The sequence below is a fragment of the Sinohyriopsis cumingii genome, chromosome 12, assembly GCF_028554795.1.
Source record: "Sinohyriopsis cumingii isolate HCF-2022 chromosome 12, ASM2855479v2, whole genome shotgun sequence".
Taxonomy (NCBI): domain Eukaryota; kingdom Metazoa; phylum Mollusca; class Bivalvia; order Unionida; family Unionidae; genus Sinohyriopsis; species Sinohyriopsis cumingii.
The window spans coordinates 11,822,972-12,399,687 of record NC_142972.1 but is presented as its reverse complement, the minus strand read 5'-3'; the positions used below and the strand labels follow the sequence as shown (position 1 = coordinate 12,399,687).

General features: G+C 36.3%; 7 protein-coding genes across 16 annotated transcripts in view; 3 read left to right on the top strand and 4 right to left on the bottom strand.

The window, feature by feature from the left end:
• LOC149786015 (E3 ubiquitin-protein ligase rnf213-alpha-like) overlaps positions 1-7,761 on the bottom strand; it is a 431,187-nt gene extending 423,426 nt beyond the window's left edge. Inside the window, exons 1-2 of the mRNA XM_089978093.1 lie at positions 7,698-7,761; positions 7,260-7,368 (exon numbers count right to left, since the gene is read on the bottom strand). The gene's annotated coding sequence lies outside the window, so the exon portion shown is untranslated. The remainder of the gene's footprint in view (positions 1-7,259; positions 7,369-7,697) is intronic.
• Positions 7,762-110,523: 102,762 nt separating this feature from the next.
• LOC149786011 (E3 ubiquitin-protein ligase rnf213-alpha-like) lies at positions 110,524-463,983 on the bottom strand. 4 transcript variants are annotated; one of them, XM_089976308.1, is made up of 92 exons: positions 463,915-463,983; positions 458,538-458,969; positions 456,705-458,035; positions 448,330-448,388; positions 444,923-445,069; positions 442,527-442,720; positions 437,877-438,154; positions 435,913-436,175; positions 431,584-431,814; positions 419,174-419,393; positions 412,881-412,945; positions 411,707-412,004; positions 407,436-407,540; positions 398,279-398,386; positions 386,622-386,817; positions 372,534-372,848; positions 367,877-368,448; positions 365,261-365,414; positions 362,722-362,942; positions 359,116-359,271; positions 353,326-353,475; positions 346,662-347,304; positions 342,557-342,749; positions 341,132-341,268; positions 333,471-333,545; positions 332,757-332,863; positions 331,340-331,481; positions 330,058-330,253; positions 308,686-308,923; positions 301,965-302,111; positions 300,492-300,600; positions 297,159-297,324; positions 292,489-292,657; positions 291,490-291,629; positions 289,763-289,960; positions 287,032-287,154; positions 286,161-286,281; positions 285,053-285,294; positions 284,384-284,466; positions 275,690-275,823; positions 275,374-275,466; positions 270,508-270,708; positions 268,261-268,427; positions 264,907-265,129; positions 263,156-263,389; positions 261,262-261,371; positions 257,951-258,088; positions 255,650-255,812; positions 254,363-254,439; positions 253,925-254,057; positions 248,624-248,731; positions 245,175-245,260; positions 243,488-243,676; positions 238,686-238,818; positions 235,924-236,127; positions 233,900-234,036; positions 232,135-232,342; positions 226,969-227,153; positions 220,900-221,231; positions 215,855-215,999; positions 212,602-212,945; positions 211,865-212,028; positions 208,799-209,011; positions 202,391-202,584; positions 199,301-199,409; positions 195,875-195,978; positions 193,608-193,787; positions 189,842-190,108; positions 188,962-189,088; positions 183,658-183,917; positions 180,637-180,757; positions 178,195-178,311; positions 176,259-176,369; positions 174,762-174,815; positions 172,224-172,421; positions 169,219-169,324; positions 165,864-165,898; positions 159,569-159,666; positions 157,275-157,428; positions 154,443-154,617; positions 150,761-150,861; positions 146,832-146,889; positions 142,881-143,086; positions 137,947-138,088; positions 131,570-131,641; positions 129,732-129,900; positions 126,788-127,001; positions 120,309-120,383; positions 118,674-118,865; positions 116,343-116,432; positions 115,586-115,785; positions 110,524-115,280 (listed from the first exon to the last, which is right to left on the bottom strand). In XM_089976308.1, the coding sequence occupies exons 2-92, from the start codon at positions 458,860-458,862 to the stop codon at positions 115,118-115,120; spliced, it is 16,830 nt and encodes a 5,609-aa protein (XP_089832434.1). In that variant the 5' UTR covers positions 458,863-458,969; positions 463,915-463,983; the 3' UTR covers positions 110,524-115,117. The 4 variants fall into 4 exon arrangements, with proteins under 4 accessions (XP_089832434.1, XP_089832436.1, XP_089832435.1 ...); XM_089976310.1 differs by having other exon boundaries at positions 463,725-463,963; XM_089976309.1 differs by having other exon boundaries at positions 463,796-463,963.
• On the top strand, positions 399,818-405,019 carry LOC149786013 (uncharacterized). The gene is made up of 3 exons (XM_089978070.1): positions 399,818-399,949; positions 401,060-401,462; positions 404,997-405,019. The coding sequence occupies exons 1-3, from the start codon at positions 399,818-399,820 to the stop codon at positions 405,017-405,019; spliced, it is 558 nt and encodes a 185-aa protein (XP_089834196.1).
• LOC149786014 (uncharacterized) lies at positions 403,773-404,990 on the top strand (the record flags this gene model as incomplete). Its single annotated transcript, XM_089978071.1, has 2 exons — positions 403,773-404,429; positions 404,470-404,990. Coding segments are annotated over 2 exons (966 nt in total), but the record flags the coding sequence as incomplete, so codon positions are not given.
• LOC149786012 (uncharacterized) lies at positions 459,945-460,391 on the bottom strand. The gene has a single exon (XM_089978092.1). It carries the CDS (start codon positions 460,389-460,391, stop codon positions 459,945-459,947), a length of 447 nt encoding a protein of 148 aa, XP_089834218.1.
• Positions 463,984-482,791: 18,808 nt separating the features above from the next.
• LOC149786010 (E3 ubiquitin-protein ligase rnf213-alpha-like) lies at positions 482,792-500,146 on the bottom strand. The gene is made up of 3 exons (XM_089976307.1): positions 500,044-500,146; positions 497,484-497,697; positions 482,792-484,469 (listed from the first exon to the last, which is right to left on the bottom strand). The coding sequence occupies exons 1-3, from the start codon at positions 500,046-500,048 to the stop codon at positions 484,461-484,463; spliced, it is 228 nt and encodes a 75-aa protein (XP_089832433.1). The 5' UTR covers positions 500,049-500,146; the 3' UTR covers positions 482,792-484,460.
• Positions 499,407-523,296, top strand: LOC149786009 (uncharacterized). 7 transcript variants are annotated; one of them, XM_089976302.1, is made up of 3 exons: positions 499,412-499,733; positions 519,782-520,239; positions 521,275-523,296. In XM_089976302.1, the coding sequence occupies exon 3, from the start codon at positions 521,281-521,283 to the stop codon at positions 522,310-522,312; it is 1,032 nt and encodes a 343-aa protein (XP_089832428.1). In that variant the 5' UTR covers positions 499,412-499,733; positions 519,782-520,239; positions 521,275-521,280; the 3' UTR covers positions 522,313-523,296. The 7 variants fall into 7 exon arrangements, with proteins under 7 accessions (XP_089832426.1, XP_089832428.1, XP_089832432.1 ...); XM_089976303.1 differs by lacking the exon at positions 499,412-499,733 and adding an exon at positions 502,959-503,107; XM_089976304.1 differs by lacking the exon at positions 499,412-499,733 and adding an exon at positions 503,117-503,138.
• The last annotated feature ends 53,420 nt before the right edge of the window (positions 523,297-576,716 follow it).

The following is a 576,716-nucleotide window of genomic DNA, read 5'->3' as shown; positions in this document are numbered from 1 at the left end:
CACAAAAGTGCAGATATCAAAGTAGTCAGATTTGTACCATTATCATTCAAAACCATTTAATATTGCATTAAGCGTTATTGTCAATGCCATCATTCATGCAAGAGGAGAAAAGAAAACATGCGTGAAGTGCAGAGATTCATTACCCAAATTGTTGCCTGGGATAGGTACGTATAAGTTTGTATGCAATAAACCACACAATGATCCTTTCCCTGATGCAATCTACACCCAAATGATTAGGCAATAATTGCAACAAATATATTGATATAAAACTAAATATATAAAATGCTAAAACTGCCAAGAAAATACCATGCTCTGGGAAGCAGGTGTATCAGAGGAATCAATGCACAAGACTATAACGCATGACCAACATTTGACACCACATCACTAGCATCAATTTCATATCATAAACTGCTCTCTATGAATAAGTACTAAACTAGTAGCAAGCCTTATTTAGATCACAAGTAGTTCCAGTTCCACATGGATTTTCACTCTGCTGCTGATGACAAAAGAATGTCCTAAAGTACAGTACAACTCCGGGGGCTTACAAAAGCAAGAACCACACAACTCCTGCAAGTGCAAAAGCCACATCAGGTTCTGCACCATATACTGGATAAAGTGAAAAGTTACCTATCTCTCACATCTAGAAAACATCACAAAAATTATCAAAATAGCTGCACTTGGGTACATATACTATGCTAGAAGTCAAATGAATTCCATTTTCATTCAAAACCAGCTACAAATCGCTAAATGTAAAGCATTTTAGTGCAAAACTCATGTTATTAAGAGCATCAGTTAAACTGGCATCATTTTCTTTCAAACAAGTAGTGACAAATTATTTAGTGAAAACCCCATGTTGATATGATCATCTCTTCAAGAGAAGTTGTGATAACAAGATTTAAAGATGGCCACTACCAATCATTGTCATTGCTATTTAAAACCAACTATATATCATAAGATGTCTTTTAGTGAAAACCCCATGTCTATATGACTATCCAGTTCTGAGAAGTTGTGAAAAAAAACATTTTCAAGCTGGTAACAATAGTGTAAAGCAGAGATAACAAGTTCAAAATGGACACCATGGTGGCCATATTGGATGTTATATTAGCATCATTTTCATTTAGGAGCAACTAGACATTACAAAAAATTCTTCTGTTATAAATTCCATGTTGATATGTCCACTCAGAACAAATAGCAATAACACATGTTTCAAGATGTCCACCACTGCAGCCACAATGGATGATAGACCTGTACCATTTTCAGTGAGGACCAACTAAAAAGCATGAAGTTTTTTTAGTGAAAACCACACATTGATATGACCATCTATTCAATTACAATAACAAGATTTTCAAGAGGATCAAAATGTCAGCCATGCTGGATATCAAACTGGCTTCCCTTACAGGTAGCACCAATTAGACATAAGAAGTCTTTCAGTGATACCATAAATCATTTTGACTTTCCATTTCATCAGGAGTAGCAACAAGATTTTCAAGATGGCTGCCATGGTGGCCATACTGGCATCATTTTCATTTAGGATCAACTTGACCAAACATCATAAGTTCCAATGTTTTTCAGAACCAATCGATTCCATTTAGCCATTTTGGGATTGCAGACTACATGCTATATTTACCGACCTCTCAAACTGAAAGGCTTTACAATGAGCAAAACCTAGGCACTCTGAAACTGAAGATTTGACAATGGATGTGCTACAATGAGCATCAGCAATTTCACATTTTGCAAAAGCACATGTTCAGACATTTTTACGATGAAGTTTACTTAGTTCAAATCATAATCAAGACAAAATTATTAGGCTGACTTTAGGAAGTCATCACAACAAAATATGTAGAGGGGCCAAGTCTTTGGAACCATTTTGTTAGACTCTTAACATACATACATATTGAGCTGGTCAGTGTATGGATAATCCAAAAGCAAATAGTAAATTGCCAGATGGCAGAAGTGCTACTTAGTGGTGATGGTGATAAAATGTTTCGTTTAAAAAAATCCTCATGCTGAGGAGTATTAATAACAAGATTTTCAAGATAGCACCAGTGCACAAGGTCAGAAGATCAGCATCATTTTCATTTGGGACCAACTGAACAAGTTAAGAATACTTTTAGTGAAATCCCTTGTTCAATCGACTGTTCAAAAAAGAAGTAATGGCAACAAGATTCTGTAGGTGCCCGCTGCACTGGCCATACTAATGTCCAAGCAATACTAATTTCATCTAAGATTAATGTGACCTTAGGATCAATGTATGTGTAAAGTTTCATGGCAGGTAATATACAGAAATACACAGCTATATTTAATCCCATCCATTTCATTATTAGAAAACTCTTCACACCAAAGTTTGGTCAGACTGATATCTTGTATCTGGCAACATAACATTATGATAATCTTACATTTATTTTTCAATATATCAACAAGTGCTCCTTTCTAATGTCAATATATTTCTCAAGTTGAAAACATACATTCAGTTTCATATTTCACCTGTTTAAAACACCAATATTCTTTGTGTTTTACTAAATTTCATGAATAAAAATGTCCATATGATTCATTATTTAAGAACACTATTCCAACAAATGTTACATGTGAATTAACAAATCAAATAAACACATTTTTATGTAAAGAATTACAACAATGCAGTGATTTTTAATCAAGAAGATGGTAGCACTGAATAAGGTCAGTAGCCTATGGCTGCATGTGTTCTGCCCCAAATCTTGTCACCTGGGTGACATTTATATTCCAAACCACAATAAGTGGAATCATATATATTGTGCTATCCTTCATCTGTCCATAACCATGTCTCCTAAAAAGCTTGGTGGAAATTCGTCAAACTACCCATGTATTAACCATTTGCAAGTATGAAATGATTTTGGGGCCCTACTCTGCAAAGGGATGGAGGCGTTGAAAAAATATACAAAAATTACAATGTCAGGACTGCTTTTCTAGGGTACTCTGTGCCCTACCTGGGGATTGCCTTTTCATAAACTTCTGAAAGTTACAAAATGGCATATGGTAACATTCACAGGGATCTTCTTTGGCCTCTTTGGGGGCCCTTAGATGAGAAAAGATGTTTGTGATTCATACAAGCAAAATAACAAAATCTTTCTTCAATTCTTGCTTTTGAGCAAAAAATTTATAATAATGTTTATAATAATATACAAACAATCTTTTAAAATTACAAATCTGTATTCCTAGTGGTTAATTTATGGGAAAGAATAAACATTTCGATGCATCGGACTGTATGACATTGCTCAGCAGTGTTACACACTGTCCAAGCTTGGGGCGGGGGGGGTGGCATTTTCCCACCCAAATTGCAGTACCTCAGTAGTTTCCATCAGTAAAGAATTTATTGAAATTCCCAAATGATCTTATTATGAATTTATTGATATCAGTAGTTTGTTTTAAACTTTCATGACAAAATAAGTCAAAAAAATATTACTGCTTTTTATCAAACAGCTGCATCTGTCACTAACTAACTTCTACTGTTACAAATTGAATTGTATCAATGATCCTTTAGTCATGTTTGACGCGTGATAATGGTGTGACCAAGTGGGATGTTGTGAACAGTATTCAGGACAAATGTACAATTTTGAAAATAAATTGCATTAAAAGAATTTAATCTTTTAGTTGTTTACTACTGTAAGTTAATGTGTTATGGATATTTATTCCTTTGTAAGTCTCTGAATCATCCTAACATTTTCAGGATAGCAGTTGTTTTCTGTTTGAAATCTGCATCATGCTGAAGTCCACCAAATATTTTCTCATTTGTTGTGTGTGTTTTGTTTACTGGCCCTCTCTGATAAATATCTTGCCCAGTTGCTGTCATCCTTCAAAGTTTCCCTGCCAATTATATCGTGAGCTAGTAAAATTACTGGCTTCTGCATCAACACTTCCTATTTGAATCAGCAAGTTTTTGAATGTCATTGCAATATTTTTCACTGGGTATCACCTGTATTGTAATCTTAATTATCTCACTTTAGTTACAGTTTTTAGATCACAACTTAATTTATATACACATAGCAAATTCATCTTCTGAGTCAAGATATTTGATTTTCTTTTATCTCAAGATCATTAATTTGTTTCTTTCAAATAATATAATGGTTATAATGTCTGTCATTTTTCTATAAATCAAAGCAAGATGTTTTTTCCAGCTATTCACAGAAATTTTTAAAAAAATGAAAGGCCCCTGTCCCAGAGCAACAACTTGTTGGTCCTTAATGTAACTGCAGTATACCATGGTACATATTTCAGTATGTTCTAAAATGCAACAGTATACCACAATACAAAATGTTTTGTGGTATCCAGCTTTTCTTAGCTGGATGAAAGTAGTAAGGATGATACCTTGTCTAGTCCTATGAACACTGCTGTTGGATTATGCTAATTTGCATAGGTCAAGTATTCTAAGTGGAACAACCTAACTAATTTGAGTTTGATACAATCATAGATATATGTGTTGACCAACAAAAGTTACTATATCTCACTGCCTTGAATGATAATGTTTAAGAGGTGACTAGCAGCAGTGTTTCTTTGAAGTCAGAATTTACTCCATAGAACCAAAACATGATTATTTCAGTAGTTGGAATAGCGTACAAGTTGGTTTCAATGTTAAAATGCTGATGCAATTTACAATAAGACAGCTGCAAAACAAGCAAAGCCCAGTAAAGTCTCCTAACTCATGGCAGGAATCTGATTTTGTTATGTGCAGCAGCAAGGGGAGCAATTAATTTTTTGCAGAAACCACACATATTTAAGTCATTCTGGAGTGTACAAATTTTGAAAAGATAGCAACACCATCAAGGATATTTTAAACTCACTTACAGCATTGCTGATGCAAAAAGATCATTTTCTATGCTGAATAAAATCAACAAGATCATAAATGAAGTTTAAACAATCAATCCCAAATAAGTGCCAAGATAAACACAAATGATATTTATATTACCATCAAGCCAATTACTGAAAGCAAAAAAGACTGCATATAATTAAGAAAATATTCCACTATCTAATGGTTTTTAAAGACAAACACTTGGTATATACAGGGGTCATTCTACCAGGCAAAGTGGGTGACTGAGTCACCTAACAAATGTAAACTTCGCCTTCTTCTGTTAGGAAAGCAAAAGTGACTTCATCCTGTACATTTTTTAAACATAAAATGACAGTAGTTTATTACTTTTGAGATGCTCCCTCACTGTAGGCAGGAAGTTCTGACAGTATTGTGTTGTAGCCCAAGAAAAAAATGTATTTATGCACTGTTGATACCAATTACGCCAATAAACAAACTCTTGTATATTCACAGGCATGTGTGTGTGTGGGTGTGTGTGTGTGTTTGTGTGTGTGTGTGTGTGTGTGTGTGTGTGTGTGTGTGTGTGTGTGTGTGTGTGTGATTTGGATTTTTAATGTATCTTTAACAATATTTCAGTCATATCACTACAATGTCTACAGTGTGGCAGTTGATACTGATGTCTAGCACTGGGGAATAATGCTATATACATGTAGAATGATGTCCCACCCAGTCACATTATTCTGACACCAGGTTGGCCAGTCCTAACACTAACCTTTTAATGCTGATCGCCTAGCGAGGCAGCTGTTAGTACTAGTTTTATAACTGGCTGGGATTCTAACCTGTGACCTCCTGCATCCCAGGCAGACACTCTAACCACCAGGCAACTATATGGTTACAGACATGTGTTAACCCTTTCCAAAGCAAGATATCACAGCTTGAGTTCATGAAGTTATGCCTACTGTACTATTTGATGAAAAATATACCAACTTGTTTCTAAATTTAAACATCAATATGAAAATAATAAGTTGTTTTTTAAAAATATAATCTATGAAGAGCACTAATTTAATTTCTTTTTAAAAAATGAAGATTTTTAACTCTAGTGTTTGACTGCTATTTTCTTTACAAGAACAGTTGGAAACCTTAAGTGAACCTATTGGTGGACATTGCTGTGTTTATGAAATACCAAGACTGTCTGTTTTCATAAAAAATTGGCAAAAAGATAAAGGAAAATATATAATTCAATGAAAACAAAATCTAAATATTAAGTGATAGAAGATTTAGCCAAATTAATTAACCATGTAGGTCAGAAACATATGGGGCAATGCTTAGAATGTTGTGGAATTTGAAAAAATGCTGTAACATCAAAGCTGTTCTTTTAACATCATTCATTTTTGGGAAAATACAAACAAGATAGTGAAGCAAATACTGTTTAACCAATGTCAATGTCATTACAACCAGTATGTAGACAAATAATAAAACAATCAACTTTCAGTCCAATCAATGGATTGCTGTAACAAAGCTAGAAATTGAGTGGTCATATTAGAAAAATCGCTCTTTCTAAACATAGATGCACTCACATGGCACAATACATATTCTAGGTTGTGTCGATTCAGTGGAAAGAAGGGTCTAGTTCAGTCATACATTAACTTTAATATTTCAGAATAGTTAAAGTAATGGTTAAATCTGCAACAATGAAATTATGACGAACAGTATGATACGATGTCACATGTGCATTTGCTCCTACATACATATTACAGGGACTGTTTCAAAGTAGTTTAGAAATATTTTTTACTTTAATTTTATACAAAACTTTCAGAAAATAAAATTTAAAAAAAATTAAGTGGTAGTTTATTAAACATTTTACTAACTTGCAATTACATGACTCTAGTCTCAATACTCCTATCAGTTAAATTTAATTACAATGTATAGTTTCTGCTGTGGTCTTTTAAAGTCATATGCCCAAATTACACTGCATGTATCTCAATCCTAACATACACATATGAATACAAGTATGAATACAGTGGGTATGAATATAATCCGTGTGTGTGTGTGTGTGTGTAAATAATTTTAAACACACACCAAATGTGTTCATAATAAACATATAACACATTTTTAACTTGAAAATAAAATATTGCTAAAACCTGATATTAAATGCATACTGAGAAACAGAAGATATAATAATAAAAGGAGAAGTCACTTCTCCCTAAAATTCAAGTCTAGCTTGACCCACAGTCGATATAATTTCTGTGTAGTCGTGTTTATTTAAATAATTCTACCAACTAATTTTGGTTTGCAAGTATAGTAAATACTTCAAAGAAAACAGATATTATTTTCTTTAACTCGTTAAGAAAAGAAAATAGTATCTGTTTTTGAATTTCCAATAATTTTATGTAGCGTTAATTAAAATAATAATTATTCCCAATTGACCGTCACGTTTTAGGTCACGCGCAATTAACCCCTCATGGGACCACAAGCTCACTTTTTATGTCCACAAAATCCCGTAACACTGGGAATATGGCAGGTATGAAGTCCGTGGAATTTCCATTGGGTCGACTATAACAATGTCATTGCCAGACTATGGGTGCGATCTGACGAAGAGAAAAACATCGTGAAAAAGCACTTAATGAAAGATAATGACAGCTTTCATAATGTAGTCATTTCAATATTGACATGCGATTATATACAAGTAATTTATCAGACATGATACGACCAAAATTAATACAAACAACAATCGCAATCGACCTGTCGACCCGTCGCCATAAATATAAATGCTTCAAACTTTCCATTCAGATAATTTATGGTCATTTAAGGTCATCCTAGTAAATGTGGTGTCCATTTATACATGGCTAAAATTTCACAACAGTAAAACGATATAGATGAAGCAATAATGCATGACTGTCTACATAATTTCACTTACTATGCCTGTTGTTCAAAATCAACTTCTGAACGGATTCCTTGAAGTCGAAAGTGAAACCACTGATTTCAAGGGAGGTAAGTTCCACACACTACACTGGTCAACAGTGAAATCATTACTGACTTGAAAAGGCCCTAATCTGTAGTATTTTGGTGTGCCGAACACGAATATAACCGTGAAAAATTTGTATTGGCTCTCGTTTTGAAGATATTCATATACCTCATTTTCTATGTTTCACTGTGTAAATTTCTCCAGTAGGACTGCAGCAACATCCGGAATAATGATGTAACATTGCATAATACCATCATGCTCACATCATCCACAGTTGATTGCATCATTTTCTGATGCAGTGCAATACTAATGCCATGCGGCTGCTGAAGTAAGTTGACGTCAGCAGTGTACTATACATGTGTAGGCCTATTATACTAATGCCAGGCGGCTGCTGAAGCTGACGTAAGCAGTGTACTATATAAAGCCCAATCAGATGGGTTCAGCATTTAAAATATTTTAGACGTTGTGCGAGACAGTTCAAGCTACTGTTACATAAAACTTATTATTTTATCCATTTACGTACAATAAAGAACAGTAATGCCTCGAAAGTGTGTTAATACCGCGGACAATTTTTGCTATATTTGTGGGGAAGTGACATTTGCCAACCAGAAGAAAAGTATCAATTCTCAAGTGAAGAAGGCATATCATCTTTACTTCGGATGCAAGGTTGGTGACCAAGACAAGCCTTGGGCTCCGCATATATGCTGTGCTACATGTACAACACAGCTTTCACAGTGGTTGAATTGCAAAAGGTCATCAATGCCGTTTGCAGTCCCAATGGTGTGGAGAGAGCCAAGCAACCACCTAAATGACTGTTACTTCTGCTTGGTTCCTCCTCTTTCCGGCGGAATAACGAAGCGAAAGAAGTCGAGAATAGTCTACCCAAACATTCCGTCTGCATTGAGACCAGTTCCACATGGTGAGGGACTTCCTATTCCAAAACCTCCAGCAGAATATTCTCTTGATTCATCTGACGAAGACAAAGGTGAGTCGACCTGTTTTTCTCCTGGTCCATCAGCATGCAGTGATCCAGATTTTCACTGTGGTGCATCATCAACCCCACACAGAATAACACAGGAAGAACTAAATGACCTGATTCGTGATTTGGACTTATCAAAGAACAAGGCAGAATTGCTAGGATCAAGACTCCAACAATGGAATCTTCTAGAAGAAGATGTCACAATTACTGCATATCGAAAGCGCCACCAGCAATTGGAGCCTTTCTTCAGAAAGGAAACTAATCTGATATTCTGTTCCGATATTGAGGGCCTCATGAATGCTTTAAAAATCACTCATGACCCACAAGAGTAGTTAAGGGGGGCACTTTACGGACAATGGGAATTAGCATTACAGACCCCCCTGGGTTAGATTACGGACAATGGAAATTTAACATGGCGAAAAATCGTGGGTCAGATTACGGACAAGGGGAATTAACATGGCGATAAATCGTGGGTCACTCTACGGACAAGGGGAATTTAACATGGCGATAAATCGTGGGTCACTCTACGGACAAGGGGAATTTAACATGGCGATAAATCGTGGGTCACTCTACGGACAAGGGGAATTTAACATGGGGAATAGTTTGGGCTACTTTAGGGACAAGGGGAATGGAACATGGGATTTTTTTTAAAAAAAATTTTTTAAAAAAGGGGTAGGCAATTCAAAGACTATCTCTTTTCGAGAAATATGGCTGGCCCTGAAAAGGGCCTTTGGTTTATGTTAATATGCCCTTAACATAAAGGGCATTTGCGACATCTTCTTGTCCTCAAACTTCGTCTTACAGCAGGGCCGTACATCAGAGTCCTCTTGAGGCAACCTTGTCTCTCTATATAGACTCTTCTTATCCACAGGCTGCTGCTGGTCCTGTGGACAACGGTCCACTTGGATCGGACATACATGAGCATGTCCGTCCTGAACATCATTGTTGACACAAGGGTTGAAGATTCAACGTCGGTCCACATGTTGAGGCTCCTACAATAGGTGAATCAATGCAGTGAACTGCGCTTATTTATAGGGACAGAAAGGATTGAAACGGATTGAGTTCATTCACCAATCCGAACACGCGTTACAGAATTCAGTCAGCCCGCATCCAATCCGAAGAGAGCAGTCTGTGACGTCACGTAGTCTATATAGATTCGCTAGCGCTTGTGTGCAGTCAATCTATGCGACAGTGATTCAACATGACGGAAACTCAGAAAACGATCCAATGGGGTGCACCAGCAGGGGAGACCGCCCAAGGGAACCCGGACTTACTTTCAGAAGAGGTGAATTGGGATTTTGTCGATTTTCTCTCCTCGCAAGAATTTGTTCCGGAACCTTCGTTACCTTCTTCATTACCGCAAGTGGAGAATTTTAGACAGAGACAGAAAGAAGAATTGGAGAAATTTATACAACGACAAAAGGAAGCGGAACAGGCTTTTCTCTTACAGCAACAGCAACAAGAAGAAGAGGTAAGAAAAAAACAACAGCAAGAAGAAGTAGCAGCAAAGAAACAAGAGGGTGAAAATCAAACGGTCACGGTACTGTTGGACATTTTAGCGGAGTTAAGAAGTCTGAAACAAATGTATCAGACTTCTTTATCACGACCGAAGAGAATACGACCTTCCCGAGCTAAACACGTCAACCCTGTGACTAAGCCTACCGTACCACCCTTAGTGATTTCAACCCAATCATTATCATCATTACGCAGTCCAGAAGTAGGCCTTGGCCGTGGCAAAGGCTTAAGGCAGTTAAAATTGATTGCTTAAACTCACCCCTGCACCATAAAGAAAAAAGGCCCTTTTCAGGGCCACCCACATTTCTCGAAAAGAAATACAATTTCAATTTGCCAATAACTCACAAATAAACCCCACCCATTTTACCCTTATAGTACGTGTCTGTGTATGAGTGCGTGAGTGTAGCTTTTTATTTTAAAATCAAAACTCAAAGACTCTTACCTTATATCATTCATTTATTCTTTTCTCCATTTTTTACAATCCAATTCACAATTCACAACTCAACACTTTAATAAAAAGTACATTGATTTCTTCTTTTCTCCTTGTTTAGTCTCTCTGTTTTTTGAATTTCTTCACCGTCACACTCTTTTCCTCTTCTTCCTCCTCGCTTTCTTCCCTTCTTCTTTTTTTCTCCTGTTTCTTTTTCTTCACCTGTCTTCTTTCTTCCTCAGAAGAATCCCTCTCTTCCTCTGAAGAATTCCTCTCTTCTTCTGAAGAATCCTTCTTTTCTTCTGACTCCTCTTGTTTCTTTTTTGGGCAATCTGGAGACCAATGTCCTTTTTCTTTACAATAATAACAGGTATCTTGACTTTTGTCTTTTTTAGTCCCTGTTTTTGTTCTTTTTTTCACGGTCTGGACACTCTGAAGACCAATGCCCTTTCTTCTGACAGATATAGCAAGTATCTTGACTTTTATCTCTAAAGGAAGGAGAGTAGTCCGTAGGCTGGTCTGAAGAGAATTTTCTAATGACCCCTCGCAAAGCTCTGACGAAACGTTCCATCTGGTTAGTCTCTTCCATCGTTGTGCTCGGCTTGAGAGTGAAATGAATAGTGAAAGGACAGGACACACACCCTTTTATATACGCTGGTCTGCTATGACTATAAAGTAGCTTATGGTGTTTGAACTTGAGTCATTTGACTTTTTGCTTTCAAGATGAAACGATCCCATTCATTCGAGAAGAAAGAAGAAGAAAGAAGTAAGAGGCAGAAACGTGATCTATTGCCTCGTACCAGGGCTGAAATCTTGGCACAAATTCATGCCAGTGATTTTGAAGAGGACATGAGTGAACCAGAATTTGAAACCTCTAAACCAAGTTTACCACCCTTAGTCAACCCTGAAAAATACTATTCCATTCGAGAGACGGAAAAGCGCTCCTCTAGAAAATTTAGAACCACGGCTTACAAATACACGGTGAAGTTTAAAGATTTCAAGTCCGAAGTGCCGTTAGAGAAAGCAGAAGGGTTCATCACCGGAGTGTGGGATTCTCTGCTCACTGCACTTAAGCGACAATGTCAACCCAAAGAAGACGATCGCTTGAGACTTTCCATACAAAACGACGGTTTGAAATCCCCTGTTTGGATCGAGTTTAGCACCCCTGCAGAATTGACTGCTTCCAAAGTCATGGACAAGATTCAACACGTACAACAATCTAATGATCAGTTTGACATCACCGATGGTAAAGCCACACTGGACATGACCCACGTCTCTCCTCCTCAAGGGACAGGACGCAAAAAGATGTTATTGGTGGACGACCTTCGCAACACCAAAAAGAGTCTCGTCCGAATTGACAACCCTCATGACCAGATGTGCTTAGCCCGTGCCATCGTGGTGGGACGAACCTATGCCAACAAGAACGACACGGTAGAATGGAAAAGAACCTGGGACACTATTCAACGTTCCGACCGAGCCAAACAACGAAATGAAGCAGAACTCCTGTTACAACAAGCCGGACTGCCCAAAGACACACCCTGCGGCATTCCTGAGATGCAAAAATTGCAAGATGTCCTAGCTCCACGATACACCTTGAAAGTGCACCCTCAAGAAGTGCGCGGACCTCTATTGTTTCGAGGGCAAGACTTTAAGGACGGAAAATACATTCATGTCTATTATCACGATGACCATTTCGATACGATTACCACTATCACTGGATTCCTGGGATACAGTTATTACTGTGAGAAATGTGACCATGGTTATAACAATCGAGAGCAACACAAGCATTGCGGATCGAAATGCACAGGATGTTTGACCTCTTCACCCTGTCTGAGCGAAGAACCAGTGCCTTGTTCAATTTGTCTGCGCACGTTTGTCAGCCCTACCTGTTACCAACAACATTTGAAGACGCAAGGTTCACAGAAGAAATGCGCTTGTCAACTGCTGAGATTGTGCTCTACGTGTGAACAAGTCATACGTACCAATAATACCAAGGCACACGTATGTTCAGGAAAGAAAAAATGTCACATTTGTCACCACATCGTGGACTTGGAACACCAATGTTACGTGCAAAAATACCAACCCCCACCAGAGAAAGAGGACGGTCACAAGAAGAAAGGCAATTTCATCTTTTTCGATTTCGAATGCATGCAAGAGACCGGCATTCACATTCCTAATTTCTGCGTGGCTCATCGAGCGTGCGAGAAGTGCATTCAAGAACCTATCTTCAGTCATTGCCCTCACTGCAGCAAGATTCCAGGAGGACGTGAAAAAATCTTTCGGGGACCGAACACGTTAGCCGATTTTGCCCGATGGGTCTTAGACCCCATCGACAAGACGTGGAGCCAAGAGGACATCGAACGTTACGGAGATTGTCATCGTCATGCCACGGTGATGGCTCACAATTTCTCCGGATACGATGGACAGTTTCTTTTGAGGTACTATACGGAACATGGCACCGAACGTCCTAAAGTGATTTTGAACGGAGCCAAAATCATTTTCATGCAAGTGGGACAAGTACAGTTTAAAGATTCGATGAGTTACTTGGCCATGCCTTTGAGTCGAATGCCTAAAACGTTTGGAATGCCAGAAATGGCTAAAGGGTACTTTCCACACTTTTTCAATACGGAAGCTAATCAACATGCCGTTCTACCCCATTTGCCTGAGGCTCACTATTACGATCCCGACAACATGCGTACCGAACAACGAGAAGCTTTCTACGCTTGGTACCAGGCTCATGCCTCTGACCCCTTCGACTTTCAGGAAGAAATGTTAAAGTATTGTCGTTCCGACGTGGACATTTTACGGCGTTGCTGTGGAAAATTTCGAGAACTGTTCATGGAACACGGAGGGGTCGATCCTTTGAAAGAAGCTTGCACCATTGCCAAAGCGTGTTCCTTAGTGTACCGCCAACGATTCATGCCTGAAAACACCGTGGCTGTCATCAGTCCTCAAACGACCCACTATGTCAAGCGTCAATATTCGGTCAAAGCCCTACGTTGGTTACATTACTTGTGCGACAAGGAAGACAAATGGATTCAGCATGCCCGCAACGGAGGAGGCGAAAAAGCCATTGGAACGTATTCGGTCGATGGCTGGGACTTAGAAAACCCCAAGATCGTGTACGAGTTTAACGGTTGCTTATTTCACGGATGTCCCGTCTGCTACCCTGACCGTGACACTAAAAATCAGTTTTTGCAACGAACCATGGAAGACTTGTACCAGGACACTTGTCAGCGACGCCTAAAGTTAGAACAGCAAGGATACCAAGTGGTGGAAATGTGGGAACACGAATACGATCACCGCTTGAAAACCGATCCCGAGTTTAAACGCCTCGTGGAAAGTTACCAGTTCATGGACCCGCTGAACCCGAGGGATAGTTTGTACGGAGGAAGGACCAATGCCACCTGTTTGCTGTACCAAGCCGACGAAGAGAAAGGAGAAGAAATCAAATACTTGGACGTGTGTTCGCTGTATCCCTACGTGTGCAAATATTGTCGCTTTCCTGTAGGGCACCCGCAATTGTTGACGGAACACATCGACCTGAAAAACATTCGACAATACGAAGGCTTGATCAAGTGTAAAGTTTTGCCTCCCACGAACCTATACCATCCCGTCTTACCTCACCATTGTCAAGGCAAACTGATGTTTCCCTTGTGCCGTACTTGTGCCGAAACGTGCAACCAGGACCAACCTTGCCATCACAGCCAGGAAGAACGTGCCTTGACGGGAACCTGGGTCAGCGTGGAATTGTTCAAAGCTCTGGACATGGGATACCAACTGTTAGAAGTGTACGAAATTTGCCACTTTCCCAAGACACAACAGTACCACAAGGGTGACCCTACTCAGAAAGGCATTTTCGCCGACTACGTGGATGCCTATTTGAAACTGAAACAAGAAGCCAGCGGCTATCCTTCCTGGTGTCACACTCCCGAAGACCAAATACAATTCAAAGAGAAATACTACGCACAAGAAGGCATCTCTTTAGACCACATCGAAAAAAACGAAGGCAGGCGATCGTTTGCCAAAGTGATGTTAAATTGCTTGTGGGGTAAAATGGCACAACGACCGTGCTTACCCAAGACGGAATATTTGACAGAACCTTCCCGCTACTTTCAGATGATTCACGACAAAACCAAATACATGAAACACGTGGACGTCGTTCGAGAGGATTTGATCTTGGTCAATTACGAAGAAGATCTGGACTTTGTACAAGACGACCCTTTTGGAAATGTGATCATTGCGGCTTACGTGACAGCTCATGCTCGCTTAAAATTGTACCAAGCTTTAGAACTGTTAGAAGAACGCGTCCTGTACTTTGACACGGACAGCTGCATTTACATCCATCACCCGATTCAACAGCACCCTGACATCGAAGGAGACCGTTTAGGAGCCTGGACAGACGAGCATCCCGACGACAAGATTCTAAGTTTCGTCAGTGGTGGTCCCAAAAATTACGGCTACGAATACCGGGACAAACAAGGAGAAGTGCACACGACGTGCAAAGTGAAAGGACTGACTCTGAATCATCGTACCAGTCGAGTGGTCAACTTTGGGGTATTGAAAGAAGCCTTGCAATCGGGAGAGGATGGAAACTTTAAAGTGACCACCTATCAACCGAACAAGATTGTACGTTTACCCACTCACCACATCGTCAGTCGACCCTTGGAAAAAGTCTATCAAATTGTATACCAGAAGCGAGTGCGACTTCCCAATCACTTCACCTTACCGTACGGTCACGTCGGTATTGGTCTGTATATAAAAAGGAACCCTAGGCAAGATCGATAGTTCATTGTTCATTGAAGTAACTTACCATGTCGTTGACGAAGAAGAAACCAGATTGGTTAGGAGTCAAATGTTGGACATCACCGAGACCAGGGTTTTGAGGCTTGGACACAAGAGGTGGCCCAGTATGCACGAGAGTTATTCAAGGACAAAAGTTACTTTTCAACCTGTGTTAGTGACGGTGCCAGAAGAACCCGTCACCCAGGACAGGACTGTCGTGGACAGGCCTGAAAGACCCTTTCGGGAGGACACTTGTGTGACCTTACCCCTACTATAGAACTGGTTAGAACTTTACCCAAAACATGTTGTACAGACACTTGTGTTTATTCCACGTTCATGGTTATCATGTGCCTTTTATTCTTGTACTTAAGCCTTTGGCTTTTATGCATTTTTGTCTTTCGTATTCATGTTTGAAACATTCAATAAACGTGTTCTGAAAAAGTATATAAACTCTTGTCTTGTTTGTTTTTCGTGTCACAAGTGACATTTCTCACACCATCGCTACCTCTGCTGTCTCTGCTCCCTCTTCCTCTACTGTCAAAGTCATCGACGAACACTTAGATCGTGCCAGTTGGGAGGCTTTGTATCTTCGCCATCCCTTTAACATGCTCGTTGCTGGACCTAGCGGTTCTGGCAAAACCGAATTCGTCAAACGTTTGTTCGAACATAAACATCATTTGATCGATCGACCCCCTCAACGAATCGTGTGGTGTTACAAAGAGTGGCAATCGGCGTACAGCCTCTTGCGAGAAAGTCAAGGCGATTCCATTGTGTTTGTGGAAGGCATTCCTAAAGAAGACGACGGCATCGTCTCTGACTCCCGTCTAACCCATTTGGTCATTTTCGACGACATGTTAGGAGAAGACGAAGAAGAAATTAAACTGTGGTTCACGCGCAAAGGGCATCACCGTAATGCCAGTATCGTTTACATTACCCAAAATTTGTTTCAACAAAGTAAAGCCCATCGCACCATCAGTCTCAATGCGCATTACGTGGTCTTGTTTTAAAGCCCTCGAGATAAATCGCAAGTGCAAGTCTTAGCCAAACAGTTAGGAACGCCTTGGCTGACTCAGGCGTACGACGATGCCACTCAAACTCCACACGCCTATTTACTCGTCGATTTGAAACCTACGACTCCCGAGGATTTGCGATTTCGTACCCACTTGTTTCACCACTGGTGCCAAGACGGAGGGCCTGTCCTGTACACGTCTCCGTCCTCGACTTCATTTCACTCCCCATAAAAAAATCTATAAAAACCTCAGACCCTTTTTCGTCTGTCTCACACAGTGTGAACATGACGTCCCTTCAGTCGCATCTTCCCGTCAAATTGATTCTTGCCTTGTATGGCATCAGTCGAGAAAAAGATCCACAAACACGAGCTCGTGTCTTAGAAGCTAGTCTCAAAGAAGTCTTACGATGGTTCACGGTGACAGCACGTCAATTACTCCAAGGAATCATTCAGATTCCTCATCAAACCAAACGCTTTTTCGATCGAAACAAAGTCGCTTTGGTCCAACTGGCCGATCCCCGCATCGACACTCAAACCAAAAAACAAATCATTTTGAAACCTGGAGGGAGCGGTACTCTAGGAGGGGTCATCATTCGCTCACTCTTAAGCTGGGATCCTAATACCCCCAAAGTTATCCCCAAGACAAAAGTCCAACGAAGCCAAAAAAAGAAAAAGAAAAAGACCAGGTCCCCAAGAAGAATAACTTCTCCAGTGGCAGGACCCTCCTCTGACCAGACACCACCACCACCCCGGAAAAAGAAAAGAAGCCCCCAGAAAAAGAAAAGTCCACAGAAAACTAGTCGCAAGAGAGGCACTTCGGGAAGGACGCAACCTTACACTCGCAAACCACGACCTGCCACGGCGGTGACTGCGTCTCCGGCAGCTTCACGTTTGTCCACTTCTCCGTTAATGACACCCAGAACTGAAGAGTACTTGGAGACGTTGATCACACCAAGAACTTCTCCGTTGATGACCCCCAAAAGAACTTCCCCAGTGGCAGGACCTTCCAATTTAGTGGCAGTGGCTGCTGCTCACAAAGTACCTTCTCCCAAAATCAAAGTTCAAGAAAGATCGGGCATGTTACAAAGTTTACTGGATTTGTCCAAGCAAGAACTGGCTCGATTTAGTCCGTTACGTACCCCTGCACGACGTGTCATGCCTGTCCTCAAACTAATACGACGTCAAGACAATCAGTGGCGACGCGTTCCAGTATAAAAATGGCCTGTGACCAAGTCGGGTATCAGTGTTTTTTGGTGCTCCTGAAGACTCAAAGATGTCACCCTCCAGAAAACCCCAAGGAAAGAAAAGGAAAGGACTGCCACCACGTTTAGCCAAACATGGGGACATGTTATCTGTCCTGTCCAAAGCTTCTCCACCCCTACGAAAAAAACTCATTCAAACAGCCTCCAAAGAGGTCATCGATACCGTGTGCGAATGTTGTTTGAACGTTTTGAAAGGCACGATCCCTTTGTCCAAACACCAGAAACAATGCTTAGGCAAACATCGTCACGTTCTTCGCCAAATGGTTCAAAAGAAAATTCCCATTCGTCAAAAAAAGAAGATGTTAGTGCAACGTGGAGGTATTTTACCTCTCTTGTTAGGCCCCATACTGAAAGGAGTCTTGGGAACCATGTTGGGAGGACTGGTGGGAGCAAGATAAAAAGGCCCTCGGAAGTCCCAAGATCTCAGAATCGACCCCTGACAACCCCATGGAAGGACGAAAACTAGCTTTAGTGCCTTACAAACGATGGATGCAATACCATCGGTGGCAAGAACAACACACCCCGCATTTACTTCCCAATCCCCATTTGAGCGAGATGTCCCAGATACAACACGAATTGCAGTCCTTGATGGATCGCCAAGATTTGTCCGAAACAGAAAAATCGCGAAAGTAGGGTCAACTCTTGCAACGACTGCAACTCTTTCACCAGAAAGCTTTAGACGAAACAGCTCTACCCACTCTGAAAGATTTTAAGACCTTGATGAAAAGTCCAGCACCAGTACCAGTACCAGTACCACCAGTACCAGTGACCAAGACAGAAAAAGGAGAAGAAGAAGATGAAGGGTTTCAAACTCCACCAGAAAAAGTACGCAAGTTAACAACACCACCTACCTCCAGAATTGGATGGATTAAAAAGATGATGGCCACCCCTTCTTCCTCACAAGAGAAAAAGAAAGTGAAGACAGAAGTGAAGACAGAAGTGAAACAAGAACCGATATCCCCCGCTCAGACATCCTTCTCCTCTTCGACACCTATTGCTGGCCGCACACGCAAAGCATTGCAATCCAAGAAAGTACCCCAAGAGAAAAAGAGTAGCATCCTCCAAGAGTGGGTGTCTTATTAACACACCAACCAACACAAAAAATGGAAAAAGTCTTAGCCAGCATTTACTACGATCCCTCCCATCCTGCAGGTTACGCAGGAGTTCAAAAATTGTATCGTGCTGCGAAAACGCGACTGAAAAGTCTCCGTTTACCTCAAGTGCAACGATGGTTACAAGAACAAGCTACCTACACTTTACACAAACCCATTCGACGCAAGTTTGCCAGAAGTCGCACCCGAGTGGAAGGCATCGATCATCAATGGCAAGCCGATTTAGCCGATGTCTCTCATTTGGCCAGCTACAATCGTGGCTACAAATATTTGTTTTGTGTCATCGACGTCTTTTCCAAATTTGCCTGGGTCGTGCCCTTGACTTCCAAATCGAGCAGCGAGTTAGTGCGAGCCCTGCAACGGGTGTTGAAACAAAGCGGTCGTCACCCTCTTCGATGGCAAACGGACAAAGGCACCGAATTTCTGAACCAAGCTTTCCAAAAAGAATTAAAGAAACGTGACATTCATTTTTTTACCACCGAGAATCCCGAAACCAAAGCCAGCATCGTGGAACGTTTTCAACGCACTTTGAAAGAACGCATGTGGAAATATTTTACGCATCACCACACTCTGAAGTACATCGACATCTTACCGCACCTGGTGCAAGCGTACAACCAATCTTACCATCGAAGCATCGGACGTGCCCCGCAAGAAGTGACTCCCGAGAACGAAGTGTTGGTGTTTGAGCGCCTGTTTGGTACGTCCCCGACGAGGGCTGTCCCCGAGAAAAGTGGAATGTTGGCCGTAGGAGATTGGGTGCGCATTGGCAAAACCAAACACACTTTCGACAAAGGTTACTAACTGGACGGCCGAATTGTTTCGCGTCACTGGACGAGTGCATGGCCGTCATCCTGCCGTCTATAAATTGGAAGACATGAACGGAGAAGTGCTCAAAGGAACGTTTTATTTGCCCGAGTTACAACGTGTCACAAAAAAAGAAGACGACGTGTACGACATCGAAAGCATTCTCGAACGCAGAACCCGTAAAGTGGGCAAACGACGTGTCAAAGAAGTCAAAGTACGTTGGAAAGGATATCCACCCAGTTTTGATTCTTGGATCGACGCTTCGCAAGTCATCGACTATAAAAAGAAGTGACCATCATGCCCTTTCACACAGCAGACGCAGCTACGTCGACCACTCCTCCGTCACCTAGTTCTTCTGTGCAAGATTTACAAAAACAACCCTTGTGGGTGTGGTGTGGAGAACGTGTGCCTAAAACGCAAATCGTCTTTTTCTGCCAAATCTTCGTGGTGTATTGTGTCATCGGGGCAGCCATCGCCAATTTGAGTTTGCAACAAGGAGACAAACAATTGTGGACCATTTTATTGAGCAGTTGCATCGGTTACCTGCTTCCCAATCCCTCCCTGAAATTCACCTCGAACGGGAACCACGGGAACCTTGTGTCCAGTGCCAGTGCCAGTCACCACTTCAATCACAACCAGAACCCCATTTTAGACGGAGACACGCCTCTGACGTCCAGTAACCCCTCGGACAGCCACAGAACTCTGGAATTATGAGTCACCAAAACCAATTTTACTTAACTTTACCCAGTGACAGTTCCATGGAGGTGTTTCCCAAGAACACGTTGTGCTGTTACACGGCCAAATTACCTCAGGCCATCCAGTTAGATCACGAAGCCCATTGGGAAGTGGCTTTAGTAGAAATGATTCACCCGACCCAAGTCCTCAATGTCCTTCCCAATCAAAATTTTTTTGATGTGGAAGTTCATGACGAGCAAATGCAACAGTGGATGGATAGCAATGTCAAATATGACAAGAAAACCCGTACACAAAAGTACACCACCTATCACTTGTTCATTCCCCCATGCTATTATTTTAGTGGTCAACATTTGGTCAGCACCATAACCTCCAGGTTTAATGTCGTGTTTCTGAAAGCTTTGGAGCATGTGAACAAAAATGTCACCATGGAGTACCACAAAGCAGCTCGTCGCTTCTTGATGAAATTTGAACGGAGTAAAATCCTGTCCATTTTATTTTGTCCTGAATTGTTTGACATGTTGGGCGGAGACATGGACATGAGAAAGACCATGATCAAGAAAAACGAATTACCCATCGTTTACGACAACGAGTCTTTTAGCAAGTTATTTCGTGCCCCGGTAGAACTGAACCAAGGACTGAATTTGATGTTTGTGTATTCCGATGTGGTGGAGTACAACGTGGTGGGACACACCTCCGTACCGTTACTGCGTGTCATTCCTTTCAAAGTAGATTCTGCCACGAACGCTGACGAGGAAGGTGGAAACACTTACCACGTCCACCGCGAATTTGTCCATCCTCACTATTTGCCTGTCAGCAAGTCGTATTTGGACACGGTCAACATTGCTATAAAAGGAGATTTGGGACAAAATATTCCATTCACCAAAGGAAAAGTCACGGTGAAACTCCATTTTCGAAAACGGTTCTCTCACGACTCTTAAGTCATGTATCCAGTGTACCGAGGGGTTGCTCGACAGCGAGGACACGGCTTAGGAGATATGTTAAAATCGGCCTTTCGTTCGGTGGCCCCGGTGTTGAAACCGATGGTGACACGCGGATTGCACGCCTTGAAAGATGCGGCACTGACGCAAGGCAAAGAATTTCTCCAAAATGTCATCATCGACAAACAAAACCCTAAAGAAGCCTTCATGAGGGCAGGCAAAAATGTCTTGCTGCAAACGGGCAAAGACATTTTAGGCCAACGAGAAACACCTATAAATGCCCTGCACGCTACCGAGTCAGGCATTCAGCAAGGACAAGGCAGAAAGAGACGACGAAGAAAACACCCTTTCACCAGACTTCAAGCGAGAAAGGCCAAGAAAAGAAGAACCGTTCGAGACTTAGACGTTTTCGATTATTGAGAAAAGAGACAAAAAAATGATGCACCGAGAATCTTGCGCTTGTTCCAAGACGGAACTAGACCTGTTTGCCATGCCCCCCACGATGATGACGATGCAAGAATCCCAGTGGGTGGAATTTCACCCCGTCTCCTCACTGACCGATTCCGCTCCCATCGAGTTTGAAATCAAAGGACAGCCCGAAGATTACATCGATCTGAATAGCAGTTACTTGTACCTGAAAGTCAAAATTCTAGATAAGACTGGAGGTGCTATAGACGATGAAGCAGTAGCTCCCGTCAACAATTTCATGCATTCCTTGTTCAGTGGAGTGGACTTGTACTTGAATAAAAAAACTGGTCAGTAGCAGCATGGATACTTACCCTTATCGTGCCTACCTGGAAAATCTCTTGACGTACGGAATAGATGCCAAGAACACTCATCTCAATGCCTGTGTGGTATGGGAAGCTGACGAACCTACCAAGTTTGAAATATTGGAAACTGATGAAAAGAAAGACAACAATGATGGATTTGTAGAACGAAGAAAGAGAATCACGGGAGCCGACACAAGTTTAGAACTGATGGATCGTTTGCATTTGGACATGTGGTTGCAAGAAAAGTATTTGCTGAACGGGGTGGATGTCCGCCTGAGACTGAATCGTAGCAGTGCCGCTTTCCATTTGATGGCTGATAGTGACGGTTACAAAACCAAAATCCTAGAAGCCAGACTCTACGTACGCCGTGTGGAAGTGTTACCTAAAGTGGGAAACGACATCAGTCAGACGTTGAGCAGAACGACTGCCAAGTATCCCATACGACGCGTGGAAGTGAAAACCTTCACCATTCCCAAGGGACAGCGATCCATGATCGAAGATCATCTGTTCCAAGGACAGTTACCCAAACGTTTGATCGTTGGTATCGTCGAGAATACAGCCTTCAACGGAGCTGCCGAAAAAAATCCTTTCTACTTTCAACACTTTGATGTGTCCAAAATCGAAGTCAGTCGCGATGGCAAGACCTTGTGTACCCGACCTTTCGAACCTGACTTTACCAAGAAGAATTACTTGAGATCGTACTTGTCCCTGTACGAAGCCACCGGACAGTTAGGAACCAATACCAGTCACGGTATTACGTACGAGGATTATGCAGGAGGCTACGCTTTGTGGGCTTTCGATTTCACTCCAGACCAAGGCAGCGACGAGGGACATTTCCACCCTATAAAATCCAGCCAGATTCGTGTGGAAATTCAGTTTAAAGACCGAGACCCTGATGAAACGGTGAACGTCATCCTGTATGCAGAATTCGATAATACCATAGAAATCAACAGTTTGAGAGAAGTCATCCTAGATTACTAGAAACCATGGAAGACTGTTATCCCTCTTTACCTAGTGGAGAAACTTTTAGTGTTGAATTATTGTTAAAAAATGTTAGAGTTGTTGTTGTTTAGTGTTAAGTGATTTTTGAATAAAAAATGTTGTGTTTTGAAAAAATTGTTTGATGTTATATTGTTGGATTATTGTTAAAAATGTTAGAGTTGTTGTTTAGTGTTAAGTGATTTTTGAATAAAAAATGTTGTGTTTTGAAAAAAAATGCCTTTGTCTTTTGTTTAGCTATAAGAATGTTGGATTGATGCTCTTTCATTTCTTACTATCCCTCTCATGACACTCACTAAACGTTGCGACTCAAAAACCGTGTGGGGGATGTTTTCCTTCACGTCCGCGCTTTGACTTTAAGAACCGGGGTTGTTTCCAGTCTAACCATCCATTATCGACTCATCCTCCTACGAAGATGTGCTCCAAACTAGCTAAGCTCAACGAAGCCTACGTGAATTTGCATAGGGTCAGACACAGTCTGATACTGAAGCCAGAAGAAATAGAGAATGTGAGAATGTTAAAAATCACTGAAGACCTGATAGAAGAGCTCTTCAGAGAAGAAATGAACAGGGAAAAAGAAGAATGGACAGAGAAGTACAGACTTCAGAGACAGCAGCAACAGCAGCAACAACAACAACAGCAGCAGCAACCTGAAGCTGACAGAGGCTTTGTCGATTGTCGTATCGACACCAAAGAGTTCTTCTTCTCTTTTCGAAGAAGCAGACCTATCGCCAGAAAGTCTATCCTCAGAGGACATCGCATTCTTAGAAACTAAAAAAGAATGCCATAGCAAACAAAAAAAAAAACAGCCCTTTTCAGGGCTACCCAATACTCTAGAAAAGAAATAACAATCCATTTGCCAATGTGTGTAGGTCGAGTAGTGTGAAAATAAACACTAACTCTTTTTTAAAAAAATGTGAGGATATGTGTTTGTGTGTTTGTGTTTGTAAGTGGTTAAGTAAGTTGGTATGGATAGTAGATTAAAATGATGTCTTTTTTGGTGTTTGAGGTGTAAATTTGGGGTTAGATTGGATTGCTTTGCGTATGTGGATAGTCTATTGAAGTGATTTATAAAAAATTTTAAAATAGTGATGGGTAGCATAAAAAGTGAGTGAGTGTTTCTTTTAGGTCCGCGCGTTGTTGTTTTTTGGTCATGATGTAGGTAAGATCAATTTTATGTTTTTAGGGGGATGTTTTCCTTCACGTCCGCGCTTTCACTATAAATTGAAACTCGTTCGGCAGTCCAACTACCTTTGTTGATTGATCAACACCAAAAATGAACACGAGACTGGGGAAACTGTTGGAACTTCATGTGCATCTGGAATATGCCAGGCGCATATTAAATGAACTGGCCGCGGAAGCCATTGTGGAGGAGGGAAGGATAAGAGAGGAGGAGGAAAGAAGAAACAAAGAAGAGGAGGAGAGAAGATATAAAGAAGAGGATGAGGAGGAGGAGGAAAAGGAGAGAAGAAGAAGAAATTTCAGAATCCCAGAAACCGAAAATTGGGATTCTGAAGCCACATATCCTGCCTCTGCTCTCTCCCCCCAAAAGGTAAAAAGTAACTGGGGGATAAGATGTGTATGCGGCGCCAGGCCTGGAAGGTGCCACCATTAACCAGGTGTCCATGAAGTTCCAAACAAAAAAACAGCCCTTTTCAGGGCTACCCAATACTCTAGAAAAGAAATAACCATCAATTTGCCAATGTGTAGGTAGAGTAGTGTGAAAATAAACACTAACTCTTTTTTAAGATAGTGTGAGGGTATGTGTTTGTGTGTTTGTGCTTGTAAGAGCTAAGGTATGTTTGTGTGAATAGTAGATTATGGGTTACTTTATTGTTTCTTAGCGTAGGTGAAGAGTATAGTTAGGGTTCTGTAAGCGCTCACGTACGATTGTGTGGATAGTAGATTATGGATTTTGTTAATTGTTTCTTAGCGTATGTGGAGAGTATAGTTTGGGTTTTATTATATGAAATGAAAAAGTAGGGGATGTTTTCCTTCACGTCCGCGCTTTTCCTATAAGAACCCACAGTATTCGTCGTTCCAACCATTCTACAAAGAATAATCTAGACAAGATGACGCAAGTGACTGATTTATTTAATCAATTGAGGCATATCTATTTCTGGATAATAGATGCAGAATATGCTATAGAAAGGATACAAAAGGAATGGGAGTATGAAGATAAAGAACACTTGGTAACCAGTCAAGTCGAACGTATAAAGGCCGCCAGACATATAATAGAAGGAATGATAGAAGATGAAGTCAACAAATCAAGAGGATTTATTGACCCACCTTATGTAAGAGTGGGGAGTTTGAAGGAAGCACTGGATTATGTCATCCAAGTCCGGTGCTTCCTAGAACATATAGTGTATTGGACGGAGTTGTCATATATGAAGAGGGGACTGAACAGGTTGAAAAAAGGAGAAGAAATAATGAAACAAGTGATGACCCAAGAAGTAGAAAACATAAAGGAAAGGTGGACTAAAGAAAGAAAGGAAGAACAGAATAAGAAGAAGAAATTAGAATTCGACCAACTGAATAACAACTGGATGAAAATACAGGCCAAGTTCCGAGCCATGGGTCACCCGGACTGGATACCAGAAACAGAAAAGAAAAAGAAGAAAGGAATGATGGACAAAATAAGAGGATGGTGGAAAAAGTTAAGAAGTTAAAAGAAGAAGAAGAAGAAGAAAAAACCCAAAGGCCCTTTTCAGGGCCAGCCATATTTCTCGAAAAGAGATAGCCTTTCCATTGCCTACCCCTTTTTTAAATTTAAATTTAAATTTAAATTTAAAAAAAAAAAATCCCAAAAACCCAAACTCTATTCCCCATGTTAATTTCCCCTTGTCGCTAGACAGACCCATACTATAGTTCCATGTTAAATTCCCCTTGTCGCTAGAGTGACCCACGATTTATTCCCATGTTAATTTCCCTTGTCGCTAATCTGACCCACGATTTTTCGCCATGTTAAATTTCCATTGTCGCTAATCTGACCCAGGGGTCTCTGTAATGCTAATTCCCATTGTCGCTAATCTCACCCCATTTACTACTGAGGTAAGTTCCACACACTATCGCAATGACAACTATGCATAACACTTTGGTTCTAAATCGCATGACTTTATAATTACCCCAAAACACGCGTAAACATCTAAAACCACGAGGTATACGGTGTTCGCATCAAATCGAGTACACTGTATAATAAACATGACACAAAGTAACACGAAATAGAGAAAGCGACGGAGCTCAGTGAGTACACAGTATTCGCACACCATCCAGTTTGTTTGTATACTCTCCCATGACTCTAAAAACGAAAACCACCAAGAAGATATATATATATATATATATATATATATATATATATATATATATATATATATATATATATATATATATATATATATATATATATATATATATATATATATATATATATATATATAAATGCATATATACACATATATAAAGAAGCTATAATATTAAAATTAAAACAAGAGAACACAGAAATATATATATATATATATATATATATATATATATATATATATATATATATATATATATATATATATATATATATATATATATATATATATATAATGCTCAAAGCTTAGTCATTTAATTCATCAGTTTATACTTTCCAATCTGATTGTCACCAAGGTGATTTCAAATCATCATCAGTAACTTATTTAACACATCATGTTGTCCTTTCATTTATTAAACGTAAAATAGTAATTTAACTACAATTTTAAATAGCAACGAACGACTTGTGGAAAGCGCAACCTAAATGCAGTAAAGATCGATCGGAAAATATGTTGGACATTTCTATAATTAGCTATATTGGCCTCGAGTGTGCCCAACCCCCTAAAATCAGCCTTGAATTGTTTTTGACTGCATAGTGAGTTCTAACACTTGCCAGCATGTTTTCTTTGGAAATAGGAAGAGTTTCAAGTTTTGTATTTTTTATCATTAATAAACTGAATGACAGTCTGAACAAAACATTACTGTTAATTACAAGTAATTAAATGCAAGGTATATAATCTTAATGTTTCATCACATCGTCTCTCATTTTGAAACAAAGCTCAAATAATGCACATTTCTTGTTTTCTTTATTTTGCATTGGTGAATCATGGCTAATGTCAGTAAAAAACGCGGAGCCTGGTTTCTATGTGGTGGATGCAAATCAAACTGTTCCAATGACTATGTTAAATGTTCGTTGTGTAAGAAATGGTATCAAAACAAATGTTAAGAAATCTCGGACGATGAAAATGTGGGGAAATATTGATCTGGAATATGTGTGCGTTTCGTGTCGTACATTGCATGTTAAAGAGTTTGACTACCCAATGGCCATGCATCGTCTGTAGAATGTAAGTATCGGCATTTACTTTAAAATTTGTAAATAATTAAATTATTTCGGTTAGTACACGCAAAGACTATTTTCTTTTCTCAAAGCATTTTTGTTATAGACCCATAATTATATGTGTTATCACCATGTAGTATCATGGATTTTCAACCGATTCAATGACCATTTTAACAAAGAAAAAATGTAGCCTATGCACGAATTGAAATCATTTATTTGTCATATCGCTACGATGTCTGCAGTGCAGTATATATATATATATATATATATATATATATATATATATATATATATATATATATATATATATTACTTTTCGGTATTTTATACAAAAAAGTGTTGCTTTATGCTTTGTATTTTAATTCCTTATATCTTTTGACATTTACACATAGAAATAAAATGAAAAAAGATAAATAGGTAATAAGATATAATAGATTTAGTTTAATTTTCTTTTCTTTGCATATAAATACTATAAATATACAATTTATATACAAATCAGTCCACAAATTTGCGCTGCTCCGTCCCAAGAGTTTTAGAGTTAACATCGTAGCTTTTCAGTGAGTATATTGGTTAGGCTTTCTCGCAAAGACGATTTTGCCAACCAAACAGCATGGGACAACCTAAATGTTACATATTTGTTGCTGAAAATCATTTACGTGTCTTTGTAGCGCCGCAATGCTGAGGTAGTGCATTTGTACTCGGCTACTTGTGATTGTAACACGCGATAACACTTGTCAATCTGATTACAATAGCACTTCACTACCCTATACCTTAAATGTTGTATCAACAGTACACATTTTTTATTTATGTAGATTCGATATCTTTCCGTGTCATATTCATTCTTTCAACATTTAATTAGATATGTTTAGAATGTTACACGAGGACATTTCATGGTCAATACGTAAAAAAGGAGAACACGGACAGACAAAACACAAACACAGGGAAACATATATTAGGAACCTAATACCTTTCTATATTTTCTCTATAAACTATACAGCTCCCTTACTGTATAGTTTCTTCCTTTTATTTTTCCTTTTCCAGTTAATTTTTTTTTCTCCAAACCGTTTTGGAAATTTCTTTAGTTAATAGTTAAATAATAAAGAGGAGGCCAAACTCGAGTCGGGAGAAATACAATTAAATAAAGGAAGTGTGGACCCTCACTCGAGTACAGCCTGCATCAATTTAGAAATTATTTAATGCGAGGAACGACACATATAGCCACGCATATAAAACAAGAAGTTTATTTTTATAACTCACCAGTAGTACACCGTTCACTCGTCAAAATTAAAAATTATATAATTAAATTAAAAATCTAAATCATAGCAAGATCATCAAATGGACTTGTGACGTCCGTAGAGATGTATATACTAAGACAACTGGGATATTTGACAAAGTCTTGCTGTCCCTCCATAAAAACTATATAGCATACACACAATAATAGCATATATACACATAGCAAACACGGGACTTACGAGACCTCTAGCAAAGGTCACACAAAATGAAGGGAAGGGATTTCGAGTAAGGTGAAAGAAACCTGGCTCGGATGAAAAACCCTATAGACAACACTAGGGAGAATTAAATACCCCATCAAAAAATTAAATTAATTTTTTTTATTTAAAATTCTTTTATAAAAGAAAACAAACAACACACATTCGGGGGAACACTTACACATAAAACACTTTTTTCGACAAGTGTGTATGTGTGTGTGTGTGTGGGGGGGGGCATCTGTCTGGTGCCCAAAAAATAAAAATGAAAACAAGGAGAGAAAAGTAATTTCGCCATTTGAAAATATTTAAATAAGTAAAGAAAAGAACTACAACGATCAACATATAGACACACCAAACATTTCTAAGTCTTAACTTTGTATTAACTGTTAATATTTTCCAGTATTTTAAGTATATAACGTCTCTGCGCCGCCTTTGCACATTGAGTTTTTTTTTTTTTACTTACCCTATTTACATATAAAATATATGCTCACAAGGAACTTTCTGCAGATGTTTTATATGATATAAAAAAAAAACTTTACAAATAATGATGAAATTCCATTGTTTTGACAAATTGCTATACTGAATATTTAACATAATTCATTACAAAATTTGGGTGCAAATAGGTATTTTAAGAAAATAACCAATACATTATTGTCAGTTTAAATTGTCTCTGCAGGCTTTACCTGTTTTCGCGCGTTATTCATGACCCAATTTGCATGTAAACAATGCCTCAATATACTCAAAATCTGCATTAATTCCAGTATTTATCGACTATTTTAATGCGGTTTTCTTTTCTCTCTAGGCGACTGCATCAAACAACATAAAGAAACAAAAGGAGGCTGCTCACCGAGAGCAAATGTTCAAAGTGAAATTACAAATTCCAGAAGAGCCAACGTCTTATTTGCCAGACGTTGATCCAGTCGCTGCTGAGATGATAGACAATTACGTCGACAACATAACTGGAAACCCCCTGACTACAAGCGGTGATGAAGACTGCCTCTTCCATGCCATCTCTATCATGCTTTGTGGTAATGAAACCATGTCAGTGAAACTAAGGTACCACAAGTGTATGAAACTTGTTACCAACTAGGAACAATACATGCTGCATCCACAAAAATACAATTGCTTTCTATCCGTTACGCGCAGTCTTGTCTGAATTCTGCCGTCATCGCAAAATTCTCCAATGCGTGGACAATTATAACTTTGGCAGATGCGGTTAACATGAAAATAAGAGTGATATACCCATACGTAAAAGGGAAAAACGATATCGCCTACAAAACTTTGAACACCGAATTGCAACCATCCGGAGATTTTGAGAACAGACGGCAGCTAGCAATCCTTTGGTAAAAGAGTGGAGACGTGTCAACACCAGGACCGGGAAAGTGGTACGCGGTCAACCACTTCTCAGCCGTTATTCATGTGGTTCATGTGTTAACCTCCATTAACGGATGACAATACTGTTGAATATGGTGTTAGCCACAAAAGCAGACTTTCATCTTCCACTTCAGGGGCATCTACAGGGAGTTTACCCCCCCCCCTTCCCAAGGTGTTAGTAGTTAATGGGGATACTTTAGCGACAATGGGACTTTAATGTTAAAATAGGGGGGTTGTACCCTGGCGACAATGGAAAATTTAACATTAGAGAAAAAAGTTTGTACCCTGGCGACAAGGGGAATTTAACATGGGGAATAAATCGTGGGACTGTTGAGCGCCAAGGGGAATTGAACATGGGGAATAGAGTTTGGGACTGTTGAGTGACAAGGGAAAATGGAACAGGGTCGGGACCCTATTTTAAAAAAATAAAAAAAATAAAAAAAGGGGTAGGCAATTGAAAGTCTATCTCTTTTCGAGAGATTGGAGTGGCCCCGAAAAGGGCCTTCGGGGTTTATGTTAATGTATCCATTAACATAAGGGGCACCGCATTGGTCTTCTTCTTGTCCTTAGGCTGCGTCTCACTGTAGGACCGTAAATCAGGACTCTTTTGAGGCATCCTTGTCTTTCTACGTAGATCCTACGTATCCACAGACTGGTATCTGTCCTATGGACAACTGTCCAGTTGGATCGGACATACATAGGTATGTCCGTCCGGAACATCATCGTTGACACAAGGGTGGAAGAGTGTACGTCGGTCCACCTGTTGAGGCGCCGAGAACAGGTGAATCAATGCAGTGAACTGCGATTATTTATAGGTAGAGGTAGGATTGAAACGGATTGAGTTTGTTGACCAATCCAAACACGCGTTACAAAATTCAGTCAGCCCGCATCCAATCCGAAGAGAGCAGTCTGTGACGTCACGTGGTCTATATAGATTCGCTAGCGCCTGTGTGCAGTCAATCTATGCGACAGTTATTCAACATGACGGAAACTCAGAAAACGATCAATTGGGGTGCACCAGCAGTGGAGACCACCCAAGGGAACCCGGACTTACTTTCAGAAGAGGTGAATTGGGATTTTGTGGATTTTCTTACCTCGCAAGATTTGTTCCGGAACCTTCGTCTCCTTCTTCATTACCGCACGTGGAGAATTTTAGACAGAGACAGAAAGAAGAATTGGAGAAATTTATGCAACAGCAAAAGGAAGCGGAACAAGCTTTTCTCCTACAGCAACAACAGCAAGAAGAAGAGGTAAGAAAAAAACAACAACAAGAAGAAGTAACAAAGAAACAAGGGTGTGAAAATCAAACGGTCACGGTATTGTAAGATATTTTAGCGGAGTTAAGAAGTCTGAAACAAATGTATCAGACTTCTTTATTACGACCGAACAGAATACGACCTTCCCGAGCTAAACACGCCAACCCTGTGACTAAGCCTACCGTGCCACCCTTAGTGATTTCAACCAAATCATCATCATCATCATCAACAGTACGCAGTCCAGAAGTAGGCCTTGGTCGTGGCAAAGGCTTAAGGCAGTTAAAGTTGATTGCTTAAACTCACCCCTACACCAAACAAAGGCCCTTTTCAGGGCCACCCACATTTCTCGAAAAGAGATAGACTTTCAATTGCCAATAACTCAAAAAAAAAACCATTTTACCCCGATAGTACGTGTCTGTGTATGAGTGCGTGAGTGTACGTTCTTATTTTAAAATCAAAACCCAAAGACACTTATCTTTTATACCTAATTTATTCTTTTATAAATATTTACAATCCAATTCACAATTCACAACAGAGCACTTTAAAAAGTTCATACACTTCTTCTGTCTCATTGTTTAGTCTCTCTGTTTTTTAAATTTCTTCACCGTCAAATTCTTTTCCTCCTCTTCCTCCTAACTTTCTTACCTTCTTTTCTTCTCCTGTTTCTTTTTCTTTACCTGGCTGCTTTCTTCTTCTGAAGAATCCCTCTCTTCTTCTGAAGAATCCCTCTTTTCTTCTGACTCCTCTTGTTTCTTTTTTGGGCAATCTGGAGACCAATGTCCTTTTTCTTGACAATAATAACAGGTATCTTGACTTTTGTCTTTTCTAGCCCCTTTTCTTCTTTTCTGACGGTCTGGACACTCTGAAGACCAATGCCCTTTCTTCTGACAGATATAGCAAGTATCTTGACTTTTATCTCGCAAGGAAGGAGAGTAGTCCGTCGGCTGGTCTGAAGAGAATTTTCTAATGACCCCTCGCAAAGCTCTGATGAAATGTTCGATTTGTGTAGTCTCTTCCATCGTTGTGCTCAGTTTGAGAGTGAAATGAATAGTGAAAGGACAAGACACACACCCTTTTATATACGTTGGTCTGCCATGACTATAAATTAGTCTATGGTGTTTAAACTTTAGTCATTTGACGTTTTGCACTTAAGATGAAACGATCCAATTCATTTGAGAAGAAAGAAGAAGAAAGTAAGAGGCAGATCGCCTCGTACCAGGGCTGAAGTCTTGGCACAAATTCATGCCAGTGATTTTGAAGAGGACATGAGTCAACCAGAATCCAAACCCTCTAAACAAAGTTCACCACCCTTAGTCAACCCTGAAAAGTACTATTCCATTCGAGAGACGGAAAAGCGCTCCTCTAGAAAATTTAGAACCACGGCTTACAAATACATGGTGAAGTTTAAAGATTTCAAGGCTGAAGTACCGTTAGAGAAAGCAGAAGGGTTCATCACCGGGGTGTGGGATTCTTTGCTCACCACACTCAAGCGACAAATCAACCCAAAGAAGACGATCGCTTGAGACTTTCCATACAACACGACGGTTTGAAATCCCCTGTTTGGATCGAGTTTAGCAGCCCCGCAGAATTGACTGCTTCCAAAGTCATGGACAAGATTCAACACGCACAACAATCCAATGACCAGTTTGACATCACCGATGGAAAAGCCACACTGGACATGACCCACGTCTCTCCTCCTCAAGGGACTGGCCGCAAAAAAGTCTTATTGGTGAGCGACCTTCGCAGCACCAAAAAGAGTCTCGTCCGAATTCACAACCCTCAAGACCAGATGTGTTTAGCCCGTGCCATCGTGGTGGGACGAACCTATGCCAACAAGAACGACACGGTAGAATGGAAAAGAACCTGGAAAACTATTCAACGATCCGACCGAGCCAAACAACGAAGTGAAGCAGAACTCCTGTTGCAACAAGCCGGCCTGTCCACAGACACACCCTGTGGCATTCCTGAGATGCAAATATTGCAAGATATTTTAGCTCCACGCTACACCTTGAAAGTGCACCCTCAACAAATGCGTGGGCCTCTGTTGTTTCGAGGGAAAGACTTTAAGGACGGAAAATACATTCTTGTCTATCATCACGATGACCATTTCGATACCATTACCAGTATCACCGGATTCCTTGGATACGGTTATTACTGTGAGAAATGTGACTATGGCTATAACAATCGAGAGCAACACAAGCATTGTGGCTCGAAATGCTCAAGATGTTTGGCCTCTCCACCCTGTCTGAGCGAAGGGCAAGAACCAGTGCATTGTTCAACTTGTCAGCGCACGTTTGTCAGCCCTGCCTGTTACCAACAACATTTGAAGGCGCAAGGTTCACAGAAGAAATGCGCTTGTCAACTGCTGAGATTGTGCCCCGCGTGTGGACAAGGCATACATGCCAATAGTGCCAAGGCACACGTATGTTCAGGAAAGAAAAAAATTCACATTTGTCACCACATCGTGGACTTGGAACATCAATGCTACGTGCAAAAATACCAACCCCAACCAGAGAAAGAGGATGGACACAAGAAGAAAGACAATTTCATCTTTTTCGATTTCGAATGCATGCAAGAGACCGGCATTCACATTCCTAATTTCTGCGTGGCTCATCGAGCGTGCGAAAAGTGCATTCAAGAACCTATCGTGAGTCATTGACCTTACTGCAGCAAGATTCCTGGAGGGCGTGAAAAAATCTTTCGGGGACCGAACACGCTAGCCGATTTCGCCCGATGGGTCTTAGACCCCATCGACAAGACGTGGAGCCAAGAGGACATCGAACGTTACGGAGATTGTCATCGTCATGCCACGGTGATGGCTCACAATTTCTCCGGATACGATGGACAGTTTCTTTTGAGATATTATACGGAACATGGCACCGAATGTCCTAAAGTCACTTTGAACGGAGCCAAAATCATTTTCATGCAAGTGGGACAAGTACAATTTAAAGATTCGATGAGTTACTTGGCCATGCCTTTGAGTCGAATGCCTAAAACGTTTGGAATGACAGAAATGGCTAAAGGGTACTTTCCACACTTTTTCAATACGGAAGCCAGTCAACACGCCGTTCTACCCCATTTGCCTGAGGCTCACTATTACGATCCCGACAACATGCGTACCGAACAACGAGACGCTTTCTACGCTTGGTACCAGACCCATGCCTCGAACCCTTTTGACTTTCAGGAAGAAATGCTAAAGTATTGTCGTTCCGACGTGGACATTTTACGGCGTTGCTGTGGAAAATTTCGAGAACTGTTCATGGAAGAAGCTTGCACCATTGCCAAACCGTGTTCCTTAGTGTATCGACAACGATTCATGCCTGAAAACACCGTGGCTGTCATCAGTCCTCAAACGACCAACTATGTCAAACGTCAATACTCGGTCAAAGCCCTACGCTGGTTACATTACTTGTGTGAAAAGGAAGACAAATGGATTCAGCATGCCCGCAACGGAGGGGGCGAAAAGACCATTGGAACGCATTCGGTCGATGGCTGGGACTTAGAAAACCCCAAGATCGTGTACGAGTTTAACGGTTGCTTATTTCACGGATGTCCCGTCTGTTACCCTGACCTTGGCACTAAAAATCAGTTTTTACAACGAACCATGGAAGACTTGTACCAGGCCACTTGTCAGCGACGCCTAAAGTTAGAACAGGAAGGATACCAAGTGGTGGAAATGTGGGAACACGAATACGATCACCGTTTGAAAACTGATCCCGAATTTAAACGCCTCGTGGAAAGTTACCAGTTCATGGACCCCCTGAACCCAAGGGATAGTTTGTACGGAGGAAGGACCAATGCCACCTGTTTGCTATACCAAGTCGACGAAGAGAAAGGAGAAGAAATCAAATACTTGGACGTGTGTTCGCTGTATCCCTACGTGTGCAAATATTGTCGCTTTCCTGTAGGACACCCACAATTGTTGACGGAACACATCGACCTGAAAAACATTCGACAATACGAAGGCTTGATCAAGTGCAGAGTTTTGCCTCAAAAGGACTTGTACCATCCCGTCTCACCTCACCATTGCCAAGGCAAACTGATGTTTCCTTTGTGCCGTACTTGTGCCAAAACGTGCAACCAAGATCAGCCTTGTCAGCACACCCAGGAAGAACGGACTTTGACGGGAACCTGGGTCAGCGTAGAATTGTTCAAAGCTCTGGACATGGGATATCAACTGTTAGAAGTGTACGAAATTTATCACTTTCCCAAGACACAACAATACCACAAGGGTGACCGCACGCAGAAAGGCATTTTCGCCGACTACGTGGATGCCTTTTTGAAACTGAAACAAGAAGACAGTGGCTATCCTTCCTGGTGTCACACTCCCGAAGACCAAAAGACATTCAAAGAGAAATACTGGGCACAAGAAGGCATTACTTTAGATCACATCGAGAAAAACGAAGGCAGGCGATCGTTTGCCAAAGTGATGTTAAATTGCTTGTGGGGTAAAATGGCACAACGTCCGTGTTTACCCAAGACGGAGTATTTGACAGAACCTTCCCGCTACTTTCAGATGATTCACGACAAAACCAAATTCATGAAACACGTGGACGTCGTTCGCGAGGATTTGATCTTGGTCAATTACGAAGAAGATCTGGACTTTGTACAAGACGACCCTTTTGGAAATGTCATCATTGCGGCTTACGTGACAGCTCATGCTCGCTTAAAATTGTACCAAGCTTTAGAACTGTTAGGGGAACGCGTCCTATACTTTGACAAGGACAGTTGCATTTACATCCATCATCCGAGTCAACAGCACCCTGACATCGAAGGAGACCGTTTAGAAGCCTGGACAGACGAGCATCCCGACGACAAGATTCTAAGTTTCGTCAGTGGCGGTCCAAAAAATTACGGCTACGAATACCGGGACCCACAAGGAGAAGTGCACACGAAGTGTAAAGTGAAAGGATTGACTCTGGATTATCGTACCAGTCGTGTGGTCAACTTTGGGGTATTTGAATAATCCTTGCAATCTGGAGAGGATGAACACTTTAAAGTGACCACCTATCAACCCAACAAGATTGTACGTTTACCCACTCACCACATCGTCAGTCGACCCTTGGAAAAAGTCTATCAAATCGTGCACCAGAAGCGAGTGCGACTTCCCAAGCATTTCACCTTACCGTATGGACACGTCGGCTTTGGTCTGTATATAAAAAGGAACCCTAGGCAAGATCGATAGTTCATTGTGACTACCAAGACCAAGCGAACAAGATGAATACTTTCAGAGAAACACAAAACAAGTTTAGAAAGGCACAATTCAAGTGTGGGGCTTCTGAAGTGGAATGCGATTGTGAGCCTTGCGATGGGAACGATGCTGTACGCTGTGACCTTAGCGATGCCGTATAGCATCATGGGAACTTTGTTCTCACTACCCCTATCATGGAAAGTGATGCTGTGCGTGTCAAACATTAGGGATGCGAAAGCGATGCCGTTCGTCCTCTTGGACACTTTACTGGGTTTTGTTTGAAAGGTGGATGTTCACTTTCACGTCTACCCCCTTACGGATGTCATCCAGCCCTGAGCAAACTAATGTCCATGTCACCCAACCCTCATCGAAACGAACCTGTGAAAGACGAATATTCGTTTCCTGTGCGTTTGTCGGAATACTGCGACTTTGAAAATCGTCTTCAATCGTTCAAAGGAAAATGGCCTAAGTATCTGGGAGGACCGACCCCCGAAGAATTAGCCAGAGCCGGATTTTTCTACTTGGGCGAAGGAGATAAAGTCAAGTGCTTCAGTTGCGGTGTGTCACTTCACCACTGGGAACCGCAAGATTCGGCCTACCTAGAACATGCTCGTTGGTCACCGAATTGTCATTACTTACCCTTAGTGGGACCGAGACATTGAAGTAACTTACCATGTCGTTGATGAAGAAGAAACCAGATTGGCTAGGAATCAAATGTTGGACATCACCGAGAACGGTATTTAAACTTCATTTCAAAAACGATATTGAATCATTACCTAAAGAACTGCAAGAGAAGATTTGCAAGGAAGTTTGGCTGGGGTTTGCCAGAGTGAAATCTCAATGGGTGACTGTAGAACTTTTGTGCCGAGAAATTCACAAGAGGAAAGTGAAAAAAGTCAACTAGTGTGTTAGATTTCTTTGGGTCAAGTGTGCATTCGTCCTATTGTATTACTCTAGACCGTTTACATCAAAAGAGTTCAGTGACATTCTTGGACGTTACCCTGAATGGGAGTGGTCAGAAATTGCTCACTATGTGGATTACTTTTGCTCTAGGAGAAGATTGTGAATTGTACGGACTGACCTATTCATGGATACTTTACAAGAGAACATTCGTGTTTGACTGTGGAGTAGAGAGAACACATTTACCGAGAGCTGGTCAAAATACAAGTGAAACGTAAAGAACAGTTGCATCCGTTACGTCACCAGATCTTTAACCACTGGTACCTGAATGGTTTAAGAGGACTGATTCGTTAGAAATTGTTTCAGTGGTCAGACCTTGCTGAACACTTTCAGTTAGTGAATGAACTAAACGTTCGTAATTTTTATTACTTCGAGATTCACCTAGTGCAACATATTGAGGAAGACGAATTAAAGGATTACCAACATATTTTACATGGAATCTGCTTAGCAGAAGACGAAACATCTAGACAAACTCTGACGTTTCGGTTACAGTATGCAAGATTTAGATTCCCCACTGGAGAACGAAGATGTCTAGTTAGAAAGTACCTTTATTGCTTCCGAAACAAAGAGGCTATAAAAGCAGGGATCCATGCCACGGCTTATGTCACATGTAATTGAACGGATTCCGTGGAAGGAACTCAATGACCATATTCAAACCGTGGACCATTACCATCGATTATTACAAGAACTGTATCCATTCAATTTGGGTCGACAAGTGGTGTGTGTCTAAGTGACTTGTTTTCTGGGATTTCGTTTACCAGCCGATTCCTTGTGGACTCTTTACGAACAGTACTTACCACTCCAATGGCCTTAAATGGTCACGAAAGACTCCTTTTGCTCAAAGCCTTGCGTTTTCATCTGGATACTTCTCGAACTCAACAGGAAAAAAAGATTCGTCAACTTTTAGCTACCGAAGACGTGTATGACGATGTGTGTATAGCTTGTGACTTACACCCCCATTGGACAGATGTCCGTGACTGGAAAAAAGTGGGTTTTGAGGCTTGGACCGAAGAAGTGGCCCAGTATGCACGAGAGTTGTTCAAGGAAAAAAGTTACTTTTCAACCTGTGTTAGTGACAGTGCCAGAAGAACCCGTCACCCAGGACAGGACTGTCGTGGACATGCCTGAAAGACCCTTTTGGGAGGACACTTGTGTGACCTTACCCCCTATAGAACTGGTCAGAATATTACCCAAAACATGTTGTACAGACACTTGTGTTTATTCCACGTTGATGGTTATCATGTGCCTTTTATCGTTGTACTTAAGCCTTTGGCTTTTAAGTATTTTTGTCTTTCGTGTTCATGTTTAAAACATTCAATAAACGTGTACTGAAAAAAGTATATAAACTCTTGTCTTGTCTGTTTTCGTGTCACAAGTGACATTCCTAACACTATGGCTACCTCTGCTGTCTCTGCTCCCTCTTCCTCTACTATCAAAGTCATCGACGAACACTTAGATCGTGCCAGTTGGGAGGCTTTGTATCTTCGCCATCCCTTTAACATGCTCATTGCTGGACCTAGCGGTTCAGGCAAAACCGAATTCGTCAAACGCTTGATCGAACATAAACATCATTTGATCGATCGACCACCTCAGCGCATCGTGTGGTGTTACAAAGAGTGGCAATCGGCGTACAGCCTCTTGCGAGAAAGTCAAGGCGATTCCATCGTGTTTGTGGAAGGCATTCCTAAAGAAGACGACGGCATCGTCTCTGACTCCCGTCAAACCCATTTGGTCATTTTCGACGACATGTTAGGAGAAGACGAAGAAGAAATTAAACTGTGGATCAAGCGCAAAGGGTATCATCGTAATGCCAGTGTCGTTTACATCACTCAAAATTTGTTTCAACAAAGTAAAGCCCATCGCACCATCAGTCTCAATGTGCATTACGTGGTCTTGTTTAAAAGCCCTCGAGATAAATCGCAAGTGCAAGTCTTAGCCAAACAGTTAGGAACGCCTTTGCTGACTCAGGTGTACGGCGATGCCACTCAAACTCCACACGCCTATTTACTCGTCGATTTGAAACCTACGACCCCCGATGATTTGCGATTTCGTACCCACTTGTTTCACCACTGGTGCCAAGACGGAGGGCCTGTCCTGTACACGTCTCCGTCCTCGACTTAACTTCATTCCACAAAAAAATCTATAAAAGCCTCTGTCACTTTTCGTCTGTCTCACACAACGTCAACATGACGTCTCTTCAGTCGCATCTTCCCGTCAAATTGATTCGTGCCTTGTATGGCATCAGTCGAGGAAAAAATCCACAAACACGAGCTCGTGTCTTAGAAGCTAGTCTCAAAGAAGTCTTACGATGGTTCACGGTGACAGCACGTCAATTACTACAAGGGATCATTCAGATTCCTCATCAAACCAAACGCTTTTTTGATCGAACCAAAGTCGCTTTGACCCAACTGGCCGATCCCCGCATCGACACTCAAACCAAAAAACAAATCATTTTGAAACCTGGAGGGAGCGGTGCTCTAGGAGGGGTCATCATTCGCTCTCTCTTAAGATGGGATCCTAATGTCCTCAAAGTTCTCCCCGAGAAAAAAGTCAAACGAAGCTCCAAGAAGAAAAAAAAGACCAGGTCCCAAAGGAGAACTTCTCTAGTGGCGGGACCCTCCTCTTACCAGACACCACCCCGTAAAAGAAAAGAAGCCCCCAGAAAAAGAAACAGAGAAAAAGTCCCCAGAAAAAGAAAAGTCCACAGAAGAAAACTAGTCGCAAGAGAGTCACTTCGGGAAGGACGCAACCTTACACTCGCAAACCACGACCTGCCTCGGCGGTGACTGCGTCTCCGGCAGCCTCAAGTTCATCCACTTCTCCGTTGATGACACCAAGAACTGAAGAATACTTGGAGACGTTGATCACACCAAGAACGTCTTCGTTGATGACCCCAAGAACTTCCCCAGTGGCAGGACCCTCCAATTTAGTGGCAGTGGCTGCTGCTCACAAAGTACCTTCTCCCAAAATCAAAGTCCAAGAATGATCGGGCATGTTACAAAGTTTACTGGATTTATCCAAGCAAGAACTGGCTCGATTTAGTCCGTTACGTACCCCTGCACGACGTGTCATGCCTGTCCTCAAACTAATACGACGTCAAGACAATCAGTGGCGACGCGTTCCAGTATAAAAGAGGTGTGTGACCAAGTAGGGTATCAGTGTTTTGGTGCTCCTGAAGATGTCACCCTCCAGAAAACATCCCTCTTCTAAACAACCCCAAGGAAAGAAAAGGAAAGGACTGCCACCACGTTTAGTCAAACTTGGGGACATGTTATCTGTCCTGTCCAAAGCTTCTCCACCCCTACGAAAAAAACTCATTCAATTAGCTTCCAAAGAGGTCATCGATACCGTGTGCGAATGTTGTTTGAACGTCTTGAAAGGTACGATCCCTTTGTACAAACACCAGAAACAATGCTTAGGCAAACATCGTCACGTTTTTCGCCAAATAGTTCAAAAGAAAATCCCCCTTCGCCAAAAGAAGAAGTTGTTGGTCCAACGTGGAGGCATTTTACCCCTCTTGTTAGGCCCATTGCTGAAAGGAGTCTTGGGAACCATGTTGGGAGGACTGATGGGAGCAAGATGAAAAGGCCCTCTGAAGTCCCAAGATCTCAGAATCGACCCTTGACAACCCATGGAAGGACGAAAACTAGCTTTAGTGCCTTACAAACGATGTATGGAATACCATCGTTGGCAAGAACAACGCACCCCGCATTTACCTCCTAATCCCCATTTGAGCGAAATGTCCCAGTTACAACACGAATTGCAGTCCTTGATGGATCGCCAAGATTTGTCCGAAACAGAAAAATCGCAGAAGTACGGTCAACTCTTGCAACGACTACAACTCTTTCACCAGAAAGCTTTAGACGAAACAGCTCTACCCACTCTGAAAGATTTTAAGACCTTGATGAAAAGTCCATCACCATCACCAGTACCACTAAAACCACTACCAGTGACCAAGACAGAAAAAGAAGAAGGAGAAGAAGGGTTTCAAACTCCACCACAAAAAGTACGCAAGTTAACAACACCACCTACCTCCAGAATTTAATGGATTAAAAAGATGATGACCTCCCCTTCTTCATCACAAGAGAAAAAGAAAGTGAAGACAGAAGTGAAGACAGAAGTGAAACAAGAATCGATATCCCCTGTTCCGACATCCTCCTCTGCGACACCAATTGCTGGTCGCACACGCAAAGCATTGCAATCCAAGAAAGTACCCCAAGAGAAAAAGAGTAGCATCTTCCAAGAGTGGGTGCCTTATTAACACACAAACACAAAATGGAAAATGTGTTAGCCAGCATTTACTACGATCCCTCCCATCCTGCAGGTTACGCACGAGTTCAAAAATTGTATCGTGCTGCCAAAATGCGACTGAAAAGTCTCCGTTTACCTCAAGTTCAACGATGGTTACAAGAACAAGCTACCTACACTTTACACAAACCCATTCGACGCAAGTTTTCCAGAAGTCGCACCCAAGTGGAAGACATCGATCATCAATGGCAAGCCGATTTAGCCGATGTTTCTCATTTGGCCAGCTACAATCGTGGCTACAAATATTTGTTTTGTGTCATCGACGTCTTTTCCAAATTTGCCTGGGTCGTGCCCTTGACTTCCAAATCGAGCAGCGAGTTAGTGCGAGCCCTGCAACGAGTGTTGAAACAAAGCGGTCGTCACCCTCTTCGATGGCAAACGGACAAAGGCACCGAATTTCTGAACCAAGCTTTCCAAAAAGAATTAAAGAAACGTGACATTCATTTTTTTACCACCGAGAATCCCGAAACCAAAGTAAGCATCGTGGAACGTTTTCAACGCATTTTGAAAGAACGCATGTGGAAATATTTTACGCATCACCACACTCTGAACTACATCGACATCTTACCACACCTGGTGCAAGCGTACAACCAATCTTACCATCGAAGCATTGGACGTGCTCCGCAAGAAGTGACTCCCGAGAACGAAGTGCTGGTGTTTGAGCGCCTGTTTGGTACGTCCCCGACGAGGGCTGTCCCCAAGAAAAGTGGAGTGTTGACCGTAGGAGATTGGGTACGCATTGGCAAAACCAAACGCTCTTTCGACAAAGGTTACTTACCTAACTGGACGACCGAATTGTTTCGTGTCACTGGACGAGTGCATGGCCGTCATCCTGCCGTCTATAAATTGGAAGACATGAACGGAGTAGTGCTAAAAGGAACGTTTTACTTACCCGAGTTACAACGTGTCACCAAAAAAGAAGACGACGTGTACGACATCGAAAGCATTCTCGAACGCAGAACCCGTAAAGTGGGCAAACGACGTGTCAAAGAAGTCAAAGTACGTTGGAAAGGATATCCACCCAGTTTTGATTCTTGGATCGACGCTTCGCAAGTCATCGACTATAAAAAGAAGTGACCATCATGCCCTTTCACACAGACGCAGCTACGTCGACCATTCCTTCACCCAGTTCTTCTCTGCAAGATTTACAGAAACAACCCTTGTGGGTGTGGTGTGGAGAACGTGTGCCTAAAACGCAAATCGTCTTTTTCTGCCAAATCTTCGTGGTGTATTGTGTCATCGGGGCAGCCATTGCCAATTTGAGTTTGCAACAAGGAGACAAACAATTGTGGACCATTTTATTGAACAGTTGCATCGGTTACCTACTTCCTAATCCCTCCTTGAAATTCACCTCGAACGGGAACAACGGGAACCTTGTGTCCAGTGCCAGTGTCAGTCACCACTCCAACAACAATAACAACCCCATTTTGGGCGGAGACACTCCTCTGACGTCCAGTAACCCCTCGGACAGCCACAGAACTCTGGAATTTTGAACAATAACAACCAGTTTTACTTAACCTTACCCAGTGACAGTTCGATAGAGGTGTTTCCCAACAACACGTTGTGCTGTTACACGGCCAAATTACCTCAGGCCATCCCATTAGATCACGAAGCCCATTGGGAAGTGGCTTTAGTAGAAATCATTCATCCGACCTCAGTGTCCTTCCCAATCAAAATTTTTTTGATGTGGAAGTTCATGACGAACAATTGCAACAGTACTTGGATACCTATGGCAAATATGACAAGAAAACCCCTGGCACAAAAAATCAAAAGTACACCACCTATCACTTGTTCGTTTCCCCAGGCTATTATTTTAGTGGTCAACATTTGGTGAGCACCATAGCCTACAGGTTTAATGTCGTGTTTATGAAAGCTTTGGAAAGTGTCAAAAAAAGTGTCACCATGGAATACCACAAAGCAGCTCGTCGCTTCTTGATGAAATTTGACGGGAGTGAAATCGTGTCCATTTTCTTTTGTCCTGAATTGTTTGACATGTTGGGCGGAGACATGGACATGAGAATGGCCATGATCAAGAAAAAGGAATTACCAATCATTTACGACAACGAGTCTTTTACCAAGTTATTTCGTGCCCCGGTAGAACTGAACCAAGGACTGAATTTGATGTTTGTGTACTCCGATGTGGTGGAGTATAACGTGGTGGGACACACCTCTGTGCCGTTACTGCGTGTCATTCCTTTCAAAGTGGATTCTGCCACGAACGCTGACGAGGAAGGTGGAAACACTTACCACGTTCACCGCAAATTTGTACATCCTCACTATTTACCTGTCAGTAAGTCGTATTTGGACACGGTCAACATTGCTATAAAAGGAGATCTGTGACAAAATATTCCATTCACCAAAGGAAAAGTCACGGTGAAACTCCATTTTCGAAAACGGTTCTCTCACGACTCGTAAGTCATATATCCAGTGTACCGAGGGGTTGCTCGACAGCGAGGACACGGTTTAGGCGATATGCTAAAATCGGCCTTCGTTCGGTGGCCCCAGTCTTGAAACCGATGGTGACACGCGGATTGCACGCCATGAAAGATGCGGCACTGACACAAGGCAAGGAATTTCTCCAAAATGTCATCATCGACAAACAAAACCCTAAAGAAGCCATCATGAGGGCAGGCAAAAATGTCTTGTGCAAACGGGTAAAGACCTTTTGGGCCGACGAGAAACACCTATAAATGCCCTGCACGCTACCGAGTCAAGGATTCAGCAAGGACAAGGCAGAAGGAGACGACGAAGAAAACACCCTTTCACCAGACGTCACACTTCTAAAGCTAGAAAGGCAAAGAAAAGAAGAACCGTCCGAGACTTAGACGTTTTCGATTATTGAGACACAGAGAAAAATGATGCACCGAGAGTCTTGCGCTTGTTCCAAGTCGGAACTGGATATGTTTGCCATGCCCCCCACCATGATGACGATGCAAAAATCCCAGTGGGTGGAATTTCATCCTCCTCTTTGAGGGATTCCGCTCCCATCGAGTTTGAAATCAAAGGACAGCCCGAAGATTACATCGATCTGAATAGCAGTTACCTGTACTTGAAAGTGAAAGTGATCAAAACGGACAACACCAATCCAGGAGGTGATTCTAGAGTAGCTCCTGTCAACAATTTCATGCATTCCTTGTTCAGCGAAGTGGACTTGTACTTGAATAACAAACTGGGCAGCAGCACCATGGATACTTACCAATATCGTGCCTACCTGGAAAATCTCTTGACGTACGGAAAAGAAGCCAAGAATACTCATCTGAATGCTTGCGTGGTATGGAAACCTGACACGGCAGGTGTAGTCACGTTTAGCGACACAGTCCTGACAGAAGATGACAATCCTCACAATGTGGGATTTAACGACCGTCGTAAGAAAATTCTGCAAGGGCGAAGTTTAGAACTGATGCATCGTTTGCATTTGGACATGTGGTTACAAGAAAAATATTTGCTCAACGGGGTAGATATCCATCTGAGACTGAATCGTAGCAGTGCCGCTTTCCATTTGATGGCCCATGCCAATGAATACAAAACTATCATTCAAGAAGCCCGACTTTACGTGCGTCGTGTGGAAGTGTTACCTAAAGTGGGAAACGACGTCAGTCACACGTTGAGCAGAACGACCGCCAAGTATCCGATACGACGCGTAGAAGTGAAAACGTTCACCATTCCCGCTGGACAGCCATCTATGATCGAAGATCATCTGTTCCAAGGACAGTTACCCAAGCGTTTGATTGTTGGTATCGTCAGGAATTCAGCCTTCAACGGAACCCACGATCAAAATCCCTTTGAGTTTCAACATTACAATGTGTCCAAGATCGAAGTCAGTCGCGACGGCAAGACCTTGTGTACCCGACCCTTAGACCCTAACTTTGGTGTCGTGAAGAATTATTTGAGATCGTACTTGTCCCTGTACGAAGCCACGGGACAGTTAGGAACCAACACCAGTCACGGTATTTCGTACGACGATTATGCAGGAGGCTATGCTTTGTGGGGTTTTGATTTCACTCCAGACCAAGGCAGCGACGAGGGACATTTCCACCCTATAAAATCGGGTCAGATTCGTGTGGAACTTCAGTTTGCAAATCCACCTCCAGATCACACAGTGAACGTCCTCCTGTATGCAGAATTTGACAATACCATAGAAATCAACAGTTTGAGAGAAGTCATTCTAGATTATTAGAAGCCATGGAAGACTGTTATCCCTCTTTACCTAGTGGAGAAACTTTGAAGATGGAATGTGAGAAGACCATGGAAGAAGAAGAAGAAGAAGAATCCCAAGACGAAGAAGTTATCATGATGAAGTCAAGATGGCCAGAACAAGAAGCCCATTTAGTCTCCTGTTTTGCTACGGTCCTGGCAGATATAATGAAAGAATTAATCAAGGAAGAGTGCTATGGATGTCACAACGATCATCCCAGTCAAATTCAACACGACAAATGTCTGATGTTAAGTCAAGAAGAAAAATTGGACGAATATCTGGACAAAGCTTGGGATCACATCGAGATAGAATTCGTGTTGAACGAGTGGTATAAAGGCTTGGATAAACATTCTTCTCCTCCATTAACGTCTCTGGAGTGCCGTCGCATCGAATCTCTCTTGGACCAGAGTAAGAAGTCGGATCTAAAAGCCTTTTACTTGTCAGACATTTTCAAGAAAAAAGTCAGGATCGAATTGATCACTTATCATTACCTGTGAAGAAGAAAACCACACAAATCAATGGATACATGGGAACTTTATTACCTTTTGAACCACAGCTCGTACACGGCTTCTTGGAATCCTGTCGTCTGTGCTAAAGATGAACTCCCTCATCGTAAACCTCAAGACCATCTAGCTTATGTGATCAACACGGACGACAGTCATCTCCCAGGAACCCACTGTGTAGCCGTCTACTTTCCTCAAGAAGGATGTGTGGAATATTTCGATTCCTATCGATTGCCTCCTTTGGAAGACGATATCATTGACTTTATGAGAAGAAATGCTCAGACCACCCGATTCAATAATGTGAAATTACAAGGCACAGATTCCTTGGTGTGTGGACAATATTGTGTATTTTCTGCATCATCGCAGCCTGGGCTATTCTTTAGAACATTTAGTGACTCATTTTGATCCTCGTTCTTCTTCTAGAAACGATGTGAAAGTAGATCAATGGTTTTGTGACCATTATGCTTATCTTTTGTCTCAAGCTAGGAAACGTAGTGTTCATCAATGGCCTAATGACTTCAACAGTGGAAATCACAATTTCATTCACAACGTTGTCAGCCCTGTCCAAAATAATGTGTTAGTTGGAAAAAAAAGTTTGTGATTTGAAAAAAATGTTTGATGTTATATTGTTAAAAATGTTATAGTTATTTGTTAGTGTTAAGTGATTTTGAATAAAAAATGTTGTGTTTTGAAGAAAAAATGCCTTTGTGGTTTGTTTGACTATAGAAATCTTGATTCATGCTCTTTGACTTCTTACTATCCCTCTCATGACACTCATTGAACGTTCCGGCTCGAAAACCGTGAAGGGATGTTTTCCTTCACGTCCGCGCTATGACTTTAAAACCCGGGGCAGTTTCCAGTCTAACCATCCATTGCCGACTCATCCTCCTACGAAGATGTGCTCAAAACTAGCTAAGCTAAACAAAGCCTACGTGAATTTGCCTAGGGTCAGACACAGTCTGATATCGAAGCCTGAAGAGACAGAGAATGTGAGAATGTTAAAAGTCACTGAAGACCTGATAGAAGAGCTCTTCAGAGAAGAAGTGAACAGGGAGCAAGAAGAATGGACAGAGAAGTACAGACTTCAGAAACAACAGAGAGAGCAGCAACAGCAGCAACAACAGCAGCAACAGAAACCTGAACGTGACAGAGGCTTTGTCGACCGTCGTATCGACACCAAAGATTTCTTCTTCTCTTGCCGAAGAAGCAGACCTATCGTCAGAAAGTCTATCGTCAGAGGATGTCGCATTCTTAGAAACTAAAAGATTGCCATAGCAAACAAAAAAAGCAGCCCTTTTCAGGGCTACCCAATACTCTAGAAAAGAAATAGTAATCCATTTGCCAATGTGTGTATGTAGAGTAGTGTGAATATAAACACTGACTCTTTTTTATAGTGTGAGTGTATGTGTTTGTGTATATGATTGTGTGCTTGTAAGTGCTCACGTACGTTTGTGTGGATAGTAGACTAAGATGATGTTTTTTTTGCTGTTTGACGTGTGGGGAGAGTAGATTTGGGGTTTGATTTGATTGCTTTGCGTATGTGGATAGTATATCATTGGTTTAATACATTTTTTAGAATAGTAATGGGTAGTATAAAAAAGTGAGTGAGTGTTTCTTTAAGGTCCGCGCGTTGTTTGGTCATGATCTAGGTAAGATCAATTTTGTTTTAGGGGGATGTTTTCCATCATGTCCGCGCTTTTAGTATAAATTGAAACTCGCTTGGCAGTCTACCTACCATGTTCATTCGTTAACAAGAAAATGAATACCAAAATAAGCAAACTTCTTGAACTCCAGATACATCTGGAATATGTCAGGCGCCTGTTAAATGAACTGGCAGCGGAGGCCATAGTAGAAGAGGGAAGAATAAAGAAGGAGGAGGAGGAGGAGGAGAGAAGACAGAGGGAAGAGGAGAAAAAGAAAATAGGAGAGAGGATGGCTTACAAGATACCAGAGACAGAGGATTGGGGTGCTGAAGCCAATCATCCTCCCTCTGCGCTCTCAAGAAAAAAAGTAAAAGGAGACTGGGGAAGAAGATGTGTGTGTGTTGCCAGGCCTGGAAGGTGCCATCATTAACCAGGTGTCACTGGAATTCAAAAACAAACAGCCCTTTTCAGGGCTACCCCAATCTCTAGAAAAGAGACAGTAATCCATTTGCCAATGTGTGTATGTAGAGTAGTGTGAATATAAACACTGACTCTTATGTTGTGTGAGTGTATGTGTTTGTAAGAGCTGACGTACGTTTGTGTGGATAGTAGATTATTGGGCTTTGTAAGTGATCACGTATGTTTGTGTGGATAGTAAATCTGGGGTTTGATTTTAATGCTTTGCATGTGTGGATAGTAGATTTTGGGTTTGTTTATTGTTGCTTCAGGTATGTGGATAGTAGATCATATGAAATGAGAAAAGTAGGGGATGTTTTCCTTCACGTCCGCACGTTTTAAGTGATGATCTAGGTAATATAACTTTTGGGCTTTAGGGGGATGTTTTCCATCACGTCCGCGCTTTTCGTATAAGAACCCACAGTATTCGTCGTTCAAACCATTCTACAGAGAATAAAAAAGAAGATGTCTTCAAACCAACTTGATAAAATGAAAACATTGCAAGACGTCCTGGATAATTTGGGTATGATGGAACAAATGTTAGTTAGGCTAAACGAGGATCACTATTCTTATAGTCCCCATCGAGTGAATATGGAGATCAACAATTTAAGAAAAGTAAAGGACAAGATCAGTGCTCTGATGAAAGGAGGAGGAGGAGGATGAAGAGGAAAGGATAAGGATGAGAGAATGGAACGAAAAAATTGAAAAAGAAGAAGAGAATGAGAAGAGGAAGAAAGAAGAGGAGGAGAAGCAGAAAGAAGAGAAAAAGAAGAAAAAGGAGGAAGAAAAGAAAGAAAAGAAGAGAAAAAGTGTAGGACAGAAAATAAGAAGCTGGTGGAGAAATAGAAGAAATTAGAAGAAGAAGAAGAAGAAGGAAACCAAAGGCCCTTTTCAGGGCCACTCCAATCTCTCGAAAAGAGATAGACTTTCAATTGCCTAACCCTTGTTTTATTTTTTATTTTTTTTAAAATAGGGTCCCGACCCTGTTCCATTTTCCCTTGTCACTCAACAGTCCCAAACTCTATTCCCCATGTTCAATTCCCCTTGGCGCTCAACAGTCCCACGATTTATTCCCCATGTTAAATTCCCGTTGTCGCCAGGGTACAAACTTTTTTCTCTAATGTTAAATTTTCCATTGTCGCCAGGGTACAACCCCCCTATTTCAACATTAAAGTCCAATTGTCGCTAAAGTATCCCCATTAACTACTGGTGTTGCTCTAATGTATGATTAATATCACTGGAAAGTGGATTGTCGTCATCGAACAACTTCGATAATCTTCAAAATTTAGCTGATGCGGACAGTGATAATGGAGCAGATATCTCTTTTACCAAAGAAAAACACTAGTCCCTTGCCATTGTACCCCTGAGTATCGAGCGCCAACAAGTTAAGGAACATCCAGGAAACAGGTTCATGGATAATGACGAACTATTTAAAACGCTTTTAAGTGGAGATGCGACAGCAGAAAGAGTGCATATGGGACACAGAAGCAATGTTCACATTGTAGTGAGGCATCAACAGAGTGAAGGGGAAAAACGCAACGACTTCCTCGACGACTGTGAGCCATGGGACTCAAACTCAGGCACCACTGTAAACCAGGTATTCGTCGTATCTAAGGACAACAAGTTAAAAATCATTTTCAACAGAAAAGGTCACTTTTGCCTGAAAAAAATCGTGGCAAAATTGTAAAATATGTTTCAATTGATCCTCAACCCAGATATATTAACTCTTCATCGCTACTACACTAAGCTGAAAGTCGACGAGAGTTACGGGAAGAAACTTACTACTGTAACTGAAGCACCTGAATGGTTAATAAGCATTTTCTAACATTTACATGTACCTAATTAATTAATGCATTGTGAAATAAATAATATAAGGGTGTAACTGCTTTTATTGCTAGTTGTATGACATATACATTTGTATTTGGGAAAAAATTGCTATTTTAACGTATTTCGCTCCTTTAATAAAAGACAAAACATAAGCTTTTTTTGATTCTAATTTGACTTTACATTTGAACCTGTATATGAATGTAAGCACCTTTACAGCGTCAAAAGTTACCAAAAAAGTCGCGGTATTGTGCCTTTAATAATACAGTTGCTTTTCCGTGACGACAGAGAACTAGAAAAAACCAAGGATGATGTCATTAACTCATCCCATGACTGTCAGTTATCAGATAATGACTTCACATGACGATTTGAAATACAGAAAGATTTGATAATTGCACCCTCTATCAGTCAAGTTAACTAGTTTATTTTAGGTATTAGATGGCCAACATTAACATTTAACACGCAATAATTAGGACGAATTAAAGTAATTTAAATTGTCAAAGATTGCATAAAATGGAACAAAACGTACTGCCGAACAGACTCAGTAGCGGAAAATACAACTTGAATTGACGGAAATAAATAATTATCAGGCGTATGAAAATAAAGACTGAAGATGTCTGATATAATTGAAACATCTGAGTATATTTGGGTATATTTATATATATTTAGTGTATTTGGATAGTATCTGCGTGTTTTAGTAGCATTTAAATATACTTTGGGAGGTCTTCGAAAGTATTTAGGTATATTTTGGCAGTATCCCTATTTTACACATGATATACGTCTGTGAGTGCGTGAGTGTAGGTCCTTATTATTATAAAAATAAAAACCAAGAGACACTTACATTTTTGTTTCTGGTCTATTCTCTGTTAGAAATTACAACCAAATTTCACAACATATCACTTAAAAAAGTTCATCGACTTCTTCTTTTCTTTTCAGTCTCTCCTTTTGAATTTCTTCACTTTCACTGTCACAGGATTTTCCTCCTTTTCTGCCTCACTTTCTTCAATTATGTATATTTTATTTAATTTATGTTTGATTTAATATAATTGTTTGTAAGTTTTAGAATCTTTTTTTTTAATTGCATGTCAAAGTGATGTAATTCTGTTTACTAGGAATTTGATATTTTCCAGAAATTAGTTTGACCTGACTGTTAAGTTGTAAACACCTAAAGCTGACCTAGTTACCGACCTTGATTCATAAATTAGTGAGTCAAATAAACAACTTTCTATTTTTATCTTATTCTTAGAGCAAAATTATTGGTTTTTGTCAAGGTCATACTGAAACTACGTGCTTTTAGACGTAAATACTTCTACACTGTTCTCCAAATTCTGGAGAGTTGACCCTCAACCAGGAATCTGTTTTGCATCTCAAGTTACTGTATAACCTTTGTCTATAGATACATTACTCAGTTGGGCTCTTACTTTACACTGGAAAGTGTCTGTTGTGACAGTTTGGAGTTATATTTTGATTTTTATTAAAATTATTTGGATTCTAAAAGATTAATTCTTTTTCCTGGAAATATTTGAGTGCTCATACAGAATTCTTGGACAAAGACATTTATTTAAATTTTATTCGGAAATTCAAACAGTAGACGCTACAGCACCATAAAGGCTACATTATACGTCATCGGCTTCCATTTCTCGAACTCTAAATTTAATTCGTGGATTATTCTTGGATTATATTTGGATTTGATTCTTAACACCGTACGTTCTTTTTTTTTTTTTGCTTCATTTTTACAGTGTTTTTCAAGGGAAATAAATTATTTGTTAAATTTGTCAAAGCTTGTTGTTTTCACTCTTTCTTTTGGTACTGTTCATTAGAGCCTAAACTAGTAACATAAGACTTCTCGTCTTCTTTTCTTCTCTTTCTTGACCGGTATGGTTTCTTCCTTTTCGGAGGGGACGTCTTCTTCCTGTTCTGAACTCCCCTCCTTCTACTCCTCATGTTTCTTAGATCGGTTCTCTTTTTCCTTAAGACAGCCAGTAGACCAATCGTCTCTCTCGACACCTGTCTTACTTTGACGTTGTGGACCCTCTGTGGTCCAATATCCTTTCTTCTGACAGATATAGCTAGTGTCTTGACTTTCATCTCGAAAGGAGGGGGAGTAGTCCGTCGGGTTCTCTGAAGAAAACCTTCGTATGACGCCTCGCAAAGCTTTGATCAGAAGTTCGATCTGTGTTGGCTCTTCCATCTTTCTTGAAGGACTGAGAATGAAACGAATACTTTGAGGGAAGACAATGACTATTTATGTAAAGGAGACACTCGCATTGCATTTATATATAGGTGATCATGACATTTAAAAGTTAGTCACTTGACATTTTGCAATCAAGATGGAACAATCGCACCATTTCGTGGAAAAAGAAGAAGAAAGTAAGAGGCAGAAACGTGACCTATCGCCTCGCACAGTAGCTGAAATCTTGGCTCAGATCCATGCCAGCGATTTTGAAGATGACATAAGCGAACCAGAATCCACACCTGTCACGTCTGCACCCAGACCTAGAGTGTCTACGCTAAACCAAAGTCCACCAGTAACACCGGAAAAGTATTACCACATTCGAGAGACGGAAAAGCGATCAACTAGAAAATTTAGACCTACGGCCTACACGTACAGGATGAAGCTTAAAGATTTAAAATCCGACGTACCGCTGGAGAAAACAGAAAGGTTCATCACCAGTTTGTGGGATTCTTTGTTAACCACACTAAAAAGACAATGTCACGCCAAAGAAGACGATGTCTTGAGACTTTCCATTTAATACGACAGTCTGAAGTCCCCTGTTTGGATCGAGTTTAGTAGCCCGGCAGAATTAACACCTTCCAAAGTCATCGACAAGATTCAACACGTGCAGCAATCCCACGACCAGTTTCACATCACCGATGGAAAAGCGACACTGTACATGACTCACGTTTCTCTTCCGAAAGGGACCGGACAACGCAGAAAAGTGTTATTGCTGAACGACCTTCGCAGCATCAAAAAGAGCCTCGTTAAAATTGACAACACTCAAGACAAGAAGTGTTTAGCTTGCACCATCGTGGTGGGTCAAACTTATGCTGACAATAATGACACGGTAGAATTGAAGGGAACCTAGGGCAACATTTGAAAACCGAACCGAACAAAACAACAAAGAGAAGCAGAACTCCTATTACAACGAGGTAGTCTATCCAAAGACACACCCTGTGGCATTCCTGAAATGCAAAAATTGCAGGACGTCTTGGCTCTTTTCTACATATTGAAACTTCACCCTCAAGTAGTCCTTGGAAAACTATTGTTTTGAGGCAAAGATTTCAAAGATGGAAAATACATTCACGTCTATCATCACGATGAACATTACGATACCATCACCAGTATCACCGCATTCCTGGGATACAGTTATTATTGTGAGAAATGTGACAATGGTTATAGCAATCGAGAGCAACATAAGCATTTCGTATCGAAATGTCCAGGATTTGTGGCCTATAAATACTGTCTTGACGAAGGACAAAAACGAGTGCATTTCTCAGCTTGTCAGCGCACTTTTGTCAGTCCAACCTGTTACCAACAACATCTGAAGATGCAAGGTTCAAAGCGGAAAAGTACTTGCCAATTTCTGAAATGGTGTTCTACTGGTGGACAAGTCATACGTACCAATAGTGTCAAGGCGCACGTTTGTTCAGGACAGAAACGATATCCCATTTGTCGCCTAATCGTGGACATGAAACACGAATGCTCAATTCATAGTTACCAACCCAAAAAGGAGGAGAAGGATGAAGATGACTACAAGAAGAAAGGCAATTTCATCTTTTTTTATTTCGAATGCATGCAAGAGACTGGCATTCACATTCCTATTTCTGCGTGGCTCATCGAGCGTATGAAAAGTGCATCCAAGAACCTATATTTTGTCATTGCCGTCTCTGTAGCAAGATTCCTGGAGGACGTGATAAAATCTTTCGAGGACAGAACACGCTGGACGATTTCGCCCGACGGATCTCAAATCCTATCGACGAGATGTGGAGCCAAGAGGACATCGAACGTTACTGAGATTGTCATCGCAACGCCACCGTGATGGCTTGCAATTTCTCGGGATACAATGGACAGTTTCTTTTAAAATACTATACGGAACAAGGCACCAAACGTCCTAAAGTCTCCTTGAACGGAGTCAAACTCATCTACATGCAAGTTGGACACGTCGAAAACGTTTGGAATGACAGAAATAGCCAAAGGCTATTTACCGCAATTTTTCAATACCGAAACCAATCAACACGCCGTTCTACCACATTAACCTGATGTTCACTACTACGACCCCGACAACATGCGCACCGAACAACGAGAAGCTTTCTATGCTTGGTACCACTTTCATCCCTCGGACCCTTCGACTTTCAGGAAGAAATATTAAAGTATTGTCGATCCGACGTGGACATTTTAAGGTGTTGATGTGGAAAATTTCTAGAATTATTGATGCAGTACGGAGGGATCTATCCTTTGAATAATGCCTGCACCATTGCCAAAGCGTGTTCCTTATTGTACCGCGAACGATTCATGCCGGAGAAGACCATGGCTGTCATTCGCCCTCAAACGACCAATTTTGTCAAAAGCTAATACCCGGTCAAAGCTCTGCGCTGTCTTCATTACTTGTGAAACAAGGAATACAAATGGATCCAACATGCCTGAAATGGAGACGGCGAAAAAAGCATTGGAAATTATTCAGTGGATGGTTGGGACTTAGAAAACCATAAGATCGCGTACGAGTTTAACGGTTGCTTATATCACGGATGTCCGATCTGCTACTCTCAACGTGGCACCAAAAATGAGTTTATACAACGTGCCATGGAAGACTTCTACGAGACCACTGGTCAACGCTGCATGAAGTTAGAACATAAAGGATACGAAGTCGTGGAAATGTTGGAACACGAGTACGATCACCGTTTGAAAATCGATCACGAGTTTAAACGAATCGTGGAAAATTACAAGCTGAAGCACCCTCTGAACCCGGGTGATAGTTTGTATGGAATACGGAAGAATGCCACCTGTTTGCTGTACCACGCCCACGAGAAGAAAGGAGAAAAAAAATCAAATACCTGGACGTGTGTTCGCTATATCCTTTGGTGTGCAAATGTTGTCACTTTCACGCAGGTCACCCACAATTGTTGACGGAACACATCGACGTGGACAACATTCGACAATATGAAGGATTGATTAAATGTAAAGTCTTGCCTCTCACGGACTTGTTCCACCCCGTTTTACCATTCGCAAGGAAAACTGATGTTCTCTCTTGTGCCTTACCTGTGCCGAAACATGCAACCATGAACAACCTTGTCATCACACTCAGGAAGAACGCGCAACGACGGGAACGTGGGTCAGCGTAGAATTGTTTAAAGCTCTGGACCTAGGATGCCAACTGTTAGAAGTGTACGAAGTTTACCACTTTCCCAAGACAGAACAGTACCACAGGACGACGAGACTCAGAAAGGCATTTTCGCAGACTACGTGGATGTCTTTTTGAAACTGAAGCAAGAGGCCAGCGGTTATTCTTCCTAGTGTCGAACTCCCGAAGACTAAAAGAAATTCAAAGAAAAATATTTTGATCAGGAAGGCATCACTTTAGACCACGTGGAGAAAAACGAAGGAAGGCGTTCGTTTGAAAAAGTAATGTTGAATTGTTTGTGGGGAAAAATGGCAAAATGGCCTTGTTTACCCAAGACAGAGTATTTGACAGATCTTTCACGCTACTTCCTGATGATTCAAGACAAAACCAAATACATGAAACACGTGGACGTCGTTCGTGAAGACTTGATGTTAGTCAATTACGAAGAGAAAAGGAATTTGTACAGGCTGACGAATTTCGAAATGTCATCATTGCGGCCTAAGTGACAGCCCATGCTCGTTTAAAACTGTACAAAGTCTTCCACCAATTAGGAGATCGTGTCCTGTATTTTGATACATATAATTACATCTACATCGATCGCCTGGGTCACCGTCACCTTGAAATCGAAGGAGATCATTTAGGAGCCTGGACGGATGAGCACCCCGACGACAAGATTCTACGTTTTGCATGCTAAATATTACGGTTACGAATACCGGGACCAACGAAGTGAAATGCACACCGAATGTAAAATGAAAGGATTGATTCTAAATCATCGCAACAGACAAGTGGTGAACTTTGTTGAAGGAAACCTTGCAAGCTGGAGAGGATCAGCATTTTAAAGTGACCACCTACGAACCTCACAAGACTGTACTTTTACCCACACACCAAATCGTCAGTCGACCTTTGGAAAAAGTGTATCAAATTGTATACCAGAAGCGAATGAGGTTTCCAAATCAGTTCACTTTACCGTACGGACACGCCGATATTGGTCAGCGTATAAGAAGGGAAAACGTACAAGACGGATAGTTCATCGTGATTTCAAACGCCAAGCGAGAAAGATGAATTCTTTTAGACAGGCACAAATCAAATTCAGACAGGCACAATTCAAGATCGGTGATTCTCTAGTCGAGTGCGATGCTGTGATCTCAGCGATTCAATACAACATCATGGTAACTTCGCTATGACTACTACTACCCCTACCATGGAAAGTGATGTTGTGCGTCTCAAACTTGACGGATGCGAAAGTAATGCCACTCGTTATCGTTGACTCTTTACTGGTTTTCATCCTCAACGTCATGATACCGTGCAGCCTCCACCCTACGGATATCATCCATACTTGAGCAAACTACTTCAAGTATCACCACTGCCTCATCAAAATGTGTCAGCAAAAGAAGAATATTCGTTGCCTGTGCGCTTGTCTGTATACTGTGACTTTGAAAGTCAATTCCAAACGTTCAAAGGGAAGTGACCTACATATCTGGAAGGACCTACCCCAGAAGAATTAGCCAGAGCCGGATTTATCTACTTTAGCGAAGGTGATAAGTCAAGTGCTTCAGTTGCGGTGTGTTACTTCACGAGTGGGAGCAGAAAGACTCAACTTACATGGAGCATGGTCGATGGTCTCTGCACTGTCACTACCTATCTTTAGTGGGACCCCAGTAATCTCTTCATGGATACTTTACAAGAGAACATTCGTGGCTTGCCTCTGGAGTTGCGAGAAAGAATTTACCAAGAGTACGTCAAAATACAAGTGAAACGCAAGAACAATTGCTTCCTTTATTTCACCAATAAAACATTGTTAAAACAACCACTGGTACCGTAATGCCATAAGAGGACTGCTTCATTTGAAAGCGTTCCAATGGTCAGACATTGATAAACTACCCGAGGACCAAAAGGATTTGGTTGATACTCATCCTACTTACAAGGTGTCCATATTTCAACGAATTCCAGAGGAAGACTTAGAGGATTACAAAAATCTTTTACACGAACGAATATTGTATGTAGAGGAAAATTCTGCACGGTGTGTGGTGTGTCATCTAGTGAACAAACTTTTTGGATTCGCCACTGGAGTACGATCAGCTCTGTGCAAAAAGTACATCTATTACCTCTGACAAGAGGGTACAAAAACTTGCTACCATGCCACGACTTTTATCAGTAGTGATACAATATATTCCATGGAAAGAAGCCAATGACACTATTCAGACTGTGGAGGATTACCACACTTTTTACAAGAACTGTGTCAATTGAATTGGGGACATCCTGTGGTTTACGTCTTAGTGACTTCCTTTTCTGGGATTTCGTTTACCAGCAAATTCCTTGTGGACTATTTACGAACAGTACCTACCACAAAAAACATAAGGGTGGTTCTTCTAAATGTACACGAGAGACTCAATCTGTTAAAAGCGTTGTGCTTTCATCTCGATACTTCTATACCTCTACGGGGAAAAAAGATTTATCAACTTTTAGCCATAGAGGATGCTTACGAAGATGTGTGTATAGCTTGTGACTTACTCTCTCACTGGCAAGATGTAAGTGACTGGAAAAGTCTTGGTTTCGATGGTTGGAGGAAAGAAGTGGCTCAATATGCCAAAGATTTGTGTTAATGAATTCAAGCGTCCAGTGCCACGGGTAGCCTTAAACCCGTGTTAGCCACAGAAAAAAGTAGCCTTGACGCAATTGGCAGATCCCCGAATCGACACTCAAACCAAAAAGTAAATCATTTTGAAACCTAGAGGTAACGGTTCTCTAGAAGGTGTCATCATTCGCTCACTCTTAAAATGGGATCCTAATGCCGAAACAGTGACATCCAAGAAAAAACCCTTTCCCAAACCAAAACGTTCCAAGAAGAAAAAGAGCAGTGGTGTCCAGACCAGGTCACATCCCCAGAAAAAGAAAAGTCCCAAGAAGAGACCCAAGAAAACAACCTCATCCCGCAAGAGAGGCACTGCGACCTGGACTCAACCTTACATTCCCAAGCAACGACCTGCAGCGACGGTGACGGCGTCTCCAGTAGTCTCAGTTTCTTCCAATTCACCGTTGCTAGTCATGCCAGCGAAACTACATTTGACAACCGTTCTTTCCCATTTGATGAAAAAAATGGAAACTCGTGTGTCCAGGAACTTCTCCTCCTGCGGTGACAACCATCTCCTCTTTAGCATCAGCGGTAGCTGCTAAAAAAGTACCCTCTCCTTAAATCAAAGTCCAAGAGAGATCGAGCATTTTACAGACTTTACTGGATTTATCCAAGCAAGAACTGTCACGATTTAGTTCGTGCGAAGCCCCTCACCGTCGAGTGTTGCCTGACATAAAGTTGATATGACGTGCCAACAATCAGTGACGACGCATTCCACTATAAAAAAAGACCCTCGGAAGACGATGGGTATCAGTATTTTTGTGCTCCTGAACGGAAAAAAGATGTCACCCGCCAGAAGTGCACACCACCACCACCATCGTCGTTCTCCTGTCCAAGAATCAAAAAGTAAAGGACAGTTATCGACGTGTACACAAGGAAAGACCCAATCGTCCAAAGAAAAAGAGGTTACTGCAGAGGCGTCAATTGTTTGGCGATGCGATAGTAAAAGGGTTCGCCAAAAAGACTGATTTAAAGCCCTTCGATCTACTCCAAAAATAGACACCCCAACAATAAGATAAAAGTACGTGTGCCAAGTCATCGACGTCAGTGTATTGTGTGTGTGCTCCGGAACGAACAAAGATGTCACGCGCAAGAAGAGACCCCTCTTCACCTCAGAAAGGAAAGAAAGGGAAAGGACTGCCTCCTCGTTTAGTCATGTCCAAATCAAATCCACCCGAGGAAAAGCAACTCATTCAAACAGCCTCGAAAGACATCGTCGATACCGTGTGAGAATGTTGCGTGAATGTCTTGAAAGGAACAATACCTTTGTCTCAACACCAGAAAGAATGCTTAGCCAAGTATCAACACGTTTTCCGCCAAATTGTTAGGACCCATGGTGAAAGAAATATTGGGAACAATGATTTCAGGACTCATAGGAGCTCATGCTTCATCCAGTGGTCCAAGATAAAAAGACCAAGAAGATAAAAGTGACCTCAATGGTGAAAAGATCTCATACGCGTACTTTGGATTCTGATTGAAGGACGCAAACTGACTTTAGTCCCTCACAAACGATGGAAGGAACTCTATCGTTTGCAAGAACAACGCAACCCAAAGTTACGCCCCAATCCTCATGTGGCCGAGATGTCCCAGTTACAACACGAATTACAATCGGTGATGGATCACATGGATTTGTCAGAAACGGAAAAATCTCAACGGGACGGCCAAGTGTTACAACGTCTTCAACTCTTTCACCAGAAAGTTTTAGACAAAACAGCTCAATCGACTCTAAAAGATTTCATGACAATGATGAAAAGTCCATCGCTACCACCCCCAGTAACCGAGATAGACGCAGCCCCACGGATGCCAGAGGAAGAAGAGGCACAAGAAGTCTTTCAAACACCGTCAGCGCCTCCCATCCCTTGTAAGATTTCAGCGTCTTTGTTGACCCTTCTCCCACACCCCAAAGAGAAAAACTCAAAGCTTGGGTTAAAAAGATGATGTCCACTCCTCCTTCGATAGAAGTGAAAAAGAAAGTAGGGAAAACAAAGGTGAAAAATGAAAGCAATACAAAAGCCATCCCATTGCCACCGCCAATACCCTCAACTTCTACTCCTATGGCACGTCGAACACGTAAAGCCTTTTCCAAACCACCTTCTCACCCAAACCAGAGTAGCATCAGTGAACAGTGGGTGAATTATTGAAGAGAGAGAGTCCTGATCGAGAATTTGTTAGTAAGCATTTACTACGATCCAGCTCATCCTGCGGGCTAAGGAGGAGTTCAGAAATTGTATCGTGTTGCCAAAACACGACTCAAAAGTGTCCGTTTACCTCATGTGCAACGGTGGTTACAAGAGCAAGCCACGTACACCTTACACAAACACATTCGACGAAAATTTTCCAGAAATCGCACCCGAGTGGAGGGTATCGATCATCAATGGCAAGCCGATTTAGCCGATGTCTCTCATTTGGGCATCTACAATCATGGCTACAAATATGTGTTTTGTGTCATCTACATCTTTTCCAAATTTGCATGTGTCGTGACTTTGACTTCGAAATCGAATTTGTGCGAGCCTTAAAACTGGTGTTGAAACAAACTGACAAAGGCACCAAATTTCTGAACCAAGCTTTCCAAAAAGAATTGTGGAAACGAGAAATTCATTTTTTCACCACCGAGAATCCTGAAACCAAAGCCTGCAGCGTGGAACGTTTTCAACGTACCTTGAAAGAACGCATGTGGAAATATTGTATGCATCAACACACTCTCAAGTACATCGGCGTATTACCGCTCCTGGTCAAAGTGTACAACCAATCTTAGCATCGGAGCATCGGATACGCCCCCAAAGAAGTGATTCCCGACAACGAAGTGATCGTCTTCGAGCGCTTGTTTGGTACGTCACCAACTACTGATGTCCCCAAGAAAGGTGGAGTGTTGACGACGGGAAATTGGGTGCGCACTGGCAAAACCAAACGCATTTTGACAAAGGTTACATACCCAACTGGACCACCGAATTGTTTCGTGTCACTGGACGAGTGCATGGCCGTCATCCTACCGTCTATAAATTGGAAGACATGAACGGAGAAGTGCTCAAAGGAACGTTTTATTTGCCCGAGTTACAACGTGTCACCAAAAAAGAAGACGACGTGTACGACATCAAAAGCATTCTCGAACGCAGAACCCGTAAAGTAGGCAAACGACGTGTCAAAGAAGTCAAAGTACGTTGGCCGACATCCAGCTCTCTATAAATTGGAAGACATGAACGAGGAAGTGTTAAAAGGAACATTCTACTTGCCCGAGTTACAACGAGTGACCAAAAAAGAAGACGAAGTGTACGACATCGAGAACATTCTCGATCAAAGAACCCGTAAGGTGGGAAAACGTCGTGTCAAAGAAGTCAAATTACGTTGGAGAGGATATACCCCCAGTTTTGATTCTTTGATCGACGCTTCGCATGGCATCGGCTATAAAAAGAAGTGACCATCATGCCCTTCAACACAGCCTCAACAACAACAGTGACCACTCCTTCACCGAGTTCTTCTCTGAAAGATCCATAAAAGCAACCCTTTTGGGTGTGGTGTGGAGAACGTGTGTCTAAAACGCAAATAGTCTTTTTCTGCCAAATCTTTATGGTGTATTGTGTCATCAGTTCTGCCATTGCCAATTTGTGTTTGCAACAAGGAGACAAACAATTGTGGACCATTTTACTGAGCAGTTGCATATGTTACCTTCTAACAACCCTTCCCTGAAGTACTCGAACGGTAACAATGGGAGCTTGGCGACAAACACCAGTCACCCTCAGAACAGTCACCACAACAACAAAAACCCTCTTTTGGACACTCCTCTGACCTCAAGTGACCTCTCTGAAAGCAGAACTCTGGAATTATGAATAACCGATTTTACTTAATTTTACCCAGTGACGGTTCCATGGATTTGTTTCTCCACAATGCCTTATGCTGTTTCATGGCCAAATTACCTCAGACCATTCAACTGGATCACGAAGCCCATTGGGAAGTGGCTTTGGTCAAAATCATTCATCCCACACAAATAAAAAACATCACTGAAAATCGAAACAATTTCGACGTCGAAATCCTGAACGAACAAATACAACAATTTTTGAATGAAATCGGGTTTCCAGGTATAAAAATCCATCAAGCATTCCATTATTCACCATTTAAACTGTGAAAATTGCGGCATACTATTATTTTAACGGTCAACATTTGGTGGACATGATTGCTTCCGGGTTCGAGGAACCATTTGGCAAAGCCCTAAACAAAGCCAGAAGAAGTGTTACCATCGAGTACCATAAAGTGGCTCATCGCCTGCAGATGAACTTTAAGGATATCCATACGTTGTCCATCAGTTTTAATCATAGCTTGTTTGAATTTTGGGTGGAGACCAAAACATGATTTTGAATTTAAGCCCGACGATCAACAGCAATATGGAAACTTACAAGTCTTTTCGTTTCCCTGTAGAGCTGAACGAAGGACTGAATTTAATCTTTGTGTACTCCGGTATGGTGGAGTACAATGTGGTGGGACACACAGCAGCACCGTTACTGAAAGTCATTGCTTTGAAAGTGGATTCTGCCACAAAGAATGACGAAGAAGGTGGAAACACGTATCACGTTCACCGCGAATTTATACATCCTCTTTGTGTGTGTGTGTGTGTGTGTGTGTGTGTGTTAACACTGGCGACTGTAGGTGATAGTTTGAGTGTGTCTTTTGAAGAAAAGCTTTCCTTCTCCACTATGTGTTGGTAGAAAGTTAAAAGTCATTTGTTGGTAATAGTGTGTTGGTTTGTAAAAAGTATGTTAAACAGTTTCTTTTAGGTAAGCACTATTATCTCTATGGGCTGTTTGGTATGTGATTACAAAAATACGTTTTCAGTTAAATCTTTGTTGATATCAAAATAATGGCACCTAGTAAAGAGTCTCATACGGCCAGACTGGCTCGTGAGCGATTAGAAGCAATCCAAAAATATCTCCCTGTTCGTGATTCTGTCAGACAAAAACTTCAGGAACGTCAGGATGCACAAGTTGAATTTGCAGAAGGAGCAGAACAATTATTTAAACCTGTTACAAAAGTTACTGAAAGAGTTGCAACAGCTACTGAAGGTTTTCGTCCAACGTTAGAACAAACTGCTACGGATCCTAGAAAAATAGCGAGAAGAACTAAACAAACGAAAAAGATTTTAAGAGATCTTCCAGTTGAAATAGCTGCTGCTCAACCTCCTCCTATAGGTGAAGAAATACTTGAGGGTATTGGTGAAATAAAAAATGTTCTTGTACCTAAATCTGAGGATAAAAGAGAAACAGATCCGGAAGAACAACAAATTGAAATGCTTGAAAAGTTTACTGATGCGGCTATTAATACGATAGAAAAACAAACAGAATTAGATAAATTAGCTGCATTTGCGGCTTCAATTTTTGGTTATAGAGATATATATTGAAAACCTGAGCACAATAAACCTGTAAGTAAAGATACCTGGGATAAATGGATATATCGAGTAAAATTAAAAAAAAATCGAATTTCAAATAATGATTTAATATATCTGTCGTATTTGGATGAAATAGATAAAAATCATTTGGGTGCTCAGTTTTCTCTACAACACATTTCCCATCCCCGACCTAAACCACAACCTGTTCAGTTAATTTTGCTGCAAATGAATATGATTCCGAAGGAAAATATTTAAAACCTGAATATGTTGAAAAAATACCGCCTGACAATTGGATTTCTAAAGTATATTTTGCTGCTAAAGATTCGGATATTAAAACGAATGATCCAACATTCATCAAATTTAGGCGTAACGAAGAAGAATTAAAACGAAAACAAACTACTGCAAGTGGTTTTTCTACCTTGACTGTGTCACGAGCAAGTGGTCTTATTGCTTGCCCTAACAACATTGTTTCTGACGTAGATAAATTAGAAATTCTGATTGGAGGAAAACGCGCCGGAAATAATTCTCCAGAAATAATCAATGAAATTTCTGATATTTGTCAAAGATTATACACCGGCGGTATTATGGATATTGATGTTAATCGTTCTCTCATTGATGAAATAGCTGATGATTATTATAGCGATTAGATAAATGATAAAATAAATAAAAATGATCGTATATAATACTCAACGTGGACCAACCAAAGTCAGAGTAGTAAATTCATGATTACCAGTTTACAAAGCAACTTACGGAGATGGTATTGGTGATACTGTTCAAGGTTTATTTGGAAGAATAGCTCGAAAAGCAATACCAATTGCAAAACAATTAGGAACGAAAGCTATTGATTTTGTTGCCGATAAAGCTCCTAGCGCAATTAGTAATCTTGCCGGTAAAGCATTTTCGGTGATCAAGGATAGGTTAGCAAGGTTAGTTAAACGAAAAAAACAACCACCAGTAACATTACCAAGCACTGAGGTTATGACCGCGAATGTCAGAAAAGTAATAAATCAAGCCGCAAATCAAAAACTTACACAGCTGATTAATGAAGCAGAAAAGGAAAAACTAGCGGAATTGACCGGTGAAGCAGAAAGAAAAAAAAACATAGCGGCAAGTTTAATAGCAGGAAGTGGTCTTCGTGTTTCCCGCAGGTCAAGGCGATCATGATTTAGATCATGGTAATTATAATAAAATGTTTAAATATATATCTGATCCAGCGTTTGACATAGACGCACCAATCTTTAAGGACGAATCTGTACGTGATTATAAGTTTTATTCTTACGATGCACCAGATCAAAATCAGCGTGGAAGAATCGAATTGCAAGTTTAAGATACAAGTAGATATTTCCTGCCCGCCGAAGCATTTTTTGAAGTAGCAGGCGAGATTTTGAAAGTAGATCATACCGAATATGAGGTCGCTGACAGAGTACGTTTTGTTAACAACGGTATCATGGCGTTGTTTGACAATGCTACATATATGATTGATGGAAGAAATATTGACAATATTCATAAAGATGTTGATGTTGCTACAACAATAATTGGTTCAGCGAGATACTCTGATGATTACCCAAGATCAGCAGGTCCGTCAATGACGTTTGCTATAGACACTTCTGACTTTCCAGAATATGCAAACTTGAATAAAGGTAATGTCAGAAACGCAGCAGGAACTGCAGAAACACCTGCATTAATATCACAGAATGCAAATTATAATTTAGGATTTGCAACACGTCGATCAATGTTGAAAATTCCTCGCAGAAGATTTTCATATTCGATTCCATTATCCCATATTTTTGGATTTTGCAGAAATGTTAGGAAAGTAATTTTTGGAGCTAAACATACAGTTATACTCGTCAGAAAAGCTAATGATAATGATGCTATTTGGCGTCATGGTGCTCTTGATGCTAGTAAAGTAACGTTGACAAAATTTTCCTTATGGATGCCAGTAATGACTCCAACAATTGCTAAGGAACAAAAATTACTTTCTTTCATGGATCAAGGTGGTAAATCATTACTGCCATGGTTGACGGTAACTACAGATAGTGTTAAAAGTAATGTTAATGGTTTATTTACATGGCAAATAGCATCATAGCAAGGTGTTTCTCCACCGCGACATATATTTGTTGCGTTACAAAATGTTGGACGACTAAATGCGGAAGAAGAAAGTCCTATGATATTTGATAAACTTGGGGTTAGTGAAGTTTCGTTGAGGATAAATGGACATCAAAAACCTTCTGAAGACATTGCTAAATTTTGAATTAAATCATGTAGCACGTGGATATCATCGATTAATCACATTTATAGGACGTAATCAGAACTTAGATACTGGTTTACAAATATCACAATTAGATTTCACAACTTTGTATCCGATTTATTATTTTTCGTTGGAACATCTGGATTTGTTCAGGCAATCTGTCGTTGATATTTATTTTCGAGCTCGTGTAAATAGAAACGATGGAGCTGTTCCTAATTATAGAGCAGTTGCTGTTATACTTAGCGATAAATCAATGTTACTTGAGGGTGTTGGTGGTGGAATGAGAGTTATTGATGCAACAGTAGAAAATATGTAATTTAATTAAATCGCTCATGATATTATAATGTCGTATAGTCACGTTAATGTTGCTCTGACTCCCGATCAGGTGAAAAAATTACAATAAAAACTTGAAAAACAAATGCGGAACAAAAATAACGTTGAAGAAAGATTAAATCTCTAATGGTGGTCCAAACAGGTTATCATTGATAAGGATTCAACTTAAACATTTTAATAAAGCCTTGTAATCAAAAACTGGAATTAAACTTCATCTTTCTCCGAGTGCCATCAAAGATATGATTAAAACAGGTGGTATATTTCCACTTCTTTCAGCTAAACCAGCGTTGATAGCCTCTGCCGCTCCAGCCGTGGCAAAAGCAGCTGCACTTGGTGCTGTTGGATTTGCTGGTAGTAAGTTGACGGAAAAAGTAGTAGGAAAAGGATACTAAAAAAAGGAAAAGGTCTGAGACTTCCAGGAACACCACCCTCATGGTACGGGAAAGGTGTGAGGCTTGCAGGAACGCCGCCCTCGTGGTACGGAAAAAGCCTGTAACTTTGGGACCAACAGTCTTACCAATGTCAAATTTTGATTTACTTAACGCTGTTAAAAAATTAAACATAGAATATTTTAGGTTTTTTTTTCAATGCGTGATCATTTACCAAAATAACCAAACAATGATGAAACCGGAATTATTAACCTTGATAACAGTTCTGGTCCGGGAACTCACTGGGTTGCATATGCAATCGATCCACGCTGAATTGTTTATTTTGATCCGTATGGGTTAGCTCCCCCAAATCGAATTTTTAAAATATATAAACGCAATAAAAAAAATTCACGGGGTAAGGGTGTGGTATTCAACATTACCAACGCAGACAATGACATATTCACGCCAATATGTGGTCGTGAATCAATTGCCGTACTTGATGCTATAACAAGATCAGCTAAACCACCTCATAAAGTTGTGCATGAATTCACAAGTAATCGCTATCGATCGTTTTAAATAGATCTTTATGGTATAATGGTAGATATTTACGGAAGATCTTTAGAAGCTAAGAAAAAGAAAAAAACGATGATATTGATTTATCAAAATACGCAACTAAAAATGAGCTTGCTGATATCGTGAATCTTCCTTGAGTTGATCAAGATGAAGTCGTTATTTTTCAGGATAAATACGGTGTCTTAAAAGCAACATTAAGTGGGGTGATAAAGTTCGACGAGTACTCGGTGCGGTCACGGATAACATTCCAGTATTCACTATTGACGGTAAAATTAGCGACTGAAGTATATCATTTGCAACTATTAGAAATAATATTGCAAAAAGTCTTGTTAATAGTTTGCGGAATACCAGTGACATAATGATAGGCGAACTCAGCATGAACAGAAATAAAATAGTTGTTTTAAGAGATCCAACATCTGATGAAGATGCCGGAAGGAAAAAATATGTAGACCATAGCTACAATACCATAGATAGTAAATTATCCACGTTGCGGGCAGAGTATGACGTTCATGTGAATATGTTCATAAATACCCGCAGAACTTTTCAAAAACTCAATAAAATTGCAGATGATTTCTTTGGTTCTCCGTTGACCGCCGACATGAAACTCTCAGATATCAAGGCGAACATTGATACAATCAGAAAAACCCAGGAAGATGTAAGTGGAATTCCTGAGCTCGTTAACAAAATTAATCTGATTAAAATTCCCCACAAACAAATCATCAATAACGTAGATACAATATCATCAGGATCATCAACATGGACACCACATAATAACACTATAAGACACACAGCAGAAGTTAGTGGTTATTATAGGTTGTCCATATTTAGCGGTGCAAAATTCGAGATATTTACAACATATCTATGGCGTCATTCAACTGACAAATTTTCTGGAGTTGTATCTATCATATTAAATAAAGGAAAGGAGGAGATATTTATTCCAGAAGCAGATGATACAAATTTAACCACAGCGCCTTATAGGTGGTGTTTGGAACTTGTTGCTGAAAAACCTCAATTGGTTATTGCATAAAAAATATAATGAACACTTCAATCGACGTTCAAAAATTTAGGTATAATCAAGCACGTGAATGGCAAACAAAATTAAGAGACATCGTTGAACAATATACTTTGAAAATAAAAAAATATCGCAGACGTGTGGTTATTGTTGATATAATTGTTTATTTAGTATCTGCTGCTGTCGCGTCCACAGGTTTGTTGTTATCAACATTAACAATGATGGCTCCGGTAACCGTGACAATTTGCATTTCAGCTTCAGCAACAATTGCCGGCGTTTTCAATATCATTGCAAAAACATATATGTGCTTGCACAAACAAAAAAGTACATGATTATATGACAAAAATAAATACAGCGACGGTAGCATATTCCAAGTTATCCTTGTTATTGTCAACGAGCCTTAGTGATGGAAAAATATCAGATTTTGAATTTACAGAGATGATTAAAGTCTAGAATTAAGCAATGACATTAATTGATTTAGAAAATCAGGATCTAAATAACAATGACATCGCAAGAGCTACTTCAACAAATTCTAACAAACACAACTCTGTTGGAAACTACAATAATATCAGTAAGGTCGACTAAACCTGAATTTAATATCAACTTTTCAACTGCGATTCCAGTAAAAGAAATATGTGATTATCATTGACTCTATAATCTTTGCAAAATATCGTGCTTACCCACCCCATAAACAAGTATTTCTTGATCATTACAAAATAACCAAAGAACAATTACTAACGTTTATAATACCAGGATTTTCCACCGACGAACTAAAAAAAATCACTCAACGATCCAATCAACGAAAACTTTCCTAAAATATTTGAAGCATGGAAAAAAAAACATCACCGCCAAACATGATAATGATCCAAACGGTGGCGGCCTTCATATTTTGCCGGAAATAGTTAATATAACTTCAGTGGTCGCAGTCAGTCTTGTTTGTGACGTGATCGATAACAGCTTTCAAATAGATCTTGAAAAATCAAATCAAGCTCAGCAAGGATATATTTTATATATATTTACTCCGCAGGTACCTCCTGGATTTTTGATTGTACAAGAACCCATTAATCCTGTTTATCTGCGTTGTCATAATCCATTATGATCGAGAATAAATTTCAAACTTACTGACCAGAATGGAAATCTTCTCGATTTATGAAATGAAATTTTGTCAATAAATCTCTACGTGAAATCTTGATAATCGCGGCGAATTGTCAATCTGGGGTTATATTGTTGTTTGTGAAAAAGTCATAAATTACAATGTTATATATGAAATGAGGCTTTTTCACAACAAAGATCCATAAACATTTTTACTCATGTTACTTTGTCACGATAAAATCTCAAAACACATCTGTTATTTTGTTAATCTGAGGTTATATTGTTGTTTGTGAAAAAAGTTACAAATTACAATATTATATAAGAAATGGGACTTTTTCACAGACAGAAATAAAATTGTCACAAAAATTCATGGAAAAATATTTTTTTTTTATTTTTATTTTTTGATGAATTTTGTCAGATCTTCTCATTTTCTCGTGAATTTTGATCAAATTTTATTGTTTTTACGTCCCTTTATAGTCATTTTTGTCAAGAAAATTTGTCAAATTTTGTAATTCTTGAGGGCGAAAACCCCAGCGCTTTTCTAATTGATTTATCGATAAATTGATAAATTTTCACAAAGCGTGATACCTAAGAAGATATTTTTTATTTATTTTTGTCATTTTTTTTTGTAATTATTTTCGGGTAAAAAAAATTGGTTAAAATTTATCAATTTATCGATAAATCAATTAGAGAAGTACTGGGGGTTTCACCCTCAAGAATTATGAAATTTAACAGATTTTCTTAACAAAATGACCTAAATAGGTGAGAGAAAAAAACTTAATTTTAATCAAATTTCACGAAAAAAGGAAAAAATTCACACAAGAAAACAAAAATCAAGATAACAAAAGATTTTTCCATTCATTTTTTTCTAAAAAAAAAAACAAGAAAAATAACCATGGAAAAATAATCATGAAAAAAGTAATCATGGAAAAATAATTATAGATTACAGATACAACGATGTAAATACGTTTTCTTACCTTGTATCTACATTCCATGATTATTTTTCCATGATTATTTTTACGTTATTTTTTTTAGACATATATAATGCCTAGAGTTCCGACATATTTATCTAGCAACGATGAGGAAAATATAATAAGCTTACGTGGTCAACCCCCTCGAGAAATTGCTGAACGTTATAACATTGGTCTAACTCGATTATATAAAATTTGGGCAATTGCAAGTGAACAAAATAGATTTCCTCCCGGTCTTGCTAGAACAGTCAAAGGTAAAAATCTCGCTGAGAAAATAAATCAAATTAATGAAGAACTCAGCGCTGTGCAGAAAACGAAAAGAGAAACAAAGAAAAAATATTATAAAAGAAAACATGAAAATGAAAAAGTTGAAACAGATTTACAGGATAAAATATTGGAAAATGACAAACTGAAGAAAAAAATACGAAACTGAAGAAGCGGATGTTAAAAATTTAAAACTATTGTGAATGAGTGCGAAAGATCTAAAGCAGATCTTGACAACAAAATTAAGGAACTTAAAATCCGTGAAGAAGATTACGAAAGATCTAAAACAGATCTTGAAAACAAAATTAACGAACTTAAAACTCGTGAAGAGGATTACCTAAAAAAATGCCAGAATGATAGAAAGAAAAAAGAAGTTATATACAAAATTTGAAATGAACCTTGAAAAACTTGAAACAGAAATTAAAAATCGTGAAGATAAAATTAAAAATATGGATAAGACAATAATTGAGAAGGAAAAATTACATGGTGAAGACGAATTTCAGAGTAGTTTAAAAATGATACTTGGAAAAAATGACGAAAAAAAAGACTGAGAATACTATACAAGCTACATCGTGTTCTAGGATGATCTATTGACTTAAATCTATAAGCTGTTTTGATATATTTTCAAAGTTTTTTTCGTCATTATCGCTAGTTTCATTTTTGATCAATTCATTAAGTCTATTTGCACGATCATTAATTACTTTTTTACGTTCAAATTCATCACTCAATTTTTTCGTGATCACTTTTATGATTTTAGCAAGAGGAGCGAATTTATAAACTCGACTATCTTCTATGAAACCCAATGAAAGATGCATTCCTTTTTCAATCGATACAATAATACGCCATTCATTTGATAGTGTACGTTTGTTGTATAATGTTGACCTTTCTACTGATCCAAAATCAGCGTTTATACTATCAGGTGTAAATATTTTACTTCCATCCCGTAGTAACTTTTCAGATCTCAATTTTTTTATTTCATCAATCATGATATCTATATCGATGCTTTGCATTTGGCTTTTGTATAATATATTCATTTGTTTAAATTATAATAAAAGGATAACCATTGATCGTATTTTCCCGAAAACGTTGATTTTGCAATACCATCAGCAACGAACTTTACTGATTGCGGATGGATATTAAAATATTTATCAGCTGCGCACATTGATTGAAATTTCATTTCATCGCGGTCGATAACAGCAACGACAGGTTTAGCAATTTTTTTATATTTACCGGTTTTACCATATTTACAATTTTGACTCTGCGTAACTTATCTCAAATTTGTTATTCTATTATCGGTTTTGATTCCGTTGATATGATCAATAACAAAACCGTCCTTGATCGGTCCATGAAAACATTAAAAAATAAATCGATGTGAATGAATTTTTTTTATTTAAAAACACCAAATTGAAAATAACCTCCATCTGTAACATGACCAACTAGTTTTTTAGCTGCAGTGTCCAATAACAACATCGCAAGACGCCTTGTAATTTTTCATGATAGGATGCTTTACAAATTCGTTTTGCTCCATATATAACAAGCATTATTTGTCTAAATAATATATCTGCTGAAATCTAGCTAAATAATCCCTTACGGATTTTATTGTCTTGTCACTGTCATCTTTTTTCTTGTCATAATGTCGTTTTAATTCCCTATATCTTTTACCACCACAATTTGCGCATAATTATGTTTTTCTCATGACCCCAATACCACATCGCAAACATGGTTGGTGTCCCAAACGTCCCATACGCACACATTGCAAATATTGTCCACAAAATTCGTTCACGCATGATTGATTACATGTATCTGTGAGACCTATAAGTATCCACTTGCATTTATTTTTTGCCTGAAGCATACATCATACTGTCATGCAAATAACTGAAGTCACATTTGCCTTAATTATAACATGAATGAATTTAAGAGATTATCGATAACTGAGCCTACCAAAGGAAATATATTTAATCTTGACAAGATATTTCTCAAATCACCGGTAAAAAAACTAGTTTCTCGGAAGAATAAAACATTAATCAATGAAATTCGTGATGCTAAGAAAGAATTTAAAGAGGATGGTACAGCTTATGTATCGTCAACATTCATAATAATACATAGCTCTGATGATAATACTGATGTAACGATGAAAAATTGGCGAGCAGAAAAGATTATTGATTATATTGACGATCAAACATACATTCTCAAATTAAAATATATTTTAAAACCAGATACCGAGCAGGATGATATTTGGATCATTAGTGAGAATCGTGATCCCATTCTTTCTGATGGAAAAATTGTTGTGTTGAGTAAAATTTCTTAACCAGGTAAGTTAACTGGAATTGACAAACTACACTATGAACAAGCATATCCTGTGACGGTAGTTGTTTACGGAATTTATCCAATGAACGATAAACCTGATGTTAAAAAATTAAAACCAATGAAAATATCAGTATTAAATTGTGTAGCTGAATGAGTAATTGAACATTTTGAAAAAGCTACACGTGGAGATAAATTAACAAACTTGCGACGTGAAAAAATAAACAGATGGGCCGAATTAGTTAAGGATACCGGAGCTACAATCGATGATGTCGCTAAGTTAGAGAAAATATTAAAATTTCCAATAACTATAAAAACAATAACAGGAGAAATTTTGTATGATGCAAAATATAAATCGAGAGGAGCTCCCATAAATATAGTTGATCATAAGGCACATGCATGGACCAATGCAGTAACTATTTTTCCACGAAATCGAAGTGTTAAATTTTACAGCAATGATATGTTAGCAGCAGGGAGGGTGTACAGACCCCCTGGCTCAGATAAATTTAAGCCTCCCACCAAACATTTCTCCGTAGAAGCCTCAGATTGCAAAAATAAACCCTCCTGCGCAAATTAATCCGCAAAATTTCAACCCAAAGTGCATTTTCAGGCATAAAAAAAAACAGCATTTTTTGGGGGGGGGGGGTGTTGTAAAATTTGTTTGTGCCATAATGAATTATGGTGGGTTGCAATTTTATGAGTAAATTTGATCAAGACCAACTCGATACCTACTACGCGGATCATGAAGATTAATCGTAACAAAACCGTGTGGTGTTGCCTGAGCGTGACTGAAGAAATTTTTAAACTTATTTATATCCATGTCGCCGTTGCACCAAGTTTGATGGATATTCCTCAGCGTGTGAGTATCAACGCCATTGAAAACTGATAAAATATTACAATTATCTCTAATTACCTTCGGAATTTGCGTATATCGCTGTGTCACGTAAATCACATCGGTGTTCTTATGTCGGCCACGCGAGAATATCCTAGCTGGGTTAGTTTGCTTATCCAGCATCACATCATCGAAAACAACAAGATTATTAGTATCACCGTCTAAATTTTCCACTGATGGAGTTTCATTGATATCCGTTATAAATTCTATCGTGCCATCCTCAGTTTTATCGCTAAATTCCTTTAGTACTTTATAACATCGTTGATCGTCAACGGACGGCGCAACCAAATACAATTTGTCCCATTTTAACCATCTCATTATCAAATTTAGCAACAATTGCGTTTTTCCAGAACCAGATGGTCCAATAATTATCATTCTTATCGAATTTGGTAATGCCTCGGTGTGCTTTACTTGCTCGCGTTTCTTTGTGGCTGAAAAATCAATTACATTCATGTTATTAGAATATTATGGATTCATATTGTGTTAAGTGTCGCACTCGAACTGCTACGATAAATCCAATCGAAGTCGTTACACGCAACAACAGAAATGCAATCAAGGGAGAATGTGAAGTTTGCAAGACAATTAAGTTTAGATTTGTAAAAAAAAAAGTAGAACCGGAGGAGACATCGCAACCTCCTTAACAAATCTGCCTGGAACTCCCTGGGCGAAATATCCCGGAGAGAAACATTTACCAGGATATAATTACTGCGGACCTGGTACAAGGCTAGATATAAGACTTAACGATAATAATCAACCAAATCCTGGCGAGGATCCAGTAAACGCCATCGATAACGCATGCTACTATCACGATCTTGCATATCGCAGCGGAGATTTACAACAAAGACATCTCGCTGATATTAAATTAATTCACGCAATAGATGCTATTCCTGATAAAAATTTCAAAGAGAAATTGGCAACTTGGTTGATAAAAGGAGCAATGAAAGGTAAATTAGTACTAGGTGCTGGTAATTTATAATGGAGCAAATATATTATTCTCCGCGAGGATTTTGGCGAGGAAAATCAGCAATAGCCAAACTTGCTAAGGCAGCAAAAGTAAAGCAATCTGTCGCTGAATCGTGGCTATCGAGGCAAGCAGTCTGGCAAATTTATCTTCCTCCGCCTAAGAAAATATCATATGCGAGTTTCTCTGTCAGCGTACCTAATGAAGTCCATCAGGCTGATCTTATGTTTCTTCCTTACGATACCGTTGACGGAGTTACATATAAATACGTGTTGACGGTTGTTGATATTGCTAGCAGATACAAGGAAGCGGAACCGTTATCGAATAAAACAGCAACAGATATTGCTAAGGCGTTTAGCGAAATTTATTCACGATCTCCATTAACATGGCCGAAGCTTCTCCAGGTTGATCCAGGTCGAGAATTTCTTGGCGCGGTTACTTCACTGATGAAAAAGAATAATGTTAAAATCCGTCGCGGTATTGTAGGTGTTCATCACAATCAAGCTATCGTTGAGAGATTCAATAAAACTCTTGCAGAACGATTATTCGGATATCAGTACGCGAGAGAATTTATCCAAGATAAACGATCTCACGATTGGGTAACAAGATTACCTCACGTGATTAACGCACTAAATAACGAAGTAACACGAACAATATCAATGAAACCCGCAATTGCAATTACAAAGACAAAAATACCACTAAAGCGAGATTCTACTATTCCACCTGTGTTAGGTAGCGTCACGGTCAGATATTTATATAAGGAGGGAGAAGCCGAGGGTGGCAGAAAAAGAGCAACTGATCCAAACTGGAGTGTTACGACACATAAAATATCAGCTGTAACAAGATCATCAGGAAGGCCAGCGATTTATTTTCTAGATTCACTAGCACCACAACGCGGATTTACCAAAGAAGAATTACAAATAATACCAAAGGATACTCAATTACCACCATCGTCGTTAATGTGAAATTTAATTCTACCTAACTGAGATAATTTTCTTACTCGAGACACGGCCAGATAAACTAAATTTGACCAGGAAATTCTATCATCGACGATCCAGACCTGGCCATCTACTGTTAATCCCTGTGATGAATGTATCGTTGCTGCGTATCCGAGTTTCCATGGCGATCTTTCTGCGTTTATTGCATCATTGACAAGATTAATATCAACGAAAATAATATCATTCAAAACTAATATTTTTTCTTCTCCACATGGCAAAATAACATTGATATTTTGTTTCCTAGTATCAGTTGGCCTATAACACAACGGCACCTGCAACGTTGGAAATTTCTCACAGTGAAGCTTAAATAGTATTTCCTGAATAGCATCGCGAATAATTTTTCTGCTAGCAACGATCAAATGATCAGGACGCCACAAATTTAGAAAATTATCCATCGAAGTTTCGTCAATTATTTTTCTCATCACATCACATTGAAATTTATTAGGTTGCAATCGAATCATTTTTTTAAACTCGGTCAGTAAATTATCATTAGATCTATAATCAGCGTCAATTTCTTCATAATAATCTACAAAATTTCTAAGCCACCTGTGAGGAGATTCACCATCAATAGGATCAGGTTGGCCGTGATCTCCGCACATTATTACAGCGGTATTTTTTTCTTCTAGCCAACCCAGGAATAATTTTAACACAACTAAATTTACCGTGCAAATTTCATCAAATATTATAATCTTGTTGATATATTTATTTCCCATTCGAGCTGAATCCCACAATCCACCGCTGTACTTGAAATAACTATGATACGTACAAGAATTAACGCCACGTTGTTTTATTTCTCGCGCTAGTCTGTGAGTTGGAGTCAACACGATCATATCAGAGTTTGAAAATAAGTTTATTGCTCGTGTTGTTTTACCACTACCACCAGGACCATTTAGGTAAACGAATTTGTTTCGTGAAATTGGATCAAACACTGATACTGCTGTTGATACTTCATCGCATTTATCTTTATGAAATTTATCGCAATCTTCTACATCCGCGTCCTCACAATAATCTAGAATATCCTCGTTTTTTATTCTCCAAGTTCCCCAAGAACCATCGGTAATTAAATTCTCCAACCTACACTGATATTTCTTATCAATATAAAATGAATCCGTTGCAACCCTTACCGCGATATCAGAAAATTTATTTATCATTGACAGCAAATTAATACTCACATAAGCGAGCATTGATGATCTTAAATGAGTATACTGTGCTGATTCTCCATCAAGATAAGTGATCACTGTACCCAATTTTTCTCCATCAATAATAATATTTTCTCTGTTGCAAAATATTCCACGAGACACTGTATCAGCAATAATAAAATCCATCTCCGCATCATTGATAAATAACCTAGCGTGGCGATGTTTATGATCAACTGATCCTCCTTGAGTAAATTTACCAATTATTTTTCTTCCAATATCTTTCGCGTTCTCACAATCCGTGGGTAACCACACCTCGGTCTGCTTTCTATACGATATAATTGCTTCACTTACCGTCAATGATATCAACATCGATGAATCCAACATATATCTCAACAATACCGTAGGGACCCATCTGCGTTGAGATAAATGCCGACCAAACCAAATATAACAAATTTTATGCAAATTTTCAGCAAGTTCGAATGAAGTAACATGAGCGAATCCTGTCATTACAAAATCGGGTAACGGTCCGTTAATTGCAACTCTCGTCATCTCGTTGGTGGGATGACCGAATTTAGCAAAGTAATCTGCACAATCGCCATACCCAAGAAAACTTCCAGGATAGCATGCGCTCATATCAACGGAAATCATATCTTCGAAATAGTATTTGGTATTCCATAATCCTCCATGGCCGTATTCGATACAGCTAAGTTGAATATCATTAAGAAACTCATTTCTTGTAGGTTTCCACGAATTTCTTTCTCTAGCAGCATGAGCGGCAACAGACGGAACAGTAAAGCAATTTGTCAGTAATCGATCTGGATTTGATGAATACTTCACCGCGATATTTTTCATCGCTTCATGTAATATTTCATCTCGGTAAATATCTCCGCGTGGTAAGATAAATTGATCGTATCTTTCTTCGCTAGAAAATAACCAAATCGATATTGGATCGGACTTGGCTAATAGTTTGATAAACCTAAACATTGCATCGGAACTATCTTTGGATTCCACGGGATAAAACTTAACAACACGATCTCGCGGAAATATCATTACCGACTGACTCCACGCATGTGAATTATGATCAACAATTTCGATTGGTGTTCCTCGAGAATTATACGGCGATGAATATAATATTTCACCCGATAGCGTTTTAACCGTAATAGGAAATTTAAGTTTCTTACTTAACGCAGCAACATCATCGATTGATGCGCCATCAGCAACTGTCTTTGCCCATGAATTAATTTTATCCAATCTCAATTGAGTCAGACCAGATCCGCGACGGGCATTCCTCATATGTTCGATAACTCGCTCAGCTACGCAGTTTATCATCGGCGATTCCCTCATCGTAGGTAGGTTTTTCACATCAGGATTATTATTCAGCCGATAAATTCCATAGACAACAGCACTAGAAGGATACGCCCTAGCATAATAAGGACCATCAATCCCCAGCAGCAATCCTGGTTTCGAATTTTTATCAAGAACAACATTTTTCTTACCGCCACGTACTGGATCTCGTTTATCACGAATAATCCAAATGTCATCGGGCATTTGTGCAATAAATTTTATTCCGAAAATAAATCTCTCTTCTTTGTGTGAGTTTTTTATATGTTCGATTATCTTCTTCGCTCGCTCCAGATTCATCGTAGCATCAACGAAATTAGTTTTCCATGTCGACCAAACATGAATCGCTCCATCATCAAAAAATTCCTTCTTCGCACTATCAACTTCAGGAATGATATATTCTGCCTCATCAAGATCAAATAAATCCATTATTATATTTTAGACAAATATCTAAATATAATGAAGCAATGCGCGTGGATAACAGTTGGATCAACAAAATCATGTAACAAATCCTGCAGAGGTGAATATTGCGGTGCTCATATATATGAAGTTCGACGAGGCAACAAAGGACCACAACGATGTTTAGTTTGTCAAGTTGGCATTCGAGGAAAGACAAGATTATGTTTCTCCTGTGGAGGGAAAAAATATCGTGAGTTACGGAGATATTATGAAAAAAGATCCTCCTCGGTAATAAAATGCGAAGAAGATTATATTAATCGCTTCAAAGCAAATTTCGATTTAAACAAAGAGAATATCATATATGGAAATGAAATCAGCGATTCCCATGAGTGAATATAAATCGCATCCCATCATCGAAGGTTACGAAGCATCTGAGGATGGTAACGTTAGAAACATCAAAACAAAGAAACGTGTTGGTAGTATTTGTAATTCGGGATATCTCAAATTTACAGTCCATAAAAGAAATGAAAGAACAGAATGTTATTCGAATCATAGATTTATATTCGAATGCTACAAAGGACCAATAGAGAGAGGACTTGTTATCGACCACATTGACGGTAATAAACTTAACAATAAACTTTCCAATCTGCGCGCGGTAACCCAGAGTGAAAATTCAAGATTTGGTAATAACCGTGGATTTCCTAATTATTCGAGGACTGTTAAATCAGTGAATCAAGCAACAGGTGAGGAAATCGCGTTTACATCGATGTCTGCAGCAGCAAAATATTTCGTTATTGACTCGCATTCAGTAAAACGAGTGGCAGAAGGAAAATACAACGCAACATTTTCTTATGATGCTGATTCGTGGATCAAATTCTCCTATGTACCAATAATATTTGATTCGGAGAGTGACGAAGAATAATTGAATATCTCCGCAAAACAAAAAAAAAGATTAATTTTGAAAATTTCCCTGGATTTTATTTATTTTTTTCGCCCATTTTTCCCCCAGAAATATTTCTGGGATACAGATTTGGAAAATCTCACTTGCGATTTAAAAATCAGGAATCAGAGATTCTCACGATTTCACCAAAAGATTGATACTTACAGTTTCTCCTCGTATATCAAGTAAATTTCCTTTCTGATCCGTTAGTTTGAAATTTATTCTTGACAAAAATCGATTATGACATCGCAGGTAAAACGGATTCATTGGTTCCTTGATTATCAAATAACCGGGAGATGCGCTAGGTGAAAATGAATACAATACAAATCCCTGATTCGCTTGATTCGACACTGACGAATCAACATTATAGCTACCCTCGACAACATCCGCGTGAAGATAAATCGCGATAACATCCGTTATATTAACGATACCCGGCGAGATATGTCGTCCGAGTTTGGAAGGATCGTTATTGTGTTTAAGAATCAATTCTGAATATATTTTTTTGGTCCATGCGGCATATAATTTCGGAAATAAATCATCAATGGTATCAGTGACGGATTTTCTCATCGCATCAAAATCAGAATTGGGAAATTTGAAATTTGGCAGTGTTTCCTCGGTTAATTCAAATACTCTCATGAATTTTTGTTTCTCACCCGAGTTCTTGATCAACTCGAATTTGCTAATAGGAAGAACATAGTCGGCAATTGATATATCGTCGACTATCGCCCGAATAAACATATCATGATAATATTCAATATCATTCGCAAGTTGATTTAAAATTTTCACGTGCTTTATAATTTCGCTACATGAACTAGATTTATTTAGGATGCATTCATGAAATGATCCTCGCAATAAATTTAATTGTGATTCGTGCTCCAGAATAAACTCGTCTAGAGTTCTTCTTACCAAGATACCGTCTATGGGGGCTATTATCCTGTTAATGTGGGTAGCGTCGAAGATTTTCACATCTGGGGGGATTTTAGGAAGAGGCAACCATGAGAGAATTCTTTCGTTAATAAAAGTGAAAGCGAACATTACCAGGTTAAATTTGTGGTTATTCATGAGATTGATGGCGCTGTGGATCAGAGGTTTGTGTTTGATATCTCCATACCATCCTTCGTCGGTTGTAAAATCTTCCTTTTTTGGTTCCGGTATTTCTGGAATTGCCTCCTCATACCAACCTGGAATAATAACATCCGATTTCTTTGGTTCTGCTAGAGGTGCAACCTCGGGCCAACCTAATACGGTTCTAATCGACGATTGGTAAATATCAACAATATACGGCGACGCTATTTCGATGATTGATGATAATGTTGGTTCGTGCGCAGATATCTTTATTCCCGGATTAGCATCGCCGGTTATATTTGATATTCTAGTGGTAAACTCATTATTCAGCTGATCAATTTCATAACTGCCCGTTGGTATACCAACAACGATCCAATCCGGCGTTCCATCGGGTTTATTCTTATTTGCAAAAACTAGTGAATTATTTGACATCAAATTACCGAATGATTTTGATCTAACATTTGGCCAGCTGTTGTAGACACGCAACTGTGTTAATGCAATTTCGCTAACGTTAATTGGTGTTGAGAAATTAATACTAAATTCGGGTTTCGTTGAACTTAACGATATTAACGTTGTTGTCGGTGGTGTCGTGTTTGTCACGATCTGGGCTAACTCGGACATTATTAATATTCATTTGTTCAATCTCCGAGTAAATACTAATCATTGTAGAAAATTCTAGATCGGATATAATACCGTCGTTGAGACTTTCAGAAAGTAACAATGATAACTTCGAGTACGCGTCACTAACTTTAGTTAGTTTACTTTTGTACGAAGATAACTTTTCACTTGTGCACGATGATATTTTTTTCGCGATGATATTAAGAACACCGGCAATTGCTGTTGTTGACGAGATTATTATTGTTGCAACGATTGGCGCTATCATTGTTACCGCGGATAGAATTATTCCTGCACCAGCGACCACAGCAGATACCGCGTACACTGCAACATCAATGATAACTAATTTGCGCTGGTATTTATTTATTTTTATCTGATAATCGTCAAGTTGTTTTCGCAACGAATCCTGCCATGATCTCGCCTGATTGTAACGGTAATCAGATGCGGTCATTATTAGTTATTTATTTGATTAATTCCTGGTAATTTCCTACTTTGATAGTTACCGTCTCATCAATTTCATCTGGAACACCAACTGTTTCCAATTCCGACAAAAATTCGAAAACTATACTATAACCAAACGGTCCCATATTGGTTCTATCTGGTGGTTCTAACACAAATATATTATCATAACCTGTGTACATAATATAATTAAAATTTTCACCAAAAATTTTACCACCTGCGGCTTTTACTTTAAAACCTATCGGAGATTGAATAAATATTCGATAATATCCACTAATTGGCGGTTTAAATTTAAATGTGTTATTCACGGGTGTCCACCATGCCTCTTTTCGTACCTCTACCACAAGTGGCACACTGCAGGTAAGATTTTTTGTTTCTACTTCCTCTGGTATCGAAATTCGCGATAATCTTCCAAGGTTCATTGACGATATTTTTGTGTTGATATTGTTAATTTTTGTGGTTATTTCGATAATTTCCTTACCTAATTGCTTTACGTCAGTGGCGTGACCAGTTTTATCGGCGGATTGGTCAATCTTTGCTGTTGCAGCAAGAAGTTTCGTGTTTAAATCTTGAATTTTTTCGTCGTACGTTGATGTATCGATTTTTTGACGCGCTAATTCACGTACCACGTTAATTTCATCGTTGATGGATTTTATTTGTCCTTGCATCACGTTAATCCCCCTGGTAAATTCAGGAACAACAACATTGCCGAGTTTAATAATTTCCTCGTTGATTTTTTTGTTGAGATCGTCGATCGATGGTTTCTGACCCATCGAGATATTTACTTCGTTAATTTCGGCAAGAATATTAGTAATTTCCTCGTTGATTTTTTTTATTTTTTTGTTGAGATCGTCGATTGATGTTTTATCGATTTTCTGACTCATCGAGATATTTACTTCGTTAATTTCGGCAAGAATATTAGTAATTTCCTCGTTGATTTTTTTTATTTTCTCGCTAAGATCGTCATGTGATGCTTGATCGGTTTTCTTATTTGATGCGGAGGAAGTATCACTGGATGTTTTTATATTCTCGTCAAATTTTTTGCTAAATTTATCTAAAGCATCGTCAAGTTTTTTAAGGTCGTTATTTAGCCTATTAAGTCTTTTTGTCATTCTATCCTGAAGATCGTCGTGTAATGCTTTATCGGCCTTCAGGGGTAACTTCGCTATAATATCGGCGATATCAGCAATAGATTTTAATACCATCTCCGATTGGCGAGTAAACTGACTAATGTGATCGCGGTATTCGTCTCGCTTGATTATATCAGTTATTTTGACGTTGCTAGTTTGTAATCGCCCTTCTGTATTTTGAAATACAGCAACTTCACCAGGATCAACTTCTGACAGCGATAAAAGATTGTTAATATCGCTCTTGGTTGCAAACTTTGATGTATCGATGTCGACTACGTCTTTTTTTTCTTTCCTAAAGAGAGATCTACCGTAAATGTCAACCATGATATTTATCTACGGTATATTCAAATAAAATTTTGCGAAAAGGACGAGATGATTTTGAAATTGCATCAAGGACGTTAATTGACTCCGGGCCGCATATTGGTGGATCTGCTAATGTTTGTGTTGGAAGCGTTGAATACCAAACCGGAAGTTTTAGTTTTGACACATATTTGATAAATTCATTTGGCGGTGCTAATCCGTATGAGTCGAAGTAAATAACTTCGCGAGGATTAATCGCGTACGCAACCCAGTGAGTGCCAGGACCGGAATTTTTATCAAGATTTATTATTCCTGTCTCGGTGAGATTTGGTTTATCTGGTAGTTGATCTCGCATAAATACGCCTCTGAAAAATTTTATTTTCTTTTTTTTTGCTTCACTTATTAAATCTAAATTTGAGGCTGGTAGGCTCGACTTAGACCGGATCCGTACGGGGGTCGTCTTAGGTAAAGGCCGGATCCTTGTTGCGTCTGCAATAATTTTGTGATAAGGGGGAGAAGAGGGAATATCCCTCCCTTTTTTTTGCGATATCTTCCTCCGACGATCTTTTTTCCTAATGCGGTACTTATCCCACCGAGTGCACCTAATCCTATTGTTTTTGCAATCATGGGGGCCGCTGCAGCTATTAATCCTGGAATAGCGGCGAATAAAGGAAAAATACCACCTACTTTGATCATATCTCTGATTGCTCCTATTGAGAGATTCAAGCGAATACCAGTATTTGCTGATCTGGCTCTGGTGAAATGTCCGTGTTGATTTTTAGTTAACGATAGTTTGTTAGGTCCACCGTGAAGTTGATTACTTTTTAAGGTTAAACTTAAACCTCGTCGCGCTGTTGTTGCTGCATGAAGTTTTTTCACCTGACCGGGGGTCAGAGTTACGCTGACGTGATCGTATGGCATATTAATAATCACTTAATCTAAATTTAGAATTTATCACATGTTCTCTACGGGTGCGTCGATGACTCTCATTCTTCCACTGATGCCTTCCAGGATCATCGTTCTATCACTAAGAATAACTGCAATTGCTCTTGCGTTTCCTCCTGTGTTAATTCTGGCTTTGAAATGAATATCGACAACCGACTGCTTTACCAAATCAAGATGTTCCAGGGAAAAGTAATAGATGGGATAGAAAGTATTAAAATCTAGTTGTGATATTTGCAATCCGGTATCAATATTTTGATCGCGGCCCATGAAACTTAACAATCGATGATACGCGCGCGCCGTGGAATAATTTTCAAAATTGATAGCTATTTCTTCGGATGGCTCCTGTTGGCCATTTATTCTTAATGATACGTTTGTTGCCTCGAATTGATCAAATATCATGTGACTATGTAATTGATCGTATTTATTCATGTTTTGGAGAGCAACAAAGATATGTCTTGGCGCGGAGGATCCCTGCTGTGAAGCAATTCGCCAGGTAAATATTCCGTTAATATTAACATCGCAGGAGTCGGTCATAGTTGTCAGCCAAGACATAATGGATTTTCCACCTTGATTCATAAATGACAATAATTTTTCTTCTATGATCATCGATGGAACTATCGCTGGCATCCATAAGGTAATTCTTTCAAGGACAACTTTGCCGATATCAAGGGGATCTGCACTTGCATCTCGCCAGATGGCTCTATCATCATTGGAATCTCGAACAAAAACTATCGTATGCTTCGCTCCGTAAATAACTTTTCTGAAATGTCTGCAAAATCCAAAAATATGAGATAACGGAATTGCACAGGAAAATCTTCGTTCGGCGTCTTTTAACATTTTATTTCGTGTGGCAAATCCAAGGTTGTAATTGGGATCAAGGTCAATTATCATATCTTCAACATCAGCATTGGGAACAGCGGGATTAGCGCGATTAGTTGGTTGTCTCTTGATAAATTGTTTATTACCAGGATGATCATAGTTATCCTTCGCAAACATCATGCTAGGACCGGCCGATCTGGTAAAATCATCAGAGTATCTTGCTAATCCTATAATCGTCGTTGCTATATCAACGTTATTTGTGATTGATTCGATCTCCTTTCCGTCGATCATGTAAGTGAAGCTCTTGAATAGTGCCATAATTCCATTATTAACAAACCCAACTTCAAAATCTGCTCCAAAATTGGTATCGTTTGTCCTAACAAGCCTTCCAACAAATTCGATATACGCCTCAGATGGAAGAAAATATCTTGTTGTATCGTGGACTTGTATTTCCTTTCGATTTCTTGAATCTGGCTCAACTGCATCGTACGAGAAATACTGGAAATCTCGCACTGATGTATCCCTACCTACTGGTTCATCCATGTCAAATACTTCATTTGACACTTGTGCGAACATTTATTATTAATAATATCGTCTAAAACGAAGACCATCACCTGAAGCAAAACTTGTATTTGCTAGATTTGTCCTAGCAACATTCTGTGCTAGATTTGTATTAGCAACTTCCTGCGCTAGATTTGTTATAGCAGCTTCCTGTGCTAGATCATTTATTTTTTTATTTGCCGCATCATTTATGGCCTTACTGACTTCAGGTGGCATTTCGCTGGTAATGGGTAATTTGACGGGTTGCTTTTTACGTATTAAATTTAATATTTTATCTTTGACAGCGTTGAATCCTTTACTAGCTAAATTACCGATACCAGAAACAGCAGTCTCACCTATCTTTCCTATTGCTTTTAATCCTAGTTGTTTTACCATTGGTCCAATTTTAGGTATTACTCGCGTGACAAGACTTCCAATGATATCGCCGAATCCATTACCGTGAATATATTTGTATACTGGCAATCTAGAGTTTACTATGCGGACCTGATTAGGTCTGCGCTGATGTTTATGAATAATCATATTATTTCAATTGTATTGATTTAATCAATGAGTTCATCGACAAACTCTTTATAAATGTGAGAATCGATGATACCACCACGGAATAATCGCTGACAAATATCTGATGCTTCGTTGACTATCTCACGGGAGTTATTTCCGGCTCGCTTTCCTCCGATTAATACTTCAAGGCGAGATACATCGTTGACAACACTATCGGGACAAACTGAATATCCGCTTCCTGTTTTTTTTGTTTCTGGAGATTCCAATGGCGTTACGTAAAATAAATCGTCTGACGGCGTTGAAGATAACCCTGACAACGATGAAGATAACCCTGACGACGATGAAGATAACCCTGATGACGATGACTTCGGTGGCAAATCCCCTATAGGACTATCTTGTTTAGGATATTTATCCTTTATAGTAAGATATGAGCTCATAACAGCCTTTTCAGGAGTACCACTCATCTCAGGTGGCGAATATGGTTCTTGTGGACGAAGTGATGGAAATGGTGTTGGTCTGCCTGAATGCAACGTTGAATAATATTCAGATATACCTCTCGAAATTTCCGGATCAAGTAAATGGCTTACCCTCTCTCTCTTAGGTGGCGAAATTGTCTTTCTCGCACTCGCAGCTCTATATTTAATAACATCTGATGAAAATTTTCTAAAATTTTCATCATCATATTTTACTGGTTTTTCTATACTACCAAAATACATCATTGCTAGCCAATCAATTTCCTCAATTTTATCAGCATCAATATCTTTTCGCAAAAGTAATCTTTTATTTTCCGAAGAATTATCCGCAGCCATTTGAACTGTTGAATCATAGTTGCGAGTTAAATGCAACATGTTTTCATCCAAATAATTTTCAGCAGATATTCTAGGACTAAGAACAAACGAACTAATAGCCGGTGATGATTTATATTCGGGTACAATTATTGGTTTATCACTCTGATCTTTTTTCTTTCTTGATTTTCTTTCTTTTTTCTGTGGTGGAATATCTTCCTTTGGTCTAGCTCCTAATTCCTCTGGTTGAAATATTGGCTCCTGTGGTTGAATATCTTCCTGTGGTATTACTTTTCTTCCTCGTGTTTTAGTTTTTTCTTTTCTTTCTTGTTGTTTTCTTTCTTTCTCTAGATTTTTTTCTTCCTTCTCCTGTTGTTTTCTTTCTTCCGCCACTTGCTTATTAAATCTTTGTGTATCTCTTGCCGCTTCTAAAAATCTTCTGTAACGTGGATCCGTTACTACACTCACATGTGTTTTTCCCGTATAAACTTTATATACCATGCTGTACCAATTATCACGAGTCCCATATCTTTTTTTTCCTATTGGAGTCAAATATTCATTTCGATCGCTAAAATAATTTTCCGCAAAATCACCAATTTGTTCTATAGTATACAATGCCGAGAGAGGTCGCGATATCATATCCCATCCCTCCTCGGTAAAATTTTCTCTTAAATTCTCAATATTAAACTTTCCTTTTATCATTAAAGGTTTTCCTCCAGGTTTTTTTCCTCCAGGTTGTCCTCCATCATCAATTGCAAGTTGTTGCGCCGCTGCTGCTATTGCTAATCGCTCGGGTAATGTTCGTGATTGATCCTCAATACCTTTCAACATAGGAAAGATTCCACGTTTTTTGGCATCTGGATCTTTTTCGTCGCCATATACAACCTGTTCAATTGTTCCGGTCACTGGCTTCAACCATTTTGCCGAAGTTTCTGAAATTCCATGTTGCATATCTTCGTAACCACGAACATTTCTCTTAAATAATCGTTTTGTCGGAATAAACTTCTTTAATGCCCCTAATTGATCTCGCGCTAATCTAGCAGATTGAGGTTCTCCAACTGTGCTAACTTTTCGACTCATCTTATTTTCAACGATATTGTTTTAATGTGAAATAAAATTAGTATCCGCAGCCCACCATAATTCATTATGGCACAAACAAATTTTACAACACCCCCCCCAAAAAATGCTGTTTTTTTTTATGCCTGAAAATGCACTTTGGGTTGAAATTTTGCGGATTAATTTGCGCAGGAGGGTTTATTTTTGCAATCTGAGGCTTCTACGGAGAAATGTTTGGTGGGAGGCTTAAATTTATCTGAGCCAGGGGGTCTGTACACCCTCCCTGCTGCTTATGTTTGATTTTATTAACGAAATAAGCAAAAATGATCCAGTATCCGTATGGTTATTTCGAAGTTCAGATGATGAGAATTACGATCAGTTTGTACAGCCTAATGGAGTTATTTAAATACAGAATCTCCTCAGGAGAAAATGAAAACTTTCCCACTAAAATATACTAATGACGTTGAGACGCTGCTTTGTAATTGTTTCACAATTCCGTCAATTGCGGCTCACTTTGCAAAAGATAAAAATTCGTGGAAACCAACACGATTTGATTTTCTTGATGACATAATATTGAGTTGTATCGAATATTGACACGGTGGATTGTGGAACACAAAATACGATCACAGGGATGTTATTTCAGTTGACATGACTGCATGTTATCCTGGAAGTTTTCTCGGGATGGGAGAATGTTCTAAATACTTAGAGCGATTTGGTCATCCAACACATTTATGTGACGCAGAGATACACACAAATTCAAAAAGTGATCAGAGACAACTGTAAGATTTTAGCTCTATTTAACGGAGTTGATACACATACATTGCGAAACATTCATCAAACTTGGTGTAGTGGAGACATGGATATAATTAAGTTCAAAAACTTTTTCTCAAAAGCGCAAGCTACCCCACATGGATTTATAACAATACATCTGCATGATCCTAGAACAAGATATCGTGTGGGTCTTGATAAAATATTTGTATAAAATCATGGCAGCGGAGGGGGCCACGACCTCGACATACGTGACAAAAAAACAATGACTCGTAAACATTTTGAAAAAAATAAACGATTTCCACGAATTAAAACGTATTTTTTTAACTCTCAGATTGACAAACGGACACTTCTACAAAGTAGTATGTTGGCCCCCTCTGCTGCTTGGTATAATGGGAAGTTTTCCTTCACGTACGTGTTTGAAATATATAAAGCGTAGCGTTCGTCAATCGTGCCTAGCATTCCTATTCATCCATTCCAGATTCACACAGTCGGCTCCGAGCAGAGCAGATATACACTGGGTACGTCACTCGTAAGGTTTCACTGGATAGTTTCGTATTTTGACACCTCCCTAACTTTTATGGTAGAAGGCACGAACCTAATTATCGTAAGCCTAGCGTTTATAAATTCATACAGAAGCTTAATGTGTAATGTGGTTTGGATTTACTTTGAGTTAGGCTTGAAAATAAGTTGGCTTATTTGGTGACTGCCTGTCAGAGTTAGACTAGCACTGGAGATCAAATGCGTAACTTGGACTGCAAATGAACAGCCGACTTGGCTTACGTATTTACGTATGTCTGATACAGTGGTAAATATCTAAAAATCGAGATGGTTGATGGGTGATGAAAAGTATGCTAATTTATTATAGTACTAGTGAAATTTATTCATGCATAAGGCACATACTGGTTCTTTTAGCTGCCTTGTCACAGGAAAATATTCAAAATATCTCTTTGCTGTCACAAATGAATGTAAAAAAGAGGGGTTGGTGGCAGTGTTGGTTCAGTATAAAAGCCAACAGTTGTATAAGGAATTAACCTGATACCGCAGTCAAAATCTCACATGCATGCTTTCAACAAAACTCATTAGTTTGTTTTTATTTGTATCTTCAGTGTAAACATTGTTCCCATTTTTCATCAATAAGTTATTGTCGGATGCAAATTCATTAGATAAACTGTCCAGTGAGACCTAAGAAGTGTACGAACCCACAAAGTAAAATGTTGCAGCAGGAGCGTTTGGACATATCAACATAAAGGACATCTTAACCATTGAATCATACCATCAGAAATCAGAAATTGCAGCCCGCCCAGCAGACGAGGACCAGCAGCCCGCCATGCAGTACCGACTAGCGCAGAGGTCTAGCAGCCCGCTTACCAGCCCGCCCAGTAGTCAGTCCATACAACTACCAGCCCGCCCAGTAGTCAGTCCATACAACTACCAGCCCGCCCAGTAGTCAGTCCATACAACTACTCCACCTAAATTTGGAACTTTTCGGCAAGGGAGGGGGGGGGGAAATTTTGCAAGGTAGGGGAGAAAATTGATTTATTAAACTTTCGGGTATTGTGTTCCGTGCGGTTGATAATTCCACTCTATTATATTTCTTTCTATTTCTTCACTATTACCACCTAACTTTAACAACTAAATTATACAGTAAATTTTATTTATATTTCCCAGTATCTATCTGTTAATTACCTTAGTCAAACAAGGTGTTAAGAAATCAGTTAGTAAATATTTGACAATATTAGTCGAACCCCAAACAAATCATTAAGCAAGGTAAATAGTGTACATGGTGAACTAGAACTCACAACAGGTGTCAGGAAACATAGTGGCCCATACCTGGGCGGAATCCTTGCAAGTTAGCAAGACCTTGCAAACCAGTGCGAGATTTTCTGCCAGTGATTATAGCTCACCATTTTAAATTAGTTATCATTATCATTATTTCATTGACCAACTGATTGCTATATTACTATTACTAAACACTAGGCTAAATTTTAGTTAGAAATAAGTGTTCATCATTCAATTGCAGTGACATCTGAAGTAGTTTATTAAATATAAATCCTGACCTTATCTGAAATTCAAATCAATTTTTGCGCCTTATTACAAAATCTCATAACAGACCAGAAACAAAGTCCCCGTGAAATCAATTAGGTATTCTGTTAGGAAAGCAAACACAACGAAGAATATGGCAGGTAAATGCATCAATTCGCCAACAATTTTACGAAGAAAATACCCCTTCTCCTCTTTCCCAAGTAACTTTCGTACTTGTTTTGGACTGTTTGAATCAAGCCCAACTGCTCGTGTAATTGTACATCGACCACTCGAAGTCATTTCCATATTGCCCTCCCCATCGGATCACTCTTACTTATCTTTTCCGGGACTTACCAAATGCCATGAACCACAAGATCTCAATGACACAGTCGCTATGTCTCCTTCGCTTTTGCACACTTTAGCAATTGCAAATAATAGAGATACCCTACAAAAGGTCTCTGACAATGGCCAGTTAGAGCACAAGTGTAAAAACAATTGATACTATTTCAACTCTATCAAACACACCTGGCAAACAACCCCCAATAAAGATCTTCGATCAAGCTAACAAGATCAACAACATGGACCTCGAATTCAAAGAACCTCGTGTTCACGATTACAAAACTTCCATTCCAATACCAATATCCATCCACACGGATACCCAGAATCCCATTCTAGTCACCCAAACATATGCTGATATAGTGAAGCTAGATAATAACCAAACCACACAGGAAAGTGAGATTAAAAAACAAAACTGTTTAATATCCCCTCCAGCAGCACGTCCCTCTACCAATGTTAAGATTACTACCTCACCAAAAATCTTTTCAGCAATAACACCCTCAGAGATAAATAATCTTAGCAGCAAGAGCATTGCAACAGCCCTATCCAGTGCACACGGAGGCGAATTTCAAATAATTAGAACCAAAACTCATTACATCATAGTGAGATGCAACACCATTTAACAAATCGCTAAGTACATGGAGCTAGATTGTATTGGTCCCATCAAAGTAGCTGTGTCGAGACACAGACATCTCAATACCAATTCTGGAAATACAGGCTGCAAAAATATTAGTAGGAACAAATGGAACATCAAAACAGAAAAGAAGCAGACAAAAGACAATATTATATCCAAAAGATATCCCATATGCAAAAAGGACTTCAAACTGCACAGAAGACACAATCGAAAAGAAAACACAGAAATAACGGAAGAACTGTTTAAAAAGGAAACCGATATCAACAGAGCTTATGGACTATCTAACAGATACGGATATACAGCAACAATAGTTATAGTGGAATTCCCGTCAACCCCAACTCTACCAGTCAGATTTGGTGATAAAGACCACTTCCACCAAAAAGAAAACTGTATTAAGAAACCAATATTCTGCAGCAATTGCAAATCATGGGGACAAGACATTACACAATGAAATGCATGTACAAACTTTGATGCGACACCTGTAGTGGTCAACATACCCATAGATGCACATTCCTGGGACATATGTGTGCCAACTGTCCGGAATCACATCATCCCAAATCAATCAATTGTACATATACCAAGAGAGAAGAAGAAATAGCCCACATAATGGAGAAAAATCACCTACCATACCATAGGGCCAAAGCAGTCGTCAAACATCATCATCAAGGAAAAAGAAGGATCACGGAAAAACCTAATGAATCACAGCAGGTTAACTATCAAACTGTAGTATCACCCTCTTCTTCTCTTTCTATACCACCTTCCGTGAAATTAAACATCACATCCCGGAGAACCGGAACAATCCCCAACAAATAGAAACAATCTATCGTAATTCGAATTCCTAAAAAGGGCAAAGACCCAACGGAAATAACATCATACAAGGCCAATATTCCTCACAGACAACATGTACAAAGTGATGTAAACGATGATCAATAACAAGCTCAAACATCATCTTGAGAGCAATAACCTTATTTCCAAAACTCAAAGCGGCTTTTGCAATAAAAAGATCCACCCTAGATCAATTACTTAGACTAGAATCATGTATATTAGCATTTAACGCTAAGAGAAAATGCGATCGCAACCTCATAGAGATTTTTCTTGACCTGGAAAAAGCCTTTGATCTAGTGTGGACCAATTGCCTAATTTCGAAATTGAACCATTACGGTATCAGTGGCCGCATGCATCGGTGGATATACAATTTCCTAAATGGTTGCCAAATCAGGACAAGAATAGGGGACTAATACTCAGACACCCATGTACAAGAGAACGGCACCATGTAGAAAAGTGTCTTAAGTCCCACCCTATTCAATATAATGGGCAATGATCTAGAGCGCTCTGTTGACTTAACCAAACTAGATATATCCTAGTTTGCAGATGAGAGCGGCACCTGGAATTCTGGAAACCCATCCAGTATCCAAATTATCACGGAATTTCAAAAGAGCCTAAACCAAATCGGCCGCAGGGCCGTCAAATGGTGATTCAAAATCTCCAAAGGAAAAACAGATGGAGTAATGTTTTCCCCCAAATATTACTAAAGATTACCTGGCTCTTTATATCCAAGGCAAACAAATAAAATTGAAAAGATACGTGGAACTACCACATCTCGGAACTTGTCCGAGCATGCAATCAAGATTTAAACCTTGTCCTAAATAGTATAGGATTTAACTGGTAAGCCGACCAAAATGCGCTCTTGACACTATACAGATCACTAATTAGGTCGAAATTAGATTATGGGTGACAAGTCTATGCGTCAGCCAAGCCTAATCTACTAAACAAATTGGATACTCTCCAATCCAAGGCATTACGCATATGTACAGGAATGCACAAAAATACCCCTAAAGAAGAACTTCAGATACTCGCAGGATAACCACCACTCACACTAAGGAGAGTAGAGCTAAGACTTAGATACGCGGCAAGAATCTCAAAACATGACGATTCACACCCCACCAAATCAATTATCAGAAGATACAACACTGCACTCAGCCGCAGATTAGTACCAAATCCACCAGGAGGAAAGAATATCCACGAAGTAAGTAAGGCTCTAGACTTACAAAGCCAATAACCGGATCGCATTAAATTTCCTGATCCAACACCATGGACATGTAAAACACCCAAAATCAACTTACAAGCGATAAGATTCGGATCCAAACACTACCATCCGCTAGAAATAAGATCAAGAATGCTAACAGATATTGATGTGTCATACAATGACCACATCAAAACCTACACTGACGGGTCTAAAACCAATAATCCCGAAATAATAGCAACCGCTGTAGTTATACCAGAAAAGAACACAGAACTGGGAGACAGATCCCAGACAACTGCTTCATATACATAGCCGAATTCTGGGCCATAATGTAGGTACTCAAATGGGTTCAATGAAGCAATATCCGCAAATCAATAATTATTAGTGATTCACTTAGAGTTTTAAGGTCACTAGAAACTGGACACTGACAGCCGAGACAATTTCATGAAAGAGACAATCTCTTCTTAAAGAACATGGAACGTAACAACCAAATTAGAGAATTTAGGTGGGTACCTTCTCACATCGACATCCCTGGAAATGAAAAAGCGGATCCAGCAGCAACACTCAAACTCAAAGAAACTGAATATAATAAGCTGAACTATAGCACCAAGGAAATATATAGCTTCATTGGCAGAAAAATCATAGAAAAATGGCAACACGAATGGGACAACAGCCCCAAAGGACGTACATTGTACTCTATCCAAAAATCAGTGTGCAGTAACGCTCAAACGCCCCAACTGGATAATAAACACCATCTACAATCCATTAATAAAATTAGAACTGGAAGAACGCTATTAGCCAGCAGTTTTGGAAAGTCTACCGACCAACATGGGTTGGGGCCCCAATTGCCCTCATTGCCCAACCCTTGAGAATTTACAGCTCATCTTTAATGTGTGCCATAAATACCAGACACATAAGGAAATATTTTTCACCCTACAAAAATCCATAGGCTCTCCATCGATAAACCCGTATTTTTTGGAACACACTAACCCCACCCTTAACATGACATACAACAACATATTGTATTTCCTCAAGGCCATAGGTAAACAGGGAAAATTTTAATTGTAGCCTTTTCGTTCTCTATTTACAACAACTTTCCTTGTTGTCAGAAGACCACATTAACCCTATCAATACCCTTTACAACTCCATAACAAACAAGCAATGCAAATAGTAACAAATTCCATGCAATGCAATTAATATTAAGAACGAACTGTTATGATGAACAGGCCTTGCGAAAACACAGATGGAACAGTCCTACTTGTGAAGGGCGCGAGAAATTCAGGTCGCATAGGGCCTGGTAATGCTGATACGCATACTCAGACCCAACACTAGCTGGATTAGTTCCTCCTGTCTTTATATGTCTGACCCATGACCCCATTGGAAACCTGAAACATATAGAATCCTAGATCAATAAATAAGGCAATGCAATCAAAACCGCCTCAATCGTATGCAATCAATTCCGAGCCACTATTCTAGAAAAATAGCAATCACAATGGAGACAGATCACCCCAAATATAGAATAATACTTAGAAAAGTACTAACAACTTCACAAATATTTCTACTATCCTCTACTCTACCACTAAGATGAAGTGGGGAAAAAACTATAAATTTAATATAACTCCTCAAACTGTCCATCAAATGTATGATATATAAGGTGGCTTAAAACCTCAGCCATCAGACCTAGCCGCAACGATTGACAAAATACTAAATTAGCTAATTACTAAGGGCCACAGTTATAACTATATGGTGGTCAATAACCAAAGACCATCAGGACCCGCTGCACAATAGAGTACACTAACTAGATATAGGTCTTAAGGCCACAACTAGATCTATAAGGTGACTAGAGACCCAAGTCATCAGGACCACCGCACAATGCGCAACCTTTTTAATCGTAATTTAATTGAAACCCAAACATAAATAATCTCTACAATCAGATAAGCTATCCCACTTCATCCAAACTCATATTCAAACTCAACAGCACAGGGTAAAATTACTCAAAATTGCGACAAGACGACATCTTTAATTTTCGGAAAAATGGGAATCAAAAACGAACCACGATGTTAACAAGCGGCTCCCTTGCTGTCAGCATCCCTTCTGCCTTTCCTTGTCCGGACATTCGAATCTATCAGTCTGCCATGCACACTATAAAGCGTTGAGGGGGGAGGCACCATACCGCTGCCCCCTCTCCAATAATTAATTAAACCTCGTATGAGGGTATTAAATGGTCGCGCATGCCGTCAGTCAATCGTGCCATAGTTGCGTGGAATCTAAGCTAGTATGCAGCTCTCAATGGAGGAGAACTCAAGCAGGGGCGGGGCACGTGTACTGCCAGCCAGTGCAATTATACCAACTCCGGCACTACGGGCCATTAAGGCCCTGGTTAAGGCACAAGCAAACAGTTGGAGCCCGAGAGCCGGAAACAAACGAACAACCGTATTACTAGTCTGGGACGAGATTGAGGCGTCAAACCAGGACATTGATCCACAGGAATATGATGAAAGCAGAAGGAGCAGAAACAAAAAACGCAAAGAGAGGAGGAAAGCAGCCCTAGTACGGGATACTAACCACTCAACTGCGGTGACGGGACCTCTGACAGAAAAACCAAGATCCTTGGAAGAATGCATGGCTCGTCAGTTACCACCTCCACTGCAACTCAGACATTAAAAATTCAACAGCAGGAAAACTTCAGAAACGTCGAAACCCAAACAGATATCTCCCTCCTTGATATCACTAAGGCAAGAGAGCGTGCCAAAGCTGAAGCGGAAGCCTCTGAAAAAGCTGAAGCTGAGGCACAAACACTTGTACAAGAATCTGAAATTGAAGATGAAAGTGAGAATGGAGAAGACAGTGGTTCTGACCGTGAAGTCACAGAAGAGGATACTGACCCTGATAAACAATGACTGGTGGATCTCGGACTTGAATATGCACTAACTGATACTACAGTGAAACAGATTGCCTGGAGACAGCTAAACACCAGGAAGCCGAGACACCAGCAGTGGCAGTTCGGGGTACGTATCCTCACCCAATTCTACAATGATGTATACCAATACAAGTACATAACCACCCTAATAGAGGCAGCCGAACAACTGACTGAACTTCACGGAACTGAGGCATTCCCTGAGCAGCGTTACGGCGAACTATTTAGTGCGGCGGAAATTGAGGAAGACAAAGACCGCCGACACACATTTGGACTGCCGTCCTAAAGCACCTTTTTAGGGATAAAAATTATCTCTTTACTAAGGGATTTCATTTTGGCTTGAAATCCAAATTCGATAACACTTCAAAACCAAATATGAGCTTTTTATCCACAGCTCTAAATTCACAAACAGCTATCCTAACATGGTAGTAAAAATACAATTGGTCTCTTATACCTATGTTTACAATTCTAAATTAAATAATTATATGTACACTCTGTACTTTTGGATTAAAACCTAAATTCGAATAATAGGAAAATTAACAAATAATTTGCGTGACTCTAATTACAATTGTGGCTTACACATGATTGGTAATAGGGAATCGCACCAATTACTTAACTGGGAAAAATTTGATATATAGTAGGTTCAGGATTTTCAGGTACGTTCCGGTCGACGTTTTGCGTGTCCCTCCGAGCCCCTTTCTTCCTTAACACCTCGGATATCCACAAAAACGAGTGTGTGGGTGGATTACCACTCGTCTACAAACCAGGTACCCCGATGAGCTTGTACGCACGGAACCGGGGTGACGTCATCATAGCTGTGTCCACTCACGCTCGACGTCTCATTCTGCTGTGGTAGACACCTAAAACTAAGCATGAGTGTGTGTTGGGTCCATTCCCACTCATGACAGGCTTACATACAGGTCGTTTGGGATTTTATTGTCCCACGACTTGTCGGCTGAATTAAATAACACTCTTTGAGTGCATAAATGCGCTGGGGGATGAGGCACTTATTCCTTCCCCCGCGATTAATTAATTAGCCCACTATGTGGGCATTAACCCTTCGCGCATGCCCGAAGGGCGACTGCGACATTAATACAAGATCAGTCAGTCAGTCGTGCCATTCATCATTGAATAGTCAACGATGGTGAGTAACCAAATTGTCGAAATGCAGAAGTTGCAAAGGGTGGTAGATAATTTAGGTATGGTGGAAGAGATGTTAGTAACGGTGGAGACCGGCATTTACAGTACCAGGAGAGAGAAGATGGAAATCAATAATTTAAGAAAATGTAAAGAAATCTTAAGAGAACTGATAAAAAAGGAAAAAGAGGAAAAGGAAGACAAGGAAGAAAAGGAGCAGAGAAAAGCCTATACCGAACAGTTAATAAAAGAAGAAGAGAATAAGAAGAAGAAAAAGAAGAGGAGGAGGAGAAGAAGGAGACTTGGAGAAAGAAGAGGAAAAATGTTATGGAGAAGATGAAGTGCTGGTGGAGAAGAAGGAATGAAAGAAATAGTAGAAAGCCCAATGTCCCTTTTCAGGGCCACTCATATGTCTAGAAAAGATGCATATTCTGTATTGCCATACTGATGTAATTGTTTGTTTGTTATATGTATATGTATATGTGTATGTCTATGTTGTGTTTGTCCCTACCTTGAGTAGCGCGTATTCAGGTCAGCCACTTGCAACATTTTTACTAACTACTTCGCTCGATTGAGGTCTGCCACTTGCAACATTGTTGCCATTGTTTTTCAAGTGTCCACTACCGTTACGTCACCCCTATCCAATTCCCTTTGTCCATAGACAGGCCAATCCATGTTCAATTCCTGTATAGTGTCCCCAAGTGCCCCACAATGTGAAATTCCCATATACTGAATTAGGGTACAACCCCCTGTTTTTCATTATATGCCATCATTTGCCCTACGGTGCCCCCATTACTGCTAATATCAACTTACCTTTTCCAACATTTATTGATACATTTTATAAATTTGATATGGAATACTTCGATTTCATATAATAAATTCGATCTGCATAATTATATGTGCAAAGTTTTATATAGATCAAGATCCTATATTTAATAAGTTAGTTCTAGATTTCCTCTTTGCATTCTCACAGTTATTTTGATGGCATTTATTAATTACTATAACACAGTTGATTCGACTCTTTGGTCCTAAACTATGTAACCGAAAGGAAGTAAAACCAACAATTTGAGCAAAATTAACAAACAATTTATTTCTATAAGTTACAAAGTCAAACTTTAAGAGCAAAGTACAGTATAACGAATTAAATCCACACTAATCTGAAATGTCATATCCCAAGCCAAACGTACAGAATGTTCTGAATGAATTCCAATAGTCTTGAATGTCATTACGTATCACGGTGATATAATCAAAAATGTCTTTGAATGAGTCCTCAGTACTCCCAAAGTAGTCGTTTAGTCCAAAAAGTGAATGGGCACGTTGTAATTCTAATGAATAATTTGAATAAATAATTCCTCATAAATTATATCTGAACAGAACTATAAGCCATTCTTCAAACTGATCATAAAACAGGAATGAGTAAGTGTTTACCTAGTTTCCTTTTGTATACATTCATCTGATGTATGACGCAAAAGAATGTTTTGAAAAAGTAATGATTTCTAATGGAAAATATCATCAAATTGTAAACATGTTTATGATTTCGACTTAAATATCAAAAACCATTTTTTTTTACAAACTATGATTATGACAGAAGTCAGGTAGACAGACATGACAAAACTCAAGTACACAATATAAATTAAATATGGATGACACCTACCCTCGTAAAGAAAAAGAAAGATTTACACAATAAAGCCATCTATTACATATTAGTCAAATATACATATAATACTATAATGATTACAATTCCAAAGGAAGATGTCTTATTAATGACATTAAACTTAGCTTAATTACAGACAATATACATAAAATAGAAAAATGTAGTTCTTCTGTACGCAAAAGAGTTCATCTGCAATCACATTATCCTTTCCTCTGATGTGTTTAAGGTCAGTATTATATTTATACAGCATCAAATTCCATCTCAACAATCTCTGATCCTTGTTTTTTCAGTTTGTTAATGAAAGTAAGAGGTTTGTGATCACTGAATACAGTAATCAGAGGAGCTGAACTAATATGCATTTCAAACCGTTGCAAAGCTAAACATTCCTTCTTTATTGTAGAATAATTTCTCAGGTGCTTGTTTAGTTTTCTTAGAAAATACTAACCAGGATGATCCATACCATTTTATGGTCTTGATTTAATATCCACCAACCCTGCATCACTTGATTCAGCAGGCATATTAAATAATTTCCTGAAATTTGGAGCGGAAAGAACTGGTGCACCTTTAAATATGGACTTTAATGTCTCAAAAGATTCATGACATTTGTCAGAGTAATACACTTTTGACTTCTTACTCAGCAAACTTGTCCGAGGCTCGTCATTTACATGGAAATTTGAAAAAGCTTCCGATAATATCCAGCTTTAACCAAAAATCGTATCAATTGCTTTTTACTAACAGGCATTGGAAATTCAGAGATGACCCTGACCTTAACTTCTTCAGGTTTAACTTGACCTTGTCCCACAGTATGCCCTAAAAAAGTAACACAAACAAGGGGAAATCATTTTTACTTAAATGTCAGATTTGCATTACTGAGTCGATCAAAGACTTTCCGAATAGTTTCCAAGTGATCTTTCAAGGCATCATTGAAGATGATAACGACATTGATGTATGCTTCATGTTTATCTAGATCAGATGTTATCAGGTTCATTAAACCTGGAATATCGACGGAAAATATGTCATACCTAACGGCATCACTTTGTATTGATAAAGTCCATCTGGAGTCACGAATGCCACGAATGAGGAGAGCGTAAGTTTCTAGATGGAGTGTACACGTCGGGGAGGTCAGATAGCTATATTGTACATGAGCCAGTCAGTGAAATGTAGCATAGTGAAGATATTTTGTGTTTGATTCTGGATCGAGCCAGTGGAGGTTACAGAGCAGAGAAGAACTGAGCGTTCTTCGTTTTCTAAGGATAATCCGAGCATCTTTTGAAAATAACTTTTTAAAGTTTCTATAGTAGATATGGAGACAAACCAGATAGAAGTGAATTACAAAAGTCCTATCTTGAAAGTTCTAAGGAACACGCAAGTGTTCCTGAGGCATCAACCGAAATAAAATTGCCAATGGAACTGATGTATCTCAGTTCCAGATATGCATCCTTGTATATGTTCCTGACATGTTGGTGTAATGAGAGAGTACTGTAGAGAGTGACACCTTAGTTTTGTACTGACTGTTTGAATTTAATGTTGGTATTGCTGATACTTATTGTTTGAGGTGAAGGATGCGAATGAGAAAGTGTTTGCGTGGTGACCAGGATGGCTTCAGTTTTATCATCATTCATCTTCAGGTAGTACATGTCATCCATGACTTCACATCGGAAGTGTCGTGTGCATTTTTTTTCCTCATATATTTATAGGAGGCTTATTGTTCTATGCGATACAGTGATCGTCTGGATCTTGTCAAGGAGTGTCAACACTCTTACTTCGAATTCGAACTACAGCCATAGGGGTAAGTGTTACATTTTATACAAATCCAGTTTGTAAACGTATTTTGATAGTCTAAATGCCTTTCTTCAATTTACTGTCTTTATTTGTCATTATGCGGGTTTAATACACTAGAAAAACAGTCGGTATGTTACAATTATCGCTAAGGGCTTTAGTTGACATAAAACAATTTAGTAACATATATTTATGGATTTCTCTTCTGTATTTTGTTTATTCCTTGTTATGACCAGTTTGATTTATTGATAGCTGGATCGATGTCTGTCTGTATGTATGGCTGGCTGGATAGATGGATAGATCGGCTAGAAGAACCAGGATGGTGAGGCTATTATCCGTAGTGTGGCACTGAAGTTATTTCAACCGACAGTGTATCTGTTTCATGGTGGGAATTGTTGAATATGGACGCATAATTCTGGAGAAGGACGATGAATTATGACGTGAATTCTCAACTCCTGGATTAGGACCATTACGTTGTGTAATGTGTACAAGGACACGTGGTTGTGAACCATACTAAATTTGCTTTGTAACACGTGGTTATTTGAACCATATTTAATTTATTTTGTGGCATATGATTGTGTGAACCATACATACTTTCATTGTTATCATATGGTTGTGTGAAGCACTTATTTTTCATTCGTATTATATGGATGTGTTAACCATACTTATTTTATTTTGCATCATACAATTCTGTGAATCGTACTCGTGTCTGTTCATTTGTCTCGTATGATTCCGTAAATCATATTATTTTCACTGTACACATTGTGACTGTGAGAACCATGCTCATATTCTTGTTACACATATGTGTAACTGTAACATGTTCAGTATAGAAGTAGAGTATTATATGTAGTGGGTGGGCGTGCGAGTCAATTTGCATACGTGTTGTAGTGAACATTTATTTATTCATCTTTTATTTGTTTCATAAACTTTCATACCCTCACATCTGTGTTGCATTACCATTCAATCCAAGCATCCATTCAATCCTATTACACATGTATACCTTCAAATAAAATATGAAATACCAGAAAATAAATAGTTTTGTCAAAACAATGTTCATATATTGTATTACATCACTCACATTCAAGGTTTTGGCTTATTTTTATATATATGTATGTTAAGTTATGGAATAAATAATTCTCTTTACTTTAAACTTATATACAGACCATCACCTGACTTATGACACAACAAAATTCCCTGAACCTAGATTATTCACAATGAAATCTTCCATCAAATTGTAAACAAATTTTTGGTGTGTGTGTTTTGTAGGCTTCATAGCAAATAGTATGGTATTGTTTATCTAAGTCAATTTCATCCAACAATTTCTTTAATATAACATGAAATATGAAAATCATTAATAGCTATTCATAATGCAAATTGTCATCTGGCAATTTGTGATATGCTGCAAAATTGCACTGAATTTACAAAATTAAATTTTATTTGATTTCAAAAGCAACTAAGTGTAAAACTTAGCTTAAACTGGAAATGATTGTTCAATCACACTTGTTTTGTAATTTGCTGCACTGATGACGTTCTATTGAAGTTGACTGAGTTTTTACATACTATATATATTTTCTATTTAGTCAGATTTCATATGATAACTGAGTGTACCAGGCCAACATTGGTCTAATGTTGAATAGAACATGAGCAAGAGACTGTAAAACTTATATTTCCTGTTTTCTTCCATTTGAATATGTAGGAAAGGAACTGAGGTTAGGGAATAAAACAATATCTTTGTATAATTAGGTATATACCTGTTGTAACTCATATAACATGAAAAACAGGATTTTACCACCACCCCCAGTCTTGTTTTGAAAATCGTGACTCTGTCATCTTCAGCCCCCCCCCCCCCGATTTTTCTAGACCTCACAATATAATTGCCTTAATCTGTAGAAACAGTAAAATCATGCTAAATGCTCAGGGAAAACTGACTTCAGGGCATGTTTATACAGTTAATTGTCAGACGTTATTAAAATGCAAGTTGGATATAAACAACCAACCTTGCACATATTGCTTAAGTGACTGAAAATAGTTATGGTGGTGTGTTATGATTCTTTTGTAGGAGAAACCATTAGGATAAGCGAAGTGTGTATAAGTAAACTACATGATTTGGAACAACCCAGTTTGTTTGATATTAAGAAAGAGATGAATTTTGAAGAACAAAAGTTATTACTCTTTGTTGCCTTGAATGATAAAATTACTATTATTAAAAATTACTGGGTAGTTCATGGTTAGTGACAACAGCTCTTTAAAGTCAGATTTTACAGTAGTATGATCAGTGTGAAAGTGTCATTCATCTTTTTTAGGCAACATGTCAAAACAATCATTCATTGTAGGATGAGCCATCATTAGAGTGTACAAGGCTCAGCAAAACTACCTTTGATTTTATGAGGTACATCAACATTTTATTCTTTGTACTTCTTTCAAGCACCATATTAGGATTATTCATTTTGGATTGTATGACATTTATTGCATCACCACCTAGCACTGGCACAATGTACAAATGCAGAAATCAGTCCCAAAATGTAACCAACATGTTTAAACATTCATATTAGCGTTGCCATGGTAAGTCTCACAGCTAAACTGCTGCAAAAAAAAAAAATCCTTGTCTATGCAGACAAAATTTAAGATCTTTGTTAAAATCTGAACAGTATTTTCCAGCCTTTGGTTAGTGCAAAGTTGATCTCCAATAACACTGCATCGCCCATTACCAAGAGCAGCAAACACCGTATTTACCGTATATGTTGGGACACCATAAATTAATTTTAAAAGTAATTTTTTGTGCTCTGTATTTTCTGGGACACATGTTTTTTTTTTTCGAGTCATAAGTTGTGGGACACCTTTTAAATCATTCGAAAATTGCATGTCGGAAATGCACTCCAACTGAAATTTTATTTAAAAAAATATAAGACTATGTACAGCATCTCATCGACACAACCCTTCTCCTGCACACGTACGATCAATTCTTTTGGTACATGAATAGTTTTTTTTTAGCTTTCTCATACCGTGAAAAATTGTTAGAGGCAACACATCACCTGAAGCGGAAACCGCAAAGACAAACGTCAGATTTTTGTTCAAATCTGCACTAGTCTTGCTAATTCTCACACTTTTGACCCCCATCTTATCGTCAGTCCATCCAGGAATGTGATCAAAGTACACTAAAGTTTTATCCATGTTAATAACCATATTGTCTGCGAAATGTTCTGTTTCTCTTCTGGCCTTCACGAATTCATCACGTGATTTTATTTTCTCCAAATCTTCTGGGTGATGCTGGGTCATCGATGTTCGCGCACGAAGCACTCTATTGTGTCCGTTTAAAAACCGTTCCATTGTTTCACTTTATTTTTCAAAATTTTCATGAATACCGGTGAAAAGAACCAAAGTTAGCTTCCATATCTCGTCCGTCTTTGTATATTCAAAACTAAAAAATCAAAACTCGGCACACTTAAAAGAATCCAGAGTTGGCTTCCGAGGTCGTCTTGCTTTGTAATAAAAATAACCTTTGTCTTTGATGTTCTGTCGGTAAGTTCAAAGAAGAAGTTTACTGCTGGCTGCCAGTTATGTTTATTTACCACCAGGGCTTCTATATGCTTGGCATCTGTAGTAATAATTAATACAAAGGTGCAGTGATGTCTGCGGTTAAATAATGATACTTTTGTAACCCGCGCTGGCGAAAAGATTGTCACTTGCACTCAAGTGAATGTGTTTTCAAATGTTGTTGTTGTAAGGTTTAACGCCATTTTTCAGCACACGATAGGCTATACATGGCGGCCAGTATTAATGGTGGAGGGTGTTTTCAAATAATGCTTTTTATTTGCGAGATACTGTCATACAGTAGACCTGGATATAATTCAATCTTGGCTATTTTGCACCTAACACTGTGCCATGCGTGAATGGCATTTGTCGTCAATATATCGGTTGATTATTTACCTCTCGTTTGCGAAATCGTTTGCTTCTCTTCTGGCCTTTACGAATTCATCACATGATTTTATTTTCTCCGAATATACTGGGTGACGCTGGGTCATCGACATCTGTGCACAAAGCACTATATTGTGTCACTTGAAAATTTGTTCCATTGTTTCTATTTATTTTCATAATTCCCGTGAATACAAGTGAAAAGGAACCCAAGTTTGCTTTCATATCTCGGCCGTCTTTGTATATTCAATTTTTTTTATAGAAAATCGGCTCACTTCACAGAATCCATTGTCAGCTTCCGATGTCGGCTTGCTTTGCAATAAAATAACATTTGTATTGATATCCTTTACAAAAAAAAGTAACCAAACTCTGCTTCTGAGATCGGCTTGCTTTGTAATAAAAATAATCTTTTGTCTTTGATGTCCTGTCAGTAAGTTCAAAGAAGGAGTTAACTGCTGGCTAGCAGTCGTGTTTATTCACCACCAGGGCTTCTATGTGCTTGGCATCTATGTTTACAATTAATACAAAGGAGCATTGATATCTGCGGGTAAATATTAAGGATACCTTTGTAACCCGAGCTGGTGAAAAGATTGTGTGAAGTGTCGAATTTTGAAGTACAGAAAATTTAAAGTTGAATGCATTTAGCAATTAAAGTTATCGCAGTTAAGCAAGGAAAGTCTTTGTGAAGGGCCACTCTGAACTTTCGTCGTTCATCTCCCCCATATAAGTGTAAACTTCAAAGGAACAATATTTCCGACTCAGTGAAATTGACCGGGGTTTCTTAAAACGGTCTTTAGAAGTAAACATTTGAGCTACCAACCCTAACCGCTTGGTAGGAACCACCACTTATCATATTTTCAAAGCGAAAATCGTCACGCTATGTCGTACACAGATTCTGATCTGTCTAAATCTGATGAAAGATATTATTTCTTTGGGAAAGATTAGGGATCCTTGCCTACGATTGGGTAGAATAAATTAGGCGTACACTTTAGAGCTATCTGACTTTAAAGTGACGACCCTAGTGTAAATCCTTTAGTCAGGAAAATTCCTAGAAGAGGAAACTTTGTCTCGCCTCCGTGGAAGCCTAAAGATTAGTGCTTTCCTCGTGAAACAAGAAAAGGGACCGGTTGGTCGTCGTGTAAAAGAAAGGTATGTTTAGTGCTAGGACTCCTGAATCCTGAAGGAAAAACAGCGACGAGGTAGGCAATTGTAGTTTCACGTAATATTCTATTATTTGATTACTTGTTTTATGCAAATGTGTTTGCTATGACTAGGTTTCTATATTATGTGTCGTTTATTCAATTCATGGAAATGTGTTGATGATAGAGTTGTTATGCAACCTGCATTATTCAATTTAATGGAGAGTGTTGATGCTAGAGTTATTATCCAATTTATTTTATTCAATTGCATTGAAAGTGTTGATGATAGAATTGTTATGCAATTTATCTTTTAATTTTACAGTTATTAGTTCATTGGTAGAATTGATTGCATGCGATTCAAATGTTCATATGTGTAGGATCTCATATGGTTATATGAAATAACTTTTTTAGTTGTTAGGATGATACAGATCATCGTTAGTTAACGATAATTACCTAATTGTATCTGATTTTGTAATGCTTGGATAATCTTGTAAAGGAATGCCATGGGTTACATTCCTTTTAAATTTCATGCAATAGTAGTCGAACATATAGTAGCATATGCAAATTAATACGGTAATACTTAGTTGTCACATGGTAATTTAAGCTTGCCATTGGAAACGAGGTCAATGTCCTACCATACTAAGTCAGAATTTACTCGGTGTGTGGATAGCCACAGGTTCTGAATAACGATTCAGTGAATTGTAGTGTGTCTCTGAACATAAAGTATAAAGTCTTATGTGGTAAATTTAAGGAACAGCTTTCGGAGAGAAGGACGAGACAGTCCGAAGACAGGAGTACTGGAAAAAGATAGAAAGAAGGACGGGGTCAGAATAAAGGGACCAGGAAGTTCATGAAGGGGCAGAACCTAGAGTTTCGAAGGATGAACTAGGAGACGTTGATATACGGTCAAAGTGAATGAAGGTAATGCAGTCAATCGTGGATATTGCACTCTTTCACCTCTCGTTATGATGATGTAATAAATCCAAATTGGACACACCTGTTACATTCTACTTATATAATATAATTTGAATTTGAATTACCATTTTAATTTGTTCTAATTAAATTTGTTATTTCCTTGTCAAAAGGGGGCTCGTATTGTTTATTTCTTCTCTGTATTCTAGCTCAGTTCTCTGTTGAAATTCCATTCTTCTTTCACTCCCGCTAGGCTATAATATCGAGGGAGGTCATCCTCTGGATAACGCAGCCAAACCCAATTAACCACCCCTCTTAGTAAGAGGGCGACGTTACAGATTGTCACTTCACTCAAGTGAATGTTTTTTCAAAAGATGATGTTTATTTGTGAGATACTGTCATACAGTAGACCTGGATATAATTCAATCTTGATTATTTTGCACCCAACACCGTGTCATGCGCGAATGGCGTCTTTCCCTCTTGTTTGCGAATTTGTTGGCTCCAGTTTTCAGTCGGATAACATGTTCAGACCTTTGAGCACAACCACACACATTTGTTTCTCAATGTTCATGTCAATGAACAACGTGCTGTCTGGTATCAAACATAATTGATACATGCTACAGTATGGAAGCCTATGCTCCTTATACGGATTTCGTGGATATATTTTATTCTTTAATGCTCATGTTGTAAAAAGGAATAAATGATGGCAACACAAGGTTAGTTTCTTTCTTTTTATTATCAATTAAGCGTTTTATTTATATATTTTATTGCAACGTGCTATGGGGTGTGTGTGCAAGCACAAATGTAATACAAATTTGTTTCGTTTCTTAAGTCTTGGGACATAGACCAAAGTGAAAAAAAGTTTCACCATAAGTTCTGGGACAGGAAAAAATAATTATTTTATCGTGTCCCAACATATACGGTAAATACGGTATACTGTATCTATTTAAGATGGGAGTCCACTGTGCTGTGGATTTTAAATAAGAAACTTTGTTTTAAAATTTATTGAATGTCTGTTGTGAGTGTGTACACGTCTTTGCAGTGTTGATAATAGCTAACAATGCTAAGTGACAATTTGATATTTAGTGGTGATGGGCTGTTTTTTTTAAAGAGAAAGTCTAGACTGCAAATAACTGAACAAAATTAATCTTGCTCTGATTTGTAAGAAAATAAAACTAATTAAATTCATTAAATTAGATTAAAAAATAAAAGTTCTTTAGGTATAAGAAAAATTACCATTGTTTGAAAAAATTCCATTGAAATGGTCAGTCCCTAATTGTATCAACTCTTTTCAGTTTGAAAGTGTATTAAACATTTCAAAGTGAACATGTTTATTTTCTTTGATTCAAATTTTGAATTTCCTGTCATTTTCTATAAGCTTATATGTGTAAACTCGTTCCCACCTGTAAAACATCACTTTTTGGGTTACATACACTGAACCCACCACTCACCCATGCCCACACCTCAAAGCTCTTTTTCAGTCTGAAAAATATCTGCCACACTAACTGTGAGATTTGCAATTATCTTGGTTAGATTTTAACATGATTCTGGGATCACAGTAGAAATAAACATTTTCAAGACATTTTGATCCCATGGCTATTATGCTGAAATTCCAAGGACAATACTGTAGTGCACATTTATGCTGCAACTGAACAGCAAAACCCTAAATATGACACTGAAATATTGTCCGTCTGACTGACCAGCTCATATCATTAAAGTAGGTGAATGGCCTCATTAGAATTCAGAGGTAAATATAGTATTTGTTTTATGTTGGGAGTAGTCTTTAAAGTGGATTAAACTTTAAAAGCTCTATTACTGGGTATTTATAGAACTTAAATTCTAAACATTGAAAAACATGAAAATTCAGTTGGACTAATACACAAAAATCAAGCATCTAAACTTTGGACTTGTGACTAAGTTTCATGGTCTCCAGTACTATCTTCAAAAATCAAGTGTCTAAAATTTGGACTTAAGACTATAAGTTTCCAGTCCTATCTTCAAAACTAAAGCACATAAATATTGTCTCTATTATTGTATCAGTACAGTCAAAAGAACATACGACTATGTCACAATTCCAAGGTCACCAGAAGATGAACTTTTATGGGTGTCTGTCGTATCTATATGTATGAGTGTGTAGGTCTGATTTTAATCAGATTGGTGCACATATTTATGCTGCAGTTCCAATGATGATACTAAGGTCAACAAATTATGCCACAGTTCCAAGGATGGTACTGTGGTCCATATTTATGCTGCAACCAACAGAAAAACCATACAAATGGCACTGAAATCTAATGTGTGACTGACCAATGAAAACTAATGTTTCACTGACCAACTCTTATCATTACAGCAACTGAATTGCATCATTAGAACTCGGAGGTAATTATTAGTTTTTCTGTTTTATACAGCTCTGAGAGCTTACCTAAAAAATACTGTGTAAAGCTTGGAGTAGTCTTTGCAGTGGATTAAACTTTACAAAGCCTATCATTGGGTATTTACAGAACTTGTATCCAAGATTTTGGACTTCAGACTAAGTTTCATGATATCAAGTCCTATCTTCAAAACTCAAGTGTCTATTATTTGGACTTGAGACTGCAAGTTACCAGTCCTATCTTCAAAACTCAAATTTGGACTTGAGACTGTAAGTCACCAGTCCTATCTTCAAAAATCAAGTGTCTAAACTTTGGACCTGAGATTGTAAGTTACCAGTCCCATCTTCAAAACTCAAGTGTCTAAACTTTGGACATGAGAACATAAGTCACTAGTCCTATCTTCAAAACTCAAGTGTCTAAAATTTGGTCTTGAGACTGTAAGTCACCAGTCCTATCTTCAAAAATCAAGTATCTAAAATTTGGACTTAAGACTGTAAGTTACCAGTCCTATCTTCAAACTCAAGTGTCTAAAATTTGGATTCAAGACTGTTACTGTCCTATGTTCAAAATTCAAGTGTCTTAACTTTGGAACTGAGACTGTAAGTCACCAGTCTTATCTTAAAAAATCAAGTGTCTAAACTTTGGACTTGAGACTGTAAGTTACCAGTCCTATCTTCAAAACTCAAGTGTCTAATCTTTGGACTTGAGACTGTAAGTTACCAGTCCTGTCTTCAACACTCAAGTGTCTAAACTTTGAACTTGAGACTGTAAGTCACCAGTCCTATCTTCAGAACTCAAGTTTCTAAAATTTGGACTTGAGACTGTAAGTTACCAGTCCTATCTTCAAAACTCAAGCACATAAATATTGTCTTTAAATTGCTTTATCAGTATTATCAAAAGAACACATGACTGCAAAAATTAAGCTTTATTCAGTGATATACTATTGATTACACAAAAAAATTAGAAATTATCTGTTTCAACAACAAATACAGCACAATTGAAAGAAGCCTAATCAAAGCCTGTAGTGAATACAGTTAATTAACAGTTTGAAAATACAAGTTTACAAGTAATGTATCTTATTAACTCTGGATTAAGATTAATTGTTTGGTGGCAATCATTGTGATTCTGAATTGTCAATCTAACAAGGATGCAAAAAAAAAAACATAAAAGAGAAAAAAAACCCAAAAAACAATAGCAATTCTGTATAATATAATTACACAGTGTACATTTATAGAAGTATCTATACTTATGCTAACCAAAAAAAATGAGTTGGTGTTGACATGTAAAGGAGATGCCTTTTTAAATCTAGGTTTAAGCTAACTGTTTAGTTGTTGAATTCCTGTTGGGGCACAAATGGCATATCTCTTATTACACTAATTGTCTCAGGGAATTCACATTTACCTTTTGCAATAAAAGAGAAAGCACAGCCAAAGATAATAGCTACCATAGCTGTATCAGAGTGAGGTCAAGATTCTCTAGCTGTCGCTATTGCAGGAATGGGTTATACTTGGTGAATACCTTTCTCTTTCAGCTAGATTTACCTCCCCTGGAAAAATGTCCGCAATCTTTTGTTCCACCCATCCTTTTGACAGGAACAGCTATTTTTCCTTAGCAAAATTATAGGTCTTTGATTACATGATAACTATCTGTCAATTATACCATTTCTTTGAAGGCATATCACCTTTAGGAAAAAAATAAATTATGATAAGAAATCAATTCCTGTTGCAGAGTTCTCACTGAAGTATGATCCTAACAGACTAGTAATACAAAAGGAAATTATTGTGAAATCTTAACAAGACAAAACAGGCAAATTACTGTGCAAAACTTAAAAACTAAGATCAAGAAAACATAAAAATTGAAATGTGATAAAACTAGCATGAAGATATGTGCAGCATAAAACCAGAAGCAGATAAATAGATTTATTTGATACTCATTATTTTTCTCCATTTATCTAACATTCTCAGAATTGTGCAGTGTTTTTCCTTACTGCACTGCTTCATGCTGAATGACACATATGCCTACAAATAATTACTGTTTGTAAAATGTTGCAATTTTCAATAATTCCAGATCACATTAGCGATGATGTTTGATTGTTATGTCTTAAAGTGCATTACCATCGAAAAGAGGCATCTGTTGTAAAAAGATAATTATCACTTTTTCTTCATGCAATGTATAGGGAGATGAATGGGTTAATTTTAGAATGACTCCTAAATTTTGAAAAAAATATGTACATAATAAATAAGTTATATCTGGATGGGAGATTATGGACTAGTGTTATCTGAACAATACTCTTAATGTTGTTCAGTGCCACTCACAGATTAACTTGTTCATATTTTCCCCATACAAATGCAGTAACAAATACATGTGCAGCAATCACTATACAGTATTTATAATAGTACATTCTCAGCATGTTACATTCCAGTCACTGTCTTGTAGAATAAAAACAAAATTTTTAAAGACATTTAAAAACAAATTTAAAAAGATCACAAGTTGTAACAATTTCTGCGATATCTGCTGATTTATTGATAAACTAAAACAATTTGGCATCATTTCTACAAATGAAGTAACAAGAAAAGAAAAAGAAGAAAAATATGTGCAAACACTTGAGAACTTATTTTGTATATTAAAAAGTGACACCTGGGCAGGTACTAAGGTAATGGAAATCAGATATTAAGATTTGGTTTTATATTTGCCACCAAATGTTTGCATCATAAGATGATATCACAAATGGTAAAAACTGAACAACCCTCCAAACAGCAAAAAAAGTTAAATGAAATACTTGCTGAAAACATTCAACAAAATAAATCAAACAAATAACACAACAGTACAAAATACTGAAGCAAAAGGCCAACTAATTAAGATGACATCTACATGGTAAGATGGTATACAAGTTTTCATCAAGAAACTCCCAATTTATGAAGCTATAACATTGTAAATTATGTTGTAACTAATCTGGAAAAAAGGTCAATATAAATTTAATCAGTTTCGTGCAATATTAATGAAAAATCTTTCAAACACTTGTATCATGTAACAATTTTCAAATTAGATGCAAACTAGGGTGATACAGGCATACAGATTAACACATTTTATAATACAGACCTTAAGTTACAGAATTTAAAATAGAAGTTGTATTCACTTTTTGTGATGGGTTGGAGTGTGGGAGTCTAAGACTAATTCGCCAATAATTGGACTCGAAGATACTAGACTCCATACCAAACTAATATTTTGTACATTTATGATTGAGAATGAGGAAACATTTGGTATAGGCACAGTATTTAAAAGGATTTTATTTAATTTAAAAATAAGCAAATTTAGTATCTCAAAATTAACATGAATTTATAAATAGGAGTTTAATATGAAAAATTGGTAAAGTGACTTCTTGCATTTGGACTTTTTTCAACAGAAAAAAAATCAAGAGAAGTTACTTGTGATATACAATACTTATTAACAAGAATGAAAATAATATAGTGCAATATTTTGTACACAATGTCATAATTATGACACAAAAAATTTCTGTTTAAATGTAAGTGCAAACAAGTATTACTCAGATGCAATACAATAAAATGTCCATTTTGTCCCCTAATGCATATTATTTTTTGTACATACAATTACCAGTGATATTGAAAACCAATTATCCAGAAGAAAAAAATTCATGTCTCCCAACAGATCCAAGCAATCAACATCTTGTGGTAACACTTATTGCTGGGAATTATCAGCTATTGATTCTTTTCTTAAATATTGTTAAAATCTCTTTTTTTTAAATCAAAAACTAGAAATGTGTCCATATCATATTGATGCCACCAGGATGAAATTAAATAATTAATTGTTAAACAAAACAGGGGAAATAACTCTGTGTAATTGTAGATAAATGGTCAAATAAAACTTTACTAACAGTAGGTTTTCTTGATGTAAAACCTTTTAACTTATGAAGTTCTTTAAAAGTTATTAAATGGATATGAAATTTGTTACAAGCATAAAGTGACAAGACAGATGGACGTCAATGGCAAAGGCCTAAAAATATATACCTGTAATAGCTATAAAGGTTGTTTTAGTCCAAGCAATTATTAAAAATCCAAGGTAAATGTACATATTAGTACATTCAGTGGAAATTTGAAGTAAATGACAAGATATTTTTCCTACATCACATTTCAACAAAACCATTGAAAAAAATTCAAATTTTCATGAGCAGGAATGATCTGGCATTATTCACAAGAGCCTGGGAAATTTATTATATTCAAAAAGTTATGTGAAATGTTTTTTCATCCTACATCAAGAAAATTTATAATTTGGGGGAACAAAAGACAACAAAGAGGAAATTTTAATTTACATTAAATCTAAATTTTTACAATAAACAAACAACAAATCAGAAGTTAAGCTAAATACTGATTCATAAAATTGTGTTATCATTTAAGTCAATAATTCTGGCAAATTTAATAAATTAACATATCAGTTTTTCCTAATTTACGTACAAACAACAAGGCACATTTTGGCACAACATATTATATCACAGGTACATAATTCAACTTGCAAACGTTAATGATAATTTCCTGAACTTAATTATATGCATTATATAGTTTAATATTGATTATTATGTATAAAGAAATGTTCATTATAAACATTTGCATTGATCATTCAATATAATTTTGTTAATCTGTCATTTTTTAAATTAGTTATGGACAAAAATATCAAAAAGAATTTAGACAAGATTATTTTTTCCTTCCTAATTAGGCAAATTAATAAACATAATCCAATTTTACATACATGAATACATGAACTGATTCTTGGAAAGCCACATCAATGACATGTCAGAATGAGATGTCAGTTGCTTGAAACTCCATTTTATAAAAGGCAAAATCCCATATTCACAATTTTATTAAGAGAAGGTGAGAAACAAAGGACAGAAGATCCCTTCCTAAATGGGTAACCTAGGTGTTGATACTTTGAACAAAAACGCTATTTTCTTTTTTTATGAAATGCAAATTGATATCTTAAAACTGACACATACAATACAAAATGGAAATAAACATACTTTTACCTTCGTTATTTTGACCATTACTCATAATTATTGTATCACTGCATGTACATTACAGTAAAATCTTCTGATGTTTGTATCTGAGAGCAAATTCTGTAAAAAGTTTTGGAATTATGGCGGCAGTTTTCTACATGTGTTTTGAAGACTGTCACTTAAGTTGTCATTCATCCATAGAGTCTGTATAAAAACATCTCTAATTTCCCTAACAGTCCGACTTTCACAGAGTTCATTTTAGCATCCAGATCTACATTTATGTTGTTGACTCAGCAGTTTTTATTCCATAGTTAAACATTGTTTCATTTAATATTATTGGAGTCTGACAGACTTAAATTCAGTCCCAATATTTACAATGTTTGCATCCAGTTCCTTGACTGATAGCATAGCCCATGTTTTTCATTACACATTTTTTTACTTCTAGATCTTGTTTATGTATTTTACAGCTATATAATGTTGTTCTCATATTCAAACACTATCAATTTCTGTATCCAGATCTTTCTTTGTCCTGCAAAATCCTGTAGGACAGCTCCCAAGTTGACACACAGTACTTGGACAAGACTTCCTGAGGAAAGTTTTCTAACTGAAGGGGAATGTCCATCTCTTTGTCATAAAGAAGAACTTGCAGGTAATCTCCAAATCTAAAAGTAACAAGAAAAATATTAAAAGATAAGTTCAAAAGCCTTGGTTCTGAGTTACTTTAAGAATTTTTTTGTGTTTTACAGCACAGCAACACAAGTAGGTTATTTGGTGCAAAGGTAATTTGAGTCAGTTTTATTTGCAAGTCTGTAATGCTGACCTTCTACAACTACTGTTTCTTGTGAATGTGTACCTAATCAACATTTAGTAAATCTTGATATTATGACTATTAATATAGAGTACTTATTAGGGGTGGTGCACCCTTAGGGTCAATTAATTTAACAAGAGAGAAAGGGAAATATTTTACTTCTTCTCTTTAGAATCCACATAATCCTCATCATCTGGATTCTGAGGGACAGAGATGACCAGGACAATACACTCAAACATCAATTCCAAGAGAGGGTTGAGACATTTAAGAGGCAGATGTTGGAGGTACTGTTTGAGAGCCTTCCAGAGTTCTGGTGTCAGGGGTTGGTGGAAATCCTCAGGAATCCCATCAAATATCATCTGCAACAGTTAATAATGAACAGATCTAAAATAGGGCACAACAAGAAGTACAAATATATTTGTATTATGACCACAATTATATTTGTACTTTAAGTATATATATTACATTTCCTAAACAATTAACTGATCCTCTTTCTAACAAATACAATTATTGTCATCACCATTATTATCTTAATCATTATCACAGTCATCAAATCTCTTAAGAGAAATTTATGACCTAAAAAACTGCTGAAGGGTTGACTAGTTTATTATAATTTCTAAAAACAATATCTGATCATGTATACAGAAACAAAGCTTGGCAATTTTATCTGTAGCTTTATATATTTTTCAACAACTGTATGTATGAATGTATGCATACATCCTTCCATTGATTCATATTTCTCTGTATTTAATCATTGTTGATATCCATCAAGAAAAATGTTTAGACCTAAATGGGTATCTTATATAGGCCCAAGACTGCTATCTTATATAGGAATAAAGACTATCTCATATGGGCCTAAAGACTCTCATATGGATCTAAAGGGGTATCTCATGTCTTAATTTTCTTCCAGTGTTACCTCTTTGTGTTTAGCAAGAATCTTTGTCTTCTCCAGGGAAAGTAGTAACCACAATGACTTGACATGTCTATACTGACAGTATAGTTTGGCCTGAAATAAGAAGCAGATGGTAATGTATGTAAATAATCAACACATTACACATTTGTTGTAACCCAACATACACTTGTTTATCCATCAGATATTCTTACTTACCGATCATATATACTTTCTTACTCAACATATAATTGTTTACCCATCATCAACTTGTTTACCTATCATATATACTCATTTAACCATCATACACTTGTTTACCTATCATAATTCATATACATTTGTTTTTCCATCATATATACTTGTTTACCCAACATATGCTCATTTACCCATCATACATTTGTTCATCCATCATATATACTTAATTATCCAAATTACACTTGTTTACCTGTCATACACTTGTTTACCCATCATATATTTGTTTACCCAACATACAACTGTTTACATATGATACATTTGTTTTCTCATCATAAACTTTCTTATCCATCATATATACTTGTTTACCCATCATGCACTTGTTTTACCATGTCATACTCGTGTTTGCCCAAGATATATTTGTTCACCCATCATACAATTCTTTAGCCATCATATATCTGTTTATGCACTGTACACCTGTTTACTCAACATACACTTGTTTACCCATCATATATACTTATTTACCCATCATATACTTTTAGCCATCACACAGCTGTTTACCCATCATATATACTTATTTACATTTAACACTTGTTTACCCAAAACACACTTGTTCAACCATCATAAGTGCCCTCAACATGATTCAACAACAGAGACAGGATGGCAGTATAAAAATAGTTGTTGTTGTTGTTGTAGGGTTTAACGCCATTTTTCAGCACACAATAGGCTATACATGGCGGACAGTATTAATGGTGGAGGAAGAACCCAGGAAAACCCCAGGAAAGAACCACCGACCCACGAGAAGCTACTGGCAAGCTTTCTCACATTATACAAATAGTAGAGATATTATTAAAATGTCTACATCAACCTTTCAAAATAAAAATTCACAAGTGTGATCCATAATAATATGAATTTATAATCTTTCATGTGTCCAAGACATTACTTTCAAGTTTATGGGAAAATTTAATTTAGTGTTAAAGACAAATAATGATCTGTAAATATGACATCTAGTACCCTGTAAAACCAACTTTGTCAACTGTTTTCTTTTTTCTTAATGGGTTGGTAGCCTACAATACCCCAAACAACACATTCTCTGAGGTGACATTAGAGTTACAACCATTAGCATCAAGTCAAAGGTTGCCATAAAAATAATACATTAATCATTTAAATGCAACTGAAAAATCTGAAATTAACTTTGACAAAACATACATCAAAATTCTGCTTATTTTAGTTTGCATTCTTTGAAATTGCTTCTAAACATAGATTGTTTTCTTCAATGGTGATCTCTGACCTACTGAGAAGGGAAAATAACTCTTTAAGTTTCCTTAGGGAATGTGTAATTGGTCACTATCAAATAAACTTAATTTTCAGATCATTACTAAATTTGAAATGAAAGATAATGTGTTAATCTTCTTTTGCTTTTTTCTGTTTATACTGATAGACTTAAAATCTTGTAATAATAAACACAGGTGATTGTTTACCTGGAGTACAATTCATCAAGGATTTAATTTTCTTTGGACCTACAGGTGATGCTAGATTTATGCCATGGATGTGTCCCTGAATTTATGGCATAAATGGAAATTGGCATGAAATGAAAATCTTGTAAATGCATGTAAGTGAGCTGTGTGTGAGTCACAGCACATGGTGCAAGCTATGGCATAATAATGAGCACAGTGGCACAAATGTAATTCTATCTCTTCATTATAAATGACATTAAAATGAAAGCAATTAAAACAACATTTACCATCACCTGTATTTGTTGGAATCACTATATTTGAACTGTAGTCAAGCTAATATATCAAATGTCTTTCTATAACACAGAATGTTTTTATGATGGTCCAGGAAAAATCCTAACTAGTCTCCTAGGCTACCATAGCAATACCTTTTATTTAACTACATGCCTTTTAATATTGCTTCATCTAAAATTAAGGTCACAAGCACCAGAACCTAACCCAGTCTTTGAGCCCAATCAATTTATGTAAATATCAAATTTGTTCTGGTTTGGCTTAAAAAGTTTTGCTAAAAAGAAAGTGGGACAGATGGATGAACAGCTGATGTCTAATTGGACAGACATGTGGACATCAGAAAACCAATGTCTAAAACACTTGGACAGACTTGGGGCAGAGAGTAGAGATATAAATACTGGTATGTATAGTGGTAAATTACTGAAGCATTGTGCAGTGATTGCTCCATCTTCAATGTCTCCACCATGAACTTGTCAAGGTCACTTTCAGGATTACCACCAATGGATTTCAGGAAGCTGATAGCAATGTCAAGGTTATCCAGAGCCTGACAGAGGTCAGGCAAGCTGTGGAACTCCTCACTTATTTTATGTTTGGCTCCACTACTTAAATATACCTGTGACAATGGGAAAATAATATAATTATTTTTCATTTGACACTTGGTTTCTGTGATTTATCTGATTACTGCATTTTTCCTATGCACATGATGATCTAAGTAAGAACAAGAATATTATTAAAATGTTAAATTATGTACATTATCATATCTTTCCATACCAGAGTAAAAAAATTAAAAGTGGACCTGCTATTGCTCACCTGACTTACATAAAAGTTTACTATTTCACTAAGCAGGCTTATATTGCAAGAACACATCCCAGAGTAGCTGTCACACAAAACTTTATATTATGCCAGTTTTAGGTATTTTCCTGATAAAAAATAAATTCAAATAATAAAGGCATACTTGACAAGTTCATCCAGTTAGATGCAATATCACCTCATTAGCTGCATGGATCTTGCTCATTACTGAACTCATCTGAGATCTCCAGAGTGGTAAGAAGTTTAGTCCATTATCACCTTATTATCATGCACAGCTCTTGCTCATTCAATGTAATCATTTAAAATCTTGATGAAATAAGCTGACATTCCAAGTTCGATAAAAATGAGATCAGAAACATGGCATTCAGAATGATAACAATAAATTCGTGTTGGATGCACTACCAATGCAGGTCTATACCTTAATATCACTTAGTCTATGGCCAGGTGTCAACTAAAAACCACACGAAAAAGTCATTCAAAATTCTTCTTTTTAGTGAAACGGTATCTTAAAAATAAAAACATTTATGAAAAGTTTGATCTTGAGAAAAGAAATAAAGTATGTTCCAGTCCAATTTACTTTATTCAAATTAAGGTTGTGATAAGAAAACATTTAAAATATTATAAGTTTTTACTCTTGTTCTATTCATATATCTAGAAAATATTTTTTTTTATTAATGTGCAAAATGATTTTGTTTAAAATTTATTTGTTACCATAATTACCATGGTTTATTTTTGGTGATACCATAAATTACAATTTGCATGCCAGAGTCATGTTGTATGAGCTGTAAATTGAGCAATAAAATATCTGAGATAGGTCTACCATGAATTTTCATTTCAATAATATACTTCAGGGTCAATGTGAGGATCAGATGAAATAGCCATTTTACTTCAATATGCCAGGAAAGATAAGCTGACTTAAATTTCCCTGCTTTACACCGCCCCCACCCCCACCTTTTCCCAACCAAAGAGAGAACTGCTCCAATAACCTTAAATGAAAGAACTGAACACAATAAAAGATTATTATGATGTATATATATATACGCTTTGTAGTCGACTTTGTTGCTGATTAAATTGCCATTATATATATGTCTGCAATTATAAAACAATGTTCAAGATTTTTCAAATAATTTACACAATGACTACTATGAACTGAAAGATATATTCTAGGATGTGAACCAGGGCTGGACAATAAAATAACTCTCAGCCAAAGTGGTCAACATCTTTGTTGCATCAAGTCAAAACTAACCTGAGGTATTTTCTCATCCAACTTTCTAAATGTGGCAGCATTTGTATAATCAGCTCTGTAAACCATTTCCTCAATCTGAAAAGAAGCATTTTTTTAAAGTTATTGACATTTTCCTTATGAAAATTAAGTTGCTGATCATTTCCTGTTAGAATGGAACTCAATAGTAATACTTAATCACTGGCATTCAAGTGATATTTTTCACGCACTAGTCTGTAATGTCTGTCAAGATATTTTGCAAGATTAGAAGTATTTTGTCTTTAATTTTTGTTAGAATTCTTCCATGTGCACTCATCGACAATGCAAGAAAACTGTTATTTTGGATTCATTTTTAAGGCAAATGCTGTTAATGGGTCTGGGTATTTTTCATATTGCCATACATAAAATTTACTTCCAAATCCAGTGATCTAAATCATGCATGTCATACTTATCCTGGAGAGAGGATACATATGCATGTATCAGTATCCTCCCACCCCTGCTGTCAGTGTTTAAACACTTCCATTCAATCTAGGGGAATGGTGAGCAATTTGCCTAGGTAAATAAACCCCACAATCCTCCTGCATCCCATCCCTATGGATATGAATCTATAATAAAACAAGCTCATAACGCTAGTGAAAACAGAATGAGTACAATGATTTGTCAACATGTACATATTTTAATGATGGCCTCAATATGTGGCTAGGTTAACAACAATCAACTAAAAACTGCAACAGTAGCTGCACTGACATAATTCTGTCAAAATTCCATCAGAGATTGCATCCAGCTGTATGCCAAAAAGGGCAGCAACTCTTTCAAGCATAAGATTTATCAAAATGTGCATTCTTAGATGATAACCCTAATATGTACCAAGTTTCATAGGGATCCATTAAAAAATGCAAAACTAATTGTTTGACTAGTTGTGCATCCTGCATTCAACTACATTTAACAAAAAGGGGCATTAAGTTTGAAGAAATTGTGGGAGCACAGTGATTTATTTTTATATGCATACTTATAGGTCATGGCCGTGCTATTTACCAATTTTTATGCCAATCCATACACAACATTAAGCTACAAAACAAAGTGGGCAATAACTCCAACAATAAAATGTGAGGAGCAAAATGATTTGTCAAGATGCTTCTCTTCAGATGATGACCATAATATTTGTCAGGTTTCTTATAACAAGCTATCAAAAACTGTGCGACTTTGTTTTGTAAAGAGATGAGATGCTAAATAAAACTGTATATGGTACGATTACTACTACCACTGTTCTTTGTCACATCTATGAATTTTTATTTAGGTAGTTTTATGTGTTTTTGTTCAAAAACTAAACTTGCTCCTTGAACTCTTCAACATCTTCACTTTACATTTTCTGATTATCATTAGTCATGAATTTTGTTTTGTGAGGATAACAAATTTGCAAAAACTTCCAACCCCAAAAATGGGAATTGGAAGGGGTAACCGAACAACAGTTAGCCATTAAAGGAAAAATGTGATGCCTTTTTTATTGACTTACCCTGTCAATACCAGAGTGGAAGAAGTGCTAGTGAAACTATGTTTCTTACTGTTAGAGGCCAGATATAGTAAAACTTACTATGGTCTCAAATTATGTGGTTACTAGATACCTATGCATATTTAAATTGGCTTAGCAAAACATTTTCTGGACCTAAAAGGTTTTGTAAATCTCTTCATCTTACTGTCTTGGTTTTCACTTATATGTTAAGGGAAATTTATCATCTTTTTGGAAATTACACTCACAGAGTATTGTTACAAGACTGTCAAATACACGGTGAAATTAATTCATTAGGCTGATAAACAAAAATCTAACATGAATCTGCATAAAATTTTACTGTAGAGACATCCAACCCAAGAGGTTATAATTCATGAAGTCTCAGAAATTAAAGAATTCATCAAACAAGTAAAAATATGGAATAAAAGTCTACTCAGGTCATCTACATGCAGGTGCATGAAATTTATGTATGACAATTCATTTATATGTCAAGCATGCAATCTTGCTAACAATGTCTGTATTAAATCAAAGTATTGAGAATACACATGGCTAACAATGTCTGTATTAAATCAAAGGATTGAGAACACATATGGCTAACAATGTCTGTATTAAATCAAAGGATTGAGAACACATATGGCCTGTCAAGCTTGCAATCTTGCTAACAATGTCTGTATTAAATCAAAGGATTGAAAACACATATTGCTTGGAAGGTTGAAGTGATCCCAATTCATATAGGATCAGATGGAACACAAAACTCCTGAGATAATACTTTTTTTAGGTCCTTTTTACTATCATAAACATACTGTTCTCAATAATCTCAATATTCTGCAAAATTTTCTTTTCTATTTAATGCCACTAGAACATTTATATTAACATTTAAATTATCATTTGAGAAATTGTAGCAATTTCCTTTCAAAAGCAATTTGTATTGTTTCATGTATTAGCAACAGTGTAACAATATCCAAGGAAGACAAGTACTCTCACATCTGATTATTTACATAACTGTTAGTTGACTCTATTCACATACAAAACTGACCTGAAAATCCAGCAGATCTATACTTTCAATATTCATTCCACAAATGGGGAAACATAAGGCTCAATAGCTTCTACCAAGTGAAGAAGAGGTATGTTTATAAAATTTAAATAAGGGTTGGAAATATCCTTACCTATTTCTTGTTTAATCTGGATATTCCAACATACATTATTATCACAGGCATTCTCATCTTGAATTTAATAATTTCTATAATAATCACTTTTCCAACATTTTATGCTTTGAACAAATCACTGTACAGTCATATTATATGCTTTGAACAAATCACTGTACAGTCATATATTATGTGCTTTGAACAAATCACTGTACAGTCAGACTATAGCACAGTCTTCTACAGTTTCCTTGTCCGCTAAAATAACAATGTCTCCTTTTCAGAAAAGGGTTATTTTCATGGACATGGTGAATATTTAACAGAAAATAATAAATCCATGACCCAAATGCATGTGATTATCATCAGTCTCCCCTTTTGTTAACCTTCCATAATGGGATTTAAATTACTCATGCTCCAGTAACCATACCCTCTAGAATTTATTTTGGACATTGGAGTCTATATTTTTTATTCCTATATGATATTTGGAAACCAATGCAATGCAGTGCTTCTACTGAAGATTTAACCATGTGCTCTCAACTAGTACTTAAGCTAATCAAAGTAAATAAGACTCTTATGTTAGCTAAAAGAACTGATTGTCTTATCCTTCATTGAGTGCATTCTATTCAGTAGGTTTGGGTAGGATGGCCTCAATTTAGTCTAAATTTAACTGTAATGATCCTTGATAATATTTGTCTTGATTTTGTTAATGTGCCCTATGAGCACCATAGAGGAAATTTTATTGCATAAAATATTGAAAAATAAGGGTCATTAGTGCAAGGGCATAGCTTAAACTGAATCCTCTATTTTGTTGCTAATTTAAGTTTAACCCTAAAGTTAATTACTATTATTAGTAATAAAAACTTCACTTGCTAAGAGACTGGACATTATGCCATAACCTAGGACTGACTAAAACCCTTTCAAGCCAAAAAGTCTATGTCCTTATTTTCTGAAGTTCAACATGAGTACTATGAACAGCACATTATATGCCTGCCATGTTTCATAGTCCTTCATGGAAGCAAGATATGGTCAGCTCTGCCAATTACTGACCAATGGGTCTCAATGACCTTGACCTTTTTGTCAAATTATGTGGTTTTGAACAAAATTTACAGTGCAAAAACCATCATGTTCTTATCAGACTCACCATGTCATTGTTCTTTGGTCTTTAAACCTAAAAACCTATGTGTCATTATCATCCTAACAGTAGGTCATCCACAAATTTTTTTTGTCATAGGAAGTTACTTTAGAGCAAATACTATTGTGCAAAACCCACTTTTTAAAGTAACAATGACCTTGCTCTTTAAGTCATACCTGCCAACTCCAAGAGAGATATAAGGTAAACAAAAAAAAGTGTAATCTGAGCATAAAAAGTATAATCCATGTATTGCATACCATAACTGCATAAATTCAGTTTTGCTACTAAACTGGATCTACGGCTGGTTCACAACCTTGTCACAAATGGGCAAAATGCAGACAGAAACAAAACATACTAACAAATTTTATATATATATATAAAAATATATATATATACACACACACACACACACACACACACACACACACAACAATCACTTTGACTAGTTGATATTTAGAACTTTTGCCGAGTGATGATAAAGTCAACTCCACAAATACAGCAAATAGCAATATTATGTGCTCAACATGAATACTGTATTACATAATGAATCTCAACATGAATACTGTATTACATAATGAATCTCAACATGAATACTGTATTACATAATGAATCTGTCAGATAAGGTCAACTGAAAAAATCTATCTGTTTTCTCGGAAATGTGTCTTAATACAGATGCTATAAACAGAAAATAGGGAAAGCACATATGTATCTACAATGGACAAACATACACTTTTCTTATGCGACAGCATTCTTTTCTATAGAATAGTCCTAAATTTAAGTGATGTGTGGGATTAAAGAGATGATAATAAAACAACAAACACAACTTTTTATTTTTTGATTTTTATTTCCCTTTTAATTTACAAAAAAGCATAATCCATAAAAAGGCAAAACACAAGAGATAATTAGGTCAAAAAAGCAGACTGATTAATGTGTACTGGTTGGCAGGTATGTTAAGTGCAAGCCCTCTAAAAACTTTGGTCAAGGTACATTGTCTAGAAATAAAGTTATGAGGCAGAAAATGATTTTATTTTTTCAGTCACAGTGACCTTTACCTTTCAGTCCCAAAATCAACACCCTTTGTTCTTGCCAAAGGTGTAAATCATCCACAAACATTGGTGAGGGTACACTGTCATTTAACTGAATACATGCCAGAATATGTCAAGTGAAGAACCTCATGTTTCAGACATCTGATTATTAGTTATTTCATAATCAGAGCAATGTTTCTTTAAAGGAAGATTTCACTCCAGATATAAAATGCAGGTCATAATTATTTTGGTAGTCTGCATAGTGGGGAAATGTGAAACATTTTTTAAGGCAAATGTAATTGTAATTCAAAGAAGTATGAGCAAAGTCAAGCAAAACTAACTTAAGAACTCCTGCTGGACAGAGTAAAACTCTGTGAAGCTCAAACACCATATTGACATGAGCAATGTCGGTTGCATTCTGGAAAATAATGATTGGACATTTTAACTTGTATGGTATGGCCATCGATTGTCTGAGACTGCCTCATAGCAATGCAGAAGAAGAAACATTTTAAATGATGACAAAAATTCAACACAATCTTTGAAGAACTTTTAACAACAGTATCCTCCAGTCTCTAATGAATGCAAAGGTGAACACTAATGACACTTGCATCACCTTCAAACCTACCACTGAACTACTGAGAGCAGCAAAGATTGCATTTCTTCGTATCAATGGATTTTAAGACAGAAACTTATGTATTTTTTTATTTAATGTCTGTGTAATTGTGATTATGTGCATGTTTGCATATATGTGTCATGATGATATATGGCAATGATGAGTCTACCATATATGTTTTGTTTGATAATGTATTAAATGCTTCAGGAAACATTAGTTTTGTTTTCTTTTTTCCTTTCACATTTGACATTGTAGTTATTTTTTAAAGGCTTATATGACTACTTTTAATTGTATACTGTCAATTTCGTCTGTCAGGCACACTGACCCCTTATGGGACTACAAAACACTTTTAAGTCTCAAAAATACCCCCCAACATTATCTTGAAGGTTGTCAGGTCTAAAATTGAATGCTTTGTGCACACACCATTTTTCATTTTTCAGCCACAGTGAGCCTGACCCTTGATCAAATAGTTAATACATTTCAACCTTACCCCAAGTGCAAGCCATCCACAATGTTTAGTTCAGGTTGTTGTGCAGAAACAAAAAGACAACAGACAGATAGATAGATGGACAGTATCATAACAAGATACGCTCTGCCTGACGGTGGTGAAGGTGGGTGTGCAATTTTTTCTAAAACTGACAAATTATTTCAGTAGAATGATAATCCTGTCAGGACATGTACATGTACATACAAAATGAAATTTGTCCATTTCAAGTAATTATTGAACAATCATGTTAACAAGTTTCTTGGAATGGACTTGTGGACAGACAGATGGATGGAAGAAAATCAAATGCCCTCCAACAAGCAGTGGGGACACATCAACTTCTTAAAAGAGGTCACAAAACTAAGTTTCCCAACATCATCATGAATAGAATGACTACCATGTTCAAGATATCACGAAATTTCTAAAACTGACCAACTTTAATTGTCAAAAATACTGACCAAAATAAAAGTGCAGGATTTAAATAGCCAGACTGAGCTTCAATTGGAATTCCTAACGAAAAGAGTTTCCTCCACTGCCTGCAATGGATCTGAACAAAAGAACTTCAATGTAGATACTGAATTAAAAAAACGAAACTCTTACCTCAATGTCTATCAAAGACTTTCCAAAGAGAAACCTGTCCATAATTTGTCTCTCCAGGTTGGAAAAGTTGTACTCTATAGTGGTTCCCTTTCCCACCTCAAAGGAATAGTTACAATTGGCCAGAACTAGCGGCAGAATATCCTGTTCTGGGTGGTAGCTGATCAGGTGAGCTAGAGTTAAGTCCCTTACTTTTACTTTTGGCAGGTTTTCAGTGCTGCATATTATAAAAATGTAACTAAAACTATTATTTTGCAAGAAATAAAAACCAAAATAATGAAATGATTATCTTCTAGTAATGAAACTGTATGAAATAAATGTAATGGTCCTAATAATGGAACAGTTCTATTATATGTTTTCTTATAGAGGAATCCGATATAACATGACTGGCATGGCTGATGAAATTTTAAGATAGTTTTACAAATTTCTTGAATTATTACAAAGTTTTAATGCCAAAGTAAACAAGAGTATAATATAATAATTTGGCAAGATCTGTTGTATTCTTGAAGATTTTTTTTAATATCATTGTTTCTTTCTTTATATGTATAAAGATGTTAAATGTTGATTTTTATGAATTATTTGTTTCATTTGTGTCAATGGTCAGTCATTGTCTTTGTTATTAGTTTATTTTCCCTTTCTGGAAATCAATTACCTCATTACCGATGCTGTAGTTATCGAAACAAGTACATGTCAAAGCATTAACTAGTGTATGAAAAGGATAAAGAGACATGGAAACCTAAGTTTTACTGTTGAAAAGAAGCTTCAAGTCCTTGGGAGAAGTAAGTCTTGTGTTAAAAAAATGCATCTGCTTGAGATTCAGGCCAAATAATCTATTATTGTTGCAATTATTAATTTTCTGCTAGAAAAATAAAATTTTCTTGCTTGTTATACAAGTGCTAATTAGGAGTTTCCTCTACCTTTGAGACAATTCATCACTGTACATTTATTTACTGTACATCAATTAAAGTAACTTATTCTACCTTGATTATTTCATCTAAATTATTGCATTTAAATTTTAAAATACTGATTTAATAGTCATTGAAAGCAACATTATTTTACTTGAAATCATTAACTACTGATAAAGATTATATTTAGATATTATTTATATTGCAGAGAATTTTATAATAGTGAAAATATTTACATAAACTCAATAAAAATACAGTGTAATAAAAGCAGATAGGAAAATGTTTTTTGTTTCGTACATTTAGATGTTCATGTGTCTACCATCCAAGGAGATAAGAGTAAAGAAGCCAAGCAAAGAGAGATGGTAATGGAGATACATGAAAATGAGGGACTGAAGAGAAATAAAACCAGACTGGTCTGAGACATTTAACTTGATGCAGCGCTGTATAGATAATCTGTTCAAACTAGGACTGGAGAAGTGCCTGCATTATCAGGACTGTGTCAATAAAGATTCATGATGATTCTTTAAGTAATTTAGGAGGAGTAATGATAATAAACTTGTATTGGTGGACAGATAATGATGGACAACAGACCATCCCATAAACTCTTCTGGTCTATGACCAGCAGAGTTACAAATTATTTAATAGTACCGGTATGTGGAATTAGAACAGAATTTCTCAAGGTGTAACTTAATCTATTTTAGGCATGTAGTCAACTTTAAAAAAAACAGAATAGGTCAATCAAAATGATCTTGCCAAGGTTGCATGCAAATCTAACTACTAATCCATATATATATATATATATATATATATATATATATATATATATATATATATATATTGTGAAAAGCTTGAACACCACTGATAAAACAATCTTTGTAATGGGGTGCCATGGAAAATATACTGTCAATGTGTGTGTGTGTGTGTGTGTGATTTCAATTTTTAACGTAGCTTTAGTAATTGTTCAGTCATATCGCTATAATGTCTGCAGTGTGGCAGTTTATAGAGATGTCTAGCATTGGGGCATCATGTTGCAGACATGTAGCATGATGTCCCACCCAGTCACATTATCCTGACACGAGGCCGACCAGTCCTAACACTAACCTCATAATGCTGAGCGCCAAGTGAGGAAGCTGTTAGTACCATTTTTGTAAGTTTTTGTTATGACTCGGCTGGGGATCAAACCCACGACCTCCCGCATCCGAGTCGGACACTCTAACCACTAGGCCACCGGAGCAGTCGATAAGTATTTTGTATATCTGGGTTTGCAGAGACTGATGGTGTGTTTGCAGCTGCAAATATCCATTTAAATAGTTCAAATTCAGTTACCATGGTGAGACAACATAAATCCTCAAATACAACACAGTCCAGTTTGTTTCTTTCTTTAGTCTGAGCTCTTTTACTTGCATACTTCCATCATTACATTTCTTAAGCTTTTCTTCTGTTCCAAAAGAAAAACAAAGATGGAAAAGCATTACACAGAATGTCATGTCTCACATGCACTGATAAACAGAATGGTTCCTAACCCTAATTCTTAGCTGAAAAGTAGGTCACTGTGTCTATAACTTTTGCTAGCAGTGAGCAGTACCACTTAACAAAAATAAACTCATATTTTTTAACTGTAGATGCAAACATTTCAAACAAAAGGAGCTAAATATAAAATAAAAGGTTTGGTTTGGTATTTTATTGCAGGTACACAAGAAGTTATTTTGTACTAAGGTGACTGGAGTAATGTACCTTGCCCAAGGACACACCATAGTAACTGACCTGGGCTGGTCTGATTGATGGTTAATAAGGATTTAAACTGCCACCATTTGATCACAAACCCAGCATGCTAACCATAATAGTATGACCCCACCCTCCTCTAGTCACTGCTTATGACATATTGGATAGTACATTGGGCCTACTAAACATCTAAGAATCCACAAGTGGGATGGGGGAAAGAAACACTAAAGTCTATACCAACAAAAACAACAACAATGCTGCCAAACATATAGATCACTGTGACTCACCCATGCAATATAGGCAAGAAATTTTCTACTGACCTGTTCTTCTGCACTCTACAGTACTCCTCTAGGAAGTCATTTTGTTTCTTGAGCAGGAACCTCATCAGTGACCATGTGCACAGTCCAGCACCACTTGATGTTGGCAGCAGTTGTGATATGGGTGTGGTTCTATCAATACCTTTTCTACAGTAGTCCTGCAGAACTTGCACTGTAATATGCAATACAGGTCTATTAAACAGAAACACAGCACATACACTTATGGATATGAAACTATGATTACTTTTTGTCTCTAAATATTCATATTTACATCCTTCTTCTCTGTGGCTTGAAGCACAGAAGTAAATTAGTGAATGAACAATAAATAATTTAAATTTTGAGGCATACATATGCAGCTGTACATTTTTGTTTTCTTTTTTACAAACTTGCACTTCAAAATCATTTTGGTAATGTAACATTAAGTATTTAATTGATATTGCAAGGTGAAACATTTTTGCTGCTCACTTATTTGTAAATAAAATACAGAGGTACTAAATTGTTTGCATATCTTAAAACAGGACAAATGAACATAAAAAATATAGCAAACAAACCCAACAAAATATATGAGTTTATTCCCCATAACGTCATAAAGAACCTACTGCTTTGGGTCTGTAACTCCAACATCAAACTCATAATTCCTAAGAACAGATCTTGCAGATGCCCGTCATTTCCAGATGGTAAATTACATTCTACTAACGTGATTTCTATACATCAAGATCTAGACTGCTGTCCTTGTCCTTTCTTTCCAAACAAGATGGCTGCATAGCTTTACCAATAATCACGTCTACTACAGATGTTCCTACATACTAGATAACAATTAAATTCTTGGGAAATTTTAGGCCAGGACACACCGTAAATTGGATAAAGACTGACCTTGGAGTACTGTTGTAACTGTGTCTGTACATGTCTTTTCATGTGTACTGATGTATAGAGCAAAAAATATAAAGTCACAAAAGGAACCTCATGCTGGCAAGTTATCATGAGTCATTTGTGGTACTCTTGTTTACATTATTACACAAACAATATATATTTTTGCACATCAACCAAAAGAAGATTTCATATTTAACTCAGTTAGACATTTTTGCAGACAAGTCCTCAAGTTTTTATATCATTCTGTATTAATTATAAACATACATACTAGTGATGCTTAGATTATTGGGGACAAGTTCCCAAGACTTTATATAATCCTGTATTAAGGCAATCATTAATAGAAACTAGTCATGCTTAGACTGTTGGAGACAAGATCCCAAGACTTTGTATAATCCTATTTTTACAGGCAATCATTGATAAATACCAGTCAAGCTTAGATTGTTGGAGATAAGATCTCAAGCATCTGTATAATGCTACTTTTACAGGCAATCATTAATAGATACCAGTCATGCTTAGATTGTTGGAGACAAGATCCCAAGACTTTGTATAATCCTATTTTTATGGGCAATCAATAATAGAAACCAGTCATGCTTAGATTGTTGGGGACAAGTTCCATAGCCTTTGTATAATCCTATTTTTACAGGCAATCATTAATAGATAAGTCATGCTTAGATTCTTGGAGACAAGATCCCAAGACTTTGTATAATCCTATTTTTACAGGCAATCATTGATAGATACCAGTCAAGCTTAGATTGTTGGAGATAAGATCTCAAGCATCTGTATAATGCTACTTTTACAGGCAATCATTAATAGATACCAGTCATGCTTAGACTGTTGGAGACAAGATCCCTAGCCTTTGTATAATCCTATTTTTTACGGGCAATCATTAATAGATACCAGTCATGCTTAGATTATTGGGTACAAGTTCCCAAGACTTTGTATAAGCCTGTATTAAAAAGCAAAATACATACTAGTCATGCTTAGGCTGTTGCGGACAAGTTCCCAAGCATTTGCATAATCCTGTATTAGGGCTTCCAACTCGTCTGAAAGAAAACAAGCAAAAATTCTTTAAAGTAATAAATAGATAAAACTGGTGACAAACACTCATAAAAGTTTGAAATTCTCAACATTTAAACAGTCATATTAAATTTTATCCTGGATAAACCATGTAAGTTGCACACCTATATGGTAAATAAATGAACGGTTACCACATAACCTATGGAATATTCACCTGATATCAATCCTTTGTACTTGAACTTTTTATCTATTATAAAGCTGTGCACAAAAATAATGCATTTTGTGAGCGAGAAAGACACTCTATCCCATGTGTATGTTGCCAGCCTCAATCATGACACAAATCTTATAACCACAGTTAAACACAATGAACAAAAGCTTCATAGCTAAAATTACACTTGTGTATCCAGTGGAGCCAAACCAATGAAGATGTATCAATTTAATGCCCAATGATAGCAATTTCAAAAGGACACCAAACAATTCTTCATTAATAACACATGTATTGAGTGTATCATTTTTACTAATAAAAACCCACAACAATTGCACAATTCAGGAACATTACATTTGCAACAAAAAAAAAGATCCAAAAAAATAAACCAAAAACGAATGAGAACGAAAAAATTTGTTGGCATTTATTTTAGTTGGAATCTGCTAGTTATTTTCAAATATAATATCAATGCAAAATTTGAAGAACAATTCACAGATTAGCCAAAAGCAAATACTTCAGAGTTGTCTGTGGTGTTTGGTTTTGACAAGAAATTAGGCTGACCCTGTACATGGATGTTACCGTGATGTCTACACCTTTTACATAAAGTTATTGGCTAAGACAATTAATGTCTTAATTAGGTTGTGTGATGGATCCATTAAGACCCCAACAACTTTCTTAATTAATGCAGCTTAGCCACTTAATTAAATTTCACAGAAATGCTTACTGGAGTTGTTGCAAGAGTAAACTGACTTTTCACATTTTAATAGAAGAGGAAGTATCACATCTACACTGATTACATCAAAACCAAATTAAAAAATAAAATTAAAACACAAATTTCACTTGAAAAGACCTCTTTAAGTGGGATCTATTTCTTACTGTGTTGCCACCAGTAGGCATTGACCAACATTTTCATCTGATTGATATTTCATCAGATATTGTTATTTATTAAGAAAATAATTTTGTTAACGAAAATATTACAAAATGTATGCTATCTTAAAATTTATGAATTTTCATTGACAAAATATCTCAAGTTTTCATTAACCACCTCTGATCATGATTTATGACTTTTGATTCAGAAAAAAATGGGATCTATCAGTTTCCACGATATAATGGAGTTGCAAGTTATCAACCTATTCTGAGGGAGTGAAGTACATTAGCTTGTAAGAAGTTAGCACTTCGCTGTATTTTAAAGAAATCACAATAGTAAAATAAATACACTAAATATTTATCTTGTTTCATCAAAATTAAAGACAATAAACTGCAGTTCTTTGAAAAGGTACCATCACACCAACCATGCCACTCTTATCTCCCAACATAACTTCTTGCCATGTTTCACTTGATATTTGCAGCAGTTATTTCTCCTTTATTAGATAAATGTCAATACAAAGAAATATTCTAAAATTAAATTTATGTACTCAATGAAAAGGGACGACTGGTTTTGTTTCTATACATCTTCTCTCTCTCTCTCTCATCCTCCCACAATGATTACTAAAATTTTGTTTATAAATTCTTTTCTAATGCTTATAAGGATTTGTGATAACTTTTTTGCTTGTTATGTGCTTGGAAATTTAGTACAATGAAAAGTACTTACATAGCTCTTTGTGATACTTTCCAGTTGGACGCATTAGGTCCAAAGATCTTTATTTTCTATGTTTTCTTCCTTACAAATTAGAAAAGAAATCAATTGCCCCTTTTGTTTTGATGCAAAAACCCCAATATTTTTATCTGAAAGAATACCTCAATTAATAGACCTTCAAAGTAATGGATAGTTGCCTCATTCTGGAATGACGTAACACATAACAAACTACTCTTGATCATGGTGGGTAATGCAGTTGGTACTTTTCGGACAACCTAATAGTTCCCAAATGACACCATCAGCAGCCATATTTGTGACATGCTGACAGATTTACTACTCATTTTATATGGGGTTTGGAAGCTGAAATAAATTCATTGAATCTAAAGAAACTGTTATAAAACATAACAACTAAAAAGAATGTGGAGACATGTAAGAGAAACTGCCAGGCTGCTTATCTTCAAGGTAAAATGGTCTGAAGATTATCTGCGCGTGACCTTATCAGAAAACATCTATTCTTCATTAACTTTTATTGAGTAAATTTTGGGAATTCGGTGTGAGTAAATTTTATCAGAAGAGTGGATACTTAATTTACACATATTGTGCTACAGAAAGCATGAAAATTTACTTTTTGAACATTTTCTCCATATCAGAACTTTCAAGAATTTAAAATAATACTGTTTTAAGAATGAATACAAAAAAACTGAATGTGGACCAGAATAATTTGTGTTGTGCACCTTTACTATTATTATTTATTATTACATACTTTAAAAAATAATACAAATAACACAACAAGATTATGATAAGACTTGTTCATTGTTACCCGATTTTATTTTATTTTGGTGTGTGTGTGAGGTTTCACAACTTTAAGCACTGAATGCTCATGGATACTTTTAATGCTCAGTGGTCACATTACTCACAAGTGTTTTAAAATCATTTCTTAACCCTGGTAGTGCTGTGTTGTTTGCTTGACCTTGAAACCAGTGCTAATTTGTTTCTAACTGCCCTGCCTGTGCATGCTGAATTGTTTCAAAACAATAGACTTTTTGCGCCAAATCCATGTAACAGTTTCAGAACTATTATTTATAAACATATTGTAGTGAAATTGTACAAAGTGATGAATATATACATGCAGATTGCTAGCACTAAAAATGTTGGTGAAAATGATGTACTGATGGTTCCCATAGCAACCAAATAGAGGTAAAGGGCAGAAAAAGTAATTTTTGACAAAAAATCGAATATAGTGTATACTTTTCCATCAAATATAGTTATTGAGAATGTGCACATACAATAAATTTTCTCCTACATATTACATATCCTCAGTTCATTACTTTTAGGACTATGCTAGAGAATTCAAACTTTACTTTCAAACATGTTTCTACATTTCATTATGTTACAATATTTAGATCTTAGTCACGATTTTCCTCCATATAAAATATAATTCTATTCACTTATAATTCATTGATAAGGAACCAATATTACTCATACTGAAAGTCATCATTACCAAAATCTTTTGTACGTGTTATAGATTTAATTTGGTTGCCATAGCGACCAATGGGTAATGTTAGTGTTTGAAAGGTTTGAAAGTCTTTAAAATAGTATTGTGGGCAGAATCTTTTATCCACCAAAATTGAGCATTCATTTTTCAAAGAACTCCATGTTAACAAGCTGTTTTAAATATGAAGGTAAAATACTAATTATCATAAAGCAGAACAATTATATTGGTCTTATTTTTGGTGACAAGAACAACTTATAGGGCTATTTTTAGACACATACTACATAAACTGTTATTTTTGCCAGTTTCATTTTTGCCAGTTTCATTACTAAATCTTTTGTACGTATTAACATTCCTTTACTATCTATTAACATGCAAACTGAATACATATTAATAGTTAGGGATACATTATGTCTTTGATTTCTTTAATATCTTTTATAATGAATGCATTCTTTAATACATGACAGCACATATAGTTTTAAAATAACTCTCTTTACAACTCAAATTGTTTTAAAGTCTTATTTTTAATACATCTTCTAGTGTTCAGCTAGTTTGACCATAACTGTCAATGGCCTACCAAATTCTGTAACATTCTGGTGTCTACAGCTGAATGATTCTAATGTCAAACCAGAGAGAGCAATATTGTCACAGCCATTACTTTGGATCATCTCTCAACACAACAGAATAGTGTACTATTTTTCAGTTACATATGGTAATGAAACATCAGCTGAAAAAAGCCAATGTGTTACCAAGCCAAGTGAGCTCTTTGATATTTACCACCAAGTGAAGCAGAAATAAACAACAGTACGAACACTGAGATGGTAGTTTGCAGCAATGAATCAGAAGCTCATCTGTCCAGTACATATGTATGATAGTGACATTGGTTGTTAGTTTTCTTGTGAGTGGAGCTTTACATTTGAGAGGCCTGAAAGTCATTATTACCTAAAATTAACATAATTATTTCTCATTGATTATAAATTATACAGCAATAGTTGTGAGGTTTTCATTGATAATTATTAATTGCAACCTGCCAAAAATATCTGAAATAAAACACATTTCTCAGCAACAGTCTTAACATATTATAACTTCTACATTGTCAAATGTTTGCGGAAAATAAATAAAAAAACAAAAAAACAAGCTTTATATATTCATTGGCCTACCTCTGAAACTAGCTCTGTTAAAACAAAACAAAATGAACTAACAAGAAAAAAAGAAAAGAAAAGATTTCCAACAGATCGAAAGCTCAGATATTGAATGAAGTTCTTGATTATTTGCTTGCGAAGTCACATACATTACACACTGCTGTCATAAGAGTGGGTTACTTAAGAAGTGGATCTCTTTCGCTTGTCCATTTCATTTTCAAGATGATGACCGAGAGAGAGAGAAAGAAAGAGAGAGAGAGAGAAGCAGAGCAAAATGAACTTTATAATATGATAGAAGTATTGTGCTTTTTATTTTTTGTTAAAAATGATAGGCAAGGAAGGAATACCTCAGAGTCGACACATGGCACCCCCTAAAATGAATGGTTTGTCCTTTTCAAGCTAGTACAGTTCTTGCTCTTGGTGATACAATGTATCCCCCAATGTAAGAGAGGTTCTGCACATGACAGACTCATTGATAAACTTAGCTACTACAGTTTAAGCTCGATTTAGTGGAGCTTTAAGTTGTTACTGAATGGGATGGCCATGTCATAGCACTTGTATATCAACACACGATAGTGTCATAGCACTTGTATATCAACACACGATAGTGTCATAGCACTTGTATATCAACACACGAGTGTCATAGCACTTGTATATCAACACACGATAGTGTTATAGCACTTGTATATCAACACACAATAGTGTCATAGCACTTGTATATCAACACACAATAGTGTCATAGCACTTGTATATCAACACACAATAGTGTCATAGCACTTGTATATCAACACACGATAGTGTCATAGCACTTGTATATCAACACATGATAGTGTCATAGCACTTGTATATCAACATGTGATAGAATCAGTCTGAGATGGCCATCTCACAGCACTTGTATATCAACATGTCATAGAATCAGTCTGAGAGTACATGGATATCAACACGTGGTATATTCCTGCAGAAAATTAATTCTCAAATTTTGAAAACTGTGTATGGCTATTTATACCTCTACACTTCCACACAAAGCCCTAACAAACTTTATTCTAATTGGTCTATCCCATACATACAACTACTTAATAGCCACCATACTGTTTACAATAATGTCCACTGTTGACAATAGACTTTCCTGGGCAAATAAGTCTGTTTTAATATACATTTCATTGATGTTCTGTTACAAAGTCGTGATCTGCTTGGACTATTAATGTGCTATCTCCCTGTTATTATTAGCATACAATTATTGATTGGCCAGGATTGGACATCCGTAGAAATCACTGTCCTGTGCCATACAAATATGGTATCCACACACAGATCTAGGTAATGTTCGACCATAAATATATGGTTCCTGCGTATATAACCAGGTGATGTTATCAATAAATACATGAACTAGCCATTTTCAACCGAACAAGAAAATACTGTGTACCAAAATGTTTTCAGGGTACTGATTATATCCCCAACATAAATGATATCATGCTAGGCATGAGCAACCATTAGCATGGAAAGTAGCTTAAGCTAATAATATACACTTTCCCACCATCCAACTTTGTCAGGACCAGCATGTCATATGTGCAGCATTGTCACACACACTTGCAAATGAGATTAACATCAAGATATCTGACATAACACTGATCTGATGAGTACCAACAGAAGTTCACATATTGGTGATCTTTGAAATTCCTTGTCAACCTGTTTTTAGAAGCCTATCAAGCATTGCCTTTCATGTTTGGGAGAGTTAACTTTAGGGATAATATGTTCCTAAGGACATTTTACATTTAAACTTTCATAAGTATGAAAGATGTAATTTGGTTGGTTAACCAGATCTCATATCAATACCCACAAGATCAACTTATAAGTAGTTTTTGATTTTCATCAGACACACACACACACACACACACTTTGGTCCTAGATCTTTTACTCACTTCCCCTATCCTCCCTGATGACAGAATCCACTGTAATGGATGAAGCTTCTGCACGACCCAGTCTCCGCTGAAATTTTTGGAACAGGATTCTGTGTAGCTTTAGGATGCTGGGAATAAAGCGAAGGGCCCGCAAGTGGTGTTCCTGGATGGAAAAATAACATTCTTGAGACGATTTTAGTTCAAACAGAACAACTTAAATTTTATAAGTGAAAATTTCAAAACTGTGGATCCTTTTGATCCAGAAACATGAGGATTGAGACCTGTACAGGAATGAAAATGTCCCAAACTATTCCTGACATGTAAAAATATTGACAAATTTTTCAAAGGTTTGAAATAGTTACAACCTTGAACCCATTTGTCAGAGTAAAACTGTTTGTTGATAATACTTACCAGTTCACATGTTAGGAGAAGATCCACTACCTTGCATACCTAGTCCTTGCCAACTAAAAACCGTATGTCTTATTTTATTACCAAAAGTACTTAAAGGGTTGGATAGAGGGGTTAGCACAAACTCCCATTAATCATCAGTTACTACTCAAGTGGATGTGCATTCTCTTCCATAGATGCAACTGTAGTGAGAGCTTGTGATGGTATGCCCATATTGTAATTGGGCAAAGTATTATAAAAAAGAACAGATTTTAGTCCACAAATTTATTTCTTTTTAAATTTATTATTTGATGATAATACATTAGGAGAATAGGTTAAAGGAAACCACCTGCTGCTGTGCTGGCCCTGTCTCCAATCTCCAAATGTTCCTTACATATGTGCAGTAGCTTAGAGTCTGATGTGAGATGCAAACCAGTACGTGGCATATACATGGTTGTAGCTAGGAGTCTGATGCGCAATACAAGCAAGTGGTTAGCACATAGCATATGTTTGGTTGAAGCTTATTGAAAAAATCAAACAAAGCAGGGTAACCCATGTCACTGCAGACTGATCTGTAAAGCTAGCATTTTGTGCCTGAAGGCTATGCTAGTGGTGATGGTCCTAATATTGCAACTTAATGCAATGCATAAGAAATTCATTTATTATTGTTGAGTGGACAAACCATTGAATCAAGGATGACAACCTGAGAGGAAGTATCATCTCTTCTTTCTTTAAGTGGTAAAGTGAGTTTTACCTCATCTGACCAGCACTGTCCACATCAATGCCCTAACTGCATTTAGTAGATGATCCTAACTCAACTGACCAGCATTGTCCATCTCAATGCCCTAACAGTGTTCAGTAGATGCTCCTAGCTCAACTGACCAGCATGGTCCACCTCAATGCCCTAACAGCATCTAGTAGATGCTCCTAGCTCAACTGACCAGCATTGTCCACCTCAAAGCCCAAACAGTGTCCAGTAGATGCTTCTAACTCAACTGACCAGCATTGTCCACCTCAATGCCCTAACAGAGTACAGTAGATGCTCCTAACTCAACTGACCAGCATAGTCCACCTCAACGACCAAACAGTGTCCAGTAGAAGCTCCTAACTCAACTGACCAGCATAGCTCCTCCTCAATGCCCTAACACTGTGCTGAGTAGATGCTCCTTGGAGAAAGGATCAACATAATAAAACAGTTGTTAGATAAAAGACTGATTTCGGATGAGCAAGAGCCTATTCCTTTCTATGAAATATGTATGACATATATGGATTAATCGTACATCAGGACAACCTTGGCACAGGAGTTTAGAGTAAGTTTAGGTATCCCAAAAAAAACATCCAAATCAAAGTTAAAGGCAAATAAGAGTACAATTCTTCAAAATGCAAAGTCACATTAAACAAAAATAAACTGCACTCTTTTAAAAAATAAAAGACCTCAGCTGTAACATCATCATAGGATACATGTCAGGGCAAAATATTTGGCCTATTCTACATTCCCAAGCCTGAAAGGGAAGAGAGTTTTAGTAATGAAGTGAAGGCCATCATGAAAAGAAACTGAACCATCAAGGTAGAACTGCAGATAGTTCAGATCAACTGATAAGGTGTGGATTACATTGATTCTGTCTGCTGTAGATAGTGTGACTAAGAAGCGGGATTTGTATGAAAGGTGAGTCAGTGATGACCTAGAAATTGTTTTGACGGGTGCCTTGTTCAACCATATCAGAACCCATGGTAAATTCCATTTTGGACAGAAACTCAAATTCTTTTCTTGAGACAAGTCAACATATGTAAAAGGCTGGAAAGTTTTTCTTTCCAAACTATATTTTCACTTCCATGATGGCAAAAGTGTGCCTGAAATCATAGCCCTTGATAATGATGGGATCAAACTCCTTTATTTTGAAGAGTGAACCAAAAAAGTTTGTTACCCATGGTACGGAGGCTTTGAGTGCAGAGACCGCATGACTGGGAAAAATTCTCCATTTTTCCCATCAAATTTTTTCAAAATTGTGGGCTTTCTTGTATGTGCATGTCTGTCTATCACTTGTTTGGAGTCAGAGCTGTTTCTTATTGAAGGCTTGTTGGATATGAGCCATGTGTGTAGGTTCAACATTTGTGGGTTCAGAAGAAGAAAAAACTGAATATAGTTGCTTCAGGCAGGGCTGTCCCAGTAATCTCTAGTACTAGGAGGATGTTGATTCATGATTCTTACCATCTGATTAATCAACACTCTGCTTGCTTTCTGTAAGACTTTTTAAAGCAGATGGGAAAGGAGAAAAGGTACATCCATCAAGGCTATTCTTGCTGAGTGACAGAATGTGTTATTGCAAGTGATGGATGGGCTGTTGAGGAACCCGAGGTTCTTTTTGACGAGTAGGTCATTTTTCTGCATTCTAGTGATTCCATCAAAAAATTGGAAACTGAGATGGAGTTGGTGGCAATGCTGATGGTGTGCACATCAAATTATGTACATTTCTAGGCTGTCTCATTTGGTCAGGTTATTTTCTTGGCCATGACAGTTGACCATCTTTCCATGTACCAGTGACTGCAAAATCTGCATGTATGTATTCAGACTGTGAACATTCTTTAAGCTTGTTATGGCAGGATTAGTGAAGCAGTTGATGTTCTCTTTATGACTGAATAACATATCTGAAGAAACAATGTGTCCATATAACAAGGGTGCTAATATGACCTAAGTGAAGGGCAAAGTTCTAAGTCAAACAGGGACCATATAACTTTGTCAACTTTAACCAGAAAAAAAAATCAAACTTGATTTATATCTTTCTATTGTAAAGCATCACATTAAATTTGGTTAATGTTATTGAAATGCTGAATGGAAATTAAAAGAGCAATATTTTTAAGTGAAACAGGGGCAATAACTCCAAAACATTAAGCCTGAAAACCATGAAAATCTAACCTGCCTTAGGTCTTCTTAATTTAAAAGACTACTACAAACTTTGGGATCAATCCATGAAGAAAGTAAAGATGCAAAGTTTGCAAGTCAAAAAGGGGCTTTGACCAAATTCTGATGGAAAAAACATGAAAGCTGAACCTGACCAGGGTATTCTTATTTAAAATCTTTAGACAAAATTTGGTCAGAGTCATTGAGATCCTTTGTAAATCATTGAATATAAAAAACAATTTGGTCTAATTCTGCCTGGCAATGTGGATGTAGAAGTTTCTAATGTCCCTACCCTATCTGTGGAGGGGGGCATATAATGTTATGCATGTCTAGTTATGTGACATCCATCATAAATTTTGTTTATACTTTATAATTTATTAAGGACATCATATATTTAGACAACACACAATACAGAGGTTCAATAGAAATTTTACTGTACATATAAAATAATCTTTGGCATAATGGAGGCAAATTCCATCACAGCACATTGCACCAGCTGAGTTCTGAATTTTTTCTACAGGAACAGCTCTGGAAGAGAGACTTAGGGGAGTTTGTAGGGTTGTGAAGAGTGTCCAATACCTGTATGTGGAGCCAGAAGGGGCTGATACAAGGTATAAAGGGGCACTGAATACTGAAACGTGATAAATCTGATCCTGAGGTTTGCTATGATAACAAACATCAGCCAATACTCCATATATGCATCGTAGGAAGTGGGTATGAAGTATATATGGGCATAATAGCTGTATACATTTAAGTACAGACACAAATTGTGGGGTTCAAAAGCAAAGTTGTGAATGCATGAAACTTGACAATGGTCTCCGGAAGAGAGACTTGGGGAGTTTGTAGGGTTGCGAAGAGTGTGCGAAACCTGCATGTGGAGCTGCAAGGGGCTGATACGAGGTATGTAGGGATGATGATTAATGAAAGTCGATACAAGTTTGATCAGAGATTGCCATGATAACACACATCAGCCAATACTGCTATTTACCCCAGAACAGTTGGAATGGTATACCATGCAAGAAATTACCCAAATAAATGACATGGTGGAAGGAGGGGAGGCAGATGGTTCTTTCTGCAAATAATGTTAAGTTAAATGCAGCATCTGTACTGAAAAGAACACATCTCTACAAGTGTCCCAGTTGGTGTATTCATGCCCCAACTCAGTCATCTAATTGGTTCAACATGACAACATATATAAATTTAGTAACTAGCTTATTAACATATATACCGGATGCAATGACATCATGTCTAGGCAGAGAAACCATAGCAGACAAAGAGGGACCTATCAAGGGGCCAGACAAGGAAGCATTGTGTGTTACTTAAACTAAATTTAATCAATTAAATTATAATATAAACAAAATTTGTGATCGATGTCACATGACTAGACATGCATAACATTATATGACACTTCAACAGATAGGGCAGAAGAATTAGAAACTTCTATATTAAATATGCTAGGCAGAAGTTCATCTTTTCTGCTTTCCATTATATACACAAAAGTGCATCAAGATGTGAAACCATGTTATAATTATCACACATCAAAAACAAAAATCAAGTTAAATATCGGATTTATGACCTTGTACTAAAAGTAAGACTACGTCATCCTAATGTAAAAATAATTTCATTTTCTTGACAAAAATAGATTTTCAGGAAAGAAACAAATTTATACCTCTCTAAGAAAGAGATGAAGGACTTTGTATTGATTCTGGTTCTTTTTGACAGCACTCATCTGGACATCAAACTCATGGCGAAGATGGTCGATGGTGATCCGTGTGCGGTAGCTCCACATGGACGGGTCTTCTTGAAGCATTCTTAGTGAGACAGTCTCTTGAGGTGTGTTTATTTCAAACACAAGACCTAGTATTGGATCTGATCCTAGGAAAAGAAAGGAAATTGTTAAGAAAACTTCATACCATATGGTCTTGATGGCATCACAAACTAAAAAATGTGACACCAGAAGGGTGCTTAAATGACAAACCTACTGATTGTACCAATGTTAATTCTTCTAGTGCAATATTCAGGATTCACACATGACAGGCTTGTTTCAAATAGTTTAATGCATGCTACTTTGTGACATGAACTATACTCCAAATTTAACTTGTCCCAAATTTTAAGTTAATTTGAGCAACATAACTATTTCTCAAGGCTGAGTGCACATGGCACTGTGGAATGAACTGACTGTTATTCTGTGAACCATATGGTGTGCATAACATCCATTTTATACTCCGACTGACACTACAGTTAGGAGTTTACAATTAAACACATCATTATGTCATGTGACTTTATGATGTCAAGCAAATACATCTAGGTTGTTATTTCCAAAGGGCAGAGCACTTTTAAAACAAAATGTCCCAAAATTAACAATGCATGAAATCAATCATAATACCTAAACAATTTCTGATGTATTTGTGAACATGACTGAGTTTCATGAGCAATTCAAGTTTCTCACATAGACCATAAATGTGAAACATCATAATGAATTTCAATATAAAAATTTAAATAATATAAACTTTCTTTTAATAGTATTATTTGGTTTATTTAACTACACAGTTATTGTAAAAACTGAAATAAATAAATTACATCCATGAAAAATAAGAAGAAAACCAGTCTTCTGTGCTGATAAACTGAAATTGTGTTCAGAAACCATTTTTATTCCTTACAGTGACAGTGACCTTGACCTTTTAAATTCTGACCCCAAAATCAACTAGCTTCTTCCTTACCACAAGAGCAAGCAATCCACAAAGTTTGGTACAAGTTAGTGGTGTAGGACTTGTGTCTTTATGTAGAAAACAGCTGTACTGTTTCAAAACAATAATGACCTTTGCCTTTTTTAATTAAAAATCTTGATAGTGTTCTTCCTTAGTCAGTATGGTTCTTCTTTAAACAAGTCTTTGGTGAACTTGAGTTATTGTGTAGAAATTATTTTTCTACTTTCAGTCACAATGACCTAGACATTTGCTCTTTTTTCACCCTGAAATCATCAGGGTTCTACCTTATCCCAAATCCAAGCAATCTACAACATTCAATAACTGTATATTGGGGACAAGCTGAGTAATTGTGCAGAAACAAAATTGGTGACAGATGAAACAATGTATAGATGGATATTCAACTTAATAACCTAAGACACTCCATCTTAAGGCAGACATATAATAAAACAATTTCTTTACAGAGAAGGATATAATAATAATATCAATAATAATAATAATAATAATAATAATATTACTTTTATTATTATTGACATTCTGCAGCTTTTTCATCTGCATTTTATTATTATTGTTATAGCTATTGTCAAGAAATCTTTACTAACCTCATGTCTGTGAATATTATTAATTTGTTCTAAATATCAAGAGTAAAGGTGATAAATTCCTGGCTGCTAAAGACAGAAGAAAAGTCTAAGGTGAAATGGAAACTTCAGTATACAGTTAATGGTAAACCATGTCATGAAGTATTTTTGGTCAATATCAGATCATGTGTGTTTCTTTAATCCAACGCATCAGTTTTACATGGGAGATTATTGAAATTAATATATATATATAATATATATATATATATATATATATATATACACACACACACACAGAGTTTTATACAAGAGAAAAAGGTAAGGTTCTGGTAAATGGTTTTCAAAATGTCTGACATGGAATCTGGTTATTTGTAATAATTTTACGAAAGATGTGGTAAATCAGCTGATGTTTGTGAGACTGGGAGGACTTTAATGGATAAAAATAAAATAAAATAAACTGATCTACAAGCCCTAAAAGAGAATATTTCTGCTAGAAATGCCATAACAAAGATGCTCCAAAAACAATACAAGAAACAACATGTAACATTTGAAAGCATTAGAGATTGGTGAAACTAAGGACTGAATAATAATAATAATAATAATAATGTGGACTTTGTATAGCGCCTAATCTTTAGAAGATCTAAGTGCTTTACAACATTAGACAACACCTATAAGATAAAAAACATATTTAATAATATGATTACAAAAAAATCACCGTGAAATTAGAAAACATAAAAAACATGCTGAGAATATTTAAGGTAGGAAACATTATTAGGTCTATAAGTTTGTTCTTGCAGTTGAAATAAGTGAGTTTTGAGAGAAATCTTGAATGGGATCACTGGGTCTTTGTGTCTAAATTCAGTGGGCAATTCATTCCACGTTGCTGGGCCCTGGTATGCAAAAGAAAGCTGTCCATATGACTTTGTTTTCATAGTGGGAATAATGAGTAAACGATTGTCAGAAGAAGAGCGTAAGGATCTTGCTGGTGTGTACACATGGGTGAGGTTAGATAAGTATGTTGGACTGGAGTCCGCCAGTGAAATGTAGCACAGAGAACAAATTTTGTGTTTGATTCTGGATCGAATGGATAGCCAGTGTAGGGTACAGAGCAGCAAGGAGGTGTGCTCTGATCGTGGAACACTAAATATGATCCGAGCAGCTCTGTTTTGAACTTTTGAAGTTTCTGGAGTAGATATTGAGATGAACCAGACAGAAATGAGTTACAATAGTCCAGTCTTGAAAGTACTAATGAACACACAAGTGTTTTAGTGGCATCAACTGAAAGATATTTGTGAATGGAGCTGATGCGTCTCAGCTCAAGATACGCAGCCTTGCATATGTTCATGACATGTTGGTACAATGTGAGAGTACTGTCCAGAGTAACACCTAGGTTTCATACTGATTGTGTAAATTTAATGTTGGTGTTGCTGATATTTATTGTTTGAGGTAAAGGGTGTGAATGAGAAAGTCTTTCTGTTGTGATCAGAATGGCCTAAATTTTATCATCATTCATCTGCAGCTTGTCACATGTCATCCATGATTTCACATCAGAAATGCACCTCTCTACACCTTGGATGGTAGCATCAACTTCGGTTGGGTGGCTAGATTTGTATATTTTTGAATTCAAAGATTAAGAACACAAGTACCCAAAGCAAGTCAACTTAGAAACAAAATTTAAATATAAGTAATGAGTCAGCTAAAATAAAAAAGAAATCACCAACAAAGGAACAAACAATATTACTTGGATTAAGTTTCTACTTATGAAACATACAGACATTTTTTGCCTTTGAGACCACTGTTGAATGTTCAGTTCATGTATACAATGACACCATGAATCATTCAGACTCAAGTCTAATTAAAGGATAAGGGTGTGGGATTGAATGAAGTCATGACAACATGATGACATCAAAGCAATGTTTGGTAACAATTCAAAAATAAACATTCATGACAGATTAAGTAAGAAATGTATCATACATAACAAAGTGTATTTTTTTAATTTAAAAAATGTCTCCTATGGCTACTACTCCTATGGCTACGACTCCTAAGGCCAAAAGATTGAAGTGGAGCTTTTAAGTATAGTTTAAAGCTTGAACAAAGATCTCCATGACAACCAGATTGTATCCCAAAACGCAATGACATTTTCTATTTGGTACTTGAATACTGAGTTCAGATACAAGTAAATGCTGTAAAATAAATCATATTTTCAAGTTAGCTGTTCATATTTTTTTGAAGTCTATGGCAGCAAAGTTAAGTATTTTGTGTCCAAAGAAAATATGGTATGTGAAATGTATTTTAATTTAATATAACAAGATACAATAATGTGTCATCATAACATACCTAGTCTTTTATCTCTGGCTAGATTCTGGTTCACCTCTTGCAGGATTTCATCTAGGTTCTGTAAATATGTTTTAGAAAATGATCGAGATATTTCCATTGTTAATACTGATGATGACCAGAAAAGACACTGCATCCATTTTGAAATAATTATTACATGCCTTATTACATAAAAATTTTCCAACTTTCCATTCTATGTCTTTTTTTTATAGTGAGTTAATTGTTCCATTTTCCATTCTATGATTTTTTTTTATAGCTAGTGAGTTATATTTTTTCATAAAATAACACTGTAGCATTATTGGTGTAAAATAATTCTCTTTACAAATATTTCTTCATGGAAAGTAGTCACAATGAATATATCTATACTTGTTTCAAAGTCTGCTTGAACAACAAGCACAAAATTGATAAAAGATGCATAAAACTTAGTTCATTTATTGAATTATAATTTCAAACATGATTACGGCCAGAGGGTGGGGCCCTAACACCATTATTGTCTGTGCGTTTCATTCCAAATGGCAGTTTTCAGTGTAAAAGACTAACCTGCCAGCCAGTCATTTCAGTTCCTGGTCAAGTCTATTTCCAACAAAGGCCGTTTGCATGACTATGCATGTACATACATATAAGCAAATACTACAGTCTTCTTCTGAAATTTACAATGTCGAATCAAGCAAAGGAAAAGAATGACAACAAATTTACCTCTCACTTGGACTTAACAAGTGGTGTAATTTATAACTCTAAACTCTGAAAATTATGGTAATTTATGGAATCATTCAGAACTTACCGAATAGGATGAACTATGTCACTATGTTGTCTGAGGAAAATAAGCTAGCAAATAATGTACATCATATGGTGCTGTGTTAGTATGGAAAGCCTGTTAAGCATGAAAAGGCACAAAGGATGCCTGTATTAGGGTCACTCTGATCATAGTCAGGTTAGAGATTATAAATCAGTGAATGAACTGACTAAGATCACAATAAAAGTATTCATTATTGAAATCGGTAGGAGGGGTACAAACAGGAAGACTATAGCAGGATTCTGTTGATGGTCTTGAACTAAACTTAATGTGTAAAATACATTATTTTCTTAACTGGCTTACTATAACCATCACCTCCAACCTTTAGATGCAAGAATCTATAGACTTCTTATTACCATATGTCCAAGCCATCTAACATTGCTCAAGGAACTTGATCTAGAACAAAGGCTATTCTGCAAAACTATTTTTCTTTGAGTCATAATGACCTTGACCTCTGCTCTTTTGACTACAAAATCAATAGGCCTCATCCATACCTTAAGTGCAAGACATCCACAAACTTTGGACAAGGTACACTGCCTTGGACTAAAGTCATTAGGTTAAAATTATTTTCCTTCTTTCAGTCACACAGATCCGAAATCAATGGAATTCTTATTATGTCAACACAAAAGTCATCCACAAACACAGTGAAACTTACAGTCAAAAACTTGAATTTGTGTGCAGACACCAATAAGCTTCTTTCTTACTTAAAACACATGTCATCCACAAGTCTGATCCAGTTATCTATGCAGAATTAATGTTATTGTGTAGAGACCATATCTTTGTTTTTTCATTGTGATCTTGACCTTTAACCCTTAAATTGTTAGGGGTCTTAGTCATGCACATAGTCTGAAAAATGTAAATGGTGGAGAACTTGAGTTATTGTGTGGAAACCAATTTTCTTCTTTTTTCTTTCACTAATAGTGACTTCGACCTTTTAACACAAGGTTTGGTTAATGGATGGTGGACAATCTGACTTGTTATATGGAAAGGTTTGGTTACTGGATGGTGGACAACCTGACTTGTTATATGGAAAGGTTTGGTTACTGGATAGTAGACAACTTTACTTGTTATATGGAAAGCATTTTGCTTCTTTCAGTCACAGTGACTTTGACCTTTTAACAGAAGATTTGGTTACTGGATGGTGGACACCTTGACTTGTTATATGGAAAGGTTTGGTTACTGGATGGTGGACAACTTGATTTGTTATATGGAAGGATTCATTTACTGGATGTGGACAACTTGATTTGTTATATAGAAAGGTTTGGTTACTGGATGGTGGACAACTTGACTTGTTATATGGAAAGCATTTTGCCTTTCTCAGTCATGGTGACTTTGACCTTTAAACATAAGGTTTGGTTACTGGATGGTGGACAATTTGAATTGTTATATGGAAAGGTTTGGTTACTGGATGTGGACAACTTGACTTGTTATATGGAAAGGTTTGGTTACTGGATGTGGACAACTTGTTATATGTAAAGATTTGGTTACTTGATGGTGGACAACCTGACTTGTTATAAAGAAAGGATTGGTTACTGGATGGTGGACAACCTGACTTGTTATATGGAAAGGTTTGGTTACTGGTTGGTGGACAACTTGACTTGTTATATGGAACGGTTTGGTCACTGGATGGTGGACAACTTGACTTGTTAAATGGAAAGGTTTGATGACTGGATGGTGGACAACTTGACTTGTTACATGGAAAGGTTTGGTTACTGGATGGTGGACAACTTGACTTGTTTTATGGAAAGCATTTTGCTTCTTTCTGTCAGTGACTTTGACCTTTTAACCTAAGGTTTGATTACTGGATGGTGAACAACTTGACTTTTTATATGGAAAGGTTTGGTTACTGAATGGTGGACAACTTGACTTGTTATATGGAAAGGTTTGGTTACTGGATGTGGACAACTTGACTTGTTATATGGAAAGGTTTGGTTACTAGATGGTGGACAACTCGACTTGTTATATGGAAAGAATTTTGCTTCTTTTAGTCACAGTGACTGTGACCTGTTGGCTTCAAAATCAATAGGATTCTTTTTTAACCCAGGTGCAAGTCATACACAAAGTCTGGTAACTGTGTATGGTGAGGAAAGTTGTAGAGAAAATGTAAAACAATGAGCCAAGACCTGATCTTGAAGATAATCCTAAATTCTGATAATTACACACCTTTAATAATAATATGTAACTATATCAAATTTCACCCCATAGTACTAAATGGTTTTAAATTTAAAGAGTGGAAACAAACGATTAATGGACAGATTGACAAAAAGATGAAAAATGTAAATATTCAACTGTGACCTTGATTATGAAGCTGGCACCTTAAGTGATATGTAACACATCTTCTAATGATAATGTATGCATGTATATAAAGTTTCATCCCTAAACCTCAAATGTCCTTAAAGTTATACCAAGGGAACAAAAGTGCTTAAGACAGATGGAAGGAAATGTGAATATCAGGTTCTCAACCTTTTTAAAAAGGTGGGGGACGACAAATGTATAGATATACACTAAGTACAGTATGTGGGGGATGACAAATGTATAGATATATACTAAGTACGGTATGTGGGGGATGACAAATGTATAGATATACACTAAGTACAGTATGTGGGGGATGACAAATGTATAGATATACACTAAGTACAGTATGTGGGCAATGACAAATGTATAGATATACACTAAGTACAGTATGTGGGGGATGACAAATGTATAGATATACACTAAGTACAGTATGTGGGGGATGACAAATGTATAGATATACACTAAGTACAGTATGTGGGCAATGACAAATGTATATATATACACTAAGTACAGTATGTGGGCGATGACAAATGTATAGATATATACTAAGTACAGTATCTAATTTTAGCTCAAGTTTTGTGCTCATATGTTTTTACTATAAGGCTAAATTTACAAAATCCTTAGTACACAGTGAATTGCAGGAATAAATTAACATCAAATTCTTTATGAATTAAGATTTCTAATTTTCAGACAAAATGTTCCTGCTGATTTAAGAACAGTTTAATGTAAGTTTGGTACAGCTGAAATAAAGGCTTTAAGTTACAAAATGTAAAATGTGTTATAAGCAGACACCAAACAACACTAATATAACTTTACAGAATAATGGTTATATATTTTTTCTTGCCTGTAATACTGGGGCTAGAAATCTTCCTGAAAACATCCTCTCCCAATCCAGTCGAGCATTCTTTGTTCTCAGGCCACATATTTCCTCTCCAAGTTTTTCATCTGAAATTCATACCATAACATTTTATGAAATATGAAATTGTAATAAAGCACATTTGTTAGACATAGTGAAGCTTCTCAAGACCATTGATCATTAAACCAAAATCCCACGAAAATGAAATAATTTTCTGTTCCCATAGTTCCCTAATTTAATATAATAAATTCAATAAACCAAAACTCCACAAAACCTAATTTCATTTTCTTCCCAATGACTGTTCTCTTGAAAAGTTTCACTGTGGAATTTTGAATGCTGAACCTCACTTACCAATAGAACTCAAAAACTTTTCTGAACTTCTGCCAAACATTTTATTGCCTCCTCCTGATTTCAGCCCCTTTAATCTTAGAACATTTCCTTAAATAATGAATTTTTATACACAAAGTTAAAATGACCCATTAAGGTTTTGTTCAACAACACAACTATCTGAAAGTCAAAAGATTTTCTTCACTGGAAGAACTTCAAGCAAGTTAATATTATTAGCAAACTGTCAGGTACAAAAAGGAAATTGCATACACAGAAACTACTATTTATAGGATGTTGTAACAAGTCCACTTGAGCAGTGTGATCACATGACTCTCAAGTTCTTTGAACAGGTAGGCCCAGTTGGCGAATAATACCGAACAGGTGTATTGTCTGTATAATTGAATAATTACCAAATCCTCGACAGTGCAAGATGATACATTATATACCTCTTTAAAGCCAGGGGTGGGGATACTTGCTGAATATAATCAACAGCTGGCTGATACTGTTAAGAACTTGATAATGTAAAACAAAAATGATAATTAGAGGTATGCTTGGTATTTTTTCTGACATGCCAGATTTGTCTTCATTTAAAATGTAAACCTACTGAAATTGCTTGCAATTTTGATTGATTTCGGCATAAATATTCATTTAACAGTATTAAACTATCAGCATTAGAACAAGTAATTCAATGAAAAACAGGAATGACGTAGGTAAATAGGTAGCTAACTAAGGTAAATTTATAAAAGGCCTGGGATTGCTCAGCTAACTGACATCTGCCTAGTAATGAACAAATGCAAGAGAAGCTGATACAAAAATCTGAGTCAACAGGATGTGATCTATACAGAATTCTTCCAATGCCATTGATTGTATACGGTATGAAATCAAATGTTTCAAGTTTTTACTATTTTTGGTGTCTTTGTCCATATTTGATGGAACATCAGCATCATTTGCCCAATACAGAAAGGCCTCAGTTCCAGGATTCTTTCATAGTTGGTCAATTTCTCTAAAGCATTTTTTTTTTCAGATTAAGTTGTTTATGATTTTCCACTTATAACAATGGAGGGCATATTTAATGGTGAACCAACATTATTTATATAAATTGGAACAGTCTTCAAGCCAGGATACTCTCAGTACACTTTATGGTCGAATTTACTACAGAAGTTTTTAAGAAGATTTGAAAGTTTTTTTTCTCTTTTTAGCAACAGCAGCTATATTTGTAAGTAACTCAACATCTTGTACAAAAAATTGAAAGCCCTTCATATCAGGATGCTTTCTGTCAAATTTGGTCACATTCTGCTGAGTTGGTTTCTGAGAAGGAAGTGTGTATTGAAATGAATATCAGTACAATAATGGCAATATCATGCCAGTAAAATTCTAAAAATGGATAAAGAATTGCAAAAAACCCAACCCTATAGGAAGATAAAGCATTCCAAACAGACATAAACATTAAGTACTAAATGATAAAAGAATTAAACGATTCTGTAAAAGTATATAAAATAAAACATTATGGCAGGTAAAATGAAAAAATTATTAAAACAACTGGTAATATTTTTTTTGTTGTAAACCACATTCCCTCAAAAAGTGAAACATTTCATCTGGTGGTACATCATCATAGCTTCCTCATGGAGTTCATAAAAAAAGTTCTGTCTCACAGGGTCAAGGTAAACACTTAACCTGAATGTGCTCATATAAAAAGTACTGTCTCACAGGGTCAAACTAAACACTCAGCCTGAATGTGCTCATATAAAAAGTACTGTCTCACAGGGTCAAACTAAACACTCAACCTAAAAGTGTTCATATAAAAAGTTCTGTCTCACAGGTCAAGGTAAACACTCAACCTGAATGTGTTCATATAAAAAGCTGTCTCATAGGGTCAAGGTAAATGCTCAAACTGAATGTGTTCATAAAAAAGTTCTGTCTCACAGAGACAAAGTAAACACTCAACCTGAATGTGTTCATATAAAAAGTTGTCTCACTGGGTGAAACTAAACACTCAAACTGAATGTGTTCATATAAAAAGTTCTGTCAAACAGGATCAAAGTAAACATTGCAACTGAATGTGTTCTACTGTCAGTGGACATTGGCAAGATATGTACTCTGGTAGAGGTTCACTCATCTGGGGATAACTTAGATATTGTAACCAAAATGCAACTTGCACAATACCACCTTATTCTGTACAATTAGTTCTAGGAAAGGGATTGCACATTCTAATGATGGGTCTGATATTCCAAAGCTTGTCTGTGGAGTTTTCATTCCATATACTTAACAAGGAATGAAAACCCTGATGATACCTATAATATCTGAAGTTAGAATATGGAATCTTCTTTTTCAAAATGGGTGATTGCAGGGCAGCTATGTTGTTTAGTCTGACCTTTAATTACCACTGATAGCAATGTAACACACCAACCAACAGTACAGAATACTTTTTCTGGATTGGATGAGCAAATCCTGTTCTGTAAGATATGAGATATTAATGGATTGTCAAAATCAAGGTTTTGCAAGCATTTTAGTGTGGAAAGGGAATCTAAAAAAATGACTTTCGAAGTATATATGTTGTTTTAAGATCTGAGTATGTCTGTAATTTCAGCTGTAAAAATGGAGGCTTGATCCTGTAACCAGCTTGAGTTGTTGCCATTAATGTTTCAATGACAACTCCAATCCTGTCTCCATCTTTCAGACCGATAGAAACTGACTTATTTGTTATTTTGAGTAGTGATGGCCTTGTTGGAGGTCAAATAAGCTACATTTGTAAAAATCTGTAAGATCTTCATACCAGATACAGTTTCTGTCATATTTGGCCATATTCTGCTTAGTGGTTTCTATCAAGAAGTGATTGGTTTCTGAGATGGAGTTGTTGAAAACTTTTTCTAATTTTAATAATGATAGCCATATTTGATGCTGGATTTTCATCATTTGTACAAACCTAACTGAAAGGCTTTCATTTCAGAGTGCTGTCAAGTCTGACTGAAATATGTTCAGTATTTGAGAATAAGTTGAAAATAACAGTTGTTGATGGCTGTATGACAGATTTAGAGCAATACAGTTAGGTGAGCAAACACATGGCCTTATGGCCAGAGGAGCAAACAACCACCTGCTGTTTATAACCAGATTCTTAATGAACATATACATTTTCTTATGTGATTACTTTTGTGGAAAGACCACCTGTCTTGAGAGACAATTTTTGTTTGGCAAATGGGGTGGTCATCTAAGGTAGGCTCAACTTCATTATATATTCAAACAATTCAACTAGGGTAAGATTACATAATACACAGAAGGAAACTTAAGGAATATTTAGAGTATGGAAAGCTAAAATACACAACTTGAAATTATATGACACTCTTACTTTCACTGCATGTCTGCATGATCTGATTAAGAATGCAATGCAACATGATGAGAACATCATCAACACTTCTCCCCAGTGCTCGATGAAGGTCATTCAGGTCACGCTGAGTATGTTCCATTAGAAACTGGGTCACCATGTTTTCCTCAATCTTTGGCTTGATAAGTTGACAAATGGTCTAAAATGATGAACAGAAGCATACTGTGACATGAAATTCAGAAACAAACTGACAATAAAAGTAACCTGAAAAGGAAGCTAAATTCTAAAAAATACAAGCTCTTATCAATGCAATTCTGTGATGGTGAATTGAATGTACTAGTAACCAATGACACTGAAAAGGTTGAACAACAAATATCGACACTAGTCATTCATCTATGGTAAGAATAATAAAAAGTTATCAATTCCATATGCAGCAGAAATATTTATTCAACATAATCCAGTTTTTGATAAATCATTCATTGCACATGAAAACCATGAAGACTCAAGAATGATGGAAAAACAAAATGGCTGCATCAAAAACTAGCAGGCTGACAAGGTTTACCATCATATGCAAGTTTATTTACTAAGCTTTAAGTATGCTGATTGTGTTACACAATTTCTGTCATCATGACAATCTCAATCCAAGTGTATATTCTTTACAGAGTTTGATAAAAATAAAACACATATTATATCAAGAAAATTACATTATACAATTCATTAATCATTTTAGGCACATTCAAACTTCATATTTTTCTTCTAAGGAGGAATTCTATTGTACCATGTAAATACGAAAGAAGATATTTGGGGCTTTTTCTTACTAACTTTTGGCTTGGATAAATATCCTTGGATTATATGAATGTTTTATGAATTTATGTCTTAGTTTAACTCCCTCACCCCTATTTTCATGGTTTAGGTGAATTTGGAAATCTAATCAAGAAACTTCACACTTTTCATCCTAGTGTTTTATATAAGGTCATTACTCATCTTTCAAAATAAGTGATGCTTTCTGTCTGTTAATATTGACTGACTGATTAGTATTTAATGACTGAATGACTGATTGGTGTTTAATAACCAACTGACTGATTGGCATTTAATTATTTATTGGTGTTTAATGAATGACTGACTGATTGGTGTTTAATGACTGAATGACTGATTGGTGTTTAATGACTGACTGACTGATTGGTGTTTAATGACTGACTGATTTGCATTTAATGACTGAATGACTGATTGGTGTTTAATGACGTATCAACACATGATTGGTAACATCAGGCCAAGACAATGCGAGTCGAGTGTATTGTCATGTATTTGATGAATTCTGCCTGATCTGGGCAGGATTCAAACATGTACAATGCTGGCTGCCTGTCCAGTGTGGTAACTATTGATCCAATATGGCTCCCTTTTTTTGTGTCAAATAACCTTGGACTAACAAGTAAATAGCACATTTTTTGGTTTTTTTAATATTAAGTAATATTTCAGTACATGTGTTTTATAAATTCATACTCCATTTTAGGGATTTTCTAAGTAATAGAATCCAGAGTGGCTCTACATCTACTTTCAAAGTTTTAAAGTGTTGTACTGGGATGGACTATCTCAAAACAAATGTTACATTCTATGTTTTGGTGTAGAAAAGACTTTCAAATTGGGATGTTTTCTGACTGCAAGTTTTGTGATGAAGGTAAGACACATAAAAAATGGGTCTGGAAACAAACATCAAGTGACTTTAAGGAAAGCAAAGTGTATCATATGTTGCAGCGACCAAGATAATTTGTTTCAAGATGCAGTCATACCAAATATACACCTGACACAAACCTTATTCTGTTTTAGAATTCTATGACTCTATGGCCTTAAACTATATAACAGAAAGATGCGAAACAAAACAAATTTAGTAAAATCAACAACTTATTTCTCTACGTTACAAAGTAAAAATTTAAAAGACAGTATTCTGAATTAAAACCCAAATAATCCTAAATATCCTATCTAAAGTCCAAATATACACAATGTTCCAAATAAATTGAAAGTCTTGAATATCCTGATGAACCAATGTTTGAAATGTCCTGATATACTGATAGTGCAATCCATAATGAATTCACAAAAACCCTCAAATAATGTGTTCATCTAGTCAATAAACACTTAGTAATTTAAATGAATGATTTAAGAATTAATTTGTCTAGAATTATATCTGAACACAACTATAAATTCTGATGACAAATGGATTCTATAGACTGAGCCTAGGATAGGAATGAAAATTTGTTTAGCAAGTCCCCCTATACAAACTAAGACACAACAGAATGTTCTGGAATTTGAATGGAAAATTCCACTAACTTGTAAACAAAGTTAGACCTCGAACTCAAATTTGAGTAAACATCTTGTTTACTACTACAATCATGGCAAAAGTCAAGTAGGCCAAAACTCGATCCACAACCCCCAATCATGGGCAAAAATTAAGCACACAAATACAAACATGCATATTAACAAGAAAACAGTGTCAAAAGTTATAGCATGGAAACATTCTGACGTGTAGGCACATAGGAACATTGATATGTAATGGGGGCAAACTGAGTTCTGGATACTAATGGTTTAATGTGTTAAGACTGAAAATTAAAACTGCTCATACTTCTCATACTTACGATGAAGGAAAACTATGGTTGCATAGTATTCAGTCAAAGTCATTCAACTGCCATGATGTAATTGCTCATTCATATGCTTGCATAGTATTCAGTCAAAGTCATTCAACTGCCATGATGTAATTGCTCATTCATATGCTTGCATAGTATTCAGTCAAAGTCGTTCAACTGCCATGATGCAATTGCTCATTCATATGCTTACATGAAGTCAGAGGATAAATAAAAACCTTACCTCCAGGTTGTGATTAGCTCCCAGCATCATGGAGAGGTGAAGCATCAGCCTGACCACAGCACAGTAGGCAGGAGACATTTCTCTCTCTGGTACGGCACCCAGAGCTCTCCGGCTAGCAGCACCCAGAATGTGGCCTGTCTCTGTCATGTCTTGTCTGGAAAATCAGGATATTTACTGTTACAGTTGTTCCTCATTAAAACATACATTTGCCCTTGTTTTACAAGGTACACAGACTACACTACTGTCACACAGCAAAGCAAGGTTAATGAATTCCATTCAAATGCATAAATTGAAAGGGTGCAAGGTAGGTGTTCATCACTAGTTTGCCTTAAATTTTTAGTGGGGTTCTTTGTAGCATGTGGAGACAGAAGTGAGTAGAATGAGCTAAATACCATATGTACCAACTTAAAAGAAATCTCAAGTGTCAGCTATTTCTGTAATGTAACAGTTGCACACTTTTGGGTTATTCTATGAAGGTACATCTTTAAGTTTGAAAATTTTTGTGTCATATAGACAGCTTTAATTCCATGGGACCCTGTGTGATTTATCATCAAGTGTCATTATACAAACATCACAGTAATAAAAAAGTACTGGCATCCTGAAAGCAATCTTGAAAGAAAAACCACAGCAGATAGGTAAGCTCAAAAATATCTCAAAAAGTGTGTGTCTCAGACAGACTAATGCAAACAAGTTTTCCACTGACATAAAAAACAGACAAGCAACTATCATCAGTGCCTATGCACCCACCAAGTCAAACCCAGATGAGATCAAGGACAAATGTTATGAAGACCTTATTGCAGAGAAACCAAAGGCAGACAAGCTCATCATCCATGCTGACTTCAATGCTGGCACATATCAACAGGCATGGCCAGTTTGTTATTGGCAAATGCAAAAACAGGCTCCTCCTACTCAGCAAATCAGCAAATACACGCAGCATGACCATCATCACCAACAGTCTATGTCTGCCAAACCACACCAAGCTGTCTTGGATGCACCCATGTGCCAAACATTGTCACTGTCAGAAAAAGAGACAGAATATCAGAGTGATGAAGACCACGCTGGACAATCACAGGCTCATATTCTCCAAGCTCAATATCCAGATTGAGATTCGCAGACAACCGCAAAGCAAAAGAGAAGTGCCCCAAAAACTTAATGTCTCCAAAAAGAAACAGGAACTGCAGCCAACTAGATCCAATCGATGACCGCAGACATGTTGCTTGCAGCTTGTCAACTCCAGGAAAAATGTAAGGAACAGAAAGGCAGTGCAGAACAGCAAGGAGCATAAATCTCATAACTACAGCACTTCCTCTAATGATCAAGCAAACCCAAGCAACCTATCCTGTCAAGTGTGCCACAGATAGTTCAGAGCATAAGCTGGTCTGATCAAGCCACTCGCATATTCACAGGAAACAAACCAGTTAGTGATGTCATGGAAACCTTGAACATGAATGACAAACGATAATAATAAGTATTTATTTCTTAAAGTGCTGCCAACTATAGGCTTTACTGACATTTTCATGGATTGAAAGAACATCAAATATTGTTATTTACATTGTGCTGAGAATTTGATTGCCAAAAAATTATAACAAATTATACAACTTCTCACTAAAAGATGCTAATTTCATGCAACTGAATCCAATTTCCAGGCACAGCTGCCATTATAAACAATAAAACAAGCAAAATATAAAAGTTTTATGTACAAGATTTGATCAAGATTTTTATCATGCTCAAGTAAAAAAGTAAAAATATCTTAAGAAATAATCGTGCAAATACATATACTGTCTGTATGTGCAATATAATTATTATACAAAGTCAAGCATACCAACAAAAAATTAAAGAACTGAAGAATCTGTCATGTTTTTTTACACTTTCTATAAATTATTTCTTTGTTAATAATTGTCGGTTAAAATATTAATCATTCTTTAATCAGAACATAAAATCTGCACTCTTTCGATTAAAACAAATTCATTTAAACAAAACATAAAAATAATTTTTAGGAGTAATGGTATAGAAAAAAGGGCATATGGATAATTTAATGACATCATGATACTCACTTTCAATCACAAGTATTCCTGTCTATTGGGAGTATTTACTGGGAACAGAACCAACTTTTAATGACAAAGTACTCACTGATTATCAGGAGGTATTTCCTGGAAGTAGTATATTTTTAATGACAGTACTCATTGATTATCAGGAGTATTTCCTGGAAGTAGTATATATTTAATGACAAAGTACTCTCTGATTATCAGGAATATTTTCTGGAAGTAGTATATATTTAATGACACAGTACTCACTGATTATCAGGAGTATTTCCTGGAAGTAGTGCATGATTCAGGCCTCCAATCTGAGCACCACACTCCTTACATGTTGCTGCTTGGGCTGGACGACCACACTGCACCAAAATAAACATATTTCTCATGTAATAATTAACTGTCATACTGTTGATGAATAAAAATACTAATTTATAATAAAACACATTAGACTAGCAACTTGACACAAAAAGAGCAAAAACACAGGTAACACAAATTTGTGCAAATTTGTGATAATATGAATCTAAAAAATGTGATTATCAAACATATAAAAATCATATATCAATCAAAGTTGTAAAGCACCCCAACCCCACTTTCACCCAAGTGTTAAGTTTTTTAGCCTCCCTTTCTATCTTGTGCTGTTTTTAGGCTGCAGTTGCTGTTGATAGACCCTGTCACTTACAAGCTATTAACGGAGATGTGTAACTGTTTTTTAATTCTAGGAAATAGATTTTAGGATACTAAGACAAACAGCTGAAAATAAAAGTCATTCAAGCATGTAAATTAGATCACAGTGACCTAGTTTGATATGGCTTAATTACTCTTACTGAAATGCATCCACATACCAATTTTCATAAGTGTAGGTAAAGTCAAGTTGGTGATACTGATGGGTTATTAAAATATTAGAACAAAAGAACAAAGAAACACATGAACAAAAGACTGTTTCACCTCCCAATTTCACTAGCAAAGAGAATATTTATAAAATTTATTGTACAACATTTATGTTCTTGTTGTTGTAGGGCTTAACTCCATTTTTCAGCACAATATAGGCTATACATGGCGGCCAGTATAAATGGTGGAGGAAGAATCCTTGAAAACCCTGGAAAGAACCACTGACCCAAAGAAGTTACTGGCAAGCTTAAAATCTCACATTATCCCACATAACATTTATGAATTAAGATTAAATTTTGTGTACCATGTACAACTAGTTTTATATCTCACTTGTGTCAGCATGTAAAGACACAGTATATATTTTCTGGCAGCAACATTATCATAAACATCAACAATATTCAAAGTTGTGTTCATTAAATTTTGTGTTCAACTTTCTGAGATTCAGATTCAGGGGAGATAATCAACGCATGGATACAGGCGAAACACCAAGTTCCACAAACCATTTATTTGTTACACAGGTTCTGCAGCCACACCCAAACAAATGATTCTGCATCTCACATCTCATACACTGATCCTGACTGAAACTATGAATTGTTTTAGATTCTTATCAGAAGTAAGCTCCATTCTCAAAATGTAAAGAAAAAAGGTTTATTGCCTCACCTAGGAAACTGAAATTCCTCGTAAAATATTTTTCTGTTGCTTAATGTAATAGCATTAATGAGAGTCTATACCAGACAAAGTATAACTATCCATGTAATAAGGAATACAAATAATTTCAGGATTATTAATGCATGCTATCACCAAAAGAGGCACATGACCCTAAAATTAAATATCTGCTTTCTTTTCAAAATAAATATGAATCACTAAAAAAATCTGCAAATGTATCATCTTGACATTGCAGTCATGATAACACATGACTAAACAACCCATGTGACAATGATCTCTGATCATTTAACTACAGATGTCAAAATTTTCTAAAATTTATACCTGGTACCCGTCAATCCTAACAACTGCTTTCTTTTCAAAATAAATATGAATCACTAAAAAAATCTGCAAATGTATCATCTTGACATTGCAGTCATGATAACACATGACTAAACAACCCATGTGACAATGACCTCTGATCATTTAACTACAGATGTCAAAATTTTCTAAAATTTATACCTGGTACCCGTCAATCCTAACAACTGCTTACCCAGGTATCCGATCCAAGGGAAACTGTATTAAATGTGAACCTGAACCGCTTTGCTGTAGATTCACACATGCCAACCCCCAAGAGAGGTATATGCATAATTTATCACTAATGTAAGTAGCATAAGCGGTCTATATATTACATGCCATAATTACAGAAAACTGTATGAAAAACATACATATTCATTTTATTTAACGTACATTTATTTCTGCTCCTTACCTGTATCTGCAGTTACAATTTTTGCCACAAATCAGCTAAATCCATGTGGATTAGTGGTTAATACAAGAGTATAGACACAAAAGAAATGGATAAATTATTTATGCATAACACTCACTTTAACCAGTCTAAATGTCTACAGTAACTTTTACGAATAGTCATAAAGTTCGTAAAGGATGACTTATAGTATCCTTGACTTGCCATGGTTCGTTCCTTAATGAAGGTCCAGTGCAACATGTTTTTAAGTTTAACAAAATCCCTCTCCGCTAACATTTTTCGGTAATATAACATCCAAAAGTCACTTCGATACAGTCCATTTTTGTAAAATATCTGGCACCATTTATTTTCAATTTAAACTGGTCCACTATGTAGTATCAAAATAGAATGAATCTATGACAAGTGGTTTCACATTCAAGAATCCTGTCTGTTTTCTTGGAACTGTTTCAAGTAAAATTAATGCAAAAATTACCACATTTACACACACGGCCAAATTTTATTCACTTTTTTATTTTAAAAGTTTTAGTAAATAACAAAGATTTCTCTTATATTTAAATATTTAAGCGACAAATTTCGTTCATTTTGTTTCTTAACATGGAATAAGAAGTGCATGCTACAATAACCAAGGTTTTGTGTTGCCTTTGCTGTTAAAAAAATATCTGTCTTGGGTTTCCCACTAATAAAAGAGTCCAGTACCCAAATATGTGAACAGCGGACCTGACTTGAACAGCTAATTCTCATTCGAGGGCCAAAAACTTGAGGCAAAAATGGCATTAGTTAAACCAGACATTTACATTGTGCTTTCTTTTACTTGAATTGCAGTATGAATTTAAATTTTATTTCGTCAAATATTTCTTAATCAGTACTTACTGTTGCTGTTGACGAAAGGCATTGACCTATTTAATGTTATCAAGATCTCAAAACAAGTTCATTTAAGTCCCGAGAGAAATGGTATATGAACCATGGACAGGCACGAAGTTAGGACATTCTAGCTTTAAATATCAGTGTTGATTCTTAAATAGGTCACATGAGATGTAAATATTAGCATTGATTCTTAAATAGGTCACATGAGAAAAGAGAGGTGTCCTACCTTGCATTATTATATAGTACATGTATGACAAGTAAATTGTAAGCAGCCATACGAGCCCCTGTGATGATGAATAAATGCACACACAACATGAACCTTGAACTGTAACTGTTATTCAATATCTCTATCTGAACTTGGAATACTTTTTTTTAATGGGTACCTGGTTGTTCATTTTATTACCCGGGTTATTATTAATGGGTGGGTACCCATATACCCATTGGCATCTTTACATTTAACCACTCCATTCCTCTGTTAATATGGAAACAAATGATATAGTCCATTCATACAACTGTTAATAATATAACCCTCAAAAGGAAACAATTCACCATGTGACTATGACCCCTGACACTAGCATTTATCATTCCCAAGGATATATGATACAGATGAGTCATATTAGATGTCTCATTCATAAACACGCAATGCACGACTTTTCTGTAAAGATCTAGAAAAACCTGACCAATGTAGATCTGACCTGTGTCATTTTGACCTCACCACTTGTAATGGTATTTTATATTCCATGATAAAAAAATATTTATTTTGATTTAAATAAGAGACATGGCAGCCAGATCCAAACTCTAACCCTATACCACACACCTAAAACGTAAACAATGACTCCCTGTGACTTCGAATTGTGAGTTCCAGGGCCTGTCATTCTAAATAGATACTCCTTCTCCCCTTGTGGGCAAACTGAGTCTGATTATGATCCATTCATAACACTATAGACATTACAATTTCAAAAACACTGCAATCATATGGATAGCTGGACATTCCATCCACTGTGTCTCATCATCATTGTCAGAGGCAAGACGAAATTAAGAATACTGGTTTCATTTGGCAAATATAACTATATTTATGCATATATATTATTTAAGAATGTATTATGGAACATAAATGAACAGTAAATGCACTTATACATCTGAGTCTACAGATTTCATGTGCTGGTGTTTCTTATTTTTAATAATTAAGAATTTACCAGTATATGCCGTCATTTGAACAGGTACATAACTCCCAAAAATATATATTTGATTTATTCTCTGTAAAACTTATTTTTGGTTCTCCAGGCAAATGTACATTTGATTGCATTTATAATCCATTCAAATGTGTATTTTATGCAATTGTACAAAAATGATAAAATATGAAGATACTGCATTCTGAGTTCATCAACAAAGATATATTACTGTAAAAGTACTTTCCACACATGAAGATACTTTAATGTATACAGTCTAAAACAATATTTGAAGTAACGTTTGCAATCAAAAAAACTTTTAAGATTATGAAAGCAAAAAACAAATGCAGCTAAAATAAATAAATTCCTCTGTATGAGGGCCTCAGGGTAGATTAGTTCATAGCTAATTGTGTTACCCTCTTTAAATAAAGTCATTATAAAGCCTAATAACTGCTAACAAGTTAGTCTTAAAAACTTCATTATTGCTAGTAATTTAGTCTTATGAACCTAATAATTGATATTAAACACATTAGTCTTAAAATCTTAATTATTGTTAACAAGTTGTCTTAAGCATATTTTAATATTCTATGCTTTCAATTTGCCAAAATTTAACATCTGCACAATGTGTTATACACCTCTCGCTTGATAACTCGCGCACATCAGGGTCCACAAACATAGACCTCACTATAAGCGAGGGCACGAGTTATGGAGGGACCTCCAAAAATTGAAAAAAATCAGCTTATACATCGAGACAACCATGGGGGGGTAAGGAACTGGGCCGTTTAATGACTGAATCCTCCTTTTTCAATCACGTTGATAATAATTGTTAATGACGCGCTTTTTCTAATGAGTTTGTTCGTTATTCTGTATAAATAATATTTATTTTCAAAATGTCCAACATGTGACAGCTTGTTCCAAGTAGTTTTAACAACCATCACATGTATGCAAAAACATGTGTATTACATCACTGCTTTTTGTCTTGTTGCTTAGTCTGGTTCCCGGAGTATATTAGCAAATCAGGAGTCAAAGTAGCCTGAATCTAGACTATCTGTTGATATGCCACCAAACAAGTTTCCTTTTTTTTCTCTCAAAAACTAGCGACATTTATTTCGCCTACACTGAAATTCAATTTTGTATTGTTCATTTAGTACAACACTGATGTCGGGATTTCACTGAAAGTGAAAGTGAAACTTCTTATCATCCTTGAGGTTATCTCTATGTGCAAGTTCAGAAATTCTCTGAAAATCGCTTGCACACAAGGGTTTGTATCTGTGAAACCAAGCTCTTTATTTTGCGAAGTATTCGTTTTGCCTGGTTGCCTTGCTATCATTGATTAGTTATGAAAGAGTTTGTCAATTTAAGTTAGTTTATGTTACATACACAATAAAATTTATAACAGTGATCGACTGATCTACTGAAGTGAGTTCACCGAACATAAAACCGGGGCTGCTAGATTTTAAGCATGTAGGATTTGCGTGCCTTTTAACCTTTTTTTTATATTCCAAATCCTTTACTTGATTCAAAAGACATAATTAATGTGATAATACATAGGAGGCCAGCTTTTAATTTAGTGCAACAATACAACAATTACTTCCGCAAGTCAGTTATCAAAACACAGTCAGCGCTTAATTAGGTTCACAGATAAACGCTTGCGGGCATAGCTGTTATGGTAGATTGACACATTTTATGTTTAAATACACATTGCATTTATGATGATTATGCTTAAGTGGAACTAAATTACAGAATGAAAACACAAATTTCACTTAATAAAAATTATTTAATTGGCATGTACTGCCTATACTAGATGTAAGTGACATTTTCATTGATCAAAATTTCCTTGAATATCTTTAATTGCAGTGTACTAAAAATTTCGTTTGGGAAAGAAAACGTAACCAATTATATTAATTCTTAATAAAAGTTGATAATTTCAAAATGTTAATTACATTTTCCAGGTCATATCTACCATTTTCGACCATAAAACGAGAGACATATCAACGTTTCAGTTACCAATTTTGATCGCAATGGGATACATTTTGTTGGGTATTTCCTAATTTTAAAAAAATGGGATCCATGCCAGACCCTGCATTATAAGCGGGTTTGTGAGTTATAAGTACACGAGTTGAAGGGGTGGTGTATTTTCTGATAGAAAAGAGGAAAATGTGTTAACAGATGACAATAACAAACATATGTTGTTAACTGTTATAGATCCATTACAAACATTTTAACTTACATTTCCAATCATGTAGGGATGACCATTTGGACAACCTGCAATGAGGAGTGATACAAATAACAATAATGAAAAAAATAATTAGAAATTCCAGATATTAAATCCAATTAGCCAATTACAAATCTATATATCCATATATAGTGCTCAAATGATTGAGAGCAGGATGGACCTTAATGCTCTGACTGATCGGGGTCTATGCTGTTCCTGTAAACTCCATATAGCCTGATAGGCTGGTATTTAATGTTACACATCTAGGTGTACATTATGTACTGGTAATTACTGTATTACTTTCCAAAATCAGCTGGAGCAAACATCATTTATAGATAACAAGAATGCCGCCAATGGTGGCTCACCTCTCAAGACCTTTAGCATACTAAATGATCTTGATGTTTCAGCTAAACATTTAACTCCTTGGGAAAAGTTTCATCAGAATATATTTATAGGTTAAATAGCAACACACACTGAGGTAATGAAACAGGTACTTCCCTTGTTTGACCTTGACCTTGTTTGTAGCAGGCATGAATGTAAATATGTGTGATACAGTAAAGCTAAGACACATAAATGTCTAAATCATCACTGCAATGTATCTTCACAGTTTCAAAAGTTTAGAAACTTTTTTTTTACAGAGAGAGATTACTGATGTATAGTTTTCCTTGCTGTGACCCTGACATTGAGGTAGAATGCATAGCCATGGTATGTGACAAATCATTGAGTCATGGTATATAATTGGTAAAGGTTTCATTCAAATATCTTCAGTTGTTCACAAGTTATATTCTGGACACGAACACATGTCAGAGAATTACATTTTTTCTTGCTATGACCTTGACTTAGAGAAAAAAGATATGGCTATAGCATGCAATGAACTGTCTATACATGACATAACTAGTTCAAGTTTTATGAAAGATATGGCTATAGCATGCAATGCACTGTCTATACATGATATGTAACTCATTCAAGATTTATGAAATACCTTTAGTTATTCAAACATTAAACTTCATACAACATTATATTCTCTGTTACTATGATGTTAACCCTGAGGCAGGGGACCTAGCTATGGTACAAAACACTCACATCATTATGCACTGGCAAGTCTTTCCAACTGTTCCAAATATGATAGACCAGACAAGCAAACGTTAACTGATGGACAATGCCACAACATATTATGCCTGATTTAAGATGGGTGTATGCTTGATATGTCTTTCTATATGAAATTAAAGATAAACAACAAGTGGAATATAAAGAAAAATACACTTTATCTCCACAAAGTCATTAATATTGCCAAGGCCAACTGAAAAACATTTTAATTAAAGGATGGCATGTAACAAACTTCCTTAAGCAGCAGAATATGGGATGAATTATTCTATCCTATGGTGTTATAGAAAAACAAAAATATTTATCTTTCACTGTGGCTAAATGTGCTGATGAAGACATGACATCAACAGCATCAAAATTTTGTTTGGTATAACAGTATCATTGTAAAAGGGATACATATTTCAATAAATTAAATAAGAGGTATTGAAGTTGCTAGCCTGGCCTACATCTGCATAGCATAATAACCAAATGCAAAAGTAGTTGGCCGAGAAATCGGTGTGTGAATAATGCTTTCTGAAGAAATTTCTTCCAATGCTGCTGAGGGCTGTTCCATTAAAACATAAATGGGAATCAGGGAAAGCACTTTTAAAGTAGGGTACTCACTCATAGATACAATTAGAAATGTCTTATCATTTTAATATGAACTCTGTGAAATCAAAGTACCTTGGCATACATTTTTTTAAAAACTGCTTTCCCTGGGTACCAATTATGTTTAAATGGAACAGCACTGATCACATGTGTTTCTAGATTTCTCTACTTTTGTATCTACATCCCTATCTAATGTCCAATCATGAAAGTCCTTTGTGCCAGGATGTTTTCTGTTATTTGGTCAATTTCTATTTAGCAGCCTTATAAGATCCATTTTTTCTAACAGTTGTTCTATTTTAGGAATGGTGGCCATATTTAATGTTTGATCTTTCCATTCTTGCACAAATTGTGTTTGTCCTTTATGCCAGAATGCTTTCTTTCAATTTTAGTCATTTGTGGTTTGTTTCAAGATTTGTCTGTTTTTAGTTACAGCAACCATATCAGATGGTCAGTCAACATCATTTGTACCAACCTCAAATCTGTTCAAACCGCTCCGGTGGCCTAGTGGTTAGAGCGTCTGCCTCAGATGCGGGAGGTTGTGGGTTCGATCCCCAGCCAAGCCATCCCAAAGACTAACAAAAATGGTACTAACAGTTGCCTCGCTTGGTACTCAGCATTAAGGGGTTAGTGTTAGGACTGATCGGTGTGGTGTCAGGATAATGTGACTGGGTGGGACATCGTGCTACATGTCTGCAGCATGACGCCCCAGTGCTAGACATCACTATAAACTGCTACGCTGCAGACATTGTAGTGATATGACTGAAAAGTTGTTAAAGCTATGTTAAAAATCCAAATCACACACACACACACGCACACTCAAATCTGTTCATATGCTCTTTAGTCAAATTTGGCCAATTCTGTTCAAGAGGTTTTGAAAACTAGCTTAAAGTGTGTATATTGTTAGTAATGTTGGCCATATTTGTTGGCAGATTAATACTTTTTGTGAAAATATGAAGACCACATACTATGAAGCCTTTTATCAAGTTATTTTAAGTAGCTTTGAGACGAAGTTGCTTATACTGTCTTTAACAATGGCCATATTTCAAGAAAGAGTTGACATCAACTGTAAAGCAATAAAAGTCCTTCACTCCAGTTTGCTTTCTATCAAATCTGACTTAATTCTGTCAAGCATTGTTTAGAAGTAATTGATTTTTTTCTTCTAATTTTAGCAATAGTTTATACAACTGATAGTGGATCGGTATTATTCTTACAACATTAAAAGGCCTTCATTCTTGGTTGATTTCCATACAATTTTATAAAATTCTGTTGAGCTGTTTTTGAGAAATTGTGCAGATATTTCTATTTTGATAACTGGCCAATAGCCATCAACTGAACAAATTTGAAATACTTTAATGCCAGAGTGTACCTTGTAAAATCAAATGCAAAGTGGTCAAGTAGCTTTCAAGAAGTTGTAAAAACACAATTATGAATGGACGGTGAGTGATGCTCTGTTGATGAAGGACGACGTAACTCGCACACTTGGCCTTAAGAACAGGTAAATTAAAAACATATGCTTACTCATTAGTTGAACAATCACAAAATAATTATCTTTGTATTCAACACTATGATTCCATATTTTTCTGCCCATCAGTTTTTATGCACCTGTGTGCACATTCATATAACCACGTGATGCAATAATTGACTGGTCCTATACCAATATCAAAGTAACATGTCTTACGATAGATTGCAGGGTTGTCATCCATGTTAGGTCTTCCTCGGGCTGCAAGTAAGGCTGCTCTGATATCTGCAACATCTTCTTGAGGCATTGTGGGCAAAAAGGGATTCTAAAATAAAAACAAGTAACCAAAAAATTATGCGAGCTCCGGTATATGAAATCAAATTCATCCAAAGAACCACATACCTTGCAACTTTGGCAGCTGAATGTTAGAAGATAGAGGAATATGAGCCACAACAAGATTTTTAAGCATGAGAAATAAAATCCTGAAATCTATAACACTTCAACCTAAATCTGAATGCATCATATTCTTTGATCTCTGGGGGTTTATTAAGTGTTAACTCCAAGACATAGACAACAGTTAGTATTAAGAACACAATCATCATTTTTCTACTTCAATCACTGACTTCATATCAAATCTTACCAATGACTTGTAAAGCAACCGTTTCACTGTAACAACTGTTCACTTTTCACCAATGTCCCCAAATGTTATTCACTTAACGCATTTACTCGCAAGTAAACTGCAACAGAATGTAGATATAAATGGACATTATGAAATGATTATTTTGGGGTGATGTCTGGATGAGAAATGTAACCAAGTTATTTGATGAATATCAAACATAAAATACAAACTGACTCTTCTTTTACAACTAACCTTCTTATAAATAAGAGACTAAACTGAGTCTGATGTCACTTACATGGAATGTATTACCACCTTTTAACTTTCAGTGCTAATACAGAATTGACCACCATCTGCTTAAGAAACAGCTTTATTCCTTGTCTCACCTGCCATAAATAAGACCCTAGTACCCTCTCGTGTACATACTTTTACTAAAAGAATGCTACAGTTTATTGCTCTCTATTTGTGAACTACTTATGATAGTACTCAATGGTACTGAACTCTCAATGTATGTACTACTTATAATGATACTCTATGGTACTGAACTCTCAATGTATATACTATTTATGATAGTACTCTATGGTACTAACTCTCAATGTATGGATAAATGATAGTACTCAATATACTGAACTCAATGTATGTGCTACTTATGATATTACTATATGGTACTGAACTTTCAGTGTATGTACTACTTATAATGATACTCTATGGCACTAAACCCTCAATGTATGTACTTACAATAAATGTGGAGATTGAGTGACCAGTCAGATGTAGTATGAAGGGGAGGGGGGGCATGTGGCTTGTACAGTAATGATACAGGTGTTGCATCCAGGGGGATATTTATGTACAATAATGATACAGGTTTTGCATCCAGTGGGATATGTACAATTATGATACAGGTGTTGTATCCAGTGGGATATGTATGTACAATAATGATGCAGGTGTTGCATCCAGTGGGATATTTATGTACAATAATGATACAGATGTTGCATCCAGTGGGATATTTATGTACAATAATGATGCAGGTGTTGCATCCAGTGGGATATTTATGTACATTAATGATACAGGTGTTGCATCCAGTGGGATATTTATGTACAATAATGATACAGGTGTTGCATTCAGTGGGATATGTAAGTATAAACAGGATTTAATGACATATCAGCACAATCATGGCAGGTGGGGGGAACAATGATTTTATGAGACTGGGATAATTTATTCATTTATTTCCTTTTATTTTAATTTAAAGAAAGAATTCCTTTGTTATCTTTTTACTTATTGTGAAACCTCTAACTTGACATGACAGAGGATGCATCAGGCATATTATACATTTCCAAGCCTACATGATAGGAACAGTGATTTTCAAAGACTGGGATAATTGATATGTCAGTGATTGTAATTTGTAGAAAGAATTATTTTTGCACACTTTCACTGATTCATTTTATTGTCTATTTTATGTGTTTTACATCACGATACTTCACTCGTGACAATAACTACATCATCACAGTCCATACTAATACTACTTGATGCCATTATTGACTTGTGATAGCTTTAATGAATAGTCTGTTGACAATGCACTGCAATGCAGTTATTGTGAAGCATCTCGTCAGCAGTAGGAATAAACTATTTTTCATCTGGTTGTCTTAAACCTTGCTAAAATAGACTTCTTGTCCACAACCAATGGACATCTTATACTGTTTGTCCGGAAATAATCTGGCATTACTTGTACTAAACTCACTGGGTGATACATACTGCAATATGTATTGTATCAAGTCCTTGATATTGTTATTTGTATTGTATCAGTACACTCTAGCTCTCCCACAGCAGTGCTCAAAAGGACTTGACATGGCATTTCTAACTCTCCCACAGCAGTGCTCAAAAGGACTTGACATGGCATTTCTAGCTTTCCCACAGCAGTGCTCAAAAGGACTTGACATGGCATTTCTAGCTCTCCCACAGCAGTGCTCAAAAGGACTTCGCATGGCATCATCCTAGCTATTCTCATCCAATTAATTAATATGGGAAATGGTGATTGTTTATCTCCGACCACTGTGCCTTATAACAGACTCTGTAATAATCTGCCTTTAGCATAGCTTTTCCATGTCTCTAAGCAGGACTGTTAACCATTCATACAGACAAAATTGCTCCAGACATGTAAAAGGTGGTGGTCAAAAATTCCGGGGAGGGGCTAGGATTATTGAAAATTATGTTTTTTGATTCACATATTGAATTATAGGAGGTACGTATATAAAAGGACAGTGCTTTCAAATTCTTTTGTCCAAGTATAATAGCCTTCTCACACCATATTTGGGACCCATGACCACACATAAAAACTTAAGCCAAAGCTTAACTATGATGTTTAAATGACCTTAGCAATACTTGCAGGTTATAAGGAGAGTAGCAATGCATGGGTATGACTGGGAACCTTTTACTAACTTTACAGTCCAAGTCGGAAAGCAATCTTTCATTGGGTTGGGACTGATGATCACACACTAAAATGCTAACCATGCCCTTAATCACTGTTAATGATGATGACACCAATGCAGATGGCAGAATGAGTAATGCCTATGTCATACCAATGCTATGAATGGCATGCATTCTTTAACTTTACCGTAAGTGTCTCAGGCTGTGTTGCCAATCTAACCAATGGCTGCATCAGAGTTCTGTCTCCATGTAGATTTCTAAGAACTAGGTCACAATGCACCAGCAAACACAACACTCCCTGCTGTTGAAGGTCTAGGCCAGGTGTCACTGTCAGGAAAGCAACTTGTTTCCCATATGAATTTTGAATCAAGGCTTGTATTATTTCCTGAAATACAATGTTTTTAAAGCAATCTGAATTACATTTTCTGCTATACAGAGCTGAATGAAGTTTGTTTGAAACAAAATGTAAAGAAATCAAAGCTCACAGCCCAATATGAATGACAACAATGATAGTGAGTGATACTACCCAAATACAGTGAAGGTGAGTGATACTACCCAAATACAATGATGGTGAGTGACACTACCCAAATACAATGATGGTGAGTGATACTACCCAAATACCCCAATATGAATGACAACAATGATGGTGAGTGATACTACCCAAATACAATGATGGTGAGTGATACTACCCAAATACCCCAATATGAATGACAACAATGATGGTGATACTACCCAAATACCCCAATATGAATGACAACAATGATGGTGAGTGATACTACCCAAATACCCCAATATGAATGACAACAATGATGGTGAGTGATACTACCCAAATACCCCAATATGAATGACAACAATGATGGCAAGTGATACTACCCAAATACCCCAATATGAATGACAACAATGATGGCATGTGATACTACCCAAATACCCCAATATGAATGACAACAATGATGGCGAGTAATACTACCCAAATACACCAATATGAATGACAACAATGATGGCGAGTGATACTACCCAAATACCCCAATATGAATGACAACAATGATAGTGAGTGATACTACCCAAATACCCCAGTATGAATGACAACAACGATGGTGAGTGATACTACCCAAATACAGAGATGGTGAGTGATACTACCCAAAGACTTATTCCAGATACAAGCAATTTTTATGTTTTCCCTTGGGCAAGCCACATGGCATGTTTCAAACAAAGGCTTTGACATCATATTTTAACTGTACCATATACAACCTAATACTCACATTTATAAATCTGAATTTACCATCTCATGGAGAAATGTATTGGTTCAGAATCACAGGCTATCTTGAGAGTTTAAGTGCTTTAACATGCTGCATTTTTACAAAATACAATTAACTGCCTTTAACTGAGGATAATACTCCAACTGAATTCAAATTTGGTGCAAAAAGCTTAAATGAAAAACAAGCTGAAATGTTTAATGCGAAATTTCAAATACATGACGGAATCAAGTCTTTACTCATCTGAGTTCATACAAGTATTGATCTTTTTCATGCCTTCCCTTATTTTAAATTTAAAATGTGACACTTCTAGAAACATCTTGGGCTGAAAGATTATTTCAAGATCAAGGGATGAAGAATGTGTCAAAACTGAGAAGCAAAAGTAAGCAAAACTCTGGACTTTTCATCTAAGCTAAGCTCAACTGATCAAGCAGTCTGCTAATCAATCAAAAAAATTAATAAGATAATTTTATATGAAATTATGTAATGATTCTCCTTGAAGTGAGAAAAATGATGATATCCTACTTATCAAGGTCAAAATAATGGATGAAATGGTCATTATCAAGGTTATAATAGTTTTATGACTGAATATGATAAAATGTACTTATCAAGGTCATAATAAGCTTATGATTGAATATACTAATATTTATCAAGGGGCCCCAAGTGGCCGAGTGGTCCAACGTGCTTTCCGTTACGGATCACTGTTATCTCACCTCTGTCTGCGTAGGTTCGAGTCTCAGATTCGGCCAATGTGGGTATGTGAGAAAGCTTGCCAGTAGCTTCTCGAGAGTCGGTGGTTCTTTCTGGGGATTTCCCTGGTTCTTCCTCCACCATTAATACTGGCCGCCATGTATAGCCTATCTTGTGCTGAAAAATGGCGTTAAACATTACAACAACAACAACTATTTATCAAGGTCCAAATAGTTTTGTCTGTTTGCAAACACAGATCATACAAACTCACTCACTTATAGACAATGATCTGCTGTTGTATAGTGTGCTGGCACATCAGGGTCTATATTATATGCTCAAATGAGCACTTAACAGAAGCCAAAAGATCTTGTTTTTTCATTGAGGCAAACAATTCAATGAAATGTACAGCAGCTGTATAAGTATTCAAACAAATATAATATAGTCACTTGAAAAAGAGAAGTACGTAACTGTGACTTACTTTAAAGGCAAGTGAAACTATTTAAATAAGCATACCTTATTTCACAAACTGATATTCAACAATGTCAAAAATATGAAACTATAGTTATGACCTACATTTTCTACCAGTGATTTGTTCTCCTCAGGACTAATTTATCTAATAATTATTGCAAGCAATATCAGAGAAACACAACTAATGCAAAAACAAATGCAGTAAAAACAATACTGTTCTAAAACTAATACCTAATCTAGCCTGTTTTACAGATAAGATGTAAAAAGTTAATGTTACTACAATATATTAAATTAAGAAGTTTAAAAGCTCTTACCTTGTTCTTTAGGTGCTCTGCATTTGTACAGTAGTTTTGTAGTGACTCGATAGCCTGGAAGTTAAATATCTATCATAATTTATATGAAATTTTGTCCAGATATCAGAAAATATATCCACTGCCCTAAAAGGGAAACACTTTAAAGACAAGAAGAACCCATTTGTAGATTTAGTCTGTCTTTAATTAGCTAGAAAGCATACAACTTTAACATGGTGCTTACTAACACATTTAACACTGACCTTAACCTTTACTTCATGTAAGCGTCTTTGGACACCATTACTCCATTCTCATGGAAGTGCCTTTCGACACCTCTATCTGATTTGCATAGAAGCGCATTTTGACATCTCTACACTATTCTCATGAAATTGCAATTTTTAGCTGATTTTTGAGGTGCCAGCTTCGAAGAAAATCCCCTATTAGATACTACATTCATTGATGTGAATGACCATTACATCAGATCATGTGGTTGCTATTTAAGCTCTAGTTGTAATCTGCTATTTAAAGTAACTGGGTTGTATTCTCCACTCTCCATAATGGAGGCAGCGGATTTCATTCAGTACTTTCTTGAGTTTCATGATTAGACTGACTACTATGAAAGCTTCAATAACTTAAGTAAAGGCTCAGATATCGATGTAGGCAACATTAGTTTTTATAAATTATCACATTCAGATGATTTAGTGATGTAAGCATAGACAAATAACTTTTAAATTTCGTGCATGAGAAATAGCAGCTATGGTTGGTCACATGGCTTCACTGGCTTGACAGGGAACAAGCTCTCTCAAGATTTTAAAGCACATAAAAAAATTCTTCCCTTTTCAAATGTGTGAGTTTAAACTAACTGGCACATTTTCTAGCATATCACTGCTTTCTGAGTGCGCAAGCTCATACCAATTTTCCAGGATTCATGGTCTCATGTGCTCTGGCTGCATCTCTGTTGCATATTATTGTATTTGTTGTTTTAAGTGCAGTCTCTACTCTTGAGGATATTACTATAGGTTGATAATGATATTATGGCCCATGTTCACAAATCTCCATTATATGCACAACTAAAATTTTAAGGTACATGTACAACACCCCCCTACAAGTGGTAGCCGATGACTAAGCCTTATAATTTGACATTACATCAGCTTACCACACCACCAATTCCTCCCTTAATGGTCATTATCAAAACCCATTGCAAAACTGGCAGTATGTACCTAAAATACATCAACAGCTAATATTTAATAAATTATAATAGGCATTTAACTGAATTACCTAACTGTAATGACAGGTCATTGGAAGGTGAGTGGTCAAATATTAACCATCAATCAAAAATTAGTGAGACTACTAGTAATAGTGCAATTGTGTACCAGACAACTGGGTGGATGGATGGACAATAGGGTTGATGGATGGACTGACATGAGGATTCCTATAGTAAGCTAAAAGTCTCTAGCTGATGAACTTTTATCTGTAACCATTCATGTGATTCAATGCATTAATACACAGACCAGAATATACCTTTGGTGAAAATTTCTTTCCAGCATGATCATGTAGAGAAGCTAGAGTTATCTCCCTATGAAGAGCTAGGCACACAAGAAGTTCAGTCCCTTTGTCAAAGACAGTCGATTCCTGAAAAAAGTTTTTCTCAATTTAAAGAAGATATAGTTCTTTTCCACAGCCATCCACAGCACTTCACCTTTTTATATGCCATAGGAATATACTATAGAAATGTAAAACTTGCGATGTGCTTAACGTAAACTAATATACCAACCATTGTATATGACCTTGTTATATGCAATGTTTGATAGACAACGAATGATGCATGATGGATGCAGGTCCATGCTATTAACTTACTTGGCCTTTCGGACTGGAACAGATTACAAATTCATAAATATCTGCAACAAATTTATTTTAGCATCTTTTGTTTTCCATGTTCAATTTCAGAACTTTTTGTCAAACTTAATTAACATGAAAAATGAAAAAAAGTCTGATTTTCAAAGATAGGTGCACAGAATATCATAAACATTCATTAAATTCAAACTGGCTAAAATCAAATGCATAGAAGGTGATACGTATACACTGCTTTCAATGTAAATTAAAACTGAATCATGAACTTGCTATTACCAACAAACAATTACCTACATCCAAAATTTTTGAAGAGTGAAAATACACAATAACTAGCTAGATTCCTTTATAGTGAAATGGAATTTGTGCAAATATAGCGAATGATTACGGATTCCTTTAAAGTCAAATAAAACTTGTGAAAACATGCTATGACTGTTACAGATTCCTTTAAAGTCAAACAGAATTTTCTAAAAAATACAGCGATTAATTGCAGATTCATATACAGTCCAATCAAATTTGCCAAATGTAGTGACTGGTTCAAGTATATTTTATAGTCAGATTCATTAATAGTTTCTGCTCTACAGTTTCATATTTTGCATGGGGTTTTGTTCTAAATGAAAAAGTATTACCCAGATTTGTTTCATTGGTTATTCTGGTTATTTAAGAAGGATTTTGTATATCTTAGGTATTGTTAAAATAACTTTTAATTCCCTTTATTTTGGTGTATGATTGATGGGTGTAATATGGGTTATAAAGTATACAGCTTGGCATTACTTCAGATGTGCACCCTTCTAGCTTGTCTTTGTCAAATACATCTTATTATTGTATGATTTATTTTTGGTTATAATGCAGAAACATTGAAGTTGCAAGCAACTAAACATTCCTTCTTAATAATTATTAGGAATTCCTCCACAGAATAGTATTCACAGCAGCAAAGTCCCACACAAGCCCAGCCTCCTCTCCCTAACATGATGAAAATGTGAGCTGTTTAAAACAATGCACATTGCATTTTCTCAACATAACCAATGTTATGCTAAAAGACATAAACATGAGTCAGAACAGAAATGGAACAGATTAGGTTCTCAACGGTCAAAGAGGAAACGTTTTCTAATTCTTGTAACACTTTAGCTTAAATCTTTATTTTAATGTATGATTGATGGTGTAATTCGGGTTATGGAGCATACATCTTGGCCATACTTCAGATGTGTACATTTCAAAAGACTGCAAACTCAGGTCATTTTCAATTCCTAGATTTCATAGCTAAATTGGCTAAAAATGAGCTGATAATTATTTTATGTTTTACATATTTTATAATGCATTCACTGCACTTTTAGAAGTCAGTATTGTTCGATCAGGCAAAATTAATTTTCCCTCTTTTAATAACAACTTAAGTCAGTGTAATCTGAATCAGTTCTGGCTCATCTTTCAGATGTTAACTTCATAAAGTGCACTGTTTCCAACTTTACCTTATACTGGTCTCTCCCTCAAAAGTATATAACAACTGTAGATTGGAACCATAGTCAAATCAAAATTGTGAAAATACACAGAGACTGGTTAGATTCCCTTATACTCAAATGTAATTTGTTCATGTTATTACCACTTTTATTACCTTAACTGCCTCATCCAGCTTTTCAATGTTCTCTCCATGTGCCACTTTAGTCACAGCATCTCGGATTCTTGTGTAGTCAGGTCCACACACTATGTAACGGTCTGATACTTCATTTACCTGTTGAAGAACCATAGATGTGCTTAACAATGTACATGTCAACCCCAGGAATTTTTATCTAATTAAAGTATTCCTTTTTTCTGATTCATTCTAAGTGGCATAATTATTACTGTTAGGCATAAATTTGTAATTTTGCCCCATTCCAAATTCTACTGTCAGTACTGTTGAAAAACACTCAACATTTTCCATATGAATAGCTATTGTTGCATCAATTTTAAACCAAGAATAGTACTTAAGGAATGATCAGGCTTTACAGCTTCTGCAAGTTAAAGAACATTTTTAAACCTTTGGGTTGCAAACTCAAGTTACGCTTTGCTTCCAACAAATCTACACACATTCTATTGAACATGTATGCATCTGTAGGCAAATCTTTTTTGGTTCTGTGTGGTTTTACACCATGTCAGCACATGACAGGCTACATATGGTAGCCAGAATGTCTGGTGCAGTAAGAATCTGGAAAGAACCCCAACCCATGGGAAGCTATGGACATGCTTTCTCACATACACACATTAGTTCAGCCAAGACTAGGAACTCATGCATACAGAGGTAAAATGTGTGAGTAAATCTGTAAAAGACAACACCTTAGACCACTCAACCACCAAAAACCCCTGTAGGCAAATGCTGGGCTTAAATTTCTGACTAATTAAATCTGATGGGAAGATTAAGTGCAAATCTTCTCCTATTTCTGTTAAGTAATAAATATAGCATGAATTAATCCTGACTTCAACAATAAGTCACCTCTGGTTTTAAGCTATCCTCCATACACAGTCCTCTCAAAAAGCTGACCTCGCTTTTCTGGCAAATTGCTTGGTAGCTGTCAATTCCATAATTATTAACACTTTATTTTTGCAATCACACACAAACACACAAAGCCAAACTGGTTAATAGTTTTATTAATACATGGTGATATTCTATACACACACACACACACACACACACAGTGGTTAAAAGGTTATACTAATTTATTCAAAATATGGTGATATCCTGATATCCCCTATCTGTTCACACATACACAGACACAATCACAAGCTAAATTAGGAGGTTATGCAAATTTATTCATATATAGTGATATTCTGATATCCACACACACACACACACTGAAATATACTAGATAATAAACTGTTGAGTATTATGATGCAGTTACTTATTTGTGCCAGTTGTTCTGAAGAAAATAGGGAGATCATGATTCTGGCCCTAAAATGCACACATACATTTGTGCATATATAATCTGATTAAACCCTCCCACTACATTTAAGCTGGTAATTGCCCATACCATTCCAAGCTGGGAACTGACCACTTCATTCAAGATGGGGATTGCCAATACCATACCATTCCAAGCGGCTTGCCCACATCAATCAAGTTGGGGATTGCCCACTTCATTCCAAGCTGGGAATTGCCCACATCATTCAAAGCTGGGAATTGCCCACATCATTCAAAGCTGGGAATCACCCACATCATTAACAGTTGGGGGTTGCCCACATTATTCAAAGCTGGGGATTACCCACATCAATCAAGCTGGGGATTGGCCACATCATTCAAAGCTGGGAATTGCCCACATCATTCAAAGCTGGGAATTGCCAACATCATTAACAGTTGGGGGTTGCCCACATTATTCAAAGCTGGGGTATTGCTCAGTTTATTCAAGCTGGGGATTGCCCACATAATTCAAAACTGAGGACTGCCCATATCAGTCAAAGATGGAGACTGCCCACATCATTCAAAACTGGGGACTGCCTACATCATTCAAGCTGGGGACTGACATTACACCTTATATGGATGGGCTCTACATTTTGAGCCAACTTACTAAAGGCTGTTGTGGGTTGGGTATGGGATAATAATTCAATTAGAATTAGTGCTGGAACATTCTATTTTGATGCAGGCATTTAGTTGCTATGTTACACTTTGCTTCCAACAAATCTACACCCATCCTATTGAACATGTATGCATCTGCAGGCAAATTGTTTTGGCTTTGTGTGGTTTAACACCATGTCAGCACATGACAGGCTACATGTGGCAGCCAGAATATCTGGTGCGGTAAGAACCTGGAAAGAACACCAACCCACGGGAAGCTACGGACATGCTTTCTCACTTACATACATTAGTTCAGCCAAGACTCTATCTCATGCATACAGAGGTCAAATGTGTGAGTAATCTGTAAAGGACAACACCTTAGACCACTCATCCACCAAGAACCCCTGTAGGCAAATGTTGGCAGTAATTTCTGACTAATTAAATCTAATGGAAAGATTAAGTGCAAATATTCTCCTATTTCTGTTAAGTAATAAATATAGCATGAATTAATCCTGACTTCAAACAATAAGTCACCTCTGGTTTTGAGCTGTCCTCCATACACAGTCCTCTCAAGAAGCTGACCTCTCTTTTCTGGCACATTGCTTGGTAGCTGTCAATTCCATAACTGCGGCAGAGATGCTTTATGAAAAATTTCCTAGAAAGAAGCAGAAAACAACACCACTGTGAATTAACTATTCTTGATGAGGTACAAAGTTTGATGGATTTCTAGGTTTAATACACAATATAAATTAAAAAAACCCAGTGAACAATGATCTTTCCTGGACCCCTCCCCAAGTCAGATTTTAGTACCAATGAAAAATCTCATTTTTGTAAAATGACTAAAATTCATATGAATGAACATAAATGCGTTTATAGTATGAATGTATTTACAGTTACTGTAGTAAATGTATAATAAATGTATTTTCAGTGTGACTTCATTTGACATTCAGAAAGTGCAGCTCAACCAGTTTATACTCCATTGAACACAAATATCCAATATTTTTAGCATAACATCATTATCGTAAATGACATGGCATTACCTTAAGATGAATCTTGAGAAGGAAATTTGATACTTCATGTTATGTTTTCTTATTTTTAATGTAGTTTTACCAAATTTAGTCATATCGCTATGATGTCTGCAGTGTGGCAGTTTACAGTGATATCTAGCACTGGGGCATCATGCTTCATAAATAAAGCGTCATGTCCCACCTAGTCACATTATCCTGACAACTGGCTGACTAGTCCTGACACTATCCTCTTAATGCTGAGTGCCAGGTGAGGCAGCTATTAGTACCATTTTCTAAGTCTATGGTATAAATTGCTGTGCTGTTCAAACCTTGCAAATGCCGCATATGAAGTGGTCACTCTTACCAACTGGGATACTGGAGCGGTCAAATTTGACAGTAACTGCTTCATATCATAGGACATTATAAATAAGCTTTTGCAAAAAAAGATAAATGTGCATTCCTGATGATAGGTCTATTACATAGAACAGTAAAGAAAATTTTCATGAGATGACAAGAAGACCATGACCTGTCAAGCCTATGATTGCTCTTACATGTGTGACCTTGACCTCAAGGTCGAAAGTTTGAGTGAGCATGTTGCATCATTAAATGTCATAGCTTCATAAAGATACATCCAAAGTATGAAGAAAAACTATCATGAGGCTAGTAAGCAAACTGAATAAGAATACCATGACTGGTACATTATATGCATTCCCCATGCTTAATAACCCCCTGTGTAAACACCAGTCAGATATGGTTGACACTGGAAATTATTCACCAACAGGTTCCAGTGACCTCAACCTTTTGTCTTGAACTAAATTTAATATACAGGAACAATTACTTGCTTTTTCAGATTTACTGTAATGTGACCTCTGACCTTTAAACATCAGTATCTACAGGTTATTTTATTACCTATCCACAAAGTTTGGTCAAGGAACTTACCCTAGAACAAAAGTTATCTAGCAAAAAGCCATTTTTATATGAGCCACAATAACACTAACCTTTGATCTACAGATCCTAAAATCAATATAATAGGCCAATTTCAAACATTAAATGCAGCCATCCACAATCACTTCATATGGCCTTTGAACATCTGACTGAAATTAATAGGTTTCTTCCTCATCCCAAATGCATCCACAAAGTTTTTTAAGTGTAGATGCGAAGAATAGGAGTTGCTGTACAAAACAAATGACCTTTTTCAGTCACAATGACCTTGTCTATGGATTTCAAAATTTCAGGGTTCTTCCTTAACCTAAATGTTGGCTATCTACTGAGTATGGTATGACATATGGTGGACAACTAGGTTACTGTACAGGAACAAATTTTCTTCCTTCTTTGACCTTATGCAGAAACAAAATGTGACAATAGGCAGATGAATGGATGGACAACATCACAATCTGCCTGATACAAACTTTGACCGAAAACATGAACACAAACTTTTTTATGACTGAGACCTTTACCCCAAGGTTAACAGGGGAAATGAGCATGTTTCTAAATGAATTGTCCTTGCTATATAATAATTCATCCTATGTATACTGAGACTCACTCAGGAATATGGAAAATATTGGCATCACTCAGGAATATAGAAAATATTGGCATCACTCAGGAGTATAGAAAATATTGGCATCACTCAGGAATATAGAAAATATTGGCATCACTCAGGAGTATAGAAAATATTGGCATCACTCAGGAGTATAACAAATATTGGCATCACTCAGGAGTTTAGAAAATATTGGCATCACTTAGGTAGGAATATAGAAAATATTGTCATCACTCAGGAGTGTAGAAAATATTGGCATCACTCAGGAGTATAGAAAATATTGGCATCACTCAGGAGTTTAGAAAATATTGGCATCACTCAGGAGTATAGAAAATATTGGCATTATTAAGGAGTATGGAAAATATTGGCAAATTAAGAACATATTCAAAACCTCAAGACTGCACTGCTCCAAGTAGTGGGAGCAAAATATATATTTAGCTGGGGGAAATTCGCTGTTATGACACTTTTATTTTGGGATTAAAATATATATCTAGCTGGGGAAAATTTGCTGTTATGACACTTTTATTTTGGGATTAAAATATATCTAGCTAGGGGAAATTTGCTGTTATGACACTTTTATTTTGGGATTAAAATATCTATCTAGCTGGGGGAAATTTGCTGTTATGACACTTTTATTTTGGGATTAAAATATCTATCTAGCTGGGGGAAATTTGCTGTTTGACACTTTTACTTTGAGATTAAAATATATATCTAGCTGGGGAAATTTGCAGCTATGACACTTTTATTTTAGCATTAAAATATATATCTAGCTGGGGAAAATCTGCTGTTATGACACTTTCATTTTGGCATTAAAATATATACAAACATATATGGTCTTTGTCGAACTGTTCTAAAGTAATTAATGATCTCCAGTATCTTCCAAATAATTGATTATTTTAATGGAACTAGTTTCTTTGACATCTATGGTATTTTGTGTACAAGAATTTCATTTTCATTTATATAATAACTAGAAATATGCTATCAATTTTATACTCATCAATCATTACTTACTTGGGCCATGGACATGGCTCCTGACAGATAGCCACAGCTGAATCACAAAGAGTCCGGATGCTTGATGTCAGTCTGGTTGACTTAGAAACCACAGCCAGGTGGACATATTTGGCTGCAACTGAGAGACCAAACCTCGTCATTGCAATTCCAAAGAGCTTCATGTTTAATTGATCCTGCTGAATTAGTCGTCTAGCTTCTTTTAGTTGATGTCTGGCAAATTCTACTTCATCTGTACTGGTGGCTTCTCTGTGAAACTGGTCCTATGCATTAAAAAAAAACTTTTAAAATAATTGTTTATTATTTGACTTTTAATTGTCCTCAAATCTCATATGCCTAAGAAGCATCTAATTCACTGCATTTGGTAATAAATTACAAAACTGTAAATAAATGAAAAATGATGGATTTATAAATGCATGCTTGTTGTTGATGTTGTGGGGTTTAACGCCATTTTGCAGCACATGATAGGCTATACATGGCGGCCAGTATTAATGGTGGAGGAAGAACCAGAGAAAACCCCGGAAAGAACCACCGACCCACGAGAAGCTACTGGCAAGCTTTCTCACATACCCACATTGGCTGAATCTTAGACTCGAACCGCCGCAGACAGAGGTGAGATGGCAGTGATCCGTAACGAAGAGCGCTTTAGACCACTCGGCCACTCGGGGCCCCATAAATGCATGCAATACTTCAGAATGAATTTGTGAGCTTCATAGTATTTCTAAGTGATATTTTAGTAAGACTAAGGAAGAATTTTAATGAAAATATACTTTTATCTAGATATGCAAAATCATCCTCTTAAGATGGGTTTAATGTCTATGTACTAGAAAGAGACCCCAAATTCATATTAGGGATTAATAACTGACCTAAATGATGTCACAGTACTACCATGGCTGATGGTAAAAGACGTGGGAATTATGAAGGGTAGTGATGAATGAAGCTCAGTAATTCAAATACTGTGCAAATTGATGCATATTTTAATGATATTGTTAAATAATATTTTAGCATTATTTCAATCCATCATATCTGATGATGATCAGCATTGTTTTTATGAATCTGAATTCCACCTGAATGCTACCTGTCAAACTTGGTCATATCTTTAAAACAGTTTTTCAGAAGTTGATTCTTAATGATGGTGTTGTATCTAATGGCAGATCAGCATCATTTGTCCAAATTTCATCAATTGCTAAAATTCAAAAACGTTTTATGCCAGAATTCAATGTGTTAAATTTGCTGAAATTAATTCCATTGAACATTTTATGAAAAGTCAATTAGAGATTTTCCTATTTTCAGTAACATAAATATTGGATGGTAGAACAGTTTGAACAAAATGAAAGCACTTCATACAAGGATGCCTTCTGTCAAATTCTGTTCTGTTGAGAATTTTTTTAAAAAAGTTGTTCAAAGGTTTTGCAACTTTAATATTGGTGATAATATTGTTGGCAGATTGGTATAATTTGCCAAAAATTGAAAATCATCATGCCAAGATGTTTTCTATCAAATTTGGTCAAGCTGCATGGGATTTGTAACAAAGTTATTCAAATTTTCTATCTTTTGCTTTTGATGGTAGATCATTGTTATGTATAGTGTATCAGCATCATATGTTGAAATTTGTATAAGCTTTGATGCCATAATGTTCCTCTAAAATTTGATAAAATTCTCTTGAGCATTGTTTGAGAAGAAGCTATGTTAAAGTTCCTGTATTGTAAGTAATAACTGCCATAATTGATTGTGGCTACAATTATTTGTAAAGACATTAAAGCCTGTTATACATGGATGCTTTTTTATATCAAATTCATGGTAAAATTCTCTTAAAGCAGTTACTGACAAGGATTCGTTTTTAAGGTTTTTAAATATTTAGTAACACCAGCCACATTTGATGCTAGATGGATTGACATAAAGATTCCAAAACATTCCAGTTTCAACCGGGACAGGGGTATAACAATGGATGGAGAAAAGGATTCCTATATATTCCAGCAATACTATGGTCAGGGACATAACCCTGGATGGACACAAGGATGTCGATACACTCCAACCTCTATAGGTTCAGGGACATAACCCTAGAAGGACACAAGGATATCAATAAACTCCAACCTCTATATGGTCAGGGACATAACCCTGGATAGACACAAGGATATCGATACACTCCAACCTCTATAGGTTCAGGGACATAACCCTAGAAGGACACAAAGATATCAATAAACTCCAACCTCTATATGGTCAGGGACATAACCCTAGAAGGACACAAGGATATCAATAAACTCCAACCTTTATAGGGTCAGGGACATAATCCTGGATAGACACAATGATATCAATAAACTCCAACCTTTATAGGGTCAGGGACATAATCCTGGATGGACATAAGGATATCAATAAACTCCAACCTCTATATGGTCAGGGACATAACCCTGGATAGACACAAGGATATCAATACACTCCAACCTCTATAGGGTCAATACATTCACAATGGACGTAAGGACACATACACTCCAACCTCTATAGGGTCAGGGACATAACCCTGGATAGACACAAGGATATCAATACACTCCAACCTCTATATGGTCAGGGACATAACCCTGGCTGAACACAAGGATATCAATAAACTCCAACCTGAGACTATAGGGTCAGGGACATAACCCTGGCTGAACACAAGGATATCAATAAACTCCAACCTCTATAGGGTCAGGGACATAACCCTGGATAGACACAAGGATATCAATAAACTCCAACCTCTATAGGGTCAGGGACATAACCCTGGCTGAACACAAGGATATCAATAAACTTCAACCTCTATATGGTCAGGGACATAACCCTGGATAGACACAAGGATATCAATACACTCCAACCTCTATAGGTTCAGGGTATATCAATACATTCACAATGGACATAAGGACACATACAATCCAACCTCTATAGGGTCAGGGACATAACCCTGGCTGGACACAAGGATATCAATACACTCCAACCTCTATAGGGTCAGGGACATATCCCTGGATGGACATAAGGATATTGATACACTCCAACCTCTATAGGATCAAAGGTATAGCAATACATTCACAATGGACATAAGGACACATACACTCCAACCTCTATATGGTGAAGAGGTACAGCAATTACAGTCAAACCCACTTATCTCAACCTCGGTTATCTCAAGAACCTGGGTATGTTAAGCGTTTTGGTCCAGTCCCGAAAAAAACCTTTGTTATGCTAATTCTTCCCTGCTTATCTTGATCCCTGTTAAGTCAAAAACCCTGTTATGTTGGGCATAAATTTCATGCAAAGTAACATGTGGACCCGCTTAATTCGATGAAATGCAACTTATAATGTCCATCTCCGAGAAATGTTACATGATTCAGCGGTTCCACTACTACTGGACCTTGTACCAGTAAGGATGGAAAAAGTCAGTAGAAGACCAAATTTTACCGGTACAAATGCTTATCAATGAATCTCATCAATGCATTGTTTATCACATGCATAGAGTGTAGAAAATTATGTTGCAAACAATACTTTAGAGTAATGAAACTGAATGAATGCATTTCAGACCTTTACAGGAGCTGTATTCATAATGGACATGGTCACATGTCAACACCAGGACAATATAGTTCATTCCACAGCATCGTGAATTTTATCTTATCTGTAACTCAGTCAATTATCAGGTTAACATCACTGAATGTTGCTATAAATATCTAATTCATTTAACACTATATATTTAAAATGAATTAGGTACTTTTAGCTACATTTAAAGATGCTAGCCTGAACATTGACAGAGTTACAGCTAGGATAAAATTCAGAATGCTTTGTGGAACAAACTCTAGTGTAATCCCATTCCAATATCGTCACGGTCAGTCAAGAACTGAATCCATACACAAGTAACAAGTTTGGTTCAGAGTTCACTTACAAAGTAAAAAGTTAATGTGTTTCCATGCCTTCAGCATGGCCAGATCACGTGACTTACAATCATCTATAAATAGAAACCGTGAAAATTCCATACCAAGCTGGTAAATGCACATCCCCTCCCCCCAACAAACACCTGGTTTTTAATTTGTTCTGAACAAGAGTATATAAAATCACAAATGGTATTTTCTTTTTTTTAAAATCCATAATGCCCAATATTTTTTTGGTTTAAATGAAGTTGTCTATTGCTATGCCATGATAACAGATTCTTCAAGCAAAACAGAATGAATCAAAGTGACTGATAGGAGTAATATCAATGAAACCAGAAGAGTGCTTTCATTTGTATTGTTTTATTTTGAAGTTTAATTTAGTATCGAAGCCTTGCAATCCATCAAAGTGATACGCCGACTCTCCTTCTGGTGCTGTGTTGTTGCTGATGTTCACTGATCAAAGTCAGGAGAGATATGGGAGTCAACTGTATGAATAGAATAAGTTGGCTTCTTACAAAATTTGATGCTGAGACAGTTAACTTTCAAGACTTTAAACACATTTACAGTTTGTTGGTACATGAATACCAACAAATTCATTTCTTTTCTGGTACAGAGGCAAATTTTATTAGTAAAACCTGGCATAGTAGTGTAATGGAACCTCTGATGATCAAGAAAAGTGATTGATTTTTCACTTATTTTGGTCATTACATTTTGCTACAAGTTAAAGTCAACACTAACAAAAGAAAATAATTTTTAAAAAAGTATGGTCCAACATGTATTTAAATTGGCCTAGATTTTGGTCAGCATGAGAAAACGAATCCCTTGCTTAGGCTGGCAAAGGGGTGAGGCTATTCACAGGGAGATATTTAATAAAAAAAACTTTAAACCGCTGACGATGTTACAGTAACATAGCTGTTGTAAAATTATGCAACGTGTTACTTAATCTCATTTAAAAGACGTCCAATATTTCTTCTGCAACCTGGCATGACTGAATAATTATTTTTTTAAAGCCTTAGAAATGCCATTTGGTTTTAGAAACAAAACTCCTCATTTTTGGTACTTCAGATGCACAATCATTGTTCTGCAGTAGATTTGTAAACTAAACCCTGATATCTCCGGACCCAGTTATGTCGACAATATCTGGACACCCCCAACATAATTGAGATAACTGGGTTTGACTGTATTCAATTTTTTCATATTGTATCAATTTCTTTCTTAAAATTTATCACATTTGGCAAGTTTTGGGAATGTAACACATTGTTATTTTATTAAAATGGTTGGGCAGAAAGTGTTACAATAGTAATTTATTGGACTGACAAAGTCAAAGTCCAACTTAGTTGTAATATTAGTGAGCACTATGATACATTATCATAATATGTATCAAATTTCAATGTCCACAGCAATACACAAAATTAATATTTACCTCCAGACACTGGACTACCAGATGACAAAGCTGGTTAAAGTACTCATTCTGCTGTCCTCCTCTGGATTCCATTACCCCCTGAGCCTGATTTAGATATTTCTCTAGATTGCTGTATACCCTCTCCTTGCTAGAGTTCAGAAAAACAAAGACTGAGGCAATTTCTTATATATTTTCCTTTGCCATAATGGTATGGATAGGATCATTTTAACTCTATCGATTTAAATCATTCACAGCTAAACAGCAAGGGTAAAATAGCAAAGCAAAATGTTTATGTTTCAAATATGTGATGTCAACATGGAAGCCTTTTCACTGGAAATCTTATCTTCACTGTTTCAGATGTACTATAAACACATGGATCTCTTTGTTTGACAGTTCACTGAAGCATGATATGCAATATCACTTTATGATTCCCAAACTTTTGTTCAACAATTTAGAAGTGACTTGGTCAGAAAAGGAGCTATTATTTTAGGTAAACAGTAAATTTGTTCTAAAAATTTGTTTCCTGTTAAGGAATCTGATGCTTCTTGTTTCTCTGGGTATTTATATGTATACTGTCATTTTACAATATATGAACTTCTATTCAAGCCTTCAAATTTCAAGTTTCTATTTTAGTAATTGTGTCTATATTTTAATCCTAAATGGCATTATTTGTACAAATCTGAAAGACCTTCATGCAAGAATGTTTTTAGTCAGGTGGTTTTTGAGAACAATTACTGACTGATGCAGAAAGGACACAGGTGCAAAGAACAAGATCACATGACTTACAGCCAGGACAGCTAATAATACAAGTCATATTTTAAAGCTTAATGACAAAAACCAGTGATGGCTTAACATAGAATGTCATTTTGATGGCATATTTTTAAAATTAAAATTTTTTTACCTTGTTTTGAGAAGCAGCTGAAGAAGAAATGATCTGAACACTGGATTTGGGTCCACGCATTCATTAAATATAGTCAGTTCTTTGGTCAGCTGCATGGTGACTGCTCTTTTCTTCCCAGGTTTTGTTGTCATGGTGATATATCCTAACAACATATCAACTACCTCATCTGTAGGTGCCATGTTGTCAGCAAAACACAGTTGTGACACAACATTCATGAAAAAACTGTTACAACTGGTCTGATAATCTTTGAACTTTTTGGCTTCTTGACTGAAAACATAAAAGGAGTTATAAACTATTATACTCCATGAAAATAAGCATTTTATGTTAGAATATCAATAAAGAAAGATTTTTTATGATAGAACTTCAGTACTGAATGGAGGAAATGCATAGTTCAAACCTTCTATCTTTCTAGGATGCTCAAGGCAAAGGAATACAATCATGAACTAAATCAGATTGAGTGGTAATTTTATATACGATGACAACAAAATTATGATACAAATTCCTCAATTCTTTGTTCAAGTAAAGTGAAAACATTACCTGATGTGTCAACCCATGAGAACACTTATAAAAAATACTAGCCATGAATTTTCAGGATCTAAGTAGCCAGTCAGAATTTGATAACAAACTTTATACAGTCATGCTGCATCTTCCTTTAAGTCTATACATACCTGTACACAATCACTATCAATTAAGGTCAAATGAAACTAAATGGTGTATCCATTACTCCAGTTACAGAATCTCAAGAAAAAACATTGACCCATGGGAAGATGCTGGCAATCTTTCTTACATCTTTTGGGGTTTCTTTCGGTGAAAACCCTATTTAACTACAGTAGTCCCCCTCTTATATGGCCACCCCTCATGCACCCCAAAAGTGGCTGTATAACACGGGTGGCCTTTCCAGAGGGGGTTTACATTTGTGACAAGTATGTGTATGTAAAAAGAAAGCTACAAATAACTTCAAAGCATTTAATGTCTTCATTTAAAAGTAGCACTAATTATTAAAAGGTTCTTCCTGTCTTAAGAACAGACTTATTTCAAGTTAACATTAATAGCTCTTATTGTTAAGCATGAAATTCCAGTAGGATATTGTTGATGTGCACATGGCAAAACCATTCCAAAATGTCATTTAAATCTTGGTACATACATTGCTTGGCATTTCAAATCTCTTTCCATTTGCTCCATACTCTCTTTATCTGTTACGATGCTGTATATTTTTGTCTTCCCAGCATACAATTTTTCAGCAAGAACTCTTGAACTTTCCCCATTGTCATCAAGTCAAATAATTTTTACTTTTTGCTCTAAAGAATTAATTCTCCATTTATGTGATGACATATTAAAGTTTTCTAATGATTTATTCCCATGCTGCTAATTGTTCAGTACTGCAACTTAATTATGCAGACAAAACGTTTGTAGAGTCGACAAAATGCCTAGTTTATAAAGGAAGTGATATTTGTACCGTAACGTGAATTTTGGTCTTTGTCTGGTACCTAGTTTTGTTCTATGCTGACTTCTCTGTTAGTCCACAAAATCTATATTTAGCATATGCTGACCATGTTATGATCTTGACAATTATGTCCAGTCATAATCATCAAAGAAGAAAAATACTGCTGTGTGAAGCCCAAAACTCTATCACAACATTGTTGACCCCATTTCCTGTAAACGTCAGCATTAATGATACGATATTAAACACAGTGGTACATGTACTTCAGCCAACACTTTTTTCAGTAATGAAAACCTGACATCGGGAAACAGACACTGGTAAAGATATCTGAATTCCTTACCATACCATATGAATTAAATACTGGTTATGGACACAAAATAAAATGAGGCTGCTTGTGAGGGGTAAATTCTACATTTTTCCACTAATATGCTGGCTGCTAGTTGCATTAGAGGGGTTGCCTCTCTCGGTACTTTTGAACACAAACTTGTCGGTGCCAACGCATTCTGGCCATAAAAAGTGGGTGGCTGATGGTTGGGGGGGTGGGCCGTTCATGAGGAGGGACACTGTATTGCCATCCATTTAGGAGATGCATGGATAAGAAGATCTGGCAGCCACACTAAAATCAGATCAACACCATTTTTGATTAGTACCAAAACACATCACAAGTCTTTTGGTAAAATTTACATGTAGATATGACAATCCATTCAGGAGGATAATAAGAGTTTACAGAGGGCCATCATGATGGACATAACTGGCTGCATACGGGATAACACTCATTTATGATCAAACAGATATAATAAGAAGTCTTATAGTGAAATAGTGAAAACCCATTTGCCATCATAGCCATCCATTCAGAATGAGGAGTGATATCAATGCCCTCAAGATGACCAATGTGATGGTCATATTGGAAAATAGCACCATTTTCATCCTGGACCAAACAATCAGAAGTCTTTTAATGAAAACACCATCTCAAAATTACCACTGTTCTGGATGAGTACCAATAATAAGATTCTTAAGTTAGTTGACTTTGGTAGAAATGGTGGATGTCACATCAATAAAAACTTAGGACCAGCTAGACTTCAAATCAGGTCTTTTAATGAGAATCCCATGTTTTTATGATTATCAATTCTGGATGAGTAGTGATAACAAGATTGTCAAGAAAACAGCCATATTGGATATCCAAGGGTTACCATTTTCATTTAAACCCCAAAAGACCTTAGGATGAGTAATTGGTAAAGGTTTGTGGTAATCTCCTCAGTAGCTTAGGAGAAGTAGCAATGATAAACTTGTTGCAACAGATGCCACATGGATGTCGGGCAATGGATGCCAGACAAAATGCCATTGCATAAACTCTTCTGGTCTATAGCCAGTAAACACAGAAGTTATGCACCAACAAAATATCTTATATTAAACAGTTGCTGTATTCATGGTCCAGGATTTATTCTTTGTTTAAAAAAAGTACTCTAACAATTGTCTCTTAGCATTTATGACTCAAATATTTTGGATATTTAACAAATATCCAGTATGCACATTGTGACTATCTTTTCATTTTTCCTGAACCAAGATGTATTTTGCACATATAGATTTGTGCCGAATTTTCAATATTATTATAATGCTTAAGCTCTTTTAGATTTTTTTTTAATTACAATAAATACTATCCACATGTCCAACTGGAATTGAGCTGTGTATGAAAGCTGAATTTAAATTTTTGCATTATAAACAATATGTTGGAAGAGCTTACCATAATCTTTAGCATCCAAATTATTATTATGCAGTAAAATCTAACAGAAATTATTGAAAGCTAAAATCTGATCAACTTAATCCAGACTAAATTTTATTTCTCTATAAATCTTTCTGATGAATACAATGAGTACAGGTTTCATTGCAAAGTGCATCTCCCCTCCCCAAAAAGGGAACAGCGAGAAAATGATTTACCTTCAATATAAACACCAGCAATGAATTATTAAGCAACATTGTGGTTGTATTCAAATTCTTAATTAAAGCAATGGAGAAACAGGTCAATGAACATTTGAACTGTTTACAGTGAAAAAAAAGCAAGATGAGGCATGTTTACCTACTGACAGTACATCTACATTATTTGAGATACTCAAGTGACCACTCGAAGCAGTAAGATACCATTGTTTGATTAGAAACACCTAATGGTTGCTTTGGAAAGTACTGGACCATTTCATACATGACATTTAAAGAGGTAATTTCACAGAGAAAAAAGTGAATAGCGACTGAGAACAAAAATTAAATGGAAGACATATTTCATTTCTTTTTAAAGAGCATTATTTGGTGACTAGCAAAATATTTCTTTATCACCTTTTTTCTGCTGTTTTATCTGGGATAAAATCTGCTGGAATATTTTTTTGACATTTGGGACACTGGTGGATCTCCAGGGCCTTGTTGTCATGGAAACATTGATTACAGATGACATCTCTGCATGGTAGTGTGACAGGTGATCCCTCTATTAGAACTTCACAGACCGGACATTTGGGTTGCCTAATATTAAAAATCTTAAAAACATTACCTCCACAAAGATGATGCATAAATATTTATATAATTTTTGAAGATCAAAAATAATAATTTTGAACCAACTGAATAATGAAATATGAATAATCAGTTTCAACACTACTTTCACATGGAAATAAAACTTTAAAAAATAAATCATCAGTTAATTTTATGAATGCACTTTAGTATGTGCAGTTCTGTACCACATTTCATAGTTTACGTTTCTTGTCTGGATATGGACATCATCATACTCCTTATTTGAGGCTGGATCATTGGGAAATCCTTCAAAAGATGAGTAACGGATACAATTTGGAAATAGTTCAAATGCATTTCTTTTATGAACATAATTATATAAGTTAATATGCTTGAATACAAACACAACACAGCATATTTGGCAATGCAAAACTTAATGTCTATACTCCATCCATAGGAGGGCATGAAGACCACAACATGCTAATGGTAAAAAAAATCATGTTAACTTTCTCATGAACCACTTATCAAAGATGTAAAATGTGCCCAATTTTAATTTCTTTCCATGAAAAGTATTAATCCTGTTAATTTCTTTATGTTGCTGTGTTCCATGGATCAATCATTCCCTGCATATAAGCTAAATATCAGTCAAACATGCAAAGAACTAAATAGATGGGTGATGTGGTATGTATCTTTCATGAGTACTTCACTGCAAAGTTAACACTATTTCAGCCACTGGTATAAGTAGAATTCTGGCAATATCGTTTTTAAATTATGAATTCTTCTTAAAGAGAATTAAAACTTTAGCCTCCCGATTCCTTTGTAAATTTTTAAAGGATATTATGATTTCAGATTTAAAAGATTTTTCTTATACAAGATGCATTTTATATAAATTAATAGTTACTTGGTAACTCATACATTGCATAACCCTAGCAAATATGCAATTGTTGTTGGGCTCCCTCTTACTTGTGTGTGTGTGTGTGTGTGTGTGCATATATCATTGCATGTATATATGCATTAGCGTCTAAGTCACATCAGAACAATAATAAATCTATGGCATCAATTAAAGGTTTTAAAAAATGTACATGTAAAAAAATGCACAGAAATCTTTGGAAAGGTAAACCATTCCAAATAAATGTAGATATGAAACACTACAAGATGAAAGATTAAAGATGCAAATATAAAGAATTGCAAACAATTTTAGGAAATTAAACCCATCAAATAGACTTAAAGTACAAGCAGGTAACAGACAAAAATTTAAATGCAGTAAAATATATAAAAATCAAAGATAAAGGTACAAAAATGTAAATAAATCTGTAAAACTAGAGGGCCAAAATGTGTAATATAAACTGAATCCCTCAAAATGTCCATGATTTTCTCATCGTAAAGTTTCTTAATTTAGTTCACATAAAATCTAATTATCTGAGTGCATAATACAGTAAGATACATTTATCACAAACCTCATTCAACCATACAAATTCAGTTCATTCTCTCTATTATATGTTATAATTATATTTATACTAGACCATGCAATGTCCATTGGGATCCACTTCACATGTAATGGTACATAAAACTAATCAAGTTTATAATTAATTAATCAATTAACAAGTTATAATTTTAACTCCATACGACGTTTAACTTAATGATTCAATTATGTTACAATTATGTTATACATTTTGTGTATGCCTTCAGACCATGATAGTTAACAAGAGACTACTCTCACCTTCATATGACCTTTGCTTCACAGTTATGTAATTCAGGTAATTGTATATTAGAAAGTAGATAACATACACTTCATTGCATACAAGAATTTTTTGTGTATCAATTATAAAATTCTTGTATGCATTTACATGTACAACACGTTTTTCTGTAATTGGTTGTAAAAATACAGCTATGGAGGGCAACAGTATTAGAACAAACAAAACAAATATATAAATGCAGATAAATTGTTGCATTATGCAATAATCAATTTGCAGCAAAATATATCAGTGAAAAGTTAAAAAATAAACAATACTCTTTAGATATGTTCACATTGTAAATGGATGCTACCTCATAGTCAAATTATTGTCAAAAATGAAACTATATAAAATTATGCTAAAATATCATACTCTTTGTAAAATGCTGTTATGGCTGCTTTGTTACATATCTTCAAAAATTTCTCCACTTCCTCAAATGATCCAACTAGCTTAAGATCTACAACTCTCTCTGACATCTGAAATAAAAAAATTAATTTTTTTTTCAAATTGATTTATTTCAAGAAAGAAAATGTAAGCACTTACACTCTTTCTGTCTCATTCTCTGACTGATTAATGTATGCTATGTGCAATACACTGTATTTTGCACATGCACACACACACACACACACACACACACACACAAATTACTGAGTCAAGCAAACCAATTCACTCAATACCATAAAACCTATGCACTCAGACCAATGATATTTACAAATCCCTTAATGATTTATCTAACTCAGAGATTTTCTAATTACAGAATTAGAAAGACAAGCTTAAAAGTTTAAGAAACAAGGAATACATAAAACTTACTTCACTTTTTAACTAACAAAGTATGAAATCTATGTTACTAAATTTCCCTAAATAATAAATTCTGCATATCACTACTTTTCTAGATGCAAATATCTATTTCTTTCTCATTCGCCTACATATTGAAAATAAAAATACAAAAAAATCTGATTATTGCATGCTTGTAATGAAAAAGACAATTAATCCGACTGAATAATGCAACTATTAATCTGGTCATATACTTCATGTATGGGGGTGGGGTGGGGCAGGATTAAATGGTTTAAAGAGCCAAAGAATTCTGTGTGTTCACTGATATTTCAAGTTCCCATCAAGATGGTATGCATGGAACTGGTCACCTAGCAAATTTGCAGAGAATGAGAAAAAACACCGGTTTCCAATAAGCAAAAACTAGGAATGTATTTATTTAATAAAACACCAATGAAACATTACTGTCATTGAGGTGGTACAAGAATAAAAACTGTTTACTGTAATCCATATAACATCGTAGGCTCTAATTTTGTGCATCCAGCCAATTCATAAACAGTTGATTCATAAGAGTCCTAATTTGTGGCGGGAGGGGGTGCTAAAATTGGTCATACACTTAAGTGTATTTAATAACTGAACATTTTTAACTTTTCGAAAAAATGAAGTCTAAAATTTAAAGATCAGTGTGTTTGAGAATTTAAGAATAAAAACAACATATTGTACAAAAAATTGGCAGAAATAAAGCAATTCTTTACTGAAAATCTGTTGTATACATCACATATTCATGACATTTTTATGTATATTAATTTTAAGATTTTCCCTCCAATACCAGTGTAAAGTGTTCTTACTATTTTCAATAGCATTATACACCAAGTTGACAATACTTTTGGCCTTCTGTACATCAAAATCACAAGCTATATTTATTTCCAATCATATTAAATAGTACATATCAGTGGTTTTCACAGGGACTATGTGTTGAGCAATACAGTTTTTCCTGTCTTGCAAATCATTTTATAAATAATAATGAAAGAGTCTCCCATTTATTACAAGCTAGTAAGTGCCTTGTTACACAATGATATGATGATTCTGTACATGAGTTTTACTGTTATAGAAATCAAAGCCCAATGTAGTTTAAGACAGTGCGAGAAACAATCACGATCAAATGAACAATCTTGTATGTTATGTTTGAGTGGTGAATTTTGAGTATATCTTTATACCAACTGTATTACGGATATTTGTAACATCTGTTATCACCTATTTAATTTATAATATGGTTTTATTTAAGTCAATCGGGTTTATGATATTTATATTTTAAATTCTTTAATTCAGTGGTTGTAAAGTACATGTACACTACCTAGGAGGAATCTCATTCGTAAGCCTAGGCCGATTGCCAAGGTCAGACCATCAACTATGTTAATCAAGTATGCCACCACTTGCCCTGTTAGAGCTATCATGCACACCCTGGTTGTTGATTGGTTTAAAAGTTTGAGAAGGTCATAAAATGACTATTTATTTTGAAATGATACAGCTTAATTGTTCCAGATTCTTTTTTTGAACCATATTCTGTTGATCTGATGCATATTTAGGAACTATATACTGAGAAATACATGCACCACATATTTTCAAACTTTGTTTTATTTCATGAAGCTTATCAATGACAATGCATACATTGTAATGCCAGGTGTTACTCAAGTAAGTTTCCTAACCAGTGACACCTCTTTACTTCCTGACAGAAATATAAAATCTTTAAATTCAAAGTAACAACTAGCATGAGCAAAGATGAGACAAAATGCTGCATAACAACAGGAAGTGTACATGCACTTACTCATAAGGGTAATCTACTTTGGTGGTATAGACATTTCATTTGCTGAGAAAACAACACAGCATGCTAAATGATTATCATTTTGATCTATACTAAATCAAGTATGTTACATATACAAATACTATGAATATCTAAATATAAATGATTTATCTTTTAAAATGAAGGTGTATGATATGTATTTCTTCTAATTTCCATTTGCTATTTTATTACCATTTTATTGTTAAAAAAGGGAACATTTAAAGTAGGGTACCCTAAGCCAAATAACATGAAAAAAGATGAAATCTCTCTGTATCCCATATCGGGGTACATTTCGCTTGAATCACATGGTGCAAGAATAAATAAGTAATGATGGGATACCCCTGTCTGTGCTAGCGTTGACCATTTTATAACTTATATAAGCCAATTCAAACAACAAGTACTAGTGTAGAAACTGTAGAGCAATTAAGTCTGATGCATGTAAATTGAATACTGATGAGCATGCAGACATTTTTCTGCCCTCAATTTCATGTCCTTTATTTTTTCACATATGATTTCTTTTTTCAAATGATAATTTACTTTTGTATACATTTACATTTTAATCTTTCATAAAAAAAATCATGAAATACTGCAGTCAGCAATTGGTACAGATATTTACGATTCTATTTTAATGCAGAAAGAACATAAGAACAAAATAAAGTGTTTAGGTGCCCTACTATTTAATTTGATGTCAAAGGGACAATGTTCCATAACTTTGCAGAACTCTAAAATCAAGTGAATTCTGTCTCATGCACATGCTCACTTATACCATGCAGAGCCATTCAGCCTGTCTTCTTTGATTTGTTGTTAAGCTTGATAATGTTGTAATGCAATACTATTCTTTTATAACCATGCTTGTAGGCCCCATCTGGCATTACACTGGTGATGAAGTAAGAGGAGATCCCTGACTCACCCAACTACTACTGTGGGGAAAGATCACAAACAGGACGATTATCCCATTTTCAATCTTTAAACAAAATCAAATACTTACAGTCATTTAAAGAATTTCAGTTTTGAACAAAAACAAAGTGTGATAATGAAATTTCCTTGAATGCTTTTACTATCAGGACATTTCATTCCATTCTAAAGTTGTCCAAGACTAAAATGGGAGGGAGGATGAAAGCATCATAATAGCTATTAATGATATCTGCAGTCACAATATTAAAGCTCTTTATTCCTGTATGTTTTACCTGCCACAACAGCATGCAGTTTTTGACTGAGAAGTGATCCTCTCCTCTATCCATGGTGCCAACATGTTCAATGAACAGCTTCATCACCATTATTCTGGTCCAAATTTGCCTGTGGTGAAAATAACGTATTTTTATTCAGCTAGACAAAAGGCTATTCACTAAATTCAACTTTATACACCTGGGACTCATATTATTGCTCTTTAAAATGACCTGGCTGGAGACAAGAAAAACTGATATGCAAGTTATCCTAGACCTTGAAACCATTTTTTTCAGCAAATAAATAATTCAATATTGCTGAGTTGTTGTCTTTTCTCCACTCCACCCAACCCCTTTACCAGATACCACCATAAATGACCCATAAATATACCACAGAAAATGGTAATAAGTTAAATTTATACTGACAGATATGGCAGACAAAAAGCGAAAAACAAAACTAGTATATAATAAAAACATTCCACTATCATTTTGGAGGGGTAAATGCACAAATCCACCACCATGTAAAAGGTACTGCTTCTGTATATATTGTAAAAGTTATTCCATTTTTCCACCAATATGTTTGCTGGGCAAGGTAATTAAAAGCACTGAATTCATATACATAAGTTTATAACTGAGAATAGCACAAATATGTACTTTAAACTGATTATGGGGTCCTGGGTGGCTGAGTGGTCTAAAGAGCTAGACTTTACTGATCACTGCCTTCTCACCTCTGTCTGGTTGGGTTCAAGTCTCAAGCTTGGCCAATGTGGATATGTGAGATAGCTTGCTAAGTAGCTTCCTGTAGGTCAGTGTTTCTTATTGGGATTTTCCTGGGTTCTACTTCCACCAGTTATTCTACAATAACAAACTGATTCCAGGGTGAATTATTGTCTCCTCATAGCTTTCATCATGTGGCTATACCTTAGTAAAACTCTGTCAATCATCCAAGGAAGTTATCAATAATTACTGTTTGTAATTGTTGCATTTGAACATGTCACATGACCAAATTTATGGACACTGAAAGGTCTGAACAGCTGTTTATATATCAAGGGCACTAGTTCACAGATAAGGAAATGTCTTTTTGTCAGATGGGAAACAAACAAGAAAGATACCACTTACCTTAAATAATAATTCCATTTAAGAACTATTTCTCTTCTGAAATAACTTAAGAAATATTGAGCAGCCATTTATATACAACAGCATCTTACTGCTTTTCAGAAAACCACTGAAGAGAGAGTCCCAAGATTTTTATTCTAAATTTTCTACATATGTACTGATTTAGAATTGAATGGTAACTGCCCACAAACTTATTTCACTTTCTTATTCTTAGAAATACCTAAAATGGCATACAGACTATGTTACTGCTTTGTAAAAAATGAAACAACGGGATTCATGCATCTGTAGTAAATAGGTTCATGGATTATCACTACGTGGATTAAAAAGGGAGTGGTATAAATTGTAGTATATTTTAATTGTGTGCTTTTTACATTATCATATTTTTTCTATCTTCCATTACTGTTTAAGGATGACAAGTTTTCTTGGGCCAAACTTTTTATTCCTATGTTTCTGGTCAATGAATGTAATAGATGGAGATGTTTTTGGAATGAGAACAAAAGTGATCATTTTCTGGCTATCTGAAAAACATGAATATGTCTTGAAAAAGTCCAATCATCTTGAACATCCTATATTTGCATATTGCAAATGTTAAAATGTCCAATTATCATTTCAAATTTAATGGAAAATATAAGAGAAATATATGAATATATCTGTACATAAACATTTTACCTGGAAAAAGATAGTAAGTTGAATTTAGAATTACTATCTTCTGTAATTAACCAGGGCAAATATATTTACAGGTTCAGTTATGATTTATAAGTGCAATTCTAACTATAAAGCTAAGTTTGTCTGCTTACAATGTATACAGTGTCACATGCTCTGATCTTGAAAAGGAGGCAACTCTATTTTTATAGGTGTACGAATTTGTGAGTACCACATGTCAACTTTATTTGGCATGTTAAAAATAGGTCATCAATTTATTGACTTCTATTGACTTAAGATCTAGTTCTAATATGCATTAACATAAAAAACCATTAAACAATTATTTGTGTTGGACAATGGAGACTAGGTTTAGAGGATTCATGAAAGTTGATAGAAAAACAGATTTAACCAGAGTGCATATGCCCTCGCAATATACAATGCAAGCAAGCGCCAACTGCTATAATGTGAGACAGAAGTTTTTAATGTGAAATTAAAATGCAGTTTATATTAAGAATTTAACACTCTATTTTAAGGATGTTACATTTCTTACCACTATCTTTCATTTTATATACATGTTACCAATATTTTACCATCGTTACCTTTCAATACTTAGCTTGAAGGAGTACACGGATATCTTGATTTGGAAGGGTTTATCTTCCCCCAGTTTTTAGCATTTTTCTTTTTTTTATAACTGTTAATCAGCACTATGTAACAACAGTTGTACTTAAGTGCAATTAAACCCTAGGCATATATGCCTGTTCATTAATTTGTTCTTCATTCCATTTTCATTTGACTAGTAAAATTATTGGTTTCAGAGTGTGCCTCCACATGTATTTAAGTTGCAAAAAATAACACTGAACTTTAAATTCAAATCTTGATGTTGCTGTTGGTGGCAGAAAATTGACACCTGTCACAATATGCTGCAGTCTCACTGAACGAGACACCCTGTGTGGCTCTGCAAGATCTCTGACTAACAAGGCCACATACAAACTTAGTTTCCCTTCTTTGCCAGAATGTGGCTTTCCCAAATTTTGGTAATCTAAAATTGATTGGGTGATGAAGTGAAATGACATAAAATATCATTGCATTTATCAAGTGACATATTCCTCGTCTGATGGAGAAATACCTGTCATCTTGAATGATTGTAGAAGAAAGATCTAGATAAATCTGAAATAACAAATATCTTTAAGGGTTATTTTCACAAACTTTATGATAAAATTGTATGGGTTGGCAGATTTGAGAATCAGATAGAGTGCGGCCACATCAGAAGTCTGGATGAATGAGATGAAAAATGTTGTTGCAGGTAAAACATTTACTTTGAAATTCTTTTAAATTATATCTTGCATTTGGTATTACCTTATTCTCATAACATCACGACTAAAAATCAGCTCTGGGTTACTGCTGTAAAAGGTCAGGCACTGTTCCACCACAGGGCGATAGCAGAGAACTTTCTTCATCCAGTTGGTTTGACCCTCAGTTTTGCTGAAAGACTTGGCATCTTGACTGTTAAGCTGGTCCAAAAGAAGGGACAGTCCTTGTACATCTAATTCCTAAAATTTACATTGTAGGCTATAAATATTACACATTATCAATCACAATAAAATAGAGTAGAGAAATACAATACTTTAATCTAACAATCTACAGTAATTGATATTCATAAACTTTGGCAACTATAGCTTCTGACACACAACATAGGATGGCATGTAAAATTCCCACAATGCTACTGTTACACCAGAAATAGTGTGAATGACCTCGCTCTAATTTTATGCAAGTTTGACTGGCACCCCATTTTTTCGAGATACACAAATTGTATTGACAGCAATAACTAGGTCATGAACACTTCTCCTTCACTAATCTGCCCAGAACACTTAACAAACCTACTTATAATGCAGTAAATCTATTTGTTTTCTTAGAAACAAAATAAAGGAATAGACGATTACTAAATTAGATTCCAGGTTTTAATAGTCAAATCATAGTGAATATCTAATATTCTCACATTTAAAATTTTAAACTGTTCAATTACCTTTTTATGCTAAAGAGAAATAAATGAAAATATTGGCATATAATGGCACCAGACTGCGAAAAGATGAAAAGAGTCATTATGGTTCTGCTCTACAATTTCAATTTTTTTTGTAGAGTCTGATTTTTTCAAATAAAAATAATTTCCCAGGTTTTCTCACTGTTTATCCTGGTTATTTAAAAATACTTATATGTCTTAGGTATTCTTAAAATAACTTTCATTTCCATTTCTTTGGGTACATGATTCATGGGTGTAATTTGAATTATAGAGTATACAGTGTCTTACTTCAGATGTGTACTTCTAAAAAACTGCGAGCTCCACTTGGTTATTTTCACTTCTTAGACTTCTTAAATATTTACTCTTTCATTTATTGCACTTTTTTAAGCTGGTAATGTGACCCTGCCATAATATGGTGGCTGGGGTATAAAGTATAAATCACATATTATACAATTCAGGTATCAGTCACCTCCCATTAGAGAAAACAAATAACACATATAGGTAACAGTCACCTAATTCCATTAGAGAAAACAAATAACACACATATAAAAAAAAGTTAGTCCTTTTATCTATATCCAATTGACACAAAACAATTCACAATGATACTGTCGCCAGTAGCATGTGGCTTCAGATGTTTACATGCTACATGTAGATATACTTAAATTGGCCCAGATTTGGGTCAGCTGGAGAAAACATCATTTTGCCGAGGCTACCCAGGTGATGAGACTATTCACAGAGAAATAAAAACATGTTAACAAATCAAAAAGTTTAACAAACATCTTTGCAAAATATCCCCATCTTCAATTAACTTGAGGAAAAGATATCTATGGTTTCAAAAGATTGGAAATTTAATCTGCATTTTATGTCACGATTGGTAGTGACTGTAAGCATAAAGATTTTTCTGCAAAAAGGAAACTTTCATGACACAATAAATGTGTTCCAGTCACGTTTTGAAAATGCAACAATCCATCAGATTCCATTGCTTTTGTTTAAGTTTGGTGCTGATTTTCTTTGATGAAAGGTACTTTGTCTTTATTGATGATTGTAGTCAGCTTGCTTTGATGAAGTGTGCATGTTTGATTGAAGTAACCACTAAAGGAAAGCTTTGGAGGACTAAAGAAATGCCCATTTTCTGATTGTAGTGGGAACATCAAAATAATTGTACAACATTGATCGAGACTGAATTTTTTATTCATTTGCTTAGTATTTATACAGAATGATTGGTGCTCCAAAGGTAACCAGTTTTCTTTGAAGTTTCAGTCAAACTATTTTTTTCTGGATACATTTAAAAGAAAGAAAAAAACATTATTTGGTTGATTGTAGCAGTTCCAGTTCCTGCCTTCAAACTGTAGCTAGTCCAGTAGCATGAGTATTTGAGTACATCACAGCATACAGGTACTCAGGCCAGATGTCAGCATAAGTGGATTATGATATAACAATGCAATGTTAAGATGGTTTATCAATATGAACAAAGAATTTGTTTATGTAACAATAGATAAATTCCAGTGCATTTTACATCACGTCTGCGGCTTCCTTTCATGGTGCCTCTGAATTTCTCCACACCAAACCCAAGACTGTATATACAAGTTTAACAGCCAAAAGCATCACAAAAAAATCACCAGATAGTATATTTTTCACCAATATGATAAACAGTTTGCAAAATATGCGACATCGGTGAAGCCCAGCATAATCCCTGAATTAAACATTTTACACATTTATTTTCACTTTTAAGGAGAAAACATATTTTTATTGTAGAAGAAAAATAAATGTATATGAAATTTCAGGAGCCATGCTGCAATTATGTTAGAATTCATATCTGATATCATAACCAAAACAATAATAAACTTTTTACATATTATTTTTTGTACTTTTTAGAAAGAATTTTTTTATACTCATAATATAAATTTACATACCACTGTATAAAAAAGACTAAACTGAAAAAAAATTAAGAAAAAAAAAATCCAGATGTGTCTGGTTGGTGCCTTAAGATCTACTTTAAATTTAATCCAATTATGGAAGTTATATTAAATGCCATCAATGCCAAGCATGCCCAGTGTGAGTGATTCTGCACGGAAAACTGCTCCAGCAGGTCTGATGGTACAATTCACCAGAAGGATGAGTTGGGTATGGTTGTGATAGTTACTACTGATGATTATCCTTAGCACAGTTCCCAAAGCCAAACAGCAAATAATAAACAAAGATTTATTTTTGTCAACTCTGTACATCAAAAGGGCAATATGTAAGTTAAGCTTTTTTCATTTTTCTCTTAAACTTACTACAATGACACATCAAAAACATACTGGTTTTCAAAAACATCTGCATAAGAAACATACCGATATGTAGTGGATTACAGGGTAACCAATCAACTTGACAAATCTGATTGCTTGAGTGCTTAGATTGACTCTACAGATATGGATTGGGCAAGCACCCAAGAGATACCTACTGCAAGTTTACCTCCACTGACTGAAGAGTTCCACAGACTACATCACCCGTACAGAAATTTCTTATGGATTCCGTACGGAATACTTATGGAATCCGTATGGAATAGATATGGACTGAAAAACTTATGGAATCAGACAATTTATTCCATATCAATTCCATAAGTACTTCACAGCAAGTGAAAATTCCGTATGGAATAAAGTTGTAACTTTAATCCATAAGCACTTTTTTCCATATGGAAATCAGGCTCGTGTGTTATAGCATCATGGAAAATACTCTCTGAAGACTTAATAACTAAACTATCTGATTAAAATAGAAATGTTGGTGGGAGTTTGTGTACCTGTATATGTCAGTGTAGCTGATGTGGAAGGATGAATATATACTCATAAATTTTAAGAAACACATGTATGTCAGTTTTCTTTAATTTATTTCCACAGATGTTTAAAAACAAAGACATGACCAAAAATGTAGGGAAAATGTAAACATGATCAGAAATTTAATATTAAAATACAAGCATAGATGAATCTTTGGTGCAAGGTGGATTTTGGGTTTGATCTAATGTTTATTCTGAAAAGTAATTTTTTTGGCTTCCTATTAAAATATGCTCCACAAAAATCATGCCCTAGTGAAAATGTGACTTAAATTTCAGCAAAATCAATGAACATTTCTTGACATTCACTCAAATGTCCATTTTCACTAAAATCATGGTATTTTAGGAGATTTTACCAAAATTTAAGAAAATATCAGTGAAATTTTGTGATTGAAATTTCACTGATTCTGCCAACATTTCTGAAAATATTAGTAGGAATTTTTTGTTGAAATTTCACTGAGAGTTTGTCAAAAATTCTAAAAATATAGTGATATTTTGTGACTGCAAAATCACTGAAATTTTAGTTTAAAAAAATATAAATAAGATATAATAAAATTTATTTTTGTTTCTTGTACAATTTGATTGATTTTCAGCAGCATTTATATTCCCTGTTTCTGATAGCTGTAATTGTATTGTTTATTTTGGGAACAATAACTTCTTTCCACAACTTCCTGTATTATATTTCTTTATCAAATTTTGTTATTGTTGTTGTTGTACTTTTTTAAACTTAAACTGGATTTAACTGACCTCAAACAAGTTTTCTTGTTTTCTGTTTTGAATCAGAATTTCGCTTTTCTCCTGACCTGAATCTGATTTTCCTCGATATGGACCCTTTTTTTAATATCGTCTCCGAAACTTTTTTTAATAATGCTCTATCCGGTCCCATTCCACAACAGGCTTTATAATAAGAATTTGTTCCGTTTATTATTTAAAGGATGATCAATGTAAAGAGCTTTCTGATTGGTCAAAATTTTGTACTTGTCCAATGAGTCGTTGCGTAACGGAAACTGACGGGAATGCTAAACATGGCGATTCGACCGGATACGAGTTTGAATAACCATTTGAAAAATGTGCGGCAAAGAGAATAGCTTGAATCAAAGTCGATGGGAGCGTAATTGGTCAGTGTGTATGAAAACTGAATGCCAGGATTAGCATTTCGCTTTCTGTGCCATAACAGCTCTACAGTAGCGGCTAACGTGCTAAATAGGACAAGGAATTGAACCAGGATGATTTCGAAGTGATATAACTCAAAACTGATTAACTTCCAGGATGAATTTAAGGAGGACAAAGTATAGATCACTGGTGGAATTCTTGCGAAATACCCATGTCTATCAAAGATGGTCCCACGTAGAATCATCGTTCAATATCGTGAGGGATTATTGTGTATATTATCTAAATATTCTAGGTGTGTTGGAATTCAGTGTAAAATAAGAGTACTTCTATCATGATAAACGTTTGTCACACTGCTTATTGAACAAGGACTAATTCAAGAGACCACAACAGCATCATAGTTTGTACATTAATCAAAAATCAAGTTGCAGTACAAGTGACATAGCAGGCTTTTAGCATTTCTTTTCATGTCTCAAATGGATGCTTTTCTGTAATTTTGCATTATTTTCACAGTTGAATTTTTCAATGCAGATTAATATTTTATATATGTTTATGTGTTCACAGTTGCCTGTGCATATATTCTAGGCTTGATACTTTGATTTTTAAAATCACTTAATTATTTAGTGTCAAGCCAGATTCTTCACATCATGTTGTATATACTATAAATATTGTACATAACAGATAGGCCTCAAGGTAGATTAGTTCTGCAATTAAGTTACCTTCTCTAAATAAAGTCATTATTATTATTAATTTTATTATTCTTATTAACTCCCATATCTCTTGCCTTGGATGTCATATAATTACAACATCTGTAAAAAAAATCATGCAAACTTAATATCACCTTGGTTAATAAAGTCCTGTTTAAGTCATATTCATTATTAATCTGAAACCTTCTGAAATGTATGAAAAACTTCTGAAACTTCAGTAAAATACTATACAATGATCAAAATTGTAGTGAAATCTCACAAACATTTTAGTTAAATATTTGTGAAATCTCACCAGACTTTTCAGTGAAATGAAAAAGACTTTAGTGATGCCATCATGGATTAGGCTTTGTATGCAAGAAAGAAAATGAGGACAAGGAAAACCTAAATCTTATTTGATAATGTCTGTCAAAATAAAATTTATATCCATTTTAAAAATTATGGTGAAATATTCATCATTGATTCCCAATAATGTCTAAGAATCATTAGGCAGTTTAATAGAAATTTGAAGCAGATTTTTTATGGTTTAGACAGAAAGTACTTAAAAAAACCCATCTGAAATCCGCCTTAAGTATGCCTGGAAATTTTTGTACAGGATGAACTATTACCAAATTCCATATGAACTATTTACAAATTCCATATGGAACATTTACAAATTCCATATGGAGTATTGCCAAATTCCATATGGACTATTCACAAATTCCATGTGGATTATTGCCAAATTCCATATGGAATTTTAATTTTATTCCATATGGACAACCTACAGATCTCATGGACTAATTAGCATATTCCATAAGATTTTCCATACGGAGTCCATAACATTTCCATATGGATACACTGAAATCCATAAGAGTGCTTTAACTATAGAATAGAAATGTCCATATGGATATTTCTGTAAAAGTACGTATGGATTCCATATCCATTCCATGTGGAAAATTTCGTACGGGCACTCATCAATTAAATAGGCATAACATAACAGTACAATGCTGTACTGTCTAAAACAGGAGAGCTCACAAGCTGATTGGTAATATATGGATTTGTCAGAATTTGATACTTGTCACATTTACATGAAGTTTGTCCCCAACACTATTTTGCACAGGAAATGGAAGCCATTGAATACTAACCTCATTGAAGAGTTGGTGATGTGGATTCTCTTCCTGGAACTTCTTAAGAGTCTCACTGCATCCTGGCCACACTTGATTAATGCTCTGGAAGTAAGCCAGATGCTGGGCAATGTGTTGATAGACGTCATGGATACTGACAAGACCAGTCAATACACATGTCGGATTTTGAGCAAAGGCAGGTTTGGCTGATTCTAAGATGACTCTATGGACAATCTGCAATCATAAATTAGGAAATATGTAAAACTATTTCAAAATGTTAATTTAAAAAAAAGAAATTCTTCCTTTATTGTATAAACAGAAACTTATAACAGTCATTTTACAGCTGAAATTTCATCCTAAAATTAAAATAAAAACGTAAAATCAATAATCATCAAAATTCTATAAATTTAGCATATAAATGCCATGTGCATTTACTTGATGAGTTAAAAACAATAGCATGGCTACAACTGGATTTCAGGATCCAAACCATAAAAGTAATAACATGGCTACAACTGGATTTCAGGATCCAAACCATAGAAGTAATAACTTAGCTACAACTAGATTTCAGGATCCAAACCATAAAAACAATAACATGGCTACAACTGGATTTCAGGATCCAAACCATAAAAATGATAACAAGGCTACCATTGGATTTCAGGATCCAAACCATAAAAACAATAGCATGGCTACAGCTGTATTTCAGGATCCAAACCATAAAAACAATAACATGGCTACAACTGGATTTCAGGATCCAAACCATAAAAACAATAACAAGGCTACCATTGGATTTCAGGATCCAAACCATGAAAACAATAACATGGTTACAGCCGGATTTCAGGATCCAAACCATAAAAACAATAACATGGCTACAACTGGATTTCAGGATCCAACCATAAAAACAATAACATGGCTACAACTGGATTTCAGGATCCAAACCAATTTCTTACAACTGCTGATAAAAACAAATTCTTCACATTTTATTTAACAAAAATAGGAATTTATGATGTACATGATGTATGGACAGAGGAAACACAATTTGACATCTCCACAATATATGGGAAGGGTATAAAAACATTTAGAGGGGAGATGAGGATCAATCAATCAACCCATACTCTGTTTTTGTCATGTAACAGATCATTTTCTGTAACTGACGAAAATTTTGCCAACTGAAAGCAAATGAACTACCAGTACAAACTGAACCCTGAATCAGTGTCTCATGGTGAGTTACTATAACAATTTTGAAAGACACACACAAAAAATGAAACCCTAAGGATTTGAAAATATTTTGCACATATTAAAATAGAAAACAGCTCATTTTTTAGTTTTATAGAACTACAGTAACCATGGAAAACAATAGCCTGAATATTACTGGCAGGAGTATCTTTGGACTATGTGAATATAGTTTTTCTTTCTTTTAATAAATTTCATGTCAATACAAACAATTTTATGAAGGTTACCAGAGGGATATATCATCAAAAACGAAGTTTTTAACACCATAAATAGACTGCAAAAACTTAATAACATCACAAAAGAAAGAAAAAAAAACATGGTATTGTACAGTATTGTAGAGGAACCATTTTTGCACTCTAAAGAAAGAAGTAAATAAGACAGAGACCCAATATTTCAAACCCATTATTTTTTCCAAAAATTTTATTGAGATATACAAACCAACTTTCATCCTTTCATGATCTTATTAATACTTGCCTAATTATTCAAATTCTTAATAACCTAAACCTCCAACAAATTTAATCCTTTAGCTACGACTGCAGCATCTAAGCATTACCTGTAAATAGTTCCTGAACCCCACTGATGCATATATGCAGTGTTGATAAGCCTCATTTACTAACCCAGTGTTGCTTATGTGCATATAGTTCAGCAGTACTCGAAACCCCAGTGTCGCATCTATGCAGGCATGACCATTATGTTAACTAAATGTTGATTGGTTGAAAGCACAGAAGTTTACATATATTTTATTATCATAACCAATGAGAGGACTGTTTACTCAACATCCTGATAAAAGTTTAAAAGCTGAGAGGCTAAATTTAAACTCACTGGAAGGGCTTTCCTGCAATTTATGAAACACGTGCAGTTGAGAAAAACAAAGATGGATTCCGATTAAAGATATGAGCAACTTTGAAGGGTTCAGTGCAAGCAATATCGAAGAGTTTAATGGATCATTGTTAGAAAATGGATCAGATATTGATGTTAGTCTCCTTTCAACACCAGATGCAAGTGATTTTTAATCTGTTGACGAGGCAGACATAGTCCTACTTGCACAATGGAGTGATGACCTCTCCATGTTCAAGATCAATGATTTTGATTCATGTTGGTTCAACAATCAGCTTGGACCACTAAGCAGTGAGAAAGATGTGTTTCTCAGGTGAAAGAAACAAACGATTATGCTAAGAAAATAGGAGACCAAAAGCAAAAATTGAAATGGTATGAAACCAGCATCACGGATATGTGAGCATGTCTTGGAATATACATCATTATTTATGTGTGGATAATGACTGTTTTGAGAGGTACCAATCTCAACTTTGTAATAGAATGTGGATTTCATTCAAGTTTTCACATGTCCATATGTAATATTGGATTTATTTTGTGGGATTCAAATCAGTTTACATGACAGGGATTTCTTGTATGATGGAATGTAGGAGTATATAAAGTGGAAATATATGAATAACAGACACTATACAAGACACTATACAAGGTAAACTGTTTTTTGTTTCACTGAAATCCAGCAAAAACTAATGAAATAATGAATATAAATGTAACCATGTTTTTATTGTCAGTTTCTGTAGTCAGCCATGATGATGCTCTATTATTCAGCCTAGTAACCAGCCTCAGTAACTGATATGATAGCATTCAGCGGTAGTGAAACTGCACAACAGCTGTAGTAGCTAAGGGGTTAAAAATCAAGGGATGCCCTGTATGTATTCTTTTGATGGTTTTAGAATGTACCCAACTCATTTCCTTTTTCAAGTCAAAGTCAATATTATTAAGAGACCAATGACTAACACCAGTTCTACTTTATCAGGAGAGCATTATACAAATGACCACATGCCTTCCTTAAAATCAACATCATACCTCTCTTTCAGCATCAGTGTGCACTCTAATTCTCATGTTGATAAAGTCCTTTGTATAAAGCTCAACTATGCTGCTTACAGGTCTTTGAAACTCATTCAGAAGTCTACCCAAAGGCGTCTCTTTGAAAATCTTGACAATTCTTTCTAGATTGAAGGTATTTTGATCTGAAAAGAAAAACCCAACGTGTTGGACTATTAATTTTTTCCATTAAGACAGTAGTGGTAAAAATGTATCATTATTTATATTAAGTTTGATAAAATTCATATCTCATGTAAAAAGAAGTTTATGATTAATCAACTAATCATGAATAAAACAAAATGCCTATTTTTTTTCTTTCAAGATATTAATCAATTGATTTCAAACAAAATTTGCTGAAAAATACTCTAAAACTAGACTGTCAAATGCATTGCAACTCCACTTGTATTTTTATTTATTGTAAATTCAATGTTTTTTTTTTTGGTATTGGCTATTTTATTAAAACACACAGTTAACAAGATAAGACACATACGCAATAGCAGTTGCCCTTTAAAATGGAAAGTATAATTTTGGTCTTTTCATTTCCATTTTGTTCCAAATTTGATAAAATAAAAGGATATAATGAAACAAAAGCATTCAAGTTAAATTATATGAAACAAAAAAAAATAAAAAAATACTGATACCTACATTACTTGTTTATTGCAAATTTAAGAAGTGAAAAATACATTTTAAACAAGGAGTAAGCAACTGAGTACTGATACCTTCTTGTATTATGTTTTCATGAGCAGTTCTACAGATGGCATCTATTTGTTCAAAGATCAGCCAGGAAAATGGCAGTTCAGCTTGGAATGTATGACCTTCACATCCTGTTGTCTTGACAATGACCTCATTCAGCTCCTGTTGCATAGCAGGAGACTGGAAGTCAGAGTACTTTAGTTGAATGGCAGCAGGGGTTTTGAAAATGTGCAGCCAGAGCTGAGCAACCCAATCTCCTTGAGAAATATGTCCGGAGAGGATGTCTAGGTTTTGATTGGTGTCGATGTGGGCTATAATTCCAGCAAGTATTGGGGAGATCCTCGACTCCAGATAGTGGATGCATGCACGTCTGGATAAAGTAAATGAAACATTATTTAACTTTCTAGGTACTGTTCAGCTTAATAAGGACATTCATTTTAATGCAAGTCAAATAAAACAGAAGTAAGTCTGAATTCAAATATCAAGACTTTTCAATTGTCTGAACTCAAACTATGTATCTACTACAAACATACAAATTGTTCTTACCTCTTTATCCCCTATTTGGATTACCAAGAAAAATCTAAACCAATATAAATCCATGTGATTAATGTTATTCTAAAACTTATATTATTATATGCTCATTTTTTCTCCGTTAACTTTAAAGTGTCAGAATCTTTCAGTATTATATGATATTGCACATATTCATATTGCATTTACATGCATAAAGGAAATAATTTCTATTGTTAGCAAACAATGGATGCGGACATAAGCACGTTTGATTTGTAAACAAACAATGGACACTTATGTAGTAGACGCTTTACATTGTGGTTGTTTAAATTTGTTTCTGAATGAAGTAAAGCAGATGTTTCATGGACTGCCACATACCATCTGCTTTGGCACATTCCATGTTAACTTTTTTGATACAATGTTTTGGATTTAGGCTAGCTATACAATAGATGCAACAAAGGGCCCTTACAAATAACATACAAGTGACAAGGCATATACTGTCTTCTTTAGCTGGTGATAAGAATGGAAAAAAATATACTTACAGTTTTACATCCTGAATTTTCTCAAAATGTACTTTCTTAGTTCTGCAAATCTGAATTACATGGGCCATATCAAAGCTTCTCAATCTTGATTACACATTTCAAAATTGTACTGTAATTTTAAACATGAGTACAATTACATCCTCCTTACTGGACTCAAAATGAAATAAGCATTAAATTCCACTCTTTTTGATAATTGCAATTAAAAGACTTCATATTTTTCCCATATTATAATTTCAAACATTCAATGACAATGTATTTCGTGTGGAATTGTCACATATAAATCCAGTCCATAATCACAAAATTTTGTAGAATAAAAAAAAATTACCAAAATCTATTCATTCCAGATCAAATGAAAAAATTGTTGCAATGCACATTCATTCACAATATGACTCCAAATTTCAATTTCAATTTTAACTAGACACACCATTTTCTTTCGAAAGTTATGTTAAGCATGCAACTAAGTTCAAATTTATCTGGGCAGAGTTATGTGTGCAGTAACAATGTTATTGTTGTGTAATGATGAATCTGCACTTGTGTATTTATTCTGGAATATGGCATACCTTCAGTTACTTTGTTTCCTGTAGTGTATTTTGTTAATGTTAGGTAGAATAAAAAAATGAGCATATAATAAAAAGTTACGGCATTTGTATGGGAAAATATGAACTCGTTTTGTCAGATAGATATACTGCACTCCCAAGGTCGTGCAGTATTTACATCTGAAAAACTCGTTCATATTTTCCCATACAAATGCAGTAACCTATAATTACTGAAGGTAATTTTATCCTATAAAACATTTTCAATATCACATATTTATCATAAAACAGGGTACATATTTAATCACTCTGTAAATGGGGACAAATACTTCAGACAAAATTTAAAGAACTGAATAAAATGTCCATTTTTATTTTTTAACTGCTGAGTGTTTCAAGCATTTCTGATATTTCTCAGCAATACTAAGATTTTCAATATGGCCATATTGATGGTTTGATCAGTACCATTTGTATTTGGAACCAACTAGGCATCATATGAAATGTTCCAGTGAAAACAACCATATCAATAACACTGTCTGCTCAGGAACAGTAAAGATAAGATTCTTAGGATGGCTGCTATAGTAGCCATGTTGGATTTTGGCCATACTGGATGTCAAATTGGCATCATTTTTATTTAGGACCAACTACACATTATAAGAGGTCTTTTATTGAAAACCTCATTTTGATATAGGATTTGTGGATCAGAAAGAACAGTGATAATATATTTTCAAAATGGCAGCAGTATTGGACATCAGATTGGTATAATTCTCTTTCAGGTCCAACAAGACATCATAAGAAGTCTTTTAGTGAAAACCCCATGCTAATATGGCTATCCATCAGGAAGACAGGCAATTACAAGATTTGCAAGATGGTCACTGTGATGGCCATACTGGATGCCATGTGGCCCATTTTCACTAGACACCATAAGAAGTCTTTTGGTGAAAATTCCATCTTGATATGACCATCTGTTCAGGAGAAGAAGCAATAACAACATTTTCAAGCTGGCTACCCTGGATTTCATTTGGAACCTAGGATGACAGCATGTTCTTGCTAATCCTCCATGAAGTTTGGGCAGATTAGTGACCACAAGTCTGTGCTAACAGATAGATGGATGACTGACCATCCCAAAAGCTATTCTGGTCTATAATTAGTACAGCTAAAAATGGCACTATAATGCACCAAAATAGTAAATTCATAAATAAAGTGATCCAATTCCCTAAATAATAAGAAAATCAGTATTATGCCATATATCCCCAGGATTTATTGGAATTTCTTTCATTTTCAACCTAACTCCTGCTCTTCTGCAAGGGATATATAATCTCCTGCATTTCAAACAGGAGTCTTGAGTGTCTGCTGCCAAGAATGTCATGTACTAGCAACTGATATGTTTTTGTTAACTTCTGAAGAAAAAAAGATTCACAAGTAGACTTTAGTTCTGATTTGCATTCACAGCAAAACTCAGTTTATGAATCTTTAGGTGAAGAGAACAAACTTACTAGAACAAGAAAGCCATTAAGCACTTTCTCAAGTTTGTGATTTATGATATACTAGTATTAAATTAGACCATTTTGAGTCAAATTTAAAATATGGGAATATTTCAGTGTAATTGTGCAATCTCCAGCATCTTCATCATCTTGCTATAAAACTTATTATAGGTATGAACTGAATATTTCATAAAAAATTAAATTATCAGATTTTACCTGAAAGTTCCTGCTTTGGTGATATTTTCGGGTTTAGCTGCTTCATTTGGAAGCCAGTTAGATGGATTGTGACCACTTCTATCCTCCTTTTCTTTCAACAAAGTGACCAAGTGACTACTGACGCCTTTGAAAAAGCTGGGTACCACTGCAAATGACACATATTTGTTTAAACAAGAAATTTAAATGAATTATATGTCTTGTCTGCTTTACTGCTTTTGACCCAGATCTGTTTTCATGTTCAAAAGACCATGACCATGCATGTGAGTCACAGGGAGGTTACTAGTGCCCAAGTTTGAAAGAACAATGCTAACTAATTGTATGGTCCTAGTATGATTTTTGAACCTATGACCATACGTATTCAACCAAATACATTCAAATGATCTTGATTTTGCAAGAAGGTCAGAAGATGGGTTACATATATGAATATGAACAGACAGAGCTCTTTGATTATATCGTCGAAGTATGATAGCTATCCTTTCCAAGTTTGGAACCTATGACCATACAAATGTAACCCAAAACTTTCCAATGACCTTGACTTTGCATGAAAGTCAGAGGGTCATATGATGGGGTACATGGATATAAAAGGGCTGAGCTTACTAATTCTACATTTCTAATATGATAGCTATCACACATAGGATTTGGAACTTGTGACCATGCAGAAAAGTTTAAACCCAACACCTAACCAAGATTTTCCAATTACACTGACCAGCATAAGGGTCAGATATAAGGTAGGGGTACAGAGATATTAAAGGGAAGCATTTCTCAACTGTACAGCTTACATTTTGATGGCTATCCCTACCAGGGTTTGGGATCTATGACCAAACAAATATACCAAAGATTAACCAGAATTTTCAAAATGAACTTGACCTTGCTTCGAGGAGAGGGATCAGATACAAAGAGCAATGCTTCATTCTACTATCCAAGGATGACACCAATCTATTAGTACCTGTAGCTGACACATGCATGGAGGTGGTATATCATCAGTACAACACTGAACTTAATAATGTAGAGATTTGGCTGAAGGAGTTAATCATAGGCTATACAAGAAACAGTGACCGTGTAAAAACTAGAGAATTTGAAACAAATAATACTACATCTTCAGTCTTTAAAAAGCCTTAAAAGAAACAAATCTTAACTTAAAATAATGAAAAGAAAGAACTAAAAATTATACATGACACTGCTGAATAACAGCAAAATGTCTGTTTTTTAAGGATGTATTTTTCAACTATTTCGTGACATATGTCACAAAGAAAAAGAAGGCAAAATAAGAAAAACTAAGCACATCAAGTGCGTCTGCTAAAATGTATTGGCAGTGAAACCTTGAGAAGGTAAATGAGGAATCAACCCACTCCTTTTCAACTTACCTCCTACCATAGTCTCTAGCTGCAATAGTTTTTGGTTTTATTTCTCATTTGTCAAAATACCATTTTTTTTATTGAGCATTGGTGGTCATGGTAAAATACATAAAACACTAGCTTTGTACAAGCTATTTTATTGACAGGACAATACAATTATTTCATAAGTCAACAGAGAGGTACACCTCATATTTACAGCATGCATGCATATATATATAAATCTCTATCTATCTATCTATCTATATATATATATATATATATATATATATATCTATATATATATATATATATATATATATATATATATATATATATATATATATATATATATATCAGAGAAAGTACACTTAATAATTTAAGTAGAGAATATGAGAATTTAGTTTTAAAAACATGCACAGTGTCAATGATAACAGATGTTTAAAAGACAACAGTATATAGCAAATAAAAAAGAAGTACATCATATATTGAAATCTTTAAAAATCTTAAAATTTAAAGAACAAAATAAGGTTATATATCTATATCTTTGAAGGAGAGTAATTAAAATAGGCACTGAAAGTTCAGGATTTATTTCAGATTATCTTGATGAAGAAGCCAACCATAACCCTGAAATGCCACTGACTGCTAAACAGGGAGATATAAGGCACATTTACTGTGTGGTCCAGATGATACCTAGCTGAATTTGCCTGCTGAAGTATTTGAAATCAGGGATGGTTCTCATTTCACTGAGCAGGCTATTCCAGACTCTGGGCATCAAATCTGCAAAAAGCTTGCCACGCCATGCAGTCTTTATTCTTTGGACTGTTGCCAAATTTCAGTGTCCAAGATTTATAATTGCAGATTCTGAATGTGATCAGATTCCTTAAGTAAAATAGGAACTTTTGGGAAGAATTTTAGATGCTTTGCTTATCATATAAGTCACATATCTTTATTGATGTGCAAAGTAGGATAGCTATTTAAATCATCAAACACTAAATAAGTGAGCTGTAGCTGAAGTTTGATCGTATAAAGCATTGGTAAATCAGTAGCTTAGTATTAGTGGACAAATAGTGCTTCATATGCTGAAAGCTGTTTAATTGTCTTGCTCCTTTTTGACAGATCTTAGATACATATTTACTAAAATTTACTTTATCTACTTCAAGTTTTACAGTCTTCACATGGTATTTCATGGTCTTTCAGTGATGAAATTGAATAAATTCAGCACATTTTTGCCAGGAACAATGGCTTGGAAGTTCTGAGGGTTTGCTTGCATCCCACTGGCTTCAAACCAGTCAGTCACTATCTTGCTCTCATTTTGTAAATCATATATAAATTATTTGGATCTTTATGGATGTATGCTATGGTGTTATCAACAACATAATTATACAGTGCTGTTTGATTTGTGAAGTAGAAAATGTTTATAAAGATATGAAATATTAGAGGTCCTAGTATCGAGCCTTGTTGTACTCCATGGAGGTTATATCCAAGTTACTTTGATAATGAGGATCATAGTTTAATGTGTTATTTTCAGATATACAGTTTTCAGTAAATTTGACTTAGAGTTCAGATCAATGTTACAGGCTCTAATGTTTTGACTGTGCAAAATACTTTTAAAAAAAATCACTTTCTTGTTTTATTATAATATTTGACCATAACAGTATTACTGCAGACCTGTCAACCCACAAGACCATCTCAGTAAGGCATTCGATTTTTTCCTCTAAGTTTGACTAGTTTTCAGTAATGTGTAAACAGCTATTGTAAAGCTGGAAAATGTATTTTAAGTTTGGAATTCGAAACATACAGCAATGGTAAACATTATGTTTGACTGAAAAGTTTGCAAAGTATATGTACACCTTATTTACCACAAGTACAGTTGCACAAATTTCAAGCACAGTTGTATAAACTTTTAGTACAGTTGCACAGACTTCCAGTACAGTTGCACAAACTTCAGTTCGAAACCCAATGCAGCTCAATGGCTTGTTGCTATATCTCAATCTAATGTAATTCTTTAATATTTTTCCATTTCACATGACAATGGCAATCATATTTCCCCCTATGAGACATACTCAAACTGGTACATGATGGTCAATAAGTGTAAATGTGTCCCTCTTGTTTTTAATTACAAGAATCTGAATATTCCTTTTTTTTCTTCTGTGTTAATTATTAACACTTTTTAAGAGGCTTATTTTTTCTTCCGTCTTAAACATGCATCACTTGCTGGATGCAATTTCTTTTTTTTAAATTACTCTAATCAACAGTTTAATCATGCAGATGCTTTGCTAGAAAACAATATGTGCAGTTTAAAGCATCTAAGATACTACAGTAAAGATAGTCTGGTTCCCTGATTAATTCCACTAATTCTAATATAAATCCCAGATCCAAATCAAACACGGATGAACTAGTTATCTGGATTTTTGTAAGACTCATGGTGAAATTGTAAGGGTTCGCAGGTCTGTTACTACTGCACAAACATTAAATCAGTATGGACTGTACTGAGAAACTACATCTTAATCCTAAAAACAGAAAGTTTAAATGACTAATATGGCATAGAATTCCAATTAAATAGATATAAACTATGCAGATTCTTGCAAATAATATATGTTCAAAGTAAGATTCTTCACGCAAAACTATCTGCATGTAAAAAATGCAGGAATCTAACAGTGTATATTTTAATAATGTTTTTAAAGTTAAAAACAATACTTGTACCACACACTCAGCTGAAATACATAAATAACAAGAGTAAACTGTAGTAAAAATGCAGCCAAGAACAACCAGCCAGTAATTATTTGACCCAAAAACTAATAATATCATTCATTGTGAGAGTCTTTATCATCAAGCACAGTGTAATATGTTGCTCTCATTTTCTTAACTTCTGACATTTAATTAAGTGAAAGTAATCAATGGTCTAAAGGAGTTATTCAAAATATTTGGCACTAAAGTATTTCTTTTAACTTGCATATCCATGTCAAAACTTCATCGATTGAGGTTACACTAATTTCTCGACATTCAACAAAAATGTAATTCTTCCCTAACTTTAACATTCCAAGGACTTTACTGAAAAATGAAAGTTTACAGATTTCCTAGACCTGTGCAAAGCTTGAGAAAAAAACTGAAAGTAGGTCATAGTGAGCTGGTTTTGATACACACAAAGTTGTCACAAGATGTGCAAAAATGGCAACATTAGAGACAGTAGGAAAAGTTTTATTGGAACTATAGTTTGTTGTTTATCTAGCAACATTAAATGAACTCTAACAGCAGGTAACAACAACTGGGCACACAGTGATATAAATGTTTGCAATATGTGAGAAGATATTAGAAATGTAGTTAGGACATTAATATTTAAGCAACATGAAATGTACCTGAAATCTATATGTCACAGTAACCCAGTTAAAGTATAAGACACACCTTCACTCAACAAAGCACTAACATTGCAATTGTGATATCAGCAAACTTTCTAATGTTAGCATTTACCATCTTGGCAGAAAGGACAGAAGGATGTACAGGTGAATAAACAGCATGGATAGGAGAATGAATGTAGAGAATGAATGACAAAGTGAATCCTACATATTGCATGCTATTTGAAATTGGGGAATAATGAAAATGAAAATTAACCAAATCAATTTTTAAAAATTTAAAGCACAAATAAGTGGGATGACAATGACTCAACAGTAATTCTTCATAAATATCAGATATTAGATTTTCTGTGCAACTAACCTTCAGTAGATGTTTCATTCAATAACTTCAGCACCAAAGTAATTCTTTTTGTTGATCTCTCAGTGGCTTCCTCTCTGTCCTTAACCATGGCAAGGGCAGACATGACACAGGACATAATCAAACTGCGGGCATTCAGTCTGAAGCTGGCAACTGATTGAGAACTATCCTGTCTTTTGAGTGGATCAGGATGTAGAACAATATCATGCAGCTGGCTACCCTGGCCAAATTCAAAGTCACTTGAAGGTTTACTATATGGCTGATGATCTTGGTCATAATCCAGCATGTGCTGAGGATTCCCTTTTTCTCTCATAAGTGCCATATCTTCCTTTTGTCTACAAGAATCACATCAAATACAAATAAGAAATCTTTTGCAAAGCAATACCTACTTCCTAACTATACTGTGTTCCATTGCCTCAATGCTTGCTTCCTAGCACCAATACCACCTTCTAGTCCCTACACCTGAAGGTACATAACTAGTCCATGCAAACAATTCAAATTAATATCCAACAAGAATACTATGACTGGCACTTTATATGCCTGACCCATGTTTAACTGTCTATGTAAGCACATCATAGTTCATTCTGGATATAATTAACCAACTTGTCTGCACACCTTGGTTAATTTGGTTGAGTTATGCAGTCTTAAATAAAGTTACTGCGCAAAAGTCATTATTTCCACTTTGACTTACCATGACTGTAACCTCTTACCTGTACACCTCAGAATCTTCTTTTTAATTACAATAAGTGCAAGCCATCAACAAAGCTCAGTCAGAGAACTTATTCTAGAGCTAAAGTAATTCTGCAATACCCCTTTTTCTTTTAATCAAAATAATCCTTACTGTTTAGCCTCTTCTATACCTTAAGTGCAAGCTCGACAAATATTTGGAGCAAAGTAGGTTGCTGAGAACTAAAATTATACAGGCAAAGAGCTCTTCTTTCAGTTACAGTCTCCTTGACTTTTTACTTGTTTTAACCCTCAAATCAACAGCACAAGTTATCATATAGAAACCAATTAATTTTATTATATTTGGTGATTGTGACCTGGATGATTAATTCCTCTTGCCCAACATCTGCAGCCTATTTACTTCCTAAAAAATACCCAACAACAATTGATAGATGATGAAATCTGCCATCATTATGAGGTTTTTCATTAGTTAATTTGTAAAGAAATGTTTTCCTTTTTTTTGCTTAACAGTGACCATGACTTTTGACACCAAAACTGGCATTTACGAGTTCAAAATGCAGGACCTTTATTCACCATGTTTGGTCTAGAATTAAACTTACTGTACATGTAGAAACCATACTTAACCCAAAATAAACTGTTTTCTTTTGTATTGTTAGTACAAGCCCCCCTCCAGGTTTCATCAATATAATAAGTACTTGAGAACAGAAATCACTGTGCCTAAGATATTTTTCATCTTTGTGTCACTCTTATCTTGACCTTAGACCTTTGGAGCCCAAAATTCTTTCTTATCCCAAGTGCAAGCCATCATTGATTTAGACCAAATTTAGAAACTGTCCGCAAAAAAAAAAAAAAACAGAAAGAGATGCATGATTGTAGAGACCTGATAGTTAGCAGGGATATGCAAGTCATCTAGAAATGACACAGCTTCCCAGCCCCCGCTTTATGTAAAGACTTCTACTGAAAGTATCCGATGGTCCATGCGACTAAACTCATAAAAGGCATATGCATGTGTATGAGAGAAATGTTCTCACAAATTGCATCAGAATATGTTGAATGGTTTTTGTGTTATAAAGGTAAATAATAAAACTGTCAATGGTCATTACTTTTATCTATCACTGATGAACACAGCTGCAAAACTAGCTAGAAAATAATCTTCAAATGGCACTAAACAAGTTTAAAATATGGTACAAAGAAAATGGCATGGCTGTAAATACAGAAATAAACAAAGGTTTCATTAACAAAAACAGCAAAAAGGGCAAAATTAAAGACAGATGCTTGAACCTTCTCTGTAATAATGACAAAAATGAAAGTGGCTTCCAAGAACAACATTCTTGGTATTCTTGTTGACAGTAGTTTGCTTTGGTCTGGTCATATAAATCTAATTTCAAAGAAAACAAATTACTTTCTTTGACTATTAAGAAAATAAAGTATTTCATTCAACACAGTACTGTGTCACTTTTACAAGAGAAACATTCAGTCTAATTTTGACTATTGTAACATCATATGGGAAAATGTTTCTGATGTTAATATTAAGAAAATATCTGCACTGCAAAGATAAGCCTGTAGAATAATTCTAGATAGGCAACCTGGAAACATTATAGAGACCATGGATAAATTATATACATCCTTCCTTTTTAAGAATGACTTCACCTACAGAATGCCAAAATGAAGTATAAAGTTTCAGTCAAGTCTGCCATAGTTTACTTGAGAAATAATTTTAAATGCTGAGAAACCAGCAAACCCAAATATTGATCAATGACAGCCAAAAAATGTCCTAATCCCAAATCCAAAGAAAGAATTATTTAAAAACAGTTTAAAATACTCTGGGATCATTATACAGAATAATATTCCAAAAGAAATCAAAGAATCTTGCAGCATGTCAGATTTTCATCCTGGGTATATTAAATGGATGAAATTGAAACCTTAATTAACACCACATAGCCTTTGCACCTCATCCAGCTACAATTCTGAATACAAGTATATGTCAGTACATGTTATGCAAGAGTCTCATTTATTTCTACTGCACTTCATGATGTAGTTCCATCAATATCATATACTTGTGAGTTATTTATACTGTACTTCATGATGTAATCCCATCAATGATCATATACTTGTGAGTTATTTAATGTTACTTCATGATCTATTCCCATCAATATCATATACTTGTGAGTTATTTCTACTGTACTTCATGATGTATTCCCATCAATGATCATATACTTGTGAGTTATTTATACTGTACTTCAAGATGTAATCCGATCAATAATCATATAATTGTAGTTGAGTTATTTCTACATTACTTCATGATCTATTCCCATCAATGATCATTATATTCGTGAGTTATTTATACTGTACTTCATGATGTATTCCCACCAATGATTATATACTTAAATGCAAGTTATTTCTACTGTACTTCATGACGTAATCCCAATAATTCCAATAATGATCATATATTTGAGTTATTTCTACCGTACTTCATGATGTATAGTCCCATCAATGATCATATATTTGTATGAGTTATTTTTACTATACTTCATGATCTATTCCCATCAATGATCATATAGTTGTACACGAGTTATTTCTATTGTACAACATGATGCAGTCCCTTCTATGATCATATATTTGTATGTTAGTTATTTCTAAAAGTACTTCGTGATACAATCCCATCAATGATTACTTGTACATCAGTTATTTCTACTGTACTTCATGAGAGAGTCCCATCAATGATCATATAATTGAACTGGAGTTATTTCTGCTGTACATCATGATGTATAGTCCCATCAGTGATCATATATTTGTACACAAGTTATTTCAACTGCACTTCATGACAGTCCCATCAATGATCATAAATTTGTATATGAGTTAAATATATATATGTAGTCATTGAGATGTATTAAATAGTTCGTGAGTTTTGCTTTAGAAATGAAGGTGTGAATGATGTATGGATGGATAGCTATTCCACAGGACAAAAACATAATATTCAAACTTAAGAATTCAGCAAAAGGCATATCTATATTTGCAAAGAAAAACATATTTTAAATTTTGTAGTTTTGCTCTGAAAAGAGAAGTGTGGATAAAAATCTTAAAAACATTGAAAGTGAAGAATATTGAGAGCCACTAGAAGCAAAACAATTCATAGAGAGATCTTAATGGGTTAAGGAGTTTTGGCACAGAAATGAAAGAATGGATAATGAATTGATAAATGAAAAGACAAATGGACTTTTAAAAAAATTAAAAATATTGAAAATGAAGAACAATGAAAGCAAATAAAAGCACACGAGGATCACAATGCTAGAATATCAATATGTACCAAGTTTTATAGAGACATCCTAAATGCTTTTGGTGTTCTGCTCTGTAAATAAAATGTGATGGATGGATCAACAAACAAATGAAAATGTAACAAATACTGAAATTTAAGAATTATGAATAACAAAAGACGCATCTAAATCACAAGTCTAATAAGTGTTCCAATTTCACAGCGGTATCTTAAATTTTTGTGAAGATTTGTCCTGGGAATGAAAATGTGGATAATGGATGGGTGAATTGACAAATAAATGGACCAAATGTAATAAAATAATGAAACTGAAGAAATGTGAATAGCAAAAGGCACATCGAAGTCACTTGTCTAACAAGTGTAGCTAGTGTCAAAGTCAGCTATTGAATGGTTATAGAGTTCTATTTCAGAAACAAAGTATGAAAAATAGTTGAATGGAAATAGATGAAAACATAAATATTCAAAGTAAAGAAAAGTTAATAGCACAAAGCACATCTGCTGAAATAGTCTAATATATGTATCAAATTTCATAGAAATATCTGAAAAAGTTTTGGAATTTTCTCCCAGAAAAATCAGTCTGGATAATGATGGAAAGAGCTTAAGAAATAAACTTCAAACAAATGCAAACCATAGCTAGTTTTTCTACTTTTGTGATGTGGGTGTAGCATTTATTTAAGAGTTTAACGTTGTTTTTTCTGAGTTTATCATGGTATAAACTGTCAGATTCTGAGTCAAAACAGCAAATATGGCCCAAAGGGCATTATTTAAGCCGTGTGAGTCAGCAACTGACAGTTTATATCAACATAAACTCAGAAAAAACGTTAAACTCTTATAATTGAAATTTCAATCATTCGTTATGATATTTTGTTTGCATCATTAAAAAACAAATCTTAATTGAGCGTAGTAATACATGTTTGGGGTTTTCTGTTATGTAACTATTTATAGCACTTGGGATTTTCCTGCTTGATCATAATAAGGTCATCATAATACCAGTCCTTCAACCAATGGAGGCCAAATTAATTCAATTATTTTTTTTAAAAATTGTTATTATGTTCTTTTCCTTTAATGCTTACTTCGTGTCTGCCTTCACTGGCAGTGTTTATCTTATGCTGTACACATGATATCTATTTATAGAAGTGGGTATTCTTAGAAAAGTAGTTCTTCTTACAGTTCATACAGAAATAAATGCAATTCATTTTGATCACGTGGTAACATTCTGACCAATGGAAATGTTACTTTATTTTACCAGCTACTGGCATTGCAATTACAAGATATATCCTCTCACCAAGTTTCATAATTCCATATATATATATGTGTGTGTGTGTGTGTGTGTGTGTCTACTTTCCCCTGGGAATAGGTTCATATGTAACCCACTCCAAACTGATACCTACAATAAAGGAAGAAAAAATGGTTGAGATGCAGTGAGCTGTATATATGTAGATACTTTTTTTCTGTGCAGATGCCATGCCAACATTAATGCCAGGAGAAGGATAACAGACATACTCTTTTACTTCAAAGAGTTAAGCTAAAAATGTTGCTCAGGATATGAAATAAACCTGATACCTCACAAACTTTTTACCTTTCATTTTGTAAAACTTGAGTTATATCTACACTTTTGGTTTTCAAGTGAAGAATGACTTCAGTTTTGTTTTCCTGAATTGGTTCCCAGTAACAGATCATAAATATGCTTTATATGGAAAGAATACTATGAACGAATATCTTTCAGTTTGGATGGTATCATAAAGTACATGGTTAGGAGTTAAAAATATGAGTTCTGAAACGATGGATGAATAACAATATCACATTGTTACATATTTTATCTAACAAAGGGCTAAGTATATGACATCAAACTACCATAACAAAAGAAATAAAATTTACAATATTAATTTAAACAAAACAGTTAAAACTTGAAAAATATTTGCTATAAAACCTGTCTTCAGAGAACACAGCTATGAGACCACTGTCTTGAGAGACCATGTTCTCGATGAACAGATTTTTAGCAATTATACAATGTTAAGACATGTCATGAAGGACCATTATTTTTTTTATAGAAGTGGTGGTCTTTCAATACAAAATCTGCTGTATATGAAAATGAAGTGCCATTCTATACATACAACTCCTCTGGAACATCAGGATGACTCATCCTATCCATTTCCAAGGCAACATTTCCTGATGCTGGACTAGAAATTGCCCTCTCCATCAATGTTGCTATGGATACTCCCATCATGCCCTGTATGGTGGGCATGTCACTGCTTTGTGCCCTTAGGTCATCAATGTGCACTGAATGCCACAGGCCACACTGAAATAATGACAACAGTCACTGTATTAAAGGAGATACAGTTGTATAAAACCTAAGAATAACATTTAAGAGGATTGGAAACTCCCTACCTAGCCCACCAGATATCATGTTTAAGAGGATTGGAAACTCCCTACCTAGCCCACCAGATATCACGTTTCCTACTATTATGAAAAACGATATTCCCTGTACATGGTGTAAGATCATAAATTCGATTTATTGAGTGGGCCAGAGAAGTTAATTCATGGTACAAACCACTCTGGTCATATATTTCATCATTAAAACAAGAAATTGAGGTATCATTTGATTGGCAAAAGATAAGTAAGTACATCAGTGTAATTTGTTTTGACATAGGAAAACAATTTTAAAAATGAGGTACAAGTCAAATTTTGAACTGGGGTAGAAAATCTGTCACTAAATTCTGTCAGATATAAATAATATCAATCCTGGAAGTGAATGTAATCTCAAAATTAATACTGAACATGCAGGTGTCAGGGCCAAGGGGAAAAATATAAAAACTTAAAATCACTGTAACACAAAAAGTAGGTCATTTTCACCTACTTTTACTCAAGGTGAGTATTCCTTAAGGTGGATATTCCCAAATTAGTGTTTTATCTGTTGACCAGAAGAAATATTAAATCTTTCCTGTTTATCTAGTTACAACACATCTACCACCTAAACTGAAGCTAAAAATCCTGTACCTACCCCATACCCACCCTGTCACAGACACCAAAAGGTTCATAGTCTGCCTTCTAAATATACTGTAACATGTTTCTGCCACGATACTATTTCATATTAATGAAATAATGTATGTACAATTTTCTTTTCATATCACACTGGACCTGAACATCTGCAATCCTTTGCCTTCATTACTTATTCCACTCAACTGACATCAGTATCGCTGTTAACACTGTGCCAATTCCACTCAACTGACATCAGTATCACTGTTAACACTGTGCCAATTCCACTCAACTGACATCAGTATCACTGTTAACACTGTGCCAATTCCACTCAACTCACAGCACCATCACTAATAACACTGTGCCAATTCCACTCAACTCACAGCACCATCACTAATAACACTGTGCCAATTCCACTCAACTGACATCAGTATCACTGTCAACACTGTGCCAATTCCACTCAACTGACATCAGCATCACTGTTAACACTGCCAATTCCACTCAACTGACATCAGTATTGCTGTTAACACTGTGCCAAGTCCACTCAACTGACATCAGTATCGCTGTTAACACTGTGCCAATTCCACTCAACTGACATCAGTATCACTGTTAACACTGCCAATTCCACTCAACTGACATCAGTATTGCTGTTAACACTGTGCCAAGTCCACTCAACTGACATCAGTATCGCTGTTAACACTGTGCCAATTCCACTCAACTGACATCAGTATCGCTGTTAACACTGTGCCAATTCCACTCAACTGACATCAGTATCACTGTTAACACTGTGCCAATTCCACTCAACTGACATCAGTATCACTGTTAACACTGTGCCAATTCCACTCAACTGACATCAGTATCACCGTTAACACTGTGCCAATTCCACTCAACTGACATCAGTATCGCTGTTAACACTGTGCCAATTCCACTCAACTGACATCAGTATCGCTGTTAACACTGTGCCAATTCCACTCAACTGACATCAGTATCACTGTTAACACTGTGCCAATTCCACTCAACTCACAGCACCATCACTAATAACACTGTGCCAATTCCACTCAACTGACATCAGTATCACTGTTAACACTGTGCCAATTCCACTCAACTGACATCAGTATCACTGTTAACACTGTGCCAATTCCACTCAACTCACAGCACCATCACTAATAACACTGTGCCAATTCCACTCAACTCACAGCACCATCACTAATAACACTGTGGCAATTCCACTCAAATGACATCAGTATCACTGTTAACACTGTGCCAATTCCACTCAACTGACATCAGTATCACTGTTAACACTGTGCCAATTCCACTCAACTCACAGCACCATCACTAATAACACTGTACCAATTCCACTCAACTGACATCAGTATCACTGTTAACACTGTGCCAATTCCACTCAACTCACAGCACCATCACTAATAACACTGTGGCAATTCCACTCAACTGACATCAGTATCACTGTTAACACTGTGCCAATTCCACTCAACTGACATCAGTATCACTGTTAACACTGTGCCAATTCCACTCAACTCACAGCACCATCACTAATAACACTGTGCCAATTCCACTCAACTCACAGCACCATCACTAATAACACTGTGGCAATTCCACTCAAATGACATCAGTATCACTGTTAACACTGTGCCAATTCCACTCAACTGACATCAGTATCACTGTTAACACTCTGCCAATTCCACTCAACTGACATCAGTATCGCTGTTAACACTGTGCCAATTCCACTCAACTGACATCAGTATCACTGTTAACACTGTGCCAATTCCACTCAACTCACAGCACCATCACTAATAACACTGTGCCAATTCCACTCAACTGACATCAGTATCACTGTTAACACTGTGCCAATTCCACTGAACTCACAGCACCATCACTAATAACACTGTGGCAATTCCACTCAAATGACATCAGTATCACTGTTAACACTGTGCCAATTCCACTCAACTGACATCAGTATCACTGTTAACACTCTGCCAATTCCACTCAACTGACAGCACCATCACTAATAACACTGTACCAATTCCACTCAACTGACATCAGTATCACTGTTAACACTGTGCCAATTCCACTCAACTGACATCAGTATCGCTGTTAACACTGTGCCAATTCCACTCAACTGACATCAGTATCGCTGTTAACACTGTGCCAATTCCACTCAACTCACAGCACCATCACTAATAACACTGTGCCAATTCCACTCAACTGACATCAGTATCACTGTTAACACTGTGCCAATTCCACTCAACTGACATCAGTATCACTGTTAACACTGTGCCAATTCCACTCAACTCACAGCACCATCACTAATAACACTGTGCCAATTCCACTCAACTCACAGCACCATCACTAATAACACTGTGGCAATTCCACTCAAATGACATCAGTATCACTGTTAACACTGTGCCAATTCCACTCAACTGACATCAGTATCACTGTTAACACTCTGCCAATTCCACTCAACTGACATCAGTATCGCTGTTAACACTGTGCCAATTCCACTCAACTCACAGCACCATCACTAATAACACTGTGCCAATTCCACTCAACTCACAGCACCATCACTAATAACACTGTGCCAATTCCACTCAACTGACATCAGTATCACTGTTAACACTGTGCCAATTCCACTCAACTGACATCAGTATCACTGTTAACACTGTGCCAATTCCACTCAACTCACAGCACCATCACTAATAACACTGTGCCAATTCCACTCAACTCACAGCACCATCACTAATAACACTGTGGCAATTCCACTCAAATGACATCAGTATCACTGTTAACACTCTGCCAATTCCACTCAACTGACATCAGTATCACTGTTAACACTGTGCCAATTCCACTCAACTGACATCAGTATCACTGTTAACACTCTGCCAATTCCACTCAACTGACATCAGTATCGCTGTTAACACTGTGCCAATTCCACTCAACTCACAGCACCATCACTAATAACACTGTGCCAATTCCACTCAACTCACAGCACCATCACTAATAACACTGTGCCAATTCCACTCAACTGACATCAGTATCACTGTTAACACTGTGCCAATTCCACTCAACTCACAGCACCATCACTAATAACACTGTGCCAATTCCACTCAACTCACAGCACCATCACTAATAACACTGTGGCAATTCCACTCAAATGACATCAGTATCACTGTTAACACTGTGCCAATTCCACTCAACTGACATCAGTATCACTGTTAACACTCTGCCAATTCCACTCAACTGACATCAGTATCGCTGTTAACACTGTGCCAATTCCACTCAACTGACATCAGTATCACTGTTAACACTGTGCCAATTCCACTCAACTCACAGCACCATCACTAATAACACTGTACCAATTCCACTCAACTGACATCAGTATCACTGTTAACACTGTGCCAATTCCACTCAACTGACATCAGTATCGCTGTTAACACTGTGCCAATTCCACTCAACTGACATCAGTATCGCTGTTAACACTGTGCCAATTCCACTCAACTGACATCAGTATCACTGTTAACACTGTGCCAATTCCACTCAACTCACAGCACCATCACTAATAACACTGTGCCAATTCCACTCAACTGACATCAGTATCACTGTTAACACTGTGCCAATTCCACTCAACTGACATCAGTATCACTGTTAACACTGTGCCAATTCCACTCAACTCACAGCACCATCACTAATAACACTGTGCCAATTCCACTCAACTCACAGCACCATCACTAATAACACTGTGGCAATTCCACTCAAATGACATCAGTATCACTGTTAACACTGTGCCAATTCCACTCAACTGACATCAGTATCGCTGTTAACACTCTGCCAATTCCACTCAACTGACATCAGTATCGCTGTTAACACTGTGCCAATTCCACTCAACTGACATCAGTATCACTGTTAACACTGTGCCAATTCCACTCAACTCACAGCACCATCACTAATAACACTGTACCAATTCCACTCAACTGACATCAGTATCACTGTTAACACTGTGCCAATTCCACTCAACTGACATCAGCATCACTGTTAACACTGTGCCAATTCCACTCAACTGACATCAGTATCACTGTTAACACTGTGCCAATTCCACTCAACTGACATCAGTATAACTGTTAACACTGTGCCAGTTCCACTCAACTCACAGCACCATCACTAATAACACTGTGCTGATTCCACTAAACTGTTATCAATATCACTATTCCTTATAAGTTTGGGGATAAAGTGTGAGACAAAAATCACACCTGCAAACATTGGTAACTACAAAAATGATTACTGACACTTACTTGGAATCCACTAAAGCATCCCCCTGCAATCCTGGGCAGTTGTATAATGAAGACAACATGACAGGGAGCTCTCCTTCTGTCCTTCATCTGTTGGTGTTCATCCAGGATACAGTATCTGGCACAGGCCACCAGACTGGCATTTGTGTCACCCGAGTCACACTGAACTACAAGTAGCAATTCCTCCTCAAGGTTAGACTCCAAGAAAGATCTGGATAAGAAGAAAACAGAAATTACCTGTAATGACAGACTCCTCCCCTATAAAGACCCTAAAACTTCAATTCTGAAAAATCTGCATTTCACTTGCATTTTATTTGTGCTTTAATTGTGTTTGTCTTGTATTTCATTAGTATTCTATTTTCATTCACATTTCAGATGAAATCTCACCTTTTATTTAAGATCTCATAATTCCATTGTGATTTGTTTTTTATTTCAATATTTCATTTTTGTTCATTTGGACTGCATTTACTAAAGTCAGAACTTTCTTTTTCAATTTATTACCAGAGAATCTTTCTTGTAAAATATCTTATAAATTAAACAATTTACAAAATTAAAAAGACGGCAATGAATTTAAAATAAGTTAAAATATAACTGCAACTCCAATAAATGTAAATTGGGTTTATATTTGTCTGCATATCTAAGTTCATATTCCATTTCAATCCAATAAAATTTGTAAATTTGTATAGATACATCTACCGATGATGCATCATCATATAAACAAAAGTTGCAACAGGAATTTCATGGCCTGAGTTGAGAAAAGTTGCCTTTCTGTGTAAAGAATAATGAATCGGATTCAAGATTTTCATTAAATTTGATGGCAACCACCAAGAACAAACAAATTGATTTTTAAATCCATGAATGAAATGCTTTCATGTTTTGTTTAATTTTCATTTATTATTCTTCAGTTTGCATCAATGTTCACTGAAACCTCATAGTGTTTTCATGATTTCAATTTTTGTTCATTCTGCATTTCAATTTTATTTCAATGATAAAATTACCCATACCAGGCTCTGTAATTGATTTTATTGTATAAATAATCATAACCTTAAATTCTATATTTAATCTGCAAAACCTGGAGTGAATGCGGCTTACTGTCACATGTACAGTGACTTGCACTGTGTAACACAACATACATTATCTTCTGATACAATGCAGTCAGACCATGAAGTTCTTAATTGTACCAATTAAAATCTGTAATTTGTTTGGATTTTATCTGCATCTGGAACACAGCTGGAATTCCTTTCATTTACATTCCATCTGCATTTCACTTACATTTCAGATATTATCTCTTCAATTATTTCGTTTATGGCATTTTGAAGTTATCATTTCCATTCATCGCTTCATTTAAACTCACTTGGGATGAAATGGAAATGCATTTTCTGAAATTAGGTTTCCTGTCTTAAAGTATTATGGGAGAGAACTACTGCTTTTGTATCTTTATTAAAATTGCTTCAATAAATAGCAAATGCATAAAATACAGATAAACAGCACTGAATTTACTATTAAAAAAACTAAAATAAAACTGCATTACACATACAAATATAGTTGTCGAGTATTTCTCATCAGATTGTATTCCTTATTTCATTTTGTTCCAATAAATACTGTAAAGATACACTACTGGTGATGTCATCACATCAGTGGCAGTTATTTATGTCTCAAGAAGAATATGTAATGGCTTGTAAGGGGTAAACAAATTGTTATTCGAGCAAAGATACCGACAATCCTTCTGGGTGAAACAAAATCTAATAGAAATAAATAATATTGCTACCTTATCTTCCTACTAAACTGTTGTTCTGTGTCAAAGGACTGGAGGGCTTCAAGTGACAGTCTATTCACTGATATTCCTGTTGCCATGGAAATGTCTTCTTTATCTGATGGTGACAGCAGCTTGGAATGTGTTGTCACCTTTAATACATAGAGACACAACAAAATTACACTAGACTTCCTTTTAGTCAAGCCAGGAACACTAAAAGAATGGGAAGCAATTTGTTCATATAAATATACCCACCCCTGCTACATCTACCAATACTTCATGATGGAGATGGTTCTGTAGAACTAATGTTATTATGTGGAAAGCAATTTTTTTCTTTCCATTATAGTGACTTTACTCCAACTTCATGCTGTCCACAAAGATCAGTAACTGCTGATGATGGAGAATACAAACTATTTTGTGGAAACCATGTTTCTTCTTTGACTCAGGGCTGTTCCATTAAAATATAAATGGGACCCAGGGAACACACTTTTACAGTGGGGTACTCACCCACAGATGCAATTTAGAATTGTCTTGTCATTTTAATATGAATGCTGTGAAATCAAAGTACCTGGCATATAATTTTTAAAAATATGCCTTCCCTGGGTACCATGTATGTTTAAATGGGACAGCCCTCACAGTGACCATGACCTTAACCTTTGCTTTTGAGCATAAGACCCTAAAACTGTTAGGGTACTCCTTACCCCAAGCACAAGCAATCAACAAAGTTTAGAAACCATAGATACTGGATAACTCAAGTTTTTGTGCAGAAGGACAGACAGATGGACAACATCAACATAGTATTTTCCATTTTAAGGTAGGCATATAAAAAGATATTAATCTAATAAGAAAGCACAATTAAAATGATTTGTTAAATTGCATATCTTATGATGATGCCAATAATATGTGTAAAGTTTCACATCTATCCACTAAAAACTGCAAGAGTACATCCATTCACCAAATTCTGTCACACAATGCACCATACTGTTATGTCAAAATGGGCAATAACTATCAAAAATGTCATAAACTGTATTAAGCTACAAGAAAAAATAGATAATAACTCTAACCAAAATGGCAATAGCAATGTGATTTGTCAATATGATTATCTTCAGGTGATGATAATATTATTTATGAAGTTTCATGGTGATCCAACAAAAGATAAGGAACAATCTGCACTAAGGAGATTGATTCATACACTTTTACAAGAGAAAAAGGACAATAACCACAAAAAAATAAAAAAATTGCAGGAACAAAGTGATTTGCCAATATGCACACCTTCATGTCATGAGTATAAATATGTACCTTTCCTGGCAATCCATCAAAAACTGTAGAACTAGTTAAGCTAACAAGTGCCAGACAGAATTTTGGACAGACAGACAGACATGTGAATTACTTTATACCTCCAAGTCTTCCCTAAAGGCAGTCATACAAACACTTTTAACATTGAGGTTACTCTAGCCAAGTCTTCCCTAAAGGCAGTCATACAAACACTTTTAACATTGAGGTTACTCTAGCCAAGTCTTCCCTAAAGGCAGTCATACAAACACTTTTAACATTGAGGTTACTCTAGGGATGGACAGATTTACAGGCACCCACACAGATGTTGAAGTGATCACTATGTCGAGATTCCATCAAGGCAGAATACATTTTTTTTTTAACAGAGATCCCCTTTTGTTGTTCTCACCTTTTAGTTACCTAATTAAACTAGTGAAACATCTAAGTTAATTTAGGGCTTGAAATGACACCACCAACTGAAGTACCAATGTACAGACATGCAAAAGAATGCCAAAGTGACCACCATGTAAAGGTTTATTTCTTCCTGTAAAAAAGCCATTTAATTTTACAATTTGCTAAATTAAAGAAAACACTGGAAGTAAAGTATGTAACTCGTGTCTGATTCACACTATATTAATAATAGTCTATTTTCATGATACTGATGCATAGTTCATGTGCTCAATTCATTTGTTTATTTACATGCAAAAAAACAATAAAAAAAATATCAAATCTGAATAAAGACAGGTAGGGTTAAGCATAATACACACCTGAGCAAAACAGTCTCTTTTCTTCGTTTTGGCTAAGAAAACTTTCTGCTGTAAATATTCTGCTAGATTGTTATGTGTCTGCTCCTCCCAATATATCCGCCTGAGGGCTTCGACCTCCTCACGAGGCAGATGACATTTTTCTAGTCTGACCACAGCCTCTGGAGTGGCACTCCAAAGCAGCAGTTTCTTGGACTCCTCTAAAATCTATACAAAATATTATTAACAAATAATCATTATACTCCATATTACTGTCAAGTGTTATGAGGACATTATGAGGCCCATGTGGGTCTGAGATTGCTCACCTGGGTGACAGTTGCCTAAAAGCTTAATGCAGGGTTTTTCTAATTATTTTGCAATTGCAACCAAATTGGATGGCAGATTGGAATCATTTTTCGAATTTTTGAGGCCCTCTTCCATAACACTTTCTTTCAAATCTTGTCCAAGTGTGTTACCAGTCTTCTTTTATTTAAAAAAAAGTAATATAAAGTTTTTTTTAATGTTGTATAGCAATGGTTGTTATAACTGTACAGACCTCAAAGAGCTACACCCAATACAATTCACTTTGCATAACCGAGGAACATGTGATGAGAAACTAAAGTTGAAAGATGGGAAATCAGGGTCCATAACTCCTCTAAATGATGTTATGGGATGCTGGAAATCTCAATCCTGCTAGGTGTCATTAATAAGAAGATGCGCATCAAAATTTGACTGAAAGTCATTAACCCTTGGTAAAGTAATGCTGCTTAAAGCAAACTTGGAAGGACAGGAAATCTGAGGTCATAACACCTATAAATGTTATCTTGGAATGCGGGGAATCAAATTCATTCAAGCTCTTTAATATAAAGCTGCATGCCAAATTTCTTTGAAATCCAACATATTTCAAAAAGCAGGGGGCATAACTCATGTAAATGAAGTTGTGGAATGCTGGAATCAAACTCATCCAAGGTATTTAAAGGTGCATGTAAATCGCTGAATTCAACACACATGGGTAAAGCTCTACTACAGAAACCAATCTCAGAAGGACAAGCAAAGATAGTTCATAACTCCAGTAAACAAAATTTTGGAATGCAGGAAGTAAAAATCATCCAAGATTTCATCAATATAAAACTGCATGTCAAATTTGCTTTAAATCGATAAAGTTATGCCGCGGAAATCGCAGTTAGGAGGCCTAGCAGTCAAGGGCCATAACTCCTCTAAATGATGCCAATGAAGGCTGAAAACTCAACTCATCTGAAGTCTCATCAATACAAAGTTGCATACAGAATTTGATCCAACAATTCCCAGTTAACTAAGCTTGCAGAAACCAAACAGCTGATAAATGGACAGAGGGACATATTACTATAAGGCTTGGCAAACTTTGTTGAGTGGGTCCATTATTAGTTCACAGCCTACACCTCTTACTGGAATTTAGTATTTTTTAATTTTTGTTATAAAAGCGATTTTTTAAAGTTTGTTCTAAAAGCAATTTTAACAGTACAGTAAAACTTTCTTGAGTTTTCCAAACCAGACAGTATTTAGACAAAAACATTTGACTATTTCACAGAGGCAACCAATAAATTGAGGTTTGACTAGTACAAGAATGACCTCAGCTGATAAAAAAGCCATCATTCTGCAAAACAAGCCACTGCTTGTGAAATGCTGGAGCATAAAACTTTTTAAATAGCAAAGTATCAAAGGAATTCAAAAATCAATCACTCACAGATGTATATGGTAGCATTTATTTTCTTGTACTACTCTGTGGTGAACATCTATTTCCAAGTAAGGGCTATTACATAGAAAAATACAGGAAACTGTACCATTATTGTCCATAAATACAGGAAACTGTACCATTACTGTCCATAAATATGGGAAAATGTACCATTATTGTCTATAAATACGGGGGAAAAGCACCTTAATTGTCAATAAAATAATAGCTATATGAGAATTTAAAATCCATCAATTATGCATGGCTTCAATATATTCTTATCAAATAAACAAAGAAGTGGGTATGCTGACAATACAGTTATTAAAATTAAATTGAATTACTGGAAACAAAGCATTTGCAGCCAAACTATGATGAGCCATAAATGACCAAAGATTTCTGAAGGATTTGAATACTTTTTGCTGGCTTTATCAACACTGTGGAAGAATTTGTGTTATTTTATAAGAGACAGAAGTCCCAACCACATGATTTTATGCCCAGTCTCTCCCAGAGGTCACATCATTATTTTACACCTAGATAAAAATGATGTCATATCAATGATGACACAACTGAATGACCTGTCCATTAAGCATTGATTTTATCAAAGTGGTTTACCATAATAGCTAAAAGAAGAGCTAGTTTAGGGAAATCTCACTGTACAATTGTCATTCAGAAATTTAATTAAAATCTGTAAAGCCCACAAAATTGTTTCATATGAACTTAATGTCACAGCAAGTTGGTTACATGTAGAAAACCTGCACGACTTTGTGACTGCTGCTTTAAACATTGCACAACAATATGAAGGAGGTAATTAAAAAGCAAAATTTTTTGCAAAAATATATTTTACCCACACTCACCTCTTGATATTCCCCACAATGAACAGACTAAAATTCAAAGGCTACAAACACTCTTCTGAGTCCTAAGTTTTTTTTTCAAGATCTTTAGCCCTATTGTTAATTGTACAATAACCTAAGTTGTGTAACACTGCATACACATGCAGATATTATTTGCATACAACCATACATATAAGGACAGGATAATTTTTGTTTATATTTTCTTTAAAAGGTGCAGACATAATTACCTTGTTTTTGGAAGGTTTTGTTTCCTTCTTATGCAGATCCTCCCAAAGAAATAGGATTATGGCTGAGTAGGTATCAGCATGGTAACCAATGAACACCTCTCCAACTGACCTTTGTCTTCGACCTCTACCATATCTGCAAAACAATCCTTTCATCTGATTATCTCAATGAATTACTGGTGATTTTATTACAGCACAATATTCAGAATACTCTTCCATAGAAGACACTGCATAATGGACATATATTTATCAGTTAGACTAACCTTCCATTGAAGACACTGTATAATGGACATATATTTATCAGTTAGACTAATCTTCCATAGAAGACACTGCATAATGGACATATATTTATCAGTTAGACTAATCTTCCATTGAAGACACTGTATAATGGACATATATTTATCAGTTAGACTAATCTTTCATTGAAGACACTGTATAATGGACATATAAGTATCAGTTAGACTAACCTTCCATTGAAGACACTTTAAAAAACCATACATTTATGAGTTTAAAATCATTGAAGAGAAAAGAAATTAGCCCTTATCATACTAGATGTAAAATTTAACATGGACATTAGACACTGATTTCTGTCTTAAATCTATATGTTCCTGTATTTACTAGACAATGCATTTTAAAGAGTAATACTTGCAGAATTCTCAGATAAATTTTATATTTCATGGTATGTTTGCTTGAAACATATGGAAGTTTCTTGAAATACACAGACAAAAAGCATGTTTCTTCATACCATTTAATATAGATGAAAACAACAGACTAATCTTGGAGAAAATAAACAAAACATTATCCCTGTATAATTTAAACTGATTCTAAGATGCTGCTTTGGAAAACAATTGCACACAAAAAACAATGAACATACAAAGGGCATCTGTTAATATAGTCCATTTATTCTGTACATGAATATCCATAACATACAGTTGAGATTGTTTGAATAAAATGCATGTCCTAATATTGGAAAGCAATGCCATCATCAAAAGTTATACTATTTGACAATACAATAAAGTAAATCATTATCGGAAAAACATGCTTCAGTCTGAATGACCAAGCTGGCAGTAAATCATTAAATGGCTAATAGTTTGGTTGAATTCTTCTAATCACCATTGTTCACAAAATACACAAAAGGAAATGGTAGCTAACATTTTATTTCTTTAGATATATAAAATGATATACATCTTATATACAACTTAGGAACATATTGGCATCAACTATGAGGCATGCTGTCACTAAATTAGATGCATCTGACTAGCTTTTAAAAATTCAACAAAAATAGAACGAACAGATTAAGGAAAATACAGTAGAGTATGGTTCAGCTGGCTAAAGAACTGCACCAGTACAACTAGCTATGGAGTTGCATACACCAACAAGGAACAACTATGAAGTTGTGAAAGGGGCATTAACTCAGAGCTTGCAACTAGCTAAGGAGCTGCACTTCAGAAAGTGGACTGCTCCAGCTTAATAAGCATACTTGCCATATTCCCAGATAACTCTGGGGGTGTTCAAGGCTCAATAAGTGTGTTTTTAGGTCCCAAGTGGGGGTGGGGGTGGTCAGTTCAGTGCACGAGATCCAAAAGAAGCCATGTTGTCCAATTGAGAATAAGCTTTTCATATATGCCTATAAAACACGATTGGAAATTCAAATCTAAATAAAAGGAAATACTTGTCTCTTTTCTTCAAAGCATCTCAGATACTTAAAAGAAATAGTTGGCAGAATTAACATTGTCAAATATCATCAACATACACTAACACTCACTTAATCACAGCCATATTGACATTAAATAAAAACTTACATCAAATTTCTGTCTTTAAAATCCATTGGATGGCAAAATATACTGTCTTAATTAGATGCAGTCTAAGCTACACACAGTAGTTAAACAGGGGGTTTGAAGTAATATAAGTGTAATTTTTGTTCATCATCGCACTCACTAGATGGTACTGGTTTTCAAACTTCACTGATGAATTCTCTAGGTGAATTCTGGTCAGAACTGAGTTGTTCTTGACAAATATAACATTAGCTATGTCAGAGTTGTATCTGATGCAGTTTGTCCATTTCATTGGGGGGATGGGGGGATTGGGGAGGGGACAAAATATTTTCAAGTTTAATGTGGACTTTACAGGTAATACAGCAGTTATATATAAACACCTCTGTCCAGTTTGGGTGATTCGGTTTTATGAACACGTATCAACTGTGCAAAACGTGAGGGTTAGATTACTATTGTCCTTCAAACAACCATTTCATGGCTAAAAACTCATCCTGAAAAGCATGTGTCAATTAATAGTATTTTAACAACTTGAACACTATTCCAGCAACTCAATCAATCATGAATTGTGTTTCATATATGGAGTAAAATCAGACTTCAAAGAAATGCTGCTGTTCACAAATTTGCCAATAAACTTTAATAATGATGGCTTAAACATTCTCATTCAAGGCAATGATGTGTAATATCATTCTCATTCAAGGCAGTGATGTGTAATAACATTCTCATTAAAGGCAGTAATGTGTAATAACATTCTCATTCAAGACAATGATGTGTAATAACATTCTCATTCAAGGCAATGATGTGTAATAATATTCTCATTCAAGGCAGTGATGTGTAATAACATTCTCATTCAAGGCAATGATGTGTAATAACATTCTCATTCAAGGCAGTGATGTGTAATAACATTCACATTCAAGTCAATGATGTGTAATAACATTCTCATTCAAGGCAGTGATGTGTAATAATATTCTCATTCAAGGCAGTGATGTATAATAACATTCTCATTCAAGGCAGTGATTTGTAATAATATTCTCATTAAAGGCAGTAATGTGTAATAATATTCTCATTCAAGGCAGTGATGTGTAATAATATTCTCATTCAAGGCAGTGATGTGTAATAATATTCTCATTCAAGGCATGATTTGTAATAACATTCTCATTCAAGGCAGTGATGTGTAATAATATTCTCATTCAAGGCAGTGATGTGTAATAATATTCTCATTCAAGGCAGTAATGTGTAATAATATTCTCATTCAAGGCAGTGATGTATAATAACATTCTCATTCAAGGCAGTGATGTGTAATAATATTCTCATTCAAGGCAGTGATGTATAATAACATTCTCATTCAAGGCAGTGATTTGTAATAACTTATGTTCTTCTACATGCATCTAGCATCTCTCTGATTTATCTACAACTTAAAATAAAATTGGATTGTTACACTTCGTGAATTTTATCTATGCAAATTTGCACAATTGACTTCCCCACAACAGTCTTCACAGGACTTAACACATCAAATTTAGCTATTGTCAGCCAGGTAAGTAACACATGAAATAGTGGTTGTTTATACCATATTTTGTTGCCTTTTTATTGTTGCATAAGTTGCCCAAAGATAGTTTTACATGACCTGTAAGCCGGACTGTTTACAGTTTATACTTGCTACATGTTATGGGTATATAATGAAGCTTTCACCCCAACAGATTAATGAACTGAAAATTGTGTTTTCTGAAACATGACTGAGTCAGGGATTGGGAGTAAACATGTTTTCATTTGGTGTGACATGTCATGTTATGGCATGTATGACATAGGAGCTGTAGAGGTACATGTATTATTGGTGGCAAGATGATGAAGTAACATGAAATGAAAACAGCAAAATAAAGTGTAATTGATGCTGTCAGATATGAAACTGCATGGAGTACTCCCAATATAAATCAGTAAATGACCAAATAGTGTGGCAGAATTCTTCTAATCATCATTGACAAATATGCATGCATCTGAATTCTTACATTTAATTTCTTCAAGACAGTATGCATTATTTGATAAAAATTGAACAAATCTCACTACATGAAATCATTTCTTTAAAATCTGTAAAAGTTCCAAAAAAGGTCTGACTTTAATGTAGTTTATGTAGACATAATATGATATTGTTGTTGTGTTATCAACTGTGATATTCTCATTTGTAAAAAAGTATTAAATTTTTTTTAAATATGAGAAAATAAAATGTCTCACTTCCATCTACTTACCTATTTATTCATTAGAGTCATAGAAAAAGAAATCTTTTCAAATCTTTGCCTTGGGTGGATAATGAATCTGTGATCCTTGGATTACAAGACCAATGCTGTACCAACAGGGCTACCATGTCTCCCCTAACTAGTCTGAATATATGGTTTTTACAATATTTCTCAACTCAGATTACTTGATGATCAAGGTTATTTCTCCTCAGTGGAAATCAATGAGGCAAGCAAATTTAGTGAAGTTTTCTCACTGCCCTCTGTGGTTAGGTCAACAGAAGTATATGAAAGTATACAATTATAACAAATATTGTTGGAACTTTGTTGACAAATTTGTAGAATTACTGGGCAAGCATTTAAAGTAACTGAGTATAATTAATCTGTCTTCAAGATCATTATTGCAAAAACACAGAAAATGAGAAGATATAACCTTGAAAATGCCATACATCCTCTAGACAAGATATACCACAAGTTTCATCCATTTATTTAAACAGTTCTTAAATTACAAAGCAGAAGGAACAATGTTACTGAAACCTTAAAAACAATACCTATGACCTTGCCCTTGAAGATAACATTCCCCCTAATATGGTACATGACACACCTTCCAATTTGCTGATGTATAACAATTTTCATCAATTTATAGAGGTGGTACAGAAGAGACCATTGGATGGAAAACAATATATGGCCCTACACAAAGGAATATGGCTGGGTGCATACAAATAAGAAGAAAAACCAGAGGTTGGCAAGATGCAAATGGTGGTAATTGATGGGAGTTGACTATTATGGAAATTTTAATTGTTCTTACTTCACAGAGAGCTGGCTCGAAGATGTGTCAGTGGAAAAAGCATCTGCCCATTTCTCCAGCCTTTTGGCAAGTTCACCTTGCTCTTGTGTCAACATTGTGTTGACTGTCAGAAAATGCTTCTCCAGACGGTTGATTAATGGAATTGGAAATTTCTGGTAAACAACATCCTTCTCTGCAACAACAATCAACCTGTGAAAAAAAAGTGAAGTCATATTTATCAAAACCCCAATTATTTAAATACTGGAATAATATTTTACTATTTAATTATAAACATCTTCCAGTGACAAATGCTAGAACTTGCAAACCATGACTAGCCAGTATTTTAACATATGCAGTTGATTACTGGAATCATTACTCTGATTTTGTCATTTTTTTGACTTTTTATTTCTTATTACTTCAGGGATAAAAACAATCATGGCTAAAATACTTCTGATATTTTCAGCTCATTTCTATGTATAAAAATTGACAGACCTTATTTTGCTGAGTCTAACCAATTATAACCTTCCTGCACATATTTTGTGCTAACGGCTTCCTCAATCTTTACATTCATATCCACTTAAACCTTTTGTATAAACACGTGAAACAGTGTGTAATGCCTGGGACTTTTGGTGTTGGTGTCTTGGTGTTTAGCCTTAGAGTAACAATCATCAGATGGAAAATATAAACCTAAGTGCAGTCTAGATATCAATATATCCACAGTTATTGTGTTTTGATACAGTTAGCCTCAAATTAATGAAACTGCAAAGGAATTTTATTACAAAATGAAACATTTTACAGTTAACTCCAATACTGTTTTTTCCTCTGAAAATTATTTTTTCTGAAATAATTAAAATTTTTAAATAATAAACAAAAAATATTTCTAAAACTAATTACCTTGCCAATAATGAACACGAGTACTATGAACAGTACATTATACACCCACCCCATATTTAATAGTCCTCTATTTAGATAACAAAAACGTTTCTGCACAAACCATTTTCTCTTCCAGTCAGTGATACTGGTCTAGGACATTTCAACTAAAAACAAATAGGCTTCTTCCTTACCCAAAGTGCCAGCCATCCAACCAAAGTTTTGTAACTGCAGACGGTGGACAACTGAAGTTATGGTGTGGAAATTAAATCAGTAATATACAGATGAATGGATGGATGGATGGACTGACAACATTGTACCATAAAATACATTCCACCTTGTAAGAATCAGCTGAGCAAGATGTTGTTTATTTACAATGTACTGATCACCACTGTTAATTGATTTTAAACAACTTTCCAAATAATCAACACACCAAAAACAATAAATGCATATATGCCCTGCACATGTGTCATCATAAGCTTTATTCTGATTATTTTTTTGTTTGTTTGCTTTTAGGAATATTATAAAAAATGACAATCTGCAATAAACTGATATGCTGTCAACACTGATAAATAGAAAATCCTAAAAGCTGACTAAGTATAAAATTTTAAAGATAAGTGAAAGAAGACTTAAATTTTAAAAGGGCATACAAGCTAAATTCAAGCTTGATATTTTAAGTACAATTTTGAAAACTAAAATCTGAATACTACTGAAAATGAATCAGAATTTTCCTACAAAAATTAGACATTTAAATAAATTGGTAAAAAAATTATGTAGTTTTGAAGGTTCCAGTTACTTGCAAAATTATATGAAAGATCTTCAACCAAAAGCAAATTACCTGAAGTTTTTGTGTACTCTGCATTTGACCCTGTGTGTTCCAAGACCAAGATCAACATATCTGTCTCCACCAAAATACACATAGTACTGAAACCAGAAAAAAACTTATAATTAATTTAATGATGAATGAAAAATCATTAAAAATATCAGTATTTAAATAAAGGCTAGTTTTTGTAAACCAACTTTCCTAACTTTTAAAGATTTTGTATACTGAATTTTAGGTGTAAAAAACAAAACAAAAAAAACCACAGTAAAATCACAAACAATGATGACCCTTTGGACACAACTAAGCCTTGGTTCTTGCGAGATATACTAGCACATAATTTAAAGCACATTTGCTGAAAGGACCTTTTTTTCTCTCACAACATGTAAACTTTAAAAAAATACCAAATATGGAATCAAGGAATCACATACAGAATCAGGCCTATATTGTGCATGGAACGGGAAACTAAAATAGTTTCACAAAAGTAATGAAAAAGACAGGAAATATGTTATTAGTAACTATTAACAGAATAATTATTTCTGTGTCATTATGTACAAGATGTTTTTCTGTCCCACTGACTGAAATATAGCATGCACATGTATTATGCATACTAGGAAGCTGAGAATGCCAATGCTTCATTTATAACAAATACTCTACATCCAAATGTACATGTATCTAGTGAGACTAGTGGCTCTAATAAGTTAGCAGACAATTACTGTACATGCAAAGTTAAAAGATATTCAGGTTCTTGATGATAAAGTTCCATGAAATATAATCCAAAACTTTGATGAAGATTTGGAGTGTGGACTGACTTATTTATGGATGTAATCCCTAAAAATGCACCACTCAAAGTGCATTGAATTAAGTGTGAAATTCAACCTAATTGGCTTACAACTGAAACAGATGCCATGAAAACAAGATACCAAATTTAAGGCTACAAGAAACTATGAGCAACATAAAGTTGGAGAAATAAAATATCTAGCATGATTAAAACAGCTATAAAAAAACGTTATCAATCAATGTTTCAAAACAAAATGAGCAGCTCAAATTCTATTTAGAAAGTTTCAATGAACTCTTTGGGGCAACCCACAAATATCAGACCAATAAAATTCACTCATGACACCACTGATATTGCAAATGTTTTCAATTTTTTTCATCAACATTACCACAAAAGTAAAGGAACCAGTGATAGAAAACAATTTTAACGAACTGAAAAAGCTCTGCACCAGCAATATTCCTAGGCATATTTCTCTATCCCAGCAGTATCAAAGAACTTTATTCAAAAATGTTTTATACCACTTGAAACCAAACAACTACAGTACTTGTTCAGATTGGTCCACAACTCATAAACACATCTGCCTCAGCTACTGCAGAAAGCATAAAATTCATAATCAATTTAAGTATTGTAACCTCATCTGTCCACAAAATATAGAAAACTGAAAAAGGAACACCTATAACGCAGATAACTACCAACCAGTTTTGATATTACCAAATTTGTCAAAACTGACTGAAAAACATGTCCACAACTCATTCATGTCATATATAACGAAACACTCATGGTTACACACTAACCAATCAGGCTTTAGACAGAATTGTTCACCTGAAAAAGTGCCATAATATCCCTAACCAATAAATAGCTTCAAGCACCTGATCAAGTTAGAATGATAGAAACTATACTTATTGATTTCACAAAAGCTTATGATGTTATGGATCACAAAATACTTTTGAAAATTTATCAATGTGATGACAGCACAACTAAACGGTTCACTTCATACTTAAATGAGAGAACACAAGATAATTATATAAATAATGTTCTGTTTGAACGTGAAATAATTAGATGTGGAGTACCACAAGGCTCACTTCTAAGTCCATTGCTATTTAAATTATTTATTAATGACCTACCACTTTTACTGGGGGGCTCAATTTCACTGACAGATCTTCATGCAAGTGACACAACATTATCACACTTCCAAAACGCATAGCATGATTTGGAAATTTCTTTACAGGCTGCCCGCAACAAAACAGAGAGAACTGGTGCACAAGCCAATAGCATGGTAATTTACTGGTAAAACTAAAATATTACTTAACTGAACACAGCAACAACAAAAAAATCTTGATGGCAATAAATTATGTCTAAAGGATACAAATTGGTGTTTTTGTAGATAATAACCCGTCATGGACTGAACATATCAAATATATCAGTAAAAAAAAAGTAATTCAAGTTTATGGCTTCTCATAGGATAAGACATTTTCTGCCAGTAAGGCAAAGGAAAATATTTTATTATAGTTACAGATAACCCTTTTAAGATTACTGAAATACTGTATGGTGTAATTTAAATAATACAAAAAATAGCACATCTTCAAAAAGAAGCATTCAGACTAAAATCAGACAAAATAAAAAATGGGAAACCTTAGCTGAAAAATTAAAACTACTACGTATTAAAGAGTGATTCTTCTGTAGAAAAGCCAAGATAATGTACAAGGTAGCCACTAACAGTGCTCCTGTATATTTACTAGGCTAAATGGTAAAACTCCCCACCTGAGATCCATGTCTACCAAACAATGTAAAATTGCCAAACCAAACAAGGAATTATTCAAAGGACGTTTTCAATACTCAGGAACTTTCCTCTGTAATAGTAGTCCAGTAGAGATTAGAAATGACCATCCTGTTTCAATTTTCCAAACTCAAGAGATGTAGTCAATACAAGAATGAAAACTGTATTTGTATTCATAAATGCCTCATTAGGCATACTACTCATCTATTTGTCACTAACTGACTCTTCCAGGCCTGGGTTGGACTTTTCAGCCATCTCCACCCCCCACCCCAGTGAATCGATGACATTAAATGGTCCTCATTGACACTGATGGATGAACATCATCAACACTAATTGTATATTGTATGTACACTGACTATGTGGTTACATATGCATGAACGAGTGTCCATATTTGAAAGGAAATTAGCTGATAATAGTGTTCTATATGTAAATTACTATGTATATGTCTGCATATGTGTGTGCAAGTATATGTTTGTATATAAATAAGTTCCTTGGTATGAGGATCTGAAAGTAGATTAGTTCTTCAGCTATTATTATTATTATTATTATACTGATTTTAAGCTGTTAAAGGGAAAATAGGCTAAAATTATAACAAATTTTATGTCGATGACACTGTCATATTTATAAAATGAAATGTAGAATCAGCATCATCCTGTTGGTCAAAGTGTGTGCACAATGTCTGAAACTGCACCGTTTGACATATTTTTAGAAAATGGTACACCTGGTGATTCATGGCAGTGGTGAAAAGGGTGGGTAATGAATGAGAGAGACATATGTAGAGATTGTGCTGCCTTTCTTAAGATTTCTGGTTTATTGAATTCTGTATGCCATACCGATATTCATCAATGTATTCCCTTGAGAAAATATGGGAAATGTTTAAAAACAGATAATCAATTCATTATGTACACTCACCTGGTTGAGAGCATCATAAAGGCTCTCATACAAATTTTCCAGATTCAGCAACACTACCGTGTTACCTGTCTCCATACACACCTTAATGCGGTTGATGTTTCTACACACCTGTAATGGATAAAAGAACTGTACTGAAACTCATTTTCAGCACCCCAGTATCAACAATATATTTACAAAAATCAGTTGGTTTTCCAAGCATAAATCTTTTTTCTCTTCTGTAGAATAATATATGTATGAAATACTGATCAAATTATACTTTGTGGTGCTCTGATGGGTCCCTATTGTGTAGGCAACATGGGACATATTTACCATATTTTATGTATTTTTTCGTACCCTTCAATTTTTCATACACAATCAAGTTATAAAAATAATAATTATTTAAACATATAATTTTTCGTACATATCTCTTTGTATTTTTTGAAAAAATCCATTAAATTATTGGACATAAAATTTCTAATAAGTTTTACATTTGCAAAAAGACAGAAAATACTGTATTGCCATTTTGTTTTTACAAACATTAATAATTAATTGTTGGCGAGAAGATACAAAGACTGATGTATAAACAAGGGTGCCAGCAGCATTGGTCAAGGTGAGGGTCACATGACACCCCTATGAAATCATGCTGCAAATATATACAGATATACATATAAATTCTGACAAGTTCAATTATGCAAATGAAGCTGAAAATATGTCACAAGATTCTGTTCAAAACACTTAGTAAATATCGGCTTTAGTTTCAGACTGCTTACTATACTAACTCTCCCGGCTGTGAATGACACACACACCCCACACAAAAATCCTGCAGGCGCCCATGTTCATAAGCTCTCTTATTGTCATTACGATGTCTAATGATGTTTATTAACAAATGGACAAAGGACTTCACAGACCATACCTTTAAGTATTATCATTAATTAGTTCTCCTTATTAAGCCCATCACCATCACAAAACACCATGTGCATTTTAAAACGAGTTTGGAAGCCCTTTGTTGTTTTCTTATCCAACAAAAATTAAATTTCAGTACATGCTAAAGTGAAGACCACAGACCATTGGTCAACCAGTCTTATTGTTTTGTTATAGTCATACAAGCATAAAATATAAAAACCTTGTCATTTTCCATCGTAAATTTGAAAGTCACAGACTCTGTTAAATCGATTTGTATATATACATATAGTATCTTTAAGTGCTTGTACTGTTTTGATTTGGATATAATTAACATTTTATTGAAAATCTAATAACTTTTTACTTGTAATGTAGATATTATATTTGGATTATCTTGTAAGTTTAGCTTGTATACAACTAGAAATATCGAACAAAGTAGGCACTTTTAACGACTCTTCCGAATGGTGAAATTTGTATCCAAAATGGCAGAGTTCGAAGAAAGGTCAGATGAGAGTGAAGTGTCAGATTTAGAATTATCAGAGGATTTAGACCTAGTAAAGTTGGATGAAAATAAGACAAGGCAGCTGGAGAGGCAATGGAATGCACTTGTGGGGGACAGTGATGACGATGAAGAGGACTTTGAAGGTTTTGAACCAGAGGAAGTGTACGCTCCACGTGGTTTTGTTTGGTCGAAGTTGGAAAACCAAAAAGATTTGTTTCAGTTTTCTGAGAGAGTTGGACCCACCTGAATGTTAGATGGCTCCAGGAAAGCTTTGGAATATTTTCAAATATTCTATTCAGATGAAGTTTTTGGAAACATTGTCTGTCTGACAAATATGAATGTGACAATCAAACATGCCAGAGGTGATACAGGTGTGTGGACAGATCTCACCTTGGATGAAATCAAGGCATTTTATGGAATTTTAATTTCTACCTGTCATATACCTGAAAAAAAGACTTGTGTTGCGACTGGAATTATTCATGAGTACATCTAGGGTCAAATGAACAAGTTTTGGGAACTTTATAAGTTTTCTAAGAAGTAAAAAGATAATTACTTGTATTTTACCTGTTGTGTTACCTGTTTGCACCTTTATTTTAACAGTTGTAATAGATATGCACAAGCTAGTCAATTAGCCATAAAATTTGATTTTTAACCTTGATTTTGACACCTAATCCAGCCAGATATCTTCAAAATTGGCAAAGTTATATTATTTCAAAATCTACAAGTCATTTTGCTTTACAACTCCAAAGTAAGTTACCGTATATACTCATGTATAAGCCAAAAAATTTAGGAAAAAAATAAGGCCTGGAAGAAGGGGGGTCGGCTTATCTGCGGGCCAAGGTCCAAGTCTGAAATTTTTAACGCTTTTTCCCCTCGATTTTTAGTATTTATTGTTTCTGTTGATCGCCGAAGATGAGATTACATGCGTAATGATGCCACGTGGCTCATAAGATCTGTGCTGTCGTGAAGTGAAACAAATATTCTATTTCTAACTTAAGTGGTAGGATAATGAATGAAAAACATGTTTTAACGTATTGACGTCTATCTGACAGATGTCCATCCACCAGAAAATGCAGCCATACGTGTTATTTGAGCCACGGTGGTGCGTGTATTTTCAAAAAGAACTGCCATATTAGTAATCTCCAGTCAAGTATTTAACCCTCAGCTAATCAGTAATCATTGAACTCTACGGTATCGTACAAATGCATGTTAGCTTATTTCAGTGTAAATATGAAGAAGAAAAAAAATCCACGTAAAAAATAAAAGAATTACGATACTGAAGGTATATACGACAAACATTTTGATCGAGAGTAGAAATACATGTACGATAGTCTTAAAGGAACAATATCGAGAGGCTCCATAGAGGTTTGTTGCACGCACGCTTAGGAAGTGTAAGTAACAGGGCAAAATACAAGTCAGAGTGAATAATTGTAAAACAATATTAATTTGTGGAATTTCTTTGACAGGTGTTTTAGAAGTAATCGGCAGCTACAGTTTATATACTACAGTTGTTTAATTATTAGTAAAGCAAAGTGGTTTGTTAGCGGTTGAGTGTTGTACAATAGCTACCATATGCTTAATCTGTGGTAAATGCCTCGGGCTCTTGTTCGTCCATCAGTGATACTGAATTTTGTCAATCCAAGTCAGGACTTATTCCAAACACTAAACTAGGTATCACACACTTTCTTATCCTATCCGAACTATCAATGCTAGCAGCTTTAGCACTCTTCTGAATCTCGTTACAATCTTCGTAAGTTTGCCGTTTAATCCCAAAATACTTATCCAAATTATGAATGGCATTTTGTCTAAGTCTCAAAATGTCTTGATTCTCGTGCACTACTTATTCTGATACATTCGGAAATGAACACAGTAACAAAAGCTAAAGTTGTTTATTTGATGTACATTTATAAATGAACACATGTACATCTCTGGGTCTTTCTGACTCTGAATTCAATGACTGTAAATATCAGTACATTTTCACATCTGGCCGCCAGTCAAACAAAGCCTTTGATCTTGCCGCACAGCTATTGCATCATGTTCTTTTTGATGTACTCTTATAATGGCAACATGTATGTACATCAAGGGGTCTTTCAGTCACTGAATTCTGTCACTGTAAATATCAGCATAGCTAATTAATCATCACATTTTCCCACAAAGCAGGTGGCTGAAGCAGGACTGGCCAAGTCTTTGAAATTTGCTGCACACCTATAACATGCATACGGAGGACTCCCATCTCAGGGATTTTCTGCCTTTTAGATCAAAAATTGGCATCCAAATATGCGTAATTAAGCATTTCCGAGATCTCTGATAGTTTTGTTTTGTTGCACAATGCCAGTGACTTTACTAATCAGATGTATTGTTTAATGAGATATGGTTGTGGACATGGTTTCTGCTCAAAGTTATAAACTGTCACAATGCTTGAATAATGTCCACGCTGAAACCAATCATATTTTGATCCATTGAATCACACTATTGAATGGCCATGATGACAATGACGACGTATATGACGAAAGCACGCCCGTAACAGAAGCCGAGTTTTGTGAACTGTTTGGCGAGTCTGATACAGAGCCAGAATTTGAAGGATTCTAAAAGTGATAGAACTTTTATAATTCATGATTTTAGAATGAGGATTAATTAAATTTCCATTAAGACTTAACACTTTAGAATTGTTTTTATTTCAACATATAAATTAGCTTTCTTACTTTCATTTTATTTAATAATGTGATTTGCCGAAATAAACGTATTCAGAGCTCACTTTGTGCATATTGTGATGTACCAATAGTCTAGAAATTATGGGTTGGCTTATACGCGGGTCATGCATTTTATAACAGTTTTACCACTTCAGTTTGGGGGTCGGCTTATACGCGAACGGGCTTATACGCGAGTATATACGGTAGTGTTAAGGACTCTATGCTCCCAAAGTTACCAAACGATGAAAGGGTTAAGTCATTAATTCCCTATATTAACTTGATTCTGAAACAATTATGTATTATGTACCACTAATATATTTAACAAGTGATGCATGCTAAGTCAGCATGAGCAAAGGGGACAGCTCATTATTATTCGTGCAAGACAAGTGCACATTAATTACAGATAACCAATGAAATATGCAGAACAGAAATAGTCTCTGTACATTCACTGGTCTCATGCCTTGATTTATACACAAAGTTCAGAGCTTTTGGTACAATCAAGCAGGCAATTATTGTAAGGTGAAGAGATCTACAAACTACACCACAGCATGAAGCAAATTAACAGCAAACTGACCATGGTCCTTCATGAATTTCAAAAAGAAAATGATGCATTTATCTGGCATGCTCAAGGTATCTTTAAGGCAAATTTAGATAGGATCTTTTTTTTCTTTACAGGACCAATGACAACTAACTTAGAATATGTGCTGGGGCCTGATAAAAACGAAGCATGATCTTAAGAATTTAATTTTCTCTAAACATGGAAGTAGTTGCTTGAAACCATTTTTATACTTTGACTGCTTATTACAGCAAACAAAGCATTTTTTAAAAAAAATCCTTTCTCTATTCATATTCTCAGCCTTCACTTAAAAGACAAACAAATTTGGAAGAAAGAACAAATATTTGATATTAACACAGTTTGACATAAAACAGAAGATAGGAAATTCTAGTTTTCTTAAGACAAACCACATAAATCATTTCAGTCACATTTACCTGGTTAAACTCCTGACAACAATTAATACTAAAAAAATGTAGAAACCAGGAAAATAATATTTATTGGTCACTGGTAAATCTTAGCAGTATTTTCCTGGTATACTCCTGGTCACTGGATAACCATTTAAGCAATTTGTACCTGGGTATACTCCTGTCAATTATCGATAATAAAGACGTAGAAATCAAGAAAGCAACTGTTACAGGGGTATACTCCTGGGAAGTCAAGTAAGCAATTTTTACCTGGGTATACTCTTGATCACTTGGAAAGCTGCTGCCAAAAATGATGATAGCATCCTGAATGTTTAGAATCTGTTGTTGAAGGATTGTCAGGGCGCCGTAATTCTCTGTCAGCAGCAACAGGTAACGACTCTCACTGCAATGTAAGCATTCAATTTGCCAAGCCTATCAATTTTAATTAAAGATAATGAAAGCAGGCAAAATTATTTAAAGGTCAAAAATCTAAATAATATGAGTGAACCATCACATATTGCATGAATACTCATCACATAAAAGTACATGCCAGATTTATGGGATGATAACAATAAATATCTCTAGCAAATGTACTGGTAATAAAGAATTTCTGGCACTGTACAGACTTCCAAATAATCTCTATGGTGGGTACTGCAATGTATTTAAATTTTAGGCCAAACTTTCTCACTATACTAAATACCCACTTACCATTGAGATTTATTGACATCAAAGAGACAAGCATGAATGAGGCCTGTAGGGGAGCAGTCAGGGTCACTGGACCGTGGCTGAAAATTAAAACATACTCCATTGAATTTTTATTACAATTAATCCACAAGCATTGAACAATAATGTATGAAAGAACAGCTGGATAAGAAAGATTGCACTGACTAGACCACGATTTCAATAACGAAACTTTCGATATAATAGCATTGAACCAAAAGTTGTTTGAGGAGAAAAGAATGTCAGCTTTTTAGAATTCTGCCAGCATTTCAAACATGCATGACTCATGCACAGACTCAACATATAATGATGAAGCTTCCATTTTCCACACCAATTTTCAATAAGCACATTCATTTTCTATTCCAGGAAACACGACATTGCTTATCACACTAATTTCCAAAATATCATGCCAAAAGACACCAAATTATGTGAAAATCATACATCCTTTTGCAAGCCCCTTTGTTCAAATTTTAAGTTCTACAACAGTCTCTGTTTCTGGACTTTATTTGAGCAATTATGATAGAATATAATGAATTAGAATTTGTAACTATTCCTAATTACTACATAATTTGACAGTTGAGGAAAGAAAAATCAAAATTAATGATAAAGTTTACAAACTTGCTGTCAAAACAAAAAAGCAATTATTATAAGAGGAACTCAAAAAAACAAGTCCAGGATGTATTTTAATATTACCAGTCATACAAAATCCAAGTATAGAAAATGTGATTGACAGGGAAAGTGTCTGTATAATGAGAACTATTTTTTGTTCAAATGCACTCTAGTCTAACTTGATAATCCAGCAATCTCTTAATTGTAACTGAAAATGTCAGACTAAACAGACTATTCAATAAAAAGGATAAATTTTAAATGACTTTCAACAAATTGTACTTAATGATGGCATCAAAGCTATAAAGTAACAGATAACACAAATCACTTTATTTACAGCAGAATCAAGCTATGCTAATAATCACATTCATTTCTTGTCTCCATCTAGTTGTTCCAGGTAAGTTATATCAAGTCACATGTAAAGTGATATGGCTTAATTGTGTCATAATATGTTCTGAGGCACTTTAAATTAATGATGTCAGAATGTTTAAATGGACAATTAAGGCAATTAGTGAATGGATTACAGACCAAATACTTTTTTATCTGAGTAACAAATGGGCAAGAGAATTGATAACTGGGGTAACTACATGGCACTTTTATAAGGAAAACCCAGTCCAGCTCACCATTTGTTTTCTGCTCAGTGCAGATCAATAGATTATATTAATCTACCTGTGAATTTTTGTTTACTAGAGTTGACAGTCTCTTAGTGAATGTCTCCACTGGATTTACGGTATTCAGTCCCCCAAAGTTCCGCTTAATGGCGTGAAGAAGCTGGTACCATGTTGGGACTTTTTTGGACTTCTCACAAAATGAGTAGATCATTTTGATCAAACTGAAATAACACACAACAACAAAAATTAAATGTATGGTTACAATGTCCATTACTCTCCTTTCCATCAAAGGTATGCGGTATTAATATCATAAATAACAATAAAAAGAAACAACAGTAAAGTAAGTCGCGGAAAGTGATAAACTCCAAACTTGAGTCCAAGAAGAGGGCATTCTCAAACAGAAGCAAATCAAATAATAATAATAATAATAATAATAATACTAATAATAATAATAAAAACAATAATAATAATTCTTTATTTTCATCAGGTACAACTCATTTAGCTAAATTTTACTTAATCTCACATGAGGTGTTCAGGGGTATATAACATTCTATACATGTACACAATATTTATTTTAAAAAAGAATTCAATAATGAAAATATTAATCATGACTTAATGTCACACATGTATTTCACATTAAATCTGCAATGTATATACATCTAAATCACTGTAGCATGAATCTGATTTACGTATATGCAAAAGAACAAAGGATAAACTGTTGGAATATTTGATGTGAGATATTATTATATGTTTAAGTATCCTGCTGAATAATTATCAGCAAAGAAAGAAAAATTAATGGAATTAATGAAATTAAATCTGCAACAAAGCAGTGAAGACAGCAAGTAGAATAACAGTATACAAAGACAGCATTCAATATTTCAAGTACTATATTTGCCAGCCTATAAGCCAATGCGGAGTATAAGTCGAATCAGCAAATTTGTCAAATTGTCCATCCTCCATTCTTATACAAGTCAATGCTGAGTATAAGACGAGGCCAGATCAACACCCCAGATTGTGTTTTTCACTTCATTCCACACCGCATCATGAATTTTATCCTATCTGTAACTCAGTAACATTTCCAGTCAGGATCATTAAATGTAACTCAAAGTACCTAATTTGTTTCATATGAAGTATTTTAAATGTATTTTGTACTTTTTGCTACATATAATGACACTGACCCAAAAATTGATTGAGTTACAGAAAGGATAAAAATCGTGATGCTGTGTGGAATTAAGTTATAATAACTTCTGGTTTCATAAATATTAAGAGTATCACTGTATAGATTACCAGCAATAGGGAAACTGCATCATCAATACTAAAATGCTTTTTTCCAGTTTGTTTGTTTGTTTTTTTTGCGGGGTATTGGGGGTGTCAAGAGAGATACAGAGAGAAGGATGCATATGTATTCCATCCCATTTTTCTTTTTGCACCTCATGATCAAAATAAAATATGTTCCGATATATGAGAGAGAGAGAGAGTTCAGCTCTTTGTGTTTTTTTTGTTTGCTTTTCTTTTACCTTATGGACATTGTGTTGCTGAAGCTTTTGTCAAAAAGAAAAAACATTAATAAATGAACAGTAAATGCAAACTATCAAAATACATACCATACTTCTTCAGGGTTTAAATATTCATTATAGTTATATCCATATAGTCTCCATTAGGTTAAATCCCAAGAATGACCATTTTGCATGCTGTCTAATTTTCTTTGCAAGTATAACAACTGCTCCATTCCCAACAAATAAGATTTTTTTTTTTAAGTGCATGTACTCTTCCTGTACCTAGGCGGCAACTGTATTTGATCTCTGCTCATGTTAGATGTACTTTACATTGCTGTCAGTTCTGTTGCAGGGAAAAGATCAATGAATAAAAGGCTGCATATCCCGGCCTTCTCATTGTAACACTTTTTATAAAAGTCACAAAAGTGAACCATGTTTATAGATGAAACCATGTTATAGATGAAACCAAGTTATAGCTGAAACCATGGTTATAGCTGAAACCATGTTTATAGATGAAACCATGTTATAGATGAAACAAAGTTATAGCTGAAACCATGCTTATAGATGAAACCATGTTATAGATGAAACCAAGTTATAGTTGAAACCATCAAGCTTGTACTGAGTTATATTAGAAGCATAATGCAGCATGCTGTACACAAATTGTACTAAAAACAGGGTACTATTATATGATGTGAAAGTATGTTATAAATGGTCTTCATCAGACAAGAATAAAAATCAAGTTAAATAAAACAAGTAGAAATGGCAGAAGTAAATAAAGCTAATTTTATGGTATCAAAGCTCATACCTGTATAATGAAACTATAGTGTTATACTGGAAGACTTCAAAGTGAGGGAACACTGTACCTGTAAAAATCTCTCAGTCCATAGAATTCTCTCAAGTCTTTTGATGCTTTTGTGAAGAGTTGTAGGTAGGATTCTGCCAGTGGTTTGATCAAGGGCTTCATCAGGTTCAAGGTTGTTGCATCCGATGAACAAATACCCCTGGAAAGGAATGATTAATAGAATGAGACTGCTCAGATACCTCTGGAAAGGAATGATTATTCAAATGAGACTGCTCAAATACCCCTGGAAAGGAATGATTAATAGAATGAGACTGCTCAAATACCTCTGGAAAGGAATGATTATTAGAATGAGACTGCTCAAATACCTCTGGAAAGGAATGATCAACAGAATGAGACTGCTCAAATACTTCTGGAAAGGAATGATTAATCAAATGAGACTGCTCAAATACTTCTGGAAAGGAATGATTAATCGAATGAGACTGCTGAAATGCCTCTGGAAAGGAATGATTAATCGAATGAGACTGCTCAAATATCTCTGGAAAGGAATGATAAATAGAATGAGACTGCTGAAATACCTCTGGAAAGGAATGATTAATCGAATAAAACCACTGAAATATCTCTGGAAAGGAATGATTAATAGACGGACATCACTATAAACTGTAACACTGCAAACATTGTAGTGACATGACTGATTTTCTTTTTAAAACTACATTAAAACTCCAAATCACACACAGACACATGCTCAAATACCTCTGGAAAGGAATCATTAATAAAATGAGACTGCTCAAATACCTCTGGAAAGGAATGATTATTAGAATGAGACTGCTCAAATAACTCTGGAAAGGAATGATTAATCAAATGAGACTGCTTGAATACCTCTGGAAAGGAATGATCAATAGAATAAGACTGCTCAAATACCTCTGGAAAGGAATGATTAATCAAATGAGACTACTCAGATACCTCTGGAAAGGAATGATCAATAGAATGAGACTGCTCAAATACCTCTGGAAAGGAATGAGTAACAGAATGAGACTGCTCAAACGCCTCTGGAAAGGAATGATTATTAGAATGTGACTGCCCAAGACCAGACAAGGGACAAAGACATCTGCTTACATGTATATCGCTTTTCATAATGTTATGCCTTGTTCTTTTAAAATGGTGAATAACAATTGAAAAAAAGTTTATGTTAAAAGTAAAATTTCATAAAGACTAGATAAAGTTCAAGATTTATCTTTATTTAGAATATAAAAGTTTTCACAAAAATAAAAACAAAAATCAAAAGAATAAGTCAGTCTTACAAGCCTCTGGTTATTTAATTAACTACATGAATACACTTAAAGACTTTTCTAGTTTAATCAATGACTTAGAACCTTGGATTCCACTAAGAAAAAGCTTAATACTAATTTTTCATCACTTGGCATACTAAAAACTTTCTTTGTACTTCTTCAGGCAAGGTCAATGCCACTAGTTTTATGTAAAACTGTAGACTGATAATTAGATTCATTTCAGCTAGCTATATATAGAATTTTGTGATATCAGCCACCTGCAAACATAAGATTTATCTGCACATTTTGAAAATTTTCATTATTCATTCATCTTATTATTATTATGAGCTGTCCTCTTTGAAATCTCTCTAAACAGAGAGATGCAAGAACATCTTCAAAACACCTACCCTGGGTATGAATTTTCCTGCCTGTGGGTAGATTTAGGTTGTGACTGCCTGAACTGCTCAATATTGGTATTATCTGGGGTTGAATTTGTGAAGCTCTTCTTAAAACTGACGTTACAGGAATGGTATAATGAATATTCATGTCATTTTAACCTCAACTGGAACTAATGACATTTGCCATTTGCATAAATTAGTGAATTTCATTTTTATTTATTTAGATTTTGTGCTTTTTTAGCACTGGATAATTATGCACAGTTAATGGAAAAATTTTTAAATACCAAAGCTAAAGTGTTTTATACTAGTTTAGCTCTTTAGAAATGATTAATCCAACCCTAATCCATTACTTCTTTATTCCCTTCAAAATTACTTTTGGTCACACATAGTACAATCCATCCTGACAAACTTTAAACAACAAAACCAAACCAACCCTCCTGAAACAATCCAAGTAATATTCGTTGTTTAATGCTACTTGAGCTCTTTGGTAATCCAACCATAATCCATCAACACTTTTAATCCTTTCTGAATTACCAATGATCATACATAGTAAATAATCCAATCATTAATTTTAGGTTATTGTCCGTTGAATTAACAATTAAAGCGTCATGCTCACCGACAGAAAAGCCAGCTTACAGTAATCAGGTAATGTAATCAGAGGAAGTCTTTATTGCAAATATACTCAACTGAAAGCAAGGTGTACAAAAAATGCCAGAAGCATTTCTGTTATTCATAATTTCTTTAATAATAATTTTGAGTATGTGGGAGATTTCAATGAGTGATGTCAAGGAGAGCAGACATCAATCATCTCATGAGGAAAACTCTCTTGGCTGTGAGGTTCATATGTATGCAAACTGCTAGTCAAGTCTTCCATTAAACCATTCCGGGTTGAAACACAAGCTGATCAGAGATCTCACCTTGATTGTGAGGCATTTTGTCCGAAACACAAAGGAGATTTGAGAAGGATACTGACTAATGAAATCATACGTAACATTTTACTTTTCGTAAGTGCTATTATTAGCTTGGGATTTCCAAAATATCAAAACACAACAGGATATTATTGATCGATTCTGAAATAAAATTCTGCATTATGAATTAATTTTTGCACTATGGATATTTTTCAACACAAATAACTCAAAGCCGAAAAGATTGTGAACCAGGCTGTCACAAATATGCATCAATTTTATCCCAATACAACACTGTAATACCCAGACTGTATCCTCATAAAAATATCACAGAGGTATATTTCATGAGGAAAAATTGCATCAGAACATGCATACATCTGTGTTAAAAAATATGTTTCTATCACATGTATGAGCACCATTATGGAAGAAATAGCTCCTTTTGGCAATGTTATAAATTTTTCAGTTTGGAGGTGCATTCTCTATCCAAAGATAGTCATGCTGAATAAAATGCATGTAAGATGAGCATGAGACTGATTTAATTCTCAAAGTAAAGGGGTAAAGAGTGATGAGGCATGCATGATGACCGTCATGAGTTTTAAAAAAACATGATGCTCAAAGCAAGTTTTAGCAACTAGTTTCCTCCCAGATGATATGATGGGATCAAGATGTGACTATTATTTAATATTTTATCAGTTTCTACTCAAAAAGAGCTGTGTGTACCTTTTAAAACATGTACATATATAATTTTCAATATAGTAATAATGGTTTTATGATCCACATACTTTCTGAATGCATCTTACTCACTCTGCACTATTTTCCAGTTCTTGAAGATCCGGAACTTCTCGCTGTACCAAGATACCACGGTTCATCTTGGCAGGATCAAGGGCCCAGTTGGAGATTCCAATAAAGGCAACCTGCAATTCCAACATATAATGTCAATGTATTGTACAAACAAATGGTTCACAAGAAATAGATTTAAAAGTTTTAAAAAAAGAAAGAAGAAAGAAAAAAAGAATGAACATCAACTTAATTTTGTTTCTTACAGTTGCATGCTATTTTTAAAACATATTGTTAGTATTTTTCAGAATTCTGGCACATAACATTTTTCTTAACCATAATAGCTTGAGTTAAAGAAAGGGATTTAAACAGAATACCATATACCAGGAGACCATAAGTTATTTTATATCATCATTTTGAGAGCTTACTTAACAAGTCAGGAAAATGATCACCATAGTGTTTGAGCACTTGACATGGCAGGCATTTTCAGAATAATTCTATCAAGAGTTTTTCAAGAATGCTTCATCCAATGTATTTGAGATTTCTGGTACACTTGTGACAATTTCATCAGATTTCTTCAAGTGCTGAAACAGCTGCTTTTTTTTGTGCAAACGATACTTCATACCACATTCCATACTTACTTAAAGGTTAGACTTCAATCAAGAGATATAGACATATATATATTTTCCACTTTCTCTCTCTCTATCATTACAAAGCGCTTTAGCTCCGTATAGACAGCATTTCCTAAGATTTTCAGTTGTTGGATTCACATTATAACATTTAAGAACTGCTTTGTTTTCCATGCTTTGTTTTCCCTGTTGTCATCACTGCATGCATCTTCCAACCGTGCGTCACTGACACATTTAAGAATTCATGAGTTTTTTGTATACCTGGATTATCTGTGTAAATTTGTAAATATGGTATTAAATCCACTATATTGTCAAAACGATCAGACTTTGTACGAAAATTTGATTCACAGAGTGGTTAGAACGTTTCCCATTCCTCCTTGTTTATTTCTATATCTGCCCGAGAGCTTGAGATTTAGAAATATCACTTCTTATGTATACTGGAAAGTGGTCACTACCATGTGGATCATTACCAATGTCCCAAGAGAAGTTAAGTAAATGAGACAGATTGCAAATGGTCAGATCTAAGGACAAAGAGAATGGGTACAGCTAATCAATGACAAGGCAAAAATGATGTTCTGAAACAAAGTCTTCTATTTTATTCCTTCTCTGATTATTATCTTTACACCCATACAGTCAATGAAATCAACATGTCTATATGACTTTGCATCCAGGTGGAATAACTACACGATTTTTAGGATGGCAGACATGGGGGCCATATAGGATGTCATATCAGCATTATATTTTAGGACCAACAAGGCATTATAAGAAGTCTGATTTACGAAAAACTCATGACAATATGACCATCCATCCTTAAGAAGTAGTAGTAAAAAGATTTTCAAAATGTCCATAATGAAGGCTGTATTGCATCTCAGATTGACAAAGTAGTTTTCAATAAGGATCAAAGGCTTCCTCATGTAGAAAACCCCAAATCAATAGGACTATTTGTGTAGGAGATTTAGCCACACAATTTTCAAGATGTCAGTTCAACATTAGAACCAATCAGATATAACAAGTCTTTTACGTGAAAATGCCATGTCAATATGATCAGGAAGAGTAGAGCTAACAATACTGTCAAGATGGACACTATAGCAGACATACTGGATGTCTGTGCCACAACATTTTCATTTCAACTTGAAATTGGAATATACATGTAAAATTTCATGTTACTGCACAAAACTGTTGAAAATCCTGGGATAATGATATTAGATAACATAGTTTAAAGTAATATACATGTAACTGAACCTAAGGCACATCAGAGATGTATCTGTCTTGCACTAAAAATAATGACTGACCTTTTTGTATGGTTCTGGTTCCTCATCTCCTTGACAACCATCCTCCAGGAGAGGATGTAAGGTCTTCAGAGGCATTCTGGGACTGTCCTCTGCAAGCCCAACCTCGTCCAGAACAACCACAGACACAAATCTTTCAAGATCCTTATCTTTTTGAAACTGTGCACACTGGCGGAAAGTTCCCATGATTCCATCTGGGGTTGACAGGGGACTACACTGGAAGGACACCATCTGGACCTGGAATGCCAAGGAATTGTGTTTTCAATGATTATAAAAGAATTATAGACTTACAAAACATATAAACTTCTGGGATGGGAATGACCTTTACTAAAAATAAACAAAACACGCAAAAAAAACCCCCCAAAGTATCTAACCCCAGAGTCAAATCATCATTTTAAATCTGAAGTTTTAAGAAAAGATTGTAAGATTCTCATCCCTGATAATTGGAACAGTTAACCCTTTACCCCTCATAAAGTGTATGGCTTTTTAGCCCTCTGATACACATGAAGCAAAGTTACACAGTGCAGTGAGCTATAAATAGAACACCTGTTACCTACTTGACTCCATACCCATAGGCTTGCCTATTAACTGTTATGCAGTATAATGTATGTTACGTTTAACAGCAATTTTAACCATTTTACATTTTTGGTACACATCTATTATGTATGGAAATATTTAAGTGTAAAGTCCGATTGTTATAGCTGTGTAATTATTTTTCACATAAGAATTTTTTATGTGCTATAAAACCTTGAGAGAACTTGTTCACCGTCAAGTCAGTGAAACTGCATGACCAACCGTAGCTGCCATTTCTCATACTCATACTATTTACAAGTTCTTTATCTGCGTCTACATCACTAAGTCATCTAAATTTGAAAATTTATAAAAACTAATTGCTACCTACATCAATATCAGTGCCTTTACCTAAGTTATTGAAGCTTTCATAGTTGGGATTATAATTGTTAAAAGTACTGAACAAAATCCGCAACCCTTCATTTGGGAGAGTGGAGAATATGACACAGTTACTTTAAATAGCAGATTTTGACCAGAGCATAAATAGCGACCACATGATCTGACGTAATGGTCATGTAAAGCAATGAATGAGGTATCTAATAGGGGGTTTTTCCCGAAGGTGGTTCAATGAAAACCCGCTAAAAATGGCCGATGTTTACAGCAAGGCATCAAAAGGTACTTCCATGCGAATGGAGTAAAGGCGTCAAAAGGTGCTTCCATGTGAATGGCATAGAGGCATCTAAAGGCGCTTCCATGCGAATGGAGTTGAGGCGTCCAAAGGCGCTTGCATGTGGTAAAGGGTTAACTGCAAACAAACTTCTATCACACCATCTTATGTACATTATTTTAAGAATACCTGCAAGGAATTTTTGTAATAAACATATTTCAACAAATTAACGTTCACCTATATTCAGCCAACACCGAGAAAAAATTTAAAATTTGTAAGTGTGAGTACAAGTATATCCTGTAATAGAACGCAAAAATGTGCCCACTCCATAAATATTAATTTCCAGAAGACAAATTCTTAGTCTCACACTGGAAAAAAATGCAGTCATTGCCAGGTACTATTTGCTAGACCAAATAATTGCAAAGATGTTTCTTACAGACAAACTGTGGCTTACTGACTTGTAAAATGTGATTTTAATGGATATACTCTACACAAATGGAAAGCAAGGACCAGGGTTAATTTTATGTTAATGGAATATTACATCCAACATGCCATGTGACAATATCTGTCTACTTACTTGCTTGAATTCTCTAAACAGCTCTTCATGAGCTGCATTCCCCTGCATGGCATCTGCTACAATGGTTTTGGCCAGAGATTTGGAGCTGCCTGGTTTTCCCACCAGGAACAGAGGGATCCGTAACTCTGTACAAATCACCATCATGAACACGTTCTCCTTCAAGGCAGTGTTCCTAGCAATGTTCTTATCCAGATGAACATTATCTAAGAAAACATCCTGGCATCTGTGAGAAAGAGAAAATAATGTCAAGTACAACATCCTAAAGGAGTCACCTCTCACATCAAATGAACTTTAGGTTTCTTCTCCCATCATTCTTCTATATATTACAGCTGACTTCACCAGCCTGTTTAGGTCAACAATTTAAATTATCTCACCCTTTTGGTGGCTGGCAAATGAAGATTGCACTACAAAACCTAAAAATGCTATTGAATTGCAAGCCAGTAAACAAAATCGGACATACAAAGTCCCTGCAGGCTTCACACTGAACTCTGAACGATGAAGTCAAAGACTTTTCTCAAATTTCAAAGACAACAAACATAGATTTCCAAGACCTTTTTTGCTAACATTTTGTATACAGGTTATATGAGAAAACAACGAATGCAAAATACTACAATATTGTTTAATAATGGAATTCAAACTATAATTTTCTAAAATTGCTTTCTAATGATCTGGAAGATAGGTAAACATTCATTGTTATTTCATAAATATGTAACTTATGCATCAGATTTAATACAAAATAAATTGTTCTCTTAACAGACATCAGCACTGCTTTCAATGCATTATTATAGTTGCTGTTTTTTCTCTTCAATCATCTAACAACCTTAGGCAATTGTATTTGTGATTATAATAATAATAATAATAATGAGGACTTTGTATAGTGCCTAATCTTGAAAAGCTCTAAGCGCTTTACACCATTAGATAACACCTAAATACATATATAATGAGATGATTACAAAAACAAACACCATGAAATTAGAAACATAAAACGCGCAGAAAATAGTTATGGTGCTGATTTCCTTTGATGAAGGGTGAAACCGTCTTGCTTTGATGAAGAGTGCATGTGTTATTGAAGTCGCCGCCAAGACCAACTTTGGATGGCCAAACAAATGCTCGTTTGTTATTGCAGCAGCAATGAAACTGAATGGGTCATCAAAAGAAAGAAACCAGGAAAACTCGACTATAGTCTGACTATACATCCCTCTTTATTTGTACTCCCTACTGATTTCAATAACAAAATCATTTAATGTGATAAAAAGTGCACAGAACTAAGTCAACTGAATCACTGATTTAAAATTTATAACCTGACTGTGACCAGAATGGCACTAATGCTGGCATCTCCTGCACCTTTCATGCTTCATGGACTTTCCATACTAATATGGTGCCATATTGCATACACTATGGGCTACTTTATTTCCATCAGACAAAATAATTACGTAGTTCATCCTATTCGGTAACTGCCTGATAATTTCATAAATTACCATAACAATGAGAGTGCACACACTCCTTTGCTGAAAACTGACTTGTCCAATAGCTGGAAACTGGAAATAAATCTTGAGCATTTCTATTATATTTAAAACTTCCATGATGATGGTGTTAGGGCCACTCTACTCAGAGTCAGGTTATGAATTATAAATTAATGAATGAATTGACTAAGCTCCTTGCACTTTTTCACACATTAAAGGTTTCCATTATTGAAATCAGTGAGGAGGGTACAAACAAATGGGTTGGTATAGTCAGATTATACATCAAAATCTAACAACCTTGGACAATTTTATTTGTGATTATGGAAAGAAATTAATTTTTTGGATTTATTTCAATTTTCAAAGACTTTTAATGACCTCAGGGTAATATACTCAATTTTCCCAAATTTTCAAGGCCTTGAAAATGCTATCTCATTTTTCCCAAACTCTCAAAGACCTACAAAGACCATAAGAACCCTGCCCTGGAAAATTTAAGATAAATTCAACAGTTGAATTAACAAACGTTTATCAAAGACTTGAAAATACAATACATTAAACAGGACCCATTGCATGAACATTATTTGCAAGAAACTTTTATCATTAGGACTGTTCCTTCTAAATATATGTAGTACCCAGAAAATGCATTTTTTTATAAAAAAACACATTCCAGGGTACTCTGATTACTTAAAGATTTCATATGGATAGAATAATTTTTCAAAATCACATCTATTGGTGACTAATTCATGCTGAATATGCCTTCCCTGAGTCCCAAGCATATATTGCTTCAACAATGGGTTTTTCAGAATTTTACAATAAATTACCAATATTGATTGAAACTTGTAAAAAAATGTTTAAATATTTAAGTCTTTTCTTTTTTATCTCTCAACAAAGAACTGATTTTAAAACATTTTGACCAAAAATATGTAAGCAATTACCTTAATGAGTTTTTTAAAAATGAAACGAGTCTACACAGAAGCTGTCCAAAACAATATCAAGCTTGGTAACCATTCTAAACATGATCATTTCCTCTTATGTTTGCAAATCCTAGTTATGTCCCTTTACATTAAGAACAAGAGTCCAACAGAGCTAAATAGAAAAAGTGTCTATTATCAGAAATACAAACTGTTTGTAATAACTGAAAAGACATCATGCCTTATACATAAGAAGGATAAATCCTTCATAGCCCAAAATTAATATCCGCTAAACATTCTCACTTAACATGCTGTCCTAAAGCAGCAACCTCTCTGACGTGAAAAAATGTCCTCTACAGAACGATAGTTGCTTAATTAACATTAATTCAATTTTTCAATATTTTGGACTGGGGTCTGAGAAAAACTGTCCATTTATGAAAGGTGACTGGTTAATATAGGTCACCTTTATGGCAGATAAAACTATGAGAAAAGACTATGTTCAATTAATTTCAAACCCAGAACAAAGAAATTGGCAAATGATTTGACTGAATTAAAATGTAAGGTCTAGTACTCCACACAAATCATCTTCAACCAGAGCTATCTTCAATGACAATTGTCACCATAATTATAATACAGTATGCCTGAACAAAGGAAGGCAACTACTTAGGGCTATTCCATTAAAATCTATTTCAGGGATTAGGAATACAATTCCATTTCAGTTAAGAATGGGGTCTTTGTGATTTTTTTTCTGTAGAGTTGTAATTCTTTTCTATAAAAACACAACAAAGATACTGCCCACTTAAAGTACATTTAAACAGAATAGCCCTTTAAGAGAAGTATGTATCATAAACAGATCTAATGACCGCAGCTAATGAAATGCCAGTAAAAGAATGATGGGGAATACGTTTTAAATTCCCAGCATTCTTAATAACAAAAGAAAACTAAAAAAGATACACCAAAGCAAACATTCATCCTCTATTTACCCAATAATTTCAGCTTCAATCTGAGCAGGTCCATCTGGTACCTTAAGAGGAGGTCCAAAATACTGCCATATATATTCTCTGTACTCTTTCCTTTTTTTCAGACAAGCATGGTAGCACACTCCAAGGGCTAATATGAAAGATCTGGTGATATCATCCAAGAACTGGTTCTGAAACAACATATTTGGCAATTACACTTTAACTTGAACAAGTAGCAGAGTCAGAAAGTGCCCCACACTAAAGCAAAATATAAAGTTGATTACCTTATTGAAAGTATAAACTATCCACAAAGTTAAGTTGAAGTCTGTGATGAAAAAAAGTTATTGCTTGGAAATAAAAAAAATTTCATAAAGTTTTTAACCTTGAACCAGTGACATTTTTAAACCAAAACTAATACTGTTCTTTCTTGCATGAACTTTAAGCCATCCACAATATTCAATTCAGGTCTGGTACATAGAATCAATGTTATTGTGCAGAAACAATTTTTCTACTTTCAGTCACAAAGACCTTGACCTTTGCCCATTCGAACCCCAAAATCTTTATGATTTCTTCTTACCTACAACTGCAAGCAATTTCCAAAGTCTGGAAAAGGTAGATAGTTGAGAACTTGAGTTGTGTGTTAACTAAAGAGGGATAACTTATGGATGGACAGACAGATGGATATCATATAATGTTATGCCCTGCATTATGGCAGGCATATAAAAAAGGACAAATGTCACTCATCTAGCTTACATACCATAACAGTTTATGATTTCACTAAACAGGTTTATCTATTACTGTAAGAACACAACCTATACAACTATCTACTAAACTTTATACATTTGACATATTTTACAGCAGTGTCATAAACATTCTAAAGATAATGGCATAATTAATAAGCATAGTCTCTTGTCCATAATCAATACCATCCAAAAACTTTGAAAGTTAAGTTTGGTTTACAAGCAAATCTTTAATCTGAGGTCTGCAGAATTACGTATCTTTCACTAGAACTAAAAAGATAAATTAAAAAATTCAGGTTTTTTTGTTTCTTTCAGGGTATGGGTTTCTTTAATCTTGGCAATTCAATCTTTATTCACAAATTATCTTCTGCTTTTATTACTTTACCAAATGATGTGAATATTGACAAGTTGTACAATTTCTGAATTATACTGAATAGTGTGTGGGGTGGGGGTGGGGGTGTGCTCCACAAGATAATTGGTGCAAAGTAGTCACACATGAGCCTAAACATGCTCAAAAAACAAAGGTCACTTCACCTTACATTGATTTCATGCCATTTTCTGTTTGATTTTATTTCAATACAATGAAATGGCAAAGTAACATTAACTTTTGTGTAAATTTTCAATCAGAAAGTTGGAAAAAGAAAATTATGTTCTCCAATCAACTTTGGTACTAACATAATGATAATAAATACCAGAAATTACATTACTACCTATGAAATTCCAGCTGAAATTCACCCATGATCTTTTCTGAAAAAAAATAAGTGAACTGAATTTTCTTTCCCAATTGGAACTGAATTTCAACAAAGTGGGCATCTCTAAAGTTGATTACAAATAAAAAAATATTTTATGCAATATTTAATATCAAACAAAAGTATGAAATGATGACTACTGCTACGTAAAATGTTAATGTATTTAAACACCAAGCTTTCAAACCTCCAGTATGATACTGTGATTTGTTGTCTCTAGCCAATAACATGTAAAGAAAGTTGAAATTGAAAAGGAAAATAAACTCTGACTAAACTGTATTTGATTGCTGTTGCATATAACTTTAACTCCTGTCATAAACTGCATGTATAAATTTATATTCTACGTAGGTCATTACTGCAGAAAAGGTGACTGCTCTGGTGGCCTAGTGGTTAGAGTGTCTGTCTCAGATACTGGAGGTCGCTGGTTTGAACCCCAGCCATGTGATAACAAAGACTTATAAAAATGGCAATAGCAGCTGCCTCACTAGGTGCTCAGCATTTAGAGTTTAGTGTTAGGACTGGTTGGCCTGGTGTCAGGATAATGTGACTGGGTGGAACATGATGCTACATGTCTGCAGAATGATGTCCTAGTGCTAGACATCACTATTAACTATCACACTGCAGACATCATAGAAATATGACTGAAATATTGTTAAAGCTATGTTAAAAATCCATATCACAATCCCCAACACACACACACACACACCACACAGAGAAAAGTGGCTACCCTACTAATTCTTTTTTCAAATACAAAACCCACATGACCAATCTTTAAAATTTAACACCTGAAAAACCTGTGGGACAGTCAGTGAAATAGACTCATCTTCCTCTCCCTCCTCATTTTCAGTATCAGAGCTATCATCTTGGTCAGGAAATTCATCCATCATGTCAAACAGAGTTCTCTCCCCCTGGCTCTGTGCATAGAACCAGCTCATCACATTCAAAACTCTGTCAACATCTCGGAGGGAAACAAAGCTGCATTCATCCTTTGTAAAGGAAAAGTAGCAAATGACGTTTTTTTTCATGTACCACATATGTGAAACCTATATCTAACATACAAAAAGTTTTACATCTAAAAACTCTGGTTATTTATTGGCCAGCCATGCATATGTGAATCAAAACTTATTTTGCATATATACAATGTAAAACATATCAATTATAATTATACTTATCGTTAACATGCAAGTGTGGTACTAAACATATTTAACACAGATTCAACAAGTACTCAAAATGAGTTAAACATATTCTGAAATGTATGTTAAACATGTGAATTTAATATGCTTATAATGTGGCTACATTTTTTATGAACTTGTCTAAAGAAAATTATTTCATGCAATGGTAAATTTTTTAATTTCATTGTACCATACATTTTTTATACATTGATTTAGAAATAACAAGCCCTCTTTTGAGGTCTTACATGTTGTGTTATGTCTTAATTAGAGGCATTACCCCAAATTAAATGTATAATTGTCTAAATATAGATGATATAACTTTTATAAATGATGGCCTTCTATTGAAAAGGAACGAATGTTCTGATTTTCTTAAGTATCCAAAGAATTAACCTTTTCTTGAAACATATGTAATTTTAAAAGACCAGGTTAGATTGTTATCAACATGTACATCAAGAATTTTATCACAATAGGTCATATTAAGATTAACGTCGTCAAAAAAAAACTTGGAGTTTGTTGCTATCTTGCTTTGCTTTCATGTTCTGTTGTAAATAGCAGGGACTTTCTCTGTATTTATAATCAAACTGTTTTTCTTGAAAAAAACTTATGCCTGTTAAGAGCATCTTGTACATTATTTTCAAGTACAGATTTGAAAGGATAGGTCTTTAATAAATAGAATGAATAAACAAATAACTGAGGTCTGAAGAAATAGCCCTGTGGTACACCACAATTATTATTTTTACTTTCAAAAGGTGACCATTTTAAAATATGTTCTGCACTCTGTCAGTTAAGTAAGAAGTAAACCAGGTTAGGGAGTTTTCATTATACTGACAGATTTTCAGCTCTTCATAAAAACTGTATGGTCTATGAGATCAAAAGCTTTACAAATATCAACTATAATGGTGCCTACCATTTCTCTGCTATCTAATGCTTTCAGCCATTTATTGATCATAAATATAAGTGCAGTTTCATATGAGCAATTGTGTTGAAAGCCAAACTGATTATAAGAAATAAGACACAGCATTCAAACAGTGGGTAAAAGAAAGTGAAACTTGTTTTTCTAGTAATTTATAAAAAAGAATGGATAGAGATAGGTCTGTAATTATTTACATATTTTGTTCCAGCTCTCTGTAATGGATTTACCTTGGCTGTTTTCCAAGCCTCAATGGAAATTTATTAGACGTAATATTGTGATTGCAGATAAAACATATACTCTCTATTATGGTAGGTGTATCTGCCTTTAGTAGCCTTGGTCCAATGATATCAAGCACTGTGGCCTTTCAATCATCCAGGTTTTGAATATACTTTCACCCAAATTCAGGACTCAGAATTTTGAACTTGATGTCAATTAGGAGTTTTTCATTGAACATGCCTTTTTGAGTTTCAGATGATCAGAGAAAATTTTAAGTTCCTTAAGTTTTTCAACCATTTAAAGAAAAGTCATTAGAATGTTTTGAGAAATTGCTGAGATCAGTGTAAATACCTTTATGATGAGGATAAAATTTCAGTTTTACTCTTACAGATCCCTGCACCAAACTGTAAAGACTCACTAAATAGCTTTTGGAGTTTTTTATATCTTTATTTATGACTTTTTATAGCATACTCATTTGATTTACCATTTCATTAACTTTGTTCCACCAAATTTTATATTCAGCTTGATTTCATATGTATTTTAGATTGTCTCTTTGATTTATTGCATTAAAAATGTTTTGGGGTGATCCAACAATCTGTAGCCATATGGATTATATATCCAGTGTTTTTTAGTCTTCCCTTCATGTAACAACTGTATCAGTTTTAACACATACAAAAGTCCACCTACTCCTGCTTTTCTTCCCTATAAAAAGGTTTGTCAAAGCCACTGATATACTAGAAATTGTCACCCTGATTTTCTGTCAACTTTGTTTCTAAGAATCCAAATAAATGTACATTATTATCGGAAGAGGTTAGCAATAACTTCAGTTGATCCATCTTTTCTTGGAAATCATCCAAGAGCCTCAGATGCAGGATATCGGGGGTTCGAACCCCGGCCGAGTCAAACCAAAGATTTATAAAAATGGTATTAGTAGCTGCCTTGCTTGGCTCTACCTGGTGTCAGTATAATGTGACTGGGTGGGTCATGATCCTACATGTTTGTAGCATGATGCCACAGTGCTAGACCATGGCTAAAAACTGCCACACTGTAGACATCATTGTGATACGACTGAAACATTGTTAAAGCTATATTAAAAATCCAAATCAAACACACACAAAATTTTCTTGGATACCCTGAATATTTAAATGACCTGTGTGTAAACCCTTACCAGAAACTCCTAAATATAGGATATATATACATCACTGGTATTATTAGGGGGCACTCAAGGAGACAAAAATGGTATTGTAGCTATCTTCACAATTATCATTACCAGTACTGCATAAAACACTAGGCTTTCACTTTGATTGCAGGAAATTCTGTTTCATTTCATCAGTTTTATTACTGAGACCTTTTGTATTAATATTAAGTACTTTTCATCTCAAACCTGTACTGGCTGAAAAATATGCATTTAAATCACTCTGATGATTACCCTGTCATTACTAAATATGTGTGACCTGATGGACCTCAAGGGAACACATGAATATTACCATCTATGTGTGACCTCATGGACCTGAAGGAAGTACATGTATATCACTAGCTATGTGTGACCTCATGAGCCTCAAGTGAGCACATGAATATTACCATCAAGGTGTGACCTCATGGACCTGACGGAAGTACATGTATATCACTAGCTATATGTGACCTCATGAGCCTCAAGGGAGCACATGAATATTACCATCAATGTGTGACCTCATGGACCTGAAGGAAGTACATGTATATCACTAGCTATATGTGACCTCATGAGCCTCAAGGAAGCACATGAATATTATCATCAATGTGTGACCTCATAGACCTGAAGGAAGTACATGTATATCACTAGCTATGTGTGACCTCATGAGCCTCAAGGAAGCACATGAATATTACTAGCTATGTGTGACCTCATAGACCTAAGGGGATCACTTGAATAATAACAGCTATGTGTGACCTCATGGGCCTCAAGGAAGCAAATGAATATTACCAGCAGTGTGTGACCTCACTGGCCTCAATGGATGATATGACTCAATATTACATACATTAGCAATGATTCTATTTTCATTATTTTCAAATGTTGAGGCTCAAGCATATATGTTAGTAGGGTTTATGGTGCACTCAAGGTCACAAGGGGGTGGGGGTATAGCTCCATTGCACTCTTGCTATTTATTCCAGTAAGATTGTGACCAGAAGTCCACATCCCCCAACATACAGAGGGCAATAATTCATGAATTTTGTTTTAAAAGAAGAGTTCCCACAAATACATATTTTGAAACATTCTTTTTTTCAGTGAAATTTCTATGTTGATAATGTCACAGAATAAAGCAGGAAATAACTTGGTTTTGCCTTAGAACGATTTGATCGTTTTGGTCAAACATGCATTCAATGTTACCTAGGGTGGATAACTGTTTTTCTAGTTAAGTGACTGAGCTAACATGCATCTCATCATAGATCGCTTGCAGCGAGAAACACAAAAAGCATGGTATGATTTGATTTTATGTAAGATTCTATAGTTTTACCCTAGTTAAAAAGTTTTTACATCACAAAATAAATCTATTTCTCACTGCCAGATTTTAAAATACATTTTATAAACATTTTGAATATCATCACCTTTTGAAAAGCAAAATAAAATTCAAAGGTCACAGTGCTTGAAATGAACCTAAATTTTAATGCAGAATGGGAATTAAAATTATACTAAAAGTGTTGAGATCAAATTATTTTCCAAATTTTGCCACATACATGCAACATGATGAATAATTTTATTTTTAAACTGAATCAGTTCATTGAACAAATTTACAAAATATATCAATCTGCTTGCCTAACATGTGATTTATATATCAAAATAAATACTGGGTCTGAATGCCATGGTAACCATAGACCATTTTCCAATATGTTGCAAAATAACTTGCTCCACTTAGAATTGCAAGAAATAGTTGTAAATAATCCATCTTTGTATGTAAGTTTTTCTGTTAGTTACAACGAATTTTTCCATGTGTTTATATATGTTATAAAACTTGACATTAACAGGTTGTTTCTTCATGATCATCTTTCTACCTCAATTAAATTCTGAATTACATGGCTACTCAAAATAAAAATAGATGGAACAGGTGAAGAGAATTTTATTATTTTGTAGTTAATGCAATAATCTGATGAATAATGTTATTGTGACATAAAATGATGTGTCAATAAATGAATACTGGAACAGTTTTTCGTTTTGACAAAATATTGGCATTGAAAAAACATCATGTATCACTGTCAGAACGTTTGTTTCTCGATTAGATAAGAATGAATATTGTAACAAAGGTTTAATCTCAGTTTCAATGTTTTCTTCCACAGAACAATTAATACTGGTATGCTAAGGGGGGGGGAAGGACACTCACCTTTTGCATTCTCATAAAATCTTGAGAGGCTGTTAAAATTTTACTTATCACAGGAACTGAACCAGGAATATCCGGCAGACGTCCCTGACTGATCTGGAAATATATGAAAATCACCATATTTATATTGTAAAAAACATAAATTATTGTCTTTTTGATCTAAAGGGTATTGGTTACACCTGCAGTTATAATATTAATGGAAGTCAGTTTACTTACTGAGGTGGACAGGGAAGAATATATTAATGTAATTCAAGAAAGGACTGTGCAAAATTAATTAATTACTCACCGATACAAGTAATAAAATATTTGAATAACTTACATATCTAATGACCATCTGTCTGATGTATAGGTCTTCAATTTGTGTGTTCAACTGACCAAAGTCCCATACCAGTGGAAGAAGACTCTGGGGCAAAGGTTGAACTCTGTATACAAGGCGCCTCATTGGAACTCGACCTGAAAAGGCACATAGTCAATGCAAACTATTTTAGTTTTAAACTTCAGCATTCCAGATCAAAATAACTGTCCTAAAAGTGGAAGTGTTCTGAAGCATGGTCTCGTAGGCAATTATGCACATACCAGGGAAAAATGAAGCATACCAAACCAATAATTTCTACAAATAAGAGTACCCTAGCATCACATAAAGGTTTTTCTAGGGTACATGCTACAAAATAAGCAAAAATTCTAACTGATTTATAAAGTTCTTAAATTCTTATTATAATAACCTGTAGAAGACAATTTGCCTTATTTACAGTAACACATGCTTACTTCACCATCTTTATCAATGAGGGTAACTAAATATAATTTCCATAGTGAAAGATCTGCATCAAAGTGCAGACAACAAGGCATCATATGTTGGGCTAATGCAGGAATACCCTAACAACCAAGAACACATACATAACATCTGCATGTATCATGCATTCCTTCATAGTACACCATTAACCTACTTGTTTGTAATTGTTTTAAACATGGCATGTCACAAAAAAGACATGATTTCTGACTCCAAAATTCCTATGCTCTGCCAGTATTCCACAATCATGATTTCCCCAAACTAAATCAATTATATAAAAATTAGGGGATACTTACTGTCCTGCGCTGATACAAAAGTTCATCACTAAAGACTACCTTTTTTCAGTTTGAGTCATTAACAAATACAAAAACAGTTTTTCATTGCAAACTGCATAATGAAAGTAATAACAATTTCAAAGTGTGATTAACAGTCACATTCATGGAAAATTGAGCTGGCTATTACTGCTTATCTGTATTGACATTATTTGCCAATTTTCTTTTGGTTAACATTTTTCTTCAGTACTTAATGTTTATACATTTTTATTTTATATCCTGGACAATAAACATGCTCTTCAGATAAATAACTGTACTAATTACACAAACTTTTCATTCATTATGACGTGTCTGTTTAAGGCAAGGACATATCCCCAATGGACTACAAAACCCACACTTTGAATCAGAAACCCAGTCCCACAATCTATTTATAAAAGTAATTGACAGTTATGCATGACAAGTGGAATGAAGATACTGGTATGTTAAGGTTAATGTTCAAGTTGTCTGGAACCTACTATTTGTAATCAGAATGGTTAATTGTACTTTGAAACTTTCTATACGCATGTACAAAATTTGAACTCTGGCTAAATGTCCGGAAAATTTCAACCTTCTGTTATTTAACTTTGAATAAAGTTAGACAGTACTAAAACAAATCCAACAGCCTGATGCCCAGTGCCCCTCTAAATGAGATGCTTGTTGGGATTGTTGAAATAAAATCATATTTGCCTAAGAAAACTTTGGTCATGCTGATGAAATGTGGAAATTTATTTTCAAGATATTGACATGCCTTCGATAACATGGTGTGTCATGCTAATAACATTATTTGTATCCCTCACCCCCTGGCACAGTTGTGTATCAAAAATTATGATTTTCCATAATCTTCAAAACATAGAAACCAATTTTTCCTACTAAAATATGTTTCTTTGAGAATACTTACCCAATCATAATACCTTAGGAGAACTACCACAACCTTGCAAATGAAGCCCTCCCAGATACTACTTTTGGCTAAAGGGAGCTAAAAGTTTCTGTTGACCTATTTGGCAGTTTGACAGAGTGATTTCCCCTTAGATATAAAACTTGCAGGCAGAGTGTAAGAATATCCCAGTTATTACTGGAGAAGAAGGCATGCTTCCAATGCATGTAATTGTGGGTTGGCTGGGAGGATGTACGTGTATTATTGTATTATGATTGGGTAGGTAATTCTTATAGAAACATATTTTACTAGGAAAATTGATTTCTTCTTCAAACATGTTACCCAATCAAAATACCTTAGGAAAATAGGGAAGAGGTGGAGGGAGGTACATCCCCTTACCCCAGAGATACTTTTTCCAGTACCCAAAGGTATTGAGCTTCTAGGTAACCCAACTTGAGGTGACTCCATCTATCAGGGCGTGGCTTCAAAAGGGAAAATATTGTCATCCACAAATCCAGCAGAAGTCATGAAGCCATGTCTTAAGATGTTGATCGACTGGGAAGGGTGACCTGTTGAGCTGACGTGGATATAGGTTTTACCAGACTGAATTGGGCCGTCTGGGATTACAGATCTCAGAGATAAAAGCAAGAGAATGTGGACTCTGATCTCCATCCTGCAGCCTGAATGATGTTGGTTATTGAACAGTTCCAGTCCCATGCTAGGTAGGTGGCAACTGATCAAACCTCATGAGCCAAAAGTGTGTACTAAGTTCATGGAGCTGGGGTTATCTCCCTATATGCTGAGTAAACAGCCCCCTTACTCCTGGACTTGATAGTTTGTTCTGATAGACAGTCCTGTCCTATATGAGAAGTAGAAAGAGGAGTGATCTCCCTTGATGCAATGGCTCTATTCATATTAATGTATCACCTGAAAGTCCAGACTGGGTTTTGTAAGTGGTCTTTAGTTGATGTGTCCAGATGAGACAGAGGATTCATGACAAAAATTTTGTTACCCCTGAAGTATGCCATCATGAATAAGACTAACATGTCTTTTTGAAACTTGCATTTAATTTGGGTCTGCTGATAGGACATGTATTTCACAAAGTCTGATCTGAGGGAGACAAAATATGGAGCCTGTGTATTGAACTCCATACCCAGGTGAATGAATTGTTGAAATGCTACTAGGTCTGATTTTTCCTTCTTGATGTGAAGTCCAGATTGGTAACAAGGGCTATCTTGTCTTGCTAAACCTATGATGTTGCTGCAGGATGTTCTCCAGGTATTTACCATTACTCAATTTGTCAGATAAGGGAAGGTCCAAGGGCTGAAATTGAGCCTCAGTTGGAGTGCCCTGAATTGATATAGAATGTTGTAGGTGAATCACAGGAACATCCTGGGAGCCTTATGAATTGAAACATGAAGACATTTGCACTGTCTAAACCCAGTGATGGCAAAGTCTCCATCATGGATAGCTTTCAAAATGCTTTGTGATATTTTCATTGGGAACCGAGGGGTGTGGATAAATGGACTGAGGCTGTTTAGGCCAATGACCAGACATAGAGAGTCGTTTGCCAGTGGAACCAAGAAAAGGTGCTATATCCACAAGGTATGTGATAAGACTACTTTCGATCAGTGGAGCTTCAATAGGATGGCTGTCAGAGTTTCATGACCTATGAGTGGCCCTTGGGTCCTTTTGTTGATTTCGCATACTATCCCTGTATCGACTCTGTGGTTGTGGAAGGGAGGGAAATGTGTCTCCTTGATGGCTTGTTAGCATACTTCAGCCATCGGGATATTAAAAAGAAGGATACAGGGTAAAGGCTGTACTCTTAGCTTGGCCATATAGTAATCCCTCAGGGGAGTGCAGGCAGTGGGCAGTGAGTTGTGTTCTGCCAGTTGAACAGGTAGCTGTGGTTACGGCACTAGCCAAAGTGTGTTGAGCAGCTCCACTCAGTACTTAGCCATTCTTGAGACTGACTTCCATGCATGCCCTGAGTTATTTGAAGTGGGAGAAGATAAACTATGTTCCATTGGTTGGAAGATATCGAGTGAGAACGAAAAGTCCAACAATGAAGTCACAGCACTGATATTGCTCACTAACTGCCAGTTATCAACAAAGGCCATCTAATCCATATATATGGAGCGTGGCTATGTCAGCCCCGATATGGTGAGATCACTATCAACTGCTGAGGTTCTGAATGGGGGTGCAGATGACTGAACTGCCTACAAAATGATGATGAAGGCAGGTCAGAAAATCTTTAACTCTCCATGACTGCAAACATAACTGAAGTCAGAACCTTCTGTTTGTCATAATATCAACAGATGCTGGGACTCTGGTGCATAGTGTTGATGGAGTTATATTAGGAGGACAAAACTCTGGTTGCAGAAAACATCCTCAATGGATGTTCAGAAGGAAGAATCTTCACGTGCCCTTGGGTTGGGTAGAATAGATGATGGCAATGGTAAACAAGCACCATTATCTTGGTTGTGTGAAGTGAGGCTATGGTACCATGTAACACTTGAAACTTAGCTGGTGAAGAGTGATGAGGTCTGTCACTCACTAAACTCATAGAATACCCTGAATTAGAAAATGTAACTTAAAGACAGTTGTTGAGTAAAGAGGCTCTTCTCGTAGAGAAATTGTAAAGTGACATCTGTTGAGGCGTGAAGATCAAGAATCAATGCGTGGTATCATGCTGAATGAGTGTCATGAGGTGGTACGAGTTAGTCTGGTCCCTGCACATGTCTGCAAAGTCAGGTTCAATGTATTGGAAGCCTGGACCGTTATTGATTGATCCCGTAATATTGATGTTTGTCCCTTCCTGAGCCCTAGTATATGGCCTAGGCCAGCTGCAGTGGAAATAGACCATCAGTGTGAGGAGTATGTCATTAGGATCATCAATTGGGACAGGTTATTGTATATTTGATACATGTAACCTGTCCATGCATCTTTTGAAAGAGAAGGAACTTGGCTGTTTGTTAGCTCTGTCCCATGTTCTTCCGCTGGAGGAATCATGTTGGACTCCTAGGAGACAAGGTAGAGGGAGTTCCAAAGGTGATAAGTGCTGTGATGATGACTTGGGTGCAGAGCTGTTTCCGAGTATGTCATTGTCTGGCACTTCATAACTAAAGGGTAAGTTCAATTATCTCCCTTGTTCCATCAAGATTTGCACTGAGGAAAAAAAATCACCTGCCAGCCTGCACGTGATATTTGACTACTGTGTGGGTGCAGAGCTATACCAAATGATGGTTACCTGGAAAAGGTGATAGCAGATGATTTCAATTACAATGCTACCTGTAAGGGGAGGTCAAAGATTGCCTGTACGGTTATAATCATTGAAGCATGGTGATCCAAATTCTAAAAATACACAGGAAATGAACTCCCCTTTATACCAGAATGGATGGAATTAAACATATATAAGGAGTTCTTAAAGCATAAAGACATGCACACACGTAAATAATGTAGCGTAAACCAAACTTATGAAGTCGCTTCGGCAGCACATGCGAGTGACTAAGTAATCGATAAATATGATTTAAAGATAAACATGACTCAAGAATAACATGCATGTGCAGGAGGTGACTGAATAAACCATGTATGGAGCAGTGACCAGAGCAGAAGAACTACAGAAATATACTCGAGTGTCTACATTGCACACAAAAAAAACTTTTATGTAAAAGGGAACTGAGGCACTGTTATAGAGATGTACACAGTAGGTGCCACAAAATCCATTATTAGGCAATACTTGTAGGGAAAAAGACCCAGAGATTGCCCATACATGTACATACATTAAAGCTGGCACCTGGATGCTACAAATGCCTTGGATAGAAACTCGCTGATATGTACCTGTAAAGGAATTACACATACACTGCTCCCTCGATAACTCGCGCCCGGATAACTCGCAATCCCGCTTATAACGCGATGTCTGTCTTGGCTCCCGATTTTTTCCAGAGAAAATGTATTTAAAATATCTTTAAAATATGCTGAACATGAAAAAATTACGATAAGAATTGATAAATTAAACCTTGATACATTGCTCGTTTTATCATCGAAAATGGTGATTAATGCCCGTAAAAATATAATCCATATTTTGAAATCTGCAAGTTCTAAAGAAGAATTAATTTCAGAGATCTCGAAAATGCTTAATTACGCGTATTTGGACGCCAATTTTTGATCTGGGATGCAGAAAATCACTGAGGCGGATATCTTCCGTACGCATGTAATAGGTGCGCGGGAAAATTCAAAGATTTGCCGGTCCTGTTTCAGCCACCTGCTTTGTGGGAAAATGTGTCGATCAGTTAACTGTGCTGATATTTACAATGACAGAATTCAGTGACTGAAAGACTCTTTGATGTACTGTTGCCATTTTATAAGAGTACATTAAAAAAAAAGAACATGATGCAACAGCTAGGTGGCTAGTTCAAAGGCTTTGACTGGCAGCCGAGTGAGAAAATGTACTGATATTTAGTGACTGAATTCAGAGGCAGAAAGACCCAGTTTTAAAATCCTAGCGAGACCTCTGTTTAAAGATATTATATATTATGCAAGTTTTTATGATAAATAGTTGTCAGTATACTGTAAATAAACAGTCTGGTGAAATAGCGATCAATGAAAACTTCTGGTAAATGCTAACAGGTGGCAACAGAGAATGAAATAAACACAAATTAAACATCTTCTTGTGTGAAAGTCACATTCTAATCCTTTAATTCTGTTTCAGTGTAAACATTATAATCACAACATATTCTGTTCATTGAAAACATGAAAAGAGTCAATCGACCGTCACATCAAAACCCGTGAGTACTTCTGTGAGAACCTAGTTACATGTATATCCCAGCATTGTTTTGATCAACACTTCGGGGAAGTGTTTGTTGCATTGAAAAAAATTGATTACAAGAGACCTCGGGTGCTGGATTAAGGGTCTTGGAGCTGCCTTTGACATAAAGCAAAACAGTAACAGAGACAACGACGATTATAGTGACGTCCAATGTTTCAGTGAAACTGATGTCATTAATGCCGAGGCTGTTTGGGAGAAATTCGTACAGACTCATGGTCCTGAGATGGGCGTTTCTCTTGATGATATGGAGGAGTGGATTTGTGCTGACAATGATTGCCCCACAGCCGAATACACGTCAGATGAAACTATAATTAATTCTACAACTAACAAATTTGCAGCGGAAGACGATTCTAACAGGAGTAATACAAGTGTTGCAAGTGATGCAGGCGCAGATGTTGCACCCCCACTCCTCTGCACAGGAAGCAATCAAATATTTTGATATTGCCATAGGGTGGCTGGAGACCCAAAATGTTGGCTAAGTAAAGCTCATGCAGTTGAGAAATCTGAGGGATTTTGCTCGGCGGCAGAGAAACCAAGGAGTAACACACACAAAAAATTAACAGATTTTTTTCAAAAAGTGAATTGATATTTGTCAAGCATGGCACAAACGGCAAGTATTAACTTGTTCTAATTTACATTGTTTTAAATTTGTAGACCAATTAATATGTTAGTACTGATTAACCATTATTTTTTTTTTTTAGTTTTCCATTTTACTTCTATCGCATTCAAATCTATCTATCTATCGTTCGATCGACAGTTTCTCGAACAGAGTCGATCTTTGTATATAAAAAACCTCTAATTTGGATCAAACAATAAAACTAGAATGTATCGAATTCGACATAAAAATTAGTGACGTAGTACACAATATGTGAAGTGGTACACATGTTAAGCGAACGGAAACCACGTGGAATAATGTTTTCGATGATCGCCTCAATATACTGTAATTTATCCTGAAATTAATATTGTCCTATGAGGAAATAATAAAGTACACCGTTATGAAGAGATATTTATTCACAGTTAATCTCAGAACGATTATAAAGTAAGTATTCAACAGTATAATCTGCCTACCGCCCCCCCCCCCTTATTTTTCTGTTATGTCATCAATCACTTTATTGGTTTTGGGCCTATTTTATAGGTCCCTCAATAACTCGCACCTCACTTATAGTGCGGTCGATGTTTCTGGACCCCGATGTAAGCGAGTTATCAAGGGAGTGGTGTATAAAGGAATTATATGAGCACTAGAGACTTGCATGTATAAAATATGTATAACACAAACTGAATGGGAAGTAGTGTTGGCTTTATGTGCAAGTACCTAAATGTATGAAGATGACAAGGTGTGGAAACTTGTAAAGGCAAAACTTTGTCAAGGTAGAAACAGAGAAAATGTTGGAAATGTAGATGAGGTATACATTCCTTAGAAGTGAAAAACTCCTCCAACTGGTAGTGGTATCTTCCACAAGGCTTCTCGCTTTTTGAAAGGTATCTGATGATGAGAGCACGCTTCAAAGCATGAGAGGAAGTAATAATTAGAATACTTTTACACTTTGGCGCAAAGTCTAAAATATGTGGGGAGATCACTCCACCCAACCACCAAATGGGTTGGCAGACAACTTTCTGCTCCCTTTAAGTAAAAGTAGTATCTGGGAGGGCTGGATTTGTGAGGTAGTTATAGTTCTCCTAAGGTATTATGATTGGGAAACATAGTTGAAGAAGAAATAAAAACACCACTTCAGTATGAACAGGCTGTTATATGCACCATGTATGAATGGTAAACTGTCATGACTGGTTTTAGCCATGACATCAATCAAATGAAAGACAATAATAAGCACATGCTCATGCTTGCACACTGAGTTATGTTGATAAAGTGATACTGGGCAGAGGCATTTATTACTGCTGTATTACATGTAAAGCACCCAATAAACTTGAAAACATTTTGCCCCCTCCCCCAAACAAAACGGTCAGTCCCAAATGTGATGATAGTATGAATCTATGGTCTTAAAAGAAAAGAAAAGTGAGAGAACCAACAAGTTCAGCAAATAATTTATTTCCCTAGAATAAATGCGAAAATGTAAAAATATCCTAAATATAAATATAATGCAAAATTTGGATTGATATATCAATCAACTTCAATCTAACTCAAGATAAAACCTAATTAATATTCTCTAACTTAAAGAATGGACTATTAAGGCTGAGATTATTTGTGCAATTACCCAATCTGTCTGCAGTTTTATCTGCATCAACATGGTATCCCAGTCCAGCCTTTTCAAGTCGTCTGATCAGCTCTTCAGAATGTCTACAATAAAACAGTGAACACAAACAGAAAATGTACTTTCTTTTATACCTGGTTTAAGTATCTATTCTAAAGCTTTTTCAATTGTGTGCTTTCTTATTTTTACTAATATGCAAGACAAAACAGGTCAATAATTTTTTTCTTCTCAATTTGAGTGGGAAAAACATATTCCACCATTGTTATAAAGCAAATCTCAGGCTTATAAGCACATTTTATGAATCATTTCTTAATAATTAGAAGATGACATTACCATATTCACAGTAGCAACATTTACCCACAATGGGAATGGATGAAGAAACCTAACATTGTGCCATTACCATATTCACAGTAGCAACATTTACCCACACTGGGAATGGATGAAGAAACCTAACATTGTGCCATTACCATATTTTCAGCAAGGGCATAAAATAAGATGCAGGTTAGACTTAGCAACAGAAAGTTTCTTAGTTTGGAGATCATAAAACCCATCGCCAATCAAAATTAACCTTTAAAAAGTACTTTTTTTTGGCTGTTCAAAATCTGAAGATTAAAATATTGCTCCTGGCATGAAATAGATCAAATAGTATTTTTAACCATCTCATCTTCTTACTTTCTGTAGGGGTTACAAGCAGCAACCATCTTCAGATTTGGACAGTTTTTAAGTGGTCTTCCTTGCATGGATTTGTCACAGAGAATTTCTTTGATGAGTCCAATTGACTCTGTTGTGTTGGCTTCATCAAAGAATAGTACAGTGTACATATGGGGACCATAATTCTTAGCATTTTCCTGGGCAAGTTTCTCAGCTTCCTGAACTTTTTTGATGATGTCTGCATTTGTGATGCCTCCATGGACCTAAAAAGACATATAGGAAAACCATCTAAAATTTCAAACAAAAAATTATTGTGAAAAATTATTTTATTTTTTTCTACATAAACCTGAAATTTCTTTTTTTTCTTTGAATTGTTTAGAATGAGAACACATGCTTAAAGCTCAGGATTTTATTTTGTCTGGTGAAAAACCAGCAACACAGAAAAAGTATTCAATTTTATGAGACATACATCATGCATCCAATGAATTTAATCCAGTCAAGTTGAATATATCAGCCCAGAATATCCTCTAATGCGAGGACCAGCCTCACACACATTCTACTTGAGCTGGGATCAAAACAGATTATGCTCTAAGGCTGGGATCAGCCTAGCAGTTTCTTCTTGAGCTTGGATCAGCCCAGGATACACTCTAATGTGAGGATCAGTCTAGCATAGATCTAATTAAGCTGGGATCAGCTCAAATACATTCTACTGTAGAGATCCACCTAACAGATTCTACTTGAGATCAAATCAGCCCAGAATAAAATCTAATACTGGGTTCAGTCAAGTACAGTTTCTGTTTTATCTGGGATCATGCCAAACATACTCTTATGCTGGGATCAGCCTAGCACAAATTGGAAATCTCCATATCCTTGTAAAGTGTTTCATTCAGGTTCTAGCTAAGGAAAAGCCCCCACTGACACAGCCAAATTTTTATGTAACTAGTGAAGTTACTGTATGTATGTATGTATGTAGGTATGTATGAGTATTATATTCTTGACATCAATTTCAGGTGGGGTCTATAATGCACAAAGAAACTTAACCAGTTTGATTTTATCACATCCTGTCTCTCCAATGATCATAACTTGAATGTTACACCTAGTACACACTAAACTAGAATGCTTTACTTACCTTCATTAGTACCATATTCTTCACAACAGCTCCAGGTGGGGTCTGTAGTGCACAGAGAAACTTGACCAGTCTGGTCTTACCGCACCCTGTCTCTCCCATGATAATCACTGGAATGTCACACCTAACATGTTAAATGCAAATAAAATTATATTAGAAAAAACAGATATTTGCTTTCAAATTTCACTGGGTATAGAAAGATACTTTTTAAAACTACTATCATATGTGATGCTTATAAAGTAAGGTCTACAACTGGTGCTCATGAGTAGTACTTGAAATGTGCCCATGTGCCACAGATGTCCCTGCCATATTAAAGAATATTTTTTACAAGTTTAAATGGAAAGCCAACACTGGGAGCAGTATCTAAATTAGAATAAACATTTAAAGTACCTTCTGACTTGGCCTCATGTCTATAAATTCTGAAACAACACCAAATTCAGAATTCTGAATTTTTCCCTGGTATTTAACTTATTTTTAATGGATATTACAAAAAACCTATAAACAGACTTAAGTTCAAACCTTATCTGAACCTCTCAAAACCCTCTAAGTAGGGTCCAAAGTTCGAACCTTGCCTCCACCTCACAAAAATGTCTAAAATGGGTCTGAACTTCCAACCAAATCATCACCTCTTTACCTGAACCTCACAAAAATGTGTAAAATTAGGACCTGGAGTTCAATCCTTACCAGAACCTCACAAAAATGTGTAAAATTAGGGCCTGGAGTTCAATCAAAACTGAAACCTCACAAAAATGTGTAAAATGCCTGGAGTTCAATCCTTACCTCACAAAAATGTGTAAAATTAGGGCCTGGAGTTCAATCCTTACCGGAACCTCATAAAAATGTCTAAAATTAGGGCCTGGAGTTTAATCCTTACCGGAACCTCATGTAGATTGCCAGAATCTTCTTTACATTATCTGTTGTTAATTCATAGGTCGCATCTGGATCATAGGGGAATTCATTTCCCATCACCTGACAAAGTCTTGTGATCTTGTCTCCTCTGGAATCAAATTTAATAAAATGAAGTCTATAACTAACATAGTTATCAGACAAAATATTTCATACGTGTGAAATTTTATGAACATGCAATTTTACAGCTTTCAGGGTAATAAATAGGTTAAAATATAGAGAACTAGTGGTGGGTGGGCAAAGAAGAGATAGACTGTGAGATGAAAACAAAAGGCTCAATTCAGCCAGAATCCTGACATCTACCCAAAAGCCAAATACAAGGGCAGTTAACCAAGGAACATAGGTAAGTATGATGCTGTTGTTGTTGTTGTTGTTCAAGGGTTTAACGCCATTTTTCAGCACAAGATAGGCTATACATGGCGGCCAGTATAAAGAGTGGAGGAAGAACCCTGGAAAACCCAGGGAAGAACCACCGACCCATGAGAAGCTACTGGCAGGCTTTCCCACATACCCATGCTAGCCAAGCCTTGGACTCGAACCCACGCAGACAGACGTGAGATGGCAGTGATTCGGAACGGTGAGCGCTTTAGACCACTCAGCCACTTGGGGCCCCGGTAAGTATGATGCACTTGGATATGTAAAAGTTGTTCTATTTTTAGTAATAGCAGCCATATAGGCAGCATTTGTGTAAGTTTTAAAGGTCTCATTAGGCATACTTTCTGTTAAATTTGGTCAACTTCTTTTGACTGGTTGTTTAGAACAGGCTGTTTAAAATATTTTATATATATTTAATAACAATGGCCACACTTAATAGTGAATAAGAACAGTTGATGCAAAACTGAAAGTTCTTCAAGATATGAGGCTTCATGACTAATTTAGGAGTCAAATTCTATACAATAGTGTTGAGAAGTTGTTGCTTTACAGTTTGTTCCTTGTTAGAACTGCGGTTATATTTGCTGGCAGAGTGACATTACCTGTGTAAAATTGAATGGCCTTCATATCAGGATGTTTTCCATCTTGAATTTGGTCAAACTGTTTGCAGCAGACTTTGAGAAGAAGCCATTTTAATGTTTTAAGTTGTTAAAAACAATGATTGGTCTAATATTAGTAATGGTGGCCATATCTGACAATGGATTGGCATCTTTGTTCACAAATGAAAGACCTTTATAAGAATGGTGTCAGTTTGGTCATATTCTGTTCAGTGGTTTGTTAGAAAAGGATCTTTTAAAAAGATTTTTATATTGTTAGGAATTACAATAACCCACTCTCCAACTTGAAACATCATAGTCTATGGTCACATGATCCATGACCATTCGATCAGGTTAAGAAGATAACGACTGAAATCTTCTTAACATTAAAATTCACTGGTGAATCCAGTGAAGCTAAGAGGCTGTGTTGTTTTAATTGGATCGGGTGGTCACCTGGGCTGCAGCCACAGGAACCCACCAGATTCAGGTTTTGTCTCTGTTCAGCTAAATCCCTGTGATACAAATCTTTGCATGTCAGCCTAAGGTCTCTATGATGTCTTGGATCAAATGCAAGGCTACAGGATTCACTTAAAAGTTGTTACAACATGTTATAAAATGTGCCTTGCAGAATTTGTTCCAAGTCCCATGCATGCTCATTTACAAAAGAAAATCTTTCCTACTGCATCAAAATATATGAAAACTTTTTGGGACATAATACATCAAGTAAAAATAAGATAAGTTCCAATTTTGAGCGAAATCGAAGTAATAGTTTCTAAGATATTTTGGTTTAGTTACTATGTGTTTTCTATATTTTACTTCCAAGTTGAGGGAACATTTCATACATGCTGACATAAACATCAAGTGCTGATCATTTTCTAAAAACCCACTCTCCTATTCAGGCAAGAATTATATATTTTTGCTTGCCCAGAATAAACTATTACTCAATCAACTATTATAGAAATATCACATATCACAAATGAAATATCACAGATGACAATGTTAATGACTTACATTCAATCGTGTCAAAGGTTGTTTTTTGACACCTATTCTGTGACCTTCTACCACCATTTGTAAGTAATAAGTAAGTACAAACTGACACCAGTCTGCTCTCCCTCTGTAAGTATTTATTAGTACTGAAGAGTGAGAGCAAAGCACTTGTATGATCTTGATTGACAAAATGGAAACAAACTTATGGTGGAAAACATGGCAATACACTCAACAGAACATCCTTTCTCATTAAAATCCTTTTCTTTTTAGAAAAACACTGGTCACCTCTGAATCAGCACTTGCCTGATTGGGTGAGTGATTGAAAAATACACTTCATCATATAATTTTCATTGTTTATTTTGAATTGGGCAATTGAATTTTCAACCCTATATATTTAATATGATTCAAACTACAAACACCAAGCCATATTAAGAGCCCTTCCAATACAAAGATGCTAAGTTTGACTGATGTGTTGGAAAGATCTACTGACATAAACGAAATATCATATTTCCCAATGAATAAACTGCATTATGGTAAACTGCAGACAACACACACCATATCTGCTGTCACGTGTTTGAGCAGACCAAGGAGTATGCTGTTTGCTCAACATTACAAGTAAAAAGAACAGCATACACTATAATCTGCCAGCTCAGCATGCCACAATAGATCTAGGTTGATGCTATCCAGTCATTGGCATGCTATACAGAGGTAAATAAATAAAGTTAATTCAAAAGATAACAAAACCTGGACAAAGAATCAAAGTCTTCCTGGATGGGAGCACGATTTCTAACCAGACCCTTGTAGAGATTCCTAGCCATGATGGCTTTCTCAAGAACACTCCCAGTTTGAAGATCCACAAGGTTGCCAGTATGTTGTTCAATGTTAAAGCCAACAAAGGTCAAGGTCTGGCCATCAGGATTGAAGAAAAGGTAAGGATGAGGACTGTAAAAAAGGAGGCAATATAATAATTATTCACTTAAGTTATTTGTATTATTTCATTTACTGCAGAAACAAAATAAGCAGCAGAAATGTATATCATGTTCCAACTTACAAGAATGAAAGAAATACCAATAAATGCAAGCTATTTCCTCTTTAATCAACTGAAATCTTCTTTTAAATTAATCACAGATGCTATTATTTCACTCAAATTATTAAGACCAAATTTCCTAATAATGAGACTCTAATACAGTCTGCTGTAATCACATAAACACATTTTTGGAGAAACATGAGTGCACATGTGCACAGGTTTTGGCCGATGCAACTAAACAACATGCCTTGGGAACATAGTAAAGATTGCTTGTGAACTAAAAGTTTTAAATTTGTACAGAAAAAAAACCTTAGCCAGCATCACAGCTAAGTGGGTAAAGTGGCATGCAGTACTCAAGCCCTAATTTTTCATACCCTGTTACTATTTCTAACCCCTGATTTGTGCTTGGCAATATTTAAACACTGTTTAAACAGTTATATCACTTCATAAAATGCATACTCACTACACTGTCACTTACAGTGCACCATCTGTAATTTTTCTTTTAGCATGTGCCAATATGGCACACTTAAGTGCAGTGCCCCCCATGGTGAAATAAAACATCTGCAAACCAAAAACAGTTTTATTTATCAAAGCTGGAATAAAACAAATGTGCTACATAAAGTCAGACAACTCATTAATAAGTATGCCTTTGGTGTAAGGGTTTATTTTTAAAATGTGGTAGTAGGCAAGGTTGGTAATCAAATGTTTTCAAGCAATAACAAAGCAGGTGGAAAGTCATTCCTACAAAATCTAAATGGACTAATTGATTACAGGCATAACTGGATCAGATTTTTTTAAAGTCTTAAGATACACACAAATTAGTTTTAGGTTATTCATTGTCAAGAGGAGCTGTTGTTGTTGTTGTTGTAGGGTTTAACGCCATTTTTCAGTAAAAGCAATTACACGTCAAAGTACTTATATAGCCACCAGACAAATTACCTCTTAACCCAAGCCAGTTTCATGGTGGCATACAATTTGCAGCCATTTCTGAGAACAAATTGTCAATGTTTTATTTGATAAATACAAATATTAAAATTAAAACCATGAATGAAAATCACCTTTTCTCCCTAGCCTCATCATGCTATTAAACAGTGCAATTTATTTGCTGCAAGTTTTCTTGTTCTTCAAATTCACATAAACTATTCTTTCTTTCTGCAGGAATCAATTGTTAGATTCTGAATAACATAAAATCAGTACCATAAGCACTCAAATCAAAGGTTGATAAGTTCACCCTCTACTTTATTTGAATGTTATTGCTCTAATTTTAATAACCTAGTATGAATTAAATTAAATAAAACACAAATACATTTTTGTTGTCCATGAAAACCTTACTACACACCTGGAAGGACAGATATATGGAATATATAGTAACACTATGATAATGCTATATGCTTCTAACACATTCGTGGTAGGGAATAAAAACAAACCTATTGTCTTGTCTAACCTGCTTTCCCATTTTCTTCGCATCTGAAATGGAGTCAGATCCTCCTCTACCTCTGCTCTTTCTTCACCCTCGTCTTCTAATGAAGCAGCAATGTTTGTTGGGGACTCCTCACTCATAAACAGTGACCGCGTGGAAAAGTCCTACAAACACAGAACAAATTATCAGATATCTTACATTATGCAAATAATGATTTATTCTCCAGGAAAACAGCACATGAGTCACAACTAATTTAATTTTAATTCTTAGCTAATCAACCCCAAAAATCTATTATCGAACAACAAAACATTCAACTTTGAAAATGTTGTTTTCAGAAATCATCCTCTGCAAGATTATTATGTTAATTAAACTTGACAAAACAACTGTGCTACAAAAGGGACAAGATGATGAATCCCTATCATTCATGACATTTCTCTACTCATGAAGAGCTATGAGTTAAGACATCAATCACGGTATGATAAGGTGTGTACTTGTAAAAAGTTTCATTAAAATATCAAAGGAAGCTAAAAAGTGACAGCCTGGAGCACCAAACAGGTCACCATCTTAAATTATCTCTTTCTGTGACCTTGACCTTGTTGGCAGGGGTATGACTGAATATGTGAGACATTATTATGATATATAAAAAGGTAATACTTCATTAAAATATTTATACTGGTTTTAAAATTGTACCCATACATGGACATGTACATTTTCCCTCATCATGGCCTTAACCTTGAAGAAGTCGATGTGACATACTGTCTAATTATGATAATTATCTTGGTTCAAGTTTAATTTAAATATCTTCAGTAGTTCAAATGTGTTGTACTCTGGACAAAAATGCAAGTCAGATAATTCCATTTTCATTGCTGTCACCTTCACCTTGAGGCAGGATTAATGGTCATAGTAAATGACAGACCATCTATTATCACACTTTTGGTAGATTTTTGAGAGAACAAAAATGCAGCAAAAGAAATGATAACCCCCTTTCCTAATCATAGTGAATAAATATTGGGTTTGTCTTACCCTTGACATCTGGATGAGAAACCTCAGTACAAAATCTGAAAATCCAGGAAGATCCTCTGCCACAGCAGCACCACAGAAAATAGACTTCTCAAAGTCTCTAAGTTGGGTGTCAAAGAACCACACAAAGTGATGAAGCTCTGCCCAGGATGGGTCTGGAACACCACAGTGCCTGGAACCAGTAAATAAATCTGTACACATTACAGGGATCCACAAGGATAATCATATCATATGCAGACTAAAGGCTATAGCAAGCAATGTAGCAATTCTGTATTTATTATGGTACCAAAGGAATATTTCTGGTACTAGTTTTAAATAAAGACAATATATATGAAGAAAATGGAATACTATGAACAACACAATGACCTTGCACTTGTACTTTTGACCCTGAAATTGATGAGATTTCCTTTCCCAAGGTGCAAGCTATCCACAAAGTTTGGTAACTGCAGATGGTGCAGAACTTAAAGTTATTTTTTCCTTCTTTCTGCCATAGTGACCTTCACATTTTAGCCTAAAATCGAGAGATTCTTCCATACCCTAAGTACATGCCATTCACAAAGTTTGGTAACTGTAGATGGTGGAAAACTAAAGTTATTGTGCAGAAAAATGTAGAAATTAGTTTCAGCCTGCAAAAATATATTAAAGTTTTGTCTATTTCAGTTTGTCTCATTTCACTGACATAAACCACACTGTATACTAAATTTTCAAATAAAATGAATAAAATGTTTGCTGTGTGGGTCTTTAAACATCAAAAGCTGGTAATGTAAGCCTACATTTATCTGATGCATATAGGTCATCAAGAAAAAAGCCACTGAAGATGTGTTGACTGTCTCAGTCCAAGATAGAAATATGATCACTCCAGAACCTGTTTTTACATCTTAGGGGGTTGGTAGATAAACAAACTGATGGTCTCTCTTTAGAAAGATACACACACCACCTTTGGGGGCCAAATTTCATTCCAATACAGACACTGTCGCATGAGGGGTATTATTAATTGAATAAAACAAATTTTGAACTATACTATTATCCCTTTACTGTACAATAATGCCTTTTGACACAGCCTCTTTACTGGACAGTGACATCTTATGTCTTTAATGACAAGCCCAAATAAGATACTCTGTATGGCCAAAAAAACAGTTGTTACACCTAATATTACTTGCATGGATGATAAAATTAATTTGCAAAGTACATAAGTAAATTATTAATTTAACTGCAGGAGTGAAGCAACTGTGCAGTTCAATCTGCACTCTTTTGTTCGATGTAACTGCATGTCTGTCATCTGCAAACATGTTCTCAACATCCTACAGTTGCAACATGAAATCATTTGAAAAATGTAACATTACACTTGAAAGATTGTGATAACATACAAGAATAAGCCATTCTTTGAATCAGTTCAATTATTTGTTATCAACAAAATTATTCAACAAAATGAAAGAAGATGTAAGCAAACTTCAAACTTTAACACAAGGCTATGTGCATACTGGTGTGTTCAAAAATAAGTTTACATCAGCCGATTCAACAAGAATATAAGAACAAGAACCACTGATTGCTCACAAATATTGATTTCAGATATTGTAGAAAACAATTAGTTGCCAATACCAAACAGTATGAAAAACATACAAAGGAAGTCCTTGAACGTTTTTCTTTATTTAAAAACAAGGAAAAACTTTCAGTCACGTCAAGTTCTGATCTAGTTCTGCTTACTGATAATGCTGGTTATCAGCATATAAGACTTAATTTGCTTTTAGGGAAAGTTTTTCCAAACTTGTAATTCTTTATTAAACAATACATATAATTTTTTGATTATTATCATTTATAATTTTGTTGAATTTCACAGGACAGTTGCTGCATGATAGTCTAGAGTCTGTCAATGAGTACACTGAACAATGAAGTTTGAAAAAAGTTAAAATTGTTAAATACAGATTACTAATCAATACCTGTTTCATCCTAATTTAGTTTTCTTATCCCAACTTTTAGATCTGTTTAAGATAAATACAATATTTTATCCACCATTATTTGGCTTCATTTTATAAATTTTTGTAGGTGACTACTTCTATACATCATCAATTATTATATCTTATTTATCCATGCTTTGCTTTGCTTTGTTTTACTTACTTATATAGCCTGACTTTGAAATATATTTTCACAGGAGGTGGGGGAGGTGAAACTACTTATAATTATGTAATACTTACTTGCTATTATGACAGTGTTGACCTTACCATCCAATGTAATACTTATCTGCTATTAATACAATGCTGACCTTACCATCCAATGTAATACTTACCTGTTATTATGACTGTGCTGATCTTACCATCCAATGTAATACTTACCTGCTATTATGACAGTGCTGACCTTACCATCCAATGTAATACTTACCCGCTATTATGACAGTGCTGACCTTACCATCCAATGTAATACTTACCTGCTAATATGACAGTGCTGACCTTACTGTCGAATCTACATAAATCTTCAGGATTCCTTCCTTTAATTAGTACTTCAAGGTTTCAGAAAGAGCTCTACTGTTAAAAAAATGTGCCCCTATTGTAAAAAGTACATTTTTGCATACCCCTCTGAAATTCCGTATGTATAATTTAAATTTTATATAAATTTAATGTTCAATTTTAATTAAGATGAGACCTTGTTTTCTCAATCAAACCTGGACATACTCAACTGACCATGTTTAATTATATAGATATAAATTAACATAGCAGATTATTTGTGTGTTTGTGTTTACACATACATGTTAAAGATTAAAATTACTGGCAAACCCTGAATTGAACAATGTTTACAACTTTAAATCCAAAAAGTAACTGATAAGTTATTTGCTGATTATGATCTCTGACACATATTTAAATTCTCTACTACTAAAAAAGCTACAGAAACACATTCCCTATGATATCCTTCTTCACACCTGTGAAAATATTAACACTAAATCACAGTTCAGTCATATTGCCAAATTAATTTTTTCCTGGTTCAAGTGACAAATATTTTTTTACTGATGTAGAACTTTTTATTTAAATGACTTTACATGGTTTATTCATAGCATTTTAGTTACATGAGTGCAAATTTGTCACATAATGCATACAGAATTATCCAATGGGTTGGTTTCAGTAATCACATTTGTTTTGTAGATTTCATGGCTTATGATATATCACAGCATCATTCTTTAAACATAATCAACAGATGTAAAAGAGGAGTACACTTGAGTTATAATGACTGTTGAATTAATTTAAATTTGTTTTGGTGGTAAACCTCAGGCATTCAATATCAAATATGTTTGCTTCTATGCCATGGGACAATAAATCCATGATGACATACAATAATTCCCATTTATTTAAAATTTGTATCAAGAGGAAAATCTTTAAATGCATTTTAAAGCTGATCTCATTTTCAACCAATAAAATTCTAATCTTGGGATAAAAGAGTTTATCATCAGTGGTCATCGTGGTATATTCCACTTACTTGGATGAAAATAATGTGTTACCTAAATACATGAATATATACATGTGAATAAACATTATGAATAAATATTACAGCTGTATTTGTTTCTTCATGCTTTTATGAACTTGTAATCATTTTCAGCTTTCTTCCTACTTCATAATGAACCTGAACATCAGCATTCATATAAATGCAACAGAATGGTTGTATTTTGCAGATATATTATAAAATCAGCTTCAATACTTTCATATTATCAATCCATTTTTAATGTTACCATAATAATGGAGCTTTTGCTGTAAATTTAGATGAATTCAATACTGGACCAAAAGACATTTTACACTGTAAATGTTTAAGTCATTTGAGTATATTACAGAAAAACAACAGCACAGAATATACTGCTAAAATATTCACTAACTTGAAGAGATCCATATTGGCACCTCTCTGTTGTGCCTATACTAGGTGAGTCTTTGGCGCTCTAAGCTAAAGAGCTAGAAAATAAAGGTTTTCTCAATCATATGTCAAAACATTCAAAGCATGAATGATTTGCCAAGACTATAGAAAGCACAATATAAAATAATATTTAAAACTCTGTAATTTTGTCATTATTTGTATGAATTCTATGCTGAATTTGGTTGCCATAGCAACCAGTTATCATTATTCCCTGCATGTTGAAGTAAAGCAAACTCAGTACCCAGACATGATGACGACAAATGTCCCACTTTGAAGAAAATTATTATTGTACTGGAAGTAAACTCATAAGGGATGCAAAATTACAGACTTAATGGATAAATTCAGGGCAATTAGGCAGTTCAAACAGTAAAGTGAAGTGCAGTAATGGGTTATGGTGAAGAATCAGATGCCTTTAATTGTAGGTGGGTGGGTGTGGTCACTTCCCTCTTGAGCAATTAGCACAAATCTCACAATCACACACTGTATATGAACCATTACCACTGCAGAAAAAACCCATCATTACATAATGAGACAATACAAAAGACTAAATGCTGGTAAGTATTTCGACAATAAATACAGTGCAGCCTCCCACAAAATCAACAAGCCACTATTATCAAGTCACTATATGATTTTCTCTTTTTTTGTTTCACATTTCCCCAACAATCACCTCCCGTGTCAGCCAAAATGTATCCTTTACATTTGTGGCAGCTTAATTGATATTACACTCCAATTGTAGCAGTGATACACTGACATCTAGAGCCATTTCAATTGAAACATAGCATTACCTCAAGAGGACCAATAAACATTCTGTTGGAGTTCCCTGTGGTTCTGATGGATCTATTGTTGTTCTTAACAGTCTCTTGTCCAAATGGCTGAGATATTGGTATGGCCTCTGAAATGTTGGACTTTTGAATTCTTTCTTGTCGAAAAACTGATCTGTAGGTCTGAAATCTAGATATAATAATGCTTGTTGAATTGTATGTTAAATTTTTGTACTGATATATTATGATATTATCATACTTCAAGTTGATGTCACCTTTTAGAAGTTATATTAGTCTCTCATGTATCATTCCTCTGTGCAGAAATACTCATGAATACATGATTTTTCCATTTGTTTTATGGGACCCCAGATGGCCAAGTGGTCTAAGGCACTCACCTTTACAGATCAATGCCATTTCACCTCTGCCTGCCTGGATTCAAGTCTAAGAGTAAGCCAACATAGGTATGTGAGAAAGCATGTCTGTAGCTTCTTGTGGACTGGTGGTTTTCCTGAGTTCTTCCTCCACCAAATATACTGGCCACTATGTATAACTTATCCTGTGCTAAAAAATGGCATTAAACAAATAACAACCAACCAACCATTTGTCTGACAATTCAACAATCTGTCATTATAATTTTATCAATAGGAGTCACATGGTATATCACCTTATACAGACTGCCTTATAATGAAGTACACGATAAAGTGCATCATCATTACATGGTTTATTCAGCCCTGGAGAGATTATTCTTTTATAGGTTTGCTCTCTTAGAACATCTTAGTTTAATTTTCCTGGCAATATTCCTAATTAATATGTATTTCATAGGATTTATTATAATGTTCCTTTGTTATGAGGTTGAATTGGTTATAGCATTTGATCTGTGTGGTCTGCCTGATGAAATTAAACCCAATTAAAATGCCAAACTGTGTGCTTTAAATCTGAGTCTGCTTTTATTTCACATGGCTGTATGTGGTACATTACTGGCATTTGTTCATCTTAACTTTTGATGAAATATTGAGAATGTTTTTCTATTGAAGACTGACTGATTGCAAATATAGGAAAACTAAATATCCTGAGAGAGAAAAAACACCACCTGAACCTCAATTTTTCATTTTTAACTCACTGGTCCAAGACCCTAGATTGCCAAAGTCTGCACAAGCCAAGTACTAGATGAATAGCTAAGTTTGACATGTGAACATTTACTACAGTGCATTAAAATAAACAAAAGACAGAAAAAATAACAAAATGAATACAAACAAAAGAATTCATACAAGTACTTGATTTCTTATTTAGTCACGGAATTATGTTAGCAACCTTGACATTTTAAAATTTTCAAATCACATAATCATGCCTTTTTTTGGTGAATCCTCTTTGAATCTCAGTGCTGTAGTTAACTAAAACTTTAAGTCTAAAAGTTCTCAACATCAGATAATATCAAATATCGAACTTAAAAAAACACATCTGAAATTCAAAACTCAACCCATGAAGTAAATTTATGTAGTCAGTGGCCCTAAGAGTAACAACTAACTTGGCAGATAGTTCGAGTTTCCACTGACCTTTCCCACCCCATTTGAGGCATTCTGACACTATTGTTGTCAAAATATCTACAATAGGATGGGAAATGTCAGAGGAAACTCAGACTATTTTGGAAGATTGCTCAGCTTCAGATGAACTTTGCCTTGGCCCTCAAAGCATATGTGTGAATTTCCATGTTTTCTAAGAAGAAAGCTGTCAGTGTGAAATGGTTTCAGGACAGAAACCAACTAGTTCTGGTCCCTCTGACATGGTGAATAAATGTTGTGTACTCAACATTGTTAATACTCAGGCAATCAGGATCTTGATGATTGTGAGGGGTATGGTTTTTTACTCTCAATAAGCCAGCTGGTGCAAGTAATATGCTCTTTGCTTGCTTCCCATGCTGTCAAATGATCAGTTATAAACTTGAATGTGCCTTTCAATAAGGCATTTGAACAACTGGCTTACTCAGAGTATGCCATATGTGCTGGACAAAACATCAATGATTGCTTTCCATCATAGTCATCCCATGGCCAAATTATTTTCGAGTGATCCTGGAAAGTACGAATAGGTTTATTTATATTATAATTTCCATCCTTTTCTGGGAAATTTATTCCCTATAGTACAGCATGTTTTATAGCAGATAAATTCTCTTTTTATTGTTGTTGTTGTTCTTGTAGGGTTTAATGCCATTTTACAACACAGGATAGGCTATACATAGCAGCCAGTTATAAGTGGTGGAGGAAGAACCCGGGAAAGCCCCAGAAAGAACCACCAAACCATGAGAAGCTACTGGCAAGCTTTCTCATGTAATCACATTGGCCAAGCCAGAGACTCGAACCCATGCAGACAGAGGTGAGATGGCAGTGATCCATAATGGTGAGTGCTTTAGACCACTCGGGGCCCCATTGATTTTTGTCTTCTGCCGGTAAATCCATACTTACAGAAACTAATAGCATGTCCAGAACATACAGTAAGCTGATACTACTCATACTGAAATTTAGCTATAGTTGTGAAGAGAAAAACTTTTGATTGATGAAGATCAAGCTTAGACTGGTACTTGATGCACTGCATGCTAAATTTACAGATTTTTTAGTAATGTTGTACACAACCAGTCCCCCACTATCAAGTGACTTCTGTTTGCGTCATTGCATTTTTACAACTCTTTGCAGATTTATTAAAGATCAAAAAATGCATTTCTTCAATTTATAGGAACAAATAAGAAATATTAAAGGTCTATTGCCGCTTACACATTATAGGTATGTGAATAAAAATAATCAATCCTGGATCTCAGACCATTGGAGTTTTCAGATCCTTACCAAAGAATTTAAGAACCAATTTTAGAGGTAAAAAACTTTTGCTACCACCTCAATTATTTTTCAGATAGATTTAGCATCAAACATTTGTTGTTTCATCTGGTTTAGACACTGCAACACAACTAGACATTTTGTACCTAGGTAATCTGAGTAAATCTGAGTAAAGTGCATTGTCCAATGACACGCCCAAGTAGCCAATAAAGGCTGATCCAATTGTAGGATTTGAACCTACACCCTTCCAGTAGATAGTCTAATCATTAGTTGACTCTGATGGCATGCAGGAGAGTGCATCAGACCTATACACAACCAGTCCCCCACTATCAAGTGACTTTTGTTTGCGTCAGTGCATTTTTACAACTCAGATTTTTTAAAAATTAAAAAATGCATTTCTTCAATTTATAGGAACAAATAAAACAATATTAAAGGTTTATTGCCACTTACATATTATTATGTCCCCTTGCCCTCAGGGGGCTAAAACTAAAGATGTATCATTATAAAGTAGACTAATATTCTCTCGACAAATACTTACCCTGAGGTATTGGCCTGTTTGTAAGAATGGACAGTGTCTCCATTGGGGATCTGCAGATCACATATGGTAGGAAGTCAAAGACCTTGTGAACATGACTGGAAATTCTTCCCTACAAGAAACAACAATGAATTATTAAATGACAGCATGTAAATTGTAGCATGATTTGTACCACTTACCAAAATGGCATCACAACAAAGTATAAATCACAAGAAGATTTGTGTACTAATATCTACACTGAAAGGACAAAATGTGCCCAACTTTCTTTTGCCTTCTTAGGAAAAGTGAATTTTTAATTCAAATTTACATAGCAATGCATTTCCTATCCAAAGGGCATATGATAGGAGGTAAAAGGGACTTGACTAAATTGATGCATTTCAGTAACTTCTTGTTTCAAAACTGAAACAAATTGCAAATACAGATGACATTTACTTGCTTTACACATCTTTTGCAGACCACTCTGGTGCCCTAAGTGGTTAGAGCACTCAGATACGAGAGGGAGCTGGATCAAACCGTGACTGAATCATACCAAAGACTTATAAAAATGGTACTAGCAGCTGTCTCCTTTGACACTCAGCATTACAATGTTAGTGTTAGGACTGGTCAGCTTGATCTCAGGACAATGTGACTGCATGGGACATGATGCCCCAGAGCTAGACATCCCTATAAACTAAAACACTGCAGACATCATAGTGATATGACTCAAGTTATAAAAGATACATTGAAAATCTAACTCTCTCTCTCTCTCTCTCTCTCTCACACACACACACACACACACACATTTTCAACTTTGCAAAACTGCTACAATAAAACCTCTTCTGAGAATCCATCCCATCTGCCAAGAGAATAAGGCATCTCAAAAAAGTGCTCTTGCCACATAAGTCATGGCATTACACAAGAATTCTGCATTTATGTCTTGCCTACTTCTGTTGTGGCATAGTTAAAAATTTAACATAATTACAGAGTATGAAAAGTAGCTCAATGTCACTTACTTTTTGCTTTTGGTAAGTAGCACTCTTAGAGATGAAAATGTCCATAAAATTTCACGACTGTACATAAAACAGTACCAAACAAATAAGTTAATCCAAAAATATAATTAAATCTCTAGAGAAAGAAAAGTAGGTCACCATGACATAATCTTCATACAAGCAGTCTTTTGCAATAATGCTGAAGTATACCAAAGTCACGAAAGAAGAAGATATTTATTTGATCTGACTCTTTTGTCCGAGTGGCTCTGATTCTTCAAACTAACAGTACTGACCAACATAAAAGCCACTGCCAAAGAGCCCAAAGTATTCCTCAAGCTTGTGACTCAGAACAAAGGCAGATGGTTTCACAAAGAAGGGGTTTCTCATGTCAGGTTATACCAGCTAACAAGTAAAAGTGATGATTTCTATTACCGAAAAAAAAAACAACATTCTCATCACAAAAATGAATGATAGTCTGAATGAGAGCAAGGAGAATGGTATTACATACCCCTAGAACAAAGTTTCTCTCCATAATTGGCATTGTCTCTACCAGGTAGAGATCTCTAGCTGAACGTCTCCACACATGACCAAAACTGTCTGTCAAACATCCCAAGATCAAGAGACTGAAGAGGAAGCAGTCTACTCCCTCTTGGACCTAAAACATAAAACATATGAGTATAGTGATGGCAACACAAATATTTATTCGCCTGATGGTCTATGACCATTTTATTAAGTCCTGTCTAGCATCTGAAACAATACTGTACTAATTATTTAGATTAGTATGAAAATGCTTACATTTTACAACAATTCATATTCAGAGTTGGTAACATAATGGAACAAAGACTTTTTGAAAAATTATTTGCCAAAAAGATGATTAACAAGATAATGGTATTCACTTACCCTCTCATTAGCTTCCACCACTGACACCAATTTTAAAATTGAAAAGCATCAAGTACACAAAATTCATTTTAATCATTAATTTATCATTTTTAACCTGATTTTTACCAGTAGGTCCTAATACTGTCAGCTTTAGCACATCATTTCAAACCAAACTAAGGTTTCTTTACTAACATGGCACCATATCTGCATGAACAAGTCTAATGTTTCAGACAAACAATGTGATGTAGTGTTCCATCTTCAATAAGCACTGAGTGATTATTTAAATTCCTCTAACTTGGGGAGTTATGTATGTTAGAACATGTGTAAGTAAGAGTTACACTTTTTGTTATTTTGACTTTGTTCAATTTTCTTTTAAGAAATATTATAACTAGACACTGCAAATAATGGATAGAGATGACAGTTTTTCCTAAAAATGGACTGTTCTAGAAACCAGAAAAGGACAGTGAGAAGTCTGTTTGGTTGTTTACAACCATAGCTTCTGTTCATATGAAATGTGAAAAAGATGATAGTGTTAGGGGCCCCCTGGTGACAATCAGGTTAAAAAAATGAGGAATGAAATAACTAAGTTTTGTGCATTTTTTTATATCCTTGGTGCCTTCCATTTTTAAAACTGGTGGTGGGGTACAAACAAATGAGAGGGTAAGCAAATAAAAAAATTCAAATCACATATAGAGCACTGCCATGTGGCAACTGAATTTGGTGCATTGTCATATCTGAAACCTGAGGAATGGTGATCAATTTGCTCATGTAAATATAACCACACCTCTCTTGAACCCCACCCTGCAAAAAAGAAGATAACTCTTCCAAAACATGTGCCAAAACAATGATCTGTCAAGTTGCATATCTTCTTCTGATGAGAGCAAGCCATTAACAACCACAAGAGTAATTGCCTTAAAATAGTTATGTTACACAATGTACCAAGTTTCAGAGTGATTCATCAAACCTATTTGCATTTATAAGGTTCTGTCATACACTGCATTCAGCAGCAAGGCAAAAAGGGCAATAACTCTAACAAAAATTGCAAGAAAACAGTAATTTATTGATATATACATTTTTAATACTACAAGAGTAATTGCCTTCACACAGTTATGTTACATAATGTACCAAGTTTAAGAGCGATCCATGAAATCTAGTTGCATTTATAAGATTCTGTCATACACTGCATTCAAATGCAAACAAAAAGGGCAATAACTCTAACAAACTTTGCAAGAAGACTATAATTTATTGATACATCTGTAAATGATGAAAATATCATGCACAAAGTTTCATGGTGATCTATTTTAAACTGAATAAGATTCTGACAAACACTACATCTGACTCTAAGTCAAAAAGGGCAATAACTCTAACTGCATTCAGAAGATTGTATGAATGTTGAAAAGCATTTCTATATATAGGCAGAAATAATGAAACATTTGAATTGCAATATTAATAAGTAACACTGATATGGAATGAAATAAGTTTAGCTGTGTTTATTAGAGCTGTACAATTATATTTCTTAATGAAAATAATGAGGTTTTAAAAGTGGTACAATGACATCTCCAAAAGCAGTTTATGTGGAGTAAATGTGAAAGTGAAGTTAATGTAAAGAAGCCACTAGTTATCTTAGGGTGATACTAATCATGAACTTTGACCTTTTGCCCTGCAGTTAATAAGTTTCTTGATGCCAATGCAGGCAACCAACCATTATGTTATCAACCAGTCTTGCCCACACTCAATTGCCCTGTGACCCTGACCTTCAACTTTGAGAGCCTGAAATAATAGTCTTTTTGCATACTCAAAGGCAATATATTGAGGATGTAATCAATGTATAGATGATAATAAAAAGGCATTAAAGTGTGAAAATTTTATCACATTCACCTATTTTGGTAAGGCTGAGCTACTTTCATCAGTATGTACCCACACACCAATTTTCAAGAGTGTAGGTAAAATAAGTCAAAGATACTAAGTATGCAATAAATAGACAGTTGAAATTAGAAAAGTCACTGAAGCATAAAACTGGGTTACATTGACCAAATTTTGTCATGGCTGTTTTTTCTGGAGATGTATCATGAGTTTAGATGAAGTATAGTCCTAGTTACTGAAGGCATAACAAATGTACAGCTGAAAATACAAAAGTCACTGAAGCATAAAAAGGTCAGTTACACAGTTTTGGTATGGCCAAAATGCATCTGCAAATGAATGAATGAATGAATGAATGAATGAACACATATGAAGATAAAAGGAACCATGAAGAAATGGTCAAAACACTTTAACCCATTTCAGATGGGACACGATTCCAGTCGTACTTTTCATACGGGATAGGATTCCTGTTGTATGTTCACTAAATTCCATCAACCAATAAATGGAAGTGTGCATTTATTTGTGTAATATGTCATTATTTCCTGTGTCCTCTTTTGAAAAGAAGGAAATAAAGGATGAAGTTACACAAATACTATTTCAGACTGCAACAGCACAAGTTTTAAAAAAAAACGTAGTAAAAGTTTGATTTAAAAGTTATGCTAAATGTGCTGAGATCAAAATACTGAAGAGGCAAGTGATAGGCAGTGATGTTCTTGCTGAATTAGTTAAAAATATAAACAATTTCATGTGGAAAATTGGCATTTAAGCCTTTGAGGATTGTTATCTTTACCTCATCAAAAAGAATGATGCTGATGATAACTGGTCATTTGGAAAATTTGATTTCAAACACGAGTTTTAACAGGTGGCAATCAACATGGTTGACAACACTGAAGCAGCAAGTGATGGCAGTGATGTGGATGCCAATTTTGATTAAATTATAGACAATTCTGCGGGGGAAATTAGCAATGGGGATTGGATACTGACTACAATGAATGAACTAAATGGACAAAAACTAGTTAATTGGAATTTTTGTATCAGATATTGACGATGATGATGACTTTTAAGGTTTACAAGCTAACTGGACATGGAGAATAACAGCTACCTCACATCTGTTCTCTTGGGAATACACTTCAGTCCATTCTGTTCTGTGTCTTCAAACTAAAACCAATGGGTGAAGTCCATACAGTTTCCCCTGGCATTCCCAACTTACCTTAGACAGCCCAGTCTTCACTGGGCTCCTTCAGTCTAGGCTGAAGAAAATTTACTCAGTGGTCATTCATAACATTCTGTCAGGGAGTTTCGCAGCCCAGCTGTGACCTTTGTACAATGACATTGTTCCGATTCAGTTACCACTGAATCACTCACTCAGTAAATGAATGAACCAAAATTCATCAGTAGCTGCAGACTGTTCCTCTAGCTAGGTATACATGTTTATACATAAAAAGTTTTCTGGATTTGGATTTGGTTGCATATAAATATAGAAAAAAATTAATGTGGAATAAAAATATAGATGGGATTACATTATGTCTTCGAAACTGAAATTATTTTTCTTCTCTGGTAATGATGACCATGACCTTTACCTTCAATGTAATAATTTAATACCATAACTGTCTACCTAGGACTAATGAGAATAAAAAATACATTATGATGAAACATGAGGATGTCTAAAGATAAAACTAAAACTCATAATTTAATTCTCAGGAACAATGACTGGCTTTTGATCAAATCTGATCCAATGGAAACTTCTGGTTTTGGCTGATGGAATGAGAAGCACACACATCTACAGCAAATTTCATTCAAATCTGTTCACAAGAACATAAGCTATTTATGGTGCAGAAATTTAACTCTTTAACTTCTAGTGATACTGTAGTGGCTCACTGCTATGCCTAGCTGCTGGGGTCACTACTGCAGCTGATTTGTGGGCTGACTACCAGAGCCTAATGCTGCTGCAGCCAAATCTCAACTTTTTAGCTGATGATGTGGGGATATGGGCTAATTGTGTTAGTTATTTTCTGATTTATAGACTAAAACCATGCATATATAAAAGCTATAACTACCTTATATCTGTTTGATTATTTTATCCTGCTGACATCCACATGAATGATATAAAATCCAGGAATATAACACAAAACACTGTTTGTAAAAACACTAAAATTTATCTGTGAGTCTTTTATACAAAGTTATTTATCAAATATATACATGTAATTACTAAAAATGCCTAGTCACTGTGTTCTACTATTTCTTAAGTAGTTCCTCATGGTATCTAGAGAAACAGTTATGTTTTATACATAGACGGATATCACACTGTTTGCACATGATGGACACCTCATGCCGCCTTTTTTCTCTGGTACACATTTTGCATCGCCCTGGTTTCTCTGCTTGTATGGGCCAATGTGCATTTCCACAGTTATCAATTGCAGATACAACCTTTCTCTTTCTCGATCCTCGGAATGTCCCTATCATCTGCTGTGCAAGTGCAATTCTAAAATCAAGTTGTCTCCGTCTGATTTCTTTATTTTTTTTGGTGACAAGTTTGTGGTTGGGCGACTCCTGCATAGTTATTAATGCATTAACTAATGCAACATCAAAGCAGAACCAAAACAGATATTTCCACCATTTGGTAGCTTTGCGACAGGTAGAGTACTGCATTCTTTTCTGGTCTGCCAGGTCAACCCCAAACATGTATTTATTATAAAGTTCAGAGACAATCGGAGCTGGCACTTCCTGGTAGGTTCCATTTTTTTGTCTCCTACGCACCATCTTGCTCTCGCTTGGATTGCAACTTGTTGAAAGATAATGGACAATTTTTTTGTCCTTCCAAGCTATAGCACACAGGCTTCCTTTTGTCATCAGGACACTGTCACCTCTGTTCTTTAATTTGGCAGATTTTATTTCCTCTGGCATTCCCTTTCTATTTGCTCGCACTGTACCGAGACAATAAATTTTTTCTTTCCTGAGTGCTTCAAAGAGTGCTGGACTGGAGAAAAAATTGTCCATGTAAACTACATGTGATTTCCCACGTATTTTTGATGTAAGATCAGTTATCACACGTGCACCAAGGCCCTCTTCTTTTGTGCGTCCAGCCTGGCTTTCTTCTCTTCCAGTGTACACTTGAAACTCGTGCACATAACCATTGTGTGGGTCTGCCCGCTCCCAAACTTTTATTCCAAACTTTGTTGGCTTCGCAGGCAAATATTGCTTGAAGGATAATCTACCTTTATATGCTATCATCCCTTCATCCACACTCTGCTCTTTATGACCATTGTAATTTTCGAGACACGTTTTGGAAATTTCGTCTAAAACTGGTCTTACATGACACAATTTGTCATGCCCGGGCTGGCGTCTTGGAGGATTCTGCCTGGTGTCATTTACATGGAAATACTTCGACAACTTTTCAAAACGTACTCTGGTCATAATTGTGGGAATACTTATTATCTGGAAGGGCCATGTTGATCGCCAAGCTAGACTGTATTCTGGAAGTACCAGGATTGACATAATCAAATGTATTCCTAGAAAGGCCAGCATTTCGTCCATTGTCGTGGGTTGCCAGAGTGAATCAGGCTTTTCTTCGATACATCTTGCCGCATATCCATTCGTTTGTGCAACAATGCTTTCAATCATTGCCAGGGAAAAAAATTTATAGAAAAAATCAATTTCTTTTTTCCCCTCATCCAAAACAAAAGTTGAACCGACGCTTTCCGTAAACTCTGTGACTCTCGGGGCACGTCGATCTCTTGTCCACAATTCGTCGTCTTCATCATCGGATTCTGTCTCAATTTCTGATAGACTTGACAAAGAAGATAGATCAATGTCACTACCAATGCTTCTTAATTCAATGTGGTCAAATTCGTCCTCAGAAAAACCAGAAAATTCGGAATCTGAATCACTATCATAAGCTAACACCATTGTTTTCACTGTCAACTACAAATGCATGTATTAACAAACACGCGGTACATATTTGAAAAAGAAACCCGGATTTAGTCAGAACAATCATTTGTTAACTCTATTTTGATTGGTTGAATATCCTTTTACTTCCATATATTGACCAATAAGACCAATTGTAACATGAACATACAGAGTGGATCTATCCGTCACTAGGGTATAGGAAGCATAAAAGGCAAGCGGATATATCAGTCACCGGGAGTAATAGTGCTCTGTTTACAAGCGGATTTATCAGTCACTGGTGAGGCTAGGCACATTTATACAGCGGATATACACGTCAGTCGAAGTGAAAGAGTTAAGGCAAATTCTATTGTTAGTACCAATGACCTCAAACTCCAACACTTCATTTCTGGACTATGGGGAATGAAAACTTTATTTAAAATGTCTGCACAAGAACTAAATTGTTACTTAAACTGGTCACTTGCCATGGGCTTCCCTAGATGCCTTCCCATCACATACTACCAAGCCATTTTTATTAGTACAGTGTACAACAACTGAGTTATGTGGATCATACATAGGCAACACATTTCTTAGAATATCTCCTCTACCTCATGAGATATATCCAGATGGAATATCCGTGGTGAACTGTCTCGTGGTGACTGCATATAGCTCAGAAGAATTTGAGTAACCATGGAGATATTGATCTCTCTATCCTGGAGAGGCACAGTCACATGATACTGTTTTCCTCGAACTGGATTATGTGAAGATAAATCTTCAACTCTCCTCTTCACATATAAGGACTTCCCCATACCAGCTCTCGAGGACTTCACTATCCGCACACAGGATCTGATATAAATTAAATACACGAACATAATGAAATGAAACATTTTTAGTAAATTAATTTTCTCTGAAAATGCTTACCTGATCACATTAACATTAGCAAATAAAGCTTGCTAGCTCTCAAATTCAGCCAAATGAAGACAATGAAAATTCATATATATATATATATATATATTTTATATAGATGAAGGGAAATAACTCTTACAAATTACCCACCCATTATGGCCAGCATATGTTTATCAGTTTATCAGTTTAGGTTTGACCAAAACCAACAATAGGATGTTTATTTGTTTTTTGGGAAAAGGAGGGAAGGATTGATAGGACTGTGATTGCATGAATAATTATTCTTGGAAAAACATAATTTAACAAAAAATGTCCTCCCTGCAAAATACTTTATCCAATCACATTAACATTAAGAGAATAATTAAGAGAAGATGGAAATGCAAGATCATCCATTCTTTACCTTCATCCACCTCTCAGGAGCAATATGACTGCACCTTTATCAAGGCTGCAAAACATGAAAAGCGTGAACTTCATACTGTGCAGGCCAATGCAGTTCTACACACAGCTGTTGCATTCCTGACAGATGTTTTTGATCCATTAAAAGTTATAAACCTCATGCTCTGAATGAAGGTTATACTGTAATGGTAACTGTCTGGGCAGCCACTAGCAGGCTAACAAGGTTCAACTTTAACCTTTGCCAGGCCATATTGCATTGATAGAAGCAAAATAAAGTGGATGAAGCATGCAGGCCAACTGACTCCAAGATGTCTCAAATGAAACAGTTATGTTCAAATGTTATACTAATCAAAATCTTGCTGAGATCTTCATGTGGTGTACCTAATCAACAGAATTCAGAATATGCAGTTTAAATTACCTACTTAAGCCATAAGACAAGAACATGTGAGGTTATGTCTTTCTTTTCGAGCCTTAACAGGCAGGGACTGCCACTGGACACACTCCAAGCATCTCAGTATCTGGTTTGTGTAATTTAGATCCTGAAGCGTTGCCTCACTCAATAGTTCAATTGAAGAGGGAGGGCATATTATTATTTTCTGATTGCCTATAAATGGTGACAGGATGATTGGGTTTGGATTATAGCGAACAAGATATTTATTTATAATATGATTGAAAAATGAATGAATCTGACATCAAACTCACCTGCATATATTCCAACAACAAATGTAACAAAATGATGTGCATGAAGTTATGCAAATGACATTAGGAAATATATCATTCCTAACCGGAACTAATCAGAACTTAAACAAGCAATCAACTAGGATCAACATATGGAACTTATAAAGATATATGAATGATATATGGATCAATTACCATGGTTAGAAATTAAACACACGAATGAACAGTGTTGCATCTACCACCACAATTATCGAGAATGAATTTACACAGCTATGAGTGAGGTATGATTTTGTCAGCAAGGGTATGGAATTTGTAAAAACTACAAATAATGTTTAATCCACGCATAGGATATGGAACATTGTTCTAGCATAAAACAAAAGCTTAAACTGGTAAACATCTGATAGATAGGAATGTATCTGGTAAGAGTAGCGGCATGTAATTTGTAAGAGTTACTCATCTTCTGCTATATCCCATGCAGGCAAAAAGACAAAAATTTTTTCAGGAAGGCATGATTCAGAGGTAGGAAAGTTTATTCAATTCCTAATGTTTTCGTTGATGGATTTAGCATATTATTGGTTATTTGATCAGAAGGAAACAGGAGCTAAGTGCCTTTCCCAAGGACATTCCAAAGCAGATGAAGCAAGCTGGCATGGGTGGGTATCAAGTCTGTGACCCCTGGAATACAAATCTGATGCTCTACCAAATGAGCTGCCTCCCATTTTCTCATGTTAATGCAATCAGATAATGAATCTGACATGGACAATAACAGCAGTTTCATTCAAGAACATGACTAATTTATTTAAATACAGCAGTTTGTCAGATATAACCCATGAATTGTAGTACAGTTCTTCTCACTGTAAGAAACAATAAGGTCATGAAAAGTCATTAATATACTCTCTATTGTTTTTAAATGTGAAAAATAATTAGTTTTTTGCTGTTCAAAATAAAAAACGTCATTTTTAGAAACAAATAAAATATCCAAGCCCAAGCAAACAAATTTACAAATACAATATCGGACTACCACTTACATCACACAGCAAACTAATTTTACTTGAAATGTCCACTACTGAATGAAAACAAAAGTACTGTATATTTTATTTCAGACAAGAAAATTCAAGCATATTACAATAAGGATAACCAATGATTTTTCACATTTTTAACTAAAGAGAAAAAAATGCAATTTTCAACAAGGTAGAATGCCCAAATGTAAATATTTTGGGTAGCATGACTTTTGGTTTGATTTTTGTACACTTCTGTTATATTTTCAGTTAGACATTCTTCAGAACCACTTAAAAATTCTTGTTCCAAAATTCTGATTAGTGGTAAGTAGCAAATGTGTACCCTTAAAACCTAATACATGTGGGATTGTTTCTTTTTTAAAGTTACCATTATTCCTTTCAGTTATTTAAGTAAAGATATATTCTGAAGCGCAATCTCTCGAGTTTTAAAACTTGCATCACCCCACCCCTGACCCCTTCATGGTACATATATATAAAACAAACAAATAAGACTTTATTATGTCCAATTTGGCTTCATTGCTCACACACACCAAACATCAATACTTGACTCTTTTCCTTCAAAGAGAATTTAATCCTTCACCACAGCTAAAATATTCCTCCTAATGACATTAATTAAGTAATAGCAGCAGGGAAGTCGTACAGACCAGGTGGCTCAGATAAATTTAACCCTCCTACCAAACATTTATCCGTAGAACCCTCAGAATTCAAAAATAACGCCTCCTACGAAAAATAATCCGCAAAATTTCAACCCAAAGTGCATTTTCAGGCATAAAAAAAACCAGCATTTTTTGGGGGGGTATTGTAAAATTTGTTTGCCATAATTGAATTATGGTGCAAATTCCGACTGCGGATGCTAATTTTATTTCACAATAAAACAATATCTTTGAAAATAAGATGAGCCGGAAAACTAGCACAGTTGGAGAACCTCATTCCGCTAAATTAGCACGAGAGCGATTAGCGGCATTAAAGAAGTTTATTCCGACAAAACAATTATTTAAGAAAAATGTTCGTGGTTACGAAGATATGCAACATGGAATTTTAGAAACTTCGGCAAAATGGTTGAAGCCAGTTACTAAAACAATTGAACAAACTGTATATGGTGACGAAAAAGATAAGGAAGATGAGGAAGCCAGAAAACGTGGAATTTTTCGTGCGTTGAAAGGTATTGAGGAGCAATCACGAACATTACCCGATCGATTAGCAATAGCAGCAGCGGCAGCGCAACAGGGTGGACAACCTGCAATTGCCTTTAAAGTAGGTCGTAAAGGAAAAACTGAAGCAAGACCTAGAGGGAGAAAACCTGGAGTAAAAAAAAGGAAATTTGATATCGATGATTTAAGAGAAAATTTCACCGATGAGGGATGGAATATAATATCACAACCGCTATCTACGATATATAGTTTAGATCAATTTGGTCAACTTGCTGAAGATATGTTCAGTATTCGAAATGATTATTTGTCTGATATAGGAAGAGGAAGATATCCAACTCGTAAAAGTTGGTTTAGTATGTTATTTAGAATTTATGATGGAAAAACGCAAGCGAGTGAAAGGGATCCATCTTTTAGAAGATTTATGGCAGCAGCAGACGATAGATATGGTCATAATAAACAAATGGCGGAAGAAAGAAAACAGCAAGAGAAAGAAAGAAAACAGCAAGAGAAAGAAAGAAAACAACAAGAAAGAAAAGAAAAAACTAAAACACGAGGGAGAAAAGAAACATCACAGGAAGATATTCAACCACAGGAGCCAATAATTCAACCAGAGGAATTAGGAGCTAGACCAAAAGAAAGAACTCCACCTCAGAAAAAGGAGAGAAAATCGAAAAAGAAAAAAGATCAGAGTGATGAATCCAAATCACCCGCTGTTGATTTGTATGAATTCGATCCTAATTTATCCGCCGATAACTATTTGAGGAGTGGAATTTCGCATTTAATCAGTAACTATGATTCAACAGTTGGAATGGCTGCGGATGATTCTGAAGATAATAAAAGATTTTTTTTGAAGGGAGAAATTTTTGATAAAATCACTGAAGATGCTGAATGGCTGGCGGTAATGTATTTTGGTAGTTTGAAAAAACCAGTAGTTTATGGAGATAAAAGTTTTATGAAATTTATAAGGGATGTTGGTAACAAAAGAAGAGAAATAATAGATGAGAAGTATAAAATTCGTCAATCACCTGCAATGGCGAAAGAGGCATTTATCCCCCAGTTTCCTCCTCCTTCCTTCCATACCCCTTCAGGACAACCACCTGAGGGTTTGCCACCTAAAAGTAAAAGTTCACCACCTAAGGGTTCACCACCTAAGGGTTCGCCACCTAAAAGTGATAGTCCTGAATCATTCTCCTTTGATATTCGCCATCCTCCTCTCTCTCCTACATTATATCCAAGGGATCCTCCAGTACCTCTCTGGGGCCGCATACCTCCAGAACCAACATCGTCAAACTGGAAAGGTTTTACCGAACCATTATTTTACGACCCTAAGAGTAAAAAACTAGAAAGACACCCGGATGGGACTCCCCAAACTTCACCAGAAGTATATTCACCACTGACGTCGTCAGGGACATCACCAGGGTCATCACCAGGGTCAGCAGAGGAGAAGAAATCTTCATCGCCGTCAGATGAAGTATTTCACGTAACGCCATTGGAATCTCCAAAACCGGATCCATTAGGAAAAGGATATGGAAGTGGATATTCAGTTTGCCCCGACAGTGTTGTCAATGATGTATCTCGCCTCGAAGTATTAATCGGAGGAAAGCGAGCCGGAAATAACTCCCGTGAGATAGTCAACGAAGCATCAGATATTTGTCAGCGATTATTCCGTGGTGGTATCATCGATTCTCACATTTATAAGGAGTTTGTCGATGAGCTTATCGATTAAAACAACATAATTGAAATAATATGATTATTCACAAAAATCAACGCAGACCAAGACAGGTCCGCATAGTAAACTCTCGATTGCCAGTATACAAATATATTCACGGTAATGGATTCGGCGATATCGTTGGAAGTCTTGTCACGCGAGTAATACCTAAAATTGGACCCGTGATTAAGCAATTTGGGTTGAAAGCGATAGGAAAGATCGGCGAGACTGCCATTTCTGGTATCGGTAATTTGGCCAGTAAAGGCTTCAACGCTATCAAAGATAAAATATTAAGTTTAGTACGTAAAAAGCAACCCGTCAAATTACCCATTACCAGAGAAATGCCACCTGAAGTCAGTAAGGCCATAAATGATGCGGCAAATAAAAAAATAAATGATCTAGCACAGGAAGCTGCTATAACAAATCTAGCGCAGGAAGTTGCTAATACAAATCTAGCGCAGAATGTTGCTAGGACAAATCTAGCAAATACAAGTTTCGTTTCAGGTGATGGTCTTCGTTTTAGACGATATTATTAATAATAAATGTTCTCACAAGTGTCAAATGAAGTATTTAACATGGATGAACCAGTAGGTATGGATACATCAATGCGAGATTTCCAGTATTTCTCGTACGAGGTAGTTGAGCCAGATTCAAGAAATCGAAAGGAAATTCAAGTCCACGATACAACAAGATATTTTCTTCCATCTGAGGCGTATATCGAATTTGTTGGAAGGCTTGTTAGAGCCAACGATACCAACTTTGGAGCAGATTTTAAAGTTGGATTTGTCAATAACGGCATTATGTCATTATTCAAGAGTGCCACTTACATGATCGATGGAAAAGAGATTGAGTCAATCACGAATAATGTTGATATAGCAACGACGATCATAGGACTAGCAAGATACTCGGATGATTTTACCAGATCAGCCGGTCCTAGTATGATGTTTGCCAAGGATAATTCTAATGAAGCTGAACATAATCGGTATAACATCGCTGTACCAAATGATCCAACTGGTAATCCAGCCACCCAGATGGCTTTAATAACTGGCGTCAATGACAATTACAATCTCGGATTTGCCACGCGAAAACTTATGTTGGTTGGTCCGAGTTTAAGATTTTCCTGCGCAATTCCGTTATCTCATATTTTTGGATTTTGTAGACATTTCAGAAAAGTTATTTACGGAGCGAAGCATACGATATCTTTCGTTCGAGATGTCAATGATGACAGAGCCATCTGGCGAGGTGCAAGTGTAGATCCCCTTGATATCGGCAAAGTTGTCCTTGAAAGAATTACCTTGTGGATGCCAGCAATAACACCATCGATGATCATAGAAGAAAAATTATTATCATTTATGAATCAAGGTGGAAAATCCGTTATGTCCTGGCTGACAACTATGACTGACTCCTACGATATTGATATTAACGGAATATTTACCTGGCGAATTGCTTCACAACAAGGTTCTTCTGCACCTAGACATATCTTTGTTGCCCTTCAATCTGTAGATAGAAATGATCAACTGCATAGTCACATGATATTTGATCGATTTGGGGCAACAAACATATCATTAAGAATAAATGGCCAACAGGAGCCAACCGAGGAAATAGCCATCGATTATACCACCAATTCCACGGCACGCGCGTATCATCGATTACTAAGTTTTATGGGACGCGATCAAAATATTGATACCGGATTGCAAATATCACAACTAGATTTTAATACACTCTATCCTATCTATTATTTTTCCCTGGAACATCTTGATTTAGTAAAGCAGTCGGTTGTTGATATTCATTTCAAAGCCAGAATTAACACAGGAGGACCAGCAAGAGCAATCGCAGTAATTCTCAGTGATAGAACGATGATCCTGGAGGGTATCAGTGGTAGAATGAGAGTCATCGATGCACCCGTAGAGAACATGTAACAAATTCTAAATTTAGATTAAGTGATTATTAATATGCCATACGATCACGTTAGTGTAACTCTGACCCCCGGTCAGGTGAAAAAACTTCAATCAGCAACAGCAGCGCGACGAGGTTTAAGTTTAACTTTGAAAAGTAATCAACTTCACGGTGGACCTAACAAACTATCGTTAACTAAAAATCAACACGGACATTTCACCAAAGCCAGATCGGCAAATACTGGTATTCGCCTGAATCTCTCAATAGGTGCAATCAGAGATATGATCAAAGTAGGTGGTATTTTTCCTTTATTCGCCGCTATTCCAGGATTAATAGCTGCAGCGGCCCCCATGATTGCAAAAACAATAGGATTAGGTGCACTCGGTGGGATAAGTACCGCATTAGGAAAAAAGATCGTCGGAGGAAGATATCGCAAAAAAAAGGGAGGGATATTCCCTCTTCTCCCCCTTCTCACAAAATTGATGCAGCCGCAACAAGGATCAGGACTTTACCTAAGACGACCCCCGTACGGATCCGGTCTAAGTCGAGCCTACCAGCCTCAAATTTAGATTTAATCAGTGAAGCAAAAAAAAAGAAAATAAAATTTTTCAGAGGCGTATTTATGCGAGATCAACTACCAGATAAACCAAATCCCACCGAGACAGGAATAATAAATCTCGATAAAAATTCCGGCCCTGGCACTCACTGGGTTGCTTACGCGATTAATCCTCGCGAAATCATTTACTTCGACTCATATGGATTAGCACCGCCAAATGAATTTATCAAATACGTGTCAAAACTAAAACTTCCGGTTTGGTATTCAACACTTCCAACACAAACATTAGCGGATCCACCAATATGCGGTCCAGAGTCAATTAATGTCCTTGATGCAATTTCAAAATCATCCAATCCTTATCGCAAAATTTTATTTGAATATACCGTAGATAAATATCATGGTTGACATTTACGGTAGATCTCTCTTTAGGAAAGAAAAAAAAGATGCAGTCGACATCGATACATCAAAGTTTGCAACCAAGAGCGATATTAACAATCTTTTATCACTGTCAGAAGTTGATCCTGGCGAAGTTGCTGTATTTCAAAATACAGAAGGGCGATTACAAACTAGCAACGTCAAAATAACTGACATAATCAAGCGAGATGAATACCGCGATCACATTAGTCAATTTACTCGCCAATCGGAGATGGTATTAAAATCTATTGCTGATATCGCCGATATTATAGCAAAGTTACCCCTGAAGGCCGATAAAGCATTACACGACGATCTTCAGGATAGAATGACAAAAAGACTTAACAGGTTAAATAACGACCTTAAAAAACTTGACGATGCTTTAGATAAATTTAGCAAAAAATTTGACGAGAATATAAAAACATCCAGTGATACTTCCTCCGTATCAGATCAAGCATCACATGACGATCTTAGCGAGAAAATAAAAAAAATCAACGAGGAAATTACTAATATTCTTGCCGAAATTAACGAAGTAAATATCTCGATGAGTCAGAAAATCGATAAAACATCAATCGACGATCTCAACAAAAAAATAAAAAAAATCAACGAGGAAATTACTAATATTCTTGCCGAAATTAACGAAGTAAATATCTTGATGAGCCAGAAACCATCGATCGACGAGCTCAACAAAAAAATCAACGAGGAAATTATTAAACTCGGTAATGTTGTTGTTCCCGAATTTACCAGGGGAATTAACGCGATGCAAGTACAAATAAAATCCATCAACGATGAAATTAACGTGGTACGTGAATTAGCGCGTCAAAAGTTAGATATATCAACGTACGATGGAGAAATTCGAGATTTAAACACGAAACTTCTTGCTGCAATAGCAAAGATTGATCAATCCGCCGATAAAACTGGTCACGCCACTGACGTAAAGCAATTAGGTAAGGAAATTATCGAAATAACCACAAAAATTAACAATATCAACACAAAAATATCGTCAATGAACCTTGGAAGATTATCGCGAATTTCGATACCAACGGAGGTAGAAACAAAAAATCTTACCTGTAGTGTGCCACTTGTGGTAGAGGTACGAAAAGAGGCATGGTGGACACCCGAGAATAACACATTTAAATTTAACCCGCCAATTAGTGGATATTATCGAATATTTATTCAATCTATGGCAAATTTTAAAATAATAGCCGCAGGTGGTAAAATTTTTGGTGAAAATTTTAATTATATTATGTACACAGGTTATAATAATTTATTTGTGTTGGAACCACCAGATAGAACCAAGATGGGACCAATTGGTTATAGTATAGTTTTCGAATATTTAGCCGAACGTATTTCGGATTATGAAAGGTTATTTTCCCCTGTTGATTTGGAATGATAAATAACTAATAAATGACCGCATCGGATTACCGTTACAATCAGGCACGATCATGGCAGGATTCGTTGCGAAAACAACTTGACGATTATCAAACAAAAATAAATAAATACCAGCGCAAATTAGTTATCATTGATGTTGCAGTGTACGCGGTATCTGCGGTAGTCGCTGGTGCAGGAATAATTCTATCCGCGGTAACAATGATAGCGCCAATCGTAGCAACAATAATAATCTCGTCAACAACAGCAATCGCGGGTGTTCTTAATATCATCGCGAAAAAAATATCATCGTGCACAAGTGAAAAGTTATCTTCGTACAAAAGTAAACTAACTAAAGTTAGTGACGCGTACTCGAAGTTATCATTGTTACTTTCTGAAAGTCTCAACGATGGTATTATATCCGATCTAGAATTTTCTTCAATGATCAGTATTTACTCGGAGATTGAACAAATGAATATTAATAATGTCCGAGTTAGCCCAGATCGTGACAAACACGACACCGCCGACAACAACGTTAATATCGCTAAGTTCAACGAAACCCGAGTTTAGCATTAATTTTTCAACACCAATTAGCGTTAATGAAATTGCATTAACACAGTTGCGTGTCTACAATAGCTGGCCTAATGTTAGATCGAAATCATTTGGTAATTTGATGCCAAATAATTCACTTGTTTTTGCAAATAAGAATAAACCCGATGGAACACCCGATTGGATCGTCGTTGGTATACCAACCGGTAGTTACGAAATTGATCAGCTGAATAATGAGTTTACCACTAGAATATCAAATTTAACCGGCGATGCTACTCCGGGAATAAAGATATCTTCACATGATCCAACACTATCGTCAATGATAGAAGTGAAATCACCGTACGTGGTAGATATTTACCAATCATCGATCAGGAATATATTAGGTTGGCCCGAGGTCGCACCTCTGATAAAACCAAAGAAATCGGATGTTATTATTCCAGGTTGGTATGAGGAGGCAATTCCAGAACTACCGGAACCAAAAAAGGAAGATTTTACAACCGACGAAGGATGGTATGGAGATATCAAACACAAACCTTTGATCCACAGCGCCATCAATCTCATGAATAACCACAAATTTAACCTGGTAATGTTCGCTTTCACTTTTATTAACGAAAGAATTCTCTCATGGTTACCTCTTCCTAAAATCCCCCCAGATGTGAAAATCTTCGACGCTACCCACATTAACAGGATAATAGCCCCCATAGACGGTATCTTGGTAAGAAGAACACTAGACGAGTTTATTCAAGAACACGAATTACAATTAAATTTATTGCGAGGATCATTTCATGAATGCATCCTAAATAAATCTAGTTCATGTAGCGAAATTATAAAACACGTGAAAATTTTAAATCAACTTGCAAATGATATTGAATATTATCATGATATGTTTATTCGGGCGATAGTCGACGATATATCAATTGCCGAATATGTTCTTCCTATTAGCAAATTCGAGTTGATCAAGAACTCGGGTGAGAAACAAAAATTCATGAGAGTATTTGAATTAACCGAGGAAACACTGCCAAATTTCAAATTTCCCAATTCTGATTTTGATGCGATGAGAAAATCCGTCACTGATACCATCGATGATTTATTTCCGAAATTACATGCCGCATGGACCAAAAAAATACATTCAGAATTGATTCTTAAACACAATAACGATCCTGACAAAGGTGGACGACATATATCGCCGGGTATCGTTAATATAACGGAAGTTATCGCGATTTATCTTCACGCGGATGTTGTCGAGGGTAGTTATAATGTTGATTCGTCAGTGTCGAATCAAGCGAATCAGGGTTTTATATTGTATTCATTTTCACCTAGCGCATCTCCCGGTTATTTGATAATCAAGGAACCAATGAATCCGTTTTACCTGCGATGTCATAATCGATTTTTGTCAAGAATAAATTTCAAACTAACGGATCAGAAAGGAAATTTACTTGATATACGAGGAGAAACTGTAAGTATCAATCTTTTGGTGAAATCGTGAGAATCTCTGATTTTTAAATCGCAAGTGAGATTTTCCAAATCTGTATCCCAGAAATATTTCTGGGGGAAAAAAAATAAATAAAATCCAGGGAAATTTTCAAAATTAATCTTTTTTTTTGTTTTGCGGAGATATTCAATTATTCTTCGTCACTCTCCGAATCAAATATTATTGGTACATAGGAGAATTTGATCCACGAATCAGCATCATAAGAAAATGTTGCGTTGTATTTTCCTTCTGCCACTCGTTTTACTGAATGCGAGTCAATAACGAAATATTTTGCTGCTGCAGACATCGATGTAAACGCGATTTCCTCACCTGTTGCTTGATTCACTGATTTAACAGTCCTCGAATAATTAGGAAATCCACGGTTATTACCAAATCTTGAATTTTCACTCTGGGTTACCGCGCGCAGATTGGAAAGTTTATTGTTAAGTTTATTACCGTCAATGTGGTCGATAACAAGTCCTCTCTCTATTGGTCCTTTGTAGCATTCGAATATAAATCTATGATTCGAATAACATTCTGTTCTTTCATTTCTTTTATGGACTGTAAATTTGAGATATCCCGAATTACAAATACTACCAACACGTTTCTTTGTTTTGATGTTTCTGACATTACCATCCTCAGATGCTTCGTAACCTTCGATGATGGGATGCGATTTATATTCACTCATGGGAATCGCTGATTTCATTTCCATATATGATATTCTCTTTGTTTAAATCGAAATTTGCTTTGAAACGATTAATATAATCTTCTTCGCATTTTATTACCGAGGAGGATCTTTTTTCATAATATCTCCGTAACTCACGATATTTTTTCCCTCCACAGGAGAAACATAATCTTGTCTTTCCTCGAATACCAACTTGGCAAACTAAACATCGCTGTGGTCCTTTGTTACCTCGTCGAATTTCGTATATATGAGCACCACAGTATTCGCCTCTGCAGGATTTATCGCATGATTTTATTGATCCAACTGTTATCCACGCGCATTGCTTCATTATAATTTAGATATTTGTCTAAAATATAATAATGGATTTATTTGATCTCGATGAGGCAGAATATATCATTCCTGAAGTTGATAGTGCGAAGAAGGAATTTTTTGATGATGGAGCGATTCATGTTTGGTCGACATGGAAAACTAACTTTGTTGATGCTACGATGAATTTGGAGCGAGCGAAGAAGATAATCGAACATATAAAAAACTCACACAAAGAAGAGAGATTTATTTTCGGAATAAAATTTATTGCACAAATGCCCGATGACATTTGGATTATTCGTGATAAACGAGATCCAGTACGTGGCGGTAAGAAAAATGTTGTTCTTGATAAAAATTCGAAACCAGGATTGTTATTAGGGATTGATGGTCCTTATTATGCTAGGGCGTATCCTTCTAGTGCTGTTGTTTATGGAATTTATCGGCTGAATAATAATCCTGATGTGAAAAATCTACCTGCGATGAGGGAATCTCCGATGATAAACTGCGTAGCTGAGCGAGTTATCGAGCATATGAGGAATGCCCGTCGCGGATCTGGTCTGACTCAATTGAGATTGGATAAAATTAATTCATGGGCAAAGACAGTTGTTGATGGCGCATCAATCGATGATGTTGCTGCGTTAAGTAAGAAACTTAAATTTCCTATTACGGTTAAAACACTATCGGGTGAAATATTATATTCATCGCCGTATAATTCTCGAGGAACACCAATCGAAATTGTTGATCATAATTCACATGCGTGGAGTCAGTCGGTAATGATATTTCCGCGAGATCGTGTTGTTAAGTTTTATCCCGTGGAAAAATCCACGGTGGAATCCAAAGATAGTTCCGATGCAATGTTTAGATATATCAAACTATTAGCCAAGTCCGATCCAATATCGATTTGGTTATTTTCTAGCGAAGAAAGATACGATCAATTTATCTTACCACGCGGAGATATTTACCGTGATGAAATATTACACGAAGCGATGAGAAATATCGCGGAGAAGTATTCGTCTAATCCAGATCGATTACTGACAAATTGCTTTACTGTTCCGTCTGTTGCTGCTCATGCTGCCAGAGAAAGAAATTCGTGGAAACCTACAAGAAATGAATTTCTTAATGATATTCAACTTAGCTGTATCGAATACGGCCATGGAGGATTATGGAATACCAAATATTATTTCGAGGATATGATTTCCGTTGATATGAGCGCATGCTATCCTGGAAGTTTCCTTGGATATGGTGATTGTGCAAATTACTTTGCTAAATTCGGTCATCCTACTAACGAGATGACGAGAGTGGCAATTAACGGACCGTTACCCGATTTTGTAATGACAGGATTCGCTCATGTTACTTCATTCGAACTTGCTGAAAATTTGCATAGGATTTGTTATATTTGGTTTGGTCGGCATTTATCTCAGCGAAGATGGGTCCCTACGGTATTGTTGAGATATATGCTGGATTCGTCGATGTTATTATCGCTGACGATAAGTGAGGCAATTATATCCTATAGAAAGCAGACCGAGGTGTGGTTGCCGACAGATTGTGAGAACGCGAAAGATATTGGAAGAAAAATAATTGGTAAATTTACTCAAGGAGGATCAGTTGATCATAAACATCGCCACGCTAGGTTATTTATCAATGATGCGGAGATGGATTTTATTATTGCTGATACGGTATCGCGTGGAATATTTTGCAATAGAGAAAATATTATTATTGATGGAACGAAATTAGGAACCGTGATTACTTATCTCGATGGAGAATCAGCGCAGTATACTCATTTAAGATCATCGATGCTCGCTTATGTAAGTATCAATCTGCTATCAATGATAAATAAATTTTCTGATATCGCGGTAAGGGTTGCAACGGATTCATTTTATATCGATAAGAAATTTCAATGTAGATTGGAAAATTTAATCACCGATGGTTCCTGGGGAACTTGGAGAATAAAAAACGAGGATATTCTAGATTATTGTGAGGACGCGGATGTAGAAGATTGCGATAAATTTCATAAAGATAAATGCGATGAAGTATCAACAGCAGTATCAGTGTTCGATCCAATTTCACGAAACAAATTCGTTTACCTTAATGGTCCTGGCGGTAGTGGTAAAACAACACGAGCAATAAACTTATTTTCAAATTCTGATATGATCGTGTTAACTCCAACTCACAGATTAGCGAGAGAAATAAAACAACGTGGCGTTAATTCTTGTACGTATCATAGTTATTTCAAGTATAGCGGTGGATTGTGGGATTCAGCTCGAATGGGAAACAAATATATCAACAAGATTATAATATTTGATGAAATTTGCACAGTAAATTTAGTTATACTAAAATCATTCCTGAGTTGGCTAGAAGAAAAAAATACTGCAGTAATAATGTGCGGCGATCACGGCCAACCTGATCCTATTGATGGCGAATCTCCTCACAGGTGGCTTAGAAACTTTGTAGATTATTATGAAGAGATTGATACTGATTATAGATCTAATGATAATTTATTGACTGAGTTTAAAAAAATGATTCGGCTGCAACCTAATAAGTTTCAATGCGATGTGATGAGAAAAATAATCGACGAAACTTCGATGGATAATTTTCTAAATTTGTGGCGTCCTGATCATTTGATCGTTGCTAGCAGAAAAATTATTCGTGATAATATTCAAGAAATACTATTTAAGCTTCACTGTGAGAAATTTCCAACGCTGCAGGTGCCGTTGTGTTATAGGCCAACTGATACTAGGAAACAAAATATCAATGTTATTTTGCCATGTGGAGAAGAAAAAATATTAGTTTTAAACGATATTATTTTCGTTGATATTAATCTTGTCAATGATGCAATAAACGCAGAAAGATCACCGTGGAAACTTGGATATGCAGCAACGATTCACTCGTCACAAGGATTAACAGTAGATGGCCAGGTCTGGATCGTCGATGATAGAATTTCCTGGTCAAATTTAGTTTATCTAGCTGTGTCTCGAGTAAGAAAATTATCTCAGTTAGGTAGGATTAGATTTCACATTAACGAAGATGGCGGTAATTGAGTATCCTTTGGTATTATTTGTAATTCTTCTTTGGTAAATCCGCGTTGTGGCGCTAGTGAATCTAGAAAATAAATCGCTGGCCTTCCTGATGATCTTGTTACAGCTGATATTTTATGTGTCGTAACACTCCAGTTTGGATCGGTTGCTCTTTTTCTGCCACCTTCGGCTTCTCCCTCTTTATACAAATATCTGACCGTGACGCTACCTAACACAGGTGGAATAGTAGAATTTCGCTTTAGTGGTATTTTTGTCTTTGTAATTGCAATTGCGGGTTTCATTGATATTGTTCGTGTTACCTCATTATTTAGCGCATTAATCACGTGAGGTAATCTTGTTGCCCAATCGTGAGATCGTTTATCTTGGATAAATTCTCTCGCGTACTGATATCCGAATAATCGTTCCGCTAGTGTTTTGTTGAATCTCTCAACGATAGCTTGATTGTGATGAACACCTACAATACCGCGACGGATTTTAACATTATTCTTTTTCATCAGTGAAGTAACCGCGCCAAGAAATTCTCGACCTGGATCAACCTGGAGAAGCTTCGGCCATGTTAATGGAGATCGTGAATAAATTTCGCTAAACGCCTTAGCAATATCTGTTGCTGTTTTATTCGATAACGGTTCCGCTTCCTTGTACCTACTTGCAATATCAACAACCGTCAGAACATATTTGTATGTAACTCCGTCAACGGTATCGTAAGGAAGAAACATAAGATCAGCCTGATGGACTTCATTAGGGACACTGACAGAGAAACTCGCATATGATATTTTCTTAGGCGGAGGAAGATAAATTTGCCAAACTGCTTGCCTCGATAGCCACGATTCAGCGACAGATTGCTTTACTTTTGCTGCCTTAGCAAGTTTGTCTATTGCTGATTTTCCTCGCCAAAATCCTCGCGGAGAATAATATATTTGCTCCATTATAAATTACCAGCACCTAGTACTAATTTACCTTTCATTGCTCCTTTTATCAACCAAGTTGCCAATTTCTCTTTGAAATTTTTATCAGGAATAGCATCTATTGCGTGAATTAATTTAATATCAGCGAGATGTCTTTGTTGTAAATCTCCGCTGCGATATGCAAGATCGTGATAGTAGCATGCGTTATCAATGGCATTTACTGGATCCTCGCCAGGATTTGGTTGATTATTATCGTTAAGTCTTATATCTAGCCTTGTACCAGGTCCGCAGTAATTATATCCTGGTAAATGTTTCTCTCCGGGATATTTCGCCCAGGGAGTTCCAGGCAGATTTGTTAAGGAGGTTGCGATGTCTCCTCCGGTTCTACTTTTTTTTTTACAAATCTAAACTTAATTGTCTTGCAAACCGCACATTCACCTTTGATTGCATTCCTGTTGTTGCGCGTAACGACTTCGATTGGATTTAACGTAGCAGTTCGAGTGCGACACTTAACACAATATGAATCCATAATATTCTAATAACATGAATGTAATTGATTTTTCAGCCACGAAAAAACGCGAGCAAGTGAAACACATCGATGCATTACCAAATTCGATTAGAATGATAATTATTGGACCATCTGGTTCTGGAAAAACGCAATTGTTGCTAAATTTGATTATGAGATGGCTAAAATGGGATAAATTATATTTAGTTGCGCCGTCTGTTGATGATCAGCGATGTTATCAAGTACTAAAGGAATTTAGCGATAATACTGAGGATGGCACAATAGAATTTATAACGGACATCAATGAATCTCCATCAGTAGAAAGTTTAGATGGCGATACTAATAATCTTGTTGTTTTCGACGATGTGATGCTGGATAAGCAAACTAACCCAGCTAGGATATTCTCGCGTGGCCGACACAAGAACACCGATGTGATTTACGTGACGCAGCGATATACGCAAATTCCAAAGGTAATTAGAGATAATTGTAATATTTTATCGGTATTTAACGGCGTTGATACTCACACGCTAAGGAATATCCATCAAACTTGGTGCAACGGCGACATGGATATAAATAAGTTTAAAAATTTCTTTAGTCACGCTCAGGCAACTCCGCACGGTTTTGTCACGATTAATCTTCATGATCCACGTAGTAGGTATCGAGTTGGTCTTGATCAGATTTACTCATAAAATTGCAACCGGAATTTGCAATCACAAACAAATTTTACAATACCCCCCCCAAAAAATTGCTGTTTTTTTTTATGCCTAAAAATGCACTTTGGGTTGAAATTTTGCGGATTAATTTGCGCAGGAGGGTTTATTTTTGAAATCTGAGGCTTCTACGGATAAAGTTTGTGTGGGAGGGTTAAAATTATCTGAGCCACCTGGTCTGTACGACTTCCCTGCTGCTAAGTAATGTTCTAAACATCTCTGCATTAAAACTAGTTAATATTAATATTTCTTGGGTTTTTTCATACAGATATTTTATTTAATATTTTCAAAGAACTGATTAGTATTTAGAGAAGTATAGCTCCTAGTCAGTGTGGTAGTACAAGAGGAAAGTACCATGATGACATCAGTGGTTACTTTGCAATCAAGTATCAGAGAGAAAAAATTGACTCAACATAATCTTATATTTTTTAAATGAATTGTAATTTTGAGGGGTATGAAAATGGTTGCAGAAAGGACAAGCAATATATCTTAAGTTTTTCTAACATAAGTTCAATTTAGATATATTTCTCCACTCTGTGCATGTGTGTGTGTGTCTCTGTGTGTGTGAGAGGGAGTGAGAACGGTAAGTGTAAGAGAGCAAACATTTCAGCAATTAATTATTTAGGTAGGCATGAGTTTTAAGAAATACTTTTATCACTTTTGGAGGGTCTCTAACTATGCTAACCTCTTTAAACTTCAGGACATTATTATTGTAATTATTAATATCATTAATACTCTTTCTTCTCTTGGTTTTTTCACTTTCGATGGAGCAGTTTTTTAACTGATGTAGCCTGCCTGAATATACTATCGACTTCACTAAAACTGGCCATGATATGTATTAATCTAATTTAAAAATGAAATTGTTAGACAAATAATATGATGACTAAATACAAGCTGATGTAAGACTCGGAGAAAGGAGAAAACAAGATGAATGGTTTGCATGGGGGCAGCCATACTGAAACTATGCACTTCTGGTTTTTTGACGCAGCATCAGCACACATAAGATTCTACTAATTACTGGTTTCTCTGCTAAATAAATTAAATTTTATCAAATGATCTTAATGTATATACTACTGTTATTAAAATAAATATCAATATATCTTGCATAAAACTAATTCTACAACCATCAGACTAGTTTGCTTTTGTGAAAAATTAATGTCACAGCCTCAAAATCAAGATTGATTCAAAAGTATATTTAGAGTCAAGTCTCTAGTTTCACAGCTGGTTGTTATTTTTTTACATTCAATCACAAGTTTCAATCCAAGAAAAGGAAAAAGAGGGGTGGTGTTTAAGCATAAATCATACCCTGAAAAATGGCACCTGGGTATATTTGCTACTAAGAGTAGTCTCTTGCTAATGGTTATCGCTATAAATCAACTTCAGATATGAGGCAAAAAAATCTGACATGTTTTATTCTCCTACCACCCTTTACTAGTAAAATCTGCCTTAATACAATACAGGTTGATCTCAAGAGTTTGTCACTGAATTTTTATAAAAAAATGAAAACAGATTTTCCAGATAGTAAAAGCAAAAGGATAGTGTTTTGGTTTGAGTCACAGTAACCTATAAATGTCATTGTCTAACGTCATCTGGTACAAAGCCCAAGAATTCATCCTTATCGTCCAGGTGACTAAATATAATGGTGAAATCCTCCATTGTCGTCTAGCCAATGTAAATATTTTCCAATCCTGATTTCTCATCTTTACTGTCATTTGTGGGTGCCTATGAGCTTTGGCTCTTTAATTCATTAACCCCTGCCACCTCTATAACTTGTCGTACTTTACCTTCCTCATCTCCCGAGTGCCACAATAACATGGTGCAGTTTACCTAGCTTGTTTGCCAAGTCTGAGTGGCAGTATTAGTCTAGGCCTGTATCCTGCATGACAAGTTAAATCAGCACAAACCATTGGATGATTTCAAGCCATTTCCAAATTATGCAGGCGTTTTAACCAATAACATTTTAGCTTACATAGAGTGAACATTGCTGAACAAAGAAAACATTTGACTTCGATAGCGGCAAAAATAGTGGAAATATTTAGATTAGAAAATTATGAAAATTGCAAGAATCAGCCGCTAGGAGTAGACTTTTATTCGACAGACTCTGACGGAGTTTTCAAATGAGGTTAAGTTTGCGAGAGAGATGACAGTGGAATTTCTGTGTACATAAAATGGAATGAATTTCATGTGTTGATAGTGTTAATTATTCAGTGTGAATTCGTCATGGATTTTTATGGATTATTCATGGCAAGAGAAACAAATTGGTAAGAAAATCATTTATTTCATCTTTAAGCATGAGTTTTATTTCTGCATGTAGCATGAAATTTATACCATTATGTAAGTAATTTTATTGAGAACTGCTGTGCATATTAATTTTAGCTTAACATAAACAAGAAAATAACATTTATTGCAAGTAGATCCTTCTGTAAAAATCTGCAAGCCAAGTACTCTCAGCAAGTCTCAGGGATACAGGCACTGGTAAGACTAACACTGCTCTAGGTGATCTCTCTGCAGATATGCTGTTGTTGTTGTTGTGGGGTTTAACGCCATTTTTCAGCACATGATAGGCCATACATGGTGGCCAGTATTAATGGTGTAGGGACAACCTGCAAAAACCCCGGAAAGAACCACTGACCCACAAGAAGCTACTGGCAAGGTTTCTCACATACCCACACTGGCTGAATCCAAGACTCGGACCGGCGCAGATAGAGGTGAGATGGCAGTGATCCGTAACGGAGAGCATTTTAGACCACTCGGCCACTTGGGGCCCCCTCACATATGCTGTAAGGGAATGCCTAGCTGTTTGGCTCAAGGGTTAATGAGTTAAGTGACACTTTGATCATACAGTCTGTGAAGCCTATCAAAGGATGCAACTAAACAAGTGTTAATAGCGCAGAAGATAACAAGGAATTTAAATAAACACTCTCTGTTACTTGGCACTGAACAACTATCAAACTTGCAGCTTGATTAAAGGGTTGTCTTGTGAGAAAACGAAGAAGGTGTTGCCTTTATAAGCTAAGGAATCGAGGTCAAACATGTACAGAAAGTTGTAGAACTCTAAATGGTTGTGAGGAAGTTTAAATTCATGGTTCAATTAAAGGGATTATCAACATGAAAACTGAGTAAGTGCTGCCTTTACAAATCAAGGGCTTATCAACGTATACACACTAGCAGATATTAAACTTGAGAGATATGCATGGGAGTTAAATCTCACTTGTAAAAAAGGAAAATATAAAGTCAAACTTAATACAAACTGAGAGAGTTCCAACTTGCATGAAAATGGAAGCAATATACTTGCTAGTGAATACCAATGGCAAACAACATTCTGATGGATGCTTCACTTCGCTGGAGTAATATTTTCAAATTATTAAAATCCAAATAACTGCAGATACAATTATTGTGTAAAGAATGTTGTCATGAAATGGATAAATACCATATATGCAATTCTGAATGGAGACAGTGGCATGAAAACATAAAAACATATCTGAATTGACAGTATTTGCATGTACTGTAAACATCTAGAGGTTTCCAATGTTACCCCCATATATTTCAGTTTGCTTCTATATCATACTAATAAGATGACCCCTACACTACATGAATCAAATTTTCAGTAGAAAACACTGACTGATAAGCATGTATATACAACAGGTTCATAAGCAATAACTGGCCCAACTAAACCTGGCCTTTTATCTGAATGCATTTAATTAATTAGAACCTTATTTTCGTAATACCTGTCTGGGTCCACTACAGCAGCAGGCTTGAATTTTGCTTTGCCAACAGGGATATCCACCTGTAGTTTTTCCTGAATATAGGAGGCAATTTTTTTATTTGGATGGGGTAAGAGTCGTCTTCTGTACTTGTCTAGGGCTGTGACCATTCGTGATCGATACTCATTTTCTGAACTACAGATCACAATCAGACAGTAACCTAAATAAATAAATAAAAGATATATTTGAATTATTATACTAATGTAAGTGAATGCCTCATAATTCAATGCAAAACTGTGAAGGTTCAGAAATTGGAGTTAACAAAAATTTGTCTTCAAGCACTGAAAATAAAGTTCACAATTTGGAAGAAACATTTTAGTTTAATGGCAAATAAAGATATAACACTTTCTTTTTAGACTTCTGTTTCAAACATTAAATGCTCCCCACCATCTTTGCAGCTCTGTCACGGACAAAAAATCAAAATATGAACTCCCCAGATATGAAATGGTTGATAATTCCATAAACATTTTTACATTGTGGTAACTCCAATTGAGTAAACTAGAAATGGAGCTAAAATCATGCAGAAAGGTACTTCTCATTCCAAAATTATTCTGTTACTGTTATTGCTAATTAGACTAAAACTCGGGTTGTGCAAAGTGTTGTGAAAGCAAATCTACATTGCGTAATCTATATGTATATATGCATGAATTTAAATTAAATTCAAATTAACATGATTTTATTTTGGCATGTGTCCACTAATCATTATACCACTGTGTGATCATTTTGGGATGAGAGATGGAAAGAAGGGCTGAAAGAGAATATGACTGAAGGCTAAATATGACAAGGTATGTTATCTTCTTTCAGTAATAATAATGAGAAAATGAAAAGGTGTCAAAGGAAACAACTAGCCAAATAATACATGCAACCCTAATATATACTCAGGTGTTAGTTATTATTGTGATAAATGTTTCCGTTTTTTATTTCTATTTAAATTATTTAAATATTCTGCAAAAAGTGTGAAAAAATATGTATACAGGTAATCTATAATAATTTATTATTCATATGAGTGTAACATCTTAATTAAATTTAATTGTAAACGTGCAAGATTTAATTTTGCCTCCATTGCACATTACTTCATGATTGTGCAATCATTTTGGGATGATGGATGACTAGAAAGATGGACTGAAAGAGAATAGAACAAAAGCAGATTATCTCCCTTCTATAAAAGCAGTGAGAAAATATAAATGTGGAAATGGAAATAAGTAGCCAAAATTAGAAGCAAACTTGACATATACACAAGACTTACCTTCGTTCTGGATTTGCTGCATATAATCCTCCAAGCATCTCTCCCCTCTGTCACTGACTTCAAAATCCAGCAGGTCAGCATTCACAAGGCAGTGGATTCTGGAACTCCTGTCACCAAGACTCCTACGCCAGAATACATCCAGCTGCCAAGCAGAGAAAATATTAAATAAACATCACTTTTAACATTTCAAAGCTTTAATTGAAAAAAATACAATGAAATGAAACATGACATTTTGATGCATTACTGGCTGAGGAGATGGTAGATCCTGACTAAAAACCCCACCTCTTTTGCCAAAAATGCAGATCATAACAATAACGTTAAAAAAGGCCTGCACATTGGGAATCTAGTCTCTCAAGACAGGTGGTCACTCATAGCACAAGCTGTTCAAGATGAGTTTAATTGATTTATCAACAAAATCTTAGCAAATGTAGGTTTGCTCATAAATAAGTGAAAATGATGAGGTAGCATAAAAGATTATTTGTCCCCATTTTAGACTATGTCCAAATTTGGATGAGAAGTAAGGACACCTGCATTCCACTGGAATATAAAATAAAAGAATCAAACAATGCCACCTCCAACAGAATTAGAACAAATTAGGTCAATATGTATGTCTCTAAGTGTGCAAGTAAAAAAAGTCATGATAATATTGATTTTTAAAAGAATACAGTTTACAGAATACACTTTGACCTATGCCTTAATGAGTTTATATTTTGTAGATGTTATCTTTACCTTATACACCATTTCCAAATTTTTAACATTGATACCTATTATCTTTAATCTCATAAGTTACATGCCTTCATTCATTTGGAAGGGTTTATTTTCCTACAAAATTTAGTTTTGCAAATTTTTTCTTTATATTTGTATAACTTTATTTTTAATTAAACTATGTATGTAGGACTTTGCTGACAGGCTGTCAGCATACTGTCAAATATAAATTAAATATGTTGAGTACCAACCTTATTCTAAATACATTTTATGTAATCTGTGCATACAAATTGACCTATATCCCTTAACTTTTCAATTACTAAGGAAAACCAAAATAATGTGTTCTTGCATGATAAAAGTCTGCGTTAACAAAGGTCAATAATTCTTTACAATATTGATGGAAAAAAAGACGAAGACTGTAACCCAACTTAACATATTATTGCAATCAATCACAGTGCCATATTTGCCAGCAATGCCTAACATCTTAATGTGAAGCTATTGAGTAGAAATGAGAAATCAAACATCAAATGTAAAGCTTCAAAGAACAATTCCTAAGTATGTGGCCACAGATTCATATGATTTCATTCTCATTGACTCACCACATGCAGGAATTTAAATAAAAAATACTGTAGAGGCCCAAAATTGTGTTTATGAAAGGATATAACTCTCACTGAATCGCCACATGTAGAATTTACATGAGGACAGATCTCACCTGGTCAAGTGTAGTGTGGGAATCACACATCAGAACTTCATCTGCCTGGGGAAGGGGTTGAGTCGAGTCCACCATGTACACAGAAAGCAAAGTCTGGAGGATGTCAGCTAGAATCAGAAATTTCAGTACTTTTTTAACATTTTAGCAACAAAACAAGGCTATTTCAAATCCAGAATTAAACAATCTTTATAGGACCCATGCATCTAAAATACACTTTCAGACATTACCATCATGTAAATAATACAAAAAAAAAAAACAAAAATAGGATCAAAGGGATCATATAATAAAATAGGCATATCTGTGAAATGTCAGAAGTCAGAAATACTTCAGACTTAATAGGATAACTTGTGTTTTGCTCATTCACTATGAAATCCCATATCTGTTCTTCTTCCTGAAACAAATTATTTACATTATCATGTACTTTCTTTCCTTTGTTATTCATCTGTTGTGGTTGTTGTTGTTGTAGAGTTTAATGCCATTTTTCAGCACAAGACAGACTATACATGGCGGCCAGTAAAAATGGTGGAGGACGAACCAGGGAAAACCCAAGGAAGAACCATTGATCCACGAGAAGCTACTGGCAAGCTTTCTCACATACCCCGAGACTCGAACCAACGCAGAGTTGAGATGGCAATGATCCGTAACGGTGAGCGCTTTAGACCACTTGGGGCCCCCATTATTATTATTCATCAGTAAAACAGGGAAATGTCTTACCTTTGGGACAGACAATGAGATTTGGTGATCCCTTAACAAGCCCTGGTGGGAGCGGCCTCAACATCTTCAAAGTATCTGAAATTTTTAAACAGGAGAGACTTCATTTTGATTTAGTCTTTTCTTTAGCTAGAGAGTACATTACTTTAAAAATGAGCTTAAACTAAACTCAAGTTAACTAGGTAGTGACATTTATAGAATACTATGAATTTTTAAAAAATGTGGACTTAACTTTCATTGTTTATTTTGTACAAAACATGGAATTAACATATTATGGGATATTGTGAATCGGATCAATCTGAACCATTTTTATACTACTAGGGAACTTACAATTGAATTCATGGATTTATCATATAAATGGATTTCAAATGTCAAGCATCATTGATTTTAGTGGATTTAATTAGAACAAAAGTTGTAAGTTGTTAATTTATTTGTGACATATTCCACTCAATAATACAAGAATATTTTATACAATTTGTTGTTAATTTTTCCTATCTATCTATCTGGCTTGCAAAGTACACCCCGACTTATACACTTCAACCACTGAGAAAATATATTTTTGCATGCCATTCATACCAGCATCAACCTACAATGAAGCAGTTCAGATCTGTATACATTTAATACACTTCTCTTTCATTGGGTACACATATAACCGACCATTAGGATCTACAGGTACCCGGTAGATGTTTACTAAATTTTCACAGCTTTAGTTTTGAATGTAAGATAATATAAAACAGGTGGCATATGTTACATCTGACTGTTAAGTTAAAAGGGCAATAATTCTTATGAAAATCAAAGGAGCTCAAACATTTGTCAACATGTGCATGTTTACATGATGACCATAACAGGTACAAAGTTTCATGGTGATCCACTGAAAACTGTAAGGCTAGCTACATTCAGAATGTTCTGTCACACATTTCATCAGAGCTCCAAGTCAAAGATGGTAATAGTTCTAGAAACCAGATTTGTGTTTGTGAAACATACATGCCCTCTGCATGCACAAAATCTGTACAAAAAATGAAAGTGGAGAAACATACATGCAAACAAAATTTCATTTCCCTGCCTCATGAGAATTTTGCAATATTTTTTAGGAAAAGTTTTGTAAAAAAAAAATACATGTTAAAAACTACATTTTAAAAACAAACTGATGTAATCAGGTCATATGTGTATGAATTAAAGTATGCATAAATAACTTTGTTTGACATGTCTATCTCAAAGTTTTTGTAAAAAGTCCCAAAAGATATTAAAAAAATGTATTAAAAGAAAGAAACTGGCAGAGTAGACTGGAAATCTAATCAAGGCTGTTCCAGTAAAACACACAAGGGACCCAGGGAAGGCACTTTTAATATGGAGTACTCACCCATAGATGCAACTTAGGATTTTATTATCATTTTAATACAAACTCTGTGAAATCAAAGTACCCTGGCACATATTTTTAAAAGCTGCCTTCCCTGGGTACATGTATGTTTAAATGGAACAGCCTTCAGGTCATCTACTCAGGACAATGACAAAGTGTGAAAAATTTCATGGCTCTAAGTCAAATAATGTTTTCTACTATCACACTAAAATTGTTTCAGGAAGGACATGTGGACGGACAGTTGTTGTTGTTCATCTTTCAAGTTCAAAATTACAATGACATCACTAACTGGTTTGGTTTTTGTCAGTATGTGAGTGGCTGATCAAACCAATTTGTGCTCTGAACTGTTTGGCATACTTGACAGGACATGCCACTTGGGACTGCTTGATCAATAAAGGATGTGCTGCAGTTCTGTGAGCTACACTGCTGACACTTCAGCACTGCTTGGGCAATTCTTCTGCAATTCTCCCCAGTTCAATGTATGTAGCTTTGGTATAGATGAGACTCTTCCAGGTGGAACAATCCTGAGGAAACAAAATCTTCCCAAGACTCAGGGTCAATGTTGAAGTGTTTCAAGGATGACTGGAGGGAATCATAGAAGAGTTTCTTCTGACCATCCAAAGATCGTATTCCTTCCCTCAGTTTGCATCCGGTACCAGTAAGTATGGCACAGAATATACTCAACAGGGCTGGGTCCAACACACAACCTTGCTTGACTCCACTAATCTCTCAAAGTGGTTTAGTTGACTCCCCATCATCAACAAGGGTTTGGGATACAGCTGAGTACACAGGGTCTCTGAAGGATGCTCAGTTTTCTTGAACATTCACAGAATTTATATTGATTGATATTTGTTGACTGCACAATTCTTTGACAAATGCCTGTTTCACATACTCCTGCTTCAATGGGTAAAAATCAAGCTTTTTGGACATTTCTTTGCCTTGTGGTCATCTGCTAGGCTGAATGGGGAAACTGAGCTTGAAGACTATGTACCTGTGGTCAGTTCAATGTTCTGTACTTCTGATGGCCTTCATCCCTTATCTCCCTATGATGACTTAGTCAATAAGATACCAGTGCCTTGAGCGAGGGTGCATCAAAGGCACCTCGTTGCAGTTTGTCTGGCATAAGACTGCTCTTGATTAGGAATTTATGTTTAGGTCATTTCTTTAGCAGGTGGTGTCCAATGGTTGTTGCATCTGCCAAAGCAATTTTTCTAATGATGCTTGGTCATGTCTGGTGATCTGTGCCATAACTAATATTAAAGTCACCAAGGATGATGAACTTGTCTGCCTTCTGAACTTCTGCAATAAGATACTCCAGTTTTCATAAAATTTTTTCTTGAACTCATTTAGGTTGGTCACAGAAGATGCATAGGAACTGACGATAGTTATGCATCTGTTCTAGACAGTGGGTCTCATATTCTGTCATTCATATCATTTGGAAGATTTGTGAACTTGTTGACTTCCTTATTTCAGCCATTCCAGAAGAAAGTGGAGCCAGTTACTATTTTGCTGAGTTACTGTTTTGCTGAGTTCTGCTTATTTTCAGGTCAGGTCATGGTCATACTATGCCTGCTACCGTAAGTAACAGAAGACATATGACTGTTGACGTAGAGTGGACAGCTACACCTGGCTCCATCGTGAAAGTCCTTACTGGTGGATCAGGTGGCCATGCATATATACATATATACTCATCACCTCAACTGCGATGGCTGATGGACTACACAGGGCATTGACTCTGCTGCAGTAAAAACTGGTGGCCATCCACTGCATTCAGACTCATCTCCAGATGTCTCAACATTGTCTTGCCATTGGAGAGAGTGAGGATGACTCTGTGCAACTTTTCTTCACTTTAACCCTTTACCTCATAGTCTGCTGCTGTGTAGGCAGTTGATATACATGTACCGAAGCCACACAGTGCAGTACTCTAAATAGAACACCTGTTACCTTTGTGACTCATACGTAAAGACCTGCCTGTTAAATATGTTTAAGTTAAAAATTAATTTGAACTATTTTACCTTTTTTGGTACATGTCTGTTATTCAATGGAAAGAATTAAAAGTAAAATCCAGTATACAGAGTTGCAGTATTATTTTGTTTTCATGAACTTCTTGACTGGCAAGCCAGTGAAGCAGTGTGACCAACTGTATCTCATACTTTTCAACATCAAAATCTACTAGAGAGAACAACAGCTCTTCTTGGTAGAGAACTGGCCAGATTCAACATCCAGATAGAACCCCATAGTGCAACTCACCTAAGGAAAGACAACTCATTGGATGACAAAGTAATATACACCCTTCTTCTATTGCAGTACAGGAATACAAATTACTACAGCGCTGTGATTGGTTGATATGCACATCTTCTGATGAAGACACTAATATGAATAAAGTTTCATGGCAATCAATTAACAAGAGGCCCAAGTGGCTCTTATACTGTTCACCTGCTTACATAACCTCACACAGCTACCCACTTTACTCAGCAGGATTTTTTAGCATAATAATACATTCTTTGTAAACTATCTACCAACTTTCTATCATGTTGTTTTTATATATTTTACTATATATTAGTCAATAAAGATGGCATAATATGCACTATCTATTGCTTATAATCAAAGGCAACCAGGCCTTGATGATAATCAACCCAAGAAATCAAAATTCTGGTTTAAAGAATGGTAAGAAGGTCATCCAGTCAGATACAAGCTTGCCCCATTAGGAAGCATGGGTCCCATTTATTTGCCTAGATCTTGAAGATATAAGCCATCAATTATAATTGATTATAATTCCATTCTGATCAAAGTTAGATGACAAAATTACAGCTTTCAGACTGGTGATAAACTCAGCCAATCACAAGCAAAATAACTTCATAAATATACATAGATTTCCCTTATTTATTGAAATCAGCCAAGATCTTAAAGATATAAGCATATGCTGTAAGTTTCACTTAAACTGAATAAAAAATACAGCCTCCACTGGGGCAACAAAATCAGCCAATCAGATGCATGGTTGCCTCATTAGTACCTGTGGAGCTTGTTCATTTATTGAACTCATTCAAGTTATATAAAAACTAGATCAAAAATATGGACCACAGTGATAAGAAAGTTAACCATTCAGAAAAAAGATCACCTCATAAATATATACAGATCTAACTCACTATTGAATTTGTCTGAGATTTTGTTGATAAACCCATGTTTAACTGAAATTGGATCAGAAATATGAACTGTAGAATGGAAAGAAGGAATTGTTGACATGTGCATGATGCACAACATACAATGCATGACGGAATACATGTCCACGCTATAAGCTCCCTTGGCATTACATCCATGTAAGCTAAAAACTACAGGATTAGTTGCATTCACAAGGTTCTATCATATATTGCATTCAGCTGCAAGGCAAAAAGGACAGTAACTCTAACAAAACTGTAGAAGACTAGTAATATGTGCATCTTCAAATGATGACCACAATATAGTGTCCTAGTGATCAAAAAAAAAAATGCAAAACTAGCTGCATTCATATGATTCCATCATATACAACATTCCACTTCAATTGCAAGTACAAAAGGGCAATAACTCTCACAAGAGCAGTGATTTGTTGATATGTAAGTGGTTCTGATAATGACCATAATATGTATCAAATCTGAAACTGACCCATTAAAAGCTAGACACAAGTTGTTTTTACAAGATTCTGTCATGAAATATTCAGCTACAATACAAAAAGGGAAATAGCTCTTAACAAGGTGGGAGCAAAGTAATTTGTTGATATCTTCTCATCATAACCATAATGTTTACTAAGTGTTATGGCTATCTATTTAAAACTTTTGGACCAGTTCTATTGCCTAACACTGCCTTCAGCTGCAAGTCAAAATGAGCAATAAGTCTTATAAATATTACAGAAACAAAGTCTGATGATCACTACAATATTAACCACTTTTCACATCAAACAACCAAAATCTATGGCATTGGTTGCATTCACAAGATTCTGTTATGGACACAAGGATAGGTTGATGGACAAACAAATGGATGGATGAATGCATATAAGGAATAATATATACTTCCACTTCTAACGAGATTGGGACACAAAATCTGTAATATTGACTTTAATCTAAGATTTGGACAGGTAGATAAATAGGTATACACACAAACAAAAACTAAAGTGACAAATTAGGCTCTACAAAGTAAGGGGTATAAGCTTCTTTTCTTTTCATCTACTATCTTTCTGAAGTTCATTTTTTTTGTTACTTTGTCTAATTAAATAACATACTATGAAATAAACAGAAATAGGTTTAAAATATATTATCATAAAAATTGCACAAAAATATCAGAGACAAATGTCAAATTGGAGACAAATGTATAACACATTCTGAACTTCACCATATTTTAATACATGTATTTGAGCCTGATAAACATCTATGAAATTCTACTCCATGTGTTATATGAGAATCTCTACTCCATCTGTTATAAGAGAATGAAAAAAACTTTATAATTAAAGCACCTATCTCTAGCACTAAATATAGAGATGTTTCAAGTGCATACTGTGCATGTGCATAATACTGGGAAATTACTACATGCAACATCACTATTCATCATGTTTTCAAGTGCTCACTGTGCATATATATCCATCATGTTTTCAGGTGCTTACTGTGCATCACTATCCATCATGTTTTCAAGTGCTTACTGTGCATCACTATTTTTTCAAGTGCTTACTGTGCATCACTATTCATCATGTTTTCAAGTGCTTAATGTGCACTACTGTCCATCATGTTTTCAGGTGCTTACTGTGCATCACTGTCCATCATGTTTTCAAGTGCTTACTGTGCATCACTGTTTTCAAGTGCTTACTGTGCATCACTATCCATCATGTTTTCAGGTGCTTACTGTGCATCACTGTCCATCATGTTTTCAAGTGCTTACTGTGCATCACTGTCCATCATGTTTTCAAGTGCTTACTGTGCATCACTGTCCATCATGTTTTCAAGTGCTTACTGTGCATCACTATTCATCATGTTTTCAAGTGCTTACTGTGCATCACTATTCATCATGTTTTCAAGTGCTTACTGTGCATCACTATCCATCATGTTTTCAGGTGCTTACTGTGCATCACTAGCCATCAAGTTTTCAAATGCTTACTGTGCATCACTGTCCATCATGTTTTCAAGTGCTTACTGTGCATCACTGTCCATCATGTTTTCAGGTGCTTACTGTGCATTTTAAACCACTATGTTTTCAAATGCTTACTGTGCAGTAATATCCATCATGTTTTTAACTGCCTACTTAGCTGGACTATCTGTTATGTTTTCAAGAGCTGACTGTGCAAATAATCACACAATTTATATTGTTCTCTGATAATTTTTGCAAGTTCAAGTGAAACTAAATTAAACCTTAGATGCTGTATGTCAATGATGTGGCATGCTAAATAACCCGATGTAAAAAAGAAGTGTGGCAATGCTAAATAACTTGATGTAAAAAAGAAAGTGGCATGCTAAAAAACTTGATGTAAAAAAGAAAGTGGCATGCTAAATAACGGTATGTAAATAAGAAGTGTGGCATCCTAAATAAACCGATGTAAAAAAGAAAATGTGGCATGCTAAATAACCCTATGTAAAAAAGAAAGTGTGGCATGCTAAATAACCCTATGCAAAAAGGAAAGTGTGGCATGCTAAATAACCCTATGTAAAAAAGAAAGTGTGGCATGCTAAATAACCCTATGTAAAAAAGAAAGTGTGGCATGCTAAATAACCCTATGCAAAAAAGAAAGTGTGGCATGCTAAATAACCCTATGTAAAAAAGAAAGTGGCATGCTAAATAGCCCTATGTAAAAAAGAAAGTGTGGCATGCTAAATAACCCTATGTAAAAAAGAAAATGTGGCATGCTAAATAACCCTATGTAAAAAAGAAAGTGTGGCATGCTAAATAACCCTATGTAAAAAAGAAAGTGTGGCATGCTAAATAACCCTATGTAAAAAAGAAAATGTGGCATGCTAAATAACCCTATGTAAAAAAGAAAGTGTGGCATGCTAAATAACCCTATGTAAAAAAGAAAGTGTGGCATGCTAAATAACCCTATGTAAAAAAGAAAGTGTGGCATGCTAAATAACCCTATGCAAAAAAGAAAGTGTGGCATGCTAAATAACCCTATGTAAAAAAGAAAGTGTGGCATGCTAAATAACCCTATGTAAAAAAGAAAGTGTGGCATGCTAAATAACCCTATGTAAAAAAGAAAGTGTGGCATGCTAAATAACCCTATGTAAAAAAGAAAGTGTGGCATGCTAAATAACCCTATGTAAAAAAGCAATAAATAGTATAACAATCAGTTTACCTGTCTCTGACAACCGTTTCAGTATAAGTCCCAAATGTTCTACACTGAGATAGTCTTTCACACTGGAGGAAACTGAATTGAGAAATTCCTTCCAAAGATGCTTTAGGTCCTTGATTAGAGGTTCTACATTCACATTCCTGTTAAGAGAAATTGAAACAAGAATTCCACACAAAGCTATTTCTGACAAGCTCTTATGGTTAAATTTAGTGAACAAACATTCTTATACAATGTTATGACTATGCCAGTAACAGTATCAGACAAGAAGTAAAATTGAAAGCTAAAGTGTTCCCTCATTATAGCACTGTTCAGAGGAGTACTGTGATACATGTGAGGTCACCTTATATAAGGGTAGATTCACTATCACAACTAAATCATCCCCATAAAAGGATTATTGACCACACCATGGCATACAATAGACCATAGTAATTACTAAAATTAAGCACAATTATGGAAGCATGAAATGTAGGTCACTAGGACCCACTTTTGTATGTAATGAAGATTATTCTTAAGGATTATTACATGCATCAAGTTAATACTAAGGAATAGTCCTGAAAATGAATGCACCAATCTATTTTCATGAATGTACATACAATAGTGTCAGAAACATAATACTAATTTTAAAAATATACATTCCATTGCTATTACAATTATTTACAAAATTGATGAAAAGTGATTCTATTATTTGTCTAAGCTAAACAGGAGCCCAAATATCTTGCCTGATTATTCAATAAGGAATATCAATATTCAAACCCCTGGCCATTGACTGATATCTCAAGCATCATTAATACTGGCTAAATTGTTAAATATGGAACCCATTCATGAAATGACTGATCACAAAATAGGCAAAATCATAACTTTTGTTAAAAATGCAAGATAAGGTTAACCTAGTCTGATTCAACTTGGTTGACCATTGTTTGCAGAAACCAGTTTTATTTTTAAATGATGTTTAATAGTGAAAGTAAATATAAAATTTAATTTGATGGAAATGTACAGAATTATTCAATATTAAAGCAATTATAAAGGCACATGCAACACATAATCGTATCAGCCCATGTGGACTCACAGTATATGAACCTCTCAACCTTTCTTTACTACATTTGCAAGATTGTCCATCTCAATGTAACTGAAAAAGATATGACCATCTCTTTTTTTAAAGTTTTGATGTTTTCGCATCATTTACCTGAAAAAGTCAAAAATCATTCTCCAGTATGAAACATGTCCAAGTAAAATACTTGTCATCAAGAAGAAATATAAGAGACTGAAAATATGGACACTGTAAGATGGCTGGCATGTGTAATCTGATGGATGCAAGGTCATACAATAACCTCACATGGTATATTACTTAGTCTAATCAATTCATGAAACAAGCAATAAATTAAATTCTCACAAAATTAATCTTCTGCAGACTGTATACAATTTTCTCACCTTCCAGCTACTTCCAACTTGTTAATGATGGAAGCAGTGACAGCTGTTACAGAAGTATCAGACCTGGTCCAACCTTCATATGATGATATTTTGGTAACTTCAGCCTCCATCATTTCTTCTTGACCCACCAACCCAATATCTTCAATGCTATCCTCTGTCACAGTGTCTTCATTGTCAAAACACCATACAAGTCCTACCAAAAATTAAAATTATATTAAAGCTATTACAGAAGAATACTTAAATCCAACTGAGAATGGATTTACAATTTGTTGAAGCAAAAACTCTTCTACAACAGAATGATAGTGGCAAACAAAAGGGTCAGTGATGATGATGATGATGATGATGATGATGATTATGTAGCTACAAATGGTATCAATCTACTGAACAGAAAAAGATACATTCTACTGAGGTAACAAGTCAATAAGCCTTTGTTTTCTTACATTTTGTTCTAGTTTGATAACTATGAACAAATCCAAGAAAGAGATCCATGTTATTGAAAAATTACACTGTATCAAGAAATTGAATTATTACATTGGTATGTGCATGTACATGCCACGTTCAACCATATAAACTGATCTTTCAAATTAGCTTTGTTTAATAAAAGATATAAAATCTTGGCAAACCCTGATTTTCCAAGGAGTTGTTGGACATAAACTTGCAGAATGATTTGTTTCAAATTGCTGTTGCTGCCCTGTAATGTGAGCATCTGTGGTTTGTTTCAATGGTTGTATTTTTACAATCAATTAAAAGTTTACCTGTATTGTATTGTCACATTAATTTGTCTTTTGCATCAAATCAAGTAAATGGAGTAGAATAAAAGGTAAAAATGCATGCAGATTCTACCTGCATAAGAGTAAAGAGTAACTGTAGTATGTCAACCCGTTTAAACTGAATAATCAAACAGTGAGAACACTGTAAGTACATGTGACATAATTAAAGTATCTAATATTAATCAGCAGTTTATCGTATTCATTCACAAATGTGATCAATGATAGCAAAAGAATAAAAAAAAGGCATACCAAGTGCACAAAAAGTCAAGTTTCACAGAGTTTGTTATGGAAAAGCAAGTTCCAAAGTTTATAGTGAATTTAAAATTCCCAAAGTGGCAGTCAAGAAGTTTGTTAAGGATGTGTAGAAATTTCACCATAGCTTGCAAAAATCAACAGCTTCAGTCTTTTACTAATAAAACAATTTTTACAAAGTTTTTCTTCCAAATTTATGGCAACACTTTAATGTATCCACATTCACATGCAAGAAGTGAAGCTCTCATACACAATGTTTTGCTCCTACACATGTGATATGTGTTGAAACCACTTGGGGTAAGGTTTTAAATAATTACAAAGTCAAATATCCAAGCCATGTGATTTCTTCCTCTTATTAGTATCAAAGGTTTTAAAACACAGAAAAGAACCAAGACCCAGTCTGATGCCTGCATCATGGCCCATACTGAGAAAAGAATCAAGACCCAGTCTGATGCCTGCAGCATGGCCCACACCATTTTTACTATCCTCTTTACTTGCATCCTGAGGTCAGGGCACCAGAGAAGGGTGAGAGCTGTAAGCAGGTAGAATGCTAAGCCAGATTTTGTACTATCATAAAAGGAACCAACAACAAAAATTCCTTCAATCTGGTGTATCAAAAATAAAAGCCCAACTGGAAAAAGTGGATGCTGACATATCAAAGGAACCCTTTTTAGAAGTGGGAAGGGATGCTTCCAAAGTTTTCTTTTCTATCAAAGGAAACCAAATAAAACCGTAAAGCCCTAAGGAGTCTTACCTGATCATCCCAGCACTGATAAAACTGAGACTGGTGATTTTAACAGAAAGTGGAGCTAATGAAGAAGCAGATTATTTGAGCAGAAAAACAGGTTGTCAAAGAAGCAAAGCTAAATTATATTTACCACTAAACCATAAAATATCCTTTCTACTGACAAAGTATGAAACTCACTCCTACTTGCCAAGGCTACAGTAAGTAATCTTGATGGAAGAGTAATTCTGCTATATCCTAATGTACAGACCATTCCATAGGGACCACACAGCCATTTCCAGACAGACTGTTTGCCATGATATTCCTCTTGCTGGGAATATGGAGGACTTGAAGCATAATCTCAGATGAGAGTGCCCAATGGAGGTGATTCCAAACTTCCACACAAAGAGAAGGAATGAGTATCTCCAAGCTTCATGAGGTGCACTACTACTGATGTGCTGTTCAATTAGACCAACAAATAGTGACCCCTTTTAAGGCTGACATAACCCTTTAGGGCAGCATGAAGGTTTGTATGCAGCCTCCAGATCACTAAAAGCATGAACTGGAGCAGGTGCAAGTAAAGTCTCCTTAGGGGAACCAAGACTGCTGCAGTTCAGGGTTCCTAGTAGTGAAAGGTAAAGACAGACTAATGAGGCCTTGGTTAGAATAACTGTATGAAACACATGATCATGTTAATCCTGTCCAGGGAGACCTAGACTCCCTTGAAGTTTATGAGGAAACTCATCCCTGCATAAACAAAATCCAAAGAAGGTGTGACACTTCATTACAATAATCCTGAGAGAGGTCACTATGGAACAACAAAGGTACAAGTCCTTCAGCATGTAATCTCTGTGGACATTGAGCACCAACCAGCTGTCAACCAGTTGTTGTAAAACTGAAGGATTAGAATATCTAGGGACCTAAGACAGACTGTGACTAACCCCATCACCCTGATAAAAATTCTTGGTGCAGAAGCAAGTCTGAATGGAAGAGATCAAAAGTGGAATACCTCTTGACCAAGGCAAAAACAGAGGCATCTCTATGCAGTAAGAAGACAGAGATGTGAAGATATGCATCTTGAAAATTAATGGAAACTGCCAAGTCACAAAGCCTTATGGCATTCCAGACTGAAGCAATAGTCTCCATCTTGAAGCATTCTTTCGAAAGAAATTTGTTCAGGTCAGAAAGGTCAATGATGTGTTGAAACATTCTGCCTTTCACTGAGACCAGAAAAATCTGGCAATAAAATGCCAAGGCCTGGTCATTTATTACCCTTTAGCAGAGGGTGGGTGGGCTGGTTGGTTTGTTGGTAACACTAACTTTAATTATGTAATACTTCCTTGCTACTAATGCATTGGTTTCCTTTTCAGGGTTGCCAGGTCCCCAGTCTAGTTAAATATTCCCTCCTCCAATTAGTAGGGTCACAATTAAAAAGAACATGATCCCAATCAGACTTTTTAATTATAGCCAACATGCATAATATCTTTCAACTTGGACCTAGATAAATGGACATCAGAATAGGTAGGGATGCGGGAATCTCTGGGTGATGCACAAATATCCTCAGAGATTTTCTTTTGTGATGATGAGGAGGAAAAAACCTTCATCCTCTCTGTGCAGCTACATTCCACCAAGTCCCACACTTGATTTCTTCAGAGACAACAAACTAGACATCCATCCATGTTTGCACAACCAGTGCATAGTAGGTAGGTGAGGCCTTCCTGTGCATGCACTTAGCAACATCATGCAACATATTAAGCACTGAAAGAGGAAACATAACCACAAAAGAACAAAACAGCCAGGAACCCAAACAAGATAGGCAAAACTTACCCAAGCACTCTAATTACAAAGGTGGTAAAATTTTACTGCAGCACCACTTGCTTACTCAAGTCATAAAAGCACTTCAACATTAACGAACTCACACAGAATACACTCAACTAAAGCAAGGTCTGAAAAGATAAAACATTCAATCTATACAAAAAGGTATATAATATTGTCTACACAGATGTTTAATGATGACAAAGAAGGAGAATTTCAAAAAGCAATCGGATTTTCAATTGAAGACTGCATGACCTGGTGAAAGATATGAGTGCTAAGTACAAGGCACAGGCAGCAATTCAAAAACAAATTTTGCTGCAAGTCCTACTCAGATAGTTCATTAGAAATCCATAGTAATATTTTCTTAATATTGGCTGATATGTTACTTTAATGTATCTTTTTTTTCTTTTCTTTCTGTTGCAATAGCAGTATCAACAATAATATTGTGAATAGAGTAATAGCAGTTAAGTAGTAGCAGGAGTAGTAGTAGTACTGGTGGCACTACTACTACTGCTGCTACCACTAGAAAAATAAGAAAGCATACCTTCTGCAATTTGGTCAGGCTCCAGATGTTTTAGCGCTTCCTTGGCAACAAGCTCAGAGTATCCACCATTTATCATTTCTCTAATGAAGAGTTGTCTTCTGTTGACAATTTTCTCCTCGTTATCTTCCTCCATCTTTTCAACCTTCCTAATTTTGCCCTCTTTATCCTCATCCATCTCCATCTGAACTTCCTCCACATCCTTTGAAGCTCTCTGCATGGCATTCACCAGATCTTCATATGTACAACTCACCTTCACAGCTGACAGAAGGGGATAAATTCGAACATCTGGACCAGAAACTGTACCAATTTTCACCAGTTCTTGTTGTAAAAAGACCAGTTGGTCAGTTGTGAAAAAGTTCAGCTCAAAGTATTTGTTTCTTTTCTCATTAATATAATCCAACCACTTTTCAAGGCACCTCTCCATAAATCTGGCTATCTTGGGAATAATGGCAGTAATATCTTCCATGTCGGATATACGGCCTTTTAGAGGCGCAGCACCTTCTCCAAAATGGATAAAGGCACAGACAGGTTGCACTGGGTTGCTGCGACAGAAAAATCTCGCTTGCCAATTTTTGTACAGGATACATCCAGCAGAAATCAGTTTGATGTATACACTAGCTAGTCTAGTAACACTGTCAAAAACCTGCAAAATTCAACAATGCTTATAGACAATTTTTGTGAACCACTGAATCAAGATATTATCATATGTTGGCAATGGTGCTATAAGCATAACCAATAAATCCTGGTTGCCTCTTTTAATAATTAAAGATCCCATAGGTCCATTATTGGGAGTCATATTTCATCTAGAAATTGATTGATATTTAACACTGTTAATTTTTCTTTTGAATCAATACTAAGAAACTGTGACAATAAAATTTACACAGTACTTATACATGACCCTACAGGAACTTGTCAGTGATAAAGAATAGGGTTTATGTCTATGATTTTCAAAACCCAAATAAAAACTATTTTTTTAGAAATAAAATGTCAGAGTTGATTTTCTGTTGTTTTATTTCACTATAATTTTGCAGAGACCATCAAAGATTCCCATAACAGAAACCACATCTTTTGTACTGAGGAGAAGTAGCAACAGTGAGAGACCATTAGAAAGACATTACATTTTGATCTTAAATACCAAATGACATATTATAGTTGTTAAAATAATAGTAATAAAAGGATTTCATTAATTCTGCTCATAAATGCCAAAGGACATTTGCAGTTCTTACTACTACTACTATAAGAAGAGAAGAAGAACAAAAAGGGATTTCCTTCTTATGAGAATACCCTGTCTGCGTTAACAATATAGCTTTATACAAGGGGTGGCCTCTTACTGGGGGAAGATAATGGTTAAAATGTACTATTTCTCATGTCAGGCAAGGCAGCCTCAAGGGGTTGCCACTCTTGAGAGACCACGGTCAAGAAGGGAACATTTTAATAATAAAAATAATAATAATAATAATAATAATAATAATAATATTGAGACCCAATTTTGTCATTTACTGTATTAGGTCCAGCTAAAAGCATCATGAATTTATGATAAAAGTAGAGAGCTTTTGTAATAAAACATCAGATAATCATCCTGCAAACACTCACAGCCTATGATTAGGCCCAAGCGGGACTGATAATCGTCCTGCAAACACTCTCAGCCTATGATTTGGCCCAAGCGGGACTGATAATTGTCCTGCAAACACTCTCAGCCTATGATTAGGCCCAAGCGAGACTGATAATTGTCCTGCAAACACTCTCAGCCTATGACTAGGCCCAAGCGGGACTGATAATAGTCCTGCAAACACTCTCAGCCTATGATTAGGCCTAAGCGGGACTGATAATCGTCCTGCAAACACTCTCAGTCTATGATTAGGCCCAAGCAGGACTGATAATTGTCCTGCAAACACTCTCAGCTTATGATTAGGCCCAAGCGGGACTGATAATCGTCCTGCAAACACTCTCAGCCTATGATTAGGCCTAAGCGGGACTGATAATCATCCGCAAACACTCTCAGCCTATGATTAGGCCCAAGTGGGACTGATAATTGTCCTGCAAACACTCTCAGCCTATGATTAGGCCCAGCGGGACTGATAATTGTCCTACAAACACTCTCAGCCTATGATTAGGCCCAAGCGGAACTGATATTACTCACCTGTCTTACATAACTTGACAGCTGACCATTTCACAATAGAAGGAACGAAACTTATTTAAACTCCTAATTTATTTAAACTACTCCCAAACCATTATATCATTTTGATTTATCTATTATACTATATTCTCATAAAAATCCTTTTCAAAGAAAAAGGCACAGTAATTATGCATGATCTCTTGCTCATAATCAAAGACATCCAAGATTTTTAAAGTTAAGTTTACCGACAAAACTTTAATTTACAGCTGATAGTTCTCTATTCGACAAATGCATTTGTAAGTGTTTCTTGATAAAAGGCTTCATTCTTTTACCATAATTGTGAAAAGTATAAAATAGAGATTTAAAATAATTTGTTTGCATTGGCACTGAATGTTCTGAAATAGAAATAAAATGATGAACCGTGCATGTGATAACATATAAATTACAAATGTTTCAGGGTCTTCAGGAAGGAAAAATTAGCAAATCTGAAACAATATTTCAACAAAGATATCAAACTTGCTTCCAAAAATTTAAGAATTTTGAATGTGGTAAAGTTTTTTAAATAATATTCTGCAAATAAATTTTCAAAGATATGGTTGTTACTAGAAATATGCTATTGCCAGAACAGAATCAATATTAGAGAAAAAAACACTTGCAAATAAATATGTATCGCTGTGTAAAGAAAACTGTTTCCCTAATTATAACATTGGACATAGTATGTGCTACACAGCAGTTGTACATTTTCTCTATCATCAATGCATCTAATCAAATGTTTTTTTGATTACTATCTCTTCTCTATTGGCGTGCATCTGAGACCAAAGGAAATATTTTGCTTTTGGCTGGGATAAGCCCACCTGAAGGTTTACTGTCTTAAAGGTACTTTTGAGAAGATACTTCTGAGTTTTTAGATCAGGAGTTCAAACTCTTCAATCACACACAGTGCATAATTATATAAGCATCTTGAGATTATAATGATTTCATTTTAGGCTTTTAATTCTGTTATACATGGAAGATCATTCATTTAAATCCCTAAGGTGAATCATTTGGCAATTTTTTTCAATTATTTTTCTGCAATGTAAGCCTCTGGTATTCAGTTTTTTTTGGTAACTGGTTTGAATTTACTGTCAAGAGGAAATACACTGTGTGACATAAAAAGTGATTCTCAACAGATACCATAATAGGTAAATTCCCTTTTTTTCCTTTATGGACAGACAGGAATCATATTTTTAAAAAGAAAATAAACTGATTATATAGCATATGAATTAAGAACACTTTCCAACTGTGCTGAGTTTCAGAATTATGTGTTAATTTTTGTTGTTAATAAAACTCACTGGATATCTATTTAAAAATTTTACTAAAAATTTGATCAGAAATAGTCAGTTAAGTGTTCAAAAGCTCAGCCAATCATATCCAAATTCCCTTGTCTGTATGCATTTATATTGTTCATACCAGTACCCATCTAAGATCTTGATTATTTAAGTCTATTTACTAATAATGAATCAGAAATCGAGTCTCAAGAGCAAGTTCAGACAATTAAATGTAAGATCATTTCGATTTTGTACATGGATCTTGCCATTCATCAAACTTATACAAGATTTGTATCATATAAACCTGTATTCCAAGAATGATTAAAATCAGATCAGAAATATTGCCACCAAAGTGGTAACTAGCTCAACCATTCTGATGCAGGTTCAGCTCATTAATGTGCATTGATCTCATTATTAAACAGGTCCAAGATCATGATGTTATTACCATAAGTTCAAAGTTTTATCAAAGTTGAATGAAAAGTATGACCTACAGAAAGCCAGATGCCAGAATATCTCATTGTTATATGTGGATCTCATTCATTATCAAACTTGTCCAAGATCTTTGTCATATAAGCATATATTCCAAGTCTTTGGAATACTTATGTGTTTCTTCCACAGAACAGTATTCACAAGTACCAAAGTTTCCACTTACATATGGCACAAATTGGACTATTTCATAAATGCACATTGCATTTTCTCAACACAGTAATCAGTGTTATGCTAAAAGAGAAAAACATAATTACAAATGAACAAGGGGCCCCGAGTGGCCGAGTGGTCTAAAGCGCTCTTCGTTACGGATCACTGCCATCTCACCTCTGTCTGTGGCGGTTCGAGTCTAAGATTCAGCCAATGTGGGCATGTGAGAAAGCTTGTCAGTAGCTTCTCGTGGGTCGGTGGTTCTTTCCAGGGTTTTCCGGGTTCTTCCTCCACCATTAATACTGGCCGCCATGTATAGCCTATCGTGCTGAAAAATGGCGTTAAACCCCACAACAACAACAACAACAACAAATGAACAAAAAGAATCTTTTTAAATAAATTTTTGTTTCATTATTCTGACCAACAGTTTTAAATTTAGACTGATTGTACTTCAGTGTTCTAAAGTTTTTAATTTCCCCTTTATTATGGACATTTCAAACTAAGTACTGCCACAAGGTATATTGTAAAAGCATGAGTATGATAGACATACTGTATTTCATGTTATTTTTCGTACATGAGAAAATAATTGTTAACTTCAGTGTACGAAAAATTATATGTAAAATAAATAATTATCATTTGGTGGTACTGACCGTGTATGAAAAATAAAGGGATTGTACCTAAACAAGTTCTTCAGAACACAAGCTACTCGACAACCTAACAATACAAACATACAAAGTAAATGCATATTTTCTGTCTCATTCTGCTCTCAACTCAAGAATCTAATTACAATAAAAATAAAAGTACTCAAAGATTTTTGTTGTTATTAGTGAACAAGAGAGAGAGAAAAAGAGAGACAGAGACAGAGAGATAGAGAGAGAGAGACAGGGAGAGAGAGGATTATGTCTCAGTGTGCAAGCTCATCTGCAATCAGAGCATATGTAGCTGTTATGTTGTGTAATGTTGGCAAAATGATTAAGATGGTTTGAACATGTATTAGTTATGGGTATCATTTATTGGTAAAGTGTATGCAACGATATGAGACCACACTGTCAAGAAATTAAGTACAACTTGTATTTTTACATTAACAATAATCTCATTATCAAACTGCAATAAAAAATAAAGCACTTGAAATCACGTTTTAGTTAATGCATATGAGCGCGTGTGTGAGAGAGAGAAAGAGAGAGAGATGAAACAAAATTCTGCCAGTGTACAAGACCGTATTTATTCAGGGTGGTTTTTATTTGTAGCATTTGCAAAGAATTTAAAAAAAGACTGTTACCTGACAATTGTGATAATCCTCATGTATTATGACCCTACTATATTCTGTTATCAATAAACACTGCTAAATCAACAATTCTTCTTGTTTTAATTACAATGTACATTGTCATAACAACCACATGGTTATGCTGTGTTATTTACACAGTAATTAAACATGCTTAGCGGTTTGGGTTATTCCACTTGAAACCAGATTGAGTCCAAGAATTGACAGAAGAGGTCAAATCAGAGAGGCTGCCTGTAGGGAAATGAAGCTCTCTTTAGGGAAATGAAAATCTGTCAATGTGCTATTGAAGCCGTTGTCCATACAGCAGATGTTATAAGGACAAGCGATCATACGCATTGTTATTCGAACTCGCCAATAAAGATAAAAGTGGGGTATATCGTAGAATAGATTTGTAATAAAATGTTAATTATATCAAAGTCAAAACAGAACAAGTACTTAAAAGATAGAATATGTATATATATGAATCGATTTATCGGAGTCCCTGACTTTCATATTTACGACAGAAAATGGATGCCTGCATGATTTTTTAAAGGGGGGTGGGTGGGTCAGTCAGTCACGGCCAGGAGAGTTAGTATAGTAAGCAGTCTTAAACTAAAGCTAATATTTACTAAGCATTTTGAACAGAATCCTATGACATATTTTCAGCTTCATTTGCATGATTAAATTTGTCAGAATATATGTGTGTGTGTGTGTGTGTCTATATATATATATATATATATATATATATATATATATATATATATATATATATATATATTTATATTTGCACTATGATTTCCAGGGGGTCACAAAAAGATAAAAAATTGGCTGCATATCTATCCATGTACTGCATGCATGGATGTATAAACACAAAACTGTGTACAGCACCAAACCTGATCTGTTGTCACTCACTGTGCTCACAGATCAAGGTCTATGCTATTTGCTTGAAATCATAAGGTGAATAAAAAGCACTGACACAGACCCTTAATATTATGGGTCAATGCTGTTTGCAAACATTATGGACTATGCCAGTAGATGTACTGCTTCCGCACTGATTCACATTACTCAATACAGTTTCACTTCTTTGAAAAATTAATTTTAAAACACACAATTCTGAATTCCAAAATTTCAGAAAACAAAACTTCATTATCATTATGTAAGAAACAAAACAAAATGCACTATTTGACAGTCTTTATTACAAGATGGAATCTCTAGCACACAAGCATTTAAGGCCACAATTTGTTTGTTTCAAAATGTGGAATGTAACCTGAAAATGGGGCAAATTTTTAATCTCTTCATGGCCCCTGGAAAAATATATGCACTGTTCTTTCTTTTAATAGTTACCATGGTAAATCTGTCAACATTATCCTTCCCTTGTTCTGCTTTCCCCGCCACCAACATCAGCCGACTCTGAAGATCCTGTAGCTGCTCAAATGTGTATTGCCTCTTTTTTCCATCTCCAGAGACTGTAAGATGTACTACTTTATGAAGATCCTGTAACAAAAAGTATAATGTTAATAACAAATATCTTAACAAACAGGATTTTCATTGCAGTATTTACTGTTTTTTGACTTTGTAAGTGTCATGTTTGCCGCCCATGATTACGTAAGTCAGGAACAAAGGAATGGGTTAGCGCAATGAGTATGTCGACCCTACACTGTTACGACAATTTTGTTTGTACAAGAACCCTTCGTTAGGTGTTATCGCTTGCATATGGATGTTAAAAGCTTTGTTCTAAGAACAAAGGACCCTCGATGCTATTGTAAATCTCTCCGCTTGACGGATGGCCTGAGGCTCGTCTGTTAAGCTGGACAGACTGGGGCTAGAATTGATATCCAATCATAACTGAGGAAGGGTGGGGCCATCAAATCGAACCAGAACTTAACAGTCACTTGAACTGGTAACAAGTTAGTGATTCGTAAGCCGTCGTACTGGTAAAGCAGAATATACTCACTCCAAGGGAGCCACTCGTGATTTGGCAGGAAAACTCTTAGTACATTCTAAGGACAGAAAGCTTCGTAAAGGTCAGTGAGTTATTTGCTTGATTGTTGCAGAATGTTACGGCATTGTAATTGCAATTAAGTGCAGTATGTATATTTACTTACTAGAATCGTTAGCACGTGGAATTACCCTTGATTGTTTAATTTACATGCATACTTGAGAAATGAGCTATGATTATGTAGATTGCTTGCTCGTCAGAATTAATATTGTATTTCGCTATTTAGTTACTTTGTAGAAAACTAGTATATTTATTCATGTAATATTCTAGATTTTGCCATTGTGAATTAAATGGTAGCTTGTAAAATGGCTGCAGTGTGTAAATTTAAATAATATGAATATTTGAATATTTGTGTACACTTGTGGGAGCGTAATGTACAGAAATGCGTCGGATTATTGTGATATTGTTGAGAATAACGAGATTAAGAAAAATATATATTGATGTGACGCAATTTAGTGATTTCTGTATGATAAGTAGGATGCCGCTCTTATTGCAATGTTGTTTTTATAAGAACGTGTGTGTTTTTCGATGTGCATGAATGCGTGACCAAAGATGTAGATAACCTTGATCTGATGATTGATTAATTGTTGATTTAGTGTGAGAGAGATGGCTAACACAAATGCTAACGTCCTTGTGTTTTTCATAGGAAGCTTTTGGGGACAGAATAGTGAAGTCCCGAGTCTCAGAGAGACAGGATAGGAATAGGCAGAGAATGCCGGAAGGAGAAATAGAGAATAGAATTAGGCCAGGAACAAGCTTCATTGAAGGAAAGAGAGAAGAAAAGGAGGAGGAGAAAGGAAGACAAAAGAGGAGGACAGGAAGAATCGGAGAACGCCGGAAGGAGGAAAGCAATTGGCGTAAACTCAGATAAGTAGAAACCAAGTACAGGGGAAAGCCATCTCACACTAAAATCACGTGATGAAATAGGTTGTCACATGGTCGAGAGGAAGCAGATTGGTTGAGAACTTAATATCGTTTAATTTGTATTATGTATTAAATTGTTATTCTTCTGGATTTCACCCTTGTGTTCTTAATAATTTAATTGTCGGTATTGCTGACTGGGGGCTCAGAGCTTTACCTCTCTCTATCACTAATTTCACTTCCTACAAAACGAGCCAGGGTGGGAATTCCTCAGTAATTCAAGTAAATATTGGGAGCATCCCACCCCAACGACTAACAGGGAGTCACATAGAACTTCATAGTAAGCCATATGATAACAGAATTGTTTCTGAACAAGATTTGTGTTTGTAAAACACAGACATAGAGAAACTCCGACCCAAACATTTTAATGCAAACATTCTCAAAGGATGAACATAATTCTGAAATATTGGAGGCCTTGGTGGCAGAGTTGTCTAAAGCACTAGCATTTACCTATCGCTGCCATCTCACATCTGTCTACATGGGTTCAAGTCTCAACCTATGTGAACATGTGAGAAAATTTGCCAATAGCTCCCCTTGGTTTGGTGGTTCTGCACAGGGTTTTCCCCATTTCTTCCTCCACCAGCTATACTGGTCACCACATATAGCCTATCATTTGCTAAAAAATGGCATAAAGCCAAAAAATATTTGAAATATTACTATAACTGCATGAAAGTCTAATCAGATAATGAACACATTAAGACAAGTATGCATGCACACCAAATTCCTTTTGTCTCTCTGAAGTTGTTCATCCTATTAACAAGATTTTCATACCCAAAAAAGTAAACATGCACAAAAATATGAAAGTGTGCAAAGACTGAAAAATTGCTGAAACAACCTGAAAATCAGGTTTGGTCATCAGCATATAAAGTTAAATATGCCTACCAATTTTCATTTGTCTGCCTCAAATACTTTAACATTACTGCAACAAAGTATTTGTCCAAAAACAACTTTCAATCCAAAAAGCTCAAAATGTGTAATGTTAAAAGAGAAATTACTCTGATGACCTTAAGATCTGATGATGCCACTTCCATATAAATAAACCACAAATACGGTTTTCCTGCATGCTTGAGTAAACAACGACCACAAGAACCCTATAGGTGTAGTACAAAAATCTAGAGTTGGTCTTTGACCTTGAACTTCATATCATAGTTAGAAAAACATTGAGTTTGCCAAGACCATGTACAGATATGCCCATATTCTAAGTTTGATTAAATCTATAATTATTATTTTTTGAAAAATATGCATTAATACTTCTTTGTGTTATCATGCTTATAAACCAGTGTAGTTAAGACCTTTAACCTGAAAATAAATTTCAAAATGCACAATTTTAGAACCAATTAAATACTGAAAGAAGTATTTTAGTGAGAACTCCACAACAATGCTACCATTCATGTAACTGGAGCAGTAATAAAAATATTTTCAAAATGGTCACCATGCTATACTGGAGGTTAACTGAACAGTATTTTCATTATGGACCAGCTACATACAGCTATAAGAGTGTTTTAATGAAAACCACACAGAAGTAAGACAGTCCATTCAGAAGTGGTCATCTGGGACCACTTCAAATGTTAGATAAATATACAGTGTGACCCTCCTACAGCATGATCCATTATAACATGAATTCGGACATAACACGATTGTGGCATGGCTCCTGAATTTTCATATACACATACTTTTCTCATAAACAAATTTTTATTCTTTCTTAAATGCTTATTCTCATTTTAGGGGAAGAGACCATGTATGAATTCTAATGTAAGACAATCGTGGTGTGGCTCCTGCAATTTCATAAACTTGTATTTATCTCGTACACAAAAAAGTTTTCTCTTCTTGAAAGTAATGTGTAAAAAGTTTATTCAGGGATCATGCTGGGATTCGCCAATGTCACAAACAGCAGTTTATTTTCCTTACTGGCGACAAAATATACCATCTGGCGATTCACACCCAACCCCACCTACTGACATTGTTGGCTGTTTAAACTTGTATGCAGAATTTGGGTTTGGAGTGAAGATTTTTAAAGGCACCATGAAAAGAAGCCCCAAAATTGATATAAAACACAGTGGAATTTATCTATTGTTAGATAAACAAATCTGATGTTCATAATGACTAAGCACCTTAACAGTGCATTGTTATATCATTATCCACTTATTCTGACATCTGGCCTGAGTACTGTATGTTGTGAGATCACTGCATTTTTTTTCCTTTTTAACATTTCTGATAGTGGAGATCAACTGGTTGAGGTACTATCTTGTATGAAATAATGTCAGAATAAAGGCCGCTCATTAGTAATTAATATATGCATTTTGACTGACCTCTGTATGTGGATGGTAAGTAAAATTCGTCTTTGTTTCACTCATAAAATTAAATCCTTCAGGACACTCATATTTTCTGTAGTAAACAGAACACCTGTGCATTCAGCATCTGTTGGCCTTTTTTAAAAACAATTTCTGATGCAAGCGTGGAAGGCAATATCACTCTGCCACTAAAAATGTCACAAAAGGACACACCACCCCCCCAAAAAAAAACCCCAACAACAACAACAACAAAAAAAAACCAAGATAGACTTGTTGGTATACCTATGCTACCAGGACTAGCTACAATCGATAAACATTTTGAAGGCAGGAAAAGTAATTGCTGCAATCGACCAAACGACTGTTAATTCCTTTTGTTTATAAAATGTACCCAGAAAAAATAGTAATGCTGAAACTTCAAAAAAAAACTAATCACCTTTAAAGAACCAAATTTTCTGTATAAATACTAAACAAATGAAAAAGAAATTCAGTCTCAATCAGTATTCTACAGTTCTTTGATGTTGCCACTGCAATAAGAAACGGACATCTGTTTGGTCCTCCAAAGCTGTCATTTACCAGTAACTTCAATATCAGGTGCACAATTCATTAAAGAAAGCTGACTACATTCTTCAAAAAAAAACAAATTACCCTTCATCAAAGGGAGTCAGTACCAAACAAACTTAAATAAAAGCAATGAAATCTGACAGATTGAAGCATTTATCAAAGTGACTGAAACACGTTTATTGTGTGATGCAAAGTTTAATTTTTGCTGGAAAATATTATAGACATAATGGCCATCAAGTTAAGTGAAGATGGGTATCTTGCAAAGATGTTTGTTAAACTTTAAATATATTCAAGTTTTCATTTCCCTATCAATGGTCTCTTCCCCTGGGTAGCCTCGGCAAGATGATACTGTCTCCAGCTGACCAAAATCTAGGCCAATTTATGTAGCATGTAAACAGCTATAGCCTTGTGCTACTTGCGACAATTGTAGGGAATTGTTAGTAACAATCAGATTATAGATCAAAACAAGGACTACCGTTTTTTTTAAATATATGTTATTGGTGTTTTATAATGGGATGTGAGTCATATATGAAGTTTACAACATGTGATCTGTACTCAAATTCATGTATTGTACGGCACTAAATGGATTATGGATTGAACTACACAAATGTAAGTTGTCAATATACATGTGCTTTTCAGACTAGTTTGTCTTCATTTAATCAAAAGCACATATTTTTGCACCCACTTTTATTACACACACACACAGCATAATTTAGGTAAATGCATATTTTCTTCAGCTAACTGACTGTTTGGTTATAACATGATTTGATTTATAACATGGTCGAGTTATATGGACCCCAACTACCGTGTTATAGTGGGGGTCACACTGCATGTGTAGAATATCCTGACATTTCTCCAAGTAGTTTTGGAAGCAGTTGGGATAAAAAAAATTGTGCCAATGAACTGATGATGCATGGATGACATCAGGTACAACAGGCAATTGCATACACTTTTCATTTATAATTAGAAGAGCTAAAACTAAAATACTCATTAAACTGTCTTACATTTTAATTTAAGAGATGAGTCCAGTCATTCTCAGTACCAGCATTCTAAGTAATTTATACACGACAGCTAAAAAAAAGTCATTAGGTAATCAGCTAGGTTATGACTAGTCTAGTTTTATATGTCCTGTTAACTGTGCATTTTGCATGAACATTAGTCTTTAATTGGCCAGTCTGTAGAATAAAATAGATCAGTGTAGATTTCTATTGGTATTGCACTTAGAGCATATAACAATGAATCCCAAACAGAAGCACCTGAGGTAAGACTAAACTCATGACAGATTCTCATTTGTGTAGGAGCTATACAATATTCAGCAATCCACCTACTTATCATAGGATCCATGTATATCAACCCACTTACCTGATGTAGTTCAGTTTCTTTTATCCCTTTCAGTTTTCCAATACAGTAAATTCCATCAGCATTAATGGCTGAAGCCTGTTCTAAAGAAGACACTTCTACTGACCCATGAGCCTGCTTGACTGACTGTAACCAATCCAACTGATGGCTGATGGACTCCTAATTAAAAATGAAAGAATTTTTTATTTAGGGAATGAACCATTTGCATATTCACTTTTCAGGCCAAGTTATATGTACCATATGTTCCATATCACACTGTTCTCATGGGGGGCCCCGAGTGGCCGAGTGGTCTAAAGCGTTCGCCGTTACGGATCACTGCCATCTCACCTCTGTCTGCGCCGGTTCGAGTCTCAGATTCAGCCAATGTAGATATGTGAGAAAGCATGCCAGTAGCTTCTCGTGGGTCGGTGGTTCTTTCCGGGGTTTTCCCGGTTTCTTCCTCCACCATTAATACTGGCCGCCATATATGGCCTATCGTGTGCTGAAAAATGGCGTTAAACCCCACAACAACAACAACAACAACAACTGTTCTCATGGATTTTAGGAAGATGGGGACTGGAATGACATACAGTGAGTTAGGCGATGAGGTGGAAGTTTGAAGATAATTTGAGTCATAATAAAAAAAGCTTCACTCTCTCATCTGTAACACATGTATAAGAAACCATTAAATGGTAACAACTATTAAAAAAACCCTTGGAGAGATATGTGATCAGTGATAGAGATTTAGGATATGAAAAGAACAATTTATTTGTAAAATCTTCATTTTCTCATTTACACTAAAGTTTAGAACATACCTTACTGATATGAACATGTAAAGTGAGTTTCTTATGTCAAGATGCATTCTTTTCAGTAAGCATGATGTGTGTGTGTATATATATATATATATATATATATATATATATATATATATATATATATATATAATTCCTTAATAGTCTAAGACGTAAGTTTTCATACTTCTATTGTCTTATCCCTTTACCTCATACAACCGTCTTTGGACGCCTCTACAAAAGTCGCATCGAAGCGACTTTGACGCTTCTACAAAAGTCCCATAGAAGCGCCTTTTTACGTCTGCTGTAAACAACGTCCATTTTAAGCCGGTTTTCGTAGCGCCACCTTCGGGGAAAACCCCTTATTAGATACTACATTCATTTCTGTGAATGACAATTACGTCAGATCACGTGGTCACTGTTTATGTACTGGTCGATATCTGCTATTTAAAGTAACTGGGTCGTAATCTCCACTCTTCAAAATGGCGGTCGCGGATTTCGTTCAGTACTTACGAAGTTTTCATGATTATAATCACAACTATGAAATATTCAATAACCTAGGTAAAGGCTCTGATATTGATATAGGCTGCAATTAGTTTTTATAAATTATCAAATTTAGATGACTTAGTGATGTAGACACATATGAAAAACTTGTAAATTTCGAGTATGAGAAATGGCAGCTCTACGGTTGGTCACACGGCCTCACTGACATGACGGTGAACGAATTCTCTCCGGATTTTAAAGCACATAACAAATTCTTCCGTGATAAATAATTACACAGCTATAACAATCGGACTTTACTCTTAAATTGTTCCACATGTAATAGATGTGTACCAAAAATGTAAAATGGTTAAAATTGCTGTTAAACGTAACATACACTACATTGCTTAATAGTTCACAGGCAAGCTATGCGTATGCGGTCGACTAGGTAACCTGTGTTCTATGTATAGCGAGCTGCACTTTGTCACTATGCTCTATGAGGTAAAGGGTTATGCTTTGTTACTAGATAATGTCCATTATGAACAAACAACTGAGTTCATTTTCAGTAATGTCTAGGAAATATGGCTATTTAAGGATCCCTGATATAATTTACCTCATAAATATGTATGTTTATCACCCCTTAATGTTTATTTTATTAGATCTGACAGCCAGTCCTTGCAAAATTTTGAAACAGCACAGCTTACTAGGCAAGGACAAGTATCCACTGAAGGGACTGACACTCTATTGGCTAAAAAGAATTAACAGGACTCAAAGAAATGATTATTTCTTCTTTCTAACTGTTGAGTATCAAACTAAGATAACACTTTGATACTGCTAAACAATAACATAGTTTTCAAGAGGACTAATGTGGCAGCCATATTGGATCTAAGATAAGCATTGATTTCATTTAGGACCAACTTGACATCACTGGAGATTGTTTAATGAAAACCCAATTTCAATAAGAACCTTCATTCAGGAAAAGCAACAAACAAGATTTTCAAAATGACCACTATACTGGATGTAAGACCCTCAGATTGACACAATTTTCGTTTAGAAGGAACTAGACATCACAAAAAATCTTTGGATGAAAACCTCATGCTAAGATGACTTTCCATTTAAGAATACCAAAAAAAACAAGATTTTCAAGACGGCTGCCATGGTGGCCATACTATAGACATAAGGTCAACCCTATTTTTGTTTAGGACTATCTAGACATCCTAAGAAGTCTTTAAGTGTATGACCATCATTTCAGAAGAAGTAGCCATAATAACATTTTCAAAAGGACAACTTTAATGGCCATAATGGATATCTGAGTCTTCTGGTCTATGACTGGTAAGTTGAACTAAAAGCAGGGTAAAGTGTAATCTCATCAGATTTACTTACAAATGCAAACTAGATTTATGTGTTTTTGTAAAACATATACACTCTTGATTCCTTGTTTCAACCTCAATCTCAAAGTTTAAACTTAAAGGATAGATCACTAAAGGTAAGAACTGTACCATGGGCAAACTTCAGTTGTGTGCATGAATTTAGTCATTCATACCAAGTAAGTATGCAAACTGACGTTATGGTGGAGATCTCAACAGTTGCATGCTTAATGCATTTGGAACCAAAGGCCAATGTCAGAGCTTAATAAGTGTACATCGGGAAAAAGTGGCTGGGCTGGAGCAGGGATATTTAAATAGTTTCCAATTTTTTGAACAACAGATTTATTTCCTTAGAGTTGGGATGAACCTCAAAGAAAATGTCAGTTACACAAATAAATTTGTCTTTTGATGCCCAGCAAGTATTTACCTGGTTATTGGTTGAGGATCTCAATAGACTCCAAATTATGACCTGGAAACTATGTCCCTGAGATAGAGATGGACTTGGGTAAGCATCTGCTACATGAATAAATCCATCTTCTCGTGTCAGTAAGGGAATAATATGTTTATAAGGCTCTCAGTATTTTCTACGATTAAACCGGGGGGGGTGTGTGTGTGTGTGTGTGACAGTAGGAAAAGGTTCCAGTGTGGTTATTCATCACACAGGTCAATTTTCTTACATGCAAGTCAAACTATTTTGAAATTATTTTCAGTTTTACATAAATTCGCCCAAATACTCACGTCCACCTGTCAGGATGAGATCAACCAAGCCCACCCCTTCGAATGAGATCCAAAATTCCAAGTGTTGGCACAATCTGCACCAATATCACTGGCCCAAGTTTCATATCTCAAGCTTTAATGGTGTAGGAGGAGTTAGAGGACATTACACACATGTACATACATATGCCATCCATCCATCCATTCACAGTTATAAACTGTATAACACTTTCTATCCTGCTCTGAAAATGATGGGGGGAAAAGAAGACAAAACTCACCAGTTTTTTGGGCAGTTTTGGATCAGCCTCTAATGCCTCCCAAACCATTGTGCATTTTTCAAGTAAGGTCTTGTAATCTGAATTCTCCTTCAGGTCAAAAATAAGTGGAGCATATCCAGTTATGGCTGCATGAAGACAATTGACCTTGCCAATTTCCAAGTCCCCTTCTGCAGCTGAGATGCTTGCCAAATCTACGAACACCTTCAGTTCCTTCACACCTCCTATAAAATGAAAAGAAAGGTTTAAATGAGGACTATCTAACCAAAAGACCAACAAACAGGCAGATGGAAAGACAAATACAAATGTAAAAGGGGTAGGTGGGGGTTCACAGTGAAAGTTTACATTTGCAATTTCTTTCCTTCTTACCATCCATACAGAAAGATCCACAAACATCTTCAAAAGGTTTCTTTATACCCTTGAATAAACAGACAATAAGACAGACATACACATGGGTAGCCTCAGTAATTTGCTGCTATTTATCTTTTCCATTTTCATTCAAACAAGAGGGCCTGGTCAATATCAGATTCTTTGGTTATTTCAAACCAATAGTTGGACAAACATTTTTGTTCTCTTCAAGCAACATGTATTCAAAAAATGAAGCTTAAATCAGTAAAATACTCTTCATTTGATGTGATATGAAGAAAGAGAAAAAAAAATCTATGCATATCAACCTCTAACTATAAAACCATTCATCAATGCCATCATCAAGCCATCCAGATGTCTGTCTCGTTATATTTACATGCTAATGCTTGCCAATATATTTATATTACCAATATAATTATGCTTGCCAATATATTTATGGTTAACAATATATTTATGGTTGATTGTAGGAATCTTGCAAGTATCTAATGTACAGGTTCTGAATTTCAAAACTTTGACTGGAATTATTAAACAAGAAGTCCATGGGGACTTGATATCACACACTGGGGTAACTGATAAATGTAAACTTGTGAAAGCAAATTCATATAGCAGATCATCAAGGTGGAACAGAAAGAAAAGTCTAGAATATTTAATTGCCACATTATTTATTAAGCCTGACAAAATATAAGTGATTTTACTTTTAAGCCAAAACAAAACCTGGATTGGTTAGTTTTCATAAAATCTGTATAGATGGCCAGCAGCTGCTGCCAGGGTAGCAGTGTTGATGGTCCCTCAAACCCTGGGAAGCCAAGGAGGAGATAGGGCTACCAGTGAGCATATCCATCTCAAGAGGAGCAAACCTTAGAAGGTTATGCTGTGTTCAGTACAATCTTCGAGGTTTCCATAGCTGCATCGGTGAGGAGGTAAAGGGGCTCCACAGACAGAACTATGGACAAAGAAATCACATCCAATAATACTTTTGCTACACCATCCAGCAGATGCTCAAATGCAGTTGGAGACAATGACTCCTCTTTCAATAGGCTAAAAGAGGACATTGAAAAGACACTGGCACATTAAGTGACCCTCACAAGAGTATGGGCCTTAAGGCCCAAAGCCTTCTGGTGGGAAGTGTCTTAATAGGCCAAAATCATCATTATGGAAAGAACATCAAGAAAAGAGATACAATTTACAGAAGCACTGCTGGCAAAGCAAGGTGCAAAATAAAGCCAAAAAGTTTCAAAAAGAACACAGATTACACTCTAATAGAGCAAATACTGAGGAGAATAACACTCAAACAAAATATAAAGGTAGGTGGAAGGCCAAAAATATGTTTAATGATTTCACTCAGACATACAGCACATATATAATGTGTAGATCATCCAAGGAAAATAAATAATGGTCTTCTGCATGTTGGTGTGATACAGGAGTCAGACTGGGATCTTGTTCTTTCAATAGTTGCTCTCTAGTACTAACTGGAGAAGGGGATAATTTGGCTTAAATGGTGAAAAGGAAAGCAATGCAAAAAGTAGCAGGTAATTTATCAATGCTACCAAAATTGTTAGTTAAGGGAAATTTTTGAGAATTAAGTTCGTCCTTGTTTCTTCTCATAAAATACCTGACAAAATGCATACATGTGCTTCAGTGAAGATCAGAGATACTGTTATTGCCCCTTTGTATCAGTCTGTCCATCTGTTCATCCATGTATCTGTCTGTCTCTCTGACATAGTTTGTCATCACTTATCAACACACTGCTTGTTGGATTTTCATAAAATGTTAAAGGCGAGGATGTGGTTGGTGTAGATACACAATAAAGTTTAACCTGCTTCCTCAGGCCCAATTTTGCAGAAATTGTTTGAAATAATGCCAAAAAGGTTATTTTCAAAATTGAACTCATTATCACTTCCTCAACGACACTGCTTGGATGATTTCACTGAAACTTTGTAGGCTAGATGTAAAGTTGGTGTCTGTGACTGCAGGTACTTCTAGTTGAACTTGCATCTTTTGTAAATGCTTGTACCCAATTGTCTTCTACAATTGAGAGACCAAAGGGTTTTTAGTTTTTCAAATTGGCTAACTATCTCAACTTAAATGCTTTTTCTCCATTTCTTTGCAAACCTTTTTCATTACATTTCTGGCTAGTCTTTAGCAGTAGTAGTAGTAGCAGTTGAAGTAGTATTACCTTTCATAGATTCCTTTAACCACTTCAAAAGGTCCTTGCTGGTGATAACAGCCTTAAGACAATTGTATTTTGCTGTTGTCAGATCCTTTAGGAGTTCACATGTCTGCATTAGGTTTTCATCGAAATCTTTCATCTTTGTTGCTCCACCTTTTTTCTAAGAGGAAAAAGGAATGATTTACTAGTAACAGGTAAAATAACTGTTAGTTAATGAATAAGCTACTGCTGTACACAGAATACATGCTGTACTGAGTATTTTTTAAATTCCTGACATGCATTATATGATCTCTGTAAGGATGACTGTCACTAAAATTATTAATCCAGTATTTCACAGGCTGATTTTCCTCAGTATATTGTTCATTCAAATACTTGTATTACATCTAAAGGAACTCGTCCAATAATCTTGTCTGTCACTAGATTTCACTTAGTTTAGTATGATATTGCTAGAGTAGGCCTCTGTTTTTGAAGGCTTTCCTCCTGAGCAAAATTACCAAAACAAGGAACCAAACTGATAATATTATACATTTAGTTTCTAATCTAGAATTAAAACTAAAGGGAACAATCACTCCTCCATTAGAAAATAAGAGATACTTGAAGGGACTGTCACTTTATGAACTGAAAAGAATTTGCAATAATTAATTTCTTCTTTCCAACTGATAAATCATGCAACCATTTCAGGTAGGTTTTGAGCCATATAAACTTAGGTTTCAAAATAAGCCACTATGGTAGGCAGGCAAATTCAGTGGAAGGTTGACACCATTTTCATCAAAGACTAACTGGACATTATTAGGAATCTTGGTTCAAACCCAATGTGAATATGACCATCCATTCATGATGAGTAGCAATGTTTTCCGGACAATGTGGTCACATTGTGTGTCACATCAGCATCATTTTCCTTTAGGCTAAAGTAAACACCATAAGAAGTCTTCTACTGAAAACCCAATGTGGATAGGTCATTCAATTTAGGATGAGTAGCATCAAGATTTTCAAAATGGCTGCCACAGTGGACATATTCAATGTCCAAGATTGGAATCATTTTTATTTAGAGCCAACTAGACATCATAATGAGTCTTCTCATGATAAAATAAGGTTTTCATCATAGTAGCCATGCTGGCCATATAATTAATGTCAGATCAAGACTATTTTCATTTAGGACCAACTTATTATTACACAAAGTCTTTTGGCAAAAACCCAATGATGATATGAGCATCCTTCCAGGAAGAGTAGCGATAACAAGATTTTCATGATGGCCACTTTGATTGATATAATGGATGTCAGTTTCGCACATTTTCATTTAGGACGAAGCAGAGATCACAAGAAATCTTTCTAGGAAAACCTCATCTTGATATAACTTTTATTCCAATCAAAAACATTTCAGGACAGCCACAGTTGCTGTCATGTTGGATCTCCAAGTGGCACGATTTTCATGTAAGACAAACCACACATCATAAGAAGTCTTCTGGTGAAAAACCATGCTGACAGGACTTTCCATTCCAGAAGAATAGCTATGAGAAGATTTTTGAGATGGTGGCCATCTTGGAGATCAGGTCAGAACCATTTTAAATTAGGACCAACTAGACATCATATGATTACAAGAAATGTTGTAGTGAAAATCCCATGTCAATATGACCATCCATTCAGGAGTATCAATAAGAACATTTTCAAGAGAGCCACTGTGGTAGCCATAATGGATGTCCAAGGAGCATTATTTTTCGTTTAAACCAATCTGACCATGGGATGAAAGTTTTGTGGCAATCCTCCAAATAGTTTAGGAGAAGCAGCAATAGTAAACTTGTGCTAACATTCAGCTAGTCTGCAGACAACAGACAGATGATGGACAACAGCCCATTCCTTAAGGTTTTCTGGTTCTGATTGTTTTCTGTTCAGTTTTATAGAAGTCAGTTGAAACATTCTTTTCTTTGTATTGGCTCCCCCATATGATGACAGATTTGTATCATCTGTATAATTTCATAGGCTTTTCTGTCAAGTTTATTCATTTAAATGTTTTTCTATTCTCAGTAAAAGTGGATATGTTTAATAACATCTGCATCATTCACTAAAGATGAAAGAACTTCATGCCAGAATATCTTTTCCTCAAATTCTGTTCAATTTATCCTGTTACATAAGTAATGGAGGCACTATTTGGTAATAGACTGACATAATTTGTACAAATATGAAAGATATTCATGCCACAAAACATTGTTCTATTTATTTTCTTCTCAGCAGTTTTTAAGATGTCAATGAAGGTCCAAACACTTTTGAGGTGGAGCTGTCAGAAGCATTTTTGTTTTTGAAAACAGAGGCCATATTGAATGCATATTGGCATTATTCATATAACATTGAAATACATTTATGTCATTATGTTTTCTGACAGGTTTAGCTGCTCTGCAGCTGTTAACAAGCTGTTTAAAGGTTTCTGTTTTTAGTGATGGTGGCTATATTTGATGGCAAATATGCATAATTTGTGTAAATCTCAAATTTACAAATTTGGTTAAAGAAAATATGAGCATTTTTATGTAATATAAACAAAAAGGAAAAGAAGGGATTTCAAATACAACTAGAACACTGCACTATATTCCTGAAATGGAAAAAAGCAAAGCACAAGTAAACAGGTCTTACCTTGGATGCAATCTGCTCCATATCTCTAAAATCTCCCTTTAGTTCTAAAGCTTCTGCAAATTTCAGTATAATATTAGCACCACGAATACAATCTCTGAGCTGTCTGTATTGTTTCAGTTGCACTATTCTAGTTTTTCTTTTCTTGGGTCCAACATTTAGGGATTTCATTTCCTCATCAATAGGTCCATAGTCATCATCTGCAGTTAATTTTCCAAGAATGTCTTCAAACTTTTGAAAACAGATGTCTCCAGATGCTATTTCATGACAAATGAGTAACCATTCTTGATTCACTGGTTGCCACACCTGTGCAAACAACTCTTCGAGGGACTCCACTTTAATTTTATTACCAGTTTCTTCCCAAAACTTGAGAAATATTCTGCTCTTATATCTTGATTCTAATTCATGAAGAATCATCAACACTGAAGTTGGCAACACAAAAGCTTTTATCTGTGGCTTGTAGGCCTGTACATTTTCCAATGAATCTATATGGACTGATTCACAGATGTCAACAACACGTATCATTCTATTTACTGACATATCTTCCAGCCTTTTCTGCACAGACGAAATGTCAACTGGAATGTAAGTATATATTATTATGTACAAAAAGAGATATTTACAATATGATTTTGTTGAGGTTAGGATCTTAAAAAATAGATCAAACAGGTACTGGCACTCTGTCAAAGCAAGCAATCTACAAAATCCGTCTCACACTTGCAACCTGTACCTTGATGTATCACCCTGTACGTCACTAATGGAAACTTTAGTGAAAGTGTTAACATAACATCTTATTGTTGATGAAAACAATGATGAAATAATGGTACCTATGTCTTACCATGTTATTGCAGGTGAATCAATACCTGTTTTTTGTATGTCACTCTCAATCACTCTTCTTCTATCCATTATTTATTCACTATTTCTGATTCAGTTTCTGTTGTCATTCTGTTTTGTAATATTAGGTTAATTGATAAAAGTACCCATGCTACTTACTGTTTTAACTACATTTTTTCTGTAATGTATATGATGGCACAAATCTTCCTCAGAAAACTAGACAAATATTTGTCTGATAATTTATTTAGATAATTTTTGTATTCGCTTGTGGTATTTTTTCCCCCCTCTGTTTTATTATCATGTTAATAACGATCTGATTAATTCTCTATAGGGCATCTCAAACATTACTAAAAACATGCCTCCAAAATGCCTTTGGTTGGATGGAAACCATTAAATTTTGATCTGCTACAACCTAGTGGCATTTGAAATAAAGTCTGGACTTTATTTGTATAAATTCCCATTGAATAGACCAAATTACTGCCCACAAATACAACTAGCAGAAAACTTTGGTCTTATCTGATAAAACCAGTTTACTCATTGTAAATTAACCCTGGCAGTGCTGTGTTGTTTTGGGATGACCCTGAAGCCAGTGCTGATTTGTTTCTAACTGCCATCTCTGTGTATGCTGAATTGTTTTATAATAATACAGACTTTTTGGGCCAAATCCATATAACAACTACAAAACTAGTATTTATAATCAGATTGCTGTGAAATTGTATAAAGTGATGCATATATGCATGCAGATTGCAAACACTAAAAATGTCGGTGAGATTAATATGTGTTCATGGTTATCATATGTGTTCATGGTTATCATAGCAACCAAATACAGAAAATGGGTGAAAAAGTTATTTTTGAACAAAAAGAATCGAATATAGTGTATACTTTTCCATCAAATATAGTCATTCTGAATGTGTACATGAACAGTTAATTTGTTTCTACATATTACATATCCTCATATCTACTTTAAGGCCTAAGCTAGATAATTAAAACTTTACTTTCAAACATGTCTCTACATTTCAGTATGGTACAATATTTAGATGGTGCAATATTTATGTAGTTATTATTCACAAATTTTCTCCACATAAAACATAATTCTATTTGCTTATATAGTTCACTGATAAGGAACTAATCTTACTGAAAATGATAAATAATTATAAATTTACTTTGGTTGCCATAGCAACCAAAATGTAATGTTAGTGTTTGAAAGGTTTAAAATAATATTGTTGGCAGAATCTTTTATCCAACTAAATACAGCATTCATTGTTCAAAGAACTCCATGTTATCAAGTTGTTTTAATTAGGAAGGTAAAATAATAATTACCATAACATAGAACAATTATATTTGTCATGTTTTAGGGTGAAGAGAATACTGTTTATGCAATGAAGTCATACTAACAGAGAACTAGTTATGTCATTTGAAAATTGCTGAAAGGCTGATGTCTTAACAGATTTTTATGTAGACATCTCTACAAGCAATTACTCTTCATTGCAAGAATAAATTTGATGAATACAATTATCTCTATACATGTGACAAATGTAGTAACTGACACAAAATCCATATACAGGTTTGTTATCGACTGCAGTGGACTATTATTTCATCACATCATGTAAATGAAACAAATATACATTTTTCTTTCAAAATAACAAAATACTGTTAAAAATTATTCACTTTTACTATTATCAGTGGCCTACCAAATAGACGTATTTAATTATTTTACATTCTAGTGTCTACAGCTGAATGATATGAATGCAATATCATCAGATAGAGCAATATTATCACAGTCATTAGTTTGGGTCTTCTTGCAACACAATAGAGTAGTGTACCAATTTTTGGTTATATATGGTAATGAAACAGCCAAAAAAATGCCAGTGTGCTACCAAGTTAGCTTTTTGATCTTTACTGCCAAGTGAGGCAGAAATAAACAACAGTAGGAACACACTGAGATGGAGTTTAAAAACGCATGGGAGCTATTATGTGTGTGTGTGTGATTTGGATTTTTAATGTAGCTTTAACAATTTTTCAGTCATATCACTATGATGTCTGCAATGTGGCAGTTTATAGTGATGTCTAGCACTGGGGCATCATGCCGCAGACATGTAGCATGATGTCCCACCCAGTCACATTATCCTGACACCAGGCCAACCAGTCCTAACACTAACCTCTTAATGCTGAGCACCAAGTGAGGCAGCTGTTAGTACCATTTTTGTAAGTCTTTGGTATGACTCGGCCAGGGATCGAACCCACGACCTCCCGCATCTGAGGCGGACGCTCTAACCACTAGGCCACCGGAGCGGGGGAGCTATTGTGTCTGGTACACATGTATGAAAGTGATATTGGTTATCAGGTATTCTTTAGAGTGGAGCTGTACATTTGAGAGGCCTGAAAGTCATTATTACCAAAAATTAACATAAATATTTCTCATTGATTACAAATTATGGAGCAAGAGTTGTGAGGTTTTCAATGATAATTAATAATTGCAGCTTGCCAAAAATATTTGAAATTAAATTTCTCAGCAACAATCTTAACATATCTTAACTTCTACGTTGTCAAACATTTGAGGGGAAAAAAAAAAGAGATCAAGCTTTTAATGTCCATTGGCCTTCCTCAGAAACTGGCTCTGTTAAAATGAAACAAAATGAACTGACGAGCAAAAAAAAAAAAGATTTCTACTGGGTCAAAAGTTCAGATGTTGGATGAAAGTTTTGATTATCAGATTCCAAAGTCACATACATTTCACAATGCTGTCATAAGAGTGGATTAAATTAAGAAGTGAATCTATCTATCTCTCTCTCTAGTCCATGTTTTTTTTCAACTTGATTGTTGAGAGAGAGAGAGAGAGAGAGATAAAGAAGCATAGTAAAATGAACTTTATAATGTTATAGAAATATTGTGATTTTTATTTTTTTTAAATGATGACAGGCAAGGAAGGAATATATTGGAGTCGACACCCCCCCACCCAGCTCATCAAATGAATGGTTGATCCCTTTCAAGCTAGTACAGTTTTCACTCCTGATGATACAATGTATCACCCAGTATAAGAAAAGTCTGTGCACATGACAGACTTGTTGATAAACTTAGCTACTATATAGTTTAAGCTCAATTTATTGGAACTTTAAGTTGTTACTGAATGGGTCGGCCATGTTATAGCACTTATGTATCAATCAACACGCAATAGTGTCAGAGCACTTTCATATCAACACGGGGTATATTCCTGCAAAAAATTCTCAAATTTGGAAAACTCTGCATATTGCTATTTATTCTTCCACACAAAGCCCTAACAAACTTTATTCTAATTTGTACTATCCCATACATATATACTGTAATCAGCGCCAACTGGGAATGGGACAGCTGCGAGACTGGCACTACTTAACAGCCACCATATTGTTTACATCAACATCCACTGCTGACAACAGACTTTCCTGAGCAAATAAGTCGGTTTGAATATTTGTTTCACTGATCTGTTACAGTGAGCAGAGCCGTGATCTTCGAGACAATAACATATGCTATCTCCCTGTTGCTATTAGCACACAATTAATGACTGGTCTAGATTGGACATCCGTAGACGTCACTGTCATGTGCCATAAAAATATACTATCATAGAGCTAGGTGATGTTTGAACATAAATATATGGTTCCTGCATTCACAGCCAGGTGACATCATCCATAATAATATGGCTACCACACTACCAAGGTTAAATTAGCTACACTCAAACTTTTTAAAGACAATCAGGGCTTACAACTTTTGTTTTAAACATTTGCTGCAATTGATTTTGCAAGAATTTAATATAACTTGCCAAACTTTACCCGAGAGAACATATTTATAATTTTACCTGAGGGAATATAATGGCAGAGATTCAAGAGAATCTTTATCTGCTCACAGTGACATTTGTAACAGTCAACTTCTTTCTGCCGAACTGCAATTGCCTTTGGAACATCCATTTTCAAGTGAGACTCCTTTTCAACATTTTTTAAGCTTTCCGTCAAATCCAAAAACTTCCCTTTTGAGGAAATAATTAGTTCCAGGTCTTCTAGAGTAATGCTGCCATCTTGCAAGGTAGACATCAGGCTGCTCAAATAAGTGGTGCATTGCTTCAGATGAATGACACAGTCACCAGACAAGAAATCAAGGATTTTTTTGTCTCCCGCTGAAAAAATGAACAGTATCTATAACAAGAGATGTAGAAGTGGGCCTCATATCGCTTTAATGGCCTGAAAAAGACATAATTACATCAACTGGTCTGTTAATCTGGCTTTAAAAAATCTCAAGACAGTATGATCATCATAAGTCTTACTAACAAGAGGTCCAAGCAGACCTGAGATTGTGCTCCTGGCTGTCATCTGCCTAACAGCCAAATGAAAGAGCAGTTGGATACAAAACCTGAGTTATAGTCTTTGCATAATTCCCTGTTTGTCTGTACCTTGACTGGTTTCAATAAGAAAAATCATTAGTGTGATGAAAAATGCACAGAACTTTGTCATATCATTCACTGATTTATCATTTCTGACCTCACTGTGACCAGTGTGGCCCTGACACTGTCAGCGAGTTACAAACAGACGGGGAGGTATACTAAGACTATAGTTGGATGCTTTCTGCCCAAAATTTCTTCCGATACTGCTGATTCTATATGTTATGAAAACAATTATTTCAAGGTTTCTCTATGCTTTGTATCCTTCAGCCATACTTGATGGGCTATTAAGCCACATTTATCCAACATTAAAAGGCACCTACGACAGTATGCAGTGGCTCAAAGTTCATCAAATTGTGTTCAGCAGTTTCTCTTTCTCAATAAAATGGTGCAAATGTTTTTGTACTATCTAATGGCAGATCAGCATTATGTGTATAAATCTATAATGTGCTCAAGCTAGGACAGGTTCTGTCAAGTTTCATCAATGTCTGTTAAATGGGTTTTTTTAGAAGAATTTATTAAAGTTTTTATTTCTATTTTTAGTAACTGCAGCAACTGGTTGCAGATTGACATAATTTTATTTTCAATTCCAAAGTCCATCATGGCAAAATGCTTTATAAAAATGTATCAAATTTCATAGTGATTCATCTTCAGAAATTACTTAAAGGGTTTACCATTTTTTGTAATGGTGTCCATATTTTATGGTGACTGAGAATCATTTGTTAAAATCTGAAACACCTTGTTACCCAAACACTTTGTGAAGCTTAGTTAATTTCTTTTTAGCAGTTTCAGAGAAAAAAATGTGTTAAATTTATATAAAAAAATACTTTTCTTAGTAATGTCAATCACATTTAATGGCACACTGACAAAATTTGTAATATAAATGCTCTTTGTGCCTGACTGCATTCTGTTTTGTTTGGTGCTTTATGGCACAACGACACAAAAAGGTTATTTACTGCTGAGGTGATTGGAATCAAGTGCCTTGCCCAAAGACACACCACGGTAGCTGACTCAGGCTGGTCCAATGGTAGAATTCAAATCTGCACACTTTCAGTTGTGAATCCAGCATGTTAACCAGTGAGCTAACAGGGCTCCTCAGGATGTTTTCTGTTGATCAATATTACATCAGTTGTTCAAATGTTTTTCTATTTCAGTAAGAGCGGCCATATTTGATGGTGAATTGGAATCTTTTGTATGAACTGAAAGCTCTGACTATGCCAGGATGCATTCTGTAAATTGGTTAAATTATTAAGTCATTTAAAGGTTTTTATCTTGTTTTAATAGCAGTCACATTTCATGGCAGTTCAACATCAGTTTTGCAAAGGACTAGGTTTGCTTTACTCTCTAATGACCCTAAAATATGAAGAACAAAAAGTACATTTTCATGGATAGACTTACCTATATAAAAAAAATGTTAAAATAATAATAAAAGTTCAAAATGGTAACTCTGTGATATCATAGACTCATACCAATATCTTGATGTCACATGATGAAAAACACAATTTTAGCCAGATATATCCTCTTTTAGACATTATTTAGTACAGTGCACATGCATCACCCAACATGATATTTCATCAAGTCACAGAAAAGAAACTCATGGCATAACTTGAAAGAATTAAGTTGGACCATAAATGCATCTCTATTAAATAAAATGATATGTGTTTTTCATTGCTTTTCAGAAGATCATTTAAGGCTCACAAAAACTAGAGAAAGCAGCAATACATTTCTAAAGCAAGCAGGAAAAAAAAGAGTATTTAATCATAATCAGGTTATGAAATACATGTATTAATAAATTAGTTCTACATGTTGTATGACATATCAATGGAGATTTATGAAGTTAAAATCAAACCTATCAAGAATAATTTTACTTAATTCATATGAAAAAATCAATTCTGTTAAATAAATAAATAAGTAAATGAGATATTCTGGCTTAAGTGTTTTCATTCCCTACCAAAAACACTGAGTTTACCACTGAAATTGATTGGATAGGCTTTGTCTAAAGGCAATCATAGTATGCTTTTCATCTATAAGCATGTGCAAAGATGCTAGACGTACATTTAAGTACTAATTGTAAAATACTTTTGTCAAATAAAAATGATATTAATCCTGAGTTGTCAACTTGTTGGAAATAAAAAACAAAATTCCTGTAGAGAATTTAAATAGAGTTCTAGTTGTATACTGGATGGACCTATAGTAGAAAGCAATCTACTGAGAGAGATGAGTGATATATACAGGATTGATGTATACTGAGTCCATGACTATCTGATGCAGAGGAATAACAATTGTTGGTTGGTTGTTATGGGTTTAATGTCATTTTTAAGCACATGATACATCATGGCCAGTATACCTGGTGGGGGAAGAATCTGTGGAAAACCCAGGGAAGAACCACCAACACACAGGAGAGCTACTGGCAAGCTTTCTCACATACCCCCAATAGCCGAGTCTAAAACTTGAGCACATATGAACAGAGGTGAAATGTCAGTGATCTGAAAAGACAAGTGCCTTAGACCACTCAGGCACACAGGGAACCTGACTAACAATTGTAGTAAACAACTCACACTGAATATGATCTGACTAGGACTTATCATTCTAGAAAGACTTGACTGATAGACACTTCAATTCGTATCTCACTTGTTTGAACATTAGAATACTACAGAACAATATTTAAGACTTTTACATTAAGCAATGTTCTCTCAAACAATTTTTAAAACTGTGATCAATTCATAACACAAATCTGTGTCCTTCCTAATTAATAATGAAAAGCATTTTATACAACTGACAGTGAAAATGGAGGAATTAGCTGGGTCACCAAATCCACTGGGCAGACAACATGTAAAACAAGCCAAGGAAATTTCCAGTACCTTGTTAGTCATTCATGAGAAAACAAATCCACCAATGGTCAGCATGGCACATACAAATATAACCAGTCAGCATATTATTAACTCAAGGGTTTCTTTTCTGTACATTTTCCGTGGCTATACTTGGAATTTTGACCTAAAACCTTGGATGTCTGAGGTTTTCCATGGTTTTACTAGGAAAACCTAGGAAACCTCAGACAATGCTGATAATTTGTCCAAGGATTTATAAGCATACCTCGAACAATATCTTGTAAATTAAAAAAAAAAGAAATACCTTGGACATTTATTTTTGGTACCGAATAACCTCGGAAATAAGAACTTAGTTATTTTTTTAGCTTGGACATAGCTTGGAAATGTAGACTTCAAAATTTTTTTAGCTAGGAAATGGACTTGGTCTGTTTTAATTGTGGACTTAGAAATTTCTATGTATTTATTCAGAAAGTATATTTACAGTTTTTTAAAATGAATTATGTTTGTCATTACCAAAACGACTAATTAATTAATGTTGATTGATTGATATGGGTTTTAAAGTGTATCAATACTACCAAACTTGTCAAAATTGATTGAAAAACATGTCCATGACTCATTCATGTCATATTTAACCAAACACTTGCTGTTACACCCTAATCAATCAGGCTTTAGACAGAACCATTCCTGTGAGACTGCCTTGATCTCCCTAACTGATAAATGGCTTCAAGCACTTGACCAAGGTAGAATAATAGGAACTGTATTTGTAGATTTCAGGAAAGCTTTTGACATGGTGGATCATGAAATCCTTTTGAAGAAACTGAAAATCTACCAGTGTGATGAAAGAACAATTAGATGGTTTACTTCGTACTTAAATGAGAGAACACAACATGTTTACATAAATAATGTTCTGTCTGAACCTGAAACAATTAGATATGGAGTACCACAAGGCTCAATTCTAGGTCCATAACTATTCATTTTATTTATTAATGACCTACCACTTTTACTAAGAGACTCAATAACATCTACAGATCTCTATGCAGATGACACAACATTGTCAGACATCCAAAACACAAAGCATGAGCTTGAAATTTCTTTACAGAATGCCCTAAACAAACTGGAAAACTGGTGCACATGTAATGGCATGGTGGTAAATACTGGTAAAACTAAAATATTACTTATCTCAACACGGCAAAGAAGGACAAATCTTGATAGTGATGAACTATGTCTGACATGGAAGGATACAAATCTGCAAATAGTCTGTCATGATAGGCTACTTGGTGTTCTGGTAGATAATAACCTATCATGGACTGAACATATCAAACATACCAGTAAAAAAGTCAATTCAAGTTTATGGCTTCTCAGTAGGATAAGACATTTTCTCCCTGAAAGGCACAGGAAACTATTTTATAACAGTTACATACAACCCTATTTGGACTACTGTAGTACAGTATGGGGTAATTCAAATGATAAAAACATAGCAAAGCTGGCACATCTTCAAAAAAGAGCATTTGGGCTAATATCAATCCAGAAAGAAAGCAAGGAAAGTTTAGCTGGTAGGTTAAAAATATTACCTATTAAAGACCGAATCTGTTTGAGAAAAGCCAAATTAATGTACAGGATATCTCAGAATAGTGCTCCTGAATATTTACAATCACTATTCCAGTATAGGCTACCTGGAAATACTCCCCACCTGCGATCCATGTCAACCAAACAGTATAAAATTCCCAAACCAAATAAGGAGTTATTTAAAAAAAGTTTCCAATACTCTGGAACTCTGCTCTGGAATAGTATTCCAGCTGAGATTAGAAATGCCCACTCTATTTCCTTCTTCCAAACCCAATATATCCAGTGGCTTCAGAGATGCAGCTTAAATAAATGAATTCCTTTGTATGAGGGCCTCAAGGTAGATTAGTTTTTAGCTAATTATGTTACCATCTTTAAATAAGGTCATTATTATTATTTTATTATTATTATTATCATCCCAGTTCAGGCAACATGGTGCCAAACAGGATCACATATTTTGGTTTCACATCTTATTTACATGGAGTTACAAATATGAACCAAAACCTTTATACATACTGGAACTCCACAGTTAGAAAAATTCTTAGCATTCATACACTATTAATGACTTCATACAATCATCTTAGTGTAACACAGTGGTCCCATTTCTAATGCCCTGTAACCACACAGGACAAATATAAACATATATTTTCTAACAACTTAATCTGAAGTAAAGTCTTCAATGCTTAAAGGGTCACATGACATCTTTCTTAAAATTTGTGTTTGTTTGTTAGTTAAAGGAATAATAATTTAAAGTACCAGTTTAGAATGATAAACTATTATAGTATTAATGTTCAATTTTTTCTGAAAAATTGTGTGACACTGTTTATTTGTCACATTAGTTACGAGAATAATAATTATAAATATACAAATGAGTCTGAAAAAAATTGCATGGATGATTGGCATGGCACTATTTTTAATTATCATTTTTAATATGACAGCTGATAATAAGCACAGTTACATGGAAGTTTAATCCATTTCAAAATGATTTGGGAAGAATACACGAAATGCTTGATTCTGTTTTCGGACAACAAAAGCATATATAATCCATTTTGGCATTTTAAGCTTGGGTTAGTGTACTTGTAGTTGATAAAGATTTTAATTTATACATCTAAATTCTAACACCTGAAAATGAACTCTTCCCTCTACATTTCCTTTGGACACATAGTTTTCCAACTGCAAATACGTGGCAAGTTTATCTGTGGAAGCGGCATCTCTGAACTTCAATAGCTACTTCTCCAATGGATTTCTTTTTTTCAAATGGAATTGTAAATGAATTCTGTTTCTTGACCTTGCTTGTCTTAAAAAGACTGATAATGTCTATCCTTTGTTAAAGCCTCCTTTGTTTATATGATTATGAGACCACCCCACCCCACCCCATGTGTTATTCCTATTGCATTGGTTTTAAAATAATGGTTGGTAGATAGTTTGGGGATTTTTTTTTAATAGCAAATGCATATATATATATATATATATATATATATATATATATATATATATATATATATATATATATATATATATATATATATATAAAATAAGCACTTCACACTCTACTGGAAATTTTTATTTTTATTTTTAATATTTTTATTTTGTATTTTTAATCCGATGAAAAATTGCCATGGTCAGCAGCTTAAACGGGGATGGTCAGCTCACCAGAAACTTTTTTGTTTGCCTGATATGGCACCTCCAGTCTGTGATAATCAGAATCTAGAAGATAATTTTATTTTATGAAAAAGAAATTGAGATAATTGAAGGACCCCACGTAATACTCATGGCAGTCATGGCAGGTGCTCATCTACTTACTGCTTTTAAATTTTAAAAAATAGAGAAGCTGTAGAAAGTTCTAGGAAATATTTCTTTGGCTTCTTCCACTGGTTGCAGTACATGGAATTATTCAATCACAGCAGCCGATTCATCAATCAATCTTGTATGTGCCATAATAATAAATCTGAAAGTGGTCCATTGAAAGCAAACTGGTCTGTGAAAACTTGCATTATAGAGGAGTGAATTCATCAATCTCCATAACTTGTTTGCATTATTCATATGATAATCATGTTACCGGAAATGTTCTTAACCTCCTAAATACTGCCCAGCTGAGAAAGGCAATCAAAGATTACAAAGTCAGCAATTTGGTGTCGGCAAGATTGCCATGTTTTGGGATTACAGAAGGAATTATTGGAAGGATTGGAGGTAAGTTTGTTTCTTTTTTTATTACATTAAATTTGAAAAAGATAAGAACATTTATTGGTTCTCGTTTCGTAGAATATGCACTTGATTCCGAGGTAAACTGATGTGTACACTCACCAATTAACAACATGTTAATTGGTGAGTGTACACATTTGTTTATCCTGGAATCAAGTGCCTGTGAAACATATACAGCGTTCAGTAAACCTTATTGTTGTTTTCATCTTTATCTCACTGATAGCTTGTGTGTGTTGTCCAAGAGGGATTCTTAAAAATAATTGTCGTGAAATAATGGTATGGAAATTGGACTGAGTGTTCCTGCTTCTATGCATTATTTAACCCTGCAACGATATATGATAAATAATAATCATAATAATAATAATAACTCTTATGATTGTTCTCATTTTTCTAATTTAATCTTTGTACAATTCAGCTGTAAATCTTTTCAAGTGAATTACAAGAATATAGTACATTTTAATGATAAAAATTATTTGACTATGCCCATTTTGAATAGAGTAAAGCAAACTAATCCATTAACATTAGTTGAATTTAGAACAAAATAGAACAAAAGATGTAATTATAGTTTTATTTATGTATTATCATTATTAAGCATGACAATAAAGTCATATTTTAAAATTGTTGAAAGAACAATAAAATCTGAAAAATATTTAATGACTCAAAAATGGATCTTAAAATAACTGTGTACATAATTATTATAGTGCATTAAATCAGAAGAATAGGTTTATGAATAGTGTTAAAGACATTTAAGAATAGAACAGAACATCCATGTGTATAGATTGTTAGGTAGCAAGAAAATCTACAAAGCAATCAATCAGATTAATTACTGCTTCATTATATTAATGAAAAGCTAAATTACTTTATCCATTTTCTTTAAGTACAGTATTTTATCATTTAAATAATTGTACTGGCCTGCCATATTATCATGTGTTTATCTGAAATTGCTGCCGCATTCTTCTTTGAGATATGTCAGGTAGTGATTCATGACATCACATGATGACCACCGTTAAACAACTTTATAGACCTTGCAAATCCAGATAGTATATGCTCTTCATTTTGGGTGTAAATTTTTGTATCATATTAAAATGACTAAAGCTCATGCATGTCATATGTTGATGATATTAAATAGTACATAAATTGGATTTCTTTTGTTTGTCTAATTGAAAAGGATATATGGTGTCCATGATACCGAACGCATGCTTTATTTTACCTGTTGCAAACAAATTTGCGAAAAAGCAAGCTCAGTGATCCCTTAACTTTAAAAAGAATGTCAGGTTACATAATTAAAATGATTATTATTGTTATTTTTAAAGGCCAACATACCAAACCACATTTTTTTCAGCAATAAACATGAGTATATGTATTTTTTCCCCAAGAAGTCAATTCCCATCACTAGTAAATGGCGTGGGATGTACTGCATATTATCTGAAAAGTTTGCAATTTTTTTTTTAAATTTAGGGTTGAAACAAGTAAAGATGCAAATCCACATCACCAAAACCACCAAAAATGGCTAAGATAATAGCAATAAAATAGACCACCAAGATGGCAACATCAAAACAGACTAAGACAGTAACACCAAGAATGTCCAAGGTAAGATAAAGATGCAGCAATTTCAAACTTCTATAAACTTTATAAGCAACAAGCACTGTCATATCTTTAAGGGTTGATTACAGTACAATGAAATAATAAGATAGTAATTCTGAATAATTTTAATAATTTCTTTAATGGGATGCATCACGATCTTAAAATTTTATTGATTGAATACATTAGTATGAACCTGTAAGCCACTGAGCTAGGAACAGAATAAAATCTTAACTGTATTTGTTATCAACAATTTAGAATGATGGTCCCAAATTCAAAGAACAATCCATTGTAGAAATATAACTTTTTAAGGGTTAATACTTTGTTTTCAGAACTAAAGGATTCCAAACATGAGCTGTTGTTGTTGTTGTTATAGGGTTTAACGCCATTTTTCAGCACATGATAGGCTATACATGGCGGCCAGTATTAATGGTGGAGGAAGAACCGGGAAAACCCAAACATGAGCTGTAAATTTAAGGCTGCCAATAACAGTTATGTTATATGTTTACTGTTTGTTTGATTAAGTTTATATTTTCAACCACTTTTTTCTTTTGTAGGACCGGTCCAAAAGAAATGGCAATCCAAAATAAATGGCAGAGCATCAATGAGGTGATGATAAACAAGAAAATCAGTGAAGTGCTAAAACCATCAAGAAACCAGGATATAAATGGATTGATTTTCAAAATTAAATGGACAATTTGGCACTAAAGGAACCATATGGGCATTCTTCATATTTGGACATTTTTAAAAATTTATTTATACGTGTTGAATAAATTAAAAATAAAATGTATTCCTATGTTCTGCAACATTTACTTCAGTTCTAGGTCTGATGTTTTATGCCAGGAAGGTGTAAAGGAATTGGACAATATGTCCTAGGAATCCTCAGATGATGTGTCTGAGAAATCCTTGGACGATGTGTCCTTGGAAACCTCAGATGATATGTCTGATGAATTCTCAGAATGCTTGTAAACCATGCACATGTCCAAGGATTCCTAGGAAACCTTTTTAGTATTGGTTACAAAACGTCTTGGAAGTCCAAGGTCAACCTTGGACATTGAGAATAAAAACCTTGAACATTGGTATAAAAAATGTCCTTGGACTAATACCTCGGAAAGTCAGCAACCAATACTCCGAGGTTTTTCCTAGGAAACCTCAGAACATGTACAGCTAGGTTGCAAAACCAAGTGTAGCGCACATGATTTCATTGTCCAAATGTCACTATCAGATAATCTGTGCCCAGCCCAAGACAATCATTTTACATAGCTTTAAGACACAAAATATGCTGGGGCCTTGAGTGGCTGAGTGGTCTAAAGCGCTCAACATTCCAGATCACTGCCACCTCAACTCTGTCTGCATGGATTTGAGTCTCAGATTCAGCTAACGTGGGTAAATGAGAAGGCTTGCCAGTAGCTTCTTGTGAGTCGGTGGTTCTTCCTCCACCATTTATACTGGCCGCCATGTATAGCCTATCTTGTGCTGAAAACTGGCATTAAACCCCACTACAACAACAACAACAACAACAACAAAAATATGCTCATTAAATTACGCTACTAGACATTAATATCAACATCCTCAGCCCCAAGGTAATATTGTCAACATAAGCAGAAGTCGAAATAAGTATTGATGTGAGGGTAGGGGCAGAACAAATCAAATTTCGCACAGAAGTGAAATTTGTTAGGAGTGACCTGTTGTCGGTGAGTAGGACTTACATTGAGAGGAAATAAACAATGGAAAATTTTATTAAATGCAGATAAAACCAGTGTGAAATACACTATCAACAACTTACACTTGTGTCACCTTTGTGTAATACAATCCATAATGTGTTAAGTACAGTACAAGTATATGATATATCCATGAATTTGATTATATGTCACATGTTAGAAAATTTATGTATCTGTCACATTCCATTAGAAGATATAAATAAACACACATAAAATACTGTAGTCCTTGTTTCATCTATATCCAATTGTCAACAAACACGTCACAAAACAGTTGTGTCACCAGTAGGATGTGGCTGTATTGTTGGTGCTTATATGCTACATGTATATATTCTTAATTTGGGCTTGGTCTGCCAGAAACAACAAACATAACCATCTTGCTAAGGCTACCAAGGAGAAGAGGCTTATTCATAGAGAAGTGAAAACCTGTCAACAAGTGAAATTTTTTCACAAACATCTTAGCTAGATGTCCTACATTTACCTTCCCTGATGGCCAGATATCTAGCTTTAAGTGATTGTAACTTCAATTTGCATTTTACGCCACCCTTTGTAGCCATCATAAGCATAAAGTCACTTTTTTCCAGCAAAAAAGGAAACTTTCACGGCAAAATAAATGGGTTCCAATCACTTTGGAAAATGCAACAACTGATCAGATTCCATTGCTTGCATTCAAGTTTGGTGCCCGTCTGATAAATGGTGCATTGTTTTATTGAAGATTGTAGCTGGCTTTCTTTGATGTACGATGCATGCTTTATTGAAGTTGCCATGAAAGGCAAACTTTGGAGGAACAAGCAAATCCCCATTTGTTTACTGCTTGAAAACAAAAAGAGCAACACAAACTCCATTTGGAAAGTCTTCAATGAACTCACTGGAGGAACACACAAAGATCAGACAAATAAAATTCACTCACATCTGGTAAATGACACCATAGTCACTGATGACATTGACACTGCAAATGTTTTCAATGATTTTTTCACCAACATTACCACTTAGTTAAAAGAACAAGTGATAGAAAATAACTTTAATGAACTGAAAAAGTTCTGCAGCAGCACAATCTCTAAGGAGGTAATTGTTTCTCTATCCCACCAGTATCAAAAAACTTTGTTAAAAAATGTCTCAGTGAACTTGACAGGACTTTATCAGATTGGTCCACGACTCATTAAATCTTCTGCCTCTGATATTGTAGATAGCAAAACATTCACAATGAATTTAAGTATTGCAACCTCATCTGTCCCCAAAATGTGGAAAACAGCAAAAGTAACTCATATTTACAAATCTGGTTCTAAGGATGGCGCTGATAACTACCAACCAATCTCAATACTACCAAACTTGTCAAAATTGATTGAAAAACATGTCCATGACTCATTGATGTCATATTTAACCAAACACTTACTGTTACACCCTGGGGTCCCCGAGTGGCCGAGTGGTCTAAAGCACTGTTCGTTAAGGATCACTGCCATCTCACCTCTGTCTGTGTGGGTTTGAGTCTCAGATTCAGCTAATGTGGGTATGTGAGAAAGCAGGCCAGTAGCTTCTCGTGGGTCGGTGGTTCTTTCAGGGGTTTTCCAGAGTTCTTCCTCCACCATTAATACTGGCCGCCATGTATAGCCTATTGTGTGCTGAAAAATGGCGTTAAACCCTACAACTACTGTTACACCCTAATCAATCAGACTTTAGACAGAAACATTCCTGTGAGACTGCCTTGATCTCCCTAACTGATAAATGGCTTCAAGCACGTGACCAAGGTAAAATAATAGGATCTGTATTTGTAGATTTCAGGAAAGCTTTTGACACAGTGGATCATGAAATCCTTTTGAAGGAACTGAAAATCTACCAAAGTGATGAAAGAACAATTAGATGGTTTACTTCTTACTTAAGTGAGAGAAAACAACATATTTACATAAATAATGTTCTGTCTGAACCTGGAACAATTAGATATGGAGTACCACAAGGCTCAATTCTAGGTCCATTACTATTCATTTTATTTATTAACAACCTACCACTTTTACTAAGAGACTCAGTATCATCTACAGATCTCTCTGCAGATGACACAACATTGTCACACATCCAAAACACAAAGCATGAGCTCAAAATTTCTTTACAGAATGCCCTAAACAAACTGGAAAACTGGTGCACATGCAATGTCATGGTGGTAAATACTGGTAAAACTAAAATATTATTTATCTCAACACAGCAAAAAAGAACAATCTTGATAGTGATGAACTATATCTGACATGGAAAGATAAAAATTTGCAAATGGTCTGTCATGATAGACTACTTGGTGTTCTGGTAGATAACAACCTATCATGGACTGAACATATCAAACATATCAGTAAAAAAGTCAATTCAAAGCTATGACTTCTCAGTAGGATAAGACATTTTCTCCCTGAAAGGCACAGAAAACTATTTTAAAACAGTTACATACAACCCTATTTAGACTACTGTGATACAGTATGGGGTAATTCAAATGATAAAAACATAGCAAAGCTGGCACATCTTCAAAAAAGAGCATTAGGGCTAATATCAATTCAGAAAGAAAGCAAGGAAAATTTAGCTGGTAAGTTAAAAATATTACTTATTAAAGACCGAATCTGTTTGAGAAAAGCCAAATTAATGTACAGGATATCCCATAATAGTGCTCCTGAATATTATCACTATTCCAGTATAGGCTACCTGGTAATACTCCCCACCTGCGATCCATGTCTACCAAACAGTATAAAATTCCCAAACCAAATAAGGAGTTATTTAAAAAAAGTTTCCAGTACTCTGGAACTCTGCTCTGGAATAGTATTCCAGTTGAGATTAGAAATGCCCACTCTATTTCCTTCTTCCAAACCCAATATATCCAGTGGCTTCAGAGATGCAGCTAAAATAAATAAATTCCTTTGTATGAGGGCCTCAAGGTAGATTAGTTCTTAGCTAATGATGTTACCCTCTTTAAATAAAGTCATTATTATTATTATTATTATTATTATTGTTATTGCAATGGCAACATTAAAACCTAGCAGCAACATCAAATTATTGTAGAACCAAGTATGGGTTGGAACTGGCACCTTGTCAACATGAACAATTAGAAAACAAAGGATTTGTTCAATTTGGGACCTAGAACTTCTGAGACAAATACATATATTTTTTATTTTGATGTTGGACATTTACATGGCATATTTGGCAGCAATAGACCATGGCCCTGGGACTTTGTAGTTTTGTCTCCAAAGGTGGCTTGTCAACATAGGTGATGTCTATTTAAGTGGGTAGGACTGTAACCTGATATACTGATTCTGGGAAAGAAAACAATGTAAAATTCAAGAGTTGCACAAAGACTTTAAGATGATAAAACCTAAAAAATGTAAACATGAACAGTTGAAGGATAACAATAAATGACATATAAGATAACAATTACAAAATTCTGTTAAAAGGTATTTGAAATAAAAAATGATGGTGAAATATGTAAAATCCTTAAAACATTGTCAATTTTGTTATACACTGTATCCTCTCAAATGTACAGGATCTTCTCAGGCACATCATCATAAACTATTTTTTTTATTAATCAAAATACTTGTCTGTTTCATGGGGGGCGGGGGATAGTAAAGGGACATCACAGTCTTTAGACTAATACTTACAGGTTAGTGCCATAAAGTGAGAAAATGGAGGCCAGGTCAACATGAAAGTCAGCATTTTTTGGACTTCATTAGCAGATGCATCTGTCATGCTCTTTTTCCACTGGCCTTCAAACTGGAATGAAAGGAGCTGTCCAAAGCGCTTCCACTGCTCTGTATCAAAGTTGCTGTACGCCACATCATAGCCACTGTCAATTGCCTAGAAATAAAAATAAAAAAGATGGACATAATGAGAAAAGACATGGACACTTGTTCCCAAGTAGATAAGGATGACATAGTGCCTTTGACCTAGATTTTTATGCTTGGCATTGGTACTAGGGTTCATCAAGTAACAAATCCATACAGTCTACAGAACACAGATGTTTCTAATTCAAAGGAATTATTACAATCACACATAACACCAAGAAATTTCACAGCTATGTTTGCAAAGCACTTCTTGGCACATCCATAATGTGAGGAAACAATCAGTACTTTAGTATGACTCTGAAAGTAACACATTATATACAAATGCACAATATGGCTGGTAGTGCATAGAAAAGTCAACTTGCCAGTTTAATTAGCTACTCATGTGCAAATATAAATGGAATCATGGCAGCTGTATACCATGGATGTGGGAAAGAATGATTGGCATCCAACCATTAGTAGAGATTTATTTTGTGGTCTGTACAATTTCAGCAATTCTTGTCTTACAAATTTCAGTTTTGCAGGAGATGTGAATTCTCACAACAGTTATAAGATCATTGACTAAAGTGCACTTAGTCTAGTACAAACTGGCAAACATAACAGTCAAAAGTCAGTATTAAACAGTAAGGCATCCTTAGCTAATTCCCAAATATTTTCTATAATACATCAATACACTAGATTTGAATGTTATCAGACCTGGATAATCTGAAAGTTGGTAAGTGACCATGGTATGTCTGCAGGCCAAATATTCACCTCCAAGGCTAAAACATGTAAGGGTTACAAGCAGGTGATGCACAACAGTGTAAAATATTTCTCCCCTGTTTCCCATCTTTCATTCTCCTCAATTATCACAAAACCCTGCCATATGCACCATCTAGAGTACCAAGTCAGCTGACCTTATTTATTGTACACAAGCATCAATCACAGTGCAACCTCTTTCAAGGGGCCGTCCATTTAGTATGTACGCATGGAGGTGGGGAGGAGGGTTAACCCAAATGCATATGCTTGCATATGGAAGGGTCTACTGATAATGTATGTACACATAGGAAACGGGGGTGGGGGGGGGTCAATAATAATTTGTCTACATTGGCCTTCAAATGAGCCACAGCTACTGGGAGAAGTAGGACATTGGGAGAGGTGTCACTTGTATGCCACTGTACCCCTGATTGCTGGCTATCATGCAGCTCAGCAGTGAGTCTGACACAGTCTGGCGGCCTGCCCCATGGATTACACATCCTTCAATCTGGCCTCACTGTGGACTGCTGCTGGCTCAAGATATTAGCTGCTGCAGTGCTCAAGCATACGTACACAGGTGGGGGGAGTATGCATGTGTATGGGGGGAGAGGTCAAGCTTTGCCAGATTTTTGCTTACATACTAAATGGATAGCTCCTAAACAGCCACCAGTGGGGATGGTAAAATAATGGTTTGGTAAGGGAGGTGAAAATATAGACAAGGCCATGTCTGCATGTTGTGCTCATGATCAAAGCATTGCTGTAAAACATTTGCCTTTGACTCAAGTCAAAGGGGCAAAATGAACATCTCACAGACTAAATTGTTATAGCCTGATAATGATTAATCCCAAATATAAACTAAATCCATGTAAGGATTTAGGAAATATAAGCATATGAAAAGATCTGAATCAGAACATTTGAGTACAACCAAACATGATTTGTTTCCCAATGTTCACATCAATGAACAATGTGTCGTGTGTTATCAGACATAAGCAATACCCGCTCCAGTATGGATGCCTACCTACATAGATGGAGTTAGTTGATATATTTTATTCTTTAATGCTCATGAAAAAAGAGAGGAATACATGATAACAATACAAGATTAGTTTCTTTCATTTTATTATCAAATAAGCATTTTGTTTATCTATTTTATTGCACCATGCAGGTTTTTGGGAGGCACACAAATTAAATTCAACAAAAATGTATTTTGTTTCTTAAGTTTTGGGACATGTGACCTAGATGAAAAAAAGAGTTTCACCATAAGTTCTGGGACAGGAAATTTTTATTTTATTTTATCATGTCTCAATATAAATGTTCAATATGGTACTTAATCAGCAGATCAAATATAAGCAAGAAGTGAGTTCGATATTTTTGCCCCTGAACACTGCAGACTTCCTTTGAATTGTTCAATTTAAGGTTTTGGTACTTATTTTTGTTCAAATTCAAGCTTAGGGAGAAAAGATTTTGTCGAATAACTTGCTCATGTCCTGTGAAACATGATACATTTAAAAACCAGAACAGTTGCTTTCAGAAAATTCATAATGAAAAAGATCTTCACAGGAACAATAATACAATCTACCCAACAAAAGCAACACTAACAAGAAGCCAAATTTCTATTAAGCATTAGCCAGATGGCATCAAGATATGCACTTAAAATCATAATTAATTAAAATGTTCATTCAGGACCTACCACATGGAAATTTATTTTTGGAATGTATAGAAGCAAAACATACACAAAGTTTAGAGATGAAAATTACTAAATAAAACCACAAATGCTCAAAAGAGAGGTAGATCAACAAAACAATATTGTTTATAAGCAGATGGCTCATATTTCATGAGAAATCCAGGGATTTTCAGGAGGTGATAGATATGATATCACTTGTACAGAGTCAAAGCTTACACTGCTAAAACATACAGTTTACAGGTTTGTATTGGTTTGTTTTGTTAGGGACCCCTGGATGACCAAGTGGTCTTAGATGCTCACCTGTACAAATCACTGACATCTCACATATGTCTCTGTAAAGTGACAGAGAAAACTTATTTCTGCTAGATTCTTGCTGAAACCATCTTTTGATTTTATATATATATATATATATATATATATATATATATATATATATATATATATATATATATATATATATATAAATCAAGGTTCAATATCCAGAGTTGATGAATGCTAAGCAGAAGAATATTTCAACCCTTCTTTCTATTTATTTCATCTGTGACCAAAGTACAATAATCACTGATCACTGTATACACATCTTCAAGTACAGCTTTGGCAGTGCAGAATTTAATAGGAACTCACTCTGCATATTTCAGGCCTCAAGGATCCCAAACCTCTGCTGCAATATGCAATGGACTATGACTGCCCATCCAAGGTCAGGCTAAAGGTATTCCAATTATCCTCATTTCAAAGACCAAGTCATCAACTGACGTCTATGCATTTCTTCCAAAAACTAATTTGAAGCTAATATTATGAACATGTTCTTGCAGTCCAATAAATCAGCCCCAAACCTGTGCTGACTGACTGGTTTGGGCCTGATCTCATCTATTCTTTTAAAATGTGCAATTCCATGCAAACGCTCTTGTCCACGCACATCCGTGTACATTTTAAACACTTACTAGTATTTCTCTCGGTTCTTGAGTTACAGACAGCTTTAGGGTCCTTTTGGCAATAGATCAAGTTGCATATGCACTTAGGTTGATGACCAAGTGAAGTGTGACACATATGTAGCTGAATGAATCTTGGGCAAAGGAGGAATTCACTGAATATGATAACAATCCCCCTGGAAACCACTTTTTGGGTCCATGTGTCATCGTAGAGCCTCCCCCTTACCAGTATCTGTAATAAGGGGGGCATGAAAGTGATTTGAGATATGGAGGGTTGTGTGGAGAGAAATACCAGTAAAACAAATTGCTCTACCCTTTCCTCTTATCCACAATGTTCAGCAGAACTCTGGTTTTTTGACAGCAGTAAATCTGCTATGACTGTTTCCCTGTGGCATGTGTTCTAGGGACATCCTTACAGTCTTCTGTTGACTGCCTTGCAAATCACTCCACTGTATCTGAGACTGCGATGGAGGGAAAAAAGGTATCCATGGTGGCTTTTTTGCATCAACCTGATCATTAAAGAGGAGATTAGATGATAAAGGTTACGAGCTTACCATGGCCTTATGATGGCCTTTACGAAAGGTGGAGACAGAGAACATTACATTTCCTTCCACTAGTTAAGTTCACAGCTGCTGTTACTGCCATGGCCAGAGTATGTTGGGCTTCTATGTTTAAGATGTTGGCCATTCTATAAACAGGCTGCCATGCATGTTCAGTGTGATTCATGATGGAAGGCAAGCTACATTCTGCCTATTGAAAGACTGCCACGGATACTAGACAATGAGCCCATGGTCATGATGTTACATATCAACAATTGAATACTCAAACTGAAAACTGGTCTGTGGGGCATGTAGAACCTATCGATAAAATTCAAGGGAAGGCATATAGGAGAAAAAGCATACATAGATGTTTGGGACTTGTAACAGATGATGTAAGCAGCCCAAAATGTCGGTAACTCTGTCAGAATGTCAAGGCAATCAAAAGTAGATTCTTCCTTAGTCAATGATCACCTGATGTTCAAGCTGCAGAGCAGGCAGATGTTGCAGATGAATGATGACAGAACTATGATGGGAGTTGGCAGAATGCTTCCCCAGTCCATGCCTGTAAGGCTGAATCTTCATGTATTTATAGTAACAACTAATAATGATTAGAGACCTTAACAGCCAGTTTTCGTCACTTAGAGAATAAGGTAGTATAGTCTATGTCTCTTGTGCTACCTGCAAAGTAGCTGGAGAAGAATGTCAAGGTTGGTGGCTCACTACACTTGCAGCACATCATGAGTTAGATCCCATTACTTCCAAGCTGTCACTGAGCAGGGGTTCTCTTTGGGTGCCAAAGGCTTGAGGATGAGTTAAGAGACATCTCTTGGAAACTGAGACACAAAGCTGAACACTGTACACTGGAAGTGTCTAAATGTACTATGTAGGTTACCATGATCCTGTACAGATCTGATAGATGAGTTTTCTATAATACACATGATACCTGCACATAAAAATAGATGCATTATTATTAATACTTACAAAGTGGACATGACAATATTCATTTTAAGACAATGTTACCTGTTGGAAAGACTCAATTATACAGGTAAAATCAGTAAAGCATCATGAATATAGCCATGAAGTAGAAACTAAGACTAGATAACACACAAAACTTACCTTTATATATCCGGACATAGCAAAAATTATACAGTAATATAAAATGCATTTTCTATATCATACACCAGACCTGTACTTATTAATATGGTTATAGCAATATCATGAAACACCATCATGACCTGTGCAGATATCTAGCAAGGGCACCTAAGTGTGTGAAGATGACAAAGTGATAACACTGAAAAGTCAGAAACTTTCCCATAGACAAAAGAACAGAAAAGTTGGAAATTTAAAGATGGAGTATATCTCACTTTGACAATGAACCTTCTCCAGCTTGTTTTTATGTAGAAAACTTTAAAATATGGATTTTGCAAGGCTTCTCTGTCTGTAGAGAGCATCATGCTCAGCACAAGTGGAAATATCAACTGAATAATTCACATAAATTGGCACCAATCTCGGTATCATGGGAAGTTTGCTCTAACTGCCACATAAAGGGGCAGATAACTTTTAACCTTTAGCTAAAATGTTTTAAACTTGGTTAGATTTGTGACATGGTAGTATTTCTCTTATGGAATTATGATTAGGTAACATATTTGAAGAATAAACTGCAAGAAAATATGAAGCAATATAAATACCAAATCCCTTAGGATAGTTATTCTATTGAAAAGAGAGAAAGTAAAGAATGATAATTATTTTATCTTTTTATATGCATTTTGCGGTGAAATTTCCACTGAGAGTTAAACCACAACTAAATCTGCTACTCAGAAATATTTAATATACTTATTAGAAAGCACAAAAAGGTTTTAATTTTATGTGCCAATTTGTGAGTGAAGCTGCAAAAATTGGAGCACATGATAATATATTTCATTTTCATTAACTGTACATGAATAAAAAAGTAGGTTGTGAAAGTGGATCTTAAAAAGTTATTTATCATATGTAGACATTATATTTTTTTACATGACAAATGTAATGAAACTGATATAATTATTACTAAAAGAATATGCAATATATTAAATGAATAATACATCCAAAACCCAACCATGTATTAACTGAACTAATATGAGATATCAACAAACAGCTTTATTTTAATTTTCAAATATTAACACTATCTAGGGCTTTACAAATCCATTTACCTGACAATCAGGACAAGCTAAAATTCCATTTAGAAAAATTCAAGCTTGCAAAGCACTTGCCTTTCCAGCAAGTTAAAATATTCAGGAGCGAATAAGAAAGCAAGAGAACATAGTGCTTGGTATTTAGCAAGCTTTATACTCTGTGATCTTGTCACAGTATCATCATCTTTATTTCACATTTATATGTTCTGCACTATTCTATTATATAAGTGCCCACATTTTTTTCAACTTTTGATCTTTTCTTTTACACCATACATAGTCATAGTTTGTATTTTACATAAGTTGTTGTTGTTGTTCTTGTTGTTGTTGTAGGGTTTAATGCCATTTTTTAGCACATGATAGGATATATATGGCGGCCAGCATTAATGGTGGAGGAAGAACCCGGAAAAACCCCGGAAGGAACCACCGACCCACTTTTACAAAAAGTAATTTTCCCAGAGATATTTTTTAATTAAGGCAGTTCATGACCAAATTATATCTCTAAGTTTTCAAGTAATTATGAGAGTGTGGGGAAAAAAGTTAAAATATACAAATTTGAATGGGCAGGAAATAACAGATTTGTAACTAGCAATAAGTTGGATGTGAGAATTTGGAAAACATGAATGTCAGGTCAAGTTTCTGGGATTCAGGAAGGTTATGACAAATTCCAAGTCATTGTCCAACACAAGCACAACATCCAAAATGGCTATTGTAATTAGGGTTGTCTTATCCTATGTGCATTTACTTGATTTGGTCCAGAAATATATTGTATATATTGTCAAAAGGTCTCTGTAACTTAAGAACTGCAAAAAATACCAATGTCTAAAATAAACACTGGTGTGCACAGAAAACAGTGTCTGCACAGAACTACACATTTTAAAAAACAAAGTGAGATTAACCTCCAAAACATAAGTCAGTATCAGTACAGATTTGGGGATGATTTATCAGACTAGTTTTTTGTAGATCATAACCATGTAAAACTATCTTACCACTAAATTCCATCCATCCAGTCCAGTTTAGTATAGTGTAACCACGCTATAACAGTAGTTAGGGTACATAGAACCCAACCATGTTATAGACCAAACCATGTTATAAGCAACCAAGTCAATTAGCTGAAGAAAATGATGCAGTTACCTAAAATATGGTGGTTGGGGGAGGGGGTGATAAAAGCAATCCCAAAAATATGTGCTTTTGATTAAATGAAGATAAACTAGTCTGAAAAACACTTGTATATTGACAAATAAGATTTGTGTAGTACAATCTATAATCTGTTAATTACTGTACAGTAAAACCTGTCATGAGCGACCTCTGCTATGAGCGACCACCTGTCATTTCCGACCACAATCGTAATGCACGGATCGATTTTACTATATAAACGCTCTGTTATGAACGACCACCTGCTGAACGCGACCAGCGACCGCGATTTCTTGGCAAAATATGCATTTTGACACTGCTATGAACGACCGCATCGCCAAAAATCAAAACTGATTGACACCACTGACCTTAACTTAATCCTTTGTAAACACTAGAGCTCGGGATAAATGTAGTATGCAAACAAAGTGCACATTAAATAACACTATAGTTGAACAACCATATATCGGGATAAACACCTCTAACCATCATTTAATCCTTTGTAACAAAGACTGCATAAATAGCAAAGATTGCTCTAATAAAGTATTTAAAAATAATTTGTCTTGCTACAGTACCAGTTTTGTGAAATTTACAACTCCAGCGTACGGTGTCATTTGTAAACTGCAGTAAACCAGACTAAAGTACATGTCACTAACCGCGATTGTAGTGCCGAAGTCATGTGAATAGCCAGTAAGAGTAACATCAAAGGGAGTAATGATGGATATACGCAGTCAATTTAGAGGTTTGTATTTTTTCTTTATCTGTATGAAAACTCACAAAACGCCGGTAGTCCTTATGTCCAAGTGAGAAATCGTTTGAAAGGGCTTCAGTGTTGGTTTGAGTACGTCGTTTGCTTTCCAGTTAATCCATAATGCCTGGAGGGTGAATGAGCTCATTGTCTTTAATACTAGTAAGTGAGAATCATTTCCGGATTTTTTTAAAATTATTTTTTATTTCTTTTGTTAGTGTTTCACCAAGCCACAATCTGTTTACGTGGGTGCAGATGGTCGGAACATTTGTTTATCGAGCTATAACGCTGTTGATTTAAACTTCGTCTCACAATAAATGTACAGTATTGTTTCCTGATGAGTTAATTATGTCTTTTGGTTTCATTCATTGGTACATAATATATATTTATTCCACAATTCCCCAAAACCTGATCAAAACCGATAGTCTTTATAACGTCAACACTAATAACAACGGCAGAATCTCCGCTGAAAAAAAGAAAAATTTTAACACTGGAAGAAAGGATTAATGTCATTGAAAGAAATGAAAAAGGCGAGACCACTCGCAAAATAGCAGTCAGCTTAAGCGTCGGTAAAACGCAAGTTCAAAATGTAATCAAAGACAAGAAGTCCATTAGAAACGAATGGCAGAAAGGTGCACAAGCACAGAGGAAATGTGCCACGGCACGACGGACAGTTTACGGAGATCTGAACGAGCGAGTAGGGGAGTGGTTTTGTGTCGCAAGGAGTAAAAACATACCAGTAAGTGGGAAGTTGATTCATGAAAGGGCAATAATTGAGATACATGTTCAGACCAAATAGCTGAGTGAAACATGTCAACAAAGAAGTATAATGGATTTCTTTAAAAAAAACAAGTGAATAAGTGTATAAAATAAGATATATACATCATATCTAACTGTTAATTTTTTGTATATATTAATGTGATGTTGAAATATAAATTTTATTCTCGTTTGATAGATGTATATCTTTATTATATAAAGATATTTTGAGAGGAATGCATGCATTATTTAACAAGATTCATGAATAAAGGATATGATACATGTACAGTGAGTATGGGTATTATTTATTTTTCAACAATGCTAACTATTGACCCTGAAAACCAGTCCATTTTCACACACCTCTTATGAGAGACCACCTGTCTTGAGAGACCGCTTTTGGTTGGCAGAAGGGGCGGTCTCTCATAACAGGTTTTACTGTACTTGTAATGAATAAATCCATGAATTCGAGTATAAATCACTTGCTATAAACTTCATGTATGACTCACATCCCATTAGAAAACACAAGCACAAGGCTATAGTTGTCAATTGGACACAGTATCATCTTCCAGAGGCTACCCAGGGGATGTTGCTATTGATAGTGAACTTGAACAAATTCAAAAGTTTAACAAACAATTTTACAAGATACCCCATCTTCAATTAACTTGATGGCCTTATATCTATGGTTTCAATTGGACACTGAATAAGTGTTTTATGCCGCTGTTGGTAGCGACCATAAGCAAAATATATTTTCCCTGCAAAAATGAAACTTTCAGGGCACTATAAACTATTCCAGTCACTTCGGAAAATGCAAGAATCTATCAAATTCATTTGCTTTTATTTAAGTTTGGTGCTGACTTCCTTTGATGAAAGGTTATTTAATTTTATTGAAGATTGTAGATGGCTTTCCTTGATGAACAGTGCATGTGTTATTGAAGTTACTGCTAAAGGACAGCTTTGGAGGACCAATCAGATGTGTGTTTCTTAATGCAGTTGCAACACTAAATAATTGTAGAGCTTGATTGAGAATAAATTTTATTTCATTTTCTTAGTACTTATACAGAACAGTCAGTGCTTCAAAGGTGATGTTTTCTTTGAAGTTTAAGCAAAATTATTTTTATCTGGGTACATTTTAAAAGCAAAAGGAATTAGCCATCATTTGGTTATTTGTACCAGTTACTTTTCCCGCCTTCTAAAGTTGGTCGATTGTAGCTAGTCCAGGTAGTATAGATAGACCAACAAGTACATGTATATTAAATTTTGGGAGTCACACCAAATCTGTGTTATATCTGAATTCATGTTACAACGCAGCGTGCTATAGCAGGGTCACACTGTTAAGTTTTGGGAGGCCCTTATGTTGCAGGCCAAAATTAATACTGATTACTGTCACTGATGTGGGGTTTTGAAAATGTTTGGCAGACTATCAAGTTAGTAATGAATGGGTTATCAACATCTGCAAGTGCCATGCTGACATCTGTGCTGTGTTTTCATGCAGATGACCAACAACGTAGTGGAAAATATTCTTAGCTTATTTAAATTACAAGTTATCTCATTTGCCTGACAGGTATGAGGACCCATTCATTTTTATTTCTGATATTAGAGTACTTTCTTACTAAAGTATTCATCATTACTATTCATTAGAAGAACCAGAGAATCATGTTGTTGTGCCTTTCTCTCTATTTACAATTCTTTTAAACCCTTTACCTCATAGAGTGTATGGTTTTTTAGGCAGCTGATATACATGTACTAAAGTTACACAGTGCAGTGCTATAAATAGAACACCTGTTACCTACTTGACTCCATACAAACTGGCCTGCCTGTTGACTGTTATTAGCAGTGTAGTATGTTACATTCAACATCAATTTTAACCATTTTACATTTTTTGTACATATTTATTATGTATAGAATATTTAGGAGTAAAATCTGATCATTATAGCTGAATAATTAGTTTTCACGGAAGTGTTTTAAAATCATCAGTAAATTCATTCACCGTCAACCCAGTAATGTCGTGAGACCAACCATCACTGGCATTTCTCATACTCAATTCATTGTCTACATCTACATCACTAAATCATCTACATCGATATCAGAGCCTTTACCTAAGTTACTGAAGCTTTCATAGTAGTGATTCTAATCAAGCAAACTCCAGAAAAGTACAGAATGATATCTACAGCCTCCATTTCAGAGAGTGGAAAATCCGACCCCATTATCTTAAATAGCAGATTATGACTAGAGTTTAAATAGCAACCACGTGGTCTGATGTAATGGTCATTCACATCAATGAATATAGTATCTAATAGGAGATTTTCCCCAAAGCTGGCACTATGAAAACCAGCTCAAAATGGCTGATGCTGACAGCAGGCGTCCAAAGGCACTTCCATGAGAATGATGTAGAGGCATCCAAAGGCACTTACATGCCAACTGGGTAGAGGCGTCCAAAGGCGCTTTCATTAGTATTGAGTAGAGAAATCCAAAGGCACTTACACAATGTAAAGGGTTAAGAGTAAAGGCAGCTTCCAAAGTCTGCACATTAATATATTCAAAGTTTAACAAGTAACTTCAAAATTTAATCAAAATAAAATCCTATCTTAATGCTTTCTAACTTTGACAGAAAAAAACAGAAAAGTACGATTGGCATTGTTTTCTCCATCAACTGAGATAAATTCATCAGTCAACAAAAGAACATGATTACAAAATAAATTGATTCTTATTATTTTATCAAGTCTAAACATAAAACAACATAATAGCATATCTCAAACCTATAACTCTCAAGAAAAACACAGTTTAGTTTCATACCTTGAAGGCAAGGTCACTTAAACACGTCTGCAATTTCTGGTGCAAGATACCCACTTCTGTACAATAAAACTGCACAAGATGTCCTGTACTCGAAGGATGTTCATAAATCTAAAGAAGAAGAAAACATTTGAAACTTTGTATTATATAGATGTTCTTTTCATTTACTTTTAACTTGCAATGGTAACTTTGAATACATTGAAGAATTTGATTATTTTAACAATAAACTTGTATTCCACTGGCTATTTTTGTCCACAAAAGCAATCTTGGCCCTCTCTCAATAAAGGCAGCCTCTTAAGAAACATGACTACATATCAATGGTGAACTGACTGCAAGTTGAGCATAACTGCAAATTCAACTTTATTACTTTAAAACAGTAGCACTTTTGAGGATCAAATTTTCTAGACAGTGTAAATCTCCATATTGGATAGCTGATCCTTCCTAAAATTCTCATCAATTCCATTTTCTGTGAAAGTTGCCATAAGCTAAATAGCTGAAACTAGTTACATTTATAATATTTAATAATGTGTCAAAGCTTTCAACAAAACATTCATATAAAAGCATGTATATATATATTATTAAAAGGACATGAAATTGTTGCCATTATTCCCCATGGTAAATGTTTCTGCACCTGAATATAAAATATATCTGATTCTTTATGCCTTCTAAGATGATGTCCTTGTTCCAATGTGTGAAGCATAAAATAGCTCCTCAATTTAAAAATGTTACTAATTTCTTTTTCTTTCATAATGTACCATCAGGTTTGTGAATTATGTTATAAGACTAGTAAACAATTCTACAACTGCTACAAGTATTTCTTTTTCAAAATGAAGCACAAATCAGCTAATTTAAAATCATCATCAACCTTGATGCAATTTCTCTTCACTGGACTGATGCTGAATATAAGGACTATTTTTTAACATAGGATATCTGGACTATTTTTTAAATGGACTATTCAAGGACTAATTTTTTTATGCTATATATTATGCAATTTTTCATTAAAAAAACAGTAGGTAATAAAACTATTTGCACTAGTGCAAGGATATTTGTGATGAGAGGTGAATGGGTCTTGTTATGCAATTGAAACAAAGCAATATTGACCATTGGGGGGCCAGCTGAACCCAGGAATGAGGTCACATGACTCGTTCAGCCAATGGAAGATAGTTAAGGAGTATGAATATATGGGTCAGCATCCTTAGCGTGACTTGCAAAGAATTCTTGGAGATACGGGTAGTATATTTAGAGATCATACATTTTACATTTTTCTTTTTTTTCCTTTCGATCCTTTTAATTGTTCTTGTTTTTTTGGCACAATTATTTCTCATAACTGTGAGGATCATTTTCTTGCTCGCACTTTGGAAAGAAGAAGGTTAGTAGAATTTTCTTTATGTACATAGCCATCATTTAATTTTTGGAAAGACAATGACAAAAGCAATTATTATGGGCTATTCACTTTGTAAATGGTTAGATCGGTATTTGAGGTCCGGGACGGATCTTAGACTAAGTCCGTCTTTTAATGTAACGGAAGTTTGTAATGTAAACATGAAGGGTATTGGTGGGCGCACAATCGATAAGTTTTTGCGCCTTGACATGAATGAAATCCGCTTAAGAAACCCCGATATTGTAATTCTTCTGATTGGGGACAACGATGTAAACGCAGAGACATCGCCAGAGGTAATTGCACATAAGATGGTCGCATTGGCTACGCTTTTACATAAGAAATATAAGGTTAAACAGATCGTTCTGTGTCAGCTTATGCCTAGATTCCCAGCAACGTTACACCAAGTTGGGGTCACGGGAATACTAAACCATAACAATGAAGCAGCCGATAAAAACTATAAGGAGATGTACTGTCACTTAGCAAAGGAGGTCAATGATATTGTGCGATCTGAAGTGTCTGCTTATCCTTATTTAACATTTTGGGACCATAATAGCAAATTTGCTTTCGATAGGCCTCATGTGAGGGAGAAGTTTCGCTCAGATGGCATTCATCTGTCCCCTAAAGGACAGTGGCACCTTTATAAGTCACTTCGGGGAGCTCTTCTCAATGCATGTTATAAAATAACGCACAATCATTCAACGACAACTGCCCACAAAGGGAGATATCAGGCCAGGTCCCGTACCTGTTCCTTTGTTTTTCGTAAACAACCTTAGTGTCTGCCATTGTGGAGGCACTGGGTCAGGTCCCGTACCTGATCCTTTTGGGACTTGTTCCTGGCAAGCCACTCTGTTCTACATAATAGGGGTTCCCCATAATATATTTGGTGCCCCCCCCACCGTTAAATGATTATATACCAAATCCTTGTTCTTAAGTATTAATTATTTCACAAGGGGTCCTTTTTGAGTGGCTTCCTGGAACATGTTTCAATATCTTTTGTTATCTGCTCACTTTGGGAGATAACAGGCCAGGTCCCGTACCTGTCCTCTTTTTCTTTTGCACTTTTGCATCAGCCTGTTGGCCTGATAACAGGTCTGGTTGCATACCAGACTGCCACCTTCTGTACATAAGCCATTTTGCTAAGGACAAAGGGTTTATATATATATATATATATATATATATATATATATATATATATATATATATATATGTATATTTGTGTCTATCAATGAAGAAATTATATCAGGTAACCTTACATGCACTGGTTTGCCAATGACAATATGTTCGTGCATTTTTCATTAAATAATAACATGCCTTGTGCGTAGGACCATATGTGGTAGTCCATTTTACTTCTTTCTTACTATTTACTATTATGTTTAATACATTAATTTTTCTAACTTAACCAGATCATGCCACCCAAGCGCAAAGCATCAGCAGGGGTTGAACGGGCTGTAAAGAGGGTTCAGTCATCTGGTACACGGATTAGAGCAGTTGATCGCCAAAAACAGCAGCATGGAGCGGGAGCAACACATGCAGATACAGTAGACCAAGCTACCGTTGACCGGATAGCACAGCAGGTAGTACAGCAGATTACACCTGTGATCACTGCTCAAGTGGACAGAAAGCTGGACAACATCTTGGAGATACTGCATGGGACCACTAGTCCACAACAACCTGCCATGTTGTCGCAGGAAACAGAGCAAGGGCCATCTGCCTCCTCAAGAGCCCAAACAGAAAGAAATGTTGAAACATCCGTTGGGGGAAGCATTGCACAGGCTACCTCAGCCTTAACTGGAGTCTCTCATACAGGTATAGGTACTCTGAGTGATTTATTAGCACCTATTAACATATTAGATACACACAGTCAGTCCAACTTTGTAAGCACATCAATTGATATAACTGCCTCTATAACTGATAAAATTAAGCAGCAGATTTGGGCTGGGACATAAATAGATTTTCAAAATCTCCTTTCGACATCCATGGACAATACATATAGATTACAGTGCAATATCACTTCAAACACATCTGAATTTAACCTAGTCCCCATGGCCAGGAAGTCCCCACTCTCGATCAATCAGTGGTTGACAGCATGGAACAGATTTACTACAGTAATATGCATGAAATCCCCTAGGTTGAGCACAGTGTTATCTCACCACATGGAAATCGTCATGAAGTTGTCTGAGCGCAGGGCTCATTGGAGATACTATGATGAGCAGTTTCGTCGCATGATAGAGAGGGGAGAGGCAAAGTGGGGTTCCACCCACCTTGAACTTTACATGCGATCTGTTCTGGACAGCATTGGTGACAGGACTGCCACCAGCACTGCCACATTACCATCTGCAGTCTCAAAATCAAATCCCCCAAAATGGGCCTGCTTTAACTACCATAAGGGGCTGCAGTGTTTAGCAGGGCTAGCTTGTAAATATCAGCATAATTGTTTCAATTGCTTGGAAGCCCATCCCTTCAGCAAATGCAAACTGCCCATTCAACACCCATTCAAATTGTTGCCAAAATATGCCCCAAAACAAGCTAGAACTGACAGAATGCAGCCCTTTCGTGGTAGCTACAAACCTACTCAGTCCCAAGGACCTACATCAAACTCCCTTCAACACAGCCAGCAAGGAAAAGGGGAACTGCGAAAACAGTAAGCTTCCTACTCCTGTTAAAGCTGAAAGGTTACAACATTGGTTGAAAGGGTACAACACTGCCAGGATACAAATTTTGATACATGGGTTTACATTTGGATTTAAAGTGGGGCACAAGGGTTCTCTGTCCCCATTTCAATCACATAATCTGAAATCAGCCATACAAAATCCACAGATCGTGCAAGACAAAATAGACAAAGAGCTTGAGGCTGGCAGGTTTGCAGGGCCTTTCAAGAGCCACCCTTTCTCGCTATTTCAGATATCACCACTTGGCTTGGTTCCAAAGAAAACACCTGGTACTTTTCGCATGATTCACCATTTATCACATCCTCCAGGGTTTTCTATAAATGATGGTATATCCCCAGAAAAAAGTGTTGTTCAATATCAAACTGTGGAACATGCTATTGCAATCATTAAAAAACTTGGTAGAGGTTGTGTTATGGCAAAAACTGACATAGCTAGTGCCTTCAGAATAGTTCCACTCTGCCCGACTCAGTATCATATGTTTGGCTTCTCTTGGAATGACCTATATTATTATGACAAGTGCCTTTCCACTGGCTGTAGCTCCAGTTGTAAAATCTTTGAATATTTAAGCACTGCATTATAGTGGGTGGCGGGACACAAATTGGGCATTGGTCACATGGTACATGTTTTAGATGACTTTCTTCTGTTGGAATCAAACTATAACACCTGTAAGGAGAAATTAGACCAATTCTTAATTCTTTGTGCAGATACTGGGGTTCCCATGTCTGAGGAAAAAACATTTCTTCCCAGTACAACACTGACCTTTTTGGGCTATGAACTGGATACAATCAAGATGGAGGTAAGACTTCCCATAGATAAACTCCAGAACTGCTACAGTCTGATAACACTCTGCCTACAAAAAACAAAAATGACGCTCCTTAATCTCCAATCCATAATTGGTACACTCAATTTCGCATGTGCAGTTGTCCTGCCAGGCAGAGCTTTCTTGAGAAGGTTGATTGATCTGACAGTGGGTGTGTCAAAACCACATCACTTCATATGCGTTACGAGGGATGTTCGGGCTGATCTGCAGCTGTGGTACACATTCCTAAGAGAATTCAATGGTAAATCTTTACTCCTCCCTGATCGCTGGCTGCACTCTGATGCCATTCATTTGCACACTGATGCATCAAGCACAGTTGGCTATGGCAGTGTGCTAGGCAGCAAATGGTTCTATGGCACATGGAATAAAGAATGGCAAGCGCTAGATATCACAGTCCTTGAGCTATATCCAATTGTTCTAGCCATCAAAATTTGGGCCCCTCAGCTTGCAAACAATTGCATTTACTTCCACACTGACAACAAGGCATTGGTTGATATTGTAAATAAGCAAACCTCAAAAGAACCCTTCCATTATGTTCCTTGTTAGAGACCGGGTCCTTGCATGCCTCAGATACAACATACTATTTCAAACCTGTCACATCCCGGGAAAGAAAAATGTTCTGGCTGATGCTCTTTCTCGATTGCAGGTGCACAGATTCCGGACCTTGGCTCCACATGCAGACCCAGAACCAGTGTCAATACCGGCACTTCCCAACTTGATTCACTAACAAACACACCTGATAAGCTACTGGATAGTACATTGACACGAATGTCAAAAGCAGCCTACCGACGCAGCTGGAACTTATATCGAGCTTTCACTGCAGAATATACATTGGAAACCTCAATCCCAGTCTCTCAGGCTAATTTGGCACTTTTCATCTCTTATCTGGTTAACAAGCACTATGCCTCAGCAACATTATCCTCATATGTATCTGCCATTGGGTTTGTACACAAAATCAATAATTATGCAGACCCTACAAACTCTTTTCTAATACAGAAACTGCTGCAAGCATGCCACAGAAATAAAGTTTCTTGTGATGTGAGATTGCCAATTGATAAGTGTATGTTAGAAAAACTTATCCATGCTACAACTTGCACTATAACTTCTTGGTACAAACAGCTCCTATTTCGAGCTATGTTTTCCTTGGCATTCCATGCCTTCCTGAGAATTGGGGAGATGACAGTGCAGTCCCTTAGCCTCCATAACCCTAATCTGTTGCACATTGATCAGTTGGCTCTTGATCACCATTCTATCACTCTGATATTTAACACCTTCAAACACAGGGTCAGAAGTTCACTTTAAAAATTAAAAAAAACACAATAATACTGCAGTGTGTCCGGTCTCAAATCTCCAGCGATACATCCAAAAGCGAGGTATGGGTCCAGGCCCAATATTCATGTATCTTTCAAACACACCTATAACTCGGGCAGAATTCAATGCACAGCTAAAACTCGCTCTGCAGTTCTGCAGATTTGATCCAAAATGCTTCAAGAGTCATAGCTTTAGAATCGGAGCAGCAACAACTGCTGCTGCGCAGGGCTTGTCCGATAGTCAGATTCGTCAATTAGGGCGATGGAAATCGGATGCTTTCAAACCATATATTAGATGTTCTGAACGTCACTCCAACCTCTAATTTCTTTTGGGGTTTCAGTTAAGTTTGCACACAAAGAGGTATCAGGTGTTCTCAGTTACATTTTGTTTAAAATCCACCTTCAAGTACATTTTCCATCATTATCATAACCTGGGTAAATATCAGGTTCACCACTAATCCCTACATTATATATAGATATGTTATATCACATTATTTTCATGTCACATAAATACTTGCGCAAACATTTCTTTCCATTTCAGGTCTAGTGAGTTCACAGACCTGAACACTATAATAACATCAGAATAGCAAGTGGGTTCACTGCTGATAAATATGACAGGAAAAGTACACACGATGAAACCTCAGCTGAAGTCAAGAACAAAATAACTTAAACGTGAATATAACAGCATTGATATTTGTTCACTAGGTGCAATCTTCACAGTTGGCACTTCTATCATTCTCATGTGGGAGTCACAAATGTCGGGGAGCAGGCTGAGAAAGGCACGGTTGATGCGGGCCACTGTCCATTTTGGAGCTGCACAGGCCCCATGCAAAGTGGGTGACTTGCATGGTTCCTGTGCTATGGCGGTCTCAGCTCCCAAATGGATTGTTTTTTGGTTTGATGGTTACAAATTTACATTCAGGTCTGAATTTAAACTATGTAGTTTATCACATACTATGTTAAAGTAATTTTGTAAATAACCTTATGCATGTTAGATCATATGAATATATTATTATTTTCAATACAATTGTCACTTATGTGGCCTGCATCAACAAATCGTTTTCAGTGTTATTCATCATGCTCAAATTCTTACTTTCCTCCTTAATTTTGTTATCCTCTCACACACACTTCATCACAAAGTGAAGATTACATCCAGAGAAACAGCATGTACCAAAGATAAATCTGGTCTAGCAAATGTAGAGCATCTTCTGTTTTAATTAATTGCCTATTTATAGTGACCACCTGCCAATGTGACCAGTGAAAGCTATTTTGCAGTCTCACAGATTCTTATGTACTATGCAATGTGAATGACACTTGTACTGGGGTGTTTGACATTTAATTCAAACTGTAACAATCAATTAATCAGTCAATACTCTCAATATCTTGGACACTCACTACACTCCTGAATAATGTTATGTGGATGCATCAAAAGGAGTAATACAGCATAACAAAAAGTGGGTTACTGTGACCTATTTTTTTGGCTTCATTAGTTTATATTTTCTTCCATATCAGCCTGTATTTTGTCAGCTATTCCAAATGTGTTTCTGCTGGCAAGTGATTCCTGTTGACAAGTAAATACCCTTTCTTTTATGTTTTCTTATGAACTAGTCATATTGCCAGATGCTTTTGTACTCCTAGCCACCAAGTACGAAAGAAACCTGGTTTGGGTTGGTTTCATGTTGTACAAAAGACAGCAATACAATTGGATTATTTATTACTACAGAAATTTAAGCAAAGTGACTTGCTCAAGGACAAACAGCAATAGCCAACCCAGTGGATGCATTTGGTATTACATACAATGTTTTTCGTATAGTGTAGAAAGATGATAACTCAGCTGGCACAGTGCCAGATTTGTAATCCAAGGGTTGCAGGTTCTATACATGCCCAGCCAAGCCAGAAAACTGCCTCAGTGTGTCTATTTGCATTGGGAAAGGCACTTAGTTCCCATTTCCTAAATTATGATATAGTCAATAACATTCTCAGAGTGTCATTAAAAATGCAACCAACATACACTGTAGAGCTGTTGTAAGAGTACTGCTACCACTAAAACAGTGTAAATAAACATTGACAAGTTTTATCTTTATTTAATTAACGTCATTAAACACACACTACTGTTGTCTTATCAAAGTTGTACCCATGATAATGATGCCAATGGGTACTTGGGTACTCGGGAACCTGCCCATTAATAATAACCCAGGCAATACAATGAATAACTGGATACCCTTTAAAAAAAACTATTCCAAGTTCAGATGAAGACACAAAATAATGATTACAGTTCAAGGCTCGTGTCATGACCATTTATTCATCATCACAGGGGTTCGTAATTGGCTGCTTACAATTTACTTGTCATACATGAAATATATAATAATACAAGGGAGAACACTTCTCTCCTTTCTCATGCGACCTATTTAAGAATCAATGCTGATATTTAAAGCTAGAAAGTCCTAACTTCATGCCTGTCCACGGTTCATGCGCCATTTTTCCTGCAACTTAAACGCACTTGTTTTGAGATCCAGATGACATTAACTGGGTCAATACCTTTTGCTGACAGCAACAGTGAGTACTAAAAAGTATTCTACAAAATAATATTTAAATATGTACTACAATTCAACTAAGAGAAAGCATAATATAAATGTCTGGTTTAACTAATATTAAATTTTTGCCCCACATTTGTGGCCTTGGAGCAAGTATTACCTGTTCAAGTCAGGGTCGCTTTTCACATGTTTACTGGACTATTTTTTATAAGCGGGAAACCCAAGACAGATAATTTTGTCATGGCAAAGGCAACACAAAAACTTGGTTACTGTGATATAAACTTCTTATACCACACTAGAAATTGTTTTTAATGACAGCAAGATCATTTCCAGCAGTCTGAAAATCCTGTGGAAAACACTGCACTTGCCGATCTAAAAAATGAAAATACAATAACCTTTATGGATACATTCCAAAAATGTTAAATATAAAAAGCATGGAAACCAACCTCTTGCTCCATCCGGCATTTGAAATCATGTACTATGCCATCATTCCATATCGAGGCTACTCTGGCTGATTTCAGGTTATCTGGGGACAGAAAACTACTCCAAACCTGTAAGATGCAAATACAGACTTAAAAACAATATGAGAATAATGATAGTAAAACTGATTGTTTAAGATTTTATATGGCACATGTTACCCCCCCCCCCAGCCGAGAGACATAGCTTTTTCTGTCCCTCTGCATCTACCCAGATCTTAAATCCCTGCCAAGCTTAAATATACAAGCAGCTGACACTTTTGCAATGCAACTGAAGATATCATTACAGAAATCAATAACAAATTGTTACCAAATAACTGAAGGTGAATCATGGGCAGCTCTATGAATGCCATGATTCACTTTGTCCTTTATACTCCAAAGATGAAGCAAACTGTGATGATCTACTGTAATTCAAAACATTCCAGCATAATTTCAGTTTTTGTTTTAATTTGTGCCCCAGTGTCCATCTGTTCATCCATCATTTACGCATATCTATTTCCCCTGAAACTGCTAGATAAAAATTCACTAACCTTAGTACATACATACATTGGGTAACCATCTACAAGATGGGCTTTTGATATCGGAGTTCCTATACCTGAGGTCTCTATGAAGTCAAAGGTCAAACATATAATCAATGTATTAAGTGTACTGACAGCTTGGGGGTTCAGATAACACTGCATGAAATAGAGTCAATGGGATAAACATAACTTGTGAAGTACTGATTATCAAATGCCTTGTTTTTTTTATCGCAAGCCATAACCAATATCCATATAAATGTAATCTTCTTTTTAAACTTTGAATGCCTCTTCTTCTCTTGGTATCTTAAATGAAAACTAATTAAACCAGAGGAATGGTGAGTGATTTACTGTCATAAATATAATCCCACTTCTACATCCCACCAAATTCCTATTTACTGATATTAGTCTGTAGTCTAAAAACAATGCTTAACTCCTCAAAACATAGTGTGAGTACAATAACTGATCAAACAAAGTAAACGACTAGTTAAATAAATGAGTCAACACTGCATTGAGCTACCATGACAAAATGGGTAATAACAAAAAAGAAATTACTGAACCAAAATGATTTATCATTATGCAGATCTTCATGTGATACCCATAATATTTACCAAGTTTTAAGGAAATCCTTAAAAATTTGTGGAATTAGTCGTACTAATAAGATTCTGACAGACACTGCATTAAGCTACAAGACAAAAAGGGAAATAGTTCTAACAATAACTGTGGAGCGAAGGGATTTGTTGATTTGTGCATCTTCAGGTAATGACCAAAATATAATGTTCACAAAATTTTACTGCAATCATCAAAAAATGCAATACTGTACTAGTTTTATTAGCAAGATTATGTGCCAGATGGCAGGAAAGAGAGTAGATAGATGGATGGACATATGATGTATGACATCTCATAAACTGGTATAAAGATGTTTTATCTTGTTAAGGAGCATTCTACATATAGTACAAGCTTCTGAGAGGGTTGTGGTTGAAAGGTGAAGTTGTTTACATTTGCAACATGCACAATGGAGAAAATGTTGGTATACCTCTGTGTTACTTTCAGGTAATGTAGCTGAAATTTCTTGGATATTGTACTTGTTGAAATTGTACATAATCTACACACAGAGCTAACTAGAATGACTGCTCCCTTGTGTTGAAAAAATTAGCCTGGATTAGTCTAAAGTACACTATCTATAGCAGTTATTAAAATAAGGAAAACAAACTTTACCAGTCTAGACAATGCCAGAAAGTGCAAGGAATAAATTACCAAATATATAAAAAATGTAATGAAAGTTATCATCTCCTTTTTTTATAATTTACCTCAGAGGTCCAGTGACACAAGTTATGCTGTTTTTTTTCTCTGAGTTTATCATGGTATAAACTGACAGTTGCCAAATCACACAGCAAATAACAGCACCCAAAGGGCGTTATGTAAGCTGTGTGAGTTTGCAACTGATAGTTTAACCATGATAAACTCAGAAAAAATGTTAAACTCTTCTAAATGCAATTACTAATAATTTTATTTATTTTTTATTGTTATTTTGTTTAGAGCATGTTTAAGCATATGAATTCTTGTCGAGGCATTGCTGCATAGCTATAAATAGAACAAAGGATTCTCCATATGCAACGTAATATCAAACAAAAACTTCTACCAATGGTAGGGGATCTGATGTTTTGAACATTCCATAGCATGGTCTTAATCATTTATCTAAATTGGCAAATGTGATCTGAGTAAAAGTTCAATAGTCAAAGGAAAGGATGTGTTGTTTTGTTTGACATACTAATCACTTGGATTTTATGCTATCATGTGTTCATTGTGACTTGGCCGAATTGTTATTGTCCAGACACATGAGTAACCAATTTTCACACCCTTAAATCTATTTTCATGTTGATTAACATAATAGGCTACCGACTGGGGCTACATATAATGAAATTAAAACTATTGGTAAATGGTTATAGTGATGGGGGTCCAATAGTCAAACAGTGCAAGATATTGACACTGACAGTTACATTAGGGGTGTAATGGATCTTCCGACCCACCCCACATCATAACTATCAAGGCCGGAGTCTTACCTTGTAGGACTGTGAATCCCATTGTTATAATGTTAGCCTTTGAACCCCCTCCTCCAAATCCCTATATCAATTTACCCAAAGTTTTAAATTCATTTGTAATGAGCTGTATTGTAAGAGCTGTAACTCCAATGTAATTGGAAGATTTTGAGTTTCACAGCTTTTCTTTTTCAAATCAAGTCAAAAAAAGAATCATTCAGAAAAACAGCAAAAATGTGTTATTTGATTCTGTCAAATCAATTTACTAAATTTTCTAAATAAAATATAAACCCAAATTTTTTATTTCATTTTAAAGGTATGCAATGTATATGTCTTCAAGTTTAGTGTTTACATTTGTTACTTTGCACGTGCCTCTATTTACAGAACTTAGTATAAAGTAGTTCTCCATACAGTTTATACAGAAATATATGCAACAGGATCTGATCACATGATTATGTTCTGACCAATGGAAATCTTCTCTTTATTTATTAACTGATGCAACTGCAATTATACAAAAGTAAATCCCATCAAATTAGTTCAAAACATTATATGGCAATCACAATCTGCAACTTGTTTTTAAAACATACTGAACAGCTGTATCCCTGAATAACATAAGTCACTATTTATCTATAAAAATATTCAACATAAATATGTGGATCAAGAAACCTCTGTATTATCTACTGTTAGATATTGTTTTATACAGAACAACTATATAAATATGAAAGCAATTAATATGTCTGACTCTTATATTAGTTTTCTGATTCTAACATTATTTGATAAAAAAAATTTCTTATTAACAGGATGGAACACTAGAAGAAAAAGTGTAGCAAGATTTGAATAATCAATATGAATTTTATACAACTGTTACCCCCTGAAACCACAGAACTAGGCTTTGTCCCATGCACACACACAAACAAACCTCTGCTATTTTTTAAAACTTATTCTGCTACTGTCTTTCCTTTTTAAACAAAGGTTTGCTATTTATAATGCAAGTTTACACATCATAAAGTTTCTATAAATTTATATGTAGTCATATATGAACTCAATAAATAATTTCAAGAAAAATTTTCAGCAGTAGAATCCATAATGTATAGTCAAAAACTTTGACACCAATGTAATCTCATGATTCTCCCAGTTACATTTTGTGGCTCATTTTCAAAACACTTTTCCACAGTGAGCTGGAATAAGGACACCTGTCACAAGTTTTAAGATTTTCTGATTTACATCAGTGGTTATAATTTCACAGATTTTTTTCATATTTTGTAGACTTTGCTAATGTAGTACTATCAAACCTAAATGTTTAACTGTATAAATATTGACATATATCAGCCAGTTAGAAAACACAGTAGTTAACAATAACTGTCCTTCAAATTCCAAGTCAGTAAAATAAATGTAGTACATATAAATACGGTTCCACTATATGTAAAGCTGAATAACACTGGGCAATAGCAATCACTTCGTGTTAGTTACAGCTTGTTCAAGTATTTATATAATCAATGTATCCCAAAAATAACACAGGAATTGTTAAAAGCACATCAAATTTTGAAAACATTTTTACAACGTAAGTATGGAAATTAATGTCCTTTTTTTTGTGTACATAACATCATTTCAATGACCAACTGTTCAAAACAGGTTTTGTCTTTCTATAAATGTTACTGAAAATAACAACTGTCACAGTAAAACTTACTAAAAATGTTTCTTTCAGGTTTGAGCCAAGGAAAAGGCGGAAGTTTTGACTTAGCCAGTCACTTATTAATCTCTTGTTCTTATGCTTAAGCATATCAAGATGGGTTGATGACTGTGATGCTCCCATATTTTCTTGAATGTTGTCATAAAGTGCCATGACTTGCAAAAACACCTGGACCACTGCTGCTACAAGCTCATGTAGTATCATCATATGCTGCATTTCTTTGAGTGTAGTATCAATCATGGAACAAGCAATCCTGTAGGTCAAGTCTACATGTTGTTGAAGAATTAATTCAGTCCTATAATTTAAAAGGATAATAAATATTAACAATTTTCACCTAATTTATTTTCAAATCCATTAAACCAGTATTTTGTAGTTATCCAATGTATATACTTGCTGTTACTTAAAATTCAAGTAAATGCTTCTGATAAGTAATGGTTTATTTTTACAGTCAAATCACTGTTCATTGAGTCTTTACATTTGTGGTTTGTGGCAACTAAAAATTCCACTAATTAAAAGTTGGTACTTTACTCCTAATAAAGTAAATCCAATGTGTCATTAGGAATACATTTTTATCCATGAGTGATAGTGACTTCTGTGTACTTCAAGCCACCAACTTAAGAGCCTGTATAACACCACTCAAACCATTAACTAACATTATTATGTTGATTTAAAATGTTGGTAATTTTTAAACTTCTGCTTACAAAAAATGTGATACTTTTTATTTCTATAAAAATAAAATGAAATATTTTAACCTCTGTGCTGATTAGCCACTGAAAATATTTCTTACACGATTTATTTTTCTCAGCTGAATCCATATCCTTTTCTAATTTGAAGGCAGATTTTGCTTAGGAGAGGTAAAAGGCAGTTCAAATGATTTACCCGACACATTAAAATTCATTTGTATTACTCACATTAGGCAACTGTACATGTATTCAATAAAATTCTTCAGAGGTTATTACAAGCAAATTATCTACATTCTTTGCATTCATTACTGTTTGGCAATTTTATAAGTACAGCTAACTTCCAGGAGGCATGCCTTTGCAGCCACATTAAAATTGCCTATGAAACATGCTTGAACATAATTTTCTTGTCACATTCAAAATAAGAATCTCATTACCTACTCAAATAAAATGTGCATGCTGATGCTCACATACCACTGATAAAAACATACCATTTATCTGGCTTTTTAAAATTCTCCAAGTATGTCCGCAATTCCACAATGCACCTGATCATTTGCTATGGAAAAAAATACATGATTTATGGGTAAAACATCTGTACATCAAGATACAATTTATCTAAAAATCTTCGTTTAAAATTTACTTACAAAATTTGAGGAATCGTGGGCAATATGCATATCTAAATATATCCCCACTATTCTACATACCACACCTACGGCCATGAGGGGTACGAGTCTATACTCCGAAGAATGGTCACAATTAATCACAGATCACCATCGTTTATCTAAATTTACAACCCTTTCATGTCTGGATGCTTCTAGACAAATTGTGATCAGTAGTTTGTCAGAAACAGTCATTCAAAGTTTTTCATTTTGCAGAAGCAGACAATTTGATTAAAAGCTTTATCTCAATATGCAGTTAAAGTCTGTTCATTGTTTTTTCTGAGAAGAGGTAATTTCAAGACTGCTCTATCTTAAGTAATGGCTGCTATATTTGAGATGGATCAGCATCATCTGAACAAATCTTAAAGTATGCCATTATGATCTCTGCCAAGTTTGATGGAAATTGCTCCAAAGGGATTTTTTTTTAAAGTTGAAAATGGTAAATTTTTCTCCTAAAACAAAGTTCAATTGAAAAGATCTAAATTGCCTAAAAAAATAAAAAATATTGCTTAAATTTTTGTACGATAAAGAATACAAGATTAAAATCATATACAATTAAGGTATTTTTAAAAAATATCTTTGTATTATTTTTAATCTTGTATTTTGAAGTGTCATAGTTTTGAATGATGACTTCATGTTTCAAAAACAACCAAGTGTAATTTAGACATGTCAAAATACCAATTTATTGTTTGCTAAGGATATTTTTCATCAAATCTCTTATCAAAAACATAAATATTTGTTAACTTTGGTCAGGTATTTCACTGAAACATTGAAGGTTTTAACCCTGTATTTTGATATTCTATATTCAAGTCAAGAAGTCTGCATTTCACACAGAAGATACAGATACATGCTTTACACACCTCAAACAAACATGTATTGTTTGCTAAGTACACCTAACACTTGATAACTAGCACACAACGGGGTCCACAAACATAGACTGCACTACTCCTAAATATCCACTAGACAACTGTGCTGTTTAATGACTGATTCCTTGTTTTACAATCACGTTGATAATAAATGTTAATAACATGTTTTTTCTAATGAAGTTGTTTGTGATTCAGGATAAATTACATTTATTTATAAAGTGTCCAACTGGTTTCAGCAATCATCATGTGTACATGAAAATATCTGTGTATTACATCAATGCTTTTTGTTTTGTTGATTAGTCTGGTTCCCAGAATGGTATTTATAATTTAGTGCAAAGTAGGTAGTCAATGTAACAAGGGAACTAGACTAACTACTGATACACCACCAAACAAGATTCAATTTTTTTTAAAAACTAGTGACATTTATTTTGTGAGACAATTGTCTATGTGGAAACTCAATTTTTGTATTGTTCAATTAGCACATATTGATGTTGTGATTTCAATGGAAGTAATAGTGAAACTTCTATTACACTTGAGGATATCACTAAGTGCCAATTCAGGAATTCTCTGAAACTAGATTGCCCACAATGGTCCATATCTGTATTATGATGATTACACTTAAAAAGAACTAAAAGATAGAACTAAAACACAAATTTCACTTAATAAAAATTATTTAATTGGCATTTAAATACTTATGTATTGCGTACACTAGGCATCAGTGACATTCTCATTGATCAAAATTTCCTTGAATATCTGTAATTACAGTGTACTAAGAATGCCATTTGGAAAGAAAATGTAAAAAATTATATGACTTCTAATTAAAAGTTGATAATTTCATAAAGCTGAGTAAAATTTCCAGGATCATCTACCGTTTTCAAACATAAAACAAACAATATATAAGCATTTCATTTAATAATTTTGATCGCGATTTTCTTCAAGTTCAACAAGCAAGGATCAATTTTAGGGTATTTTCTGGTTTAAAAATTGGGTTCAATGCCTGTCCCCACATTATAAAAGGGTTCACAAGTTATCAGGGCATGAGTCATTGAGGGAGTGGTGTAGGTATTTCTTATCAAATCTCTTATGGAAGAAAAAAATACAGTAAAGATTGTTTATTGGTGTCACAGCGGAAAGGGGTATTTGGAATATTATAATAGAGAAATATATTATCCAAATTCATCACTTATTTTTCAAAATGTTTGTTTATTTATCCATGTTGATGATGTGGGTAATATTACTGTCTGAGCTAATTTGTACTGGTAATATTAGCAAAAAAACATTTGCATAAATATTGCATATTTTATCATGAGGAAAAAAAAAGAAAACCTGTAAATTTTACCATCTGATAAAAGCATCAACATACATGCACATGTACCATCCATGACTTATAAAAATGTCTTTCTTCAAAAATTATGACTGGTAAATTACTTATTACTTAATTTATTATTCTGAGATTGAGACCCATTCTGTAAATATTTCTTTTGTCATCTACACATACTTGTTTGCATCATAATCCACTGGTAATGACTTTTGAAAACATGGATTTTTAAATTTGATGACAGCCAAAAGATTAACTTTTTTGGACAAAACATGTTATCACAAGCAAGGATCATAAGCCTTTCCTTGTGTCAGAATATGACTTTTTGTATTTTCTGACCTGGGAATTTTCCGCAATTTTCCCAGCTGTCAGAATTCAAAATGTACAGAGAGATATGTACTTACAGCTGTTCTCAATAAACATAAATGTAATGATAGCCAAATTACTTCATCAAGAAAAAAGAATGCAAAAACATTTCTTTTCCTGCTTCATTTGCATTGAACCAGCAACCGGTGATTTCTAAAGTAGTTGTTATGAATAAGGTGTGATTATTCCGGTTTTGTTCCCCTGGCACCTTCATTTAGCCTTTGTTATTTACACACTATGAATGATGTGTGACTGTCATGCTTCCGTTACCCATCACCTTGTTGCTACACCTTTTGTTAATTAAATGACTGCCATTGTTTAACTTTCTTTGGTGTGTCAGATGATAAAAATGTTATAACTGAGCCTATTTTCTCATGCAAACTACACAAATCAACGCTATAACCAATTAAATGTTACAGCAAAGGAATATTATAAAAAAATACAAGATAATTAGGAGTTTGGCTGAGGAGATTAAACTGAAACATTCTAACATGTTCGAACAGAGGAAGCATTGTATCCATGAATGTAATAAACAAGCTAAACTGTATTTTTGAGTTTTTAATTCTGGCAACAACTAATGAAATAAGAAATTATGAAAAAAAGAAAATTATGAAATAAAAGAAATAATCACCATTTATAACCATGCAGGCCATTCTTCATCTCATTTTGAAAGGCCACTTGTTTTGTTAATTGTGAATGTACTCTTATTCTCAATCCTCCCTACTCATTATCTTTATCAACAATTAAGACATCTGGTTTCCTGCTGTCATTAACAACTAGACAATGGCCATAACAGCACATACTCTTTAAACAATATCATTAATGCATACATGTGACAGAACAAAGAAATCCGCTTCATGCAAATCAGGAGACTTTCCAAATTTGGTCTGAAGTTTTCACTTCAAAAGAGGGTCAGGACTTTTAATGATAAACTGCAAATTTATAACTATGGTACATATCTTCATCTTTCTTATGAAAGCACCCAATTTGTGAGAACTTTTGTGCAATTTCCAAGTCAAGAAACATTATTTTGATTATTTCTGAAAAACTATCTGCTACTGTTATTAGCAGCTTATGTTTATGTCTGGCTATAAAGCCGGCGATCAGCATATACATCTTTATCTACATTTGATACAGATTCTGTGAACATGGATTTCATAGATGTACTTGTGGTCACATTTAATATGCTTTAAAATCTGCTTTAAAGGCTGGGAACAATGTTCGTTGAGTTCGTTGATCTGTGATAGCTTCACATCCTTGGTAGACTCCCTAATCATTATTTTCAGTTCCTCTCCCCACAAATAGTATCATACCTTCCAACGGGCATATTGTGATGCCGTCAATTGTCACCAACACATTGTCAATTAGGGGGTTGCAGAGATATTCAGTACCATGTGCCAAATCAACACACTGTGAAACTTCATCAAAATGCACAGCTATTAGCTTAATGCTTTTATCTAGCATATTCAGATTGAAATTCCACATTAGGTGCCTCTTCTTTTGTTGTCACATCATGTGTGCAAGACCTGGGTGTGGCATGATATCAAACTCCTGGGTAATAAAACTGATGGTGTAGATCATGCCTCTGTTAGTGCTCCAGATCGCCTTGCCATATGCTTCTGACTTCAGTCCAAGTTTTCCCCAAATTAAGCTGTTTGCTAAAGCATACTGAGTCTGTTTTTAAGCATTTACCACCCTATCTGGCCAAGAAAAGCACACCACACATGGCAGCATACATGTAAGTGATAAATGCTGCATGCCATCTTGGGCAGTCATGTCATCTCAGCAGGCAACAGGTGGTTGTGAACACTGATGTCACATCCAATGGATGCACACAAAATGGCAAAGTTTAACTGATCTTGCTGTCTGTAGTTCCCACAAACCAATTGTCAACAGTGTTTTCTCAATTGATGAAAGCTAGCATGTACTTATCACCTGTATCAAAATATTTGGTCCAGAACAAAATACCTGCACATAAACATCAAGCTGGACAACAGTCGATTTTGTTTCTGTTAGACCAGTTTTCAGTAATGTGTAACAAAATGTGTACTGTTATTGTCAAGCTTGAAAACATGCATTTCTAAGTGCAGTCAAGACTGATGCAGTGACAGTAAATATTGTATTCAACTCAAACGTTTGTAAAGTTTATTTGAATCTAAATTACCATCAGTACAGTTTCACAAACTACAATTCCAAACCCTATGGAGCTCAACTGTTTCTTGATATCTCTCAACCTGACATAGGATAATCCTTTAAAAATAATAATAAATTCACATGGGTTATGATGACAGTAATCATCTTTCGAGCCATGTGACATACTCTAATCAACACATCATGTCCACTAAATATAACTATTGCCCTTCCCGATTCTTTCTCTTTTATTCTTCTGTTAGTATAACATTTCAACAGGTTTATTGCTCTTTTTCATCCTGACATGTTGCTTTATGTATGACGATTTAATAAAAATAAGCAAAGCTTAACCATGCATACATTTAGCATCACCAAATATGCGCCATTTAAAGTGTCTGAGATACTCCAGTAAAGTTAGCCTGATCTCTTGCCCAATTCCAGTGAATCTAATATTAAAACCATATCTAAATCAAAATGGACAAGCCAGTACATTGCAGAAATGGTGGGACTGTATGCAAACAAAATGGAATAATTAAAAAAACCACTGAAATGCTGAAATCAGATAAAACTTAAGTACTGAAGAATATAAAGCATAATAAATACTAGCCATGAGATACTGGGAAACCTCTTCGAATGGTATAAAACTCTGCAATGAAGAAACATTTGATGGATAGCAAGAATGGTACCAAAACAGTACACTAAAAAAATGATACCAATAATGTATGATACAGCCAGAACAGCAAATGCAGAATATTTGGCCAAGTTATTTGATGTATTAAGACCAGTCAGCAGCAAATGTATACATCCCGGTGGGATATCTTCATGGCCAATGATCTTCTAAACATCTGGTCATTTGAACCTTGTTATATTTTCAGCAATTCTATTTCCTTAAAGGCTGTTAAGTGGAAAATCAAAATTTATTTTCATTTCACTTCAATTCCTCTAATTTCTTCTTTTGCAACTAAAATTTCAAATCTCAGTTATACTTCTGTGGAACAGCAAATTCCACAAAAGATGCTATTATGATACAAGGAGATTCACTGCATCAAAATATTAATTATGCCAATTGCAGTTAATTTTAAGCATCCAATTTTTGAGAATTAAATCCTATTTAAACATGTGAATTGCATGTGCTGCTTCAACATGCAAGGTTTATTCTTCCTGTAGATATTAATATATAATTAAAGTTTTTGATGATTAATCATGTAAGAATAATCATCAGATTATACATGGGTAGCTGAGTACATACTGTTCAGCAGCACGAAGGCAAATTTTTCAACCCTCAGGCTTAGCACTTGGGCTCAGATTCATTCCATGTGCAACGTCATCCAACTGCACACGGCATTTAATTCCAATAATCCAAGGCAATTACTCGCTCCTAATTTTGTCATAATTCAGCAATAATTTTATTTATTTTTCTGTTAGTTATGTCAGTAACTATTTACCTTGTTATCATCATTTATAAGGACTGCTCCATATCCGTATGATGGTCTTGTGTGTCTAATGTAGTATACACATGCAGCCACACAAATTTCTGGTGGCATGATTTGGAGCTTAATCAATGTCTCTATCTCAGGTAGCCTCAGAGCAGCCATCAGAGTGCGTGGCAGAAAGTAGTCCAACTCAAATAATGGAGATAGAAATTTAACCACATCTTGAAAGGGTCTGTAACAGAAGCAATTGAAAAATTCTAAGTTTGATTTAATTATCATGTACTTATATGTTCCATCTGAAAAGCATATAATTATATACAAACCTTGTGGTAAGAAGGACTACATAGTTCCCAATATATTTAACAAGTTACCACTGTGTTTTAAATTGCACTTTATCATAAACTATCTTTGCAGGTAGAATAACAGAATCTAGACTGTGATATCAATCATAAACTATCTTTGAGGTAGAATAACAGAATCTAGACCGTGATATCAATTTTGAGGATTACTTTTATCTAAAGACCCTGTGCGTACAATCATAGACAAATGTTTTATAAACAAAACAGAACACCAAGCAACACAAACAGCTATAAAGTAATGAAAGAGACAGCTGATTTTAAAACCCAAATTTGAATGGAACCTACTTACACCACTTGATGTATAAATAAGCAAGAACATACTGAGGATGGGGGGGGGGGCGCAGAATTAATTACAATTATGTAATACTTACCTGCTGCTACTGCACTGCTATGCTCTTCCATGATACAAAGTCCCCAGTTCAAGATAAATATTCCCTGCTCTAATTCATAATTGACAATTAGTAAATGGAGCACCAGAAAAGAAAAGAACAGAATCCCTGCCTGATTCCATAGTCAAACCCAATACATGGAATATCTTGCTCTATAGCAGTGAACCAAGACTTCAGGACATCAGAGTGGGGTTTGTAAAGGGCATCTTTGCAAACATAAAGATAAGAATTACACAAAAAAAGTTGGTCTCAACCCCTCCCCCCCCAAAAAACACTACATTAGCAGTAATACATGACAAGCTGTAGTGTTGTTGTTGTTGTTGTTGTGGGGTTTAACGCCATTTTTCAGCACGATAGGCTATACATGGCGGCCAGTATTAATGGTGGAGGAAGAACCCGGAAAACCCCGGAAAGAACCACCGACCCACGACAAGCTGTAGTGTATATCATTGCTAAATTAACAGTTAGATGGGAGGCTGATGATCCCAAAAACATAAACAGGTAAAAGAAAAATGTACTTACCCTGTAGAAATGTTCCCTACTGTAAGGTGGTTTGGCCTGATTATGTACTGTCATGAAATGATCCAACAAAGAGTAAATGCCACTGCTCAGGCACACCAAAGATCAAAAGTGAAATTGAGAAATGGTAAAATGAGACTGCCAGAACCTGGTTCTAATGACATCATCCAAAGATGAATAATTAAAGTAGGCTAAGATTCCGTGATAACCTTAACCTCAAGGGCTCAAAAGATCCTCTTGGTGAGTGACTGATAAGCCATCTTCATAGTGAGGAAAATCCACCTGGAAAGGGTAACTGCTGAAACATCATCGGAACCCTTGTGAGGAAGAAAGAGATGATTCTGACCCTTCATTCTCCCTTACATGAGGCCAAATATACCTTAAAGCTCTAAATGAGAGAAGGAAAATCTCTTGATCATCCCCTGCATAAGATACATCTGAGACCAGGAATCTCAAAAGAGTCTTAGCTACTGAAGGTAGCCGATTCTTAAATTTAGCCAATAACCCAGGTTAACAACCAAACAAATTATCACTGAACTGAATTTCACTCATTCTCATCTTCAGTGCCAAAGACACCAGGAAGATTGTCTTAAAGGAGAGATTCTCAAAGGAATTTCACTAAAAGGTTCATGGGGACTAACATCCAAAAGGACAAATTAAAGGCTCCATCCTGCCATTAATTAGCAAGAAAGCAGTCTATGAAATTAAAAATAACTGCTGAGATATTAAAGACAAGGATCCAATCAAAAAGCAAAAACTCCAAAACACTCTTGCCTCAAGAGAAAAAGACGAAAATCTGCAATGTGGTTGATCAACATGTTCTTACTTCATCAATAAAAGAAGATACTCCTCCTGGCATTGCAAACAATGGAAGACTCCTAGCCTGGACAATACAGTTGGCAACCATGCTAAAAAAATATGTCTTGGCAGATAAATAGTATCATATCAGCCAAGCATGAAGATAAAGAATCTGTGAATAATTGTGTGGAAGTCACCAGTGCCCTGGCTTGGTAAACAATATGAGGAATTATTCTGAAAGGTGAAAAGGTATAAACCAACAGACAATCACACTTGAGTTGAGAAGTGTCCATTGTCAAGGCCCTATACTATTATCTGAAATTGGGGAGACAATAAGAGAGAGCTTATTGCTCAGTCTCATTGTAAAGAAGTCCACTACTGACTTCCACCATTTCAAGAAGTGCTTTTGCCACCAACTTGATGGAACATGATTCCCTAAGGACCATACTGACCTATCTAAACAGACTGGCCACCAGGCTATTTCTTGTAACCAGCATGTGGCGGACACCATTTGTGGTCTACTCTGAGAATATCCATCAGATGAGCTTCCAGACTTCTACGTAAAGAGAAGGAGCATAAGCACCTCTCTGACATCTGAGGAATGCTGTAAGTAAAGTTCCTTGATGTAATCATAATGCAACAAAGACTTGAGGTTGATGCACCCTGCAGAGCTTTAAGCACTGCCCTTCATTTATAGGTTATTGATATGAATGGTCAATTCTTGCTGAGACCACAGTCCCCGAAGAACTACCCACTTCTGCCTCCAGGTAAGTACCCTATTCCAAATATCATGCATCTCTGTGCAGAAAGGACTGGAGTTCCAGTGTGTGAATCATGTCAGACAGAAACTGGTCTTTATCTAGCCCCCCACTCATGTGGTGACAAATACTGGATTCCAGGGAGATTAAGCTGAAAGCTGGTCATTGTTTGGTCACCAGTTTGTTAGCCAGGAACTGGAGAAGATGCAAAGCAAATATCTTTAGGGGAACTAATTCTGAAGCTACTTTCAGAATTTCCAGGAAACAGCAGTAAAGCCAAGCCAACAATGAAGTCTTAGCCAAAAATCCCACGATAAGGGACAGAATCTAACTAATCCTGTCAAGGGGAAGTGAATTATGTCCTAATTGATGAGTAAATTTATCCCCATGTAAACATTGTCATGTGAAAAAAAAGACCCAACTACTCCAGGTTGGGGATTAGATCCATATGAGTTACTGTCAACCATCAGAGGAACAGATCCTTCATAAGAGTATCTCTGTGGACATTGTACATCAAACCAGTCATTAAAATACTTAAGGATGGGGACTCCTTAATACCTCAAGTGAGCCAGCATTACCTCTATCACCGTGGTAAAGGATTTAAGGAGGCCAAATGGATGAGCCTGAAATTGATATACCTCATGGGAAGAAGAAGAAGAAGAAAAAAACCCAGGTATTTCCTGAGGGGTAAGAAGATGAGGATATAATGGTATGTATCCTGCAGATCTAAGAAGACCACCCAGTCATTGGGACTTAATGGTATTCCTGATTGAGATGAGAGTCTCCATCTTGAAATGTTCTTCCTGGTGAAATCTGTTTAAGGCAGAAAGATACTGAGTCAAGACTTTCCACACTATTTAACACCAAATATATATGGCAATAGAAAACAGGACTGGTTATTTGCCACTGTTTCTACTGTGCCCTTCCAAAGAAGGGTGTCAAACTTTTTTTATTGGACAGGCCCCACACATCATCTGTGATCTTAATCATGCATCTGTAAAGATGATTAGTGAGGTACCTACTTGGATATCAAAAAGAGGAAGATGGAGCAACTCCCTAGGAAAGGGGCAAGTATCCAAATACTTCTTCCCTCAACCTTTGCTGTGATCTGGCAAAACTCTGATACTCTCCAAAAGTGGCATCTCTAAGAAGGTAGATAATCTCCACAGAGAGAGCTATGGACATAGAAAGTGCATGCCTTGATGCTTTGGCCATATGGAGGGATGAGTAAAACAACCATAGAGATAACATCATATTTTGTTGAGGTCTACAGTAAAATGATAACATCAGATTTTCTAGAGGTTTACTGTACAATGCTGAATGCACTGTAACAAGAGTTTAAAATTAGTAACACAATGCACAGTGACACATTGCAGTGGCAAGAATGTAATGGACAGGCATTATTGCCCTTTAATATACAAAGTTTCATCTTTTTAGAAGGGCTGAATTCAGGAGGAAGCAAGCTTATTTTCCTAATGTTAATGTGATTGGGGAACATATCTGAAGAACATAATTACAGTCAAATCCACTTATCTCGACCTCAGTTACCTCAAGAACCTGTGTATGTTGAGTATTTTGATCACAGAGTAAGAGTTTTGAAACCCGATTATGCTGATGATACTGTAAGTCATGAGAACTGGTACAAATGGATATTTCGCACACACTAAGGAGTCGATCAGGCCCGAAATAATAATATAAGATATATTGTATTTATTAAAGGAAAAGATAAATATCTTGCACGGTTACAACCACCATAGCCAATATTACAACAGTCAGGTAAAAAATCCAGAAAAGGTCTCGCCACTGTCAGTATAAAAACAGAAAATCTAACCCCTCTGTTGCCCGATAATCTTTGTCCCAATATTGTTCTTGAAGACGTGGACAGATAAAAATTCTGATTGGTGGAAGTCAAGCTGGCAAAAATTCCCCAGAAATCATTAATGAAGCAGCTGTTATTTGTCAGAGATTATTTACAGGCTGTATCTTCTTGGCATCTGTCCGTCTACGGGAGACAATGGCGTAGCTCCAAAGTAAACTTTTGCTTATCCTTCTTTTTAGCTCTCTTTTCAGCTTGTTTTATTCTTCTCTCTTCCTCTGCATTTTGAACTCCCTGCCTGACAGCTAGACGCCAGCTGGAACGGTTGTTTGCACAGCTCTCCCAGGTGTTGACATTGATGTTTGCCGTCTTCATATCCTTCTTGCAAACATCTTTGTAGCGCAGATGTGGTCATCCAGTTGGTCATGTACCTTCTGCTAACTCCCCATATAACAGGTCCTTGGGAATGCGACCGGGGTCCATTCTCCTGACATGGCCAAGCCAGCGAAGACGCCTCTCGCTGTGTATGGAGAACATTCTGTTCATGTTGGCACGTTCTAGAACCTCTGTGTTAAGGTATTTTGTCCTGCCACTGGATGTGCAGAATGCGCCGCAGACATCTCAGGTGGAAGCTGTTGAGTTTCCTCTCGTGTCTTGCATAGGTGGTCCATGTTTCGCTGCTGTAGAGAAGTGAGCTGAGCATGCAGGTTTGGTAGACATGCAGTTTGGTCTTCTCTGTGAGGTTGGGGTTGTTCCAGACCCTCTGGTTAAGTCTGGCCATCACTGCTGCTGCCTTGGCAATCCTGCGATTCACCTCAGAATCAATGGAGAGTGAGCTGGAGATGTTAGAACCGAGGTATGTGAAGTTCTCAACAACTTCCAAATTGTACCCATCGAAGGAGACAGAGGGAGGGGAGTCTGTGTCCTGTGCCATGACATTCGTTTTCTTCAAACTGATGGTCAGTCCAAATTCCTTACATGCATGGGAGAGGTGGCATACCAGCTGCTGAAGTCCATCTTCCATGTGTGATGTCAAGGCTGCATCGTCGGCAAAGAGCAATTCATGGATGAGTACCTCTGTGACTTTAGTCTTAGCACGGAGACGGGCGATGTTGAACAGCTTGCCGTCAGCCCTGGTATGGATGTACACTCCCTCACTGCAGTCCTTGAATGCGTACTGGAGAAGCATGGAGAAGAAGATGGCAAAGAGCATCGGCGCAAGGACACAGCCTTGTTTGACTCCGCTGATGACTGGGAATGCTTCAGATGTTGTGCCATTGAAGCACACTGTGCTGTGCATGTTCTCGTGGAACGACATAATGACAGCAAGCAGGCGTGGGGGGCAGCCGATCTTCTGCAGGAGTCTGAAGAGTCCACTCCGACTAACCATGTCAAATGCTTTCGTCAGGTCTATGAAGGCAATGTAGAGGGGCATCTACTGCTCGCGACACTTCTGCAGCTGACGTAGTGAGAAGATCATGTCTACAGTTGACCTGCCGGCTCGAAATCCATACTGGGACTCTGGGTAGATGTGGCAGGCTAGCAAGCGCGCCAAGGCAACACGGGCGAAAGCTTTTCCGACAATGCTGAGGAGGGAGATGCCCCAATAGTTGTTGCAGTCGCTATGGTCTCCTTTGTTTTTGTACAAAGTGACGATGTTGGCGTCACGCATGTCCTATGGAATGTATCCCTGTTCCCAGCAAATGCAGAGGAGTGTGTGTAGGGGCAGAAGCAGTGCTGGTTTTCTGCTCTTGAGGACTTCAGGCAGAATGCCGTCGCTTCCAGGAGCCTTCCCACAGGCAAGGCAATCGATGGCTTTTCCGAGCTCTTCCAGGGTGGGCTGTGTGTCTAGCTCCTCCATGACAGGCAGGTCTGGAATGGCGTCCAGGGCAGTTCCAGTGACATTGTTTTGGGTTGCATATAGCTTGAGATAGTACGCAACCCATCGCTGCAGTTGTTTCCCCTGGTCTGTGATGACTTTGCCCGTCTTGGACTTGAGAGGGGCAGTCTTGTAGCTGGGGGGGCCTGTCGCCTTTTTGATACCCTCATACATTCCTCTTGTATCCCCGGTGTCAGCAACTGTCTGTATACTGTTGCAAAGGTTCAGCCAGTAGGTGTTGGCACATCGGCGGGTGGTCTTCTGGGCATTATTCCTTACAATCCTGAGGGCTTGTAGTGTTCTGGGGCTAGGTGCAGCCTTGTATGCCAGGAGGGCTTTCCTCTTTGCCTCAGTCACAGGCTCCATCTCCTCCCAGTTTGCCTCATACCAGTCGACATTCTTTCGCTCCCTCTTCCCGTAAGCTGTGATGGCTGAATTGTACACAGAGTTATGGATATGGGACCACTTGGAGTCAATGGTGTCATCAGGTGTCACTTTGGTGAGGGCTTCCTTCAGTTTGCTGATGAACTGCTGTGTTTTCTCTGGGTTGCTTGCACAGCAGGTGTTGATGCATGGGTGACCCTTCTTCTTGGCGTGGTGCAGCTTCTTGGGTAATATTCACACCTTGCTGGCCACGAGGGAATGGTCCATGTCACAATCGGCACTATGGTAGCTGCGGGTAAGGAGGACACTGGCCAGTTCTGCACGCCTGGTGATGACGAGGTCTAGCTGGTGCCAGTGGCGTGAGCATGGGTGTCTCCACGACACCTGGTGGATCTCCTTGCATTTGAAGAAACTGATGGTCACACATAGGCTGTGGGAGCAGCACATCTCGTTGATCTTGCCCCTTCCGTAAAAGCCGAGACAGGTGGACCAGGCCTCATGGTCAGCTCCCACTCTAGCATTAAAGTCTCCTAGTAAAAGTAAAGGCTTTCATTGTTGGGGATACTGGATATTGCCTGATCCAGAGCCTCATAAAACTTGCCTTTCTCCTCGTAGGTGGAGCAGAGGGTTGGGGCGTACACGCTGAAGATGTTGACCGGGCCAAAGGATGTTGACAGCCGGAGGGCAAGTATTCTCTCAGTACCTGATGATGGAGGTTCAATGAAGGCGATTAGCGTGTTCTTGACGGCAAAGCCTACACCATGCTACCTAGGTTAATCCAAGGGCTTCCCCTGCCAAAAGAATGTGTAATTGGCTTCCCTGATGGTGCCGCTGTTGGCCAGTCGGGTCTCCTGGAGGCAGGCAATGTCGATGTTCAGTCGGGAGAGTTCTCTGTCAATAACAGCAGTCTTCCGTGCATCGTCGATCTGCTGTAGGTCAGCGGTCAATCCAGGACACATAGTCCTGATGTCCCAGGTTGCAGAACGAAGAGTTGGAGTCTTCTTATTTCTTCTTTTAGTCTTTCCTAGTGCAGAATTTTGTGGCCCACTTGTCGAGATGGTTCTCTAAGCTCCACGCACCCAGTGAAGCAGGCAGGCCATGGCGAGCAGCACCTTACTGACTGGGGGCTGCCCAGCTTGAGGCGGGCGGTAGCTATCCAGTGAGACCTGGTGATCTCTCCCACTGTCAGAAGTAACCCCTGGCGCCAAGCTCTATGCCAATCGAGCTTTGACTTAGAACCGGTAAAGTGCTACTTCTCGTGTTGTGCCAACGCCGTACAATGACGCTGGAGTGTCCTCTCCAGTGGAGCTATGAAGCCTGGGCAGGGTGGTATGGAGAATCAGCTGTTGCCCATGCAGCAGATCCCCCCCTCCACGCAGCTGGTGTGCCCAAGGGAACAACAAATGCCGATACAGCTTGGCACCAATGGCGTTGCAGGAGTTGCTGGAATGACGTTGAAGTCAATGTCATACCGCCTTAGGGACTCCATCTCCGGATTTTCTGTCGGGGTTTACTCCCTTAGCCTTTCCCATGAGTGGGTATAGCCACAAGGCAGCAGAGGTTTGGAATCGGAGTTTTCCTTCTCCTAGATCAGCTACCATCCAAGGTTTACAAGTCCCATCTACCCGAAGCAACTGGTTTTAAGGCGCCAGTGGGCCGCCTTCACCCCTTCTAGTGTTAGTAGAAAACATGGTCTGCTGGGCTTCAAATCTAAGCCACTTGCGAAAGCCATAGCTGGATTTTAGTTGACAGAGGCAGTAAGAGACACAAGCCGTATGGGGCATTTTGGAGGATTGGGGTGCTTGTCTCCCACTCCCACCCCGGGCAATGTCAACCTTAGACCATTACAGACTGTATCATGAACATTAATATTTATTGGTCCCTCATTCATGAAATAGTTGATGATTACTGCAGTGATTAACAGTATGCACTTAGATCAGTGACAAAAAAATAAGATGATCATACGTAATGCTCAACATGGACCTGTAATGGTCAGGGTGATAAAAAAGTGATTACCAACCCATAAAGTTACCTACAGAGAAGGACTAGGCGATATTGTTCAGGGTCTATTTAGAAGGATAGCCCTGAAAGCAATACCTATTGCAAAGCAACTGGGAATGAAAGCTATTAACATTGTTCATAATATACATATTGGAGCTGTTGGTGACGTTGCCAGTAAAGCATTCTCAGCAATCAGGGATAGACTGGCACAATTAATACGCAGATTGCCACCAATAAAACAGCAGCCAATACTGAAGTTATGCCAGCAGGTGTCAGTAAAATAATAAATCAAGCTGCAAATAAACAGTTGAAAGAATTAGCTGGTGAAAAGGCTTGGAATATAACTACAAGTCTGGTAGCAGGAGAAAATATTTAAACATGTATCTGATCCAGCATTTGATATGGACACACCAGCTCTTAAGGATGAATTGGTGCATGATTATCAGTATTATTCTTATGATTCACATGTACTTGACTCACATGGAAGAATCAAATTACAAGTTCAGGATACAAGTAAATATTTCTTGCCCAATGAAGCATTCAATGAGGACGAAGGTAGACTTTTGAAAGCAGATAATACAACATACAGAATTGGTGATCTAATTAATTTTGTTAATAACGGTGTCATGGCATTACTTAACAGTGCCACGTATAGCATATATATACTGAACCGTGTCTCGAAAATGTTGATGCTGCCATGATGATACTGGGTCTGGCAAGATGTTCCGATGATTTTTCGACATCAGCTCGTCCATCAATGATGTCTGCTAAGGATACCACTGATTAGCCCGAGAGCAATAACATAACATAGATAAATTTATTGTGGAGCTAGAAGACAGCTGGATAATCTTTGACTAATGTGACACCATTCAAGAATCACTTGGTCAGTTATAATTTCGCTACTAGCTCAAGTCAACACTAGCAAACAAAAATACTTTCAACAAAAAAGTACATTCCTACACGTACATGTACTTAAATTGGCCTAGATTTGGGTCAGTGTGAGAAAACTACTGCCTTGCTGATGCTACCAAAGGGATGAGGCTATTCACAGGGAAATAAAAACAACTTTAAATCGCTTAGAAAGTTACAGTGACTAAAGTGTCATAAAACTGCGTGACTTGCTACTTAATCTGATTTAAAAGACTTCCAACGTTTTCTTCTGCAACCTGGCATGACTGAATTATAATTTTTATTGTGCATTATAAGTGCCGTTTGTATTTAGAAATAAAACTTCCTATCTTTGGTGCTTCAGATGCATAATCATTGTTCTGCAGTAGATTTATCAACTAAACCCTGATTTTTTTTAAACCCCCGACATAACTGAGATAATCGGGTTTGACTGTACCAAAACGACATGAAAAAGGATATGTTTGGGAAAAAAAAGAAGCATAAAGATGGCAATGAAGTAGAACTTCATTGAGCATCCAGACAAACATTATAAACACAACAGTCCAAGGAAAAGAGAACATTCTTTATGTTGGATATGGCATGGCGAATCAGACTGGCATCTTGTTCTCTTCTTTTGTACTTCCAGTTATTATTTGGCAGAGGGACTATTTACTTTGGACAAATTAGCATCCCAGAAATGGGAAGCAATATGATAGTGGCACATATCTGTATTACTGCTATCAAAGTTGCTATTTATCCTTTTGTACTTTGGAAAGAAACAATAGGAACTAAAAATTGAATTTGAATATTTTAAATATGTATATCTCTATGCACAAGTCATATTGGGATATTTGTGTATATTTCTTTTAAAGTTTGCCTAAACTCCCATGTTCTTTTGATGAAATACACCACTGCTTGCAGGACAGTGAAACAGATTGGACATATAAAAAATGTCTTTAATACAGAAGCTGAGTCACTAATATTCATTAATATTCATTAGCCAAATGCAAATCTGGGTCAGAAGAAAGCATTTTGTAGAAATTTCTTACAGTGCTGTTCATCCTGTGTTATGAACATGACTGTTTCAAGGTTTCTCAATATTTTGCATTTTATCCATTTCTGTTTGCACATCAACTGTTAAAAGGTCTTTATGCTAGGATGTTTTCTGTCAAAGTTTATCAAATTTTTTAATTCCTTTGATAAGCGATCAGCATCATTTGTGAAAATTTGAAATGCCTTTAGGTTAGGATACAATGTCAGATCTGATCAAATTCTGCCAGGCAGTTTGTTGCAAGTAAGTTGTTAACAGGTTTTTCTACTATTAACAACATTTGCCATATTTAGTGTATCATTTGTACCAACTTTGAAGTCCTTTATGCTTTCCATCAAATCTGGTATAATTTGATTCAGCACTGATGTCACTGAGTATCAGCAGCCATATTTTAAGGTGAATTGGTATCTTTTGTACAAATCTGAATATCCTTCTTTGGTCAAATTCTGACGAGCAGAACCCATTATACAAGAATGATTTCTACTTAAATTTGTTCAAAAACTAAAAAGCAGTTTTTAAAGAAGTCATTTATAAATTTCCCTATCTTTAGTAATAGGGACCATATCTGATGGTCAATTGGCATCATTCTATAAATTTGAAAGCATTTCTGTCAGGATGATTTCTGTCAAATCAAGTCAATTTCTGTTAAGCATTTCTTGAGAAGTCATTTTAAAAAATTCCTATGTTTAGTAACAGAAGCCATATTTGATGGTCAATTAGCAACATTTGTATCAAATTAAAAGACTGCATAAGAATGCCTTCTGTCAAATTTGGTCAAATTGTGAATGCTGGCTTTTAAAAACCATTGATGGGGTTTTTCTACTGAAGTGATGGCAGACATTTTTTTATTGCAGAATGACATTTTTGATATAAATTTCATGCCATAGTGGTTTACAGTGATTTGGCTGAAATAGGTCAGGTGGTTTTTAAAAGAAGTTTAAAACAGCAAATGCTGACAAAGGTTGGCCAACACATGATATATGACATACATAAGACACAGAACTATTACCGGAATTTCATTGGCCTTATGACAGCTGAGCTAAGATGCTGTTGGCAATGATGCTCTATGTACAATTTTGTCCAATTATGCCAAGCAGGTTTTTCAAGTTGTTAAAATGTTTATCTATTTTTTGCAGCTGAAGTCTTATTTGATGGCACAAAGTCAGTACTTATTCGAAGCTGAAAGGCCTACATGTCAGGATGCTTTTGGTAAAATTTAGTTAAATTCTATTAAAGAGTTGAAAGTTAAAATGTTTAAAGGTTTTCTATTTTCAGTTACAGTGATCAAATTTAATGATGGATAGCCATCAACTGTATAAAGATAAAATGCATGTATGCATGATGGACACAGAGTCATAACTTAAGTTAGCCTTATCACTGGGTGGTCTAAATGCTGAGAAACCAGTATTACACACATGGTTTCAAAGAAAACTGGATAAATGTATACTTTTCTAAGTGCTGTTGCCTTAGTAGTGGGAGAGAATAAACATAATTATACTAGAAGAAAGCAAATGTTTAACAACAATTATGTAATTAAGCACAGAAAAACAACTGCAAAATAGCCTGACATTAAATCTTACACAATCCATGCTCTTGTACTCTCTTTGAATCTCTCCACTGCTCTTTTGATTGGCTGTATCCCCCACCAACTAGCATCATCAGCATCATGGTCAGCATTGTTAGTTGGTGGCTGGTGCAGACTCACATCCCCAGAGATTATGTGAAGAAGGGGAATACAGTAAAGCCATGCTTGATCTTTGTCTGTCATTGGGAAACTGTTGCAGAAGTTTATCAGAGCCATTTTCAGTTTCCTGAGGAAAGTGATTTAAAGATTACACTATACAGAAGCAAAATATGAAACAAAAGGAGCATGGAACCACAGAGCATGTAAACTAACCACAACACTCTCAATGTAACCAGAGGGTTAGACCTACAGACTGAGGAAAAGTAGTTAAACAACATGTCCCTACACCACTCATGGTGGACCATAAAACACACTTCAAATGATATGTTTGTTATAGAAATACGAAAAAATTGAGATCGAACTCTCATAAAAAAGTTAAATGTAAGAGACCAATATAAATTTGTATAATATATGTTATAATTAGCACATGTAAGGATGGATCTAACAGAACGAAATCAATCTGTGCTCAATTAAAACATACCTTTGGAAACTCCTGAAATAAGTTGCTTGATAAAAGAAATCTGTCCTGAACAAGAATAAATATTAAACTGACAAAATTTCTAACAAGCATTCAAATTAAACTTTAGAGACACACTGAAATGTGCTCATTTGTTCTGAAAGAAATTTTACTATGGAAATAATTATAATTATTAACACTCAAGTGAAAAATGCAGATATTTTGAATGGGTAATTGATCGTTTGGATAAATGATACAATAGGGAACAAATGCTTACGTTGGAGGATACTAACTGGACTGAAATGGCTAAAAAGGTTTGATTATTGGCGTGTAAAAATGTTTAGCTAATATAAATGTGAACAGACTGAAAACCAGTTAGGTATTACAATTAAAATAAAACACAACCATTGAGCAACATTTGACAATATTTTGAGCAAGTAAGAATTTGTCTGCAATTTTTGCAGAAAATTGCTGAGAAAACAACAAAAATGTGAAAGAAATTTAGCAGTGAGAAATTTCTGTGGGCTGAACAATCCATGTATCAATTATTTAAGGTAATATTATTTTATACGCTTTTGCTTATGTAAATTCAGAGCTGGAAATTTACACTAGTCCAGTCGATGATGGCTAATAAAAGGATTGGGGAAATAGCATAATTTTGCTTGTAGCTAGTCCATAAGACTAAAGAATGAGAAAAGAAAAACAAAAGTTAAAAGAAATATCAGAAACAAATGGATACAATCAAGTATGTCAAGTCATCACAAGAACCTGTAAAAATAATGATGTTCAAAACAAATTTGAACTCACATGGTAGAACATAACCAACCATGTACCTTTGTGTACAAAATATGATGGTCAAGCATTCTAGGCTAATAGCCAATACTTGGTTATATGAGAGCTGATTGGTTTTCTCACATTTTCATTTATAACTTTGATAATTAAATTATTTGTTACATTTTACAAAATTTGTAGCTTCTTTCTGTTACTTAGTTTAGGCCACTGAGTCATAACAGTTGGAAGATTTTGTAAAAGCAGGCTTTGTCAGAAAACAAATGTCATTACCCATATGAACAATGATGATGATGATGGTCTCCTTGTTACTGTACATGATGGTTTAAAATTAATCTGGTTTGGTGCACAGGATGCTGGTATCCTGATTATGTTCATCCAACAATTGAAGATATTGTTTGTTGAATTAATGGTTGCCAGGAAGCAACCACGGTTTCTGCTGCTGAAGGTGATGAGGAGAAATGATGACTTGGGAACACCTATTGTACCTTGTCTTAGAGTCAGCAAAGTTCTAGATAGCACAATGGACATTAAAATGTAGCTACAAGCTCAGAGTGATATACCAAATATTCTTTATGAGCATCTGTATGCCAATGAAAAACCCATCAACAAAAGTCTCAGATTAATTAAAAGCAGGTGAATACTAAGTCTATTTCAATGGATAGTAAAACTTGTTTACTATAAGTACATCTGATGTCATCAACATGTACATAAATGTTGGCATGGATATTTTGAAAACTAAATGAAGAATTTCGATATGTTTCTTAGTTATGACATAATAAAAATTAGTACCTGATGAAACATTATAAACAGTCTTTGCTGTATACAGATGGTCATATATTAAAATGATGATGATATAGGCTCCAAAATGGCTGCCTCAGTGGGTATCTTTGAGATTTTCTTACATCCAATGGATGCTTTAACATGGGTTTGTCACTAGTAAACATATTTTAAATATGCTTCATTAAATCAATAAGCATACCCTGAACAGCACATTATACACTCACCCCCTGTTTAATAGTCCTCTATAAGCACTAATATGGTATGGTTGATTGGAGATTATTTACCAACAGGTTTCAATGACTTTTACCTTTGGTCAAGTGTGTCTTCGTGTGTGTGTGTGTGATTTGGATTTTTAATGTAGCTTTAACAATTTTTCAGTCATATCAGTACGATGTCTGCAGTGTGGCAGTTTATAGTGATGTCTAGCACTGGGGCATCATGCCGCAGACATGTAGCATGATGTCCCACCCAGTCACATTATCCTGACGCCAGGCCGGCCAGTCCTAACACTAACCTCTTCATGCTGAGCGCCAAGCGAGGCAGCTGTTAGTACCATTTTTGTAAGTCTATTCTTATCTTTTGTCAAGGTATGTGGTCTGGAACAACTTAGTTGTGCAGAAACCATAATTTTTTTATCAGACTTACAATGAATGTGACTACTGACCATAAGAATATAGACTTCTTTCTTATACCAAGTGCAAGTCATGCATTCACAAAGTCTGGTCAAAGAACTTACTCTAGGACAAAAGCTATTCAGAAAAATCAATTATTCTTTTGAGTCCCATGACCTTGATGTTTGACCTTTTGACCCACAAATCAATGGGTCTCTTCCACACCTTCAGTATAAGCCCTCCACAAACACTGGTCAATGTACAAAGTCAGAACTAACGGTTTTATGCAAAAACCATTTTCTCCATTCAAAGAAATCTTGACCTTTGACATTCTGACTCTAAAATCAAAATAGGATACATTTAAACTCAGTATGCAAATTAATCTACAAACTCCAGTGAAGGTGCATAGTTGTTAACAAATTATGTGTGCAAGCCACTTTTCTTTTAGCCATTGACCTTGACATTTGACCTCTGAACCCAAAAATCAATGAGCTTCTTCTTTTCTCCAAAGGCAACCATCCACAAAGTCTGATCCTGGTCTGTGATGTAGAGCTGATGTTATTGAACAGAAACCATTTTACTTCTTTCTTTAAATCATATTAACCTTAACCATTGCCCTGTAACTAAAAGGTATATAGTCTTTTTTATCCCAAGTGGAAAGAAACATCCACAAAGTTTTGTTCTGGTATGTGAAGCAGAGGTAATGTTATTGTGCAGAAATCATATTTCATTCTTTCTGTCATAGTGGCCTTGACATTTGACCCTGGAATTGATAGGCTTATTTCTGATCCCAAATATAAGCCATTCATAAAGTATGGCAATTGTAGATGGCAGAGAACTAAAGGTATTATTGACTTTTGACCTTTTGAAAATAAAATCAACAGGGTTCTTATCTGGCCCTTGTACAAGTTATCCAAAAAGTCTGGTAACTAAAGATGTGGACAACTCACGTTAATCTGTGAAAATGAAATTAGAAACAAATATACTGATGGATGGCAAGCAGACTGACAGCATCAGAACGTGATACACTCCACTGCATGGCAGGCATATAAAGTATAGAAATTGTTGGTCTTTGTTTCAAATAAAATCAGGAGGTTTTTTCAAAATTATTTTGTAATCTTTGTCAAGGATCATTTTATAACTTGTTCTCAAGCCACAATACATGCAATTTTTGTACATGTTAACACATCTTACCAAACTAATGGGAAAACATGAAATAACTCACTTTTTTAAAATTGATTGATTAAATAAAAATTATCATGTGTGCATATTCTGACAGTTTCTGATAGGAGTTCAGTGACCTTCTGTCTATAAGATCAGACAGACAATGACAAACTGTACTGTGCTTATCTTGCAAGCATGTTAACTCAAAAATGCAAGAAAATACTTTTGTTTCCAAATTTTTATGTTAGAGTTTGCCAAGAATGTGAGTTTAATATTGAACAATTAAAACAGTAAAAGGAGAGAAGAAATATGCATATTGTGTGTTCTTAGCATTTTTTTCAGTCAATAACGCAACAGTTCCTTTGAAGGACTTTTGTTTTTAAAGGAATCTGAATATGGTAGAAGTGAATAGCAATTTTACTCTTTGTTCTTGGCAAAATAGTCTTCTGCAACTTCAATTTCATACAGCTTCCCTGTCTCATGATTAGGTCTGAGCAACAGAGATCTGGCTAGTAGGGAGTTGTGATGTGGGGACAATTGAAGCTTGTATCGTCCTATCACAGCCAAGACTAGAAGTGCAGTCTGGATCCGTCTCTCTGCCTCCTGCTGAGTCTCAGTGTACCCAATCAAGGGTGTCTCTGACTCGAGTGAATTAAAGACAGGCGACAATAGGACACTGGACATCTGAAAATACACAGTAATGATAATAAATAGATCTTGTCTTGTAATAATGTTAAACAGGCTAAGGACAAGAAGAAAGTTAATTTGTTATAAACAAATCAGGCCATTATCTAATCATCAAGATTATAGGGTACTTATATTCTTCTTGATTTCTGATGAAGTTAACATATCTTTGTAACCTCAAACATTAACAACATTTAGTTTATTACAAGATTTTTTAATTTTACAATTTATTATCACTTCTTTATCATCAACATGTAATACATGGAATTTATACAATAAAATTAAATAATAAAATTTTAACAACAAATATTAAAATGAATATAATGACTATCAAAATAATTCCACATAAAAAATGAACAGCAAATATTGTACTGACAATTTCACTCAAGTAATTTAAGAGCAAAGTTAATGTGGTAACAGACAGACAGGCAGACAGAGAGAAAATAATATCTGTCAATGACTGATGATTGCATGAAGTATGCCAAACATGACTGCAATCAACCACTGGTGATTATCACCTTTTGTCACATCATGTGATTCTGTGTGCACTCTGAGAGAGTTAACTGATCCTCCAAAACAAAAATCAAACTCAACCTATCTACCGGTATTTGTAACATAAATTATCAAATCTGGTTTCAATCTATGTCCTTCTCAAGTTAAGGAATGAAAAATGAAAAGCAAAGTTCTAGATCAAGCAGGAACCATGTCTTTGTTAATTCTATAGGATAATGGTGGAAATCATACTTGACTTAGGCCTCAATGTAAGCCTCATACTAAATAGAATTTAAATCCATTAAATCCGGCAAAAGATCTCGAGCACAAACAAAAAAAGAAACAGTGGCCATAAATCTGTTACAGTTTGCAGAAAACTGTGAAAACTGAACTTCATCTTGGTCATCTTAATGTAATTCCTTAAATTAAAATTCACTCTGATCAAACAGAACCTAAAATGTTCTTGAAAGTCCAACAGGGACTGCAACTTCATTAAATTTTTCCAGAAAAATGCTGAAAATCAAACTTGAACAAGGTATTCTTAACATAATACCTTATAGTAAGTTAAATTCAAATTGATTAAGTCCTTCGGAAGTTAATTATTGGAAATATATACCCACTCCAAAGAAGGCATAAAACTTTACATAAATAGTAAAGTAGATCAGCTGGAAGTAGACATGAAGCTGGACATGTCCTACACGAAACCTGCACCTGATTGTTTAGTAAATGGGTGTTTCACACATCAAGATGTATCCAAATATCTAGTAACATGACTCTGTGACCAACTGAATTTAAGAAACTGACAATATAAAAAATTTAACACTGAGATTAGTCTAGGTATTTAGATGGATGGGCTTACTGACACAGATAAGGATACCAAACTGATCGCTATGTCAAGCTTATGCATAGCGGGCTTGACAGAAATGGCCACAGCAGAAAAGCTGAGAGTGCAGTATCAGGACATTACACAAGCTGAGACGGAATGAATCTGGAGCTGACATTTCGTGAGTAGACAAGCTGAGACCAAATCAACATTGACCATTCTGAAGAGAGATTTAAAATAGTGAATATTAAGGAGAACAAAGTTTTATAATTTCTTATTTGGTACTGGTAATATTAAAACTGTTTGACAATTATTTCTTACAGTAAAATCTAGTAGATCAGATTCTATTCAACATCCTTCATTATTATCATAAGTAAGATGAATACCTTTTGTTTAAATTCGTCTTCATATGACCAACATCTTGCATCCTGTCTATATATTTTGTCCAGACCTAGGTACAACATGTCAAGTTTCTCCATTGTTTCTGAATCTATCATGACCACCTTGTTTTGGATTGACTTCAATTCCTCAAGGGCAAATATCTCTGCAGATATGACAGCATCATCTGCCAACTTCTTTGCAATATTCCCTTGGAATTTGTCGACAAACCATTTGAAATGGCTTATATCTAGGTTCATGATCCCATCAAATCTGTGAAACTCATCTGGGAAAATATAAGTGATGCTGCTGTAATATTGTACCTGGTAATTTATTTTCACTGCTGTTTAAATCTGAATTAGAATAATTTAAAGAAGGGAGTCCAACTATCTCATGTACCTAAATATTTTGAATGAATTATGGGCTATGAATCTGAAAGCATTTAAGATCATGTGATTTTTTTTATATAAGCCTTTCTTTCAAGTTCTGACAAGTGAAAAGTACACATGAACATGAGTTATTTCCAATGCACAAGATTGCAGTACCATGATTGCAAAACCATGCATGAGACCGTAACACAAGATATGAGAATGCAATATAACACATGAGACTGAGACATAACATACAAGGCTGGAATACAGTACATAAGACTGCAGTACAACACATCAGACTACAAAACAACACATGAGACTGCTGTACAACAAATGAAAATGCAGTAAAACATACGAGATCACGGTAGAGCATGAGACTGCAGTAAAAGTATTGCAGCACAATGCATCAGATTGCGCTATAACAGATAAGACTGCAGTACAATGCATGAGAAGTACAATGAATGAGGCTGCAAGCACATTAGTGCCCCTCTTATAAGACCACCCCTTTTAAAACATGAAAGTGGCCTTTTAAAGAGTGCCTTTGAAAAAGTGAATCACACTGATGTAAGTAATAATTGCATATAAAGAAAGAATGAAGTAACTAATTTTTAAACAGTTAATATTTTTTAATTCAAAAATTGGATGCACATAATGGAATTATTATAATACATAGGGACTTCCGTTAGATTTCAAGTTGGATGGTGAGTTGCCAAAGGAGGCAGGGGGTCTGGGGACCCCTTCCAATAGGGATACAGACTGTTCTTTTTTTTAAAGTAGCTGGGTGTAAAGTCAAAGTAGTCTAGTAAATTTGCCCCACTCCTGGCTGATACGAAAAGCCCTGAATACAACTTAGTTTTTTTAACAGTATTATAAAAAACTATGAATAATTCTCCATCACAGAATAAAGCAACTGCAGTATAAAGTGATGTTTTTTAATTGACATACTAACATATCACAAGTAGAATGTAACTGAATCACAGTATTAACTCATTAACCCCTGGAGGTTTTTGTCATTTTCACCTAAAATGCAAGTAGGAAACACATTTTGGGGGCTATTTCTAAATACATCCTAATACATTAACTTTTAAAATATTTCCCATTAACCTAATGCCTAGTTGTGTTAAAAACATTGATTTTCATTGGCTATTTCACCCGCGCATGAGCAGAAGGGTAAAAGTTGGAGTTCTTTTTTTTTGCTTAATGGACCCATCATTTTCATACTGAGACCAATATTTGTTCCAAAAAGCCCATCTTATCCTACTTTTTGCAAAGGTTCACCTGTCTGTGTGCAGTTCAGACCAGTCTGCCTTAGATCTGAGGCCAAAAAGTCTAAAATCCAGGCACAAAATTGGATTCCAACCACGGCAAATCTGGGTGGAAAAAAATCGGGTCCAAAAAATTTGGTTTTTCCCTTTGTATTTTGTAGTGCAACTAGAACGTCCAGATTTTCTGGTATCATTGTAGAGCTACATCTGTCTACCTTTCTATAATACCACCCACTTTAGTGTATCATACATGACCTTGACATTACAGAGCTCGGCAGAGGACTACTATCCACTGATGCGTAAATATGGCACCAGGGGTTAATGAGTTAAAGTTAGATATGCCACAACTGGTAGTAAAGGAGATGTTCCTGAATACAGGACTATATTTTTCCAGACAACATCATCTCCCTATAATCTAAGATCAAACTTTAACAACAATTAAGAATAACCTTGCATTGAACAATTCAAATTTAAATTACAGTATTCTTGGGCTAAAATACGGAATGCACTTCCTGCTCATATTCAATACCTAAATGATGTTTTATGACAAAGTATAACACTGAAATTATGTCAACACATGCCACATTTTTTAAAAATAGCCTAAAGGTATATCAAATCAGAAGTTAGAATTAACTGCTATGTATAAATGAAGCTCTAGCTTAAAGTCATTTGAAACAGTTCAAAATGTAGTTGTTGGAGAGAAGAGTAAAAAGATTCATTTAAACAGTTACATCACCCAACTTTCATAATGTTTAGTATTTATTTGCAGATGTGTTTACTTGTGAAAATTTATTTTCAAGAGAAAGAAAACACTCTCGTGATTATACCTTAATTTAATATTTCCGATAATATTTTTGTATTTTCAGTAGAAAGCCTCATGGGAAATTAGCTGTATTTAACTAAGTCAGGTATCGATCCTCTTTAAATAAAGACATTAGTAGTAGCAGTAGTAATTTTGTCCACACGTTATAAATACGTAAGTAGGGCCTTAACATTAGTTTTGATACCTTACTTAGTAAAACCTTGCTTTACTGTTTAATTACTTTTTATTACTGATGAAAAAGTAATTGTCATTCTTCCTTGCTGTATGCTCATGAATATTCAAACCACAGCTGCTGAAGCATTTTGAAAATACTCATGTGATGGTTTTTGAACAATGAAATATACTAAGGTGATGTATGCAGGCTCATTCTCCACCAGAAGGTGGCTGTTGGCTCACTGTAATTTAAAACAGAAGTCCCTCAACAATGAACTGATGCTCTACTGTCTGAAAAGAATTTGTAGGAATTAAAGATAAGACCATCTCCCCTATTTAACAGCTGAGTGTTGAAACCACCTCTGATAATGTTCAGCAATAAGACTGTCAACTTAACTGCTATGATAGCCATATTGGCTGTAAGATCAATACCAATGTCAATATGACTTTCCGTCCAAGATGAGGAGTAACAAAATCTTCAAAATGGTTGTTGTGTTGGCAGCACAATTTTATTTGAGACCAAATATATTTCACAAGAAGTCTTCAAGTAAAAACACCATGCTGATATGAATTGATGTTGAGGGGAGTAGTAATAAGATTCTCAATATGGTTTCCATGGAGGTCATATTGGGTGTCAACTGGCCCCATTTTCATTTTATAAGCAACCAGACATCGTAAAGAAATATTTCCGTGAAAATCCCATGTTGCTATGACCATCATTTCAGGACAATATTTTCAAGATCACTGCTGTGGCTACCGTGATGGATGTCTGAGCAGAAACATTTTCATTTAGGACTTTAGGACAAATGTGTGTGTGAAATTTCATTACAAACCTTCAAGTAGTTTAAGAGCAGTGGTAAAAAACTTGTGTCAACATATGGACAAATGACAGTCAACAGACAATAAACAATAGACAATGTGCCATCACATAAAAGTGTTGTTTTTGGTTTTATCCCCAGTAGAGATAAAAATGAAGGTCATGCTAGTGCTTCTATTGTACTCATTCTTTGAAGACCAACATTTAAGTAACATTAATCTAAAACGGTTTCCCAATAACTTTGCTCTTTCATAAAATACAATCAATTTTTCAACCTCAGTACCCCGCACTCTGTAAACAACAAATACATTATGCTCATCCTACATGAAAAATAGCTCATAATATTTCTATAAATATTTATTATACCAAAAGGTATATCACACTTTTGCAAACATTTCATGTGTATCTGTCCTCGCCTCACTATTTGCTTTGCAGGCTGTGCTCATTCTATATTGACTGTGGGTAACTGATCATATTTCATATGACATTTTAAGGCAAACAAGCTGATAACAATGATGATTTTGTGTCCTGAATGAAGTGGGTGGAGGCAAGAGTCAACTTGAAACTCATTTACACTAATCAAGGGAGGGTGATCATATCTGGTATAATGTTTCAAGAATATGAGTTGATGGTAACAACGGTTTGGAATCCTTGGTGGAGCCATTAAGGATGGAGGAGGGTGTGTGGTGGAAACAAAACTAATTCTCAGTAGATTCAATGATAACAGAGCTCACCCCTACAAAGCTAGTTTTCCGTAGCTAATGGAAATTAATTATCATGTTGAAAATATATTTAGACCAGTGATCCTGACAATGAAATGGTGGCCCCTGTGACTGGGCATAAAAGACATAAAACAATTTTAAAAAGTGCATTATTTTATACAATACTATAGTTGACAGAAAAACAGTGGTTAACCTGCTGGTTTTACTTTTTTTTATATATATATAAACAATTATTCTTAAACTCTACTTAAAGCTATTACCACTGTCCATCCTAATACCAAACTTACCTGAGATCTTAATTTACCTACCCTGAAACACTTGAACATAAAATGCACAAATTCTTCTTAAAATCTACTTTTAAGAAATTAAATATATATTTTGCATACTTCATTGGAAAACATGTAGCTATTTTAATGTATAACCATTGCTATTTTATATAAAGTAATATCAATATAGAAAATATTAGCTACATTAAAAACATATTTACAGTAAAATTCTTGAACTTACTGTTCTTTCTCCATTCCTCTGATAGACAGAATTGTCTGTCAGGAATACGCACAGTCCAGTTCTCTTTGTGGTAATATTCAAAAGTCACTTTATCTTCCTTTTGGACTGCATATTTGTAAAAAAATCCTCGCCCAATTAGTTGTTCTCTCCTGATTTTTAGACTGATCTGCATTTCATCATATACTTTGATGCGTCTGAAAAAAATGGAGAATATATCTTTTAATTCAACTTTGATCTAGCACAGAACATCAATTCTTAATTTCAGTAATACTGACCACAAGCCCAGATAACATACATACAGATCAGCAACATACGCTAACATCCCAAATTACATACATATCAGTAACAGGCCACCACTACAAATTACATACATATCAGCAACATAGGTCACCATCACCAATTACGTACACATTAGTAACATAGGCCATCATCACAAATTACATACACATCAGTAACATAGGCCACCATCAAAAACTGCATACATATCAGCAACACAGGCCACCATCACAAATTATATACATATCAACAACACAGGCCACCATTACATAGTACATATCAGTAACATGTGCCACCATCACAAATTACATTTCAGCAACATTTGGCAACCATTACAAATATACTTAACAGTAACACTGGCCACCATCACACATCACATACATATCAGTGATGTACACCACCATCATAAATTAAATACATTACAGTAGCATAGGCTACCATCACAAATTACATACATATCAGCAACATAAGCCAACATCACAAACTACATACATACATATCAGTAACGTAGGCCACCATCACAAATTACATACATATTAGAAGCATAGGCCATCACAAATTACATACACATCAGTAACATAGGCCATCATCACAAACTGCATACATATTAGCAACATAGGCCAACATTACAAATTACATCATACATATCAGTAATGTAGGCCACCATCACAAATTACATACATATTAGAAGCATAGGCCATCACAAATTACACACATAACAGTAACATATGCCACCATCACAAATTACATACATATCAACAACATAGACCACCATTACAAATTACATACACACATATCATTAACATAGGCTAAAGTCCCAAATTACATATATATCATTAACATAGGCTAAAGTCCCAAATTACATATATATCATTAACATAGGCTAAAGTCCCAAATTACATATATATCATTAACATAGGCTAAAGTCCCAAATTACATATATATCATTAACATAGGCTAAAGTTCCAAATTATATATATATCATTAACATAGGCTAAAGTCCCAAATTACAAATATATCATTAACATAGGCTAAAGTCCCAAATTACATACATATCATTAACATAAGCTAAACTCCCCAATTACAAGTATAAAATTAACATAGGCTAACATCCCAAAACACATAATGCATATTTTAAAAAAATAATCAAATATATGGTGAGCATAACAAGAACAAATATAATAAGTGTGAATATAGCAATAAAGAATGGGTAAATAAAATACTAGAGTAAAAACTAATAAAATTAATAAGCAATTAAGTTTTTGTTTGCCTTCAAATGAAGTTTCAAATAAATTCAAAATTATACAACCTCGTGACAAATTAATATGCACAATTGGTGTATTTGTAAGAAATAAATCTTGTCTAAAACTGATACTACCCAACTTTAGAAAAGGAAAAGCTACATTTTTCAGCATTGCATTCTTCAGAATATCAACCAAAAGAGCTATTTATTTGCTTGTTTCATTTACATGCATAAGCTAACTACCAGTTTTGTAAACTAATTACCGGTAGATGTAAATGATGCTTATTTCTCAAAACAACGTGTTTGTATTAGTTGCTGGTTCAGATGTGCCAATGCTATATGACTGTATATATATATTTGGCAGTAGTGTGGTGACAGCATATAAATAAAACAGCCTTGATTATGTTCCCTTTTATATGAAATGACTGGAATTTTTTGTGCATGTGACCTCTCCAGAACTAAATGAATCATACTTTTGCTTGTCATCATATGCAAACGCCACGACAATGAACTAATTAAACATATTATTTTCTGCTTAGATTAATTAATATTCTTAACTGGTTAGTCAATATCCAAGAAAAATCAGAATTCCAGTTTCTTTATAAAGGACTACAATTGGACAATTAAGCTAATTAGCTTGATTAGCACAGTGATATATGAAAGGTTTGATGCTGATTACAAAAAGTGTTAATGAACTGACGGACAAATGGACCAGATTATTACTATTATACTATTCCCACATCTTGAGTTGTGACTCTAATGACCAGTTATATGGCTAGCTATTACGTCTCCTGCAAACCTCTTTATCATTTTAAATAAATATAAATTACCATGATTGACAGATAGGTAAGTAAACAAATATTATATTATACATTACCTAACATGCGTCATGTGATGTTTATTTGACCCAAAGCCTCCAAACTCATCAAGTTTTATCTTAATGAGTACTTTGTCTTTTTCCAAATCCAACTTGAAATCTGGTGACACCAAGACATGAAAATGAACAGTAATGCAATTTTGATCCCTGAAAAAAAATTTATAACTACTTTATAAATGAAGCAAATGCAACTGATTCTAAATATATGGTGCAGAATTGAAAAAAAACTACTGGGTACATATAAACTCTGTTATAAAACCATTTTGAATGGCAAACAAAAATGATTTTAATATCATCTGCATCATTTAACAGTGATATGTTACTGCATACTGTACAAAAATATTTCACAATTTAGAAAGATACAACTTTTATTGGACTTCTTAAACATAAGAATTAACCAGGTGATATTTGCATGCTTAAGGCAAGTAAACAAACTTGCTACATAAAAGCATCTTCTTAGACTTTAATGCATTTAATTTTCTGAAATTTAATTGACAGCAATGACTCTTTGACAGGGGTATAAAAAACCACAAAATTAAGAACATTTTGTACACATTTCAACCATTCCCTATCATGTCTTCAAGATTTAAATTTTTATCTCAAATGGTGCATAAATAATAATAATAATAATAATAATAATACTTTCTTTTTATAGAGCAGTGATTCTCAAACTGTGTGCCGTGGCACACTAGTGTGCCGCAAGAGATTTGCAGGTGTGCCGTGGGAGTTTTGAAAAATATTTAAAATTGCTAGCTTTCTGAAACCTTGAACATATCGAAAAATTAAATGGTAAATCAATGTCGCAAAAGTTAAAAAAGTAACATATAAAAATGAAAACTCTGTCAGTCTGTTATTTACTGGTTTCTTTTGTAACGCGAGACTTGTGCGAGATCTCGGGAGAACTCGATCGCTCTAATTATAATAAAAGTGTAATAATAAATACATGCAGCCCATTATACAGGTGTGCCGTGAAATTTTTTAGATCTTTTTGGTGCGCCGCAAGACAAAAAAGTTTGAGAAACACTGTTATAGAGGGAGACTTATTATAGTCAAGGACTAATCTCCCTTGAGGACCTCTTAAGAGGAGCATAACAAAGTACATTATATGAAAGACAGCAGTAATTACTTTTTAGTTTAACATGTTTAGTATATGGTATTGTGTGACATAATCACGAACATTGCTTAGATTGGGCCAATATCAAATTTTATAAGAAGAGTTTTGCTTTTTCTGGAATTCATACCACCTTATATAAAGTCAGCTGACACATGCCAAGCTTTCAAAAAGCTTCTTAGTCAACATCTACAGAACCAATCATCTATATGATTCTGTTTAATTCAGTACCATTACTTCTTACAACATTGTTAATATGTACTCACCTATAATGTTTTACACATGTTTGCTACTTCTATTTGTATGAATCCTGTATGTACTCATCCTTAAAGCCTTGTACACATTTTATTGTAGCAGTATTTCTAGTTTTTAATAGCATTTATTGTCTAAAGACAACTGATCATTTAAAAACTGTTTATTAGATGTATACATACACACACAAATGTCCTTGCAGAAAACATCATGGAAGACTGGTCAATTGACCAAATGAGCTTTTTCTTTAAATAAAGTCATTGTTATTATTTATTATTTTTTTAATTAATATTATTATACATGTAATTATTATTATTATTATTATTATTATTATTATTATTGTTGTTGTTATTATTATTATTTGTCCAAACTTTTGACCCTGTATTTTTAACATAAGCTACTAATAATACTCTTCTACTCATTGTTATGTGTTTAGGCTTGAATAAACAGTAACACAAGAAAGAGTAAAAACAACAAGTTTGAAAAAATTAAATAATTTATTTCCCTGGAAAATACTGTAAAAATGAAAAAAATATGAACTTACGATTTCAAGAATGAAATCCAAATATAATCCAAGAATAATCTATGAATAAATTTTTTAATTTCTAATAATAAAATGTTCTAATGAATTCAAGTTAGAGTCGCAACAAAGAATCCAAGATGGAAGGTGATGACGTATACTGTATCCTGTATTATGTTCTGGTCTACAGTTCTATGTAGAAACACAAGAAGTAACATGCTGTCTGAAATCCAAATAAATTTTTTAAGAAATTTCTTTGTTCAAGAATTCTGTATAAGCAAATAAATATTTACAGAAAAACAAATTAATCTTTTAGAATCCAAATAATTCAAAATAGCTCCAAACTGACACAACAAAAGGACACCTTGTCATCAAGTGTTATAAGCCCAGACTGCGATCTCTCTCGATGCAGTGGTTTAAAACTTGAATAATGTGTAAAACAGATGCCCAGATAAGGGTCACATGATGATGTTTACATATAAAAAAAATCACGTAGCCACTGTATGTCCTTGATCAAAACCAATCATTTTACTCTGGGAATAGAAGTTGTTTACTTCACTAAAATCTATTTACAAGTCGAGGGTCACTTATCCAACACAGCCTCAATCTCAACCTTATTATTCCCACAATAAACATAAATTTTAAATAACTTGTTCACATGGCTGTTACTAATTTTAAATTAAGATTGGGAACTAGGTCAACTTTAAGTGTTTACCAAATAAACAAAGTCAAAGTCAAACTATTTTCTGGAAAATGTATCGAGTTCCTAGTAAACAGAACTACATTATTTTGACAAATAATGAAATTTACAATTTTTTAAAAAAAATTGTAAAACTTAAAAACAATTAAATCAGATATAAATTAAATATACATAACACCATCAACATGAGACCCAATTATTTTCAACTTGTATCAGTTCTATAATACAACAATCTTTAGTCTTCATGACAAGTTTATGCACAAGTCCAAAATTTTACAAGTCTGTACTAATGGACAAAAAATAATCAATGGAATATTTTATAACAATTTTCAGAAAGGATTACATTATGATAAAACATTTCTTAGAAAATTTATTATTACTGCCATTGATGAAATAGCTCTCAAAGGAAATGTAAAACCTGAAAATAAAAAGTAATCAGGACGGTGAAAATTATAAAGTACACATAAAGTGACCATTTTCCACCCATGTCAGTATCGTATCCATTAAAATACAACCCACTGCACACAGTGAAATCTCCAGGATAAGGGCTTGAACTAAACTGTGCTGCTGGGCAACAGACTTCATTCAATATTAACCCATTTTATGATATTACCACATTTAGGGTTAAGGAGGTACATGTAATCCATAAAATATTAGCCAGATAGGCTCCACTCCTAAAATGGATGTGAGTGTAAGCTATCTCTATTGCACAACTATAGACAGGAGATTTCACAGGCAAAGTTCACTGAATTACACCCACCACAAGTGAAATAGGGTCAGAAGATGTAGTGCATACTGTACAAGTTAAAGAAAGCTTTACAAACCCAAACTCAGGGGCTCCTACTCCAGTAGTGCCTTCTGGTTTCTTGTCCTTGTCTTTACCCTAGAAATAAATTTTAAATGATCACAACTGGAAAAGAGATTAGATTTGTAGAATTTCTGAAGACTGAAGTACTTAATATTATCCAGTATAATACATAAACATTCCAATAAGATCTGATTTTCAGATCATTGAAAAAAATATTACCGAGAGACCTGTAAAAGAGGCTGAAATTCAACTGTCTAAGACCATTTCTTCCTTTTAACTGGTGTTGAGCTATGAAACTATCCAGGATACTTATAAGAAACTCCGACATAACAAATTTGGCTATAAACATATTTTTTTACATATGCATGTCTGAGGTAACATGTTCAGAAGATACCTGTAATTGTAGTAAAAAATTACTTTTACAGTCACTGACTTTGAACCTGATGTCATAGATGGAAACTTGTTCAGCTTGCTTCCGACAATGTCAAGATATATCCAAATGTTAAGCTGAGTTAAATCTATAATGAACAATTTCGAAGAAAAAGGCTTTTTCAGCCACATGATTCAAGGTATTCATTAGACATACCCATAAAATGGATCTGATAAAAAGCCACTCATAATTGTATTATCTTGTTCACAAGACAGTACAGCTAAAAACCTGGATCAAGACATTTGACCCTAATATCAATGTCAAGTATTAATTTGTTCATTGCACTGCAATGAAACACACTATCTGGTAGATGTTCCCTTGCACGTGTACAAGTTACTGTGTTCATACATTCAATATGAAGTACATAAATGCATGCAATGACCTCTGACTTGGCTCCAAGGTAAGTTTGACCTGTATAAAAAAAAACCTGCATAAAAGTTGGATATTGTTTGGCGCTCCGATCAGCACCAATTTAATTTTTAATTAAAACACCATGTCAATGCTATTTATCAAGCAAAACTATTGAAAACAAGATTCTCAAGCTGGCCACTATGGTGCAATGGTGGAGATCAGATGAGCACCAATTTCATCCACATTAATCTACATATTACTCTGTGTTTTAGTGAGAACCCCATCAAGAACTTTGCAGAAGGCCCTGAAAGACCATTAGGATGGACATGTTTTATGGCAAGTTTCATTAGGTTAGAAGCAGATGCAAGGGACCATTCTTGTTAGCTTTTCAGGTCCTGAGATGAAACAGGGAATGAACCTTTGAAGATGATCTCTGTCTCCCAGGTTGCAGCCCTAAGAAGGTTCTTACTGTGGTCCATTAAGACTTTAGAAGTGTCCATGGCAACACTGCTGCAGAGATGAAGCAGCTTCACAGTGTGATAGACTTTGACCAAGCACATCACAAGGTTTTGGCAACCACCTCCAGCAAGCATTGTAGCATGGTTGTAAAAAAAAAAACCAGCGAACTGAAGGAGTCTGCCACAAAGATTAGCCATGTGAGGTTAAGGTGAGCAGTGCTTTGAACATCTTAACTTAGGAAGGCAAGTCCAGGTCCCCAATCAAAATTCCCACTTGTAAAATTGCTGTGTCCATGGGAAGATGCTAAAGGGGCATGGCAGAAGAGTACACTCTGTAGCCAACTGCAGACAGGTCTCAGTGTAGAGAGGGGAAAAAGACCACCCGTTGTGCTGCCTACCAACTCTTGACAATTACAAAACTTTGGAAGTTTCCTTAGACTACAGCCAAATGAAAGAGCAAATGGAGATCTGATCATGAGGCAGCCCCTTTGAATCTGTCCAAACTGAAGAATTATCTTTTCCTCAGAGCCAGCGGGCTTGGGACACAAATATGGGAGAAGGCAATAAAATTAAATTTAACCACCTCCTATGTATATTTAGCTTTTATTATTTTTTGGCTTTTCCTAATGAGTGTATGTTGTATACATTTGTATTTTTTACCTGACCTTGTCCAAAATCAAGTTAACTATGTACCTGACTAGGGCTATTTAATCTGTAAACAACATAATACATAGCTGACATTTCTCTCTGACAATGGCTTAAATATTAGGATCATTATCAATGGAAGTAAACATGTTTATCTTAATCTGAGTCTAAGCTATTGGAATTCTCCCATTTTAAACCTGGACTACCTCATGTTTCCTGTATACTTGATTATAATTTTAATAATATACCTCATTTTGCTGACAACTTCATGTTCAAGAAAGGACTCTTTGACCCCCATCCTGATTACTGTGTCTTAGCTTTTTATAAAGTGTTGTTTATTTTAGAAATTACTCATTCTTGCATTTATATCTTTAGCAGAATCAAGAATCAGTCTTATTGTTGTTTTTAGAATTTTATTTGGGTGGAATTATTTATTCAAATTATTATTCACTGGAATTGCAAAGTGCTCAATAATATTCTTGGACTGGAACATTAATGTGAAATAACAGATATTCAGAAATTGACATATTTGGATTATGTTATTGTGATACATCAAAAGGCTTAGCATACTGCCACACAATAGGTCACTGGCACATTTGGATATTCAAGACTACTGACATATCAATATGTTCAATATTGGAATTCAGAGGTCTTGCTATGATTTTAAAAGTAGGAGTCCAGTACTCCTATTTTGGGAAAACAGGAGTCTTACCAGCAAAAGCTGCAATCCTCTACCAGAAATAATTTGGGCATACATTAAGAGGCTCAATTTTGAGATGAATAGAACCAGCGGTTGCCACTGAATTTAATTTTCTAACTTATTTACACCATTGACATATAGCTGTTTGTCCATTAGAGTGTGAGTGAATTATGTAAGGAAAAGGAAAGGTCTTATTCCAAGCATGGAGAACTCCTGCATAAGTGATTTTCTGCATCCCAGATATAAAAAAAATTGCATCCAAATATGTGTGATTAGGAGTTTATTTGGATTACCACTGGAATTCAGTTGGAACTTTATGCATTTGGATGTGTGATAAAACTGTTATGACCATTCACAATATTGTAAGTTCCTTTTAAATTTTCATTCTGCATTCTAAAGAAATAAATTATTTATTTAAATTTTTTTAAACTTTTCGTTTGCTCTTTTCTGTTACTTAGTTTAAGATATTAGTCTATTAGTATATTAATATTGTTATATGCTGAGAACCCCTGTCAATGTCCGCTGTCTGAAAGGGGATATACACAGCTAGCTTATCTAGCTTGAATAATTCTGGAAACTGCTTTTTATGGTTGTTATGTCCTATTCCACATCTCGCAGATACTGTCTCTTAGCTATCTCTGCTGCAAAATAAGTTGTTGTTTTTTTCACACTATGAACTCTGCCAAGGTTTCACTTTCTTGAATCAGTGCTTTGCTAAAATACTATGCCAAATTTCTGATCTGTTCCATAAATGCTTTATTTTAGTTTTAAGCCAATCACTGCCATAGTCTGCTTGTTGAGACAGAGGTTTATGGATCAAATAAATATCGTTACTTTAAAAGACACATCCTAGTCACTATAATGGACCAGCAGTGAGACAAATATAATCTTAGGGACTCTAGACATCATCAAAATATTGGAGGAATGGAATCCCAGTGATTCCTGCAACTACTCCCATGAGCTTGGTAAAGCTCACTGAAGATGCTAGGCTGAACAGAGGGAATACAACTCACTCTCTGCTGACACCGACCTGTGGGCTAGTCAAGGGTGCTGTCTCTTCTGTTCTATACGAAATGAAAGGGTGCTGCTCCTCCCTACTAAAACTGTGCAACTGCCGGATCCTTTCCTAACAGGAATGAAGAAGGTCATGCTCCTCCCTCATAGGAGAACACAACTCACTCTCCAACCACTTATTACCTCTGTTAGGAGGGTGCCCTTTAACACCAATTACCTTCAATGAGATTTGAGCAATCTTTCTCTGAGACCCAAGAGACACAGAGAAGGAAAATCCAGTATGTTCAGAGTAAAAAGAGACAAGCTCCTTCTTCCATTCCATTGTAAGTTCATATGCATTTGGCAAGGTTCCAGACCTCACCCAACCTTGAGGCTGCAAATGGAACAACAATCTGTCCCACTGAGGTCTGTACAGACTCTAGGCAGGTGGGTAGGGTGTCCCAAGGTGCTTTTCTGTGCCCACACCTCCCCACTCTCTTAGACATTGCTGTGATAAAAAGCTAAAAACAAAATTTATGAAAAACTTGTTCATTTGTAAAAGTATGATATAATAGATTGGTCCTTTTTTTTTAACATCGCTTATTTAAGCAGTGTGAACTCAACATCCAGGTGTCATCCAATTACAGAATAGAAAACTGATGGTTTAAGACAAAAAGTACAGCAATGCCTAGCTTAGTATACAATGAAAAGTAATTAAAACAAACAATAACTCGGAAATTTTAATCCAAGAGGATATCAACCAAACTCATATGAGCAATGGAGATGAATAATTAGCAAAACCAGCTTGATAAGAATGCTGAAATCTGAGCTGGGTACCATGATAAATTTTGTATACAGTATACCGCTGTATTTCTGAACATTCTTTGATGCATACCACAGTTTATCAGAATCAGGGACCAACAATTTATTTTTCTAGGGCATGGACCTGATACTTTTTAATGAAACAAAATTTGTAAATAGCTGAAAAACTATCTTCTATGATGATTTAAAGCAAAATAACAGCATATTATACCAATCACATTCTTTAAAAAAAATAATGACCTTGAGATAAATGAAAATAAAATATCGTAGCTCAAAAGAAAATTGTACCCAACCACCCCTGAGAATTTACCTAACAGAAGATGAATTTGCTATGTGTATATTAATACATGTAATCATATAAGTTGTAATTGAAAACTGTAACTAAAATTGCATGATTAAATTTATACTATCTTTTACATCTAGGGACTAAAACTTAAGTAACAAGACCAGGTAAAACCAAATAAGCATTCAAGTTTTCCAAAATAAAAATTTGTTTAAATAAATTTTTTAAAAAAAGTGAACAAATTAAAAATAACTTTATAGTGTATGAATTCCTAGAATGTAATCCTAATAATCCTAAACTGTACTATCAATTTCTCACTAATCCAGAAACTGCTCCAAGGTATTTTGAATGAAGCTTCTAAAGTGCTTATGTGCTATAGTTAACAACACTCAATTATCACAGTTATTATTCCAAATGTTTTTACTTCAATGTAATCTCATGAATGTAGAATATCATTAAAGTCCTAGAAAGTTTCACATAATCTGATGGAATTAATGAAATATTTAAGTCCTTAAATATATTTACATAATCCCAAAATAATGACTACTTAAATTAAAAATGATCCACTCTGCTATATCCAACGAACATATAAATAATTTGCAAGTTCATCTTGACTCTTACAAAGCCTGCATAACTACATAAAAATGGAACAAGTTGTGTGTACAATCATTATATAGTAACTATATATGCACCAAATCAACAAGCTCTGATTCACTATAATTTCTTGAACAATTAAATTGGATTATTTTAAAATAATTCCAATAGTCATAATGTATCAGTCTTGTTCTGCCCATCTTGAATTAATGAACTAATCAAATGCAAGGGGCATGTGTAATAGGCTCTCAACAGGGCAAATGTACCATTTAGAATCATGCTATGTTGACATGACATCCATTCAAATAAAGCTAACATTCATAACTGACTTAGTTGTTGATTTGACCTTGGCAATCAGACTTGTTATGAATGAGATTCCTACGATGAAGTGTACACATACTTTACTATAGTGCTAACTAGACAATGAATCCAAGAATTTAAAATATAACCATCATTGTCTTAAATGATTTAAATAAAAGTTATATTATAAATTTAAACAATGATATAGAGATTCAAAACACTGTTGCATACACCATGTGAAAGACACTGTGCTGATATTAACAATCTTCTTGATAAAAATGTTTTCTAATCATGTAAAAGTGATGTCATATTAACAACATAATTTAATAGTGACATAATTTCAAGCTGTTCAGTAAGAGCTAATTTTATAAAAGTGGACTACCTTAAGACAAAATTCTATCTGGTGACTCAACCCCTGTATATTATGCTGTGGAACACAATACACTGATCTGATACAATTTCTTATCACTACAAAGCCAACTATGCCAAATGCCCTTAAATCAAACAATCCTATGTAAAGTCATGTTGCAGAAACCAAACTTAAGATCATGGGCATCAAGGGCCATAAGTCTTGTAAATCATGTTGTGGAATTCTAGGCATGGATGTTGTCAAAGGTCTCTATTATTACAAAACTGCATGCTGAATTTGGTTACAATCCTGAAATCCTAGATATAGTTATGCTGCAAGCATCCAATTCAGAAGGATGGGCAATCACCTGCCATAACTCCTGTGCACAATGTCATAGTATTCTGGAAACCGAAATTTGATTTTGCTCTCATTAAAATAAACCCTCTATAGTCTTAATATACCTCCCCGTTTCTTTGTACCCCCCACCAATTTCAAAAATGGAAATATACAGAAGTTTACTAGTCCTGCCAAATCTTTACTAGTCCTGTTCACAAAACAATGTTACACAGCTTTCATGTATGTTTACCAATTCAATTTTAAAGTTCAAACAATCCGCAACAAAAGAGGATGTTTTCTGTGTGTTTGTTTTTGCGAATTGCGTACACTAGTTAATAATAATGCATCACATAACATTCATTTCCTCGTCATAATTCAGCCATTCCCTGTCTTTTGTCCATTTCTTCTGAAATTTTCCATTACACTTTTCCCTTTCATAAGAATTATTCCTCTTCATTTTCATTCAACTTTTGCTTTTTTTTCCAGTGGCTGAACACCTTCTGTCAAATGCCACATTTTGCCTGTCTTATAATATAAGGAGGGAGTTGTGACTTGTTTTGAAATAAGAGATGTTATAGCATAGCTGACATGAATTATTTAAAGCAAGAAAGGGAATGGCACAGCATCCTTTATATAAGAAAGTCAGAGCAAGAAACATGTTTCAAAACACGTCTTTGCCCCCTCCCAATTATATTGTAGTTGAAATTAGTAGTTGTTAAATTGCCTCTCCCTAACAAAGACTTAACTTAAGCGGATGTTCTGCACAATCAAAACAGTGGCTATTGTAAACACTGTTATAAAATATTAGCATCAGAAGATAGTGTTAGTTTCAGCTTGGAAAAGTTGTGTCCCCATCAAACAAAGCCATCTGACACTCTGCGCATTGCATTTAACAGCTCCAATTACAATATCATAAATCACAAGTTTGGTAATTGTTCCTAATTAATTGAACCTCAATGTATTGTTAAAATTAATAATAAGGCAGAAAATTTTCAAATCTTAGATGCCCATGCTCAGAGATTTTAATTCCCAACAAATGTACGGCATTCTGCTTGGATATCTCCATGTGTATTCAATTATATGTTCATTCTTGTAAGGGAAAAATGTAAAAACTATTCTTATCATCATAGAAAAAGTAGCTTATGGAAAGGATGTGTAAATAATGTAATCGTAATAAATTGATCTAATTCTTATAATTATTTTGATGGAACTGTAAAATATGTAGTTTCCTGTTTGTGACTGTTGGAGTGTTTGAGTAGCAAGCAAAAAAACCCAAACCTTAAACAAAAAAAACGTGCAAACTAATTTCTTTGAATAGTTTTTGTCATGTTCTTTTGTGTGATATACCACTTTGTAGTTTGTTATGGTGGTCAAGTGAATAAAGTATCATACCACATCATTTTTTCATTTAATTCGTTATCCGATTAATTAGGATCAATTACCAAACTTCTGTTGTTAATGAAGGGACCATAATTTGCACTGTTAAGTGAAATGAACAAAATCGGATGGATTCTTGTTATAGAAACACACCTTTCCGAGGCAGAAATTGACTTCATCTTCTCATGTTAATATTTTATGACTGTTTACAATGGCCACTGCTTTGATTCTATAGAACATCTGCTAAGTTAAGTCTTTATTAGGGAATGGCATAAACAAACGCTGACTATTGATAACTGAAACTTACTAGCCCATCGGACTATTAACATTATGAAAGTTCCTAGTCCGACAGGAAATCTGCTAGCCTTGGGTTAGCGGACTGCCGCTAATTTCAAGCCCTGTAATGATTAAACTAGCACAAGTCAATTTTGGGATTATTTTTTTTTACCCTGGTGAAAAAAAGTGCTACAGTCAGCAATGAAAAACGGATGATTGTCCGACCAGAAACATATTTTGTTTTTTGCCTTATACCAGTGATCATGTGTGTAAGGTACATTACAGCCATTGTCTAAGCTTGGTATAAAGATGTACAATTAAATCTGCCACCTCTGGGCATTGGCCAGAACAGGTTTATACAACAGGTGAGACAGCTTCATTTCTTATAAAAACTGGTCAAAGGGACATTAAAATTGTGACATTTCTGGACAGGTGATCACTTAACAGAAATGACTATTAAAATAGGTTTGACTATACCTGACTTGATGCACTTTCCACTTTCTTTTGGTTTTGTTTTTTCTGTTCCTCTGTGCCAGAGGCTGCAACCATCCTCTTTCTTTCTTTCTTCTGTTGCTTTTTTAAACGCCTCTTCTGGCTCCTAGAAAGCCTCTTCTCCCCACTGACAGTTGTTTCTGCAACATCTTTATTATCATGGTCATCCTTTACTAATTTATTTTCAGTAGCTGTCTCATCTTCTTCCTTATCTTCTGCATCATCATTTTCCATGTTTTTATCATCCTCCATCATTTGGTCTTCTGCATCATCCTCTGCAGCTGTTACCTCTTCTTTCCCTCGTCTTTCATTTGTTTGTGTCTCATCTATTTTTTTCATTGATTGATTTCCTTGACATGATACTGTTTCTTGCATTTGTCCTCCAACACTGGTTATTTCTACTCCAAGGATTGTTCCTTTCTCCTGTGCTAATTTTTCTTCTGGCCTTTTCCCTTCTTCATGGGAGTCTCCTGTTGATGTATGTAATTCACTGGTTGGTTCTTGTGCTTCTTGTCTTCCTCCCAATTCTGTATCATTGATAGATTTTGGAGGCATTGTGTTTTCTAGTGTAGGTTCCTCATCATATGACTTTTGTCCTGACCCTGGTCTTCCTTCTATTCTGTCACCTGGCACTTCTGTTCTTTCAGCTTCTTCAAATGAATCTTTACTTCTCATAGCTCCATCTTTCATTGATGAATCTAGTTTATCACATGCATCTGCTGTCATTTTTGGGGTCAATGCCTTTCCGTTCTGGTCCTCTATTCCCTTTTCTTGTTCCTGAGCTGGACCTTGTTTATTAGGTGAAGGTTCTTCTTCATGACTGGATTCATCAAAATCATCTAGCAAAACATCACCATAATTATTGTTCTTTGCATCCAATCCTATCTTGCCTGTAAAAGGTACAGAAATTTGACCATGTACCTTATTTTGCATTTCAATCCCCTTACTCACTTCTTCTTTGCATACATTTTCCCAATTTCCATGTGAATATTTATCTCCACTTTCTTCACATGGTAGCAACTCCTTTTTGGATTTCTTTTTCTTTTTCCTTTTCTTTTTCTTTTTATTTTTATTTACATCTATGGATGAAGGTTTCTGACCATCATCTTCAAAAAACTCTATACCCACTTCATCCTCACCACTCCCATCACTGTGACTATTGACAGCTGTGGATGTCTGGATAGATGAGGGAGAAAACAGGGATGAATATTCTCCACAGGTCAAAGACGCACTGGGACCAAATACCATCTGAGGCTCCTCTGTCCTCAAATCAGTCTCTGCTGACTGGACCTCTATCACAGTCTTTGTCACAGGACCTAAAAAACAAAAAAACAATATCCAGTGTAGTCATATTTATATTTTATAGTACTTGTTCTATGGACAAGTGGCTTCTAACAAGTACATCTCATTTTCTATAACAAAAATGTTAAACTGTGAAAACATGCTCTTGCAAACATTTGTATAGACACAGTTTGGAAGATCTGTGTAACTTGAATCGGATCAATCCTGTAGTGGGCACTGTTTTGATCATGTTTTTATGTGGCACAATGTGACATCAGAGGTACGCTAGTTATAAAAGTTACTTGTTCAGAAGACAATCAACTTAATTAACTACTTGTCCTTCAACAAAACTACCTCCAATTATCAAGACTGAACCCTGATTTCCTATATATGGTGACACAAAAGGATAAAAGATGTGATTTGCCACTATAATTACATGAATGATTTGGAGTTGGGGTGGCTTGGCAGAGAAGGTAGATGCATATTATATAGGGGAATGGAGAATGGCTTTAGACTGATACATGTTGATAGATTTACCTGTTTCTTCAGTGGGCTTTCGAGTTCCACATAAATAGCAAAACTCATCCTCCTTGTAAAGAGTGTTCCCACATACAGATCCATCTCTTCCCTTGCCACAGCATGTCACCACACTACTGAGGAACCACTGTGGATCCACTTCAGTGCCACATTTCCTACAGAACCTGAATTTCTTTTCAATTTCTGCTTTGCATGGAGTTCCATCTTTGAGTGTTGCTTGACAAATAGCGATGTTTTTCTTCACCTTAAATTCATGTCCACACTGGGAACAGAAGCCAGTGTTTTCCCCAACCTCCTCTTCTGCACCACAATGCTCACAATGCATCTTTCACTTATACAAGTGTCCTATTTAAAGGGTGTCCATGCATAATGTTCAGTGTTCTCTCTTTTGTCTTGTCATATATCAGCACTTTAAAGTACAGCCATCATTCACTGAAAATAAAAGGAAATAATATATTAAGAAAAAGATTTTTATGTCCGTACTTTAAGAAGGTTCTCAGAGGTAATTCAAATGGGCAATTAAAGAAAACAAGTCGCTCTCATCCATGAAATAAGTGCGTTTTATTGGCGTAAAAGTAAAATCTGGTGTTAACATAAACCAATTTAGTCCAAGTTAAAATTTTACTGCTGATCAAACAATCTATTAATGTCAAATTCTAAATGAGCGAAATCCCAAGCTTCCCCCCTCAAACACTGTAAATTTATAACAAGTATTTGAGACTGAAAACTATGAATATATTAATGAGTTTATCAATATTTCACTTGAAAATCTGGTGGGGTGAGGTAACTCACTTTGGACAAGTATTAGTAACCTAGTCAATGAAAGTAATAAATAGATACCTTTCTGTAGCAAAATAAATGTTGTGATTCCTTAGCGTTTGACCTCATCACAAGATTTTCATCTGGGGAATGACTTTTGTACTGGAGTCACATGATCAACTAGATGACCTTTCTGAACAAGTTCCAATCCAGAATCACAGTTCAACACTGGCTCCCTTCCATGATCTCAATAGCTTCTCGTATTCTCCTTTACAGGATACTGTTCTCTCTACGAAGTACTCTGATGTTATTGCAAGAAAAAGTATATCCTGATTCTCTGCTATATTCACCAACTTCTGTCAGGGATTCTCTGTCAGTGTACGGGTGTTCTTTAACTTGTTTCAAGGCTCCTAGAGGTTTCCCCAATGTAGTCTTTTCCACAGTTATCACGCTTGAGTTTATAGATGACTGAGCACTTCTAATTCAAGGGAGTTTGGTTGTATGTATATACAGAGATTGAGTAGATGGTGTTACAGGGTTTGCAAATTACATTAGCTCCACATTTTTGGAAGATTTTTTAAAATAATCTTTCAGAGAGACCCCCAATGTATGGTAAAGGAACAGTTATACATTTTCCTCCCTTCCCCTTCAGATGTTCATCCCTTCTCCATTCCATTCAGTAAACACAAATATCCAGTTTTTGTAATCATTGGCCCTCAAAACTTTCTTAATATGATCAATCTCCAACACCCAGTCTTCCTCAACACTGACAATGTTGTTCAACTGATCCAACAAAGTTCTCACCACTGATCTTTTATGTTCAAAATGGTGATTGGAGTTCAAGTTCTGATACTGGCCTTTCTGGGTAGGTTTATAGTAAATGGTAACTTTTGTTGCCCCCATTATCTTGTGCAACTTCCCATCTTCTTCTACATCATAGGTGAACTGGATATTTTCAACAACGGAATTGAGATGCTTGGTGAATTTGTCAATATTGTATTCATGCATCATGGTGAAAGTGTCATCCACATTACAAAACCACACATCTGGAAGATGGGCTGCAGTGGAAATGGCATTAAGTTCAAAGTCTTCCATATATAAATTTGACACAGTAGGAGACACTGGTGATACCATTGCCACCCCGAACTTCTGTTGATAAAATTCTCCCTGATACACAAAATAAGTAGTATTCAAGACCCATTTCAACAGAGGAATTATCTGTTCTAACACCAAAGTAGTATGTTTGTTTAACCCTGTGTCTTTCAAGAGTCTATTCTGGATGACAGACAAGGCCTTGTCAACAGGTATGCTGGTAAAAAGGATGCTCACATCATATGATATTAATTTTTCCCATGGAGTGACTTTAAAATCTTTAATTTTTTAGAAAAATTCTGCATAGCTTTTTATGTGGGATATGCCATGAACAACTAAAGGACTCACTACTTCAGTAAGATATTTTGACACAAGATAGGTAACAGAATCCACCCCCAAAATGATAGGATGCAAGGATGTGATTATCTTGTGTACCTTGAGGAGTCCATACAATTTTGGCATCTCCTCACAAGTGCGATAAATACAGTTCTACAAATCTTTATCAGTCTTCTTATCTTTCTTTATGTCCTTAAAGTATCAATGAACTTACTTTTGTATTTGCTAGTTGGATCTTTTTTTAAACTTCACATGTCTTCTCTTCCTTCAAAAGTGTCCTAACTTTTAGTATAGTCCCTCCTATTCATAACTATGAGAAGACATATGCAATGTTAATAAAGATTTACTGTTGAACCATGATTCCAGATTGAAACTTCCACCACTGTATACAAAGGTCTTGTCATGTGGTCAACATCTAGTTGATCACATGACTCCAGTCCAAGTCATTCCTCTGATGAAGGCCTTGTGATGAGATCAAAGCTAAGGAGTCACAACCTTTCTTGCTATAGAAAGGTATCTATTTCCTACTTTCATTGACTACAAATGGCTGCAGCAGGTAACAATATTCATTCTAGCATTAATAACCTAGTTTTGAGAACAGTTACCTTGTTTTGACATTATTGTCTGATGTTATTAGCAAACTTACTGGTGTAAAGGACGTTTTTATTTATTAGCAAACTTACTGGTGTAAAGGACTTTTTTATTCAAGAAATAATGTTTATAACATTTTCATAAAGTATAACAAATATTTTGTATATCTTAATAAGTAAAATGTTTTTTTTTTAAAAGTTTTTTTGTAGAGAGAGAAAGTCAGTGAGCAGGATATTTTGAGATGCTCTCTGACATTTCAATATATACCATAGAGTCTTTCTCTATCAAAGTTATTTTTGAACATATCTGTACACATATTCCAAAAAAAGAATAACATGTTAAACATTCAATGATAGTGCAAGCCACAGCAGTATATACAGCTGCAGATCCTGTCTAAATGCATACATCACTCAACAAAAATAATTGTGGTACTTTGTACACCTGACAGTGTGAGTTGGTGATTTTCCAAGGAGATGAACTCTGGACATTGCATACATATTATGTCTCAGCCAACCAAAAGGATTGTTTTGTTTTTTGGTGGAGAGTATCCACTGCAAAAGCAAGGAAAGTCTACTTGGTGACTGAATCTAGTAACTGCCATAATGATATGTATCCTGTTTCCTAGAATAATAAACAAGCAATTGCACAGATCACCCTGATCTTTTCTAATACTATTGATAAACCTTTGTCATTTTAATGTCAGTACAAGTGAAAAATGTAGCTTACTAACATGTATATAATGCTTTCCATCTGGTTTGTTTCTTCTCTTATTATCTATTGGGTTTTTATGAATTCCACTGCAATTCAAAATGTGAATAATTCAGGTTTTCTCCTGGCTTTAGTTTGTTTGGTTTGTTTAAGTTGTTTCTTGCCTGACAAAGACCTCAGTTATCTCAAAACTTTGAAATACCATTTTGTAACTACAAAGTAGCCAGTGAGTGTGTGTGTGTGTGTGTATTTGTGAAATAAGCTATTTTTGCACACAGCAAAAGCCTTGTACCAGATACATCTCATCCAATACAGACTAAGATTCCTCACTGCAATGGTTCACTAATTCACCCAACAGTCGTCACAAGAGATGACTAGTGATAGTACATTTAAATTACATTTAGATGCAACATACAATGTGATCAGGACTGGATGGAATCATTGTAAAAGAACAATAACATTAAAAATGGTCAGTTTATTATGAAATTTCTTAGCAATTCTCCCAGCCGTTTAGGAAAAATAACAATAACAACCCTGTGCTAATGGATAATGACAGATGAAAAGCCATCAGAAATCTAGTCTATACAGGCAAATAAATGCATTATTCACTGATGTCATGGCCACAGCATAAGTTTACACTTGTCAACATTGACCCATATGGACCAGGAAAAATAGTTTTGGAAAATCCAATCATTATCAACTGTGAACTAAAATGAATATAATTTACATACTTTGGAGATAAATCGAGTTCACTTAATTCTGTTTCCCAACAAGTTCTTATAAAAGCCTTACTAACTACTCTGAGAAGGCAAACCAACTTTCTGCCATAAAAGGTATTCTGACAGCTACTAAGTATGTGATAGAAATGTCATCCATAGTGTATTGATTTCTGGAGTTTCGTGTGGAGCTGTCACCCCTAATGTTCAAAAGTGGGCATTTTTTACGTTAATTTGAGCATCCTGTTGACACTATAAAAAAACACTTTTAATATGTATTTTAGAGTTAATTCAACGTCTTTTACTTTGTGATTATGAATTATGTGAGCATTTGTCTCTTTTTTCTGATGACAAAGTAACACTGTATTCTGCCAACTACTAAGCAAGTCATGCATTGTGTTTACGAAGGTGTACTGATTTCTAGAGTTTCATGGGGAGCTGTCATCCCAAATGTTCAAAAGTGGGCATTTTTATGTTAATTTGAGCATCTTATTAAAATGTTTTTTTTAAAAAAAACACTTTTAATATGTATTTTAGAGATTATTCAATGTCTTTTATTTTGCGATTATTAATTATGTGAGCATTTGTCTTTTTTCTCTGAGGGCAAAGTAACACTTTCACTTTTTGGTTGATTTTTGTATTAACTATATAAATGAATTGAACAATCACATGAAACCTATGTTGACCTATTTCGTTTTCTTTATTGATTGTGATAAGAATGATAAGAAATGGGAACTTAATTTTTTTAAAAATTATATTCCTGGATATTTGAGTTTCGAGCAAAATGAGTTATGAAGTATGCCAATATTAGTCTCGGAATTAAGTGACAGTAACTGCTGAAACATAATACAAAGCTTTCAAAATTTAGATAATACCATCGATAATTGATCAGGTCTTCACAACAAAAGAAATTCAGCCCAGAAATCATACAAACGGAAAGGCTATCATATCGCGCCAACAGTGGATTTATTTGTTGCTTTTTTACTCTGTATGCATTATCCAAAACAAACAAACTTCGTCCACATCAACACGAAGATGAAGACCAGAGGCTCAGACCTGAAGTATGTTTAGTCTCTCGTGGCCGTCCTTGTTCAGTCTTATGTGCGTTTGACATCGGAAAAGTACCACAGATAATAAATTTGACAATCGCTGGTATAATTTGTAATGATGCTTACTTCACACGGCTGTTTGTCTGCTACGTTAGCTTCCTGGAAAGTAGAAACTGAAAGTATGCGTTTATTTCAAGGGAGGTAATTCCTACACACTTAATTTTTTTTTATTCCTTTAGTTTAGTTTATTTATTTTTATTTCTGTTTTATTCAGTAACAATCATCACCAAAACGAGTTGTTTTTACAAACATGGCATATGACAGGTGACACACATTAGATCTGATCTTTATCTTGTTTAACTTGATGACCCCTTTCGTTCCTGAAACAAGACCGAAACCACCATGCATTTCTTCATCTTCTGTCCCAAGTATAGCAGACAACGAACTGTGTTGATGAGAAAATTACTTTCAGTATCACATACAACTATTAGCTGATTTACTGCTTTGGGGAAAGGGCGGTGCAAATGAAAAATACATATTTTTACATCATGCATGCAAATATATAACCGCTACAGGCGAGTTTTAATAACTTACTCAAATTGTGATTCTTTCTCCAATCATTTTTCATACCACCTTAGCTGAAAACGGCACTCATATCGTTAAACTAGAAACAGAAACAACAGAACTTTACTCAAGGCGCAGCCCACACTTGATTTCCCAAGGGACTTGCAGGATACTGCTGACAATGTCCCCCCTCCCCCCCCCCCCCCCGTGCTTGAATTGCCGGGAAACTGGGCACCTCAGAAACGACTGCCCTTAGAGGGGTCCTTCATTTACAACTGTGGCAGCCCTTGCGAAAGCGAGAGCCACACAGCTGCCACCCCAGCCCCCGGAAAGCTGAAACTACAGGTGTATACCTGGTATCAACGAACGTTATGTTTTCACGCTCTTGTATATGTAATATGTAAATTTATTCACGGTCGTACACAAAAAGTTATACTTGTATCTCTTTTCTCCCTCTCTATTCCATTCTTCACACTCACACAATTTTACTTCTCCCACCCAGCAGCAGAGAGGGTGAACAGACCACTTAACGCGTCACGTACGCTTTTTTAGACAAAAAAAAAATAGTGACCCTTCATAGAGGTCAATACCGCGTCTACGATTATTGTTTGTCCCAAACAGAATTGTAGACAGGACCCTTTCTGCTGCTCAATAATCCTGGGAATCTTCATCTGAATCCTGGGAATCTTTTGTTTTGTTCTTCAAGTAATATTCAAGTTCTGATGGTGGTTTTTCTATTTTTGGATTTATGTTCTTTCTTTTTCTGTAATATATCATCAAACTTCTGTATCGATCTCTACCGCAATTTTTACAAATCTGATATAATCCTCTAACCCCGTTGTTACATCCAACACAACTTCGTGAACCAGCATGAGGATTTTTCTTTAAAATATAATTATGTCTCCTGCAATATTCTCCACGGCACCTTTTGTTGCATTTATCTTTTGTTCCTTGAATTAACCACGCACAGTTGTTCATTATATTAATGATATCTGTTTAATTAAATTTATTTATTTATCCAAATATTTTATCAAGACCCACACGATATCTTGTTCTAGGATCGTGCAAATTTATTGTTATAAATCCATGCGGAGTAGCTTGCGCTCGTGAGAAGAAATTTCTGAATTTAATTATATCCATGTCACCGCTGCACCAGGTTTGATGAATATTTCGCAGCGTGTGTGTGTCTACGCCATTAAACACAACTAAAATATTACATTTGTCCGTGATCACTTTTGGTATTTGTGTATATCGCTGAGTAACATAGATCACATCTGTATTTTTATGTCTGCCGCGAGAAAATATTCTGGCTGGATTTGATTGTTTATCCAGCATCACATCATCATACACAACTAAATTATTAATACATCCGTCTAAAACATCAACGGACGGTGCTTCATCAATATCTGTTATAAACTCTATGACATCGTTATCTTCGTCCAGTAATCTTGCATTTTCGTTAAAATCTTTTAATACTTCATAACATCGTTGATCATCAACGGATGGTGCTACTAAATATAATTTATCCCATTTCAACCATCTCATTATCAGATTAAGTAATAACTGCGTCTTACCCGATCCAGATGGTCCTATGATAATCATTCTGATGGAATTCGGTAGCGCAGGATGATGCTTAACAGGTTCTCGTTTTCTTGTCGCTGAGAAATCAATTATATCCATATATATTATAACATGAATCTATATTGTTTACGCTGTAGAGTTAAAACTCCGACTACTGATTTAGCTACAGTTATAACAAAACATAAAAAAATAGCGTATGGTGGAAAATGTTCTGTGTGCGGTAGAAAGAAATTTTCGTTTTTACCTAATAAGCGCGGTGGTGATATTGCTAATTTGATGTCAAAGTTTCCGGGTACTCCATGGGCTAAATACCCAGGAGAAAAACATCTACCAGGATGTAATTATTGCGGTCCTGGTACTCGACTCGATATCAGACTTGATAATCAAGATCAACCAAAACCAGGCGAGGAACCAGTAAATGCTATTTATAAAGCTTGTCATGTTCATGATGTAGCTTATAAAAGTAAAAATCTACAAGACAGACAAATTGCAGATGTGAAATTAATTCACGCGTTAAATTCCATAAAAAATGAAAATATCAGAGAATCATTAGCTAATTGGTTAGTAAGATCTGCGATGAAAGGTAAATTAGCGTTTGGGTCTGGTAATATATAATGGAATTAATTTATTATTCACCAAGAGGATATTGGAGAGGCAAAGCAGCAATTGGTAAACTCGCTGATGCAGCAGCGGTTAAACATTCTACTGCTAAAGCGTGGTTATCCAAACAGGCAATATGGCAAATTTAATTACCACCACCGAAACGAATTCAGTACGCCTATTTCGATGTTAGTGTTCCTAATAAAGTTCATCAAGCTGATATTCTGTTTTTACCACACGATGCTGTGCGTGGAAAAACGTACAAGTACGCGTTAACTGTAGTTGATGTTGCAAGTAGATATAAAGAGGCAGAGCCGCTATCAACGAAAACATCATCTGAAGTAGCCGATGCGTTTGAACGAATTTATCAACGAGGACTCGGACCACAAGGTGGTCTGCGATGGCCACAGCTGCTACAGGTTGATCCTGGTAAGGAATTTCTTGGTCCAGTATCCTCGTTGATGAAACGACATAATACCAAAATACGACGAGGTCATACTGCAATTCACCGTGATCAGGCAATTGTTGAGCGATTTAATCGAACACTTGCTGAGCGGTTATTTGGATATCAATACGCTAAGGAATTTATTCAAGATAAAAGATCTCGCGAATGGGTTGCAAGATTACCAAGCGTGATAGCTGCATTAAATAATGAGATTACACGAACAACCAACATGAAACCCATTAATGCAATTACAAAAGAAATATACCAACACAACGAAAAGATATTGAAAAACAAAAAATATTGGGTGATGTTACAGTTAGATATTTATATGAACCGGGTGAACTTGAAGGTGGTAAAGCGAGAGCGACTGATCCTATTTGGATTGTTACCACACACAAAATATCCACCGTGACAAGATCCTCAGGTAGACCTGCAATCTACAGACTAGATTCGGCTGCTCCTGAACGTGGATTTACGCGTGAACAATTACAAATAATTCCCACGGATACACAACTACCACCGCGATCACTTAACTAGCACCCAAGGCGCTGGCGCCTCTACGTCGATTACACTCAAGACAGGTCAACATGGTATTTTCTCGTGCATGACCGCGACTATTATCTTTTCTGTCTACGGTAAATTGTCTTGAATCATTACTCGAATATCTCCACAGCATTATACAATTGCAACTTGCGCAATGATTATTCTGCTGCTGTTTTAACTCGATAATAAATTCAACATCAAGATCAAAGTCGCATTTATTTTTTTTATCAGATTGTTTGTATCCGATTAATTTTTTTCTTATTATATCATCATCGATGACGTTAAATTTATTAACGATTTCAGGAATTATAATTCTACGTAATTGAGATATTTTTCTGACCATCGATACCGCTAAATAGACTAAATTTGACCACTCGATGTGATCGTCTACAATCCAGACTCGTGTGTCAAAAATAGTTAATCCCTGAGACGAGTGGATCGTCATAGCGTATCCCAACACCCATGGAGATTTGTCAGCGCGTAATGCATCTTCGACCACACTGATATCAACAGCGACAATATCATTTAGTACGAGATTTTGATTCTCAGTCTGTCCTGGAATATCAACATTAATATTCTGTTTTCGTGTATCTGATGGTCTATAACACAACGGTACGGGTAATTCTGAATATTTTTCTTTATGCAGCTGAAATAACTGCTGTTGTAAATCGTCTCTGATTATTTTTCTGCTTGCTACTATCAAATCGTTGGGTCTCCATAAATTTAAAAAATCACTCATTGAGGTCTCTGAGATTACTCCGCGTATTATTTCACACTGAATTTTGTTTGATTGTAATCTGATTAATTTTTTAAATTCCTTTAAATTTGCATCGAGAGCTCTATGATCATCATCTATTTCTTCGTAATAATCGACGAAATTTTTTAACCAATCATGTGGAGATGGTCCAACAAAAGGCGGCAGTTGACCATGATCGCCACACATTTACTATAGCGGTATTTTTCGTCAACAACCAATCAAGAAACATTTTTAATGTATCCAATGACACCGTACATATCTCGTCTCAAATAATTATTTTAGGTATATATTTTTCTCCCATTCCTTCAGGAGTCCATGTATCCCCGCGCCACCGAAAGAAACTATGATACGTGCACGATTGTACTTGCCGTTGTTTCATCTCCCGTGCAAGTCTATGTGTGGGTGTCAGCACGATCATATCTGAATTTCTAAAAACATTAATTGCTCGAGTCGTTTTGCCGCATCCACCAAGTCCATTGAGATATACTGTCTTATATCTAGTTATTGGATCACTCACCGGCGGCGCTTTCGACATTTCTGATATTTTTATTACCCTTACGATAAAAATGTCTCATCGGAACATCTGCTGATTCTGTATAATTGTGTAATATTTCCTTTTTTATTCTCCACGAACTCCATCGTTCATCATTACTTGTAAATTTCATAACAGACTCTAAATATTTACTCGAAATATAAAACGAATCTGTTGCTACTCTGACTGCGGTCTCAGGAAATCTATTAATCATCGATAATAAATTTATAGAAACATAAGCCAACATGGAAGATCTTAGATGAGTATACTGTGGGGATACATCATTTATGTAACTAACGATCGTACCCAAGTTTGTTCCGTCGGATAAATAAACACTTTCTCGATTTACAAATATATTTCTCGCTGTTGTATCAGCGATTATAAAATCGTATTCCGCATAATCTAGAATTAATCGTGCGTGATGTCTTTTGTGATCATATGCACCACCTTGAGTAAATTTACCTATAATTTTTCTACCGAGATCTTTTGCGGTTTTAAGTTTAATCTCGAGAATTTTAGGAGCTCCTTTGATAATATCATCTTCGGAAACATCAGGACATTTTTCCTTAAACTCGCTAATAATTTCATCAATACTGATAGAATCTGACATGGGCAACCAAACTTCGGTCTGCAGTACCGCACAATCTAGCATATATCGTAATAAAACTATAGGCGCCCAACGTTTTTCACAAAAATGTCTACCAAACCAAACATAACAAATCTTGTGAAGATTTTCGTTGAGCTCGAATGATTCAACACAAGCGAATCCAGTCAGATCAAAATCAGGTAATGGTCCATTAATTGCCACTCGCGTCATCTCGTTTGTAGGGTGACCAAATCTTTTAAAGTACACAGAACAATCTCCGTATCCTAGAAAACTTCCTGGATAACATGCAACCATATCAACCTAAATAACATCGTTGTAATTATATTTGGTATTCCACAATCCGCCGTGTCCGTATTCGACGCAACTTGCGCGTACGTCCTCGAGTAAATCAAATCGTGTTGGTTTCCATGAATTTCTTTCTCTAGCAAAATGAGCCGCAACAGATGGAACGGTAAAGCAATTACTAAGTAATTTGTCAGTATTTTCCGCGTGTTTGCATTCTAAAAACTTCTCCGCTAGATTTTTCATCTCGTCATGGAGAAATTCTGTTCGATATATTTCACCGTTTGGTCTAACAAGCTGATCAAATCCACCTTCCTCATTACTTTTAAATAACCATACCGATACAGGATCGTTTTTACTTATTTCGTTGATAAAATCAAACATATCTGAGGGGTAAAATCTAACAGTTCGATCACGTGGAAATATTGTTACTGCGTTGGTCCATGCGTGCGCGTTATGATCAATAATATTTATTGAAGCTCCTTTCGATTTATATTTCGATTCATACAGTATTTCTCCCGTTATCGTTGATAGTTTGATTGGAAATTTTAATATTTTTCCTAACTCAGCAACATCTTTTATTGTAGCACCGGTATCCTTAACTGAATCAGCCCACGAGTTTATTTTTTCACGTCTTAAATTAGTTAAACCATTTCCACGCATCGCGTTTGTAAAGTGTTCTATTACTGGTTCGGCTACACAATTTAACCTTGAAAATTTCATGGGTGTCAGTTTATCAACGTTGGGTTTTTTATTTATCTCATAGATTCCATAAATAACCTCTGTTACAGGATACGCTCGCTCATAATACGGTTTGTCAATACCCGTCAACAGACCCGGTCTGGAATTTTTACTTAATATGGCGATTTTATTATTACCAAGGACAGGATCATATTTGTCACGGATAATCCAACTACCTGTTTCTGTTAATACAATAAATTTTACTCTGAAGAAATTTTTGATTGCCCTCGTATTCAGCGATGTAGTTAATGATTGTTGCCGCTCGCTTATCATTCATTGTAGCGTCCTTGACAGTATTGCGTATAATCTTGAACGTTGACCATGTATGAGATGCACCATCCGTGTAAAATTCTTTCTTGGCGTCGTGAATTTTATTGAAAAAACTTTTATTTTTCGGATCAACCAGATCTCGTACTGGTAAGTCTGGAGATAATCTGTCGAGGTTGAATTGATATTTAGAAGGCCTAGTTTGGGATAATCTCTCAAACTCATTCATATAATTAAAACAAATATTTAAATAAAGAATATTATATATACAATGTCTCAATGCAGATGGCTCATGATCGGTTCAGTAAATCGATGCAACAAATCCTGTAGAGGTGCATTTTGTTGGATGCACTTACAAAATATACGGCGAGGAAGTCTAGGATCAATACCGTGTCTGCGATGTGGTATTGGAGTGCAAGGAAAAACAGAATTATGTGGAAAGAGCGGTGGAAAACGGTTCAGAGAACTTAAAAGATATTATGACCAAAAAAATAATAATGGTGAAAACGCTATAAAAGCCGTGGAGGAGTATATATCAAGATTTCAGACAAACAATGATTAAAACAAATAATATTGTTGCATATATGGAGCAAAATATATTTGTCCCACATCCCACAATAACAAACTATGAATCAGATCGTAATGCTGTCATCAGACACTGCAGGTTGAAGAGACCGGTTGGCGTTGTTTCTAATACTGGCTATCTTAGATTTACAGTTGGGAAGAAAAGATATCTGTGTCGTCGATTCACGTATGAGTGTTTCTTCGGAGTGATCAAAGATGATCTTGTTATTGATCATGTTGAAGGGGATCCTCAAAATAATAGTTTATCCAACCTTCGTGTTGTCACACAAAGCGTGAACTCTGCATGTGGTAATACTGGAAGATGTAAAACAATCGGAAAGAGGGCGGTAAATTCCACAAATATATATAAAACCGCTTTCTCAAAAAAATATAAACAGAGAATCACCTTTCAGTATTGTTAACTATCATCACCACCTCGAATTATATTTACTTTTTGGTGGGTCAGAAATTATCATTATTATACTACTTATTTTTTGACTCACGAAAGGGAGGTAATTTTATGATATTCCGTATATTTTCATAATCATATACAACATCCAAGGTCTGTGATGCCTGGTGGAGCAAGTTGAACAGTATGCATTACAGAAAGGATTTATTATTTCTAACTTACAAAAATATACAGTTCGTGTATTTTTCTGTTCTTTTCGTGAAACATTTAGAACAGCGCAACACATAGAATATATGTATATTTCATCTAACCTACAGAAAACCGACATGTATATTCCAGCTTACTGGGTGCAGAATCCAGCGTCTAGTCTGTATCGATCGTGGCGGGTTAATTTTAGATCTACAGTACATCACAGGGATCCTGCATGTATTTACTCGATTACAGAAAAACGTGTATATAGTGTTTGGAATTAAAAATCAGTTGCATTTTCCTTGTTCAGTGCAGAAATATAATGCGAGATTGTGTACGTATGTGTGATTATGTATTTATGCGTATGTGTGGTTATTTTTTTATCGAGTAATATTAACAACTAAATACTCCCTTGACTATGATACAGATTTACGAGTGGGAGATCTCGTAATATATATTTCTCCATTGAACAGTTATAGAGAGGATGGAAAATCTCGTAATAGTCATAGGAAGGATGGAATATCTCGTAATAGTCATAGGAAGGATGAACAAATCTAGCAGTTATGTTATAGGAAGGATGGAAAAATCTAGCAATTAGATGATCTGGACCGGATGTTCTATCATAGATGGCGTGGTATAATAAATAGGAAATTCCTTAATCCAGCTTTGTTTGGTGAGAATATATTATATAAACGTATTTCTTGAATTCAGAATTGTATTTTGAGTAAATATATTCGAAATTAGTTTCTTTTCAATGATTATCAGCTATATATTAACTTCTGAAACATATGTTTGTAATAAAACTCGATAGCTCAATCGGTATCGTATTGGACTGCGACGCTCGCGGTCCAGGATCGAATCCCCATGGTTGACAACATGTCGGTGGTTTGCGCATAATTGCGATTTTTATAATAATTGGGGGCTCCGCCAAATCCCCCCGCTCAGCAAAACTCAACCACCATATCAACCGGTGGTTGATACATATTTTCGTGGGGTTTTGCTGAGCGTATATGTTTGTGCCGTCCTTTATTCATTCATTCATTGTATATATTTCATTTCATACTTAATGAACTTGCTAAAATAATTCGAATAGAAGTTCATTTCATAATATATGTTCGTGCCGTCCTTCATTCATATTCTGAGCTCGCTAAGACACTCGAATAGTGGCTCGTCATCCATAATCTGAGCTCGCTAAAGACTCGATAGGGGCTCTTCATTAAAACATCCCGACGAACTCGCTGAAGGCTCGATAGGGGTTCTAGGGATAATTTTTTTTTATTTTAAAGATTTATATATTATAAAATGAACCATGAAAATATCAAAGACATTATTTCTGCTATTAAAAAACTAGAAGAAAACGGAATTAATATATCTGATTAACTAAATCCTGAAAAAATAATATCTGATTTTGAAACGTTAGAAGAACTTAAAAATGAAAATAAGTATGTTCTAGTCACTGGCTATGGTGAACGATGATCAAGTAAATGAATTTATTCCTCTTTCTGTTGCAGTAGAAAAGATCAGGTCGGGATTATCCAGCGAATACGAAACAAAACAAACCAATCAGTACCCGCATAAAATACTTAAGAAAAATTATGTCAGCGGGTAACGACCAAAGCAACCCTGAGTAGTAGTATAATTTCCCTCACTGTATATCACATCAGAATTAATTTACATAAAAAATAAAATATTTCAGAATAATAATAAAATATTTTTTGGAAAAATGATTAATCTGTATACTTTTGAGTAGCAACCACCCCATCAAAATTACAAAACTGATTGATTTCTATACTTTTAAGTGGCAATCACCCCATCAGAATTAATAAATTACTTGATTTGCATACTTTTAAGTAGCAATCGCCCAATCAGAATTAATAAATTAATTAATTTACATAAATAATAAAATATTTCAGAATGATAATAAAATATCTTTTTTGTAGTATTTTTTGGAAAAACTGATTGATTTCTATACTTTTAAGTACCAACCACCCCATCAGAATTAATAAACTGCTTGATTTGTATACTTTGATTAGCAATCACCCCATGAGAATTAGTAAACTGATTGATTTGTATAATTTTCAGTACCAATTACCCCATCAGACTGATTCACAAAAAAATAAAATATTTGAGAATAATAATAAAAATATTTCAGAATAATAATACAATATTTTTTTTGTAATATTTTTTGGAAAACTGATTTATTTGTATAATTTTCAGTACCAATTACCCCATCAGAATTAGGAAACTGATTGATTTGTATAATTTTCAGTACCAATTACCCCATCAGATTGATTCATTTCAGAATTATTTCAGATTGTACAAAATTGATTAATTTGTGCAATTTATCCCATCAGTGATTATATTTATTTATTCTGAAATATTATTTTTTTAAGTTGATCGAGTTTAATACAGGAGTGTGTATAATTTAGAATCTGATCTCTGTTACAGATGATCTCGATAATATGTTCTCGGCGGAGCTCATCTAACTTCTTGTGTTAATAAGAAATCCTCGCTTCCGTATTCATCAATAACTAAATTAACTCTAAATTGCTCTATGTCTTGTGAAAACACTGTTCTGATGGGGTTTTCAAGTGCTTCTTTGTCATGTATAAAAACAATCACGTGCTGGTACATTATATAATATTTACTGGATTAATTAAGATTTCACATACAGATTTATCACAAGCTCTTCTCCACGCATGTCAATTAAGCGATTAAGGTGGTCTGTGAGCTTAAAATTTATTCGTGTTAACATATTATTGTGACACCGCAGATACACAGGATTAGTTGGTTCTTGCACGATTAAACTTCCAGGGGGAACTTGTGGTGTAAATGTATATAAAATATATCATTGTTGAGCCTGATTTGATTTTCCGAGGTCTATTTGATAGCTGCCATCGACTACGTCACAAACCAGATTGACCACGATGGTGCTGGTTATATTAACGATTCCCGGAGATACGTGTCTGCCGCCGCCATGTGGATCATTATTATGTCTTAGAACAGTTGGAGGTGGGGCTAGTTTTTTCCACGCATCGAGTATTTTAGGAAAATATTCATCAATGACATCATTGACAGATTTTCTTAACTCGGTTACGTTATATCAAGGAAGTTTACAATTCGGTAAATTCGCCTCTGGTATTCTAAAGAATTCTAAAAACTGTTGCTTAGATTTATTTGTATCGCTGTCAACATGATCAATTATCACCTGAATTAATCGCTGGTTAAAATATTCCATGTCGTATGCGAGCTGATTTAATATCTCAGTTTATTTAATAATTTCGCTGCGTAAAGATATATCAAAAAGATGTTCTTGGAAAAATTGCCGTAGTCGCTGTAGTTGTTCTTTATGCTCTTGATCAATTAATTTGAAGTAATTATTGATATCAATCAGGCGTATAGTAAAGTATTTAGCTCCTTCTCTTTGGGGTCGTTCATTAGTAAAAAAACATATAATATTATCCTTACTGTGAAATTCAAATATACTACCAAACGTTGCGTTTTTTTTTAGCCCAATTAAATTTTCCTCGTATGATGGTAAAACTCCGTGGTATGATTTATTGTCCGTGACATAATCAGACTTTTTTGGTTCTGGTGGTATCGGTGTTATCGGTGGTGATATTTCAGGCCAACCTAGTACGAATCTTATCGTGGATTGATAAATATCAACGGCATAATCAGGAGAATGTATCTCAACCGTCGTGGACAGCGTCGGTTCATGAACGTTAATTGATATTTTTGGTTCTTTTCCTGTTATTGATTTTATTCTACGTTGAAATTCCTCATTGATTTGCTCGATCTCATAACTACCAGTGGGTATTCCAACATCTATCCAGTCAGGAGTACCATCTGGTTTGTTCTTGTTAGCAAATACAAGCGAATTATTTGCTGGTGTACCATTAAATGATTTTGATCTGATATTTGGCCAACTGTAATATACCCGTAATTGAGCTAATGCTATTTCTTTTACTGGAATTGCAGTAGGAAAATTAATACTAAATTCAGGATTAGTTGAACTTACCGAGATCATCGTTATCTTTGACGGAGTTGTATTAGTCACGATCTGCTGAAAGTAATTCTGTCATTATTAATACTTGTATCTTTAATACCGATACCTTCGTCATATATTTTAGTCATCATTGAAAATTCGAAATCAGATATAATTCCATCACTGAGACTCGCTAATAACAACGAGGACAATTTCGAGTATGCTACCGTCGTTGTGTGTAATCTTATCATGTAATCAGATAATTTTTCATTCATGCAGGTGCGTATTTTTTTTGTGATGATATTAAGCACACCTGCAATTGTTGTTGCTGCTGAAATACAAATAGTTACAGCTACTGGTGCCATCATTGTCACCGCTGATAATATAACACCGGTTCCAGCAACAACAGCGGATACTGAATAAACAATCACATCAACGATAACTAATCGTCGTCGATATTTTTGTACTTTTACTGTATATTGTTCGACTCGATCTTTTAGCGCCGCCTGCCATTCACGCGCTTGATTGTATCTGTATTGTGCACCGTCCATATATTTTTATACAGTAAATAATAATTTAGGTGTTTTAGCTACAAATTCCAAACACCACCAATAAAATGTTCTGGTTAATGTCTTATCATCTGCTTGCAAAATAAATTCCTCTTCGGTTCCGCTATTTAATAGAACAGATACAACCCCGGAAAACTTATCAGTTGAATGGCGCCATGGAAATGTTGTAAATATTTCAAATTTTGTATCACTGAACACAGACAGCCTGTAAACGCCAGTGACTGTTGTGGTATATTTGATAGTTTTATTTTGCTGCGACATGTTGAAAGTCCCGCTGATATCGTGTATACGATGTTTGTGATATTACCTGGGGTAACCCCGTCGGGAATTTTAATCAGACTGGTTTTATTAACGATATCAGGAATCCCCGCTACGATGTCTTCAAGTGTATTTTTAGTTGTGTCGATGTTCGTCTTGATATCAGAAAGTTTCATGTCAACGGAGTGCGGAGTGCCGAAGAATTCTTCTGCGGTTCTTTGATGGTTTCTGCGAAATCTTCCAAAAGCACCCACGTGAATGTCATACTCGACCTGCAACGTGGATAATTTACCATCTACGTTGTCGACGTATTTTTTGTTGCTGCATTTTCATCGGATGTTGGATCCGCTAAAACTACTATTTTATTTCCGTTCATGCTGAGTTCACCCGTCATTGTGTCACCGGTATTTTTCACGCGATTAGCAACGCTTCTTGCAATTTCATCTCTGATGGCTGTAAATGATACACTTGAATCTCTGATTCTGCCGCTGTCAATAAACACGGGAATATTATCTGTAACTGCACCGAGTACTCGTCGAACTATATCATTCCATCTGATATTGCTCGTTTTTAGTTTACCATATCGATCTTGAAAAATAACGACCTCATCTGGATCAACTCCAGCCAGGCTCATGATATCAGCGAGTTCATCTTTAGTCGCATACTTCGACGAATCAACATCGCCGGATTTTCTCTTAACGCGGGAAGATCTTCTTCCGTAAATATCAACCATTATATTTTAAGATCCAAGATCTATTTAAAACGCTTTACACGCAACGAATCGGTTGCTTGTATAATCATGCACGACTTTATGTGGCGGTTTGGATGATTTTGATATAGCGTCGAGTACATTAATTACCTCACGGCCGCATATTGGCGGATCTGTCATTGTTTGTGTGGGTAGCGTTGAATACCAAACTTTACAACCAGAGGTTCTTGCGTGAAGTGGTGCGACATACTTGATAAATTCAGCAGGTGGAGCTAACCCGTATGAATCAAAATAAACGATTCCACGTGGATCAACCGCGTATGATACCCAATGAGTACCGGGTCCGGAACGTTTGTCGAGATTAATAATACCTGTTTCGAGTTTGTTTGGTTGTTTTGGTAATTGATCTCGCATAAAAACACCTCTAAAGGCTTTTATTTTTAATCGTTTAGCAGCATCAAGTAAATCAAAATTTGATGCCGGAACGTCTAACGTGGGAGCCTCAGACCGCTTCCCCAGCGAGATCCCGGTAATCTTAGACCGCGTCCCTTTTTTTGTACCCATTTCCTGTTGCTTTCTTTAGAGCCATTCCAGCAGCTGTTCCAACAGCACCTAATGCGGCTGCTTTTGCTACGGCTGGAGCGTCAGCAGCTATTAACGCTGGAGTAGCCGCAAGAAGTGGAAATATACCACCCGTTTTAACCATGTCTTTGATGGCGCTCGGAGAAAGACGTAATTGAACTCCAGTTTTTTATTCTAGGGCTTTATTGAAATGTTTAATCTGATTATTTATCAACGATAATTTGTTTGGACCACCACCCATCTGATCTCGTTTTAGTGATATTTTAGTTCCGCATTTGCTGGTGGTTTTTGATTGAAGCTTTTTGACCTGACCGGAAGTCAGAGTAACATTAACATGACTATACGACATTTTTATATAAATAATATTTTTCTGAATAATTAAAGATTTTCCACTGGTGCATCAACGACTCTCATTCGACCACTACCACCTTCAAGTAACATGGCTTTATCGCTGAGTATGACCGCGATGGCTCTGTAGAAGGCACCAGCACCTGGTGGGTTAGTAACACGAGCTCGAAAGTGTATATCAACGGCAGACTGTTTGGACAAATCAAGATGTTCCAGCGAAAAATAATAAATAGGATATAGACCTGTAAAATCTAGTTGTGATATTTGCAAACCAGTATCTATATTTTGATCACGTCCCATGAATGACATTAAACGATGATATGCACGCGCTACATGATTTTGATCAAAATTTAACAATATATCTTCAGTTGGTTCTTGATGTCCATTTATTCGCAAGGAAACTTCATTAACTCCAAGATTGTCAAATATCATATGTGAATGTTCTGGATTATTTGTCCGGTCATTATTTTGCAGCGCAATAAAAGTATGTCGTGGTGAAGAAACACCCTGTTGTGATGCTATATGCCATGTAAATAAACCATTAACATTACTTTGAATAGCATCTGTGGTTACTGTTAACCATGATAGCAATGATTTACCGCCTGAATCCATAAAAGAAAGTAATTTTTGTTCCTCAGTAATTGATGGAGTCATTACTGGCATCCACAATGAAAGTTTTGATATATTTACTTTACCATCAGCAACACCAGCACCTCGCCAGATTGCATCATTATCATCACCTTTTCTTACGAGCACAATTGTTTGTTTAGCTCCAAAGATGACCTTTCTAACATTTCTGCAAAATCCAAAGATGTGAGATAATGGAAATGCACATGAAAAATTTCTATCATTTCCTGACAACGCTGCTCGGCGTGTTGCAAACCTTAAGTTGTAAGTCGCATTAACACTTCCTATAATATCAAAAGCAGCACCTGGTCTGTCTGCGTGCTCAAAGTCAGCCGGTTGTGGATCAGATGCAGTATCTCGTGGTGTCCGTATTTTAATATACTGAACATGATCAGCGTGGTTAGTAATATCTTTAGCAAACATCATTGTTGGACCGGCTGATCTTGTGTAATCATCAGAATATCTCGCTAGACCAATTATTGTTGTAGCAACATCAACATCCTTCTGAATCGATTCGATATTTTTTCCATCAATCATGTATGTGGCGCTATCAAACAGCGCCATAATCCCGTTGTTGACAAAACCAACACGCAAATTAGCAGCATATGGCGTATTAGCTATAACATTCGTTACAAGTCTACCTTCTACTTCAATAAACGCCTCAGCGGGCAAGAAATATCTACTTGTATCATGAACCTGTAATTCGATTCTCCCTCGCTGATTTGGTTGTCTTGCGTCATAGGAATAAAATTGATAATCACTTACAGATTCATACTTAAGGACAGGTGCCTCCATATCAAATGCTGGGTCTGATTCGCGCTTGAACATTTTTATTATAATTACCATTTTTCCAAATGATGATCTAAATCATCGTCGACTAAGACCGCTTCCTGCTATTAAATTTGCTGTTATATTTTTTTCTGCTTCTTCAGATAATTCCGCTAGTATTTTATTTGCAGCCTGATTGGGTCCTTGATCTGCTATCAAATTTGATGTTATATTTCTTTCTGCCTCTTCAGATAATTCCGCTAGTTTTTTTTTTGCAGCCTGATTTATTATTTTACTTACGTCTGCGGGCATAATTTCAGTACTTGGTAATTTTACCGGTTGTTGTTTTCGTCGCAATAATCGTGCTAGTCTATCTTTGATCGCCGAGAACGCCTTACCAGCAACATTGACAATTGCTCCAGGAGCTTTTTCACGAACAATATCGATAGCTTTCATCGATAATTGTTTTGCAACAGGTACTTCTTTTGGAGCTATCCTTGTAAATAATCCCTGAATAACATCACCAAGTCCATCTCCGTAAGTAGCTCTGTAGATTGGTAATCGTGAGTTTACCGCTCTGACCTGTACGGGTTTACGATGATTATTATGTATGATCATCTTTTTTAATTTACCATTTATTTAACAACTAGTCATCAACAAGTTCATCGATAAGTTCTCGGTAAACTCCGATATCCATGATACCACCTTGAAATAATCGCCGACAAATACCAGATGCTTCATTAATTATTTCTGGTGAATTATTTCCGGCACGTTTTTCTCCTATGAGAACTTCTAACCGTGACACATCATTAATGATATTATCAGGACATAAACCAGATCCTGTTTTAGGTTCATCTTGAGGTGTTTTAAATACTGGTGGTTGCATTACCGGAGAAAGTACTTCAGTGGTGACCGGGGGTATGTCAGGTGAGTCACTTACTCGAAATCCATGTAGTGAATCTACCGGTGAATATGTCATTGCCGGCGCAGAAATTGTTTTACGTTGTAAAGGTGGAGGAAGTTGATACTGGGATAGTTGTTCTTGTTGTTTCAGTCTCTCTCTATGAAGTCTTTTTATTTCTTTATTAAGATTTTTATATTCTGGACCTCTAGCTTGTTTTTTGTTGTAATATACGCGATATATATATTTAATAAGATTATCATCATTTACTTTTTCATAACGGGATTTTAAAATACTAGATTTATTAAATAGTATATTTAATATTACTTCGGGTAATTGTTCTTCTTTAGTATTTCTAATTTCTTCAACAACCCCTTTCCTAAATTTTGCAATCAATTCTACGTTTTTTTCTACTAGTTCGGGTTCAGGTGCATGTTCTTTTTGCACGTCGGCGACTTCAGTACGAAGTTTTCCAATACTTTCAAGTATTTCTTCGCCGACAGGTGGAGGTTGAGCCGCAGCTATATCAGTTGGAAGATCTCGTAAAATCTTCTTTGTTTGTTTAGTTCTTCTTACTATTTTTTCGGTTTGTTCTGCTGTTTGTTTTGATACCGGAAGAAGATCTTCTTTGATGACAGCTGTAACTTGTTCAGTAGCTGCAGTGACGGGTTTAAACAGTTTTTTAGTTTCTTCTTCGTACTCAACTTGTGCTTCTTGCTGCGCTTGTAGATTTTTTCTAAATGAGTCTCTGACAGGAAGAAATTTTTTAATTGCTTCTAATCGTTCTCGTGCTATTCTTGCAGTATGAGATTCTGGATGTACCATTATTTTTAATATAACAATTTTTTAATTAATAGCAGCAGAGAGGGTCCTGTCTACAATTCTGTTTGGGACAAACAATAATCGTAGACGTGGTATTGACCTCTATGAAGGGTCACTAATTTTTTTTTGTCTAAAAAAGCGTACGTGACGGGTTAAGTGGTCTGTTCACCCTCTGTCTGCTGCTCACCCTTATCGACCTCGTTACACTAATTCTCTTACATTTGTATACTTCGCCTTGAGATAATGAAATGGCTATAAAAATAAACAGTCTCACTTTAAATTGCAACGGGCTTCGCATGAACACGCATAGTAAACTACATGAAATTAATTCCTTAGTCAAATCAGAGACAAAATGTACACCCAATATGTTTCTTTTCCTTGCACAGATTATATTATATTGTATGTTGTGAGTGCACGCCTGCACGTGTGATATTGTAAATACTGAATCAAAGTCTAATAAGAAAAAAATATTTGTATCATGAAGGGAGAAGGTTAAACCAGGTGATATTTCAAACTCTTTACCAGCTGCATGCTGGACAGAGTCATATTGGTACCAGCATAGCGGTTAGTTTTAAGTTGTTTGAAACTGTGCCCAATCCCATTGTATCCTATTGTGACAATAAAATATGTTTAAACACCCATTAGACATACAGCCAAACAAAAGTATCTTTTTTAAATATCGACAGCTGATGTTTGTGTATTCCGAGTTTCCTCCGACCCTTGCCAGCCATTTTTGATGTTTGGGCATTTGTGTTGGGGTCCGAGTTTCCTCTGACCCTTGCCACCCCAATTTTGATATTTGAACATTTATGTCGGGGTCTGAGTTTCCTCTGACCCATGCCACCCCAGTTTTGATATTTGAACATTGATGTCGACATAAAGGTTCAAATATCAAAAGTGGGTGACAAGGGTCCCCGACATAAATGTCCAAATATAAAAAATGGGGTGGCAAGGGCAGAAGAAACTCGGATTAATGTTTGCGGTAGCGTTTGTTGTTTACCTGTCCTTGTCTAATATACTAATCAAATGTCATAGTCACGTATTAGCTCCTTTCTTTTTAAGTATAGCTAAAGCTGCATCGTAGCATGCCTTTTTGTCTTAATTTGGTGCTTCTGAATTTTTTAAAAAATTTCATTTGTGACCAATACTTTAATTATGTTGAAGAAAGGAAAACTAAATTGTTTTTAAATTTATCCAGATACTAAAATCACTTATGTACTGACTTATAAAATGCTTTGCCTGTTTATGTCTCAAGTAATGCGTTGTGTGTTTGTCCAATTTGTGTTTATAAAATAAGATAAGAAGAAAATAATAAGATAAGAATTCTTTATTCCAGATTAGAAAGTCCATACATCTAAATTAAAATACAGATATAAAGTAAAAGCATTGTAAACATAAAAGAACATATATATCATACATACAAGTATGCATATACATTTACACAATTAACTGCGCTCTGCATTGTTAAGAATGAAATAAGTGGCACATTTAAAAAGTAATTTGTTCCATCTGCCAATAGTATGAGAATTTAAATGAATGTCATAGTTTCAATGAGATTTCAATATACAGTTCTTACTACTATCCTTATGTTACTATCCTTATGTATTATGATGTGTTTAGATCATGGGTATCCAGACATAGGGGCAAGGAGCGGAGACATGCCCCCCCCCCCCCTTCACCTCTAAACTTGGTTTGGCCTACATCCGTAAAACTTAATAGCTGACCACTACAAGTTTACCCCACTCCTCCCCCGGCGAAAATAATTCTGAGTTCGCCCCAATCTTATGTCGTAATCGACAAAGCAACTGCGTTCGTGTAATTTTCATAAGGGCTCATCTGCGGGGAGGGGGGGGGGCGGTGCTGCGGATTCAATAGAATAGGAGTGGAACAACCGAAACATTTCCTAAAACAATTTTTCTTTACATTTAGATCCTTAAAATTATGCCTGGGAAAAGTGCCCACTAGACTCCAGACCGAAAGTTCCGTCCTATAGAAGTAGTATAGTGCGACTCTTAAGATCCAAACGGAAATCCTGTGTTAACAGGGGTCTACGGATCTGGATCCATGGGAATGGCACTCTGGATATAAACGGGAATATAACATGGGAATAGCACTCGAGACTCTAACGGAAATCCTTTGTTTACCTAAGGGTAAATTAAGAATAGGCCACCATTTTTGTTTCTGTTTTGTTGTTGCTGTACTTTGAGGGACAACTTTGGCAACTGTCGTGAATCTTGTGTTAAAAACGGCCTATCGCTTACACATGGTCAAAAGGGGAATTAACATTATTCCACCATCTTGTGCCTTTAAAGGGACAAGGGTAAATGCAGTATTAAAAATGGTTGCAGGTATAACATCAGGGAAGATTCTAGAACAATGGGAACTTAACGTTAGGCTGCCATCATGTAGGTTTATATCGTCGATATTGGAAATCCTAAGTAAAACCAAAGCAACCAGAAAACACTAGACACCGTCCTAAAATCCTATGCGGCGGCAGCAGGAAAGACTACACAAGAACCCAAAGTCGATGAAGCCTCGGAAAAAGCTGTGCAACAAGTGCCAGAACCGACAAAAGACAAAATAGGAGAAATGATAAGCTCTCCTATCCAGGATAGCCTGGAAGCGAGCTCAGAAGTGCCATCACAAGATACATCAGAAAAGTGGGAAGGTGCCAGCCAAGCAAGCTCGGCAGAATAGAAGAAGGACAAAGCCAGAGCAAGGAGAATTCTGAGAAAGAAAGAAATGGAGGCAAAAGAATCAAAAATCAAAGCGAAAAACACTGTTCCATGCTAATTCATAGAGGAACCGAAATTCGGAGAAGAAAAAGAAACACCGGAAAGCCGTAATATCATAGAAGAATCCATAAATCAAGAAGGCTCTACATGTCCAAACTATCAGGAAACTCAGGAATCCCCCGTGCAAATGCAGAAATATACATCAACTCCTATCACTCCAACGATGAGGAAAAGAGCAGCCTCCACCCCCAGGACTCCCTCAGAATCAGGCATAACGGCATTCATCAGAGAATCTAGAAATGAGAAAAAAGATCTCGAGCAAGATTAAGAGCAGTTTCTCTGAACAGAGACAGGAGAAAAATTAGTATAGAACAGAACAGAGCAAGAGGACTGCCCACTAAACAAACAAAATTATCTTAAATATAATTGCTTTTATAAGTCACAAGACCTTCACTTTGAAATTTACAAATTAATACATAAAGAAACTAAAACACCTGTCCATAGTCAATATGGAGGGATTAAACCTACATATCCTGACTATGAACAATAATGGAATTACAAATAAAATAGATAAAATCATAAAACAATCAAAACGTTATGACATAATTTTAATACAATAAACGCACAAAATGCCCGAGCATGTGGTGAAGAATCTAGAGGAGGAATTAGACGCCTTAGTTATTACCAATCTGAAATCTTTTCCGGGGTGGCTACAATTGTTTGGCGTTCTGCCAAGGGATTAAACTTAACACTTAAAAACCCCAAATGAATTACAAGGTCGTTTAATTCATATTAAATTGAATATGTGGAATGTATTTAATATATATGTACCATCTGGAAGCGTAAGCCCTAAAAAAGTAAATTTTATTATGAATGTAAATCATTATATCCGACACTATGCTACAGACCTTTGTATATTAGGAGGAGATTTCAATTGGATACAAACAGAATTGGACAAAAGTGAACAACTTACTGAGTCAAATAATATGCTTCATAAATGGATTAAATTATTTATGAAAAGGGAGTCATGTTTCTATTCGATCAGGAGAAGGCTTTTGATTAAAAAGAGCATGGCTTCATATTTGAAACCTTAGAGAGGTGTGGTTTTGGTAGAAACATTATAAATTGGATTAAATCCATGTATGCCAATATTGCGTCCAAAATAATTATCAACGGAGCGTTCACAGATGATATAAAAATAGAAAGATCGGTAAGGCAAGGCTGTCCATTATATATGTTGCTGTATGTGATAGCAATAGAATCCTTGAACATAAATATCAACCAAAACACTAATATTCACATAATCAAAACACCAAATTTGAAACACGATTTTAAAACCATATTACATGCAGATGAATACAAACTTTACCATAGATGGATATTCCTTCAAACATTTAGAGTATGAATTTCAACAATTTAGAAAAGCCTCTGGTTCCGCAATTAACCATGACAAAACATAAATTTTATTAATAGGAAACTGGATTGGCAACCACCCTGGTTTCCCCCAAACCTGATTAAAGCTCATGTAAAAGCATTAGGGATATTTTACGGAATGAACTCCACTCACAAGAACTACCGTGAGGTATTAATCAAGATAGAAAAGCAGGCTGAAGCATGGTACCACACAAAGATCAACTTAATGGACCGTATACAGGTTTCTAAAACATACACGTATAGTCAATTAGATTATGCTATGAATTCGGTGCAACTAACAGAAGCCATGATCGACAACATTGAAAAGAAAATAATGAGCTTCATTTGGAATAATAAAATCCACTACCTGAAGAAAACATACATATGCAGATCCAAAGAAAAAGGACGGCTAGCCTTGCCCAACTTCAGTATTAAGCAAAAAGCAATTATTTAAAATAGGATTAGTAAATTAAGTAATTATCCTAAGTTACCTTGGGGAGCAATAAGTATTTATATATACGGTTACTTATGCCGTTTTAATAATGATATCTATAAAAATAACAAATTAATTAAAATACTAAAAAACCCAGGGTAATGTAGAAGAGTTAGTGAACTGTTATACACCTACACAGACAATACAAAAGTATGGGACAGGAAGAACAATATTTATGAATTCCTGAATGAAATAGTCTCTCGAGATAAACAAGAAACTGAATATCGCTACCCTGACTTGAACTGGAAGGCCATCTGGAAAAACTGGGCAGGTAAAAGGTCAGCCTCCATACAAGGGAGACTGTTCCTATACCTGCATGACAAATGGGTAATGGGCGAAGTTGCCTTTATTAGACACTTCATAAATACCCTACCAAAATGTAGATTGTGTGGAAAATCTATAGACCCAAAAACCCATATATTTGCTGTATGCCCTAAAAACGCAACAGTATGACAGGCTCTAAAAGATAAAATTAAAAATAAATATGGAATAATAGATAACAAAAAACTGCTCTACACAAATAACATTCTTGATAAGATATATATATAAAGAATTAACTTTATATATTAATTCAACTATTTTATTCATTAATTGCAAATTTCTAGGTAACGTTATACCTGATATCCTTGTGTATCAATGAATAGACATACAAACAATGAACAATTAAGAACATTACGAACACAAAAACACTGTACATCATGCAGACATACATACACGCAAAAAATACAATTGCAAATACATATATCCAACATATTAATTCTACCAATCTTTTCTCTATCTATCTCTATCTTACAAAGCACACACATTAAAGTAAAAAAGGTTCTATAAACTGGGAAGAACGGTACAGATGACAACTACATCACAACCGAACTTCCCGAGTTACAAATGAACCAATAAATAATTGACAACTCTTAGAATCTGATCCATATATAGACAGTCCTTACAACTAAACATGATAACATACAAATAAATAGCACATACACATTGCACACACAGGACACTACTAATCCCTGGCAAGGATCACTGTATATTAAATAAACTCCAAGACCAGCCAGGGTTGAGGAGAATCTATACACTAGAATAGGAATGTGTACAAGCCCTAGAATCAAAATTATTAAAAATGAAATTCTTCAAAATTGCAGTACAACATAATCATACATATTATGGGGGAAACAAACAGACACAAAATTCTTTAACTAATCGGAACTACGGGGTCCGTCAAATGATGATAATTCTGAGACGGACCACACCAATACAAACTAAGAAGACGATGAACTGGGGTACACCGGTCGTGGAGACAAAAAGCGATGGAATAGCAGGGACTACTCAAGTCAACACATACTTCCAGAATACGTTAATTTTAATTGGGATTTTGTCGATTTTCTTTCGAAAGAACTTGTTACGGAACCAGTACCTACGCCACCTTCTCCTTCTTTATCACGCGTGGAGAATTTTAAACAGAGACAGAAAGAAGAATTGGAGAAATGTTTACAGCAGCAAAAGAAAGCAGAACAAGCTTTTCTCCTTCAGCAACAGCAAGAAAAAGAGGCAAGAAGTAAACGACAGGAAGAAGAAGCAGCTAAGAAACAAGGTAGGGAAAGTCAAACGGTCACTGTACTTTTAGATATTTTAGCAGAGTTAAGAAGTCTGAAACAAATGTATCAGACTTCTTTATTACGACCGAAGAGAAAAAGACCTTCCCGTGCTAAACAACCCAACCCTGTGACTACGCCTGCCGTACCACCCTTTTTACCAAATCATCATCGACAGGAGTCAGTTCAGAAGCAAGCCTTGGCAGTGGCAAAGGCTTAATGCAGTTAAAGTTGATTGGTTCCCATTCCTAAGTTAGTTGCTTAAACAAACAAATACCCAAAGGCCCATTTCACGGCCACATATTTCTCTCCAAAAGAGATAGTATTTCAATTGCCAAAATCAATTAAAACTCTAAAAGCTCTTTTTTACCCCATTTTATATACATATATATATATATATATATATATATATATATATATATATATATATATATATGTATGTATGTATGTATGTATGTGTGTGTGTGTGTGTGTGTGTGTGCGTGCGTGCGTGCGTGTGTGTGTGTGTGTGTGTGTGAGTGCATGAGTGTAGGTTCTTATTCTAAAAATCACAAACAAGAGACAATTACGTTTTATGATTGGTCTATTCTGGTACAAATTTTACAATCCAATTCACTGCACAGCATAGCACTTTAAAAACTTTTTAGGCTTCGTCTGTGTCTGTCTTCATTCTCTGTTTTTAAATTTCGTCACTTTCAGTTTTTCCTCCACTTCTTCCTCACCTTCCCCCCTTCTTTTTTCTTCTAATGTTTCTCTTTCTGCACATGTCTGTGTTCTTCTGGGGAGGGGGGCTACCTCTTCTTCCTCTTCATGATCTCTCTCTTCTCATTGCTCCTGTTGTTTCTTATGACAATATGAAGACCAATGTCCTTTTTCTTGACAATGATAACAGGTATCTTAACCTTTGTTTCTTCTAACACCTGTTTTAGAACAATGCACTTTCTTCTTACAGATATAGCAAGTATCTTGACGTTCATCTCGAAAGGAAGGAGAGTAGTCCGATGGCTTGTCTGAAGAAAATTTTCTGATGACCCCTCGCAAAGCTCTGATCAAAAGTTCGATCTGTGTAGGCTCTTCCATCGTTCTGCTCTGTTTGAGAGTGAAATGAATATGGACAGGTCAAACACACACCCTTTAAATATATACTCTACCATGGATATATAGTGATCCATGGTGTTTGACATGTAGTCGTTTGACTTTTTGCAGTCAAGATGAAACGATCGCATAAATTCGTGAAGAAAAAAAAGTAACAGGCAGAAACGTGATTTATCGCCTCGTACAGTAGCTGAAGTTTTGGCACAAATTCATGCCAGTGATTTTGAAGATGACATGAGAGAACCAGAATCCAGATCTAGAGAGTCTTCACCTAACCAAAGTTCACCAGTAAACCCTGAAAAGTCACATTCGAGAGACGGAAAAGCGCTCTTGAAAATTAAGAAACACATCTTACACCTACACGGTGAAGTTTAAAGATTTCAAGTCCGATGTGCCGTTGGCGAAAGCAGATGCGTTCATCACCGAAGTGTGGGATTCTTTGTTAACCACACTGAAGCGACAATGTTAAGCCAAAGAAGACGATCGCTTGAGGCTTTCCATACATCACGACAACTTGAAATCCCCTGTTTGGTTCGATTTTAGCAGCCCAACAGAACTGACACCTTCCAAAGTCGACAAGTTTCACATCACCGATGGAAAAGCCACACTGTTCATGACCCACGTGTCTCTTCCTCAAGGGACAGAACGCAAAAAAGGTGTTATTGGTGGACGACCTTTGCATCACCAAGAAGAACCTTGTCCGAATTAACAACCCTCAAGACCACGTGTTTAGCCCGTGCCACTCTGGTGGGGCAAACGTAGACCAACAAGAACAACACAGTAGAATGGAAAATAGCCTGGAAAACTATTCAAAAATCCGACCGAGCCAAACAAGGAGGTGAAGCAGAATTCCTGTTACAGCAAGCGGTGTTATCCAAAGACACGGTCTGTGGCATTCCTGAAATGCAAAATTCGCACGACGTCCTAGCTCCACTCTTCACTTTAAAAGTGAACCCACAAGAAGTGCGCGGACCTCTGTTGTTTCAAGGCAAAGATTATAATGATGGAAAATACATTCACATCTTCTATCACAATCAACATTTCGATGCCATTACTAGTATCACTGCATTCTTGGGATACAGTTTTTGCTGTGAGAAATGTGACTTTGGCTATAAGAATTGATAGCAACACATTGTTTGTCGAAATGCTCAGGATATTTGGCATCTCAACCCTGTCTGGACGAAGGACAAGAACGAGCGCATTAATCTGCTTGTCAGCTCACTTTTGTTAGCCCTGTCTGTTACCAACAACATCTGAAGACACAAGGTTCACAGCCGAAATCTGCTGGTCAACTGCTGAGATTGTGTCCTACGTGTGGACAAGGCATACTTACCACTAATGCCAAGGCACACGCATGTTCAGGAACGAAGCGATTTCACATTTGTTACCAAATCTTGGACTTGGAACACCAATGCTACATTCAAAAATACCAACCCAAACAGGAAGATGATGACCACAAGAAAAAAGTCAATTTCATCTTTTTCGATTTCGAATGCATGCAAGAGACCGGAATTCACATTCCTAATTTCTGTGTTGCTCATCGAGCGTGTGAGAAGTGCATTCAAGAACCTATCTTTAGTCATTACCCTCACTGCAGCAAGATTCCTGGAGGACGTGAAAAAGTCGTTTGGGGACTGAACACGATGGCCGATTTCGCCCCATGGATCGTTGACTCGATCGACGAGACGTGGAGCCAAGAAAACATCGAACGTTATGAAGATTCATCGCCATGTCAAGTTGAAGCCCCACAATTTCTCGGGATACGATGGACAATTTCTTCTCAGATACTATACGGAAGAAGGCACTGAACGTCCTAAAGTGACTTTGAATGGAGCCAAAATCATTTACATGCAAGTGGGACAAGTACGATTTAAAGATTCAATAAGCTACTTGGCCTTGCCTTTGAGCCGAATGCCTAAAACGTTTGGAATGACAGAAATGGCCAAAGGTTATTTTCCTCGCGTTTTCAATATCGAAGCCAATCAACATGCAGTTCTACCCCATTTGCCTGAGGCTCACGATTACGACCCCGACAATATGCGTACCGAACAACGAGAAGCTTTCTACGCCTGGTACCAGGCTTGCGCCTCCGACCCCTTCGACTTTCAGGAAGAAATGTTAAAGTATTGTCGTTCCGACGTGGACATTTTACGGCATTGCTGTGGAACATTTCGAGAACTGTTCATGGATCACGAAGGGGTCGATCTTTTGAAAGAAGCTTGCAACATTGGCAAAGCATGTTCCAAGATAAATACTTTCGGAGAAACACAAAACAAGTTCAGACAGGCACAATTGAAGTTCGGTGATTTTCAAGTGGAGTGCGATGCTGCGCATTGCATTTAGAGCGATGCAGTTAAGCATCATGTTTACTTTGTTCTCACTGCTACTACTACCACTGCACCTATCATGGAAAGTGAATGTGCGTGTCAAACCTGACGGATGCGAAAGCGGTGCCACTCGTCATCGTGGACTCTTTACTGGTTGTCATTGTGAATGTCAACCTTCACGTCTGCCACCGTCCGGATGTCATCCAGCCCTGATCAAACTCCTGTCTATGTCACCCTACCCTCATCGAAACGAACATGTTAAAGACAAATATTCGTTCCCTGTGCGTTTGACTGAATACTGCAACTTTGAAAATTGTTTTCAATCGTTCAAAGGAAAATGGCCTAAATATCTGGGAGGACCGATCCCCCGAAGAATTAGCCAGAACCGGATTCTTCTACTTGGACGAAGGGGATAAAATGAAGTGCTTCAGTTGTGGTGTGTCACTTCACCACTTTAAGCAACAAGTATCAGCCTACTTGGAACATGGTCGATGGCCCCCGAGTTGTCACTATTTACCTTTAGTGGGACAATATCAGTAATCCCTGAATGGATACTTTACAAGAGAACATTCGTGGATTGCCTGTGGAGTTGAGAGAACGCATTTACCGAGAACTGGTCAAAATTTAAGTGAAACGTAAAAAACAATTGCGTCCGTTATGTCACTGATGTTTAAACCACTGGTACCTGAATGGTCAGACATTCATCAGCTGCTCTTTGGTTCAAAGGATTGGTTTGTTATTGATAATTATGTTTGCTATCAGGAATAGTTACTGCAACGAATTCCAGAGGAAGAGTTAGAGAGTTACCAAAATCTTTTACATAACGTCAACTTAATGGAAGAGGAAACTTCTGAACGAACTGTGATGTGCAAGTTAGTGACTAAATTATTTAGATTCACTACTGGAGTAAAATCATCTCTGAGCAGACAGTACACTTATTGTCTCCGACAAAAAAAGAGAGTTTAGTATAACATGATCACGGATACTTTACAAGAGAATATTCGTGGTTTGCCTGTGGAGTTGAGAGAACGCATTTACCTAGAACTGGTTAAAATGAAAGTGAAACGTAAAGAACAACTGCATCCGTTACGTCACCGGAGTTTAAATTACTGGTACCTGAATGCTATAAGAGGACTGATTCATTTAAAAATGTTCCAGTGGTCAGATATTGTTCATCTGGCCAGGGACAGTAAGAATTTGGTGTCTACTCATCCTACTACTTACATGTTGACATACTACAACGAGTACCAGAGGAAGAGTTAGTGGATTACCAAAATCTTTTATATGATCGAATTTTGTCTCCAGAGGAAAGTTCTCTGCGATGTGTAGTGTGTCAACTAGAGACTAAAACATGTGGTTTAGCTACTGGAGTACAATCAGATTTGTACAGAAAATACACTTATTACCTCCGACAAAAGAGGGTTTTAGTATGACCTGATCATGGATACTTTACAAGAGAACATTCATGGCTTGCCTGTGGACTTGAGAGAACGCATTTACCGAGAACTGGTCAAAATACAAGTCAAACGTAAAGAACATTTGCATTCGTTACCTCACCGGTGTTTAACCACTGGTGCCTAAATGCTATAAGAGGACTGATTCACGAAAAAGTGTTCAAGTGGTCAAACCTTGTTAAACATCGAAGAAGTGAAGGATCAACATGTTCATGATTTTCGTTACTTCGAGATACAGCTACTAAAACGAACTGAAGAAGAAGAGTTGGAGGATTACCGAAATCTTTTATGCAACATCTGCTTAGTGGAAGAGGAAACTTCTGGACAAACTCTGAACTGTAGGTTAGTACTTGGAGCATTTAGATTCCCTACTGGTGAACGAATAGCTCTGGATAGAAAGTACATCTATTGCTTCCGAAAAAAAGAGGGTATAAAAACAGGTGCCATGCCACGGCTTTTATCAAAAGTGATTCAACAGATTCCGTGGAAGAAGATAGAGGAAGATGAGGAGAAGAGGAAAAAGAAAGAAGAGGAGGAAAACAAAAGATATATCCTGTCATTGCCACCTCCAGAGCCAGTACTAGTACCACAACCACAACATCAATAACAACAACAGCAATAACCAGTACAGGGCACACAGGAGGCAATGAGGCCAGCTCTTCCTCGAGTGTGGCAAAGAAGGCAAAGAACGCAGAGAGAACAACAAGTTTTCACTATTCCCCAAACGGAGGAGTGGGATAGTGAAGCCACTTAACCCGCCTCTGCGCTTCCAGTCACAAGGGTGAATTGGGAAGGGGATTGGAGCAGACGATACGTGTGCGGTGCTCGGCCTGGAATATGCAGCATTAACCAGGTGCATTTTAATTTTTTTTTGTGTTAAAAACAGCACCTGTCAGGGCGAACTAAAGCTCTAGAAAAGAAACGCTATTGCATTTGCCAATGTGTGAATGTGGAGTGGTGTGAATATACACACTCACTCATTTCCTGGTGTGATTGTGTGTTTATGTTTGTGTTTGTGTTTGTAAACTCTCACGTACGTTTGTGTAAGTAGTAGAGTGTGTGTTTTTTTTTTTTAAATTCCCTTCTGTGTGGATGACATGTTTAGGTTTGTTTGTTTGTTTATTTTTATTTTTATTTTTGCTTCTTTGCGTGTGTGGATAGTATATTTTGGTTAAGGGAATTTGGTCTTTTGTTTATTTTTGCTTCTTCGTGTGTGTGGATAGTTAGGGTTTGATTTTGCTTCTTCACGTGTGTGAATAGTAGATTATGGTTATGTTTCTGCTTCTTCGCGTGAGTGAATAGTAGATTATGGTTATGTTTCTGCTTCTTCGCGTGAGTGAATAATAGATTATGGTTATGTTTCTGCTTCTTCGCGTGTGTGAATAGTATAGTTTGGGGTTTGTGTAGATAGTAGAGTGTGTGTGTTCTTTTTAAACCTTTCCTTCTGTGTGGAATGTTTAACTGGGTTTTGTTTTTTGCTTCATCTCCTGTGCTGATAGTATATAATGAGGTTATTATTTTATTAATTCATTACCTTTGTGTGAATAGTAGATAATATGAGAAGACAAAAGTAGGGGATGTTTTCCTTCACGTCCGTGCTTTACATATATAAAAACTCAAAGCGTTCGTCATTCGCGCCATTCTACTGAATGAGCAAAGAAGATGAGCATACAAATGTTCAACGCACTAAAGCACTGTTGGTATTGTATAGTGGATGAGAAATGCGTGGTGGAAAGGTTTGAGAAGGAATGGAGGTATGGAGTTACTAAGGATTTTGTGACAAGACAAGTGACCAGTCTTAAAGTAGCCATGTATCTTCTCCAGGGTATGGTAGAAGAGGAAGTACAAAAATTAAGAAGATTCATTGACCCTCAGTATATGAGAGTAGGTAGCTTGGAGGAAGCCCTGGATCATGTCACGAGAGTGAGGTGCTTCCTAGAAGATATCTTGGAATGGAGTGAGTGGTCATTTGTAAGCGGAGATTAGACCAACTCATAAAAGCAGAGGAACTGATAAGAAAAGTGCCGACCCAAGAGGTAAAGAACATAAAAGAAAAGTGGTCAAAAGAAAGTAAAGAAGAAGAGAATAGAAAGATAAAAGAAAGATTTGAGAAACTCAACAATAACCGGATAAGGATACAGGAGAAATTCAGAGCCATAGGCCATCCTGACTGTATGCCAGAGTCAGATATAAAGAAGAAGAAAAAACGAACATTATGAAAAATTAGAAGATGACTGAATAACTGGAAAAAATAGAAGAAGAAGCGGAAGAAGCCAAAGGCCCTTTTCAGGGCCCCTCATATGCCTTGAAAAGAATTGACTTTCTTGCCTCCCCAAAAAAATTATTTTAAATGTTGTATAAGTGTTTGTCTATTGTCTGTGTTATCTCTGTACATCCCTCTCTTTGCTCAGTACTGTGACGTCAGACGCTATCTTTCCTTTGTCGCTATACAAATCCAATAGTCCCATGTTCAATTTCCGGTGTCGCTATAGTGGCCCAGGGTGTACATCAGAGTACTTGTCGCTAAACAAGCTCAATGGTTCTGGTAATGCTAATTCCCATTGTCGCTATAAGTCTTGTCGCTAAGCAAGCGCGGAGTGGGTGGGTCGTAATGAATTTTCCCATTGTCGCCAAGGTGCCCCACTTAACTACTTATGACTGACTGACATACATCTTGAGGTATAATTGCCAATGTCTGAGGCAGACTCCTGAGTAAGAAAGACTGTCATAAATCTTGAGGCAGAAGTGCCAATGTATGAGGCAGACTCCTGAGTAGGACTGACTAACATATACAATTGTTAAGGAAGTATTGCTGCTGTATTGAGGCAGAATAACGATAACATATTATGGATGTAAGTTCAGTGGCTTGGGGACAGAATAACCATAACTTGTTATGGATGTATGTTGAGTGGCTTGGGGACAGAATAAACATAACTTGTATGGATCTAAGCTGGTGGCATGGGGACAGAATAACCATAACTTGTTATGGATGTAAGTTGAATGACTTTGGGACAGAATGACCATAACTTGTTATGGATGCAAGCTGAATGGCTTGGGGACAGAATGACCATAACTTGTTATGGATGTAAGTTGAGTGGCTTGGGGTCAGAATAAACATAACTTGTATGGATGTAAGCTGGTGGCTTGGGGACAGAATGACCATAACTTGTTATGGATGTATGTTGAGTGGCTTGGGGACAGAATAAACCTAACTTGTATGGATCTAAGCTGGTGGCATGGGGACAGAATAACCATAACTTGTTATGGATGTAAGTTGAATGGCTTTGGGACAGAATGACCATAACTTGTTATGGATGCAAGCTGAATGGCTTGGGGACAGAATGACCATAACTTGTTATGGATGTAAGTTGAGTGGCTTGGGGTCAGAATAAACATAACTTGTATGGATGTAAGCTGGTGGCATGGGGACAGAATAACCATAACTTGTTATGGATGTAAGTTGAATGGCTTTGGGACAGAAAGACCATAACTTGTTATGGATGTAAGTTTAATGGCTTGGGGACAGAATCACCATAACTTGGTATGGATGTAAGCAGGTGGCTTGGGGACAGAATGACTATATCTTGTTATGTATGTAAGTTGAATGGCTTGGGGACAGAAAGACCATAACTTGTTATGGATTTAAGTTGAATGGCTTGGGGAAAGAATGACCATAACTTGGTATGGATGTGAGCAGGTGGCTTGGGGACAGAATGACCATAATTTGTTATGGATGTAAGTTGAATGGCGTGGGGACAGAATGACCATAACTTATTATGGATGTACGTTGAATGCGTGGGGACGGAATAACCATAACTTGTTATAGATTTAACCTGAGTGGCTTGGGTACAGAATGCCTAATAATAAACACTGGTAAATGCCACTTGGAGAAGGTACAGTAGGTTTAGCCTGTTTAAGTACTTGGATCTGGTTGCCACCTTCAGTGATAGTGGAAACAGCGTACTAATGGGAAAGTGGGAAGTTAATGTGAAGATAAAATGATGGAGGGCAAGCCAGGTGTAACAGTAGTTGGGGCATTGGAGGATAAGCAAACAAAACCTGTACACTCTCCATGCTGATCAATTATGAATGAATAATAGCTACCTGACTAACTCAGTAGACATACCTGTCTGTGACCAACATAATGGTTTGACAGCAGCATTACTAGAGTGTCTACTGAACCAATTTTGAGTAATAGCTTTGACTGTCACCCATTCATTGTGAAAAACATTATTTAATTACATACCTAACTGTGAGCATCAAAGTCTACGTCTAGTTCAGATTTGACTTCCTGTTCAACGGGTTTAAAGGCAGAAGAATCATGTAGTTTTTATTTTAATGTCTGTGTGATTGCAATTATGTGAGTTTATTTGTGTGTTTGGTGATGATATATGGCAATGACAAGTCTACTGATTATTTCTGTTTGAAACTTTATTAAATGCTTCGAGAAATAGAAATCATTTTATTTTTCTCAAATTTAATTTTCTTTCATTTTCAAAGGGCATATATGAGTTAAGCACACTGAGCCCATTTTGGGACCACAAAACAGATTCTGAGTCTCAAAAATCCACAACTAGAAGGTTGAAACTGGAACGTTTATTTAAAAAAAAATCAACATGCCAAATTAGGCAGTAAGAAGATATTAACTTTTTTCGGAAGGTTGCATAACCAAGTTTCCCATAATTGTTTTCTACTGAAATGGAACTACTAACTTGTTCATTACATCATGAAATTTCTAAAATTGACAAAATTTAATTTTCAAAATAACTGACTAAAAAATAAAGGTGCTGGATTTTTCAAAAATGATGGAGCTGCATTAAGATTGAGCTGCACTTGGAATTTCTAAAGTAAAATATTTTCTCCACTGCCTGCTATGTATCTGAACAAGATAAATTTAAATTGAGGTGCTTAATTAGAGACTGAAAACTGTTACCTCAGTATCTATCCGTGACTTTCCAAAGAGAAATCTGTCCACAATCTGCCTTTCTAGATTTGCAAAGTTGTACTCAATGGTGGTTCCTTTGCCCATCTCGAAGGAATAGTTACAATTGACCAGAACTACGATCAGACTATCATGCTCTGGGTGATAGCTGATCAGATGAGCTGGAGTTATGTCCCTTGATTTCACTTTTGGCACGTTTTCAGTGCTGCATATTACAAAACTGTAATTAGAGCTATTATTTTGCAAAGAAGAATAATGAAATGATTAACTTCTATTAATAAAGTAGCATGAAGTAAATGTAATGGAAACCTGTCATAACACATGTAAGGGTCCTAACACATAACACCTTGCTATAACATACTTTTCTGTAACACAACTTCAGATGAATATAGTGTGGATCCTTAAATTGTATCATTTCAAAACTTCTTCTTCTATTACAAAGATTCAGCGTCAGAGTAAACAAGAGTTTTGATTTGATAATTTGGCAAGATTTGTTGTGTTCTTGAAGAGAAAATATGACTGTTTCTTTCTTATTTGAAAAAGGATGTTGAATGTAGATATTTGTTTTTGCAATAATATTATTATATGCTTTTATCTTATAGGTGTTGTCTAATGTTGTAAAGCGCTTAGAGCTTCTAAAAGATTAGGCGCTATACAAAGTCCTCATTATTATTATTATTATTATTATTATTATTATTATTTATGAATGCTCATATCATTTGTGTCAATGGTAAGTCATTGCATTTTGTTAATAGCATATTTTTGAAAGAAAGAATTGTTAATCTAATTATTATTGAATAATCAATTATAAAGCCATTAATTCTTCTTTGTCTTTGCCTTCACTGTGTCACAAGTACAATGATTATGTAATCCATGGCAAATAACTGCCATTATATCCTTGCACAATCAACTAGCATAAACAACATATAAGCCAAAGAATGTTGCAGTTTGATAACGTTTATCATCTGTACTTATAAAGCAATTAGTTTGCCAATCTAAATTAGCCATTGCTAATCATCAAAATGAATCACACATCTTCAGGTCGATGAAATAGCTGGGCACTGTTTGATACAAATATAAAAGTTGCTGTCAAGTGCATCCCATACCCCACATAAATAACCTCAATGATACAAATTATTCATGATGTAGTTATTGAAAAAGCTATGCCTCAAAGTGTTAATTAGTGATTACAATAGATAAAACAACATGGAAATGTAAAGTTTTGCTATCAAAGAGAACTTTGAAACCCTGGAGAGGATTAATCTTGAATCAAACAAACAAGACTGGCTTGAGATTTAGGCCAATCTCCAAAGATTGTTGCAATTATTAATTTTCTGCCACAAAAATAGAAAAGTTTGCATGTTTATTATGTAAGTGCTAATAAGGAGTTTGGTCGAACTTTGAGACAATCCATCATTGTACATTTTTTCTCTCGATTATTTCATCTAAATAATTGCATTTATACTTTGAAATACTGCGTAACCAGTGATTGAAGAAAAAAAATAATTTACTTGAAATCTTTAATCCATGATAAAGGCTTAATTTAAATATAATTGTATATTGTTCAAAAATATAATAGTGACAATATTTATATAAGCGAAATGACAATAATGCAGTGTAAAGTAAAAAAAAATAGGACATTTTGTTCCTTTTCCTATATTTCGGTGTTCAAGCATCTGCCACCTGAGGATAGAAAAGAAGCCAAGCCTGAAGAGATGGAGATATATGAAAGTGATGGACTGAAGAAAGAAAACCAGACTGGTCAGAAACACAACTTGATTCAGCCCTGCATCACGTATCACTGATTGGTTCAAACTAGGGCTGATGGAGAAACAATACTGGGAGTTACTGTAATGGCAAAGCTGAGAAATTTCACAATGACTTGCAAGGACCAGATTTTGGTTTTAATGCAAGCATACCGGTAAGTGGCTAGGCTGTTTTATGCAGCAACATAGTGACTGTTGATGAAGCCAAGTGACTGTTTGGGGAAAAACTTCCTTTGCACATTCTGCAACCATTAAAACCTACTCAGGTATTGTCGGAATTAACAGAGGAAGGTGAATATTCCCATTTGCAATGAAACCAGTTGTGTTAAAAACTGATGCCTGATATCAACTTAGCTGTGAAAACTGATGAACAGATTGATTTAAGAATATAAAGTAGAGGGAGACTGGCTGTTCTGTGTGAGAAATGGGAAAGTCACAAACCAAAACCACTACGAACTCCACTACTAGAGCAAAGGTATGCTACTCCATCTAGTAACTACCAATGTCAGATGTATTTTGATCCACCCAATTTTATCCCTTTTTATTCATTAATTACTTTTGGAAATATGTACATAATAAAATTAGCTTATCTTTTATTATGTTTAAATGTTTTGTATTTCCACAGAAAAATTTAAGAAGATTTTTGCAAAATTCAAAATGTTTTTCAACAGATTTGAGGACGTTTCAAGAAAACCCTCAACATGTTTTAAATGTAGTAAACTTTCAAAGCACATCCTCAAATTCAAGGATATATCAAGATTGTACTAAAACAATATGGTACTTACAGCATTACTTAGTATTGATGGATAAAAGCTATATCCCCCCAAATGCACTGAGCCTTGTCAGTAGGGATAAAAGTCAGCTTCCTCCCTAACAACACCATCCAACTGCCTGTATTCAGCTGCTTGGTCAATACATCATTGTTATATGAAGGGATGCAATGATATGCCCAAAGCCATACTGTGATATACACAACCCATACTGCAGTTTGTATTGTAATACATAGCACATAATGAAAACAATAAAATAATCACTACAACATTTACTACTTGAAAAATACAACATCTCTAAGTGACGTTATCTTGCAAGAATTCAAATAGTAGGCAAATGAACATATATAAAATTAAGATAAAATTTAAACAAGTCTACAAACACATGAGAGCAGTCAAATTATCAGCAAATAAATATCTCTGCCATTTCTAGTCTGTCTGTGTTTTAAAATTCCACAACACACGTTTGGATTTTTTGTTGTTTGTTTCAAAATCCATTGTTCGAAAAATTAATTTCTGAAAATTAAAATTCATTTCTACAAGCCTGTTAACTAATTTGAAAAATGAGTTGACGTCAATCAATATTTGGAGACAAGAAAAGGAAATTACAACCGTAATATAAAATAAGCATTTTGATCGGACTGACCATGAATTTCACATGGAAAACATCTGGTGCAGCCGCTGTTTGTTCAAATGGTTTACTCTCGCTTTATTTTCTGAAGCTAAGATGGCAATCACCAGTTATTATGTACTTTTGAGAGAGTGACATATGTAAGGTGAAGTTGTTTGCATTTAAAACATGCAGAATGGAGAGAATGTTGGCATATCTCTATGCTACATTAATGTGATGTGAATGATATTTCTTTGGATATTGTACTTTTGGAAACTGTACACACACTCCTAAATAAAATGACTGCTCCCTTGTGCTAAAAAATCAGCCTAAATTAGTCTAAATACACTATCCATAGCAACTATTAAAATAGGAAAAATGAATTTTGCCAGACTAGACAATACTAGCTTCTGAAAGTGTAATGAATGAATTATCAAAAATATAAAATGTAAACAAATAAGTTATCGGCTCTTTTTTATACAAAGTACCTCTGAAGCTCAGGAAGTGAAAATGACCAAGTGGAGCTAGCACTTTTTTAGTACGTGTATGACAGGTCAATTTTAAGCAATGATACGAGCCCCCGTGGTAAGACCCGGCAAATATAAACAATATTCTGATGCGTCTTGTTGAGTTAGATTCTTCTGCCAAAACTGAACATAACCTTACATGAGGACAGAACAAAACCTATATCAGAAACACATTTTGTTTTCTACGTATCCCCGAACTCAGCGTAAAATGAAGTTGTTTAAATTAGATACCTGTATGATCATGCCACTTTGATCCTTATATGGCGGTAGTTGACGGTTATGTATTTGACAGTATATGAACAGAAATATTTGTGCATATGTTGTTGGTTTTTGTCCAGTTGTGTTGGGAGCATAAAAACGTTAATTTAATAAGCCGCACCCTTCAATGCTACCCACATACTATGTATGTTTGAATCATAGACATAAGTGTTGTCAAGCCCGAATGTCGTTATTTTATCCACATACTTTATCGGCTAATTCTAGTGTACAGTATACATGCTAATTACACGAGCTCACTCAAACATTTTTGTGTGCTGTATTAAGATGAGCCTGAAGTGAAGTTACTTCAGGGGATTAATAATGAATCATCATCCTTGATGAATAAAACACATGTGCTATTCCCTGTCATATTTTCTTTTATTGATCAGCCCGTCTCCCGATCGTTATTTTCTTCCAGTTCTTTGCAATAGGTTTGACGGAACAGCAATCACCCTCTCTCAATTTCGTATCTATTATCGGGATCGACAGGAGTGAAAAGTGCCCACAATCGGAATGGCATCGGCTATTTCAACGAGACAAATATATGCCCTAGACGTAGTAGTTCACAAAAAGATAATATATTTTGATTGCCGGAAATGTCTTCACAATAAAGAAACCGCAGTATATTCGGACTACATTGTGTATATTTACGATTGGATTGATTGCAGGACTTACAAAAAAGATACGAATGAACAAAAATAGTTTCTTGCATTCTGAATGTCTAAGTTCATAAATAGCCGAGGTGGTCTAAGTGGCAGCTAACAGGAGCTATCGGCATACATTCTGGGTATGATCTGTAAGAATCACCCCGATGGTGCGAACGAAGTGACCAAAGAGAAGAAGAAATAAAAGGTTACAGAAATGGGCAGCTAAAAAGTAAAGGACGGATCTATGCTTAGAAACCTGTTTTAATTATGCAAGAAATAGTCTTAATATGAAAAATTGCTCTGGATCCTCTGTAGAAGGTGGCTGACGATAGCAGCAATTACGTTTATGAGTATTTCGTTCTTAATTTTTTTCTCTGAGACGTCCGGGTCATTGTTCTTAAAGGTATATTTGTATTGTGACGAGTTTCTAAATGATATAGTATTCAACTCCGGCAAAAAATAACTTTTAAATCATTCGAAATATCTATTTACCCTATCTACGCTTCATATGTACAATTGCATAACGCGTTCAGTATTTTCATAACCTTATATTACCACTGTGCATGCTGTGATTGTACATTTGATATTTATATAATTGCGATGGTGTCATAAATGTATCATAAGTTCTAAAGTATTTCATAAGAAATGGAATTTGAATCAAACGTAATTCGAGAAGCAGTAACATCGTATATAACATGTGAAAAATTATGTCATAGTAGTAGAACGTATCTCACTCAATCGTCTAAAATCATTTTGCAAAAATGCTAAAGTAACTGCATCGCTAGAAGAAGCTGTATGCTCGCTTACTCGATATCGCAAGGCTTGGCACTTATTTCGTGAGAAACCACAGCTCTGTCTGGATATAAAAACTTAATAATATCGTTCTTACAAGAAATGCTAAACAAGATGTTTCAGCTAAAACCCGCACGTGTTGCTGGCTTTGGGTTTTAAAGGTTGATTGTATATAAGCAGTTTTGATCTTCTGAGGATTGTTTCCCGGGGAGAAAACGCATGAGAGTACAGTACAGACAGATTACGTGAGTAGGCATAATTCAAGTTAGAACAAATGTAGGGATGCAGCTTTAGAGATACATAATTCATATCATTCGCGGAATATAATGACAAATGCGAGGAGAGTGGAGTTAACGGAACATAAGTTGGTTTACGGACTAAAAGAAAGCAACAAAAACATTTTCACGATAAGCATTGATACTCGCTATTTAATGTTATTATTCTACAAGAATGTTTGCATGATATTTTCGCAGTCTCCTAGGGTCCTCATGTGCCTCTTGCTCTTTCCTTTCGGGAATTTTTTGTTCAACTTGAATATTGACACCGGTAGTTAGATACTTGAATATTAATTTAATAAGTGTTTGGGTTTAAAAAGAAGAAGAAGAATCCAATCAACAATGGCCATGCCACGTGGATACAAATAAATCTATTCCGTAATGTCAGGCGTAAAATGGACATTTGCTAAAAATTTATAATTTGAAGAGGAGTAAAATAATTGAAGTTTTACCTGATTTACCACTTTATTAAATAAAAAATAGCTTTGATTTGGTGCTTTACAGTACAGCAACACACTCATTTTTTTTTTTTAGTACAAAGGCAATTGGAGTAATGTGCCTTGCAACGGTAGCCAACATGGGCTGATCCGATGATAGTATTTGAACTCGCACCTCGCTAACCAATGAGCCGACGCTGCTCATTTTATTATAACGAAAACCCAGCCCCCAACCCCACCCCCACCAGGGTACGGGTGCTGTTGTGTGAATGTCACTGCAAACAAGAACATTGTACTGCGTGTATATGGAGATAGTTTTCCAGTTAATCAATATCAAGCTGGCAGAGAGGAAGCACATTATTAGATTTGTTTTTAGCTTAAAAACCTATCTGAAATAATTACCATAGATTTTATCATTTACAGTCTTCTGAATAGAAATTTTGTTGTGTCTTCCATCATCAGGAGCTGAACAGGCAACTATCTATCTCTCCAGCCAACACCAGCTATACCGTCACCATCGCTTATCGCCAACGAATCACCAATCCCACCGTCATACCGCCAACTACTCAGGTACACTGTGTCAGTGTTCTTTGAGAGCGGAACATATTGTTGTCGAGTACATTGACTTCCTATCTGTTAGACAAATCTTTTGTCAAGGAAGCTTACGATTATGTACCAGCAAAGAAAACCTTGTACGTTTTGAGGGAATAGGCATTATATTAACTATTTTGACCCTATATTTCATGATGTTATGTTTCTACCGTCATATTTTTTTAATATACATTTGGCAGAATTTCAACGTCTTTTCATATATAGCTGTTAAGAGCATTTGAGTACAGTAGAAAAACTAGCACAGGCACGAATTCCAAACATGTACTTTTAATAAGAAACATCTATGATCCATAGTGAGTGCGATGTTAGGGCCGACACGCATGCATTTTGTACATAGTGATGTACAATTATTTAGGTACAAATTTTGTTTAGTTGCTACACTTTCTGTAAATTTGTGAAATTGTATATAGTGATGTACAATCTTTACGTGCAATTCTATTTCGTTGCTACACTTTTTGTAAATTTTAAATATGTACAATGGCAATGTACAATAATAACTCGACCAAAATCTTAAAGTAAATAATGCGGAACAAGGTACATATGTATAACATATAATTTTAAAAAATGCCACTTTTGAAATACATGCCGATATTGAAGAGCACTATGTTAACATTATCGAATAGCATTGACTATGATAACGTGTTAGCATTGAAATCTTTGTCTTTTGTCTTTTCCTCTTTCATAAGAAAAATATTTGCAAACTGACTTTCAGAAATGTCTTTCGTGTTCATATGTAATTTGAATACAGCTTCTATCATTATTATTCTTGTGTATGTTAAAGAAACATTTTATAATTTTAAAATGTGGAAAATGTGTAATTCTCTTGTTATATATTCTGATCTAGATCTAAATAATTATGTAATAAACCCCTCTGTCTGAACGATGGTAACCATTGAAATATATACGATGGTTAAATGATTAGAGGAATTTCGTATGGATTTGGAGTCATGTAAAGTCCAAGCTGTTTAATCTGGCACAGTACTGTCCGTCTTTGGAAATACTTGGTTTAAATTAAGCATGTCTATATTATGAAATCATGACAGTAAAATAGGTAGCGCCTTTACATGGCCAATGTATTTCGATAATTAACACGACTCATTTGCGTGTGATGTTCAGAATGCACTTAACGTAAAAAGTTGGCAATCTCTCATTTTCTACCCACGTACATTCTGTAGTATGTACAACAAGTGTTAAGATCGGGCTATAGCTTGAACTTTGCAATTGTTCATTTAAAACTATTTTGGCAATGTGTTTTGTCAGGGTACAATTTGTACATTGCAATCAAACTTAAAGACAATTTCCACAGAAAGTATTGTGAATAAACATAATGTATATGAACTGTACACAGTTATGCACAAATCCTTGCAATTCAGGACCATTTTCGTCAGAACATTTTATGCCATCTTACTTGAAAGCAGTACGGCGCTGCGTATTTTAATAGCAAACATTTAGTTAATACTTGGAATTAAAAAATTAAAATAACAGTACAGACTGCTGGAGGTTCAGTTTACTTGAAAAATGTATCTAATTTTGTTACTTGGTTTACTGACTACTACGTTTGCCCCCCCCCCCAATAATTCTGCGGGCCCCTCTGGTTACCAGTCTCATTTTTTAAAGTTTAAATTCATTTATGTATGTCACAAACTTAACTGGTGTCCAATATATAGTTTCCTTTTGGAGAGGTATGATCAGATTGAGCTACTAATAAGTGACTTCCGTTTTTAAACAATGTTTTACAAGTATTCACTTAATATAGATTTCCATTCTACATAGACAGTTAAAAAAATTAGACCTTGTTATGCATAGTTGTCACAAAACAGCGATTCTTCTGTAGTTAGTAGTTCAATGCATAAGAGTTGTTTCAAATGTTGCTCTGCCGTATGAACGAACGATTAAATTCAATCCACTCCTTGTATAAGAACTTCATACCTATACTAATGCAAGCATCAAAGTTAACTCCTACATCGTAAGTCACTAAACAGAGTTACCCTATTCTTCATTGATATATTTACTACATTTTATATTGCGTTACAATGATTACTGCATTCTAGGATGATTTCCAATGAACAGGGCAGATATCACACTGAAAAAATGTCAAATAATGAGCACTTTTTGGGACGTGGATCTTGTTCCATCAATTAAGTATTAGCATCAGAGAGATACTGACTTTATGTACTGTGCATGACTCCAAACATAGCGCTAGGGTAAAGAACATCTATATTTTGCTCTTACAAAACTCTGTATGAATGAAATTTTTTAAACAGTTGTTTAACAGTTGTTTACCTTCAGTGTTTTCATTGGTACCCTCTATTTTCTTACCTTAGATCATGCTTATAGCTTATAGCGCCGTCTACCTACCCAAACATTTGGAACCTTGCTTTCATTTCGATTCGTAAAGGTGAAGTGACTGAGGCTAAGAATCACATGCTAGAAAAAAAATCAGATGTAAATATTGGTTATTTCGAACTTAACTCAAACCTGAAGTTATTACGTAATAATAACTCCATAACTTTACGATGTGTCATCACTAATTGCAACAAATGCAGACAATTTAAACTTTTTTATTACACATTTGCAGAAATAACATTAAAAATGTAACGTCGTCTCTTTTTATCAGCCAATAACATAAAGTCTTATATATTCACATTTGGGAGACTGAGAAGTATGGCTGAAGAGCATCAATGTGTGTCGAACGGGTTGATTCACTTCCTGATTTCTGAAAGCTTTATTCCATTGGTTTATTCAAAGGTAACATGAACGTGACTCCTAAGTGGTTGCTGTCAGATCTTCACGTAGTACAGTTGAGATCTAAATTTAATCATATTGGCAACAATTTACCAATTACGGAAATATCACAATGATTACCTCCGTTCCCACTCAGCGGATCAAAGTTATTTGACTCGCATTGCATACGGATGATGATTTTCCGAATGCCAGCATAAGAGCCATTGGGAACACTTCTGCCTTTATGCTTACAAAATAGCGTCTCGAATGTGAATGTCAGATCTACTTGCTATATCGAAGTAGTCTCGTTCTATCTGATTCGCGTGTGGCTCCCTGATATCCCGTCACACCAGGGAATCTCAGTGAGTAATTTGTTTTATTGATCTATTGTAGTGATTGAAGTTAATTAGGTATAACTTGGTAGAAGTAAAAGAAAAAGACATATAAAGTTTCAGTGATCACATAGGTTGTGTGGATTTGTTTGCACATGGGCCATTTCTCCGTGGTAAATGTTTGGACGTGTAACGTCGCAAAGGGTGTGTAGGTAGCCACATTTGTTTGTAATTTAGGCATATCCCTACAATCCAGTGTTTAGAGGTGGATCTCGGCCACAGCAGTAATGCCCGATGTGTTCCGTGTAACGCCGACCTAATTCATTCTTAATGTTCAAAATTCCGCGGGGTTTTCTGAAGTGGCCGAAATCTACCACGAACGTAACTGCAAGAACACATGCAAATTTCAGAGAAATGTAAGCAGCCTGGGTTACCAAGCCCGTTTCGGCTTTCATCGCCTGTATTGGAATGTCAAGTCCAGGCCTGGGAGGAAATATACAATGACAAAAGAAAATTAAATTTGATAATGAAAACAAAATATGTGAATATACTTCTTCAAGGTTAAGAAACTAAATTTGTATTTTAGTATGGAATAATGCTGTCCAGTGGATGCAGTTGTTCATTTTTTGGTACATCCGACTAATAGCTTCAAACTCTCTTTGTCGATGCATTCTGAGCATGCCGATGCTGAGACAAATGTGGCTATTTCGAAATCATGTGGGTTGTTATTCGCCGAAAACATACCTCACTGAAATCTGGATCCAGTAATGAGACAACATATCACTACTTTGTGATACAACTTCGTAAAACATTATTATTTTTTGTTTAATGTATGGAATGACGTGAAGAAGATAGAATCTACAAATGAAGTGATATTGGCATAGAAAGTCAAACTCCGACTGCAGCATTATATGACCTCATAAATTACGCTGCTTGCTGCTTTAAGATATTTCAGTAGGAACCCTGGGGTCTAATTGCCAGAATGGGAAAAGAGCGATATTATCGTCTAGTGAAGTCCTTATTTCATATCACTTGCAAATGAATTATTATGGTGAAGAAGCGACGTTTAAATTTCAGAGACACCTGAGATTGTTTAAAACTCCACTGTCACCCCCCCCCCAACAACAAAAAAAAAAAACAACAACAAAACAACCATTAACCCCACCACCACCCACCAAAAAAACAACAACAAAAAACTCTTGATATTGTGTAACATGTGGGCTTGGTAATGTAGATTTTGATGTTTCCTGTTTGCTTTATTTGCATTGTACTCCAACACAATCATTGCATATCAGGTCTATGCACTAAGGACGAATAATGTATACATTATTCCTGTGCGCTATTTATAGAATTCAAAACTGAGGTTGCCTTTTATAAAATCTGGAAGTTTGACTTACATGCAAGTCCAAATGTTTGACATGTACTTTGTACGTCAGAAAGTTGTTTTTACGAGTACAACACTCCATCTGATTTTCCTGGAATTTTATATATTTTCATATTATGCTGTATTCTTCCTTTAAAAGAAGATATATTTAGAACCGCCGTCACACAACACTGATGTATCTAATATTCATACGCAGTACATATCTTCCGTTATTTTGAAAATTGATACATGTTTTAGTTTAGTTATTGTATGGTAGTGGGAGCAACGGAGATGTTGCTGACTCCGAATTTACAAGCTATCACCATAAAACACTTATATCAAGTAATGAACGAGCCTCGTAGTTCTCCAGGAGAGAGAGAGAGAGAGAGAGAGAGAGAGAGAGAGAGAGAGTGATAGTGAGTGTGTGTGAGAGAGAGAAAGAGAGAGTGTGGGAGATATTGAGAGAGAGAGAGAGAGAGTGTGTGAGAGATATGTGTGAGAGAGAGAGAGAGAGAGAGAGAGAGAGAGTGAGAGTGAGAGAGATGTGAGAAGAGAGAGATATGTGAGAGAGATGTGAGAGGAGAGAGATATGTGAGAAGAGAGAGGATAAGAGAGAGAGAGAGATGTGAGAGTGAGAGAGAGAGAGAATGAGAGAGAGAGAGAGAGAGAGAGAGAGAGAGAGAGAGAATTTTCTTGGACGTCTGTGTGCACATTACTTGCAACCTAAAGAGTGCTTTTGCCAAATTGAAATATCAGATTTAGCAAACCGTAAAATTGTTAACAATTGAGCAATATAAAAGTTTATGGTATATTAGGACTTTTTTATATTTTGGTTTCAATAATAAAATAGTATGTAAATATATATATTTGTTTTTTTGTGCTGGAATTGTCATTTGATTGTGACGTCCGTTATATAACATACATACATACATACATACATACATACATACATACAAGTCGTCCTATATAGGCAAAATTCATTAAATCAGTTCTTTTACCTTATGCAGTGATTTCTCTGGCATGGAGTGGCATCTATTTGCAAGAAGTGTGTAATATGTGCAGTTAGGGTGGCGCTCTAGAGTTTCGTTTTCCTCACTGGTTATACTGGCTATTCAAAAAAGACTTTTTATATCTTAGCTATTATTAACAGAACTTTTAATTCTCTTTATTTTGGCCTATGATTGATGGGTGTAATTTGGGTTATAGATTATACAGCTTGGCCTGACTTCACATATGCAAATATAAAAAAAGCCGCTAGCTCCACTTGGTGATTTTCACTTGAGAGGCAAATTTTGAAAAAGAGCCGATAATTTTTTTTTTAAATACATTTTATATATTTGGTAATTAGTTCATTGCACTTTCAGTAGTGGTTTTATCTAGTCCGGCAATATTCATTGTCTATTTTCATAACTGCTAATCATAGTGTACTTTAGAATATTTCAGGTTGGTTTTTCGAGCACATGGGATCAGTCATATTGGATAGGCGTGGGTGCTTATATCATTTACAGTTTCCCCAAGTTTCTTGCCAATATTTTTTCCATTGCAAATGTAGACAGCTTCACCTTACACCTGTCACTGTCTCAGACGTTCATATCTTAAAAATATTTTTAAAAATCGGAATTTATTTGTTAATGGTCTACACCCCACCACTCCCCACATGACTTATTGAAGTATATAATTTCTTTTTCACCAGGAACAATATATTAGAGATATTCAACCGATCATATTGTCTTTGTGACCCTTTAACCTTTCAAGCTGCATATTTTTCTCTCTAACTGTGCATTGCTTTATGTTATTGAAAAGTGGGCCACTGGATTTATAAGCAAGAGAGATATCTTTTAGGAAGAGAAATTGAAACAAAATATTAAAATTTAACTTCCGTCTTGTGTTATCATGGCAGTAGAATGATATACCTATCGTTTAAGTAGAATGATATACCTGTCTTTTCATTAGAATTATATTACTATCTTTTTACACCTATATTCTCTTTTTTATTAATAATTTGTGGGATATAAATAAATCGGTAAAGACTTACTGATAATGAGGCTAAAAAGGTCGTATACCCCCCTCCCTCCCTACCGCCATGGCCGGGAATAAATAAGTTAAACATCTAGTATATTCTCTTCAAAAATACTATCTTATATGATTTAATCAACATTCTGCGAATAAAAGAACATAAATACTTCTCTTTAAATATAGTAATATATGATATATGTAAGCATTCTTCTTTACATAAGTAGCTGGGATTACTCAGTGGTTACAATCATGGATTCGTGACCAAAAGGGATCAGGTTCGAATCCTATCATCAGCCTTATTCTGTCTTGTTTTCTTGGACAATGCACTTAAATCAAGCTGTCTCTGCACTAAATAACCAAATTATGTTGACTGACATAATACACTAAACCAAATGAACCATTATTAAAATTAAACAAATGAAATGATCTTTGAATGCGTCTTTTTAATTTTTTTCAGGTAATTTAATTTGCCATGTGCTTAAAATTTTTTGAGTTTATATCATTGTTTCAGCATCTAAAATACTGAGACTGTATACCACGTAAATGCTTCAAAATATGATACCCGCCATTAAATATAATAAACTCTCATTAAAATATTTGTTGCCTAATGTTTGCAGAATGTGAAAACCCTTCCTAGATGGCATTCTTGGATTATTTTCGAATATCCCATTTGAGTGAAACGCCTTGCATTTACCGAGTATATCACCCTTGAAAAAAAATCTGATCTTATATATATATATATATATATATATATATATATATATATATATATATATATATATATATATATATATATAAACTAGTGTCAGCGTCCCAACTTTTAAAAGAAAAAAAACTTTTGAGGTATTTTTATGTTAAAACTTTCTTTTTTAAACTCGCTCATCCCTGTGTTTATTTTTTTTTTGTATTCCAGTCATATGATGGACAATTAACCTAGTTGATAAAATAATTTAACCGATTTCTTTCTTTATTTAAAAATGGGAAACGCATTTATGCATTTAAAGGAAACCGAATATGTTCATCTGTCTCAAACATCGTATTGTTTCAAAACTGAGAGATCTGTGCAATGTGATAATAATTTAAATTAAAGTCCGTTACCGGTATATGGTTTGCATTTCGCTGTCTCCGAGACAGCAGATGTTATTGTTTAAACAAAACCAGTCCTTCCTAATGCATTTCTCTCTCACTTTGTAAAACCAAGAGTCAATTTCAGAGAAAGAACTTCGTTGTTGCTACTCCAATGAAGAATGTGATGCAGATGCGTGCCAATTTGTGTCGAAAAAATATCGCTTGGCGTCAAAATTAGGTGATGTGTTTGACGCGGAAAAGATGATGGGTTGGCATCACTGATATTGTAGATACAAATTAGTTCATGAAGAGTTCGCCGACTTACTTTGACGCAATTCGGAGACATGAAGAAACCGTAAAACTAAGTTGAATTCCTCCATCAAGTATTCCAGTCAGTCATATCTCCAGCGAGACGCATACACGCATACCACAGAGTTAGTTCATTGCTTAATACGATAAAATGAGCGCTTTTATCAGGCGTTGTTTTAAGGACAATATATTAGGATAATTTCCTTTTGATTGACAAAATAGCTATCATATCAGAAATGTATAATGTTGTGTTCAGAATTCTCAGGAATCATCTTCACTCATGTATTCATTGCGGGGGTGGGTGGGTGTAGCGAAATGGTTATTTGTACACATAACATTGAGAACATTGCATGCATACCAGTTTGAATCTGTAAAGTACTGTATGTTATTATGCAGCTATCAAGAAGAAAAACGTTCCCATTTTGAGGATCACTTCGACCTATTTAAGAAAAATAATCAAAATATCATCGCAGAGGAAAGTTTATTTTTTCTTAGGCGTACAAGATAAAGAAACTAGTTCAGCTGCAACCCACAAATGTTTTTGGCAGATAAGAGACTGATACGAGATGTAAACAGGGTTTCATCTGTACAAACGCGTTCACGTTCGGAGGGGGATTTTTAAACTAATTCCAGACGAGGATTTGCTGCAGCACACTGGCAGACTAAATACACTTTGAGAAAGAAAAAAAAACGTAATGTTCAATCTGTGACCGTTTGATTTGGATAACGAACGGAAGACCGAGATAGGAGTGTGTATGTGTGTTTGTGTGTGTGTGATTTTGATTTTTAACGTAGCTTTAACAATTTTTCAGTCATATCACTACAATGTCTGCAGTGTGACAGTTTATAGTGATGTCTAGCACTGGGGCACCATGCCGCAGACATGTAGCATGATGTCCCACCCAGTCACATTATCTTGACACTAGATAATAAAAAATCCAGCTCTCCCCCCCCCCCCCCCCCCCCCCCGCGGCTGACGTGTGTGCACCTATTTTATGTATGTTAGACATACTTCACATTTGGCTTTCAGCTCCTACAATGAGAACATCTTTAACATGTTCGTTCTCAAACTGACCCACACCTCCACCCTGATTCAGGATCGCGAATGCATTGAACAGACCGTTGGTATACATCAGCATCTTGTTCAGTCAGTAAAGTAATTTTCGGCGATAAAAAGAAAAATAAAGAAAATCAGCTCTTTAGATATGCCCGTTCTAGCCTTACAGCGTCTGTAGTTCGCATTAGTTCTTTGCGAGTTCATCGGGAAATGAGATAATAAATAGTATAATCACGTCTGAAAAAGTCGCGCAGATATCAGCGTAGAGTGGCAGTGGTGCGATCAACAGTGCTGCCTGGGAAAAAGTTATGACAAAAAATGCCGACGATTTCCTGATTACACTTTCGCATGCTTTGTAACAACAACTAATTAGTTCCGCTCTACATGTATACTGTATTCTGAAAGCAGGATAGGTATAAGGTGAAGTTGTGCGTGGTTGCAACTAGCATAATGGATAGAATGTTGCCATAACGTTGTGATACTTTCGTTTGCTGTGACTGAAATTTCTTCATATGTATCAGGGAAACAATGAGCTGCCTAAAGCAGACAGCTGATCAAAATGGTTGCTACCTTGTTTTCCGAGATATGAACAAACTTAAGCATTGTTACAATAAGGAAAATTAATTTTGCCAATGTTGACAATATTAAATCGCGAAAGTGAAATAAATGAATAAAAACTCTTTGTTAGAAAAAGAATTTAAAAAAATGTAAATGTGTACGACTAATTTTTACAAGAAATTATAAACTAGTTTGATTTTCAAAACTACCTCCAAACAACAATGAATTTAAAAAGACCATGTGGAGCTAGCATTCTTGTGAGAGGTGCATGCGTGAAGTGAGGATAGCTACATACTCTATAGACGGGTAAACCAAGTCCTCAAATCTGTGTTGATACTGAATGGCAATATTGGGGTCTGATGTCACCTATTTATTAAAATGTGCAATTTTGCTGCATGCAGATCTTTCCGGAACACACCTGCGTACAGTTTAGACAATGGCAGTATTTGGTTACAGCCATATCTAGCGCGAAATTCAAAATGGCCACAGGACAGAGGGATGTGCTATTCCACGTGAATTTACAAGTCGCCAAACTAAGGATTTTATCCGGAAATAATTTGTCAATCTCGTCAAAAGAACCCTTCAGCCGACGTAGCTCAACAGTCGCGAGTAATGTCGGCGGGGTACAAAATGTATACCGATATTTGCAGACAAGAGTGTCAAGTCCTCTTGAAATGTTTAGAATAACCAACAAGGAAAACCTGAGATAGTTTGCTTCTTTAATCTAACTCTTTGCAAAGTACGAAACTGTTGAGTGGAAACATTATTACAGATAAAAATTTACCCCGTTTTAAAGGCTTCCATTTCTTTTTATTGTGTCTGTGGACAAGAGTTAACCCAAATAAAATACATTTAATGAGAAAGAAAGACAAGTTATTAAACTGTAAATTTGCCTGTGATAAATCATCAATAGTAACGTCATTCTGGCTTTTAACTTGCTCTTGATACACAAAGGCTCTCCATGTCTCTTATCTGAATGATGCAGACATTTCCAAACTTAGGCCGGCACTTACTTTTGTTTCATCCTTTTTCTGTCTTTATTTTTCATATTGGGTTAGAATACTAAGACAGTGCAATGCTATATTTCCATGCAAATTAAAATGACAGGGGAAAAATAAAACAATATATGTCTTCCCGTTGAAATAAGCTGACTAACCAATCATGGAAAGATCAGGTTATTTACAGAATCAATCAGCATCATTGACACTTAGACCGACATAATTGAAATGACGATTATACGAAGAGGTTTATGCCCGGTTTAATTATTAAATAGTTGCGTCCAATGAGAATTAACTTTGCGCCATCGGTCAAACTAAGCACGTGCCGAAACCTGTAAACCGCTGATATATATATTGTTTTCAATCGCAAAATTCTCGATCTATTCCGTCAAGTCGTGAAAGAAATTTCGGATGTAACTCGCAGCCAGTGAGAACTATATTTGTAATCTGTTCTCATGACAGCGAAAGGAGACAAGGTGACCATCGGACTATCGTTGGCCTTCTCTATCACAATGTATGTGGTGCATTATTCCGTCAGAGACGAAACCACTAAATCCATTGCATATTTGTATTCATACAACTACTTCCAATGTTATTTCTCTGTCTGGACGGAAATGGCCAAGCGATATTCTGATCGATATTAGACTTTATATAGACATTTCTACGGTTGGCATTGTTACATTTACGGTTTTGTATTCTCTTGTGGGAAGTTAAACTTTTGTCACTATTTCCATCCGAGCATTCATAAAAACTACAATGCAGTAATGCACTGAAAACATGCTCCATCTATTAAGCAAGAGCTACAGCGGATAATTAAACGTGTCGCAGTTAAAAAGAACGTGAAACAAAGTAACAGCCGATCATGTGCTTTGTTGCACTGAGTTATTATTTGTAAATTTCATTAAAATAAAAATCTGGCAATGTCATGTCAAACGCATTCATTAAAAGCATGCATGGCCATTGCAAATGGAAATTGTTATTTCTTTAACCAGTTTCCTAAAGGGTACTGGGCTCGGACAAACAGGGCCGTATTATCCAGTAGGCATTGTGCCTAGGGTATACGAATACTAAAAGGGTCTACAAAAAATTACCAGTTTTTTTCCTTTGTATGATAAAATCTGTAACAAAGATCTCTTCTTGAATAAATATATTAATTGACCCATGTTACTGAAAAGTGTATACACAAAATGGCAGAGTCATGTCAATGTCAATCGTTTTATTAAAAACTAATTCATCACAAAGCTTCCCAAACAGAAGTGCCTAGGACCTAAAAGGATCTTAATCCGGCCCTGCGGCCAACATGGGTATATGATAAAGTGTTTTCCCAAGTTCTTCCTCCATAGAATATATTGCCCGGCACATACAGCCTATCATGTATTCAAAAATGCCGGTAACCCCATAGCAACCAATTAATCAACATTAAGCATAATTACGTAGATCAGGTGCGGTCGTTTGGAGTACTCCGTAACTAAGAAGAGCCGTTATAAAATTTAATTGACAATATTGAAGACTGCATCATTTTAAAAAATACAGGTTTGTAGCACAAATGCTGTTCTTTGAATTTTAATATTGGTGAAGCAATTAGCCTCTTACTCAAATACAAGAGCTCAATACACTGCATTTCATGTGTTGTAAAGTATATATATACACACACACACACACACACACACACACACACACACACACACATATATATATATATATATATATATATATATATATATATATATATATATATATATATATATATATATATAACTATATATATATAACTGCCATCCACCAAGTTTGTTATATTTATGTCACCCAGTTTCTCTTTTTTTTTTTTTCACGTTGCTTTCAAGTAAATAAATCAATCAATAAATCAATAAGTAAGCAAGGAAACGCGCTGTTCATAAACAAGGTGTTATTAGCGATTGACAAAAGTTACTTTATTTTAAGAATGTATTCTGAAGACTTGCGGGCAGTTATCAATTATAGCAAGTCGGTAACGATAGCAACGCGTCTGCAACAATATTTATGCGCAATGACAAGTAAACGATAGTCACTGACGGTATTTTATATATAATGTCAGAAATAATAATCTGAGTTGCTGTACTGCTTGTCATAATAAAATCACAGCAATAAAACTATAAATATATATTATCTGTCTGCGAAAACTGCTTGGATTATTTGTTGAATCATGTGCTCCCACGGTAAATATATAAACTGACCTAGATCTTGATAAAATTTCCTCAAATCGAACAACTTTTTAAAATGCAAATTAACTAATGCATTTTCCAACGGTGATCAGTTTTACTACTTAGCGGTAAGGAATTCCTAATTACGAAAAGTAAAGGCCAAATGTTGAACATTGTATACATTCCGTGTCACTATCGTCAGCAACAACATTATTGTATTTATATGACCAAAACAGAAAAAGATCAATCACGAACCCTCTCCATTTCTCCTGGTTACGCAATTTTATCGTTGCCAGTGTGGTGACATCGTTCTTGGTGCGTTATGAAAGACCAGAGTAGATTTGAAATTTTTAATGTTTACTGTGTACATCATGGCATATCCAATGACAAGAATTGGAGCGATTACAACCAAAATGCAAATGATGAAACTGCATGTTGTGATAGAAGTCTTCTGTGTGTGTGTGTGTGTGTGTGTGTGTGTGTGAGAGAGAGAGAGAGAGAGAGAGAGAGAGAGAGAGAGAGAGAAACACCTGGTCGTTTTAACTTTGCATAATTGTGAATGTTCACTTATAGTCAGTGGGATATGTCATTTTTTTTATATTTTTTTTACCCGAAACCGTAATTTTTTGATAATATCAAAAGCAAAAACAAAATCTGATAAGGTCATGAAACTATAACAATTGCTGTTTTGTTATTATCATAATGAAAGGTATCATACTTCCTGTGACAAACATCTTGACAACAAGGAAAATATTCTTATATTACTATTGTCAATGTTTCGGTTTCGGTGGTAGTTTCTTTATGTTATATACTCATTAATTTGCTGACCTGATACATTTGTACTACCCACCCCATAAATTCCAGTTTAATCAGGGACAACTCTCGACGAAATCGGCTGAGGTCAGTAGTAACTGTGCTGTCCGTATGTCCATATTATGGGTATGACTGGTCTTCGATTATCTTTTGGAAACACTATTTATTGATATAGGGAGTGAATTAGTAAAAGCATAACACTGTACCAATTTTACCCAGAACGCTCTGCAGAAAATGACCCACAATGACTTGCAAAAATGGCTAATTTACACATTAATGACCACATCTTCCGTCGTCTGCTTTAAGGTATACCGGTACTTCTGAGACTGACGTTCCTTTACCTGTTCACCATAACTGAGCTTTCGTGATGTCAAAGTTTGTTATTAAGATTTGTTTATTTGATGATATATTTTTCCTCAGAAAACGTGAAGGGTATCATATTGATACCTTGTTAAAATGGACTTTAGATTGAAATACAAGAGACTAGGAGTGTAATATCACCATAACATTTACGTTTATTAGCTTTCATACGTGTGTACAGTTGGAATTTCCGTGTTGAAGGCATTTTTCTTTTATTTGCAACCGTCACATTTTAGCATTACTTTTCCGTGTGTCGGTGGTTCTTAACGGGGTTTTCCCGGGTTCTTCCTTCTACAGTTGCACTGTCCGGCTATCACGTGCTTAAGAATGGCGTTAAACCCACAACAACTAAACCAACAAGTAATATTCCCGAAATGTTTCGGCCTAGAAAAAAATAGGATTTTCGATTTTCATTGTTTTCCAATCGTTATGAACATTTTCGAATACTCTTAGCTTCGATCATTAAATAACATATGTTTGTTAGTAATCCCACACGACTACCGCCACTATTTAAGAAGTGAAACGCATTTACATGCTGAACACAATACCTACTGTACTCTGTTTCCTCGCGTATGAAATTTAAGAGCTTTAAGTGAATTGTTTAACAGCGGGGAGCGGAGCGAGCATGTGAACATTATAATTATGTGGATTTGATTTCGCTCTCACTGTGTTAGATGATGTATATGTTAACATTAATCCGCTTCTCCTTTTACATTTCCCATTCACGTTACAGAAAACATGAAGTCAATTATAAAGCGTGACATTTTCTTTATTCTCACACCTGCAACGACTGTTACTTACTTACACTTCCATAGCAAAGTGAAGACACATTACTTGGGTTTGAATTTAAGCGGCGTTGCGCGTGGTAGCCGATTTCTGATGTAAAAGTGAGGCGGAATTTTGCTGTACAACCGGATACGAGGACTAAAATAAACCTAAGAGGTCAAATTTTCTCTGACTTCAGAAACAGAAGGTGTCTTTTTAGTTCTGATCAACGCATTATTCGTAGTATATCTGTTGGATTCGTAGTCTTCACCTTGTGTAGCGTTTGCTGTCGGATACATGTATTTTACAGTGGTTGTGTATTAAACAGGTGAGTATTTCCATGTGTTGAGAAGAAGGAAGTTTCAACCTAATTTTTTTATTCCATTTCATATATTGTAGACTGTAGTAGCTTGTTTGTAGCTATACATTTGTATAATCATACATAGAAGTAGCTATCAATAAATTATTCTACTGCGTGTAGTATGATGCCATTATAAACTAACTGTTAATACTTAGCTGTATGTTGTTCGTCGTCATCGTTGTCATCGTACTCATCGTCAGCGTCATTATCAGAAGCATAGTCGTCTTCGTCGTCGTTAACAGCAGCAATAATTATAACGATTGCAATTTACTAGCACTGCACCAACTGCGACTCTCCGACGACGATGACAGCAACGGCGAAAATTAAGAGGACAGCTAAAACCACCGCACCACAGCTGATACAAATAACACTGTCACAACTGCTCCTACCAATGTCACCACTATCGCCACCGCTACTACTATCACTACCACTAGCACCACCACCATTGTGCCACCTTCACAACTACTACAACTTCCAACACCATTACTACTATTACTACTACCACTAGCAGAACCTCTATCACTATTACTACTACCACCACCACTACCGCTACTACTACTACTGCTACTACTTATATTACTGCTGCTTCGTATAATTACTGCCACTATCACACCCTATTTATTTATTTATTTATTTATTTATTTATTTATTATTGTTATTATTATTATTATTATTATTATTATTATTTCAGCCTATAGAAGCAAAGGAAAGTACATCCATCGCGCATCCGGAAAGGTTTGTCCAAATCTGACAGACGAAATTGTGATATCAGCGTGAGTTAGCTTCAGAATGATCGGCCCCTAAGCAGAGACTTCCGTCGTTCTGGATTCCATTTGCTTGATTCATGAATCACTTACATTATTAAATAGATATAACTTCTACCATTCCCGTCACTCAGGGGGTGAAAGAGCGGAGTTAAAGGTGACGTGGGGAAAATGAAGGGGCAATAGTTTTACTTATCAGCGAGAAGATTTCCATCAAGGAAGATCATCGTATAAACAAAGTTGTCATAGTGTGGATTTTATTTATTGACAAGTAAACTGCCTCTCACTTCAGTGTTATCGGAAACGAAACTTCATTGATAGATAATGTGGCGACTGAAGTGAACTCCAGCTTTCGGGAAGTAAAGACCGGTGTAGTAATAGATAAGTGAGTCATGTACAATCATGAATGTGATTTGCGTTTTGTATAAGGATGATTAAATTCTTACCCGAGAAGAAGTATTCAAGTCAGCTTAGTCTTTCAAAGCTCACCAGTTAGTATGTGCTTTTGAGAGAGTGACGTATGTAAGGTGAAGTTGTTTGCGTTTAAAACATGCACAATGGAGAGAATGTTGGCATACATCTATGCTACATTAATGTAATGCGGATGATATTTCTTTGGATATTGTACTTTAGGAAATTGTACATGATCTAAGTACACTGATAACTAAAATGACTGCTCCCTTGTGCTGAAAAATCAGCCTGAATTAGTCTAAAGTACACTTTCCATAGCAGCTATTAAAATAAAGAAAATGAATTTTGTCAGACTAGACAATACCAGCTTCTGAAACTGCAATGAATGAATTACCAAATATGTAAAATGTAAAAAAAAAAAAGTTATCGGCTCTTTTTGATACAATTTACCTCTGAAGTTCAGGAAGCGAAATATACCCAGTGGAGGTAGCACTTTTTTGAAAGGTGCACATCTGGAGTAAGACCAAGCTGTATACTGTATAACCCATATTACACCCATCAGTCATACACCAAAATAAAGGGAATTAAAGGTTCATTGAATTATACCTAAGATATACAATGCCTTTTTTAAATAGCCAGTATAACCAGTGAGGAAAGCCGGGGAAATTCTTTTTCTATAAAATTCTAACCCTATGAAAAATGCGAAACTATAGAGTGCCACCTTAATTGATTTTGAAATGTTGTAAAAGTTTTCTCCGGAAGAAAGGAGATATATAGTTTATACATGTATTTCATATATTTATGAAATACTAGAAAAACAGTAATGACATTGGATAACAAGTTTTCGACCCAGATTGATAGAAGGTTAATTACCAATTAAACGCATAAGCAATTAAGTGACTGAAGCTTGATTCTATGATACCATAGTATGACATATTTATTGTACGGATTTTTCCTTAATTTAGTCTGTGAAGTGTTCAGAAGCTCACAACTATCATTTTTATTGCAGATAAAAATGTTGAAGTACAGGGTGAATCATTCATCAACGATGGCAGGGACTTCGGCAGTTATGGCCCCAGCTTGCAATGTCAAGGTCGCAGAGCAAGCACTCGTGTACGAAACTGCGGATTCACAACACAAGAGCGAAAAGCAAAACGAGGAGGCCAAGGAAGGACTTAAAATAATATCAGAGAAATATGATTCTTATGGGAACTTGTCTTCTTCGTCTCTCTCTAACAGTTCCTCTTCTATTTCAAGTCCTACGAGAGACAGTGTGTTCCTGTTTCCGGATCCAAGTGGAAGTAAATTTCGTGAGGGGGTTACAGAGCAAGATTTACTCCAGGTGGAAATGTTCTACAAAAGCCATAAGTCCGAGGTGATTGTATGTGGGTGTCTTGCTAATCTCTATTTTGGTTCTGTTAAATCTTCGTTTTCCATGGACCAGTGGACGTTCGCGCTTACCGGAATACCATATTTATTATTGGACACAGGGGAGCATCACCGTGAAAGGAAACTTCAAATCGGTATAGCGAAAAAGGGTACAGGGTTCACTTTGTGGAAGGAAGTGATCGATAGTTTGACTGGGTATAGAGCACCACACGACAGTTTTCATACATTGCACTTATCAACTGATCATACAAAACTAGCGGGACTTCGTTTGGATGATGCTGGCTCCGCAGCGGAATTTTATAGTCACCTATGCAAACTGACGTCCGACCCGGATGACATTTTGCTCAAGATCGGAGGAGGTAAGAAAAACAAAAAGGACAAAGTGAAGAAAAAGAAATACAAACCTCCTCAAAAGAATGAAATCTCACAACCTTGTTGTTTTGTTCACGTGACAAAGTTAGAAAAACCACAGATTAATATTTCTAGCGCTCCGGAGTTTATTTCTGCACCATTCAATTTTGAATACAAGACAGCTGGAGATGAAGACTTGTCGGGCACTTTGTCCAATATGATGGACAGCAATTTGACTTTGAACAGCTCAGACAGTCTAAATTCTGGAATTTCGGATGACAGACAATCATCAGAAACAGGAAAATAAAAGAAGTGATTAAAAAATGGAATGTTTCATACTTCGCCGAAGGAATGGCTATTAAAATTTTCAAAATAGCATATTTTATATCTTTATGTTAGAACTTTTACTGTCACACTGTCTTTCACATATGCTCGCTGCTCTATTAAATATTCTGTAGATAAGCGAAAAAATACTTTCGTGTGCTTCTTCAGCTTGTGGTAATAAACAGCTTCGAAAAAGTCTTTCAAAGTTAGAATGATGATGCTGATTATCTTTTGTGATTCAAATACTCATAAACAACGCATGCGCGTTTGACAATTTTCTTCCAAGGACCTGTACATCGCACATCACATTTGTGATAGCCTAAATAATCGATCGATATTTCTTGTTAATAACAGGTAAACAAAGATGTATAGTCGTTCCTGGGTGGACTATGAATCATCAGACATGATGCTCGCTGAAGAGTTCATTGAGTTTGACAATGGACAGGTTAGTTTCAGTGCAAGAAAAATCGGTTGAAATAATTCCTATGTCAGGTCTTTCATTTTCTCATATATGTGGAACTTATTTTGAAATAGAATGATGAACATGGATATTAGATTCTTGCAGCTAGACTGCAAGTTTTATTGATATTAAAAAAAGAAACGTTTGGATGGAGTATTGTAGTATCTCAACACCGTCTATGTTTTATTACTTCCTAAATAAACACTACAGTTTGTATTAGGGATTTGTCTGGTAGAATTCGTTTCTAATTCACTTAAGTATTGTGGTGTATTGAGAAATTTAGTTGCACTGACCTTATTTGCTATTCTTTTAGAACTTGTAAAATGACTTTCTGCAGCTTATGTAATGTTATATTAATAACAGATAATGCAATTTTTTGTTGTTCAGCTAGTCCTAAGAATTTCAGTTTATCCATTCCTTGTAGATTTACTTAAATCGGTGCAGTATTTTTCCATTACCAAAATAAAGTATTACCAAGCATTACAAATGTAAATATGCTTGACAACATTATATTGTTAGTATCTGATTTCTAACTCTTTATAACCAATCAAGATGAATTCGGAATCTCTCTGGTTGAAACTGTTATCCATGGAATCACATCCATTTTCTACAAACTTCATTCTTTCTCTACGTTTCAGCTAGCAGACTGTCGGCACATCAGTCAATTAGTACCTTGCTCTTAGTTTGTAAAAGAGATTTAGATTATTTGGATATTTATTAGTGTAAGAGATGGTGTGGACATCAAAGCAAGCATGCAATGTTGTTAAAGATATTAGTGAAGAGGTCTCAACATTAAGCATAGCGGTACTCCTTTGGACACTGTATCCCAGTCACTGTGCGAAGATCTTAATCTGACACGGTTAGGCAAGTGGATCTCAATTAGTTTCATCGACTTCTGATCAGTGTTATATGCTGTTACATTTTCAGTGACGAGGCTGTGCGGATGGCTGTTGAAAGCCTTGAGCAGGACTGAAGGATTTCACCCATATTGGAGCCAATGCCCATGGTGCCCATGTAGTCCTTTACTATTCTCAGTGCTGTGGTTTGACATCCATACACGTTTTCTAAAAGCAGATAGAACATTAAGAAATGTTTGTTGCCAAAATAATCACATTGAAGCCTTTAAAAAAATTGGAAGTGAATTGTCAAATACTAAGTGGTCTTTTACCTGTTTTTTGTAGGTATAACGCCATGTTTCAGTACAAGATAGACTATATATGGCGACCAGTATATTTGGTGCAGGAAGACCCCGGGAAAACTCCGGGAAGAACCACTGATCCCTGGGAAGTTACTGGCAAGCTTTCTCATACAGCCATGTTGGCGGAGTCCGAGGCTCGAGCCCACGCAGACAGAGTTGTTATGTCAGTGATCTTAGACCATCATGGCCAAATGCTGACCCTAACTGATCTGTAGTTGCCTTTTCCATGGGATCAAATTGTATTTCTGTTGATTGGGGGTAATCTGTTATTATTTGAGACGATTTGGAAATTCCCTTAATGATTATAAAGAGGATGCTAATGTCGGAGCATAAATCTGGTGAACATAATTTGAGAATATTAAGAGGTTTATTTAAATTGTATGTAAATTTCTTTGCATCAAGGCTTTTCAACGATGGTGTTTAGCGCAAATTGCCTTTGAGGTTTTTTTCCAGTGCGACACAGCAGTGTCTGAACAATTATTGGCTTGTTTATATCATTTGAACATAAATACAGAGAGACTGAATGTTGTATATGGCTCACACATTGCGCTATAATAATTATATGCAATTTGTCACAGCATCAAACACTGGTGGTGCGCTAACCGTGTTGTTGACATTATGTGCTATCAACTTGTGCTTAGAATTAATCATCTGCAGTTGTACAATTTAACGAATCCTTATCAAATAGTTTATCAGCCTCACCCTTTACAAGAGTTCGTATACAATTTCCCAGGACTTCATTTCTTTTTCATTTTGTTTTGAATGGAAGAATAGCAATATACTTATCACTGAGGTCATACAGGACATGTGAATTTCCTTTTCCTTTGAGAGACCAAAAATTTGACGGCATTCTTGAGAAAGTTTGCTGCTTCAGCTCTTCATAGGAATTATTATACTTGTTAATGCTGTGTCAGTTGTTTCCAATGACTCCTTTCAAGGTTAACTTGTTGCAAAAATTAGTCATTTGGAATAAAAACGCCATACTGTATTTTTACCGCACCCTTCATGGCTTGTACATCTATAGTGATCTAAGTAAAAGCACAATATCCCTAAAACTGGATGAAACTTATTCAATTGTTTTAATTATTTATGTTTTCAAACTAACTTTCTTTGTGTCAGCATAATGACTTTTGTATCAGTTACCACACTAAATGAGGCTTTTGCAGTGTTAATCCTGCGTCCCCAAACCCTGGTTTCTTTGACATTCGTTAATAATCGATATCCCTAACGCGCATCTATTTTTAGACCAGTGAATCAGTTGGCGACTGCAAGAGAGTCTTTTGCAAGGTGTTCGGATACCTTTAGATACTTCCCAAAGCGACCTTGCAGAAATTTGGGTCTTTCCTGTAGCATTCTCTCCTCCCAAAAAAAAAAATCATCTCAAAAGCATTTAGGTGAAATTAGTCATTATCAATAATGGTGTATCGGGTTGCTCTGCAATGACGCTGAGCCAACGACCTTGAACGGAAAGGATTGACATTGACATGAGGAAGGTTAGTGTTTAAACACTTAAATATTGTTCAATTGTTCGCAGTATTGTGGGTTTATATTTAGTGAAATCTAGATAGGGCTACAAGCTGCAGAAGATTATAATTAAAACCATAGCTTAGTCTTTCGAGGGGGTGAGAGCATGTTGAATTTCTTTTCTTGATATTTGTGAAATGTAGCTATATTAAAAAATATAAAGTTATATTTTATTGTTTCAGTTTAATTTTAGTTCATTGTATCATTTTTTTCTAAATGGTTTTAATTTAATCGTTGACTAGTAATCAGGCATATCATACGTATTTAATCTTCTGGTGGCTGTCCATTCGGTAAGACAGGTGGGTGTTTTCTGCAGGCTGTCCATACAGTAAGACAGGTGGGTGTTTTCTACAGGCTGTCCATACGGTAGGGCAGGTGTGTGTTTTCTGCAGGCTGTCCATTCGGTAAGACAAGTGGGTGTTTTCTGCAGGCTGTCCATTCGGTAAGACAGGTGGGTGTTTTCTGCAGGCTGTACATTCGGTAAGACAAGTGGGTGTTTTCTGCAGGATGTCCATTCAGTAAGACAGGTGGGTGTTTCTCGCCGGCTGTCCATACGGTAAGACAGGTGGGTGTTTTCTGCAAGCTGTCCATTCGGTAAGACAGGTGGATGTTTCCTGGAGGCAGTCCATTTGGTAAGACAGGTTGATGTTGTCTGGAGGCTGTTCATTCATTAAGACAGGTGGATGTTTTCTCTTTTACTGTCAAGTCGTGATCAAGGCTCAGATTTTATTGCAATGCAAAAGTATAAGAATTTAATGTTTTTGAAAAGACGTGCAAAAATTTATGAATGAAATTAATCCAGGATTTAAAACTGATCCATGTGGCAAAGGTTAAAATGAGATTTGTGTGACTTGTTAAGAAACACGTAACAATGACAATTTAGCTGTTATCATAAAGATTACCTAAAGCCTATAAAGTGTGATGGTAACACAAACATCGCCAGTAGTGAAGTGGGGCACTATAGGGACAATGGCACTTACCATTAAAAACACCCCTGGGTCACTATAGGGACTATGTAACTTTAACATGGGGAAAATTGCTGGGTCACTATAGGGACAAGGGAATTTAACATGGGAATAGATTTTGGGTTTGTCTAGGGACAAGGGGAATTTAACATGGGAGAAAAAAACTACTTTAGGGAGAAGGGGAATTGAACATGGGAGAAAAAAATAACAATTCTAGGGACAATGGGAATTAAACATGGGATTTTTTTTTTGTTTTTTTTTTAAAAATAAAAAATAAAAAAGGGGTAGACAATTGAAAGTCTATCTCTTTTCGAGAGATGTGAGTGGCCCTGAAAAGGGCCTTTGGTTTCCTTCTTCTTCTAATTTCTTCTATTTCTCCACCAGCTTCTTATTTTCTGTCCTACACTTTTTCTCTTCTTTTCTTTCTTTTCTTCCTTCTTTTTTTCTTCTTTCTTCTTCTCCTCCTCTTCTTCTCAATTTTTTCGTTCCATGCTCTCATCCTTATCCTTTCCTCTTCATCCTCCTTCTCCTCCTTTATTTCTTTCAACAGATCACTGATAATTTACTTTACTTTTCGTAAGTTGTTAATCTTCATCTTCACTCGATGGGGGCTATAAGAATAATGATCCTCGTTTAAGTTAACTAACATTTGCTCCATCATACCCAAATTGTCCAGCACGTCTTGCAATGTTTTCATTTTATCAAGCTGGTTCGAAGCCATCTTCTTTTTTTATTCTTTGCAGAATGGTGTGAATGACGAACGTTGTGGGTTCTTATACGAAAAGCGCGTACGTGAAGGAAAACATCCCCCCAAAACACAAAATTTATATTACCTAGATCATGACCAAACAACGCGCGGACGTGAAGGAAAACATCCTCTACTTTTCTCATTTTATATTATCTACTATCCACATACGTGAAGGAGCAATAAACAAACCCCAAATCTACTATCCACACACGCAAAGCATTTAAAATGAACCCAAATCTACTATCCACACAAACCAACTTAAACACTTACAAAAACCAATAATCTACTATCCACACAAACGCACGTGAGCGCTTACAAACACAAACACATACACTCACACTAGGAAAAAAAAGAGTGTTTATATTCACACTACTCTACATACACACATTGGCAAATCTATTACTATTTCTTTTCTAGAGTATTGGGTAGCCCTGAAAAGGGCTGGGGTTTTTTTTGTTTGCTATGGCAATCATTTAGTTTCTAAGAATGCGATGTCCTCTGACGATAGACTTTCTGGCGATAGGTCTGCTTCTTCGGAAAGAGAAGAAGAATTCTTTGGTGTCGATACGACAATCGACAAAGCCTCTGTCAGGTTCAGGTTGCTGCTGCTGCTGCTGTTGCTGCTCTCTCTGCTGTTTCTGAAGTCTGTACTTCTCTGTCCATTCTTCTTTCTCCCTGTTCACTTCTTCTCTGAAGAGCTCTTCTATCAGGTCTTCAGTGACGTTTAGCATTCTCACATTCTCTATCTCTTCTGGCTTCGGTATCAGACTGTGTCTGACCCTATGCAAATTCACGTAGGCTTCGTTTAGCTTAGCTAGTTTGGAGCACATCTTCGTAGGAGGATGAGTCGACAATGGATGGTTAGAGTGGAGGCTACCCCGGCTTTAAAGTCAAAGCGCGGACGTGAAGGAAAACATCCCTCCACGGTTTTCGAGCCGGAACGTTCAATGAGTGTCATGAGAGGGATAGTAAGAAGTCAAAGAGCATGAATCAAAATTCTTATAGCCAAACAAAAGACAAAGGCATTTTTTTTCAAAACACAACATTTTTTTATTCAAAATCACTTAACACTAACAAACAACTCTAAGATTTTTTAACAATAACTCAACAATATAACATCAAACATTTTTTTCCAATCACAAACATTTTTTTCAATTCACACATTATTTTGGACAAGGCTGACAACGTTGTGAATGAAATTGTGATTTCCACTGTTGGAAGTCGTTAGGCCATTGATGGACACTACGTTTCCTAGCTTGAGACAAAAGATAAGCACAATGGTCACAAAACCATTGATCTACTTTCACATCGTTTCTAGAAGAAGAACGAGGATCAAAATGAGTCACTAAATAGCCCAGGCTGCGATGATGCAGAAAATACACACAATATTGTCCACACACCAAGGAATCTGTGCCTTGTAATTTCACATTATTGAATCGGGTGGTCTGAGCATTTCTTCTCATAAAGTCGATGATATTGTCTTCCAAAGGAGGCAATCCGTACGAATCGAAATATTCCACACATCCTTCTTGAGGAAAGTAGACGGCTACCCAGTGGGTTCCTGGGAGATGACTGTCGTCCGTGTTGATCACATAAGCTAGATGGTCTTGAGGTTTGCGATGAGGGAGTTCATCTTTAGCACATACGACAGGATTCCAAGAAGCCGTGTACGAACTGTGCACCAAAAGGTAATAAAGTTCCCAGGTATCCATGTTTTGTGTGTTTTTTTCTTATTCACAGGTAATAATAAGTCATCAATTCGATCCTGACTTTTTGCTTGAAAATGTCTGACAAATAACCGTTTCTTCGCTTCGTCTCCCCACTCTGATTCAGGAGAGCTTCGATACGATGGATCTCTTGAGTGGTTAATGGTGGACAAGAATGTTCACGCAAGTCTTTATACCACTGATGTAACACGACTTCGTCCGAGATGAGACTCCAAGCTTCGTCCAGATACTCGTTCAATTTTTCTTCTTGACTCAGCATTAGGCATTTATCGTGTTGAATTTGACTGGGATGATCGTTTTGACATCCATAGCAATCTTTCTTGATCAATTCCTTCATTTTTTCGACCAAGTGTTTGGCAAAACAGGAGACTAAATGGGCTTCTTGTTCTGGCCATCTTGACTTCATCATGATAACTTCTTCGTCTTTGTCTTGAGATTCTTCTTCCCCGGTTTCCTCACATTCCATCTTCAAAGTTTCTCCACTAGGTAAAGAGGGATAACAGTCTTCCATGGCTTCTAATAGTCTAGAATGACTTCTCTCAAACTGTTGATTTATGTGGTATTGTCAAATTCTGCATACAGGATGACGTTCACTGTGTGATCTGGAGGTGGATTTGCAAACTGAAGTTCCACACGAATCTGACCCGATTTTATAGGGTGGAAATGTCCCTCGTCGCTGCCTTGGTCTGGAGTGAAATCAAAACCCCACAAAGCATAGCCTCCTGCATAATCCTCGTACGAAATACCGTGACTGGTGTTGGTTCCTAACTGTCCGGTGGTTTCGTACAGGGACAAGTACGATCTCAAATAATTCTTCACGACACCAAAGTTAGGGTCTAAGGGTCGGGTACACAAGGTCTTACCGTCGCGACTGACTTCGATCTTGGACACATTGTAATGTTGAAACTCAAAAGGATTTTGATCGTGGGTTCCGTTGAAGGCTGAATTCCTGACGATACCAACAATCAAACGTTTGGGTAACTGTCATTGGAAAAGATGATCTTCGATCATAGATCGCTGTCCAGCGGGAATGGTGAACGTTTTCACTTCTACGCGTAGTATCGGATACTTGGCGGTCGTTCTGCTCAACGTCTGACTGACGTCGTTTCCCACTTTAGGTAACACTTCCACACGACGCACGTAAAGTCGGGCTTCTTGAATGATAGTTTTGTATTCATTGGCATGGGCCATCAAATGGAAAGCGGCACTGCTACGATTCAGTCTCAGACGGATATCCACCCCGTTGAGCAAATACTTTTCTTGTAACCACATATCCAAATGCAAACGATCCATCAGTTCTAAACTTCGCCCTTGCAAAATTTTCTTACGACGGTCGTTAAACCCCACATTGTGAGGATTGTCATCTTCTGTCAGGACCGTGTCGCTAAACGTGGCTACACCTGCCGTGTCAGGTTTCCATACCACGCAAGCGTCCAGATGAGTATTCTTGGCTTCTTTTCCGTACGTCAAGAGATTTTCCAGGTAGGCACGATATGGGTAAGTATCCATGCTACTGCTGACCAGTTTGTTATTCAAGTACAAGTCCACTTCGCTGAACAAGGAATGCATAAAATTGTTGACAGGAGCTACTGTAGCATCGCCTCCTGGATTGGTGTTGTCCGTTTTGATCACTTTCACTTTCAAATACCGGTAACTGCTATTCAGATCGATGTAATCTTCGGGTTGTCCTTTGATTTCAAACTCGATGGGAGCGGAATCCGTCAAAGAGCAGACGGGATAAATTTCACCCACTGGGATTCTTGCATGGTCATCATGGTGGGGGCATGGCAAACAGATCCAGTTCCGACTTGGAACAGGCGCAAGACTCTCGGTGCATCATTTTTCTCTTTCTCAACAATCGAAAACGTCTAAGTCTCGAACGGTTCTGCTTTTCTTTGCCTTTCTAGCTTTAGACGTGTGAAGTCTGGTGAAAGGGTGTTTTCTTCGTCGTCTCTTTCTGCCTTGTCCTTGCTGAATGCCTGACTCGGTAGCGTGCAGGGCATTTATAGATGTTTCTCGTCGACCCAAAAGGTCTTTACCCGTTTGCACAAGACATTTTTGCCTGCCCTCATGAAGGCTTCTTTTGGATTTTGTTTGTCGATGATGACATTTTGGAGAAATTCTTTGCCTTGTGTCAGTGCCGCATCTTTCAAGGCGTGCAATCCGCGTGTCACCATCGGTTTCAACACCGGGGCCACCGAACGAAAGGCCGATTTTAACATATCTCCTAAGCCGTGTCCTCGCTGTCGAGCAACCCCTCGGTACACTGGATACATGACTTAAGAGTCGTGAGAGAACCGTTTCCGAAAATGGAGTTTCACCGTGACTTTTCCTTTGGTGAATGGAATATTTTGTCCCACATCTCCTTTTATAGCAATGTTGACCGTGTCCAAATACGACTTGCTGACAGGCAAATAGTGAGGATGTACAAATTCGCGGTGAACGTGGTAAGTGTTTCCACCTTCCTCGTCAGCGTTCGTGGCAGAATCCACTTTGAAAGGAATGACACGCAGTAACGGCACCGAGGTGTGTCCCACCACGTTGTACTCCACTACATCGGAGTACACAAACATCAAATTCAGTCCTTGGTTCAGTTCTACCGGGGCACGAAATAACTTGCTAAAAGACTCGTTGTCGTAAATGACTGGCAATTCGTTTTTCTTGAGCATGGCCATTCCTATGTCCATGTCTCCGCCCAACATGTCAAACAATTCAGGACAAAATAAAATGGACACGATTTTCTCCCGTCAAATTTCATCAAGAAGCGACGAGCTGCTTTGTGGTATACCAGGGTGACACTTTTGTTTGCACTTTCCAAAGCTTTCAGAAACACGACATTAAACCTGGAGGCTATGGTGCTGACCAAATGTTGACCACTAAAATAATAGCCTGGGGGAACGAACAAGTGATAGTTGGTGTACTTTTGATTTTGTGTGCCAGGGGTTTTTATGTTATATTTGCCATGGGTATCCAAGTACAGTTGCATTTGCTCGTCATAAACTTCCACATCAAAAAAGTTTTGATTGGGAAGGACAGTGAGGACTTGGGTCGGGTGAATAATGTCTACTAAAGCCACTTCCCAATGGGCTTCGTGATCTAATGGGATGGTCTGCGGTAATTTGGCCGTGTAACAGCACAACGTGTTCTTGGGAAACACCTCCATGGAACTGTCACTGGGTAAGGTTAAGTAAAATTGGTTTTGGTGACTCATAATTCCAGAGTTCTGTGGCTGTCCGAGGGGTTACTGGACATCAGAGGCGTGTCTCCACCCAAAATAATTGTTGTTGTTGTTGTTATTGGAGTGGTGACTGACACTGGCACTGGACACAAGGTCCCCGTGGTTCCCGTTCGAGGAGAATTTCAGGGAGGAATTGGGAAGCAGGTAACCGATGCAGCTGCTCAATAAAATGGTCCACGATTGTTTGTCTCCTTGTTGCAAACTTAAATTGGCGATGGCTGCCCCGATGACACAATACACCACGAAGATTTGGCAGAAAAAGACGATTTGCGTTTTAGGCACACGTTCTCCACACCACATCCACAAAGGTTGTTTTTGTAAATCTTGCAGAGAAGAGCTAGGTGAAGGAGTGGTCGACGTAGCTGCGTCTGTGTGAAAGGGCATGATGGTCACTTCTTTTTATAGTCGATGACTTGCGAAGCGTCGATCCAAGAATCAAAACTGGGTGGATATCCTTTCCAACGTACTTTGACTTCTTTGACACGTCGTTTGCCCACTTTAAGGGTTCTGCGTTCGAGAATGCACGTCGTCTTCTTTTTTGGTGACACGTTGTAACTCGGGTAAGTAAAACGTTCCTTTGAGCACTTCTCCGTTCATGTCTTCCAATTTATAGACGGCAGGATGACGGCCATGCACTCGTCCAGTGACACGAAACAATTCGGTCGTCCAGTTAGGTAAGTAACCTTTGTCGAAAGTGCGTTTGGTTTTGCCAATGCGCACCCAATCTCCTACGGCCAACTGTCCACTTTTCTTGGGGGCAGCCCTCGTCGGGGACGTACCAAACAGGCGCTCAAACACCAACACTTCGTTCTCGGGAGTCACTTCTTGCGGAGCACGTCCGATGCTTCGATGGTAAAATTGGTTGTACGCTTGCACCAGGTGCGGTAAGATGTCGATGTACTTCAGAGTGTGGTGATGCGTAAAATATTTCCACATGCGTTCTTTCAAAGTGCGTTGAAAACGTTCCACGATGCTGGTTTTGGTTTCGGGATTCTCGGTGGTAAAAAAATGAATGTCACGTTTCTTTAATTCTTTTTGGAAAGCTAGGTTAAGAAATTCGGTACCTTTGTCCGTTTGCCATCGAAGAGGGTGACGACCACTTTGTTTCAACACTCGTTGCAGGGCTCGCACTAACTCGCTGCTCGATTTGGAAGTCAAGGGTACGACCCAGGCAAATTTGGAAAGGACGTCGATGACACAAAACAAATATTCGTAGCCGCGATTGTAGCTGGCCAGATGAGAGACATCGGCTAAATCGGCTTGCCATTGATGATCGATGCCTTCCACTCGGGTGCGACTTCTGGCAAACTTTTGTCGAATGGGTTTGTGTAAAGTGTAGGTAGCTTGTTCTTGTAACCATCGTTGCACTTGAGGTAAACGGAGACTTTTCAGTCGCGTTTTGGCAGCACGATACAATTTTTGAACTCCTGCGTAACCTGCAGGATGGGAGGGATCGTAGTAAATGCTGGCTAAGACTTTTTCCATTTGTTGGTTTGTGTGTTAATAAGGCACCCACTCTTGGAAGATGCTACTCTTTTTCTCTTGGGGTACTTTCTTGGATTGCAGTGCTTTGCGTGTGCGACCGGCAATAGGTGTTGAAGAGGAGGATGTCTGAGCGGGGGATATCGGTTCTTGTTTCACTTCTGTCTTCACTTCTGTCCTCACCTTCTTTTTCTCTTGTGATGAAGAAGGGATGGTCATCATCTTTTTAATCCATCCAATTCTGGAGGTAGGTGGTGTTGTTAACTTGCGTACTTTTTCTGGTGGAGTTTGAAAGCCTTCTTCTTCTTCTTCTCCTTTTACTGTCTTGGTCACTGGTAGTGGTGGTACTGGTGCTGGTGCTGGACCTTTCATCAAGGTCTTAAAATCTTTCAGAGTGGGAAGAGCTGTTTCGTCTAAAGCTTTTTGGTGAAAGAGTTGCAGTCGTTGCAAGAGTCGACCGTACTTCTGCGATTTTTCTGTTTCGGACAAATCTTGGCGATCCATCAAGGACTGCAATTCGTGTTGTAATTGGGACATCTCGCTCAAATTGGGATTGGGAGGTAAATGCGGGGTGCGTTGTTCTTGCCAACGATGGTATTCCATCCATCGTTTGTAAGGCACTAAAGCTAGTTTTCGTCCTTCCATGGGGTTGTCAGGGGTCGATTCTGATATCTTGGGACTTCCGAGGGCCTTTTTATCTTGCTCCCACCAGTCCTCCCAACATGGTTCCCAAGACTCCTTTCAGCAATGGGCCTAGCAAGAGGGGTAAAATTCCTCCACGTTGGACCAACATCTTCTTCTTTTGACGAAAGGGAATTTTCTTTTGAACCATTTGGCGCAGAACGTGACGATGTTTGCCTAAGCATTGTTTCTGGTGTTTGGACAAAGGGATCGTACCTTTCAACACGTTCAAACAACATTCGCACACTGTATCGATGATCTTTTTGGAGGCTGATTGAATGAGTTTTTTTCGTAGGGGTGGAGAAGCTTTGGACAGGACAGATAACATGTCCCCATGTTTGACTAAACGTCGAGGCAGTCCTTTCCTTTTCTTTCCTTGGGGTTGTTTAGAAGAGGGATGTTTTCTGGAGGGTGACATCTTCAGGAGCACCAAAACACTGATACCCCTACTCGGTCACAGGCTTTGTTTTATACTGGAACGCGTCGCCACTGGTTGTCTTTACGGCGTATCAACTTCAGGACAGGCATGACACGTCGTGCAGGGGTACGTAACGGACTAAATCGAGCCAGTTCTTGCTTGGACAAATCCAGTAAACTTTGTAACATGCCCGATCTTTCTTGAACTTTGATTTTGGGAGAAGGTACTTTGTAAGCAGCGGCCACGGCCACTAAATTGGAGGGTCCTGCCACTGGGGAAGTTCTTGGGGTTATCAACGGAGAAGTTCTTGGTGTGATCAACGTCTCCAAGTACTCTTTAGTTCTTGGTGACATCAACGGGGAAGTGAATGAACCTGAGGCTACCTGAGACGCGGTCACCGCCTTTGCAGGTCGTGGTTTGCGAGTGTAAGGTTGCGTCCTGGCCGAAGTGCCTCTCTTGCGACTAGTTTTATTCTGTGGGATTTTCTTTTTCTGGGGACTTTTTCTCTGCTTCTTTTTCTGGGGGCTTCTTTTCTTTTTCCGGGGTGGTGACTGGTAACAGGAGGGTCTCGCCACTGGAGAAGTTCTTGGAGATACGGGTCTCCTTGGGGACTTGGTCCTGACACCGTGGCTCTTTTTCTTCTTGGAGCTTCGTTTGACTTTTTTCTTGGGGAGAAGTTTGGGAGCATTAGGATCCCATCTTAAGAGGGAGCGATTGATGACCCCTCCTAGAGTACCGCTCCCTCCAGGTTTCAAAATGATTTGTTTTTTGGTTTGAGTGTCGATGCGAGGATCGGCCAGTTGGGTCAAAGCGACTTTGTGTCGATCAAAGTTTGATGAGGAATCTGAATGATCCCTTGTAGTAATTGACGTGATGTCACCGTGAACCATCTTAAGACTTCTTTGAGACTAGCTTCTAAGACACGAGCTCGTGTTTGTGGATTTTTTTCTCGACTGATGCCATACAAGGCACGAATCAATTTGACAGGGAGATGTGATTGAAGGGACGTCATGTTGACGCTGTGTGAGACAGACGAAAAGTGTCTAAGGTTTCTATAGATTTTTTTTGTGGAGTGAAGTTAAGTCGAGGACGGAGACGTGTACAGGACAGGCCCTCCGTCTTGGCACCAGTGGTGAAACAAGTGGGTACGAAATCGCAAATCCTCGGGGGTCGTAGGATTCAAATCGACGAGTAAATAGGCGTGTGGAGTTTGAGTGGCATCGTCGTACGCCTGAGTCAGCCAAGGCGTTCCTAACTGTTTGGCTAAAACTTGCACTTGCGATTTATCTCGAGGGCTTTTAAACAAGACCACATAATGCGCATTGAGACTGATGGTGCGATGGGCTTTACTTTGTTGAAACAAATTTTGAGTGATGTAAACGACACTGGCATTACGGTGATGCCCTTTGCGCGTAAACCACAGTTTAATTTCTTCTTCGGCTTCTCCTAACATGTCGTCGAAAATGAGCAAATGGGTTTGACGGGAGTCAGAGACGATGCCGTCGTCTTCTTTAGGAATGCCTTCCATAAACACGATGGAATCGCCTTGACTTTCTTGCAAGAGACTGTACGCCGATTGCCACTCTTTGTAACACCACACGATGCGTTGAGGTGGACGATCGATCAAATGATGTTTATGTTCGATCAAACGTTTGACGAATTCGGTTTTGCCTGGACCGCTGGGTCCAGCAATGAGCATGTTAAAGGGATGGCGAAGATACAAAGCCTCCCAACTGGCACAATCTAAGTGTTCGTCGATGACTTTGACAGTGGAGGAAGAGAGGGAGCAGAGACAGCAGAAGTAGCCATAGTGTCAGGAATGTCACTTGTGACACGAAAACAAACAAGACAAGAGTTTATATACTTTTTTCAGGACACGTTTATTGAATGTTTTAAACATGAATACGAAAGACAAAAATACATAAAAGCCAAAGGCTTAAGTACAACGATAAAAGGCACATGAAAATCATTAACGTGGAATAAAAACAAGTGTCTGTACAACATGTTTTGGGTAAAGTTCTGACCAGTTCTATAGGGGGTAAGGTCACACAAGTGTCCTCCCGAAAGGGTCTTTCAGGCATGTCCACGACAGTCCTGTCCTGGGTGACGGCTTCTTCTGACACCGTCACTAACACAGGTTGAAAACTGACTTTTTTCCTTGAACAACTCTCGTGCATACTGGGCCACTTCTTGGGTCCAAGCCTCAAAATCCCATTCTTTCCAGTCACGGATATCTGTCCAATTGGGGGTGTAAGTCACAAGCTACACACACATCGTCATACACGTCTTGGGTAGCTAAAAGTTGACGAATCTTTTTTTTCCCGTAGAGGTCGAGAAGTATCCAGATGAAAACGCAAGGCTTTGAGCAAAAGGAGTCTTTCGTGACCATTTAAGGCCATTGGGGTGGTAAGTACTGATCGTAAAGAGCCCACAAAGGATCGGCTGGTAAACGAAATCCCAGAAAACAAGTCACTAAGACACACACCACTTGTCAACCCAAATTGAATGGATACAGTTCTTGTAATAATCGATGGTAATGATCCACGGTTTGAATATGGTCATTGAGTTCCTTCCACGGAATCTGTTCAATTACATGTGACATAAGTTGTGGCATGGCAGCCTGTTTTTATAGTCTCTTTGTTTCGGAAACAATACACGTACTTTCTAGCCAGAGATCTTCGTTCTCCAGTAGGGAATCTAAATCTTGCATACTGTAACCTAAACGTCAGAGTTTGTTTAGAAGTTTCCTCTTCCGCTAAGTAGATTCCACGTAAAATATGTTGGTAATCCTTCAACTTGTCTTCCTCAATGCGTTGCACTAGGTGAATCTCGAAGTAACCAAAATGATCAACACGTGGATCATCGGGGCCCTGGAAGTATTGAACAAGGTCTGACCACTGAAACAATTTCTGACGAATCAGTTCTCTTATACCATCCAGGTACCAGTGGTTAAAGATCTGGTGACGTAACGGATGAAACTGTTCTTTACGTTTGACTTGTATTTTCACCAGCTCTCGGTAAATGAGTTCTGTCAACTCCACAGGCAAAGCACGAATGTTGTCTTGTAAAGTATCCATAAACAGGTCATACTAAATCCTCTTTTGTCTGACAGAAGAAATGTATCGTTTGCACAGACATGGTTTTACTTCAGTGCCAAATTTAAATCGTTTAGTCACTAATTTACACATTACAATTCGTTCAGAAGTTTCCTCTTTCACTAAGCTGACATTGTGTAAAAGATGTCGGTAATTCGTTAACTCTTCCTCTGGAATTCGATGCAGTAAGTTTACATTGTAGTAGATAGAATCATCAATAGCAAACCAATCCTTTTTAAAACCAGGGGGTTGTTGATCAATGTCTGTCCAATGGAACACTTTCAACTGAATCAGTCCTTCTATAGCATTCAGGTACCAGTGATTAAACATCTGGTGACGTAACGGATGCAATTGTTCTTTACGTTTCATCTGAATTTTGACCAGCTCTCGGTAAATCCTTTCTCTCAACTCCACAGGCAAAGCGCGAATGTTCTCTTGTAAAGTATAAATAAACAGATTATGGTAAGTTACTTCAATGTCTCGGTCCCACTAAGGGTAAGTAATGACAATTCGGTGACCATCGAGCGTGTTCTACATAGGCCGAATCTTGTGGTTCCCAGTGGTGAAGTGACACACCGCAACTGAAGCACTTGACTTTATCTCCTTCGCCCAAGTAGAACAATCCGGCTCTGGCTAATTCTTCGGGGGTCGGTCCTCCCAGATACTTAGGCCATTTTCCTTTGAACGATTGAAGACGATTTTCAAAGTCGCAGTATTCCGACAAACGCACAGGGAACGAATACTCGTCTTTCACAGGTTCGTTTCGATGAGGGTTGGGTGACATGGAAAGGAGTTTGCTCAGGGCTGGATGACATCCGTAGAGGGGTAGACGTGAAGGTGAACGTTCCCCTTTAAAACGAAACCCAGTAAACTGTCCAAGAGGACGAGTGGCATCGCTTTCGCATCCCTCAGGTTTGGCACGCACAGCATCACTTTCCATGATAGGGGCAGTGAAAACAAAGTTCCCATGAAGCTTTACGGCATCCCTAAGGTCACAGCGTACAGCATCGTTCCCATCGCAAGGCTCACAATCGCATTCTACTTCCGAAGCCCCACACTTGAATCGTGTCTGTCTGAACTTGTTGTGTGTTTCTCTGAAAGTATTCATCTTGTTCGCTCGGTCTTGGTAGGTAGTCACAATGAAATATCGATCTTAACCATAGTTTCTTTTTATACTAGTCGCAATGAAGTCCCAAGCTTGTACATCGTTCCTTTTTTATGTTTTTTATGTCTAGTTTTGGAAGGTACCGTCTCTAAGGTGGCGTCATCATTGTACCGTAGTGTCATGGGTGGAAAGGCCATAGAAAGGTAAGGACAGTGCGGAGACCATCGGGTATGTTCCAGAATAGCTGAATCTTTGTATATACATAGATCCATTCGTAACTTCAGTCCGCAAGCAAAACGAAACACTGTACTTCGTATCCCAATCCTGACTCAGGTCCCAGGTAGACAAATCCTGTTCTAGCTAAAACATGCGAAGAAGGTAATCCTTCCCTATCCGTAGGCCATTTCTGAAACGTGTCCAATCGACGGGCACAATCACAATAGTCAGGTCAGAAGACTGGAAAAGGGTAGGGTTTGAACTTGGAGTTCTCATCGGGTTTCTCACTCGATTCTTGCTGTGGCGAAGTCATGCTTCTGGTGGGTGACTATCCTCTTACAACCAATGTTTTATACCGACGTGTCCGTACGGTAAGGTAAAATGATTGGGAAGTCGCACTAGCTTCTGGTACACGATTTGATAGACTTTTTCCAAGGGTCGACTGACGATGTGGTGAGTGGGTAAACGTACAATCTTGTTCGGTTGATAGGTGGTCACTTTAAAGTGTTGATCTTTTCCAGACTGCAAGGCTTCTTTCAGTACCCCAAAGTCGACCACTCGACTGGTACGATAATTCAGAGTCAATCCTTTCACTTTACACGTCGTGTGCACTTCTCCTTGTTTGTCCCGGTATTCGTAGCCGTAATTTTTAGGGCCACCACTGGCGAAACTTAGAATCTTGTCGTCGGGGTACTCGTCTGTCCAGGCTCCTAAACGGTCTCCGTCGATGTCAGGGTGCTGTTGACTCGGGTGATGGATGTAAATACAACTGTCCCTGTCAAAGTACAGGACACGTTCCCCTAACAGTTCTTAAGCTTCGTACAATTTTAAGCGAGCATGAGCTGTCACGTAAGCCGCAATGATGACATTTCCAAAGGGGTCGTCTTGTACAAAGTCCAGATCTTCTTCGTAATTGACCAAGATCAAATCCTCACGAACGACGTCCACGTGTTTCATGTATTTGGTTTTGTCGTGAATCATCTAAAAGTAGCGGGAAGGTTCTGTCAAATATTCCGTCTTGGGTAAACACGGGCGTTGTGCCATTTTACCCCACAAACAATTTAACATCACTTTGGCAAACGATCGCCTGCCTTCATTTTTCTCGATGTGTTCTAAAGGGATACCTTCTTGTGCCCAGTACTTCTCTTTGAATGTCTTTTGGTCTTCGGGAGTGTGACACCAGGACGGATAGCCACTGGCTTCTTGCTTCAGTTTCAAAAAGGCATCCACGTAGTCGGCGAAAATGCCTTTCTGAGTGGGGTCACCCTTGTGATATTGTTGTGTCTTGGGAAAGTGACAAATTTCGTACACTTCTAACAGTTGATATCCCATGCCCAAAGCTTTGAACAATTCTACGCTGACCCACGTCCCCGTCAAGGCCCGTTCTTCCTGGGTGTGATGGCAAGGTTGATCTTGGTTGCACGTTTCTGCACAAGTACGGCACAAAGGAAACATCAGTTTGCCTTGGCAATGGTGAGGTAACACGGGATGGTACAAGTCCGTGGGAGGCAAAACTTTACACTTGATTAGACCTTCGTATTGTCGAATGTTTTTCAGGTCGATGTGTTCCGTCAACAATTGCGTGTGCCCTACAGGAAAGCGACAATATTTGCACACGTAGGGATACAGCGAACACACGTCCAAGTATTTCATTTCTTCTCTTTTCTCTTCGTCGGCTTGGTACAGCAAACAGGTGGCATTGGTCCTTCCTCCGTACAAACTATCCCTCGGGTTCAGGGGGTCCATGAACTGGTAACTTTCCACGAGGCGTTTAAACTCGGGATCGGTTTTCAAACGGTCATCGTACTCGTGTTCCCACATTTCCACCCTTGGCATCCTTCCTGTTCTAACTTTAGGCGTCGCTGACAAGTAGCCTGGTACAAGTCTTCCATGGTTCGTTTTAAAAACTGATTTTTACTGTCGCGGTCAGGGTAACAGACAGGACATCCGTGAAATAAGCAACCGTTAAACTCGTACACGATCTTGGGGTTTTCTAAGTCAATTCTGCAGGGCTGCTAAACTCGATCCAAACAGGGGATTTCAAACCGTCGTGTTGTATGGAAAGTCTCAAGCGATCGTCTTCTTTGGGTTGACATTGTCGCTTGAGTGTGGTAAGCAAAGAATCTCACATCTCGGTGATGAACCCTTCTGCTTTCTCTAACGGTACTGCGGACTTGAAATCTTTAAACTTCGCCGTGTATTTGTAAGCCGTGGTTCTAAATTTTCTAGAGGGACGCTTTTCCATCTCTCGAATGTCATAGTACTTTTCAGGGTTAACTAAGGGTGGTGAACTTTGTTTAGAGGGTTCGGATTCTGGTTCACTCATGTCCTCTTCAAAATCACTGGCATGAATTTGTGCTAAGACTTCAGCTCTGGTACGAGGCGATAGATCACGTTTCTGCCTCTTACTTTCTTCTTCTTTCTTCTTGAATGAATTGGATCGTTTCATCTTGATAGCAAAACGTCAAATGACTAAAGTTTAAACACCATAGACTAATTTATAGTCATGGCAGACCAGCGTAAATAAAAGGGTGTGTGTCTTGTCCTTTCACTATTCATTTCACTCTCAAACCGAGCACAACGATGGAAGAGACTACACAAATCGAACATTTCATCAGAGCTTTGCGACGGGTCATTAGAAAATTCTCTTCAGACCAACCGACAGACTACTCTCCTTCCTTGCGAGATAAAAGTCAAGATACTTGCTATATCTGTCAGAAGAAAGGGCATTGGTCTTCAGAGTGTCCAGACCGTTAAAAAAGAAAAAAAGGGGTTAGAAAAGACAAAAGTCAAGATACCTGTTATTATTGTCAAGAAAAAGGTCATTGGTCTTCAGATTGCCCAAAAAAGAAACAAGAAGAGTCAGAAGAAGAGAGGGATTCTTCAGAGGAAGAAAGCAGCCAGGTAAAGAAAAAGAAAGAGGAGAAGAAAAGGAGAATGGAAGAAAGTGAGGAGGAAGAGAGGAAAAGACTGTGTCGGTGAAGAAATTGAAAAAACAGAGAGACTAAACAATGAGACAGAAGAAGTGTATGAACTTTTTAAAGTGTTATGTTGAGAATTGTGAATTGTGAATTGTGAATTGGATTGTAAATATTTATAAAAGAATAAATTAGGTATAAAAAGGTAAGTGTCTTTGAGTTTTGATTTTAAATAAGAAGCTACACTCACGCACTCATATACGCAGACACGTATTATAGGGATAAAATGGTTTTTTTTGAGTTATTGGCAATTGAAAGTCTATCTCTTTTCGAGAGACGTGGGTGGCCCTGAAAAGGGCCTTTTTCTTGGTGTAGGGGTGAGTTTAAGCAATCAACTTTAACTGCCTTAAGCCTTTGCCACGGCCAAGGCCTACTTCTGGACTGCGTACTGTTGATGATGATGATTTGGTTGAAATCACTAAGGGTGGTACGGTAGGCTTAGTCACAGGGTTGGAGTGTTTAGCTCGGGAAGGTCGTATTCTCTTCGGTCGTAATAAAGAAGTCTGATACATTTGTTTCAGATTTCTTAACTCCGCTAAAATGTCTAACAGTACCGTGACCGTTTGATTTTCACACCCTTGTTTCTTTGCTAGTGCTACTTCTTCTTCTTCTTGTTTTTTTCTTACCTCTTCTTCTTGCTGCTGTTGCTGTAGGAGAAAAGCTTGTTCCGCTTCCTTTTGTCGTTGTATAAATTTCTCCAATTCTTCTTTCTGTCTCTGTCTAAAATTCTCCACGTGCGGTAATGAAGAAGGTGACGAAGTTTCTGGAACAAATTCTTGCGAGGTAAGAAAATCCACAAAATCCCAATTTACCTCTTCTGAAAGTAAGTTCGGGTTCCCTTGGGTGGTCTCCACTGCTGGTGCACCCCAATTGATCGTTTTCTGAGTTTCCGTCATGTTGAATAACTGTTACATGAATTGACTGCACACAGGCGCTAGCGAATCTATATAGATCACGTGACGTCACAGACTGCTGTCTTCGGATTGGATGCGGGCTGACTGAATTATGTAACGCGTGTTTGGATTGGTCAATGAACTCAATCCGTTTCAATCCTTCTTCTACCTATAAATAAGAGCAGTTCACTGCATTCTTTCACCTGTTCTCGGCCCATCAGCATGTGGACCGACGTTGAATCTTCCACCCTTGTGTCAACAATGATGTTCAGGACGGACATACCGATGTATGTCCGATCCGAATGGACAGTTGTCCATAGGACCGCCACCAGCCTGTGGATACGTAGGATTTACGTGGAGAGGCAAGGATGCCTCAAAAGAGTGTTAGTGTATGGTCCTACCATTAGACGAAGCCTAAGGACAAGAAGAAGTCACAGATGCCCTTTATGTTAAGGGCATATATAAAACCAAAGGCCCTTTTCAGGGCCACTCACATCTCTCGAAAAGAGATAGACTTTCAATTGCCTACCCCTTTTTTTATTTTTATTTTTAAAAAAAAACAAAAAAAAAAAATCCCATGTTAAATTCCCCTTGTCCCTAGAATTGCTATTTTTTTCTCCGATGTTCAATTCCCCTTGTCCCTAAAGTAGTTTTTTTCTCCCATGTTAAATTCCCCTTGTCCCTAGACAAACCCAAAATCTATTCCCATGATAAATTCCCTTGTCCCTATAGTGACCCAGCAATTTTCCCCATGTTAAATTTACATAGTCCTTATAGTGACCCAGGGGTGTTTTTAATGGTAAGTCCCGTTGTCCCTATAGTGCCCCACTTCACTACTATCGCCCTGCATTCAGGTGACCTTGCGGTACTTTCGTCCTAGCACAGGGGCTCGTATCGTTGCTTACAGTTTATCTAAAATCATCCATGTACTATATAATTATACAAAGAAGGACCCGCATCTCTCTTCCAGCAAACTATTAACAATACACGCTAATAAAATTTGTTACTATCAAACCTGTACGGAGTGCTATACCATTTCCCACACTACAGCTCGACATAGCCGTTATCGCGCCCGATTAATATGCAAGTGTTGTTGTTGTTGTTCTAGAGTTTAACGCCATTTTTCAGCACAAGAAAGGCTATACATGGCGGCCAGTATAACTGGTGGAGGAAGAACCCTGGAAAACCCAGAGAAGAACCACCGACCCACGAGAAGCTACTGGCAGGCTTTCCCACGTACCCACGCTAAATGAGCCTTGGACTCAAACCCACGCAGACAGAGGTGAGATGGCAGTGATCCGGAACGGTGAGCGCTTTAGACCACTCGGCCACGCGGGGCCCTTAATATGCAATTGTAACGAGCTGAATGGAATAATGCCCCCTCACTGGTCGAACGAACATGACGTACTGCGCCAACTGATAACCAGGCTACATAAAATGAGCAGTCTATATGAATACCGACAGAATCAATTGAAATTTGAGTTATAGTCTTTGCTGTAGCTCAGTGGTTAACGTGCTGGATTGCTACGCGTGAGTACATGGAGTGATTCCCATACCCGGTAGGGCCATTTGCTTGTTCTATCATTAGACAAGACACTGCTAACATTGCTCGTCTGAAGAAAATAACGCCAGTGGCAAGACACTCTAATGTGGGCTCAACACCACGCAGACAGAAATATTTTCTGATGCATAGCATTTACCTGAAAATTGTTATGAACTCGTGCCCTGATATAGAGTTTCGCACTGGAAACAGCCCTTTTATCCAAGATCATGCCACTGTACTTATATATTGCCTTTCAGGTACCATGCTATGTCTCTCTTATGTTTACAAATTTTTTGTCACTGAATTTGTCCGTCAGTGAATGTTTACTTCCAAGTGTTCATTTCGTGCACAGGAATTCCTCGGATGCCACTCCTAGAGAGATGGGTTAACTGAGCATATAAACCCAGAGTGTGCTTGTGTGTCGTTAACCCCTATTCATATACATGGTATTTAATCTATTGCTGTCCTCCTTACTACGGAGGGGGATTACCATCATAATTCAGGATTACAGATTTACATCTGCCAATATTTGCTTCTAAATTTGATATGCGTGATATTGGAAAACTGCCATTTCATATCTTTAAAATCTGTGTGCCTATTGTCAATATTACATACGTCACCATTCTTCACTTCATTAGTCCATTTCTAAGTCTCCTCCTTGTATTCTGACAGTTCATTTGATTACTTATTAATCACCATAACGCCAAAAATACATAGCAATGTAGAAATAACACTGTTGTGCAGTAAAAGTTACAACTATGAAGTTAGCATAATACAATGTAGCAAATTGAAAGTTACAACTTACATGTTACATAATGCAAGTTGGAATTTTGTAATCAAAGACACCTGTTATCATAATGGGGCATTAATGTAATGACCCATGATGACAATAGATGGAGTTGTTAGATAAATCACTAAAGACGCAGAACTGTGCTGGATTCAGTATATTGCAGATTCTAAGCATTTAAGCATGGAAAACATAGTAACGGAGACCCTATTCCGCCAACAAACACTGGATAACTTGCCGTATCTGGCAAGAGAGAGAGAGAGAGAGAGAGAGAGAGAGAGAGAGAGAGATAATTTATTTATTAGTAATCGTTCATGCATTCTCATTCCAACTATACTGACAAAATGGCAGGCACTTTCTTTAAAACTTGATTATTTGTTTACTTTTTTTTTGATTCATTGATTTATTTATTTGATCAGGCTAATCGGGAATGTGGCATTGTTCCTTGCAATCGCATGAAAATTGGAAAATTATCAGATATAGATGCTCAAGTATAACATGATACAGAACACGCTTCACTGTCAGGGGATATAATAATGACCTCCTTCCTTCCGTCCGTCCGTCCGTACTTTATGTCTAAATATAACTCGTTCTTAATTATTGCTGGAAATTTAACAAACTTATTTCTTATGTTGTTGGTATTGCAAATACACAAATGTATCCAAATATGGTATTGGTTTTTTGCTTTTTATCCATGGAATCCTAAAGGAAATTGGATATTTCTTTTTTAACCATCTTTCTCTCTCTCTCAATATATATGTCTTTCTGAGTCTTCGTACGTTTCAGTTGCAAATAAGAAATATTTAATAAAATGCAACTAGATTTTGCGATACCTATCGAATGTTTTTTTTTTTAATTGTTTGGTGCATTTCGTGTAAACCACAAGTATAACACAGAAATAGTGGTTTTGGTTACCTGCTATTTTGTAACTACTAGTAATGCATACCTGCAGCATCGCAAATGCCTTTTGCCCCCTTCCCCATCCCACCCTTTTTTAAGCACTTAGTTAAAATATATATTGTTTGTTTGATGTTGATGGGGGGGGGGGGAGTGGAATTATGGAACACTGATGTTGTGAAATAATGAGGACCGAAACATTCCTCGCTTTAACAGAGTTTGTTCATGTCAAGTGTTTTGTGATGTACTGAATTTACCACAAGAAACAAACTTCCTTACCAAAAAAATAATGATTCCAAAGAATGAAAGCTACATTAATTTTGCTAGGTGTTCATTTAGTTTCATAAACCGAATAAACATTTGTTGTAGCATAAATATATTCGAAAAGGTATCTTTTTTCTGAAAAGAAAATATAAAATCTATCACATGATGCTCTTCTGTGAAGTTGTTCACGTAATCAGTCTCACGAGAATTCGACAAATTGTTTGGTTTGAAGTGGATGACTGATTTCATACAGGTGCACATCGAAAGCCTCAATATGTTGTTGTCGGTTTAAGGCTATTTTTTTAATACATGATAATCTATTCATGGCTGTCAGTATATCTGGCGGAAGAAGAACCTACGAAGAGCCAACTATCCACGGGGAGCTACTGGCAAGCTTTCTCACATACCCATGTTGGCCGAGCTCAAGCCGCGAACCCACTTAAAATACATGAGCAGCAGAGGGGGCGAACAGACCGAAACTATTTTCACAATAAACCCCTCCAGGAAACTATTCCTCGATAGAGGGCTTATTTCGTCGAAATAACACTTTTATTCAGAAAACGAGACAAAAAAAAATGTCCTTGAGAAATGCTTCGCATTTCCAGAAATGCTTTGTATTTCCGCTGATATAACGCGAGTTACTTCAATAAATCCGACTCGTATCCGACATAATTTCCACGGTGAGGTATCATCGAAAAATCAGGTGTAGTTTGCGCCCCCTCTGCTGCTCTACGAAATGAGTTTCCAAGGAAAAACATTTTTATGTTGCAAATAGTGTATCAAGTCCAATACGGTATCGTGTCCGCGGGTCGTGTAAATTTATTGTCACAAATCCATGCGGGGTTCTTTGAGCGCGACTAAAGAAATTTTTAAATTTATTTAAATCCATATCGCCACCACACCAGGTTTGATGAATATTTCTCAGCGTATGAACATCAACTCCATTGAATATCGCAAGAAGATTACAGTTATCCCTGATTACTTTTGGTATTTGTGTGTAACGTTGAGTAACATAAATCACATCAGTGTTTTTATGACGACCTCGTGAAAATATTCTTGCAGGATTTTTTTGCTTGTCCAGCATCACATCATCATACACTACTAGGTTATTTATTTCCCCGTTAAGGTCTTCCACGGACGGAGCTTCTTCAATATCAGTTATAAATTCAACAACATCCTCGCCGTCTTCACTCAGCGCTTTTGCACTCTCATTAAAATCTTTTATAACATCATAACAACGTTGATCATCCACAGACGGAGCTATCAAGTATAGTTTGTCCCATTTCATCCACTTCATTATCATGTTCAGCAACAGCTGTGTTTTACCTGATCCTGACGGTCCTATGATGATCATTCTGATAGAATTTGGCAACACCGAATTATGCTTGATTGGCTCCCTTCGCCGCGTCGCAGAAAAGTCTGTAATTTCCATTTGTATACAAAGAATAATAATTATGGATCTATATTGTGTGAAGTGTCGGGCACGAACCCCTACGAATGATCTAACAACGGTTACAACAAAAAATAACAGACTAGCACTTTCTGGTACGTGTACGCGATGTGGCACAAAAAAATTTAGATTTCAAAAAAAAAGCCTGACAAAGTCAGCGGAGGTGACATTGCAGCCGCCCTCGGACGACTTCCAGGTACCCCTTGGGGAAAGTATCCCGGAGAAAAACATCTCCCAGGATACAATTACTGCGGTCCAGGGACACGACTAGATATCAGACTTGATGAACAATCTAAACCAAAACCGGGAGAGTATCCGATAAACGCTATCGACGCAGCGTGTCACATGCATGATGTTGCTTATCGAAGTAAAGATCTGCAAGACAGGCATATCGCGGATGTGAAATTAATTCATGCACTAAGCGCCATAAAAAATAAATCATTTAAGGAGTCACTCGCTAATTGGTTAATAAGATCAGCGATGAAATCTAAATTAGCATTAGGCGCTGGATAATTAATAGAAATGCAAGCATTTCCAATGGAAGCGATTTATTATTCCCCGGCCGGATACTGGAGAGGTAATGCAGCAATTAATAAACTCGCCAACGCGGCATCAGTACCACGCGAGGTTGCCAAAAAATGGCTGTCAAAACAAGCAATATGGCAAATCTACTTACCACCACCTCGACAAATCAACTTTGCACATTTTGATGTTAGTACCCCCAATGAAGTTCATCAGGCTGACATACTATTCCTGCCTCATGATACTGTCCGCAGAAAAATATACAAATACGCGCTAACAGTAGTTGATGTTGCCAGTAGATACAAAGAAGCAGAACCGTTAGCGACTAAAACAGCGTCCGAAGTTGCCTCTGCGTTTTCGCGAATTTATCAACGAGGACCTCTAAACTGGCCACGATTATTACAAGTTGATCCTGGCAAGGAATTTCAGGGCGCGGTGTCATCACTGACAAAGCAGCATAACGTTACCATACGACGAGGACATACTGAAATTCATCGGGATCAGGCAATTGTTGAGCGATTTAATAGAACACTCGCTGAGAGATTATTCGGATACCAGTACGCGAGGGAATTCATTTACGATACGAGATCTCGTGAATGGGTTGCAAGACTGCCAAACGTGATAGCCGCACTGAATAATGAAATTACCAGAACAACAAACATGAGACCTGTAAATGCAATCACAAAAAAATATATACCCCGCGTCAGTGAACGTGTTTCAACGCAGCCAACGACGCTAGCGTCCCCGTTGCTGGGTAATGTCACCGTTAGGTATTTATACGAACCCGGCGAACTCGAAGGAGGAAAAAAAAGGGCAACTGATCCTATATGGAGTGTTACCACACACAAGATATCCAGCATAACCAGATCAACTGGGAGAAACGCAATCTACAGATTAGATTCAACTGCTCCTCAGCGTGGGTTCACACGCGAGCAACTTCAGGTGATCCCCGCGGATACACAATTACCACCTCGATCACTTAAATAACTGCAGCAGCACCTCTGCGTCGATTACACTCAAGACAGGTCAACATCACATTTTCACGCGTATGACCGCGATTACTATCTATTCTATCTACGGTAAATTGCCTTGGATTATTTTTCGAATACTGCCACAGCAATAAACAATTACAACTCGCGCAGTGATTATTCTGCTGTTGTTGTAATTGTATAATAAATGTTTCGTCGAGATCAAACTCGTTGCCATTTTTTTTGTCGCTCTGTTTGTAACCGGCTAATTTCTTTCTTATTGTATCATCAGCGATTGATCTGTTGATGCTGTCGTTGATAACATCATCTAATACAATTCTTCGTAACTGACCTATCCTTCTTACTCTTGACACGGCTAAATAAACTAAATTTGACCACTCGATGCGATCATCAACAATCCAAACTGTTGTATCTGAAATAGTTAGTCCCTGCGAACTGTGGATGGTCATAGCGTATCCTAGCGTCCACGGGGATTTGCTCATTTTTAGTGCCTGTTCAACAACATCAATGTCAACTGTGACAATATCATTTAATACTAAATTCTGTTTTTCCGATCTCCCAGGTATATCAACGTCGGTATTCTGCAATCGCGTATCAGCTGGTCTATAACACAATGGCACTACCAGCATTGGAAATTTCTTCTGATGTAACTGAAATAACCGCTGCTGAAGTGTGTCCCTGACTATCTTTCTACTTGCCACAATTAAATCACCTGGTTTCCACGTTTCCCAAAAGTCGCTCAGCTCCGTCTCTGGAATTATTTCACGCATTATCTCACACTGGACTTTATTGGTTTGTAGCCTGATCAACGCCTTAAACTCTTTCAGCGTTTCATCGAGTGCTCTAACATCATTAGTTATTTCCTCATAATAATCTACAAAAGTTTTCAGCCACGTGTGTGGAGATTCACCTGTAAATGGCGGTGGTTGACCATGATCGCCGCACATAACAACTGCGGTATTTTTCTTTAGCAACCAATCCAGAAACTGTTTTAATGTATCCAACGGCACAGTGTCTATCTCATCCCAGATGATTATTCCAGGGATATATTTCGTTCCCATTCGCGTAGGAGTCCATGTGCCGCCGCTGTATTTAAAAAAACTGTGATACGTGCACGCGTTAACATCCCGTTGTCTCATCTCCCTGGCAAGTCTATGTGTGGGTGTTAGCACAATCATGTCAGAGTTTCTAAATAATTCTATCGCGCGAGTTGTCTTACCGGAACCACCAGCCCCGTTGAGATAAACTGTTCTATGTCTCACAACAGGATCGTGCACCGGCGGCAGCGAAGTTGTCGTAGAAATTGAAAATTTCCCAGATATTTCTGCGCCGCGATATTCATCCTCGATTTCAACATCAGCTGATTCACAATATCCATGCAACATTTCATTTTTTATTCTCCATGAACCCCACGATGGATCATTCGGTATAACCTTATTCAACGCCGCTAAGTGTTTTTTATCGATATAGAATGAATCCGTTGCAACTCTCACTGCGTCAACGGGAAACCTATTAATCATCGACAATAGGTTTATTGATACATAAGCTAGCATCGAAGATCTCAAATGTGTGTACTGAGATGATTCTCCGTCGGTGTAACTAACAACAGTTCCTAATTTTTCCCCGTTTGACAGAAACACATCTTCGCGGGTACAAAACGTATTATTCGTGGCGGCATCAGCGACAATAAGATCCAATTCGGCCTCGTCCATGATTAATCGACTATGATGTAGTTTATGATCATACGCTCCACCTTGAGTAAATTTTCCTATTATTCTTCGTCCTAGATCTTTTGCGGTGCTTTCATCAGTTCGGGGAGCTCTTTCGATGATAGTGTCGATAAACGATTCTGGATATTCTCGGAAATTTTCAATTTCTACGGTGACTTGCGGAGTTGGCAACCAAACTTCGGTTTGACGACAGTAGCATATAATCGCGGTACTGACCGTCAGCGACAGCAGTATTCGACTGTCAAGCATGTATCGCAATAACACTATTGGTGCCCATCGCTTCTCAACGAAATGTTTACCAAACCAAGCATAACACACAGGATGTAAACCCGTAGCGAGTTTAAACGACGACACACAAGCAACCCCCGTCAGATCAAAATCAGGTAATGGTCCGTTCACAGCAACTCTTGTCATCGAGTTTGTAACGTGGCCAAACCGCGCAAAATACTCACTACATTCTCCACGCCCAAGAAAACTTCCTGGATAACATGCCGTCATGTCCACGGATATCATATTGCGGTGATCATACTTGGTATTCCACAAACCACCGTGTCCGTATTCGACACAACTCTGTTGAATATCCTCGAGAAAACTCTTCGGGGTTGGTTTCCATGAATTTCGTTCTCGGGCTATATGCGTGACAACACCCGGGACAGTAAAACACTTTGTCAGTAACGTATCAGTGTCCGTGTTAGTATTTCTCGCATACTTCTCTGCGAGTTTTTTCATTTTGTGATGTAATTCCATTGTTCTGTATACCTCCCCGCTGGGTCTCACAAACTGATCAAACTCACCTTCGAGGTCACTTCGGAATAACCACACCGATACTGGATCGGTTTTACTTATCTGATAAATAAAATCAAACATAGAAATGCTAGCATTTCCAGAACCACTAGTGGTTCCCATGATAGCATTTTCCAATTCCGGATAATACTTTACAACACGATCTCGAGGAAATATTCTAACCGAGTCAGTCCAGGCGTGACTGTTATGATCGATAATAGTTATTGGTGCTCCACGGGAATCATATTTACTCTTGTACAATACCTCACCGGTCAACGATAAAACCGTTATAGGAAATTTTAGTAATCGTTCGAGCTCAGCAACATCATTTATTGACGCTCCATCATGTGCTACTTTTGCCGCCCACGCTGCTATTTTAGCTTGTCTTAGCGGTGTTAGGCCATTTCCTCGCGCGGCATTTTTAAAATGTTCCCTTACTCGCTCGGCTACACAATTCAACCCGGAAGTGAGAAGTCCTTGGACTTCCAGAGACTTCTCTGAGGATTTTATCTCCGTTGACTCTGTCAGCGACGATGCCAACTCTGACATTTTCATCGGCGAGAGTTTATCAACGCGTGGTTTCTTCATCGAATAAATTCCATAAACGACTGCCGTCACAGGATACGCTCTAGCATAATACGGTGCATCAATCCCAACAAGTACTCCCGGGTTTGTATCTTTGGTTAACAGAATGGTTTTCCCACGGGAATCAAGAACAGGGTCTAGTTTGTCTTTGATAATCCACGTTATTTCATCTGTTTCATCGTCTTCGACACCAACGATAAATTTTATCTGAATGAAATATTTTTTATCATCGAGATAACCAATTATGTTACGCGCGATTGTGTCGTTGATAGTCCCATCAATGATATCTTCGTCGTTTATGATTTTATATGTCGACCACACATATGCGGCACCATCACGACGAAATTCTTCCTTGGCGTTCTTGATAACACCAATTACCGCTCCGAGTTTTCGTCGTCGTCGATCAAAAGTTAACCGGTCAAGATCGAATCGACCCCGACCGAATTGGAAACTTCTAGGTTTTATCCTAGATAATTTTGAGAAGCTCATTATTATAATTAAGACAAGTATTTAAATAGGGAAATATTGTATAATGAACCAATGCAAATGGGTCAGACTAAAATCGACCAAGCCGTGTGATAAACCCTGTAGAGGTGAATACTGCGGACAACACGCTCAGCAGGTCCGCCGTGGAAGTTCAGGACCAACTCCGTGTATCCGATGTGGTGCTGGAACACGAGGAAAAACGCAATTGTGTTCACCGTGTGGCGGAAAACGCTATCGAGAACTAAAACGGTATTACGGTAAAAAAAACCGTGATAACTCCCTGAATTTCTCCGAGCATGATTACATAAATAAGTTTTCAGACAAATTATGAATTAGACAAATAATTTGCCTGTAATATAATGCATCAAAAATTCGTTGCACAACAAGAATTTGTTGCACATCCAACTATTAAAAATTATGAAGCATCACGCGATGGCATAGTACGACACTGCAAGCGAAGACAACCAGTTGGTTTTACAACTAATGTTGGTTATCGTCAATTTACTGTATACAGAAAGGGCTATTCATGTCATCGTTTTGTCTATGAATGTTTCCATGGAGTGATCCCGACCGGGTTTGTCATTGATCACATTAACGGTAACACCCTTGATAACTCCGTAGACAATCTTCGCATGGTCACCCAGAGCAAGAACTGCTTGCTGGGTAAAACAGGGCGTTGTAAAACAGTTGCAAGAAGAGCTATCAAATCCACAAACACAATTACAGGTGAAGAAATTGTATTCCAGTCAATGTGCGCCGCTGGTAGGTATTTCGATATTTGTCGATCTGCTGTACGGTATGTCGCAGCTGGGATCCACAAAACAGCATTGTCCAAAAAATTAAATCAAAAAATCACATTTTGTTATATCCCTCTTATCATTGACGATAACTCGGATATGCAAAAACTACATTGAAAATCTCTGATTTCAAAAATCTCTGATTTCACACGTGTAAAATGTTTACATTTTTCCATATTAGATAAAAAAAATGGTATAATAATATGAATTACGAAAACATAAGAATCGTAATTGATGAAATTCAAAAATTGAAACATCGAGGTTTTAATATTTTAACAGACCCTGAAACAATTATGTCGGATTTTGAATCCTTGAATGAGCTATCAACGAAGAAGAATACTCTTCCTTCCCGATATAGGTTCATTAAAATGCTGCAAAATTGCATTTATAGATCACTTGCCGAGATCACCAATGAACAAATATCCGAATTTATTCCACTGACGCGTGCAGTTGAAAGTATTCGTCGCACACTATCACACGAGTATGAGACTCGAAAATTAATTAATTCCCGAGTGAGATTGTTAAAAAATCAAATAAAGAATTCAGACGCGGCAATCTCCGATTGCTCTGAAATGCAAGCATTTCCAGAAATGCAAGGACTTCTGGATACATTAAGCATTTCTGAGAAGTCAGAGACTTCCCTGGAAGTCTAACGTAAAAACGCTAGCGTTTTCAGAAACACCATTGTGAGTTTACAAGGGTAAAAAAAAAGTATTATTTTTTTTTTGTCTTTGAAATTCTACTATGGAAACGCTAGCGTTTCTGGAAATATGCAAGCATTTCTCAGGAAGTCCTTAGATTTTTAAGATTTGCTTGAGTGTTTCAGCATCAATACACGAATGAGAATAGTTCATGATGTGTTCTTGGTCACAAAAAACTGTGATCGTGTGATACTTCTGTAACTGTTCCTGTTGCGGCCGTGTCAACAAGAAGTCTTCGTTGCCGTGGTCGTCAACGACTATTTCGACATCCGAATACTGTTCCGGGAAATCAAATGCGGTTTTTACTGCCGCGTTGAGAATTTGTTTGTCATGTATGCGAACTCGGACATGGATATACTCGCGCATTATATACAACTGCAATTTTTTTAAATGAGAAGTCTTAAGACGAAAATCCATTAGGATTTCACCAGCAGGTTTATACTCACAGTCTCACCACGCAAATCCAACAGATTCCCACGTTGGTCGACGAGTTTAAAATTTATCGTTGACAACCACGGATTGGCACACCGCAGATAGACCACATTGATTGGTTCTTGCACAATCAGAAAACCAGGGGGGTCTCTTGGTGTGAACGTATACAGAATAAACCCCTGTTGAGCAGTGCTAGCGCTGCCGGCGGTGTAACTGCCATCGATGACATCACATACAAGATTAACCGCGACCACATCTGTGATCGAAACTATCCGGGGAGATATGTGTCTGCCATCGGATGCTGTACTGTTGTCGTATTTTAAAATAACAGGTTGTGGTTTTGTTTGCGTGTACGCGTTAGAAATATCTCTGTAGGATTCATCGATGAGAACTTGGACTGATTTTCGTAGCGCGGGTGCGTTATATCCAGAAAATTTAAAATCCGGAATATCCTTCACGGAAATACCAAATCGGTTTGCAAAAAACTCCAATTGTCTTTTGTTTCCGTAATCGCCCTCGAAATTCAGTTGATACTGGATTATTTTTTGATTTATAATTTCCATCGCGGATGCGAGTTTGTTTAGTTTTTCTATGATGGTGATAATTTTATCACGAGAATGCTTTTCACTCCGAGAACTGCTTGTAGTTCCACTTGTTATATCAAAGATATAACTTTGAAAATACACTCGCAACAGTTCTAGCTGTTGTTTATGTGCTTGTTTGATCGGATTAAAAAACTGAGCTTCTATATCATCTTCTATAATGTAATAATGGGATCTCCCGGTTTTGAAATCTATCTTTATATCAAAGGGGGGGGGTGGGGTTGTAAACCAGGCCTCGCCGGATTGTAATTTATCTGTAAATAATAAATGATCCCCGACGAGGTCGTGTAGTACTTCTTTGTTGGTCTCGAAATCCGACTTCGATGGTGGTGGTGGACGCGTTTTAACCTCGACGGGAGGGTCTTGTGGCCATCCTAATACGGTTCTGATTGAGCTGTTATAAATATCCACAGCGTATCCCGGTGTTGAGATTTCAATGACCGTAGACAGCGTTGGTTCGTGCGCGGATATAGATATTTTGGATTCCTTGCCGGTGGTTCGTTTTATTTGGCGTTGTATTTCCGCGTTGATTTCTTCGATTTGATAACTCCCAGTGGGTAGCGTAATTGTATCCCATTCAAATTCACGTTGTGGGTCTGTACTTGGTTTTCCGAACACGAACGAATTATTCGACTGCAGACCCGAAAATGATGCTGACCTGATATTGGGCCAGCTGTGATACACACTGAGCTTCGCCAACGCGATTTCATTCACGGCAATTGGAGTTGGAAAATTAATACCGAATTGGGGTTCCGTCGACGATACTGAGATCATCGTTGTTTTTACCGGTGTTGTGTTTGTGGCTATTTGTTGAAGCAATTCCTGTGGCGTTGCCATCGTTATTATTTACTGAACTTTTCAAATAGTCATTGTACGCGTGTGACATCGCCGTAAATTCAGAATCTGATATCGTTCCGTCGTCGAGACTTGATGATATCAGCGATGACAGTTTCTGATATGCGGTCACGGCGGTAGTTAATTTGGTTGTGTAATCGTGCAGTTTTGTATTCGCGCATGATGATATTTTTTTTGCTATTATTCCAAAGACGCCGGCGGTGGTTGTTGTCACAGAAACACAAATTGTTGCAGCGACTACTGCAGTCACGGGAGTTATCGCTGATAGTATTAATCCCGCGGATGCAACAGCGGTAGATACCGAATAAACCATAACATCCAATACTACAACGCGGCGTTTATACTTCCTTACTTTACGATTAAGCTCGTCGATGACGGTTTTTAATTCTGATTGCCACTCATAGACCTGATTGTATCTATATTCATTCCCGCGCGGCGTTGAAACGCTTTGCGTTTGCGTTGACATTATTTAAATCGCATGCGATTCAATTATGCAGTGACCAATTGAGGCGTTGCAGCGACGAATTCCAAACACCACCAGTAAGATGTTGCTGTTAAAGTATCGTCGGCGGCTTCAAGCATAAATGTTTCCTCGGCGTTGCTGTTTAGTATTACAGTGCAAACCCCGGAATACTTATCGGTGGAATATCTCCAAGGATATGTTGTGAAGATTTCAAATTTAGCGGCTGAAAACACAGACAACCTGTAAACACCGGTGGCTGTTGCTGTATATTTGATAGTGCTATTTTGTCGTGACCATGTTGCGAATCCCGATGATACCGTGAATACGATGTTGGTGATATGCCCGGGAGTAACTCCAGTGGGAACTTTAAACAAACTGGTTTTGTTAACGATCTCAGGAATACCCGATACTATATTCTGCTGTGTTTGTTTGATCGTGTTAATGTTATTTTCTATTATCTGAACTTGATCTGAAAAACTTTTTTCCGTTCTGACTACACCTAACCGGGTATTAATCTTATTGATATCGTTGGCGTTATTAGTAAGATTTGGTATGATTTCAGAAAGTTTCGTGTCGACGACTGGAGGATCCCCAAAGAACTTATCCACGGCCTCATCAGTTTTTGAGAAGTTTCTTCGAAGTCTTGTAAACGCGCCCGCGTGAACATCATACTCTGCACGCAGCGTATTTAGTTTACCGTTGACGATGTCCACGTATTGTTTGTTTGACGCATCCTGGTCGGATTCGGGATTTGCTAACGCGGTTATTTTGTTGCCGCTCATGTCAAGTCCGCCGGTCATTACGTCGCCGGATTTTGTTACTTTGTCGCTGACTAGGTCAACAACGAGTTTGTACTGCGCGTCGACGTATTGTTTGTTTGCTGCATCGTCGTTCGAGGCTGGATCTCTGAGTACGGTTATTTTGTTTCCATTCATGCTGAGTTCGCCTGTCATCGTGTCACCGGCTTTTTTCACACATTTATCAACACCTTTATCAATACTGTCTTTGATGCTTGCGATTGATATGTTCGAGTCCTTGATGCTACCACGGTCAGTAAAAACGGGAAAGTTACCAGGGATAGCTGTACGAACATTACGGATTAAATCATTCCACTTGATGTTGCTAGTTTTTAGTTTTCCTTGCTTGTCCTGAAAAACAGCAACTTCATCTGGGTCAACTCCAGCTAGATTCAAAAGATTATCGACTTCATCTCGGGTCGCATATTTTGAGAGATCAACATCTGTGCCAGGTTTGACTTTTCTTGTGAAAGGTCTTCCGTAAATATCCACCATTATTCTTATTGCTGTTTTTCAAATGCGTGAGAAGTCCTTTGGACTTCCAGAAATGCTAAGCATTGGAAACGCTAGCGTTTCTCGATGCGGTATATTCATACACTACTCGATGCGGAGACGTTGCTGGATTTCTTGAGATTGCATCAAGAACATTTAAAACCTCGTTTCCACAAATGGGCGGATCAATTAATGTTTGTGTTGGTAGCGTCGACTGCCACACTGGAACATTAAAAAATCTGCTGTTGAGAGTGCGAGGCACTCCGCGGACATACTTGAGAAACTCAACTGGCGGTGCTAAACCGTACGAATCAAAATAGATAATTCCACGTGGATCGATCGCGTAAGCAACCCAGTGAGTTCCCGGACCGTCTTTGTTGTCGAGATTGATAATGCCAGTTTCTGGATTATTCGGCCGCGTCGGTAATTGATCTCGCATAAATACTCCTCTGAAATGTTTTATACGCAATTTTTTAACAGCATCGAGTAAATCAAAATTGCTCAACGGCGTTAGAATTTTTTTGGATACCATGATGGTGGAGTTCCTGGTAGTCTTAGCCCTGATCCGCGAGTGGATCTCCCCTTTTTTTTCTTATACCCGTGTCCGGTTGCCTTCTTTAGTGCCATTCCAGCTGCGGTTCCAACTGCACCAAGTGCTGCTGCCTTTGCTACGGCTGGTGCTGCCGCGGCAATCAACGCCGGTATTGCTGCGAGAAGAGGAAATATTCCACCGGTTTTGGTCATGTCCTTGATAGCTGCAGCAGAGAAATTAAGTCGGACACCGGTTTTTGCTGTTAGTGCCTTATTAAAATGTTTAATCTGAGTATTAGTCAACGACAATTTGTTTGGACCACCAACAAGTTGATCTCGTTTTAACGTTATTGATGTCCCGCATGTGCTTGCGTTCTTCGATTGCAATTTCTTCGTTTGACCGGAAGTCAAGGTGACATTAACATGACTGTATGACATTATATTTCAGAAACTAATCTAATTGTTACATATTTTCTACGGGAGCGTCGATGACCCTCATTCGTCCGCCAACACCTTCAAGCAGCATTGCTTTATCGGAGAGTGTGACAGCAATCGCTCTAAAACCAGCAGGCGGGCCGAGGGGAAACACACCTACACGAGCTTTGAAGTGTATATCAACGACAGATTGTTTTGTTAGATCCAAATGTTCCAGCGAAAAGTAATAAATCGGATACAGCGTTGTAAAATCCAGTTGTGATATCTGCAACCCGGTATCAATATTTTGATCACGTCCCATAAATGTCATCAAACGATGATACGCCCGTGCAACTTCATTTCGCTCATAATCTATCAGTATATCCTCGGATGGTTCCTGATGCCCGTTTATTCGCAGCGAAACCTCAGAGACACCAAGTTTGTCAAATATCATATTACTCTGTAGTTGGGAAGACAACCTCGCATTTTGCTGGAGTGCAACAAAAATATGTCGCGGCGCTGATATTCCCTGTTGTGATGCTATGTGCCACGTGAACTGCCCAGCACCGGCACCTTGAATGGAATCTGTTGATGTTGTTAACCACGATATCAGTGATTTACCACCTGTGTCCATGAAAGAGAGTAATCGTTGCTCTTCAGTGATCGATGGGGACATCACTGGCATCCACAAAGCAAGCTTGAATAATATTACTTTACCGCCAGCAACACCGTCTTCTCGCCAGATAGCGTCAACGTCATCACTTTTTCGGTTAAGTACAACTGTATGATTGGCTCCAAAAATAACCTTTCTGACATGTCTGCAAAATCCAAAGATGTGAGACAGTGGAATTGCGCATGAAAATCTCCTACGTTCACCTGATAACATTAATTTACGTGTAGCAAAACCTAAATTGTAATCTGGACTAGGCCTTAATATTGAAAAATTATCACCTGGCCTGGCCGCAAATCCAGCCGGTTGTGGGTCTAAAGCAGTGCCTCGTGCTGTTTGTACTTGAATAGTAGATCTGTGTTCAGGATGATCAGAATTATCCTTAGCGAACATCATAGTCGGACCAGCTGATCTAGTGTAATCATCTGAGTATCTCGCTAATCCCAGGATTGTTGTAGCAACGTCGACATTATCCTGAATTATTTCAATTTCTCTTCCGTCAATGCTGTATGAAGCACTTTTGAACAGCGCCATGATACCGTTGTTAACAAAACCAACTCGAACATTAGCTCCGTATGCTGTATCAGCGGCAACATCTGTTACAAGTTCACCCGTGACTTCAAGAAATGCTTCAGCGGGCAGGAAATATCTACTTGTATCCTGGACTCGTAATTCAATTCGTCCGCGTTGATTAGGTACTGTTGCCTCATAAGAATAATACTGATAATCGCGCACGGACTCATCTTTTAGTGTTGGTGCATCCATGTCGAACGCTGGATCAGATATAGGTTTGAACATTATATAAAATTATTGTCTTCTAAAACGAAATCCGCTTCCTGATATCAGGCTTGTATTTATTTGTTCGGGTGTTTGGGTTACAAGCTCTGCAAGTTTTTGATTGGCAGCCTGATTTATTACTTTACTGACGTCCGCGGGCATAAGTTCAGTACTGGCCAGTTTCACCGGTGGCGGTTTTTTTGATCTACGAGTTAACCGTAACAGTCTATCCTTGATTGACGCGAATGCCTTCCCGGCGAGATCACCAACAGATCCAAGGGCTTTATCCTTGACAACATCAATAGCTTTCATCGACAATTGTTTTGCAATCGGTAACACCTTAGGGGCTATTCTTGAAAACAAACCAGTAATTGTATCACCGAGACCATCTCCGTAGGTTGCTCTGTAGACTGGTAATCGCGAGTTCACTACGCGGACTTGTAACACACGAGCGTGTCCGGGTTGAGAATTGTGCACGATCATTTTATTTAATTATTGTTTCTCTAACTAAATTTGCTAGTCGCTGTGGTAACCGTCTGCGAGTTCATCAATGAGCCCCCGGTAAACGCCAATATCCATAATGCCACGCTGAAATAGTCTCTGACAGATATCTGCGGCTTCATTTATAATTTCTGGAGAGTTGTTTCCGGCACGTCTTCCTCCGATGAGAACTTCCAACCGGGACACATCATTGACGATATTGTCAGGACAGATGTGGTTGTTATATCCGCGACCAGTGTAACCTTTTCCTGTTTTCTTTAGTTTTGCTGATATTTTAACAATTTCATCAAATACAGATCTTTCCCTTTTTTCTATCTTTTCTATCTTAGAGTGGGTACTCTTTTTCGGTATTCCTTTTTGTAATTTTTCTCTTTCCTCCTTTAAATTTTTTAATTCATTTTGTAATTCTTTTATTTGATTTTTCAGTTTTTCCTCTTCTGATATATCGGGGGGAGTGGGCAACGAAACAGGAGTGGGAAAATCATCTTCTTCTTCTTCTGGAGGTGTCGGCGTCGTAGGTCGTTGGGGAGGTTTTTTACGTGGACGTTTCTCTAACGCATACTCGTATTCACCTGGATCAACATCTATTACTGTTTGTTGTGGTGTTCGTAGTTTTGAAGCAACTGACTGCTTTTTTTGTTGTTTTTCTTCTTGTCTTTTTTGTTCGGCATCTTCCTTCATTCGTTGTTTTTGTTGTTTTTGTTGTATTTTTGCTTGCTCGTCCTTCTCTTGTTGTGTTCTTAAGCCTGTAATAATATCACTTACATATCCTTTTATAGCAATATAGGTAATGTCAGTTTTATTTATTCGAGGGATATCTCGATTTACTTTATACACATAATCTCGCCACTCATCCTGAGATATACCCTTACCAGCTCCTGGTTTTAAATATTTTTGCCTTTCATTATAATTTAATATGATCCAAGCAGCAAAATCTCTAATTTCCTTTTCGTTTTCAAGTGGTCTACTTTTTATTTCTTCAATACCTTCTTCAGTAAATTTGTTTATAAATGTTCCCTTGACACCTGCAGCACCTGCATCAGCACCTGCATCAGCACCTGCATCAGCACCTGCATCAGCCACCGTTTGTTCTTTCTTAAGTTCTTCTATGGCCTGAAGCAAACCTGGCACTGATTTAGTAGGATCAACAGGGTCAATTTTTCCTGTGATAGCAGTTTTAACCTCAGTAGTAGCCGCTGTAACAGGTTTGAATAATTCCTCGGCACCTTCCGCGAATTCAACTTTTGCTTCTTGTCGTGCTTGTAATTTTTCTCTGACGGAATCACGAACCGGAAGAAATTTTTTAATCGCGGCTAGTCGTTCTCGCGCCAATCTAGTTGTGAGTGCTTCTCCGATATTTGCCATTATTTATTTATCAATGATTTAATTCCGTTAACATAAAAATGTTTTCTCGTAGCAGCAGAGGGGGCGCAAACTACACCTGATTTTTCGATGATACCTCACCGTGGAAATTATGTCGGATACGAGTCGGATTTATTGAAGTAACTCGCGTTATATCAGCGGAAATACAAAGCATTTCTGGAAATGCGAAGCATTTCTCAAGGACATTTTTTTTTGTCTCGTTTTCTGAATAAAAGTGTTATTTCGACGAAATAAGCCCTCTATCGAGGAATAGTTTCCTGGAGGGGTTTATTGTGAAAATAGTTTCGGTCTGTTCGCCCCCTCTGCTGCTACATGTATAGCATTTTGGCGGTAATCTCCCTACATACCCTACCACAATGAGGACACACTTTATGTGTCGACATAATCAGTGGTGATTGTGTATCTATAGCATCTCTTCATTTTTCTGTCTATTCAGAAGTGACTAAGATTTAGAAGACCCCCCCCCCCCAATAAAATCGCAAGAATTAAAATACGAAGGTAATTCATTTCTGTACTATGTCGGTACTTTTGCAGATAAGTGAGACTGACAGAGAGAGGCATATGTGCAACTTGAAGTTTCCAAGAAATTAATTAGAGCTGTTTGTGTTGTATAGCTCAAGACGAGTGACATAAATTCTGAAGACAGGCCAATAGTTAGAGGAAGAGATCGCGTAAACTAGGTATTCCGCAAGACCTATTCGTGGTAGGTTGCCTCCCCTGGAAGGGATAGCAAAACTGCTACGTTTTACATTTGCTTTAATTGACACCAGGAAAAGAAAATACTGTTTAAAAAGCTAACTCATTTAATGTAGATTGTTTTGTGTATGATATTTTCCTTTCTCATACATGGCTTTTCCGCAAGACCTATTCGTGGTAGGTTGCCTGCCCTTGAAGAGATAGCTAAACTGCTACAATGTTTTACATTTGCTTTAATTGACACATGGAAAAGAAAGTACTGTTTAAAAAGCTAACTAATTTAATGTGGATTGTTTTGTGTATGTTATTTTCCTTTCTCATACATGGCTTTTGTGCAGATTGTACAGCTTTTCTACCATGTACAACAGGATTCTTACTTTCATGCAAGGGCGCCTACAGACATTTTTGTTTGGAGGGGGTAACATGTAGTGATCAGCTATAAAATTTTAAGGATGTAGGCCGAACATGTTTAGAGGTGAAATCCGTGGGGAGGGGCAAGTGCCACAACCTCTCCTGCCTCCCCCATATGTGCAGGCGCATTTGCTTTCCTGCGGATGACGTTATCAGGGAGAACTGGATCAAACATCACAATTGAAATAACATAATAATGTGGCGTGTGCACTGCCACGTTGATTCTGGTTCCTAGATCAATCGGCCTAATCTTGATGGCATTAAGGAAAAGTAATGTTATTTTGGTGTACGTCATTAAGGAATATTAATGCTATTTGGTCAATGCTGTCATAATTTAGTCTGCTCATACGAATGATTAAGAATTATCTGAACTAGGGGTCAAAGCAGAGTGACAGCAGCGACATCCTCTGAAAAAGTGCGCTGAGTGTGTAGGAAGACGGCACTATAAATATTTCGGGATCTTTCTGGTCTAGACTTTAGACAGAACCAAGTCAATTGAACCTTTGTATACATAACCGGAAATAAAGGTGCTGCGTGCATCTTGTTGTAGAGATAAACCAAATTATATGCATATTTATGAGCAGGCTGCAGCAGTTTTATTTCCAGCTTTTAATGTACATTAGTTGTCTGGGAATGTTCATGTATAGATAATAAACAAATATTTATTTATAACTTACTAAATGAATAGCCAGTGAGCAAACGAAATATTTGGTCAACACGTGTATATTCGAATATCTCCGATCTCCGGATAATAATAATAATAATAATTTTATTCTCTTTTATTCATTTCATGCATTTTTCTGGACTAAATCATTGTATGTCTGTAACGAAATGAATCTTGAAACGATATAATGCATGTGACAGTAGTAATATTTATTTATGTGCGTATCTTCTATACTGTTAAAGTTCTTTCTTTAATCCTCTTCCACAATACAAAGAAACTAGAGAGACGTAGAGACTTTCTTTTTCTAAGCTTTGACAACAATCGTTCCAACATTAAACAAAGAACCCACTCTTAAACTTAACTAGAAGAAAAAAGACCTTCAAATGTTCGTCATCATGAACTCAAAACAAGATCTGATCTACTGGAAACACCAACATAACTTTACTTCAGATGAGAAGCTTTCTGAGATAAACGTCCAGAATGTAAGAAAAGGACGCACGTAGTCCATGCGAACGAATTAAATGCAAATAAAGTTGACAGAGAATGTAAAGATATTTGAGCACACCTGGCACCGTCTTAAAGTATATTTCAATAGTCTGCATTTCTGTAAAGACCCCATCCCTTCCACACTGAGAAACAAGTATAACTAACGTTCTTGTATTAAAAACCAGTATTATAATACATATTTATTGAATCTATTTCTTTCGAAGATCTTTGCACACAGTCTGGTTGATCTCATCCCAGTTGACCATGGTGATTTGGCACGGCTTCTTAGCGATATATCCTTGTTGATCTTTATGTAACTGACCATGGGATCAAGCATGACTTGGTACTGGCACAGATTTTGCATGAACCACTTGAATTACTGATTGGCACAAAGGACCAGATCGGAAACCAGTCCAAATATCCTTTCAAAGATTTACCAAATTAATTAAAAAAATCAGGTCTGCACTGTCCTACGTGAAGATGTGATGGCGATCACTTAGGGGTCAAGTTCTGGTGACCTACATTATTACCATAATCGCTAATTTTATAAGCGAATCAGATAAAGTCTTATATCTTCGCGTTTGGGAGACTGAGTATGGCTGAGGAACATCAATATGTGCCGAACGATTTGATTCACTTTCAGATTTCTGAAAGCTGCAATTCTGTTAACTAATTCAAGGTCACCAGAACATGACCCCTAAGCTGTCGCTGTCAGATCTTCACGTAGGACAGTGGATTTAAGATTTTAATCAGATTGAAGAATCGCCGTTTTCTGTCCATTCAAAGCATTTCTGCCTGTTGAGATCATTCATATCTACTGCACAGATCTTTCTGAATAAATAAAGTTTCAAACACACAGCGACTGTGAAAAGGATCCATCATACTAACAAATTTGTCATTTTCATGATACGTTTTGTGAAAAATGTTGAAAATCAAAATCTCGCCATGGTCGATACGTCAAGGTAAAAAAAAAAAAATGAAAGCATCTTTGGAATGTGGGAATGTTAACTTTATTCATAGTCAAACCGATGGTATAGAATTGTGTTTGAAACTGTTCATCACCATGAGAAAAACTTGTCTAATTGATCGTATAGACCTGTATTTGAAAGTGTTTATCACCGCTTCTGTCTGTGGCTACACGAAATCAACCAAATACATTTGACGGTTACAATTAAGACGTCTTGACATAGATGAATATATACATACATATGTGCACTCATGCCAAATGAATAATTGGCACACAGTCTGGAAAGTGGAGGTAAATCCCGTCATACTTGACAGAATTGTTGCAGTTATGATGGATAACATCAATGTTTGTAGTATGGATACCTAATCAATTTTAACAATCCGTGTTGTTTTGACATTATCACCTGCATCATAGATCAACAAGCTTAGCTTTCCCCTGTGGAAAGGTTTAAATGACTTGGCAATATTGCAAGTCATAACGGCGTATCGCTTCATTAATGGGAAACTTGTTAGGACATTTTTGGAAATCCAATTTTTTTTAAAAAAAGAATGTTGTTTTTCAGTAAGATCCGACAATCACTGGAAATGATCACTCTTACTCTACCTTGCAAGCAAACACGACAGTTTCCAGTCGGATTGTTCATCGTGTACATACAGGCTTCGGTCTCACTGCATCTGCTTGACTCCTCCTGTATTTCTCGTGTTTGACAATGGATGTAAATCAAACAGATAACGTAACTGATACTTACCTATAAAGAAAGTTAACATTATTTCTCAAGCCAGTAATAGTAAATTTGGTCATCGGCTAAACAATAGTTCTCACACCTATGATGCAGGATATTAGATACAGCGAACTAAACGTGACGATGTTTAAAGTTATCATTTGCTAGCCCTATATATGCAAAACATAGGGGTCCTGGGTAATTTAATTTTCCCCAGGTAATGTTTGCTCCAACCGGTTATGTTTGCGGCTGATTTTGTCCTATTTCTGTTATAATTATGCGAGTTTTGTTCTTTCTTTTCAATTAGATTGTCATTATTACTTGATGAAAGTCGTGCAGATCTATTGGAAATGTAAAAATCTGGGTGCCCAGAGACCGATACTGTGATTTGATTTGGATGGAGACAAAAATATTAATGATATCAAGAAGATGTGGGCCGGGAAAATATACATTCACACAATACTCATGAGCTCAGGTGGCGCAGAGGTTAGCGTAAGAGATTCGAGAAAAGAAGAGAGTGGGTTCAAATCCTGCCAAAACCAGGCTGGGTCGATCGCCATGGAGTGTCCCTGGGCGAGGCACTTTCTTACAATTTCCTCGGTGCGATCTAAACTTTCATGTGTTGTTATGCCTGTCAATACCGAACAAAAAAAAAAGTCGGTTACTTGCTGACGTACTTATAGATTTTACGGCGTTCTTCGAATAAATAATCTGCATCGTTCAAAATAAACTAAAATCCCTCTCCCTAAAAGAAATCACCCCCCCCCCAAAAAAAATAAAAATAAAATAAAAACAAAAACATGTATTGCTATGAAAGAGCCGCTCAGAATATACTTGACATGAGTCGTATTACATCCTTCAGTTTATATTCAACACGAGTCGTATTACATCCTGCAGTATGTATTCAACACGAGTCGTATTACATCCTGCAGTATGTATTCAACAAGAGTCGTATTACATCCTGCAGTATGTATTCGACAAGAGTCATGAATCTTGCAGTATATATTCGACACAAGTCGCATTGCATTTTGCAGTATATATTGGACACGAGTCGTAATGCATCCTGCAGTATATATTCGACACGATTCGTACTGCATTTTGCAGTATATATTCGACACGAATCGTATTACATCCTGCAGTATATATGCGACACGATTCGTATTGCATCCTGCACTATAAACTCGACACAAGTCGTATTGCATCTTGCAGTATATATTCGACAAGATTCATGCATCCTGCAGTATATATTCGACGAGAATCGTAATGCATCCTGCAGTGTTCATAATTTAGAAAATGCAACATAATTGTTCATAAACTTCGCATGAATCGTTTAAATGTTCCATCTGTCACGTAATTTTAACACTTGGAATATATGCATCATGACTGTATACAGTTTGAATTGGAGAGAGTTAAAACAACCATCTATACGTAGATATTACCATGTATAACTAACATATGATCTTGACACCATCTTTGATAAATTCACCCATGTTTGCAACAAAAACGTTAATATTGTTGATGAGTATTTAGTGAGCGTCGTATGTAACACTGAACTCAGCTAAATGATATCCTTTCGTAGGATTTAAAAATAAAATTCATATAAAGGTATTTTAAGGGCATACCTAAAGCTATTAAAACTGATTATTTTTGCATATTTGGGTAAAAGACCCGCAATACTTTAAACCGCCTTTGTACCGCCTTATGACTCCTAAACATTTTTTCAAATGATGTGTGTTGATTTTAAAATCTATGTATACATAAAAAGTATTAAATATTTAACAATTTAACAGCTATTTTTCACCCCCTATTATATATAGGGGGTGAAAAATAGCTGTTAAATTGCTAATTTTTTTCTCATTTAACTTTACATTGTCAGAATCGTTCAGTATTTTACGATATTGCACACCTTCATATTGCATTCACGTGCATAAAGGAAATACTTTCTATTGTAAACAAACAATGGACGCGACTAAGTTCAAAATGTATCTGAGCGGAGTTATGTGAGCAGTAATAATGTTGTTGTTGTGTAATGATGAATCTGCGCTTGTGTATTTAGTTTGGAATACGGCATACATTCAGTTACTTTGTTTCTTGTAGTGTATTTTGTTAATATAATTAAGCATTAGGTAGAATAAGAAAATGAGCATATAATAAAAAGGTTACTGCATTTGTATGGGAAAATATGAACTCTTTTTGTCGGATAAATATACTGCACTTCCAAGGTCGTGCAGTATTTACATCCGAAAAACGAGTTCATTTTTTTCCCATACAAATGCAGTAATCGATAAATACATTTACGGACAGGCAGTCAGACAAACATAAGTTATCACCAATATCCAACCTCAGCTAATGCATCCGGATAAAGATAAGGAAATAGAATGAAAACTTTACATATTCCAAATCACATACGATGCCTGAAAAATTTATTTTGACCAGTACCAAACAAAATGGTGTTCTCTAGTATATTTTTTAATTTTGTCCATTTTAAAAACCGATATGGTCTTAGTTCAAGGTGTTCGCTATTTTTTTCTACATTATTTAGTGTACAAAAACACTACGGAATCATTAAGTACCCCCACAATCATAAGGGAAATGTTCACTCCTGCTGTGTTGGTACGTGTTTATTAAATGAGACAGACTGTGGAATGTAACTGTAGACTGCAGGCCGAAAGAAAACAATATGTCCCCAGAATTTGTACATAGTTTTTGTAACATGCATACATCACTGTATAGTGTATATTTTCGTCTACAAAGTTGAATCACGATATAATATTCATTCATTTGTTCTTAAAACGTTCTTTTGCTTACGACATAATATTTTTTATTTGAACTTTTATTAGACGACTATCTAATTTGGCTACAATTAAAAATCGTGTTATAATTAGTCGATCTGATGGGCACATAATCGAGGTTGTCTTCTTTTGATCCTTTTGTTTACCAGTCAAATTACGGTTTTCATATTTCTGACGTCAAAGACGTCCTTAGCAATAAATGGAGCGCTATATTAGATCGGTTACTATATTTATAATATAAGTGGGCATGGCATTGCAAAGAGCACTGAAACATGAAATTTTATGTTGGCACATGGCAGATCTCCATTTCGAGACTTTAATGAGACTGGACAGCTACCGAGTTTATCGATGGGAAGTATAAATTTGCGAAGGGACCGACCTGGTATTTTCTTTCATATCATATTTTGTTTCTTGAATGTAATTTATTTCTTAACTAATATAATATAATATAATATAATATAATATAATATAATATAATATAATATAATATAATATAATATAATATAATAATAATAATATTTATTATTATTATTATTATTATAATTATTATTATTATTATAAAAATGTATGAATACGAGTATTTTTTTCTTCAAGTTATTTAGCAGCCGAAAATCCCCAATCACTCTTTCTCTAAGTCCCACCCACTCGGTCCCTAATGTTTTGGGGAACCTCACATTTTTCTCTCTGGTACTGCACGTATGATCCATCATTGTGAAAGTATGCGCTTTAGTATATACAACACGCAGGTTTATAAACAATTAAAGGGGGTTACAGGATGTAAAAGGATATAGGTTCTAAAACAATTAAAATTTATGTGTGATGTATCATTACTCATGCTCCTTTTTCACCTTCCTTTTTGTGCATCGTAAAGTTGTATATTGTTGGTACAGACTACATGTATCCTCCACGTCGGTACTATCTCGAATAGTCAGTAACACATCGGACAAGTGTGTGATGCGTCCGGTGGAAAAATGCACTGGCAGTTTAAGAAATTTTATAAAATTAAAAAAAAATTGGAATATTTAATTGCAGATAAGGAACGTACGAAATCCTCAAATGAATTAATTTTTTTTCTGGTACTCTTTTTTGTGCTTCCCTACATTTTCACGGTTTTCTCAAACACTTAAGAAGAGCTAGCATGGTCTGTCAAAAATATTATAATATTTATACTAATTATAATAAACTAAGTTTGCGTTTCCGCTAAATAAACATATTCCAAGGTGGACTGCAATAAGAAAATCAAGTTATAACAGTACCCTTCCATTTAAACACGATATTTTGTATTGACGTATTTTTTGTAAAGAAAATATAACCATTTTGATGAAAAGTAACGCACATGGAAAAGAAACAGTTGTAACGTTGTGGACAATGACACATTCTATATTACGTGCAGGTTACAATACGCAGCATATGAGGTAACATATTAGCATATCATTTTATAGAGAATTCAAGACACAGGATACCTTTAAATATGCATGCAATATATATTGGTGTTTTATGGTAATACTGGGGTCAGTTTCTTCCAATTTGTTTTATAACTAAATCTAAACAAATCATCTGCAGAGATCCTCTCAACGTCTCTCTCTCGCCGAGTTTTTCGTTACTTCGTTTACCTCTGATAAGGGACTAAACTATGGAAAATAGTCCTTAAACTATCTGAAAAGATGTGCAAGATATTTTAACTGTCAAGCAGACTAACAGCTGATGTTAATTTCCGATATTCTACTGAAGGGTGTGTGTGTGTGTGTGATTCAGATTTTTAATGTAGCCTTAACAATATTTCAGTCATATCGCTAAGATGTCTGCAGTGTGGCAGTTTATAGTAATGCCTAGCACTGGGGCATCATGTCGCAGACATGTAGCATGATGTCCCACCCAGGCACATTATCCTGACACCAGGCCGACCAGTCCTAACACTAACCTCTTAATGCTGAGCGCCAAGCGAGGCATCTGTTTGTACCATTTTGTCTTTGGCATGACACGGCCGGGGATCGAACCCTCTACTGAAGGGAGTGTGCAGGAAAGTTAGATAGTGCTGACTGTACCACACCTACACTCAGAGACTGAAGTACCTTAAATCGCCTTTCTCTAGATGAAGTTTGAAGAAAATCTGATTAACTAACCTTTGTTAATTTCATCTTAAACAGTTTTTACAAATGTTTATCTTCTAAACCTGGGCGTTTACTCTAAGCGCATCATTTCGCATTAAAACGCTGTGGTGATCACACTGAGCTAGACACCTGAATAATCTGGTACAAATTAAATGTTAAAATGAAAACTGACTGACACAAACATAAAACTTCACGGATTGTTCGTTAAATAGCATATTATCCCTTAGGTCTAGATTTTTCTTTTTAAAAAGTACCATGTGCAAAATACGAAAGTGTAGTTGATCATTAGCGACGATCTTTATATGAATACTTTCCTGAACAAACGGGGTTTTATTGAACTGCTATTACAGCAACATGTGTCTGGTTTGGAAAGAAAATCATGGTTATCTGACCTCCAACTTCACTGACCTTATAAAGACAGTGATATGTATATAAATGAGTGAATTATGACTAAACCTAGTAAATAGTGGCATTCTAATGAATACACTGATAGTCAGTACTCTGACACTACGTTTAAGGTCAAAAGTCTTGACTTAACATAAACACACATGAATGAATTTTATCAAAATCAGCTGATGGGTATATCAAAGAAATACTTTGAAAGATGCCACTTAAACAACTTTTTTTCTTTTCAAGTATCTGAGACGTGTTCAGCGATACTCTGTTCGTGATATAAGATTCAAGGTCAAAGACCATGACAAAGAATTTGTACTGCTTTTATGGGTATCTTGCAAACATGTTAACTCAAACATGTAAGAAAATATTCTGCTTCAAAATTTAGTATGTTTGCGTTTCTCAAGAATTTCAGAGATTGTTAATATATTCAGCTTTTAAAAGTAGTAGAAGGACAAAAGAAACCGATATATCTTGGATTCCTGGAAATTCATTTTCGCCAGTAGAGCGTCAGTCCCTTCGCGGGACTCTTGTTCCTTTATAGACACGTTATGTGTTCTCCTTTTGTTTAAACTCGGTGAATACTACAAATTGAAATTTAGTCTGGAGGAGGCAATAATAAAACGGTCATATATATCTGCCTATGAACCAATAAGCCTGGTTTCCAAATTTATATCAGATATCTTTTCACACGCCTTATACATGTTTGGAAATGCCTTTGCAAACAAATAACGCGGTCCCACCAGTCTGATGTGTGGGTGATACTGTCATTTTTCGTTTCATTATTTTCAGTAATAATTCGTGCTTTTGACGAAGTGCACGGCTTCCCTTTTTACGCCTGCTCCATTAAGGAAGGATCTGGCTTGAAAGCTGTAATTATGAAGAAGAAAAAAATGTTTGCAAGCCGATCTCTCTGAACTCGATGTTTGACGTGTTTAATTTTAGCATCCTTAAGCTATATAACATATGAGGAGAAAGGAAGAGTAGTTTTGGCTTTCATAAAACTCGGATCATTTCATCTGAAAATGAACGGTTTACCTGAGATGCTTTGAAGTTAGCAAAGTTAATATCTGGCGCCGTATTATTAAGTTATGCAAAATATCAACTTTACAATAACCAGAGAGAGAGAGAGAGAGAGAGAGAGCATGTATAATATACAGAAATGTGAACAGATATAATACGATAATTTTTGCAGTACCCGTTATTGACAAAAATTATATATCAAATATTCAGTCTTACATTATCCGTCCAGCGCTGTCTCTATTGACACGACGATATTGTATGAAACGTGTATTCCAAATTCTTTAAATACCTAAGTCTATAAAACAAACATGTTCAGAAAATAGTTATCAGGAATACTGTCCCGTCTACACATTAAAGGCATGAAGTCATAGACAAATCATCAGAAATACTGTCTCGTCTACACATTAAAGACATTAAATCATAGACAAATCATCAGGAATACTGTCCTGTCTACACGTTAAAGACATTACGTTATAGACAAATTATCAGGAATACTGTCCCGTCTACAAATTAAAGACGTTAAGTTATAGACAAATTATCAGGAATACTGTCCCGTCTACACATTAAAGACATGAAGTCATAGACAAATCATCAGAAATACTGTCTCGTCTACACATTAAAGACATTAAGGCATAGACAAATCATCAGGAATACTGTCCCGTCTACACATTAAAACATTAAGTCATAGACAAATCATCAGGAATACTGTCCCGTCTACACATTAAAGACATTAAGGCATAGACAAATCATCAGGAATACTGTCCGGTCTACACATTAAAGACATCAAGTCATAGACAAATCATCAGGAATACTGTCCCGTCTACACATTAAAGACATTAAGGCATAGACAAATTATCAGGAATACTGTCCCGTCTACACATTAAAGACATCAAGTAATAGACAAATCATCAGGAATACTGTCCCGTCTACACATTAAACATTAAGGCATAGACAAATCATCATGAATACTGGCCTTTCTACACATTAAACATTAAGGCATAGACAAATTATCAGGAATACTGTCCCGTCTACACATTAAAGACATTAAGGCATAGACAAATTATCAGGAATACTGTCTCGTCTACACATTAAAGACATTAAGGCATAGACAAATCATCAGGAATTCTGTCCCGTCTACACATTAAAGACATTAAGTCACAGACAAATCATCAGGAATACTGTCCCGTCTGCACATTAAAGACACCAAGGCATATACAAATTATCAGGAATACTGTCCCGTCTACACATTAAAGACATTAAGTCATAGACAAATCATCAGGAATACTGTCTCGTCTACACATTAAAGACATTAAGTCATATACAAATCATCAGGAATACTGTCCCGTTTACACATTAAAGACATTAAGGCATAGACAAATTATCAGGAATACTGTCTCGTCTACACATTAAAGACATTAGGGCATAGACAAATCATCAGGAATTCTGTCCCGTCTACACATTAAAGACATTAAGTCACAGACAAATCATCAGGAATACTGTCCCGTCTGCACATTAAAGACATCAAGGCATATACAAATTATCAGGAATACTGTCCCGTCTACACATTAAAGACATTCAGTCATAGACAAATCATCAGGAATACTGTCTCGTCTACACATTAAAGACATTAAGTCATATACAAATCATCAGGAATACTGTCCCGTCTACACATTAAAGACATTAAGTCATAGACAAATTATCAGGAGAAACTTCAGGAGTTCATTTATCAATTTAGAAGAGAAACATTGTCTTAAAACATCAAGAATTTAGGTCCTATTTCATACCAGAAAAATAATTAATCGGATTCAAACAAAGATTTAAATTTCAAACAGAGCGAATCTCGATGAAAGCTGTGATAAAATTCGTTCTATAACAGCATGTTCATAAACGTACGAGTGAGACGAAACAATAGATGAACTAACAGTTATTTGGATAAGTTCAACTAACCGTAAATATGTGATACATCACCATTAAAATCAAAACTGTACAAAAGATGTTTTTATAATTGTAAATATGGAAGGTATTAATAAAAAATCGGTTATGAAAACTTCCATTCCCACATTAAGATTTCAACACTACTCGTCATTATATCAGTGTACATTTCAGACATCTGCTTACAAACTTAAAGTGGACACTAAAAGGTGAAAACTATTTACAAATCACATCGTCTTGGACGAATCTTTGTTTGGTTTTTGTTGTATAAAAGCACAAATATATAAATGAGCAATATGGTCATTTTATTTTACTACATATTGCAAGTTTTAACAGGGTTGATTTGTACTATATCTATGCACCTATTGCCGAGTCAGATGTTTCATTCTTTTCAATTTCCTCTTAGTGTAAATCACACACACATACACACACACGCACACGCACACACACACAAACAAACACACACACACAAGCACGCACGCACGCACACACACACACACGATGAAGCCACAACTACAGTCACTTTATAAGAAGCAAAATAATTACTTAATTCTATTTATGAATAAGAAAAAGCTATAGATGTTCATGTACGTGACATTTTTAAAATGATGCACAATATAGGTTCGCCATAACATCGCAGCAGGCCGTAGATGTATATTTCATTTTAATCGAAATCGAGTATTCTGTACTGGAGAGCATCGCACAGATTGCAGCAAATTATCAACATTGCAAAACATATCGATTTCGGATAAGAATTGATTAGTGCATTGCGTGCCATCAAAGTCATCTTAACTGTATTTATCACAGCAGGATGGCAGACAGTCACGATGTCTGAAAGACTCCGAAAGATATCACTATGATCAAAGCTACATTAAATAAGGTACCATTTATAAACACCCATGTCAAAATCCAAACTCCATTCTAGCATATCTTTTCCACGTTGAGATTATATGTAGATCCTCCTACTTTTATTACATATGGCAGCATGCAAATGACGCAATAAAACAATATTTGCATTCAATTTTTATTGTATGATGCAGGATCACATAAATACACGATACTGGGATCTATCGTTTGAAAAGAAACATTCTCAGTCACACACACGCACATACACACACACGCACGCACGCACGCACACACGCACACACACACACACACACACACACAGAGGGCCGGCGCTACCATATAGGCAAACTAGGCAGCCGCCTAGGGCGCTGATTTCAGGGGGGCGCATTTTTAATTTTTTTTTTATTGTTTATAAATTTGGAAATTGATATTTTCCGGGGGGGGGGGGCGCCAGAATCTAACCTTGCCTAGGGCGCCAGATAGTCTGGCCGGGTCTGGCGCCGGCCCTGCACACACACACACACACACACCAACTCAGTAGCATCATATTTGTGATGTGTGCTTAGCCATGATAGAATACTGACTGGTGCGTGCAGGGAAGGGGATGGGTGCAGTCTACCCGCGTACCTGGATTCGAATCTCCGTAAAGTACGAATTACAAATTCTTCGTATAAAATATTAATTATGCCTAGTGTTATCAAGAATTCTCCTGTAGAATCCAGGGAAAGCACTTTCTGTTCTGTTTGTTGTAAATTTGTAATTTTCTCTCTCTCTCTCTCTCTCTCTCTCTCTCTCTCTCTCTCTCTCTCTCTCGATAGATAGATAGATAGATAGATAGATAGATAGATAGATAGAACTGGACTTACTTAAACAAACTAGTGACACTCATACTTCTGGGTTTTACTGTATAATTGAAAACCATGACAACGACAGAGAATGAAGGTGATGTTGCGTTGCAGTCTCATCGATGAGGAAGTGCGCATAATATTATAATATGACGTACAGGCTTTAAAGCATAGAAAATATTGGTCGGGCTCTTGTGAAAACATTTCATTTTCCTTATACATTAATAGATAAAAACAGGGCTGAATTCTACTTTCATAGACAAACATATGTTGTCTCTGTTCATGAAATATTGACCAATTAACATCATTGTCAAAATTTAT

Excerpts from the sequence above, each read along its gene's own strand:
- LOC149786013 (XM_089978070.1), top strand. The coding sequence starts at position 399,818 with ATGAAGGGTATTGGTGGGCGCACAATCGATAAGTTTTTGCGCCTTGAC. Across the intron at positions 399,950-401,059 it reads ACGCAGAGACATCGCCAGAG|ATCATGCCACCCAAGCGCAA; the intron begins GTAATTGCACAT and ends TAACTTAACCAG. Across the intron at positions 401,463-404,996 it reads AACTGGAGTCTCTCATACAG|GTCTAGTGAGTTCACAGACC; the intron begins GTATAGGTACTC and ends TTTCCATTTCAG.
- LOC149786011 (XM_089976308.1), bottom strand. The coding sequence starts at position 458,862 with ATGCATTGTGAGCATTGTGGTGCAGAAGAGGAGGTTGGGGAAAACACT. Across the intron at positions 359,272-362,721 it reads CAAAACTGCCCAAAAAACTG|GAGTCCATCAGCCATCAGTT; the intron begins GTGAGTTTTGTC and ends ATTTTTAATTAG. Across the intron at positions 127,002-129,731 it reads TGTAGAGTGCAGAAGAACAG|CACTGAAAACCTGCCAAAAG; the intron begins GTCAGTAGAAAA and ends TATAATATGCAG.
- LOC149786012 (XM_089978092.1), bottom strand. The coding sequence starts at position 460,391 with ATGGAAGACTTTGAACTTAATGCCATTTCCACTGCAGCCCATCTTCCA.
- LOC149786009 (XM_089976300.1), top strand. The coding sequence starts at position 499,683 with ATGGGAAAGTCACAAACCAAAACCACTACGAACTCCACTACTAGAGCA. Across the intron at positions 499,734-521,274 it reads ACTCCACTACTAGAGCAAAG|ATAAAAATGTTGAAGTACAG; the intron begins GTATGCTACTCC and ends TTTTTATTGCAG.